The sequence below is a fragment of the Mus caroli genome, unplaced genomic scaffold, assembly GCF_978045245.1.
Source record: "Mus caroli unplaced genomic scaffold, Mus_caroli_1 scaffold_4, whole genome shotgun sequence".
NCBI classification, from domain to species: domain Eukaryota; kingdom Metazoa; phylum Chordata; class Mammalia; order Rodentia; family Muridae; genus Mus; species Mus caroli.
Window position 1 is genome coordinate 69,186,847 of NW_028227259.1, and position 576,716 is coordinate 69,763,562.

At 44.1% G+C, this 576,716-nt stretch overlaps 3 protein-coding genes and 2 pseudogenes across 17 annotated transcripts; 3 read left to right on the top strand and 2 right to left on the bottom strand.

Annotated features, from left to right (window-relative positions):
- Nucleotides 1–19,615: 19,615 nt before the first annotated feature.
- On the top strand, nt 19,616–30,504 carry Uchl1 (ubiquitin C-terminal hydrolase L1). The gene is made up of 9 exons (XM_021162846.3): nt 19,616–19,728; nt 19,842–19,853; nt 20,347–20,475; nt 23,033–23,183; nt 25,837–25,922; nt 26,002–26,049; nt 27,070–27,136; nt 28,073–28,131; nt 30,113–30,504. Exons 1-9 carry the CDS (start codon nt 19,696–19,698, stop codon nt 30,197–30,199), a joined length of 672 nt encoding a protein of 223 aa, XP_021018505.1. The 5' UTR covers nt 19,616–19,695; the 3' UTR covers nt 30,200–30,504.
- Nucleotides 30,505–87,155: 56,651 nt separating this feature from the next.
- Nucleotides 87,156–418,393, top strand: Limch1 (LIM and calponin homology domains 1). 15 transcript variants are annotated; one of them, XM_029477930.2, is made up of 34 exons: nt 87,156–87,359; nt 214,447–214,517; nt 248,429–248,498; nt 321,135–321,241; nt 327,006–327,036; nt 328,571–328,681; nt 336,352–336,547; nt 341,747–341,999; nt 342,884–343,144; nt 351,270–351,572; nt 352,946–353,191; nt 353,724–354,050; nt 355,344–355,459; nt 355,579–355,690; nt 360,793–360,828; nt 364,765–364,891; nt 366,281–366,438; nt 366,614–367,022; nt 370,015–370,236; nt 384,166–384,256; nt 385,845–386,005; nt 390,592–390,697; nt 394,179–394,247; nt 394,935–394,975; nt 396,352–396,432; nt 397,619–397,711; nt 398,520–398,624; nt 399,647–399,771; nt 401,867–401,988; nt 402,861–402,984; nt 404,684–404,770; nt 406,543–406,651; nt 408,900–409,002; nt 416,386–418,393. In XM_029477930.2, exons 1-34 carry the CDS (start codon nt 87,264–87,266, stop codon nt 416,409–416,411), a joined length of 4,695 nt encoding a protein of 1,564 aa, XP_029333790.1. In that variant the 5' UTR covers nt 87,156–87,263; the 3' UTR covers nt 416,412–418,393. The 15 variants fall into 15 exon arrangements, with proteins under 15 accessions (XP_029333790.1, XP_029333791.1, XP_029333794.1 ...); XM_029477931.2 differs by having other exon boundaries at nt 404,684–404,761; XM_029477934.2 differs by lacking the exon at nt 404,684–404,770.
- Nucleotides 256,792–257,586, top strand: LOC110294418 (myosin regulatory light chain 12A pseudogene; annotated as a pseudogene).
- LOC110294085 (elongation factor 1-gamma pseudogene) lies at nt 269,014–271,080 on the bottom strand (annotated as a pseudogene).
- A 37,719-nt stretch (nt 418,394–456,112) lies between the features above and the next one.
- On the bottom strand, nt 456,113–458,847 carry Phox2b (paired like homeobox 2B). Its single transcript, XM_021163890.2, has 3 exons — nt 458,607–458,847; nt 457,582–457,769; nt 456,113–456,628 (listed from the first exon to the last, which is right to left on the bottom strand). The coding sequence occupies exons 1-3, from the start codon at nt 458,845–458,847 to the stop codon at nt 456,113–456,115; spliced, it is 945 nt and encodes a 314-aa protein (XP_021019549.1).
- Nucleotides 458,848–576,716: the final 117,869 nt, after the last annotated feature.

Sequence of the window (576,716 nt, forward strand, 5' to 3'; positions counted from 1 at the left end):
GCAAGCGCCTCACAGACATGTTGTCTGAGTTAGATTTCTATTGCTGGGATAAAGACTATAACCAAAACTTGGGGAGGAAGGGTTTATATCACCTGAAGGCTTTTAGTCCTTCCTCAGGAGAAGCAAGGCAAGAACCTGGAGGCGGGAACAGAAGCGGAGTCATGGAAGAATGATGCTTATTGGCTTGCGCTGTAGGACTTATTCAGCTTGCTTGGAGGTGGCACTGCTCCCAGGGAACTAGTCCCTCCCACATCAATTATTCAAGAAAATCCATGCAGACCCGTCTACAGACAATGTGATAAAGGTATTTCTCAACCGAGGTTCCTCCTGCCAGATAACTCTAGCTTGTGTCAAGCTGACAAAATAGTGACCAGGACACAAGCTACAAGCCAGTCTAATGGAGCCAATTCCTTACCTCAGGTTCCCTCTTCCCCGATGACCACTGTTAAGTTGTGTTAAGTTGATGGTGGATGTTAACCATAACACCTAGTATGTTTGAGACAGCCAAAGACTAAATGCCTGTGAAGCCACTAATTTCACACACTAATTACATAACATACATGGAGTTGCAACTTCTATGATATGAACTAAAACAAATGGCATACATGCAATGCGTTGTTGGTACAGGACTCCAAATTACTCATGTCAGTAGACATGGATATGCAGGAAATTTGGGATTTATAAAATTATTGTGGGCTGGCGGGCTGCCTCAGTCGGTAGGAGCACTGACTGCTCTTCTGAAGGTCCTGAGTTCAAATCCCAGCAACCACATGGTGGCTCACAAGTACCCATAATGAGATCTGACGCCCTCTTCTGGTGTGTCTGAAGACAGCTATAGCATACGAATGTATAATAATAAATAAACCTTAAAAAAAATATTGGAAGTGCCAGAGACTAGACTTGGGACTCAGACCTCAGGACTGACTCTCAGAACACCGACCTTCCAAGGAAGCATATCTACTGATCAGATAGCACGTGACCATCTCTGCTGTCACCACCACAATTGATCCCCAGGTCCACCAAACTTGCAAATGGGCTTTATAGATGCAGTTCAAGTTCCAGCTGTGTTCCAGATGTTTCTCCTCAACATCCAGGGAACTAAGGTCCAGACATGGGATATCAGAAAAATAGCCCAAGGAGCAGGAAGATAGCCCTCTCTTAGGCTCGTCTATTGTTAAAATGCCCTCCCTGGAGAACATTGTCTATCCCTCTTGCAAAGGCGCAACAGCAGACTGAGGTGTGATACCAGCAAAGTTAACTCTGGGAACCAATGCACATTAGGCTTAGTTACAGAATGCTGGGGTTGCAGGTAGGGACATGGGTGGCCTTAAAGCAGCCACCTTAGAATGTCTACACCCAGCATGGATAGCAGCTTCTTCAGGGCTACACAAATGGAAGCCCTCCCTGGTCCTTCCCTCCCTATACACTTCTAGCCCCTCCCTTAGGCCTCCTGCAATTAGAGCAGGATTGGCTACACCTAGTCCTGAGGCATGGCTGGATACTCCAGTGAGGAGCCCTCAGCCTCCCTAGCCCTCCGTGAGGGGTGTCCACAGTCAAGTCCAGTTGTGGTGATTTGTAGGCAGGCCCAGCTGAACTCAGGCAGATGGTGGCAGTTTGACTTAGGGGACAACCCTGCACAAACTTCTCAGGCTTGCTCACAAATGGGGATTAACATGAACCAGGACACGTAGCTGTAAGGAAGTCTAAACCGCATAGCTGTGGGCTCTCCAGCCTCTGCTATTTGAATAGACACACTGGAGACACAGTTAAATGAAAATGCCCGACCCGTCCACTACAAACCACAGTGGGGCTCAGAGGCAAAAGCCTCCAGGATTCACATTCCCTAAGCTGGGTCTGCTTCAGCCGTCATCTCTGCACTGGATGCCTCGTGCGTCAGCTGCAGCTGGCCCTTTGTTTCTTTTTCTCCCTGCCATTTAAAAAAATTAATTAAAAATTTTTTTCATACAGTATATTTGAAATCATTTTCTTTCCCCACCACAATGCATCCCAGATCATTCCCACCCCAGCTCATTCATTCTCTTGCAAAACCAAAGCCAAACCAAACCAACAACAAAAACAAAGATCTAGGGGCTGGAAAGATGGCTCAGCAGTTAAGAGTTCAATTCCCAGCGACCACATGGTGGCTCACAACCATCTGTAATGGGATCAGATGCCTTCTTCTGGTGTGTCTGAAGACAGCTACAGTGTACTTGTCATATACATAAAATAAATAAGTCTTTAAAAAAACAAACAAACCAACAAAGATCTAAACAGACAAATTAAAAACCAAATAAAATCCCCACACAGCCGGGGAGTGGTTACAGAGGCAGGTGGAGCTCTGTGAGGCCAGCCTGGTCTACAGAGTGAATTCCAGGACAGCCAGAGCTACACAGAGAAACCCTGTCTCAGAAACAAAATAGAACAACAACAACAACAAAAAATCAAAACCTACAAACAAGAAAGAAAAAAAGAAAGAAAGAAGGAAGGAAGAAAGGAAGGAAGGAAAGAAGGAGAGAGAAAACCAGTAAGACAGAAAATACCAAAACACAACAAAAAGCACACATCATAAAGCCACCACGGAGCCTGCTTTGTGTTTGTCGTCTACTGGGCATGAGCTCTGCCCCGGAGCGTGGCCACATTGTCACCGTGTTTGAGACCTGGGTGATGCCAGTCCCCCTGGAACTTAATTATGTTTGCTATCATATCTGGTCAGCTCTGATGGACTTCACTGTCCTCATTCAGTTAGTAGGGATTGGAGCAAACCCAGTTAACAAGGTCAATGCTTAGATTCAGAAGGAGACAACGGACACACCAATCAGCGATTCATTTAAAGTCTCACTGAGAAGTACACCAGAAGATGAACCCAACCCCTCAGTTCCTGCATCCCACATGGAGGACAGAGAAACCAGCTCCTGCAAGGTTAGCCTCTGCTGTGCAAGTCTGTACGCACACACACACACACACACAATACACATACATACACATACATACACACACATACACACACATATGCACACATACACACACATACACACACACACATACACACACATACACATACATACATACACATACACACACACATACACACACATACACACACATACACACACATACACACACATATACACACATACACACACACACACACACACACACACACACACTAAAGTTTAACAATTTTTTAAAAGGAAGAATCCAACCTTGAAAGACTTCATGTTGCCCATCTGGAAAGGCTGGACCCTTAGGTTACCTAACACTGCAATCTCCCTTGATTCCTGCTTCTGGCTACTCCCTGGAATCCAGAGGATGCACAAGTCAGGTGAATGAACAGAACTGTCTTTAAAACACAGTGACTACTGGACTTCAAACTCTTTTTAGGTGTTATAAATTGCCACTCGTTTGGGTGACAGTTACAACTGCTACTTCCACTTTCGCAGGAAGTGTGAGCAGCCTGCTAGGGTTGCTGTGGAATCAGCCATGCCTGGACACAGGAAGTGGAGAATAAGTGTGCCAGGCCCTCTGCCACCTGTGGAGGGAGAGAGAGAGACAGCCACGCTTTTCCAGCAAACCACAACCCGGTGATGCAGTCAGAGTCGCCATTTTTAGGGTTTGGGAAACTGAGAGCCATAGAGCTACCTATATAAAACACCAAACAAAGCACACTGGCCCCGGGATGGAACCTGGGTGCTGTGGCATCACTTGTGCTTACTCTGGGGGCACCCTCTACCTTTACCTCAGCCTGGCCTTTCCACTGGGGAGCTGACCTTGAAAACCTGCAGGAGACAAGGCAGTGGGGGTAATTTGGGGCTAGAGTGGAAGGGTTAAAAAAAAAAAATCTCTGTCCCTCCCTGCCCCGCCCCCAAGAAAGTCTCTGTCTAGTGGTAACCCGGAAAGTTTTCTTTCATAGTAAACTTTATAATTAGAATGAAACACATTTGAGAGAGAGAGAGAGAGAGAGAGAGAGAGAGAGAGATCACTTTGGGCTTGGCAGCTTCTCAAAGTGGAAATCCATTTCGCTAACTGAATACAAACCCACAGCTTCAGATGGAAACCTTACAAGCTCAAGGGTTTTGGCGGCGATTGTCGGCACTAAATAATTCCTGTGCTCTGAGACATATAGCGTGACCTTTGGGAAGACAGGCAACAAAGAATAAGAATTATTCCAAACTAAATCCAAAATCACAACACACTGAGCAGCTGCACTCTGAAGAGGAAAATCCTGAAGAGCCCGACATCACCCATAACAAGAAACAAAAAGACAGATTGTTAAGCTATGTCGTAGAAACACATAACTCTCTTATGGCCTCTAGACTAGCTATGAACAACCTGAAAACGAAATTAAGAGAAACAATGTTGTTAAAAATGATGTACAGATAACAAAAGACCTGAAATTGACAAAAGAAGTCCAAACCCGCCGGGCGTGGTGGCGCACGCCTTTAATCCCAGCACTCGGGAGGCGGAGGCAGGCGGATTTCTGAGTTCAAGGCCAGCCTGGTCTACAGAGTGAGTTCAGGACAGCCAGGGCTATACAGAGAAACCCTGTCTCGAAAAACCAAAAAAAAAAAAAAAAAAAAAAAAAAAAAAAAAAGAAGTCCAAACCCTGTACATTGAAAGTGACAAAGTGTGAGTGGAGAGATGGCTCTGCAGGTAAAAGTGCTTGCTGCCCTTTCCGAGAACACAAACCCAGTTCCCAGCACCCACATTGGGCAGTTCACAAGCGATAGTAATTACAGGTCCAGGGACTGTGATGCCCTCTTCTGGGCTTTCCAGGGTGAAACCAGTTCTAGGGCCAGGGCCTCTGAGGCTTCTGCACCTCCCCTGGTCCCAAGTAGAGACCTATGAGAATGGACTGTACTTTAAAGGCACGCCCTCCATACAGCAATGTCAACTACGGATCTGAAAGTGGCACGGGCTGGGTAGGCCCTCTAGTGTGAAGACAACAGCAATGCAGCAACAGCAGACTGGCGTCCAACCTCGAACTAGAGCGCCATCTACCGCTGAGGTCGCAGCAGTGACCACCACCTCAAAGGAAACAAAAACAAAAACAAAAACAAAAAACCCTATCCCTAGAAGGATAGAAATAGCGTCAGGTGACAAAGAAGAGAAATAAATACCAACTCTCCAACACACAGATGTCATTGAATGCCAGGAAACACAGAAAACTTTAAAGAAATTATGACTTTATCTAATGGACGTTTGAAACTGGCCACTCAGGAACAGATACTTGAAATCTCAGACAGAATTTTTTTTTAAGATTTATTTATTTTATGGGTGGTTTGTTTTCATGCACAACCACACGCCAGAAGAGAGCATCAGATACCATAAGGCTACAGTTATAGACGGTTGTGAGCCATCATGTAGGCGCTGGGAATTGAACTTGGGACCTCTGGAAGAACAGTTAGTGTTCTTACACTTTTGAACTATCTCTCCAGCCCCCTCAGATGGAGAATTTAAAGTAGCTATTTTAAAGAGTCTCAATAAACTTCAAGAAAACGCCAAGAAACAATTCTATTTCCTATCACTGCCACACACAGGGAGATAGAAGAAACTTTAAATCAACGAAGATCCTTGTACTAAAAGTGCAGTAAACACCACAGTGGAAACTATCTTTAGCTTCTGTTTCCTCCTGTCAGGACAGAACAGCCTGGCGAAGCAACTTCACGGAGGAAGACTCATTCTGTCTCACAGCTCAAGGTACAACGTGTCACATGAGGACGTCAAGGGGCTTGAAGCAACTGGTCACACTGCACCAACAGTGGGGAAGCAGAGAGAAACGAATGCCCACTGCTGTTCAGCTGCTTGTCTCCATCTTATGCAGTCCAGGATCCCCTGGGTGAGCCAAGCTATATGGTTTCCCACATCAGTTAAGACAACCATGATAGCCCCTCGTAAGCATGACCAGGCGTCATCTTCTCCGAGATTCTAGATTCTGCCAAGTTGACAGCTAACACCAACCATCACGAAGGAGTAGATGTCTGAAAAGAAAGGAAAAGGTTTTTTAAAAGGAAGAACTGAGAGTTCAAAGCTAAGCGTGTCTGGAGTTGGAGAAGAGTGTGTGTGTGTGTGTGAAATGCCCACCCGGATACCACACCCAAAAACCATTCTTTAATTTGAGAGTAGAGAAAGGCCCATGGAAAGCCATAATTCAACAACAAGGGAGTAAATCAGCAATGTATAAGCACCCAGTAACAGAGCACAGGAATACACAGGCGAGCACTGATCAACAGAGGAGAGTTACAGTAGCAGATGATAATGTGGGATAACATAACTCCATTCAGCAATGGACAGGCCCCCCTAGGCAGAAAACCAACAAACAGCAGTGTTTCATTAAACTGTGTCCTAGACCAAATGGGCCCAATAGATCTCCACAGAACATTCCTCCCAGCAGCTGCCACAGACATGTTCTTCTCATCAGCACTCGCTGCATCCCCCAAGCTAGATCATAGAACGGACCGCTGAACAGGTCTCTGCACGGTGTTCAGACGTGGGATTATGCTGAATGTCCTTTGCAACCACAATGCAACAAAGAAAGCGTGAGAAACCATAGGAACGTATGCCAAGCATACAACGAGCACCTAGACCACCAACAGGTTAGTGAAGAAAAATAAGTCACAAGATACCCTCAAAGAGAACCATATCACACCAGTGCCTACAGAAGGCAGCAGGAGCCATGCCGTGACAATAGAGCCACCAACGCCTCTGCCACGTGAGCCGTGCATGGGCTCAAGTAATAACCAGCTGGCATATGAAGGACAGGAAAAAATAAGAAAAAAATCAGATCCAAAATCAGAAATATGTAATTATATAGGAGTAAAAATAAATGAAACAGTAACCAAAAACAAAAGCCCCCAAAAGATAAACAAAAAAATCAAGTCAGCTTTTTAAGATGCAAAGGAAACAAAGACCACAGGTAAAATCAAATGAAAATGGAAGCATTACAACTGACATCACAGAAACATAAAGGATCATTAAGTGATTATTAAATGAAATTTGATAACCTAGAAGAAATTGACAAGTTCTTTGGACACAGTATGTTTGCCATAATCTAGTTTGAACCAATCTAACCAATCTTTCTTTTTTTGGGGGGGGAGAGGGGGTTTCGAGACAGGGTTTCTCTGTATAGCCCTGGCTGTCCTGGAACTCACTTTGTAGACCAGGCTGGCCTCGAACTCAGAAATCCGCCTGCCTCTGCCTCCTGAGTGCTGGGATTAAAAGCATGTGCCCCCACACCTGGCTCCAATCTATCTTTCTTTTCTCCCCCACCCCCTTCCTTTCCTTTCCTTCCTTTTAAGACAGTCTCTCTACATAGCTCTGGCTGTTTTGGAACACACTATGTAAACCAGACTGGCCTTGAACTCACAGAGATCCGCTGCCTCTGCCCCCCACCCCCACCCCAAGTGCTGGGGTTAAAGGCGTGCAACCAGCCACAACAGAATCATGAAGAAACAGAAAACTAGGAGAGGCCGACCAACTAGGATTAAACAAAATTGAACAAACAATGGATAATAAAAATGTCCCCTGCCGGGCGTGGTGGCACACGCCTTTAATCCCAGCACTCAGGAGGCAGAGGCAGGCGGATTTCTGAGTTCGAGGCCAGCCTGGTCTACAAAGTGAGTTCCAGGACAGCCAGGGCTACACAGAGAAACCCTGTCTGGAAAAACAAAAACAAAAACAAACAACAACAAAAAATGTCCCTCTATTAAGTAAACCCAGAACTACATGCTGTCTGCTGTCAGTCATGTCTGTGACATGGCAGTAAAGTGCCTGACATGGGCTACTTACAAAGGAGAAGTTCACTTAGCTCTCGCTTCTGAAAGCTCAATCTCTGAAATGGCAGAGTGCGGCCGTAGGCTGAGGGTTTGCCCTTCTGCTGCACCAGTTCATGACACAGCAACTACAGAAGCAGGTGTGGGCAGAAGCGATTGGCAGCATCCCCAACCTGGAGCAGGGGGGTGAGGGGCAAGAGGGGAAAAGCGTGTCTCTGTTCTGTCCTCTCATGAGTCCTATCCAAGGGGTCCTATAGTTTTCATGCGGGCCCCGAACAACTGGAGTGGGGGCTACCCAAAAGCTGTTGCCTGAAGGTGGGATGTGCTCTTCTAGCTGGGCTGCCTTGTCTGGCCTCAGTGGAAGAGAACGTGCCTAGCCCTGAAGAAACTTGATGTACCAGGGTTGGTCGGGGGGATACCCAGGAGGGCCTCCACTTGCTCAGAGGAGAAGGGGAGGGGGAGGGGGGAAGAATTGTGGGAGGGGTTGACTGGGAGTGGGGAAGTGAGTGGGGTGTAAAGTGGATAAGTTTAAAAAAAAAAGCAGGACCCCATGAAAAATGATATATCCCTAATTACTCAAGGGCCTACCTTGGGGCCACTTCCCAGAGGTTCCATGACCTTTTGATAGAATAACCCAAAAGACCAAGCCTTCATCCCCTAACCAACAGCAGCTTTACTGATGAATTCTACCAAATATTTTCAAAATGTATACACATTCTTCATTTGGTTAAAAAACAATGACAATGGGCACGGGGATGCACACCTTTGATCCCAGCACGTGTGAGACAGGCAGGCAGATCCTGTGTGTCTGAGGCCAGCCTGGCCTATACAGTAAGCTCCAGGACAGCCAAGGCTATGCAGTAAGACCCTGCCTATAATAAAAGGTGGTGATAGGAGAAGGAGGAGGGGATGAGGAAGAAGAAGAAGAAGATGATGATGATGATGAGGAGGAGGAGGAGAAAAAAATGTTCCCAAACTAATTTTATGAGCCCAGCATTACCTTCTTATTAAGATTTATTTTTATTATTTTTAATTTTATTCATATGGTTTAGAGAGTCAGAGGCATTGGATCCCCTTGGAGCTAGAGTTACAGGTGGCTGTGAGCCACCTGATGTTGGCGCTGGGTACTAAATTCAGATTGTCTGTGTAAGAACAGCACAGCTACTTTTAACCACTGAGCCATTTCTCTGGCTCCAGGCTAGCACTTGTCTTGACTAAAAGATAGCTACAGGCCAGAATTCCTAATGAACATAGATGCAAAACTCTCCAACAAATACTAACAAGAAAAAGTCAACAAAATCTTGGAAATATTGTCCACTGCAATCCCATGGGATCCATCCATCCCAGGGAGGGAAGGATGGCTTAACATAGTCAACCAAGAAATGTGATCCATTAGCTGTCCTAGCCAGGGTTACTATTACTGTGATAAAATACCACGACCAAAACAACTTGGGGAGGAAAGGGTTTATTTGGCTTATGTTTTCACATCCTTAGTCCATCACTGAAGGCAGTCAGGATGTGATGCAAACAGGGCAAGAATCTGGAGGCAGAAGCTGATGCAGAGGCCTTGGATGGCTAAGCCTGCTTTCTTATAGAACCCAGGGCCACTGGCTCAGGGATGGCACTACCACCAAAGGCTGGGCCCTCTCCCACCAACTGGTAATTAAGAAATGACCAACAGCTGGGTCTTAGGGAGGCAGTTTTTAAAAGTGAGCTTCTCTCCTTTCAGATGACTTCAGCTCGTATCAAGTTGACATAAAAGCAGGCCAGAACACACCCCCAGTAAAATGAAGCACAGAACCATCTGATTATTCCAACAGAAAGGGTCCTCGATGAAATTCAATTCTCTTCTTGATAAAAGGCCAGATATAACAAGCATTGTTAGCATCATCCTGAATGGGGAGGGAACAGGAGGCTTCATCTCTAGGTTATCGACCACAACAAGGATGCCGACTTACGCCGCTTTTATTCCACATACTTCTGGGAAGCCTGGTCAGTAAGAAGGCCGTCAGATGAGCAGGTCAGTGCTCTTAACCGCTGAGCCATCTCTCCAGTCCGAGGGAAATCATTTAGTACTTGAGAAGACCATGGTGAATTCATCAAAGAGACAGGTCGCAAAATCAACATAAAAAAAATCAGTAGCATAGCAATATGCCAATAGTTAAGTAAATAAAATAAAATAAAAAAGCCATGAAAATAAAAAAGCAATGCTATTTGAGAGAGAACAGATAGGGAGGCAGACAGACGGACACAGAGATAGAGAGATACACACCTGGAAATAAATTTCACCAAAGAGAAAACAGAATGAAAGTACTTGACAGGACCCATACGTCGGACCAGATAAATCAGCATTGTTAAGATATCCACACCACGTGAAGGAGCTACAGATTTACCGTAACCCCTATTAAAATAACAACATTGCTCTCCACAGAACTGAGAAACACAGTCCACGCCAAACAAGGAAGAGTTAAATCAGCCCTGATGGAAGAGAACCAAGTGAGAGAGAGGCATTAGACCATCGATTTCCAAACCCACGGAAGCATCACACTGCATCTCTGCCCAGGAGCGCCACAGTTGTGGCTCATCGCTTTAGTCTATAATATACTTAGAGTTGATTTTACCCACAGTCTGCATGTGGACATCCAGTTTCCCCAGCATCGTTTACTGACGAGACGGACCTTTCCACAAAGCATTCTGGTGTCCATGTTAGCTTTCTGTTCCTGTAAAACATACCTGAGATAAAGCAGGTTGTTTTGTTTTGTTTTGAAGTAGAGGTTTATTTTGGAGGCATCTGTCCATGACCTTTTGGTCCTATTCCTTGAGTCTGTGGCAGCACGATACACTATGGTAGGATGTGTGCTGTTGAAGGTCATTTCAGGTACAAAAGGATGAAATAGGAAAAGGCCAGGATTCAAAAATTTATATCAGTGACGTTCCCTAGCAAATGGAAAATCTCCCAATGGGCTCCATTTCTTAGTTTCTCCTAACTCCCTATATCACGAGGGGCTAGGAACTTAGCCCTTAACACATGGGCCTCTGGGGAAGTTCACCCAAGCCAGAGCTTTGTCAAAGATCAGCTGACTACTCTCTGTCTTTGCATTTATTTGTCTTATCTCTGTTGTCATTGAGTTTGCTAGTGTCACACTGATTTGGTTCCGATGTCTTCCGAGTATGTTTGGAGAAAGCATTCTCACACTGTTCATCTGATGCAGACTATGACCTAGAACACAGAAGGACTTACATGCCTTTGTAGCAAACAGTCTAAATGACAGGCAATAGATCTAAACCAGCATTTCTCAAAAGAATACACAAATTGCCAAAAAATAAAATGTGAAAAAAACTTCACTAATCATTGGGGAAATGAAAACTAAAAATCACAATAGAATATCACCTGCCCCTAATTTCCTACTTACCTAGTGTTTTAGTCAGGGTTTCTATTCCTGCACAAACATCATGACCAAGAAGCAAGTTGGGGAGGAAAGGGTTTATTCGGCTTACACTTCCATACTGCTGCTCATCACCAAAGGAAGTCAGACTGGAACTCAAGCAGGTCAGAAAGCAGGAGCTGATGCAGAGGCCATGGAGGGATGTTCTTTACTGGCTTGCCTCCCCTGGCTTGCTCAGCCTACTCTCTTATAGAACCCAAGACTACCAGCCCAGGGATGGTCCCACCCACAAGGGGCCTTTCCCCCTTGATCACTAATTGAGAAAATGCCTTACAATTGGATCTCATGGAGGCATTTCCTCAACTGAAGCTCCTTTCTCTGTGATAACTCCAGCTGTGTCAAGTTGACACAAAAATAGCCAGTACAATTGACCCCTTGTCAACTTGACACACAAACACATCACTAGTAAGCCTCAACCCTTACATTCTTATTCATCCCCAAGATCTAAATAACTTTAAAAGTCCCACAGTCTTTACATATTCTTAAAATTTCAATCTCTTTAAAATATCCATCTCTTTTAAAATCCAAAGTCTTTTTACAATTAAAAGTCTCTTAACTGTGGGCTCCACTAAAACAGTTTCTTCCTTCAAGAGGGAAAATATCAGGGCACAGTCACAATCAAAGCAAAAATCAATCTTCAACCGTCCAACATCTGGGATCCAACTCACGATCTTCTGGGCTCCTCCAAGGGCTTGGGTCACTTCTCCAGCCATGCCCTTTGTAGCACACACGTCGTCCTCTGGGCTCCAGATGCCTGTACTCCACTGCTGCTGCTGCTCTTGGTGGTCATCTCGTGGTACTGGCATCTCCAAAACACTGCATGACCCCTTCAGTCCTGGGCCTTCAATTACAACTGGGGCTGCACCTTCACCAATGGCCTTCCATGACCTCTCACAGTGCCAAGCCTGAGCTGCTGTGTGACCCCTTCATGCCTTCAAAACCAGTACCACCTGGGTGATCCTTACACATTACCAAGTCCCACTGCAGAAGGAGTACAACCTTGCCTATCTCTGGAACACAGCCTCTTTGTGCTTTCAGAAAACACTTCCCAGAAGATGTCACCTCAACGATGCTGGTCTCTTCTTAATCACTGCTAATTTCTTAGCTCCAGCTAACCAGCATCAATAGTCCCAGTAATGCAAAGTTTTTGCTTTAGTAGTTCTGGTATCTTGTTAATCACAGCTGATTCTTCAGCCCCAGCTAACCAGAACTACAAAATCTTCACAATAAAAACAGCAATGGCCCTGAAAAGAGTCTTTAATTTTTCCCTCTGAAATTTCACAAGCCAGGCCTCCATCTTCTGCACTGTTTTCAACATTATCTTCCAAGCTCCTACACAACATCTGACAGAGCTCTTAACACCGAATGGGTCTTCTGGCCCAAAGTTCCAAAGTCCTTCCACAGTCCTCCCCAAAACATGGTCAGGTTGTCACAGGAATACCCCACTCTGCTGGTACCAATTTGTTTTAGTCAGGGTTTCTATTCCTGCACAAACATCATGACCAAGAAGCAAGTTGGGGAGGAAAGGGTTTATTCGGCTTACACTTCCATACTGCTGCTCATCACCAAAGGAAGTCAGACTGGAACTCAAGCAGGTCAGAAAGCAGGAGCTGATGCAGAGGCCATGGAGGGATGTTCTTTACTGGCTTGCCTCCCCTGGCTTGCTCAGCCTACTCTCTTATAGAACCCAAGTCTACCAGCCCAGGGATGGTCCCACCCACAAGGGGCCTTTCCCCCTTGATCACTAATTGAGAAAATGCCTTACAATTGGATCTCATGGAGGCATTTCCTCAACTGAAGCTCCTTTCTCTGTGATAACTCCAGCTGTGTCAAGTTGACACAAAAATAGCCAGTACACCTAGGAATATCAGGAATTTTGGTCATTTTCACATCCCCTCCCTCTTGCCCTCTCATCCCCCTCATCCCTCTCCTACTCCTCAGAGCCCTCCTTCCTCCCAAGTCCTCCTCCCCTCACACCTGTGTCTTGTTTTGGAGTTTAATTAGAGTTTCCTGCTTGAGGAATTTCCTCCAAATTAATGCTCTGATTCAGTTTAATCCCTACCAATAAAACCCAAAAGGTTTTATGGTGGCAAGTAATAAATGATTTTTAAATCAATATGAAAATGTAAAACAAATCTAGACTGAGTGGCACAGGCCTGTAATCCTAGCTAAGTAAGAAGCTGAGGCAGGAGCATTACAAATTCAAGGCCTGCCCGGACTACAGGAGGAGTTCAAGGCCAGTTCAGACAACTTTGTAACCTGCCTGAAGATAACAAGTAAAAAGAAGCCTGGGAATATTGGCCAACAGAAGAGCATTTGCCTAGCATGTGTGAGGACTTGGTTTAATCCACATTGGGTGGGGGCTGGCAAAGGCATAGCGAAGGACTTAGACCAGCCCAAGCAGGTTAAAAAAGTTCATGTATTTAAAAACACTGGTTTGAAAACTTCCTGTAAGACTCTGAGGTCAAGATAGACTGATAACTCAGTAAGGCAGAATTAACAGTCCAGAGTAAATGGTTGAATTTGTAGTCAAAATATCCCTGCTCCCACCCTGTGTGCTAGGGCTCAAACTTAGGGCTTCACTCAAAAGCTGGGCAGCTACACCCCAGGCCTTATCCTGATTCTGAACTGAGTTGCCAAGGTCACTAACTAGGTAAGGAATCTTTCAATAGTCTGGGACAACTGAAAACACACATGCAAAAAAGAAAACAAACCCTTGCTTGCTTCACTTGGTCAACAAAAATTAACATAAAATGCATCAAAGACCAAAATGTAAAATTGAAAATTTCTTGAGGGAACTCCCAGTCATCTTGGATTAGGCAAAGATTTCTTTGATGATCCTTAAATGAATATGGACTTCATCAAAGGGAAATCTTAAAAATTAGTGCATAGATAGTTGAAATAAATTCACAGGCCAGAAGAAAAATAATTGCAAGTTTTGGGTCTGACATAAACAGTATCCAGAATAAAGAAAGAGCCCTTACAAAGCAATAATAAGATCTTTCAAAAACTCACTTAAAAGCCAGATGGTGGCGATGCACACCTTTGATCCTAGTAGTCAGGAGGCAGAGACAGGAGGATCTCTGTGAGTTTGAGGCCAGCCTGGACTACAGAGCGAGTTCCAGGACAGCCAGGACTACACAGAGAAGCCTTGTCCCAAAAAAGCAAAAATCAAACCAACCCCCCCAAGCCCCCCCTCCAAATCAACAAACAAAAAACCCAAAAACTCATTTAAAAAGTGGACACAGATTTCAGCAAAGATTCGTAAGCAACTAATGAACAGCATTGTCTCTTAGTCCCCAGGGAACTGTAATGGAATGACGGAGGTTTCATTCCATACCTGCTATAAAGACTGTGGGAGACTGACAACAATAGGTGGAGATGTGTATGGCCACGTGGAAAACCATTTTGGGTTTCCCCATGCAGCTCAGGCTAGCTTTGACCACACGATCCTCTTGCTTCAGCATCCTAAGTACTCGTACTACAGGCACGCAATACCAAATCCAGCTTACAGTATCCCGAAAGGTTCCTAATAATACCGCTTTAAAATGCATCAAACATTGAAAAAGTTAAACAGTTACTCTCCAGTCTCACATTTTCCCTTCTAGAAGTGAGTGAGAAATGAAAATAATCTCCCACACAATGATTTCTACAGAAATGTGCAAAGTCACGTGAGACATGGCAGGCCAAACTCGGCAGCAAAGCAAACGTCCACCAGACAGTGAATGGAGAACAAGACAGCATGCATCTGCAGAAGGGAACGCTACTCAGCAATTAAAAAAGAACAAAAAATGACTTCTGGGGCATACCAACCAACAGAACTCAGAAACAGGCCAGGTAAGAGAAGCTGGACACTAAGGTTACTTAGTGCATGACGTCATGGATAGGAACTATCTACAGAGCCAGAAAACATCACTGGCAGGCTAATGGGAAGAGGAGAATAATTGCAGACACTTAAGTGACAGCCTGTGCAATAAACTGTTTTAGTATTAGACCGTGTTGTAGCATGCACAATGGTGAAACCCCACGAGAAATTGCCGCTGTGCTCTCACATGAATGGATATTATATGTCCGCCGTGCCTCAACACACTGCCAGAGATTGGATACAGTTATTGGAGAAGAAAATACACCAATTGAGATCACCATCTCATCTGGCCTCGTAATCAACCTAAAGATTACGCTCTTCTTTAAATACAATGGCATGGAAATCATTTAATTCCTTCCCTTCATAAAACAAGACCAAACTTGTTTGTTTTCCCCATCATAGACTAGGTTGTGAATCATTCTGCACATTATTTTGGCCTTTTGCTTTCTGCAGGATCTCAGGGTCTCTCTTTTTCTAAAGTGTTATTTGTTGGTATGTTTATGGTATGGTGTGTGCCACATGCGTGAGCGTGTGTGCCCGTGGAGGCCGGAAGAGAGCATCAGATCCCCTGGAGCTATAGGTGGTTGTGAGCCCCTGGATGAAGATGCTGGAAACTGAACGCTGGTTCTTGAAAGAGCGGGAAAACATTCCAGTCCCCTTCAAGGTCCCCCGAGAAGGGCAGCTTTTATAGTTTTTAGCTGGAAAGTTTTTATTGAATATTTATTATTTGACAGGTACAAATCCCTATAATGCAGTTATAGTCTAGTCTGTTTGGTCAGTGTACTTTTCTTCTCTTATCAAATAGATCATGAATATTATATTAATTTAAAGATAGCAAACATTTGGAAGTTATGGTTACCGTTACTGTGATAAAACACCACGACCAAAGCAACCTGGGGAGGAAAGGGTGTATTTGGCTTAGGCTTCCATATCTAGGAACCCCAGCAAGGCAGGAACTCAAGAATTCAAGCAAGGCAAGAACTGGAGGCAGGAGCTGCTGCAGAGGTGCTGCTTTCTGGCTTGCTCGTCCTGGCTTATTCAGCCTTCTTTCTTATAGAATCCAGGACCTCCAACCCAGGAATGGTACCATCCACACTGGGCTGGGCCCTCCCCCATCAACCACTAATTAAGAAAAATGCCCTGCAGGCTTGCCTACAATCAGACCTCCCTCCTCTGATTAGCCTAGCTTGAGTCAAACTGACGTGAAACTGGTTAACACAGCAGACATCACCAATCAGTCACAGCATTTATTTATTTATTTTTTCCAGGGAATTTGGAAACCTACTGAAGGCGCTGAGCTGAGAACTCACGATGATTAAAATTAAAATTGAACTTCTCGCTTCTGCTAGAGACAGCGATTCCATTAACTTTACATTCAAATTATGACGCCTAAAATATTTGAAGCTGGGCACGGTGCCACCCTATCTTTAATCCCACACTTGGAAGGCAGAGGCAGTGCATCTCGGCAAGTTCAAGGCCAGATTGGTCTACATAGTGTATTCCAGGCCAAGCAAAGCAACACAGGAAGACCTGTCTCCAAAACATTCTTTAGTTTTCACTCTTTTTCTCACATACTACTCAAAAAGTCGGGTACTACACTCATTAATTCATGTTTAATTGATTTAAAGTTTTTCCTTATGATTTTTATGTGTTAAATTGAATCAACTTGTGCCATGGGTATGCAACAGGACCTTGCTAAGTTTCCCAGGCTGGCCTTGAACTTGCTAGGTAGCCCAGGATAACCCTACATTTATGATTCTTCTGACTCAGCCTCTTAAGTGTTAGCATTACCATGTTCATCTTGTATATTTAATTTTAAATAGTTATCAAAATGTTGTGATTTTTTTTTTCAGTTGTCATTTTTCCAAATTCACAATGTTGTAACTGTAGAATTACCAGGGAGAAAGAATTACTCCACTGACCAATTGCACTGTAATGGACATGCGTGTAATTGACATGTAGAGCTCCGTACACATCCCTGGTATGTATGTTGACATGTCTCACCAAGCTGTGTACCCATCACTACACCCCCTACCCACCTCATCTCTTTATTTTAAGCTTGTACCTTTAAATAATCCCGGCATTTAGATTGCTGGGACTCGGTCGCAGGCGCATTCAGTAACTCAGTGCTAACATCACAGTACAGAACTGCAAAACCAACCATAACCAACCGCCACCTCAGGCAGCAAATCCCGCCTGTCCAGCCAGCTTCACGGCCAAAAGAGAAGCTAAGCCCCAGCTGGCAAAGCCCATTCTATGTGCATCGTCCTATTATCATCATCTTCATCTTCATCTTCTTCTCCTTCTCCTCCTCCTTCTCCTTCTCCTCCTTCTTCCTTCTCCTCCTTCTTCCTCCTCCTCCTCCTCCTCCTCCTCCTCCTTTTTCCCTGCAAGTTATACGCCCCAGAATCTGGCTAAGGTCTGTATGAAGCGTCTTCCCCACAATCTGAGCATTTCCGTTCACTCATCTCCCACGTTTGAAAGATCAGGACAGATCTGTGTCTTCTCTCTTTGTAAGCAGAGAGTTGTTTAATTTACTGGTCCATAGTTCCTGGCATATGGTTATGTATATGTGTGTATATACACACACACATACATATATACACACACATACATATATACACATACATTCACATATATACATATATGCGCATATATATGTATATATATGCGCATATGTGTTTATATATGTGTATATATATCTATACACACACACACTTGTTTGTTGAATGAATAACTAAGTACCTTCCACAAAGACTTCTGGTCATGACTTCATACTGCCCTTCCTAGCTCTTCTGGCAATACCTATCCACTGTTGACTTCTGCCTGTCCATCAGCCTTAGCTTAAACACAACTTCTTTTCATGTCTTTCTAATTCCCTCCGCTGAGTTAGGTGTTCCTTCCACACTATAAGAGCTGCAGGAAAGAAGTTTCGATATTCATTTCTGGATTCACCCAATTCCCAAGCTCAGTGACCAGTGGGAGTAAACGCTTGCTTGTGCAGTATTTGTGATGAATGGATAAATGAAGAAAACTGGAAATGTAGTATGTCTCTGCCAAAAGACAGACATGCACCCAGTCTAACCAGGTGTACTGGGTTATGCGACCGTCTGTCTTGGATCTTTTTTTTATTAACTGCATTGAGATGTAATTTACACAGTATAAAATTCACTCAGGATCTTACTCATGCCTTCTTGCCTCTCACACTTGGTAAGTGAAGGTCATTTTTTTTTTCCTGATGGTGAAACTGGGAAGAAAATTGAAGTAGCACATTGTTGACTCTAAAACAGAAAACGGACCCTTTCAGCATCATTTACCAGGTTTTGTCTTCCTGCCTCATTTTCCAGCTGTAGCACCAAGCAAATGAACGTCTCTGAACCCCGGATCCTGATGTATAAAATTTCACAAATACAATCTTGGACCCTCTCAGGGTGAAATAAGATGGCCCGGTAAAGGATCCAGCCGGAGAGGCAGTGCTGTTAAAACAAGGTTGGTTCCCTCCATCCTATGCCTTGCTAACCTCGGGCTAGCAAACAGCATGTCTGTTTTTCACCATTTGTTCTGAGCATATTTTTTTAAATACCCAACCTGCCTGCATCCTTAGCTACCTCATTCTGTGATTTAGCATCCCTGACAATTGATACAGATCTGGCCCCTCCTTCTACTCCGCCTTCAGCACAAGCGTTTGCTTTCCATCCTTTGAAATGTGCCTGTTAGAAAGAACACCCCCGCCCCCATCCCTGGAGAACCGCGGGCTCTCCTCAGTTGCTATTCCCTTTCTTCTGCGCCCAAAGTATTGTGGACCAAAATCTTATTATCCCAAACCCCTGTTCTTTGAAAAAGGTTTTCCCCAATTTTTTTAAAAAAAATGCTTTTTCCTTTAAGCCTCTAGTCTCAAATCATCTATCTTTTCTTTGGTCTGTTTCTAAAGTCCTCCGGCGCCCGTATTCTATGTGTCTCGTATGTACTGCTTCCCAGCGACCCACCGGTTCTTCCCCTGGAGTCACATTACATCAGCTTCACTAATGCACTCCGTATCAGATGTTTTATTCTAGGCAGTCCATTAAAAACCGAGCCTGGACACAGGTTGAATTTAACATGGAGGACAGATTGTCTGAGGTTAAGTACAAACTGTTCCGAGATGGGGGGGAGGAAGACCGACAAATATTTATATTCATATTAAACACTACATATACCTGTTGATTTTGTGCTTTTTTTTCCTCTCTCAATGTTTCAGAGACCCTTGAGCTTTGGAGTGATTGAGACGACAGAGGAGGGTTTCCAGAAATTTCGCTCCAAATTAAAAGCTCCCTCAAATAGGCTGCTTCATGCGCTCAAGAAACACCCACCAACAAAACCCATCTCCACAACCACCAGATTAGCTCACCGGCGAGTGAGACTGCAAGGTTTGGGGGCTTGGCTTGTACCATTCTGTGCGGTGCATGGGGGAGTTCGAGCCCTCTTGGCCTTCCTCCTCTGCTTGTTTCTGCTCCTGTCTCCCCTGCTCAGGCTTTCCCAGTGAGCGAGGCCGGCGCTTTATAACAGCAGCCTGGGCGGCTCCACCGGCTGTTTTTTCGGCTCCTCGGGTTTGTGTCTGCAGGTGCCATCCGCGAAGATGCAGCTGAAGCCGATGGAGATTAACCCCGAGGTAAGCATAGCTGCTGGGTCGCTTTGGGAGAAATAAGGCTGGCCCTTAGCTACAGCTCGGTAGCTGAATCGTTTAGTTTTATTATCATTTTCCTCTTTGCTTTTGGCTTTCAGATGCTGAACAAAGTGAGTGGCGCGGCGTGCAGTCTCTGTCCCTATCCTCCAAGAGCATCGTTGGAGACGCCCAGCCGGCCGCGCCCTGTGCAATGGAGGTGGCTGGGCTGGGGCGCCCAGCTGGGTGTCGTCTCTGCCCTGAGTTATCTAGGGGTTTGGGAGTGACTGAGAGATCTATCGCGGGAGGTGGCGGAGGATGGTCCCGGTCAGCAACGAGCGCGGGGAGCAGCTCTCGAGGGCGTGGCGACGGCCCGCGGACTCTGGTCCGAGGGCTTCGCGCGAGCCACGTGTGGGCTGAGCTTTGTGCTGTGTCACTGCGCGGCACGCAGGGTGGGACGGCGCGGAGGCTCCTCCCAGACTCGGGTGGGGACCCGTGTGTGTGTTTGGTGGGGGGTTGGGGAGTGGGAGGGCCGCACGAGGGATGCTTGTGCTGGCCCCGCCCCCTAGCAGGTGCCCATTATTTGTCTGGCTTTTTCGGTCTGGCTGCCCTGTCTTTTCCTTGCAGGTGTTGGCCAAGCTGGGGGTCGCCGGCCAGTGGCGCTTCGCCGACGTGCTAGGGCTCGAGGAGGAGACTCTGGGCTCAGTGCCATCCCCTGCCTGCGCCCTGCTGCTCCTGTTTCCCCTCACGGCCCAGGTAGGGAGAGGTCTGTGATGGGCGGGTCTCAGTGGATACGCAGTGTTGTGGAATGAGTTCCTACCTCGCGCTGTCCCCTTTTCCTGTAGGGTCCCTGATAAGGATCCCACTTCTTAGGGTGGGAGGTGCTTGCATTTTCATCGGGGCTCTATTGTGATGTCCATTATTGCCTCAATTTGGAAGAGAAGGAGCCCATTGATTCTAAGTCTTTTTTTCAGTTATCCAAAGAAAGATCTCCAACTTGTTTATTTTGTTTATTTATTTATGAGCCTTGCTCCCACTTGCGGATGGCCGTTTGTTTCCTTTTAAGGGCCTTGAGTGGGTCAGGTCCCTGGTTTGGTTCTGATGCTTTCTCACCTAGCTGTAAACTGATGAGGGCCTGGCTTAAGTCAAAAGAGCTGTCTCTTCATTTGCCACCTCCATCTGCCTCTCTGGTGGAGTATCCATTCCCCTCCCCCACCCCTCCCAGCAGGCATACTGTTGAACCTTTTAGAAAGCTGAATCACTGGTGCACAGAGCCCCGTCTCCACCTCTCTGACCTTGTGGCTGGATGAAGTAGGGCTCCTGTGGCACAGTCATAGGCAGGGATGCAAGTGATTCAGACTGAGCCATAGAGAAAGACAAAACTGGGGGGGGGTATGCGTTGTCTCGCCGTGTGTGGAGCCCCAGTAAATCACTGCATCGTCTCCCTCCTGTGGGCTCTTAGCTTCCTAATGATTTAAGAGGGGATGACATTGGAGGCATTTGCGTCTCTGCCGTGCCTTCAGATAGGATGAGGCTAATTAAAATACCATCCTGAGGGCAGGTGTTCTAGAGGCATCCTTGACTGGAACTAAGCTGTATGGGAAGTTCTAGGCCCTGCTCCTAGCAAGATGGTCTCTGATGAGTTCAAACATGGAGTTTGGATGATGTCAGTGACGCGTTTCCCAGTCGGAGCTTTCATTGCTACCACTCCGTGTCAGATTGGCTTCCTTGACTGAAGCAAAGTCGGCTCTCCTCTTGCCATAGAGGTTTCTGGAGCTGCTTTCCAGAGGAACCATGATGACTTGGAGGTTTTGAGCAGGGCTCAGGCAAGGCCTCTGGGAGGCAGTGGTGAGCCCGCTCGCTTGGAACCCCTCTCACTGGTCTCATTTTGTAGGCTCCAGTGGATTTATTTATCTTTTTAGAGTACATTCCAGTTTGGTTTGGCTACTGTTTTGTCCTTTAGCTGCCGTCTAATCTGCCCCATCTATGGAGTACTTATTCTGCATATGTAATGGGTAAAACACTGAAGAATTCTTTTTGATGAAAAATGAAGCAAGCAAGCTAGTTTAGGATGCATCTCATCCTTACTAAGGTTATGTCCGGAACTCCGAAATGAACATCTTAATTCACTTTGGTGATGAGATCCAAGCATTCTGCTTAGGGAAGAGTTCAGTGGTGGTCTGTTTTACAATGATAGCTGACTGATTAGCAGCAAGAGGTGTGAGAACCCTTAACAGTAAGTGGGAAGCAAGAACAGCTGAGCGTCAGTTCATCTCCTAGGACAGTCGTCTTCCTCTCCTATAGCCACAGAGAAAATGCACACCCAATCCCATTCCCAAGTACACTAAACACCACAGGCTCCTAGAATCGGAACCCAGCTGGCTGATGTGCTGTGTGTTTTGCTGGCCGTGGGCAATGGGCGTTTCTAGGGCAGCAGCACCTGCTTTTGATTGGCAACTCCTGACTTCTCAGATCTTCCAAACTCAGCAGTGAGAGGAATGGACAGTCTCTGGAGTCATTGAACACTTAATTGACTCTAAAAGAAAGATAAAAGACAAAAAAACAAACAAAAAACGGAGCCAGCAATGCTCGGAGGAAATCTCTCGTTCATAGAGCAGCCTCCCCAGATAATTGCTAACCTGCCTTTCAGTTAGAACATCCCCTGTATTGCTGGCAAGGATAAACTAGTACCCTGTCTTTTTTTACAAAATGAAAGTTTAGGTTTTTGTTAGTTTTAAACCATAGTCCAATCCTTGTAGCAGTTGGCTTTACTTTTCTAAAACAAACCGAGGAAGGGAAGTTCTTGGATCTGCTCGCCCCTTCCAAACAGTTAAACCTTGTTTAAAGGCATTGACTTGCACACAAATGGAACCACCGTTACAGAATAGCGGAACAGACACCAGCTGGTGCTAACACTGGGTATTGATCAAAGCTTGATTAGAAGCCTCTGAAATGCAGTCATTCTTCTCACTGAAGGGAGAAAGCCCTGAGTACAGCTCTGTTTGCAGATTTCACGACACCCCGCCTCCAGCTAAAGGTTGCCGTGGTGTCTAGACAGCCTTGGGCAGCATCCAAGGCAGTGCCTGCCTGCACTGCAGCATCGGGGTGGAGCCCCGCGGCCTGCTTGGGTGTGGAGGAAGACTCTTCCCTGAGCATTCAACAGCATCTAGCACCACGGCGCTCACTCATGGTCACACATCCCACGGTTTATCTCTTTAGAACTGGCTGGACCACCATCTGCTTACTTTAAATGTTCATTTCGAGATGGAAAAAAAAAACAAAACCAAAACCAAATAATTTCTCCCATTCACAGCATGAAAACTTCAGGAAAAAGCAAATTGAGGAACTGAAGGGACAAGAAGTTAGCCCTAAAGTTTACTTCATGAAGCAGACCATCGGAAACTCCTGTGGTACCATCGGGTTGATCCACGCAGTGGCCAATAACCAAGACAAGCTGGAATTTGGTACTTGTGGCTTAATCATTTGGTCATCTGTTTGGTTTTTTTTTTTTAATATTGTGGGTACATGCCAATGGGGGGTTAGAGTAGAGCTTTGTGGGGTCCTCTCCTTCTGCTTGATAGAGGTTTGGGGGGGGTCCACTCACCATCTAAGTCACCTGCTATTTAAACTTGAGGCATGGGGTTCAAAGAAACTTGGGTATTTACAGGGACCATTTATTTCAGCAATGTATAAACACATACACTCAGGTGGCTCAGGACGGGCCCTCACTCTGTGGCTCTGTAATTTTGGCTGGCCTTGAACTCAAGGCAATCCTCTTGCCTCATCTTCCTACTGGGACTTAGAGGTGTGTGCCTCCACACCCATCTTTAAAGTAGTTTGAAGCCTGTTAAATTACATCACCACTTAACCCAGATATAGCACCATGAAGGGTGTTTTGCTGTTTGTTTTGAGGGAAACTAATTCTCTTAAGAAGTATTGGCCCTCTTTTTTCTTTTTCTTTTCTCACAGCTTTATGGGGCTTAAGTGAAAGGAATACTAGAGGACCAGCTGATGTAAAGATTCATTCATTAATTCATGTGTGTATATATATACATATATATGTATATTCATGTGTATACACACATATATATATACACATACACACATATATACATATATATGCTCAAAATTCTAAGGAATTAATGGTGATATCTAGAAAGTATGGATCCTGTCTACAGTGCTTCTGTGTCTCATAATTGACAGAAGGACCAGAAGAGCTGCCAGCTGCTGACACACAAAGGCGTAGCAGCAGCAGCCTGAAACCCTACTAAAGGGAGCCACTGAGAGCAAAAGCAGATGGAGGGCCTCATCCTCCCTCCAGTGGAACCTGAACGGGATGTAGGAGAGAGAGAGGTCTGAGCCCTTAACGTCTGTGAAAGGCACAAGAGCCAGCAAGGAAGGTTACACTCACATAGCAGTTATGTGCGATTCAGGCTAAGAATTGGCAAAGTTTCTCCCGATGCCAGACTATAAACCTTTCAGGCTTGGAGAGCTCTGTGGGCTCTGACTCTGTAGCTGAAACCTGGCCATAGCTATGCTGGAAGCCTATGGGGTTCAATGAAAATTTTATTTGTAGAAAGAAATAATAGTAATTTGTCATCTTCTGATTTTGAGTGGCTGCAAATGGCTACAAATTGAATATCCTCAGCCTCGTTACTCCTGCAGGTCAAATACAGTCCCAGCTACTCAGGACACTGAGACAGGATCACTGGAGCCTAGGGAAGGCCACAGAGGGACTTGTGTCCAAGGAACATCTAGCTCACTTGTAGAGTATTTGTCTTAACAGTACGAGGCCCTGGGGTTGATCATACACATACACCCACTTGCTCATGTACACACATACACACACTCTCTCACTCTGTACACACTATACACCACACACATATGTATATTCAAAATTACTTTCACTTAGATGTTCATACTTAGAAAGTACCCTTGTATACTTTTTAAATTACAATGCTTGTCTGTAAGCATACCTAGGTCTCTTAGTTCTTTTTCAAGTGTGGATGTGGCAAAGCTGCATTAGAAAGCTGTATTGGCCCTTTCCCTCTGTGAAACCTCGTGGTCCTGGGATCAGGGTGGTGAAAGGTTAGAACCACGGTGTAGCCATGGTTCAAAAGTTAATTCCATTTTGTCCTTCTCACGGAGTTACGAGGATCCCCATCGGTTCCCGGTTTTGGTTTTCTTTCTTCTCAGTGACAAGGATCAAGTCCAATGGAGCCCACCCTCAGCCTTCCAGATTTTGGAATGATGCCCAGTAACTGAGTTCGTTACATCTAGAGCTGACAGTTCACACAGAGGTCATCTGAAATCAGTTATTTTTATGATAGCTGCTCTCCTGCCTCCCCACACTTAACCACTCCTGAGCAGGGGCAGTGTCTAGCCCAAAGGCAGCTGGCCAGGCAGCCCAGGCTTTCGAAACTATTTCTGTCTTAAGACCGCTATGCTAATGGCATTCAGTGCTCCATTTGCCACTCTGAAGTAAAAACCTGAATTTGGGAACTGTTAACTAGATTAGAATGTTATTGTGGCACCATATGTGTAGTGGATGTTGTGCTGGGTAGGTGGTGGCGCATGCCCTTAATCCCCACACTCAGGAGGCAGAGGCAGTCTTGAGTTCAAGAGGAACTCTTGAGTTCAAAGCCAGCCTGATCTACAAAGCAAGTTCTAGGATAGCCACGGCTATGCGCAGAAATCCTGTCTCTTAAAAAAATAATAATAATAAAGTTGCATTAAGTTAAGAAGTGGTACAGAGTCAGCCACAGACACAGTAGGCTGCACATAGGCTCCTTAGGGACTAGATAAGCTCCCACAAGTACGAGATTTAACTATGTAAATGCTGAAAAGTGCTGAGATTTGAGAAGTGAGTAGGACAAGAATTGGGGTGTCAAGGACCCCCATGTACGCTGAGGAGTAGACCAGCCTGTCTGGCCTGATTTCAGCAGCAGGGAGCAGTTGGGAAGCTAGCCTGCAAAACGGGACAACGCATCCAATGTCCCTGGAGACTGTGCATAGATTGAGGTGGGACCAGCTGTGCAAAGGCCCGAGCAGGCAGTCCATGTGCGCCTGCTCACACTGTTTAATCTCTGCTGATGCGTACGTTTTCTTTTTTCAAAGAGGATGGATCTGTCCTGAAACAGTTTCTGTCTGAAACGGAGAAGCTGTCCCCCGAAGATAGAGCCAAGTGTTTCGAGAAGAACGAGGTAATAGAAAATGCTTCTGGGGCAACACTTTTAAATGACTCTGGATGGCTGTGTGCTAATGGCTTCCTCTCTTCTGCAGGCCATCCAGGCAGCCCATGACTCCGTGGCCCAGGAGGGCCAGTGTCGGGTAAATACAAACGTGCACACAGACCTGAGCCGGGTGCCCCCTGTTTCCTGTGAGGTATTTACAGGAATCTTGACAGCAGTGCCGTGCCAGCTGACAACAGAAACTTCTCCTCCTAAAGCATCCAGACTTGATCTGTTCCCCTCAAATAGTTTCAGGAATCTACTTGGCGATGAGATTTAAGTCAGTGGCCTATCCTATGTTTAGCTTGGAGCCTGTGGTTTCAACTCCAGCACTAAAAAGTATGCAAGCCATAGGGTGAACCTTCCAAAGCAGTGGCGCTCTCCCTGTGGGTCACGACCTCTTGGGGGTTTGAATGACCTATGGGAGGGTCGACTACCCAATATTTGTGAATTATAACAGAATAGAATTACAGTTACAGAGTAGCAACAAAATAATTTTATGATTGGGGATCAGCACCATGTGAGGAAGTTTATTCAAGAGTCACAAGCATCAGAAAGGTTGAGAACCATTTAGACAAGTCTAAAGTCAAATGCAAATTTTAACTTAGAAGCCAGGGGCTGTGTTACCACACTTTACTTCTGCTTTCTGGACTTGATGGGCAAGACCCTTCCCTTAGCCTGATCTCCTTCCCATTAAAAAGCATACAGTACATAGGCCTGCAGAGGCGGCCCAGGCATCCCAGCATTTCTGCCTTAGGAAGTTTAAATGCAAGCTGTTTGGAGCATATTCCTCTTGGAGAGTATGAGAATTTATTTTTTAAAAGATTTATTTTTATTTTCTGTCCTATGGGTATTTTTTTTCCTGTATGTCTGTATTTATATGTGTGTATCTGTACCACATGTGAGCCTGGTGCCTCTTGGGGCCAGAAGAGGGCAGAAAATCCCCTGGCACTGGAGTGAAGGTGACTGTGAGCCACCGCCCAGTGCTGCTGAGTCCAGGTCCTATGCAAGAGTAATGAGTGTTCTTTAACCTGCTGGGCCATCTTTTTAGCTGGAGAATGTATTTGTAATTAGTATATCTGCTACGTCATTAATTCCTTTTCTTCTTGGCTCTCTTCAGGTAGATGACAAAGTGAATTTCCATTTTATTCTGTTCAACAACGTGGATGGCCATCTGTACGAGCTCGGTATGTACGGGCTTTGCGATCCAGTGTGATTTTACGTATTATTCGTTCAGACTTCATCTCTCTTACGGCATTGCTATGTGACTTTCTGACAGTAGGCATGCAGTGATTTATGAAGGCAGAAATCTGAATTCCAGTGAGAACCTTGGGCTGGCTCAAGTTAGCGTCAGTTGTAGGAAGGGGTTCATGGTACCCCTCACCTGACTCCTTATAGTGTCCCCTAAGACACATGTCACGCAAGGATCAGTACCCAAATATTAACTTGTTTCTGTAAAGTGAGTTTAAGATTTTTGTGTTTGTTGGAGATGGGGGTCTCTGCCTAGCCCTGAATGTCCTTTACCTTATTAATTAGACCAGGCTGGCCTTGAATTCACAGTGCTCAGCCTGCCTCTGCCATCCAAATGCTGGAATTACAGGCGTGCATCACCATGCCCACGTTGTAAACTGAGTTTAGATCTGTTGAACATCATTTCTCTTTGGAGCAATAAAGAATATCCATCTTAGGGAATTCATCCATTTTCTTTTCATGGAGAAAGGCTTGCAGTTGCATCACCTCAGACGTAAAGGTTCCCAAGGGCAAAGGAGATGGGAAAAAATCAGCAGTCACTAAAAGGCGACTGGAAAACAGAGCAGTCTTTACTGTTCCCTAGAGACTGCCTGACTTTTGCACAGTTCTCTTCTCCAAAATGGGGGTGGGGGGCGGTTTACAATTAATTCCTCCTGTTAGGGAAGCTGGGTTGGGTCTGTATGATCTCCTCAGCTGTCAGTGACCGTCCAGGATAGCTTGTATCTCATTGCATCCTGTCGCTTTGAGATCAAGCTCCCCTTTTTGGAAATGGTAGCAGTGTTTGGACGAATCTAAAAATCCTTTTGGGGTTGGGTGGCTACCACATTCTGAAAATGCACAGGAAGGCTGACATGCCGGCTTCTTTGTTCTAGATGGGCGAATGCCCTTTCCAGTGAACCATGGCGCCAGCTCAGAGGACTCTCTGCTGCAGGTAATCCCTGGAGTGCCTCTCTCTCCACTGCGGGCACCCTTCTTTCAGTTGCTTTTGTGTACTGTGCTGACATTCAGGAACACTGGCATCAGTTGTGTAGGCTAATAGCATTGTTTAGGGCTTAAAGATCGCTTCAGCCATTCTGTCTGCCTCATTTTTATAACAGGTGGTTTTAAACGGGATCCTAAAAAAAAAAAAAAAAAAAAAAAGCCCCGACTAATCTGTTTCGTGTGCTGTCTTTAGTTAGGATTGGCTCAAAAGCCATTGCGTGGCTTTAGTGTGGGATTAAGGTGGCCATTGTCTCCTTGTCAGGTTATGCCATCAGTAAAGAGTGGAATATCAGCTCTTTCCACCTTCCCTAATCCTTCAAGGCTTCTTGGTATGGGTCAGCCTTGGTGGGTGTGTATTACACATTTTGGCTAGGTAAATCCTGTTTTTGGGGTTTTTTTTTTTTCCATGTAACGTTACTGGTATTAGAGAGTAGAGAATTCAGGATCACTTGGCTAGAGAGATGGCTCAACTATTAAGAGTGTGTACTGCCTATGCGGAGGTCCCAAGTTCAGTTTTCAGGACCCACATTCAGACAGCTCACAGCTACCTGTAATTCCAGCTCCAGGGCACCCACAGACACGCACAAACCCACACACAGACGTACAACTAAAATAAGGGGCCTAGCCGATGCCCGTGCAGAGGCTCTGGGTTTGATTCCCAGCAGGTACCACGAGATGGCTCATAATCCTGTATAACTCCATTTCCAGGGGACCCGATGCCCTTTTCTTGCCTCCACAGACATCAGGATACAAGTGGTGCCTAGACAGGCATGTGGCAAAAGACCTATACACATAAAACATTTGTTAAAAGAATTAAATCTTTTCTTTTTTAAATGTTTTTAAAGATTTATTTATCTTATAAACGTGAGTACACTGTTGTAGTCTTCAGACACCCCAGAAGAGGGCATCAGATCCCATTACAGATGGTTGTGAGCCACCATGTGGTTGCTGGGATTTGAACTCAGGACCTCTGGGAGAGCAGCCAGTGCTCTTAACCACTGAGCCATCTCCCCAGCCCCAGGAGTTAAATGTTTAAGATTCATGAGGACCATGAATTTTGTGGACCATGTGTTTATCCTGCTTAGAAAAATGACGACTGCAAACTCAGTTCTGCTGTTGTAGGCCCTTTTAACCCAAAACTGAATCTTTAGAATGGAATCACCTTGCTGTTACAAAGGATATTTCTTAGACTTGACTTGCAGTAGCAACAACAGCTAGTCATAGTGCTTGGTGTGCACACAGTAGGGGTGCTTGTGGCATGCACACAGTAGGGGTCAGCAAAGGTTTTTTGTGAGAAGCCAGGTAAGTATTCGGGCTTTGTGTGGTGTGTGGCTCTGGCAAGTGTCCAGTGCTGCTTCTGTAGCCCTAAGCTTTGCTAGACAGTCCCTAAATGAACATGTCTACCTGTGTCTGCCAAAAGTTTGTTCACCACACTGGCAAGAAGGCTGGGTTTGGTTCCTAGGCTGCGGTTTACCGACTCCTGGGCTGGGTGATTCTCTAAATGAGTTCTGCCTTCCTTTGAGTCCCCTTAATATGATGCAGGAAGTGAGACTCCTTGCCTTCTTCCCCAAGACAGATTAATGCCCAAGGTTGCTGTGAATTCAATGGTAAAACCATGGTTCTTGGCCAGTGTACCTTGAGACCTTCTTTATAAAGGACACAGCTTTGGAACATGAAAGATCTGGTCACCTCATAGCACTGGTGAACCAAGGTATACCAACCCAGGCACTTGGCAAAGAGACATGGAGTCTTTTAGAGAGGGAGTCCAGGTTAAAATCGAGCCTGAGGTGTAGGGTCTCAGAGGCAGGTTTTTTTCCCTTGCCTCCATCCTCTATTAAAGCCAGTGAGGGTAAAGCGGAAATATTTTCCCTTTGGAGTTTCTCTCTCTGTCCAGGTTCTATTCGGATATTAATACCACCCCTCCTTTTCAGGATGCTGCCAAGGTCTGCAGAGAATTCACTGAGCGTGAGCAGGGAGAGGTCCGCTTCTCTGCCGTGGCTCTCTGCAAAGCAGCCTAAGTCTGGGGACAGAGAACCAGCCGCTCCCCCCTTCCCTGGGCAGGTGCGCGCGGCCCGCCGCCCTTGGTTTGCAGCTTTAGCACTTAGAACCACAGCTGTCTTCTTGCGTTCTACAGCCCCATCCCCTCCACCCCACCCAGGCCACCAGGGGGCTCTGTCACAGCCACACCAGGCTGAGCACTTTCCCTCCTGTGTCTCTCGTACCTTGCTCTCTACGGTCTCTTTGGTTTCTGTCTGTAAGTTACGGCCCTGGATGTGGTTTGTCTAGTCCTTAAGAGGAAGAATAAAACTTTCTGCTGCTGAGAGTATCGGCTGGTTTTTATTTTCCCTTTCCCCACCCCAACCCCTCCCACAGACAAATGTCTTCCATCTAATGCAGGTAAGAAGATTCCCACACAATAGTATTGGTTTAGTGTTTAATCCAGACTCTATTTCTGTACACTGACATTTCTCTACATACCTGTAGAAACTTAATTTTTTGAAAGTTCGGTGTAGGCTGGGTGTTGTGACTCAAGCTTGTAATTCTAACACTAGGGGGCTGAAGCAGGATTGACACAAGTTTCAGGTTGGCCTGGGCTACTTGTGTCCAGAGAGAAAGAGAGAGGGGAGGGAGAGAAGGGAAGGAAAAGGGAGAGAGGGAGAGGGGAGTTATGAATGGGCAATTTATGAACAGTTTCCATAAAGTGCACACCCAGTGTTCTATATCATTGATGTTTTATGTTGGTTTCATATTACAATCAGTCCTGGCAACACCGTTAGCTGAAGATTTCCTTGTTTACTGAATGACATCTTTCAGGTCAGAATCACATGGTACCTTGGGCTCTTTCAGACAGTGGCCATTGCTCCAGCCTTTCTTCTCAGTTTGATGGACTGGATTGTCTAGAGCCAGGACTAAAACGAGTGGGCAGTTTGCAAGTTGTTCCTCAACTAAAGATTTTTTTCCCCCTTAAGATTTAGTGGGGGTAGAGGGGGTGCAGGAACACAGATGGCACAGTGAACACGTGGCAACCAGAGGACAGCTCTTCGGGAGTCTGTTCTCTTCCACCATGGTGGAGGCAGTCTCTGGTGACCGTTGCTGGGCTGCACGTGGGAGCCTCCAGCTGTCCTGTCCCCACTCCATCTCCCTGCAGGAGAGCCAAGTTTACAGATTCTCACCATTGTGCCTGTTTTTTGTTTTTTTGTTTTTGTTTGTGGTTCATCGTACCAGAGAGCTTCACTCCCTGAGTGGTCTCCCCAGTCCCAAGTTGGGTTTGTCTAATGTTTTCCTGACTAGTAACTTGACAGGAACACAGTGCCATTTTCATGGCATCATATAAAGAGGTCAGCCTCAGGTGTTGGCCCGTGTTTTGCACTTGGAGAACAGAGTCTTGTGCTCGTTGCTGCTACGTGAGGGCAGCTGACCCTCAAGCATCTGGGAATCGCTTGTCTTTGCCTCATTTTGCTGTAGACATGCTGGGATTGCAGGCATGTGCTACTGAGGCTGACTTTGTGTGGTATGCTGGCTGGTTTAATGTCAAACTGACAAGCCTGAGTCATCTGTGAAGGAGATTCGCCCCATTTCTATTTGGGAAAATTCCCTAACCAGATAGGCCTGTGGACAAGCCTGCGGTATATTTTCCTGATGATAGATGTGGGAAGGCCCAGCTTACTCTGGGTGTGACCCCTGGGCTGATGGTCCTGGAATGTATAAATAGCGGTGTGAGCCAGCCAGTAAGCAGCACTCTTATGGCTTCTGTATCAGTCCCTGCCTGAGGGTTCCTACCCCGCCTTCTTGAGATAATAGACTACGAGGGTAAGACAAAATCCCTTTTCTTCAAGTTACATTTGGTAACTTGTTCTGTCACAGTGATAGAAACCCTACTTAAGACAGGTTCTGGGGGTTCTGAATTGTACCCTGATGCTTGAGTGGCAAAACACTATCCACTGAGCCATCTCACCCTTGTTATGTCTTGAGACAGGGTCTCCTGGTCCTAAAGGACTGAGGTTGCAGGCCTGCACTACCACACTGAACACTGCATTGAGGGTCACATCCTGGCCTTTGTTCATACTGGGCAAGCATTCTGACAGCTGAGCTGCATCTCTAGCCCTTCTTTGGTGTTTAACTTCTGCGAAGCTAGCACTCTGAAACTTATTTTGAGGCCAGCAAAGTGGCTGAGCTGGTAAAGGTACCTAGCTGCCAAGGACAACCTGAGTTTAAGTCTTAGGACCCACATGGAAGGAGAGAACCGGCTCCTATAGACCACGTGTACAGTGACATGCGTGTGTGCACACACGCGCAAATAAAATATAAAAAGAATTCTTAGTTTGGACCTAAAGTAATTACATTTTCAGGGGATAATGTGATAATTGATATAGGTATGTAATGTGAAATCGTCAAATCAGGGTAGCGAGTTTCCATCTCAAATGTTTAATAGTTTCCTTGTCTTGAAAACCTTCAAATTCCTTTATAAAATATGTCAGGTGTGAACTGTAGTCAGCCCACCTACCAAGAACACTAGAATTTATTCCTCCTGTGTAGCTTTCACTTCTAATCATATAGCCTTCTACAATATCCAGAATTATTTCTTCCTCCTCCTCCTCTTCCTTTTCTTCCTCCTCTTCATCTTCCTTTCCCCCCTCCTCCTCACTAGCGGCTACTCTTCTCAGTTTCAATGAGATCAACTTTTGGGTTTTTGTTTATTTAGCTTCCATCAAGAACATGTAATATCTGTCTCTGGCTTGTAAACAGTAAATCTGTTCCCTCCTTTAGCCCCTGCTCCCAGAATAATGACTTGGAGACTAATACTTTATTAAGAAATGCCTTGACAATAAGCTTCGCCTCATTCCTCAACTAGCTTGTCAGTTATTTAACCCATTCAAACTACCCTATGGGTTCCGCATGGTTCGTTACCTCTCCTCGGCTTTATGTGATCAACTCTGGCTTGATGTGACCAAGTCCCGGGGCAAATGTCTTCATTCTGTCCTGAGTCCATTCTGTGGAGTTGCTGGTGTTTCACTCCTAACGCACGTGAGAATTTAAGGTGCATCCCATCCCTCAGCCTCTCCAGCCCAGATCTCATGCCACTCCCTATTTCCCAGAATCCTCTCTCTTCCTACCAGTGTCCCACCTCCTATTTCCTGCCTCAGCTCATTGGCCATAGGCTTTCTGATTGACAGGTGTTGCTTAGATTCTCTCTACACTGGCAGAGTGGAGTCCGTTCCTCCTCAAGCAAGTTGCTATGAACAATAGGATTCTATTCTTTCTTACGGTCAGATATTTCATTGTGTGCAGGCTCTCTCTGCTCCTCAGAAGGAAGTGACCATACTTACGAGCCTTCTATTAATGTAAAAACTAAACATCTAGTCGTCTTTGTTTCCTTTCCTGTTGCTGTGATAAAATGCTCCGACAGAAATGACTTAAAGGAAAGTGGGGTTGTTCAGGCTTCACAGATGAGGATGCATACCGGCCATCATGCCGCGAAAAGCAAGGCAGCTGGAGCTTGACACAGCGGTTCACATCACGCCCGTAGTCTAGAAACCAAGGGATGACGGTGTGCTGGTCCTCAGCTGGCTTTCTCCACTGACACCATCCAGGATCCCCTGCCCAGGGAATAGTCCTGTTCATGGTCGGCACGGCCTTCCCACATCTCCCAGGTGATTCTGGATTCTGCCAAGCTGACAATGCTAATCCACAAGGATTGCAGTGATTCACAGGTTTCTAGCTGCATACAGCAGAAACTAGAGGGATGGGATGCACCTTAAATTCTCACGTGCGTTAGGAGTGAAACATTTGCTGTTCAAGTTGACTGAATGTGTCCTTGGCTTGTTTCTGTCTCAACAGAAATGATCCTCTACCTCATCCTTGTGTCATGTTAATATAGACTGAGAGAGATCTGGACCAGGGCTAGGAAGAAGCTCAAAACCTTGGGTTTAATCTTTAGCATCAAAATAAAAACTAAATGAAACATACTTAAAAGCCAGTGAAGATGTGTAGGAAGGGTGTGGCCCCTAGAAGTTTGCATCTAGGGACACCAGTTTCCCTCCAGTGAGCTATGCTGTTCTGTCCATGTCCAAGTCCATGGGAGGGCAGATCCCTCTGCAATGAGGTGACTCGGAGGACCAGGATTCTCCAACAGACCCTCTGATTGGCATCTTAGATTTGTCAGATTTATACATGAGCTTAGTCCCTTAATTCATTTCTCTGTAACCTGGCACTACTATTCTTGGGTGGTGGAGGGCACTTCATATGTTTTCAGCCGACAGAGGTATCTGATGCTAAAAATCTCTCCTTTTAAACAAATGCCCCTAATGTCTAATTGGGTCCCTTGAGCTCATAGACTATTCAGATAATACCCGGGCTGCCTAAACACACAGAGACACGGAGAAATGTTCACGAAGGAACCCCATGAGACAGCTGGCTAAAATGTTCGTGTGTACATCCTTAAAGCCAGGTGAAGTGTTGGCTCTACTTCAAGTATGCTCCATAAATGACTACATTGAAAGAAGAAAAAAAGAGTACGTTGTATGATCTTGGTATTATTTAACATGGAAGACTGACACATGGTCAAGCCACCTGCCCAAGGAAGATTCCTTGCTTAGTCAGTGTTGTATCCAATATTCAGACCAAAGCAAATGGAAATACATGATAGGATTTTTCCTGGGCATAAATGGGCCTAGCAAAGACACATTGAAGTTTCATGGCCTCTCACTTCAATCGATCTTTCCAGCATGCTGGCTTGGATATCCCAGTAAAATTCACACTTCTTTTTTGTATCTTTATTCTTTTATTTTTATCTTTATTCTTTTTAAAATTCATTTCTTCCTTCCTCCCTCTTTCTCTCTCCCTCCCTCTCTTTCTAAATAGGATCTCACTATGCAGCCCTGGCTGGCCTAGAACTCTCTATGTAGAGCAGGCTGGCCCCAAACCTACAGAGATCCATTTGCCCCTGACTCCCTGTGTGTTGAGATTAAAGACATGTCACCATAACCAGCCTTGTATCTTTATTGTTTTTCTCTATTATTACTTTTTAGATTATTTAGCCTTGTGTGTGATTTTTTTTTCTCAGCATGCATGTACGTGTGTATTGGATCTCCTGGAATAAATTAGCAATGGCCAAGAGCCACCTTGTGGGTGCTGGGAATTGAATCTAGGATCTAGGATCTCTGCAAGAACGGAGAGTGCTCTTATCCACTGAACCCAGCATACCCTTATTTATTCATCCCCTTGCCCCCCCCTCCCTGAGACAGGGTTTCTCTGTGTAGCCCTGGCTGTCCTGGAACTCACTCTATAGACCAGGCTGGCCTCCAGCTTATAAATCCGCCTGCCTCTGCTTCCCAAGTGCTGGGATTAAAGGCGTGCGCCACCACTGCCCGGCCCTTTATCTTTATTCTTAAAATCACAGTCCTCTGCTTCTAGCCATTGAGCTTATAATTGATTTAACTTTATAATCTCCTTTCCCAAGCTTTCCAAGAATGACTACATTATCTTTATAATACATTTTTTTTTTTAAGTTCTTGCCCTAGGATCGAGACTCTCTGAATTCCTGGCTGTTAATTCTAGCATACTTCAAATTTTCTTCAATTTGCACTTATTTAGTCGCCAGCATCATAAAGGTCATCTGGTGTATGTGTGGGTCGAGTTCGTGCCTATGTGCACGTGCAAGTGTGTAAGTGCGTGCACATGTGTAGGCTAGATGATAACTTCAGATGTTGTCCTTAAGTACTCTCGACCGTGTTCCCTGAGAGCGGTCTCTCAGTGGGAGCTGGGGTTGTCTGGTTACAGGTACACTGGCTGGTCAGTGAGCAGTTGGCTGTGGCTTTCCAGCCAGTGTGTCCCCCCACACTCACCTCTTTACATGATGCTAGTAATCAGGCTTACACGTCATGGAAAACACTACTGACCGATCCCCCTGACTCCTAGTCCCTGTGTTATCCTGTCCTCAACAGGCCCTCTTACAGAATTAGTTAATTATTTTTATTTATTTATTAGATATATTAGATTTATTTATTAATTAAAATTAATTTTTAAAAATTAGGTATTTTCTTCATTTACATTTCCAGTGCTATCCCAAAAGTCCCCCAGACCCTCCCCTCCACTCCCCTACCCACCCACTCCCACTTCTTGACCCTGGTATTCCCTTGTACTGGGGCATATAAAGTTTGCAAGACCAAGGGGCCTCTCTTCCCAATGATGGCAGACTAGGCCATCGTCTGATACATATGCAGCTAGAAACAAGAGCTCTGGGGGTACTGGTTAGTTCATATTGTTGTTCCACCTATAGGGTTGCAGACGGGTCTACTTATTTTTATGTTCTCTAAAACCTCAGCGTATCTGGACCACACTCCGTTTCCTGCCCACTCTGCCGTGTTAGATAATGACCCGGCCGCGAATTCGACAGAGTGTTTTTCTTTTCCTCTTTGAATGGTGTGATCTTTCTAAAGCATTTCTTTGCTTTCCTGATTGGTTTTTCAACTGGGGTTAGCATTCTCAGGGAGACAGGCATGCTTTTGCTGCCGTGAACTCCTTGTGTAATCTGATTGCCTGGTGTCAAGTGTGCACAACCCCCCCAGTTCTGCAGGGTGGGGATGGATGTCAGGGCCTCCTGTCTCCCACAGGATTGTGCAAGAAGAATACATGTAGGATCATGCATGTGGCCATGTCTTGAGTAACCTTTTCGATGTGACTTAAACTGTTCAAGTTGAGAGCTGAGCATAGTGCACACACTGGTAGTCTGAGGAAGAGCATCCCTTGAGCCTAGGAGTTTGGGGACTAGCCTGAGCAACATAGCTACATCCTGCCCCTCCCTCAAAAGGTAAAGTGTGTGTGTGTGTGTGTGTGTGTGCGTGCGTGCGCACGCACGTGCATGCGCGTGTGTGCACACCATGGCATGTGTTTGGAGAACATAGAGCAAACTTCTGAGAGTCAGCTCTCTCCTTCCTTCCACTCTGTGGGTTCAGGTCTTTGGGCTAAACAGCAAACACTTTTACTTGCTGAACATCTTGCGGACCCCAAACCAGGCCAGGTTCCTTACTCACCAGAATACCTTAAAAAAAAAAAAACCAAAAAACCAAAAAACAAGCCGGGTGTGGTGGCGCACGCCTTTAATCCCAGCACTCGGGAGGCAGAGGCAGGCGGATTTCTGAGTTCAAGGCCAGCCTGGTCTACAAAGTGAGTTCCAGGACAGCCAGGGCTATACAGAGAAACCCTGTCTTGAAAAACCAAAACAAACAAACAAACAAAAAAACAAACTCCAAACTCCAACTTCCTAACTCTTAGCTCACAACCCACAACGGTGTCATTTATGGTAAGATGGCACATTCAGTCATTTATGGTAAGATGGCACATTCAGTCATTTATGGTAAGATGGCACATTCAGTCATTTATGGTAAGATGGCACATTCAGTCATTTATGGTAAGATGGCACATTCAGTCATTTATGGTAAGATGGCACATTCAGTCATTTATGGTAAGATGGCATTCAGTCTCCCGGAAGATGAAGAAGGGTCAAGAGCTATTTGCACTCTCGAGGGTAGAGATTTTTAATTTCTTTTTGAAAAATGTTAAATTTTTTTTATTTATGTGTGTCTGTGTACGCATGCGAGCCCATAGAGACTAGAGGAGAAGATCATGGATGCCGGGACCTGAACACGGGTTCTCTGCAAGAGCAGCACCTGCTTTTTAACTGCTGAGCTCTCGCCAGCCCTGTTTGGGTTTTGTTCTTTGGTTTGGTTTGTTTTGTGTTTTAAGTGATAGACAAAAGAAGATTGCCTCAGCCCACAGTTCTGGCTCAAGGTTGAGGGGCTGTGTCCCGTGATGACCTCTGGAGAATTCCGAGGTTACTTGGGGTATTACATGGTGAGCCTGGCCAGTGGCGCTGAGTGTTAATAAGGGAGTTGTTTAACTGGAAATCTGAACAATGGGGACAAAAGCATTTTAAAAACATGGGCTCATAGGTTTATTTGCTTTGACTGAAATGAAAATATCTGTAGTACTTCTCAGCCATGCTCCCGTAAGCTAAGCCAGTTAAACTCTTTAGAGCACAGAAAAGATGAAGAAGGAAGTGATGGGGGCAGGGCGAGAAGAGAGAGGAGAGGGCCATGTGATCAAAATACACTCTATATGCATATGAAAATATAACGAGACTCATATATAACTAATAGAACAAAAATGTCTCTAATAGTTTCAGTAAAACCTTCAAATATCTAGCATTTGGATGTTTAAATACAAATTTAGGCTTTCCCCCCCCCATTGTTTTCTTTTATTGAAAAAAGATGCTGGGTTTGGAGAGATGGCTCAGCAGTTAAGAACACTGGCTGCTCTTCTGGAGGCTGGGGTTCAAAATCCCAGCACCCACAGGACAGCTCACAACTGTCTTTAACTCTAGTTCCAGGGGATCCTGATACTCTCACACAGACATACCTGGAGGCAAAACACCAATGTAAATAACATTTTTAAAATTAGGAAAATGATAGATTCTTTTCTCATACAGTGCATCCCCTCCCCTCGCCCCTCCCCCTCCCCTCCCCTCCCCCTCCCCTCCCCTCCGGACCCACTCCCTTTCTGACTCTCATTAGAAAAGAACAGGCTCCTAAGAGACAACAACCAATATGACAAAATAAAATGTAATAAGATGAAACAAAAGCTATCATATTGAAGTTGAACACGGCAGCCCCACAGGAGGAAAAGAGTCCCAAGAGCAGGCACATGAGTCACAGGCCCATTCATTCTCACGGTCAGGAATCCCATAAAGTTGCTTAGCTGATAGCTAATGCAGACCACTGTGGGCCCGTGACTGCTGCTTCAGTCTCTGAGAGCCCTATGCACTTTGCTTATGATTCAAAGGGCTTTCTTCTCCTGGTGTTCTCCACCCCCTTTGGCTCTTACATTTTCTGCTTCCTCTTCCACCGGCTCCCCTGAGCTCTGAAGGGAGGGATTTGATGGAGACCTGCATGTTTAGGTGGTCCTAATGAGTACTAGTAATGAGGGGTGCAGAGTCTCAGCTGGTCATCTTTTGTACCCAGGTGAGGCTTCCAGTGGCAGGACTAGGTTGTATTCACCTGAATTGCTGGCCAAGGGGGTCCCATGGAAATCCCCAAACACCCCACACTGATGCTGAGACAAAAGGTTGCTCTCTGAAAACTGGCAACAGGGCCACATTGCCGAAGACAACACCCACACAACTCATTGAGCATGGAGAAGCCAAGCTGTGCCCATGTGGAGTTTTAACCCCTGTGTTCTAGTCTCTCTGGTAAAGGAGCGTACTCTGCAGGCTACCTAGAGAGAAACATGAACACCATCCCAGCCACCAAACCTTCCACCTACCATCTATCCTGTCTGCAGAATATGCTAGGGCAATGGTAGCACAGGACTTGTGGGATAGCCAACCAACCAGTGTCTGATTGGACCTAAGGCCCACTCCAGAAGAAACCCTCACACAACACTGTTTGGGTAACAAAGAACCAGAGACTAGGTAGCTCAGAGTCCTAGAATAAAACCAGCTACTGATCACAAACCAACTAACCAACAATTCCTAATGATAATCTTCTACAATTATAAATCAGAGCCTTATCCAAGGCTTATCAGAAAGGGTTCCTCTGGCAGCAGATGGTAACAGATTCAGAGACCAGCAACCAGACATTATGCAGGGGTGGGGGGAGGAGAGAGAGAGAGAGGAGGAGGAGAGGAGAGAGAGAGAGAGAAAGGAGGAGGAGGAGAGGAGAGAGATGGGGGAGGGAGGGAGGGAGGGAGAGAGAGGAGAGGGGAGCGAGATGAGAAAGAGATGAGAGAGAGAGGGAAAGAGAGAGAGAGAAAGGAGGAGGAGAGGAGAGAGATGGGGGAGGGAGGGAGGGAGGGAGAGAGAGGAGAGGGGAGCAAGATGAGAAAGAGATGAGAGAGAGAGGGAAAGAGAGAGAGAAAGGAGGAGGAGAGGAGAGAGAGATGGGGGAGGGAGGGAGGGAGGGAGAGAGAGGAGAGGGGAGCGAGATGAGAAAGAGATGAGAGAGAGAGGGAAAGAGATAGGAGGAGAGGGGAAGAGAAGAAAGGGAGGGAGAGGGAGAAAGAGAGGGAGAGGGAGAGGGAGAGGGAGAGGGAGAGAGAGAATCTTAAGCCTAAATTCTCTGTTTACATCCAAAGCACATTAAATGACTTATTCAAAGCTATGCTCATTATGGCCACAAGGTGGCAGTACAGGAAAACCTATGGCATTTTTGTAGCCAAGCAGAAGCAACCAGAAGGAGCAGTGTGTACACCACCCTCATTTTGCCCAGTGTTTTGGGCTAGATGATCTTGTCTAGATATATTTTATCCAACATGAACCCTGAGGATTGGATATTTTTGCTGGGCCATTCATAGTCCTGCCAAGTTTTATTATTTTATGGTAAGATCAAAATGAACAATAATAAGTTCAAATCAGAGAAGTCCATTATACAGAGGGAATGGGGAAGAGGGCTGGGGGGAGGAGGATCAACAGGAATGAAGAGATATGAAAACGGTGTAACAAGATGCACTATTCTGTATGCTGTTTTAAAAGCTAGCATGATTAATAATTAACTTTTTACTCTGCTGACATTGAGTTAGATTTTTAATCCCCCAAATGATGGGTTTTACATAATCAATTTTATGAAGAAGTAAAGTATTGTGTTCAGATCTGTCTTATTGGGAAATGCTGAAATTACCTGTAGTATTAAAGTGTAAGATCTTTGTAGAGCCGAGTGTGATCACACAAGCCTATAATCTCAAAGCCCGGGAGGTGGAAGTCGGAGCTGTTGTGAGTGTGAAGCCAGACTGAGTTAATGAGACCCCATCTCAGAAAATGTTTTGATAAATTAAATAGGTCTGTAGGGAAGTATTTGCCCCAGCACTACAGTTAACATTCCCCTCTTTCTCCCTTTCTTTGGCTTTGGCTTTGATTTAAGACTCAGAAACTAAAAGCATTCTTAGGTTCTAAATCCCGTGTCTTATGCCTGACTGGTCTCTGCCCCCACTCCACACAGGGATGTGCAGATTTTAGGCTGACTTTGACAGGATTACAGGCGTGTACCATCACAGCCTGTTTCATATGATGCTGGAAGCTGAACCTGAAGCTTCATGCGTGCCAGGCAAGTCCTGTCAATGGAGCTACATCCCTAGCTCTTTCTTCTCTTGTGTGTGTGTGTACATCTATTTCTGTGTAGTGTGTGCATAGTATATGTATATGTGTATGTATGTGGAGTATGTGTAGTGTGTACAGTATGTTTATGTGTGCATGTGTGGGTATATGTGTGTGTGTATACTTCTATTTGTGTGTAGTGTATATAGTGTTTGTTAGTGTGTTTATGCGTGTGTATAACTGTGTGTATATATGTGTGTATGTGTATGTAGTGTGTATATGTGTATGTATACTGTATGTATATAGTATGTTTATGTCTGTATATATGTGTATGTGTGCATATAGTGTATGTGTGCGTATGTGTGTATTGCATGCATGTGTGTAGTGTAAGTATATGTGTGTATAGTGTGTTTATGTGTATGTATATGTGTGTGTATGTGTCCAGTGTGCCTGTGTGTAGTGTGTGTGTGTGTGGTAGATTATGTGTGAGTGTGTGTGTAGTGTATGTATATGTGTGTGCATGTGTGTATCTGTGCAGAGGCTTGTGTCATGTGTCTTCCTCACTTTCCATTCTATTTTTGAGGAAGAATCTTACATTGAACTGAGAGCTCCCTGATTTGACAAAACTCACTGGCCAGGAAGCTCCAGGAATCCTCCTGCCTCCACCTCCCCAGTGCTGGGGTTATAAGCATCTCCCACCATGCCTGTCCTTCAAGACAGATGCTAAGGAACAAACTCGGCACATGCTTATGTGGCAAACACACTGCTGACCGAACCACCTGCCCAGCTACTCTGCTTTTATTGAAAATTTGCATTGATTCACAATCATACACATTTATGGGGATAGTATAATGGTTTGGGATATGTGTATATCTTGTAGTGATCCAATGAGGGTCATGAGATTAAAAAAAAAAACAAGCAAAGAAGAAGTTAGTATCTAGAGATTCAAAAGACTGTGCACAGGGTTTTAATCTACAGAACACCCCAGAGGGACTTTAGAAAGCTACATCTAATGTGGTACTCGGGCTTCATCAGGGGAGGCTGTCTCCTGGCTAGCCTGGCTCTGAGCACCAAATGCTCGTGGGGCCTGGCCCTTGCTACCACAATAAAGAACTTAGTACAAATTTCTATCTCTGTGGACTACCTAATTTGACTAGAGACTCGTTCCTAAGAAATCTGTGGGAAGCAGAGTCCCACAGTGGTCACTGCACTTTCCAGCCTTCCGAGTACAGACCTGTCGCTGTCCCCGGAACTCAACACTTATATACACACCACTTTAAAAGGGATTTTTACATGTATGACAAGGTCCCAATTGAGTTGACCTGATGGTGTTAAGGTTCTGCTCGGCTGGTCTGACATACTCCTTGAAAAGGATTAAGCTTTTCCTGGATGAGGAGTGTCTAGGAGCGAGGGTAGCCCACAGATGATGTGAATTTGGCCAACAGCCTATCTGAGCCTGTTCTACCCCAGAACCACCAGAAAGGAACCCAGCTCAGCCAACTTCTTCATTTCAGCTTGCAAGACCCTGAGCAGACCCCCAGCCACGCCACACTAGACTCCTGACTGATATTGGGTGCTAAAACATGGGTCGTGGTATTCCGCTTTGCTTTGGGGGTCATCCAGGATGTGGCAACCTAAAACTCATGTGGAAGATGGTGCCACATGTCATGGAAGCATGGGGAGCCTCCTCATTGTCCTCCCTAAGCCATCCCCTGCTTCCCTTGTCACTCAGAGCTGGACCAGGAAGGCAACATGTGGCTCGTCCGTCCCCTCCCCTCTAGCCCCCTACGTGTGAGGTGCAAGGGCGTGGCGAAGGGCCATAAGCTGACTGCTGGGACCTCTTGCAGATGTCTGAGGTCACTGAGGTTCCGCTGGCCCAGCCTGGAGCCTTTGTCTGCATATGCTTTTCATCATGAGACACCAGGCTGGCGAGACATAAACAGGAAAGGTGACATGGAAGCTCGGTTATTTACTGAAATCTGACCTGCAGGGCTCACCCACTGCTGTGGAAGCTTACAGAAATCCTATTTGTTTGAACACAGTTATAGAAATATTCTTTGTGTTCATGAGAATGAAATATTTCACATTTTGTATGTGGTGAGGAACTCCAGACCCTCTTATCTGGCCTGCTGCCTGCTTCTCTCAGGATACATTTTTTTCCTCTCTCTCTATTTTTTCCTCCATAGCTGCTGCACTCAAATATACCACCAATAAGCAACTTCAGTTATGGGCTTTCTTGTCTTTTCCTTTTTCTTTTTCTTTTCCTTTTCCTTTTCCTTTTCCTTTTCCTTTTTCTTTTTCTTTGCCTTTGTCTTTGTCTTTTTCTTCCTTCTTTCCCCCTTTTTTTCTGTTTTCTTCTTTATTTTTTTGTTTTTGTTTGTTTGTTTGGATTGGTTTGGTTTGGTTCTTGTTTGAGACAAACACACCTGAGTTCATTCATGTATATATATACGCATATATTATATACATATGTAAATATGTGTTATATAAATATTATATAATGATATTTATATATGTATTTGAAAATATGAAATCCACATTGAGAGATTTATGACAATAATCATTTTAACACTGGAAATTGTCCATTAAAATTGTCTTTGAGGGCTGGAGAGATGGCTCAGTGGTTAAGGGCACTAGCTGCTCTTCCAGAGGTCCTGAGTTCAATTCCCATCAATCGGCTCACAACCATCTGTAATGGGATTTGATGCCCTCTTCTGGTGTGTCTGAAGACAGCTACAGTGTACTCATACAAAATAAATAAATAAATCTTAAAAAAAAACCCAATAAATTGTCAAGCTATTAAACAAGGTTTTTTGTTGTTGTTGTTGTTTAAATTGTCTTTGAAGCCAGGTAGGTGGTGGTGTCACACACCTTTAATCCTACCACTCAGAAGGCAGAGGCAGGCAGATCTTTTGAGTTCAAGGCCAACCTGGTCTACAAGTGAATTCCAGGACAGCCAGGACTACACAGAGAAACCCTGTCTCAGAAAACAAAACAAAACAAAAAAACAACCAACCAAAAACTGTCTTTGAAATGAACAATGGTTCAGAGGCCAGGTCTACTCCCTGCACTTGCTTCTGAGACACCATGGACCCACGTGCTTCCTTACAAAGTGACACAAGGGCTGGAGAGATGGCTAAGCCTCCAGGCTTGGCTCACAACCAGAATACAGACACAGGATGCCCGGGTCCGCTTTCATTTTTACAAATTGACTGGTTGCATGGATTTCCATTGGATTTTCTTCTGTCACCTTTATTTTGTGTCCTGTGTTCTATTCCCAAAGGCCACTTCTGGAAGGCAGCTACATTAGGGACTAGACCTTCAGCACATGGGCTTTGGAGACACTCAAGTTCCCGACTGTAACATTAGAGTAGTGTAACATCTCTTCAGTCAAACGTTTCCCTAAAGCATCTCTGTCCCCAAGCCTTTATTTCAATAGAAAGTGACACTGTGGTGTTTAGCATGCGGTCATTGTTCTGAACAAGACGGTGACTGGGACCTCACAGTCTAAACGACGGATGAGACCGATGATCGGTGTCTTGCAATTCCTCAAGTGCCAGGACTCTTCAGTGTGACAAGCTCATTTAAATTAGGCCAATAGATTAAAATAGTCTGTTTTATGCCAGGTGGTGGTGGCACACACCTTTGATCCCAGCACTTGGGAGGCAGAGGCAGCAGATCTTTGAGTTCAAGGCCAGCCTGGTCTATATAGGGAGTTCTAGGCCAGCCCAGGCTACACAGTGAGACCTTGTCTCAAAATAAATAGGTAAGTAAGTAAATAAATAAATAATTCAAATCAAAACTCGAAACAATAAAAACAAAACATTCCCTGTTTCTAACCATGGAGATAAAGCACCTCTGATCCAGAGATCTGAGAGAACTGTGACCATAGCCTTGAAAAGACCATTTCCTATTAAGTAGGTCTGATGCACCATCCTCCCTTGGCATCTGCAGGGATTGGCTCTAGGGTCCCCATGGAAACCGAGCTCTAGGGATGCACACATCTCTTATTGGAAACAACTTAGCATGATACCATGTTATCTAAATAGTCTTATAGCTAGACAAATTTGTACATACGTGGTACAGAAAATTTTCTTTTCCTTTTTGAGACAGAGTTTAAACACGTGACCTACCAGGCTTTGAACTCAGACATTCCTGAATGCTGGGATTAGAGATTAGCAGTGCGTGCCACTATGCCCTGTTTCTAGTACTTGGGGTCCCAGGTAGGCTGAGTGGGATTCATGGCTGTGAAGCACTGAGCTTACGTTCAGAAAGCATCTGCATTCGTAGTTTTCTCATCTGAAGAAATACCAAGCTGGGGCTCCGTAGGAATAGGGACGCTTCTTGAGTATTCCCCAAACTCTATGGCACTCTGTCCTACTGGTTGTAAGCCCTACTTACTTCCCAGGGCTGACCTATTGGTTTTTGGTTTTGTTACATCCATTTCACAGAGAAAGTCAAAAAGATGTCCAGCACCGATACTAGTTTCCTCTGGCCAAAGGCAGCATCTTGACCTGTATGCCTGATACCTACTGTGAGGCCATTTTCTTCTGTGGCCCGGTTCCAAGCTCAGCTGAGTCTCTTTGTTTTACAGCTATTGCTAAATGGAGAAAGACGGACACTGACAAACAGAAACAAGTAGAGAGAGGGGCCCAGAGGAGAGATCAAGGGAGTGGTGCTTGGTTTTGGACCCTGGTTCTAGTGTTCCTTGAGCATAGCCTGGTTTGGCTAGCCTCAAGCTCTGAGTGTGATTTCTGCAAGCCGGCAATTCTGCTTTCTACCCAAGTCCTTAGAAGTTTTTCTACCACCTGAAACGAGGCAAGCACAACTTCTACAGTAAATTATAGCTGCCTCCAGGCGAGATTCTTTCTCTGGAACAGTCTTGAATGATTCATATCTCTGTATTCTATTTGATTGCTAGAAACCCCAAAACACACTCTTCATTAGAATTGACTGCAGGAGATAAAGGAGAGCTGAGTTCAAGAAAGACTTAGTCTCCCCTCCCCCTTAACTTCTCTCCCCAGTCTGCCATTTATTGGCTCACAATAGGATGGTTTAAAAATAATTCCTCTAAAACCGACAATTAACTTAAACATTTTTTAAGGACATTTAACACCTCCTATGTGCTAGGCCTGGGCCAGGGAGTCCGAGGCACACAGTTCCTTCTGGTAGAGAGCAGTGGAGCTCAAAGTGTCTGTGCATGCCGCTGCAGTAGCTCCTGGGGACCTGCTGAAGATGCAATCTGGAAACTGTACGGGGTGCGGCTCAGCAGTCTTTGTTTAAACAAGCCCTCTGGATAGTCAGGGTGATATACTCGGGGACTGAAGACTTCACACACACACACACACACACACAGCCTCCCTGCTCACTAATGGCACAGCTTGGGAACAAGGCACAATCTTCGCTTCACTCCTGATATAAGTGATTGAAAGTGGAAATCGGTCTGTGTTTCCTGAACAAAAGCAGCAAGTGGGAAATCACTCCCAGGCCTGCCCCTGGGCCAGCAGCAGAGCTATGTGTGCTCCCGGCTTGCCTGCCCTAGTTTATCATACAGATAAGACGACACATGGAAATCACTTGGAAGGGTTAGTTCCTGTGGGTCTGGATTCTGTCTTGGCAAGGCCTCACTCAAACCCAGTCTACCAGCCTGAAGCCTGCGCCAGGGCTGCTGTGGGAGGTGTCTGAGAAACACCCGTGCTATCAGTCCTCTAACCACATCAGAAGAAAATTTCTCTTCATCCTCAGATAACACTTACCGCTTGTCATGAAAAGAGAGAGAGAGAGGGGTAGGCTGAGAACTAACAAATCTAAAAGTGTTTAGTGATATAGGAATTTTTCTATCCCCAGAAGTCCTGACGGCCACCAAGTTAACCCTTTCAGCTGTATATGGAACCTAGTATATGGATATATAATATATAATAATAGATTATATATTACATATGTACCATTAATATAATTATGCATAATATATAATGATATAAATTATACCATATGTAATTTAGTTTATGTGTGTGTCTTGCCTGTATTTTGTATGTGTGTCACATGCATGTCTGGTGTCCAACGAGACCAGAAGATGTCACTAGATCCTCTGGATCTGAAGCTACAGAGAGTTGTAACCTGGGTGGTTGTTGGGAACCAAACTTGGGTCCTGTGTAAGAACAGCCAGTTCTCTTGGCCACTCAGCCATCTCTACAGCCCTCCTATGGAATTTTAAAAGTGTTCTCATCTGCCCTTCGCTGACCTTTCCAATTCCCACTTCCCGTCATTTAACCCGATTCAATGTGGACTTGGTAAGTCCCTGCCACACAAAGTGACCGTGAAGGAGAACTGAGGCTTGGTGCCTGCTCTCAAGGATCCACAGTCAATCAAGTAACCAACCGGGAGCAGGAAGTACACAGAGCTAGGTGCAGGAATTCAACAAGAGACATAACCTAACTCATGGAAGGAACGTCTGCTCTGGGGGTGGGGGTATGTACAAACCAAGCGTGGCATGGACCGTAAGGAAGTAAGGAGTTCATAGAACAAAGGTGACCCCAGGAGCGGAACCCCAGCACCGAGAAAAAGGCAGGAGAGAGGGGGAAAGAATGAATAGGGGAAGAGGGAGGGAGGGAAATGGCCATACATGATACAGAGATTTATCTGAAAATGACGGCATATCTTGAAAAAGTCCCACATACCTGGCAGGGGGATCATTTGATACCAGGAGTTTCCTCCACCATATATGAGATGCTGTCTCAAAATAAATTAGAACCAACAAATGAACCAGGCATGGTGGCAGACATTTGTAATGCAGCTCTCAGGAAACTGAGGTAGGAGGATTGCGTGGTAGAAGCCAGCCTGGGCTATTTAATGGGTTCAAGGCTAGCATGACCCCTAACAGAGTCTTACAATCATGCCCATTTATTTATTGTTGCTCACAGTTTTGTCAAGAGGGTAGTTTTCTGGCTGGGGTTGCTGGGACTCCCTTGCACGGCATCCTTCCGCTGGAAGTGAAGCTGTGGGCTGTTGTGGGCTGCACTCAGCTGTGGCCCTGAGAGAGAGGGCCGGGCCCTGTTATCCGTGGGGTCTCAAGTCCTTACTTTATCTGCAGTTGCTCAGCATTCACAAAGGCACCATGTTTTCTTACACAGTGGCGGGGCATCCCGAGACGGTAAAGGCTGAAGCTCTTCTGCAAGGCCCATCCTTGGAGGTTACACTGTGTCTTCCGTCAAAGGTCACTAGTCCATCCATGTGGACATCAGTTGACTGGAGACCACACAATTAGGGCAGTAGACACTCAGAGGCTTAGTGCCACGTGAGTGGAGAGGAACAGGGATTTGAGATAGATAAGAATTAATTATGTATATATAAAAAGAATTAATTATATAATATATAAGGTATATATTATATAATATATAGATAAGAATATATAGTATATAAGATATAAGATAAGATTATAGATAAGACATATTATATAATGTAGATAAGAATTAATTACATAATATAATAAATGGTATGTGTATTATATTAATATAATTACACACACATATATTTATATGTATGTATGTATATACATATATATGTATATGTATATATACATATATATGTGTGTGTGTATATATATGTGTTTGTATATATATAAATTGTTGTCTGTAGCAAGCTCACTCGAGCAGTCTATGCAAAGTGCTATTAGCTAGCAGGTTGCAAGTATAGCTGATGGATGCTCCTGCCTCCTCCCACCCCCAACCTGCTGTCTGCTCAGCTGTACATCTCCTCCCCTAGCTGCTGTGAGTGCTGATTGATAACAACTCACAGATAACAACTCACAGCTGTCCCTTCCTGCGGATAACTGCCTTCATCTAAACAATACCCCATCCCGTGTCTGGTTGGTACGGGCACAAGGGTGGCTCCTTGCATCTGGGTGGGATTGACTCTGATGGTGTCTGTGCTCCAGGGCCCTCTTGCTTAGCTGCCTCTGCTTGTTTGCTGCATCCTTTGCTTCCTTTCCTCCAAGAGCATCTTCAGCATGGTTGCTAAGGAACTGGCCTAATAAGCCAGAAAGGAATTTTTAAGGTGATAGGGCGTTGCTCCTTCAGCCTCTCTGCCCTGTTGTCTGCCTGTTTTCAGTTTGTCTTTCTCTCTAATTTCTCTCTCTCCTCCATATCCACTAGGATTTTTCCCCCACAACTCGACAGATTTGTCAGATGTGGAAGTACACACCTTCAATATCGCACTCTGGTTGAAGAAGCAGGAACTTTGCTGTTAAGTCTGAAGCCAGCCTAGCAAGGCAGGGCTACATCATAAGACCTTGTTTCAGCAATGGCGCACGCCTTTAATTCCAGCACTGGGTTGGCAGAGACAGGTGGATGTCTGAGTTCAAGGCCAGCTTGGTCTACAGAGCAAGTTCTAGGACAGCCAGGGCTATACAGAGAAACCCTGTCTCAAAAAAAACCAAGACCACAAAACAAAAAACAAAATACAAAGTACTCTGGGCATGGCAACATGCACCTTTGATTCCCAGCTCTCAGGAGGCAGAGGCAGGTGGATCCATGCAAGTTCCAGGCCATCTAGGGCTACATAGTGAGACCTTGTTTCAAAAAAAAAAAAAAAAAAAAAAAAAGAAAAGAACAAACAAACAAAAATAGAAAAGCAGGCCTGGTGAAGTGGCTCCGCAGGGAAGGGGACTTGCCTCCAAGCCTAACTGCATGAGTACAAGCCCCGCAGCCCATCTGGTGAAGAGAGAAAATTGACTCCTGAAGATTGTCTTCTGACTTCCATGGCTTGTGTGTACTCATAAATACTTGTAAGCAACAATAAAGAAGTAAATGAAAGAAAAAAAACACTTAGGGGTGCTTAGACCTTTCAGCAGTTATTAGGGCGCATAACAGGAGACCTCAGTTTGGTTCCTCAGCATTCCCGGCTGGTGGCAAACAGAAGCCTGTCATTCCAATTCTAGAGGACCCAGCTCTTTCTGCTGGCCTCCACTTGTGTCTTCACTCACATACACATACATACCCATACATAGACACACATTTATTTATTTTTTTAAAAAAGTCTTTAAAATTCCTGTGTTTAAAAATGACCAAAAACCTCAAACCAAACCAAATAAGCAAGCAAATAAAAAAAAAAAACTGGGCATGTAACTATGTTGGTAGAATGGCCTGGCACGCGTGAAGTCATGGTTTGGATCCCTAGCACCTTGCCTGTGATGGTACCAGTTAAGAGGTAAATGCAGGAGGATCAGAAGTTCAAAGCCATCCTTGGTTACATAGTGAATTACGGGGCAACCTGGGCTCCCTGAGACCCTCTCTCAAAACAAACAAACCCCAACCAATCAACCAAACAAAAACCTGGGCCAGAGAGATGGCTCAGCTGTTTAAAGGCCCTTGACTGCCAAGCTTGACAATGTGGCTTTAATTCCCAGGATCCCTCTGATGGAAGAAAACCAAGTCCTGCAAGTTGTTCTGTGACTTCTGTATATGCATAGACACAGACACTCTCAGACAGACAGACAGACAGACAGACACACACACACACGCACACACGCGCGCGCACACACACACACACACACACACACACACACACACGGCAAAACCCCCAAACTAGGCAGACTTACTGAAGAATGGTTTAGATGCTCTCTGTCGGAGCCTGAATAGATCTGTTTACGTAAGATGTGGCCTTTACAGACAGGCTCAATCCCCAAGACTCTGCCCTCAGCCTTACAAGTTGACTGCTGTCTTATGGATACAAAGCATGGACCCAGAGCTTAAAGTCCCAGCCCAGCTGGCTTCTGTCATGTCCACCCTTCTGCATTTACTTCCTGTGGCATGTGGCCTCGTTTTCTGTGGAGTCAGCCTTGTCCACTCTCTCTTTCAGGCAGGCCTGCTTGGCTGACTCATTGGAGAGGCTGTGACTACATATATAGAGTCATCAGACATGATGTAACCTGCAGCAGCCAATGCTGGCCTTTGTCAGGCATCTTCGACCAGGCCAATGAGAGACAATCAGACTGACCATTCTCCAAGAAGGTGATTTTAAGGTCTTTTTTTTGGTGTGAATCATGAGAGACTTTGAGCTGAACCAAGTCTGAAATGTAATTCAGTGGTAGATTAAAGGCCTGGTTTCATGCCCAGTATTACCAAGGGTGGTGAGAATCGTGAGTCAAGGCTAGCCTGGGCTGTCCATAGTGAGTTCCAGGCCATCTTGGGCTACTTAGCAAGACCTATCTCAAGAGAACAAAGCACCAATGAAATAGGCAGACTGGATCCTGATGTCATATTGGTGCCCTTGAGATTAGCTTGGATCATTTTCGCTGTATTCTACAGTCACGGGGGTGGGGCGGGGGAACACGACAAGAAACTCCTCTCATCCCCCACTTCAGCTATTTTGAGGTGAGGCCTGCTGTTTTCAACCAAAAGACACCCAACTGAAATACACAGACTTTCATTTTATTTTACAACAAAGCTCTTGCTTTATTACACTTACTACACTTAGACATCTGCTTTCTCTTTGCCAACCACACGCAATGGGAATGAAGTCGACCCTTAATTGGGGGCTGCAGTGTCTTAAATTGAAAGACTGTAGGCTAAAAGGAGATTGTATTGGCCGAAATGAAGGGAGACTAGCTCCATCTACTGCTCTACTGTGTCTTGTCTCTCCTGAGTCTTTGGATATCTTACTCTCCCTTCTTCCCTTTAAGTTTCGTGTTTATCTGTTTCGGACGAGGGGCACATGCATGCCTCAGCACACATGTGGAGGTCAGGGGTCAACTTGGAGGTGCCAACTGTCTCCTTTCACCATGCAAGGCCCCCGGGATTGAACTCAGGTCGTCGGGCTTGGCCGCAAGCACCTTTACCCAGTGAACCATCTTGTCAGCTTCCTTCTTCCCTCTTTATCTCTATTTAAGAAATATTGTTACACTTTTGAGGCTTCTTATTTTAAAAAGTCCTTTGAGAGATGAACCCCCTGACTTCCCTGTCTATGGCCTTCCCAACCCTCCCCATGGTACAGCCATACGCCGCATGATCTACCAAATGCTTCCGAATGCTTACACAAGGGACCCTCACCTTTGGTTTTTGCTAGTTTGTTTGTTTATTGAAAGAGTCTTACAATAAACCCTAGATTGGTGTCGAACTCAATTCAAGCCAATTGCTTGAGCCTCCCAAGTGCCAGGATCAAGGTGTATAGCATTCCACCTGGCTCAACATACATAGACATACGAATAGTCTCAGTTCTCAAAGGAACCCTCCACAAACCCTCCTCTGCCTTATAGGCAAAAATAGTACATCGCAAAATAACTTACTCAGCCTCTAAAAGCTGATAAACAAGAGCCAATATTCAGAGAGTTCTGACTCCAAGTACGATGTGCCCCCAATTTCTCTTCAGGCAAAAACACTTTGTTGTCTACAACTGGCTTAAGGAAGATGAGAACTTTTGCCTGAGGCTCGACCTAAAATTAAAATGCTCTTTGAAGGTTCTCCATGAAATCAAAGCTGCACATTATTTTATTTATATATATATATATAAATATATATATGGGTGTTCACACACACACACACACACACACACACACACACACACACTACTGGATGTGGTGGCTCATAGCTATGATCTCAGTAGTTGGAAGGCAGAAGCAAGAGACCATAAGTTCAAGGCCAGTCTGGGATACAGAGGTCCAGTCTAGCCTGTTACTTAGTGAGACCCTGACATGACATCAAACAAAATTGAAATGAACAATTAAAATACATTGACTGCTTATGGCACGCCGAGCACAGTTGTAAAAGCTGAGGCTATTACAGTGGCAAGAAAGAGATGATTCCCTGTCTCAGAGCACACGCAGCACTGGGAGGACAGAGGGCAAGTGTACCGATGACAGATGAGCCAAGCTCTGCAGGATGGGATGACTTCTGTGCTGGGAAACTGGGAAACAAAGATGTAAAAAGGCTAGACTGAGGGCAGGGCCGGGGGCAGTGTTATTTAGATCAGTGATTCACAACCCCTTTGAGGGCTGCATATCAGATATCCTGGATACCATATATCCTGCTTATCAGACATGGACATTAAGATTCATAATAGTAGCGAAATTATATTTATGAAGTAGCAATGAAAATAATGTTATGATCGGGGGTCACCATGACATGAGGACCTGTATTGGAGGTCACAGCATTAGGAAGGTTGAGGACTGCTGCTCTAGATGGTTGCTGCTCTAGAGGTTGTGGAAAGCCTCATAGAACATTGAAAAGGGACATTTGGACAGAGGTCCAAACAAAGGAGAAACAGAGGCATTCGGTTTCCTGGGGGTGGAGTGCTTGTGCCCCCTGCTGTGGAGGGGATGATCTTTAAAGAGGATTTCTGATTTATTCTACTAGCCTCCACTAGATGGACTTCCTAAACGTAGGGAAACAGACACTCTGCTGGTAGCGTGGAGTGTCCCAGAGAGACGGGAAGATGCTGATCACCAAGGGGAATTTGTTATCTTAAAGATGCAAGTCACCTACCTACAGGGTATCCGCATCCCCAAAGAGAAGGACTGTTAGCAGAGTAACTGGCAGAATCTGAATCCAATCTTCTTTAATAGCGACCGAGGCCAGTTTCCCTAGTTTACATATATTTAAGCTAGGCTAAGAGATGTTCACATTAGGCTGGGCTGAGTGACTAGTAGGTGGAAGCTCTATGTTGTTTGTGGCATTTCCACTACAGTTCTTTCAAAAGCTAGTCACTTGATGCTAGTTATCTGACATATTTGTATTGTAGCTGGTTGTTACTAAGGATATACAGAATTGATGTGATCCTCAAAAGTCTTAGATTTTATGACCCTTGAGAAATTGATCGTTTCAACGTATATGAAAATTCGAAAAAGCGATCTAAGCTGGTCTTTCTTTTTTTTTTTTCTTTTTTCTTTTTTTGGTTTTTCAAGACAGGGTTTCTCTGTATAGCCAGCCCTGGCTGTCCTGGAACTCACTCTGTAGACCAGGCTGGCCTCGAACTCAGAAATCTGCCTGCTTCTGCTTCCCGAGTGCTGGGATTAAAGGCATGTGCCACCACCGCTCGGCTGGCTGAAGTCTTTAAGAACGTATTAGCCATCAAGACCCAAGGTGCTATTGCTGTAAGAGAGCAGTGCTGCAAAGGTGGGCAGAGACCAGAACGCAATAGATAGCCCAGAAATCAAGCACACGTGTAACTAAGTTTCTGACAAAGGGGTAATAAAGCGCAAAGAGGGATGGCTTCACCGGGAAGAGGAACTCTAACGTTTAAGCCCTACAGTCCACACACACACCAGTTCCATGTGTAATTTATAAAAACAGAGCATTTATGAGGAAGCAAGAATATCTTTATGACATTGGTGGAGGTAATAATTTCTCCAGCAGGACAGGAAAGCCCAGACCACAAAGAAAATAATAAATTAGACTACAGAGAGACACAGTTCTTTATTCACTGGAAGAGCCCACGGAGAGAATGAAAAGCCCACAGTACGGGAGGAAAGTGTATTTCGTGGAGCTGACAAAGGTAATCAGAGTGCACAACTAACTCCTAAGATCAAGAAGACAATCCAATAGCTAAACAGGTCTTTTCACGCTTAGGTGAAGTGCTCTATCTACGCTGTGTTCTGAGCTAAATATCCTCACAGGGTACTTGTCACACACAAAGGCTAGATCTTACCCACAAGATGAGGTCAAGAAACCAAATACAAAGGCGTGTCATCCATTCATAGAAAGTCCAGGAGCAAGCAGGGCTATTTTCATGACCATAGTGATTGCCTTTCACAAGGAAGTGCTTTCTTTAGTGGTGGGAAAGGGGCAAGAGGGCGCTTCTGAGCTCCTCTTTTTTTTTTTTTTTTTTCCAGACAGGGTTTCTCTGTGTAGCCCTGGCTGTCCTGGAACTCACTCTGTAGACCAGGCTGGCCTTGAACTCAGAAATCCACCTGCCTCTGCCCTCCAAGTGCTGAGATTAAAGGTGTGCACCACTACTGCCCGGCCCAGCTGAGCTCTTAATATTACATTTCTTGATCTGGGTACAGTATACAGGAATGTTATAATTCATGATCTGCACATGTGCACATATATTGCACACACACACACAGACACACACACACTCCAAGAAAAGTTGATATTGCTGGAAATGTATATGTTTGTAACTCCAGCACTAAGAATTCAGAGGCAGGAGGAATGGAGAAAGGAAGGGAGAGCGAGATGGAGATTTACTAAAACACTCCATGATTTAGATAAACAGAGGCTAGGTTGGGAGTCACCATTTGTGTTATCGCTGCCTGCCTCACAATCAGTCCAAAGCTTAGCAGCCGAGAACAACAAACACTTATTACCTCACAGTGTCTGTGGGCCAGGAATTTGGGAGAAGATCAGGGTGTAGCTCCACTTAGGGTCTCTCTTGAGGTCACAGCTAACCCATTAGCCAGGGCTACAGTCATCTGAAAGCCTGACCGGGGCTGGAAGGTCCACACCCACAGGCCTGTGCTGTCTACAAGCTTTGGCTCCTGAGCCAGCTCATCCTTGTGAGGGGCTCTCCACAGGCTGCTGAGTGTTCTCACCACAGGCCAGCTAGGCCCAAGAAGGGAGCAGAAGGGAACAAGAGAGCCCTGCATGGAAGCCACGGGGTTTCTCACGGCCAGCTGTGGAAGTGAAGGGTGTTAGCCCAATGCTTGTTCTCCGCTGTGGGAGCACAGTGAGGAAACACCGGCAGTCAGCGAGGGGGAGCCACCTTGCTGCCTGGCTCCTAGAGAAGGTTTCATGTCTCATCTCTGTGACTAAATGCCTGACAGAAGCAATCTGAGGAAGATTCCTTTCCTCCCTTCTTCCCTCCTTTCCTTCCTCTCTCCCTCCTTTTGTGGGTGTGTAGAATGTGTGTCACATGTGAGCCAATGATGGTGCCATACCAGAAGAGACCGAAAGGGGGCATCATAACCCCTGGCACTGGAATTACAGGCAGTTGTGATCCCCAGGAGTGGCTGCTGGAAACCGAATCCAGACCCTGTCGTGCTCCAGTCCCAGAAGTGACTTTTTTTTTTTTTTTTTTTTTTTTTTTTAGAATCAGGGGATTCAGTCCGTCATGGTGGTTGGGGGTGGGGAGGGGGGAACAGGGCATCTGGAGTGGCTCAGCTGATGGGGTTCGGGTTCACCATGTTGTTTCTTATGCTAAGTAGATAAGGAAGCAGAGAGCCAGGGCTGGGCTATCATCTGCTGCCTCTCCTCTGCCAACCATGACTTGTATTGCAGACTCCCAAAGGCTACAAGCTGGGAACCCGGCATTCCAACACTCAAGCCTGTGGGAGGACATTTTAAATACAAACCATAATACTTCCACACCTATTTTTTTTCTCTCTTAAATTACTAGGGGTATCTTTAGAAATTCTTAGGTCCTTAAACTTCCTGCCTCTCTGGTCCGCTGATGGGCTCAACTCTCCGACTGTTTTCCTGTCTGGTGAATCTTAGGCAGGTCTTGCTGGAAGAGGAACAAATCCTCCCAAAGGGTATCTGTGCTATGAAGATGTTTTTTCTGACCTGCAATCTCAGAAATTCTAGCTATCCTCTCTGTGCCTGGTACCTTATCTTAACTTGATCACCTGAAATGCCGCCGGGACAAACATACGTGCCATAACCGAAAGACGTTTTTCTGCTCAAACATAGGCACATTATCCCGACACCACCGTGACTCACCCTCTTCTCTGCTTATTAGAATCCCCTGGGAAGCAGTTAAAGCTACAAATCCCCTAAGCCGGGTGTGTCTCTGTGCTCAGGACAGGCAGAGCTCTGAGTATTTGGGCTAGCCTGGTCCATATAGCAAGTTCCAGGCCATCCAGCAGGTAGGACACAGCAAGCCCCTATCTCAAAATAGAAACAAAATAACCAGCCCACCAAAAACAAAAAGACAAAACAAAACCCAGCCAGTTTCTAGGTTTGCCAGATGACCTAGTGGTTCAGAGCTGTTCTGCTCTTGCAGAAAGTGGAATCTGGTTTCTAGCACTCATGACTGGTGGTTCACAGCTACCTGGAACTCTAGTTGGAAGGGAACTGACACCTCCTTGGACACCGCACACATGTGCACAATTGAACCCCCTCCTGGAAACGTATACACACAATTAACTGGAAAAAAAACTGAAACACTAATTCCTGAGTTCCCCTGAAGATCCACTGCTTCAGACCATCCAGAGACAGGCTCCCTAAATCTGCATTTTGAACATACTAAGAGCTGGAGAGATGGCTCAGTGAATGGAAGTCTGTGCTGAGCAGCCATGTAGAGCTGAGTTCTGACTTTTGTATATATGTAATGACGATGATGATGATGGTGGTGGTGGTGGTGATGATGGTGATCAAGCCAGGTGTAGCTCCATGTGTCTGTGACCCCACTGCTGCATGGGTGGCAGACAGGAGGATTGCTAAGGCTTACTGACCAGCTAACTCAGGTGAAAAAGGCCAGAGCCAGGTTCAGTAAGAGACACTATCTCAAGGAAAGTGCAGTGACAGAAGAGGACATTGACAGTTTTCCTTTGGTTTAAAATGACGTACATGCACACAAAGCACACCACACACACACACACACACACACACACACACACACACACACACACACACACACACACACACATACACACCAGAAAAGAGGGACTGAGAGAGTTGCCCCCACATCTAACAGTTAGTCCTGTGGCGGCGGCTGGAAACCATGGGCACACAGTTTTAGTATGTGGCTTTCACCACCTTCTTGGAGGGTCAGTTTCCACTCAGGGGAAGCTTTTTGCTCACAAGAGCCCGTTTCCTTTCCACTGCCATTTGACGGTGTGCTGAGTGAGCCAGGCTCCTCCACTTCTTTACACACCTCCATCTTCTGATGCCCCCGCTCTTTGGTTCCCACTGTGTCAGCCATGAACTCGGAGTAGCCTGTCAGCACCACAGGCTTGTGGTCGGACCTGCAGAATAGACTTTATCTCCTGGGCCTCAGACTCCACTAAGGGGCCCAGTGACTCCTGGATAAGAGGACATATGGCCATCTTTTGACACAGCCAGGAAATCTCCCCACCTCCACAGGCAATGAAAGAACACAATGCCTTGTAGAGTCGCTCCTTGAGCATTCCAAGATTACAATGGATTGCATGAGCCAGGAGACTTCTCTCCTATGGGAAAACATTCAAGGCATGTGAAAACTCTTAAAAGCAAAATTTAAAAATCAAGTCCTTGTTTTTTCATACACTCCTAGGGCAAATATGTACTAGGCATCTCTGATCATAGCTATTTCCACTTTCTCGCCCACTCCAGCCACAGTGACTCCAGTGGTTCTTGTAACAGGCACCCTTGCTGGGCTAAGGAATCTGTACCTAGCTGCTCTTTCTGCCTAGAACATTCTCACCCAGGTATTTGCTTGGCCAGTTTCCTCACCTCCCTCATGTCTCTAGGGGAACAAAACTGATACAATGAATAATGCATATCCTACAATACATTTTATCAGATTGGCTTATGTGTATGGACTGGGCAGTCCCACAGTGGTGGAAGGGTCTAAGGACCCAGTCACTGCTCAGAAGTCTAGAGGATTCCTGGAGAGCTGTTGGTCTTCATTCCACATTGGACACAAAAGTAACTTGGCTGGGATATACTGTAGCCCAGTGGGAGAGATGCAGGCATCAGCCACAAGCTAAAGCAGCCAATCGAGAAACTGCTTTGGGGAAAGAGCTTCCCTCTTTGTTAATTCTTCCCTGAAATGTGCTCCCAGGCCTACCCAGAGGTATGTCTTTTAGTTAACTCCAGATCCAGTCAAGTTGAATCAAGATTAACCCTCACATTCAGCAAGCAGCTTCCCTTTCTGAGCCTGCCCTACCGGTTTTTTCCCAGTACCATTTTTACCTTTTACAACTTCCCAAATGATTTACCTTTAAGTGTGATTTTATTTTAATTTGCTACATAGTAAGGATACATGTTTGCAGGATACAGTGACTGACTCTTTAGTCCACGTATGTATGGGCAATGATGGGGCAGTTGGCGCCTCTCTCACCTCAATCATCATTCTTTATGTTGAGAATATAGGAAATCTCCCTTGAAGCTGGAGAGATGGCTCAGTAGGTAGAGGGCTTCCTGTGCAAACGTAAGGCTTAGAGTTTGAATCCCCAGCATCCAAATAAGGACTGGGTAGACATGGTGGCCTGGCTGTGACCCCAGATTGATTGTGGACCACTTGTTCCCCAATGGGCAGTGCTATTTCGGGAAAGTTCTAGAAACTTTACACTGTAGAGCCTAGTTAGAACAACAGGTCACTGGGAAGAACCTTTGAAGGTTACATCTGGCCCACCACCTTTTCACAGTTGGCTCTGCTTTCTCTCCACTCTGATGTATGTGGCTCCTGCCACTGGGGTATTCTGCCTCTCCTTGGACCTCAATGGAGGCAGGAACTTAACAGTCTGAAACCATGAGCCAAAATAGATCTCAGTCTGTCTTTTTAAATTGTTCTCTTGTATACTTTGGACAGAGCATTGCAAAGAAACTAATACAGACTGGACACAGACTTAGAGGTCAAAGGTATTTTCATGGCAACTGTACTACCTTGAGACAAGAGTGTTGGGTAGGGTGTCTCGACTAAAATAAGCAGAGAATGGGGGGAAGAAAGACTTGGCATGTGCTGTTGTAAGGTAGTTCAATCAGAGAACACAGGGACACACTTAAAGGTGAATAGAAAACCTGTGTTGCCTGCCATTAGCAATCTCCAACTAGGCTATATAGTATAAAGTTTTCAGAACTTCCCCAAATCATGTAGCCTCAAGCCTCGTACTTTTTTGCACAAAAATCACATCCTTGGCAGGGACAGTTAGTGAGAAGAAAAACTAGAGAAGCCAAAAATCAAGGTTAGAGTGGCCCTTCCAGCAGGTCCAGTTATTCAAGGGTCTCGAGGGGACCTTCTCCTAGGAACCAAATGGGGGGGGGTGTAGAGAGAGACGAGGGTCTTGTGCGAATAACGACACAGAGATGTTCTGAATTGCATCAAGACCCCAATGTATTGAGAAAGGTCCAAGGCTTAAATGCACAAGCAAAGGGGGAAGTACAGATACTTATCAGCGGGAGGGGTGGGGCAATACAAGCAAAAGGAGAAGTACTTATCAGTGGGAGGGGGCAATAGAATTGCACATTCTTTAGGCAGTTACACGGGGAAGCAGGAACTTGGTGGTATCAGGGTGTGGTCAGGACATCAGCGATGACTTAGGGCTGGAACATTCTGTGGTTGTTCTCGGAATCGGTGTGTCGGTGGCCCACTTTTGACCCCCTTTTCTTCTCGGGGGGAGAGGCCCAATTCAGAGATCAAGAGTTGTCTTTATAGCTCCCAACATTAGAGCATTTATGGCTTTTCTCAGATCCTGGAACCATAGTCCAGGTCTTTGATGGATTAGGTCTTTGTTCCCATTTTGCAGACGTTGAGGTCTACTTGCTAGGTCCTAAGGTCAGAATGGAATCTCCAACAGTATCTGATCAGTTCCCAGGAGCCTGGTGTGCTGGTGTTGGTTTTTGCCTATTTGACACAAACCTGGATGTACGGAAGAGGAAGCCTCAGATGAGGAACTGTTTCTGTCAGATTGGCCTGTAGGCATTGTCTGTGGGGCCATTTTCTTGACTGGCAATCGGTGGAGGAGACCCCAGTCCACAGTGGGCAGTGCCCACCTAGGAAGGTGGAACCAGACTGTGTAAGCAAGGTAGCTGAGTGAGTCAGGGGGAGCAAGAGAGTGAGGCAGGAAGCAGCTTTCCTCTGTGGTCTGTGCTTTAGCTCCTGCCTTTAGGTTCTTATTTTGAATCACCGCCTTGGCATTCCTTGGATGGACTCTAAGCGGTAAGACAGAGTTAACCCTTTCATCCCCAACTTTCGTTTTGGTCGTGCCATTTACCATAGCAACAGAAACCACTCTAGGACCCCCTAGCTTCTTTCAAGCACAGAGAATATGTATGGCTTCACCCAGAGTCACCTTCCTTTTCTTCTTTCCAAAAGGCGTATCAGCCTCAGAACCTGTGTGTTAGTTATTACAGAGTGTGTAATTGGGTGAACAAGATTCTTTATTTTTCTGAACACCTCCTTCACCAGATGTGAACCATTACCCACCTCAGGGATCAGTCCCCTGATGAAGCTTAAATAGGCATGTCATCGGAAGTTTAAGAAACATGTGACTGTCCCAGAAACAAAGCCACATAAAGGCTGGAGGAAAGGGGCTTGGTACGGAGAGGAAATCTGTAGTTGGTGAGATGAGTGATTCTAGAGCATTTAAGTAAAATACTTTCCACCAGGCAGTGAAAGAAATGTCGGTGGGGCTTAGAAGGTCACAGTCTTAACAGGGAGTCCTTGGCTGGAGATCGCCTGGCTGCAGCAGACAGTTTCTACCTTTTCATCCTCCAGAGGAAAATGGACAGGCATGGGATAATGAGCCAGCAATACTGTCAAAAAGGATTTCAGAGTATAAGGAGTAACATTCACTTGTTAACTCACAGTTGAAATCTCTCACTTTCTCTGTGTCTCCTCCCCTTCTACCCCCACGCCCAGACACACCTCTAGGCTCAGGAGTGGAGGAGGAAAAGGCTAACCTTACTTGAGCTCTGTGTTCCCAGCTTCCCAGCTGTCCACAGAGAGCTGCTCAGTGCTTACGGGAAGAACGCATGGGCGCCCTCACCAGAGGTCACAGTGGCATGTCCATTAACAAGGCTTCTGTGCAGCCTGGGTTCTTCTTGCTTTGTTCCATTTCTGTTTCTGCTGAGTTAGCAAGGTCATGGAGGGGAGTGACATCACTTCTCTCAGTGGGCTGTGATGGTTGTTATAGATGTGTAATATTGCCAAGGAGGCAGTGACTGGCGTGAATACCGAGGGAGGGTGGTAGAGCATCTTCCATGCATGTTCTCAAATTTTCTGTAAGCGATATGCCTCCGTGATAACTTTTGACAGCCTGTATTTTTCTCTCTGACTATTTTAAATTCTAATTTAGACTGATGCAAAGTGCCCTCCCTCCACTCATTCAACCCCTCAGAACATCAGCCAGGTCTTGTGGAGGTACTGGGTCTGGATTGGTAGGGCTGTGAGAACGTCTGGTCAGGAACGAGTTGGGGAGAAAAGCCGGACAGCATAGCGAGTAGCCTTTGAATTCTTGAGGTGTGATTTATTAATCTTGGTTTATTGGTGACGTCGAGATTGCCTGCAGGTATGGTTTTTCCCAGCATCTACCATAAATAACATAGCAAAATCTTACCTTTGTGACACACCCATGCCAAAGTTCTCTTGGACATCTAAGGTGACAGTTGCTGGCTTGTGTCATCAGCTGTGGAAGCTGTAACTTGATGTTGCTGGCGGGGCACCCTGCAGAGTTCTCAGAGACCTGTGCCCGGGAGGAGCTTCCATCTTCACTTCCGTTGCAGAAAAGAATTTTAGGATGAGTTAGTAGGAAATAGAGATGGGGTTGATGAAGAGGGCTTGGGATACTGGGCTTTATGGGCAAAATTTAACGGAGGGATGAGGTTTGGGGATGTTTCTGTCCTTATGTGGGGTTTCCAGGATGTACGATGTACCTAATGCATGATGGGTGCAGGCAATCTTGCAAAACTAATGATGTGAAGCAAAAGACAGTTGGTGGTCAGCCATCTCGGATGGCCACGTGGGTCCTCTTGGTTTGTATGTCCTTCCTGTGATACAGCTCTAGCCGACTGGAAGTTGCCCCTCTCCCTCCATACCCACCTTCTTATCTCTATAGGACACACATCTGTTCAGTTTTACCAAGTGCTGGTAGCCTGTGCTTCCCAATGACCATTCTACCAGCAGTTTAGAATTCCCCTTATGCTGGCCACACATCATGATCTTTTTATCAGGGGAGTTGTACCTTTTGATAGATTCATTGGATATTTGATTTTTTATAGTCTTTAAACATATCTTATGTGGTGGCTACTGTTCTCTATGCACACTTCATCAACATTTTTCCAGAACACAATTATGTTTTGTTATGTTTTTGAAGTGTGTGTAGGACAGAGGTTGATTGGGTATCTTCCTCTCTTGCCCATTACCTTAACTTTTTATTTTAAAAAATTATTTATTTATTTAATTTGTATGTGTATAGGGGATTAACTCAGGGCCTCAGACTTCAGCAGCAAGCACTTTACCCACTGAGTGGTCTCCTCAGCCCCAGAAGACAGTTTTAAATATAAACTTATAATTTGGTAGACTGACAGATAATTGATTCTAATCAGCTTGGAGTTAACACACCAGCTCTTCTCTTTCAAACTAAATCTCAATTACAAAAGGCACTACAGTTCCCAGGTATTAAGTGGCAGATCTCCCAGGTCCTTCTGTCTGTAACTGTCACTGAATTGTCCCAACAGCTGGCCTTCTGTGTCATAGTTTTATTTGATCGATACATCAATATACTAATTACCCAATTTAGGCATTACACCCAATGTACCTAATTCTGTGTCATCTTTGATGGCCAAACCAGTGGCTCCTTTTTGCCATGTGGGGACGAGGATGTATCTACAGAATGGATTCCCAGCTTAGCAGTTCCTGGAAACAGCTGCCTCCCAGCAACACACAGCTGTTTTCCGTGTTCATCTCCCTGCCTCTTATTCTCTTTCCAGCCCTGGAGGGAACTTGGGTTTGTATGGTAGATCACGATGAAGTGGAGGGGGGCAGCTCTCTCTCTAATCCCCTTTGTTATGTGAGTCTTCACTAGTCCCCTAAGGCTTTTGAACTTGAAAGTCCCGATTGCTTCTTTGTTTCTCCTTTCAGCGGGCCACATCCGACCCTTGAGGCAAGTAGAAATAAAGACCTGATGCTTCAGAGAAAGAAGTGAGGAGAGGAGGGGAGGCTGGGCTCGAGGAAAAACTGTATCCAAGTCGGAAGAGCAGGCAGTCCCACCCTCAAAAGGTTAAGTACAAACTTACCTGGAGACCTAGCTATCCTGCCCGTGCATTTATACCCAAGAGAGATGAAAACATACATCTACACAAGAACAAACTTCCCCAGGAGCCACGTTCATAATAGCCAAGACTGAAAAGAACCCAGATGTCCATCAGCTGGTGAGTGACTAAATGAAGCTGCTTTCTATCCCTACGGTGAAATACGACTTGGCAGTAAAATGAATGAAGTGGTGGTATATGAAACAGAGATGGATTAACCTTGAAAGTATTGTGGAAAATGAAAGATGTCAGTGCATTAGACCTCATTTTGTATGACTCTGTCTAGATGAGTGTCCAGAATGGGAAAATCCAGAGAACCCTAAAATAGTTAGTGTTTGCCTGGGCCTTGGGGGAACTGGGAAGTAACAGGAGTGAGTAATAACAGGGATGGGACTCCTTCTAGGGTAATGGGTACTCTGAAATTGGCTCCAGTGGTGGCACAGGACTAAATATATTGAAGCCATGCGGCTGTGCATTTTACATGGGTGGACTGTATGGCACGTGACTTATAATCCAACCAAGCTGCTTTATAAAGGACTCAAACTCTCTTCCAGCTACATGCACATCATATATATTACAGATATTTTCAAAATTGGAAGCAGACCCTAGAGATGGATTAGCCTACTTTTCCTCCTAAATATGTATTAGGTGTCTACTTTGATCAAAGCATAGTGGTAGAATCCCGTGGAAATTCAAATCTGAACAGGCCATGCCTCTCTCTCTGAGAAACTCACAAAATGACTGCTGCCAGTCATTTGGCTTCTAGCTGCTGTGGTCTGCAGATGGTACCGATGATAAACTTCACCTGTCCAAATTACCTTCTCAAACTTGAGTGTGCTGAGGTCAGCAGTTAAAAGAATCAGGAGGATGGAACTACATTGTAAGAAGCCAAACTAAAACAACTTAAATGTCTTTGGCAGGTAGGTGTAGAGGGGCCCTACACCTACCCGCCAAAGACATGGGATGAGATGGCTTGAACTGAGGAGGAGTTGTGGGGGAGAAAAAAGAAGGGGAAAGGATATAATTATATCTTAATTAAAATTAAAAAAAATTATCAAAAAAAAAAAAAGATGCATCTAGAAGGTTGGGTCAAGTGGCCCATGGGACCTGAATGACTGAGGTGTTTTGTGCAAAGAGACTAAGTGTCTCCGAAATACTGCTTGTGACAAAGCATCGTCAGAGATCTGTAGGAGCATCCCCACGATGAAAGGGGGTTAGAAATCAGAAAGGCTGGTCGGTCATCAGTGTGTTTAAATAGAAGGGCCAGCGAGACGGTTCAGCAGGAAAAGGTGCTTGCGGCCAAGCCTGACAGCCTGAGTCTCATATCCAAGAACTAAATGGTAGAAAGAGAGAAATGGCTCCCACAAGCTGACCTCTGACCCCTCCTCCCCCATGAATGCACATGTTAAAAAAACTAAGGGAAATGTGGTTAACGGGAGTCAGTGCTTGTCTGGCTGGACTTAACTCGGAAGTGTCGTGAGACAGTGCTCAACTGGGACTGGAAGTTTTATTGGTGTGCAATTGAGAATCTTTGGGGGTACATCTGCTGCTCTTTGGGGGTACATCTGCTGCCATTCAGGCTTTAAAATATCACGAAGGGCAACCACATAATCCCCTGAAACTTTCTTTAGTCTCTCTGAATCAAACCAGAGGGCAATTGGGTTGCCCTCTCTCTTGGCTCAGCGGTTCGGACTGACTTCTACTATCTTGTACGTATTTTTCTTTTAAAGGAAGGATTTGCTTGTCCAAAATGGGAAGAGAGTCGTGACTGGCAGTCTTTGTCTGCCACACGATACAATCTGGGACAAAGGTTTCTGTGTTTGCTCCGTGCTCAACAGGATGTATTTTAGACATGATTTTTTTCCCCTCCTTCAAAGCCTTATTCCTCCAGTAGCCATGGAACTGCACACAGAACATCGGGCTCCATATGACTGGGGTCTGGCCCTGGGGTTTACAGTCTTGGCAGTAAGGAGTTATTTCCTGGTACAGGAACCTAGAAGAAATACTTTCCTGTTATGTCAACTGTTTAACCCTGCTATCTCCTCCTCCAGGGATCCAGTGAATCAGACTGTTTTGGTGGGGAGAGGGAAAATCCTATCCAGGCTTCAGGACTGGGAAGCAAGATTTCTTATTGTACAAATGCCTATGCAAAGCAGGAATTAAAACGCACGACAAGGCTTCCTGAGTGCGGCAGACTCCGAAATTCATGACATTCATTCGTTAACCCCATGAGCATGCAGACGAAGGTCAGCACAGAATACACTAAGCATCAGAAGAAAGCTGAAGAGTTGAGGCCATCTTAGGAGGAGCCATTTGTGCCTATGTGTGTTTCCCAGAATGGCTTGCTAATAGCCCTCAGCTTTCTGTCCTCTGGCCTCAGCCTTCTGAGTGCTGGGATTACAAGAGAATGCTGCTACTCACTGCAGGTTCTACTATATTTTAAAGTGCATTGTTTTTTAAAAATGCAAATCCCAGCTATTTATAGGATTGAGTTCTGGTACTTCCAAGAAGTTGGGCCACTTGAGATTTTCAAGCCCATGTGCTGAGAAAGACAAGTATCCTAGAGTGCTTTGGTCTCCTGACACTGTCTCGAACCAAGATCAAGGCCTTTGAAAAAGAAAATGGGGTGTTGGTGAGTTCTGTTCTCGTTTTGATGTAACGATTGATTCTTGAGATTGGAGTCAGAGAAACAGCTGAGACTTTGATCCAGAGGATGCTATAGCTGCATTATCTCAGTGTAATCTCTCCTTATTTCACTACTGGTCAAATATTTGATCTGGAAAAACAACATTGCTTAAGGGTTGGAGATGTCCCAACTCTGTTTTTGAGTTTATAGGTTGACACTGTTTGTCTGAAGGCTTGTACACTCTGTTTATTTTCTTAACTTTTGTTATAAAAGGAGCCTGAGCTCTGCGGATTTGTAAATAAATCATATCTCATTGTACTGAACCTGGCTTACATTCTTGGTGGATCATATCAACATCAGCAGAATGTTTAAATAAACATGCGCCAGAAGGTGAGACAGAGGTTACACAGTTTTTTTCTCCCTTTCCTACAAAGCTCCTTTGGCCTTCTGAATTCACTCTTAAAAATTTTCATTTGATTTAACAAAAGTCAAAAATTAAAAACTTTCATGAGGGATCTCAGTTAAAAAAATTCAACTATTAATATTCCTGGCTGTGAGAGTAATAATCTTTTATCAATCACTCAATCTAAACAAATCCTTAAATTAAAAAAAATAATCAGTGATTCTCAACCTTCCTAATGCTGTGACTCTTTAATACCTCATGTTGTGGTGACCCCCCCAACCATAAAATTATTTCATTGTTACTTCATTACTGTAATTTTACTACTGTTATGAATTGTGATGTAGATTTCTGATATGCAGCCCCAAAGGGGTCGCAACCCACAGTTTAAGAACCATTGCTTTGAAGTGTTGCAATATAAAAATACTATCTGCTAGAGATATTTTCTATTTATAATATCAATAAGATGAACGTTTTTCCTATCAGAGATGGATGTACATGAGTTATAACATTGAATATCCTTTATGGAGCTGGTGAGACCCAGCCTTAACTTGGTGCTAAAATAGGGTTTATCTCTTGAACACAGTTGATACATGACCTTCATCAGGCCAATCACTGTCTCTTGAGCTTCAATGACTGGTCCCAAAGAGCTATGTGACCCAATATTAGTCTTTTACTGTAATTTTTAGCTATGGATTGGAAACAATTCCTTTTTTCTTTCTTTGATCAAGGAGCTATTGGAATATAGGTCCATCCCTGTAGGCCACCATATGCTTCTTGGGAGGTTGTATTTTTGGAGGAGAGAATAAAGGTGATGGGCAAAGGAAAACAGAGATGGATACAGACACAGGTTGTGAGAGATGAAGACCCTAGATTCATCCAATGGGTGAATGTGGCCAGAGTCTGATGCTAGAAGGCTATGGAGGATGGCCGCCTGTCACATCATTCAGTGCAGCGTTGTAAAGGGACGCTTTCTCCACTCTTCCAGACTCCTTGAGGAGACCAGTGTCTCCCACCACACTCTTGACCTGTCAGCTACTTTTATCTGTGGTGAACAAAGTACCTGGTTTAATTACCAGATGGAAAACCAAGTGGGTGTGTTCAGGAGGCTCCCTTCCCTTCATAGTTCAGGTATCTACCTGCTTGCCTCTAGAGAGCTTGGAAAGCAGGCTTGCTGGGTAGAAAGGCTTTCTGCTTCAGCAGGAGGACTGGAACCTTGATCCCAGCCCCTTGAAAGAATGCTGAGCTTTGGCCATGACTGTAATTCCCAGTGCAGAGAGGGCAGAGACAGGAGGATCGCTTCAACTTGTCTGCAACAAGCCCAGTGTCAGATTCAATGAAGGAAGCCGTCTCATCGAGAGAATAAGGCAGAGAATGACAGAGGGGGACACGTGATATCCCCCTCTGGCCTCTGCCTGTAGGGACACAGTGCTCATATCTGTGTATACCTGTGTGCCTGTACCACAGCACATGTACACACAGCCTGGGTTCTGTGCTGGTGTAATGATGCACATATTATTATTATTATTTCAGCGAGAAAGCATAAAGTAGACTCATGACTGGTAAGATAGAGGAATCCAGAGTGGCAGAATAAAGCTGTAGCAGAACGGTGATGTAGAATTCAAGGAGTGGGAATTAGGGGATTGTTAAATCCTTTCAATTCTGTAGTCTGTTTGAACAAACCTCCATAAGAAAGTCGGAAGAAGAAGAAGAGAATAAAAGACAGTATGCGTGTGGTAGTCTGACTGGAGAGAACCTGGGAAATAGCAGAAGCTGTGTTTCTTTTGCCTTTTTATTTATTTTTTTTAAAAAACTTTTTGTTTTTAAAGTTTTAAAGAAGGCTGGCTGATTTATTTAATGCACCCCAGATCATAGAAAAAGAGATGGAAGTTTCAAAATTCTGTGTGTGCAGAGAATACCTGCATAAAATTAGCCAAACTTGACAAAGTCCAAGCACATCACTGAGCTTCAGGCTTATGTCTTAGAAGGAGCCTGGCCTCAGGCAAGCACCGAGTTCTGCAGATCACATCAGCATCACAACCAAGGGCAAGCCTAGCTGTGCAGTTTGAAAAAGCAGCCAAACAGGTCATACTGGGGACCGTCTAGAAGCCACAGTTCTTCCTCGCAGTGAAAGCCATCGCCGCTTTGTCCGCTGGCAGGAATTTTGAAATGCTACTCTCTTTTAGCAGAAGACAAAATAATGGAAACTGGATATTGGGGTGGCTGAGGAGGAGAGGAGCGGCACAGAAGGGAAGATTTCGTTTCTGTATTGAGATGGTGCTTAACATGATGGCTGAATCATGAGCTGTGATTAAGATTAGCATCTAGCCTAAAAAGAAACACACACACACACATATATATACATGGTAGTGGGGTCAGTTAGAGCCCCAAGAAAGATATGCAAGCCTTAACCCACAGTAGCCAAAAATTCTGAAGTAATGTTTTGTTCTCTCTCTCTCTCTCTCTCTCTCTCTCTCTCTCTCTCTCTCTCTCTCTCTCTCTCTCTCTCTCTCTCTCTCCCTCTCCCTCTTTTCTATCTTTCTTTCCTTTTTTTTCCTTCTTCCTTGAGACAGTGTAGACTGGCCCCAAACTTGCCATTGTCCTATTCCAGAAATACTATTTTCTTTTAAATGCATGTGTTCATTTTAGATATTCGGTGGTTTCTAATCACCCAGTGATTAGTGTCTACAAAAGATGAGGATGGAGAGGCAGAGATGCACATGGAGGCGGCCATATGAAACAGGAAAGCCTCGCTGGGGTGATGTCCCCTGGGATATTGTCAGCCACAAGAGGCTGAAAGTGTCAGGGAAGGGTTTATCCTTCAGAGCCAAGAGAAAAATAAAGTTTTGTTGTTTTAACCCCCCCCCCCAAATTGTGATTATTTGTTACAGAAATCTTGGGGCACAAATCTATTAAAGTAAGGTCAAAGATGTCATAAGCTATTTGTGTGATTGTGTCATGATTTATTTTATAGTGCAAGTCTATATGAAGATGCTCTGTGGAGACATTAGTGTCGCCTGGAGGTTTCAAGCCTCAGTCCTCTTGAGGAGAACCACACTCTCTCTGCTCTGAAATCGCCAGCTTGCTGTTGGAGCACATTGGTCTTGACTGGCTGCAAACAGAGGCAGGGGAGGCCATGCTGTAGATGACGCGGGATGTTGGGGGAGAAAACAGCTAATGGTCACATCAGTGATGTGTCGCTCTTGATTTTGTTGCTGAGGTGACAGAGGCAAAGGGAAGTAGATTGCATTGTGGCCATTTACATGAGAATAAAAATGTGAAGCCCTAGTGGTAACTGTCAAGGTTTCCTCTTGATGTGTGCTCTGTCATTTTTATGGTTAGATTATTTCCTGGAATGATGGAGGAAATGCTGATGCAGCACGGGCCATGTCTGACAAGGGTTAACCTTGAACTTGTGACTTTGGTCCTCTATTACAAGTGCATGTCACTTGTGATGGGTCATGATTCAGCCAACCTTGTTTAAATTTTTTTAATGCTGGTTTTAATATATATAATATAACATATATTAATATGGTATATAGTAACATAAAACATATTACATATTATCTAATATATAAAAATTATATCTGATTATGTCTACAAATAGGATGTTTCAGAGACCTGGAGTTGGGAGAGGCCTCAGACGGTCTTTGGGGGTGACTCTTGATGAGACTCCCAGCACTGGGGGATATGGATGCTGAAGTGCTCACCTGTTGTAGCCAGGAAGGACTCCCAGTAGAGGGATAAGGACAGCAACTCATTCATAAAACCTTAAACCCAAAATATGTCCTGCTTACAAGATGTCTAGGGACAAAGATAGAGCAGAGGCTGAGGGAATGGCCAACAAATGACTGCCCCAAATTGAGACCCATTTCAAGGGCAAGCACTAATCCCTGACACTATTAATGATACTCTGATATGTTTGCAGTCAGGAGGAACCTAGCATAACTGTTCTGAGAGGCTCTACCCAGCAGCCGATGGAAAGAGATGCAGAGACTCACATCCAAACTTTAGATGAAACTTGGGGAATCTTATGAAAAAATTGGGAGAAGAATTGAGGAATCTGAAGAGAACAGGGACTCCACGGAAAGCAACAGAGTCAACTAACTTGGACCCTTGGGGGCTCCCAGAGACTAGATCACTAGCCAAAGAGTGAGCACGGGCTGGACTTGGGGATAGGTGGGGGTGTGGGGTGTCAGGAGTGTTGTGTTAGTGGGGAGCTGTGACACCCAGAGTGGCGGCTTCCCTTCTAAGAGAAGGAAACGGTGGAATGGGGGGGGACGACTTGCCAACAGATGCTGCTCAGAGTACCCCATCTGAGAGTCAAGCCTAGAGGATATTTAAATTGGAAACTTTTACTAGATTAATCAAATAAAACAAAGACTACTTCATTGTCGTTATTTCTCAGCATGTAATCATCAAGCCAGCCCCTCTTTGTGCTGTAATGTGTCAGAATGTTGGATTTTGCAAACTGCTGTTTGAGTTCACGATGAATTTCATTTTAAAAGAGACCATTAAAAGAATTTGGTCTAGGATTTCAGAAATTTCCAACAGTTTCTGAAATGGTTGTAAAAATACCCCGGCCATCTGTACTGTATATTTATGAGAAGCGACATTCTCAGTTTTAATCACAAAATCAAGATGCAGCAAGGGATTAAAGATGCCGTACAGTTACAGTGTTAAATGGTCAACAGTTTTCTCTTTCTTTGGGCTAGGTCTCATGTATCCCAGTGTGCCTGGGACTTACTAAGAAACTGAGAAGAGCCTTGAGCTCTTCTGAGTTGTGCTGAACCCGACCACCTGCTTACCTCTTGTGCATGTTACTCTGCTGACCACGATGGTCACCGAGACCTCTGCATGTATGGGACATGTACAGACGTCTCCCGTGCATTGTGACTAGTCCCTAAACAATGGAGAAAACTCATTTACATAGCGTTTCCCCAGCATTAGACACAAACAATCGAAAGGTATCAGTAAGTACCCGGGAGGACATAGGAAGGTTATGTGAATGCCTTGCCATTTTCTGGAAGGATTTGAGTGATCTCGGTTTGATTTCTTCCAAAGGGTGACTCTCTTCTGTGAGACTGTACAAGGCCCGTGTTTGGGTTTTAGTTTCTGTATTACCATTTGGGAAGTGGGCATGGCACAAATTTAAGGCACATATTATGGGTGTCAATGGTGCAGACACTAACAGCAAAGTATAGAAGCAAAGAGGAGGCCTGACTGACTCTTCCTCCTCCTCTTCCAAGTTTTCTAGAAGGTGTAGAAACCAGTGGTTGCTACTGTTAGTTTTCCTTCCTGGCATTTCCTGATTTCTAGAAGCTGGGGCCTCTTTTAAGCCTCATTTTAAGATGCTGTGCAGGTTCCAAAGCCATGTCTGTAGCCTAGAGCTGAACTATGGGTCATTCATTAGTTTATGACCTTTGATTGAAGATATCACCAAGAAGCATGTAGAAAGCTGGCCAATTTTAGGGTTTAAAAAATAATATACACCATGTAGGCTTTGCCCAACATAAGCTGTGTCTTGCTTGCATATGTGTGCGTGTGTGGTGGGTATGTGTTCCCTTGTGTGTGGGCACCCATCCATGTGGAGGCCAGAGGTCAATGTTGGGTGTGTTCCCTCTTTGCTTTTCACTTCAGGAAGGCAGTGTCTCTGGATAAAACTGTAGATATTTGAATTAGCTAGTCTAGCTAGTTAGCTTGCTCTGGGGATCCTCTGTCTGCCTGGCCAATGCTGGGGTGGCGGCAGGGTTGCCATGCCCATATGTGTATGAGAGTCTTGCCTGCATGTGTGTCTCTGCGCCCATGTGAATGCCCGGTGTCCAAGAAGTAAGACACATTGCCCAGAACTGTAGACAGGATCCACGTGTTCTGTCCTGTGGGTGCTGGGAACCAAATCTTCTCCTCTTCCAACTCTGTCATCATTTGTAAGAACAAGTGTTCTTAGCCACTGACTCTTTCCGCCTCTGCCCACTCACTTTCTTTCTTTGTTTGTTTGTTTTGTTATTTTGGATTTGTGTATAGGCTAGGATGTTGATGATCTGAACTCTACACAGCAATCACCTTATTCACTAAGCCATCTCCCCAGCCTCTAGTCTGAACTGTTTTAAACGTTTGCGTTGAATATTGCTTCATTTGAAAATTAACCTTTATTGGTAATTTTATTTGATAATGTCATATGTGTATAAAGTGCATTCTGATATTATAAGCCTCCACTCTCTTTAATCCCCCTTTCTATCGCCCCACCCCTTCCCCTTCAAGTTCCCTTCCCACATTCAAAGCTTTGTTGTTGTTTTGGGGACCCCCTGGGTTTACTCAGGACCAACAAGACCTGGGTTTGGAGCTACCAGTCAGAGCCTGGTGGGCCCCTTAGTGGGCACAAAACCACTGAAGACAATGACTGCCCTCTCGCAGAATCCAACCATAGGGACAGTTCAGCATGCAGTGGGTAGGACCCTGTAAGCCCCGCCCCATCCATGATTGACTGTAGACAGGCTCTATCTGGTGCAGGCCCTCATTTTTATTAAAAGCACTCATGTTCTACATTTTAACTCTTTTCATCTTTCCACTAACTCGTTCATCTTGAGGTCCAGATGGATCTGCTGTGCTTCTTGACCTCCTGGAGAAACAGCCCAGGAAGCTTCCAAGCTAACTTCATTCTCCGCATGTTGTTAGCGGAAGAAAGCCTTGTAGGTCTACAGGCAGATGGCGGTAAAGAAATTAACTTGTACTTCAGCAAGGCTGAGGTTTCCATGGGAACGGAGGAAACAGCCATACTGCCTAGCATTTGAAAGGAACAGGAAACAGGCTTGCAGTCGGCATACCAATAGAAATGGCTACACTATCCCACGGTTCTTCCAGCATGCCTTTGGTCTTCCCTGCTTAAAACACTTTAACTTTAGGCAATAAGAGGAAAACCAATGGTGGCTGGTCACATGTAGAGTAGGTTAACAAAAGAATATCAGGGGACAGAACATGTAAGCATTTTTTGTTGCTAAAATCTGCAAATGATTATTAATAAGCTTTAGTTGTCTTCAGCATAAAAGCTACATTATTTACTAAGCTATGATATATATTTAAAGAATCATTGATTTAGTTATGCTTGCTACAGAGAATAAATATTCAAATAAGCTTGAGTCTTCCCCACTCCCAGCCAATGTAGTTTTCTGTCTCTTGGTGTTTGCACGTGTATGTGTTTGTGTGTGAGAGTATAGGAACACTCTTGTGTAAGTCAGAGGAAAATATTTGTAATTTATTTATTTATCCATCCAAAACAGGGTTTCTCTGTGTAACCCTGTCTGTCCTGGAACTCACTCTGTAGACATGCCTGGCTTCAAACTCACAGAAATATACCTGCCTCTGCACTACCACTGCCCAGACCTGAAGAATCTTGGGCGTTAGCCCTCAACTGCTAACTTGAGACAGGCTCTCTCTCTCTCTCTCTCTCTCTCTCTCTCTCTCTCTCTCTCTCTCTCTCTCTCTCTCTCTCTCTCTCTCTCTCTCCCTCCCTCATTTGCTACTATGTATGCTAGCCTGAGCACTTCTGGTGGTGCTCCAGTCTCCATTTCCCATTTCCCTATAGGAGTGCTGGGATCGCAAGTGGTTGTGAGCCTATGTCTGGCTTTTACCTCCATTCTGAGCCTCTGCACTTGGCCCAGCAAGTGCAGATTTTAGCAACGAAAAATGCTTACATATTCTGTCTCCTGATATTCTCTTGTTAACCTACTCTACATGTGACCAGCCACCATTGTTTGTTCTCTTATTGCCTAAAGTTAAAGTGTTTTAAGCAGGGAAGACCAAAGGCTTTGCCCACTGAGCAATCTCTAGCCTCCAACATGGTTTTCTTTTAGGAATAGAATACGTTGTTATTATTGTTTTGTCTAAATGTCCAGGTACTCAGTTGAAGGGTAAGGAAGAAGGCGCTCTGGAGAGCTGTGCTGCCTTCTGAACTAGAGGATGGAGAGGCTTTCGGGCTAGTCTAGTTTAGTGGTGAGATATTGGCTTAGTGTGTGTGATGCCTTGAGTTTGAGCCCTAGAACCACAAGAAATGGACAAAAAAAATATAGAACCGAATCTGAGCTCACCTGTACCAAACTTCTGTTTCCTCTCTGCTATCAGAATTGTCCTCCTCTAAGGCCCTGGGACAGCGAGCTGTCAGAATGTCCCCATAGCTGAATGTCTCTAAGAGCTATTTTACTGCTGTCTTTTGCCTCTTAGATGTTCCTTTAATTGTGATTTCCCTTGTGCCTCATGGTGATGAAAAGGCTGTGGGTATTTTGGGAATCTGGGAGAGGGGAAATTGAATTGGGGTTACATAAAGTATGTATTTATATGGTCACAGTTTAACGGACTGGGTGTGCTATTGCCAACGGGTCCGGCTTAGGAACAACTTGCAGGAATATCTGCACCATTCACTTCGTGTGCCATTGGGCGCTATGACAGAGAAGAATTAGGCTCTTGGTGGAGCTATGCCCAGACCCTTCAGTGCCTGCAGCCAGGACTGGTAGGGCTGGAGTCAGGGAGAGAGGAGAAGCAAGGTTAAAGTGAAATGAGGAACTCGTCCTGGGGAAATCCCTTTCCTCAGTAGACACGAGGCATCAGAAATGGAGGGTTTAGTTCTTAGGACTCTGTCAGTACCGAAGCTATGACCACAGGAACAGCTGTAGACTCGGGTATGGTAGTGCAGGCTTGCAAACACAGCTACTCAAAAGGTCAAAGCAGGTGTGCCTTGAGTTCAAGACCTGTGACCAAGTTCAGTGCCAACCTGGACAACTTATCAAGACCCTGCTTCAAAATAAAAAGTAAAGAAAACAAGGGTTGGGAGTAGAGTTCTGTGGTTGAGTTATTGCCTAGCTCATGCAAGACCATGGGCTCAGTCCCCATAACTGTAGAATGAATGAATGAATGAATGAGTGAGTGAATGAATGATCTAGTGAGTAAAACTCTCTTGGCAATGCATATATTACACTTTTAAAAAATGGTTGTTTATTTTATTTTTATGTGTATGTATACTTGCATGTATGTACGTGTACCTTGTGAGTATAGTGCCCGGGAGGGCAGAAAAGTTCCTTGGATCTCCTGAAGAGTTACAGGTGGTTGTGAGCCATCCTGTGGGGGCTAGACACTGAACATGGCTCCTCTTCAAGAGAAGCCAGTGGTCTCAACTGCTAGGGCATGCTTTAGTTCCTATACAGAACATTTTTAACAGGATCCGGCACAGAATTTCTCACACCCCCATGACTGAATTTACACACAACATCACTTGACAGTGATGAAAGCAACATAAAACTCAGCACAGAGCAACCACAAGGGCATCAGTGACTAAGTGTGCAGTGAGCACTGCTGACCTAGAGAGCATTTAAGATGGGAAACTCAGGCTGGAGAGATGGCTCAGTGATTAAGAGCACTGGATATTCTTCCAGAGGTCCTGAGTTCAATTCCCAGCAACCACATGGTGGCTCACAACTGCCTGTAATGGGATCTGATGCCCTTGGCTGTCATGCAGGCATACACGCAAATAGAACACTCAAATACATAAATAAATAAATCTTTTAAAAAATGATGATAAACCCTCAGTGAGCAAACACAGGAAGCTGGTGAATCCTGGATCTAGTAGCTGGCTTGGTGCTGCACACCAGGAATCACTGAACTCCAGAAGTGGAAACAAGAAGACCAGCCTTTTCAGTTGGCTAAGATGTGAGGGGTTCCTGCCACCCATTTCTACAGCTGTGAAGTATGTCATGCCTTCTCAAATAATGAACTGAAGCCACGAGCCAGAACAAATTCTTCCTCCCCAAGGTTGCTTCAGTCAGGTATTTGTCACATATATGAGAAAACCTAAGTGATCCATACATAAAACGCAGGCACAAGTTACGTGTAAGACGTGCATTTGGCCTTCGGTGTAGAGTGGTCTCTGCCATCCACCTGTCCATCTATCCCTGCACTAAGTTGCTAACTGCCAAGACGTGAGTGCCGATCTCACTACTACACCTTGAACAACAGTGCGGCGTTAACATACACTGTAGTGATAAGAAGAATACATATGTCAGGGGCTGGAGAGATAGCCCAGCATTTAAAAGTATCTATTGTTCTTTGAGAGGATCTGAGAATAATTCTGAGCGGCCTCATCACAGGCTTTGAACTTGCTATCCTCCTGCCTCAGCCTTCCAGTTTCTGGGATTTTAGGCGCCTGATGAAATACCCGGTTGCAGGCTACATTCTAAATGAATTTCTTAGCTTGGTGTGAGGAGGTGCTTGGACCACAATCACGTATAGTCTGTCTATAAAGAGGATTGGGTTTACTTTTACTTATGGTCAAAGGAGGCTCATTGCTACCTCTTGCTTCACAAACCCAGAACTCAGGTCATGACAAGGAAGCCTTCTGCTTACTTCTTGTGTGGTGATGATGGAATATTTTCTGATCCAATCTCTTTTTGAAAGAGAGATAGGTAGCTATAGATAGATAGATAGATAGATAGATAGATGATAGATAGATAGATAGATAGATAGATAGATAGATAGATAGAGTGCTTTATTTTTAATGCCCCACATGGCATAGGCTCAGAGCATCAGATGTTAGTGGCTAAGCCAGGGAGAGGCCTTTGAACCATGACATCTGTTCAGACCTGTCAAATGGCAGTCCAGGGCTCACTACTCTGCCTTCATGTTTTCTCATTTTGTCTCTTGAGCATTTCTGCTCCCTTATTCACAGGCCAGCTGTGAATATTATTTACATTTTGTGGAGAAACAGTATTTACAAGAGTTTTGTAGTAGGAAAATTATTCAGTCTGTCAGTAGTCTATAAAGTAAAATTGCTGTCCTCATATTTTATTAGAAGATCATCATCATCATCATCATCATCATCATCATCATCATCATCATGTTGTTTGAGACAGGGTTTCTTTATGTAGCCCTGGCTGTCCTGGAACTCACTCTGTAGACCAAGCTGGTCTCGACTCAGAGATCTCCATGCCTCTGCCTCCTGAGTGCTAGGATTAAAGACATGTGCTACCACTGCCCGGCTTAAAAAAATTATGTTTGAATATCATGAAAAGCAAAGCAATGACAATTCAAAGTATCTCTTCGACAATTCCTTAAAGGTACTCAGATCTATTTTTTTCAATACATACTATTTCTTTATCTTATTAAAACAAAATTCTTTTCTCATATAATATATCCTGATTACTGATCTCCCTCCCTCTACTCCCCCCAGTTCCTCCCCACCTACCCTCCCATACAGATCCACCCTTTTTCTGTTTCTCATCAGAAAACAAACAGGCTTCTAAGGGATAATAATAAAATAAAATAAAATGTAATATAAGATAAAACTAACACATCTGAATAGGACAGAACAGACAGAGGGAAATAACATGAGAAACAGATGTAGACCTACTCATTCACGAACTGAGGAATCCCATAGAAATGCTAAATTAGAAGCCACAGTGTATACCCAAAGAACCTGTGCAGGCCGTGTGCATGCTGCCCTGGTCTCTGTGAGTTCATGTGTGCGAGGATCCTGTTGATTTAGAGGACCTTGTGACCCTGCTGCCTTCCCATCCCCTCTGCCCTTTACAACCTTTCTGTCTCCTCTTCCACAGTGTTCTCTGAGGGAAGGATTAAATGGAGACAGAGTGTTCTGAGGTCTCTCACTCTCTGCAGGTTGTCTGGCTGAAGGCTCTGCATTTGTTCCCATCTGCTGCAGGAGGAAGCTTCTCAGATGATGGCTGAGCAAGGCATTGACCTATGAGTATAGTAGACTATCGTCTTATTGCTTTATTCTTCCAGTAGCACAGAAGTATTAAGTTTTACCGTAGGTCCCTCAGCTATCTAGTCTCTGGTTTTTAGTCACCCAAGCAGTGTTGGGTCTGGATTCCATCTTGTGGAGTGGACCTTGAGTGAAGTCAGATATTGGTTTGTGCCACCATTGAACTAGCATATTTGCAGGCAGGACACTATTGGAGATCAAAGGGTTGTGGCTGGGTTGGTGTTTACCCTTCTCCTTTGTAGTGTTCCGTACCTTCCTGTACCAAAGATGCTAGCACATAGGTGTGAGGCTCTAGGTAGGCACCAGACATCTCCACGTTTAATGAGTCACATAGGTGCTGTCTTCAGCAATAGGGCATTGTTGACAGTTTGTGGAGAGCAAACTGTGGTCTTGTCAACAGCCTGGGTCATTTGGGGGCCCCCATGGGACCTCTCTGACCTACTTTGTTATAGTGTAAACTACTATAGTATGGTGACAGGGAGAAAGATGACTAATGTCGGCTCAGGGGATCAGCAAGTCTTCACCACAAAGGTAACATTGAACTCAGTCCTTGGTGAGCAAGAAGTTTAGTAAATACTCGTTTACATCCAAGGATAGATCTTCCAAATCTTGAACATGCTGGAATTTAGAGTTGTTTGTGACAATCATTTCATTTGCTTCATTTTATGTCTAGTGGTTGTTCTGGCTTTATTTCAATTACCTTGATAAAGCATCTTGGCCAAAAGCAATTTAGGGAGAAGATGGTTTATCTTCTCCCTAAGAGCTACAATTCCATGTTATAGCTCATCACTGATGGGAACTCAAGGTAGGAACTCAAGGGGCTAGTGGTATACCCACAGTCAAGAGCAGAGAGAAATGGATGCGCCCACACTGCTTGCCCTCTCAGTGCTTTCTTCTAGCTCTCTCTTGTCTTAAATAGTTAAGTACTCCTGCCTATGGAATGGTTCTCCCCACAGTGGGCATGGTCATCCTACATCAATTAACAAGCAATACCACAATTCACAGTCATGCCCCAAAAGCCAACATGATCTAGACAATTCCTCCACTGAAGATCTTTCCTCTGGTGATTCCAAGTTGTGACAAGGTTGTGACAAGTTTGTAATTAAAAACTATTATAGCGGTCATACCTATCTTGATTATAATGCTATTAATTTATCGTTATTACTCACTTATTACTGAGTGGCATCTTAGAACATAGGTACTTTAGGAATAAAATTGAGACTCAGGGCTAGAGATGCAGCCTCTGCATCCAATCCCACGCACTGCATACACTGGCCCAGTGGCACGTGCCTATAGTTCTGGCACTTGGAAGATGGAGGCAGGAGGATCAGGAGTTCAAAGTTCATCTCAACTACGTGATGAATTGGAGTTCAGTCTGGACCACATAAAACCCTGTTTCAAAATCAAAATGAGGCATTGAGGATGTAGTTCAGTTTGTAGAGCACTGGGTTCAATCCTCCTCATGGCATAAACCAGGCACAGTGGCACATGCCTGTAACCCCGGCTCTGGGGACATGGAAGCAGAAAGATGAGAAGTTGAAGGTTAACTTTGGCTACATAGTGATTCTGGGCTAGCCTCAAGTAACTTAAGACCTTTCAAGACAGATTTGGGGTGGGAGGAAGACTCAGAGAGATTAAATAATATAGTAGTTAGTGTATTGCAATGAAAGACAGGGCTGGATTGAGACTCAAATGGGGTTGTTATGGAACGTACCTCTCAACAAATGCCACAGACCAAGGGCTGTAGCTTTTCTGCTTTGAAATTGCTGCCATGGGCTGGAGAGATGGCTCAGCAGTTAAGAGCACTGACTGCTCTTCCAGAGGTCCTGAGTTCAGTTCCCAGCAACCACATGTTGGTTCACATCTATCTGTAATGGGATCTGATGCCCACTTCTGGTGTGTCTGAGGACAGCTACAGTATATATATATATATATATATATATATATATATATATATATATATATATATTTCTTTTTAAAAAAAAGTTAAAAAAAAAAAGAAACTGCTGCCACAGGGCATTGAAACCCCACAATGTTTCCAGCCAGTTTCTGAAAATGTCAGGGACACTAAGGATCGGCCATTGTTGCAATATCAGGGATCCTTTGCCAGTTGGCTCAAGGACCTCTGGACAGGCTTCTCTTCTGATTGGCCCTGCCTCCTTTGTTAAGGCAGTTTCATGTATGCTGGCTTCAAACTTCCTAGGTAACCAAGAGTGGCCTTGAACTCCTAATTCTCCCATTTCTACTTCCTGAGTTCTGGGATAATAGGTGTGTAATACTGTGCTGGCTCCTCTCTGTTCCAAGTCAGTTGGCGTCTACTGACTCCCTCCATGTTTTTGCTTGAGGAAAATTTCCTAATTAAGTCCTCACACCTGAAAATGCTCCTCAAAAGACCCAGACTATCATACCGAGTTTGACCTTCAAATCTGTGCTTTAACAAGAACTAAGGTTGTATCTAAGCTAAGACTCTTGGAAAGATACATCAACTTTTGTGAGCTTGCATTAATCTGTTATATCTCAGTTATGACACCAAAACTCTGAGCAAAATGGACATTTTAGACTATCAAAATGAAAAAAAAAATCTGTTCTTCAAAGGATGCCACAAAGAAAGCAAAAATTAAGGCTACAGATGGGTCTGCAGTTAGGAGCGCTTACTGCTCTATCAGAGGACCAACTTTGATGCCAGCATCCATACTGGACAAATGAGAAATGTAACTCTAGTTCCAAGGGGTCTGACATCCCCTTCTGGCCCCCATTGGCACCCATGTATATACACATACACACATGACAAAAAATATTTTTAAAGAGAAAATTCAACACATAGAATGGGAGAAAATATTTGGAAATCATATATTTGTAATAGGGATTTGTATTCAGAATATGTTAAGAACTCTCATATCTCAACAATAAAAGAAAACATAATTAAATTAATATATGTTTTTGAAAAGCCAGGCATCGTGTTGCAGACCTGTAATTCCAATACTTGAGATGCCAAGGCAGGTGGATCATCATATGTTTCAGGGCTGACTGAGCTATGTGATGATCCATTAAAAAAAGGTGAAGAGAAAGACAGACAGACAGACAGACAGACAGACAGAAAGAAAGAAAGAAAGAAAGAAAGAAAGAAAGAAAGAAAGAAAAGGAATAGATACGTCTCCCAAGGAGATGTGTCACTGGCCAATATTCATAGGAAAAGATACTCATTGTCATTAGCATTAATTTAAATGCAAGTTAAAACCAATCATCAAAGACTGAGGATGTAGCTCAGTTGACTGAAAGTTTGCCTAGCACTTGAGAAACCCTGAGTTTGATCCCCAGCAAGGAAGCATAAACCAGGCATGGGGGTACACAGGCCTGCTCAGGAGGCGGAGCCAGGAGTGCCCTTGGCTTTACAGGGAGGTGGAAGCCAGTGTGAAATACAGGAGAGTCTGTCTCCAAAACAAAGTGTTACATTCCATTTCATATATACTGGCATGGTTACAATAAAAGTCTGGGTTTAACACAGGGAGCATGTTGTTAATCTTAACACTCAGGACGCAGATGCAGGTGGATCTCTCTATGACTTTGAGGTTAGCCTGGTCTACACAGTGAGTTCCAGGCCTGTAAAGGGCTTCTTGGTGATACTGTGTCTCAAAAAAAAAAAATCTCTGAGTGGTAAGGACACAGAGAAACTGGAACCGTCTTGTGATGCTGGTAGGAATATAGACTCGTGTCGATGTAAAGGAGAACTGTCTGGTGGTTTGTTAACAAGCTGAACATTAAGTCATCTTGGCAAATACACAAGAGAAAACATATTTCCATACAAACACGTGCACATGAATATTTATAAAAGCAGTATTATCAGCAAACCCCAAATGAAAACAATACGAATGTCCAAGTCATGATCAGATACACAGAATGAACGCTAACACAGTGTCAACGCTTTTGGTACTAGAAAGGAATGGAGTGTGGCTGTGAGGGTCTACACCACCCCTAGTCCCAGTTACTAAGCAGACTGAGGTAGTAGCATCCCTAGGAATTTGAGCCGGTCTGGAGAACATAGTGAGGTCATATCTCTTGAATAATTAAAAGAAGACAGAAAATTGACAAAATACTGATATTTATACATGCCGTAACACTGCATGGATGGGTCTTAAAAATATTTCAAGAAGCCACATATGAGAGGCTATGTATTGTGTGAATCAAATTATTAAATTAATTAAATTAATTAATTAATGCTAGGACTGACCTGGGTATAGGCATAATGTTTTTGTACACTGTGTTAAAATTTATCCTTGAGTTATTCAAATACTGATTTCTCTGCCCTCATTTTCTTATTTCAATTCAGTCAGGGCATTGTAACTTATACCAAGACTCTCCTGTCTCAAGTTTGTGTAAACAATTCTTACCATTTACTCTTTGTCTTGTCAATAAGTACTGATCACCCAATAGCTGGGCAGAAGAGAGAATAGGGTAGGACGTCCACCAGTGGAGGGGAGAGAGAGAGAGAGAGAGAGAGAGAGAGAGAGAGAGAGAGAGAGAGAGAGAGAGAGAGAGAGAGAGAAAGAAAGAAAGAAAGAAAGAGAAAGCAGCCAGGAGGATGGGGATTTGGAACCATAAGGAAGGGGTCCGCAGAGCAATTGTGGAAACACATCTGAAGCCCAAGGAGTGAGACGGATAATAATAAGCAAGTATCCCGGGCTGGGGCTGGGAGGTAGCTATATTAGCATAGGAGGTTAAGGTAGATCATTTAACTGTTCAGCTATTGAGGTATAGCTTGAAATAAATCTTGGTTTCTCTGTGTGTTTCTGGGGAGCTAGTATAAGGTGAAGAAATACAGCCACTGGATGATGCACTGCTCACATCTATATTGAAGATAATTCTTCTACACCTGGGGCTTTGTGCATGCTAAGCACATGCTCTACCACTGAGCTGGACATGCTAAGCACATGCTCTACCACTGAGCTGGACATGCTAAGCACATGCTCTACCACTGAGCTGGACATGCTAAGCACATGCTCTACCACTGAGCTGGACATGCTAAGTACATACTCTACCACTGAACTGCAGCTCCAACCCTTTGTTATTTTCAGGTCCTGCTATGTAGTCCAGGCTTGCCTCAATATGTATCTCAGGCTGTTCCCAAACGTGCAGTCCCTGTGACTTAGCCTTCCTGATGCTAGGATTATGGATGGGCACTATCATAGTGACTTGGTCAAGAGTCTGAATACTCACTTAGATGTGTCATCTAGGTCACCGGATTCCTTTCCCTCTTCTTCATTTAAAGCCCATGCTGGCAGTTCAATGTCAGTGCACTGGAGTTGTTTTATGAGCTCTTGTGTTTATGTTGGTGTCTTTCTTCCTGCAGACAAGGTCCGTCCTCTTTGGACTGCATTCCCTTAGCTCTTTGCTGCTAGTGGCCCTTTTGAGATCTGTGTTGGCATATCTTCCCCTCCCTCTGTTTTGGATGGCAGGATGCAAGGGTCAGCTGGCCTGTATTTAGCACTAACTAGGGACTAAATGATTCTGTCTTTTTGTATTTAGTCACCATGATGCTGCTGGATGGCTTGAGGCACAAATGTAAGGTGGTCTGAACAGGGGTGGAAAGGAAGTTGGTCATGCTGCTATAGCAGGCCTAGAGAAAGGCTGTCTGAGTGCATGTCCTAGCTTCCTCATGTCCCCGGGTTTCTCACGTCAATGGGAACAGGACTAGAATAAAGTTTGGGTTGGTTACCTATTTGTATTGCAATGAGACCTGTGCTTTGCTCCATTCAAATGCCATATAAGTAGTTTTCAAAGTTTATACACTATAAGTCACCTGGTTCCCAAACAGAGAACTGTGCTTCAAGCCTGTTTTGGGTTCTATCTCTGTGTTGTAGTGGCAGAATTCTACCCAAACTAAATTCAGACTATTAACAGATGACAGATTTAGCTATGGTAAATACTTGCCTACCTCTAGTCACCCTCAATGACCTCTTACCAGCATCCATTCAGAGAGATAGATCCACTGGCTTTGCGTCAATCAAGAGCATTGTATTGCATAAAAGTTTCCTCTGAGATTGCAATATTATATCCTGTAGGGAAGCTCTTTAAGCAGGAAGGTAACCAACTCAAAGTAGCTTCAGGAAGTCCCTGAAACTGACCAGATTCACCAGGCCCTGACCTGGCAGAGTAAGCAATAAACACTGAGTATCCCCCTAAGAAGAGCAGAGCCAAGCAACAAAGAAGATTCTCCAACAAGCAGAGCTGCAAAGAAGAATCCAGACCAGGCCAGCTGCCTAGAAGAAGCAGGGGCCAGCAGAGCTGCCTGGAAGAAGTTTAGATCAACTGAGGCACCTGGAAAGGGTACTCTTCACCCATTGAGCTGCCTGCAGGCTGTGCCATGAGCTCTAGGTTCCCAACTTTGTGAGCTGTCACCCATGCTGGGGTGAGCTTTAGTGATACAGTTGTCTTTGAGTCCTTTCTGCGACTGTAAGTAACGTCTCACCCAAATTCCTCTAAGTAACCCCAATGAAACTCATTGTTCACCAAGTTGGATTTGCGTTGTATCTCATCTGTCACAGGATCCATCTCTGGGGTAAGTAGACCTGTGGGTTGAGTCTTCCCAGGAAAGGTTTGTCACAACACCCTGAGCTTACTGAGCCACAGATGAAGTGACTGAGCAAAACTAAGGGGTGATAGAAGGAAGTGGGCAAAGGTGGGAAACCAGGGGGATTTACCATTCCTGGGCCTGAAGGGAGGAATGGGTCAAGAGGAGACAGGACCCAAGGAAAGAAGACATATGTTGCTTCAGAGTGGTGGTGTCAGTAAATCCTCAGGGAGACAACAGCGTAAATACCCAGTTTCCTTCTCCACTTGTCTCTCCTCTAGGCCTCTCCCAGCATGCTTGCCTCCCAAATGCACTGGTGCAGCCATTTCAGGAGCAACATGAGCAGCTTACTAAAAATCAACTGGCACCTTCTCTCCTCAACACAGGCCATCTCTTACCAGATAGCTCGTTCTACAACATCTTTTGATTCCCTTGTTTATTGTCTGCTCCCCAGTATGAATACTGGTATTGTGAATATCTAGAGAAAAACATACAGAGAACGGTGTCTCATATAGCTCAAGTTGGCTTGTGCAATGGATGACTTTGAGTTTCTGATCTTCTGCTTGCACCTAGTGAGTGCTGGGATTATGAGCTTGTACTTCCAAGGACATGATGCTGGGGACAGAAAGCAGGGTGAGCTGCATGTTGGGTAAGCGTTCTCCCAACTGAGCTATATCCCAGTCTAAGTGTGCGTATCTTGAAGGCAAGATCTTAGAATTGTGTCTTGCTGTGATGAAACACCATTATCAAAGCAACGGGGGAGGAAAGGGTATTGGCTTACATTTCCCTATCTCGCTGTTCCTCATCAAAGGAAATTAGGACAGGAATTCAAGCAGGGCAGGAGCTGATGCAGAGGCCATAGAAGGGTGCTGCTTGCTAGCTTGCTCTTCATGGCTTGCACAGCCTTCTTTCTTATAGAATCCAGGACCACCAGCCTAGGGATGGTGCCACCCAAAACGGGCTAGGCTCTCCCTCGAATTTTCTCAGTTAAGGTTCCCTTGTTTCAGATAACTCTAACATGTGTCAACTTGACATAAAACTAACCAGCACACATTTTAGGAGTTTTTTTTTGTTTTTTGTTTGTTTTTTGTTTTATCCCTCCCTGCCCCCACCCCATCCCCCATCCCCAATCCAGCAGTCCTAGGTTCCTAGCTTGGTGGTTGGAGAATAATAAGAGCTGAATAAATCCTTTGAATGAGTCAACAGGCTAAGGCCCAGGTAGCTTGCGGGGTGTCCCTCCCCTTTTAACAGAAAGATCTGGCAGTTGCCTTCTGAACACCTTAGAGTGCTGGGTCCGGAGCTGCAGCTCTAGGCCTCAGGTCTGTGGCTGGGAGGGACAGCAGGTGCCAGTCAGTCCTCCAGTTCTGCCGCAGTAGTGCTGTTTCCCCGCCCAGCTTCACCCAAGGTGCAGCCCGACCGGCTACCCAAAGTAGCCGGCTGGAGGCAGGACAAGCGGGGTGGCGGGCAGTGTTCCTCCCACGGTCCTTGCGTGAGCCCGGGAGGGACGCCCGGAGCTCCTGGCAGGTTATTTTTAGTTGGGGGAGGGGACGAAGCGGCGGGCCCGGGCGCCACTGGCTGAGGTGGCCACGGTGTCCTCCGGCAGTGCGCGCCGCTGTCCTCGGGGACCTGCGCTCGGTGGGGGCGGGGAAGGCGGCTGGAGAGCGCTGCGGGCGGGAAGGGGCGGAGAGCGCGCTCCTGCGGAGGAGGCTGTGCTCATCCCGGCGGCCGAGCGCTCCAGTACTCGCCGGGCTTCGCAGATGGCTTGCCCCGCTCTCGGTCTGGAAGTCCTTCAACCCCTGCAGCCCGAACCACCTCCGGAGCCTGCCTTCGCCGAGGCACAGAAGTGGATCGAGGTAGGTGCCGCCACCGGCGGGCGGCCTTGCAGGGGCGCCCCAAGCTGCTGCCCCGAGAGCAGCGACCTCAGGTCCAGCCTTCCCCCACTTTCGTGGCCAGCTTCCCCAGGTCACCCTCCGCGGCCTTCGGAAGGCTGAGATCCCCTGGCGTTGGGGCTCTGGGATGGTGGGCGTGAACAGGGGGGGACACTGCGGTCTAGCTGTGCGCCCAGGGGCAAGAGGCTGTCCCCTGAGCCTTCATCCCTGCTGCCTGCGGAGCTCGCAATCTCTGCTTGGTTTGCAAGTGCTGCTCCGGGAAGCGCAGTGCGAGCCGTAGCGCTGCAAAGGCTACAGGGGCTCGAGCTTCCAGAGCCCTTTGCGGGAGCCGTATTTCGCATTTCGGGGTGTCCCGCTCTCTGCTCCACATTCCCTTGGCCTCTCTCTTCGCCCTTCCGGAGCAGAGTTGGCAGTGTCACCACTGAGGTTCATACCCATCCAAGCCTCTTGGCTGTGTTCTGGCACCCGTTCAGGTGCAAGGATGGCGCAGAGCACAGCGTAGAGGGGAACCTGCAAGACCTAGTTGCGAGTGCCCTATCCGCAGACACGCTGCCCAGCTATCGGTTGTCCCAGAGACCGCAGGGTGGGCTGCAGCAGGCCGCGTACCGGGCCAGGTTGGCACATTTCACTTCTTAAATGGCTCGGTGGAAGGCCAAGGAAATCACTGGAGCTCTCGGCTCAGTCCAGGAAGCGCTCGCTGGGTGATCCTGATTCATGATGTCTATCTGCAGGTGCAGCTCAGTAGCCCTGCTATTCTGAAACAACCCGATCTTTGGGTTCAGGACGCGTGGAGGGCGAGAGTGGGAGAGGTGATTTGTGATCCACTCTTGGAATTCCTATGAACCACCTTTTAAAATGCCTTGTAGAAGAGGAATTTGGCCAAATGGCGCGCAACCCCCTTGGCCTGAGAGTTCAAAGGAGGATGTGTGCAGCTAAGTCCGTGACCAAGCAAGAATACGCTTCATAGAACTCAGATGGTCGCTTAGCGACCCCATCCCCACCCTTGGGACAGCCCAGGTCTCCAATGTTGGTAGGGTGATAGAACTATAGGGCTGCAGATTTAAACCTGCTGAGTGGCTGCAGAGGCTATTGCTATAAGGCTCAGCCACAGGCCGCCACCTTTCAGGGTCAACCAGCTTCATGGATGCAAAAAAGCTCCTTAGTGTTTGGAGCCATCTATTTAAAAACGGAACTAAGGAAACAGAATATATACCAGGCACCATTACTAAAAGTCAGAGCTGGCGTGTCTCTTGTAACTACCAGATGTAACTTACTACCAGATGAGAAAACGACGTTAGCCTCTTATTTTTGATGTAAGGCTTATTTTGATGGAAGGCTTGGAGCATGACAGGTGTTCTCTCTGAGTTTGGGGCTCACAGGCTCACTGGAGACGTTTGTAGACAGTAGTGGAGAGTTGTGTGACAGCCTCTTTCAACTTCTTGAATTTTCTTTGGGGAAAAATTAGCCTCTGTTTTCTCATAGGCATGTGATTTATTCCCAGTTTCTTTAATTGATAATAATATTGACACACATGTCCTGCCTTTAAAAGTGCGTTGTGCGTTGTGGTATAAACTCCATGCAGGATAGAATGCAAATCTGAATCTCACATCTCTGTGAATTTTGGAATATGTACATATATTTATTACATCTCCCTATAGATCAAAATATATAAAGATTTTTTCCTGTTGGTATTTCAGGCTAAACATTACACAGCGTAGAACATTAGCTTTCATATCAGCTGAGGAAAGGAAGAGACAGTTTAAGAAGGCAGCGCCGGGTTAAGCGCTAAACACAGTTTAGAATGACTCTTGATACTTTGCCCTTTAAACCAGTCAAAGACAGTGAAAACCCAAATGGTGTGCATGTGGCTTTAGGACCAGGCTGCCCGGCACGCTGCGTGTGCATAATTGAAGTGGCCTATCTCCTTTCCTCAGTGGAGTTGGATTTCATCAAAAGGGGAGTTTCCTCTCCTAAGCCCAGGCTGGGTAAAAAGGTGTGTGTGTGTGTGTGTGTGTGCATTGGGGGAGTGCTCAACACCCCCCCTTTCCCCTTCCCATTCTTGAAATGTAAATGCCACGTTTGCAAACTGGGAGGGGGGGCATAACAGATGGTTTTGCACACAGTTGCCCACTGAACAAAGATTCCTGGGCTAATACAGCAATAATGTGTTTCTTAGTGTGAGCCGCTTCCCGTGGGGATTCTTATCAGGAGACAATCGCATCTCCCCTTAGGGGCCCATTGTCTCTGGCAACATCCTCATTGGGAAGGGCTTTGTTTTTAGGTTTTGTTCCATTGGTGATTAAATTTCCCACAGGCCTTTTTCATTTTTTTCTTTCTGTGCAGTCAGGAATTTTTCAGAAAAAAAAAAAAAAAAAAAAAAAAAGAACACCAAAATGTTCTCCTGGGTGCGCAGGTTAATAAATAAACTTTGCTACTACTCTGTATCTTTAGTTCTGGGCTCCTTTGAGTTGGTCTGTCTAGAGAATTTACATTCTTAATAAGGCTCAGGGAGCAAGCTTCCGGACACAGGTTCTTAGCAAGGAATTTCTCAGCCCCGTAGCCTTGACTGTTTGAAGACCGTCTTACTGGGCAGGAAATATGGCTCAGAAGCCAGGCTCCTACCTCCCCCAACACCAGCTTCTGCTTCAGCTGCCAAAGGTGAACTGGATAATACAGCTGGGCTCAGTCCGGTCACAGACTGAGTAGGGACAGCTGGGTCACATATCCAGAGACTTTTCATGGTTGTAGGAGCAGCCAGAGAGTACCTTAAGTGGTGTTGGGGAGGGTCCTAAGGGGAGACAGTAAAGTTGAGGGAATAATTCACTCTCAGCAGGCAGAGGCAAGGCCAACTTCCTATTGAATTGCCTTTCTAGCTTATTTTCCTAGGGCAGTAAGCTGCACAGTGGGCCAAGAGGCCCAGCTTCCTAGCTGGAAGTCCTTGGGTGGGGACCAGGTCTGTCACTTCTAGCTGAGTGACCTTGGGCAAGCTGCTTTTCCTGTCCTTATGTTTCCAGATATTTTCTTTGAGAGATACCTCGAATTAACAACAAAAACAACAAAGGGGGTATTGTTGAAACATCTGTAAAACAGGACATTAAACAACACCTCACTTTGGAGGAGTGCCGCAGGATTTAATACGTGAATATATTTTAAAATGCTTTAGAATAGGCTTGGTGGTTAAAGCGATTGCCTGGTGAGTGCGTGGATTGGTATTTGGATCTGTAGCGCCCACCAGGTCCCATCTGTAGTTCCAGCACTGGGATCTCATGCTAGCTGGCTTATTAGACTAGCCCATGGCAGGGAGCTCCATGTTCAGTTTCGAGATGCTGCCTCAAAGAACAGTATGGGGAGTGATCCAGGAGGCCTCTTGATGTCAGTGTTGTGGGTCCATATATACAATCACATGCACATGCATGCACACACACACACATACACACAAACAACAAATCCATAAGACATGTGCATGTTAAGAAAGTACTTAGAATAGCACCTGGTACTGCTTGAGTGATGGTATCATAGTTACCATTTATACTACTGTTGCTGTTATTCTTGCTATTACCATCCTTGCTATGACTGTTGGTGCTATTGCTAATAGCAACTGAATTTTATATTGTTCTGTTTTGGTTTCACTCTTTTATTATCTTATTTTATTAATTATTTATTTATGTTTCAGTACCAGGAGTTGGGCAAGTACTCTCTCACTGACATAACATCCCTAGTCTTATATTGATGTTTTGAGACTGAGGCTTGCTAAGTAGCCCAGGCTGACTTTGAACTCTGGGCCCTCCTGGGATTATAGGCATATACCATAACTGCCTGGCACCAAGTCTGAGTTTGAAAGACATTCTTCAGAACTATAAGTTTCGAGTGTACATACTATAATTCAGTTACCTACTGATCTCACTTCATTATATTTTACTTTACTTAATGCTTGATCAAATCTAACTCCAGACAGAAGTTGACGCTATCTCTGTCTATTAATTCTGAATACTTGGGCTATCGATTAAGCTGATATTGCATGCTACTCTTGCTTGCTTTTTTTTTGTTTTGTTTTTTGTTTTTGTTTTTATTTTTTTGAGACAGGGTTTCTCTGTATTGCCCTGGCTGTCCTGGAACTCACTTTGTAGACCAGGCTGTCCTGGAACTCAGAAATCCGCCTGTCTCTGCCTCCCGAGTGCTGGGATTAAAGGCGTGTGCCACCACTGCCCAGCTCTTGCTTGCTTTTAGGGACAGAGGAGAGCCTGTGATAGCTTACCTATGAGATGACCTCACAGTCTACTAGGGCTTAGAAAATTACCCCTTGATATTAGGTTGAACATGTAGTTTTGTACTAAACACCAAGAAAAATCTTCAGTGCCTGTCCCCTGTAGACAGTCCAATACCTTAAACTGGAGATTGGCAAGTTAGAGGCTTATTTTTGACACCCCTTTCTTCTATGCTAGCACTGGTATTTGTTTGCAGGTAGATGATTCTAATATGCCTGGATCTCCTCTCCCATTTAATCTCTCCACCCACAACAATATTAATCTGTTCCAGTCTTTACTTTTCTTTTAAGTGACAGACACTTTCTGGAGGACCAGATGGCCCTTCAGTCGGATTCCACTTGATTTGGATTGGGAACAGGTTGCCAAGCCTTTAAAAGGGAGGGGCGGACGATTTCAGGCCAGCTCAGTGATCTCAATTTGAAAACTTTCTGGATCCCTTTAACTGAGTCATAGCATGCGCCTGGCTTTGTGGTGAGTGCAGCCCTCTTTGTAACCTTGCCAAGTTTCACATGAGTGGGAACCTCACTTTCCTAGGTCCTCAGGGGATGACTTTCTTTCCTTCCACTTTTATTGAGATCTGCTTCTGAAGGTTAAATACTCTGAGGGTATCTTAGCACTCTGATACTGGAAGGCGCCATATGGTTTGGCAGTAGGGGAAATTTATGAGTGGCTTTTGAGTTAATTTAGCATTTGGTGGCCAGTAACTACGACACTGGTGATATCATACTGTAAATTGTATAGTCATAGTTATTCAACTTCTCTGCCACTGTAAGGACTCTTATTATTATTATTTTTTTTTCAAATTGCAGTGAAGTTTAGGTTTGCAAATGTCTCTCCAGCTTTGCTTATGAGAGCTGGGGAGGAAAAAGAAAGCCCTTCTTAGCTGGATAGAGAAAGCTGATGTATAGCCCAGAGCAAGCAGTAGCTTTCTGAACAGTGACATTTAAGTAGTCTGTCTTGTTTGTATACAAGGGCTGCTGTGACACAAAGCTGTCACATGGTCGGAGAACAGTGAAGGCCCAGAGATTTGGGGAAAGGGGAAGTGGACAGGGAGGGGGAGCTGACACTCCTTGCTTCAGCGTCTCCCTGGAAACTGATTGTATCAAACAAACTAAATGGACAGACAGAGCTTTGGCCACGAAGAAGGGGGGAAGGGAGGACATTTGCTTCCAGCAGCTAGAGCTCTGAGCACCCTGCTCCTCACTGACAGATGACAAAGGACCCATGATGTCCACATCTGGCTTTGACTTCATGAGTGGCAGTCAGTGCTAGGTGGGACAAGGCAGCTCTGGAAGTACTGGAAATTGTGGGTTTCTTTTTCTCTCATTCATTAGGTGACTCTCAGGCAGGAGGCAGCATGCTAAGTATGCTAACACTGCTTGGGATACCAAGTTATAGCTATGAAATATTTACTATATATTGGCATTGGGTGCATCTTCTTTTCTTTCTTTCTTCCTTTTTTCTTTTTCTTTCCTTTTTTGAAGCTGAGACTTTCTACGTAGCTCTAGCTGACTTGGACCTTGCTATATGGACAAGACTGGTCTTGAACTCACTGAGATCTGCCTGTTTTTTGACTCCCACCTTACCTGGCAGAACACAAATTCTGTGTTTCCATAGTAGGTACTGTTGTTATCCCCACTTGTAGATGAGGGAGTTGAGGCTATGACAGATTAAGGGTCTTGTCCAAGAAGTAAATGGTAAATGTCAGAGGTAGGACAGGATCCTTTCTTAGACTTTACAAATATATGTCTATATTATATATTAGCATATATTATATACATTAATTATTAATACATGTTACAAATCTATATATTAGTATATGTTATAAAGGATGTGTTTATATATACACTATGTATGTTAGTATACATTATATATATATATATATATATATATTACAAGCATATTTCCACTTATCCAACATTTACAGACAAGGAGATTAGGCTTCTAGGAGTTGGGAAAGGCTCTCCTGATCAGTTTAATTCCATAGCCCTTGCCATTCGATTCCTTATATTTCCCTCACTTAGGACTGTACGCCTCCTGTAAGGACTATGCTTGACACAGTGCTGAGGTCCACCTCTCGTGTGCGAAGAGCAAGCGGATTCAGGAGCTGCGGCTGCCCAGATGAGCCTGTTCCCTTCAGCTTACAGTGTTCTTTGTCAGAACTCAGGGTTGCTCTCATGTGCACAGGCCGCCTCACTGGTCCCTAGTAGGTGGTGCTATCGAGACAGACAGGCTAGAGGGATCAGGCTGCTTCCCTGGCTTGCTTGCCTTCAGACCTTAACCTTTCAAAGGAATGAAGATGGAGTCTGAAGTGTTTTATGTCTGCTCATGGAGGTCATGGATCTCCTTACACTTTTTTTTTTTAATATTTTTATTACATATTTTCCTCAATTACATTTCCAATACTATCCCAAAAGTCCCCCATAGCGCCCCCCACTTCCCTACCCACCCATTCCCATTCTTTTGGCCCTGGCATTCCCCTATATTGGGGCATATAATGTTTGCAAGTCCAATGGGCCTCTCTTTCCATTGATGGCCGACTAGGCCATCTTTCGATACATATGCAGCTAGAGACAAGAGCTCCAGGGTTCTGGCTAGTACATCATGTTGTTCCAACAATAGGGTTGCAGATCCCTTTAGCTCCTTGGGTACTTTCTCTAGCTTCTCCATTGGGAGCCCTGTGATACATCCAATAGCTGACTGTGAACATCCACTCCTGTGTTTGCTAGGCCCCGGCATCGTCTCACAAGAGACAGCTATATTTGGGACCTTTCAGCAAAATCTTGCTAGTGTATGCAATGGTGTCAGCGTTTAGAAGCTGATTATGGGACGGATCCCTGGATACAGCAGTCTCTAAATGGTCCATCCTTTCATCACAGCTACGAACTTTGTCTCTGTAACTCCTTCCCTGGGTGTTTTGTTCCCAATTCTAAGAAGGTGCACAGTGTCCACACTTTGGTCTTCATTCTTCTTGAGTTTCATGCATTTATCAAATTGTATCTTATATCTTGGGTATCCTAAGTTTTGGGCTAATATCCACTTATCAATGAATACATATTGTGTGAGTTCTTTTGTGATTGTGTTACTTCACTCAAGATGATGCCCTCCAGGTCCATCCATTTGGCTAGGAATTTCATAAATTCATTCTTTTTAATAGCTGAGTAGTACTCCATTGTGTAAATGTACCATAATTTCTGTATCCATTCCTCTGTTGAGGGACATCTGGGTTCTTTCCAGCTTCTGGCTATTATAAATAGGGCTGCTATGAACATAGTGGAGCATGTGTCCTTTTTACCGGTTGGGACATCTTCTGGATATATGCCCAGGAGAGGTATTGCTGGATCCTCCGGTAGTACTATGTCCAATTTTCTGAGGAACCGCCAGACTGATTTCCAGAGTGGTTGTACAAGCTTGCAATCCCACCAACAATGGAGGAGTGTTCCTCTTTCTCCACATCCTCGCCAGCATCTGCTGTCACCTGAATTTTTGATCTTAGCCATTCTGACTGGTGTGAGGTGGAATCTCAGGGTTGTTTTGATTTGCATTTCCCTGATGATTAAGGATGTTGAACATTTTTTCAGGTGCTTCTCTGCCATTCGGTATTCCTCAGGTGAGAATTCTTTGTTCAGTTCTGAGCCCCATTTTTTAATGGGGTTATTTGACTTTCTGGAGTCCACCTTCTTGAGTTCTTTATATATATTGGATATTAGTCCCTTATCTGATTTAGGATAGGTGAAGATCCTTTCCCAATCTGTTGGTGTTTTTTTTGTCTTATTGATGGTGTCTTTAGCCTTGCAGAAGCTTTGTAGTTTCATGAGGTCCCACTTGTCAATTCTCGATCTTACAGCACAAGCCATTACTGTTCGATTCAGGAATTTTTCCCCTGTGCCCATATCTTCAAGGCTTTTCCCCACTTTCTCCTCTATAAGTTTCAGTGTCTCTGGTTTTATGTGAAGTTCCTTGATCCACTTAGACTTGACCTTAGTACAAGGAGATAGGAATGGATCGATTCGCATTCTTCTACATGTTAACAACCAGTTGTGCCAGCACCATTTGTTGAAAATGCTGTCTTTCTTCCACTGGATGTTTTTAGCTCCCTTGTCGAAGATCAAGTGACCATAGGTGTGTGGATTCATTTCTGGGTCTTCAATTCTATTCCATTGGTCTATTTGTCTGTCACTATACCAGTACCATGCAGTTTTTATCACAATTGCTCTGTAGTAGAGCTTTAGGTCCGGCATGGTGATTCCACCAGAGGTTCTTTTATCCTTGAGGAGAGTTTTTGCTATCCTAGGTTTTTTGTTATTCCAGATGAATTTGCAGATTGCACTTTCTAATTCGTTGAAGAATTGATTTGGAATTTTGATGGGGATTGCATTGAATCTGTAGATTGCTTTTGGCAAGATAGCCATTTTTACAATGTTGATCCTGCCAATCCATGAGCATGGGAGATCTTTCCATCTTCTGAGATCTTCTATAATTTCTTTCTTCAGAGACTTGAAGTTTTTATTATACAGATCTTTCACTTCCTTAGTTAGAGTCACGCCAAGATATTTTATATTATTTGTGACTATTGAGAAGGGTGTTGTTTCCCTAATTTCTTTCTCAGCCTGTTTATTCTTTGTGTAGAGAAAGGCCATTGATTTGTTTGAGTTAATTTTATATCCAGCTACTTCACCGAAGCTGTTTATCAGGCTTAGGAGTTCTCTGGTGGAATTTTTAGGGTCACTTATATATACTATCATATCATCTGCAAAAAGTGATATTTTGACTTCATCTTTTCCAATTTGTATCCCTTTGATCTCCTTTTGTTGTCGAATTGCTCTGGCTAGGACTTCAAGTACAATGTTGAATAGGTATGGAGAAAGTGGACAGCCTTGTCTAGTCCCTGATTTTAGAGGGATTGCTTCAAGCTTCTCACCATTTACTTTGATGTTGGCTACTGGTTTGCTGTAGATTGCTTTTATCATGTTTAGGTATGGGCCTTGAATTCCTGATCTTTCCAAGACTTTTATCATGAATGGGTGTTGGATCTTGTCAAATGCTTTTTCCGCATCTAACGAGATGACCATGTGGTTTTTGTCTTTGAGTTTGTTTATATACTGGATTACGTTGATGGATTTCCGTATATTGAACCATCCCTGCATCCCTGGGATGAAACCTACTTGGTCAGGATGGATGATTGTTTTGATGTGTTCTTGGATTCGGTTAGCAAGAACTTTATTGAGGATTTTTGCATCAATATTCATAAGGGATATTGGTCTGAAGTTTTCTATCTTTGTTGGGTCTTTTTGTGGTTTAGGTATCAGAGTAATTGTGGCTTCATAGAATGAGTTGGGTAGAGTACCTTCTGTTTCTATTTTGTGGAATAGTTTGTGAAGAACTGGGATTAGATCTTCTTTGAAGGTCTGATAGAACTCTGCACTAAACCCATCTGGTCCTGGGCTTTTTTTAGTTGGGAGACTATTAATGACTGCTTCTATTTCTTTGGGGGATATAGGGCTGTTTAGATCATTAACCTGATCTTGATTCAACTTTGGTACCTGGTATCTGTCTAGGAACTTCTCCATTTCATCCAGGTTCTCCAGTTTTGTTGAGTATAGCCTTTGGTAGAAGGATCTGATGGTGTTTTGGATGTCTTCAGGATCTGTTGTTATGTCTCCTTTTTCATTTCTGATTTTGTTAATTAGGATGCTTTCCCTGTGCCCTCTAGTGAGTCTGGCTAAGGGTTTATCTATCTTGTTGATTTTCTCAAAGAACCAGCTCCTTGATTGGTTGATTCTTTGAATAGTTTTTCTTGTTTCCACTTGGTTGATTTCACCCCTGAGTTTGATTATTTCCTGCCGTCTACTCCTCTTGGGTGAATTTGCTTCCTTTTGTTCTAGTGCTTTTAGGTGTGTTGTCAAGCTGCTAATGTGTGCTCTCTCTAGTTTCCTTTTGGAGGCACTCAGAGCTATGAGTTTTCCTCTTAGAAATGCTTTCATTGCGTCCCATAAGTTTGGGTATGTTGTGGCTTCATTTTCATTGAACTCTAAAAAGTCCTTAATTTCTTTCTTTATTCCTTCCTTGACCAAGGTATCATTGAGAAGAGTGTTGTTCAGTTTCCACGTGAAGGTTGGCTTTCTATTATTTATTTTGTTATTGAAGATCAGCCTTAGTCCATGGTGATCTGATAGGATGCATGGGACAATTTCAATATTTTTATATCTGTTGAGGCCTGTTTTGTGACCAATTATGTGGTCAATTTTGGAGAAGGTACCATGAGGTGCTGAGAAGAAGGTATATCCTTTTGTTTTAGGATAGAATGTTCTGTAGATATCTGCCAGATCCATTTGATTCATAATTTCTGTTAGTTTCACTGTGTCCCTGTTTAGTTTCTGTTTCCATGATCTGTCCATTGGTGAAAGTGGTGTGTTGAAGTCTCCCACTATTATTGTATGAGGTGCAATGTGTGCTTTGAGCTTTACTAAAGTTTCTTTAATGAATGTGGCTGCCTTTGTATTTGGAGCATAGATATTCAGGATTGATAGTTCCTCTTGGAGGATTTTACCTTTGATGAGTATGAAGTGTCCCTCCCTGTCTTTTTTAATGACTTTGGGTTGGAAGTCAATCTTATCAGATATTAGAATGGCTACTCCAGCTTGTTTCTTCATGCCATTTGCTTGGAAAATTGTTTTCCAGCCTTTCATTCTGAGGTAGTGTCTATCCTTTTCTCTGAGATGAGTTTCCTGTAAGCAGCAAAATGTTGGGTCTTGTTTGTGTAGCCAGTTTGTTAGTCTATGTCTTTTTATCGGGGAGTTGAGTCCATTGATATTAAGAGATATTAAGGAAAAGTAATTGTTGTTTCCTGTTATTTTTGATGTTAAAGTTGGCATTTTGTTCTTGTGGCTGTCTTCTTTTAGGTTTGTTGAGGGATTACCTTCTTGTTGTTTCTAGGGCGTGGTTCCTGTCCTTGTATTGGTTTTTTTCTGTTATTATCCTTTGAAGGGCTGGATTCGTGGAGAGATAATGTGTGAATTTGGTTTTGTCGTGGAATACTTTGGTTTCTCCATCTATGTTAATTGAGAGTTTGGCTGGGTATAGTAGCCTGGGCTGGAATTTGTGTTCTTTTAGTGTCTGTATAACATCCGTCCAGGATCTTCTGGCTTTCATAGTCTCTGGTGAAAAGTCTGGTGTAATTCTGATCGGCTTGCCTTTATATGTTACTTGGCCTTTTTCTCTTACTGCTTTTAGTATTCTATCTTTATTTAGAGCATTTGTTGCTCTGATTATTATGTGTCGGGAGGTATTTCTTTTCTGGTCCAGTCTATTTGGAGTTCTGTAGGCTTCTTGTATGTTCATGGGCATCTCTTTCTTTAGATTTGGGAAGTTTTCTTCTATAATTTTGTTGAAGATGTTTGCTGGTCCTTTGAGTTGAAAATCTTCATTCTCATCCACTCCTATTATCCGTAGGTTTGGTCTTCTCATTATGTCCTGTATTTCTTGGATGTTTTGAGTTAGGATCTTTTTGTATTTTACATTTTCCTTGATTGTTGTGCCGATGTTCTCTATGGAATCTTCTGCACCTGAGATTCTCTCTTCCATCTCTTGTATTCTGTTGCTGATGCTCGTATCTATGGTTCCAGATTTCTTTCCTAGGGTTTCTATCTCCAGTGTTGCCTCATTTTGGGTTTTCTTTATTGTGTCTACTTCCCTTTTTAGGTCTAGTATGGTTTTGTTCATTTCCATCATCTGTTTGGATGTGTTTTCCTGTTTTTCTGTAAGGACTTCTACCTGTTTGATTATGTTATCATGTTTTTCTTTAAGGATTTGTAACTCTTTAGCAGTGTTCTCCTGCAATTCTTTAAGGGATTTTTGTGCTTCCTCTTTATTGTCTTCTGCCTTTTTATCAGTGTTCTCCTGCATTTCTTTAAGTGTGTTATTAAAGTCCTTCTTGAAGTCCTCTATCATCATCAGGAGATATGCTTTTAAATCCGTGTCTAGCTTTTCCGGTGTGTTGGGGTGCCCTGGACTGGGCGAAGTGGGGGTGCTGGGTTCTGATGATGGTGAGTGGTCTTGGTTCCTGTTAGTAAGATTATTACGTTTACCTTTCGCCATCTGGTAATCTCTGGGGTTAGTTGTTATCGTTGTCACTATTTAAAGATTGGAGCAGAAGCTGTGTTCCACTCACCAGCAGTCCCAAAATCCTGCGGCGGGGGTCGTGGGTAGCTGGCGGGTGTCAGGCAACCCTGCGCTCCCACTACCCTGGCGCTGATCCGGCCGGGTGAGGCCTGTGGCCCTACTCAGGCCGGTTTCTGCTTCCCTAACTAATGCAGTCTCAGGTCCCGCGCAATTGGATTGGAGCAGAAGCTGTGTTCCACTCACCAGCAGTCTCTAAATCCTGCGGCGGGGGTCGTGGGTAGCTGGCGGGTGTCAGGCAACCCTGCGCTCCCGCTACCCCGGCGCTGATCCAGCCGGATGAGGCCTGTGGTCCTACTCAGGCCGGTTTCTGCTTCCCTAACTAATGCAGTCTCAGGTCCCGCGCAATTGGATTGGAGCAGAAGCTGTGCTCCACTCACCAGAAGTCTTAAGATCCTGTGGCGGGTGTTGTGGGTAGCTGGCGAGTGTCAGCAGACCCTGCGCCCCAGCGGCCCAGGTGCTTTTCTGACCGGAAGAGGGTTGTGGCCCTATGTAGGCCGGATTTCTCTCTCCCCAACCAGAGCAGTCTCAGGTCCCGCGTGATTGGACTGGAGCAGAAGCTGTGTTCCACTCACCAGCAGTCCCAAAATCCTGCGGCGGGGGTCGTGGGTAGCTGGCGGGTGTCAGGCAACCCTGCGCTCCCGCTACCCCGGCGCTGATCCGGCCGGATGAGGCCTGTGGTCCTACTCAGGCCGGTTTCTGCTTCCCTAACTAATGCAGTCTCAGGTCTTGCGCAATTGGATTGGAGCAGAAGCTATGTTCCACTCACCAGCAGTCCCAAAATCCTGCGGCGGGGGTCGTGGGTAGCTGGCGGGTGTCAGGCAACCCTGCGCTCCCGCTACCCTGGCGCTGATCCGGCCGGGTGAGGCCTGTGGCCCTACTCAGGCCGGTTTCTGCTTCCCTAACTCCTCCTTACACTTTTATCTTCGGTGCTGGACTGTCATGGGCATCGAGTGCACAGTCTGCAAGTGCGTGTGGCATTTGGGAATGGAGAGAAGGTATGGACTTCTCTACCCTCACACCCCCTAGTGAATTCAACTGGAAAAACCATGCCTGTGTGGTCTGTATGGTATGTTCTTCAAATTCGATTGAATGGGGTGTGGGGGGAGGGAGACATCTTTGGTCAGTCCTGGCATGTTCCAGTGCTGGTGGCATACTGCCTCTTTCATCTTTGCCACCCCCACATCTTCATCCGAGAGTTTTCTCATCTGGGCAGGACTTTATCTTCCAATAGTGAAAAGGTTGAATTCAACCAAGAGGCAGATCCTTCCAAGAGGGGCATGGAAGCCTCTCTGGCAGCCATCAGTGTTTCATGATACACAGTTGTTGTTGACATCCTTGTCACCTGTTTTGTGGGACCTCATCACTGTGTTGTGATCTTGATCTTCATGGGTTTGTTGTTGTTTGTTTGTTTGTATGTGTATTTATTTTTAGGTAGGCCTTTGTAACCCAAAGCTGGCTTTGAATTCATGTCCTTGGGTCTCACCTTCTGAAGGGTTGCTTAGGACTGTAGGCATCAGCACACTGCCCAGCTGATTTTTGACTAAGATACTCTCATTGGGATGGTTTGTTCTTTTAAAGCATAGTTCACTGCTTTAAGAATTAAAAAAAAAAGGCAATGCAATGTTTGTGATTCACTTCCTCCCTTGCTCTTGAGGCTGTGGGTGCTTATATTACAAGCAAAGGAAGGTATCTGTGTGTACTGCATGTAGAGAAGTGTAGGTTGGGAAAAGGATGACTTCAGGGCAACTAAATGAGAACACGAGGAGTGACTGGAACCTTACTGTAAAGTGACTGATAATTATAGCGGTAGCTGCAACGGAAGGGCTGCCAGATAATAGAGAGGAAATAATGGTTCTTTTAAAGAAGCATGACATAATATTGGCAAGGCTTCCACCAGGACATGAGATGTTTTATCTATCTCTCTGCGCATGGTAGAATGACGTAATGGAATTCAGGTCTACTGTGGAAAAAGTCCACGTTTGCAGTGTTGAGAACAACACATCCAAAGTGATGTTCTTGTGCAGTGGACCCTGACGGGTTACCTTTAGGAGCCCAAGGATCCCCCTTTGACATCAGTGAAAAGGCAGGGTGACCTGGTCTTATGCCATACACCTACGCAATCACTTGGCAGATAACTTTTTCTACTATACTTACCTTGCCAACAAATGCCTATGTTTGTATCTACACTGAGCTGTAAAGAATGAACGGGTAAGCTAGCTGGGAAAGCTAGCCAACACTACGGGCTGCTCAGTAGTTACTGTGGTGAACTACGATGAGATGTAGTTTGTCCTTCTGGTCAACCTGACATGTAGGGGTCAGACCCCACCCCTTACCTCACTGCCTTTATAGAGCTACATCATAGAAGACGAAGTGAGACCCATCTTCTCTTCTCACTTGCTTTGTGAATAGAGGTCCAGGGTTCGAAGGGCTGTGGCCTTTTCATTGCTATGACTCAATACTTTAGAAAAAGAAAGTCCCCAGGCTCATTTGTGATCACGTGAGCGTGCACCAACTGAGGAACTGAAGTTCTATTTATTCTAGTGAGTAGATTGCTCTTTTCCTTCCTTACAAAACATTTCTGGCAAATTATACTCAATTGTGCTTTTCAGTGGGATATTTTATTAATCAACACATTAAGCACTCAAATGGTTTTAAATACGAAATTAGTTAGTTGGGATGCCCGGCAGTACTCATTTGTGAGTGTTCTTTATTATTAAATCATTGTTTAAAAAAAAAAAAAAACAACCGTCTGCATGAGCATGTGAAAGTGTGATTTAAGAATTCCTTTCCTGAGAGAAGTGTATTGAGTTCCAATGGTAATGCCAGGCCCAGTGCTAGGATCCAGCATTATAGGATGCAAAATGTGCATCCTTCCTTCCTTTGGGGGAAATCACACTGAGAGAAATGAGAATAAGTGACTAACGACAAGCTAAGCTATATGTTCTAAGGATGAAGAGTAGGTTGGGTGTGGTGGTGCATTCCTATAAGCCTATATTCAAAATGAATGGGTGCGTGAATGAATAAATAAGTAAGTGTTGTATGGGGATGTTCAAGGTGACAGAATTCTTCCTATAGATGAGGGTTCTTAGTAAAGGTAAAATTTAAGCCAAGAACATTGCAAGGTTCTAAGCAGGGGTGTTAGATTGCTGCTGATTTGTGGTTTTTACTATGATTTCTTTTCATCTGGGACTATAGCTAAGTGAGAGAGCACTTGTCTAGGGTGAGGGAGGTCCTGGTTAAACCTCCAGTACTAACACACACACACACACACACACACACACGCACACGCACGCGCACGCGCACGCATGCACGCACACACACACAAACAATCTTAAAGTTCTACAAGTAGGGTGAAGGTCTGTGGTGTGGAGAGGGGCAGGGAACGAGGAGTTGTTGAATATGTTTGTACGTTTCCTTTCCCTTCCTTCCTTTGGACTGTGTACTGAACACCAGACCTACAGCTTGGTAGTTTAGGCACGGACTCTGCCACTGAGCTGTGGCTGTGGCCTCCACGAGCCCATTCAGGGGCTACTTACTCATCGCCATCAACCAGACCCTTTTATCCAAGTCACAGAAAAGGCTAGAACTCGTTTTCTAGGAGAAATGTCAGAGAAGACCTTGAGATTTACACTTCAGGATTCAGGGATTAAAACTCCCAGCTAAGATAGAGTTTGTAGAGCCTGCCCTGTACTCACACGTGAGAGAAGGAACCGGAAGTAATCTGCCTGCTTTTCCCAAGTGTAAGCAGAGTAATTGTGTACAAGACCTTTAGGTGGCAACTCACAGATACCCTCTGATTTGGGATGCTCTTTGGACGCCCCATCAATTGTCAGCGATCTTCTCAGGGTCCAGTATGGATGCCGGAGTGCACCACCACATCACCTCTCCAGGCAGTGGAATGGAGGATTCGGAACTCAAGATGCAGTTGTCCCTGGAAAGACGCCTTCTGGAAAACTCCTTCTGACACATCTGCATCATAGCTGTTGCTGGAGAAGGGCCTTTTCCCTTCCTCTTTCCATCCTCCCCTCTTTATCCTTCTCTCCCTCTTCCTCCTCCTTTCCCTGGTCATTGTCATCAGTCAGGTACAAAGAATCTATGTCCCAGTCCTCAGAATAAAGGAGAAGATGGCCCCTGGTATGTCCCTTCCTCACTTCCCTGGGGACAAATCTTTTAGGACCTTCAACATGACTGCCTGAGTGGCATTCTCTGCAGTTGGCTAGGCTCACAAACCCCTTCCTTCCCAGTGCTCATTATACCTAGAGCATTCATCTCTCAGAAGAATTGCCCCGTGGTTCCATAATGAATGTGTGCAGTGCGGGAGCTGCCTCGTTTGATGACCATGAGCACCCATGGCCAAGGATCAGTTCTCCATCATAGTCCTAGGACCTCCTCATTCATTCATTTAGGTAGGCTAGCCACAAAGCCCATGCCACAGAGTCTGTGCCCAGACAGCAGGAGACACGTGATTCACACTTGGACTCTGCAGAGACAGAGAAAATAGAAACTGTTACTGCTCTAACAGGAAGCAAAGTGTTTTTTTCAGTTTTTTTTCTTTTCTTTACTTTTTTTTTTTTGAATGATTTAAAAAAGCAGTTCACCTAATTGTGACCTGGAGACAGTAGTCAGTGACTAGACTCTTGGAACGTCGTCCCTTTGGTAGATGATACCTGTTAGATGAGTCGTTTAGAGAGTAGCTTGCCCTGAAGTTTGTCCTCTGGTAGCACTCAGAACTGATTTTTTAGCTAGATCTGATTGAACCACAAGCAGGCATGCCCCGGGATGTTTATCCTTCCCGTTCCTTACCTCCAACAACACTCAGGGCCCTTCCCGCGCCTGCTCCAGATGCCCAGCTAGTTCTTACTTCTTAATTAGGAGAGAAAGATTGGAGTATTCCTGATTGCAAGATATTCAGCACAAAAAGCACAGAAGTGTGTGTGTGTGTGTGTGTGCGCGCGCACGCGTGTGTTTAGTAAGTTCATGGCTGTGAACATTGTCACAGTCTAGTGTGACCTCAGAGAAGCAGCCCCCTCTCATCTTTCCTATGGGAAGTGGAAAAACTAATGGCTGTGGAGCTGAAACTGTCATTGGCAGACAGATGTGGTTATTGCCTGTTTCCTAAGGGACCTTGTAAGTTGTCATAAGTGGGAGGGGTAGGTGACAAGCGAAAGCCTGACTCATCCTGTGGTAAGAGTCACTGGAATGTGACAGGGTTCTATGACCCAGCTAGCCCAGAGCCAGAATAAATAGTAACAGTAATGATAATGAAATCTCACCCACACCTGACCATTTCTCATCGGCTGGTGACAGAGTGGATGCTGGAGCTAACGAGATGATAAATATAAATCTGTAACATCTGGTGCAGTGTTTCTCAACCAAGCAGTTTTATGCATATTTTACAGATGGGGAAACTGGAGCACAGAAGTGCTAACTGATTTGTCTGAAACCACATAGCTAAGCAAGTTGCAGACTCGAGATTTAAACCCCAGGCAATCTAGTTCCAGAGTCTGGCCTGTGACAGCTTTGTTCTATAAGGAGACCCAAGCCACAGTCATCAGTGGCTGACCTGCCCCTCCCCCTCCAGCTCAGCCCCTTCAGGAGATGCTGTTTACTGAGCATCTCTGCAAAGCGGTGTCGGTTGCTAGGAAACAGTTCCATCTATGTGGTACCCAGGCACATTCTTTTCCGACTGAAGCCCTTTCAACATTTTATTTATTTTATTTTTTTTTTGAAAAATAAAATTTGTCAGGAGAGTGGTTAGGACTTGAAGAAAATCCCTTTCAGGGGTGAGTGGACCAAGCCAATGGGTGGAGTCCTTTCTTCCCTCTTCTTCACCTGCTCCTCCCAGTCTCTCTCCTTCACTGGACCCTTACTCTGTCTTTGGATGTGGATAGTCATGGATACAAGGTAGAAATGAAGTGATTATTAACAAGACAAAGAAAAGGTCATGGATTCAGTGCTCTGATAGGCTTTCTGTGAGTGGTACCCTGCTCAGACTTGGATCCCACAAACATCTGTGTATGGTACCCTGTTTAGACCTGGATCCCACACACATCTGTGTGTGGTACCCTGCTTAGACCTGGATCCCACACATATCTGCTACCCTCACTCCCTTACCTCCCCACCCCATCCTGTTTCAAAGCTCTTTATTGCTCCTGTCTCCAAAAGTTTTAGTCCTGTTGAGTTGGGAGGGCAGTTTGGTCAGGATCCTGTGTGGCTCCTGAACTCCTGTCCTGGTGCCTTGCAAGCAGCCCTTTTCCTCATTTGCCCATGGCACCCCCAGACTGTAGCCTTCCCTCTTCCCCTTTCATCCTTGGTATTTGAACAGACACATCAGTGTCCCGTTGGTTTCTGTGTGGAATGTGAACTGTGTGCATGCACGATTTTCTAGGGTCTTACACATGGGAGATAAGTGTTCTACCACTGAGGTCTTCCTGCAGCCTTTGTCCGAGCTCTTCTTCATATTTATCACTTTTCCCATCACTGTGAAAAAAATCCCCAGGGGAAGTAACTTAGAGGAGACAAAGAAGGCTCACCTTCACTCAGGCCCCGCCTCCTAAAGCTCCTACAGCCTATCAAATCAGCTCCACCAGCTGGAGTCCAAACTTTTAAACACATGAGGCTTTGGGAAACAGTTTACATTAAAGCTACAGTACACTCGGAACAGTTCCTCCACCAAATAACAGTAGTGAGAAGCTGAACAGACATCCCAGACAGAGAGGCCATCACTTTGTGTTCTAGACACCACTCGGCTTTGGGGGTGTGTGGGGTGGTTGTCAATGAAAAGTCTGATTCCCCCAGATCTGCAGCTTTTAAATCTTTGTTTCCATAACGGACTATTTTGTCTTTCCTTCTGTCCTCCCTACCTGTGTCTTTGTCTCCCTTAGTCACGTTGTTTTGTAGTAAAATTCTACATTCGTCAATATTAGAAAATAACACTTTTTTTTTCTTCAATTCTGGCCATTTCCAGTGCTCTTGTTTTGGCCTCCGTGTTGGCCATGAAACTGGATGTTCCTGCGCATATGCGGGCCTGATGGACCCTAACCGAGATCTGATGTAATACAGCACTGACCTTTCCCCTGCTGGTTTACAGTTTTGAGTTGTATGATAGAGGATCTGCAACTTAATTTCTTACTTGAGTTTCTATTGCATCCTATGCATATTTAGTAAGATTTCCCTTGAACTTGTGTGTGTATGTGTGAGAGAGAGAGTCTGAGCCTGTTGGCATTTTTATGGTTGCACAAGAAAAGTTCCACAGGCATTGGCTTTAGAGAAATAGCAAGCCTCCTAGCTTGTCAGGAGAGTGGTTGACCCAGGCTAGGCTGACTCAGCTGTATCAGCGACACTGGAGAGGACCTGGATTCTCCCAGCTGTTCCACAGGGCTGTGCTTTAGTGGCTTCGTGTTCTAGCTTTCTATAGTGACATATGCCTACCCTGCTCCAGCCCAAGAGGTCTAGTGAGCTCTGTCTTCACATTCTCCTTACATGCCTCCGGTAGAGAAAGGGGTCATAGCCCTTATTCATCATGTCCAGGGGAGGGGAGTTGATGAGCCCGAGCCAATCAGACTCTAGCCTGGCCTATCCCTCTCAAAGGGCTTGGCTGCTATGCCACAAAGAAGCAGAGAGTCCCTTAGAGGAAAATCTGGGACCTTGTGGTGGAAGAATGCAAGGAGTGGCCGAGGAAGAGGCCAAGAAGACCTATCATGAGCATTTTGAGGCAAATGCAACCGTGGGCTCTGAGACAGCACAGTCAGTAAAGTGCTCACTGTGCAAGATGGGGACCTGAGTTTGACTTCCTGGACCAAAGAAAAAAGCCAGGCTCGGAGGTGTTTGTAATCCCAAGGCCAAAGAGGCCGAGACAGAAGGATCCCTGCAGCTCCCAACCAGCCCCACTTATTTAAGGCAAGCTCCATGGTGTTCAGAGACCTGACCTCAAGAAACAAGTTGGATGACATCAGAGGTTATCATCTGGGTTCCACACATATGCACACTTATGTGTCTATGCATCGTCGTGTGCAGGTACACACACAACACATGCACACACACACACACACACAATAATAATGCTATAATATATAGGAACATATCTCGTGGGTGGTAAGAAAGGAAGAAAATACAATACAAAAACCTGTGACTACTTCCTTAAAGAGAGCATAGGGTTATGATCCTAGGGTGATTTTTAAAAAGCCATCAGTACATTGTCTTATTCCGTTCTGGACAGGGTCCCACTGTGTAGTTCAAGCCAGCCTGGAACCTGCAGTGTTCCTACATCAGCCCAAGTAATCCAAGTACTGGGATTACAGGTGTGTGCCTCAAAGCCTGGCATTATTTCTGTTTTGTTAGACTTAAAAAGTAATGAAAGTTTTGGAGGCAGCATCAATGTTGGGTTTGCAATCCCCCAACCCAAATACAGATTGGTTTCACTAGTTATAAAAAGTACATACAATGTAGCACATTGATTTTAAAGTGTTGATTAAGAAAACAAAAGGTCTATACCTTCTGAGCTTCGACTCTTTTCCTCTTAGTATTTATGAGGATATACTTCATGCTGAATTATAAGATGGCTGGTTTTTTAGAGCCAATTCCAATGGCTGGTTTCTGTTTCTCCTGTCTAACTCACGTTCCCCAGAAACCTAGGAAGAGCAGAAGTGTTCAGTCACTCCTCACTGGACCCTGGGATCCAGAGCATGCCAGCTCTGCCCAAGCACTCCCCAGGCATGCAACCTGCTAAAAGTGGACACAGCGGCTGTCGCCCACTGATCCTCTGCGTTGAGTGACCCAGATTGGCAGAGCGCAGCTGGGGCCCGACGCAGAGAGAGTCCGGGAAAGAGAAGGGTAAAAATAAAACTGGACTTGCAGCTTAGCTGGAGTCGGAATCTGCCAACGCTCCCTGGGTATTTGGCTAGCCCTTGATTAGAATTCTCTTTTGATTTGCGGGAAAATAGCGGTGATGATTAGAAATTATGATTCTCTAGGTTTCTTAGAATTACAGAATAGCTTTATCCATCACATTTGAGTGATCGAGCATGGGCTGGGAGTCGTAGAGTCCTGAAAGGTGAATAGTCCCCCTTCCTGAGTTTCTTATTTATCCTCCTGACATTAAGTCTGTTTTCTCCAAAGTGTTTCTCTTTTGGTTGTTAATAGAATGAAGTGAGCTTTTCATTATGGTCTTTTAAAAGAGTTACTTTAGCGATCTTTAACGAACAAACAAACCCGAGTGACAGTATTTAGGTATGCTGTCAGGTTATCCGCAAACTGTAATATTTTAGACCCCCACATTCTGACATTTTGACATTTATTTTTTTAAAGTGTCTACTTGCTCAGTTTGATGTGCCTGTGATTGAAATGCTGAAAAATCAAAGTTTTGATAACTTTGAAGCATCTGAGATTCCTACCCAGTGGTTGGTGGGTTTGATGGACTTGTGTCTCTGTGATCTGTAGATTGAAAATTGAATCTCCAAATAGCCTTTGCTTTGCAACAGCGATTAAAAGGTGTATGACATATTTATATTTCAAAATTTATGGGAAATGTAGATATTACTTATTTTGAAAGACAAAATAAAATATTCTAGGGATATAATACTTCTGGTAAAAGCTTCTATGTGTTGTTTGTGTGAGTATGCTAATTCGGAATAACTGGTTTTCAAGTAATTCACTCCAATTGTTATTTATAAAAATTTTCAGAGGATGCCTGGCTGTTATGCATTTCCTTTTAGTTGCAGAGATGTCATGGAACTAGATAATGATTATGTGCTGTGTCAGCAGTGATGGCTTTGTCCAAGCACTAGGATGGCCTCATTTGGTTCCAGCTATGGGCTGGCTTCAAGTTGGTTTCATGAGTCTATTCTCTTTGGACAGAGGCAACTTGGGAGCTATGTTCTCATTAGGCAAACAGATGACAGGTGCAGCAGAGCCCAGCCAGACACATGCACTGAATGTGGTTAAAGTCTTCCCTTGTATCCCAGCTACTTATATTCCACTGCCAAAGCAAGTGGTGTGGCCAAGCCCCAGTCGGTGGGGCAGGCAAGGACACTCTGCTCTTAGTGGTAGAGGAGGCAGCAGACATTTCTCCAACTAACATATTCTTTCTATTTTTTTTAAAGTTGCTAACAACATTTTATGTTTTCCCATTTATTTGTTTGTGTGTTCATTCGTTCATTCATTTGTTTTACTTCCTGGCTGCAGCTCCCGCTCCCTCCTCTCCTCCCCGTCCCACCCTTACAAATCCCTCCCCCCACTACCCCCATCCCTTCTCCTCAAAGAAGGGGAATGAATTCACCCAGTCCTGGGACATCCAGTCAAAGCAGGATTAGGCACATCCTCTCCCACTGAAGCCCAACAGGCAGTCCAATTAGTGCAAAGGGATCCAATGACAGGCAACAGAGTCAGAGACAGCTCCTACTTCAGTTGTTGGGGGACCCACATGGAGACCAAGCTGCACATCTGCTACAAATGTGTAGGGGTCTTTGGTCCAGCCCTGCATGCTCTTTGGTTGGTGGTTCAGTCTTTGAGCCCCCATGGGCCCAGGTTAGTTGACTCTAGATCTTTTTGTGATGTCCTTGATCCCTCCAGCTTGGTCAATCCTATCCCCTACTCTTCCACGAGACTCCCCGAGTTCTCTACCTGATGCTTGTCTGCGGGTCTGCATCTGTTTCTGTCAGCTGCTGGATGAAGCCTCTCAGGAGACAGTTTTGCTGGGCTCCCAGGGGCATCAAGTCACTGTAGGAATCCTCTCCTAGTTAGGGGAACAGGATCCACAGGCAGGCAACAGAGTCAGGGACAGCCCCCATTCCCAGCTAACATCCTAACAGACATATCCGTAAACGATCTGTTCAGCAGTCCTTGAGGCTACAGGGAGATGAGAAGATGCTTCTGTGTTGGGAGACTCGTGGAGGACAAGGCGCTGAGTGGAATATTTAACTAAGTAGGGGTTGTCCGTTGGGTGGGGAGGGAAGTGAGGAGGGGTGAGAGTGAGGGCTGAAGCCAGGCTTGTCTGAGCAGTGTGAGAGGCTTCAGAGGAAGCAGGACAATGTGTTGTGGGAGCAGGGGGCATTGGGAAGCTTTGGAGCACAGAATATAGAGAAGGCTGTGGGGGAAAAAGATGCAGATTGCATTAACTAAGGCCATGCTGTCATGTCTGAGGGCTTGATGCTGGGAAAAATGAATTCCATTTGATGATTGTGATGGTGATAATGAGGATGGTGGTGATGATGGTGAAGATGATGGAGATGATGATGGTAATGATGATGATGGTAATGATGATGGTGATAATGATGATGATGAAAAAAGTGAAAATGCTGTGTTTTGAAATCTGATAGTCTGAGTTCAAAACTCAGCTCCGTCATCTCATAACACCATGACCATGTGCAAATTTCAGCCTCTCCTGTGCTTTATTCTCATTGTTAAAGAGGAGGATCTTTCAATGTCTAGTTTGGGAATTTTTGATTATTGCTTCTTTATGGGGCTGTAGATTGAATCCAGGGCCTTGCACATAGGCAAGTGCTGTACCTCTGAGCTGGCAATCTGTGCACCCAAGGTCCTTAAATAAGTGCTTGATATACAGTCACATGCTCAGGGGATGCTGGCTATATTAGAATTACTTAATGGATTTTGGATTTTTATCTGCAGGCAATGGGTTATACTTCAGAAATAAATAGGTCAGGTTCATGCTGTTTGGGGAATGTGGCCTTGGTGGTAGTGAGGGAAAAGATATAGTGACCTGTACTTACAAGCTACTGAAGCTAGGGACCAAAATGTTATTGCAGTGATGGAGTGAGAGATGCTGATGGAACCCCAGTGAGGACAAGCGGGAGGGATGTGGAACACAGAAAGCTGGCGAGATTTAGTGACTGTATGCACAGAAGTGGAGAAATGGAGACATCAGGGGACCCCAGATGTCTGGCTTAGGTCATGTGATTTCCTCAGTTGGGGACCATAGGGAAGAGGATCATGTGAGGAGAAAGAGGGTGTGCTCAGGCTTGAGCGCTTTAGGTTAGGGCCTGAGAGATCCCAAGGAAGGCTGAAGAAGAAGCAGGGTCCATGGATATGAGTCAGGCGAGCAGTGTGAGCTGCTTCCAGTTATCATAACAGCGGCAGTAGCTCCCAAGAGGTGGGAGGCCTGGAGCTGAGTGAGGGAGTATAGATTATTTCATGGTGCTCCACACAGAAGAAAGAAGGCAGTTAACAGCAGGGAGTGGAGAACCTACCTAAGACCATGATAGGATTTGTTTTGTTCTGTATTTTAAGGCTGGGCGAGAGACTCCTGTGTATAGGTTTTGAGGCGGGAGTAGGAAGAACGACCTAGGCTACAGGATGGTGAGGAGGAATGATGGGTCATCCTGGGCACCCTGGGACAAGTGCAGAGCAGATACAATGTTTCAGATTTCATCAAGGAAGCCTGTTGCTGTGTAACAAATTACCACCAACCACAGCATCCGAAAGCAACCAACCAGTTGAGCCACCTATTGTAAGTTGAGTCTCCCTCACCTGAAATGCTTGGGACCAGAAATATTACGGATTTTGAACCATTAAAAAAACAAAAAAACAAAAAACAAAAACTGAGGATATTTGCATATGTGTAATGAGATACCTTGAGATGAACTTAATATTTCCCATATATCTTCTATACGTGAAGGTGATACCATATAGTTTTTAGTATGTCTTGTATGTCTTGTATGTCTTTAGCATGTCTAGTATGTCTAGTATGTCTTGACTTCAGCATGAGGCCCAGGTGTGGGGTTCTGTCTGTGATGTCAGGTTGGTACTCAGAAAGTTTTAGATTTTGGGGCCTTTTGGATTTCAGATTTTCAAACTAAGGATGCCTAACTTGTGAGTCAGAAATTTAGGAGTGAAAATCTTGGTAGTTCTGGCTCAGGGTCTTTCTTCGGGTTGCGAATAAGACATTGGCTGGGGCTCAGGTGGCTGACGTGACTAGGGTTTCAAGTCCCATTTCTAAGATGATATACACCCATGTAGCTGTAAGCAGGAGGCCTCAGCTACTGGGCAGATCCTGGGCCTCTCTGGCTAGGCTTTCCGTAACTCTCATTGTCTGTTGTCCTTTTTTTATAACTGGCCTCCCTTGAGCACTTGATTCAACAGAGCAAGGGGGAAGCCAGTGTCTTCTACAGCCCAGCCTCAGGCTTCTGGTGTCTCCGTATTAACTGCACAGTTTCCCTTAGCTGTGAGACTCTAAGCACAGACCGCCCTCAACAGATGAGGAAGTGGGTCTCAGATATCATGAGGAGGACCAAAGGCTTTGTGGACCTGTTTTGAAACTACCACCAGGAAAACCAGAATCAACATGCAATTGTAAGTGTAACTATTCATATATCATGTTTTATATATGAAGGATACAATAATAACTATAAACTCATTTTTTTTAAACAATGAGGAATGTGAATTGTTTCCTCTAGATATATTTTACAAAACAGGCTAGTGACTTTCACTATAGAGTCATAAAGAGTAATGACAGCAAACATCAACAAAGCTAATACAGGAATACAAGTACCCTTGTCCTCTAATCACACCTGATACAGTAACATGACACACTGGTAATATGCACTGTTCACATTTGAACTCATGTTGCTCAGAATTTCCTTCGGCTTCTGGAACTTTTTGTTTAAGCAGCATCTTGCAGGGCCTTGTGTTTCTTGCATTTTATTTTTTGAAATGCTCTTAGGTAGTCATTCTGGTCTCCTAGCTGTGCAGGCTTCAGCCAGTTCTCTATCCTGGCTACATGTTAGAATGATTTTGGGAGCTCTCAGCTGGAGCGAGCTGGATCAGGGCGTGGGCAAGGCTGTTTCATGAGAGCTGTCGCTGACTGATTCCAGTGTGCAGGCAGGGTGGGGGCCTACAGATGACTAAACAGGCCAGTGGACTACACGGGGGGCTGTTGGCAGATGCAAGATATAAAGTCATTTGAATTATGCTTTCTGTGGGGGTCTGTAAAGAGGTGTGCATCCAGGCAATACAGTCATGCTTTCTGCCAACAACTTCATCCCTAGATCATGCGATGGAACAAAATAATCAGTGTTTTATGGTGGACTCTGATGAGCAATATGAAATTCCAGACACATGACCAAATTTGGTAATGAGGGAGAGGGATTAAGGACTTCTGTTCTTGTCAGTAGAGAAGGGGGTCTACTTCAATTCCCTTGGAGCTGGTTAGGACTTATGATAATAGATTGTAGCAGAATCAATTAACACTCCATTTCCAAGTCAGGCTACAGAATTCTTTTAAAGAGTTATTTATTTATTTATTTATTTATTTATTTATTTATTTATTTATTTATTTATTTTAGGTATAGAAGAGGGTATTGGATCCCATTATAGATGGTTGGTTGTGAGCCACCATGTGGTTGCTGTAAATTGAACTCAGGACCTCTGGAAGTGCTCTCAAGAGCTGAGCCATCTCTCCAGCCCTTCCAGGTTACAGCACGTTGTGTCATCACGCTCAATGGTTCTTCCAGAGGTCCTGAGTTCAATTCCCAGTAACCACATGGTGGCTCACAACCATCTATCATGGGATCCTACACTCTCTTCTGGTGTGTCTGAAGACAGTTACAGTGTAGTCATATACATAAAGTAAATCTTAAAAAAAAAGATGTTAGTGCCATCCTTGTTAGATATGACAACCAAAGCCCAACTATACACATTATCAAATGCCCTACAGGATGGTGGGCAAAGCCGGTCCTGGTTTGTATGCACTGCTCTAGCCTGTGAGTGCGTTTGATGAAAGTCACTATCACTGTCCAGCTGTGGATAGATTGAGCAGTGCATGCTTTGCTGTGATTTTCTGAGTTGCTTTACAGAGGGACGGATAGCTGAATCAGTGAATAAAACTGAGGCAAACCTGAGGGATGGTGAGTTATCTCGAGTTAGTACGGAGTGCGTGCCAGGCCGACACCATAGGCTCGGAGGCTATCTATGAAGATCTTGCATGCCTCGATATGAAGTGTGGGTGTGTTAGAGGGTCAATTTCCGAGGGAAGGGGAGCTGAGGGCAGGAGGATGGGTGTGGAAGTTGTTCTCCTGATTGGTCCAGAGTCCCTGCATCTGGAGACTGAGCATGGGTTTACACGTGTGTGGGTACACATGTGACACTGTGCACACGTGGTGGTCGGAAACCAGCTAGCAGGAGCTGGTTCTTTGCTTCCACTGTGTAGGTTCTGGGGTGAAAATCAGTTGTTGGGCCTGGTGGCAGGCGCCTGTACTCACCGGGCCACTGTATTGGCCTGTAAGGGCGATAGGCACAGGGCTGAAGCAGGGAGAGTAAATGGGCTGTTTGGTCTTGGGTTGGGATGGGTTCAGTTTGACGGCCCCTTTTCTTGATTATCTCATATAGCATTATTGTTAAAGCCAACAAACATCACTGGGAGTCGTTCAAAGTCAGAGTTTCCCTTTAACTTTATAAGCTTGAGAGTGTGATTGAAATTGGAGACGAATAGGGAATTAAAGAGACAGCACGCACACAGGCGTGCAGCACATGATGGTGTCAGAGACAGGGGGATTGTGAGTTTGAGGTCAGCTGGGTCTACATAATGAAAACGAAAAATAAAAAAATCAATATATAAAAGCCATCCAGGGCATCACTCTGGGTTTATGAGATCAGGAACTGCTGAAAGGGAGGTTCTTCTGACAAGGACGTTGGCCTGGCTCTCCAGAGCTCTGTTCCATTTTCTTCAAGTTTTCTCTTTAGTTCTTCCGTGTCTTTTGCTTATTATCCCTTTGAAAACGGGAAGAGTTGGGTTGTCCTCTGAAGCAGTGGATAACTGTGTGAGCTGGCTCCCTTCCAGCCTGGCAGGCTTTTATTTCTTTAATGAATTCATTTCCTTCATCTGTTAATGATAAGCAGGCAAGTGAAGAATTCTTATCTGGATATACAGGTTGAACATCTGTTTCTAGTCCACTGTGGTGGTTTTGTGTTGTTGGTTTTTTTCTTTTTTTCTTTCTTTCTCGAGACAAGTTTTTTTCTATATAGCTGGCTGTACTGGAACTTACTCTGTGGATCAGGCTAACCTTGAACTTACAGAGATCTACCTGCTTCTGCCTTCCAAAGACATGTGCCGCCACACCCAGCTAGATTCTTTGCTAAGAAATCCACGTGAACAAGTTTTCTCTTGTGCAAAGCCAGTTTTGATTAAGAATGTTATTTGAATACAGATTAAATATGAATGACTAGAGATTAAATTGATAACTCAGATTTTTTTAATATCTTGGATAATGCAAAGATGATAGTGGGTTTTCTTTAATCCTAAATGTTAGTGACAATATTCCCCTCCCCTCCCCTCCCCTCCCCTCCCCTCCCCTCCCCTCCCCTCCCCTCCCCTCCCCTCCCCTCCCCTCCCCTCCCCTCCCCTCCCCTCCCCTCCCCTCCCCTCCCCTCCCCTCCCCCCACTTCCCTTCTGTTTTGTTTTCTTCTTTTGACAAAGTTTCATTAGGCAGCCCAGACTGGCCTTCAGTTTGTGATCCTCCTGCCCCAGCCCCTCAGGTGCTGGGTTATAGGTGTGAGCCATTAATTTGGCAACACGGTTCTTAAAAGATGTACAGTTTTGTGCTTAAGGCTCATTAGAGAGCTGTTGAGTTGATTCCACAAACTCAAGTTCTAGAGAGGAAAGCAAAGACACTTTATGGAAACTCATGGAACGCCCTCCTCCTCTCCCCCATCCTCCCCTTCCTCTCCCTCCTCCCCCTCTCCTCCTCTCCCTCCTCCCCCTCCTCCCCCTCTCCTCCCCCTCCTCCTCCTCTCCCCCATCCTCCCCTTCCTCTCCCTCCTCCCCCTCTCCCTCCTCCCCCTCTCCCTCCTCCTCCTCTCCCCCATCCTCCCCTTCCTCTCCCTCCTCCCCCTCCTCCCCCTCCTCCTCCATCTCTTCTGAAGGAAAACTGTAGATTGGGTAATATATACAAAAGAGCAATGCTGTTTGTGTACCCGGCTTCCAGGACAAGAATGGATCTGTTCCCTGTATGACTCAGGGTCAATAGTCTCCCATTTCCCTTTCTCACAGGGAAGAGCTATAAAAAGGAGCCTTATATATTAGTACTTCAAAAAGAGGTCGGCCAAACAGCCTGAAGGAATTTCCTCTGTAACAAGCCTTTTTGGAGCCACCTGCAAATACCAGACCCCAAGATAGATGGAAGGTGGCAGAGGTGAGAGGATGAAGGTCCTTAGGCGCTATCACCCTCCAATTCTTGGCTCTTTTCAGAGTGAAGTTAATGCTGCCTGGAAATTTGACTGGGATGATCCTGAGAGAGTGGAGATAAAGGTCAAAAATGAAGTCCTCACCATCAGTGAGTTAGTGTGTGCTCAGCAAGAACTGAAAAGCAGAGTGAAACCGAGTGGCATTTTTGTAGAGACTGATAGATGCACTGGGTGTCCATAATGGCATCCGCTGTAGCATGAGATTCGCTGTCTAGGACCCAGGGCTGAGAGGGCGAGAAAGGAGCACTTTACCTTTTAGCAGGTAGAACGGTGAGTTGCAGTATGACATCATCACACATGGATATCATTGTACTAGCCTCCCTTGTCCTCCCTCCCTCTGGTTCCCTTACTTTCCCCAAGCTGTCTCCATTTATAGTATTCATATGTACTTATTTACATGTATGTCTGTATGTGTGTGTACATGTGCATATGTGTGTGCATGCGTACATGTGTGTATATGTGTGTACACATGTGTATGTTTGTGTATGTGTATTTGTATGTGTGTGTAGTTATCTATATCCTACATGTGCAAAATGTGATATTTACCTTAATTTCATCCATACCCTTTTGTATTCCTTCCTCTTAGCTTAGATTCCATTCTCTTGTCACAGACTCCCGTTACATTCATATCATATGCGTGTATGTATGAGATGTGTTACACACACATTCCGTATGTGGGAGGGAATATAGTCATTTCTCTTCTTACATCTGCCTTATTTTGTGTAACATGACATTCAGTTCCATCCATTTCTCTGCAAGTGATTTTATTCATTGAGGCTAGATACAATCCCCCCCCCTTTTTTAAATTAAATGACCCTGACAGGCTGGCTGCTTGCCCAGGGACTCTCCCTCAGTTTCAACTCTCCTGCTGCTAATTTGGGGTAGAATTGGATTTGGGGGAGAATAACACAAAGTCGAAGGACCTTTCGGAGTGCATGACATCCAAGTAACACACAATTTAGGACTGGTGAAGTCAACCTCCAACACTTGATAAAGGTGGGGTCTGCCAGGTTTCTCTCATACACACCACATGTGCATTGCTGTGAGTTTGTGCATGTGTGTGTGTGTGTGTGTGTGAGTGTGTGCTTTTATGTGGGAAGAGGTCTAGTATCAGCATGTGGGAAGCCAGAGGTCGAGGTCTAGTATCTCCCTCTGTCACTCCCCACCTTAAATTTTGCTCCAGAACCTCTCACTGAACTGGATGCTGACTGTTTTCACAAGCCTATCAGGCCAGCAGCTAACCAGCGAGCCCTGGAGATCTATCTGTCTCAGTCTCCTAGTACTGGGGTTACAGGCATGCAGTCACAATGGCTTTGTTTTTTTTTTAAATGTGGGATACAATTCTGGTCCTCACATAAGCCACTCCCTCAGCCCTCCCTTGGGCTCAGTATGTCTAACAACATGGATTTGCTTAAGTGTATGTGTGTGTGAGTATTTCTTTGTGAGTGTATATGTGTGTGTATGTGAGTGTCTGTGTGTGTATGTGTGTGAGTATGTATGAGGTTATATGTGTGTAAATGTGTGTTGTGAGTGTGTGTATGTGTGTATGAGTGTATATGTGTGTGTATGTGAGTGTATGTGTATGAATATTTCTTTGTGAGTGTATATGTGTGTGTATGTGAGTGTCTGTGTGTGTATGTGTGTGAGTATGTATGAGGTTATATGTGTGTAAATGTGTGTGTTGTGAGTGTGTGTGTGAGTGTGTGTATGTGTGTATGAGTGTATATGTGTGTATGTGTATGAATATTTCTTTGTGAGTGTATATGTGTGTGTATGTGAGTGTCTGTGTATGTATGTGTGTGAGTATGTATGAGGTTATATGTGTGTAAATGTGGTGTTGTGAGTGTGTGTGTGAGTGTGTGTATGTGTGTATGAGTGTATATGTGTGTATGTGAGTGTATGTGTATGAATATTTCTTTGTGAGTGTATATGTGTGTGTATGTGAGTGTCTGTGTGTGTATGTGTGTGAGTGTTTATGAGGGTATATGTGTGTAAATGTACATGAGTGTGTGTATGTGTGTATGTGTGAGTGTGTGTGTATGTGTGTGGTTTTGCCATCACACTCAATATGGTGCAGGCCTATGCAGTGAGATGTTCATGAAGCTGAGTCTGATGTAGGGGGACATCTTATGTCTTGCTTTCTATGTTCATCCAGTGAAGTGTAGTTGGTAGGAGGCTGCCCTGTCCACACTCTCCAAAATGCCATTTCTCTCTTCTCTGTTTTGGTTGGCCAGAGGTAGGTTATGACACAGTCCATTTGTATTGAAGACGATGGAGGGTTGCTGAGAAGGGCAACCCACTTCTGATAGCCCCCCAACTTTCCTGACTTCCCTCAGTGAGGGCCTGCCTTCCTCCCTGCTTTGGAGGGGTGTGACCAGGAGAGTTCACTGTACCTTTATTACCTTTGGGAGAGAGGACAGCAGGCCTGGATGGGGCCAGTTATACTGAGGGGTACTCTGTCTCTCAGGTACTACTGTTAGTCCTGGGCTGGAGGCACAGGGGTGAAAAGCTTGGTTAGACATAAAAGAAAAACATTTCTCAATAGACTAGGCAGGCGTTTCCATCCGCAGCCTTTATACCTCATAACTGGGCTTTAAAGCCCTGTAACAGAGGAAACACTTTCATTCCGACCGCTCGGGCTTATAAAATGGAATCCCCTCTCAGAACTGTGTATATGGAAGAGCATTGTAAAGCTGTGGAGACCCTAAAGATACTCAGACGAAAGCAAATAAACCTAACTTTTATCAAAGTGCATTTCTGCCATCTGGCTCAGCCTTCTCTCATTCAACGACAATACAAAATGAAACCCTTCCAGCTGAATTATCTCCGAACCAGTTTTACGGTATAATGTGAGAAAATTAAAAAAAAAAAAAAAAAAAAAAACGGTTCTGGGGGAATGTAAGTGTCTGTAGTGTGTACGAGTAAGTAGGAGTTTGTCGGGGGCTAGCTTTCCCTTTTTGCTTTTGGGTCCGAGTTGCTGTCTGTGAGCATAGCTCTCACAGTTTTAAAGAGTCCACCTCTGTTTCCGTCATGGGCGATGTCAGCTCGGTCCTGTCTTATGTATTATGGGCAGTCTGTGACTCAGCCCCACACCCTTGTGAGTGAAGACTGTTCAATCCTGTTGCTGTGACTCGCTAAGGGACGAGCATTCAATTGGGGCTGGTTTGTGGTCTGCGATAGAATCAGAAGGTGGGTTCTTGGGTTACATTTAAACTCTCCCAATGAAAAGGACTTTTTATTATACTGTGAAACGGGAATGAAATATTCATTTGCTTGGAACCTGTTAAATTCTTAGATTTCATATAGGGTGCGCAGAAGAAAGGCCTTCTGTTGACTGACCCTAATCTGAAAATCTCTGTCGTACTTCTCGGTGGACTGAGAGAGCCGTGTGCTTGGGATCTGGGCCTTGGAGTTAAAGCTTGTGGATTTCCTGCGCTTGCCAGGGGAGAGAATGGAGCGGTGAGATGCCAAGGGAACCGATGCTATTCTCGACCTGTGATTGAAGGTGCCTCTGACCTTTAATTTGGGGTTCTTCATGACTCACCTCACTGTCCCGGCAATCACGTGTCCGGGAGCATCTAAATACCTGTCTGGGGTCTGTAATTGGCAAGTATTTTGGGCAGGCCATGTGATGCCCCGCAGCATCTTGTGTGGTTGTAAGAATCCAGGGGTTTGGAAGCTCCTAACAAGTATATTTACAGATGGTACTCAGAGCAACTGGCAAGACCTAAGTCCTGCAAAGGGCTTGTGTCTACCATGGGTTCTCAGAATCTGTACAGATGGAGTTGTGCAACTGAAGCCCCACCATTTGATTTGTGCAGAAGATAAGACAAGCTGAACTGCAAATACATTTTTTTTTGTAGCTACTATACCCTACCTCTTTTCTTTCTGTGGGGATTGACCCTAAGCTCTCATAGATGCTAGACATCTACTCTACCTCTGAGTGATTTCCCCAATCATTTGGTTATATTTTAATTTTGAGGTAGATTCCCAGTGAGCTGCCCAGGCTCTCCTTGAATGAGTTCAGTAGCACAGGTCGACCTTGAACTTGATAATTTTCCCGACTCAGCCTCCCAGTGAATTGAGATTGTAGGTACACCCGCCGGCTAGGTTGCAGTACTTTCTCACACAGCTAGGCTGATGGAGCTCATATTTGGGAATGAATATACTCCGTTCTGTATACAGCTTGCTACCAGGATCACTATGGTTGACTCTCTATGCCCAATCCCTCTTACTGGACCAACCATGGCATGCCTTGCTAGAGACTGGCTAAGAAACAAAACAGTGTTTCCGTCAGGACTCTACGGAGTCTACTTGCTTCTAAGCAAGACAGGAAGAGAAGGTTGTCTTTCTTCCTCTGGCCATCACTGTGTCTCTGGTGACACCCGGCCATCTTGCTGCCAGCCTGAGAAGGAAGAACTGTGAATGCTGTGGACTCCCTGGGCTCCAGAGCTCACCCATTTTTGGCTTTTTACCCCGTTAGATAATATCATTGTTTAAGACAGGTTTGTTTGCTTCATTGGCAACTGGAACCATCCAGACTAATAGAGAATTGTCAATTGTTTTCCTGCGTATCACCATAGAATATTATTCTATGAGTGCCCATTGACCACTTTCTGGTGATTTTTATTTAGCTCCACGGACATCCAAATCGCTGGGATCATTTTAGAGGTTAAAATGAAGTATGGCAGCATTGCTATTCTTACCCAGTCTCTGAAGTTTTTCTCTACTTGAAGGGGCTAAGGTAATTTTGTGTCTTTAAACAGACAAAGGGACTTTTAGTTTACTTTAATTTACTCTGATGATCCTGCCCTTTAAGTTAGATACATCTTACAAGAGAAGAAGAGAAAAAGAGAAAAAGCACATTTTAACACATGCTGGACACATGGGAGTTTTTCTCTCGTGAATCCAGAATCTTTGGGCTGAAGAAGAAATTTCCAGGAACTTTGACCTCATTCCTTTACCCCATTTGTTAGAAGTATGGCTAAGTGCAGGTAGTACTTGTAAACAGAGACAGACACCCATGAGGCTGGTCAGGGTTTCAGACTGTATGCACATCAGCTTCTGTGTTTCTCTATAGTTCACACTAGGCAGGCTAACGGAATTATTGCTTTATTCTCCATACGACGATGCTTTGGCATTTTTGTCCTGACTTATTTATCTCGGTTAGCTCTTACTAAGGAGTGGCATGGAACTTTGTCTCTTGGTGGTGAGTAAAGAGGTAAATTGGAAGGTTTGGCTGAGACCCTAGGGAAGTGGATGTAGCCAGTGTTTGGGATCTGGCATGCAGAAACCAGAGATGTCCCAGGTTCAGCACAAGGTGGCTTTGTGCCTTTTTCAAGTGTGGAGCATGGAGGCAGCCACCTGTCTGTCTCTACAGCTCCTTTCCAAAGCACACCCCGTTCTCCTTCAGAGTTTGTAGGGGAAGGTGGACAAAGTGTATGAGATGAACTTTCTCTCTCTCCAGATCTACCACCCCACCCTTGCCTTATCATGAGATACCAAGGAAGGCTTAAAAATACCCACCCTTCTCCACTTTCCCGCCCCCTGCACGGAATAGGACATGCACAGCCCTGGCGGTCTAGCAGGAAGGTGGTTCCTTTGGCTAATAAGTCTTTCTTTTCTTTTCTTTTCTTTTCTTTTCTTTTCTTTTCTTTTCTTTTCTTTTCTTTTCTTTTCTCTTGTTTTCTTTTCTCTCTCTCTCTCTCTCTCTCTCTCTCTCTCTCTCTCTCTCTCTCTCTCTCCTTCCCTCTCTCCCTCCCTCTCTCTCTCTTTCTCTCTTTCTCTCTCTCTTTCTTTCTTTCTTTCTTTTTTTCTTTCTTTCTTTCTTTCTTTCTTTCTTTCTTTCTTTCTTTCTTTCTTTCTTTCTCTCTTTCTCTCTCCCTCCCTCCCTCCCTCCCTCCCTCCCTCCCTCCCTTTCTCTCTCTCTCTCTCTCCCTGCTTCCCTCCCTCTCCCCTCTTTCTTTCTTTCTTTCTTTCTTTCTTTCTTTCTTTCTTTCTTTCTTTCTTTCTTTCTTTCTTTCCTTTTTTCTTTCTTCCTTGGCAGGAACTAAATGAAGCTTAGAGAAATTAAATTCCCAAGTCTCAGACTTCAAGAAAATAAAACCAGGATTTAGACTAAGATGATGGCCCCAGTGGCTGCTCTTGTCTGCATTTGGATATCTGCAAAAGACAAGGTGTATATAGTGTATATTTGAAATCACTTTACATATCAAACAAACTAACTAATAGCAATAGAATACACACACACACACACACACATTATATGTATGTATATGAATGACTAAGGACTCTAAGGGAGAGTATCCCACAGTTCTTAAACTGTATCCTGTGCTGGCTTGAAAAGCCTCGGCTCTTTATTTTAAATTTTCAGAAAGGGCCAGGTTGTTTCCCAGCTTCTTGCTCATTACAAACGTCAAGGCAGGTATCTAGTTTAGACTGGACTATCTCATGAGCAATGCTTGAAGAATTATGTGTTCTTGGCAGTTGCTACTGTAGTCAAAACTGGGGTATTCTCTCTCTCTCTCTCTCTCTCTCTCTCTCTCTCTCTCTCTCTCCCTCCCTCTCTCCCTCCCTCCCTCTCTTTCCTTTCCTTACTCCCCCTTCCTCCCTTCTCCACCTCTCTTCACTCTCCTCCTACCCCTGAATATACAAACACTAATTAAAATTATTATTGTTATTATTATTGTTTTAATAAAATTAAAATTATTACTGCATATGGACATAGGGAACAAAATGGAAGGTGCAGAGAATTAATCCTGGCATGTTAATCCTGACTATGTTTTGGTGGGAACGTGAGAAAGTTGCCACACAGTACACACTCTACCTTGAAACTTGCTAGGGAGATTTCAAAGCTAAAGATGTTTAAATGTTCTCTGGACCCACTGTCCAGATGTTGAAGATGAAGCCAGTGGGGATTTCACATGGATGGACCAGATCATGCTGGGGGCTTTACAGGGCTGTCACCAGTTAAATGTTTTCCCAGAGATTTAAATCTAGGAACACAGACGAAATGCTGTAAAGAATGTCTCGACTATTCATTAAGTATTTTTATTAGTTAATTTAGTCTTGGGATGGGAGCGCAAGATGGAATTTCCCACTTGGTGTATAACATGAATTTAAACCTTAAGAATTTTCCTTTTCCATTTTAGGTTTGGCCCCCAGAGCCTTTAAAATAGCTATGATGATGTCTACCCACTTCTTGCATTAATCCTCTATAGGTCCTCCTCCTCCTCCTCCTCCTCCTCCTTCTTTCTTCTCCTCCTCCTCCTTCTCTTTCTTCTTTCCAATGCGGTGTGCATGTGTGTGTATGCATGTTTGATGTGCAGGTCACATGGTGTGTGTTGGGTGTCTTCCTCAATTGTTCTTTATTGAGGCAGGGTCTCTAGTTGAACCTGGAGCTCACTAATTTGACTGGCCTAGCTTGCTCCTGCGATTCCCTGTGTTCACCTTCTAATTACTGGGATCTCAGACAGCCGCCATTCCCACCCAGATTTTCATATAGGTTCTGGGTATCCAAAGTCCAGTTCATGCTTGTAGGCCATGTGCTTTATCCATTGAGCCATCTCCCCAGCCCAGATCCTATCCATTTCCAATGTAGTGCATTCTAGTTGACCTGCTTCTCCACAGAGTGTCTATGGCAAGCCTTGCTAATCTCATGAATGCTATGCCCATGCCCTGGCTTGCTGAGAAAATAGGTTGGAATTGCAGGTGGATTCTATCACACGAAACTATGGGGTATTGGTGACTCGCACTACCATGCTGAGTTTGATTTTAGATATTTGAAGGACAGCATCTTTGATCTCTAATTTGTTGGCACAACTAAGGAGTGTTTAATAGGTTGCTATGATCTGCTCAGGTCTAGAGGAATGTAAAGGGAATACATTCATCTGCATAATCATGCATGCCAGCTCCACGGGAGGTTGCATTGTACTTCTTGGACAAACAAGGCCCTCACCTTAGTGGCCTGTGCATTAATGCTGCACATCCAACATTTCATACAGAGCAGATGGCCAAAGAAAGTGATTCTAATGACCTTTCCTTTATCGTTTTTGTTAATAAATATTGTTATGTCATATGCATCAAGCATATAAGCACCCATTTATCTTGTTGATTTTTAACCTTTGGTTTTTTAGCAATTTGTAAAATTTTCAAATTTTATAATAGTCACATGCAAGCACAACCCTTTAAAAATTATGCCTCAAGCGCGACGTTTGCATGTGCATTTATTTTGAGTCTTTCTCTATGAACGTTGCATCTTCTGTTTTCCTTTTTTAAGGGTATTTCTGTCAGGCATGGTGGTGCACGCCTTTAATCCCAGCACTCGGGAGGCAGAGGCAGGCAGATTTCTGAGTTCAAGGCCGGCCTGGTCTATAGAGTGAGTTCCAGGACAGCCAGGGCTATACAGAGAAACCCTGTCTCAAAAAAATAATAATAATAAAGGGTATTTCCTTTTTATTTTATGCGTATGGGTGTTTTGCTTGCGTGTAAGTCTGTGCATTGTTTTTGTGCAGTGACTGTGGAGGCCAGGAGAGGGTGACGGATGGCACTAGAATCATAGATGGTTGTGGGCTGCCATTTAGGTTGCTGGGAATCAAACCCTGGTGTTCTGGAAGAGCATCAAGTGCTCTTAACCTATGACTCTATCCTCCAAACACTTCTCAAAGGTCCACCATTTCTGAGTATGCCTCCATTGTGGGATGGAATTTCAACATGAACTCCAGTGGGGGCAAACTATATTCGAAGCACAGAAGTTCCTCGTGGTATGGTCTGGCGTGTCATGTGACTCTGTCATTTTCTTTACTGAGTGAGCAGAGGAAGCACCCCATTTGTTTGCCCAGCCTATCGCCTCTCCCCTCCCCTCCCCTCAAAGGCCTCACAGAAAGTCCTGTTGACAGCAGCTTGTTGGGTGGCTTAGAGCTTCATTGAGAACAAGGGTTGAAAGCTGTGGTACTAGGATAAAAACTGTAATTATTTAATAGAGAACCTAGCATGTTTAGAAAGTCTTGATGTGTTTCAGGAGGGCAATTTGTTTTACTTTCTTGTATAAGATTAATGTTCTTGTGGGTGTTTTTTTTTTAGCTTTCTGACGTCACACACCTCTATCAATCACTTTTACTTGCTTCTTAATAGCGTCAATGTCTTTCTTTCAGGAGGGCAGAGAAGCAAACTCCCCTGGGACCAAATCCAATGTTTCTGGCTCGGAGAAACATAATTAACTGACATTTCCAATGCTACTTTATAGTTCTGCTCTGACTCTGGGCAAAGCACATTTCTTGATTTATATTTATGAAAAGCCTACTTTCAGAATCTGGGTGTTTTATGGTAGCTCTCTGGGCTGATTACTTCTGTTTTGTTCACTACGTTATCTAGAGTGGCTGTAGTGATGTCCCCAGAACTTGGCATGCACTTCAGGGTCCTTGGAAGGTTGAATGGGGGTCAGCAGAGTGAATGAGAAGGCACACCTCCCGCACAGGAGGAGAAGGTAACATCCTGACCCTCCCCTCACTCTCCAAGGATGGATGATGGCTCTCACTAACTCATTTTCCCGTCACCATCGAAACTAAAAGGTTAGCTATTAATGGGGGCATATTACTGAAATCCTACGGCTTTGGGTTCCTAAGGACTCAATTTAAGAGTCCGGCTATCAATTAGAGTATCACACTGACAATATTTTTGTCACTAAGGTAACAGAATGGCTGGATCTCTAGACCTTTTGTTGTATGTGGTAAAGATTCAAGTGAACTGATGTGGTCATGTATTCAGTACAAGATTCCAGCAAGGGCATGGGTTTAGGTTCCAAAGAAAGGCATCCCCCAAGAGTTACTGTTCTTCAGAAAGAGTGATTACAAGTTGGTGACATTTGTTCACAAGCTAGGGACATTCTTGGCCATTTGAAAGCATGGCTGTGTGTGATCTCTGTGCTCCTGTGCTACCGTGACTACCATTGCTGGGTCTTCTCAGGATCTCAGGTACTGATTGATGCAGCATCAGGTGCCTGGTGGCTTCAGTTTCCATAGGGAGGCCAGCTTCATTTTCATGGGAATGTGTCTGCTTCCAGTGTCCTAATTCTTAGTAAACTGTGACTGGTCCTGGTCTTCCTGGCTCTCATTATGGCATTGCTCACTAAGGAGAACTGGCTGGCTGAGCCAAGGGTCTAGACTGTTGGACTATTTAAAGCTGATTCATCCTACTTTCCCAGGTTCACGACTTTAAACTCGGGTTAACAGTATTTTGACTTTTGAAAGTTGGTCACTCAATGGTTCTACTAACTGATGAATCTAACCAGACTTGATTTTTTTTTGTTTTTGTTTTATTTTGACACAGGCTCTCTGGGTAGTCTGGGGCGTTCTGGAGCTTTCTATGTAGACTAGGATGGCCTTGAACTCAGAGTTCCTCCTGCATCTGCTTCCTGAGTGCTGAGATTAAAGATGTGGTTCATTGTGGCTGGCCAATTTTGTATCATTTTATAAAATGCCCTATAAACTAGTAGGTACTAACAATGTTCTTGGTCTTTTGCTAGTTTAGCTACATATAAATGTCTGGTCTTATATCCTTTTTTTAAAAAAAATGTGTGTCTTTATGTGCATGAATGCGTGTGTATGTAGCTATGTGTGTGTACTGTACACGCGTGTGTGGAGGCCAAGAACCTCAGATATCAGCTTCGGGAATACCATCCACCACCTTTGAGGCTGTGTCTCATTGTTCTGGAACTCACTAATTAGGAGAGCCTGGCTGTCATAGAATCCTAGGATCCAGTGCTAGGATTATGAGCTTGTGCTACCACATCCTGCACTTTTCTGTGGGGTCTAGGGATTAATTCAGGCCTTATGCTTATAAAGGCAAGTGTTTCTCCAACTGAGCCAGCTCCCAGCTGCTTAGTTCATATCTCATTTTGCTCAGCACCTTGCCCATAGTCAGAGGTCCAATGTCAGATTGAATGAATTCGGGCAGAGTATCTGACATAGCTCTTAAGGAAGGCATTGAAGTGCCCAAGAGCATGCTGGGAAAGTAGAGAAGACCAGTGTTGGCGGAGATACAGGTAAGTAAAGGTTTTAGGAGTGAGACAAAGAAGGTTGAACACAGAGATGCCTGGTTATGAGCAGCAATATGCTTAAGGTACATCTCGTAGAGTAGGCAACTCTGTTGTCAGAATCTGGGTAGGTGGATTTCTCTGACTATGAAAGTATGAAAATGTGACTTAAAACAAGTCACCCAGCCTCCATCATGGTCCCATATTAAGGACAAGAAGATGGAGACTACAGGAATCCAGAAACATGTTCAAAGTTCCACTGATGACTATATGAAAACATGCATGTCCCTATGTTTAAAATACCAGGTTTCCAGTACTCCTCCAGGGCAAAAAATAGGGAGATGAGGCTTAAAAGTCAACTGTGTTAGTTAGAGTTTCTATTGTTGTGACAAACACCATGACTGTGGCATCTTATGAAGGAAAGTATTTAACTGGACTTCCAGAGAGTAGAGTCCCTGATGGTGGAGCAAAGGGAAGGTGTCTGGAGCAGCCGAGAGCTCATGTCTTGATGTGCCAGCAGGAGGCAGAGAGAGCTAACTGTGAAAGGGGTAAGCTTTGAAAACCTCAGAGCCTACCCCCAGCGACACATTTATCATTCTTTGCAAAAATTCCATCGTCTGGGAACCTAAGTTTTCAGGTATGGGAGCCATTCTCACTCAAACCGTACCAATGTGGATTGATTGCTGAGTGATTTGATGGAGTCGGAGAGAGTGGTTACTTTCTCCTGAGATAGAAACAGCTTCATCTTGCTTTGGCTCTTTAGAAAATGTCAATGACAGGCTGGACATTTAAGTAGAAGCGGCTTGATCTGAGGGTAAAGTTACAGGCAGATGGTTACTGGCGTCTAGTAACTATTGCCACAAAACCTCCTAAATTAGTCCCGAGGTTTTCTTCCCATAAGTTCTGGGGAAGAACAGCAATTTGCTTTGGGAATTAAGGCATTTTACTTTAGTTGTTGGAGTCAGTGACCCAGAATAATTTGTCTGAGTTTCCATCTTGATTAAAAGTATCTTAGAAAACTTGTTAGTGGTCCTGACTGGGTTATTACATGGCTTATGAGTAGAGCAGTACGGCAGACAGTGTATTTGATTTTTTTTGAGTCCGTATTAATTAAAATATATTTAGAAACTTGACTTGAAATTCTATGATGAGCTCTTTAATAATGAAGTGATGCTACAATTTGGCCTATTTTACATGCCAAATTGTAAAACATGTAGGTAATTATATTTGACCATGTGCAACTTGATTTGTTGACTTAATATGACTCATGAGCAGTGAAGTCTGGGGTTTTCAGTTTTGAGTCAGTTCATTAGTCAGATATTCAGCCAGAAACATTTCTTGGGACTGTTCAGACCCCAGAGTATCAGGGCATTAGGATGTCCAGTAATTAAGTATCTCCATTGTGACATTCAAACATGAACGATATATTATTTCAGTGAGTCACACAGTGACATTCCAGTGACAGTCAGTGTGTACTGGTTAGTTTTGTGTCAACTTGACACAGCTGGAGTTATCACAGAGAAAGCACCTTCAGTTGAGGAAATGCCTCCATGAGATCCAACTGTAAGGCATTTTCTCAATTAGTGATCAAGGGGGAAAAGGCCCCTTGTGGGTGGGACCATCCCTGGGCTGGTAGTCTTGGGTTTTATAAGAGAGCAGGCTGAGCAAGCCAGGGGAGGCAAGCCAGTAAAGAACATCCCTCCATGGCCTCTGCATCAGCTCCTGCTTCCTGACCTGCTTGAGTTCCAGTCCTGACTTCCTTTGGTGATGAACAGCAGCATGGAAGTGTAAGCCAAATAAACCCTTTCCTCCCCAACTTGCTTCTTGGTCATGATGTTTGTGCAGGAATAGAAACCCTGACTAAGACACAGTGTGATGCTTAATCTTCATTATCAACTTGCCAGGCCTTACATGAACCAGGGACACACAGGTTAGACATGTGTATGGGGTTGTTTCTGAGCAAGGGATACTGTCCTGAGTGTAGGCAGCACTATCCCAAGTCAGTTCTGGGGTTGATTAAAAAGATAAACGAGGTGAGCTGAGTACCACAATTCATTTTGGTCTATTTCCTGACTATGGATGCATCGAGTGGCTGCCCCAAGTCCCGTACTCGTACTCCTGCTGGCACGCCTTGCCTGCTTTAGTGGACTGGATCTTCTCAACTGTGAGCCAAAGGTCTCTTCCTTCCTGAAGTTGTTTTAGTCATACCAGGGAGAAAAGGAACCATGCGATCAAGGATAACTTGATACCGGGCAGTTTGACTGATTTGGTTAATCCTTAAAACATTGGACATCCTTGATATAAGTAAAAAATTGTGATGTGGGGCTGGAGAGATGGGTCAGTGTCTAAGAGTGATCACTACTCTTAAAGAGGATCTTAGTTTTAATCCTAGCTCCCACACTGGGCAGCTCACAACTGTCTATAACTCCAGCTCCATGGAATCTGGTATCCCCTTCAGGGTGCCCCAGGAATCAGCACACACATGCATAGATTCCCTCTGCCACATATACACAAAATACAAAAAATTAAAAAAATATTTTAAAGAAGTTGTACTCACACCTAAGTGCATCTACATTGAAGAAAAAACAATTTGATGGCTGTGAGACAGTTAGGTGCCTGAATTTGCATCAAGATGAACACATGGGTGGGTCCCACAAATGATGTCCTGATACAGTAAAACTGTATTCATCTTTTGGGAGTCCACTCCTAGATCTTTTGCTCTAACAGTGGAAGCCAGCCTTACAGCTGCAGGGCAGTTTGGAACAATGTAAAAATTGCCCGATATTCTTATTCCATGGGGAAAAAAACCCCAACCACTAAATTAGTTTTCATCTCACAAGCCAGTTGAGAAATGAGGAACTTCCTTCCTCTTCTCCCTCCCGCCACCCCATTTTATTAAAGTCTTTCTTCCAGATCCAATAGGTTTAATTTAAATTCCTTAAAAGCAAAAGGGAGGGAGCTGGAGAGATGGCTCAGCAGTTAAGATCACTGACTGCTCTTTAAAAGGTTCTGTGTTCAAATCCCAGCAACCACATGGTGACTTACAACCATCTGTAATGAGATCTGACGCCCTCTTCTGGTGTGTCTGAAGACAGCTACAGTGTACTTAGAATAAAAAAAAAATAAATCTTTAAAAAAAAAAAGCAAAAGGGAATTTTTTATTACTTTATTTGTCTTTGCATAGCTAAGCAAGATTGCTGATTTAGAAATTCCATTAAATTAGGTGCTAGGAGGACTTTATAACAAATGATACCCCAAATCCTCTTATGTAAAGGGACCAACCCATGAGATTCAATGAAAGGACAGGTTGAAAGTCAGGCCTGGCTTCATTGAGTAGCTCTAGAGGGCAAATACATTTCCATACTGTTGCCTTCCAGAAACAAGGGAGGCAGTGTCTCCAGACCCAGTTGATACCGGAGCTGGGTCCATGATTCCAAGGCCTATAGATTGCATCTTGCATTACATTGGATTCTTCGCATTCTTCAGGATGGGTTTGTTTGGTGCCATTAAGGTTTCTGCTCATCTCAGGTTACCTCTGCTTTTCCATTAAGGCCTGTGTGGCTGGTCTTGTAGGAAAGAGAGGTTTCTCCCTGCCCCCACTGGTGTTGATTTCATCAATGGTCTTTCTTTGTCTGTTCTTCAAGGATCTGCCCTCCAACCCCTTTATGTCCCGACCTGGATGCGATATCTCTGCTCGGCTGCCCCTCAGTAAGACATGGTGGGAAAGAGAAGTTACTGTGTCACCGACCAAAGTCTCTCCCATGCTTGGAGTTCAGTGGCAAGCATGAGGCCCTGGATATTTAGGGGTTAATTTTGTCCCTGTTTCTGCGATGTATGGGTTCATTATGTTTCTGAACCTGTAAGCTAGGCCCAGAGAGATGTTGTCTTTTGTAAGAGTTGCCTTGATCATGGTGTCTCTTCACAGCAACGAAGCCCTTAGTAAGGCAATCACCCATGAACCACGAGACATAGGCACTTGGAATGTGGTAGAGAAATGCTATGTGATGAGGACCCACTCTCATCCAACTGTAGGAAGCCTTTGAACTAAGGTGTATAAAATCTAGTAAAAGATGTGTAGGAGGGAGGAAATGGGGAGACTGTTCCAAAGATGATGATGATGTCATGAAGTGGCAAGAATGAACATTCATCGAGTCTTTCCTGTGCACCAGCCATTCTTCTATGTACTTTAGGTTCGTTTACTGAATCCTTAGAGCACCTCTTTAAGATAGTGGCTATTATTGAAGAACACGGGAGACAACCATGTGTCTTATAATATAATATTGTCATTTGATAGTCCCTAAACTAAAAGACTTATCCAAGTGAAGTCAGGCTGGGGTTTTAACCCAAGCAGTCTGGCTCCAGAGCTGATGTTATTAAATTACTGGGTTTTATACTTGGGATAATAGAGAAATAATGTGTACAACACCCATTACATCGAACTGCCCCTTTGGTTGTATAGCATTCTAACGTCTCGTGATCAAAATTACCATAAAAATTTATCAGTCAAAGACGAGGTCTCTGAGTTTAAGACCAGCCTGCCTGGTCTACAGAACAAGTTCCAGGACAACCGCCAGGGTTAAACGGAGAAACCCTGTTTTGTGTGTGTGTGTGTGTGTGTGTGTGTGGTGGAACAAAACAAAACAAAACAACAACAAAAAGAGATTGAGAGAGAGAGAGAGAGAGAGAGAGAGAGAGAGAGAGAGAGAGAGAGAGAGAGAGAGACTTATTAGTCAAATACTACTTTGCTTTTATCAGCAAATTCCCTTCCTGTTGAAAGAGAACATCAAACTTGATTGTCTGTCTCCCTGATTGGCTGCGAGTCACCGTGTGATTCTGATTGACAGCTGTACTGCCCACTCCTGTGGTCTGCCTCAGATCACAGCCTCAAGCTTGGAAAAAATACAAACCCTATGGGCTTGTGGACGTTTATTGTTGTCATTGCTAACTATCACTCCCTGCAATCTATTTTTAACAGGGGTTTTGATCTATTCCAGTGCTTCTGCGCTTTCATTCTGTAGGCTGAGTTTAGGACCCCCGCCCCTCCCCGAGCCCTCACTGTTCGGCATTGGCATTGGGGAGTAGAGCAGTGATTTATTGGGCACCACTTACAGATTTCATATGGAGGTTGCTTTTCAACCCAATAATTTTAAACGTGTTCAAGAAAGAGTCCAGTTGAAAATCCAGGGATACTAAGAAACGAAATCTAATTACGTTCTGAAGACAGACGGCAGCTGTGGTCCTAGGTGTTGAATTGTGTATCTCAATCCCCACTCTTAATGTTTGAGGATTTTTAAATAATCCAGTATTTAAGGTTACTTGAGGACATTAAGAGCCATGAGATTTTGTAACTGTAAGAGGAAATAGAGGTAAAATGGCAAACTCTAACATTTTTATTTTTAGGGCAGTATTTAAAAAAAGAATGAGGTAATTGGGTCAGCTTACATATATTAGCCTGTGTGTGTCTGTGTGTGTGTGTGTGTGTGTATGTATGTGATGTTTTCTATGTGCTGTTAGGATAACGAGATAAAAATGGGGAAATGAGCCTGAATCCTTCTAGATTCAGGTATACCCCATCTTTGCCCTTTGGTCAAACTGGTGGCCAGAAGTTAGTCTTTGCCAAAAGGAAAAATGTAAAGCTTTCAAAGTCATGACCTGGTGGAGTAGAGTGACCTTTGGTTTGTTTGCTTTTTAATGTAGCACAAGGCTGGGGGATATTTTGTAATTAATTTAGTGGACTCGAACCTGGGACTTACTAACCCAGCCTGAAAGGAGTTCTGGGAGGTGAGTTTGCCCAAGGCCTTGGGAGCTTGCGATCACGACAATATCCAGGTTCTGATAAATGCCAAATTCTGTTCTTACTCTTCTTTTCTTCCTCTTAGAGCCTGGTTTAAATTATAAAGCCATAAAGATAAGTATTTTACTAAATGCAACATTCAGAATTAATAAGCAGAGAGGGGTGGAGAAAAGTTAGCCAAGTGGTTTGAAGCCTTGTGGACCTTGAAGAATCATCGGCAATATAAATTTTCTGAAAAATATCAATGGTGTAGCAGAAGAAAAGAGAGAGAGAGAGAAATGGAAAGATAGTAACACCACATAGATCATTTATCCTGGCCTAGGGCTGGAGGTATAGCTCAGTGGGCTGACATTTGCCTTGTCTATACAGACTCCTGGGTTCTGTCCCTGGCACCTAAAACAAAAGTCCTGGGGGGCTGTGAATGTCTATTTGTTTTGTTGTGGGGTGGCTGAGACCCAGGTTGCTTACACATGGTGACCTCAAGTGGAGGAAGAATAAATAAGGTTTTTTTTTTAGTCTAGGAGAGATTCCTGTGTTTTATCAGAAGGAAGTGGTTGAGGAAGGAGATTGATGGCTGAGGATTAATAGACCATGGATTGCTGGTGCTGGGTTTCGATGCAGACCCCCTCAGAGCTGGATGGGGCCCTGCCTCCCTCCTTCCTGGTAGAATGGGAAATATCATTAGAGGGTAATAAATACATTTTGTTTAAACTTCAGCTCCTTCTGTTTATATGAGAAAAAAAATAGATTACAGATTTATAGTAACTCATTCCTCCAAGTATCTGGGAGTGACTGAAAAAAAACTAATAACCCTTTATTATTCATTTTAACAGGATGGGGGGAGGCAGGAAGAGGATGTGTGTGGACCACATGGAACTATGAATACTATAAAACCACAAACGGCTGAGAGATGCCCACAGAATCTTCCTTTTGTCTTTTGCCTGATTTTGACTTAGCAACGTTGGTCATAACCGGATCCTTAACCACGAGAACAGGGACGACTCTCATGCCATGAAGAAATGATGATGTTGAATTAAAAGCACTTTATCCATGTCCCCTTCAAAACCCAACTTCCTGTTAACCTCATGCTCAGTGAAACAGACTTATAAGCCCCTAATGCCTGACTGTTTCCAGTGCAGTGATTAGAGTCAGATGTTTAGATATATTAGGCTAATGTGCCTTGACTTGGCCTTGGCCAAGACCATAAATCCTTATGTCAGAGACTGGGCGATTGCCATTTTTGTTATGAATATAAATTATGCTGGATATGAAGTTTGATGTAAAGTTATGCATTATGTTCCCATGTCAACTAGTCATCAGGGCAGATTTTGTTTGATGCCAACCCTGGTTATCTAATTTCAGGACTATGAAACACAATACAGGGTACCAAAGTAAAATTCACATCAGCCTCAAAGATACAAGTGTTAGAAACTTATGCTTTAAAACAACTTAAACGGTACAGTTTGTTCTCATAAATAAAGAATACAATGGCTCAAAGATTTTATAGAAGACAGTATACCTTTTGCAAGTATAACATATATAAAAATAGTTATTGATAAAATGGCAGATGTAATAGGGTGATTAGGAACATGGACTTTGGGGATCATAAGATACATTCTACTTTTATTTCTGTTGTGGTGATAAAATATCTTGGCAGAAAAGTGGCTTAAAAGAGAAAGGGGTTTATTCTAGCTCACAGTTCCAGGTTACAGTTTGTCACTGGGGAGGTTGTCACAGCTGTAAAAGCTTGAAACAGCTGTTACATCATACCCACAGGTAAGAGCTGAGAGAAATGAATGCATACTTACTTCCTTGTGCTTAGCTCAGTTTCTCTGGTGTTATAAAGTTAAGAGCCCCGCTGCCTAGGGGATGCTGCTGCTCACAGAGGGCTGGATCCTCCCATGTCAATTAACTTAAGACATTCCTCCACAGACCAACCCAATGCAGACAGTCAGTCCCTTATTAGCAGACTCATTTCCCAGGTGACTGTAGATTCTGTCAAGTTGATAGCTACGGCTAACCATGTCTTAGTTTGAATTTTGGTCCTTCCACTTATAAGCTGCTTTCTCTCTCTTAGCTTCCTCTCCCCCTTTTATGTAAAATGGGCATACACACAATAATAAAATTTTGTTTTCATCAAGATTTATAATAATAATGGTAGTAATAACAGGAGACATAATAAGAGAACTGCTTAAACATCTTGGATTTATAGTCCTTTCCTGAAAATGCAGAGTCATTATTGTTGGTGGCTGTTGTTAACATTATATGACATATTTGTCTTGACCCTTGATCCTTAAAAGCAGTGTGGAGCACACCAGTTGTGTTAGGAGGTGTATTTCCTGAGGGTGATTGGATGTTAATTAAAAATCTAACTGAAGTAAAATATCCTTTAAGTTTCCCTTCCTCGCTCTTCCGGTCAGAAAGGCACCAGGGCAGCTGGGGCGCAGGGTCTGCTGACACTCGCCAGCTACCCACAACACCCTCCACAGGATCTTAAGACTTCTGGTGAGTGGAGCACAGCTTCTGCTCCAATCCAATTGCACGGGACCTGAGACTGCATTAGTTAGGGAAGCAGAAACCGGCCTGCATAGGACCACAGGCCTCATCCGGCTGGATCAGCGCCGGGGTAGCGGGAGAGCAGGGTTGCCTGACACCCGCCAGCTACCCACGACCCCAGCCGCAGAATTTTGGGACTGCTGGTGAGTGGAACACAGCTTCTGCTCCAATCCAATTGCACGGGACCTGAGACTGCATTAGTTAGGGAAGCAGAAACCGGCCTGAGTAGGGCCACAGGCCTCATCCGGCCGGATCAGCGCCGGGGTAGCGGGAGCGCAGGGTTGCCTGACACCCGCCAGCTACCCACGACCCCGCAGCAGGATTTTGGTACTGCTGGTGAGTGGAACACAGCTTCTGCTCCAGTCCAATCACGCGGGACCTGAGACTGCTCTGGTTGGGGAGAGAGAAATCCAGCCTACATAGGGCCACAACCCTCTTCCGGTCAGAAAAGCACCGGGGCAGCTGGGGCGCAGGGTCGGCTGACACTCACCAGCTACCCACAACACCCACCACAGGATCTTAAGACTTCTGGAGAGTGGAACACAGCTTCTGCTCCAATCCAATTGCACGCGGGACCAGAGACTGCATTAGTTAGGGAAGCAGAAAAACGGCCTGAGTAGGACCACAAGCCTCTTCCGGCTGGACCAGCACCGGGGTACCGTCAGCTACCCACGACCCCCGCCGCAGGATTTAGAGACTGCTGGTGAGTGGAACACAACTTCTGCTCCAATCTTTAAATAGTGACAACGATAACAACTAACCCCAGAGATTACCAGATGGCGAAAGGTAAACGTAATAATCTTACTAACAGAAACCAAGACCACTCACCATCATCAGAACCCAGCACCCCCACTTCGCCCAGTCCAGGGCACCCCAACACACCGGAAAAGCTAGACACGGATTTAAAAGCATATCTCCTGATGATGATAGAGGACTTCAAGAAGGATTTTAATAACACAATTAAAGAAATGCAGGAGAACACTGCTAAAAAGGCAGAAGACAATAAAGAGGAAGCACAAAAATCCCTTAAAGAAGCACAAAAATCCCTTAAAGAATTGCAGGAGAACACTGCTAAAGAGTTACAAATCCTTAAAGAAAAACAGGATAACATAATCAAACAGGTAGAAGTCCTTACAGAAAAACAGGAAAACACATCCAAACAGATGATGGAAATGAACAAAACCATACTAGACCTAAAAAGGGAAGTAGACACAATAAAGAAAACCCAAAATGAGGCAACACTGGAGATAGAAACCCTAGGAAAGAAATCTGGAACCATAGATACGAGCATCAGCAACAGAATACAAGAGATGGAAGAGAGAATCTCAGGTGCAGAAGATTCCATAGAGACCATCGGCACAACAATCAAGGAAAATGTAAAATGCAAAAAGATCCTAACTCAGAACATCCAAGAAATACAGGACACAATGAGAAGACCAAACCTACGGATAATAGGAGTGGATGAGAATGAAGATTTTCAACTCAAAGGACCAGCAAACATCTTCAACAAAATTATAGAAGAAAACTTCCCAAATCTAAAGAAAGAGATGCCCATGAACATACAAGAAGCCTACAGAACTCCAAATAGACTGGACCAGAAAAGAAATACCTCCCGACACATAATAATCAGAGCAACAAATGCTCTAAATAAAGATAGAATACTAAAAGCAGTAAGAGAAAAAGGCCAAGTAACATATAAAGGCAAGCCTATCAGAATTACACCAGACTTTTCACCAGAGACTATGAAAGCCAGAAGATCCTGGACGGATGTTATACAGACACTAAAAGAACACAAATTCCAGCCCAGGCTACTATACCCAGCCAAACTCTCAATTAACATAGATGGAGAAACCAAAGTATTCCACGACAAAACCAAATTCACACATTATCTCTCCACGAATCCAGCCCTTCAAAGGATAATAACAGAAAAAAACCAATACAAGGACAGGAACCACGCCCTAGAAACAACAAGAAGGTAATCCCTCAACAAACCTAAAAGAAGACAGCCACAAGAACAAAATGCCAACTTTAACATCAAAAATAACAGGAAACAACAATTACTTTTCCTTAATATCTCTTAATATCAATGGACTCAACTCCCCGATAAAAAGACATAGACTCACAAACTGGCTACACAAACAAGACCCAACATTTTGCTGCTTACAGGAAACTCATCTCAGAGAAAAGGATAGACACTACCTCAGAATGAAAGGCTGGAAAACAATTTTCCAAGCAAATGGCATGAAGAAACAAGCTGGAGTAGCCATTCTAATATCTGATAAGATTGACTTCCAACCCAAAGTCATTAAAAAAGACAGGGAGGGACACTTCATACTCATCAAAGGTAAAATCCTCCAAGAGGAACTATCAATCCTGAATATCTATGCTCCAAATACAAAGGCAGCCACATTCATTAAAGAAACTTTAGTAAATCTCAAAGCACACTTTGCACCTCATACAATAATAGTGGGAGACTTCAACACACCACTTTCACCAATGGACAGATCATGGAAACAGAAACTAAACAGGGACACAGTGAAACTAAGAGAAATTATGAATCAAATGGATCTGGCAGATATCTACAGAACATTCTATCCTAAAACAAAAGGATATACCTTCTTCTCAGCACCTCATGGTACCTTCTCCAAAATTGACCACATAATTGGTCACAAAACAGGCCTCAACAGATATAAAAATATTGAAATTGTCCCATGCATCCTATCAGATCACCATGGACTAAGGCTGATCTTCAATAACAAAATAAATAATAGAAAGCCAACCTTCACGTGGAAACTGAACAACACTCTTCTCAATGATACCTTGGTCAAGGAAGGAATAAAGAAAGAAATTAAGGACTTTTTAGAGTTCAATGAAAATGAAGCCACAACATACCCAAACTTATGGGACGCAATGAAAGCATTTTTAAGAGGAAAACTCATAGCTCTGAGTGCCTCCAAAAGGAAACTAGAGAGAGCACACATTAGCAGCTTGACAACACACCTAAAAGCACTAGAACAAAAGGAAGCAAATTCACCCAAGAGGAGTAGACGGCAGGAAATAATCAAACTCAGGGGTGAAATCAACCAAGTGGAAACAAGAAAAACTATTCAAAGAATCAACCAATCAAGGAGCTGGTTCTTTGAGAAAATCAACAAGATAGATAAACCCTTAGCCAGACTCACCAGAGGGCACAGGGAAAGCATCCTAATTAACAAAATCAGAAATGAAAAAGGAGACATAACAACAGATCCTGAAGACATCCAAAACACCATCAGATCCTTCTACCAAAGGCTATACTCAACAAAACTGGAGAACCTGGATGAAATGGAGAAGTTCCTAGACAGTTACCAGGTACCAAAGTTGAATCAAGATCAGGTTAATGATCTAAACAGCCCTATATCCCCCAAAGAAATAGAAGCAGTCATTAATAGTCTCCCAACTAAAAAAAGCCCAGGACCAGATGGGTTTAGTGCAGAGTTCTATCAGACCTTCAAAGAAGATCTAATCCCAGTTCTTCACAAACTATTCCACAAAATAGAAACAGAAGGTACTCTACCCAACTCATTCTACGAAGCCACAATTACTCTGATACCTAAACCACAAAAAGACCCAACAAAGATAGAAAACTTCAGACCAATATCCCTTATGAATATTGATGCAAAAATCCTCAATAAAGTTCTTGCTAACCGAATCCAAGAACACATCAAAACAATCATCCATCCTGACCAAGTAGGTTTCATCCCAGGGATGCAGGGATGGTTCAATATACGGAAATCCATCAACGTAATCCAGTATATAAACAAACTCAAAGACAAAAACCACATGGTCATCTCGTTAGATGCGGAAAAAGCATTTGACAAGATCCAAAACCCATTCATGATAAAAGTCTTGGAAAGATCAGGAATTCAAGGCCCATACCTAAACATGATAAAAGCAATCTACAGCAAACCAGTAGCCAACATCAAAGTAAATGGTGAGAAGCTTGAAGCAATCCCTCTAAAATCAGGGACTAGACAAGGCTGTCCACTTTCTCCATACCTATTCAACATTGTACTTGAAGTCCTAGCCAGAGCAATTCGACAACAAAAGGAGATCAAAGGGATACAAATTGGAAAAGATGAAGTCAAAATATCACTCTTTGCAGATGATATGATAGTATATATAAGTGACCCTAAAAATTCCACCAGAGAACTCCTAAGCCTGATAAACAGCTTCGGTGAAGTAGCTGGATATAAAATTAACTCAAACAAATCAATGGCCTTTCTCTACACAAAGAATAAACAGGCTGAGAAAGAAATTAGGGAAACAACTCCCTTCTCAATAGTCACAAATAATATAAAATATCTTGGCGTGACTCTAACTAAGGAAGTGAAAGATCTGTATAATAAAAACTTCAAGTCTCTGAAGAAAGAAATTATAGAAGATCTCAGAAGATGGAAAGATCTCCCATGCTCATGGATTGGCAGGATCAACATTGTAAAAATGACTATCTTGCCAAAAGCAATCTACAGATTCAATGCAATCCCCATCAAAATTCCAAATCAATTCTTCAACGAATTAGAAAGTGCAATCTGCAAATTCATCTGGAATAACAAAAAACCTAGGATAGCAAAAACTCTTCTCAAGGATAAAAGAACCTCTGGTGGAATCACCATGCCGGACCTAAAGCTCTACTACAGAGCAATTGTGATAAAAACTGCATGGTACTGGTATAGTGACAGACAAATAGACCAATGGAATAGAATTGAAGACCCAGAAATGAACCCACACACCTATGGTCACTTGATCTTCGACAAGGGAGCTAAAAACATCCAGTGGAAGAAAGACAGCATTTTCAACAAATGGTGCTGGCACAACTGGTTGTTAACATGTAAAAGAATGCGAATCGATCCATTCCTATCTCCTTGTACTAAGGTCAAGTCTAAGTGGATCAAGGAACTTCACATAAAACCAGAGACACTGAAACTTATAGAGGAGAAAGTGGGGAAAAGCCTTGAAGATATGGGCACAGGGGAAAAATTCCTGAATAGAACAGTAATGGCTTGTGCTGTAAGATCGAGAATTGACAAGTGGGACCTCATGAAACTACAAAGCTTCTGCAAGGCTAAAGACACCATCAATAAGACAAAAAAACCACCAACAGATTGGGAAAGGATCTTCACCTATCCTAAATCAGATAAGGGACTAATATCCAATATATATAAAGAACTCAAGAAGGTGGACTCCAGAAAGTCAAATAACCCCATTAAAAAATGGGGCTCAGAACTGAACAAAGAATTCTCACCTGAGGAATACCGAATGGCAGAGAAGCACCTGAAAAAATGTTCAACATCCTTAATCATCAGGGAAATGCAAATCAAAACAACCCTGAGATTCCACCTCACACCAGTCAGAATGGCTAAGATCAAAAATTCAGGTGACAGCAGATGCTGGCGAGGATGTGGAGAAAGAGGAACACTCCTCCATTGTTGGTGGGATTGCAAGCTTGTACAACCACTCTGGAAATCAGTCTGGCGGTTCCTCAGAAAATTGGACATAGTACTACCGGAGGATCCAGCAATACCTCTCCTGGGCATATATCCAGAAGATGTCCCAACCGGTAAAAAGGACACATGCTCCACTATGTTCATAGCAGCCCTATTTATAATAGCCAGAAGCTGGAAAGAACCCAGATGTCCCTCAACAGAGGAATGGATACAGAAATTATGGTACATTTACACAATGGAGTACTACTCAGCTATTAAAAAGAATGAATTTATGAAATTCCTAGCCAAATGGATGGACCTGGAGGGCATCATCTTGAGTGAAGTAACACAATCACAAAAGAACTCACACAATATGTATTCATTGATAAGTGGATATTAGCCCAAAACTTTGGATACCCAAGATATAAGATACAATTTGATAAACGCATGAAACTCAAGAAGAATGAAGACCAAAGTGTGGACACTGTGCACCTTCTTAGAATTGGGAACAAAACACCCAGGGAAGGAGTTACAGAGACAAAGTTCGTAGCTGTGATGAAAGGATGGACCATTTAGAGACTGCGGTATCCAGGGATCCGTCCCATAATCAGCTTCTAAACGCTGACACCATTGCATACACTAGCAAGATCTTGCTGAAAGGACCCAAATATAGCTGTCTCTTGTGAGACGATGCCGGGGCCTAGCAAACACAGGAGTGGATGTTCACAGTCAGCTATTGGATGTATCACAGGGCTCCCAATGGAGAAGCTAGAGAAAGTACCCAAGGAGCTAAAGGGATCTGCAACCCTATTGTTGGAACAACATGATGTACTAACCAGAACCCCGGAGCTCTTGTCTCTAGCTGCATATGTATCGAAAGATGGCCTAGTCGGCCATCAATGGAAAGAGAGGCCCATTGGACTTGCAAACTTTATATGCCCCAATATAGGGGAATGCCAGGGCCAAAAGAATGGGAATGGGTGGGTAGGGAAGTGGGGGGCGCTATGGGGGACTCTTGGGATAGTATTGGAAATGTAATTGAGGAAAATATGTAATAAAAATATTAAAAAAAAAAAAAAAAGTTTCCCTTCCTCTCTCTTGCCCATTCGCCTACATCAAGAACATGATAGATGTTCATGAATAGGATAAAAAACTTGTTATATACATATATGAAAAATCACCATGAAATCTATTGTTTCGTAGAGTTAATGTACACTAAGGTAAAAGGGGAAATGTGGTGTATGAATTTTTAATTTTTTTCCAACAGCCATATGTTATTTTATAATTAGTTAAAGAAACTAATGCTTGATCTTTTCATTTTGGATTTATGCACTTTGACCAAACGAAGTAGCAGAGAAAAGGCCACATATCAGCACAACTAAGCTATGACTTTAATTCTCCTTGAGGCATTGATAGTAACTTGGCTACTGCTTAAACATGTACATTTGACACAGAAGATAGGAGTATTTCTTCTTTTATGCCCCCCCCCCACCCTTCGTCTTCTTTTGCACATCTCAGTCGTTCACTTAACTTTTGCCAAATATGTGAGGCTACGTGATACTTTAGCTGGTAAGTGATGTAGCATCTGGTCTCATCAAGGGTTAAGACTACAGCTATCTAGTCAGCCAATGTTTTTCCAGTTGAGAATCTCCTTATCATTCAAATGCCTCAGTTGTAGATCATATGGAAGTTAGAAAATTTAATTAAACCTGTCACTTTCTTCGTATACCTGGACTGAGAAGGTAGGGACTTGACCCGGGGAGCAGCCAACATCTGGCCTGGGCCAATGGCAAGCTGCCACCACATGCAGCACTGTGAGCAAGTCTAAGGTTGCTTTAGGATTGCTCACTGAGAGTTGGTATGCAGGTGACGGCACCAGGGTTCATAATAGCAGCCAATTATCCTTCTTAGAGCAAATGGTTGTTGTTTAAGCCATCTGGTTGACCAGGTTCCCCTGGCCTGTTGAGGTACCTCCCCTTGTTACCCATAGGATTCCAATCCCATCCTCATAGAAAGCTTTGCTTTTGTTACCACAGAATGTTCTCACAGTCACTGGTCCAGATGTTTGCTGGTGTGTGTGGCCAACCAGCCAAATTCCAGTTTTAAAATACTGTTTGTAACAATGGGACTCTGTCAACTCAGGCTTTTAAAGCGCTGTGCAGTGGGGGTGGGGTGTAGAGAGAAGCATGCTGTGGAGGGATAATATAAGTGCAGCAAACAAGTGATTTTCAACCCAAGAGAAAACACGAATTTTCATTTCAGAGAGTTCTGAGTACCATCAGGGACAGAACAAGATGGTGTAGCTCCAAATTTCAGGTTATTCCAGGTTCATAAAGGATTGCACCAAGATATTTTCTGAAAGCTTGTAGGGCTTTAGCCTGGGAATTAATTAATTATTAATTTTATGGCTTTCTCAGAGAGGTTTCTCAGAATTTGACTTGGTTTTAAGTCACAAAATTCCAATATTTAATATAAGTGTTTCTTCTGAAAGTAATGGAGGACTGCATTTTCTTCCTCCCTCCCTCCCTCCCTCCCTCCCTCCCTCCCTCCCTCCCTCCCTCCCTCCCTCCCTCCCTCCCTCCCTCCCTCCCTCCCTTCCTCCCTTCCTCCTCCCCTTCCTTCTTCCCTCCATCCTTCCCTGTTCCCTCTCCCTCCTCTCTCTCTGCCTGCCTATCTTCTATCTTCCCCCTCCTTTCCATGTTCCTTGTATAGTCTTTCCTTTCTTACCAGCTGTGACCCCACCCCACTCCCTCTCCTCTCTTCTTTTCTTCTTCCCCTCCCCTCCCCTGCATACTTAAGTGTCATTCTTTGATACTGTTATTATTAACATCAATAATGTAAAACTTTGACCTAGTACTAGAGTTGAAAAGTTCCCTTGGTCTAAAAAAACTCACATTATAGTGGAAGACTCCAATAATTAATTAATGCACTTTAAAAGAACTTCAGAGGCCAGCAAGATGGCTCAGTAGGTAAAAACATTTGCTGCATGAACCTGACAGTTCTTGCAGCCCACATAAAAAAAGCAGATGTGGTGGTGAGAACTAATAAAGCCGGTGCTCACCCAACAAGATGGGGTCAGCGATAGCAGAGTCACCTGGAACCTCAGGGCCAGCCAGCTAGAGTAAGTGACAAGGTCTCAAGAAGGTGGAAGGTGAGAGCCAACTCCTAAAAGTTGTCCTCTAACTTTCATAGTTGCACTGTGGCTGCATTTACGAAGGCACAGAGACAGGAATGCACCCAGACGCACAGGCGCATAGCACGGGAGGTGGCTCCCTGGTGGGAAGCACTTACTGCTTTTGCAGAGGACCTAAGTTCAGTTCCAAGTGCCTACAAACATTTGTAGCTCCAATCCCAGGATATCTGAATCTCTCTTGGCCTCCATGGGCTTCTGCATGTTTGTGATATACACGAATTCACTCAGGCACAGACATGTACAGATTAATCTTAAGAAACAAATCAATAAAAATTTAAAACGATTTCAGATAATGTTAAATGCCATGGATAAAACTAAGCAAGACCATGTGGTAGTAGAGGGAGGGGACAGGCTGAGAAGTGCAGATGGACACGTCACTGCTTTCCCTTGTGTTGTCCCTTGAAGGCTGTCTGGGGGAACTGGACTTTCAGTCCAGACCTGAATGAAGAGAGACTATGTAATTCCTGGCAACTAGATCTGGAGATGTGCACTTTCCAATGTGTGGAGAAGTCTAGCCTCCAGCCGGGAGGATGGTGATTTCTTTCTCAGGGATGCTGGAGGTAATGGAGGTATCAGGAAGGAATGCCTAGAACCCCTTAGGTGCCCAGTAGCCTTAAATTACGATAGGACTTCACAAATGCACTTCTCTTCATAGTTCTTGTTTGTTTCTGTTATTGTTGTTAGACGTTATTATGTTATCTACACATAAACCTACTGGCTATGAAGGATAAAGTAAAATGTCTGTGAGGGCTATGTTTTGGATTTTAGGGCATAGGACTAACAAGATAAGGACGTAATCCCGCCTTGCCTCTGGAGACGATCAGCTCTGCTTTACCAGTTGGCTGGAACTTGTTGTTTGATGGATGAGTTTCAGATAGGGTTCTACTAGGAACCGTGCCTCAAGTTAACTTGGCCCTATTAACCCCTCCCCCTCAAAGCAATATTTAGGCAGCTTTGAGGTAAGGCCAATGTGCATACCGCAGGAGGCCCTTGAGACATGCACACACCTGGCAGGTCTTTTGCCGAATTCCCCAATTCTGCACTGTGGTGTGGAGTAGAAATGGCCTTGGCCTTGCAAAAAGATTTGACAGCAGGTGTTAGCCTATGGCTGCCAAGTACTGCAGGATAGAGATTCCTCATTTCAAGAATGCTGTACAAAGCACGTCTTACTGTATGTGGGCCAGTTGGAATTTATTCTTACTGGTTGATAATTATTACAGACTTCATTTTGAAACCACACTCAAGATCTACCCTAGAATATGACAACAACTGAACTCATGTTTGTGTAGTATTTATGCCTTGATCTAGATCTCCAGGACTTACAATAACTTTAGAGACTGCAAGTGCTAGCCCAGGAATAGTATTGTCAATAACTGTGGCTAGTTCTTAAGAGTTATTGATACTCTGATGTTAGACTTCCAGGGGGCTGCCTTGGGAGTCCAAAGACCAGTTTTCTAGAAGTAATCTTCCTTCCTTCCTTCCTTCCTTCCTCCCTCCCTCCCTCCCTCCCTCCCTCCCTCCCTCCCTCCCTCCCTCCCTCCCTCCCTCCCTCCCTCCCTCCCTCCCTTCCTTCCTTCCTTCCTTCCTTCCTTCCTTCCTTCCTCCCTCCCTCCTTCCTTTCTTATGTTTTGTTTTTCAAGACCAGGTTTCTCTGTGTAGCCCTGGCTGTCCCAGAACTAGCTCTATAGACCAGGTTGGCCTCAAATTCAGAGAAAAACCACTTGGTTCTGCCTCCTGAGTGCTGAGATTAAAGGCATGCATGCACTACCACCGCCTAGCTTAATCTTTCTATTTTTATTTACTATATAGTAGCACATACTTAAAAGTAGTATGAGAAAGATACTTATGCCCTTAGTATGAAAGCCACATGCTACTACTTTTAATGATACTGTTTTCCCTGCTTCACCTAAGGGGAAATGGAGCTACCTAGCAGATATTACTAAATTATGCTACATGCAGTTATTTGGGCATTTTTTTTTGGTTATGTTACTGATCTTCTCAAGTCCAATTTTATAAAGAGCTTTAAAAAACGCACAAGACTGAAAGTGGTATTTCCAATATAATAATGAAGTAATTTTTATGGGGCTACATATAAATGATATATGATCACCCAATAAACTAATGTCACAGACATCAAAATGAACCCTTTCTTGTCCATGACAAGCTTACAAACTGTTCTTAGTGACGCTTCCATTCACTATATGAAACTTCTCTCTGCAAATTGCCTGAACTGTTGGCATTATTTTATTTTTCCAACGAGCTCCCAAGATCAGTGTTATTTTTAAAAATTACTTAAGTTCTTTAACAAATGAAGACATAATGTCAGATTAATATTAACCCCAGGGGGATGGTTTAATAACCTTTAAAGGAACCTTTAAAGATTAAAAAAGGAAATGCTGGCGAATCAGTTTGGGACACGGCCATGATCCCCCTGTGTGGTTCTGGTGAAGATTGGGAAGGGTGCACATAGAGCCTGGTACTACGAGTCAGCTTCACTGGAGCAAGTGGGGACAACTGTGAAGGTCAGCATCTGTGGGGGCACTTGGTAGGTATCAGTGGCTGGCACCTTCTGTAGAGTTGGGACCATGAAGAGTTATGGGGAAACTTAGGAACTGGCTTGAAGCTATAGCTTCCTTCAGAAGTAATCTCTTCAGTGGAAATCTTAATATTGGTGTCAGCCATCAATAGCTGGGAAGACTGGAGTCTCGTGGATGTTTGGGGAGCGGGGGAGTTCTGGTTGGACACACAACCAGCACAATCCATCAAGAGACTGTTAAAACAAGTTTTACAAATAAGCAAAAAAACATTGTTCTAAATTAAATGCAGGTATCCTGGGTATAGGCAATGACTCCACAGGGCTCCCAGAGCAGCACCAGCATCTTGCTTCAGAGTAGAGATGGGCAAACCTGGCTATGCTGTGTTGGGGGATGAAGAAGGATGGTAAATTGCAGGCTTCTGGAGCATTCCCTGAGGGAAGTGGGAAGGAAGGAGTGCTCATCAAGGACAAAGTACTGAAAGTACCCGGAGCAGCTTGGTGCAACCACCCCAGTGCTCTGCAGACTTTTCACGAGCATGCCCATAAAGTGGGTGGTGTCTGCTTGCAGTTAAGAGATGGGAGAATATGAAAGCCAACCACTCACTCCCTTGCTTCTATAAAACCTATACAAAGCTACAGAGTCCCATCAACCATTCAGGGCTGAGCACCAGGGCTATGCCCCAGGCAGCATACTGTCTGTAGATGTCCCAAATGTCTTGGAACGTGATGCTTGGGCTTTCTCCTAAAGTCTTTATATCAGACATATAAAAGCCAGCCATTCCTTGTATAGCTAGTTTAATAAGGTGTTTTCCATTCTGGCGGAGGCAAAGACTGTTGCTTACATTTTAAATTGAGTCCAAGTTTTCTGAAAGTCAAGTGAGTGCGTGTTCAGCGAACAAGCTTTGGGGGTTGATTTTTGACTTGGTTTGAGATGAGTATAAGCTGCTGGTTAGCGGTGGGGATAGCTGTGAAAAAAGCAGTCAGGCAAATGATACACACGCAAAGAATGAAGGGGACCCCCCCCCACACACACTTGTTCTGCTTGTGGGGAGGGGGTGAGGCATATGGTAACCTAGAGTCACCTACAGTCAGCCACCATTCTTTAAATGACAAAGGAAGAGGAAATACTCTCTGACCTTGAATCTGAGCCTGAAGTCTCTAGGACACAGAGTCCTGATATTAATAGTAATGTCGAGGACTGGGAGATAGCCTAGTGGCAGAGGCTTCCATTCCCAGCACCACAAAAATCATCAACAAATAAACTATGATTAGTATTAAAGTCTGTATTGTTGTTTTGTTTTGTTTTGTTTTTTTGTGAAAATGAAAACACGCAGAGTATTTGCCATACAAATGTTCATTATTCTTTTTGAAAATGAAGGGTTGACCCTTGAATGTCTGACACCCAATGGATAGTGTTCTTGCTTCTCTGGGAAGTGATTTGGCTGTCACCCTCTTCTACATTAAGTGAAGAATTATAGAACTTATACTCTATCCCCATTGTGTAACAATGGGGTTGAGATTCAAATCAACTTTCTCTTCCGAGGCCATATTTTATTAAAATTGTTAACCCAAGCAGTGTGACTGAGTAAGAAATCATGATAGTTGATTTTTAAATGTCAATTTACTGCAACAAATTATTTGAGAAGGGATCCTCAGTTGAAGAATTATCTATGCCAGGTTGCCCTGCGTGCAACTGTGTAGGGATTGATTGGATTGTTAACTGATGTAGAAGTGTCCAGTCTGCTATGGGTGGCACCATCCCTAGCAAAGCGATCCTGAACTAAAAAGCTAGCTTAATGTAAGCCATCCTGAAAGCCAGCTGGCAAGCAGCTCCCTCCATGGTTCCTGCGTACTTCTTTGACTGTGAGCTGAGTTCCTTGTTTGGAGGTAAGACTGTGTGGGATAGCAAATAGCCTGACTTCAAGCTCCTGCCTCAAGTTTCTGCTTTGACTTTCCCCAGTGATAGACTGTGATCTGGAGTGGTAAACTAAAATAAACCCATTTCTCCCCAATGTTGCTTCTGGTTAGGTTATTTTAACATAGCAACGGAAGCTGGGACAGCCATTAATTCTTTAATTCATTAGTTCCACTGGCTTTTATAGAATACCATATTCAAGTCCACTATGTCATACTTTGGCTTTCTGTGCCTCAGTTTCCTTATCTGTAGCGTGAGAATGAGACTTGTGTTTTCTGTTTGGGATGCTATGCTCTGTACTGAGTTGAAACAAACCAAGTGCTTGTCATAATGGCTGGCACACAACATGTGCTCTAGAAACACTGGTTGTTAATAAGCGTATAATCAATCTGGTTTATGGATCCTGTGTCGTTATCTCCTGCCATTGTTCCATTTGGTTTTTCTGCTTTGGCTAAGACTGGTTTATCTCTACCCATTATCTTCAGTCTGTCCACTTTCTACCCCTTCATCCCCACCATGCCTCCTTTTTAACTCCTTTATCCCTGCTGTCTTAATTAGGCTCTCTATTGTTGTGATGAAACACCATGACCAAAAAGCAAGTTGGGAGGAAAGAAAGGGTTTATTGAGTTTACACTTCCATATTGCTGTTTATTAACAAAGGAAGTCAAGACAGGAACTCACACAGGGCAGGAACCAGGAGGCAGGAGCGGATGCAAAAGCCATGGAGGAGTGCTAGTTATTGGCTTGCTTCCCCTGGCTTGCTCAGCTTGCTTTCTTATAGAACTCAGGACCACCAGCTCAGGGATGGGACCATCCACCACGAGCTGTCCCTCCTTTCTCCATTAATCACTAACTGAGAAAATGCCTTACAGCTGGATCTCATGGAGGCGTTTTCTCAACTGAGGCTCCTTGCATTCTGATGACTAACTTGGGTCAAGGTGACACAAAACCAGCCAGTAACACATACCTTGTTCCCTTTTCTCAACCCACTCTGCTTCTACATTGGTCATCAGAATTGAAAGTGACTGAGTGTAAAACTCAGGTCAGTATATTTACTTACATAACACAGCTTTTTATATGGACTAGATTTTTATATGAACTAGATTAGCTTTTTAAATCTGGAAAATTATGGTACACGAAGCATGTCTGCACCAAGTTGAAGCCCTCTGGGTCTGCATGTGATAGAAGTAATTTGAACAGCCAAAATAAAATAAAACAAAATAAAAATCTTAAATCAGGTGCAACACATTTTGTATTTGATACATTGTGACATTCTACATCAAGTAAGAACACTGTCTGAACTGTTAGGCAAGCGCATGGAAACATTGTATCTTCTTTTACTCACGTTCTTCACTTTAGCAGTTCCACCACAACTTCTGCACCAGAGCCGTTAGATGTAAGGTTTTTACCTTCTTTACAACCTGGAAGAGTGAGGCAGGGGCATCCGTTGAGAGTCCCATAGATAGACATGTTTCTATTTGGAGCTGTGATTAGCCCAATCTTGGGCAGTTTCCTGTGATGACGGAGAATGGGGAAGCCCATTTAGAAGTAGACGTGCTGTCTAGGTGTGGTCTGGGAAAGCTGTGTTTGTATGAGGGCTACTGGAGAGGAGCTGGGAGAAGTCATGATGTAGCATAGGCATCTAGGTGGCTGATTGGTCATGATACTCAGTGAGTGGTGTTCTGAGCCTCAGAATAATTAGAAGGGGCTACAGCTACTAGGGAGGTCTCTTCCCTCCTGTCCCCTCCTCCTATCACTCTGATAAGATTGTCTGAGATACTTAAAACACTTTCACAAATTTAACCCTGTGCATATAAAATCAGGAATCCTTGTTGCTGTTGTTGTTTGTTTGTTTTTCCTTTTTCTCTCCTGATGTGAGACCATGTTGATGATCTAAGCAATTCTGGTGATCCTTATTCTTCACCTTGTTTTGCACATAAATCAAAGACCAAGTCTCAGCCCTTTGAATGTATGCCAGATACCTAGCCCAATACCAGGCGTATAACACGTGCTTTGAAATGCCAGGTGAGACAGTGTGGCACCCCACACCTGCAATTTCATCATTCAGCAGGTGGAGGGAGGAAGAGCCTGAGGATAAACCCAGCTTGGACTACGTTGTGAGTTTTAGGCCAGCCCACGATGACCATGAGGTCCTTTCTCAGGAAACTGGGTGTTTGGGGGAAAAATCAGTTGAATGAAAGAACCTAGGTATAAGTTCAAAGCTGGTTTCTTAGATTCTCACTGGCTGCTTAAGGGAACCTTCTAACGGCTCCACGAGTCCTTATCTGAAATGTACCACATATTTTAGAGTTTGCTAGACTTACAAGACTTGGTGCAGAACATATATCATATAACCTCTTCAATAGCAGTATCTCGTATTCAAACACACTGGGTATTTTGGGAAATGAAATATAATGAATGCAGACATTGAATTATTAAGACAATACACACAGCCTTGGGTTAGTTCAGGTCAGGTTTTCCGAGGTGTCAGGATATTTTCATTGTTTATTTCAGATGGGGGTGGGGCTCACTATGTAACATTGTCTGGCCTGGAACTTTCTCAGACTTAACAGAAATTCACCTGCCTTTGCCTCCCAAGTGTTGAGATTATAAGTGGGCACCACTACTCCTGGCTTTTGAGTTGTGGGTAAGGAATAACAGGCCACAGTGGAACTTTGTAGCTTCTCCTGGCTTGTGCTGCTGTTAGGTACCCAGTTTGCCAAAAACAAACAAATCCCTGGCTTTGTCTGTGTTAGATGGAGGGGCCGACTGCTGATGGCATCGGTCATCTTCTGTTTCCTGCAGGAAATCTGCACTTCTCATGCCACAGGCTAGGCAGGAAGCAGAGGAAGATCCATCTTAGGTTTGCCTCTGGGTGTCTGTGTTGGATCCTGATTAGGTCTCTCGACTGTAAAAATAATTCTTCTTGGCCACCCAGATGTCTTAGTCCCCTTCCTGGTCCCTTTCCTTAATATCTGCTCAGAGAATGTGACATTGCTCATTGTTTAGCACAAAGGGATCCTTAAATTGAGAAGAATATATCTGTATTTTTTTTCTGAACATAAAAAGATAACAGTAACACAGCATGAAGAGTGAGTTGTTTTAATTTGCAGAGATAATGACTTCAGACGGCTTTGTGTCTCCGAAGGGACCTTGATCTCATGAGCTGTTTGATTGTTGTCTGTTTCTTGTCCTCTTCTCATGGTCTTAGTCCTTACCCCTGTTTTCCAGTGCACAGAGAGTCTCTCTCTTACCACCCCATCTCTGTTTTCTGCCATGTCTCAGAGTGGGGTAAGACAAAGATAGCCTAGAATATCCTCAAACTAGTGGCAATCCTCCTGCCTCCTGAGTGCTGGGATAACAGGCATGTGGCCAGAGCCCTACCTGGTTACTATGTTTACTCAATTATACCTGCTTTCAGGTGCTACTTCCTACAGCTTTGAGCGGCTGTCGGTGTGGACCTGGGTACTTAGTTTCCATTCCTAAAAATTAGACTACTTACACATAGCCCAGGGCTTTGGCCTTCACTGTTTATGCTGCAGGTTTTTCTGTTTGGAGTCTGCTCACATAGGCAGACGCTTAGATTTTTAGTTTCATTGCGGTCTGGAGCCCTTGGGTTGCTGGGCAGCTAAATACTGGATGTGTGGCTGAGAAAGAATATGTTAATGCGTGTGAATGCTTTTGCTCTGAATCGAGACTGCTGTGAAATCTGAGAGAGTGCAAAGATTCCTCTAACTTCATGTTACTCTTAGCTCTCTCTCTCTCTCTCTCTCTCTCTCTCTCTCTCTCTCTCTCTCTCTCTCTCTCTCTCTCTCTCTCTCTCTCTCTCTCTGGTATACATAATCATGTACCATAGGAAACATTAGTGAAATTTATTATGAGTTTGAACCTGGCAGTTTCCCATTATGAATAGTGTGTGTTTAGAGCAATTCACTTGCGCAATCTGTTGAAAGTTCCATCCATGCATTGTGGAGGAACTATCTGGGAACGATTGTTTTCTGACCAGAGCTAAACAGCCCACCCAGCGCACACTGCTGCTGCCTCCAGCCAGCTCTGTCGTTTCCTCCCGGGGACTCTCCCTCTTAGACTTTTGGTTGGCACGGAAACATTAGTGTTCAGATGAGCCACCCCACTCCTGAGTTCACTTTGACAGGTCTGTGTAAACAAACTTCTTCAGCTTTGTTGAAATTAGTGGAAAAATCTAGGCCATTCTGTTTATAGTTCACGGCTATTGAGCAATTGATGTTGGTTTGCCTTTCATCTGAAATATTCATTAGAGGTGAGATGCTAAGTAGGGAACACATCCGTTGGTACACCTGGTACACAGAGGAGCACCTGCTGGAAGTTTCTGGTGAAACTCCAGTTAACTCTTAACTCCCCATGGCTGGAGATGGATGTGGCATTAGAGGTTGAGTGCTCTTATCTGAAGCATTTGGGACTACAGATATTTCAGATTTCAGATTTTGGTATGGCTGCACACACATAGATATCTTGTGTGCGTGTTTGCATGTTTATGTGCACAGGTCTCTCTCATCCTGGCTGGTCAGTGAGCCCCAGGGCCTTGCACCTCCTAAATGGGAAAGTTACAGATGTGCACTACTTTGCCAGGCTTCTTACATGGCTACCAGGGATCCAAGTTCAGGTTCTCATGCTTGCCCCACAAGCAGTCAGTTTACCTGCTCCCTCAGCCCTTTCACATGAGGATAAGACCCAAGCCTACACACACACACACACACACACACACACACACACACACACACACACACCTTTACATATAGGCAAAAAAGATAATTTTATATAAGTTAAATCATTCTGTACAAGAGCCAAGTTTGTTTATCACAGATGACAGAGTCCAGGAGAGCCCCTTTTCATTTGGGGATGATAAGCTGTGGGCTCTCCTTCTGCTGTCTGAACGTGACCTGTTGTAGGTGGCCAGGAGTGAAGTTCTCCCCTAGTGTTGTCTTGGAGGCACTCAGAAAGTGTCAGGTTCTAGAACATTTTGGATATTCTGATGGAGGGCGTTCAACCTTTGTTAGTATTTAATCCCTCTAGCCTGATGCAGTTCAGGGGCAGAGGAAGAAGAAACACAATTAAAGTTGGGAGAATTGATAAATGTGTAAGCATTTAGTGAGCAGAGATGGTGACCAGATGTCAGCCATTTTACATCTGAGTATTTCTTGGAAAGGTAGGAGGGGGAGCTGCTTAATCGTTGTTTATTTGTTTGTTTGTTTTTCAGAGTTTCTTTTGCTATTTCTGCTCCATGTACCCTTCTTTCACAAACCCTCAAGGGTCTGCCTGTCTGCCTGTTTCCTTTCTTCTCACTCACAGAATGGTGGTATCACATGTACATTTGAGCACCACAGAGAGTTTGTCTCCAAGCACATCAAGAATGGCTTTTGCTTTCTTTTTGCCAAAAGGGTCTAGAGAATGGGCCGTTTTATGTTTATCTGTCTGAAAGACTGCTCCTGCCCTCCTTCCCTATTGACCTCTGCCCGGCCCAGGCAAGAACTCAATTGGTCCCATGCAGTGACCACCCCTTTGGTCAGACAGTTCTGGAAGTCTGTGTGTGTTCGTCTCCTTGAAAAAGTGGAAGAAGAGGGCAGCCGGGGTCTGTCCCAGAGCCCCAGCCTCGTATTTATTTTTCTTCATTTGCACAGAAGAGTATTTGCTGGGAGACCTTGCACCTCTGCTCAGGCAGACTCTGAGTTATAAAAATACAGAACAAAAAAATAAAACAGAAGCCAGACTGAAGGTTATCTCACCCAAACAGGGCTCCTTCCTTCTTTCAATTGTACAAACAAACTCAGTCCCCAGTTAGGGTGTAATCAATCATCTGGGGAACCCAGCGTGCTTCTGCTTTTGTCTTTAATTGAGGCCTCATTGTCTGGTCCTCGGGGGCTCTGCTCTACTTCTCATCCTGTTTGTCCACCAAATGGTGACTCTGCATGAAAGAGAGGAATAGTCACCTGGCTTCCTCTTCCTTCCGAGTAGTCAGCTATTGTAGGGGGCAGAGGTCATCTCTAAATGTGTTGTGGGGGATAATAAACAGTTTTCCTTGGGTGGTCTCAGCCGTCGAACAGGTTACTCTGGAGCTGAGATTATCCAAAGTCACTTTTAAAATGAGGGAAATGTGATCTGCCTGATCTTTGAAAGAGAGGGAAAATACAGTAGTAGAGAGAGACACGTTGGGCCCAGTAGTGAAGAATGGACATGGGGGAGGGGCTTTGTGTATGTCCCTTACCTTCCTTGTGTATCCTTTGTATGATGGCATCAATTGCAACCTGTCCTGGGTCACTGTGACGAAATGTGTCACTCTCTCTGAAGGACTTAGAATGGTGCCTGCTATATAGTCGGTACTGTAAAAATTGTTTTCAATGAGAAATGGCAGTAGGAAACCATCAGGAGGGATTAATGCCAAGAAGTTCAACAGAGGCACCGGGCAGGGGGCGTGGCTCTGTGAAAACAGCCTATGCCCACACAAATGTGAGTCTGGGTTTCTGGCTTCTGTGGAAAAGTCAGGCAGGTGCGGTGGCTGCCTGCTATCCCAGCACTTTAGAGGCAGAAGTAGGCGGTGCCCAAGACAAGCTTGCCTAATAGACTAACTGGAATAGGTGGGCTCTCATCCAGGGACCTGGCTTCAACAAATAGTTGATTTCAACTTTGAGCTTCTCTATGTGTTCAGGCACATACACACACGTACAGGAATGCATGTATGTGTATCCCTTACCCACAAACATATAGTTGCACAAAGAAGAGACGAGACCAGTTTGACAAGGGCCCAACCTTAACCAGCAGGCCACCAGGGACCATCAAGGAGAAGACCAGTTTGAAATGGAGGCAGCTAACTGGTGGGGATGGGAGAAGCAGAGAAAGTGGCAGGTTTAAGATCAAAGGCTGGACAATAAGTTTGCCCCTTTGAAGATACTCAGAGTGTGAATTTCAGTCAGCCACTTAATGCTCCATCTGTAAAGGGAGATTGACTCAGTCTCTCTCTCTCTCTCTCTCTAAATGTGTGTATGTATAAGTATTTGTGTATAAATATCTTTGTGTGTGTGTGTGTGTGTACGTATATGGAAATCAGAAACCGATATGGCATCTTCAATTTTTTTCTTCCTCTCTAGCTTTATCTTTTGAGGCAGAATCTCCCACTGACCCCAGTGCTAACCACTGATTAAGGCTGGCCAGCACCGGCCAGGGGTCCCTGTACGTCTGCCTCACCAGTGCTGAGATTACAGTCATGTGCTGCTGCTGTCTTTTCCTCCCGGATGGTGGGAATCTGAACTCAGGTCCTCATGCCTGTGGCTTGTGCCGTGAGCACGTGACTGGCCACGGCTTAGCATCTCTGAAGTGCGTTTCACTCCAAGACATCCACAGGCTGCTGGCTCCTGTTTTTCCTGGAATGCTGGAGACAGAAGCCAGATAGATGATGGATGTAGGTGGTGGTGGTGGGGATTGAGGACAGAGGGAAGAGTCACACCCGCTTCATAGTCATTTCCTGACTCTGCCCGAGCTGAGACTGGGGAGGTACTGAGTGGGGTTGTTCCGTGATGAGAGGAGCTCAGTATTTGTCTGAGTCTCACTCCGTGTCCTTTCCCTTCGCAGGCATTTGGTTCCGTCTCCCACTTTCCCTCCAACCTTCTCCCTTTCCAAGTTGCACCTCAAAGGGCCTCATTGTTTAAAATAAGTCTACTTAGGAAGGAAGTCAGCGGTGCGGTGTGTGGTGTCACACTAGCAGGTGCAAATCCCCCAGATGGGCTCCAGCAGTGGAGGGTGTGCCTGTGGCTGGGTTGAGTCCTGCCTGCCTCTCCCGCTAGCATGGTTTTGATATTAAGGGTCCATCTTTATAGCACTTTCTTGAGTGTATGGTTTTGTTTGTTTTGCTATTACTCTCTCCTCCTGGGCTCCTTCAGTATTTACAAAGCAGGATTGGTTGGTCCCCTTCCATACGTTGTTTCTTGTGCTCTGACCCACAAGTTCCTTGGTTATATATTTACTTGTGAAGACCACTCACTTCAGACTAGATACTTACTATTCTTGTGTAAGGCATGCGAGCAGACTGTTCTGTGGGTTTTAGTATCTTTGAGTGGTGAGGCTCACAGCAGTGGTATTTAGCAGCCTCACACTCTAGTCAAACAAGTATTCACTTTAATTGTATTGGGGTTTGTCTCCAGTAGGCAGTGTTCTCAGATTTGAACCTAGGAAGAATTATGAAGAAGAAAAAAAAGCATGATGAGATCACTGGACATGGGCATTGTGCCTGCATTGCTAGTTGGGTGTGTGTGCCTTCGTGTGTGAGTGTGCGTGTGTGTGCGTGCCTCTCTCTGTGTGAGGGTATGCATGCATGTATGTGCACTTGTGTGTGGGAGCTAGATAAGTCTTGGGTGCTGTTCTTCAGGCATCGTTGACATTGTCTTGAGGCAGGCTCTCCCACTGGGCCCTGGGATGTGCTGACTAGTCTCAGCTGGCTGGCCTGTAAGCCCCAATGATCAACCTGCCTTTGTCTTCCCAGCAAAGAGATTACAAGTACATGACACCTCACCCAATTTGGGGGGGGGGTGTTGGGGTTCTGAACTCAGGTGTTCATGCTCGCATGAATAAACATTTTTTCCAACTAAGCTATCTCTCTATCTCCAGAGGTTTTGTTTTTTTCTTTTTAGACAAGGTCTTGTGTAGCCCACATTGGCCCTGATTTCCTGTCTCTACCACCCAAGTGTTGGGGTTGTAGGGACTCAGCACCATGTCTGTTTTTTGTGATGCTAGGGATCAAACCCAGAGCTTTGTACATGTTAGGCAAACCTTCTACCAAGCGAACCATATCTCCAGCCCATACAGAGTTTCAGAAATATCAGTCAGGATGTGGTATGCCATGCTGCGGTAACAAACAATACCCAAATCTTAGTTGTTTAAAACTACTAAAGGTGTTTCATTACCATTTCTTTCTAACTTGCCTGTGTCTTTTGGTGCTGATGTTGGAAATGGACCAGCACGACAGCTTCATAATCAAAAGTGTAGCAATTCTACATGATGCTCAAAAAAGTCCATCACTTACATCACATGTGTCTGGAGTTGGTCTAATCATCTCAGCTGCAGCTCAGTGTCCGGGATATTGTATGTTGTACATTACAACCCCATGCTTCGTGGTGGGGTTGGGGTTGTTTCCTAGAGTTTAGACATAGGATAGAAATGGTGACACAATCCACTTCCTGTTCTTTTCTGCAGCATTCAGGGGAGACTGTCGCAGAGCTTTATGACATGTGACCTCCTCCTGTCCGATGGAGAGGACAGCAGTCCAGGACCTCTAGATGTAGGTTGGGATCTTAGCATACCCTTCATACCTGTAGGACCCTGGGCAGGTTGCTTATTCTCTTTAAATTCTACTTTCATTCTCAGTGAAATAAAGACCACTAGAATGTTTCCAAATGCTTCCTGTGAAATGTCGGTGTCTAGCTCCCATCAGATGCCATCCGTGACTGATGTACAGTAAGGATGCAGCAAGTGGTCCTTATTGGCACAGCAATGATACTGGAGTTTAAAGAACTTTGTCACATTCTGTCTAATGGGAAAACATCATGCAGGTGAGAGTGTTGAAGTGGCATTTTGTTAGCTTCCCCCCAAAAAGCAGAACCCCCAAACCAAATGGAACGAGTTTGAACCGTAGTCAGTAGTTGACTTATGCCACCCCTGTTTTCTCATGTGTCATCTTGGTGGGAGTAGGTGGATGGTGTCCTCTGCAATTGAGTAATTAGTGAGGGGTGATTAAGGGGGGAGGGAGGGATGGGCGTGAGAACTCTAGGGGGAAGGAAACAAAAATGAATCATTTTAATTGTAGTCAATAGCAGTAATTGAATAACTTACATGTTATTCATCATCCCGCTAGTGTAAAAAGATGCCCGAGTTAGTGGACTCACAGAGACAAAGGTTTCATTTTGCCCACAAGTTTGGAAGTTCTAATCTGTGAATGACTGCTCAGCCCCATTGCTCTGGGCCTATGTTGAGGTGGGGTATCATGGTGGGCATTCATAGCAGAGCATACTCACATCATGAGTGACTGGGAGAAAGGATCCCATAGTCCCCTGCCGAGGGACACTTTCCAGTGACCCAAGACCACCGCTGCCCCCCGAGGCTTGGTCTTTCAAGACTTTCACAGTTGTCCAACCTTGCTATTGTGGAGATCAAGCCTTTTAACACACGGGCCTTAGGCAGAGATTCAAAATGCAGACGGTGGCAACTAAGATGTGTCTAGTTCCTAGCTGACACTTTTTTTTTTTAATTTTTTTATTAGGTATTTTCCTCAATTACATTTCCAATGCTATCCAAAAAGTCCCCAATACACTCCCCCCCCCAGTCCCCTACTCACCCACTCCCACTTTTTGGCCCTGGCATTCCCCTGTACTGGGGCATATAAAGTTGGCAAGTCCAATGGGCCTCTCTTTCCAGTGATGGCCGACTAGGCCATCTTTTGATACAAATGCAGCTAGAGTCAAGAGCTCTAGGGTACTGGTTAGTTCATAATAATGTTACACCTATGGGGTTGCAGTTCCCTTTAGCTCCTTGGGTACTTTCTCAAGCTCCTCCATTGGGGGCCCTGTGATCCATCCAATAGCTGACTGTGAGCATCCACTTCTGTGTTTGCTAGGCCCCGGCATTGTCTCACAAGAGACAGCTATATCTGGGTCCTTTCAGCAAAATCTTGCTAGTGTATGCAATGGTGTCAGCGTTTGGAAGCTGATTATGGGATGGATCCCTGGATATGGCAGTCTTTAGATGGTCCATCCTTTCTTCACAGCTCCAAACTTTATCTGTGTAACTCTTTCCATGGGTGTTTTGTTCCCAATTCCAAGAAGGGGCACAGTGTCCACACTTTGGTCTTCGTTCTTCTTGAGTTTCATGTGTTTAACAAATTGTATCTTATATCTTGGGTATCCTAAGTTTTTGGGCTAATATCCACTTATCAGTGAGTACATATTGTGTGAGTTCCTTTGTGAATATGTTACCTCACTCAGGATGATGCCCTCCAGATCCATCCATTTGCCTAGGAATTTCATAAATTCATTCCTTTTAATAGCTGAGTAGTACTCCATTGTGTAAATGTACCACATTTTCTGTATCCATTCCTCTGTTGAGGCAGATTGCCCTTTCTAATTCGTTGAAGAATTGAGTTGGAATTTTGATGGGGATTGCATTGAATCTGTAGATTGCTTTTGGTAAGATAGCCATTTTTACGATGTTGATCCTGCCAATCCATGAGCATGGGAGGTCTTTCCATCTTCTGAGATCTTCTTTAATTTCTTTCTTCAGGGACTTGAAGTTCTTGTCATACAGATCTTTCACTTTCTTAGTTAGAGTCACGCCAAGGTATTTTATATTGTTTGTGACTATTGAGAAGGGTGTTGTTTCCCTAATTTCCTTCTCTGCCTGTTTATCCTTTGTGTACAGAAAGGCCATTGACTTGCTTGAGTTAATTTTATATCCAGCTACTTCACCGAAGCTATTTATCAGGCTTAGGAGTTCTCTGGTGGAATTTTTAGGGTCACTTATGTATACTATCATATCATCTGCAAAAAGCGATATTTTGACTTCTTCTTTTCCAATTTGTATCCCCTTGATCTCCTTTTGTTGTCTAATTGCTCTGGCTAGGACTTCAAGTACAATGTTGAATAGGTAGGGAGAGAGTGGGCAGCCTTGTCTAGTCCCTGATTTTAGTGGGATTTCTTCCAGCTTCTCACCATTTACTTTGATGTTGGCTACTGGTTTGCTGTAGATTGCTTTTATCATGTTTAGGTATGGGCCTTGAATTCCTGATCTTTCCAAGACTTTTATCATGAATGGGTGTTGGATTTTGTCAAATGCTTTTTCAGCATCTAACGAGATGATCATGTGGTTTTTGTCTTTGAGTTTGTTTATATAATGGATTACATTGATGGATTTTCATATATTGAACCATCCTTGTATCCCTGGGATGAAACCTACTTGGTCAGGATGGATGATTGTTTTGATGTGTTCTTGAATTCGGTTAGCGAGAACTTTATTGAGGATTTTTGCATCAATATTCATAAGGGAAATTGGTCTGAAGTTATCTTTGTTGGGTCTTTATGTGGTTTAGGTATCAGAGTAATTGTGGCTTCATAGAATGAGTTGGGTAGAGTACCTTCTGATTCTATTTTGTGGAATAGTTTGTGAAGAACTGGGATTAGATCTTCTTTGAAGGTTTGATAGAACTCTGCACTAAACCTATCTGGTCCTGGGCTTTTTTTGGTTGGGAGACTATTAATGACTGCTTCTATTTCTTTAGGGGATATGGGACTGTTAAGATCATTAACCTGATTTTGATTTAACTTTGGTACCTGGTATCTGTCTAGAAACTTGTCCATTTCATCCTCCTAGCTGACACTTTTGTTTTCATATGAAACAATAGCTCATCTTCCTTTAAGCTCAGTTATTATTTATTCATTAAAGATGAAGAAATCAATAAATACTGGTTCCCAGGCAACATACTTAGTACTGCTGCTATCGGAATTGAACCCAGCACTCCATGACTTCAAAATAACTTCATTTCCCCTACTCCCCTCCATTGTGCAGACATGATTGAGTTCTGAATCCAGGGTGAGAGATACTCCTGGCCAACAGAAGCTGTCGAGTGCTGTGGTGTGAGTGGGTTATTGTGGCAGTGAAAAGGAACAGGGTGTGTTGTTGTCATTTTGTACCATCTAAGATTGTCCTAGTGACTTTAAAATAGCTATGGTGCTGCTCGTGGCATCTGCCAAGGTGTCTGAGGACTTGGGAGCCTGGTCTATGTTACTCCACTTGTGACTTTTGGTTTTATGCATCTGCAGGCCCTTCCATGGCATCCGCTAGGGAAGTGTTAACAGGGAGAAGGAAGGGTGGTAAAGACAGAAACTAGAAAAACAAGGACTTAGTGTTGGCCTGCCTGAATTACTCCTTCAGTTTCTTCTCCCTTGTAGTGGCTTGAACAGACTGGCTGAGTATAACACCCCAGGCTCTTTTGCTATTGTTTCGGTTGCTATGGTCCAGATGCCCTTTTGTCTTGTTTTCCATTAAAATGTTTCCAAAGATAAACAGCAAGGCCTGGGTGACATACATGAGGCTTGAGAAGACACCATTGTGTGTGTGTGTGTATGTGTGTATGTATGAGAATGTATATATGTATGTGTGTATGTATGCATGTGTGTGTATGTATGTGTATGTATGCATGTGTGTATGTATGTATTGTGTATTTATGTATGCATGTGTGTATGTATGTATGTGTGCATGCATACGTGTGTGTATGTGTATGTATGTATGTATGTATGTATACACATGTGTAAGTGGGCTTATCCATGAAAATGGGTATGGAGGACAAAGGTTGATGTCAGCTGCCTTTGCTCTCTCTCCACTCTATTCTTTGAGACAGGATTCTTGCTCAATCTGGATCTCAGTGGTTCAGGTGGACTGGCTGGCCACTGACACACACCCCTCCCATCTGCCTGCCTCTAATCCAGTGTTGGAGGTTATAGACTTATCTGCTGCTAGGTCTCTGAACTCAAGGCCTGGTGCATGCTCAGCGGGCTCATCACCTGCTAAGCCATCTCCCGGGTCCACAGGTCACTGTTCTTAAATGGTAGCGATGCTCATTTCTTAAAACCTGTCTGCTAAATTGAGGGCATTTGGAAGATATTAAAAGGATCAGGTTCCATATCTTTTTTTTTTTTTTTTTTTTTTTTTAGTCAAGTCTGATACATAGTGTTCCAATCTAGTTTCACGGTCTGTTTGATCAAAGAAAATAAAACTGATGAAGACAGCACCTCTCACAGGGTTAGTGGCCTGGAATTTCACACTTCACAATCTGCATTATGGCCTTAGCATTCTTGAGGTATTTTCTCATTGATGTCAAAAGACTTGAGTTGATATTCAGGACTGTGGCCCAGTGACTTTGAGGATCACATTCTCTTCACCAGGAGGGAAATCTGCGATCTAGCTGGGAAAGAAAAAACACACTAGACTGAGTAGCCCCTCGGCTAGGGGCTAGGGATGAATTAAATGAGCGCATTTAGTTTGAGAACAAAGAAGACAAAACCCTTGCAAATGAGTGGGCATTGTGATATGCCTGCTTACTGCATTCAATCATTTTGTCTGTGCCTTGTTACCTTGTCACCATGGTCCATGGTCCATGGTCCCATTTTAGGGGCGGGGGAGGTGGGAGAGAGAGAGCTAAAGAGAATGGCACAGAGTGAAGATGAGTGAGACTATGTACATATGATTATCTGACTGTGCCCATTGTAACCACAAGAGTATACAGGAAACTGGCAGGGAGATGAAGTGATAGGCCAGGTGTGCTTTGAAGGTGGAAGAGGCCCTGGACCGAGGAATGCTGTGACCAGCATGACCCTCCTCCAATAGCTAGAGGAGGGAGGGAGAACTCTCTCAGTTTCTAGGAGTAGCACTATGAAACCTGACCTTGCACTCCGACCCCCAGAGCTAAGTGCAATAGCTTTGTGTTGGTTTAAGACACTAACCATAAAAGCCATAACTTGTTGTATCAGCAGTGTTCCTCCCACGCCAAGCCAGAATCACACAGAGACACCTTTGCTCAGTCACACAGTAAAACTAGAATTAGCTCTCCTACTGCCCCTCCTCCACATTTATTCTCCTAGTAATGTATTAGCTTGCCTTCCTTCCTTCCTTCCTTCCTTCCTTCCTTCCTTCCTTCCTTCCTTCCTTCCTTCCTTCCTTCCTTCCTTTCTGATGAATGGGACTTGGAAGTCTAGAGAGTGAAGTTTGGTGACTTTGCCTGGGTCGAGTGATTCATGAGTGAGCCTGGATGAGAGCCACCAAACTCTGGGAGAGCATGCAAGAGATGAGCTTCTGTCCAATCAGGCAGGTGGCATGTGGCAGCCAGGCGTCAGTGGGGCTTAAAAGTCATGACTTTGCAGCCCTAGCCTGTAGCCCCTTACTGAGAAGAGGCTACTGGAACTCTGTGAGAAGGGCCTACCCAGCATGATTTTGAACATTTGAATTGACTCCGTAAGAAATCAGTGCTGTAGTACATTTGTTGAATGTTTAATGGCATAGGCAGTTTTTAATGCATTTGTAACTTTTCAACATGCTTTTGTTTTTATTTTGAATTATTTTAGTTTTTATGTTCATATTATTTCTTAAACACTTTTTGAGAATGTCATATGTGAGTACTATATTTATATCACTTCTATCTCCTGTGTCCCTTAACTCCCTCACAGATTCATGACCACCTCCTTCTAAAATTATTTTCACACACACACACACACACACACACACACACACAGAGTTTTCTGAGTCCATTTTGTGTTGCTTGTATGTACAGGTATTTAGGGATGACCACTTGGGATCTGATAACTTGTCAGTAGAAGATGGATCCTCTCCCCACCCCACCCCAGTTCAGATCCCCTGGAACTGGAGTTACAGACAGTGATGAGCTTCCATGTGGCTTCTGGGAACTGAACCGAAGTCCTTTGCAAGAGAAACAAATGCTCTTAACTGCCGAGCCATCTCTCTAGACTCACATTTAAAACTCTTTATGAAGTTCAGTTTTAATAAAGTTTATAGAACCACAAGAAAAGCTTTTCTAAATTTGTGTTTCTAGTTAAAGAATTTATTCTTTTTTTTTTTTCTATTTTACTAGAATGCCAGAAATCCTCACCCCACCATGGGAGGTGGTACTGGTTTGATTTTAGGAAGATTGTAAGGCAGAATTTATTTTCATTTTTGTGGTGTTGAGTAGTAAGCTCAAAGCCTTGGTTACGTTAGGCAATACTCTACCACTGAGCCACATCTGCAGCCCGTTAGTTTGAATCTTTCCCCCTCCTTGTTCATATCTAGGTGTTTGGATACCAGGACTGTTTATTTTTTAAAGGCTGGGTAGAGATGGTACCTGTAACATTTGTCTGCATGTCGGGGGCCCTTCCAGGCCTTTCTGCTGGAGATTTTCTGACTTAGACCTGCAGGGTGGGCCTGTGCTCAAGGATTGGGGTCGCAGGCTTACCCAGGGTCTGGTCACGAGTCTGGGTCACTCAGAAATAATGCCCATATGTTGGAACAGCTTGCATTAAGAATAATCTTTGTGAGCCAGTTAATACTGTGAGGGATTTTTTCCTAGCACTGTCATTGTGCTATTTGCAGCCCAAGTTCTAACAAAACAGCTTTGCCATTTGTCATCGGGACTGTGGAAGCAGCATGTAAAATAATTATAATATTGGCACTGAGCAGTCCACACGAGAACGCCAGAACGACAAGGGGGACTCCTAAACTTCTGAATATTCGTGTGTAAGCTTGGTCATGTTTGTGCAGATGTGATAGTTTTGCTTCGCTCGGGGGATGGGAAACCAGGATTTTGTCACTGTCTAGGTATACAGAACTCGCAGGGAAAGAAATCGGTTAAGTAGATATATTAAGGTGGAAATTAAGGATGAAAATATGATTCTTGTTTGTCCTTTTTCCTTTGTGTCCAGTTGAGGGCCTGCTGTACAAGCAGGAGGCCTTGACTTCTATCCCAAGAACTCACATAAAGAAGGGAGTGGTGGTACACTCTTGGCTTCCCATGGCCAGGAGGCACAGGTGGGTCCCTGGGGTTCTCTATATGGCCAGCCTAGCCTGATCTGCAAGAGAACTCTTCTCAAACTCCCAGATAGACAGTGGATGAAGAATAACACCAGAGGCTGACCTCGGTCTTCCATATGTACATTCACAGCGACATGTGTGCATATCCACACCAACAGACAGCTATATATACCCATATACAAGACAGACATACACACACAGACAGACAGAGACACAGATACACACAGCCACACAGACACACACAAACACAATAGACAAACAGATATCCATAGACACACAGATACATACCGACACACACATGTACATAGAGTCACATAGATACACACAGCCATACAGATACACAGATACACACACAGACACACATAGACACACAGTTACACATGCACACAGACACACACACAGACAAAGACCCACGGACACACAGAGTCTCTAAGGCAGAATGTTGCGTATGCTGCTGAGCTATACTGCATTGGACCTTCTGTTTCTTCTGAACATAAGCTTGACAGAAAGTCTTTTCAGAAGAATGATTTCTGGTAAGATTTTGTGCTCATTTTAAAGTAAAAGTTAATTTTCTTCTCACTCAAAAAAAAGGTATCCCCAAGAAATACCTTTGAACGTTAGGCAGTGGGGGTGATCAGCTGCCTCTTGGGAAAGAGTTAATCTCCTTAGAAACCTTGTAAAGTCCTGAGTGACCCAACCTTCTTTTCCCACCAGTGAGACAGAGGAACAAGAAGAGTGCAGGGACCTGGGCCAGAGCCATGCAGGACTGCCAGTGTCCTGCTTTTAGGCAGCAGCTGTTAGAGGGCCATGGCTGACTGTGGAGCAGTGTCCCTGACATGTCATTAGGATTCCACCCAGCTGGCACTGGGGACAAACAGAAAGGAAGCTGGAATGGAGTTTATTTAAATCAAGGCAGAAAGAATTAAAGCCCCATTTCACAGGCAAAAATAGCCTAGGAAGCACCCGAGGGGCTTGATAGGGGCCATCTGCTTTTGCTGGTTCTGTGCTCGGTGTGGCATGTGGGCTCTACAGCCATGAGAAAGGCTTTTGCTCTTGTTTGTCACTTGTAAGGTGACCAGCTTGGCCAGCCCTTGGCGGGCTAGCTGAAGTGATCCGTGTGTTTCCCTGCTATCTTCCATGAAAATGCATTTCCTGTCATGTCCTATCAGACATTTTCCACATAATGACTGTAATCATTAAACCAGTTCGTTTTTTCTTTTGTGTGTGTGTGTGTGTGTGGGGGGTTGTGTTTGTGTTCTTTGGTTGGTGTTGGATGGAGTTGAGGTTTTGTTTTGTGTGTGTGTGAGTCTGTGTGTGTGTGTTTTCTTCTACAATTGTCACACATGGTGAAGCCTGGGCCCTGCAGTGTGCACAGGATTATTGTGCCAAAAGAGCTTTTACCTGGGCTATGGGAAGAGGCTGGACACTCGGTGTTTCATGGCAGGAAAGCTGTTGCCTAAAGCTGGCACAGCTGCAGAATGGAGCCTGCCTGAAGAATGTTCAGGTGTGTTAGCCACGTGCAAGTGGCACAAAACTGCAATGTGCATTTGCTGCTCACGCCACAAGCATATGACCCCTTTCATCTGTGTCTTTCTCTCCTTTCTCATTATATATATATATATATGTGTGTGTGTGTGTATGTATATATATGTAAATATATAACATATTTATACACACATATAAATATATATTATATGTATGTATATATATGTATATGTGTGTAGTGTTTTCCTGAATGTGTGTCTGTGTACCATGTGCATATCTCAGGCCTGCGGTGGCCAGATAAGGGCATAGGATTCCCTGAAATTGAAGTTTGAGACAGTTCTAAGTCTCCATGTGGATGTTGGGAACTGAACCCAGGTCCTTTGCAAGAGCAGCCAGTGCTCCTAACTGCTGAGCTCCTTATCTGTTTCCTTACAGTGCTAGAGATCTAGACCAGTTCCCTGTACTCAACCACTAAATTACCTCAGATCCCATCATTAGCTTTCTTCAACCGTATCTGCACAGAGCTTCAGAAGTGTTAAATGACTAGCTCCGGTCACAGAGGAACTGTAGGACAAGGATTCGGACCTGAGTCTGCCTGACTCCAGTGCTGGTCTCCTCACTGCAGACTTCTGTGGTTGAAGAGCTAAGCTTTTGTTTGGGAAAGTTCTGAATTCTTATAACTCCAGGCTGACAGGACAGGGTTACCATGCTGCTGCCGCCTCTCAGACCATCTACCCAAACAGGTTGGCCAGTACCTCACAAGATCTTTACCCTGCTCAGCAAGACTAGTACTGTGTCATATAGTTGGAGGAGTGGCAATGAGGAACTGCTGCAAAGATGCTAAAGGCATGGGTGGTGTCAGTCCCTATAACCGGTGCCATCATGGACTGAAATGACTAACTCTCAGATCCCTCTTTGAGCGTTCCGCCTTGGTATGTAAGGATGTGTGGAGGAATCCACAGAACATTGGCAGTGAAGTTGAGCTACTGGGAACTGCACATGCAGAAGGTGGTTTGGATTTCTCATGTTCCCCCGAGTAGTACAAGCTCACACTCAGTATACCGGGTTACCGCTCTCAAGAGAGACCAGAGCGGATCACAGCCTCCAGCTCAGGAGTAGGAGGATTGTCTAATGCCCACAGCCAAGTTTACGTGGGAGAGAAGTTCCAAATGGGGAGGGCACAAGAGCACTTATTCTAAACATTGTTACTCATTCACTTGGCAGTTTGTTCAGTTTATTAATGAGCATCACCCAGATGGGGCCTTTCTCTAGCTGCTTCCTGATGAAGGATATATATATATATATATATATATATATATATATATATATATATATTGGTTGGTGTGCGGAAACAAGTAGAAAGACATTACAATTCTTTTGTTCAACTTAACTTAATCCCAATAGATAATGTTTTAGTCAGGGTTTCTATTCCTGCCCAAAACATCATGACCAAGAAGCAAGTTGGGGAGGAAAGGAAGGTTTACTCAGCTTACACTTCCACACTGCTGTTCATCACCAAAGGAAGTCAGGACAGGAACTCACACAGGGCAGGAACTTGGAGGCAGGAGCTGATGCAGAAGCCATGGCGGGGTGCTGCTTACTGGCATGCTTCTCCTGGCTTGCTCAGCCTGCTCTCTTATAGAATGGGCTGGGCCTTCCCCCCTTGATCAGTAACTGAGAAAATGTCTTACAGCTGGATTTCATGGAGGCATTTCCTCAAGGGAAGTTCCTTTCTCTGTGATAACTCCAGCTTGTGTCAAGTTGACACACAAAACCAGCCAGTACAGATACACAGGCAGTGAAACACCCACTCCTAAGGCTAAAGGGAATTGTGGAGGAGGGGGTAGAGAGTGTGAGAGGCAGAGACCCGGGATGCCCCTGGCTTGATAGTGTTCCCTAGGCAAGGCAGGGAAAACACATCCATGAAATCTCAATAATGCGGTTGCCCGAGCAAGGTTAAATTCCATTGGACATGGCAGCATGGACAAGGGAAATCCCATAGGTCCCACCTCTAGAAGGAGAACTACAGGTGCTCTATAGCTGCTGGGAGGGGGAGACTCATTCTCCCTCAGTGAGCTCCTGCCTAGGCTGTCCAGCCTCAGGTAGCTGGGCACGTGGACAAACGAGCAAAGCTGAGTGGACTAAGCAGGTTGTGTATGCGTGTGTAACAATAAGAATTAAAGAAGAGACCATGAATCTGGGAGGGGGGAGATGGGAGGAGCTTGGGGGGGGAGGGAGGAGAGGGAGTTGTGCAGGTATGGTGTTCATGTATGAGGTTCTCAAAGAAAGAAATGAATAAAAACCAAACTAAGCCCCAAACAACTTTGCCAGGCATGGTGGAGCACCCTTGTGATCCCAGCACTTGGAAGATCAGGGGTTCAAGGTCAGCCTCAGCTGTGCGCCTGGGCTCTAGGAGCTCTAATCTCAAAAATAAAAAATAAATCACTAAGCTTCAATATTATTTTCATGAGTTTCCCATCTATATCCGTCCTAATTCCTTTTCTATTCTAGAACAAGCTGTATTAGGGTGGGTGATTTATAGTGAATAGAAATATGTTTGGCTTGTGGTTCCAGAGGCTGGGAAGTCTCTAAGTATGGTTCAGGCATCTACTCCATGTCGGCTGAGGACCCTTTTGGTATTTAGTAAGGTGGGAGAGGGCATGGCATAGGAGACAGGGTAAAGGTGCTAACTGTGGTCTTTTTCATACAAAGACTTCGCTCCCACCATTGGGGCGCTATTCTGAATATCTCATCTAACCTTAATTACCTCCCAATATCACTGCCATATGGATCTGGAGAGCCATTTTCCAACATCTGAGCTGGGTAAGAATGCATGCACCCCATAGCAGTAATGGGCTGTTTCAAGACAATGCTGTTTAATGCTTAGTTATACACTTGATGAAATAGGGACCCTGTGGTAGATTTTTCAGTATTCTAATCAGAAAACTAGTATCTAATTAACACAGTGTTGCTATGAGAAAAATTACATTTTTCTGAGCTTTTTTTTTTTTTTTTCACTTTCTACCTCCCTCAAGAATGAACCCTGTTGGCAGAGCACCACCCCTGCTCTGTGGAACAGTTCGCCGTCGTCAGACCGGTGAAATGGCATATAGTGTCGGTTTAGTTTCTCTAGAGTAAGGTACCATACACCGTCTGTTGGAATTTTAGCTTCTACAGAATCAGAAAGATGATGTCTCCTGCCTTCCTTGGTAGCATGGCAGGCTGCGTTCTGTTTTAACAAGGCATAGAGGAAGTGGGGTTCTCCCAAAGTTTTACAGCCATGCTGAGTGTGACTTTAGGGATCACACAGCTTGGCCTTAGCTTCTAGTGACTGCCCACCGTCGTCGTCGTCTTCGTCGTCTTCGTCGTCATCGTCATGGACAGATTTCTTCCTTTCATGCTAGGTTCATGCTGGAGTCTCGTTCTGTCACGAGTGGAGGGTGAGTTACTGGACTGTGCATTAGCACTAACTTGCCTTAGAAATTAAAAAACTTGCTGGGTTGCCAGATATTCTTTGTGGAGCTGTCTCCATAGACCAGGCTGGCCTCGAACTTAGAGGTCTGCCTTCCTCTGCCTCCCCAGTGCTGGGACTAAAGGCATGTGCCATGGCTCCTGGCTTGCAATGGATTCTTTTTTTTTCCCCCGAGACAGGGTTTCTCTGTGTAGCCCTGGCTGTTTTGGAACTCACTCTGTAGACCAGGCTGGCCTTGAAATCCGCTTGCTTCTGCCTCCCAAGTGCTGGGATTAGAGGCATGCGCCGCCACTATAATGGATTCTCAATACAACTGATCTCTTGGAAGGAAATTAGTTTGCTAGGAGAAGATGCGCATACAGAGTTAGTATAGAAGTCACTAAAGATGAATTGAGGCTGGTTGTTCTCAGGACTCCGGAGGCTGAGGCAGAAGGATTACTGCTGGTTTGATGTTAGCTTAGGAGAAGAAATCAGTGAAAACTGAAACTTGATAATAATAAGAGAAATGCACAGGCCTCATTAAGGAAATCCAGCAGTACTATGTTAAGTAAAATTCTAATTAATTTGCTCCTCTCTGTGTTAGTTTGCCCAGTTTCTCATTTTCTCTCATGGGTGAGCTTCTATAAAGAAATACTTAAGAATTTGGAGCACACCCAAATTTGTTACACACACACACACACACACACACACACACACACCCTCAGTAAGGACATCATTGTATCATTGTGTCTTGCTTCTAATATGAGGGACAATGAAGGTGGGGGTGGAATTTGTATTAAATATTTGGAATTTTTCCCCCTACCTACCCTCAACATCTAGAATATGCATGAGATTTGGGAAACAGATTGGAAGTAGGATCTTCCCCGGATATTTGAAGCCTGCGCGGGAGAATGGTGGGTGTCTCGATTTCAGACGATGCTCGTTCGTTTAGAAGCCTGGGTTGCAAGGTTGTGCTTAGCTGCCTTCTTCAGTTTTATTTTGACTTCCGCAAGAATGAAAGCCCTTTTAAAAATTAATATCAAGCTTGCTGGTACTCATAACTAATAATAGTGTGAACTGGTGCTGTGTTAATTCTCTAGGTGTTGGAGTGTCTTGGGTGCTATGCGAGATCTCCTAAGGGAATAGAGAATAATTTAAATTAGGTGTAGTTTTGCTTGTCTCTCTCCATTCTAAAACTTTGGAATTAGCCAGGGATTGTAGAGTCGGTGCATGAAGCAAGAGACATAATTCTCTCGGATATTAATGTTCTTTAAAACTGTACAGTAGACAGATAGGCCAGAGTAACCCACCCAAACCAGTTTATGAAAGTTGTAGATTTAGCCATTCAATACAAAGCGTCTGATTTACTCACTTTTGTATGTAAGCTTAGCATATTTTCTGACATACACAAGGATCTAATGTGTATTTCTGAAGCAAATGAATGAAAGGAGAAATCAGGAAAAATATAACCAAATAGTTGATTGATTGATTTCAGAGAAAGCTGGGAACATCACACATATACATGCGTGTGTCCTTATTATGGCTCCAACTCACCTGTAGTTTCCAGACAGATTCCTTCTGTCCCCCTTTTCACTGAGAAGAGTAACACCCAGAAACCCAAGCTCCTCACAAAAGCACACGTGTCCTAGTGATGTGGTATGGAAAAAAAGTACAGACCGGATTTTAATCATGCAAGCAATCTGAGCAATCTGTCCCCCCTCCCTCCATTTTGTCCAATGCAATTACCTCATTACATATCAGTCACTTAAGTGGGGTAAACAGTAATTGCTAGAAAACTAAGATTTTTAACGTGAAGAAAAGCATTGTTATGTAAATGGAAGAGGAAGGCACGAATGTGTTTGATGGCGCCTTTTGTTTGCTTAGCAGTTCAGGAAGTAACTTAAAACTCAGGCTGCCAATGTTTCTAGCTTAGATTTTTATCAGAGGATGGGTCCTGTCGTTTTGGGTTTTTTTCCATGTGTGTTTAGTTAAAAGATTTGTTTAAATAGAAACATAAGCTAGCAAGCAATAGTCTCACTTTTAGAGAAGGAGTTGCCTCCTGAAAAGCTTGGTATTTCATGCCCTAATGTAAAGGAAAAAAATTATGTAAGATCCCCCGCCACCCCCTTAGGAGGAAACCAACGTAGTGGATTCAGACCACCTGTGAGACTCTAAATTACTTTTCCGGAGTCTATGTTAGTTAAATAACAACATTTGATTATAGTGTTTAAGAGCAAATCAAGGAATATGCAGACGAATCAAATCAGCGGATAAACATTTAATAGTAGTATGGACTTCACCCTTCTGCAGATGGATCATTATCCAGTGAAACCATTCTCCTTTCATGCTGTAAAGGCTTCCAGATCTCAGGAAGCCAGGGCAGCTGTATTTTTTTAAACCCTCACTTTTGACCCTCGAAAGCACCATTTCCTAGGAGAAATGGAGACCCGTTAATCCAGAGTGTTTGTAAGCCACGGCGAAACTCCGAAACTCCGGCCTGAGAACATCACAAATGCACACAGGGAAGGACAACTCTTCCTGTCGGGTAGAATGGAATGCTCTCCGTCTGTCGAGGGAGCAGCTTGTGCGGATCTCACGGAGGCGCAGGTGCTTTGGAGCCTTGGCTCCCAGCATTTGGAAGACAGGGGCATTTCATCTGGACTCAGGCAGAGGGACTGTCAGAATCAATGCAGCATCTTTTGATTGCTTGGTCCTGACAGGTGGATCTTGCAGGAAATTCAGACTCCAGGAATGTCTGTGTGGATAGCTAGCTCCTCAGTGGGACGGAAGAATGTCAAGGTGCGTGTAGGAGAACTTCCAGTTTCTGTTAGTCTGAGCAGTTCCCCAAAGTAGGCACCTGTGTGTTTTGAGTTCTGGTGCTTTCTTCACCCAGCTTTCTGTTCGTGAGAGTCCCTACATAGACATTTGGTGACTTTCCGGTATACAGATGGATTGGTTTTTTCCTTCCTACTACAGAGGCGACAGCAGGAGTTTGTTCTTGCAGTCTCATTGAGAAGTGGTAAAAACCACACTCACTTTTAGATACTTGGTGGAAATTGAGGTTAGCATACAGCATGGCCCTAAGGGAGAACCACAGAACCTGGAACTCCTTGGTTGCTGTGGGCTGGCTTGTAGTTCATGGTTGTGGCGACATGATCTTGCTTTGTTCCAACATGCCAGAATCCGCTCCTGGTCATTTCTATCTACCATTAGAATGAGCAGTGTATTCCTTTAGTCTCTGAAAGTAACCCTGAGGAGAGAGGAGGCAACATGCCACCTGCTCTGGCCAAGGACAACAGTTGAAGTCCCAAGAGCATCCTAGAAGGAGTCATCCCAACAGCTCCGGAGTCCTCATGTTGACCACCGCAGGAAATGAACTTTCAGTCTTGCTCAATAGTGGTGATTTGAGTATCATTTACGATCATGGTTCCTCCTTAGTGGCTAGGGTTATACTGCTTATAAAAGAAATCTTGTGGACAGCAGTTTGCCCAGATCCTACCATTCACTGTCTCTGTGGTGACCAGCCCGCCAGACTGTGGTTATGACTTGAGTTATTTAATGGCAACGTTGTCGACTTCTTCCAGCCCAGTGTCCTATTCTGTCACCACATGTACTCAACTAATGAAGAGGGCCTTCAACATTTCCCGATTTTTGGTATATTCCAGCACCCTTTCTGTCTCTACCTTCATAGTCCTAGGGTTATAAGTATGCATCATCAAAATTTTTTTAAGTGGGTTCTGGGACTTGAACTCAGGTCCTCATGCTTGTAAGGTAAACTCTTTTTACTGACTGAACTATCTCCCTAGCCCTGCTAATTCTCTATTAAATTCCTTGAAGGCCTGTTTGAATAAAAAGCCTCTGATTGATACTAGAACAGTTGATTGACTGCCCATGAAAGGTGGGTTCATGTCATTGTATGACCCCAGTGGAAAGCAAGCAATGGCGGCCATCTGAAATGAGAGCCCCTGCCATTTAACTATAAAGCAGGAAGCTTTAAAGATACTGATGGATTTTTTTTGTCCTCCAATTTTTTTGGGGTGTGGGCAATAAAAGGTTTAACTGAAGTTCCATCATCTCTTTTTGAGGAAAAACAGCAAAGGTGGATTGCTATAATTAGTTCCTCGACCATAGAAATAATGAAGGCTTCCTTAGCTCCTCGTCCACTGGATTATATCTTTCCTCCATAATTTCAAACGGAATTTATGTAGCCTCAAGTTGGAAATTAATTTTGCACCGACTTTCCTATCTTCCTTTGCTATCTGTTACTGTTGGCAGTGCCTGCTTCTTCCTGGATGCAGTCTGAGCCTGGCTCGGTGGAACAAATGCTGTCTTTGGAGGACTCTGGCTTTCTGTGGTTGAGATAAATATATATCAACCTATACTGGGTTTTAATTCCCTCTGTGAGTAGATTCTCGAGAATTGCAATTCTGGAAAGAATTAAAAGTTCAAATAAGACAATGCATTTCCCTAAAGGGTTGTTGTTTGAAGCCTCAGCCTGTTGAGTAATTGTTCTAAAAAAGGGCTTGCTTATACCAGGATTTGAGCCTTGGTTGTCTTCAAGAGTGAAGATGAAGAAAACTGTTTTAAACTATGTGTTCAACTGGACCCTGGTCTGGATCATGGTGGGGAACTATCTTCAGGCTGCAGACTGTTGTTTGGTCACAGCACATTTGACACCTGTACAATTGAATAGATGGTGAGGGTGGTGGTTGGGGGACAGCGAGGAGGGGTCTAGACTTCTTGGGAGTCTTGGCTCAAACCCAAGGCTATGTGTGTGCAAGGCAACCCTCTACCCCTGAGCTCCAGCTCTGACTCCAGCCCCTGGCATGAGCTTTGCAAGCCGATTGCTTTATTTTCACACTAGCTAATGAGTTAATGTGCCGTGCATCCATCCCCCAGTCTTTCTGGAATGGTCTACAAATGGGGAGGTGTTGAGTAAGTTTTGGAAGGCAACAACTCAGGCAATTAGCAGGAATCTAAAGAAATAAACCATGTGTGTGTGTGAGATGAAACAAACACAAAAAGTTTGTATAAAAACCCAGTTACTAGCACTTTACATAAGGACAAGAGATGACCTCACTAGTAGGTTTCTTGATCTTGCAAAGTTTCTTTAAAAGTGGCAGGTGATTGCCAGGTGTGATGAAACATGCCTGTAACTCCAGCACTAGGGAGGCAGAGGCAAGAAGATTGCTAGCTTAAGGACAGCCTAGGCTACCTAGAGATCAGATCTTAAAAACAAAACAGAAATTGGAAGTGGCTTTAGGAATTGAATTGTGAGGAGCTGGAGAGATGGCTCAGTGGTTAAGAGCACTGGCTGCTCTTCCTGGGGTCCTAATTTCAATTCCCAGCACCTGTATGGTGGCTCACAACCATCTGTAATGGGATCTGATTCCCTCTTCTGAGGTGTCTGAAGACAGCAACAGCGTACTCATATACGTAAAATAAACAAATCTTAAAAACAGAAATTGGATCATGAGAGGATCAGGCAGAGCAGTTGGCCAAGTGCTTGTCACACAAACAGGAAGAGCTGAGTTCTAGCCCAATGCCCAGGTAAAAGCCAAGACATTGGAGATCCCTGGGACGTGCTGGAGGGACCCAGTCTCAACAAATGAGGTAGAATGTGCTAGAGGGAGGCGTATAATGTTGACCTCTGGTTTCCACATGCACGTGCACACACACACAAATACACATGAAAATTAATTAAAAATAAAGCCAAAATATTGGGGTTTCCCCCCACCCCCCGAGACAGGGTTTCTTTGTGTAGCCCTAGATGTCCTGGAACTAGCTTTGTAGACCATGCTGGCTTCAAACTCACAGAGATCCACTTGCTTCTGCCTCCTGAGTGCTGGGATTAAGGGTGTGTGCCACCACCACCTGACTAGAAATTAAATTATTATAAGAGGAAAGAGAATTGTTCCTCGTGTGTGTGTGTGTGTGTGTGTGTCTGTCTGTCTGTCTGTCTGTCTATACATCCTCTCTCTCTCTCTCTCTCTCTCTCTCTCTCTCTCTCTCTCTCTCTCTCTGTGATTCTGGGTTACTAATTCAATGTGGATCAATATAGTAGAAAAATCAGTAATAAATCTGAAAGTTAGATGTATTCACTGCATTTCAGGGAGGACCAATGCTTGCAAGAACACTGAGAGACCTGGGGTGAGGTGGGTTAAATGCTGCAGTGTCTGCCTCTTTAGCACATTGGCCATCCCTGACTGAGTCTGGAAATGTATAAGATCCCTGGGCTGCAGAAGGCTGTGTTCATTATTAAGGCAATGAAGTCCATCCAAACTAGATGACTGTGATTCATGGAATCTTCAAGGAAAATTCAACCAAATATCCTTTTTTTTTTTTTTTTAAAGTAACAGAGTTGGGAATTGCACATCTGTTCTTAAAAGTCTGGTTTTCATAATAAGGAACATATGTTAATCACCACATCTTTTGTGAAAGCAAGGGGAAATTTTTCTCGAGCCGACGGAGGCTTGATTCTGGAAGGTGGGGCTGTGCAGATGAACATCCGGAGGTGCGTGCAGCACATTTTGCCTTCTTACTCACCGAATGGTGACTCCCCACCTGCTGGTTGTCACCGTGATTAGGGTAATAAAGCCAGACTGGTGGGTTGGGACTAGCATTTGACACAACTAAAATGGAGCAGAGAAAAAAAAGGGCGGAGTACATTTATATAGTAAGAAGTCTGTTTTGCAATCTTCATTATCGTTTTCCCTGGGTATACACACACTGGAGTGTACACACTCATGATATAAGATATAACCTTTCTTGCACTCCTTCCATTTTTAGGGCATCAGCTATAGAGGTAAGTTTAGTCTTCACCTGGACCATAAAATCTCAACCCTCATTGGAGGGATTAGGTTGATGCTCTGAGCTGGGGATACATCTCATTCAAAGAGTGTGAAGACTGACTCATGACACCAATGACCCAATGGTCTCCTGCTCTGAAGTCACAGTGCACTTGTGATACAGCTGCTTCTCAGGTATTTCTAGGATCTCCTGCAACGCAATTAGGGATAGACGAGAGAGTGTCACACTTAGCCAATAGTTGACTATCCGGAAGGATTTGTGGGGTTAAGTATCTGACTGAACAGGTGATCATGAGATAGTAAGGCAGAGCCTTTAACGTTGCAACACTGGAGTTACAGATGTTCTTGAACATCTTGCGGGTCTTTATGTGGTTGAACTCACCATAGGCTGTTCTTTGTTAAAGTGGACTGATCTCTGAGCTTGAACTCTCACTTCAAGCATGTGGCTCACCTCAACAGAAGACTGAGGCTGAGCTAAGAGTAGAGAGGAAGCATTTGTGGAAAATATACTCATTACTACAGAGCTCCTCCTGGTTCATCCTAAAAATATGGATGCTTGAAAAGTCCTTACATTACAAAGCAAAAAAAAAAATAATAATTCTCCGTACATGATGTCTATTTGAAAGCATTTATTTTAAAATTATTATTCTTTTTTTTTTTTTTTTTTTTTTGGTTTTTCAAGACAGGGTTTCTCTGTATAGCTCTGACTGTCCTGGAACTCACTTTGTAGACCAGGCTGGCCTCGAACTCAGAAATCCGCCTGCCTCTGCCTCCCGAGTGCTGGGATTAAAGGCGTGCGCCACCACGCCCGGCAAAATTATTATTCTTTAATCTTTTTTTTTTTTTTACAGTTCAGTCAATATCTCTCTCCTGGTCTGCCCTCCAGCTGTTCCTCATCCCATTCCTCCTCCCCCATCTCCAAGAGGATGCCCCATCCCCACTAGACCTTCCCATTCCCTGGGGTCTCAAGTCTCTGAAGGGTTAGGTGAATCTTCTCTCACTGAGGCCAGACCCTGCAGTCCTCTGCTGTATATGTGTTGGGGGACACGTACAAGCTAGTGTATGCTGCCTGGTTGGTGGCTCAGTGTCTGAGAGAGCTTGGGGGTCCAGGTTAGTTGAGATTGCTCATCCTCCTACAGGGTCACCCTCCTCCTCAGTTTCTTCCAGCTTTTCCCAAATTCAACCACAGGGGTCCCTGGCTTCTGTCCATTGGTTGGGTGTAAGTATCTGCATCTGACTTTTACAGTGAAAGCATTCATTTTGTAATGGCCCAAAGCTAAGTCTTTTTTTTTTCTCCTCTGTGTCTGAGGTTGTGCTTTCAGCTCCTCTGACAGTTTTCTTCGTCCTTCTGGGTCCTCCTCCCTCAATGGAGGGTGGGTGCAGGAACAGGGCTTACCGTGCCAATACCCAACAGCCAACATTTCACCTCAAATCCTACAGGCAACAGCAGAAACATTTTAAGTCATGGAAGAATGGCAAACGTTTGTGGTTTACAGCCCTGTAGTTTCTTGTTCCGAATCGTGCCCTGAAGCTGGCTACGTGAGTGTAGTTAAAACTTCTTTCTTCCATTGAGTGACACCAGACCTCCATCCTTTCCTTCCCTTTCCTCTTCCATAACACCCCATCAGCTAGACTCTCCCTGTCCCACTCCCCCATCCTTATCCAGCATCAGTGTGCGGAGCCTCCCCTGGCTAGGGTGCATTTCTCAGAAAGGCTAGCTGGACAGTTTACTCCTCATAAGCTTCAGGACAAGCTGTCTGATGGACTCTTTGTTCCAGCTGAGGGCCAGGCACTCCAGACTCTGTGCTGCTCTTCCTGTAATCTCAGGCTGTTCTTTCTCCACATATCCTCTGCTCTCTCCTCCTATAGAACAGACAAAAAGGCAAAGGCATGCTTTTTTATCACCATAGCAACTGCTGCCTGCCACTTCTTCTTTGCTCTTTTTTTGAAGTTACTTTGTGGTTGAGAAGTTTATTTGCATAAAGTTCTGGCCTAGCAGGCTGAATGCTTTCTAACCCCTATTGGAAGGTTTGGTTTTATTTCCTTTCACAAGCCTTGAGTGTGGCTGTTTGCTACGTGGTATCCCCACTGTGGACACCTCAGACATTCCTGCTGCCAGTGAACCCTAGAGCGGTTCCCTCTCCCTACACCTCCGGATCCTTCTGTCTGAGGAGGAACATTGCCTAGATACACGCTCCCAACCTGGAAAAAGTTCTTGACAGAATTGTGGGAGATAAAACCCTGCAACACTAACCCACTGAGGTGAACGATAGGTGACAAGTCACTATGAAAGGACCCTTGGGGATGCTGTGAAAGTGACAGTTCTCATCTCCACATGGTAGTCACCATGAAGAGCCCTAAGAACCTGTTTTCATGTCTACCATTACTGTTACAGTAGTTACTACTTTGTATATCGTGTTGTTAAAATACTGGTCCAAGACAATGTAATGGAGGAAAACTTGGTTTTACTGTTGTCCTAGAAGGTTGAAGCCATAGTTTCTTAGCCCTTTGGTTTGAGCACCTGGCAGAGGATAGCTGTTTCCGTTAAGGGCATCCAGGAAGCAGCTAGTGGGATAGGAACCAGGAGTTAGGCTCAACCTTTAAAGGTCTGTCTGTCCCTAGTAACCTCTCTGCTGGTGGGATCTCACCTCCTGAAGGTTCTCCATTCTCCCCATATGGTACCCCTGGCCAGGGAACAATCATTAGGATGAGTCCATAAGGAACATTTCCTCTTCAGACCATAGCAAGCATGGACAGGGGCTGGAGAGATGGCTCAGTGGTTAAGAACACGGGTCTGAGTTCAGTTCCCAACACTTTCATGGTGGCTCACAACCATCGATAATGTGATCTTATGCCCCCTTCTGGCATGCAGGTATACATGCAGATAGAATACTCTCATACATTAAATCAATAAATCAATAAATCTAAGAAAAACCAAGTATGGATAGAAACTTCCAAAAGGTTATGGACAGATACAGCACTCTGTTTAGCGAGGGAACACACAAGGAGGTGGCATTCAATGATTTGGTCAGGGAATCGGAAGTCACTTCTGAAGTCATTGAGATAGGAACCATAAAGTCTCTGATGCCGGATGACTTATGACTTTCTTTTATAGTTTTGGTAGCAAGTACATGGTTCATCCTACTTTAAGTACTTTCAAGGTCTGGGAAGTTGCCTCTTTGTAGGAGTTCTTCCTCTGACCGTGTCCTGGGTAGACAGACACTTTTTTCCTAAGCATCATCTTTAAAATACTGATTAGTGCATGTATAAGGTGTGTGTAATGGGAGCATGCATTTGAAGGTCAGAGGATAACTAGGTGGAGTCTGTTCTCTCCCTCCACCTTTGTGTGGACCCCACGGATTGAACTTAGGTCACTGACCTTGAGTGGCCTTTACCATCAGTGCCTTTACCCATTGAGCCATCCCAAGGACTGCAAGCATCATGTGTCTAAGGTCTGTCATTGTGTTAGCTTATTACTGGATGTCCATCACCGGCAAGCATACAAACATTTGATTTTTGCACAGCCGTTATGAGATGCTGGGAAGGAACGATGTGCTTAAGCTAAGCTGTGGTAGTCAGTATCCAGGTGCTGTTAGCTGGCTGATGCCCTTGTTCTCTGACCTACTCAGGAGACTTCTGATAACTTATGTGTGTGGTGCTGCATGTTGATGTCTCACAGAGTATCCCTTGATTCTAGACCTGGTACCACATCTAAGGAAGTGTATAAATCTGTACTTGAAACCCACTTTGTAGCCTTCCTGTTTCCAATCTCTTTCCTCCTTATATGCGATGGTTAGCCCAGTGGGCTTTTACTCTTCTCTTCATTTATTTTTACTACATGTGTGTATATCCATGTGCTACGTGTAACATTGCTTTATGTGTGTCTTCTTTTACCTTTATGGAAGCAGTGTAACATCTTCTCACCAGGCTGCATGCATTTGCTTTCTAAATGTTTGAGATTTACACGTGTAATCCAACTCCCGCACTTTAATATATGAAAGGGTCATCAGCTATTCCTGCCATTGCTTACTGGTAAACTTAGACTGTCTCAGCTTCTCACTGCTGCAACCTTTACCAGGTTGATCACTTTGCATGGCTTACTATGCATGAGTTTCACCGTGTATGCTTGTATAATTTCTGAATCATATTATCTGTGTTACCTTTAGTTTTTCTCCTCCAGATGTTTATAAATTACACCTCAAAATAATTATGCCAATGCTCATAAATTATTTTATCAGTACTGTCTTTAAGTTACAATTCCAATAGCTTCACTGATGGTAGGTCTTTCATGGTTAGAAAAAAAAATGTAGGTGTCTGTGTCTGTGTGCGCATGCGCACTTGCCCTTCACCTTACTTTTTTGAGAGAGAGTCTCGCATTGTGTGTGTATGTGCGTGTGCACACATGTGTACATGCCGGTGCATGTGCCGTGTGTAGAAACCAGAGGTTCCTGTTGGATGTCTTACTGCTTTCTCAACTTCTTTCCCATCTTACTTTCTTGAGACAAGGCTTCTCACGGAACCTGGAAGCTCTCTGATTTGGCTAGGCTAGCTGGCCAGCAAGCTCCAGGGATGTAGCTGTCTCCACCTCCCCAGCACTGATGGGTTATAGCCCATGCTGCCACGCCCAGCTTTTCACCCCAGTGCTGGAAATCGAAACTCAGGTCTTCATACATGCGTAGGAAGCATTTCACCTACTTGAGTCATTTTGTTGATAAAAAAATATTTCCTTTCAGATATTTTTTATTACTCTCTGAACTCTTGTCTTTTTATCTCCTTTGAAACCTTGACAGACCAAAGACTTCAGTAGTCAGGGACATTGCCTGTTCTTCAGTGGATATTGTCGAAAGTCATGGCAATCCATCTTCACCCTTCAGCTCTGCAAGGCCAACGTTCAGAGGCTAAATCTTACATAGTTTCCTCCAGACCTCAAAACTAGATGGGTCTTCCATCGTGGTTGCAACGGCACTTTGTCTGTCTGTACCTTTTTCATATTTACCACAGGCTGCTGGGTCTCTCTCCATGGATTGATGAGAGCTCATCCTTGAGAGAGGAAAACTCTTAGCCATCTTTGGGGCACCTATAGCATCCATGCCTTATATGTGTGAGGTGACTGAGGACTACTGTGGGCATACTTCAGTACCTGGTGTGTCTTGGGACATTTTGTGGTTTGGAGTTGGAATCACACCGGTGTGTTCTTATTGTAGGCTGTTGGTCAGAGGGCACATGGCACTATGGAAGAATCCTAAAACCTCAGAAAATAAGGGGCCTCAGTGGTGAGACAATCAGCTCTGCTCACCTTTGGGGTGGGGGGTGGGGGATGGGGGATGGAGAGGAAGGAAACCTTACATTGTATGAGTATTCACCTTACACCCAAAGCTTAACATCACTGTTTTGAAGGGTCTGCCCAGTCCCCACCTCATATACTTGCCTGCTCCTTACTGTCACCTTTAGACACAGCACCGCCCTCGCCACCACTACTTGTAATTCTAAGCACACTGAATACGTGTGTCTCCCACTACAGTGAGAAGCCCCTCGGGGCCTGGGGTGGACTATTCAGTCAATAATGGAATGAGTCAACTAGTCGGCCATCACTCTTTTGTTAAATAAAACTAAAATTTATTTTCCGTTTCGTCAGTAGGTAGAGAAATTATCCTGAAGAACGTTTATGTGTTTGCTAATGGAGATTAGTAAAAAAAAAAACAATGGAGCGTCTTCAAAAGGCTGTTGTGGGGAGGAGAGATGGGGGGAGAGGATGAGAATGAACACATGCATGAGGCTGTCTAGGGGCGGTGTGTGCATTCTGGTTGTTTTTGAAAGACAAGGCAGGGATGTAAGATGTGCAGGGCACTGCAGCATCCACAGCAGGCTCTTTTCAGGGAAGAAAGTGTGAGTCTGATCTGATCCGATTATAACTTACTTCCCATACATGGTGGGTGTGTTTTAAGGACAATCCCACGTTTGGCTGTGAGACAGTGGAAAAAACGGCAATCCTGACCTCTCATTCTGCAGCAGAGGCTTTGAGAGCTCAGAGGCGTGTATAGCTGCGGGGTTTAGCCCTCCTCCTTCCAGCGTGTACGCAGCTTTCCTACTTTATGGAAAGATCCCTTGTTGACTGATTGGTTGTGGTTACTGACATGTGTACGCTAGATCCAGCCATAAGACACGCCGTGTTTTTCTGTAGGTTTGACCGCTGTAAATATTTATGTGGAGTTAATTCTCCAGAATGCAGCTCTCTCAAATTAGAAGGAGAACAATAGCTGAGCATTCTATACGATGAAGAAAAAGAAGCTGTTACCCATTACAGCGTTTAAAAGTATGGCTTCAGATAAAAGGATGACTTGTTATTGAATATGTCAGTCAATATTGGGGGCAAACTCTGCCTGGTCACATCTGGGTGTGTTTCCTTAATCCTGAAAGGAAAGAGGTGACCCAGGAACAATGAGCCTGGAAGCAGAGCTGGATGAAAGAGAAAGGGGAAACATTGTTTGAGATGCTTCATATAACTGAGGAGGGGGGCTGGGAGAAGGCATGGCGGTGGTCCTGAAGTGAACAAGGCTGGCCGACGATGGTTGGTTACTGTTGCATGTTCTGCTGAGTTATTTAAGTCCTAAATTGTTCCTACAGTCTTCTATGGTGACAGGTGTTGTGTTTTATAAAAATAAAGGAGGAGAGAAGTAATATGTTTGATGGGTGTGTAGTCAGGTGTGGGGGATGGGGTTGCCTCTGTGGGCCCATGCTGAGGCATCCCTTCCCCACCCCCCCCCCAGGGATTCCATAGTATAGAATAGAGTTTATTCAGGACATGGGGAGGATAGTTAAGGGGATAATAGAGACAGAGAAAGGGAGGGGAGAGAGAGAGAGAGAGAGAGAGAGAGAGAGAGAGAAGGAAGAAGAAGAAGAAGAAGAAGAAGAAGAAGAAGAAGAAGAAGAAGAAGAAGGAGAAGAAGAAGAAGAAGAAGAGGAGGAGGAGGAGGAGGAAGAGGAGGAGGAGGAGGAGGAGGAGGAGAAGTAGAGGCCGACCATGAGCATTGGGGGGGGGTGATGGGAGGGAGAGAGAGAGAGAGAGAGAGTAAAGGGCAAGAGGACAGAGTGAGAACAAGAAAGCAAGAGGTGGGGGACAAGCAGTCCCTTTTATAGTGGGTCAGGCATACCTGGCTATTGCCAGGTAACTGTGGGGTAGAGCCTAGACAAAATGCTAACAACAGGAGTCTTGTAAATCAATCTCTCTCTCTCTCTCTCTCTCTCTTTCTGTGTGTTATATGGACATGTTCACATGGGTGTGTGTACAAGTGTGTGGTGGATGTACACGTTGTGTGTGTAGAGGCCAGAGATCGGAGTTGGGTGTCTTCTTTAATCAGTCCCTACCTCATTTTTTGAGATGGTCTCTTACTGAATCTGGCACTCACCCATGTGGCTTGGCTGGCCAGCTAGCACCACAGATCCCCTGTGTCTACCCACCCAGCGCTGGAGATACTGCTGCTCCGTGCTGTGTATGCAGGTGCTAGGGACCCACTCAGGTCTCTGTCTGTGCAGCAAGTGCTTTATGAACTGGGTCTTCGCTCCAGTCCACTCCTTACTATTTTAACCTGTTGTTAAGGGAGGAGCACTTGACGTCAAATAAAATATCCTTCTGACCAGATGATAGGAAAACAAGAGCCACGCCTTATCCACTTAGTGAGTTTCTATCTCAACATTCTGTCATTTCTGGTGTTATTTAGCTCCTGGATCTGAGACAGACTTCATCATCATCATCATCATCTACTACCCAGGTTCTAATAATACCAGTGAAACAGCTAGATTAATATCCTTTATATGGTCTATCAGAGTTCGTAAAATTTATAACTGAAAAGCAATGTGTGTTTTAATGGCCATTTTGGGGGGAGAAGTGGGGCACAAGGCTGGGTTTATATTTCTCACAGGGCTTGTGCTCTTAGTTTCTGTTAACATTTGTTTTAGGGTTTCAGGACTCATACAGATTTATTAAGAGAGAACAGGGATTCATCCGTTGTTTTCAGAAATCTGTATGTCTAATTGATGCAAGTTTTCTCAGTTTTCTTGTAATGTTTTAATTTTTTTTTTGATGATGTTTTCTTGTCCCAAAACACACTGCAAATTTCCCAGGTACAGCATGTTTTTGTCTTGTCGCAGCAAGTAATTCAATAACACCGCCTTATTATCAGAGTGATCCAGATGTAAAACTGTACAAGATGCCCTTGACAGCTGTCTTAGACCAATGTTGTTACTTTGAAAGAAGGCATAGAGAGGCAGAAACGGGAGGTAAATGCTTCCACCAATTGCTTCTTGCTGTGGATCAAACTTCCTGCCCTGGCTACTGGTCCTACATACCAAATTACCCCAAAATGCTGTGGCTGAAAACTTACAGAACTGATTTCCCTCGCAAACCTGCACCTTGGTCAGAGCTCTACAGGGAAAGCTTGCCTCTGTTTCTTATGCTTGTCACCTGTGCCAGCCTAGATGGACGCTGCATCTGGCACTGGCCAGCTCACAGCTGCTCACGCCTCCTGAGAGACTCATGCCTACCTACATGCCTCTGTATTGTCTGGGCTTCCTCACAAAATGGAGGCTAGCTTTCAAGGGTGTAAGGTGAGAGGCCAGCTAGCAGCCTCTGTTATGGAAGCCCTGGCTGTCGAGCTGGAGTCCTAATGGAGACTTGGTAGATCCATGTTTATAAATTCAGAATTCATGTATTGGATGGATACAGAAAAAAAATCTGTCTACTGTCTATCATAGGCATAAACTATTGGGCTCACTGGACACACATCTCAGGTTGGGGTTTCTGAAACAGTTCGACTTCTGAATTGTCAAATTTATCTTACTTTCATAGTCTCTTCTACATCATTCTACTTATAATAAATTGGAGCATCTCGCTTTATTGGCTCACATTCTGTGTTTTGTGGAGGCAGGAAAGAGACCCTGAGGGGGATTATGGATCTGAGACAGTTACTCCCCTGACCTAGGGAAAACGATCAACCAGGCAGAGTATAGCTTCGGATGAAGAGTGATGTCATGTTAATAAGAACTTATAATGTTTACTGGGAACTTTCATGCTTCCCAGTGGCCATGGAGAACAGGTAGTTTTATTAGTTTGGCTTTATGGTGAAGAAACCTGGCCCAGGGCCCTGGGTCATACGGCGAAGTACAACAGCTAAATCATAGCACTGAGACAGATCGGCTCAAGTGTCCCATCCCTCACCCTGGGGAAGGGAGAGAATTTGGAACAAGCCCAGGGCTTGCCTTCATGACTTCCAAGCAGTCACATGCCCAAGCATCTGTGAAGAGTTAGAGAAATGGATTTAATGAGCATCTACAAATCATCTAAGTGATTGGTAAAAGTCGCTCAGATGCTGATAGGAGGTTTAGAAACAAAATATAGACAATACCTCCTTTGTTCCCAAGGACCTCGAGATCTAGCAAAAGTATTAAAGAACCATAATTAGAATACAATGCAAACAATTCTGAAATGGGGAAGTCCAAGAAAAGGAGTGAAAACTATGCGTTCGAAGCTCTGGGTAACTGATGAGCAATGAGTATGTGGAAACTAAGTCCCACCTTGAAGTGGTACTCGTCAGTAGGTGTGGGACAATAGCTATCACATATGTAAATGAATCATCAGGGAGTTTCTTTGGGATATGGGCAAGGAGAAAGGAGCCAATACTGAAAAGGAAACTAAAGTTGAGTCCAGACACAGTAGTGAGTGATTGACAGCTTGGGATAGTGTCAGGGGTGGAGGGGGTTTACAGGACCTTCCTTGAACTTCTGAGACATGCCAAGTCTTTGAGTTTCTGTTTAACCAGTGTATGTTGCTCTCTGTGTCTCATGAATCCCAGTTACTATAATGTATGACATACTTTATATGAGTCCTTATATACTCTTCAGATAGGAATGTATGTATACAGAAGGTGTATTCTATACCTGGGATATCAATGGTGTATATAATATACGTTCCATAATACATTATTACTGTTAATAGATGAAGTATATGATATAAATTATATTATATAATATTATTAACATTTATTTATTGATCTTTAAATGTAGCTATGTACGTAATGTATATGCTAGTGTGCCTGCCTCATTGTGTGTAGGTCAGAGTACAACTTGTGGGAGTTGGTTCTTGCTTTTCATTGTATGGGTTCTGGTGATCTAACTCAGCATGCTAGGTCTGGCAGCCAGTAGCCTAGAAGCTGAAAAGAGAGTTCCAGTTGAAGAATTGTCAAGCTCAGATTGAAGAATTGTCAAGCATGTCTGTGGGGAGGATTGTCTTGATTCTCCATTGATGTATTGAAAGGGTCCAAGCCCACTTTGGGTGGTGCCATCCCTAGGTAGGCAGTCCTTGGGTTAGTCATGTCCCTCCATCGTTTCTGCTTCAAGTTCGTGCTTGAATTCCTTGCTTTGACTTCTCTCAGTGATGGACTGTGACTTGGAGGTGGAAGCCTAATCAAGCCTTTCCTCCCATACATTGTTTCTGATCAGAGCATTTTATCACAAACATGGGATGGAAACTGGAAAAACCACGGAGAGCTCTTGCTTGCAGGACACATCATTTTGCCAATGCCAATGACGAGTGTGCGGCATGGCAGCAGTTATCAGCAGTGGTGTTGGCAAATCATTCCATCAGCGTTAAGGTGGAAAATGTAGGATGCTGTATTTGGTGTTTAGCCAGGAAAGCACAATCAGGTTCAGGCTGGATGCGATGGCACATGTCTATAACCTCATACCTTGGTAGGTTGAGGCAGGAAGATCAGGAGTGGCGGTCCTCAGTCTGGGACAAATGCTGTGGCTCCCAGTCTCCTGTGTACTCAGGTACCTCTGGCATCCTGCTGGGAGTTAGGAATGGAGGGAGGTCCCTGGTCTGTGCTTCCCCTCCTGGCTTGGTGTCCCCACACTAGGCAGGAAGGGAAAGGTAGAGCCTGAGATGGGGGTGGAACCTGGCTTGGTTCTGAATGAATGCCAATGCCTGCGATCTTGATGAAGAGATGGTCCTTGCTTGTTCAAATGGCTTTATTTGATGGTGGATGTGAATGCATACACCTTAGTCAGCCTAGACTGTAAAGATGCTTCTTAAGGAAGCTGGAGAGGGAGGCTCTTTCTTGGTGGTAAGAATGTCGCCTGGCCACTCTTTGTTTCTGCTCGTTAGCCCTAAAAATATATGAATAATTTTCCTACCAGTATATTTAAGCTAAAACTTAAGCAAGTTAAATATTTCAAATTGTTAAGAAGATAGACTTAAGATGACTTTAATGATGACATCTAAAAATGTCTAAGGGTAAGACCTCAAAATTGTTAGGAAGCCACAGTTGCTGCTAGCAAGCTTCTGCACTCTTCTTTCAGGGGCTAGTTTCATGCTACCCGAGAGTCTGGGTCTGTGAGAGCATCTTGCTTCCATGTCAATCTTCAGCCAATGCAGTCAGTTTTGGTCCCAGGTTCCTCTGCTAACCTCAGGCCTTCTTGGATGTTATAGTCTCTCGTGAGTGGGGGAGTATGTGTGCTTTTTTGCCTTTTTCTTATAGGATTTGCTGTGGACTGGTGTTCAATGCCATAGTGGTGTGCACAGTGGCAAGGAGATACAGCCAGGTGAACTTCCCACTGTCTTCAGTTCTCCCAGGACTTGACCAATCAGAAATGGACTCAACTGGAAGTTGCTGTTGGTTCTTTCCAATCAGCAAACCATCTCTGCGTAACTGGGCTTTTTCCTAGTCTCCTTACACCGATTTGCTTTATGCTTTTATGGAAATAGTACTGATGACCTTGTATGTCGTGGCTACTCTGTGTCACCCCCTCTCTTAAGCACCAGTGTTTTCTGAGCATCTATGAATCTGTTGAGTTGTCAGGAAATCATTCACTAGGCTCTATTGTTATCTCCAGCTTGGAAATGGGGAAACTGAGGCCGAGTGTTTAAATAGACTGGTCCTCAGCTAGGACAGTTGTCAGTTTGGCTTTCTTGCTCCAAATCTGTTGACCACATTATCTCTTCTTCCAGTCCTGGCAGTTTAGGGAGCAGTATACACACACATTTCTTTGATTGTTTGAACTGACTAGAGACATTTTGACTTGTTTGATGTCTAGTTCATTGTAGGCTACACAGCTTTGGCTATCTTTTACTTAAAAACAGAAAAACAACAACAAAAAAACCCATAAACAAATGTTGAAGTTAGTTTTTGAGAAGCTGAGACACACTAGGTCTGTGGCTTTACATCTTCGGATCCAACCAGACACGAAAGGAAAACATTTGGGGGAGAGAGGATGCATTTTAATGGAATATGTGAAGACTTTTGTGTCTTTTCTTTTTCTGTTTTTAAAGATTTATTTATTTCATGTATGTGAGTACATGGTTTCTCTCTTCAGATGCACCAGAAGAGGGCATTGGATCCCATTACAGATGGTTGTGAGTCACCATGTGGTTGCTGGGAATTGAACTCAGGACCTTTGGGAGAGCAGTCAGTGCTCTTTGGCTGCTGAGCCATCTCTCCAGCCCAACTTTTGGGTATTAACATTACCTAAACAATGCAGTATAATGAGTATACTTAGCATGTATCTGTTAGGCATTGTTAGTAACCTAGAGATGATGTAAATACAAGGAAGGATAGATGTAGGCTCGCCACAAACCCATCCCAAAATGCTACACCATTTCCTATAAGGGACAGGAACACCCCCTTATTTTGATATTTAAGGGATCCTGGAACCAATCCTTCATGGCTACTGAGAGACACTTGCCTGTACCTGGCACACAGTTGCTGCCTCAAGTCATATGAGCAGATTGCTGCATCGTAGACTGTCCTGTCTGTGACAGCTTTCTACAGAGAAGACAGAAAATAGGCAGAGCTTCATGGGGCTGCTTTGAGAATTGCATCTGAACCCAAAAGAATCGACTGGGTTCTTGAAATCCTGGCAGGGTTTAAAGCTAGAAAGCCCAAAGTTTAATCTGGATTAAAAAAAAGATATTTTTGAGTACTTAGAATTTTGTTGAGAAAGCCATCAGCTGGACATTAGCCTGAGTGACAGATTTCACTTACATGCTATCTCATCTCAAATACTTGTCTCAATTTTCTGTGTGTGTGTGTGTGTGTGTGTGTGTGAGAGAGAGAGAGAGAGAGAGAGAGAGAGAGAGAGAGAGAGAGAGAGAGAGAGAGAGAGAGAGGCTGTTTATTGAAAGGGTCTCACTATATAGCCCTGGATGCCCTGGAAGTCACAGAGATCCTCTAGCCCCTGTCTCCTGAGTGCTGGGATGAAAGACATGTACCACCACAACCACTACATTCAGTTGATTCCCTCAGTGTAAAAACATAAGAAGAAAAGTGTTCAGCCTTAAATGAGAGCCCAATGAAATGAACACGTACATCGCAGAGCCTTTCACCAGGACCTAGCCAATGATGGATTGTACTGTGAGGTTGACTAAATCAGTAGCATGTTTTTTTGGACAGCTAAAAATACATCAGTCTCTAACATTTCGGCCAGTATAGCGGAGGTGACTGCCGCTTCAGGTCTGTGAAGTTCTCTCTGTGTGATAAATAAATATAAAGCGGACTGTCAGCTGGAACATCTGGGTGATGGAAAGGCTGCTCGGAAAGAATGCTGAACTTTGTGCACAGCCCCGACATCTGGTGTGGGGACTTGGTGGGTTTGGGAAGGGGCTGCGTGTTTGACATCTGCACATTAGATTTTAGAATGTTCTTTCCAAGTTGTTTCTGTAGGTCCCAGTTGACTTGTTTCCTTTAGGAAATAAAAAGGAGCTGCAAAGAAGGATTAATTAGATTCCATCTCTCTGGAAAACCTCCGCCAGTGACTGATAGTCTGAGATGAGAGTTTTCCTGGATGTTCAAGTATGACTTTTCTTCTCAAGTAGCTGGCAGTATAGGAGATATCTCAAGAAGAGGAGGAGGGGGGGAGGAGGGGGAGAAGGAGGAGGAGGGGGAGGAGGAGGAAGAGGAGATGGTTTGCTCCTCCATGAAGGTCAAGTGATAGAAGAGAAAGAAAAAGTCTCTCGGGATCCAGGAGACATTTGTCCTGGCAGAGCAGAAGTAGTTCAAACATAAGTTGAAAAAAAAATGCTTTGAATCGCACAGGAAAACATACGTAAGCCATCAATTGGTGTTGGATGCATCTTGAGATTTTGAACTTTCTTACATAACATAAACCAAGAAGACCACAAGTTTTATACCAATGACCCTAAACCACAAAGTAATTTACTTTTATTAACATTGGAGTAAATACCAATGTTTGCTGGCGTGTGGTTTGGAGATGAAACATGAAAGAAAAAAAAAAGGTCTGTTTGGCTTTTGTTCCCCCCAAAAGCTAAAACAGCTGGCAAAAAAGCAGGGTTTTGCCTCCCTTGTAATTGTCCGGAAATTTAAAATAGACCTTATACTTTTCTGGAGTTTATATTGCAATTCCATCTTTCATGGAATCAGTAAGCATAAGTTTAAGAGCAGGCATCCATCTCTCATGGGTATCTGTGTTATGGGAAAAGGCAGCTCTAGACACCAACATGGCACCAGTCTTAATGACCTTGGGATGAGGATGCTGGGGAAGATCCAGGAGCTTGTATCATCTGAGACTGAACCATGACAACCATGCTTCAGTACCACTTACTTCCCAGAGGTCTCAAAGGGAGTAACATAAGGAGAAGATGTTCAGAGGCGTTTAGTCTGTCTCTTTTCTGTCACTCTCTCTCTGTGTGTGTCTCTCTGTCTCTGTCTCTCTGTGTCTGTGTCAGTCAGTCTGTCTGTCTGTCTCTGTGTGTGTGTGTGAGTGTACATGTGTGTGCATGTGCCTGCATCTATGTGTAGAGGCCAGAAGATGATGTTGGGTGTCCTGAGCTACCGCTCTCCACCTTATTCCTTTGGGATAGACTTTCTCATTGAACTTGGAACTAGGAGGATGAGCAGGAAGCCCTACTGATTAGCTGGCTTGTGAGCCCCAGGGATCACTGCCTCCCTCCCCAGCACTGAGATCGCAACTGTGTTGATCTTTTTTTAAAAAACAAGAATTCAGGAGAAGGACTTCAGGTCCTCGGGCTTTCCCAGCAAGCACATGCTCAATTTAGTTGTTTTCCCCGCCAAAGGTCACTAAAGCATTTTACCAGTGGGCATTCCTTAATTCTTCCCCCTTAGCGCACTCCAAGCCTGTGAGCTGGGCTCCTGGCTGCCTCATGCTTGCTCCCAGATGGGAAGCCTCTTGATGGTCTCTGAACTAATTGTGCCCTTGGCCTCTAATGCTGGCATTCCAGTGAGGTCTAGAATGCTCTTGGCCAGATGACCATCCTCAAAAGCTTGCCTCTCCTTCTTTTGTGAAGACCAACCCCCATCTGGGATGACCTCTACTGCCCCTTCTTCTGAAGCTTGCTCCCTGATCTCCATGTTTGGATGTTCCCTGGCTCTTTATCCATCGTTGCCCTCTTCCTTTGAAAGAGGTTAACATGAGATACAGACGGCAACCCACCTAGCTTGCTCTTTGCATCTGTCGCATGAAGAACTGGATCAGAAGTGTTTTCTCTCTGCATAGCTTTTGGCTTTAATTTTATATCAATTCTAAGCTTCTCTGATTTGAGGTTTTCTATTTGTATTAGTCATGGTCTTTATTCCTGGGATAGTACACCTGAAAGAAGCAACCTGAGGGAGGAGACACTTATTTTAGATCATAGTTTAGAAGTTCAAGTCCCTGGTGGTTGGGGAAGGCATGACAGCTGAGGTGGCTGTGTTGTCATTGGTGAGAGTTGGCAACATGGCTGCTTCGAGTGTTGGTAGATAGGAAAGCAGAGAGTGTAAGTAAAAAGTGGGTGGGTCTAGAGCCCTCAAAGGTCTACCTTCAGTGACCCATCTATGACATTCTTGTCTTTCTCCCAAAGGTTCCACAACATCCCAACAGTGCCACCAATGAGTGTTTAAATGTCTCAGGGTGAGGTGGAAGTTTGTAGCTTTGACATTTCATATGCAAGCCATAGGCTTCCAAAGGGTTCGTTACACCTCTTTATCCACTTAGAAAATCCGCAGCCTTCTTTCTCTATATAGTAGCAAGAGCAAACCACGACCCATTGCCTGTTATTACAAATAAAGTTTTATTAGCTTAGCTGCACACATCCATTTCTGTACTGTCTATAGCTGTTCACACACTTCAGGGGCAGTGTTCAGTAGCTGTGAGAGTAACAGGATAGCTAGCAAATCTTTAGGGGTTCATTGTCTGGCAGCATGTAGCCCAGGATAGCTCCTTGTCTTGCATTAAATCATACATATACCTTTGCAACCTGCACAATGAGGCTTGGATGCCTGTGGGTTTAATATGTGGCTCAAGACAATTCTCCATCCAATATGGCCTACAGAAGAAAAACAATTGTGTACTCCTGTGAGGTCTAGCTGATTTGTGCTCTAGGTCAAGTTCTTTTCTGAGTTGTTGGTGTAACTTTCTGGTCTACCACTATTCGTTGTGCATTGGTAAACTACTTGGTAAGTTTTGAAAGCAAATGTGAGTGACTAGTCCTATCCCAGAACAATTAAATTCAAGCCTCTGGTTGAGGCTGTGTCTCAGGTGATTGTGGAGGTGTGGTTGGATCGAGAAGTACAATTACTAGGTCCTCTTCTTTCTTGACTAATTGATAATCTTTGCTCACTGAACTTTCCAAATTTATGACCTTTTCCAAGGCTTTGCAGCTGGGGGTAGGAGTTCCCTGGACTGTGCGCATGTCAGAACTTATCAGCCTTCTGGAAACTCGCAGTAAATCTCTGAAGCTATCAGTCACTTGTAGGCTAACAGTCCTGTCTTCTATACTTCTTAGTTGTCAGTGTAACTTGCTGGTTCATCACTGTTTGCTTTTCCTTATAATTTTGGGCTCCCTGTGTTGTGTGCTTGTCTGTAAATTCCAGGGTGGGTGCCAGGGTTTAGTATTGAGATGTCTTCATCAGTTGCTCTCTGCCTTGGTTTTTTGAGACAGAACCTGGAGCGTATGATTCCAGCTAGGCTGAAGGCCAGTGAGCCCCATGGACTCACCCCTGTTCACCTCCAGCACCAAGGTTACATTTGCATGGTCTCATAGTGGCTACTGAGGATCTAGGCTCAGTCCTTCTGCCTGCAGAGCCATCTCTGTAATCTTCAGATTTCAGAATCCTTTGCTGTTGTCTGTAGAGTGCCTGGGTCATCCTTTATGTTGCTCAGTAGGTATTTCCAGATGATGACTTCTTAAACTGTAATGTTTCTTTTGAACTATTATTATTTTTTAGTTGGGATAATACACCCATAAAATTTGCTCCCTTATTTGTAAGCGTGTAGTTCAGTGGCATCAAGAGTGCTCACAATGCTGTGCGCCCATCCCCATCAGCCATCCAGAGAACCCCCTCTTTCCCCAGTTGCCACTGTACTCCTAACAATGAGTCTTCATTCCTTTGCCCTCAGTTCTCAGCAACCACCATTCCACCTTCTGTCTCTATGAATTAGGTTAATCTAGATGTCTCATATGCATGGGGTCACTCATTATTAGTCTTCTTACTGGCCTATTCCACTTAGTACAGTAACCTCCTGGCTCAGGCACATTGGATCATACGTCAGAATTCCCTTCCCTTTTAAGGCTAAGTAATACCCATTGTATAAATATGTACATTTAAAAATAACCATCTCCAATCCTTCAGCTATGGGGAGTCATACAACTGTGAACATGAATGCATAAATGTCTCGTTGAGCCCAGGATATTTCGTTTTTCATTTGATAGATCTCTTGTCCTGTATAAGGGAAGTCAGATCCAGTACCTGGTCCTTACTGTTCTCATGTTAGACATGATGTTTGCAGGAGGTCAGTGATGGATAATCATTGTCTACCTTTTGTCTGTGTCAGAAAAACAGAATAGTCAGTATCACAAGTATGGGTACCAATGAACTCAGAAACCAAATAATATTCACCTTTGTCCATCACTGTATATTGGCACCATTGATTTCTAGAGGGCTCCACACTCCAAAATATTGCACTTCTTGATGCTTGTCAGTGGTTTTTCATCTGCTTTTCATAGAGTCAAATGGCAGCTCTGTGGTATGGTAATACAATAGAGGAAGCTTAACTCTCAAACTTACATTTTTTTTAATGGGTCTGGAATTATATTGGGTTCAGTTGTATAATTGGGCTGGGGATACAATTCAGTTGGAATGTGCTCACCTAGCATGTGTGAGGAGCTGGCGTCAATCTCCAGTACCACAAAAGCAAAACGAAACAAAACAAAACAAAACACCCTACTCTCCCAAACAAACAAAACCAGCCAGAAAACAGAACACATTTTTAAAATCCAAGAAGCTCTGAGAAGTGAAAAATGTCTCTTAAGTTTTTTTTTTTTCCTTCTTTCCCTCTTCCCTCTTGTAGCTCATTGAGTAGTACAATATTAAAATATTGACCTGGTTCGAAATTGCTTGAAGTGACTTGAAATTCGCTACCTTCATTTGTTCCATTGAGTATGATTATGCAAGCCAGGATTGAATCATAAAGAGAACGTGTCTGCTTCTGGAGCTCTTCCTTTGGCCATCTGGGTGGGGGTGGGGGGTGGTTTCTAGATAATGGTACTTGGGTCACATGACCATTACATAATCTGAGTCATTATAAATCCCAAATTTAGAGCAAGGTTGGCAGCCTTGAATTATTGAGCATCTAGCTTTCTCTCCTTCAGTTGGAATGAGTGGGTGGTCACACTCCAGACAGCAATGGGAGTCCTCCTAGCTTTATGCCTGCCCTGTTATTTGATCGGTGTGTGCTATGCAACAATATTCCTAGGAAGATGTGAACAAATAATCTACTCACTCAGATAAAGAAATCATAACAGACCAAAGTAAGGATTCCTGAGAAGTCCAGCTTGGCAAACCACTAGGTTTTATTGGGGCTATTAACAGGAGTATGAGTGAAGGTTTCCTTACAGGAGCTACGTGACAATTCCCAAAAGTTTGAAACCTGGAGCAACTGCACAGCCTGCAGGGCAGCTCAACAGGTTGGTGAGCTCGGTTGCTCTGAGCCCCTTCCAGTTAGCTTAGCTTGTCTTTGTTTCTTTCTGAGAGTGTCTCCTTGTATTTGTTTCAGGAGGGAGGAGTTTAGTGAATCTGATCAATTTCAGGGACTTCTTAGAGCTACTTAGTTGTCTACTTCCGGAGCTTAACCTAACTTCCCTGCAGGATGGAGTGTTTCACCCTCCCTTAGATCATCCTGTTGTTTGATTCTCCTCTAAACATCCTGCTTCTTAAAGAGCTTCCCTCCAAGATAGATTTTTTTTTTCTTAATCATAGAGATTGCTACCCAACAGTGTGGCAGTTCAATTTTCACACTCTGGGATTATATCTACTGGGAAGATTTGTGAAACTCAGTTGTAGAGAGCCAGGATCTCATGTTTCCCAGGCTGGCCTTGAGTTTACCAGAAGTGCACATAGATGTGTATCATCAGACTCCATTTATATGGACTGGAGTTAGAGCTTCATGTGTGACAGGTGAATGCTCTCCCACCTGAGCCAGGTCCTCAGCCTGAGACTCTTACCTTTTTAAGATGAATTTATTTTTATTTTATGTATGTGAGTGATTTTGCTGTGTATATAAGAGCACATGTGATGATCCTGGTGCCTGAGGAGGTCAGAAGAGAGTGTAGAATCCTCTGGAACTGGAGTTAAAGATGGTTGTGAGCCCCGATGTGGGTCCTAGGGCCTGAACCTACAAGAGCAGCAGGCACTCTAAACTTCTGAGCTCTCTCTCCAGACCCTAAAAAGTCTTTACTCTTAACAAGTTGAAAAACATTACCTTATTTTAGGAAACCCAGGCTAGGTATTTACATTTTATTAGTGTGTGTGTATGTGTGTGTGTGTGTGTGTGTGTGTGTGTGTACATACATGTGAGCCCATGCCACAGCATGTGTAGAGGTCAGAGAACAGCTTGCAGTCAGTTCTTCATCCACTGTGTGTATCCTGGTGATCTGAACTCCAGCCTTGTGCCTTGATGGCAAGCGCCTTTTCCGGCTGCGCCATCTTGTTGGCCCTATCCTGGTGGTTTTAAAGCTCTTCTGATAACTTGGCAGGGGATTTTTCTTCATGACTCTTTTGACAAACGTGGCATTTAACAGGATGCCACAGATGTTGGTAACATCTAAAGGCCATCCTCTCCATCTTTAGAGGGCGACGATCATTGGTTTTAACGAGGTAGGAAGCCAGGAAGCTCTACTTTGTGGAACCTGGACCCTAACTTTTAATTAATTAACTAATTAATTAAATGTATATGAGTACTCTGTAGCTGTTTTCAGACACAAAAGAAGAGGGCATCAGATCCCATGACAGATGGTTGTGAGCCATCATGTGGTTTCTGGGAATTGAACTCAGGACCTCTGGAAGAGCAGTTAGTGCTCTTAACCTCTGAGCCAGCCCTCCAGCCCTGACACTAATATATTTAAATCACTACCCTGCAATGGCAACAAGACCTCACATTTGAGTGACTGACTCTTGTCTATACTCTGCTCCTTCATAAGAACACAGGATCTTGCATCCCTCCAGAATGCACAATTGCACTACTGACTCCTATCTGTCACTCTATTTCCTGCCTCCCTCTTTAATCCCATAATAGATTTGCAAAGCCTTTGAAGTGTTCTTCCTCTGGAATGTCCCATCCATCAGTGCTCCCATGTCCTTGTCAAAATGAGAGGTGAAGGTGACTCTGAATGTGGGCTGCCAGCCATGCTTGCAGCCATGGGCACTTAACACAGTGGCCAAGGCCTGGCTGGGGACACATTCCCAGAGAGCTTCCCTTTAGTTTAAACAGCCCTCTTCCATGATTGTATTATTGATAGTTTTGCAAAACATGTAACTAGTCTACTCTTTGAGCACAATTCCAGGATTTTGGGTTAGCGGATAACAGCCACCAAGCTGTTGAGGTTCTTAAAAGGGAACTGAGGGGTGGAAGGAAGAATGGACCAACACGTGAGCAGCCCATTTGTGTCCCTATCATGGGAGCAGCCCATTTGTGTCCCCGTTATGAGGGCAGCCCATGTGTGTCTCCATCATGTGAGCAGCCCTTCACAGTACTTATAGTCACATATAAGTACGTGTGGTTTTATTTATGTACTATTTATTATTTTCTCAACGCTAGGATAGAACCCACTACTTCATGCATGCTAGGCAAGCACTCTACTACTGAACCAAACTCCCAGCCTATGCAGCATACCTTGGCTGTGTTGGATGCAAGGCTATGGATGTGAGCGTGCACTTGCGCGTGTATGTGAAAGCCAGAGGTGCATGTCTACTCACTCCCTCAACTGCTGTCCTCTGTATTTACTGAGACAGGGTCTCTCACTGAATCTGGAGCCGTCATTTCAGCCAGACTGGCTGGCCCTCGAGCTCTTGGGCCCTGCTTGTTTCTGCCCCAGCACTTGGTTATGGATGTGCTCCACCAGCCCTAGCTTTCTGTGGGTGCCAAGGGTCATGACTCCGCCCCTTACGCTTACACAGCAAGCACTCTCATCACTGAGTCATCTCCCCAGCCCAATGCTTTCTTCATCAACACTTGGGTAGACTTTGAAAAGTTACCATCATCACTGCACCTACGCCATGGTGGGGAATCAAGGGCATTCTGCATCCACGGTGAAGCTTTCTTTTAGAAGCTGACTCACCCTGCACTGGCTTTTAATAAATGCTCTAAGATAGTGGAAAAGGCTGGGTGGAACAATGCTTGATATTTCAAAGTGAGCCCTTGAAAGTCTATTTCTGCCTCTTAGTAATAGGATCTCTGAAGATCCAGAATTATTTTTGAATTGGATTGCTGGCTCTGGGAGGCCCCAGACCTGTTCACTGGTAAGGACACTGCTGGAATGGCTTTTACACCCGACATTTGAGGCAAATTGTTTAGGGAATCACTGAGTCAAATACCTAAGAAATACTTTGTGCGTCTCCTCCTTGAGGTTGACCAGATAGATTGACTTCACCTACTTGTGTCTAATATCAACGTTCTCATAGCTGGGTTTTAAAATTTATTTTCTAATGAAAAAGTCAAATGTATGTGTGTGTCTGCATTGCTGGCAGCCTGTGATCTGAATTTCATACATTCAGTCATGTGCTTTTACCCTGGGGGAGCATTCCTTGGCTCTGTGTATTTTCCCTTCCTGCCTCTCCTATCACAAATCCCTGTGCTATAGAAGACCTCTCTTTACTGTCCCATGCTCACTTGCCTGTTTGACTCCTTTGAACATCTCACTGTTTCCTTTCTTTATCTTTGCTATAAATGGGTGGCTGGTGAGGTGGTCAGAGAACTTGTGGAAAAACAGTTCTTTCCCTTTCACTGTGTAGGTCTCCAGGGATTGAACTCAGATCATAAGGTTTGATGGCAAGTGCCTTTACTCGCTGAGCTGTCACCCCCACCCACAGTGTCGTTTTCAATCGGCCATTATGTCTTGAGATAGTTTGCTCAGGGCCACGAGAGTCTGTGTTGGTGGCTATCTTAGTCTGTCCTTTGCTTTAATGACAGAATGCCTAGCCTGGGGAAATGATAAAGAACAGAATTTTATTTCTCACGGTTCTGGATGTTGGAAAGTCCAAGTGTATGGTCCAGTGGGGTTCTCTTCCTGTGTCACTCACTACACTACATAAGGGTAATTGAGTATGCAGAGATAGAAGTAGTTGAGAGAGAGAGAGAGAGAGAGAGAGAGAGAGAGAGAGAGAGAGAGAGAAACATTATAAGCCCACTCTTAGATAACTAACAGGCTTGTGGCAGAGGAGACTTCTGCATCTGATTATTTCTTAGAGATCTCATCCCCAAATACTCTCAGAGTAACAATTCAATTTCAACTTCAACATGACCTTTGGAGGGGGCAGTCAAACCTAAGCAATGGCATGTTCACATTTAATACAAATAGCCTATGTGCCCAAGATAACAGAGGTCCCACAGCAATTATGAGGTTGGGGGACTCCAGCCATTGTGCTGTGAGTTGGTCAGCTGTACCGAAAGCCAGAAGTCCCTGAGCTGATCTGCAGAGCACTGGCCCCAGCCATCCAGAAGACTGGTCTTGAAAAGAGGTCTTGGGTCCACAAGCTGGGAAAATGCTGCTTTTCACGCCATTGGAAGATCTCATGAGCATGCTGTCAGCACCGAGTTGAAAAAGTAAACAGAGCATTCCCCAAACTTATTTGGCCATGGATCCCTTTCCACATCAAATCTCTCTCAGTCCCATGGAGCCTGGGATCCTGTGAAACACACATTGAGAAATGATGCTGTAAGCAGTTTTTCTCTTAGGCAGGCAGAGAATCAGTGAGAAAGCCTGCCTTCATGAAACGATACTTTAATCCCTCTACAGATGTGATGGGAAGGACTTTCACCCCTGCCCCCTCCTGCTGCAAGAGGACAGCTCTGTGATTGTGCATCACTAAGGGTCTGCTAGTGCCAGGAGTAGGAGGAGACCAAAAGTTGTGTGTGCTGTGAACCTCATATTCATTCAGGTATCCGGTCTGTTTCTTTATCTTGCTTTAGGCAAGACATTAGGCATTGCATACCATAGCATATCCAGAGACAGGCAGCAGGCAATAGTTTATCAAAGAGAAAACAAGCCCTTCTCTTCCCTCCTTCCCCTCCTGTCATGTGTCACCCAGTAGCACATGGCCAGCCTTACTAGTTCTTCTTCTAGTCTACCTAGCAGTGCAATAAGTTTGGGTAGTATACACCTTATTGTGGAAGTAGGATACCTTTCTCCCTTTTCTTGAAATGTTCATGTACTTACCTGCCTGCAGTTAAACTGTCTGGTTAACTGCCTGCAAATTTCTCAGTTCAAACCCATGTCAGTCTACCCTAGAATAGACTGGGGACAGTTATTACCTTTGCTGTAAGTCTCTCCTATAGTGGAAACAGAAGAATCTAGATGTCCTACACTGTTTTTAGTCATTATCTGGATAAATTTCTCCAGAGTCATGGTTATTTAGAGATTATCAAACAGAACATTACTTACAAGTGATCTCATTGTCCCACAATATAAAGAACACAGAGGTGAGTTCACTGTGAGGTTCTGGGGTCAGCTCACAGGGCTGGAAAAGGACTGTGTCTATTTTTTTCCTGCTTTGTACTCAGTGACATCATGTTGAGGCTAAATTCAGCCATGGTAGAAATGTTTACAACACAGGAGTTGACAACTGCTATACACCAAGGCCCTAAGGATCCTCCATTCACCAGGAAAGCTGGCAGATGTTTGGTGGAACGCTACGGGTCCTGGGCGCCCTCTCAGGCTGACTCAATTAAAGTTGTGCATCTTTGCCTAAAATGCTTGGGACCAGAAGTGCTTCCAGTCTCCTAGAGCTAGCAGGTGGCAGAGGTTTGCTCTCTCTCTCTCTCTCTCTCTCTCTCTCTCTCTCTCTCTCTCTCTCTCTCTCTCTCTCTCTCCTTCCCTCCCTTCCTTCCTACCTTTCTTTCTTTCCCCCCAAATTTGGAATATCTGCATATACCTAGTGGGATATCTTGGGTGTGACATCCCACTAAACCTGAAATTTATTTGTTCCATGCCCACCTACTCATAACTGTAAGACAATTGTATGCAGTCTTTTTAGTGTGCCTACATTTTGGCTATGAGCCATCACATGATATCAAGTGGGAAACTTTCTCATTGTGCCTTTGGGTACACCAAAAAATGGGATTTGGGATCATTTAAGATGATGGATACTTCAGCCAAGTGCCCCTTACGATCCCACAACTGTAACTAAAAGGCCTTTGAGACATTTTACCCTTTATCTCTTTAAGAAAATTTTATCCTCTAGCAAAATGTACAGTGGGGTAAGAGTGCAAGGTCTTAACACAACAATTCCCAACCTTCCCAATGCTGTGACCCTTTATTACAGTTCCTCACATTGTGGTGACCCCCAATCCTAAAATTATTGACATTGTTACTACATAACTTTAACTTTGCTATGGTTATGAATCACAATGTAAATATTTTTGGAGATAGAGGTTTGCCAACGAGGTTATGAACCACATGTTGAGAACCGCTGTTCTAGTATTTGTCAGTTAAACATAGACCTCACCAGTTGGGTTCATTAAGCACGGTCTGCTTGTGTCTTCTTTAATTTCACTGGCATGGCATAATGCTACATCATGGTCAAACACTTCTTTGTGACTTGAGATGAGCCTTCTTTCTCCTTGGCATGCATACACATTATTTAGACATGGAGGTAAGGGGAGCCAAGTTTAGTGATGGAACTAAACGCACTCTGCTTTGTGGAAGTCAAGATGGATGCTGTTTTACTGGGTGGCAGACACTTCACTGGTGGCTCAGTGAGACCCCATGATGGATGGTGGCTCAGCAGATTTGGATTTCCACCTGGCATCTTCATCACAAAGCAGCCATGAGAATAGATTTCCTATACTAATGCATTAAAGAACCAGTGAAATGCTGGGTGGTGTCGTACACTTTTGATCCCAGCACTCGGGAGGCAGAGGCAGGCAGATGTCTGAGTTTGAGAACAGCCTGGTCTACAGATCGAGTTCTAGGACAGCCAGAGCTACACAGAGAAACCCTGTCTTGACCAATAATAACAGAACTATTGAAAGATGAACAGATGACTTGTTTCATAAACGGTACTGGCTGTAAGTGAAGCATCTTGCCTTCCTTGTCTTTGTCTGTATCCTCTATAAATGCTTATTTCTTCCTTTCTCATTACACAGGGGGTCAAGCTGTATATAGAATTATTTAAGATGGATTACTGGATACCTGTTGTGATTTTCAAAAGGCAGAGATAAAAATCTAGCAGCATCACAGAGTCTTTTATTATTTTATCACTATGGTATTGGGGAAATTCATGATACATGCCCATACATTTTAGTAGTTTTCTGAATTTAAGGGTTTATTTTCTTACTCCCCATTTAGAGCAAAAGGCGTTGTGAGTTGGAAAATGTTGACACAGACAGTGGAGAGTCAGGTTTTCATTATAATTTAGCAGCATTGCCTAATAGCTGGGAGCATCGGTCAGGAGTCAGAGCTCTCTGCCTGTTATCCTCTGCCACCTGCTAGCTCTAGGAGATTGGATAAATTGTTTAATGGTCTACGGTTCAGCTTCTTCAGCCTGCAGCGGGGATAATGATAACACTTGCATCGGGGCTCTTGATGACCCACTGAGTACTTAGGGAATATCTGAAGAAAGATCTCTTCATGAACAGACCCCCATGAGCCCACACAACGGTTTAGTAAGCAATAGGGAAGCAGGACTTTCAAAAGAGTTTGTATGGGTAGGCAAAGGTGAGTGAAGCTAATTAGCCTCACTTATCTCCTCCTCTGGCCCTGGAGGCCTTTGTCCCTGGTCTCTTCTGCATAACCAGCCAGCGGAGTTGTGACCACAGCGGGTGGTGCTACGGAGCTGGAGAGTTAGCCTAGTAGAAGATACTGTTGGCTATTGCTGTCATTTCAAGGCAAGAGGCAGAGGTGGCAGTGGGCTCAGACAAGTCTGTGATGTGTACACAGGAACAGTACTGTGGGTAGACCCCCATTTTCTTGACTTTGCCTTTCTTTCCCAATGCTCACTAGGTGTAGGCAATTTTATGATTCAAACAAACAAACAAACAAACAAACAAGTAATAGAATATTAGATTAAGGGGCTCTATGTTTACACTAATTTAAATGCCTACTTGGAGTACAAATGACAGACTCTCCAAACAAAACAAAACAAAACAAAACAAAACAAAACAAAACAAAACAAAACAAAACAGTGTGATTCGTTTATTTCACAAGCTAAATAGAACAATATATCTTTTTCTAGCATTTAGATGTTCATTTTAAAATACACTGTCCGGTAGGCTTGGGTGGATCACAGCCACCGACAGTGGTTGATACTGTGGTTGAATGTGGCTTGTCACCCTGCGTTACCTCAGGGCTCTGCCAACAGGAAGGGCAACAGCAGATTCAGCCCCTCAGAGCCAAAACAAACCAGTTTCCTTCACGTCCTGTTCTGCCTCATGAATTTCATTGTTATCACACAAAACAAACGAATACACAGTGTAGAAAAATCACCAATAAAAACCCCAAAACAAAAGACGAAACCCAGACACACAGCTTGGTTAATGATTTAATGTGCGTAGCCTTGTAATGACTACGTCAAATCAAGAAATAGAATCTTTGTACCCTAGAAAGAATCTTCTGTGATTTCCCCTCTTTTCTCAAAACCAATCTCCTCATTGTGTTTATGAATGTGTGTGTGTGTATGTGTGTGTGTATGTGTATGTGTGTGTATGTGTGTGTGTATGTGTGTGTATGTGTGTGTATGTATGTGTGTATGTGTGTGTATGTGTGTATGTATGTGTGTGTGTATGTGTGTGTATGTATGTGTGTGTATGTGTGTGTATGTGTGTATGTTTGTGTGTATGTGTGTGTGTGTGTATGTGTGTGTGTATGTATGTGTGTATGTGTGTGTGTGTGTGTGTGTGTGTGTATGTGAACAAGTTCCCGTCTGTGGAGACCAGAGGTGAACTTTTGAGTGTTAGTTCCCAGCAGCCTGTCTACTTTGTTTTCTGAGACAGTCTCTCACTGGGACCTGGGGCTCAGTGATTAAGTTAGGCTAGTTAGCTGGTGAGCTCCAGGGAGCCCCCTGTCTTGTCTCTTCAGCACTGAGATTATGGGCATGTGCCCCCATGCCTGGCTGTACACGCAGGAGTGCTGGGGAGCAAAGCCAACCCCTCACGCTTGTTGTACTTCCTCGACTGTGCTGTCTCCCTGGCCTCACTCATTTCCAGCTAGTCACTTCTGGTGCTGTCCCTAATTCTGAACTTAAAAGGGCTGATTACGGTACTCTGTTGTTATTCTGAGTATCCCACCATGCTCTATTTTCATTTGGTAATCTAATAACTTGTTTGGGTGAATTTCTAGTTTGGCTTGGATGCCATTTTCCATGCGGCACATTGGTGATGTCCAGAGGTTTTGTGGTCGCTTTGGGTCCTTAGCTAAAAAATCATTCCATTATTAGAATATCAAATAGTGAAATCGATCACTTCTTCAGACAGCTCTACCGTGGCTACAGGACTGTGTGTACTTGGCAGAGCCTTCAGTCTCGCTCTTTGCCCAGCATCAGGAAGTCAAGGCGCTGACCCCTTCTTCCTCTTCATCATCACTGTTAGCGTCATGTCCATGGCTGGCTGGCCAGGTTCTGGGTTGTGAGTGAAAGAGTGGGTGAGTTGACAGACCTCTGGTGACTGATGATGAGCTGGCAAACGCCTGTCCTCAAATAGGAAAAACACTCCTAGAGAGGAACAGGAAGGCCCCAGATGGGCTGTTGATGAACACTTGCTCTGGGCTGCTAAAGTACATTTCAGTCCTAGAACCCAAACAGCATTTTATTATCAACATTTTAAAACATATGGAAGGGATGGAAGGAGGGGAAAGAAAGGGAGGAGGGAGAGAGAAGAAAGGGGGAGGAGAAAGAAAGGGTTCAGAAGGGAGGGAAGGAAGGAGAAAGAGAAAGGAAGAACAGAGGGAAGTAGGAAAGAATTCCATGAGGCAGGATCCAGGAAACTCATGTGCCCTCGATCAGGTTTCAGTGACTCTTGGCAATTTCTGTATTTAGTTCATACACATACATATACATTCTTAGTATTTTTTCAACAGTTTCCAAAGAAAGTGAGGGAGTCAGCTACCTGTTTCCTCTAAGTACCATTATCACTCCAGGGGTGAACAGGGGTGATATCGTAAGTGACCATTATATGTAGGATATCCCAGTTGTGCCCTGGATGTCACCCAAGGGTTTTTTTTTTTAAATCATTATCTTACAAAGACATATATATTACACATTGTCATGATGCTTTTGGGTCTCTTATTTAGGAATATCAGTCTTTCCTTTTTCCTTCATGACAAAGACTTTTTTTTTCTTTTAGAAGTCTGGTTTTCTTATAAACATATCTTTTTGTGGGGGGCAGGGTTTGCACGGCTGTCTCCTTTAGTCCTGTCAATATGCTTAGAGACTCTCTCATTGGCTTCAATAACAGCCTGATATTGTGCCCAGCATCCATCTTTCCCAGGGTAGAGTTGCATTTCTGAATACAAATGGAAGCCCCATGGCTGTTAGATACTCTGGTTGTAGAATTCCTTTCTTTTAGCTGTGAATTCTGAGAAACAAAACCATGAGAGAAATAGTATTTTCCCTGTTTCAGAAGGCATGAAATGCTCCACCAGAGAGTATCTACTCTACTTCCTGACCTCCCACAACCAAGAAAAACAGGCTCCTACAGGCACCTTCTTAAAGACCATGAAGCAGGTTTGGAGGAGTGAAGCCCCCAGATCACTGCTTGTGAGCTTCAAACCCAGATCTGCCTAATTCAGTGGCTTTCTGCTTCACTGTAACAGTTTTGCCAGATTAAGCCCAGAACTGCAATGTTTATTGAAGAAACAACACAATACCCAGGTAGAAATAACCATGGCGTCATGAACTCACAGGAGACAACACACTTAGCTCACAGCACCCTCCTGGCCCATTTCTTTCTGGACTCTTCTTTCTCGCCAATCTGTCACTAAGGCTTTCAGCTTTGGTGGAACTCCTTGTGTGTGTTGTCTGTCTTTCTCTGCAGCTTCTGTCACCCTGTCTGTATGGGACAGCTTGAAAATGTGCAAACACAGTCAGCTGAACCCACGCACACGTGTCTGCACTGACCCATTTTCTGCATCCAGATCGTACAATGCTTCGATCGGGAGACTGAGTGCTCCCAGGATACTTTTCAGCATCAGCTGTATTCTTAATTAGATTTTTTTTTTTTTTTGGAGGCGCTGTCAATCTGTGGCTATAAACAGCGCCTTCTGGTTTTCCGATGACATGATGAAAATATAAATGGATCTTGCAGATTGCATTTTATTATCTTCAGTATTAAGCACTCAGAGCTGGTGCTAGCGGGACTCGTGGTCTGATATTGCTGATTAAATAACTTCAGTTCTGGGCTTCTGTGCTGTTTCACTGTCAAGCCAAACTGAATCAATACAAGGAGCTATTATCATTGAACAAAGTATAGCAATCTAACTGGCCGCGGGGGCCTCGGGGATTTGAGCACAGTTCGATGGGACCGAGGTGAAAGGGGAGCCGGTCTGTGTCACCTTTGCTGCTGACTTGTCCACGTAGCCTTGCACGAATCCCTTAGTTTGTAGGACCTTGTTTTACTCACCTGTCATGTAAAAAAGCATTTTCTATAATGGGCTTTAATCTAGTGTGAAGTGGGGGATACGGGTGGGAATTTTCGAAAGATCTCAGGATGCTGTGCGGGTGTTGATTTGAGCAGGGCGCCATGGGCGGACATGACAGTTGTTTTGCGTACAAATAAGCTATGGCAGCTTGCCTCATGGTTACTATGTAGAGACAGGAAAGGCAGGTCTGAAATCTGTTTCAGAAAGAGAGCTTTGCTCTTCCTGGAGGCTTGAATTCATCTCTGTGTTATTGGAGGAGGTGATGCTATTCATCGATGTGAAGACCAGAGATGGATCAAGTTGGACTGGGGGGGGGGGCAAACATTAAGATTTTGTCAGCCTTACTCGTGTGTGTGTGTGTGTGTGTGTCTATGTGTGTGTGTGTTACCCAACAGGAGATTTTTAATGAGAAACTGGAGATTTTATTTGGTCCTTGAAGGCCCCAGAGCCATGTATAAAAATGCATGAATTCTCCTCATACATATGACATAAAAGGATAGGACTTACCTGGGGAAGGGAGGGTGAGGATGTAGAAAGAGAAGACAGGGAAAGGCTCCTTTATACTTTCCAGCTAATGAGGTAGAAATCCTTAATGCGGTGGAAAGGCTAGTTTACGTAATGAGGCAGAAAGAAACCCAGGAGCATGAAGTGGTGGGGGAAGCCAATGGATCTCAGAAGGATGGGGTTGTTGCTCAAGCTGCTACAACATTGATTAAGATCATTAGGCAGTGTGGCAATACCTGCACATCAGTGGAGAGCCGGCGAGCCCCGCCTCACATATGATCAGGGAGGGAAAATAACCACAGAGGACTAAAAGGAAAAATAAAAGCAATAACAATGAAGTGAAGGTGGCCACTGCAGTTGCATTACCTTGGGCCCATGCCGTGATGAGATGTGTTGAGTTCTTGCTTTGGTCAGGCATGGTGTTAGGCTTTTGTGTGCTGCTTTGATTCATCCTCATGCGAACCATTGGAATAAGTACTGTTCCCATGTCTTCAGAGGGGAAGGCAAGGGTGGATAGAGATCCATGAACTTGCCTAAAGTGATTGAGTTCAAGTTGCCTCAATTGTAACTGGTCACCTTCTAAAGACTTTCCATCAAATTAAATAAAGAGAGTTTGCAAATCTTCAACCTTAGAGACAGAGTGTCACACAAAATCTGGACCAGGGAAGGAAAATCAAGATGGTGGCTAAAGGATAGCATTGAATTAGGGCTTTTAGGAGAAGAGAGAGTTCATCATGGTAACAGCAGGGAAATGCTGGAAGCTGTGGACAAGGGCTTAAGGTGGAGATGTGGAAGGGAAGGGAGAAGATCCTGGGCCTTGATGGAGCCTTTGGGGATGACAGAAAAGAACCAAAGAATAAAGGCAGCCATGCTCTACTGAAGGGTAGATGGGCTGAAATGGTGCTCTTTGAAGCTGGTTGCTAATTCTTCCTTAAGTGACTATGATTTATTTTTGTTTATAAAGTACACCCTTCAAATTTTGGTTTGACTCCTAACAATTTCATCAGGAGTTTATTTCTGAGGGGAAAAAAGTGAAAAGTAAGAATTTTATTCTGTTTTATTTTACAATTTCAGCATGAAATATGCATAGATGCTCTAGATAATTAAGTCAGACTCAGGAGAGAATTCACAATGAGTTGCAGCTAAGCCTCTTCATGAATGAAGGAGTGAGGTTTTTATTATTAACAGGGTGTGAGAAGAAATCGTACTCCTTTGAAAGGTACCTTCTATTATACAACTTAAGGAAAATTCTCATGTCTATTCAAAGTTAAATGAATATCTACTCAGTATTGTGTGTGTGTGTGTGTTGTCAATAAACCAAATCTCTTCTTTAGAAGGTAGGGAGTAATGCTTACTCTTATAACCCCCAGAATTTGGAAGGCAGAATCTTTGAAGGTTTGAGGCCAACCTAGGCTACATAGTGAGTTCCTGGCTAGCCAGAGATGTGTGATAAAAATCATGTCTTTAAATCAATCAATCAATCAATCAGTCAATTTTTCAGTCAGTCAGTCAGTCAGTCAGTCAGTCAGTCAGTCAGTCAACCAGTCAGTCAATCAGTGGCTAGAGAGATGGCTCAGTGCCTAAGAGCCCTTGCAGAGTTGCTCTTGCAGAGGACCGGGGATGGGTTCCCAACATTTACATGACGGCTCACATGGTGGAGAAACATCTGTAGTTCCAGTTCTAAGGGATCTGATACCTTCTTCTGACCTTTGTAGGCACCAGGCACTCAAATGGCTCATGGACATAAATGCAGGCAACACATTCATACACATAAAGTCAATACATTAACTGAAAAAACTTCAAACCAAAAAAAAAAAAACCATAAAAATTCTCTTTTTATATCCTTGTGCTAAGAATTGTGAATATTCATTTTAAATGCTCTTTAGACCTGTAGTCTGTTTGTGGTTTTCTTTCCAAAAAATCTACAAAAGATTCATGAAAATATTTCTGAAATACTATTTGCATACATGGTAATGATTGGGCTGGAAGACCAGTTCTTGGCAGCCTTTGGCTGTTCATTGCAATTACATAATGACAATAGTAACAAACCAATTAAAGGTCTGTGGGGCTATGATCTAGAGTGTTACATTATAAACACGTCGTAAAAATGTTGCCACGGAGCTGTGTGGTTTTCCCTTTTGAATCTGGCGTCTCCATATTTCAGAATTTGAATGATTCAGAGCAATGCCAGGGAATGTAGACCTATTCAGAATTACCTTTGAGCCCCGTGGAAAGGAAATCGGATACAGATGAGCTTCCTCAATAGTTGCTCCCACTAAACAGTGCGATGACATGCTGTAATGCCCCTGCCTTCTGCTTTGGTTTAATTATGGAGGCAGATGAAGGTTTTTCTTTTCCTGGAAAACCAGGTTTTGATAAATTAGTCATTCGGTGACTTTTACTCTGCATGGTCCTGCAACAAATATTGTGGTTAGTAATGAAAGTGGATTAACCCTGCACACAAAGCAGGGGGCATATGATGCAAACCAATATGGCTTCTTGAAGGATGGCAAAGAAAGCTCTGATGACTTACTGCCATCCGAAGGATTTCAAAGGATTCCCTTGAATGAAGAGATATGTTGGGCTCACCTCTGATATGATAGTGGTGGTTGGTAGTTTTTGTCCATAAATTATAGGATTCCAGGATAATGTCATCTATACTCTCTGCCCCATGCATGTGTGTGTGTGTTTGTGTGTGTGTTGAACACCATTAGAGAGCTGTGGGAACTTTGCTTCTACCATGATGAATGAGATTCAGAGTCATTTTTTGGAAGAAATGTAAGGCATACTGGTTTGATGATCCTTTAGAGGTTAGGAGCTCCGTGCTTGAGAATAGATGGAAAACCAGGTAGAAGTAGTTGTGCCAGCATCTGGGCTTTCCATCAGACATATTTAATCCATGACCTGTGGGCCATGTGTGGCCTAGGATATCTATCATCATGACCCCACACAAGAGCACAACTTAAAATCTGAGATTTTATATTAAGATCTTTCTTTTCTGTATCTTGATTGTGACATTCTTGAGTGTGAACTTTATCGGTGACAGGACCATGTCACCGTGTCGAAGGTTGGATCTGCCCAATGGATGGAAGATGACAGTGGCTTGGAGAAAGGCGGCAGAATGGAGGAAATAAGGAACATGTCCAAAGAGTTGTTTATGGGTGTGCTTGATATGGAAGAAAGGGTTTGGCGTGGATGAGGATGGAGTTTCAATGATCAGATCAAGTGATGAGGGGAAGTAGGGGCAGGAACGGGGTAGAGTGCTCTTGACCATCTGCTACTACTCCCACCAGGCTCTGAATCTTCCTGAGTCTGAGCTTTCTTTACAAACACCCTGTAATCTAAGGGTACACAAACACACACACACACACACACACACACACACACACATGCATGAACACATATATTAATAGACTCACTCACTACATAGCCCTGGTTAACCTGGAGCTCATTTTATAGAACCAGTCTGGCCTTGAGATCCACTTGCCTCTGCCTCCTGAGCCCTAGGATTAAAAGTGTGTGCCACCACGCTGCCTCAGATCCTCTTAATTGCTCTTCTGAGTTTCCCATCATGCCCTTGTGTCTTTGGAATGTGGTCTTGGAATGATGCCAGGGTCAGTGCCTTGTTGGGAAAATTGCTAAGAATCCTAGATTGGCTGGAATCCAGGGAGAGGTTAGAAGGGTCTGAGCCGTGACTCTTAGTTCCCTGCAAAGGGACCGTTGGTAGTGGCAGTTAATCTTAATATCGATGATTGGCATTGTCATGAAGGGAATGTTAATTAGAAGTCTTTAGTCAGAGTGCAAACTACAAGCCATCGTAAGCACATCATAAGAGACACTTTTTAAAATCGCCTGCATGAGTTTGTACTGAATTAGGTTGTTTCTCTGTAACCGGTAGGTGCAACTTAGCAGTGAGCCTTTGAGCCCGTTTATTTTCTTTGTGAGAGGGAGATTTGTTTCCCTGTTGTATGAATTGTGCTTACGTCAAGGAATTTATCAGAGCAATCTAAGTTGCTTAATTTATTGGTACAAATTTGTTTATAATAGTTCCTTGTTGTGCTTTTAATATTTTTATACTCTGCAGTGATGTCATTTGCCATTCCCGAGTCTCTGGTAATTTATGTCCTGTTTCTCTTTTGGCTTTTTGTATCCCTCTCCCCCCATGCCCCCGGCTCAATCCTGCTTCAGTATTTTTGGTTCATGTTACTATTTTGTCTACAAATATATTATGATGTTTAATTTTTTATTGTTTGGAATTGGTTTACTTAGTTTAAAAACATTTGGGTATAGTCCACAGATATTTTGATGTTCATTTAGAATTGAATTCTGTTGTGGTCAGAATACCCACTTTGGATAGATGTTTTTAAGTATATTGAGACTTATTTTATGACCTAGAATTTGGTCTGGCTTGGTAAATGTTGGAGGGTGGAATATTCTAGAAATATCAACTAGGCCAATTGGGTCCATAGTATTAATCATGTGTTCTATATCATTATTCTGTTTATGTGTTTTGTCTGTTATTAAAGAGAAATATTTAAACCTCTGACTCTACTTATGATCTGTCTCCCTCTCTCTTAGTGGTCCTATCTGCTTTGATTTGTGTCGTTTGAAGGGCTTTCTAAAAACATGGTGAATGGTGAAATACATTAATGTTCACAGTATGATGTCTTGCCAGTGAACTAACCCCTTGTTATAAAGAGCTTCTCCATCCATGCTGTTATATTCTGCTCTGAGACTTCTTTCTATGGTGTTAGTATGTCTGGCCCAGGTACTTTGTGACTCACGTTAGTGCGCGTCTTCCAATGTATCTAGCACATCTGTACGCAGCTCAAGGTTAACTCAACTTCTGCTTCAGTCTCACAATCTCTGTGTTTTAGTTGTGGGCTATTCAGCTACTTATACTGAATGTGATTGTTGACATGGTCTGTACTAAATCTTCAACCTGTCTGTGTGTTCTATCTGTTCACTGTCCCCTTCCTTTCTCTCTTCTCCCTCTCCTTCCTTCCTTCCCCTCCCCTTCCTTCCTACACTTTCCCTTCCTTCCTCTCTCTTCCATTCCCTCCCCTTCCTTCCTCCCCCTCCCTTTCCTTCCGCCCGCTCCCCTTCCTTTCTCACACTCTCCTTCCTTCCTACCCTTCCCTTTCTTCCTCATCTCCTTTCTCCCCTCCTTCTCTCCTCTTTTCCACTCCCCTCCTCTTCCTTCCTCCCATCCCCAATCCTTCCCTCCTCCCCTTTCCTTCCCTCCTCCCTGTCCCTCCCTCCTCTTTTTCACCCCCCCCCCCCTTTGCCCTTTTCATTGTTGGAGTATTTTTATGGCTCCCTTTTCTTTTTTTCTTTTGGCTCATTAGACATGACTTCTATTTTTGTGTACTAGAGGTTTCTTTAGGGCATGTTTACAGACGTGCCTATTTGGTATATTTCAGGCCAGGCATTTGTATTTAGAGAATGGACAAATAAAACTCTGAGTACCTTGTTCCCTGCCAATGGTTGCTGACAGCCAGAGACACCATAAATGTCCCTCAGTCCCGTTCTGTCATTTATGCATGTGGGCTACAGTCTGCAGTCATAGTATTAAGTCTCCTGACATTAGACATACAGGGTCTTTGTGCTTGGGCAATTCCTTCTATGTGTTGTTATTGTTTTGTATGTTGAGAGTGTGTGCATCCCCATCGAAGAGATACACTGTGACCTTGACTTACTAAGTTGAGCCTGGAAAGTAACAGTCTTATCAGGAAAAGCTGACACTTCTTGGCCCAAGTTTATTTCACCTGATCCATGCAAAGCCACACCTGGGAAGGGAATTCAAGGTTAATAGATTTTCTCATTCTTGGAGTGTCATGAGTTTTTCAGGGCTCTCGATTTTTGTTTTGCTTTGTTTTTAATACCGAACTTCCTGGTTATAAAAGAAAAACTTATGTCTCTTTTCCTTTTTTTTTTTTTTTTCTTTTCCAGCAAGTCACTGGTCGAAGTTTTGGTGACAAAGACTTCCGGACAGGACTAGAAAATGGAATCCTCCTTTGCGAGTAAGTAATGCCTGCATTCCTTGGTTTTATTCTAGGGATGTACTTAATCTATCACTCAGTTTGTCTGTAAGACTTCCAGTGTAGTCTGACTTTTTTCTCTTTTATTTATTTACTTTTTCTCTTTGAGACAGGGTCTCTCCACGGCTGGTCTCTAACAGTCGTGCTCTAGACCGGCATGCACTTGTATCTACAGAGATCTGCCTGCCACTGCCTTCTAAATCTGGCCTCCAGTATTTTACTTTTGATTGACTCACAGGTTGAATCTTGCAAGAAACCACTGGGATAGGCGGGGAGCATATGTGGAAAGTGAGCGTCTACATGCAAAGGGAATCGTGGGGACCATAGTAATTGCAAATTAGATAAGGAAATAGAACTCGCTGGTGTCCTGCTCCCAGTAATTTCCCCACTTGGGAACTTGTGTCTCAATAACTGTAAGGATGCGGGTCTATCTGTGCTACAAGTAATGGGGTTTCTATCCTTGGAAATCTCAACCCAGAGCGTCTTGTAGCAAGTGAACACAGTGTTTCTGTAAATTCAGGGCATCTTAAAAGCAGGCCAGGATGGGTTCCTCACTAGCTCTGCTTTGTGCAGGGTGGGGTGTGTGTGTGTGTGTGTGTGTGTGTGTAGCGGGGGGACGGTTGGGTATGTTTCACTTGTGCTGTTGACTGAGTCCAGAATGGATAGTGATGGCAGTGTCTCTTGTGTTTTTGAGCAAAGCTCTGTCATCGAGTGTTGTAGTAAGTATTTAACCTCAGTCAGGGGTTTCTATCCTGCCTTTCATCATTCAGTTCCCAGATAAAAGAAAGACACATAACTTTCATATTTATAATAAGCCGTTAAAGTACTAGAGCTGGGCAGATATCTACCCGCTAAGCTATTGTGCCTACTTCCCTTCCAATAACCCCGAGTTATATCTTTCCATGTTCCATCTGGGCTGTTCTTAACTCCAATTAGCCAGCCCTCATGGCCATGTTTTCATGACTCACCTACCCCCTTACTGCTCTACTGCATAGGCACTTGGGGACTTAAACACTCAACTGTGAGCAAGGCTCTCTGCAGGGTTGTGTAGTGCATCACAGACAAAAGTCACTTATTGTGTAGACTTCTTTTCTACATAGCTCATGTCAGTGTGTTCTGCTGCCTCACTGCCTGTCTTTGTTTAAAGAAAACTTGGGAACCCCAGATTGCTGTTTCTATTTCCTCTTTGGAGGGGGTGCTCTTCTTGGGCGTTCCTTCCCTCAGCCCCTCTCCTCTGTGTTTTATAGCTGAACCAGAGCTCATCTGTAGGTAAGCTGTAATTAGATGGTATAGGGCCTCCCTGAACAGACAGGCTCTTAACCGCCCTTCTGTGATAGCACTGGCACTGAATCTGGACTCGCAGCCTTCTTTTGGATCAACAGCCTGCTGAGAGCTGGCAGGGTGCAGCATACTTTATGTTGAAAGAGTGTCAGTGTTGAGTATCATTATTATTATTATTATTGTCAACTTGATACATTCTAGAGTCATTTGAGCAGACAGAACCTCAACTGAGAAAAATGCCCCATCAGATGACCTTCAGCAAGCCTGTGGGGCATTTTCTTGGTCTATGACTGATATGGAAAGGCCCAGGTCACTGGGTGTGGTAACATGTCTAGGCAGGTGGTCCTGAGTGCTATAAGAAAACACATTGAGGGAGCTGGAGAGACGGCTCAGCGGTTAAGAGCACCGACTGTTCTTCCAGAGGTCCTGAGTTCAATTCTCAGCATCCACATGGTGGCTCACAACCATCTGAAATGGAATCTGATGCCCTCTTCTCGTGTGTCTGAAGACAGCGACAGTGTGCTGACCGAGGCATGGGCAGCAAGCCAGTAGGCAGCGTTCTTGTATAGCGTCTGCTTTAGTCCCTGCCTTGAGTTCCTGCCCTGGCTTCTCTCAGTGATGGAGTATGAGCTGAGAATTGTTAGGTATAATGAACACTTTTCTCATCTCTGTTGCTTCTGCTCCTGGTGTTTATCACAGCAACAGAAACCTAACTAAGTCAGGGTCTTTGGTACCAATCTTTTGTTCATTCAAAATTGATTCCAGAGAATCCTAAAGGCCCGAGTGAAGTGAGCTCTTGGTGGAGAGTTTCTTAAAAGGTCTGGGATCAAAGTACGATAAAGCTGCGAGTATCTGACACACGTCACACTACCAGAGGTATGAGCCAGATACTATACTGTTTTCTTCAGGATGTAAGGCTGGGTCAGTCCATGAAGAAGCAGCTGCCCTGGGACAAAATGGTGTCGACAGCTGTCAGACTGCCTGCAGTACCTCCAGAAGGGGATATTTTCTGCCCCACCTTCTACCATGACGTCATCATTTAGACAGACCTCTATGGCATTTCATATAGATACGAGATTGGCAGACGATGGCCTTCTATGTATGTTTGTACTGGCCACTTTGCTCAGATAGTTTTATGTGTTTCAGTGTATTTTCAGAGAAACTGGATGAGTCCCCAAAAGGACTATGGGATTGCTGTAGCCGTGAAATGCTTATTCTCAAAAGGTGACCTCATTAAGCTGTAGAGTTTGACCAATGCAGGCTACTATTTTGGTAAATCAAATACCCTTCCCCCGCCCCCCCCCCCCCTTTAAACCAAAGAGTCACTCAGGAATTTCTTTCAAGTTTCTCTTTTAACTTTTCAATTCAAAGGATTTCTCATGTATGAGAAAGCTGTAATAATATGTAGATACCTATCTGTCATGCCCCAAGGCACACTGATTACTCTCGTTTTGCCACACTTACATCATTTCTTCATGTCGACATGCCTCCGTTTGCACTAAGCATTTGAAAGGGAGATGTTTTCACCGCGAAACTCAGCTCCTAAACTGTCAAGTGTGGACCATCTAAGTGCAAGGACGCTCTCCTGGAAGACGTTTGGCCATGCCCGACACTGTGTGAGAGGACACAGTGAACACTCAGTACAGTTCACTGTCCCTATTACTGTCCGTGGAACTAGGCCAAAAGCCAATTATGACGGTGACATGGTCGACGCCCCTCTGTGTCACCATGCCCCCGGCTGCTCTCTCCCAGGGGCTGCCAGCTAGCAGCAGGGTGAGGGAATTTGCATTTTACTTTCTAGCTTCTCTTATCCAGTTTGTGAGCAAAAGCTGGGCAAGACGTATTGAGTCCCTTACAAACTTGATCATCTGTGAGTAATGAACTTTGGCTGGCAGGGCTTGGGAACAAGAATATTGCTTATTTTGCAAACAATAACCTTGACTACTGTACTGATGTCACTTCCTCGTGCGTCTCCAGTGAGCAGTGGTTCTTTCCTCTGGCAGCCTGTTTAGGACTCTCCAGGCAGAAACAGTGGGTTTCTCTGTGGCTTTCTAAGGACTGTTTTTAACCTGACTCTAATAGTATCACAGAACGCCTTCCCTGCTGTGTAACTACATCTGTTGGTTACACTGGACCCCAGCTTCTTGAAAATGCTTTGATATATAGCCTTGTATTTGCCTCACTGGGTACTGGCTTGGCACACAACGTTTGCGCTAAGCACTTGTTGAAACTGAGACCCAGTAGTAAAATCCATGCCTAGGGTATCAGTAACAACCCTCATCTCTTTCTCTCTCTCTCTCTCTCTCTCTCTCATTCCCCCCTGCCCCCCCACACAAATTTTATACAAAGAACATATTCCTGAATATCAGTACAGTGTAAAATGGAAACATTGCTCTCTTCCTTTAAGATTGGATTCTTTGTGGGACCTCAGTCATTCTAGGAGGCAAAAAACTACATGGATGCATTTTATTTTGTTAACACATTCTCCTGGAATGTCAAGTTTGAGTATGTGATTCTACAAATAAGTGACCGATAAAGAATGTCTCAGTGGATTTTTTGCCTCTGTTCTTCTGTTGCCGAAATAATCTTCTGAAGATAAGAAATCTGCTGGCCCACCCTTGTTTATGCTGTCCCTGATAAATGAGCTGCTTGCTCTAAGAAGGAGGGCTTGTCTTGGATTCCTGTCGTGATTTCAGCATGTGATGTGGTGTGAACAGATGGGACTGGTCCTCTAGGGCAGATGGGGGTTGATGGAGCCGTTCTTCCTGGAGGATTTCTTATCATGTGGGGTTCTTGTGGGACACTGTCCATGCATAGCACAGCTCTGAGTGTAGGCATTGAGGGCCATAAGCAGGGAACGTGAGAAATAACCTTCAAAGACTTTATGATGTGCTTATAGAGTGATCTCACACATGCGCACACACACATGCACACACACATGCACACATGCACACACAAGCGCACACATACACACATGCACACATACATACACATGCACAAATATACATATAAGCACACACACATACACACTCATGCACACACACACACACACACATGTGCACACCACAATGTAGTGAGTTTGGAGGGGAAATCAGTGTCTCAATAAATGTAGACATGAACAAGATTTAATTTCCAGTATTTAATAAAAGGATAAAAAGGGGGATATTGTTGTGGTTTGATACACAGTTATTCAGGAGATGATCTATCAGTTGGATCTTACTTCATCTAGGCCAAAGGAAACGACAGTCATTTAATATCATCTGGTTTTGTTTGTTTTGTTTACTTCTTTATATTTCCACAATACTTTTGGTCACAAAAACAATCAGTTCTCTAACACCAGCCAGACCAGATGTCCCATAACTTAAATTCCTCTTAAAGATAATTTTTCAATTTCTTTTATTTTACATGTATGATTGTTTAGGCTGCATGTGTGTATATGTACACATGTGTGCCACTGGAGGTCAGAAGAAGGCATTAGATTTACTGAAAATGAAGTTACAGATAGTTGTGAGCCGCCATGTGAGTGCTCGGAACTGAATTTATATTTTTCGAAAGAGTGATAAAGACTCTTATCGCTGGGGCATCTCTCCAGCTCCCTCTTACTCTTGGCACTAGCTGGAGTCAGTGCAGTGCCACAAGACCACACCCTAGTGAGTCTCACAGGCTATCGACAGCAGCTGTCTCACTCAGCTACAAATTGAACGTGCTCATGGCCTCCTGTCTTAGGTTTTATCAGTTGCTAAAGGATTCAGGGGAGTGCCTTACTAGTTGGTCATAAGAGCTACTAAGGATGAGCTATGATGAAGCAATGTTTTGGGCAAGGTGTGAAGCAACAGGCATGGAGATGCTGTACCCTCTCTGGTCGGGTCACCCTACCATCTCACAATCAGCAATGCAAACTCACTTATGCTTTAGAGAGTTTTTATGGCGGGTTTATTACAGGATCCTGCATGGTTAACTCCCCTTCCCTGTGGATGGGAGTCAGACCTGAAATTTCAGACTTCTGATCCAGCTTGGTCTTTCTCATGATCGGTTTCTACCTTTCTGCTGAGGATCACCACTCATAACAAGAGATAATGTTGCTCCCCCCCCACCCCCAGGATATTCCATGAAGAGTTCTGCATCAAAGACCAGAATCAAAGACCAGATACCAGAGCAAGCAATGTACCTAGAATCTCTACTGCTAGGGAAGTTATAAAAGTTTAAGGAGATGTATGCCAGGGACCAGGAGTAAAGATGTATGAGAAGGTTTTATTGTAAGCCACAACATCATGGCATTCTTTCGAGGAATAGCAGTGGGAAGAAGGAAAGTTTGGAGTTAGAGGAGGTGTGCTTGGTAAACACAGAAGAGAGCTGCCTACCAGTTGGTAAGGAAGGAGATAGTTCTTTTTGTTCATTCAATGCAGCATTAAAAAAATATTTTTATCCACCAACCAAAGAAAACACATGGTGGGACTCATGGCTCTAGCTGCATATGTAGAAGAGGATGGCCTATTGGTCAGCAATGGGAGGAGAGGCCCTTCGTCCTGTGAAGGTTCTGTGCACCAGTATAGGGGAGTGCCAGGACCAGGAAGTGGGAGTGGGTGGGTTGGTGAGCAGGGGGAAGGGACTGGGAATAAGGGGTTTTCGGAGGGGAAACCAGGAAAGAGGATAGCATTTGAAGTGTAAATAAAGATAATATCTAATAAAAAAAGAAAAAATATATTTTATTTTATCTTAGTTTATTTTATGCATATGGGTGTCTTACCCCTGGTGTAAAATCCCAAAAGAGGCCAGGAGAGGGCTTCAGATCTCCTAGCGCTGGAGTTCTAAGTGGTGGTGAGCCACTCTGTGGCTGCTGAGACTTGAACCCAGGCCCTCTGGAAGAGCATCTAGTGTTTTTTAACCACTGATCCATCTTCCTAGCCCTTGAATGAAGCATTTTAAGAAACCCACTTAGAAAATGTGGATGTCACTCTTAATGATAGCCCACTAAACAGTGAAGTCAGATAATCAATGAGGGAGATAATCAGATTCAGTCTCTGAATCAGAACTGCACGTGGGAGATAAGCCTCAGGTTGCCTGGAGGGTGCAATGTTTAGACAGAGAGTTTGAGGAAGTCTAGAAACTCTTTTACTGCCAGAGGAGATGAGGTAGAAAAGAAACATACTCCATACCTCCAACAGGAAGAAGAGTGTCCATGGGAAGAACTGTGGATGGACATGTTGAGCTCAAACATGGGGGGCAAGGCATGGAATCAGAGTGGGTGCAGCGAGGTAGGGAGACTGAGATCTGAAGGACCCCAGGAGCCACACAAAGATTTGGAAGTTTGATCTCCAGAGCAGAAGTGAGACTATTGATGAAGTCATCAGGATAGAGTGTATTGATGAATACAAAGATTTTTTTTTTAAGCCAATATATCTCTGTTGCGAATGACAGACCACAAGGCTATACTCTCAGGGTCCTCTGTGGAGAAGGGTTATAATTTCAGTTTGGGCAGGTCAAGCCTGAAATATAGATACACCACCTAAGCGGGAGAACTGTGGGCCTTTAGAGATTGAGGACTGGGAGCTTAGAAGGGTGACAGGAGAGCCTTGGTTAGTTGTCATGGGTAAGCTTCGAGACTTGGCAGGGTCTGAGAGAAAGCCACACCCAGAGAGAGGAGCAGAACACATCTCAGTTTGAGGGAGTTTCTCCCTTGTTCCCAGGAGAGGAGAGAGATGCGGACAAAAGGCTATCAGAGAGCTGAGAGGAAACCAGGAATGTGTGATGCCATGGAAACCTAGGTTGCTAAGGAGACTCTTAGGAAGCTAAAGCAGCCTCCTGTGTTCCCAAGAACCTGTGCAAATCAGGCTGAGGTAGCCATGCCCCAGTAGCAGGGGAGATAGATGCCAGAGGCCTTTGCTAATAAGTGACATCAAATAATCACGTTCCCACCTGGCTGAGTTAGGTTTGCCTCTTGTGTTTCATCTTCTCAGGGGGCTACTGTGAAAGAGCTTAAGTAAGATGAACGACACATGCAAGGCTTTCCCATGCCCCTGAGAAGGAAGCGGAGTTACTGTGACCTGATGGTTTGTGAATGGACTGACCCTACAGTTATAAACCAAGATGGCACTCACAGTGGATGGGTAGTAGATGAGACACCGAAACAAGTGGCATTTGGGACTGCCCCCTGAGAACTGGGATGCATGCTCATCCTAGCCGTTGGCCACTGGTTTCATACTGTTGTTTTGGGAATAGCATTGCTTTGTTTGAGATCTAGACCCACCTCTAACTAAGTATACACAACGACCTGAGCAGGTAAACAGCCTGGACTTCCCAAGCCCTCTGTCCAGCTGGCCACATGGACGGATGATGGTGGCACTCACTGTATCTTTAGACTTTGTCTGAAGCTTTTTCCCCAACCCAGATTCTCAGTCAAATCTTAGCACACTTGGTCCTCTCCACTGTTACTCGCGCTGGTCTTAGCAGGCTGGTAAGAACTTGATAGGCCTTCTGTGTAGGTTTCCTTCTTGCTTCACTGCCAAATCACAGTTGGTCCCACTGACTTGGCCTGTCTCTAGCTTTTGGGCATCAAGACTCATTAAGCCTTCGAGTTCAAGTGAGGACAGTTTGAGCTGCTCTCGCCCCTCCCCCCTAAGGTCGCTAGTGAAAAACTGCTTTTTGTTTGAAGATTGGCCTCGCTTAGGTGGGGACTAAAGCAAAGACCGAGGATCCCAGTGGCCTTCTGTGCAGAAAAAAAAAATCCCACACACGGAAACCATGCCAGGCCAGTGCACAGGACTCTCGCAATGAGTAGAATGGACCCCTGGTTCTCCAGAAATCAATAGCCTCTTGGCACAGTGGATCCTTTCAAGCCGTTCTCTCAGCATCGATTACAAAGTCTTCTTGGGGAACTCTTTGGAGCCTGCCAGCATCTTGCCTTTGAAACTAAATTGTCCTCGTCCATCTTTGTAACATTTTTCTCCTTGTAAAGCCATGGGCTCCTTGTCCCATCTGCTCTTGTCCTTGTTGAGGCTTTGGGATAACACAGATCTTGGGTCTTGGAGCTGCTCTTGATGCTGCTCACAACTGTGTTTGACATTTATTTTAGGATAATTATCATTCAATAACTATTTCCAGTATGGCGTGGTTTCTCCCACCTTGTCAATCCCATGTCTTGATAGATGCAAGCCTTCTATTGACTTAAAACAGCTTAATCTCTTGACTTCTGGAGAGATTTTGTATACATGAATTGACTTAGAATCAGGCAGGAAACTGCGGTGTGGCAGGAGGCTGGTCTGCTGCTTTGCCTCCTGGGCGAGCCCCATGTTCACTTAGGCTTTGCTGCCATTCAGAGGGCTTTAGTAGCTCCCTAATTGAAGTTCTGTAATAATTCGATCTTTTGATGGCCTCTCATGGGCTGTCAAGCTGGGTGGGCTGGCTTCCCACGACGAAGTGTGGAAATGTCCTGTCTCCACCATTTTTTCCTCTCAGTGTTTTCTTTGGTTACCCACAGGAGAGGGTCCTTTCTTAAATAGCCTACCCAGGGTCTGCCTTATGAATTATTTCTTTTTAAAGTGAACTGTAAAAGTAGACTTCCTTCTTTTTACTAGAGCAAACAAAGAGCAAAGGAGATGGAAAAGAATTGAGGCTGGTGAGTGTGGTTAGCACTGGTGCCCACTTTTCCTTAAGCTCCTGTAGATTGCTCTGGAAGGCTAACTTTATGGTGGAAAGAGCCTGCTTACCTCATCCCAGGTGGGAAGGGAAACTTGAATTCTTCCGTCCTTATCCCTCCTTCAGGACATGGCTGCGTTTCCACTGACAGGTGTCCCTGACTGACTGATTGGTAGGTTTCCACAGAGTGGGCCAGTGCTGTCCCTGTGCACTGGCCCCAGAATATGAGCTGTGGTCCCTGCTATTGGCTCTATGTCTTCCTGTCCACACTTGCTTCACTTCCTTCCAGCCCCTGGAGTGCTCTCCTTTCTGGCCAGTTTCATCTCTCTAAGTCCTAAACACACAACCACACTGGGCACCTTTCTGTCCACTAACTACCTGATGGCTACATCCTGTATTCAGTGCTTTGTGTGTGCATGGCTGAGTACACCTACAGTATAAATGGAAGTGCTCATTTCAAGTGTTCTCTCCCGTGTTTTGGGTTTGAAAGGTATTTTGGCTGTGCCTAGATTTAGTAATTAGTCTCGCACATGACAGTACTCAGGATAATTATATTTTTAGATTAGATATTCCTCAAAGTAATGACAGCGATCGCTACTCAGCCCTCTATTACTGTAACAAAATATCTAAGACAATACTCTTTAAAAATAATAAAGGTGTCCACTCACAGTTTCAGGGGTTTCTGTCCATGGTTGGTTACCTATTGCTTTTGAGCCTATGTCAAGGTTCAAAAGCCAGTTGAAAAATGAACATTACGGCAAGTGTGCAAAGTGGAAGGAACCTGTTTATCCCAAGGTGGGAGGGAAGTGGGTCAGGGGACATTGGAGAGGCTAGAATGCCAGTACTCTTCAGGGCACACCCACAATATCCACAAGTCTTTCTATAACCTCCACTTCTTAGTCCACCAGCAGCAAATAATGTCAGGCTGGGGACTAAGTGTTTAGCACACAGGCCTTTGAGGGACATTTTAGACCCATCTTTGTTTGCCCAGTGGATCTAGTGCAGGGCAGGCATATAATATGCTTTCCAAGGGGTCATGTAGAGAGAGAAAGTTATTCCAAAGTTAGCGTATTTATAGCTAACATACTAATATAACTAATTAGTAAATGCGTATTAAATCTGATCCATCTTATTCCAAAATAAATTCTAGAGCTAAATTTAAGACCTAAACTCTAAAACTCTCAGAAAGCAGGACTAACTGGGTTAGACCCCCTGGGTGGTTTGTTTGTTTGTTTGTTTTGCTGGGTTTTGTTTTTGTTTGTTTTTGTTTTACATCTAACATCACAATTGCAGCCATGAAAGAAAAAAATGTGAATTGGACTCTACCAAAATTAGTTTTGGTTGTTGTCATTTTGAGCTATGGGCTTGTCATATAGCCTAGGCTGGCCTTGAACACATTTTAACCTAACCAGTTGGAAAGTATATGAAAGGATAAGGGACCTATCTCTAGAATATGTAAAGAACTCTTACTACTCAATAACAAAAAGATGAGCAACCAAATCTAAAAATGGACAAAAGATACAAATAATTGTCAGACCTTGAAAGGCAGGCTGTTTTTTGGTTGAACCGGGTTTAAACCCTGGAGACCCAGCAGGTGTTTCTGCAAGGGGCGGAAGGCATTTGCCACGCTCCCAGACACTAGGCTCCTAACACGAGGTCATAGCTCTCCATAATTCTGTGGCCATCAGTCACATAGGGCAATGCCCCAAGCCTCTCCACAGGTAGAGTTCGTGACTACAGGTCACGTAGCCTCAAGACGGATCTCCATTTTTAATGAGGTACCTAAAGGCTTGAAGGGCTTAGCTAATTAAGCTCCCCTTCCCAGACACTCCTCCCTGCAAAAAGTATTTAACTTCAGGCTCACCCTGAGAAAGTGGGGTGTGGTTTCACTCATCACAACTCTCCACCATGACAATAAACGCCTTAAAACCATGGACTGCCTCTTCTCATCGGGATCCGCAGTGGGGAACAATGGAGCAGGTCTTCCTCTAAAGACCCGTGTGTCTAATCTCACACAGGAGGCCTCTCTGCATTCGCAGCCACAGTCTCCACCAAGCCATGCTGCCCGCCACCAAGCAAGCCAAAGACTCTCCTTCCTGTGGGAACCAGCCGGAGCTCTCTCCTCCTCCTCTTTTTCCTTCGGCCCCAGGCCAGAACCAGTCCTGTGGGCCCACACTCTGTTCTCAGTTCTTCTGCCACAGTAAGCTTGGTCTGCGATGTCCAAGAGCTAGAACCTGCTGTCCCTGGCTTCTGTGTGGCCTGGGGACTCAAGAGCCAGCTCCCAGCAGTTCCCTGGGGACCTCAGACTGTGCTTCCCCACTCCTGGAGTGAGGTTTTGCGGCGTCTCACAACCCAATGCCTGCCTGTTGGCTGGGTGTGTGCAGTCAAACTTCCTGTGTTCTGTCTCGCCCAGTGGCCCGAGCCCTGGGCCTGACAGGGCCTCTTAGACCACAGACATTTCTCCTAAAAAGCTATACACATGGGCAATTAGTTCACGAGAAGATGCTTACTATCCTTAGCAGTTATGCCCCTGCGGACATGCACAAGGGACATGAAAAGCAGATCCAAAAAAAGTCATTCACAAATGCTCTCAACAGCATTATTCAAAATAGCCCAATGGGGAAAATACTCAAATGCCCAACAGAAGTGGACGTCCTATCCACACTGTTCGCGATGGTCTAATTGTGATGTATTGACACATGGCACAGTGTGGATGAGTCACGAAGACCACACCCTATGAGGCCCTTTAGATGAAATACCCAGAAGAGGTAAATCTTTTTTTTTTTTTTTTATTTATTATATGTAAGTACATTGTAGCTGTCTTCAGACACTCCAGAAGAGGGCGCCAGGTCTCCTTACGGATGGTTGTGAGCCACCATGTGGTTGCTGGGATTTGAACTCTGGACCTTTGGAAGAGCAGTCAGGTGCTCTTACCCACTGAGCCATCTCACCAGCCCCAGAAGAGGTAAATCTATAGAGGCAGAGAATAGATTAGTGCTTTCCTAGGGCAAGGGGTTGTGGGTGGGTAACAGAGGGAAGGAAGCTAATGGCCTTGGGGTTTCTTTTTCAGGGAAAAAAAAGATTAAAATTAGTTTTAGGGCTAGCTACATTATCTTAACAGCTGTGCAAGAAGCTTAATTTTAGACTTTTAATGGTTTTATGAATTCTGCTTCATTAATAACACATACATATTTAAGCCTGTTTTGTTTCAAGAAGTCTAAAAAGTCATCTAGATGTACTTCTGATTCCATTCTATTCCTTTCTGGGTGTTGACTATATGATATGCTAATGTTCCATTAGTATTATATAACTTTATTGATGACATTGTACTGTAGGTTGATTATATTATATTGTTATATAAGAAGTTCTTGTTCAGATATAGTGTAGTCTCTCAGACTTGTGTAGTCTTGTGTACATAGCACAAGTAACAAGGACTCAACACATTCGGTGTCCACTGCTTCCCTACCAGAGCTCCTGGCTTCAGGAACATAACCTCTCCACTTTTGGGGCACAGCCCATAAGGCAGAAGGACAAGTGCTCTGTAATGGAAGCTGGCCCTGGTGTCTTTCTACTCACCCTTACCCAGTTGGTTTGCTTCATGACACATCACAGAGGAAGAACCCAGGGATGTTGCTGCCTCCTTTGGGGACAGCCAACCTCCAACTGTCCTTGGGAGAAATCAGGACAGACCCTGCTCTTCCCACCCCTCTCCCACAAATCAACAGCCACGTCATGATATGATAGCTGCTAAGAATGACCTGAGGGTCTAGCAGATGACCCTGTTGAAATGTGGTTGCCTGGATCCAATTCTTATCTTGGTCCTCAGAGCATGATTTAACTATGGTCACCACCGCAAAGTTAATGAATGGAGATTCACTGCAGTCTATTGTAGTTTCCACGTTGATGTTTAAGGCTTCCCTAACACTTGATAATTATTTATCAATACACTGAGCAAACAATCACTAAGGCCCTACCGGAGACTAGTCTTTATAGTCCAGCTAAGATTACAGAGAATATGGGCTCTTTTCCTAATTAATCAGATTTTCTGTGATTTGGGATAAGTACAGAGGTCAAAAGAAAACCCATAAATATTGGAATCTGATAATGGAGGGTGAAAGTCTGTACCTAGAGAATGTGTCAATGAAGAGAAAAAAATTTAAGATGTATTGTAAAGGAGGAGTCAGAGTTTATCAGTCTGCAAAGGACTTGGGGGCGCAGCTCTGATGAAGCCAGGTTAGACAGAAAACTGCAGGTCTATGAAAGCTCTGAGTCACAGGAAGGATCTTTGTGTGCTTTGCAGGCTGGGAACTATTGCATGTACAAGGTGGGGCAGAGTGAAGATGTGAGATTGGTATCAGAGCAGTTTGTGAAGGGGCTTTAGCTGAGTGCAGGGATTTCAGTAGCATCCTGTGAGCATCTGACAGCCTGGGCTGTTTCTATCCAGGAGATCGGTGGTTTGGGACATGGACCCTGCATGGAGGCTTTCATTCCTTTTCTTCAGTGCTCTGACAGGAAGATATGTAATGCCATGTTCTCCTCCCATGGCCAGAGGAGACACACGCGCGCTTCCTACACTTGTCCCCTCTATTCACTCACAGTTCAAGTTCCTGCTCTGTACTTCCCGTTTCCCATAGGCTCGGCGTTATTAGTCATTTAGAATGTAGGTTACATCCCCCAAAGAATTAAGTATTCTCTTGTCCTTTGTGCCCCTCCCACTGTCCATGTCTGTGGCAGCTCTGCAGTTGAACCCAGTCCCATGAATGCGTCAGGGCTTCGTATGGGGTGTGTATGGAAATAATACGTGGGATGAATAGGAAGTAGGTTCACAATTCCAACTGGTCACAATACAGCGGCATCTCTCCTTTCCAAAACAGAAAGGTTCTCTGCAGCCCTGATACCCTCTCCCCACTCCCCTCCTCTTCAGAAATCCAAGGAAGGTGAGGCTATGAAACCTTGAAGAGTTAAATCTCCGTTAGCCTTTGGTAGAAAGCAGGAGTGGTACCTCGGATGGAGCCCCAGTGTAGCTGTATTTGTCCTCGCAGCCCTTTCTGCTTCCCCTTGTGGGCATCCTCCCTTCCTTCCTCCCTCCCCCAGCTTTTCTGTTGCCTTCCGCCCTGTTCAGAGACAACACCCATGTAGAGAACTCATATGAGCTCATTTGCGCTCTCTGTTCTTTATCTCTCCAGCCTATTGCTAACCTGGGCAGGATGCCTAGCAGGAGAATGGAGCCAATGGTTGACACATTAGACTTCCACCTGTGGGAGGCAGGGTGGAAACTGGCTTGGAGGAAATGACAATGCTGTGTACACTATGAGGCATATATATATATATATATATATATATATATATATGCCATGTAATATATATGTACTATATATTATATGTATATTATATGGCGTATAGCCTATGCTAACTATGCTGCTTCATTCCACACCTTTCTTGCATTGTGACTATGAATAGCTGGTGTTTTTGTCCCCATTTTCAGAGGGGGGAATGTAGATTCCTGGTTATTGACTACTTAAATAACCTCAATTGTGAGTTAGAGTTGAGATTTGTTTCTGGTGATTCCTATTATTACTCTTGGGATCTTGAGGGCCTTTGGTTCTGAGGACTCCTTATGAAAGGAGACTACTGGGGGCCTAGTGATGCCCACTTACTGACCTTGGGATGGGCACGGAAGCCTTTTGAGTTGGAGCACAGTGGTTTCACTCTTTGAGCTTTCTCTCCACCCTCCTGACAGTGAGCATGGCAAGAACCAAGCATTTTGCTTTGCGAAAGAAACACTAATTGCAGTCATTAATGCATAATTACTACATAGCACCATGGTGATTACATGTATCATTGCCCGTGTCGGTGGAACGTTAATACTCACTCTGTTTAAGCTACCCTGAAGTCTGTTCCTGTGTTGCCAGTTTTCACAGTTCATTGATCATGTGTGCCATCTCAAATTGGTAGCTTAGAAAAAGCAGAAGAGACCTTGAGAAGAAGTCTTGGTGGCAAAGACTGTTTGGGAGAATGAAGGTTTGATTACAAGGTAAAGGCTTTGGGTGGGGTATTAGTTTGGTTCGCTGTTGCTATGATAAAACACTGACCAACAGTAACTTCAGGAAGAAAGAGTTTATTTGGCTTACAGGTTATAGTCCGTCATTGAGGGATGCCAAGGCAGGAACTCTAGCAAGAACCCAGAGGAAGGAACAAGAGCAGAGACCATGAAGGAACACTGCTTCCTTGCTAAGCTTGCATTTTTATATACCTCACCTGCCCAGGGGAATGATACCACCCACAGTGGGCTGTACTCTTCCACACGAATCATTAATCAAGAAAGTAAATTACCTCCCCCTCCCCACGACATGCCCACAAGCCAACCTGATGGAGGCCATTCTTGAACTGAGGTTTCTTCTTCTCAGGTGACTCCAGTTTTTGTCAGGTTTACAAAAAAATGCAGCTCAGAGGGCATGTATCCTGCAACACAGGAAAACCAAGAAGTCATTTGGAAGAGGGAATGATCCGGGCTAAAACTGGAGTTTTAGAAGCATGGATTTCATGGGCTTACTAGGGTGGGGGCTGCAAATTATTTGTTGGAGTGCAAAAGAAATGGAAATACATGGAGTACTATAAATGGGACATCTGTGTCACCACCCCTTCACCCAAGGCCAGGGAGGGGATGGAAAGACTGTAAGAGCTGGAGGTCAGGGTGGCAAGACCAAGCCAGTCAACATTCTAGCGTGAAGTGGGAGGGGCTCATGAGACTCCACCCCTATCTGAGGAGCTACTGACCGCTGAAGGCTTCTCAGGGGGAAGAGTCACTTTACTTAAGGGCGTGGCCTCCAGTAGGTTAGCATGTCCAGTGGATGGTCCCACTCCTAGGAGTATTTGGAAGCACAAATTGGACCAGGTGGATTACTTTTAAAATAAAAAAATTGTAAGGAAAACATAAAGTTGGGGGGGGGCAAAGGAGGGGGTAGATCTGAGAAGAGTCAGGATGTGGAGCGCTGTTGTGTTAACATGATCTCGACCCATTGTACGAAATGCTCAGAAAATTAATGAGATTTTTTAAAATAAAGGATGATAGGAAAGGACTTAAGAAGTAGAGCTTGTGATTCCCAACTTTGTCAATGTGAGCTCTGACCTCAGATGTGTGCCATGACCTTGGTGAGGGACTTTCCTTATCTAGATCATTTTATGTGGGCGGGCCCTCCACATCCCCAGATGCCATAGCTTCCAGACAGCCAGAATGGCTATGTGAAGGATGCATGGCAAGAGTTGGAAAATGAATCAAATCGGAGCTGCAGAAAGATGCTTTCTGTGATTGCAGATTATATGATCTAAAGATCCAAGGGAAAATATGTGGTGGCTTTATGTTTGAGGACAAGATTTTCTTGGGTATAATTTGCCACATAGGCCTCATTTTCATCAGACGAGTTCCTCCTAGTGAGAGTGAATGTGGGGTCCACTGTTATCAGTAATAAGCACTACACCACAGTTGCTTCAAGTTATAGAAATGTGATTCCATTTGTGCAATTTGAGTTCGGTGTTAGAGAAGGGTAGAGGTGAAGTCAGCTAGAAGTAGTGGATGGAGGAGAGAGAGAGTAGAACTGCCTGTAAGGGTTTGAGGCCTAGAGCTGGGTGGGCTGTATTACTTCTGCCCAAACCCCATTGTCCAAATGTCCATTCCATTCCTGTAGTGAATAAGAAAGGAGGCCGGAGAATGTGGCTTAGTCTGCCTGGAAGAAAAAAGGAAGGCAAGTTTGGAGAGTCCGTGGACAGACTCTAACATAGGAGTTCTGTCAGAACAAGCTCAACTTCAGGGCCCCAGATCCAACTTCCTAGTTTCCAAGCTGACAGAAACCTTCCCAAAGCTCCTGTGATGTTCATGGGTGTGCTCAAGGCAGGTAGCTTAAGTGTGGCCTACCCATCACCCATTCTGGACAAAACACAGCACCCTAAAGACATTGTGTTGGCGTTAATGATGGTGACTTGTATTCTAACCGTGTCCTGCTCACCTCCTCGGTACAGGTATTGTTTTTCTCTCTTTTTTAGACATTTTAATTTTCAAATCTCAAGAGCTTATAAATGTTCCTGGTTCTGCCAAGACAACTCTGCAAAGAAAACTTCGTATGACATCTGTAACGGGTTTATGGTCAAGGTTGCACTGATCACATGCTTAGGCTTGAAACCAGATGCCACGGTGGATTAAATGGAAACGCCTTCATTCAAGGGTTCACAGTCAAACCCAGAAAGCTGTCAGGGAAACCATGTAGAAAAACACTCTTGAGACAAATGAAAGGGGACCCTAAAATGGGCCATTTTTGTCATCAGAGTTCCTTGTCGCAGCTGTACAAACCAAGCTAATGAGTCGATGACATAATCTATTGTTGTAAGGGACAAAGTGGCTTCCCGTGAGATGAAGCTTGGACTTCCCATCCTGGGCTTGTCTAGAGCTGGTCTCTCCCAAGCCCTAGGTTAATTACAAAAACTAGATCTCTGAAATGAATAATTTGTAAAGTCCAATACTCCTGAAATTCTCAGTCGTTTACATCTTACATCTCACACTCCTATTACCATCCAATAGCAATCTGTCCGGTGGCCTAGTTCACCATGTCTGGGCAGAATCTTTATATATAGCACTACACAGTTGTACTGGCTATTTTTGTGTCAACTTGACACAGCTGGAGTTATCACAGAGAAAGGAGCTTCAGTTGAGGAAATGCGTCCATGAGATCCAACTGTAAGGCATTTTCTCAATTAGTGATCAAGGGGGAAAGGCCCCTTGTGGGTGGGACCTTTCCTGGGCTGGTAGTCTTGGGTTCTATAAGAGAGTAGGCTGAGCAAGCCAGAGGAGGCAAGCCAGTAAAGAACATCCCTCCATGGCCTCTGTATCAGCTCCTGCTCCCTGACCTGTCTGAGTTCCAGTCCTGACTTCTCTGGTGATGAACAGCAGCATGAAGTGTAAGCCAAATAAACCCTTTCCTCCCCAACTTGCTTCTTGGTCATGATGTTTGTGCAGGAATAGAAACCCTGACTAAGACAAATTGGTACCAGGAGTGGGGTGTTCCTGTGACAACCTGACCATGTTTTGGGGAGGACTGTGGAAGGACTTTGGAACTTTGGGCTTGAAGATCCATTCGTTGTTAAGAGCTCTGTCAGATGTTGTGTAGGAGCTTGGAAGATAATGATGAGAACAGTGCAGAAGATGGAGGTCTGGTTTGTGAAATTTCAGAGGGAAATTTAAAGACTCTTTTCAGGGCCATTGCTGTTTTGCTTGTGAAGATTTTGTAGTTCTGGTTAGCTGGGGCTGAAGAATCAGCTGTGATAAACAAGATACCAGAACTACTAAAGCAAAAACTTTGCATTACTGGGACTATTGATGCTGGTTAGCTGGAGCTAAGTAATTAGCGGTGATTAAGAAGAGACCAGCATTGTTGAGGTGACATCTTCTGGGAAGTGTTTTCTGAAAGCACAAAGAGGCTGTGTTCCAGAGATAGGCAAGGTTGTACTCCTTCTGCAGTGGGACTTGGTAATGTGTAAGGGTCACCCAGGTGGTACTGGTTTTGAAGGCATGAAGGGGTCATGCAGAGCAGCTCAGGCTCGGCACTGTGAGAGGCCATGGAAGGCCATTGGTGAAGGTGCAGCCTCAGTTGTAATTGAAGGCCCAGGACTGAAGGGGTCATGCAGTGTTTTGGAGATGCCAGTACCACGAGATGACCACCAAGAGCAGCAGCAGCAGTGGAGTACAGGCATCTGGAGCCCAGAGGACGACGTGTGTGCTACAAAGGGCATGGTTGGAGAAGTGATCCAAGCCCTTGGAGGAGCCCAGAAGATCGTGAGTTGGATCCCAGACATTGGACGGTTGGAGATTGATTTTTGCTTTGATTGTGACTGTGCCCTGATATTTTCCCTCTTGAAGGAAGAAACTGTTTTAGTGGAGCCCACAGTTAAGAGACTTTTAATTGTAAAAAGACTTTGGATTTTAAAAGAGATGGATATTTTAAAGAGATTGAAATTTTAAGAATATGTAAAGACTGTGGGACTTTTAAAGTTATTTAGATCTTGGGGATGAATAAGAATGTAAGGGTTGAGGCTTACTAGTGATGTGTTTGTGTGTCAAGTTGACAAGGGGTCAATTGTACTGGCTATTTTTGTGTCAACTTGACACAGCTGGAGTTATCACAGAGAAAGGAGCTTCAGTTGAGGAAATGCGTCCATGAGATCCAACTGTAAGGCATTTTCTCAATTAGTGATCAAGGGGGAAAGGCCCCTTGTGGGTGGGACCTTTCCTGGGCTGGTAGTCTTGGGTTCTATAAGAGAGTAGGCTGAGCAAGCCAGAGGAGGCAAGCCAGTAAAGAACATCCCTCCATGGCCTCTGTATCAGCTCCTGCTCCCTGACCTGTCTGAGTTCCAGTCCTGACTTCTCTGGTGATGAACAGCAGCATGAAGTGTAAGCCAAATAAACCCTTTCCTCCCCAACTTGCTTCTTGGTCATGATGTTTGTGCAGGAATAGAAACCCTGACTAAGACAACAGTTCTGTGCCCTTTCAGGGCTCAGGTACAAAGAAACCTAAGTTCCTTCTCCAAGGCCAAAGACTGGAGATAGGTTTTGGTTTCTTTGTTTTTGTTTTTGTTTTTGACTGGAGATAGGTTTTGGTTTCTTTGTTTTTGTTTTTTTGAGGTAAGTATAAAAAAGGGCCTTCACTTTGTATTTATAAATACAAGGCAAGGCCGAGGCAGTGACTGGGAGGTCACCACATAGTGCACACGAGGAGGCAGAGTGTGATTAAAGGCAGTCTGTGGTTGGGTCCGAACATTGGTATCCTTTCTGGTTCAGTATTTTCAGTCTGTGGTTGGGTCCGAACATTGGTATCATTTCTGGTTCAGTATTTTCAGTCTGTGGTTGGGTCCGAACATTGGTATCATTTCTGGTTCAGTATTTATTTTTAAGAAGCCCAACAGCTTGTTATTCTTGATGAATTGTATTTCCTGGACTATATGCTGCACATGTTAACACGTGGTGGCTGTGCATAGGCACTGTGACAGTGAAGTGTATATGAGCATAGTCCCTGACTTCCCATGGCTCTTAAATCCACCGATGAGCATACACTGAGGTAGAGCCCTGGGTCTTCCCTAATTTCTTTTTTATCCCACACCCAGCTTCAGAGCCAACATCACGGATGCTCAACAGAATCTTGTTGCATACATTAACAGTGGACTGGCCTTCTTGACCTATGGGTCACAATGTGTTTCTTATTTAGGGTTCTTATTGCTGTGATGAAATACCACGACCACAGTCAATTTCGGGAGGAAAGGCTCGTTTCCCTTTCTCCTGTGTATCACTGTTCCTCACCAAAGGAAGTCAAAGCATGAACTCCAACAGGGCAGGAGCCTGGAGGCAGGAGCTGATGCAGAGGCTGTGGGGAGTACTGCTTACTGGCTTGTTCCTCATGCCTCGCTCAGTCTGCTTTCTAATAGCATTCAGGACCACCAGCTCAGGGGTGCCCTCACCCACCATTGGCTGGGTCCTCCCATTTCAGTCACTAGTTAAGTAGATGCAAGCTTGCTCACAGCCTGAACACATGGTGGCACTTTTTTCAAATGAGGCTCCTTTCCTTCAGATCCCTTTAGCTTGCATCACATTGACATAAAACTGTCACTTTAGAACGTGAGTTTGGGTGAGGTGGCTTAAGTTAGGAAGCACGTTTCTTTTTTTTTTTTTATTTTTATTACATATTTTCCTCAATTACATTTCCAATACTATCCCAAAAGTCCCCCATAGCGCCCCCCACTTCCCTACCCACCCATTCCCATTCTTTTGGCCCTGGCATTCCCCTATATTGGGGCATATAAAGTTTGCAAGTCCAATGGGCCTCTCTTTCCATTGATGGCCAACTAGGCCATCTTTCGATACATTTGCAGCTAGAGACAAGAGCTCCAGGGTTCTGGTTAGTACATCATGTTGTTCCAACAATAGGGTTGCAGATCCCTTTAGCTCCTTGGGTACTTTCTCTAGCTTCTCCATTGGGAGCCCTGTGATACATCCAATAGCTGACTGTGAACATCCACTCCTGTGTTTGCTAGGCCCCGGCATCATCTCACAAGAGACAGCTATATTTGGGTCCTTTCAGCAAGATCTTGCTAGTGTATGCAATGGTGTCAGCGTTTAGAAGCTGATTATGGGACGGATCCCTGGATACAGCAGTCTCTAAATGGTCCATCCTTTCATCACAGCTACGAACTTTGTCTCTGTAACTCCTTCCCTGGGTGTTTTGTTCCCAATTCTAAGAAGGTGCACAGTGACGTTTCTTTTTACTTATCTTCTGTGCTTTTTTTTTTTTCAAAATTGAGGATTATCCAAGATGGTAGTTTTTTTACTTATAGTTTTTCTCCAGGCAAACACTACAAGGCAGGCAGTACATATTTGTTGATAGGACTTGTTTCTCTGAGGTTTTTATTCCAAAGGTGGCTGATGAGAGAAAATAAGTAAGACCTGGTTTTGGACTTTGGCAGCTGGGTAATGGGAAATTGAAATGAAACAACTCAGACTTACTTACTACAGAAGGACATGCTCAGGTACTGAATGAAGAAGCAGGCCAGCTGCATTTATCACAGCCTCATGACGAGCATCAGCTGGAAGCTCAGGGTCATCTAGGTGGTGGGGAGGGCTTCTCCACTCCCATTTTATTAAGCATGAAACTATAGCCCTTGTTGAGTGGCTTCCCAGTAACATGTAGTTGATGGGTGTGGGATTTGCCTGTCAAGATCCAGACTGCTGACTGCCAAGGTCACTGTCACCCCATGATCTTCATGGGGTGCTATAACTCATCTGTATGATTTAAAATTATTTTTCTGATTTCTATAATACACATCACTTTATATCTATGGTTGTAGAGTTATTTTTATAGTTATTCACAGGTGGTTTTTAAAAAAAAGTATAAAGTGGGCAACCTCAATCTCAAATTTAAAGTTCTCCCTTTTGAATTAAAAAAATAGAAGAGTCTTGATACGTCACCTGGATTTGGATCGTACCCTTTGGTCCTTGAGTGGTGGGTCAGTCCCCTCCTCATTGTGCTAAGCTTCTGAGATGCCCCTGAATGTACCAACCCAACTCTTCCATCAAGGCCTCTCTGTTAGCTATTCAGTCTGCTTGAAACTGTTGTCTGCAGCTCTCTCAGTGCCTAAGACCTTTGTATCATTCAGCTGTTTTTTTCTTAAATGTTACCTTTTAAGAGGGTAGCCTTCTGGCTGTCAATGAAGCATCAGGCACATGGTGGGTCACATGACTGGTCACTAGGTTCTTCTAGTGTTCATGATTATCTCAAGATTCTTCTTGTTTGTTTACTTATTTTCCCTGCCCCCACTGTCGCCACTATCTCATTTGTACCCTGATTATTAATTCCAAGGGACAAAGCCTTTTCCCACCTCACTTGTTGTGTGCCTGGAATAGCATACACAGCAAATATTTGACAAAGGATTGTTGGATAAGTAACTATAAGAAAGCAGTTTCTTCTAATTGGTCTTTTTATCTTCATTATTTTTTGTGTTCCTGGTTTTATAATATGGATATATTTAGCCTAGATGACATGAGATGATACAATGCTTTCATATTTTCATTGTGTAAAATTATACCAATTTTCAAGAAAGGAAGACAAAAATGAGACAAGGCTTCAGTTACCCTGCCTCAGCCTTGAAGGTCCTGAGGTTGCAGGTAACACCCCCATACCCAGCCTAGAAATAGTTTTTGATAAGTACCAGACCCAGGGAGCAAACTACATGCAAGGCTGTCTAGCTGAAAGCTTTGGAAAGTATAGCACACAGGTGGGACACTGATACAGTGCTCCCCAGGGAGAAGGCATTCTTCCATGTCTGCAATTCCTGCACCTGATATCATAGGCAGAGCAAGAATGTGATACGTCTCCCACTTACTAATTCTTCTACAGAGAGTTTCTTCTAGTTCTGTTCAGTCTTACAGATGTTACTCATACCTGTGTGTATACAAACATACATATGCATATATACATATGTTTGTGTATATATATGGGTATATGTTTGTATATATGGATATTTGTGTGTATATATGGGTATATGTATATATATAATGGTATATGTGTATACATATGGATATTTGTGTGTATATGGGTATATGTGTATATATAAGGGTATATGTACACACACACACACACACAATCCCAATGCTGGGATTAAAGGCATGTGCCACCATGACCAGCCCTTATCACACATCTTGACACTGCTCTTTGTTGTGCTTTGAAGCTTTTCTTTCCAAAACATCGAACTGTAGCATAAGCAACCATCCGAAAGAGTGAAGGCTATCCTGGCCATGTTGTCCACCATGTCTCTTGAGATGTCTCCACATTGGACTGGGGCTTAGTATTTCACCCTACAGATGTGGTAGAATTTATATGTGACCTCTGGCTTGGGATAGGACTTTTGGGTAATAATGCATCTCAGAAGGGACATAGACATAAAATATCACCATGGTCCTCTTTTAACAGCATGTAAAAATGCTGTTAAGTTGACATAGGAGGGCAATCAAAGTTTAAAGTAAAATTATAGATGAATATTCTTCCTCATAGCTGTTGGGTGTCTCTTTTGTTTGATAATACACAGAAATTTTTCCACCGTTAAGGAAAGGCAAAATACAAGCTAAAATCCAGGTGCTGCGCATTTTAACATTCTGGTTTCAATGCCATCTTTTGTTGCTGTGTACTGTAAATTCTGTACAGAACCAGGAGACTGTTTGCATGGAAAATCACAGCTGTGCAATCTTGAAAATATCCTGAATGAAGGGAGAGAGCAATAAGCCATTCTTTGTATGTTTTAGTGAAATCTTTTTAGAGCTGTTGTAGCTTTCTGTCATTCTTGTGATTAAGGTATAACATTATAGTTTGCATTATCTCTTTGCCTTTTTGACATCTTTATGGAATAGGGAAGTATCTAGTGTCAGAATAGTCTATGAAAACTAAACGTAATGATGAGTTTATAAAAGGTGCGTGAATAGAGCCAACATTACTACAAATATTAATGAGTCCCCTAGATACAGAAGACAAAAAGTACCCTTTAAAAAATATTTATGTCTGAGGGCTCTACCTGCATGTACACCTGCGTGCCAGGGCATCAGATCCCATTAGAGATGCTTGTGAGCCATTGTACGGTTGCTGGGAATTGAACTCAGGACCTCTGGAAGAGTAGCTGGTTTTCTTAACCGCTGAGTCATCTCATCAGTCCTAAAAGTTGCCATTTGAAAAGAATTTCTGCCAATCTATTATGGAAGAGAGGTGTTTTGTTTTGCTTTTTAGTCAGCAACATGGCTTAAAACCTAGTAGCAATACTATTTCTTTTCCTTTTTTTTTTTTTTTTTTTTTTGGTTTTTCGAGACAGGGTTTCTCTGTGTAGCCCTGGCTGTCCTGGAACTCACTCTGTAGACCAGGCTGGCCTCGAACTCAGAAATCCGCCTGCCTCTGCCTCCCGAGTTCTGGGATTAAAGGCGTGCGCCACCACTTTTTTTTTTAACAACTGAAGTTATTCAACAAATAAAATGCCAGCAGTCCATTTTTTTTTTATTATTATTTTTATTACATATTTTCCTCAATTACATTTCCAATACTATCCCAAAAGTCCCCCATAGCGCCCCCCACTTCCCTACCCACCCATTCCCATTCTTTTGGCCCTGGCATTCCCCTATATTGGGGCATATAAAGTTTGCAAGTCCAATGGGCCTCTCTTTCCATTGATGGCCGACTAGGCCATCTTTCGATACATATGCAGCTAGAGACAAGAGCTCCAGGGTTCTGGTTAGTACATCATGTTGTTCCAACAATAGGGTTGCAGATCCCTTTAGCTCCTTGGGTACTTTCTCTAGCTTCTCCATTGGGAGCCCTGTGATACATCCAATAGCTGACTGTGAACATCCACTCCTGTGTTTGCTAGGCCCCGGCATCGTCTCACAAGAGACAGCTATATTTGGGTCCTTTCAGCAAGATCTTACTAGTGTATGCAATGGTGTCAGCGTTTAGAAGCTGATTATGGGACGGATCCCTGGATACAGCAGTCTCTAAATGTTCCATCCTTTCATCACAGCTACGAACTTTGTCTCTGTAACTCCTTCCCTGGGTGTTTTGTTCCCAATTCTAAGAAGGTGCACAATGTCCACACTTTGGTCTTCATTCTTCTTGAGTTTCATGCGTTTATCAAATTGTATCTTATATCTTGGGTATCCTAAGTTTTGGGCTAATATCCACTTATCAATGAATACATATTGTGTGAGATCTTTTGTGATTGTGTTACTTCACTCAAGATGATGCCCTCCAGGTCCATCCATTTGGCTAGGAATTTCATAAATTCATTCTTTTTAATAGCTGAGTAGTACTCCATTGTGTAAATGTACCATAATTTCTGTATCCATTCCTCTGTTGAGGGACATCTGGGTTCTTTCCAGCTTCTGGCTATTATAAATAGGGCTGCTATGAACATAGTGGAGCATGTGTCCTTTTTACCGGTTGGGACATCTTCTGGATATATGCCCAGGAGAGGTATTGCTGGATCCTCCGGTAGTACTATGTCCAATTTTCTGAGGAACCGCCAGACTGATTTCCAGAGTGGTTGTACAAGCTTGCAATCCCACCAACAATGTAGGAGTGTTCCACTTTCTCCACATCCTCGCCAGCATCTGCTGTCACCTGAATTTTTGATCTTAGCCATTCTGACTGGTGTGAGGTGGAATCTCAGGGTTGTTTTGATTTGCATTTCCCTGATGATTAAGGATGTTGAACATTTTTTCAGGTGCTTCTCTGCCATTCGGTATTCCTCAGGTGAGAATTCTTTGTTCAGTTCTGAGCCCCATTTTTTAATGGGGTTATTTGACTTTCTGGAGTCCACCTTCTTGAGTTCTTTATATATATTGGATATTAGTCCCTTATCTGATTTAGGATAGGTGAAGATCCTTTCCCAATCTGTTGGTGGTTTTTTTGTCTTATTGATGGTGTCTTTAGCCTTGCAGAAGCTTTGTAGTTTCATGAGGTCCCACTTGTCAATTCTCGATCTTACAGCACAAGCCATTACTGTTCGATTCAGGAATTTTTCCCCTGTGCCCATATCTTCAAGGCTTTTCCCCACTTTCTCCTCTATAAGTTTCAGTGTCTCTGGTTTTATGTGAAGTTCCTTGATCCACTTAGACTTGACCTTAGTACAAGGAGATAGGAATGGATCGATTCGCATTCTTCTACATGTTAACAACCAGTTGTGCCAGCACCATTTGTTGAAAATGCTGTCTTTCTTCCACTGGATGTTTTTAGCTCCCTTGTCGAAGATCAAGTGACCATAGGTGTGTGGATTCATTTCTGGGTCTTCAATTCTATTCCATTGGTCTATTTGTCTGTCACTATACCAGTACCATGCAGTTTTTATCACAATTGCTCTGTAGTAGAGCTTTAGGTCTAGCATGGTGATTCCACCAGAGGTTCTTTTATCCTTGAGGAGAGTTTTTGCTATCCTAGGTTTTTTGTTATTCCAGATGAATTTGCAGATTGCACTTTCTAATTCGTTGAAGAATTGATTTGGAATTTTGATGGGGATTGCATTGAATCTGTAGATTGCTTTTGGCAAGATAGCCATTTTTACAATGTTGATCCTGCCAATCCATGAGCATGGGAGATCTTTCCATCTTCTGAGATCTTCTATAATTTCTTTCTTCAGAGACTTGAAGTTTTTATTATACAGATCTTTCACTTCCTTAGTTAGAGTCACGCCAAGATATTTAATATTATTTGTGACTATTGAGAAGGGTGTTGTTTCCCTAATTTCTTTCTCAGCCTGTTTATTCTTTGTGTAGAGAAAGGCCATTGATTTGTTTGAGTTAATTTTATATCCAGCTACTTCACCGAAGCTGTTTATCAGGCTTAGGAGTTCTCTGGTGGAATTTTTAGGGTCACTTATATATACTATCATATCATCTGCAAAAAGTGATATTTTGACTTCATCTTTTCCAATTTGTATCCCTTTGATCTCCTTTTGTTGTCGAATTGCTCTGGCTAGGACTTCAAGTACAATGTTGAATAGGTATGGAGAAAGTGGACAGCCTTGTCTAGTCCCTGATTTTAGAGGGATTGCTTCAAGCTTCTGACCATTTACTTTGATGTTGGCTACTGGTTTGCTGTAGATTGCTTTTATCATGTTTAGGTATGGGCCTTGAATTCCTGATCTTTCCAAGACTTTTATCATGAATGGGTGTTGGATCTTGTCAAATGCTTTTTCCGCATCTAAGGAGATGACCATGTGGTTTTTGTCTTTGAGTTTGTTTATATACTGGATTACGTTGATGGATTTCCGTATATTGAACCATCCCTGCATCCCTGGGATGAAACCTACTTGGTCAGGATGGATGATTGTTTTGATGTGTTCTTGGATTCGGTTAGCAAGAACTTTATTGAGGATTTTTGCATCAATATTCATAAGGGATATTGGTCTGAAGTTTTCTATCTTTGTTGGGTCTTTTTGTGGTTTAGGTATCAGAGTAATTGTGGCTTCATAGAATGAGTTGGGTAGAGTACCTTCTGTTTCTATTTTGTGGAATAGTTTGTGAAGAACTGGGATTAGATCTTCTTTGAAGGTCTGATAGAACTCTGCACTAAACCCATCTGGTCCTGGGCTTTTTTTAGTTGGGAGACTATTAATGACTGCTTCTATTTCTTTGGGGGATATAGGGCTGTTTAGATCATTAACCTGATCTTGATTCAGCTTTGGTACCTGGTATCTGTCTAGGAACTTGTCCATTTCATCCAGGTTCTCCAGTTTTGTTGAGTATAGCCTTTGGTAGAAGGATCTGATGGTGTTTTGGATGTCTTCAGGATCTGTTGTTATGTCTCCTTTTTCATTTCTGATTTTGTTAATTAGGATGCTTTCCCTGTGGCCTCTAGTGAGTCTGGCTAAGGGTTTATCTATCTTGTTGATTTTCTCAAAGAACCAGCTCCTTGATTGGTTGATTCTTTGAATAGTTTTTCTTGTTTCCACTTGGTTGATTTCACCCCTGAGTTTGATTATTTCCTGCCGTCTACTCCTCTTGGGTGAATTTGCTTCCTTTTGTTCTAGTGCTTTTAGGTGTGTTGTCAAGCTGCTAATGTGTGCTCTCTCTAGTTTCCTTTTGGAGGCACTCAGAGCTATGAGTTTTCCTCTTAAAAATGCTTTCATTGCGTCCCATAAGTTTGGGTACGTTGTGGCTTCATTTTCATTGAACTCTAAAAAGTCCTTAATTTCTTTCTTTATTCCTTCCTTGACCAAGGTATCATTGAGAAGAGTGTTGTTCAGTTTCCACGTGAAGGTTGGCTTTCTATTATTTATTTTGTTATTGAAGATCAGCCTTAGTCCATGGTGATCTGATAGGATGCATGGGACAATTTCAATATTTTTATATCTGTTGAGGCCTGTTTTGTGACCAATTATGTGGTCAATTTTGGAGAAGGTACCATGAGGTGCTGAGAAGAAGGTATATCCTTTTGTTTTAGGATAGAATGTTCTGTAGATATCTGCCAGATCCATTTGATTCATAATTTCTGTTAGTTTCACTGTGTCCCTGTTTAGTTTCTGTTTCCATGATCTGTCCATTGGTGAAAGTGGTGTGTTGAAGTCTCCCACTATTATTGTATGAGGTGCAATGTGTGCTTTGAGCTTTACTAAAGTTTCTTTAATGAATGTGGCTGCCTTTGTATTTGGAGCATAGATATTCAGGATTGATAGTTCCTCTTGGAGGATTTTACCTTTGATGAGTATGAAGTGTCCCTCCCTGTCTTTTTTAATGACTTTGGGTTGGAAGTCAATCTTATCAGATATTAGAATGGCTACTCCAGCTTGTTTCTTCATGCCATTTGCTTGGAAAATTGTTTTCCAGCCTTTCATTCTGAGGTAGTGTCTATCCTTTTCTCTGAGATGAGTTTCCTGTAAGCAGCAAAATGTTGGGTCTTGTTTGTGTAGCCAGTTTGTTAGTCTATGTCTTTTTATCGGGGAGTTGAGTCCATTGATATTAAGAGATATTAAGGAAAAGTAATTGTTGTTTCCTGTTATTTTTGATGTTAAAGTTGGCATTTTGTTCTTGTGGCTGTCTTCTTTTAGGTTTGTTGAGGGATTACCTTCTTGTTGTTTCTAGGGCGTGGTTCCTGTCCTTGTATTGGTTTTTTTCTGTTATTATCCTTTGAAGGGCTGGATTCGTGGAGAGATAATGTGTGAATTTGGTTTTGTCGTGGAATACTTTGGTTTCTCCATCTATGTTAATTGAGAGTTTGGCTGGGTATAGTAGCCTGGGCTGGAATTTGTGTTCTTTTAGTGTCTGTATAACATCCGTCCAGGATCTTCTGGCTTTCATAGTCTCTGGTGAAAAGTCTGGTGTAATTCTGATAGGCTTGCCTTTATATGTTACTTGGCCTTTTTCTCTTACTGCTTTTAGTATTCTATCTTTATTTAGAGCATTTGTTGCTCTGATTATTATGTGTCGGGAGGTATTTCTTTTCTGGTCCAGTCTATTTGGAGTTCTGTAGGCTTCTTGTATGTTCATGGGCATCTCTTTCTTTAGATTTGGGAAGTTTTCTTCTATAATTTTGTTGAAGATGTTTGCTGGTCCTTTGAGTTGAAAATCTTCATTCTCATCCACTCCTATTATCCGTAGGTTTGGTCTTCTCATTATGTCCTGTATTTCTTGGATGTTTTGAGTTAGGATCTTTTTGCATTTTACATTTTCCTTGATTGTTGTGCCGATGTTCTCTATGGAATCTTCTGCACCTGAGATTCTCTCTTCCATCTCTTGTATTCTGTTGCTGATGCTCGTATCTATGGTTCCAGATTTCTTTCCTAGGGTTTCTATCTCCAGTGTTGCCTCATTTTGGGTTTTCTTTATTGTGTCTACTTCCCTTTTTAGGTCTAGTATGGTTTTGTTCATTTCCATCATCTGTTTGGATGTGTTTTCCTGTTTTTCTGTAAGGACTTCTACCTGTTTGATTATGTTATCATGTTTTTCTTTAAGGATTTGTAACTCTTTAGCAGTGTTCTCCTGCAATTCTTTAAGGGATTTTTGTGCTTCCTCTTTATTGTCTTCTGCCTTTTTATCAGTGTTCTCCTGCATTTCTTTAAGTGTGTTATTAAAGTCCTTCTTGAAGTCCTCTATCATCATCAGGAGATATGCTTTTAAATCCGTGTCTAGCTTTTCCGGTGTGTTGGGGTGCCCTGGACTGGGCGAAGTGGGGGTGCTGGGTTCTGATGATGGTGAGTGGTCTTGGTTCCTGTTAGTAAGATTATTACGTTTACCTTTCGCCATCTGGTAATCTCTGGGGTTAGTTGTTATCGTTGTCACTATTTAAAGATTGGAGCAGAAGCTGTGTTCCACTCACCAGCAGTCTCTAAATCCTGCGGCGGGGGTCGTGGGTAGCTGATGGTACCCCGGTGCTGGTCCAGCCGGAAGAGGCCTGTGGTCCTACTCAGGCCGTTTTTCTGCTTCCCTAACTAATGCAGTCTCTGGTCCCGCGTGCAATTGGATTGGAGCAGAAGCTGTGTTCCACTCTCCAGAAGTCTTAAGATCCTGTGGTGGGTGTTGTGGGTAGCTGGTGAGTGTCAGCTGACCCTGCGCCCCAGCTGCCCAGGTGCTTTTCTGACCGGAAGAGGGTTGTGGCCCTATGTAGGCCGGATTTCTCTCTCCCCAACCAGAGCAGTCTCAGGTCCCGTGTGATTGGACTGGAGCAGAAGCTGTGTTCCACTCACCAGCAGTCCCAAAATCCTGCGGCGGGGGTCGTGGGTAGCTGGCGGGTGTCAGGCAACCCTGCGCTCCCGCTACCCTGGCGCTGATCCGGCTGGATGAGGCCTGTGGCCCTACTCAGGCCGGTTTCTGCTTCCCTAACTAATGCAGTCTCAGGTCCCGCGCAATTGGATTGGAGCAGAAGCTGTGCTCCACTCACCAGAAGTCTTAAGATCCTGTGGCGGGTGTTGTGGGTAGCTGGTGAGTGTCAGCTGACCCTGCGCCCCAGCTGCCCAGGTGCTTTTCTGACCGGAAGAGGGTTGTGGCCCTATGTAGGCCGGATTTCTCTCTCCCCAACCAGAGCAGTCTCAGGTCCCGTGTGATTGGACTGGAGCAGAAGCTGTGTTCCACTCACCAGCAGTCCCAAAATCCTGCGGCGGGGGTCGTGGGTAGCTGGCGGGTGTCAGGCAACCCTGCGCTCCCGCTACCCTGGCGCTGATCCGGCTGGATGAGGCCTGTGGCCCTACTCAGGCCGGTTTCTGCTTCCCTAACTAATGCAGTCTCAGGTCCCGCGCAATTGGATTGGAGCAGAAGCTGTGTTCCACTCACCAGCAGTCCCAAAAACCTGCGGCGGGGGTCGTGGGTAGCTGGCGGGTGTCAGGCAACCCTGCGCTCCCGCTACCCTGGCGCTGATCCGGCCGGGTGAGGCCTGTGGCCCTACTCAGGCCGGTTTCTGCTTCCCTAACTAATGCAGTCTCAGGTCCCGCGCAATTGGTTTCGAGCAGAAGCTGTGTTCCACTCACCAGCAGTCCCAAAATCCTGTGGCGGGGGTCGTGGGTAGCTGGCGGGTGTCAGGCAACCCTGCGCTCCCGTTACCCCGGCGCTGATCCAGCCAGATGAGGCCTGTGGTCCTACTCAGGCCGGTTTCTGTTTCCCTAACTAATGCAGTCTCAGGTCCCGCGCAATTGGATTGGAGCAGAAGCTGTGCTCCACTCACCAGAAGTCTTAAGATCCTGTGGCGGGTGTTGTGGGTAGCTGGCGAGTGTCAGCAGACCCTGCGCCCCAGCTGCCCAGGTGCTTTTCTGACCGGAAGAGGGTTGTGGCCCTATGTAGGCCGGATTTCTCTCTCCCCAACCAGAGCAGTCTCAGGTCCCGCGTGATTGGACTGGAGCAGAAGCTGTGTTCCACTCACCAGCAGTCCCAAAATCCTGCGGCGGGGGTCGTGGGTAGCTGGCGGGTGTCAGGCAACCCTGCGCTCCCGCTACCCTGGCGCTGATCCGGCCGGGTGAGGCCTGTGGCCCTACTCAGGCCGGTTTCTGCTTCCCTAACTAATGCCGCCAGCAGTCCATTTAAAATGAATAAAAACTTACACAGAACACAGAGAAGCATTTGCAGGGAACATGTGAGCTGGACTTTGTGCTAGCCTTTCACATTCTCATCTCTTTAAAGCCACACCAACACTACAAGCACAACTGATGATGTCATTATATCTGGGTGTTACAACCTCAACTGGCTTCATCAAGAGTCGGTATTACAGGTGATAAAACAGAGGATACAGACTTTTGTTGGTAACACCACTAGAAAAGGACCCAGCTGTGTGTGGTGTTCAGGTAATCCTCAGAGCAAATGCTCTACCAGCCCCTCATCAGCTCCCCAGTCTCCTCTGTGTTGATTAAGAAGGACATAGCTTGCATATGTGTTGGTAAGACATGCTCTCCAAGGTAGATTGTCCAACCTCCACGACAGACAGTCCTCTCTATTCATAGGCTCTTCATCCATGGATCCAGCCAACCATGGTCAAAAATATTTAGGGAAAAGTCATATCTACATTGACCAGGTACAGACTCTTTTTTCTTGTCATTAGTCCCTCATTGAACTAAATGTCTGTGACCTGCCCACTCTGGCCATTACATGCTGAATCGGTGAGCGGGATTTGTAATGGAATAGACCAAGATCTGCCAGTCAAGCTTTCTTTTGGTACAACACCTGAGTGTTCTGTTGCACGGCTATCGGCTATCTCCTATATGTCTGTGTATAGTGGTGTCAGACTACTTCAAAGAGTCTCTGTCTGTGACCTGGAAAGGTCTCAGGCGTGGGGCCTTGACTATTTGCTATGATCTTGGATTGTAGGAAGTAGAACAGAAGACAGAAAGTCTTTTCCAGAAAGGGCCACAAAGGGACCATCCACACACTTTGTAGGTCATAGGTTCTGCCTTTGACTGTTGCCGCTCTTGCTACAGGACAGGGAGAGCCACAGAGATTCATAAACCAATGGGCTTGGTTGCAGCTGTGTGCCAGGAGAAGTTTGTTTACAAAACAGGTGTTGAACACTCTTGTTCCATGGGTTTGTTGCCTGGTGATCCTTAAATTATAAAAAACTTCTAGTTTCTCTTACTACAGTAAATCATCTCATTCTTGAAGAAAAAGTGCTCCCATTCTACCACCCCTTACTTCTAACTATTCCTTATTAGCTTCCTCCTTTGCAAATACCACACGCTCCCTCTTCCCTGATGCAGGCTAACTTTCCATTTTATAGTTTGCTTGCCATCTTTATCCTCTTCCCTCTCAACTTGTATTTCCTGCAGACCACAGTTTGGCCACACGTGCATTCCCTTATATTTCCATTTTCACATATGTTTAAGCTTGCTCTGAAAAAATTTTTTTTTGCTTGAGTAATTTTTTTGGTACCCAGGGAATCGTGGCCAACCTCATTTCAGATCTTCAGGATGTGATTGGTTAACCTCTTACAAAATACACTCTTCCATTTTTAAATGAAGCTCAACCACATGTGACAAGTCACTCTCCTCCAAGTGCAAAGAGGGTCTGGAGACAGTATTTGTCTTGGCAAGTCATTTACAGAGATCAGTGTTGGTCTCTGAACCTAGTCCATCCCGGGAGAGCTCTTTGCCTTATCTAGGAGAACTGGAAACACGCCTTACCTGCCCTGGGTTGCAACCCATGTGTCTGATTCTAGACCATTCTCTCCTAGCCTCCAGTCTATGAAGGACCTCTCAGTCTCTTCCCCTTTTCTCCTCTCCAAACTCTAAGACTCCACCTGCAGTCAACAAAGTCAACGTTGGCAGAGTTTGTTACTTACACACATAGAGGCTGGTAGATGTTTTGGATTTACAGCAAGAAGGGCAAGCTCTCCACTCCTTTTACTCTCCAGTGATTCAGCCCCAGCCCTGGATGCAGATGATTTGTGTGATCCATCTTCCTTTACGTCTCACTTGACATTCTGCCTTTTTCATGACAGGTTGCTGAATGCTATAAAGCCAGGACTTGTTAAAAAGATCAATAGATTGCCTACCCCCATTGCAGGATTGGTGAGTATCCATAATTGAGATTTATTTTCCAATGTTCCTTTGCTCTAACCTAAGGGTCACAGCACGGCCATTCATCACAGTTCTTTCTGGCAGTATGTATACTCCTGGAATGAGAACACACCGACTCCACTGAGCTAAGAGGTTCCTTGAACATGAAAAATTCCAGCCATGTCCAAATGGCACCTTAATCATTGTTTGTATTGTTCCCAAGAGTGATAAAGTCCTCCAGTCTTAAAGAGGCAAATTTGCTTTGGGGTAAGAGGCTGATAATTCAGTTGACCCCAGGAAGGAATGTGACTTTAATTACATTTCCCTTCTCAGTGCTTCACCGCCTCCCCCTTCAGTGGAGGAGGGGAGAGACAGAGAGCTTTCAAGAGGAAACAGGTTGCTTCTTTCAGTGGTAGAACTCTGTGTTGGTTTAAATATCCCAACACTGTCTAGTTATAAACCAGCTCTTCTCAGGACTTATGGTGCACCAAAGTTATCCAATGTTATCTGGGGGAAACTCTGCAAGTAAGACCCCAGCCCTTCCATGTCCACTTGTAGGATCTGTAGAACTCATGTGTTCACATCAGATCAGGCAAAATACTTTTTTCATGTTTTGATATATTTTATAATTCTTGGCAATTAATAGTAGCCACTTAATTGATGCTGCCTTTTTTTAAAAAGGGGGGGGGGTAGAGAACATAAAAAAAAACAAATCTTTATTCTCAAAGAAGCTACACGTGCGCGCGCGCGCGCGCACACACACACACACACACACACACACACACAGATGTGTGGCCTGGTAATGATTTGCTGACTGCTTCCTTGATTGTGCCTTCTCTGCCTGTGTTTTTGCATGAAAACAATGAGAAAAATGTCAAGAATCTAGGCTGGCTCCTGCACAGGCCTTGCTGATTGTTTTAAAGTTTCTTAGTTGTATCATGAAGACTGGTTAAAATCAGATGTGACAAGAAGCTATTGTGCTTGAAGCCTCTGGGGGTCCTGGTGGGAAGGCATGGTATCAGCAGGTTGGATAAACTGGATTCTTTTATTAGGAATTGCTATTTCTGTGGATGCATTTTCTTTCTTATATCAATTGATAGAGAGTTGGAGATTAGACATTAAATATTCCATCTAATATTGTTAATCAAAAATCATGTAGCCAATTAAGCTTGATAAATAAGGAAGGGGGTATATAGAAGCACTTAGGAAGAGTGGTTTTTAAATAACTCTATGAAACAAATAATATATGGGTATGATTAATGTACCACATATGTTAGTATGTACATACATCTATTATTTTAGAACTTTTTATTAAAGCCATCTCTTCCAGATGTTGAAGCTATGGTTTTTATGACTGTTCTGTTCTCTGTCTGTTTGGCCTTGAGCCTGGGGCAGCCTCTGACCTTGCTGACCTTGAAGCTTTGGGGTTTAGTGTCCCAGGAACAAGTTGAAGCACAAAGTGAAGGAGGCCCCAGGCAAAGCTCACGCGCTGCACACAGTTCTGCATAGAGAGTGTGCACACCCAGTGGCGAAAGGGACAGGGGATTAGATACCTTAATTGCAAATGTGACTCATGAGTCATTTTAGTAAAGTTACAGGTTTGAGTACATGCATTTATTTTGATATTTCCTCTTTCTTGGGGGGGGGGGGTTAATGGTATATATCGAGTGTGCTATATGATACATACTTATGAATATCTGTGTGTGCATGCCCACATGAGGATGCTGGGATAGGACTTTGGGTGTCTCTTTCATTCCTCTTTGTGTTAGTGCTTTGAAGCAGGGTGTCTACTGAACCTGGAGTATGCTGGTGTTTGCAGGCATGTGCAGACCATGCTTGGTTTTTTATGTGAGTGCTACAGATTTGAACTCAGGTGTTCATTCTTGCAGAGCAAACACTGATCCCTTAGCCCATTTTCTACTCTCATTTGGCTATCATTTATCGTAGATCAAATGCCATCCTTGGCATGTCAGTCAATTTGATGGAAGCAAAGGGACTTTAGGGATGGAAGCGCTTGTGACTATGTGTTTGGTTTCTATTTCTCCTCCTCTTCCCAAACCCCTCCCCCCATGTTCTGGATCTTTATAGCTGACATTTCCGTGCTTGTTTTTTATTCTTTCTCACTTACATATTTTTTTTTACTAAATTATTATCTTATAACAATATTTAATATCCTAATGTTAAGTATTAAGCAAATTACCTTGTGGGAGTTTAGCATCTAGAAAATGCTTTCTTAAACACACTCACTGCACCATTGGTTTCCATAGATTTCCTAGTCTGTAAATGTGGCAAATCTTTCCCTCCCTTCAGATTAGCATTTCCAAATGCTCAAGTAAAACTGAAGTCCTGACAGGAAAAGAACTACAGCTTCTTCTTTACCCAATACATTAATATTCATAAAAATAGCTCTCCTAGAACCGGCCCATAGGCTCCCTTCTTCCCATGCTCACATGCTAGACTGACTTTTTGACCTCAGCTCTTCATAGCTTTGACCAAACAAACATTCCTTACCAAGTGCTCTCTTCTTCACCGAACCTGGCTGGACATCTGTCTAGGACTGTTCCACCAAGATATTCATCTGTCTGTTGGACAGCTCCACCGAGTGTCATCTATTCATCTGAGGGATCCCTGTCTGAAAGCACTCTGGTCCCTCAAGTATAACATATCCAAATCAGAGTTCAGTGACCAGTCCCTCCCACTTGGAACTGGGTGGCAGTTGCAGGCACCGTAGTTATGCTGGGAAACAATTTGGGAACTTTGTCCAGTCTATCTGTCTGCTTTTTCACATTTCCTTGGCCACTGTCCTAGAGCAAGCTGTCCCTGTCTCTTGCCTGGATAATTACCATCAACTCCATGTTCCTCAAGCATTGTTCGTTTCCAGACAGGACGCCATTTTTCAAAATTCTTTTGCTGTCCTTCTACTCTTTGACAAAATCCTGTTTTGTTTGTTTGTTTGTATTTATCAAGATTTAACATAAAACAACCTGTGTGAAATCAGGTGGTACAAACCTTTAATCCCAGCACTTATGAGGCAGAGGCAAGTGGATGTCTGTGAGTTCTTATTATTAAATAAATAAAGCCATTCCCACAGAGGATGCACTAAACTCAACCCAACGTTTTGTGCATACCAAGCATTTAAAGCCAAGCACATCTACCATTTAGATCTCCTCCATCCCTCAGAAAGGAATTTTGAAATCAACTCCACAATCTCAAAAACAGAACTACCTGTGTGAGTTGATAGTCTGTCGATATCGTTCTTTATAGAATATGGCTAACATCCCCTGACATAGGAGAAAACAGGTTAAAGCATGAGAAAAACGAACATCTACTTTGCTTAAATATATCCTCAAGAGTAAGATGTTGGAAATGGTTTGAAATGGAAGGCCTGTAAATGGTTTAGTATTCATGATAAGACAGCGTGGCTTTAACTATTATTTAGTTGTGACCAAACATACTGATCATGGCATCAGTTGCCATAGTTTTACATTAGAAATCACCACTCAGAAGAGATGATGAGCAAGTCCAAATGCAGGCACAAAATACACTAAATACACAGACATTATGGTAGCATTGTAACTGTTTGGGTAGATTTGCAAGTTTTCTTATTGACACAAAGATGGAGATTCAAAGAAAATTCAATTTGGTAGAAGATTCCAAATAAGCAATATCTTCTAGGATGTTGCCCTTGGGTTAAGTATATTTTTCAAATAATATGTTCTTCCTCTTCATATTCATTATCTTGGGGACCCCACCCCAGAGATGACCACTCAGACACAGTTTATAGCCAATTGAAAGTCTTTATTCTAGCTGACTCTGACTACATTCAAGTATTTGGGGCCCAAGTGTAGTATCTAGTGTTTAGAGTAAGGGGCTTTTAAAAGCAAAACCCACATCCTGGTGTTTTGCTCAACAGCTGCAGGAGGAGTTTTGTGCAAGCAAGCAGTTTAACAGAAACTACGATAAGCAGATGGCTGGAGAGGGAGATTTATACAAGCAGGCAGTTTAAGAGAAACTAAGTTAGCTGGACATCTTGGCCTTAGTGTCCTAGAATAGAGCTGGGTAATTTTCCATGGAATTAAATTTAATCATGGAGATTAAATTCTAGCCTGAAATGGCCTTGAAGAATACAAGATAGAGGAACCTCGGCACAATCATGACACTACGGAAAATGCAGGGAATGCTTCAAATGTTCCTGAAGACTTTCAGATTGGTGTGCATGTTGCCAGGGAGTTGGCAGACCACCAGCCAACTATTGATCAAGAAGTCTTGGATTTCCTGAGAAGTATGGCTGTAGTGTTTTCTGTGGAGAGAGAGAAAGAGAGAGAGAGAGAGAGAGAGACAGAGACAGAGACAGAGAGAGAGACAGAGAGAAAGACAGAGAGACACGCAGAAAGACACACAGAGAGACAGAGAGGGACACACAGAGACAGAGAGACACACAGAGAGAAACTGAAAGAGACAGAGACAGGAACAGAGACTGTGTGTCTGTGTATTTATATGTGTGTGTCTGTATGTCTGTGTGTCTTTGTGTGTATAAATATATAAAGTGTATGGGTGTTTGCATATTTGTGTGTATTTGTGTGCATGTATGTACTAATGGCTTGGTGTTGAGAAATCAGTCCAGTAAGATGGCCCAGCTGTTTAACCTGAAGATAAATAGCAAAGCGTGTTTTCACATACCAACTCAGAATTACAAACACATGCAGATTCACAGAGGCATGAATAGGTGTATTTTACCTCCTGAGCTGTGGTTTTATAGAATTCAGGGGCGAAGGTGTTAAAACAAAGTAGTTGAAAACCATTTCCTGGCAAGAACTCACACAGACCGTAGATCCAGCTCTGGGTTCCTTCTGTAATGATCCTTGACATCTGAAGCTGCGTGGTGACTGCCTACAGATGCTTGCATTCTTCTGTAGGTGTTAGTGAGACTGTTTGCTGCTGCCAGAGAAAAAGACCTCAGATTTAGGGCTTGGCCTACCAATATTTTTTTTAAGTGTCCCCTCAGTCTGTCAGCTTGACAGTATTGTGCAATCAAGTCATATCCTGAAGTTCAAGTTACTGGTCATTAGAAAGGATGTTGAAGGCCATCTCACCCCCAAAGCCTTGCTCACTGTGGGAATTTACAGCCTAATCTTTGGTCACTGAGATGTATATGTTGACAGCCATTCGCATATGCATACGGGAAGATTAACTTAGAAATAGAGCTACTTGGGTGTTTGTGGGGATGCTGTCCCCGCTCCTGAGCCTTCTTACAACTATCTTAAAGTACTCATTTGGCTTGGTATCTGAGACCACAAGGATGCAACTGATCTGAGTGAAAAAGCTCACAGGTGGAAAGACATTGTAGTTACACAGATAAAGACATAGTATATAATGGAGGGTTTATAAGATTATTTGCTCTAGATTAGACAAGCAGTGAACACTGAGATAGTTGCTGAATCTCAGCCCCTCTTCTGTTGTCTACCCAAGTATTCCCAATTGAAGATACAGCAGATGAGTGGCAAGTTACTTTAATACTTTGAGCAAGTGGAAAGGCAAAGACTAACGTTTAGCCACATTAAACCTACCCAGATATAATTTCTTTTCATAAAGGATCCGGTTTACTCTAGCCAAAGATACTGTTTCAAATATGGTTAAAGCTAAGATTCCTGGAGCAGTTGAACTTGACGTTTCCAGAAACTCTGCAGACTTGTGGAAGCCTTCAGGAGGCGTCTGTGGAGTGGTTGACGTCTTCTTGTTGGGGAGAGGTCAGAGCAGGACAGATGGTGAGAGGGCTGAAGAGATTTCTGGGCTGTGAGAATAAGCACGTTGTTTTAGACAAAAGGTAGGTTTGTGAAGCTGTTGAAAACAGTTATTCAAACTTCATCTTTTTAGGAAGAGGGCAAGAGAGTAAATGTGAACCCCCCAAGTGTAGGGGCGTCCACCCGTCAATGAGAAGATTCCTGTAGAACCTACCTGGAGGTGAGCTCTCATGCACCCAGACCATTCTGAGGGGTGCCTTGTGCTGGAGGTGGATACCCTATCACTTCTATCATAGTTTCTAGAATGTTCACTCTCCTCCAGCAGTTCATCTTGTAGGCGAGTTTGAGCAAGATCTTTGCTTTTGACTCTACTCCAATTGAAGTCATTATTTCAGGCTACCAGGGAGGGAAAGCAGACAGTGAGAAAACCAGGGGTGTGGCTATCAGAACGCTCACACTCATGTTATTAAAGGTCTGTTCTGTGTCAGGGGCAGCACTGGACTGGCTGCTTAAGCTGCATACTCACTCTGAGATGTCATCAGTGTAGGACCCTGGCTGGATCTCAGGAAACCACAATTCACTCAATCTTATGCGCTCTCGCTCTCCAGTCAGTAAGAGGCAGGGTTAAAATTAAAGCTGGGTTAGCCCAGTTTCAGGTACGTGCTTTCCTACCATGTCACATTGACTCCTCCAGGACTCCTCGTGCAGACCTGACTATAAAACTCTGAGCCTTTGCTTGGAAGCCTTGACCTCCAAGGAGACCTCAGTGGTTTTAGAAGAACATCACCACCTTTCTCTTTTCAGATGTGATCACTGGATGAATTCAAGGCAGGGAATTATGGGCTCTAAATGAAATGTTCCTGTCGGCTCTATTAAATCAAGCCCCATGTGGCCACATCTCGGAAATCATAGTCAGTAAAGTATTTGCTGACAACCCATAATAATAAGAAAGCCTTAAAAATCTTTGCTGGGGATGGGGAGGTGGCTAGGGGTTAAGAGCACTTGCTGATTTCTATAGAGAATCTTGTTTACCTTCCAGCATCCACACAGTGGCTTACAACTGCCTGTACCTCCAGCTCCAGGGAATCTGGCCTCTCTTCTGGTCTCCATACATACACACCAGGCTCACACACTGTACATATCCATATAGGCAGGCAAATATTCATACACATAAACTGATTTTTCATATATCAGGAAGTTTTGCTAAAGACTTTATTTTAAAAAAACATAATATTTTCACTCAACAGAAGCAACAGAGCTTTCTAAAATTCAGTCTTTCTTTTCCTTTCTGTTTGCACACATATGTGTATATGCATGCATTTACACACACACACACACAGAGAAAGAGAGAGAGAGACTGTCTCACGCACGCATGTATTTTTTGCACATTAGTTTCCTCTAAGCCTTCCCCTACCAGCAACCAGACTGTACAGACTCATATTCTAGCTCTTGCCTTTTTTTTCTTTCTCACCTTTTTTATGCTATGACTAATGGTTAGGCTTTCTTAGTGCCCATCACATTAGCCAGACACAGCTGTCCTAACCTAGGATTCTGATTTGGTACAAGAAAGATGTAGGGACAAGAAGACTTAGCATCCCCACTCTAGATGGGGAAGGAGAGTTGACTTGGAACTGCATCCTGGTGTCTTGTGCCTGCAGCCCTGCTCTTGATGGTCACGGCACGATGCAATCCGGCCACTCCGACGGCCAGGCTCTTTGTGGGGGAGACAAGCGAGACCCGGTTAGCTGACTGTTCTTTGTGAAGGCAGTATGTTTCACTGAGGGAAATGAATTGATCTTGTGGAGTCGCTCAGCCAGAACGGGATTTCATGACACATCTTCTTTTATCCTCCTCCCTGGCACGGCATGTGAAGCCTTGCTTGTGTTCCCACATGGTACACAGAAGGAATGCTCAATACGCTGCTGGCAAGGTCGGTGCCAAGGCTAAGCTGTAGCTGGGATGGTTGTTAGCATTTTACTGGCTTTATACATAAAAGAGTACAGACGGTAGAGGGAAAAAGCAACAAAAACGTGAGTTTGGTTTTGTGGGTTTTTTTTCTTTCTTTCTTTCTTTGGTCCATTCAGCCTTGTGTTACCTTGAAGGATAGAACATTAATTGGGGAGTGGGGTAATTTATTTGATGTCTCCCAGGTCATTTCTGGCTGTGTGCTGCTCTTGCTCGTAAAAGTGCGGACCATTCTGGGCCCTGTCTTTTCCTCTACTTTTATAAAGCTCTCAGATGCGTATGGAATGGAACACAAGCACGTGATAACAGAGGCTCTTCAGGCTCCTCCTGGCCTATGTTCTAGTCTACATTTTATCTCTCCCATCCAGGTTTCTTCAGGAACCAGATTACGTTTAAGTTATGACCCAAACCAAAAGATATGGCTACATAATGAATGTGGTGTGTCAAATGATGACGGCTTTTTTTCCGCAGTGAGTTAGATAGGTCAAAGGAGCAGTCTAATGACCAGTGACGCAGAGGTAGCTATCAGAATCTGCATGTCAAGTGGCCATGCTCCGGAGGCTGGAAAGTTAGAAAGTCTGGGAGGGTGGCGGAGGCGGAGCTTCTCAGAGATGCTCACTCTCGGTTCTCGCAGCTGAGCAGGGATTTAACCACCACCATGTCTAGCAAAAGGGCAAAGACCAAGACCACCAAGAAGCCCTCAGTGTGCAATGTCAATGTGTTCGCCATGTTTGACCAGTCCCAGATCCAGAAGTTCAAAGAGGCCTTTAACATGATTGACCAGATCCGGGATGGCTTCATTGACAAGGAGGACCTGCACGACATTCTGGCTCCAATGGGAAAAAACCCAACTGACGAATACCTGGATGCCATGATGAACGAGGCCCCGGGCCCCATCAATTTCACCATGTTCCTCACCATGTTTGAGGAGAAGCTGAACGGCACTGACCCCGAGGACGTCATCAGAAACGCCTTCGCTTGCTTTGATGAGGAAGCCACAGGCACCATCCAGGAGGATTACCTGAGGGAGCTGCTGACCACCATGAGCGACCGCTTCACAGACGATGAGGTGGATGAGCTGTACAGAGAGGCCCCCATTGACAAAAGGGGGAATTTCAACTACATTGACTTCACAGGCATCCTGAAGCACGGAGCGAAAGACAAAGATGACTGAAGAGCTGCGGCTTCCAGCTGATTGCTCCCTGTTGCCATTGGGGTATTTCTGAGATTTTTCTCCTGGAGCCCAATGCATGCCCTAGCTTTACTGCTTTTTGCCTTTCTTGTTTTGTATTTATTCTCAGCCATTTTGGGCCACATGTATCTTTATAATACTGGAAATGGGACTTTCTGTCATTATCTGATGAGAAAGTAAGTTAATTTAACTTACAGGCAGTCTTGTCCCTTGTAATAACTGCAGCCCAGAATCAACATTTTTTTTCAGAGAAAGTTATCTACTCATTTTTTCCTGAATGATAATTAAACTTTCTGATTTAAAAAAAAAAAAAAAGAATCTGCACATCACCAGGGATAACAGCTGTACATACACTCAAGGACTGACTTGATTCACATTTTTTTTAACTTTACCATAGTCTGAAAGTAATGCTTGTTCAATAGACTCTATGCTTTGATCTTTTCCTGGGATGGAGCTATGCAGTATGACATTCTATATCTTGACAGTGGCAGGAGCCACAGCTCCCGATTAGCCATACATACATAAGAGCAAGTGTGCAACATTTAGCTGCTGTTCAATAATATGCCTAGATAAGACTGACACACTAGTCTCCTTGTCCAGGTTCTTTTGGCAGAAGACTTGATAAGAGGTTGTGTTCCTGGTACTTATCCGGCACATATGATCTCGATTTGGGTTTTCTTGGTTTGGAAAGTGAATTAATTATCCACTGCTGTGTTACAAATGGCTGGCCCAACTCAGTAGCTGAAAACCACATTGGTTATCACATAATTCCCATGGGTTAGGAACCTGAGCGAGGCTTAGAGCAGTTGCTAGTTCAGAGTCTCTTTCATGAGGGAGGGGATGAAGAGAGGGAAGGAAGGAGAGAGAGGAGGAAGGAAGGAAAGAAGGAGAGAGGGGGAGGGAGAGAGAGGCAGAGAGGTGGAGAGGGGAGAGGAAGGAGTGAGGGAAGGATGAGAGGGAGGACAAATGCTTAAGGTGGAAGCTATTGTCTTTTATACCTTAATCTCTGAAGTGGCACTCTGTCACTTCTGCCATACATGTAATTAAAAGCAAGACACTGAGTCAACCCCACACTCCAGGAAAGTATGTAAGGACTTGAATACCAGGAGCAGTCCTTGGGAGCTGTGGGACTCTACCTGTCACAGAGGCTGACATTATTGTGCATACACTCTCTCTCTACTTGGCTTGGCTCACCCCTTCTTAACTTCACTATGATGTGAAAGTGATGCCCTTTCAGTAGGATCTATTCATTGATGATATTTTCCTGGGCTGCAGATGCACAGTATGGCTTTCTAAATCCTGAATCAGCAGCAGGAGTCACAGCTTTCAGTCAGCCACACATAAGTAAACATCATACTCCCACCCTACTGTGTGCCTTGTCCCCGGGTGTGCTGTTTGGTGAGGTAGATGTGTTCATTGGATTTTCAACTTATGATGTGTTTGTCAGGACTTATTCCCTTTGTAAGCTGAGGAACGTTTCTACTAACCTGTAAATATTCTTATTCTTCTGGAGACATGTACTGAGGTTTGATCTGTGGCTATGTATGCTATGAGTGAATTCTCAAGTATACCAGCTCTTGTGCAAACCTTGCTCCTTAATTTAAAACTATTGGTTAAAAAGAAAAATTATGTCAGCCAATTACTGGAGGGAATGGAGGTAGGTAGATTTTCAGTTACCTGGTTGGAGAGTCACAGGTAGAGGGGAGAGAAAGAGATCACAGGGAAAGAAGAGGAGGACGAAGAAGGCACCATGGAGTAGGTGGATTGTGAGCACCTGGCCACAAGGGCCAGCCAGTTAGAGTAGGATCAGCCCAGGCGTAACATGGCAAGTGATATCTTGGAAATATTGACAGAGAAATAGACAAAATATTATAGAGGGTTGATATCTTCCCAGCACAAATGCTTTAAGGCTTATTGTAAATATAAAGGTTTTGCGTCTTTTATTTGGGAACTAGATGATCTAAGGTGGGGTAGAAAAATCCCCAAATAATATTTACCTCAAGAGACATGACCATAGGGTCATAGCATTTTAAAGATTACAGTTTTCTGGTACAGCCTCTTGTATGGGATCCAACTTAGTTCCTTGTTTTGTTTTTTGGTACTATTTCCTTGGCATGGGGGAGGGGGGAGAGGTGGTTCACATTGCGCCAAGAAGAGATGGTTTGTTCTCTCTTGTCTTCCAAGAACAAATCTGCTTTTGCTATAAGTCATAACCCGTAAGTTTTAGAGGTCGTCCTCCCAGGAGGCAAAGAAACAAGTCTAACAGTGAGGAAGCTACCGAGAAGCTAATGAAGTCTAATATGCAAGGATGACCAAGGAAGGTGACTTGAGATTAAGATCTGCTTTGGAAAGGTGAGGTGTGACCAGCGCTCCCATGAACACAAGTCACATCAGAGTTGTAGAAAGGATCTTCTTGTTGGGAGTGTATAAGGTCAAGCCAGAAGAGCTTAGATGCTATCTGAGAGCAGCCAGTGTTCCCATATGACTTATCTGGAGCTAAGGGTCTCTGAGAGAAGTCATTGTTTTGGAAAGTGAACCAGAAGGAGCACATTGAGACCAGAAATCCCATCTTGGTGGAGTTGGACCTACTGAAAGCAAAGGACTTCTGTGTTGCAGATAACTCTGCAGCTATGTGGGGCTCTCTAGCTTTCCATCACTGTGAATAAATATCAGAGACAAAGAACCTACAGGGAAAAAGATTTTATTGTGGGTCAGTTTCATAGACTTCAGTCCAAGGTTGGATGGCTCTATTACTTGGGGCTTGATGGGGGCAGAGTTACAGAAGTAGGAGTGTGTGGCAGAAGAGACACCTATCTTCATGGCAGCCAAGAAGCAAACAGACAGAGAAAAGACTGGTGAAAACATTTCTGTTAATGGCATGTCTGTAGTAACCTGTCTCCTCCTCTTCTCGGCCTCACCTCTTAATAACCTATTCAGTGATGACTTCATCAATGTATAAGGTAGTATACTCATGATCTAATCACCTCCCAGGTTTCACCTCTTAGTACTACTTCGCTGGGGATCAAGCTTTGAACACATGAACTCTGGGGAGACAGTTCAGATTTAAGTACTTTACAAGTGTAGGAAGCCAGCTATGGGAAGAAACCAAGCATCAGTTGGTTAGGAAACAAGAAATCCCAATGAGAGTTGATGCACACCTAAGCCTAGATGAAGGGCCAAGGGGAACAGACATGGGAAGACAGAATTTGTCTCCAAACACAATAAGCCATCATTTTATGAGACATAGCATTCGTAAGGGTCTAGCTAATAAAAGCCACCTGCCAACTCAACTATGACACAACGGTAAGGCACCAGCAATGGAAAGACGCAACTTTATTTCAGATGTTAAAAATTTGTACATGTTGGACTTGGTAAAACACAATAAATAATGCTAGGAAGATGACATTTATGTTTGGGACCTGAGAAACTTGGAGCATGCTAATGTTCTTAATAGGAATCATGGGAACAGGGGAATGAGAAGTGGCCTCCAAGAACAAATATCAATTCTGTTCTGGACACACCGACTTGGCTGTCTCTAAGAGACGGTCATGTGCAGATGTCTGGCAGGGTAAAGGACATGTTAGATTGAAACCTGGAGGGGGGACATGAGAAAAGTTTGACTCTGTTAGTGAATGAAAAACTCTGACATTAAATCTTCATGCTTAAGTGTGCACAAAAACCAAATTGATTTCCTTTCCTATAACCACAAAATTTGAATCCCTCCCTCTGATTGTAGTTTTTATCTTTGGGTGTGCTTGACAAGTCCTGAAGGGACACAAGAAAAAGGAGAGAGAGAGAGAGAGAGGGAGAGAGAGAGAGAGAGAGAGAGAGAGAGAGAGAGAGAGAGAGAGAGAGAGAGAGAGAGAGAGGACTTGAAGCTACTGGAGAAGTCATGAAGTGTTGGACTTAGCTTTGAAAGCATGCCAGATGGAGACTTTGAAAGTCCTTCACCTAACAGCTTGTTAGGTAGTACCCACCTGGCTGATGCTCTATGGGCTGCTATCCCATGACTTTTACTGTTAGTGGAAGGCGAGTGTGTTGGTTTGTTCTACTATGATGACACGATGGGTAGCTTGAGCAATAGAAATGCATTTTCCCACAATTCTGAAGGGCTATGAGTGTCCAAGATCCAAGCTGGGATGAGGCCTGGTTTCTTCTGAGTGGCCATCCTTTTGTACTTTTTTACATGCTTGTCTGTGTCAGCATTTCCACTTTTTAGGAGGACACCATCGCAGCTTGGCTTAGGGTCCACGCAGAGGATCTCCTATGATGTAATGACCTCTTTAAAGTCAAATACTGTCACATTTTGAGTTACAAGGAGTTGGTTAGGAGGACGTGATGGAGGATACAATTTAACCCATAACAGTGGGTAAGCCAGCCAAGCACCTAGATTCTTACTCATATGTATTAAGTGACTGGAGTCACTAGCTGACATTTGATAGCCTTTCTGTGCACTATTGATTATTTTCCTAACATGTTTCCATGATCGTTTTTGTGTCCCCACAAAGACAGGAGTTATATATAAAAGTCCTGTAAGTTTTTTGGGTTTTTTTTATCTTCCCTTAGGTTTTTTTCTTCTTCCTGTTTCTGGGGTGGGGGTGGACCCAAATCTTTCTTTGAAGAAAGAGCTCAGTTGTTTTCCCTTATCGTTCCCTGGGCAGAGTTCAGCAGCCTGTGACATTACATCACTTCCTTGCTCTTCCCCTTTGGGAATAAAAGCTTCAAGTATGATCTGTGAGGGAAAACATACAAGAACAGGGACACGTGTTTTGGTCTTTGTCTTACCTGTTTTTCATAGGCATGGCTTGCATAAAGAAATTTCTGTGGAACTAATTCTTATAAATGACTTTCCACTCAAGTTCACGGGGTTTCTACAGTTTAACAAGAACAAAAACACGTCCCTACCCACTTGAAGGCACGAGCAGTAGACCATGCTTGGCTGGGATAGCATTGCCCTTCCAGTGCGTCTTCCTCTGAGACTGTTTTCATAGGAAGTTTGTCTTGGCCGGCGTTTCAAAAGAATTGTTAGACACCTATCTGATCATTAAGTGGCTTCCTGCTAGAAGCTTGGTTCTACATTGATCTAAAAATGGAACATTAATTTCTCATTTTCACCCTCTCAACAGTGTATAATATACAATAACCAAGTAAAGGCCTTGATATCTAACTTGCTCTTCCAGAGTTCAATTTTGCCTACCTTAAAGCAGTAGCTCTCAGCCTTCCTCACGCTGTGACTCTAATCCACTTCCTCCTGCTGTGGTGACCCCTAAACCATAAAATTATTTTTGTTGCTTCCTCATAACTATCATTTTGCTACTGTTATGGAGTGTAATGTAAATATCTGACATGCAGGATATCTGATATGTGACCCCTGTAGAAAGGTTGTTTGACCCCCTAGAGGGTTTCAACCCACAGGTTGAGAACCACTGCCTTAAGGCTTTTGTTTGACTTAAATATAAAGTTTTTAAAACTGTGATGACTAACAGGCACAACAGCACAACCCTGTAGTCCTAGTTACCCAAGGAGAGGAGGCAGGAGGATCACTTGAGGCTAGGAGTTCAAGACCAGCCTGGAAAGCATAGTCAGACAGTCTTCCCCACCCCCCATATAAAGTTAAAAGAAGAAGAAGAAGGAGGAGGAGGAGGAGGAGGAGGAGGAGGAGGAGGAGGAGGAGGAGGAGGAGGAGGAGAGGAAGAAGAAGAAGAAGAAGAAGAAGAAGAAGAAGAAGAAGAAGAAGAAGAAGAAGAAGAAGAAGAAGAAGAAGAAGAAGAAGAAGAAGAAGAGAACAAAAGCAGGGTGAGGGATACAACGTTGTAAAAATAGGACTTAACCTTAATGGTCCTCCTCACATAGCTAAGCATGAGGGAAAAAATGGCAAACTCAAGCAGAAAAACAGTCTACAAGATTCCTGACAGTGTTCTGCACAACTGCCAAGGTCTTTTTTTTTTTTTTAAAAGCAAGTTTCAGAAACAAGGTAAGTCCTGACCTGCTGAATGTGTAATGTGCTATCCTAGATGGTATCAAAGAGTTGAAACCCGGATTCTAATTTCCAGCACTCAGCCAGAATCTCTTTGCCAGTTGCCACGGTGATCCTAGGCACTAAGATGTGAGATTTTAGCTCTACTGAACCTCTTTTTCTTTTTGCAATTCTTCTGTATATTTAAAAAAAACTCTCTCTAAAATATTTTATTTAAAAAGTAGGGTAAATGACAATAAACTTGATAATGATAAAGGAGGGTGCAATGCAAGGAAAGAGTGGAAACACAGGAGTTATTAATAAGTGCACCGTAGGATATATTGGTGTCAATAAATGGCAGGATACCAGAGTCCGCCGGCCTATCAATCTAATAAACTTTTTATAAGTGATAGATTGGTTGTAAACACTGTGTTTTATGGCACCTGAAAATTCCAAACAGTAAATCCACACACAGCATTTCAGTTCACATATTTCAGGACCCTGTTTTTAGAATCTGTACAAAGAAATATTTCATGGTCTTTATGGAGTTTTAATAAAAAACAACAGGTGGAAAATGGATTCTGCAGTAGCGAGAGCGACTATAACCATAAATACTGGTATCTCAGAATTACACCAGCAGAGACTGTAAACACATTAGTCACCCAACAGGGCTGGATTCAATTCTCAGATGTCATCTCAATTCCAGGCACAGAGATTAAATGCCACCATTTAAATTCAAAACACTGAATGGATATGATGATCTTTTATGATCACGGGGATTCACGGAGAGCTTGTGATAGTTTCCTCGTCTACAAAATAAAAGCTGATAAATCTCATCTCAGCGTTGTGGGACCAAGCAAGCTGACACACATTACATGCCTAAGATGATGGCGGATGGTGTGTTTCCAGTAAATCATAGCAGTGCTTCTTATTTCTTAAGCTTGTGTTTATTTTCATGGTTGCAGGATTAGGAGCCCTCTACCTGTTTAACAACACTATCGTTTTATAAATGGGGAAACTGAGGCTCAGAAGGTGATAACTGGCCCGGGACACTGCAGCTGGTTTGTCTCAGACTTGGAACCTGAAGCCTAATGACCAGTCACACTGATTTTAGTCCAGTTCCAGAATGGCTGACAATATTGCAAGCCTACTGTGTGCTACAGGCTGTCACCATGTTCTCTTTTTAAGATAGTATTTGGGTCTCTGGATCCCTGGGGGTGTTGCCTCCTCTTCCTTGGAGGGATCGGAATCCCCACCTCCTTTCCCAATAGGTGTGGCAATCAGCTCTCTCACACTTCATTCCCCTCCACATCAGCATTCCAGCTATTGCAGCCTGCCTGCTCTGCTCCAAGCAGGGCTCCATAGTAGTGAGGATCTTGCTGGGCAAGAGAATGTAGGAACATCTGGACTGCTGTGAGGGGCTCACAGGAGGGGAGCTGCACCCCCACACACACACCTCCCTGTGTGGGTCTGCAGGAGCTCAGTACAGAGTATGAGGACATGCTGGGGTGAGTAAATCTGTTATTGGAAAGTATCTATGATCGATGTCCAGGGGAGGAAGGAGGCAATGTGGGGCAATGTGTGGACCCCAATACTGCACCGTTTGGTGCCATGAGGGATGTGTCTACACATACAGGAGGTACCTCTCACCTGAGACCTCTCTCACTCTTCTGTTGTCTCAGCTGCCTTGCTATGCGTTGTAAAAAAAATCTCCTTTTCTGGCAACAAAAGGAATTGAGGAGAAAACTGGCCAGGGAGGAAAAGGCAGTGGCTCTGGATTCAAGGGCTGCATCCCCGACTGGTCCTTGACCATCAGTCACAATCTGTATTTATAGCAGGCATAGAAAGGACTGGAGGGTAACCCTGAGAGGTTTTCTAATAAAACCCCGTCAAAGCTGTCTGAACGCTGAACACTTCATGGCACTGGCTATCGAGGGAAGGAAATTTCTCTTCATCAAATTTATGGGGCTGGATCGAAAACCAAACTGAAACAGCTTCACGAATCCCTGTGACAAAATGATTCATCTTCGAGTAGTTGGAAAAAATCTATTTTTATCACCTTTATTCTGCCAACTCCTCATTTTTATTCTCTCCCTGAACTACTGTTATTTCCTTCGTGGTGCCAAGTTAAACCAAATATCTCCAGAGGCTATAACCGTCCTCACTGGATCCTTCCAGCCTGGCTGATTCAGCAGAGCAGGAAGAAGGGGCTGTTGGTTCTGCACTGCATGAGTGGGGCTACCTGAAGTTGCTGCCTGGAACCTAGAGAGTCTGCCTATGGGTGTGAGCCGCTCTCAGCAACCTGCTTTCTCTGAAGGTTTGTTGAGTGTTAGGGATGGCCATTATTCTTCCAGTTTACCCAGCTAAAGAAGGGATACGGATATCCATAGCGCTCTTTCAGTCCTCCCTTTTAGTCGGGGAAGGAAGACATGCAAAGACATGCATTAGGACAGAAACAGATCCTGTGACTTCATGCTATACACTTCCCTGTGTTCCTTCGGGTCCCCAGTCATCCATCTCTCTAGCCTCTTGCATATCCCCAGGATGGTTCTTTGAGAGTCCTAGGAAAAGCTAAAGGGAAGTTTCCTTGGGAAGAACATTAAAGAGAACCTGCTTTCCAGGTTGCCTTGAGTAGCATATTCATCAGCTTCTCCTTTTGATGATAAGATGCATAGTAACTACAGAAACAGCGGGAACAGAGCCATGTAGGTCCAATGCCAGCCTGAGCACTTTCAGCACCTGGTACATAGATATTCAGTAGATATTTGCTGAACAAATGGAACGCAATTCCTCATAACCCCCAGCCTTTCATAAAATCTATCTTTCAGAAGGTGACAGTGTGTTTTGTTAGTGGCTGACATTCTTCTATACAGCTGTCGGGCCAAATCTGAAACCCTGAATTTTCAGAATACATATCTTAGCCGCATATCCTGGCAGATTCCTTAGATATTTGAGGCCCATGTTTACTTGCCCATAAAATGGGCTCAATAACTGTCTTCTTGACTTTCATAAAGAAGCAGGAGAAGGAAGAATAAGAGAGAGAGTAGGAAGAGGAGGTAGAAGAGGAGGAGGTAGAGGAGAAGAAGGAGGAGGAAGATTGTTTATTGAGAATATTTTGGAATCCTTTGAGAGTTTAGCTCTGAATGTAAAGCACAAATGTTCTGTTAATAAACTTTCTCCAGGAGAAAGGACAGTTTGAGAATGAGCAAGTAAAGGGGATTGTGTGTGTGTGTGTATATGTGTGAGTGTGTATGCACACATGTATGTGAATTCCTCCTAATCTTCCTACATTGTATGTGTACTCCTTGATCTTCCCCGAATACTGACTGCACTCTTGCTGCACCTAGGTACTAAACCAAATGTCAGGTGGTCAGTGTTGGAAGCAGCCACCTCCGGTTTCACCCCGATGTCTGCTGCTGTCTAAACCCTGCAGGGTGTAGCAGACAGTAAGGTGCCAACAACTAATCAGGCCGGGAAACTATCTCGAACTATCTCCATGACCCTTTCCCCGAGGCTTTAGAAAGAAATATCCAGTAGACTGAGAAGGACCCTGTTTCTGTGGGTTCCTAGGCAGCTGGAAGGGTGGGGTCTGTGTATGGAATGGCATACTGAACTGTCCTGGAAAACAATGTAAAGGAGAGAACAGGATGACCCCTAGGTTATTGGTTCCAAGGATCCCAAGGCACAGCTTTGGGCAGGTAGGTTGATGAAGGCCAGCTTTCATGGCTTCTGCTACTACCTTGGCAACTGAGCTTGTATTTGGTTCCTTCCAGAACCCAGACCCTCACATCTCTTGGGTATGCTAGATGTACTAATTTCTATCTGGCTTCTCCAGTTTGTAGAGCTCTACTTGAATACAGTGTGTCCTTTTTGACATTGAATGCCTTCTCCAATAACCTGTACTTGCCCCTGACCCCATTCCCTCTTCTCTGTGAAGGTTTTATTCCTTGACACCATAGGGCTCAGACCGAGCAAGGCATCCCTGTGAGTTTCAGAGAGCAGTGGATAATTTCCCTCTGCTCTCTTTCTGGTGGCTGGATGGGTTCCTGGGCTTTGTTTTCTGTAAGCAGTCATTTCTTCCACAGCAACCACCTGCAAGGAGCTGGAGGTTACGAAATGACTGGGGCATGTTTTACATGGCTATACTCAGTCTCCTCTCTTTGCTTCTCATGTAAGTTTTGGCAGGGGTTTCTATAGTTGTTTCTGAAGGAGGTGCTGGAAGACACTGTTGGTAAACAGCCCCCTGGCTGATGTTGGCTGTGTCCCCCCAAAGACCATAAAGAGTACAACTTGAAAAGTTGCTGTGGTTTCCCTGCCTCTCCAAGGGCTGAACCCAAGACTGACCTCTAAGACCCTGACCTCAGTCATCCTTGTGGGATGAGCAGTGGTCTGGAATTGTTTTGCCTTAACTGGCTGCTTCCTGACTCCTCTGGGCCAGAGCACAGCTCTGGTTGAATCAATTTACCGTCAGTATATGTCTTGGGACTTTCACTCCAGTCCTCATTCTGCTAGAACCGTTTCTGACAGAATCATATTTCATCTTCCTTGTTCAGCTTGAATTTTTGTACTCCCTGAAAAACTGAAGTTTCCAAGATATTGATTTTTATCCACACTGCTGCTTCTAGATTTTCACTTAGAAGTACAGGAAGATTTAGGATGTTCTTGGACATGTGATTGATTACATGTATGTAGATTGAGCCAATGTGAGGAGGTTTCTGTGTTCAAAATATTCCATCAAGGCAAAGTCCTAAACAAGTTTACAGATTTATATCTATTCACCTATTCACCTAACTATCTACTTAGCTGGTAAAGACTTTTAGGGGGACAGTGATTTGAGTAGAACGGTAAGAAAGAAAGTTGAGAAATAGTAAGCAGGGGAGAGAGAAAGAAAGTTAAGGAGGGAAGAAGGAAGGAAGGAAGGAAGGAAGGAAGGAAGGAAGGAAGGAAGGAAGGAAGGAAGGAAGGAAGGAAGGAAGGGAGACGGGGAGGAAGGAAAAAGGAAGAGCTGACTGTTCCTTTCCATCATTTCCCTTTAAATACCCCTGCTCTTTTCTGACATTGACTCAATTATAATCCCTTAAAGTTAATTCCTCTCTTCTCTTAAAATAAATGCACACAGGGACATGCCTCCTCCCCTCCCCACTTCGTCTTGCAGACATCCCTCCATCCTGGTGTTCACATTGGGTCTTGCTATGAAGGAGACCAATCTGTGCGTTTCCATAAGCCCTGGAGTGTCTCCTTTACATCAGTGTGAGTATAAACAGCAAGAAAGGAAAACCTCCTAGATATGAATCCTCATACCTTGAAAACAAGAGCTAAAGAGGTCACGGACTACTTCTTGCAATCATCCTGAAGAATTACCTATTACCAATTCCCATGCATAAGAGCCAAGGGATCCATTGACTCTCAAGAAATAATGAGCATTTGTTATCATCAGTATGTTTTTTTTTTGTTGTTGTTGTTAATATCTTGATTTGATGAAAGCTAATTGCATCAAATGTGTGAAGAAGAAAATCCCACGTAGAACCATGCCTAAGAGATTTGGATGTCAATGCCTACCATGGATCTGTCACTTTCTTCTCTAGTGAGTGTGCCTAAAACAACTGGTCGACCTCAAGGCTCAGAATATCTGATGGTATATAGTTTTGACTGTAAACATCCACATGTTATCTTTTAAAAGATATATGCTGATATATAATTGTACATGTAAATATATAGATACAGAATACATGAATTATGCTCCTCTTTTTCAATGTCCCAGAAAAAGTATTTTTAAATAAGGGTCTGGGTCTCCTGGCTTTCAGGACCCAGTTTCTGCCATGTATATGACCTTATGTCCACTTATCAATATAAACTTAGAGGACACACAAGCTCTTGCTTTCAGTAGATTTCAACACACACATACACACAAAATGGATCTGCTGTTTTTAGTTCCAGAGAGGATTGCACTATCAAGACATTCTTCCCCAGTTTTTCCAATCTCTGCTACATTTCTGTGATGAGCTTACAACTCATAATGTCTGAGTGAGCTCTTTAGGGAAGCAGAATTCAGCAGACCACAGGGACCAGCCATCCCTGTCACAGTGCTCACAAAACTATGTCCAAAGAGAGGGTGACATCATTAGACTACTTATGCCTAAACTCATCCAACACAAAGGTACTCTTGGGCAGGTAGCTGAAGGGGCAAGGGCAGCTATCTCCTGTTGGGAGCTGTTTTATTTGTTCCTTACACACAACCTGGGGGTTCTTCTTCTCTTCTCATGAACCCTTTTCTTTCCTTGGGGTATCCTTTGGAGACCAGCTCCCTGAAAACTTCTTTGTATCAAACTGGACCATTTTTTACACACAGCTTCTCCTCCCCAGTGATAACCATGAATTAATGGTTAATGCAGGTGAGGAACTGGCCTTTGGTATTGAGGAAGGTCTAGCAAAAAGAAGGCTCTAAGGTCTGTTTATAGAGAGAGCCACAGCAGGGTGCAGACATGGTGATATCAGTCTCCACTCATTACCACCAGAAACTTCCTCATCTTCATCTGTGTGTCCATCAGCCCCAGAATTCACCTCACCTCTTCCTTTGCATGTTTAGTGGCATGTTAGTTGTGGTGCTTGATGCCCAAGGTAGGGAGCACCCAGGTGCTGGCTGGAGGAATGATGTTACTATTGGCAAAGCTCGCCCACTTATACCACATGAGCTACTGCCTCTGAACTACTTCTCCACAGCTCCTCATTGCTCCACAACAGGTGACGACATTGCTGTCAAACACACAGAATCTGTTTCTACCTTCAAATGTTGGAAATTTGTGGAGAAACTCAAGGGGTCCAGTTGGTTTGGCTGAAGTGGAAGCAGGGAGCTCTGGAGAGTCTACAAACCTGATTCCCACCACAGCAATGAGGGCCTTTAAGATACCCCCATCCCTACCCCTAGTTTAGGATATGATTACAGGGTCCCAGCCACCTTTGTGGGTCTTCAGAGAAAGGGTGAGTTATGTTTGAATGTGCTAAGGTCTTCTCTGTATTCCTGTAGAGATAGTGTTTTGTATCTGAACTAGAAAGTTGGGGTTTTCATGAACTCGAGAAAGCTCAATACACATGACAGCTAAAGTTCAGTTCTATGGTACTCGCCCTGACGTGAATGAAGATTTTGCTTTTTCCTTGAACACTAGGATAAAGGCTAGTGTGCGGTACAGCACACTGGCATGTGCTTGCATAGTTGTTGCATCTTCTTTATGAACATGATTGAATGAACAACATGTGAAGGGCTGTTGTCACCAATGTTATTCTCTCACTCAGACCTTAGATCCTCTGTTAAGCCCCTCAGCCTCAGAGCTGTGCTGCCATTTGGGATATTGGGATCTTGGTTGTCAGTCTGTGATGATGATGGTGGTGGTGATGATGATGATGGTGATGATGGTGATGATGGTGGTGATGGTGATGATACAAAGATTATCTGCCCCTTTCTAAGAAGTGTGTAGCATGCATTTATTTTGTAATTAATTTTTATCATTTTGACATTCCACAAGGTCTGGTTAAGTTTTCTCCTCCCCTTCCCTCCCCCCCCTTTCTTTTTCGTGCATTCATGACAGATTTGCCGGGCACATCGAGGAACTCACCATCGTGGAAAACATCTTTCTGCAGATAGTCACATTTATATTTCTGCCCGGAATTCAACCTCTTTTCCCGTGGGGACACTTTTGTGCTGCCAGTAACCCAGTGAATTAGTGTGCCTGACTGCCCACCCATGTTCCCCAAGCCTGGTCAGCCACAGACCCGTGATTATCATGGTGGCTTTATGTGGTGTACTGTGGGTTGTAATTGGCCGACTGAATGATCAACTGCTCGGAAATAAATCTATGGCCTGTTAGAGAGCAGAAGCAGCTGGCGACAGAGCTCAAGAACATAGCAACAACCTGATAGACTGTGAACATTCTTGAGCCCTTTGAATAACAGCAATCTTTCTCTGTGTGTATGTATATGTGCCCAGGAAACATGAAAAACAAAACAAAACTTAGTAGTGTGATATTTTAAGCTGTGTGTGTGTGTGTGTGTTTTCTTAACCCTGCAGTTTTTCTTAGCAGAACTTGAAACAGACTTAGCTGTCATCTACTTTGCTCGCGTTGAGGAGAGGAATTGGGCCCAGGAGATTGCTATGGCAAGGAGAGGAAGCCATTAAAGAACGAAGGAGGCCAGGAGGAACCTCTGCTGCCCTGCAATACTCTAGCTTTCTGTTACCAAGGTCACCCTGCTCTCCAAAGCCCTGTTGGCATCATATGCATGCATCTCTAACTATCTGTCTCTTTCCTTTACTGGAGCTGTGAGTCTGAGCCCACCTTAGACACCAAACCCCTCCAGTTGTCCTCCTTCACCGCTGAATGCTAGGTCAGCCTCGTTGTCATCAGCAAGGTTAGGCTTCCCAAGTGAAGGGACTCATTTATCTATGCTAGAGCAGAGGACAGAGGACATTGTGCTATCCTAGGTGTAGCCTCCAGGGACTCCTCAGCTTGTCAAAGTTACCTCCTGGGTCTTTGATGTAAACTCTGGTTGCCAGGTGATGGGGATGCAGTCATTTGCATTATTCTCCTCCCTCTCCCACCTGTTCTGAAAACAACCCTCTGGCCTGACGCATGCCCATAGGGACTCTGGTCCCACAGGACAGCTCAGGAGCTACCTCCTTTGTGATGACTTCAGAGCTTCCTTCCACTACAAAGGAGCAAAACAGATTAATCACGATCAAGTTCAGTGCAGTGGGAAAAACTTGGGCTAAGAAAAACTTGGAGATATTTTTAGCGAAATGGAATATTTTGATGAGTATCTCTCACCTGAAATATTCCCCAAATCTTTTATTTCTAGTTTTTTTTTTTAAAGCAGCTTCACAAGGGGTATTGTATTTGAGTTGGAAAAGAAACATATTTTTATTTCCTGTCCTTGACACTGAGTGGCATTGATAAAAGCATCAAGGCCCCTTGAGTTCTAGTTTTTCCTGGTGGGTTGCAGCGAGGAGGGGCATGGCTTATGTAAGAGAGATGTTAGGTGGTATTGTGTTTTCTTTTCTTTTTCCTGTTTGTCAGCATGAGGAGAGAGTAGCTGAGAGAGTTTTCATCAGGGATGGGAAACAAAGAGAACTGAGAGAGGTTCAAAGCCAGAGTGATGGGCAGCTACCGCCATGTCATCTAAACTCTCAGTCTTTGCTTTTGGCAGGTGGCACTTGCTCATGTACAGTCTTAAGACAAAACTGCTCCATCTTGACTTGTAGGTGTCGATTCTCCACCGTTCTATTTAATGGCCATTCAGTTACTAAGCCAGTGAGTGATCGTCTCTCATGCCTGGGGTCAGGAAAGAATTCACTAGAGTGAGGCACAGGTTTGACTTTCCAAAGTTAGGTAAACAGAGAGATCATACTTTTAAATGATTGTAGGAAAAAAAAACCCAATATGTTCAGAAATGATATTCATTGCACTTTATACTTATTTGATGGTTTCAATGTGTGGGGCCATAATTCACATTTTTAAGTTGGCTCAGTTTGGAAACACGAAATATGAACAATTAACAAAATAATTGTTCCTGCCTGGCTTCCCTGTTTATCCATCAAAATGATCCAGATGTGGCCACAGACTTCCAGCAGACATTCACTAACTATTAACAAATAAAAGACTGCCTTCCATGTAGAAAGACACCCTCACACATATGTTGTATGTGCATGTACCAGTGAGTACATGCACGTGTACGCATGCATTCATGCCGATGCACTTGGGCATGTGTGTAGAGGGCACAGGTTGACAATGACTGTATTTCTCAATCATTCTCTGCCTTAGATTTTTGAATCAGGATCTCTCACTGAGCCTAGAGCTCAATAAATCATTTAGGCTTGCTAATTTGAAAGCCTTAGGGAACCTTCTGTCTCTACTTCTCCAGCACTGGAATTATAGGCATAAGCTTCAGTACACATACACACACACACACATTCATGTATGTTCTGCAGGATGGAACACTGGTCCTCATGCTTGTGCACCATGTGGTAAATGAGCTGAGCTATCTCTCAGCCCCATTTTCTAACAGGGACAATCCCCATGACCTTGCTTATATTGTGTTATACCTGTCTGACCGTGAGAGGGAATTGATGTATTTCTCTTTGCTTATCTCTACTTTCTTCTCCTCTTTAACCCCTTCATTCATTCCCTGCCCCTGAGTCTTCCAGGCACACAACCCTCCCCTGGTTTACTGTCCCACTTAGCATGTTGTTCCAGGCAATACACATATTGCTTCTACTGTGATAAATTACAATCGTATCTCGAAGTGAGCCGTACACAACACAGCAAATGTGACCCTCCAGAGTCAGCTCTAGGCTTCCTCTAGCTTAATCTTGGTTCCCCACGGGTTGCCAAGGCAACTCCTTCCCTAATCCCACCCAGTAGCTTGGGTCTTCACTACTAAAGAGCCAAAGGCTTGCAAATGGGGACTTTCTTTACCCTTGCTGTTTTGTGACACCCCCCAAATTTGTTTAACTGAAAAATCATTGTAGCTACTTGTGGGGTACTATAAGATGTTACAGTCTAGGGTGATTTGCCAGGTCCTGTCCATCACCTCACACACGTCCAATTTTGAGGTGGGAGCATTTGAAACTGACTCTGGGAACTTGAAGCAAGCATCATGGTTCCTCACAGATATCACCATGCCATGCAGGAGCTCACCTGTTCCCTCGGTCTAAATGAGACCTCGTGTCTGCTGAGCAGCACTGTCCCGGCCACGTCCTGTTCTCCTCACCAGTCTGTGGTCACTGCCAGGCTGCTCTGTCCTCTATGAGTTGGACTCTTTTTAGATTCCACAGGTGAGACTGTGCAACCCTTGCCTCCCATTGCTTATGAATGTCAACAGTGTAAATTATGGAGCCCCGTCATTCCGCTGAGCCTACTTTCTGTGAGCCGATCTTGGGACAGCTTGTTCAACTTTATTGAGTAGAGTAAGGAGTAACCTTAGCATGAACCCCAGGGGGCTATGGCTAGGCTTCACCAAGCTGTGTGAGCAGAGTAATTCAATTTCTTTCTGCCCAGGGCGTGACATGTGATCCCAAGCAGTTGATGATGGTCACTGCTGTGGTGCGTGGAGGTTAATGTCACTCATATCCTTCTCTGGACTTCTTCATCTGTGGGGTGGCACAGTAATAGCATCTAACCAATTGATTTGTGAGGAACAAAGGCACATGGGTTGACTCAGCATGCTGTCTAGTCCTAATGAACTCTCAAATGAGTGTTGACTTGGAAGACCATTACGGTTCCCCTGTGTATGGCTTCTCTCTGTTTGAGGTTCAGGCTTGGGACCTGAACTGTTCCACCTCTGTGATGAACCCCTTGCTCTCTTGGTTTCTATTCTGCATTTGAAGTGTGTTCTGAGCTTTAACACTTGGAATAATCTTTCCCTTTAAAACATTTTAGCAATGATCACAATACTCATTTGTTTCTAAAATCCTGTTCATGAGAATCCTGTTTGAGAACTTCCTTGTTCTTACCCCAAAAAACAAAAAAACAAAACAAAACAAAAAACAACAACAACAACAACAACAAAAAACCCTCTAAGGACCCTGGCAAATTTTCTCCATGTTAAAAAGAAAATTTTCATTTGATTAATGACACCATGCCCTGGCCCTATCCCAAAGTATAATTGATCAAGCTTTAATCCTCCCAAAGTCATTCTGATTTTCTATAGTTATATTTTAAATTTATAGACCGTTGGCCAGTTTCATAAAAAATTAACTACCAATGCCTTGCAGACACACACTTGGTGGATGCTGGGCTGCGCCTCTCACCACTAGCAGCAGCCTTTACCTGGCCCATGGCTTACATCTCCACCCAGTTTTCTTCCCTATTGGAGCACAGTCATGGGGATCTGGTTTCCATAATAAAGGCAGAAGGACCAGGAATGCAGTGTGGCTTCCAGCCAAGACCTTAGGAGAGCAGCCCTGTAGCCATCTCTTAGGAGAGCAGCCCTCTCTTAGGAGAGTAGTCCTGTGGTGCAGGCCAGGCTTTGTCTCCAAAGCAGAAGAGCATGAATTTCCCCATTTGTGAAAGGAAAGAATATGGAATGATTTCAGCGCGCATGACACCCGTGAGACTTGGGGCTGGAGTCTTTCTCACTAGGCTCCCTGGGATTCTGACTATTAGTGATGGCAAACTTCAGCTGAATGCTCTCTACCTGTCAATAGTGTTAATGACAGTTAACATCCCTCTGATGTTTAAACATCTGTGTCCTCAGTTGAGGGGACAGTAAAGTGGGTAAGCATTTGCTGTGCAAGCATGAGGACCTGAGTTCGAATCCCCAACACCCATATGAAAAAACTAGACAAGGCCGTGAGCTTTAATAGGCAGATCCTTGGAACGCACTGGCTGGCATGTCTAGCCGAAATGGGAAGTTATTGATTCAGTGAGAGACCCTTGTCTCAAGGCAATAAGTCAAAAGGCAATAGAGGAAGACACCCCCAATGTCTTCCTCTAGTCTCTCCATGCCTGTCCATGGTAGTGGGGGTGGGGAGGCACACACTTGTACATACCATATACACACATGTATACAACACAGATACACACACAGGCACACACACACACACCCCTAAAACAGTATTTAAAAGATCTGTTTCCTGTTTACAAAAAGGTAAGAGTTAAAATGTTATCTGAATTCTGGTTGGTTCATTATATTAATTATATTAAATATATTACATTATACTATACTATACTATGCATGTCATATTATATTATATTATATTATATTATATTATATTATATTATATGCTCTAATAATACCAGCTGGCTAAATGGATAAGAAAAATCACCTGATACTGTTAGCTTATTCCACTCTTCTAGGCATTTAAAAATTTGAGTCTCCCAGCTTCAGAATGCAGACTAAATGGCTTGGGCTTATCTCCCTCACCATCTCTGGTGTACAGAGTTGGACTCACAGGCTCTTGGCCTGAAATTCTAAGTAATCGCTGTCAGGAAGTGGGCAGAAATTCTTCCCTTGCTCCTTGTTTGTGTAAATAATGAGTGCCATGGCAACAAGATGCTAACAGCCAGATGAAGAGCAGAAACATATGGAGAGACATGGGAGACTTGAGAAAGGACATTTGAAAGAAGGCCTTTATTTGACTCATCTTGGTATGACCATGTTGCTGACATAGTTGTCAAGTGTATTTTATGAACTTAGTTACTAAGATTAGTGAGTTAATTGATATCTCAGTCTTGTTCTACCAACCACTTATAAAATATCTTAATATAGTTGAAAATAAAAGCTTTGACCATGGAAAATATCAATATAATCAAAAGATAAATATATAGTTTCTGTGATTGGGATAGTAACTTGACTTTAGTTTCCTAGTGCTGTAGCAACAAGCAAAATATGATTAATTATGTAAGGTTCAATGCCCATGAGAATCACACCAATTTTTCATGAAAAAAGAAAGCTATGTATGCATTATATATATACATCTATATTATATATACATATATACATATGTATGTATGTATGTATATATATATATATATATATATATATATATATATATATATATATAATAGATACATATATAAAAGATGAACTCTGATTCCAATGTGTCGCCTATGTCTCTGCCTCCGGGATAGAGACCAGTGTCATTCAAGATGGAAAGTTTTGGAAGTCATTGTCAAGACAGCTGGCCAATTCGGTAGACCAGATGGTTCTTGAGCAGTGACGTGTGCCTTTCGCTCCTCCAGCTCTATCTATAGACTCCATGAGTCTCACTGACTTCTTATAATCATGGACATTTATTACAGCCTTGGCTTATATTGCCAAACTAATTAGAGAGCATTCAAAATGGCACTCAGCACTCAACGTTTCCATAGAGAATGGCTAAAAGGAAAATCAGGCTTGTGAGATACGCTTTTCTTTATATAGTCTTATGAAATGAATGTTAAGTTTACCAACTCATTATGGACAAATAATGAGAATCTTCCAGGTACTGGGCTATTTTTCCAGCCCTTGGCTGTAGAAATACATAGATAAGAGTTCAAACAGGAGTGTTTACATAGAGCAGAGCAGGGGACTGTGACTCCCTTTTTCACAGCCCGGGTTAGGAATGGTTCTTATGCCTTTAAAGGGCTGAAGAAATGGGAAGAGAAGAATGCTGTGCGGCATGTGGAAATGAAGTGAAATTCTAATTTTTTAATCTGTAAACACTGGACTTGGCCATGCTCCTGCATTTGTGCAACATCTTGGTTACATTCCTTTCATAATGGTGGGGCTTGAGCAGTTACAACAGAAACCATGAGGCCCTCAAGCCTGAAATGATGTGTCAGTTGGTTTCTTAAGAAAATTTGCCAAGTCCCATAGTAATGGGAAGTGGGCTTGCCATGTGTTAGTGGGCAAGGGGCAGCCTCTGTGACTCACTTCAGTTCATGTGGTTTATCCTTTATATCCCTACATATTGATCTCTAAAACTTGGCGCCCAATCAGCCTGCATCAGGATCTACATGAGAGGAAGAAAGGATTCCCTAGAAACCTGGAACCACAGGCCCGGCACCCAGGACTCTATAATCAATACTGCTGTGCTCATGGGGCCCCGGCTCTTGTTCTAGAGTCTGAGTTTTCTTTGCCCCTTGTTGCTTTGCTCTCTGAGGCTGCCCCTCACTAGCCTGTCTAATAGTAGAAGCATAAGCATTTGCAAGTTTTCTATCCCAAAATGCTCAAATCCCACCCCCTTCTTGTCCATCCTAGGCACTGATCCCATTCCTTGTTACTGACATGTTTTCTCAGGAGCCTGGATAAAACGGCTTTTTAACGTGTTTGCTTAGTATGTTCGCTCTCTGTAAGGCTTTGCATCGGATGTCACTATTTAACTGTAATCATTGGAAAGCTTGATGTAAGCTGAGGTGGGACCAGCTTGAAGACTTAAGAGAGGAGACTTCAGGGCTCACGGGAGTGGCGTAAAATCATCCACTTAGGACATTACATTAGCGCTCAGAAGGAGTTATTATTATTACTATTATTATTATTACTATTTTAATGGAACTATTCTAGTTTTCCAAGTCTGAAAGGAGACTTAGGTGATTATTCTGGCAGCTGTCACTGGTGCTGCTTGTCATCTGGGTTCACGCATCTTAGGGATCTCCTCCCCTTTATGGAAGTGTGACCCCTGATGCCTGGACACTCCTCAGTCAAGGGCAGCTGACTTCCCCTGTTATTTCTGACCATGTGAACATCTAAGGTGCCCGCTGCCATGAATTCAGGGTTCTAGCCATGAAAGGCAGGATGGACCACCTTTGGAAAACCGATTACCTGTTGAGGGAGGCAGACATTTCAACTTAGGATAGCCCCTCGGTGCCGTGGGAATACAAAGAGGGACATTAATGGACCCCACTTGGGAATTTGGGGAAAGTTATTTTGGGTAGATAAAAGGAGAGTTTTAAAATTTTGTTTCAGTGTTTTAAATTTGCCTGGCATGCATGGTCCAGGCAGATGGAAGAACATGAGGGAATGTGCAGAAAGACAGAGTAACTGTACAGAGCAGAGTAGGCTCTAGTGGGGAAACAGGAGGTTAGGCAGAAAAGGACCAAGAACTGAGAGCCTGGGTACCAGGTCTCAGGACTTGGGATCCTTTCTGATGAGAATCCAAAGAAATTGTGCTAACTATGCATGACAGGGTTGCAAACAGAGCAGTAGGCTGGCCAAGTATCCCAGGGTGGACCTGAAGTCCTGGTACCTTGATGGTGAGCTCCCACTGAAGGTTCTAGAACCAGTGGCTATAACAGTCTCTCTTGAATCTAGCTACTGGTGGCTATCTCTAGCATCTTTCAGTTTTTAAAAAGTTAAACCAACCATTTATTATATACAGACTATGTGCTACATCTTGTTCCATTGTAATGTATGGTAATGTAAAAGCAAAATGCAGATCGTTCCTGCTTCAAGTGCTCAGATGGAGCAACTTCAGAGCAAGGCAGGGGTAGCTCCACGCCAGTGGCCAGTTTCTAAGCTCAAAATCAGCGAAGCCTAGAACTCCAATCCCTATAAAACCAAGGCTCTTTTCTTCAGAGCCACTAAATTTTAGAACCAACTCTAAGGAAAAAGAACTAGTTTTTGTTTTTTTTTTGGTTTTTTTGTTTTTTAACATGGATAAGATTCCCTACCATCTCTCTTTCCTTTTTTTCTTTTTATGAGTGCCCTTAAACTATGTAATGACTGCTAGGTCTACAAGAACAGTAGACAAGTTGTCAATTGCTCACACATCAGAGATAGATAGGCTTAGGGCATTGCTCCGGCCAAAATGGTGAGGTGACCAAGCATGGCTTCAAGTGTCTGTCCTGCTGATGGATTCCCTGAGATTACTCGGCTCTTCCATTGATAGCCATGCAACATCAGTCCTGGACACTCACCACTATGCCAAGATCTATTTTCTGACATATGCATCTAGGTCTCCTGTTTCTAGATATGGTCTCATGAGTTGATTTTTCTAAATGCAGAAAAACCATTTTTTCTTATGTTCTGGACATATGATTTTTCTTTAATTTTTTCTTTTAGATTTACTTGTCTTATTTTATATGCATGAATTTTTTTCTCATATTCATGTTTGTATACCACATATATACCTGATGCCTGAAGAAATTAGAAAAAGGTACCAAATCACTAGAAACTAGAGATCTGGGTAGTTGCGAGCCACCATGGCGGGGCTGAGAATTTGAACTCTGGTCCTATCTGCAAGAACAAGTGCTTTTAACCACTGAACCATGTCTCCAGATCCTATATTGTTTATTCGTTATTGTCAATTCGGGCTGAGATGGCATTAGCTCATTTAACAGTTGAATTACACATTTGGGCTTCTCTCTCATGTCAAGCTAAAAAAAAATGAAAGCAAAATGTGTGTATGCGTGTGTGTTGTGTTTGATTTTCATCCATTACTGTTGAATCATCTGTCTTCAATGTCTTACCCTTCAAGTGTTGGATTTTGTAAAGGATTTTTGAAATATATATTGAATTAGCTTAATTAATTAATTAATTAATTAATCAATTCATTCATTCATTCAGCGAATGTTTATCATGTACCTACAAGAACCAAATACTATGCCCAGATTGAGGTATGGGTGACACCCTCTCTCTTATGGCATTCACGATAGGCTGCAATAGACCTTAAAGGTTTGGCGATCAGCTTCAAGGCATTGTCAACGTTGCTGCACCTTTCAAACTGGAGGCCTCTCTGTTCTATTTAGGAGCTCCTGCGTTTGATTAAAATTCTAGTCATTGCCCTTTGATTGATAGTTGGGGGTTTGCAGAGATGTTCACACAGCTGCGTGATCAAGGCAAGCATAGTCAGCGGATGTGGAAACTGTTCACAAATTAAAAACGCAGGCTTCTGGTGAGTGTTATGAACTTGATCAACATCGCAGATCTGTTCATTTAGCAGGGGTTTCCTTCCACTTCACCATGGGGTGTTCAAACATTTCCCCCTGAGCTGCCTAATGGGCATAAGCTGTGGGACACTTCAGATGTGGGAGTGTGTGATAAATACTTAACTCCAAGCAACGGATGCTTTCTGTCCCTTACACCGTATGGCATGCCCTGGGTGCCAGCCAGCTGAAACTCTCCTGCTGGTTCTCAACACCCCATCAGTATTGTTTGGGGTGTTGCCCTTTCTCATTTGCTGATACGGGTGGATGTTGAAGCTGCCTCACCCCGGCTGACCCAACATTCAAAATGCAAAGTACGCTCAGTTCTTCATTTATTTTCACCAAACATCAAGAATCCACCAAGCACCAGCAACGCTGCTTCAGTGGATAAAACAGCTGCTCTTGAGGAGCCCACTATCCGACGTGAAGACATGAAGACGTGAAGACATGCGGCCATTACTCATGAGTGGGAAGGTCAGGAGATTTGCTAGGCAATAAATTCAACAAGCAGGGGCACACAACACTGGGATAAAAGGAAGAAGGCCTTACTTTTGTTTAAAAGAAAAATCAGGTTGGTTTAACTTGAGCAAAGATCTAAGAAAAATAAGAAGGTAACCAGAGAGCTATTGAAATCTATCAACCATGTAGATATGACAACTTGGCACCAAGGCCACCAGGCCCATCAGATGGTGCCACCAGCCTCCAGATGACACTAGTGTCTAGTTTCTAAGTGCTGGAGACAAGACATTGGATACTTTGCATATATTCCTTAGAAACTGCTGGCAGATGAGTTTTGTTATCAATACCCACTTATGGCTGAGGAAATGAAAACTCCAGATTAAGTCGCAAGCGGCAGCTGAGACAGGATTTGAATCGGGCTTTGAACTCTGACACCAAAAGCCCGAGTGTTTCTCTCTTTGCCATGTGGCTTATCTTGCGTTTGGAGCCTTTGTGGGAATGAGCCAGAACTAAATCAGGAGTTGGAGGGGTGTGCTGGGTATAGTGGGTAAGTGACTGGGTACAGTGCCCACTGGTAGAGCCCTTGCCTGTCATGCATTAGGCCCTGAGTTTTCTCCCCAAGATCAAAAGAGGATTCCATGTGGGTGGGTGGGTCCTGAAAGACAGAGGATGACATTGCTAATAGTCTACAAAATTCTCCTCCGGATGGATTAACTTTTCCCAGGAAATCTCACTCAACAAGGCAAAAGGCATTTCGAGTGTGACTTCCAAAGAGGCCATCCATATTCTTTGAATATGAATTTATCCTGTCCATTTTTTTTTTTTTTACTAATGACTATTGTTGGGCTAGATCTCTAGTTCCTTTAGGTACCCAGGCAGTTCTTGGCATTGAGTAGTGATTGCTTAAAAGCTCAGGCCACAGAGCTTCCTTCTCTTTCACTGTCTCAAACCCAGCCATGGAGTGGCCGATTGCGGAATATTCACATTTCCCTAGAGTAATGTGTGACTGCAGAGTCCCTCATTCCTGGTGCTTAGGAACTCGGTGTCAGTAAGTCATCGTGAGCCGGCAATGTTGTGAAAGTTAAGATAAGTGTAAAATTGTGTTTTGAGACCTATAAAAGTGGGGTCGTACAAGGGAGCCCTGTATATTAGTCAGTGTAGTTAGTACATTAATAAAAACACAGCCGTACTCAACCACATGCTGAGAATTTACAAGCGTTTGGGTGGGATGATTTGAGAAACTGAGAAAATAAGGCAGTTTTAACTAATGCCCTTTTCTTTCAATAAATAACCCTGAATCAAGCACAGGCACATAAATGGATTTGTTTTGTTAAAATTTATACCTCCTGTGCGTGTGAGGGGAGATCTAGGGGAGAAGCCAGTTAGTTTTAAGGGGGTGGGAACATAGATTAGCATTGGAAAGCCTGCCTAGTGTATGTTAGGTCAAGCGCACCCCCAAACACTGAGAGTTTAAGACACCATTAGAAATATAGAATGACGAGAAACTTTGATTTCCCAGAATTCTTTCCCCATACCATAGAGTTGAAAGGGATCCTTCTGAGAGGGACACAGTGTCCCAAATGTAAACTCCCACAGGTGTCTTCTATTCAGTTAGGCTCTTATGGTCAGGCCTCAGTTGTGAGGCTAATTAAAACAGCTTGAGAGCCAACCTAGTACCAACGCAAACCCTTATCTTCCCTGAAGGGTGGCCTGGCCAGTGTGTGCCCCTGCACTGGCCTTGCCTGGCTGGAGCTTCAGGGTACCTCAGGGATGCCTCCCAGGGTCTGGCTTCAGTTTCCTTAAAGGTTCCAAGTATAGCTGCTACATACACATCAGACCAAATGGAAGTCACCAGGAAACACCCCTTGCCTTTAGGCAACCTTTTCACACATTGGTGACAACCCTTGGGCCATTCTACTCTCTTCTAAAAGAGTCTTTTAAAAAAAAAAAAACAAAACCAACCAGTAATTATTTTGTAGAACTTCAAAGCTTGTCTCTCAGGGCTGTAAAAGCAGGGATAAGAAGCACTGGTGTTAGATCTCACAGGCATTCCTTGAAAGCAGGCATGGTATCCTTTGAACCATTGGCCAGGGAAGTGTCCTGGAAACCAAAGAGACTTCCTCTCAATCAGAAGTTTATTGGTTCCTTCCCTGGCAGGCTACATTCCTTATTCTTCTCAATGGCCTGCCTGGTTTCATTTCCTGTCCCTTTATCCCACTCTCCCCACCTCCCAGTGTCATTCCTTTTCCTCCCTTCCCTCTTCAGCGATGAGACAAGCCTGACTTGACTGACCACCCTTAGGGTGACCTAGTTCATGTCACCCCTCTGAAGCCCCCTTTGGGTGGGCTCCCATCTCCCGGTACAGCTCCCTAAGGTACAGTTAGTCACCTCCCACTGAAAGATGTGTCTGGGATTTTCCTCTTGAGACAGTAAACTCTATGCAAGTCTGCCTGTTCCTTCAGTGTGTGGCGTGATTATAGCTCATGGGTGATTGGATTACTTTAATGCGGCGAGTAGGCTTCCTGTTGTATGGCAGGGCTGCTCTTGTTAAAATGTGTGGATTTTGCATTTAAATACTTATTTCCATAAACAAGCTGTCACCCTCTGATACTGTGTATTTAGCTAGCTTTATGAACCAGATACAGTTTTGTGTTGTGTTACCCAAGAAGACCTCATCTCTGTGAATTTTTATCTGGTTTGGTAGATTGACTTGGACCAGTGGAGAGGGTTGGGAGAGTGGACAGAGGAGGCAGACTTTGTTATTTGTTTTTAAAGAACATTCTTTAGCAATTGCAGACTGTAATAAAGTGCCCATGCTCCCATTACTAACAGAGCAATGCTAAGCATGAATGGGAAGTCTAGCTGCAAGTGACCCTTCTCGGATACCTACAGCCTCCTTCATTTTTCTTCAGACATTCTTGCAACCTGTGCCCTGTCTCTGAAAGGCCTGTAGGAAGAAGGGTAACTATCCTCTGGATCTCGATCTGCCCTTCTTCTAGAATGCCCTCGTGGTAGGACCACACTGAAGCCTGTCACTGTCACAGTTGCTAGCCCTCACCTCACCATCATCTCCTTCTTGTTGGTCTACAAAACTCATTAGCTCCATTCTCCAGCTCTCTCCTTTCCTGAGCCTGTCTACATCTCTCCAATTCTTCCCTCTCCATCCTTCTCTCTAAGGCACACTTGTGCATCACAGCTCATTACCTCCTGTCATGGTAACCCTGTCTACTTACCATCCTCCCCAGAGTTTAAACCTGAGGCAAAAAAGATACCCTGCTGCCTCCTACAGAACCGATCACATTGCTCACTCCCTGTGTGGCATCACCTTCCCTTGTATGGCCCTTCCCTACAACGTATGGTCCCCCTGTGTGGCCCTCAGCCTATCCCTTTATCAGGATTCTTCATTTTCTTAAGGACCCATTTTCCTTTAAAGGCCACTCTACCTTCTCAGCCTTCAAGCTGGTGCCATTCCCAAAACTCAGCCTTCCAGGGGGTCGCTCCACAGGCCTGTAAATTCTCCCTGAGCCCTCCCCATCACAGACACCTTTTCCTACTGACTGTGTACGAGCTCCTACCACACATGAGGATTATGTCACTCCTCTGAAGAGCTTTCAAGGCCACACAAGACTGACTGAAGTAAAAGGCACAAGGAAAATCTGAGCTCCATTCTGGTCCAACAGGCTCTGAGGCAAATGCATGTATGTGAAGAGCCCAGTTCACTCCTATCTCAAATGGAGTTACCTCTCCTAACACTCCATCCTCATGCAGCCCCTTTCTGCTGCCTTTCTTAGATTTGGGCACAAAGCAATTACGACCCCCTTTTTGTCCCAGGAGTTCAGACCCATGATCCGATCCAAGACATGACGTACATCTATAGAAGGTGCCAGACTCTTCCTGGCCCTGTATTGTCTGATCAAACCTCTCTAGAAAAGAACTAGAAACAGAGCTGTCCAAGCATACTGCAAAGCTCTTTGTGGCTAGTTATCTCTTTCTAGTTCTTTCTTCAGGTTGAAAATGTTATATTTTAAATGTAGTCTTGCTTTGTGTGCTGTGCTGTGCTTGGTAGTGTTTTGGTTTTGTTTTTTTCCAGATCTGCATGGAATTCTCTATAGGTAGAAAAATCTAGCTCTGTACGGCTGATTGCTTTGTAAATCTTGGTGAGTCAGGGCTTGTTCATAAACAGCGAGGACATTCAGGTTCTGTTCTTTGAGGCCAGCGGTACATGAGTGGAATGCCAAAGAGCTCATTAGAATGTATAGTCATGGCATTCGTGGGAATGGGTCGGAGGAAAAGGCTGTAAATACATCTGGGGCTTCAAGTCTTGTGTGCGTATTTCAAGGAGAAATATGTGCTTGCCGTTGCTATATGAAAATTAGTTTATACAAGTTCTTTAAATACCTCTTGATCCTAAGTTCCTATTTCTGGGCATTAAAACAAAATGACAAAAAGAAGAGAAAAAAGAGAAAAAGGAAAACGAGAGAGGGGGAGAGACAGAGAGACAGACCAAGAGACAGACAGAGAAACAGAAAGACAGAGACAGATGGGAGGGGGAGAGGGATGCACTATAAATTTCCAACAATGGTAGATTCAGAGTGTCTACCCAGAATTCAATCAACGAGAGACTTAGGGAGAGAAGCTGGGAAAATTACCCAGCACTCCTGTTCTTTATGCCTCCTAATTACACTGTGAAGAAACTGAAGGATGTCACAAGAGCATAAACATTTTCCCGAAATGGCATTTAAGAATCCACAGCCATCTCCCCAGGGGCCTTGAAAATCCCCTCCTGTCTGGAGAGGACTCTGGTGGTGTCCCACTCCCTGCAACCTCTCCTTCCTTATAGACATCAGGGTTGATTTGTGGCTTGAGATTTGGCTTTACTTTCTCTTCTGTTCTGTGACTTCTGAGCCACTTTCCAAAGTAGCCAAAATGACATGAAGTGACAGGCAGAGTCTGGTGGCACCCCTTTTTTGGGGGGTGGCTCTATAAACCTCTCCTAACTTTGCATATAGTGGGCTTCCTTATGTTCCAGTCCAGACTTTCTGTAAACTTCCTGTAACACTGCCTCATCTCGTCACCAGTTAAGGAACTGGATGAGAAATTTTGTTTTCTCCTTTTCAAAGTGATGATAAGTCAGACTTTCTAAGTGGTATGTTTGACTCTCCCTGGTCTCTGGTAGCAGTTAAAGAAGGCTAAAAGTGTCCATTAATCAAGTATCTGGAAGTGAAAGGAAAGAGGAACTATCAGGGAGTCTGGTGTTAGCATAACAATTCTGGTGAAAAGCTAAAATAGAAGGGCGGTAATTTTGCTTTATCATAAATTAGCATGCATCCCATCTGCCTGCCCTAACAGTATAATGTGCACTCTCAGCCAAGTGTGCGGTCAATAGCAAATAGCAAAATTCCACATTGTTACCTCTTATGATCTGGGCTAAGGCACGGTCACTTTGGCTGTAGTTATGGGTGAAGAAATGGTTAGTTTGGAAGGTGTAGACAAAGCCTGGGAGTAAGTGTGAGTTGCTGTATCTGATTCTGTGGGGCAGATGTATCACACACACACATACACAGACCACCACCACCACCACCACCACCACCACCACCACCACCACCGCTACCTTATTTGGGCAGATAGCAGGGAATGAGGCCCAGGGAGAGTTGCCCATTCTGCACTATTGATATCAGAAATGATCGATGTTTTTAGAAGGATCTCTAAAATGGAATGAGTTGTGTCATCATGTTGTGTAGGGGGTTATAAAAAGGACTTAGTTTCTCCATTACAGCATTTCTAAACTTATTGTTTTTTTTCCATGTGTGTTACACACATGAGTATACACTCATGTTCAGGTGTGCAGACCCATGCATGCACCTGCAGCGAGCAGAGAACCCTCCTCCACTTTTCTTCACCTGATTTAGTTCTTCTCTCGTCTTAAACTTGGCCGGAATGTATGTGGGTGTGCACATGGGCATGAGAGTGCACACGAATGAGTGTTCCCGTGCACATGGGAGCTGGAGGTTGACGTGATGTTGCTCCATGGTCATTGTCTACTTTTGTCTTGTTTTGTGATAAAGATTAGTTTTTATTTTTTTTTTAAAGTGTGTGTGTGTGTGTGTGTGTGAAAGAGAGAGAGCGAGAGCGATAGCGATAGCGAGAGAGAGCGAGAGAGAGAGAGAGAGAGAGAGAGAGAGAGAGGGAGAGAGAGAGAGAGAGAGAGAGAGAGAGAGAGAGAGAGGAGGGGGTGCCTTGTGAGCACATTTCCCTCTAATTTTGTGAGACAGGGTCTCTCACTGAACCTGGAGCTCACTGATTGGCCTGTGAACCCCTGGGGTCTGCCTATCTTCACCATAAGCACTGGGGTCACAGATACGCGCTTTTCCTATAGGTTCTGAGAATCTGAACCCAAGTCATTGTGATTGAGCTGTAATCTCCTTACTCACTGAACTGTTTTCCCTCAAAACCTAACGAGATTAAACTGAGCGACACTGATTTTAATGAGGATAGATTGTTACATAAAACTTCCAACTTCTGTGCTGAAGTGGGGAAGGACTAATCCACTGTGAATAGCTGGAGGACTGTGTTAGATTCTTACTGTGTGGTTCTTAGTACTGTCACCTTCCAGCTCGGTGACAATGTTAGGTCACAGAAGCTTTCTGATCTTTACTGTCCTGGATCTGCAAAGCCTAGTGGCAATGCAGTCAAGGAGCTATTGCATATAGAAGATATGGCATGTATCAAATGGCTCGCACTAGATGGGCACATAGTAGGCACTCAGCAAACATCACCTAATATCATTGTTATCCTATGTGCCCTATGTAGGTACAATATTCCTTTCCAAGATAACCTGGAAAAAATGCAATTAATTAAATTCTTGCAGCTCGCTTACAAAGTGAAGGGAGCCTTCCCCAGCTGTGAGTAACCAGCTGATACGTTTTAATACTTTTCTTAGCAACAGGGCAGAATTCAATTAATTACACTGAAAGACACCAGAAAGAAAGATAGCAGATTTCTTTCTTCCACTGATTTTTGTCTGCATTTTTAAAAAATGTTTTCCTGTGTGGGCTGCATATCGGTGTGCATATTTACATATGTGGAGGCACACGCGTGCGCGGGTGCACCTGCACATTGGTGTATGTGCATTGTGGGGACCTGAGGTTGATGTTGGAAGTCATTCTCCTTCCACCCTTCTGCTGATTCCATGAGGCAGGTCTCTTACTCAAACCCAGAGGGCCCTGATATGGTCTTGCGAGGCAGCTTGCTAAGGAGCTCTGCTATCTGTGTGTTTGGAAGCTAGAATGACAGTTAGACCACCACAACCATCTGACATTGACATGGGTATCTGGAGACCTGAACCTCATGCCGTTCCAGCAAGGCTTGAATTGATGAGCTATCTTCCCGGTCCTTAATCTGTTTTGTTTACTGAGGAATTTGGGGAAATTTCTAGGGAGCCCAGCACGCAGATGTCTTGAACTGTGCTTTGGAGAACAACATACCCCTTCCTTGCTGTGTTGGTTCACTTTTCTCTTGCTGTGATAAAACACTGAGTGAAACCAAATTGCAGAGCAAAGGGTTCATTTGGCTTACAGGTTGCAATCCATCACTGAGGGGAGCCTAGGAAGTGACTCAAGACTAGAGTCAGGAACTGATGCAGAGACCTTTGAGGGATGCTGCTTACAGGCTAGCTTCCCCTAGTTTGCTCAGCTACCTTTCCTACACAGCTGGAGCTCACTTCCTAGGCATGATACCACCCACACTGGGAGGAGCCCTCTAACATATTAGCATTTGAGAAAATGCTCACTGACATCCCCCCAAGGGCCAATCTGATGGTGGCAATTCCTTAATATAGGTTCCCTCCTCCCGGGTATGTCTAGATGTGTTGGGTTGACAAGAAGTAAGGTAACTACAATGTCCTCTTGCACAGTGAGCTAACACTGTTCGTAGATTCTATGACGAGCAATGTGCCTGCTTCCCTTCCTGCACAGGAGCTGTGCACAGGAACCATGTGTTACTCTTCGGTTGGTTTGCACACGTTTCCTCATGTGAAGGAACATCCCGGTCCTCAGCCCTAAGAGGCTTCCATCAGAGGGGAAGACAAAGGCTCCATTTCACTTTGATTGCTTCGGTATTATGGCTTCACCAGTCAGAAATTTTACAGTCAGGGGGTCCTGTTGAGTCTGAGAAAAATGCTGTGTGTGTGTTTTTAGCACCTCTGTGTTCCACCCAGAGCGGGAAGGCCTCTGAAATGGCTTCTACTCTTTTTATACCTGAGGAAATGATGAAGCTGAGGTGATTAAGTGACTTGCCCTGAGCCTCTCAGCTAGCAAACAAGGAAACAACAGCTCTTGTTTATTGAATGTTCTTCATGGTCCAAAAGCACTCTCTATCCTTTGCATATTATTTCAGCTGTTTCTAATATAGGGTATAGATAATATTCTTCCCCTAATTTTACACATGAGCAAAGTCCAGAGTTCAGTAGCAACCCACTTAGGGTCATGAAGCCGGAATTAGAAAGCAGGTGACCAGTCTGTCCTGTAATTAATTGCCATGGCTACCAAGCCATGGGGATTATGTAATGTCCAGAGTTTAAAAGACCATACTGCAACACTGAGCGGCCTTTATGACTCTTCCCATCCATTTACCCTGCTGGCTGAACTGGGACTAGAGCCCAGATCTAGGATACTTCCAGCTTTTCCCACTGTGGCCTATGCTGGTTAGCATTTACACCACTAGAACAAATTACCAGAGGCAAACAACTTAAACGATTCAAGATTTAGTCTGGCTCAGGGTTTCAGTTCAGAGTTAGCTGGACCTGTTGCTTCGGGCTTAAGGTAAGGGCGGAAACCATGGTGGTGGGAGAGTGGGGGGTGGGGTGTGGTGCCTGTTCACCTCATGGCACCGAGAAGAAAGGGGACCAAGTCACCCTTCAGTGGCACACGCCCAGCCATCTGCTTCTTCCAACCAGGATCTCCCTCCTGGTGTTCATTATCTGGTGTCATTACATAATGAACACATGAACAAGACAGTCCACTCATTGGGCCAGAGGTTTCCTCCTGATCCAGTTATCTTTAGTGATATGATCCACCACCTAAGGACCAAGTGCTCCCACACATAGAGTTTTTTGGACACAGTCGATATCCAAGCCATAACACCACATAAACACTTTGTGCTCAAGAACATTACCATGAAAGATACAGGTACTGGTAACGTGGGGACACTTTTCAGTAAGTATTTATTGAGTACCTGAAAGGGTTAAGGTCTCACCTTGGTTCTGTGAGAGAATAAAATGGGAAAAACCACATCCCATTTGTCCTCAGTGAAAGTGATACATTTATGCTCCCAAAACTTCACAGTGGCTTCCACAGAGCTGGCCCAGCTGATGTTAAGCTCCCACCACCAGCCACTGAGTATTTAGGAAATTTGACTTACTTAAAAGGATGAATTAAAGAAAAAAAATATTTGTAAGGGATAGGAGTTAAGGCACGTCTGCAACTTCAACCTTGACCCGGCTGTGAGAGACACATGCTCAAGCTTCAATGCTGGTGCCTAAGAGGCCATGTGGTCTTACAGGGACTTTGTCTTTTTTTTTTTTTTTTTTTTTTTTTGGTTTTTCGAGACAGGGTTTCTCTTTATAGCTCTGGCTGTCCAGCTCTGGCTGGAGCTCACTTTGTAGACCAGGCTGGCCTCGAACTCAGAAATCCGCCTGCCTCTGCCTCCCGAGTGCTGGGATTAAAGGCGTGCGCCACCACGCCTGGCTGGGACTTTGTCTTATACCCATCCCCATTCTGTCCTCAGCCAAGACCAGCAGCCAACAGAGTCAGAATTCCCTTGCTTTTGACTTTCCATCATGGGCCAACCTCCTAGGAAAGCAGGTTGGAAGTGTTTCAGCTCACAGGAAGTATATTCCTATCTCTGGCTGTTTCTATGTCAGTTTTCTGTGTTCCAAATAGAATGTCTCCTGTCTCACAGTGAAATTACCGTTCAGCTTTTTCTGTTTCTTGGAGGGGTTTGTGATAAGGTCTTGTTCTACAGCCTTGATTTTCCTGGAACTCACTATGTTGACCAGGCTGGCTTTGAACTTATAGAGATCTACCTGCCCCCATGATGCTAGTGCTGAAAGTGCTATCACACCTAGCTCAATCAGCTTTTTAAAAATAATCTTTCTCTTTAAGGAACCACAAGATGTTTTTTATAAGGTCCATGTACCTGTTATGACTAATATGCTTAGCATGGTGAACACCTACATCTTCAAGTGCTTAGCCTAGTGATCCAATTCCCAGAAGAGATAAAAGGAGAAGCAGGCATGGCTGTCAGTCTCTGGACTGACTTGTCATATATCTGGTAAGTGCTGGGGACGCTGAGAGCCACCTCCTCAGGATGAAGCCTTGCAGGCTGCAGCTGGACAGCACCCGTTGTGCCGTCTCAACTGTCACCTGTATAATTTTTAGGTTCCATCCAGTGTTGCACCTTCCAGCCTCAATGGCTCTTCTAAGTGCCCCGACTCTCCCACCAAAGCAATTTGTAAAAACCCTCTCCTTGCTCAGACTCATTTGCTCTTCACTTAAGTTCAGCACCACTGAGTACTCTAGCATCCAAAAGTGGATGGATATCTGCAAGGAGGCAGTGCAGGGAGCACCCGGGTCAACCAGCGTTCCGGTCTTGTCCTAGCCACTCACTGTGTGTACATTCTAAAGTAACCTCATGTGGGGCTGGAGAGAAACTCAGAGTCTAAGCGCAGTTGCCATTCTCCCAGAGGACTTGGGTTTGATTCCCAGCATCTGCAGACACCTGGACTCCAGTTCCAGGGCATCCAGGGCTCTCTTCTGACCTCCTCTAGCACCAGGCCCCCATGGTGCCTTTTGGTGTATACATGCATGCATGCAGGCTAAACACCCATACACATAATTTTTTTAAGTTAAAGAAAAAATAAAGTAACATAACTTTCCTATGCGTTGATTTCTTTTCATAGTATGATGCTCGCAAGGTAATATTATAACGAACGTATTTTAAGGTTAACAGATCAAAAGAGCAACGGCAGACATATTTTGGATGGTCTCTGTTACTGTTAGTTCTATAAATGGGATGGTTTGCCTACCTTCTTGTATAACACCTGCAGCCCTGCAGCTCTGACGTTCACCGACTGGGCCATCAAATAGTGCTTGGGGAACACATGGTCAAGGATCCAGTGTTGAAGCCAAAAGCAATAGTGGATTAACAAGCTTACCACAAAGGAAATTTCCCAATCACTTATCTGTCACCATAGGCTCTATGACCTGAAAGTAACTTTAATTCCTCACCCTGGAAAGGGTTATTAAATATCCAGTTGTGGGCTCGTGTGTGTGTGTGTGTGTGTGTGGACATACTTGTGTTTCAGTGGGAGTGAAACCCAGAGGTTGGCATTCATTATCTGTCTCAATTACTCTACCTTGTACACTGAGGCAGGGTCTCTCACTGAAACAAAGATCTCACGGATCCAGTTAATCTTACTCTAGTCAGGCCAGCTGCTCTAAGGATTCTCTGTCTCTGCCTCTTTGACACTGAGATGAGCTGCCACAGCCACCTTGCACAGCAAAGTTTTACCCACTGAGCCATCTCCCTGCCTGCCCTGCCCCATACACCAACATCACAACCCAAGGATTGGGACTGTCACTTGTGATGGGGTGTCGTGGATCTGACCCACATAAACAGAGTGAGTGTTCATGACATTATGGTGACATCATGTTTTACTTATTTGGGATCTAAATTTCCTCAAACACCCCTGCTAGAAAAATACTCTAAAATAGATTATTTCTTCTGGCGTTCCTTCAAGGAGCGTGAATAAGAAAAATATGAGGCGGTTAAAAATGGGCCAAGATGTTGATGGAATGTCTGTGAATGTTGTTGGGTATAAGCAAATGTAGATTGTCTTCTTTGTCACAAAATACTGTGGCGACAAGCCGGGTGCTGGCAGTCCCTGTGAACAGTAAGTGAGAAAGGTTGCTTGACTGTGAAATTGAGTGTAAGGATAAACACTGGACACAATTGTGTGCATCTCTTTGTCTTTCCGCTGGTTAGTTAGCTACCACCCAGCTCAGGTGAGAAGCAGTTAGGTCTTCTGCTCCTTGGCGAGCTTGTTACATTTCTAATCTTTTTTTGTCTGTCTGTTTGTTTCCAGTGTTTCACAGCTGACCTCCCAGCTGTGGGGCATCGAAAGTAACCATAAAATGTCAGGGGGAAAGATGCCACAAACTGAGTTCTTGCCTCTGAATGCTGTAGAAGTTACCAAGCAAGGGAAGTTGAGAATGGACTGAATAAATGTCTGAACCTAAGCCAGCATTGATGTTGAAGAACTGGTTCGTTTCTCCTGATGTCTGATCCTTGTATTGGGAGATGCAGGAGTTAGAGTTAGCTAAGCGATCAGAAAGAACATTCTTTTTATGGGAGAGTACTGTGTACCCCTAGATTTACAGTAGTCCTCATGGGTGTGAGACACCCCACTCAGCTTCATTTTCTTAATGGTGAAAGCTGAAGTCAGGACTGGAGAGATAGCTCAGCGGTTAAGAGCACTGACTGCTCTTCTGAAGGTCCTGAGTTCAAATCCCAGCAACCACATGGTGGCTCGTAACCATCCGTAATGTGATCTGACACCCTCTTTTTTTGGTGTGTCTGAAGACAGCTACACTGTACTTAGATTATAATAACAAATAATAATAATATTGTAATATTGTAAATAATATTGTAAATATTGTAAATAATATTGTATTTCTTTTTTTAAAGAAAGAAAGCAAGCTTAAGTCAGAAGGATAGGATAGAATAGGAAGGGGAAATAGACCAAGTAGGGACAGTTCTTAATGGTACAAGAGATGGGGAATCATGGTGGGAGGTAACAATATCAACGTGAGGTGATATTGTGCTTAGGGCAAGAATGCTTTTGTTCAAAGGAAAACCATGGTTGGGAAGAAGGTGAATTTTTATGAGAGGCTGAAGCAGATGAAGTCTTGGATTATAGGAACGGAAAGGAGAGACCTGTTTTCTGAGCAGGGCAGGGTGGTGGAACACATGGAACCTGTACATAAGGACTGGAGAGGTCACAGGGCCAGTCATGACCAATTTTCTCAAATTTCTCCATGCAGCAACAGCCGGGATATCTGAAGATCAGCAGAGAGTGTCCCACAGGAAGCATGGGAGAGAGGACTGCATTGGATTAGTTGTTGAGGGGGATGGGAGAAGTCTGGAGTCTCAGTAAGAGTGTGGCTGGCTTTGGAGGCAGTGAACATAGAAGGGGGCCACTATGAAAGGTTGGACGTTTGTGAGCCTCAAAGACCACTTCATTCCTAGGGTGAGAGAAGGCAGGAGGGATAGCACATTTAACCATAGAGTGTGGAACTGGTTTCCCAAGCTTATTATGTCAGGTAATGGTATGGTTCATAGCGGGATCTCCAGAGTAGAGCCTGGCTTGATAGGAAAGGGGAAGTGGGTGACTCCTTTCTGGCTTCATGTCAAGGATGGGAGGAAACTGTCCCTGCTTAAAAACTCACCTCTACCCTTACACAGCACACATACAAGTCTGAAGTCCCTGGAAGACATGTTATACCTACCTGTAATTTACAGGTAAACAGAAGTGGGCTGACATGGAAGATAGTCTCATCTCTGAGGATGGCTCCAACTGCGTGAATATGAGGTGATGGTGTCTGTGTTCTTAGATGTGGTAGCTGGTTTTCTGGTTCATGCAGAGGAAGGAGGAGCAGGTGGAGAAGAGGGCTGTGGGTGCTGAGTGTGTGAGAGACAACTGGAGTGCCAGGAGCATCTCTGCTGAACTTCTCCTGAGGACCGGAAGGGTCTGACTGCTACATCAGTTCCAGTCACAAAGTACCAAAACCAACACAGATAAGAGATGATCTGCCGAGTGCTGTGCTCAAGTTCATATATAAATACACAGTTTGTCGAAGTTAGAACTACAGGAGGCAAACAAAACAAAACAAAACACCTTCACAAGTCAGTTGGACAGTGGATTTCAATAGATTCCCAGTGGAATTCAGTTTATGCTCTATTTCGCTGTCAAAAATTGGTATATTCCATAACTTTCAACAGTGCTTGCTGTTGCTTTTGGTTGTTTGTTTGTTTGTTTGATTGGTTGGTTGGTCAATTTTGGTTCTGTTTCTTGGTGATCAGGACCAAGGTTTTCACAGTCATGGACTTTGCCATCGAGCTATGGCCTCCAGCCCCCAATCCTAGTCTCTGAACAAGAGCAAAGGAAATATGAGATGCCTTAATTCCCAGAGGTGAATCATGAGTGATCTGGAGTGATATGGAATTTGACAGGGAGGTAAATAAAAAGGACCTCTGAGATAAGGCTTTCTGGCAGCAGAACATGAGTCTCCTGGTGGCACGTTTGGAAAGAAAGACCATGGCGGAGGAATGTGGTTTCAGTCTTACATAATAGTGAGGGATGTATCAGGCTGGAATGAATTGAGTCAAGGTTGACCCAGGAGCGCATGTTTTCACTCTGCTGTCTAGTTAGATAGGACTTTGGATGAGGAGAAGGGAAAGGCTTAGAGAGCCTTAGGATAGTTAAGACAGAGGCTTCCAGGAATTATGGTGTTGAGAGAAGAGGCAGGCAACAGCCTTCAAAGGAGAAGGGAGACACTCCCCATGGCTGGTGCCATTCAGTGAGGTTAGACAGCCTTATTCTGAGTCCAAAATGTGGTTGTGTGCAGTAGCAACTCAACAATGGGTTCAGTTAAGGAGTGTATAGATGAAGAAAATCTCTACTAATTTGACTAGGTAACTAAAACATGGCAACTAAATGGCCCTGAACCTCTCAGTCTTTCTCTCGCAGTGATGAGCTGGCCAGACAGCAGAAGGTGATGGCGAACCAGCCGTGTCTAATCATTCTTGCTGGCTTAGCTGGAACTGCAGACGGCCCCTAGCTGAGACTCCACAGCACCAGTAATCAATTTATTTTTTTCATATTTTCTGGACTGAATTTTAATATTTATATTGTATGAAATTTAAATCTTTTTTTTTAATGAGAAAACAAAAGCGCCGGGGATTGTCCACTCTGTGCTGCATTGTAGCTTGCAACCCGGATTTTCCTCGGTGTGTTCATTTAAACTTAAGATATAAATGGCACCCTCAAGGTTATTAAATATACCAGTTCTACCTTTTATTCTTCCTTGACCTTGATCATGCAGGTTTCCCGAGGCTGTTAAGTAATTCTTTGAAAAATGCTATTTTGATGGCTATGTAACCTTTCCTGCATATGGTTGTACAATAAATGACTTGCATATTTCTTTTTTTTTTTTTTGGCCATTTGGGGATGTTTCTATTTTTTTAAGCTATTATAAATCAACTTAAGATGAACAATACTGAACATAAATCTTTTCTTTTTTCCTCACCACATTTTTTTTAGGACAAATTCCCAGCAGTAAAATTGCTACATCAAAGAATACCCAACTTTTTATAGTTTTTGAGACATTGTCAAGTCTTCCTCAAAAAGGTTGTAATACATACGATGCATGTGAAAAATTGCTACCCAGCCCCCCAGGGGGATATTAGATTATGGGGCCGGTGGCCATTAGGTCATTAGCTCTAAGAGCTATTTTTAAATGGCCCGAGTTCTGGATCTTTGCCACAAGCTCTCATCTGTAATGTGATGAAGAAGAAAAATCTCTTACATATGCCATCCGTGAGAGTGAGTTTGTGCCAAACGATCTAAATGTAGCTCATTTGATGAACACAGACCTTGGAAGGAGGAAATACTCTGGTTTTGTGGCGCTGGTTTTATTATAGGAAATCAGGTGGGACCTGACAGGGATGTTTCAGTAAAACTTTCAGAAGGACACAATGTGTTGAGCGGATTGTGGTACCATTCTGGATCTGACTGCTGTTCACACGGGCCCCCTTCCATAACATAGCATCCAGAGTTCCCCCTGCAAGACAAGGTGAAGCCACAAACCTAGGTCATTAACCGTCACTACTGCCAAAGGTTCGTGCATTGGATTTAAACAGTTCTGATCTTAAGAGAGGCCAGTGTTCTTTTATGCTATAGGAGGTCATCTGCCAGACTGTGTGAAGAAGCATTTAATTTGTTTATTCATTTCTATAATGTTTAACTATTGGCTCTCACTAGGTAGCCCAGGCTGGCCCTGAGCTTGCAATCCTCCTCACGACACCCAGATGTGGGAGTTCAGATGTGTAGCAACACTCCCAGCTAGCGTAGCATGTCTTTAAGATTTTTAACTTTTAAAGGCAGCATGCCCGAGAAAGCACAGTGTGATCCGTTCGCTCCATATGGCATCAGATGTGGCTTTTATACGTGGATGTCTGTCTCGCCCCAGATGCAATATTTTAACAGCTATTTATTATGTGTCAGCTTTTCCCATGCTCATTACAAGACCAAATTTTTAAAATTATATTCATTTTGATAAATGCTCTCCTGGAAATAACTTTAGAACACTATTTTAGGAATCCTGTCTCAGAAACTTGAGAGCACTCTGTCCTTGGTCACCTGACTCTTGGGGAAAACCATTATGTGGTGACTATGAAGCTCATATCAGGAATGTCTTTGCAGTATCATGAAGAGGCTTAAGGTTAGGATGCTGGTGTAGGACATTATAAACATATTTTGGCAAGTGTTCATTTCATTTTTTTTAAATAAAAAGATCTTTGACTTCCCCCCACCCCCGAATATAAACACAGGATGCAGGAATGAATCTGTCTTGGTGGAAGAAAACCTTGCTTCTTGTGACATGGAGATGATGCAGTTTATAGCACATATGACCCATCTGGATGACTCACAGAAATTTCTCCTCTCCTCAGATCCAGCAGCTACAAAGATAGTCTCTTTGTTCTCTGACAAGAAAAAGGACCACCTCTTTGGTTAGCCATTTGTTGTCATTTACTGACTTCAAATGAAAAGTAACTTGCGTAGGTGGATCGACAAGGATATAAGGTAGAAAGTTAAAAGAAGGCCGCAGACACATGCACACTAGTAAGCAATATGCTCACTGTGGTCCTGTTTGCATGTTTTCTGACTACATAATTTATTCATCTGAAAATACTTCTCTTGTTTATTTTGAAGTTTTGTGTTTGGGTGTGTGCACGTGTTGTGTGTATATGTGGTACATATGTGTATGTTCATGTAGGGGTGGTATGGATGCCCATGTGCATACAAGTGAAGGACAGAGAAGGAGTATCTTCTATCGTTCTTTATTATATTGAGACAAGGTCCCCACTGAACCGGAAGCTCCCCATTTGGGCTGGGGTGGCGAGTCAGTCTGCTCCCGGCTCTACCTGACTCTGTCTCTCAGTGCTGTGGTTACAGGTGCACACAGCCATACCCAGCCTTTACATGAATGCTGGGGATTTGAACTCAGGTCCTCATGCTTGCCCACTGAACCCTTCCCCAGACCCCGCACACATTTCTTTTGGAGCTTATGTTTTGGTTTTGAGACATCTGTGTAATTTAAGGATCCACAACTTAAGCCATTTATGTTTTTGTTTCTCTCTAGATACAAATGAGTAAGAATACTTTGAAACCCAAACTACGTTTCTCACAATTTTTAACTTTGAAGGCGGTTTTTTTTTTTTCCTTGTAACAGTCTGCAACATAAAAGTATTTGACTTGGATATTCTTTTTTTTTTTCTTTTCATTTTTGTTGGTTTTCAGACAGTCTTACTCTGTAGTCCATGCTGCCCTTGAACTCACTCTATATCCGAGGCTGCCCTTGCACATATCGGATATGTTCATCTTCAGCCTCCCCAGTGCTGGGGTTACCTGTGTAAGCTACTACACTGTCAGCTTTGGCCAAAGTCATTTCACTTTAATTATCATATCAAATACTTGTCCTCCCACTTGTGTGAAATGTTTATTAAGGTTTTTGTTGTAGTATCATCATTATCACCACTGCCATCATCATCACCACTACCACCATCATCACCACCACCACCACCACCACCATGCCAAGTATTGTGGCCTGGATGAAACACACCCCTCATGGGCTCATATATTTGAATCTGTGACCTTAGTGTTGGAAGTTTATGAAACCTTAGAATGTGGAGTCATGCTTGAAGAAGCATGTCATCAGGGACTTGTTCTAAGGGCTTCAAGCAGGGCCCCACTTCCTGTTTCATCTCTCTGTTTCCAGTCTATGGATAAAATGTGATTACCCAGCTTCCTGCTCTGGCCACCATACTTTCCCCAACTGTCACCCTGCCTGTCCTGTCATGCAGGACTCTGTCTCCCCAAAACTCTCAGGCAAAATACCCACACCCCCAAATTTTAAAAATGGGGAAAATACTGTAAATATTCACAGAAATTAACTTTGATCTGTCTTAATATAAACAACACTTATTCTGAGTTTAGTTGTGGATGTTTTTCATCATTGCCTTTGAACACCTGTGTAATTTGAACTTCAACATCAAACCTTTTCAAGCAATTTTAATGTCTAATCCAAGAATTTATCAACAGCACTCTAGTTTCTGACCTAAGTCCATGCCACGTGATTACTAAAGCAACCTGTCGTTGGTCATTTGTCTGCACCTCTTTACTTTAAACCACGTTGCAGGGTGTATTGTTTCACAAAAGATCCTTGTGAATGATGGGTGTGCACATCTTTAGGCCAAATTACTAAAAGGTGAATCACTAAGTCCACGAAATGCACAAGATGACGGCTTTTACCCTTACTTTATAATTGCTCCTCTGAAAGATAGCATAGAATTATTCCCTTCTCCTCCTAGCGGGATTGAAGCTGTCAGATTTTCCACGCTGTCCCCAGCAACATGGAATCTTAAAGATAAAGATAACAAAAAGGAAAACAAGCGATGTTTCATGGAGACCAAAATTTTAGGAGAATGTTCTAGAAGGAGGAGAGTGTACTATGGTTTGACTTGCTTTCTTTTGCTTGTTAAATATCTGGATTAAAGGTCAATTTTAGAAATACCAAGCCAGAAATGATTTTATCAGGCTTCAGGCCAGCTGTTGAGCTAAACCCAACTCTGTCTGAGCATCAGGACCAATCACCCGCCCCCTCGCTGTCCTATAAGCATCTCACCAGCCACTGCGTTTAGTTGGGTCGATCACTACTTCCAGTTCTTACATGATGTTGACTCAGCCATGAAAGCTCCTAAAATTATTTACAACTTCCTGAATTATTAAACCATAACAGGGAGATGTATTTTTAAGCATGAGGTGGTGTGTTAAGATGGTTTTACCCTGCCCCGACTTTCAGTGGCACCGAGCTAGCTGTCTGTTGAGACACTCCCCCAGTCCATCTGGCTTACAGGCGGCCACCGTTAATACAGCAGTGATCTGCATCATATATGGACGTCTAAACATCACACAAGTCACACTCCTTTGATGTCCTTTTCCGTCAGTCTTCAGTTTCCAAATTATTCTCTACAGTGGTGAGTAGAAGAGCAAAATTGCTTTCTGTCTGTCCCCTCCCCGCACCACACACTTCAGTATGCTTTAAAGGATTTTAAACACTTAAGGGCTTCAAAAGACACTTGATCTGGGATGACTGCCTTTCCTTAGGATTCTCTCGAGTGTGTCAGATGCCTGCCTTACAGTGTCCTTTCCTCCATACTGTGTGGTCCAAGGACGCCTGACCTTAGCCAGTCTCCATTCAAAGACTTTTCCTGTTGCCTGCAGGGACTGCAGATAGGAGGTGCTTTCTATCTTAGTAGCTACCTGGGTCTTTGGGGCAGGGCATGTCATAGGACCAGAGAGAGTAAATGGATCAGCTAATCTTCCATAGGTTGCAGTGGAGTAGGAAGCACATTTTATGTTCTTGTGACTTTGGAAGCAGGCTCTCATCAGATAGTCTAGCTATGATCTACCCTTTATACTCCAGATTATGCTGAGACCCAAACCTCTGAAAGAAGGTAATGGGATGTTTATATCACACATATCTTGTTTTTTCTTGTCACATCTTACTAGGTGGCTAATGGAAAACCATAAAGAGAATGAGTTTCCTAGCAGTGTCCAACTATGTAAATAAAAACATAAAAATAGACTGTTAAATGTCCGTACCAGCAACTTCTTCCCACTGATCTTGTGCTTGATGGCAAAGAAATTCAATAAAGGACAGAGAAAAAGGGAGTGGCCCAAAAGGTAATGCTCTGGTTAGGACGAAGTGGGGATCAAAATTAAGAGAAGCAATGGAAAAAGCTTCAGCTACTAGCAAATTGGGAAGCACACTTACTGATCGCCTGAGATTCAAAAGAGATTCTAAGAGGAATTCCAAGAGGAAGTGGAACTTATCAGGAACGAAATTAAAATGAGCATATTTGTCATCAAAACTCCTAAGCAGGGTGGGTGAGACTGCTCAGCAGACAAAAGTACTTGTCACCAAGCTTGGTGACCTGGATTCAAACCCTGAGACCAACACAGCAGAGGGGAAAGTGGACATTCCAAGTTGACCTCTGACCTCCCAAATGCGTTTTCACTAGAGTGCACACACACACACACACACACACACACAAACACACACACACACACACACACACACACACACACACACACCCTGTGCACGCTTAACATACACAAATAAAGGCAATAATAAAAACCTTTCTAAACATGGTGAGCAATGCTCTCAGAGGACTTTTTTTCTTTGTTAGAGTGAAGGTCTTATAGAGCACGGTCCTCCAAGCCAAACAGCTGCCATCTTCCTGAGTTCAGCTGTGCCTGCCTAAAAGCTCACTGCAGCTGGGCTTGTTGACTGTTGACATTCCTTCATAGAAGGAGGTGGAGGGGAGGATCATGGGACCCTCCCCTGGGTGCCCAACCAGGACTCCCAACCAGTTGTTTGCAATTCTGCCCTAATTGCTCATGGCCCCATGTTCTCAGGGAAGGACTAGATTGTATTAGGTGGGGAAAACTAGGGGAAGGTGGCTCCATACATGCAGCCAAAGGGAATCTGTTGTCCTCGCTGTGCAGACCTCTTTTTGTGGTTGCCTTAGCCTTGAACATGCTCCTATCAGCAGCAACCCTCACTCATGATCTGAAAGTAAGCCCAATATATTCACTCCTGAGTTTGGTGGAATTGAACTTGACTTTTTCTTTGGATCTTTAAAATGAGGGTGTAGACATTTGTTGGGATAATATTGTGTACTGTGTAAAGATTGTCAAATGCTAGTTTCTGTGCTGGCAGAGAGTTGAGTGCAGAACTGACTTTGGTATTGTTATTCATATGGCTGCATCATACCTCGTAAACACTCCCTCATCTTCTGATTGGTTTATTTAAAAGCCGATGGCCTATTGCAAAGGCAGGAAGTAGAACGTGGGACTTCCGGGAAGAGATAGGAACTCCGGGAAAGAGTTAGGCATGGGAGACTCACCACCAAAATGTAGGGAAGTCGGATTATGAAACTGAGGAGAGATAAGCAGCCACGTGGCAGACATAGAATAGTATAAATGGGTTAATTGAGTTACGAGCTATTTGAGAAACAAGCCTAGTTTAAGGCCTACAGATTAATTCATGAACAAATAAGCCTTCTTGGCATTTTTTTTCGGGGGGTACTGAGGTGGACATTGAAAAGCCCAAACAATTACAGTCATTGCCTATGTAGATGTTCCCTAGTTGCAACCAAGGAGAAAATTTCTCAAAAAAGAAAGCGAATAGAGCAACCTCCACTTTGAAAGTAAAGAAGAGCAAAAGAAACCTTAAAGATCGGTAAGAGTGAATTAATAGAGCTAAAAGCTGAGACTTAAAAGAAATAGAACAGTGAACAAAATATCCGAAAGTGAGTTCTTTGGATATTTAAATAATCCCCATGAAAGCCCAATTAAAAAAACATAGGAGACAGTACAAAACTGTTCTTCCCCATTATATTCTAAATTTATTTGCATTTGATGAGTTAAGATTCCATAAATAAGTGAGATCAGATCCTATCTGTCTTCATATTTCTGCCTTTCTTCCTATGGCAGAATGTTCTGGGCTTCATCCACATTTTCACAAAGGACAGAATTTCCCTCCCTTTATAGGGATGAACATTTTCTTTGTGTCTCTTCATCCACTGAAGGGCACAGCTGCTTCTGCATCTTGGCCATTGGGAATAGGGTAGACACAAGCATGTCATTTTAACTATTCCAACTGAATTTTTAAAATGTCCCCAACACCTGTGGCCTGTCAGTCATAGAGCTAGTCCTTAAATAGCCCGAGTATGACTCTACACGTGATAACTCATAGGCCTACCGTAACTTAGAATGTGCACACATGCTGCTATTATGACCATGGGATATGTGGTGCCAATGGAGTGTGATCATAGATAGGCATGTGGACATCACCATGCCAGGAGACATTTGAGCAGGACTTTTATAATATCTTCCTTAGAGATTACATGTACATGGCGTTTGGGGGTACCTATCTAAACATTATTGATGACCTCCTGGCATGCTTGGTTGGAGCTTCATATTGAAGGTTGTGATATCTATGTCTTTATACACTGCAATCAAAACATACCCATTAAGAGACAATGCCGTACGTGATAAAGAGCAGAGCTTTGGAATGACATGGTCTGCATGATCTTTTTTTTTTAATCTGAAAAGTACTTAGGGCTAACTTGCTAGAATTCAGTGTGGAAGAGATTGCAAAGCTCCAAATACTTTATGGGGCCTTGATGCTTCTTGTCCTTAGGTACCCATGGATGGTCATTCAGGAGCCTACATGCTTAGAAGAGGTAATTTTGTACCCACAGTAGTAGCTCTACATTCCTTTGTTTATCTTGTTTTCTTCATCCTTGTCTCTGGTGACCTTTGTCTCATGTATGTTTTGTGAACGTGAACAACAGCATATGCAATATGTTAACTTCAGTTAGATGCCAAGAATATGCTAGGTGCTATCAAAAAGAGATAACTTGCCCAGTCTATTTATTGTACAAATTAGACCAAACATTCTAGTATCCATGGGTGCGTGCGTGCACGCATGTGCACACACACACACACACATATATATATGTGTGTGTGTGTGTATATATATATGTGTGTGTATGTATGTATATATATATGTATGTATATATATATATATATATACATATATATGTGTATATATATATATTTAAAGATGTGTTGTTGTGTTGTGTCTCCGACTCCTGCATGATTATAGAGTTGGGACCTTATGTGTTATTTGAAGAAAGTCTTCTTCACACCCCCTTTTGAATTATTTTTTATAAGTTAGTGTAGTAAAAGTGCCCCGATTTCAGTTGAGCCACAGACGGATAGATATGAATGAACAGATGGAGTGGCATGGTGGCCGTATTTCCACCTCTTTCCTTTCTCCCCCTGAGTTCTTTCTCCTTTCTCTTTTTTACAGACATTTAGGAATTAGCTGAGCGTTTGGAGTGAGCCATTTTCTCCAGCTGACTGTCTTCAGTGCTAAGTCACTCCAGGCCCCGCTCTCTGTCGGTCAGTGTAAAGGTTGTCTGTGGCTTTCACCCAGTGGCATCTCCTTTCTTACTGACCTTTGGCCTTCTCAGTGGAGAGATTGTGACCCCCAAGTGCAAAAGGATTGACCACATTTGAGTCTGTCAGTGTGCCTCCTTCTTGTTTCTTTTTCTAATGTCATCCACATGCCTGACCCTGACTGTGAAGGATTCTGTTCCTGGGGTCAGCGTTAACCTTGTCTGGAGAGCGGGTGTGAAATGCCTCCTTCCTCTTGAGGCAGAAATGAATCAGACCCCGATGGGCTTGGCATTCCCGGTGGAGGGGTTGAGAGGAGTGTATGGTCACGGCAGAGGCATAGCGCCATCACTCTGTGTTGAGGTCATGTGACAGTCTCAGCACCGTTTCAGCTTCTGAAGCCACATTTCATGAATAGGGGGGGTAGATGGTGGGAATAACGGACTCTGGGGTTCTCTAGGTGCAGGAAGTGTTGAGCTGCAAGGGTTTCTTTAAAACTGTGTCTTGGGGTCAGAAGAGATGGCTCAGTGATGAAAGGCACTGGGTTCTCTTGCAGAGGACCCAGGTTCAGTTTTCAGTACCCACGTGGTTGCTCACAATCATTTCTAATTCAAATCTCAGGGGATCTGGCACCCTTTGACCTTCTCAGGCACCTTCATGAATGCAATACACATAAGCTCAGAAGGCATACACAGTACATACATACATCATACACACATACATATGTCATACATACAAAGGATGGCTCACAATGGTGATTCAAAGCACCGTGACCTTCAGCTGGGGAATACTGAATACCATCTTTTCCTGCTTGACTTGATCCACACTTTCCCAGATTATGTACTCCATGTGACAAATCAAATTTGGTACTGGTGGTGGCCTCTTTTCCCTTCCCTTCCCTTCCCTTCCCTTCCCTTCCCTTCCCTTCCCTTCCCTTCCCTTCCCTTCCCTTCCCTTCCCTTCCCTTCCCTTCCCTTCCCTTCCCTTCCCTTCCCTTCCCTTCCCTTCCCTTCCCTTCCCTTCCCTCCCCTTCCCTTCCCTTCCCTCCCCTCCCCTCCCCTCCCCTCCCCTCCCCTCCCCTCCCCTCCCCTCCCCTCCCCTCCCCTCCCCTCCCCTCCCCTCCCCTCCCCTCCCCTCCTCTTTCTTCTCTTCCCTTCCCTTCCCTCCTCTTCTCTTCCCTTTATTTCCTTCTGTATTAAAATACATAATACAAACCAACATTTTAGATATACAGTTGAGTGACACTTGAGGCCACTATCATTTATCTAGCTCACCAAGCTGCTATTAAAAAAAACAAACAACACTATAAACTGGCTAGCTTATGAACAAGAGAAGATGATTTTGGAGGCTGAGAAGTCTCACATTAAGGCACCAGTAGATTTTGTGTATGGTAAGAACCTGCCCCCATGTTCATTGATGGATTGCTTCTGCCTGTGACCTCACATGATAGAGGGTGTAGGGATAGGAAAACCTCCTCATGTAGGGTCTGCCCTCATCACCTCCAAAGGTTCCTCCTCCAAATACTCACTGAGGATACGGTTAGATACGCATGTTATGGGCAATGCAGACATTTAATGGTTAGCAATATTTTCAGCATTAGCACAGATGGAAACTCTGTTCCCATTAAGCAATCACTTTCCAATACTCCAGTCCCTCTCCAACCCTGATACTGTCTGTTCTGCCCTCCATCCTTCTGAAGGTGACCACTCTATGTACTTCATAGAAGCAAAACCATATAACTTCTGTCCTTTTGTGTCTGGCTTACTCCATTTGGCTTAATGCCCATTCGTGTAGTGTGCACAGTGTCACTCCTTTTCAAGAGTGAATAGAATCCCTTGTGTGCGCACACACATTCTTTACAGCCTTTTGTCTGCTAGTAGGCATTTGGATTGCACCTACTTTTTGGCTACTGGAAATATAAACATTGCCATTCGTGTGGCCCTTTGATTCCATCTTTTCCATTCCTTCGTGTATACGCTCAGATGTGAAGCTATTAGCTCGTGTCGCAATCCTGCATTCAATTTTTGAAGGAACCGCTGGGTTGTTTTCCATAACATCTACACCATTTTACAGTCCCGCCCTCAATGTACAGAGCATTCTTACCCAGCACTTTATTAAAAATGTTTGAATAACTCCGTTCTAATGAGTATTTTATTGTGTTCAATTTGCTTTTTACTTTAGTTGCTTATTCAGCGGATGCTTGTTTCTACTCACATTGGCTACTTGGTACCGCTGATATAGGACTTGCGTATTTGGAAGATACCCATACTGATGTGTTTCTTCTCTGCTCAGTGTGATAAGTCTGTTGACCCCACAGTTAAGATTCCATTACAGTGCCAAATTGTTTTCAAACGTTTCTTGGGACTTTTTCCCCATTCTCAGTTCATTTCTTCACGAAGCACTGGCCAACCCATAGTAGTCTGTGCACCACATTCTATCAGTGTTCCCGGTCACACGTGACAAGTCAGATCCATGCCGGTCATTTGATAGAGTGTAATGGATGACTTAAGCATTTGATCCAAATGTACATGAAAATATTTTTTATTCAAATCCCAAAGCACAGCTAATGGAATATATTGGGAAACAATTTGCTAATGGAAGATCTTAATGCTTATGTTGAGTTTTGGGTTAATTTAAGTAGTATTTTAAAATTAACTAAAGCCAGGGCTGGAGAGATGGCTCAGCTGTCAAAGGCTAGGCACACAACCAAAAGTATAAGAAATGGTCAGTGCTTTTTCAGAGGGCTGATTCCGTGCCATCTAGACAGTTTTCTTGATTGTCTGAACTCCCACTTCCGAGAGCACTGTGGTGCTGATCGACGGGCTGTCAGGTAGACTTGAATGCATGGCCCGGCCAGGAATCTTAAAAGGCAAAGCAAATCAAAGTGCCAAAGGCCACGGAGTCTTTAGGACTGGGCACTCTAGATAAATACCCTCTGAAGAACTGGGCTTCGATGGCCGAGTGAGGAGGAATCGTGCTTGAGAAGACAAGAGACTTAGTCAATCACCCATGTTTTTATTGTTTCATTCTATGTCTTTTATAATGTTAACTTCGAGAAACCAAGGCAGCGGTATGGCTTAGTAGGAAGACTTTCATATGTTTTTAGAAACCCTAAGTTTGATTAGCTTTGCTGGATATGTTTGCAGTGCTAGTAATAACCAGACATTCTGTTCCCTAAGGACAGAACTTGGAGAGAAGAAAATCCAGTTCTGACCCACGCTGCGAGTGCAGCTTAGTTTCCCTGGGCCAGGTTCTCTGCTGAAGGGTCATTCTTCTGTTGCAAACAGTGCCTTGCCTACTTCTCTTCATCTACTGAAAGGACCTAGGATCTTGTTTGCCCAATCTCTTTAGCCATCGTGGGAGAGAATTTTACTCTGTGCAAACCTATAGGGATCTTTTCCCATCTTCGAATTCAAGTGAGAAACAAAATACAACACAACACAACACAACACAGCAAAGCAAAGCAAAGCAAAGCAAAGCAAAACAAAACAAAACAAAACAAAACAAAACAAAACAAAACAAAACAAAACAAAACAAAACAAAACAGTGGGCCTCCTTGTAGAGTAACCAACAACTTCAGTTGGGAACTGCAGTGAGTGTCAACAAGCCAGCAGGCAGAATAGGCAGATGAGAGATGAAGTACAGGTCCCCAGATCACAAAGCCCTAGTTTCCTGCTGCTTCAAAGGGTCCCCATATGCCTGATTCATGCCTATGTCACAGCCATGTGACCAAGGGACTCTTGTTGCTTGTGTTCTGCAGCTGGATTAGTGGCCCCGTGCTCAGGTGTGCTCGACTCTGTAAGCCACAGGTACCTATTTTCTTCTGGGCTTCTCTCATTGGCAAATAAGAATCCAGCCCTTATGATGAACCGTAATGCTCAGGGCACCTCAGATGTTACGTTTCACACAGAAATTGGGCAATGAGTTGATTTGAATGTACACATGTAAAACTAAACAAAAGTTATTATGGCTTAACCGCTGGCTCTTTAACCCTCACCCCAGCCAAGGTGTGCATCTTGCTCCTATTGTTGAAAGGAGTATTAAGAGATTGCTTCAAAATGCCTTAGGATATCCCATTACTTTTAAAAAATAAAAAATAAAAATGTTTTTTAGATGCAGAACCTAAGGTGAGTGGGGGTGAGGAAAATGTCGTCTGTGTGAGAGAAGATGCCAGAGAGATGAAGAACAGAGAGGCAGGGAGCTGGCCAGATGCCTAGGATTACCAACTGTGTCTAATGGGTCCACCCTAGTGGGCGCTCATGTATTCGTAGCTTCTCTGGATCCAGAACAGCACGGTTATGTCCAGTAGCATTGAGAACTGTATGCTAGGGCCTGGCAGTCAATAACCAATACCCCTCTCACCCCAAAGCTGAGATCTAAGCACGGGAGTCAGACAGAAAGCAGACTATCAGAACCACTGCCCGTGAAGCACACCGGAGCGCATAGATTTGGAGCTGCTGCCAAGCGGGTTTGCTGATCCTCTTGAGTTAAACAAATCCAGCCATCCATTCCTGCCACAGCTGGACATCCACAGGCATCCCCCACAGAGAGGCCCCTACCACATGGTAGAGACAAACAGAACCCACATGTCCTAACAGACAGGCTGTCTGCCATAGAAAGGATATCCCAAACTAGCTGAGTTGGGTGTGTGCCCCATTTCTTCTCTTGAAGCGACTCAGGGGAGGAGGATGAGGGGCCAGGTGTATTGTATTAGCCAACAGCCCTTTATGTAGACACGTGACTGGTTCCTCTTCTAGTACAGACAAGAGAGGGCTGGTTTAGCCAACAAGCCTGTTTGTTTCAGCGTGTACTGTTTCTTTTCTCTGATCTTTGTTCTGTGTTAGAATATTGGAGCCAGGCAATGGAGTTGAACTGGATACCTAAGGAAGTCAACATGGGGGGAGGGAAATGGGCAGAGGGGGAGAAAAAAGGAAGCCTTGTGAAAGAGAAAGAACGAGATGCCCGGGAGTAGGGAGAGCTGGTGTGAAGGAAGAGGATATGAGTCAGAATCCCTGCGGCAGGGTTGAATAATGACAACTTGGAAACTTGGTGCAGATGGAACTGGCCTCGCTGGTCCTTGCTGGGCCTTGGACATGACAGGTAGAATCTTGCCATGGCCTGAGCACTATTCTCTCCCCCATCTGAGCCTAAATGCTTCCTAGAACAATACCTGATACATGGGAAGCACTCAATAAGAATGTGTGCTTTGTATGGTCATAAGAGTCGGGAGAGTCTGGGCAGTGGTGGCACATGCCTTTAATCCCAGCACTTGGGAGGCAGAGGCAGGCGAATTTCTGAGTTCGAGGCCAGCCTGGTATACAGAGTGAGTTCCAGAACAGTCAGGGCTACAGAGAAACCCTGTCTCAAACAAACAAACAAACAAACAAACAAAACAAGACAAAACAAAACAAAACGTACAAACAAAAAAGAGTCGGGAGAGAAACACCATGCCATGGCTATTGTGTGCTGTTACATAAGAAAAAAAAATAATGCATTTGGAATGGAAATGTTCGGCACACATCAATAACCCAATAAATGACATCCATATGATGTTTATTTCGATGAATTGGATAAGAACTGTTGAATCATGTCAATGAATAGATTTTTCTGATTAGAAGGGCGTCACTAATTTTTTTTTTTTAGAGTTTCAAGGAACAATGGGGTAAAAATCAAATGACTGATGTCAGGAAGTTAGTCCGGAATAAAAGCAATAAAGCCAACCTACAGAGGGCATTTAACTGATCGCCTGCTCCTTCAGATGATTTCAGTGGCTACAAGGTTGGCATTATCTAAGATCTCTCCCATTGCATCACTGGTTCTTGGGTGAGTCATCTTTTCTCTTCTCTTTGCTTCTGAGTTATTTCTCCCCAAGGTCTTTGAAGAGGCTCTTTGGTGGACCTTCTTCCTGACCAATGAGTATCTCCCACTGAACCCTACATATTTGCCTAAGATAAACAGCAGGCTGGGCTCCAAGATACCACATGAGCTAGCTTAGACCCCCCACCACCTAGGGATTGTCAGGGGTGCCTTCTCTTCTCCATCAGTCTTCAAACTCATACTTTCCTCCCTCCCCACCTCCGTTCTTTCTTCTGAACCCTACCATGCTTTTGCTCACCTCCCATCCAAGGTTTTTCTTTTCTTCCTTTTACTTCATCAAGCCATCCAGATGCCACCTTTCTGGTTCAATTCCCTAAAATCTCCCAGGTGTGACGGGTTGTGCTTTCCTCTCGGTGGAAGGACTGGTATCCTCATTAAGTGTTCCTGGCAAATAAAAATGCATCGACAGTCTAGCGAGTGTTGGTTGTTGTTGGACCCCAGCCAATCCCAGGAGTTAGACTGGATCCCGCGCCGACTGGGCAGTAACTGAGAACACAGCAGATGCAGGAAAACCCCCGTGTTCTATTAATTATGGGATAAGTTCATGGAGATGTTTTGGTAATGTATTCCTTACGTTTTGAACTTCTTAATTGTGTTTCTGTTGAGTGGAGTTTGCTTCAGAGGTAGGAAATCTAACAACAACAACAACAACAAAAAACCTGGACATTTTAAAAAGGCTTTTATAAGTAGAGTAGAAAAGTCACATTAATCTTGGTTGTTGATTTTCCAACAAGATCTGGTCTTCTCTGATATACTTCCAAATCTTTTCGATCTATCCTATTGCTTATTAAGGTTCTACAGCAAGCATGTTTTATAGACAGTATATTCAAATGATAAATCCACCGCAGGCAATCGCAGTTTACATTCTGTAGTTTCCATCTTACAGAAACTGAAAGTCACAGAGATGTGCTTTTATGCATTGCATTTTAAATACCTGGCCATAATGAGTTTGTCAGAAGCCTCAGTGTGTGCCACTTGCATTTTCCCTGAACTGCAAACCATGTTGATTTTTCTCTATTTGAGTACAAGATGAAACTAAGGAAAGTGGGTCTGCCCCACTGAAAGGGGTCCACTAATGGCTGGGTGCCTGAGTCATGACCAGGAAACCATTTTCCCCTTATGGTGGCTCGAGGAGACAGGGGAAGCTTCCTACAGCTCAGGGAAGTGAAGAGCAGCAAAAGTTTCTTGTTTGCCTTCGGAGGAAGAGAGCAGCAAGGGATGTGGATGAGGCTGTGGACTGTGCCCCAGGGACTACGTTGAGTACCCTGCTAGCCCCTCCATCCTGAAGCACTGCCAAGGGCAAAGCAAGCCTCTTCCTTAGATGGAGACTGATGGGATCTGTAATCCAACTGTTGTCAGCAGCAACAATGAACACTGGACATTTGTGTGTGCGTCTTCCCACTGCATGGTTTTGCTCCATCGTGTAATTAATAGCCCAACACATACACTTTGGCTTGAGTAGGTTTTTCTAGACTGAATCAGAAAAGATGGCTCAAGAAATTAATTTCTGTATAATAATTATAAGTGACGACTTACATACACACAACCGCCACCTTGCATATAACCTTTGCATACATTAGCCTGCTCCTAAGTTCGAGGCTGCCTACAGAAGGCAAGTTGATGACTAACCATGAGCACATAACAGCAGCAGGACTTTAATTTTTTTAATTTCTCATCTCTCGTGTGTAGGCTATACACCGTGTCTCTTTTCTTAGACCCATAAACTGTTTCTCATTCCATCTTCAGTCTTTCCTTGACTCGAGTGGACGAAAATGTCCTAATAATGCCTCCTCTTTAGAGAGACCTCGCTTCTCTGCATGGAATACAGTCTAAGACCCTCAGAGGATGCTTGAAACCTCAGGTGATACCAAACCCTGTCCATGCTAGCTAGCGCTTGACCCAACACATGGAATCCTGGTTGAATCTGAACTGTCTTCCACAAGCTTATGCTTTGAGCTTAAATGGTGGTGCTGTTTCATGAGGCTGTGGACCCTTTGAAGGGTACCTCTCTGATGTGTAGGTCAATACTAAGAGGCAGGACTTTGAAAGGTATGGGCCTGCCATTGATTGTCTGCTTCCTGGATCACTCTAATGCCAAGAGCTTCCAACTCATACTCCTGCCATCACGAACCCCATGGCTTCTCTACCCTCATGTGTTGAGATCTCTGAAACCAGGAGTAAATCTTTCTTCCTTTACTTTGTCTATTAGGCATCCTCTCATAGTGATGCAAATGTAACTAGGCACATGTATACCAATGGTAAGTTTAGTATATAAGATAGTAAGATGTTAATAACAACTAATAGCAAGCAATTATGGTAATAAACTATAATGAAATTGTCAGTGCTGTTATGCTTGTGCTTTAAGGGCAATCGTTAATTAAGATGAGGATTATTTAAACTTGTGGTGGCTCTCCAACTGATCTGACAACCAAGATGGCTGCAGAGAGGCTAACATGGAGATGGTGTATACAGCAAGAGTACACAGGACAAAGGGATGACTCGCATGTTGGGCAGGACGGATTGGCATGGCATAACACTTTATCACATTATCTAGAACAGCATGCAAAGCAAGACGTATGAATGATTTACTTCTGGATTTTTTTTATACTTCTAGACCATAGCTGCCTATGGGAATAATTGAAACCTTGAAGGGCAAGCCTGAAGATAAAGGGGAGGGGGGCACTACTGTAAGGACTGACTGGAAGATGCCAGAGAGTTGGGCTCTGCTGCTTAATGTATGTTTCCTGTAATTATGATGTCCACATCTGCAAGGCTGATAGCATCGCCCACCTTACAGATTAGAGATGGGAAGATCAGAAAGGTTGAGAAGTCTAACCAAGAACACAGCCAGAATGCAAATGAGGCTGTGGTTTTAACTGAAGACACCAAAGCCATCATGCCATGTGCTTTAGTCTATGTTCCCTCACCATTGGCTAATTTGATACAAGACCCCCCCCCTCTACATACACACACACACACACACACACACACACACACACATATATATATATGGTTTTCAAATTTCTGTTTGGTTGATTGATTGATTGTGTGTATAGATAAGAGAACTTGTAGGAGTCTGTTCTCCCCTTCCACTACACAGGTCTCTGGAATCAAGTCAGGCCAAGGTCATCACGCCTGGCAGCAAGAGCCTTTACCCTCTCAGCAAGCTTTCCCCTCTTTATATGGATTTTGAAAAAAAAATCTAAATATGTAAGGGATCATGAAGATTAAGGAATATTTTGTTTTATTCACCATTAAAAATATCTAGAAAGCTACTTGGCACATTACATTTAAATATTTAAATGAATATATATTACCTGCAACAGACAACTACACTTTCGGATTAGGGGTTATCCTGAGCTGGGCCATCTTAGAGAGGGAAGAGAAGGGATAGAGCTCTCAAATCTTCAGAGCAAGAGTTACCAGGAAGGTGTAAGGCCAGGTCTCCAGTAGCGCCCTGGAAAACATTTCCAGCCACTAGACAGGCTCACACATCAGTGGGATGGGAGCACTCCGAGGCCTAACCAAGAAGTGACCGCATGGTAGTTATACAAACAGTGGCTCAAAGCCATGTGTTAATACTAGCCTGGTGAAAGTGGGCTCTTTAGGGAAGTCTCCCTTAACTGAGACTCTTATGTCCTTTCCAGTCTGTCAGAGTTATTCTGTCAGTAGCACCTGGTTGTGACCCCAGTGGTTTTCAGTCATCCACTCAGAGCTAACAACCTTTCTCCCTCAAATTTTGCAGAGTTGATTCTATCAACAGAGTCCCGACCTTTCTTGGCTGAATCTACTTTTATAAACCTGAAAGCTTTCCCCACATATCTCCTAGTTTTAAAAAACTCCAAGAAAACATGTTAGAATATTAAGTGGATAACTGATTATTCTTCAACTGGGACATGGTGAGCTAAATATCACTTGTAGGCCAAATCCAGCCCAGAGTCTGCCTGTGTAAGTGTCATGTATTGGAAGACAGACATGTACTTTCACATGTGGACTTCCCAGTTACAACAACAGTACTGAATTAGCTTTTAAGAGTCTACCATATGATCCACAAGACCAAGGAAATTTACCATCTGACCCTTTACAAAAAGCGTTTCTGACCCCATCTGTACTCACCAATTCCTAATAATTTGCTATTTGAATTATTCCTCTCTCTAAACACAGAAAAACATTCATGGTCTCCCCACCCATCCCTCCTCTCCATTCCTGTTTTATGCCCTTGTGACCTCCCTCTTTCTACATGTGAAGATAAGTGGGTGCACACAGACATACGCATGCAATTTTATTTGAGCCACTTAGAAGTGGTGTTATAGGAAACCTTAATAATACACCCTTAAACAACCCCAATGTATACTTAAAAATAAGGCATCCACTCACTAATTAAATTTCACTGCATAGCCTTATTTGATTTTCCTTCTAGAGTCTGAAATTCAATTAAAGCTCATATACTATTTGGGGGCAGCATATATCTTTGCTTACCAGAGTTTTTTCATAACAATGATTTTTTTCAAGACCCTAAAAAAAAACCCCAAAGATTACCAAGTCTTGGTAGAATCATTAGCTCTGTATAAGTGAGACTTACATATAAAAGTCATTGTAGTAAACTGTGTCTCTCATTTCTCTTATGGGATCGAGACAGTTATGTGGTTTCGTTCTGAACTTGAGCTTCTAAGATGTGGCCTTTACTTGAAATTGTAACGTGAAGATGTCTCAGTGTGTAGGAGAGGCGGATGAGAAAGGATGGGATGCCTCCTGTGTAATTAAGAACACAGTCCTTCCTGCCTGCTCCTGTGGCTGGCCTCTGTTAGTTCTTGGCTGGGTGGCTCTTCCTTCTGGCTTTGTGTCTGACTGGGGCTTGGCTCTTCTCCAGCATCATTAGGTTACAGCAAGGAGTTGGAAACAGACCTGCAGTTATTTAAATCTTCCAGCCCAAGTTGTTCCTGCTGGCTGCCATACAGAGCTTGTATGTTTGTAGGCTGTGTGCTGAATAGTGCGCTGTGTTCCAGGGAGCATGTGTGCATCTGGGAACTTGCATAGAGAGAGCACCTTCTTGTTTGTGCTTGAGATCCAGGATGCCACAGTCCTAAGGGGACTGCATGCAGGTCAGAGGCCTGTCCTTTATTGTGGTCACTGATGATCTGTAGAGACTGCCGACTCACTTTCTTACTTTCCTGAGAGGCACTCGCTTCAAGCCAAAAGTCACTCGGATGCTCACTGGAGCCCAGCTGGCATCTGTACTAGTCACTGCCTTGTTTGCAGCTGCCTTCTCCAGTAAAGAGTATGTTTACTCCTCTGAGCTATGGACTCAAAGAGCAGGGGTGTGCCTTATTTTGGACATGGCTGCCTCAGAGCCAGTGGTGTCTTCAAGAGTTTCAGAACCAAAAAAGAATGGGAGAGAGACAGAAGGAGACAGGACAGAGAGAGGGGGAAGAAAGGGAAGGATAGATGAAGGGAGAAGGAAGGGAAGAAGGGAGGGAGGGGGGAGGAAGGGAGGGAGGGAGGGAGGGAGGGAGGAAGGGAGGGAGGAAGGAAGGAAGGAAGGAAGGAAGGAAGGAAGGAAGGAAGGAAGGGAGGGAGGAAGGAAGAGAGGGAGGGAGGGAGGAAGGAAGAGAGGGAGGGAGGGAGGAAGGAAGAGAGGGAGGGAGGGAGGGAGGGAGGGAGGGAGGGAGGGAGGATGGGAAAACATACTTCTGTTCTGGTGAGAGGCAAAACAGGAAAGAGAAAAATGGAGAGAGGGAGGGAGGTACAGAGGGAAAGAGGGAGAGATGGAAAGGAAAGGGGATTTCAGGATGGATGAATAGGCATAAACAACTGGAAACCAGAGAGGTGGAAAAAGAATTGCTACTTGGGGGCTTAGAGTTTGTTCCTCTGGAGAGACCCTATTTCCATGTTTGTGCTGAGTTAGCTGGGCCATGGGCCTAGCTGGTTGACTCTGTGTGATGCATAAGTGCTCTGTGCCTCCACTGCTCATCTGGGAAATGGAGACAGTAGTGCCCAATTCATAGGGTTATTTGGATGATAAACGATTTGTCCCGCTGCTTAGAGCAGGGGCAGCTGGGGTAAATGCTCAGCCTACAGAGGCTACAAATGTTCCATCCGCGTTATGCATGCCTCAGGAAACCCACCAAACCAGTCTTCTCCTTGCTAAAGCAGTCACTGATCTGGAACCTGCTCTCTTGACTTGAGTAATTAAAATTTGAAAGTCGAAGCTTGTGTGAGAAGAATTCACTGGTGCGTTTTGAGTGTCAAGTTGACAAAGTACTTTCCCAGTTTTCAGGCAGACTCCAGCAACTTTTATGTAATGAATGCTAGGGCTAGTGATCCCTTTAATTATCTCTCCGTGCTTTTCTAACAATCATTTATGTAAATGCACCAATTAAGAATTCTCATTCACCATGCCTCTCTGACTAGCTCTCCCACTACAGTGGCAACCCCCAGGTCCTAGTACATCTGTTCTCAACCTTCCTGACAGTTTTTCATGTTGTGGTGACCCCCCAACCGTAAAGTTATTTTCACTGTTTTGCTACTGTTATGAATTGTAATGTAAAAGTTTTGGGAGACGGAGTTTTGCCAAAGGGGTCATAACCAACAGATCGAGAACCTCTCTTCTAGGTAGAAGGAGTCTGAGTTTTGCTTTCTGAGAAGCCCCATGGTCCAATTTGAGGAAAGGTACATGTTCCAAGACTGGGAGAGATCTGGAAGAAAGCAAATGGGCTGGTGTGTTTATGAACTCAAGTACATTGAGAAATAGAAATGCTGGTGTGGACGGACAGACAGACAGACAGACAGACACACACACACACACACAAACACACTCACTCACACTAGCTGAATTGAATTGGAATTGAAAAGGAATCCAAAATAATTTACTTTGCAAATGAAAACTGAAATCTTAAGGCAATGTAACTTTATTAAAAGAAAAGATGTAATTAAAGTCATTCCCTGGCCACTCATGGTAGTTCATGCTTGTAATATCATCACTTGGGAGGCCAAGGCAGGAGGATTACCAAGACTGGGGTGGCCTACATATGGAGTTCAAGACTAGATTGGGTCATAGAATAAGACCCTATCCCAACATACAAAAGGAAAGCAATTGGTCAATTAATTTAATAGCAGAATGGTCCAAGTATACATTGAAAAATCTGGGTCCTTTAAAAGGGACTTGATGTATTTCTTACCACTTTATCCTTCCCTTGATTTATTTATTCCAGGACAAAATTTTGTAGTGAAAAATATATCTTTGAGAAAATAAAAACTCAGGAGTTAGGTATGAGCTACTAAATTTAATTATTTAAACAACGTGGAAAGTTGCACCAATTAAACTAAAGAAGAGAATGCCCAGGAACATCAGATACCGGACAGCATCAGATACCCTGTGGCAAGTGCACAGTTGGCCAAAAGAGGCCATGTGCAGAGTGGTGCAGGGCCTGTGAATGGTGGCACTTCCTGCCTCCACAAGAAGCCCAGAGCCTCATCTAAGATGGAAATGAAGGTGTTTCCACTTTAGAAGGGGCTGCCCTGTCTCCCCACTGGTCTCCCATCTTTTCTGCATACTGTTGACTTCCTTCTAGCCCTGCTCCCAACTGTCTTCTTCCAGTTGCCAGCTGGGTACTCAGTTCTCAGACATCTAGCCGTTGACTCCTGCAGCCTGTTATCTCCATCTGTAAGACCCTCTGAGATCAGTTCACTCCCCACAGCCCCACTGTCCTGTGGTACTGACCTCCAATTCCATGCTTGGACTCATCAGACATACCCCACTGTTTTGCAACCTCTGTCTCTTGCTGATTGCAATTTTGAATCATTGCATTATTGTTCTAGGCTGCAGATCACTCATCTGTCACTCGAGTATAAGGAGCACAGGGATTAAATAAATTAATGTAATAAATGCAGCCTTGGAATGATGTTGGTCCCATAGTATGGGCTATAGAAAGGTCAACGACTATCTATAATTGCTCTTTAGGGCCCAAGCATGTTAAATTTTTAGTGTCACATCAAAAATTACCATTAACTAACATCTCACAGCAATACCCAATTTATTACCTCACATTGTCTATGGATTAGATGTCCAGATAGGGTGATACTGGGATTTTTGCTCAAAATATCACAGTGCTGAAATCAAGATGGTGGTAGGGCTGAGACCCTGTGCGTTTTTCAAGCCTATCCTAAGCTCATGGCAGTTAACAGAATTCGAGCTTTGGTAGCTGTTGTATTCGGGGCCAAGCAGGAACTCTTGTGTCTCCTTCTGTTTAAAAGATCCCTATGTATATCATTGCCAATCAGATAATCTTCCTCTCAGCTAACTTAGAGGCAATTGTTTAATGCCATAACCTTATCAGGAATGTGGGTTTTCACTTGTTCTCCAGGGGAGATTACCTAGGGTGTGTACATCTGGAGATGAGATTCCCAGGGACCTGAGAGTCCTGCCTACACCTTGGGTAATTAAAAATCTCATTTTTGCCATTCTCTTTGAATGCCTGGAGTGAACCTGGTAATCAGCACACTGAGGTCAGGTGTTTACAGTAGTTTCTTTCAGCATCCAGAGGTTTTTGTATTGGTGTGATTCCTGAAACTAACACTCCTTCTTGTCCTATTGGTTTTTTGTTGTTTTTGGTTTTCTTGGTTTGGTTTGGTTTGATTTTTTTCCAAACTGATGGAGACAATCAGTGCCTTTGGAAGTCGCTCAAGAGGAGGACCATTTGGGATTTGCAGCAATAAATCTGTTGACCAGTTGTCCTGGAGGCTTCAAAGGATGACCCACAATTTGCATTCACTTTCAGAACCATTCATTTATTCCTAAGACCCCCTAACAGATGGGCAGCCCAGATAGAACTCTGTAATTATGAGTGTGCTTGTCAGCCAATCCTGCTCCTCTCCCAGTTCAAAGTCAATCTATGCCTTCCAGGGAATGTTCTCTTGAGGAGGGTCTTTGCAAGTTTTCAGAAGTATTTCTTGCCTCTCATTTTCCTATCTAAACAGCTTCTCCTTCTCCTTCTCCTTCTCCTTCTCCTTCTCCTTCTCCTTCTCCTTCTCCTTCTCCTTCTCCTTCTCCTTCTCCTTCTCCTTCTCCTTCTCCTTCTCCTCCTCCTCCTCCTCCTCCTCCTCCTCCTCCTCCTCCTCCTTCTCCTCCTTCTCCTTCTCCTTCTCCTCCTTCTCCTACTCCCCTCTTCCCTCTTCCCTCTTCCCTCTTCCCTCTTCCCTCTTCCCTCTTCCCTCTTCCCTCTACCCTCTTCTTCCCTCTTCCCTCTTCTTCCCTCTTCCTCATCATCTTCCTCTTTCTCTTCTGCTTCTGCTTCTTCTGCTTCTTCTACATTTAGCAGGCAAAGTAGTGAGTTTCACTATATCTTCATGCATACCATTATACCTTGTGCCTCGGCCAACCCCACTCTTCTTCCTCACCCTTTGAGCTGCTGTTCCCTTCCTCTCCCCAGACAGTGGAGAGCAAGTAGTGGAATGAATGTGTCAAGAAAGAGATGGATGGACTAGATTTCTTTTTATCTTTTAATTTATCTAACATTCCATCAAAAAGTTATTTTCAGTGAAAGCCCATAGTGAATGTATGAAGGATGTAGAATTCGCAAAGGATACATTTAAATCAATTCATAAGAAAAATGTGAGGATGAGAACCCCTTAGGCTACAAAACCTAATTATTTTCAAGTTTCCTAGTTTAACAGTGTCCTATTTTGAGTGTGTGCTGTGTGTCTGTGTACTTTTCTATTGCTGATATAAAATAGCATGACCAACAGAACTTAGAAAAGAACATGTTTAATTGGGCTTATGGTTTCCGAGGGTGAGAGTTCATGACGGCAGTGAAAAGGCATGGAAGCAGAAACAGCTGAGACCACACATCTTGACCCACAAACAGGAGGCAGAGAAAACACACTGGGAATGGTGGGAGTCTTTTGAAGATTCAAAGTCCACCCCCAGTGACACACTTCCTCCAACAAAGCCACACCTCCTACTCATTCCTAAACAGCTCCACCGCTAGGGACTAACCATGCAAAGATAGAAGCCTATGGAGACCATTCTCACTCAAATGGACATACCGTCCATCTTATTGTTTGAGACAAGGTCTCTTACTGAACCTGGAGCTTACCAGTTACACAAGCGAGCCAGCAAGCATTAGGACTTTTTTTGCCTCCAGCTTCCTAGAGCTGGGATTTCAAGCATATGCTGTCATGCCTGACTTGAGTTCCAGGGATCAGAACTCAGGTCTTCACGCTTGCTTAGCAAGTACTGTACCAATGAAACCATTCCCTATCCAGCTCTAATTATATATATAGTATCTACTGATACCAAGTTCTAAGCAATAAGGCATGGATGAAGGACTTAGAAGCAATGGAAAATACCCAACTTTTTAAAAGTACAGTTCAGATTAAAAGTACAGTACAGTACTTTTAAAACTACAGATGCTAAACTCCCTTTGTAGCAACCTTTGACTTGCAGTTGTTTACAAACGTATCAAGCTAAAGGGAAAGTTGAGTTTGGCAATGGCTAGCTAGGGCTTGGGAAATCTGAAGTGTCTATTTATTCTGGCATTTCCTAACTGCAATTGTGTTGGGTGACACACCATGATTTAGATGTGCCTTTAGCAGCCATGATAGCTGGCACCTTGACAGCAATGTGGACTATTAACAAAGTGGGATTGCTTTATAAAGATAATCTAAACTAATACTTGGGCTCCTTTTCTTCCTTCTAGGACAATACCATCTTATTCTTGAGAGGCTGTAAGGAGCTTGGCCTTAAAGAATCTCAACTCTTTGACCCGAGTGACCTCCAGGATACCTCCAACAGGGTCACTGTCAAGTGAGTAATCCCTGATTTATGGTTAAAGGAAACCCTTGGTATTTTGATTTGCACTTTAGGGAGGATGTAGTAAGCTCTGAGAGGTGGAAGATTAGGTATACCTAATAAAATAAAAATGTGCAAGCAAAAATCAAGTGTTTACAACCCAGTGTCCTGCCCCTCTGTGCAGACCCCCTCCCCCATTCTGAGCTGATATAACTTTTCCAATACACATAGAACCAAAATTTTAGAAAATTAGCATCGAGGCTACAGAGAAATATGTACACAATCTGTGTGCCTTAGACAGCATCCCTTTTATTGGCTCCAACGGGGCAGTTGAATAGGCTCTTGGCAGACTGCACAGGAGGTGAACAGATTGTGAGCACTTTGATGATGTAGAGAAAGCATCTGATGATGGCGAGCTGGCCCCTTCATTTACATTTGCAGCCATTTTCTCGTGTGTGACAGTGATTAAGCTTTTCAGAGATGGATCATTGGCCTTTTGGGCATTTCTGCCTGTATCTATTTAGTGAACCATACTTGGGGCCAAAGAATTCTTGCGCTAGGATGAGTTTCTGTATAAAGAGATAGCTCATGACCGAAGTAAGAAGATTGATCCTTATAGGATGGCAAAAATAGATTGTCCGCAGCCCAGGCATTCTGCAGAGCCTGGGATGCCATATAACACATTTGTCATTTTATTCAAACAGTATGCAGCATGAGAATGGTTGTACAAAAAGCTGGAGTCTCTCCTGTAGCTGGAGAGATGGCACATGGTTAAGAGGAGGTAACATTCTGGTGCAGGAGCCCAGCTCAGTTCCCAGCACCCACATTAGGCAGCTTAGGACCTCCTATAATTCCAGTTCCAGAGGAACTGTCTCTCTCTTTTAGCCTCCATGGGCTACTTACGTACATGACTCATGCTCATATATGGACATACACATATACACATAGTTAAAAAATACACCTTTTGAAAAGTATCTAAAAGTCAGGTGTGGTGGCATATCCTGTGATCCCAGTGAGTAGGTGGTAGAGGCAAGAGGAGCTCTACAAGATCAAGGCCAGCCTGGTCTACATAATGCGAACACCAAGCAGACCAGGCTCCACAATGCAGCCCTGTCACAAATAACAGCAATAACAATAAAAACCCACAAAGCTGAATTGAGTAGTAGGGGGGAATCTGCAGTTTGATAATTTGGGGCAGTGCCCTTTTATCAGAGAAGAACAGAAAGGAGAGAAGCCACAGTTTAGAGTTCTCCTTTTTGCTCTCTTTCCGGATCTTTATTTCCTAATTATAACGAAGGGAAATTTGAAACTACGGAAGGAAGGAAGGAAGGAAGGAAGGAAGGAAGGAAGGAAGGAAGGAAGGAAGGGAGTTTACAGTGGGTTCTGTGATTTGTGACTGGGGACGAGGAGAGTCAGCTATGACTAATGAGGTGAAGTTATGTCTGTGTTTTTAATGGGCCATTCTTTAGTATTTCTCATGGAAAGTGAATGTAAGTGAGAAAAATAACAGAAGTTACAACATGGCCCTAGAGAAGCCTCCATTGGCCTCAGGACAGCTATCACATGTTCTGTTTGTTACCGAGCTAAATCTTAACTCTGTGAAGTTCTTACTCATTTTGGAAAATGACTTTAGGTTCTGGCTAAACTCACATTTCTAGCTCACCTGCATGGCAAGTGACCAGGAACAATAGCAACTGTGCAGTGCATTGGTAATAATTAGTCACACACTCACTGGGGAGGAAGAAGGAAAGTTTACTCTGGTGGTTTGCTCTAGCGCTCTTCTTCTTCTTCTTCTTCTTCTTCTTCTTCTTCTTCTTCTTCTTCTTCTTCTTCTTCTTCTTCTTCTTCTTCTTCTTTCCTTCCTTCCTTCCTTCTCCTTCTCCTCCTCCTCCTCCTCCTCCTCCTCCTCCTCCTCCTCCTCCTCCTCCTCCTCCTCCTCCTTCTTCTTCTTCTTCTTCTTCTTCTTCTTCTTCTTCTTCTTCTTCTTCTTCTTCTTCTTCTGCCTCTGCCCCTGTTCCTGCTCCTGCTTCTCCTTCCTCTTCCTCTTCCTCTTCTTCCTCCTCCTCTTCCTTCTCCTCCTTCTCTTCCTTCTCCTCCTCTTCCTCCTCCTCCTCTTCCTCTCCTTCATCTTCTTCCTCCTCTTCTTCCTTCTCTTCATCCTCCTCTTCTTCCTCTTTTTCTTCCTCCTCCTCCTCTTCATCATCATTAATTTATGCCTACCTTTAAACAATAAATTACCAGAGCAGGAACATTCCGAGGCCAGTTGGTTTTAGAATCTAAAACAGAAACCCAGATTTTCTTCATTGCTCATCTTTGACAATCAAGGCATCCAAAATCTGGGTAGAGCCCCAGGTCTGGAGATTGCTCAGTCTGGAGCTTGCTGAGCACCTTAGCACCATGTTCTCATCTACAGAGCGCAACTGGATCAAATAGTCTTCCAGATGGAACTCTAAGTAAAGCTCGCTCATTGCAGATCTGGGAAAGCAAGGCAATCAACTTCTAAAGAAATACATTAATATAACTGTCTCCTGAGAGGCTCTGCCAGTACCTGGCAAATACAGAGGTGGATGCTCACAGCCATCCATTGGACAGAGCACAGGGTCCCCAGTGAAGGAACTAGAGAAAGTACCCAAAGAGCCGAAGGGGTTTGCAGCCCCCTAGGAGGAACAACAATATGAACTAACCAGTACCCCCAGAGCTCCCTGGGACTAAACCACCAATCAAAGCAAACACATGGTGGGACTCAAGGCTCTAGCTGCATATGTAGCAGAGGATGGCCTAGTCGGTCATCAATGGGAGAAGAGGCCCTTGGTCCTGTGAAGGTTCTAAGCCCCAGTATAGGGGAATGCCAGGGTCAGGAAGCAGGAGTAGGTGGGTTGGTGAGCAGGGGGAGGGGGGAGGGGATAGGGGATTTTTGGAGGGGAAACTAGGAAAGAGGATAACATTTGAAATGTAAATGAAGAAAATATCTAATAAAAAAGAAGTACATTAATTCAGAGGCACCAGAAGCAACCCAGCAGGAGAAAGTCACATCGTCCAGTCTCAAATGGTCACAGTCCCTTTGTAGGGCAGCATCCTCATCTTTTCTTGTCCTCTGGTCTTTCCATTTTTCTGTCCTCCCCTCCTTCCTCTCCCTCCCTCCCTCCCACTTCCCTTCACTTCTTTATCCTCTCCTCCTGTCTACCTCACTTTCTGCATTTCTTCTCTCTTCTTTCCTTTTTAGATCACACCTCACTTGTACACTGCAAGCCTCAGGCACTCCTTTCCCCTCACCTCCCCTTATGTCTCTATAGCATCATTCATCCACTGAACAAATAGTTACTGAGCAGCTACTATGTATGAGATATTTTCTCCTTCCTGGAGAAAACTGCACAAGCAAGATAACCAGGGTCCTCTGTTCATATTGATTTCCTGCTGCAGTGTTGAGAACTTAGAGGTAAATCTTAAGAAAGAAAATAACCGTGGGGAGGGAGAGTACAGAGAGGACCATAAAAGATTAAGATGGGAAAGATAGTGATCCATTTGGAAAGGGTCAAGGATAGCCCATCTGAAGGGGTCAAGGATAGCCCATCTGAATGGAGTGCTATTTCAGCTGGGGATTCAGGTGGAGATAAGAATGAAACTGGAGCATCAGCTGTGTGGAGATTTGCTGGATGTTCAAGGTGGAAGAAAAGCAGGAAAAGGCCTTGAAATGAAGAGGAAACCCTTGGTGTTTGAAAAAAAAGGCCAAGAACCTAGTGAGGTTGGAGGTCATGCCGAAGGGCATGTGAGGCGGGAACAGCCATCCACAAGCAGTGGGGATGTTGAACTTGGAATTGTGATGCAGAGAGACTGTCTCCTTGGGTTAGGATTTAGAAAATCATAAAGAACTTACACTAAAATTACATCACAAATTAATCTGCGGAGCTTAGGAGGGCATTGCTTCTGGCTTTGGCACTTTGCAGTGGAACATAAAACAAGCCGTCAGGTTCACCGTGTTTTCACAGGTGATGCTCCTTACATTTGGCACGGAGTCCAGGACTAGTTTTTCAAGTGTTGACTTTGTTGCTCAGAGAGATCCAAGCATCACCCTTGTAACTCTGTGGCTTCCCTTCTGAGATAAGCCTCTCAGCGGAGAGGGAGAGTGTCACTTTAATGTGAGTTAGTAGCATCGGCCAGGAGATATAGAATAAGGGATAGATCCCATGGGGCAAATTTGTATTTCCTAAAATTGTCTTTGGGGGAAAAAAACCCACTCTAGTTTGCAGTGAAGGTCATTTTTCTTACCTTTTTTTTTTTATCCCAAATGTGACTTGAATACACAAAAGAGAAAACATTTTTAAGGAGAAAAAGCCTGCAAGTCATTACATTATTGGCTATGTAATTGCGTGAACTCTACCTGTAATGAATACCAGACAGGTTTGAAGGCCATGAAAGCACAGTGCAGAGGGGCGCGGAGCAAAGGCCTCCCAGGGAACCCACACAGTCACACAGAAGCGAGGAGAGGCTGTGGAGGCTTCTAGGGCAGGAAAAACGGGAAGTGTTGCCAAGTGATTAGTGGTTATGTGGAAACCACTCTACAAACCTTCTGTGAGGCCCTACGGTGTGCCACATGCAATTTTTAGCATCCAGTCACAGTTTCAACTAGTGAACTTCTGCTGTCAATGCAGGAAGAGGGTTGGTTTTCCCTATTCGTTTTGTTCTAAGATATTTTAGATCTTCCTTTCGATTTTTTTCATCTCTCTGTTGCTAAATGAAAAAAGAAAAATTACCAGATATCTAAGACTAGAATAGCGTGCCATTTTTTTTTTTTTTGGTATTGTTAAGCTCAAAAATCTAAAACCATTTTCTCAATCAAATGTAAATTGTATGGATGCTCATCCTAACAGAGTTCCTTTTTACCGAACAGGACTAGCATTTCCTAGTCCTTCCAATATCAGTAAACTTAAAACTGCCTGCCTACCCATCACTCACTATGTGTTAGACTAGGCCAGAACTGAGTGACCATGGTATGAATGCTATGAGGCTCTTGGCTCGTTTAAACCAGGGACTTTTCACTCTCCTCCCTCTCCCCAAAATGACCAGAGAAAAGAAATCCAACATTCATTTTCCTAATATTTATGTGTCAATATATTCATGGAGTTTTCAAAAACCTTTGGAAACATTTTGATATTTCATGGTGTGCATAGTCAGAGTGTTGGTGGTTTTTAGTGAGGGAACAAACATTTCTGTGGATTTGGGAACACATGTGCGTACATTTGGAAATAGCATGCATACTTTTCCGTATGTGGCCAATTTTTCACTGTAGTTTGTAGCCAGAGGGAAAAAAAGGAAAAATGTTTGGATAGTACTCCTTCTTATGCATGCATTTCCAACTCCAAACAGTCCCGATTTTAAGCAGAATTCTCATCTTTTGTAAGTTAAAAGCATCCACCTTTCTGGGTATTCAACTTCAATCCTACCTGGTCCTGTGTTTGTTCGTTTTTCATTTCTTTGTTGTGTTTTGTTTTTCTTGATAATTTTTAAAAAGATTTATTTATTTTATGTATGTGAGTACACTGTCACTGTCTTCAGACACACCAGAAGAGGGCGTCAGATTTCATTACGGATGGTTGGGAGCCACCATGTGGTTGCTGAGAATTGAACTCAGGCTGAAACCATCAGCCGTAGGCCTTTGAAAGTCCAGCAATATCCTTCTGGCTTTTGTTTTATGTGCAACTGTGTCTCAGAGGTGTTTAAGGAAAGCCACACCAAAGAAATTGCTATTCTAATAATGTTTTGTTTTTGTTTCCTGACCTAGGAACCTCGATTATAGCAGGAAGCTGAAAAACGTAAGTGCTGTAACCTCTCTCTCCTAGTTTGTATACTTTTGACTTTAGTGGTCCAAGGTTGACATTTAGCTAAATTCGGTGGATCTGATAAGCCTTATTAGAAAGATTATTTCTTAGGAAAAATTATATGCACCTTTTATAGAATAGTTGATAACCATGCTGATACTAAAAATTGTAGATTTGGGAGTTTGTCTCTAATCAGAGTTCATTCTAGAAGTAAATGAAGGCTTGTGTTCTGTGTGCAGTTCATGTTCTTAAAACACACAGCGATTGGTTTCAACACTAACATTAGCTGTTTCCATTTGTGGTCCGGATGGGATTGCAGTCAGTGAACGTTGGTTGTGTTATGATTCTAGTTAATGTCCTGACATTCAGGAGTGTATGTTCTCTGGGAATTGATTTGTAAGAACCCAGTTACTAAAAGACCTTCTGGAAGTTTTGAAGGATTCATGATGTAAGAGGTTCCCACAGAGGTAGAAAACGGAATCGCATCATAGTACTCACGCACACAGCTCTGCTTTGGGCCCACGGCCAGCTGGCCCCATATGCCTAGACTCCATTATCCAAAGCATCTGGCCCACCATGGGGAAGGTAGTGCAGTACGTTCTCCCCAGCAGAGATGCAGCAAAAATACCGAATGTGAACATGAAGTCTAAGCTCTTGCACGGGCTTCCAATCCTATATCTTCCTATAATTCAGCTAAGGAACACATCATTAGCCAATCCAATATTTTTCCCCTAGTCAACGTAAAGACCATGTATGCTTTGGTCGACAATTCTTTGGAAAGAAAGCACAAAACTAGTGTAGGCTAGTAACCTCAGACCATCGGATATTCATAAGCATTCTTCAGTATCCAGGTGTGTTTGTAATTGATAGCAACTGTGTCGAAGCTAAAATTTCTCCATCTCAGGTTAATGGGGATGCAGCAGCGCTCTGCTGTGAGAGACCAGCATTGTCTCACTCCCTGTGCCTTGCTGTCTTCTGACTCCACTTAGACGCACTGTGTGGATCCTGTGCCCAGAAGCACCCATTATCCTTTAGCACTCCTTTAGGATAATTGCCATCCACTGCGGCAGGTTCTCTATGCACACGCAAGTGGAAATTAAGGGGCTTCGAAAGCACCCATCTTAAAAGGAGCTGACAGTCTCCTGCATTGCTTGTCTGGGTAAAGACTCCAAAGAGTTTGTGGGGAAAACCGCTGCCTGACAAGAATGTCATCTTGGAGAATTTATTTTCCCTTCTAGCTTACTCAGAGATCACTTTCTCACAACCTCCTTTTTTTTTCTCTCTCTCTCTCTTCCCTAGAGCTGGAGACTTATTTGACCGAATCGTGTGTCTGGGTCAACTGAGACAGCATTGGGTTCTCATTACAATGCTCTCAAATGAATGGATTCAGCATGCACTGGTTTTCACAAATCAGGGGTTGCTGAGTTGTTCCTTCCTGCGCTGCTGTTCCTGGGGCGATACCGGTCCTCATGTTGAAAAGCCATTCTTCAGGACAAATCTCACTCTGGTGCATTCTCTTGTCCTACAGGTGCTAGTGACCATTTACTGGCTGGGGAAAGCTGCAAACAGCTGCACATCCTATGGTGGAACCACACTGAACCTGAAGGAGTTTGAAGGGCTGTTGGCTCAGATGCGAAAGGTAACTTGGTTTTCCTTCCTTATCCTCTGAGTGCTGGACAAAGTGGGAAGGGAACACGGTTTTTGTTGTTGTTGTTGTTTTGTTTTGTTTTATTTTGTTTTGTTTTTTGAGACAGAGTTTCTCTGTGTAGCCCTGGCTGTCCTGGAACTCACTCTGGAGACCAGGCTGGCCTAGAACTCAGAAATCTGCCTGCCTCTGCCTCCCAAGTGCTGGGATTAAAGGCGTACGCCACCACTGCCTGGCCAACACGTTTTTAAGATTATTGCTGTTCTGTAGTTGGAGACATGGCTCAGTGGGGAAAAACATTTGATATTCTTCCAGAGGACCTGGGTTCAATTCCCAGTACTCACCTGGCAGTTCACAAACATCAGTAACTCCAGTTCCAAGGGATATGATGCCCTCTTCTGACCACTTTTGGCAGATATAGATACAGAAAATACCCATACAGGACGAATTTTTTAGAAGTTTTTAATAAAATGATGACAATTATAGTTTTGCATGGGGGAACTGTACTGAACCAAGGTATGTGCTCAAGAAAAGAGCCATTTGTCTTACCCCAGAGCTTCTTTGTCTCCTGACTCTCACAGCACTTCAAGGTCTGCATCTTATACTCTGGTGAATGAAAGATCTGAGCTGGCTCTGGCTGTAATTTCAAAAGAGAGAATTTGGTATGTTGGTGCATGGCTTGGCACAGCACAGAGTTCAGGGCCTGTGCATTTCAGGTAGTGATGCTTTGACTTAAACAATGTGGTGTCATACAAAAGCAAATAATTTCTCTGCACTTTCAGCCAAAGGTCTCCGTGCTTGCCTGTTAGGACCTTGGTGTGGGTAAGGTGATGCCAGCCATGTCCTTTCCTTGGCTGCCACCCTAGACAGGGTCTGAGATGTCAGAAGTCCTCCTTCTATTGTGTGTGTCTCATGACCATTGTATCCGAGTCATCTGGAAACTCAGAAAAACAGTTTTAAAGCTTGATGTGTTTGTTCGACAAAGTATTTGATTGCATGTCATTAAAAACTTGGTTTGTTTGCTTGTGGGACAGATTGATGGAAGGTAAGAATTCGTTGAAGAAACAGTGGGATAGTTTGTATGTACTTGTCTTTTAAAGGCTCAGCAATATAGTTAACTCATACAAAATATTAATCCATTGTATTGCACAGTAGAATTCCCACCATGCCACCCTGGTAAGCAGGAAGGCTCACTTGCAGTTAACATCCATATATTTTGGCCAAGGCCATCTTAGAGCACAAATAATTGAGGCCAGCTATTCCTTGCTTTTCTACTACACAGAATAAATCCACTAACAAGACTCATTGAAAGATATTTCGAGGGCCAGTAAAATGGCTCAATGGGTAAAGGTGCTGCCACCAAGCCTTATGATCTGAGTTCCACCCCTGATACCCACGGTCTGGAAGGAGGTAACTAACTCCCACAAGTTATCCCCAAACCTCCACAAGTATATGCTCAAATAACACACACACACAGAGAGAGACAGAGACAGAGACAGACAGAGAGTCAGAGACAGAGACAGGGATAAACAGGGAGAGACAGGAAGACAGAGAGGGATACCATAAGTTTTTTTCAGGATATTCAGAACTTCATGACTTTTAATTTTGAAAGCAAGAATTTGTTTCAACTTTCTAATAAAACACTCGCTTTTCTTTCTCAAGCTGTGAGTGTAATCCCCTCACAGAGGTTGCATATCAGATATTTACTCTATGATTCATAACGATAACAGAATTATAGCTATGAAGTAGCCACGGAAATAATTTTACGGTTGGAGGTCACCACAACATGAGGAACTCTATTGAAGGGTTGTAACATTAGACAGGTTGAGAACCACTGCCTTAAAGCTAATAGTCTCGGTTTGCCCAAAGCCAGTTCTGGCTCAAGTATCTATAAATGAACAAAGCAAGGCTGGATGTGGAACACTCGCATGGGATGGATGCATCAGGCCCTGGGTTTGATCCCTCACACTGGAAAAAAAAACCTGTATTTATGATGACATATAAAACACACACATCCATACAGTAAGCACAACACACTGTGTCTTTTCCTGAGTTCTCTATTGCCATGGAAGCTTTCTTTTGTCTAACTGAATAGAGTGTCATTGCTGGCTTGGAGTCGGGAATATAAGGGTTGCTTCTATACTGACGTGTACTAGGGTAATACTAGGTGGGCCATCGGTTGGAACCGTATGTACCTCTCACTGCTCTGCTGATAGACTGGGGAAGAACGGCGTCTGCTCGGTTAGCTTCCCATCCGGAGACAATGCCTTCAGCTGCCTTGAACTAGCTGGGTGTTAACTCTTCTGCGTGAATGTAGACAGCGTCACAGGGTATGAGTCAGTGGGCAGCACTGCTGGGCAAAGCTTGGTTCTTTACAGCTGGGGACACCTGGGGTCCTCCTATGTCATAGCTGTGTTTGAGGAAAGATGACCTAGCAGACGCTGGGCTATCCAAATACTGGCAATATTTTGTGTGTGGAAGGTATCCTGTCATGGTCTCACTTATGAGTTGAGTTTGACTGGAAACTGCAAAAAGTCAAAAGCTGAGAGGAGTATTTTCTTCTTATCTAAGTGGGATTTAGGTGTGAGCAGGCAGTCCAGAGCTGGTGCAGAGCTCTACACCTGAGCTATAGCAGAAAGCCCAGACCTCTGTATCTTATCCCACGCATCACTATCCTCAACCTATGGCTTCTCCCTGTGACCTCAAGCTAACAGCTCAGACTTTTCTAGGTGTCATGTGCCATTCAAGACAAGAGGAAGGAGGAACCGGAAAAGGACCTATCCTTTGAGCACACCTTTTGAAAATTTCACACCACTGCATCCTGCTGTGCTTTGATTGTCCCCTATAAAACTCACAGGAGACTTTAACTGCTAGAGTGGTAGCAACAGGTGTGCTCTCAAAGGTCTTTGGCAATGGGGAAGTCCATGCTCACAAATGGACTGATGCTCTGGTTGCCAGAGCGGGTTTGCTATCCTCAAAGCGGGGTTTTCTATCCCCAACTATGTTACTAAGGCAACCTCTCCAGTGCGCATGCGTTCTCTGGGTAGCGAATGGCTTCTGTCATGTTATAAAGACCTTTCTCTATGCCAGCACCCAGTTATTGGACTTACCAGATTTCAGAACTTTGATAAGCAAATCCTCTTAAATGTACCTAGTCTGTGGCATTCTGTTATAGCAGCAGAGAATGGGCAATAGCGGCTTCCAGCCCACATCTCATTAACTTGAAGTAGGTCACATATTCATACCCATTTGCGACTAAAGATTAGTAAAAGTTTATTCCCTAATTTCAGATTAAAAAAAAAACCTTACTAGATGAGAAGTAGACAGATTTCATGGGTTTCTCTGTACATAGGGTGAAATAAATTTGAAATTAAATGTGTGTCTTTCTCAAAGGGGACTAATTAGAGAATTTTAATATTCACTTTTCTAGTGGAAAATGTGCACAAAGTCACTAACCATAGGGTACTTAATCTATACTTAAGAGAGCCCTTTACATAGAGTCTTGCACACTTAGCAGTAGGCCACTGAGCATAAATGTATCAGGGAAGCCCTATGGAAGGAAGGGGTGTGCAAGATAAACAAATGGATTTGCTACAAGCACCCTGCAGTGAGAGAGGGCACGAAGTCTTCAGGGTGGTGAGCAATGCAGGTTCTTTCTCTGTAGCCTTCGCTCAGCATTCCCCATCACTCCTGGCATTCCTTCTCCTTCCTGTAAGCCAGACAACCCGCAATAAGGGATGCCAATAAATGCACAGGCATGGCTGGCCTGTTCCTACACTAGTCATTGTGACCAGGGATGGCATGGAGCACTAGGACAGGCCCACCCCATTCCTGTTCCTAGAGGTGAGGGCATCAATAGAAAAAAAGGGGTGGGGGAGGGGGAGAGACTGGCAAACAAATGCAAGAGAAATAAATGCACAAAATAGCCACCAGCATACTCATCCCTCAGTATCTAAATAAACTTTTTAGCAAATAACTTATTGTAAGCAACCTTTTTCTCTTTCTCTCGGGTCTTCCCTATCAGAACACAGGTTCCTACGAATAGGGTGCCTGTTGATTTATTTTTATGACACTGTGTCCCCGGAGCTAGAACACTACCTAGAAGGAACTTGGGCATTATCAGGAGAATGAATTGTTTCCACAACCAGTGTGATGAGTGAGGATAGGGCCGTCACGCTGGGGGAGCCAAACCTCAGACATGTTGGAGCAGTGCTCAGCCACCCTGTAAATCACACAGCAAGGGGGAAAAGGCTGAGCTGTCCAGAGAAGGCATCTGGAGTGTCTTAGATACCATCAGTCATCCACAGGCCCTTGCTGGCTCCCATTAACGCTCACAGAGGGACGAAGAAGAAGAGGGATTACTTCAAGAAGCCTAGAGCTTTTGGAGGCTAGCAGCTGCTCATTCACCTTAGGGGACACCCTTTCACAGAGCCGTGAGCACTTACTCCACTGGGTTCATGTCAGTCTGTCCTGCCAACCCTTGAGAGCTCCGTGGAAGCCAGGAGCTATGGGGCTCCAAGATAAAAGGTGCAAAGAAAGCAGTTAGAGCCCATGAAGGATGTTTGTTTGTTTATATTTTCCACCTTTCCCCAAAGCCTCACTTTATAGCACACACACACACACACACACACACACACACAAACACACACACACACAGAGGCATGGTGACTTAATTGAAATCAGTAGAATTGCAAGTCCAGGGGATAGGCACATTTTTATCTCAGGCTAACAAGTCAGCCTCTTGTTTTACCCGTAGGGCTCCTGGGAAGCCAGCATGGCAAGGGATGGCCACAGTGGTCTGCTTCCCTCTTCTCCAACTGTCCACACCATTTACTTCCCCACTGGGAATTCAACTTGGCTCACTCCAGAGTCATGAAAATGGTGAACTTTCTGTGTTTCTTTCCCATGAGCCTTGGGGAGAGAGCTGCTGACATGCCAGGACGCTCCTCCATCACTTGAGATGTGGGGAAGACCTGGGCCTCAAGGGAAGCCTTTCTGATGTTATTTTCTTGACAATTTAGTTTCGCCATGTTGCACCAAGCAGCCCAAAAGCATACCAATTCCAGCTGCAAGCAGTAGCCCTGCCCCGGCGTGCCTGTCTTTGTGAGGCACCTAGACAGAGCAAGAGAAGGCCAGTGTATAGAAAGTGATGCCTTTAACACCAATGTATAAATATTGTCTCCTTTCTATGTTAAAATGTGCATGTCTCGTTGATGAAAAATAGTAGTTAAAAGCATTTCTGATACCATTTAGAGTCATTATTGCCCATTATGCCCTGTTCTGAATACTTTCCATGTATTTCATGTTTAATTGTCCCAGAAGCTGTCATTGTTGAGTCCCACTTTATAGATGGAAACCCATGAGCTGCCTAAGGTCACTCAGCTGGCAAGATTTAAACCCAGTCATCACGGGCTGAGCTTTTAACCACGACCCTAACCTGCATCACCTTCATGATATTTCTACTTCAGTGATTCAGTCATAAACAGCATCAACTCAGGACATAACCCAGACTGACATCATGAACCATTTGAGGATGCATGCAGCATCCAATCTTGAGCCATCTTGTCAACCAAAGAGATGAATAATTTCAGGTTTTTACTTATATGTAGTTACCATTTACTGTGTGGCTATAGTTAAGATAATTCTCTGGTTCTTTTTTTTTCTTCTTCTTCTATAAAATAGGGATATTGTTAACATGATATGCAAAAGCAGTACCCAGATATATACTAAGTGTTCAACAAAAGTTAACTTTGTATTTTAGCCATTTGGTGGATGAGTAATTTGACAACAATAACTTCTATTGCCTAAGAAGTTAAATTGGAGCTTCTGTCTAATTCAGGTCTATATTTTTCAGTGAGTCATGTGTTCTTTTTTAACTTCTCAGTTCTGGATTTTGTTCCAGAATCTGGCTAACTTTTGACCTGCGAGTAAACCACCTTAATTTCTGTAACTGACATTTCTGTCTTCCCCTAGCACAGCGATTCTCCACGTAGAGGTCGTGACCCCTTTGGAGGCTAAATGAGCCTTTCACAGGGGTCACATCTCAGATATCCTGCATATCAGATATTTACATTTTGGCTCATTACAGTAGCAAAATCACTGTTATAAAGTACCAATGAAATAATATTGTGGTTGGGGAGGGGTCTCCTCAGCATGAGGAACTGTATTAAAGGGTCGAAGCAGGAAAGGTTGGGAATCACTGCTGGAGCATCATGTTGGTGGACTCACCCAAGCATTTGACAACCTATTCTTCGGGGGCATTAATCGACTGGGGGTGGGGAGGCTGCAGGGTTTTCCTCCCAGCCCTGCCCCTGTCCTCTTGCCTACTCCTTCCTCCTGGTGAGAAACCTGAGTGTGCCTTGTGAATTGCAACCATTCCAGCCCCCATGCCCAGTTCCCTGAGGTGGGAGATGGATCAAAAGATGCTACACTCCCCACCCCCCACCCCTGCCACTTCTGTAATTGCCAGAAGCAGCCAGCCAAAAATACTTCCTGCAAGGACGTGGGTTCCCAGGGGCACCTCAGACGGAATAGACCAGTTTCACAAACTGTAAACATGGAGAACGTCACTTTTTTGTTTGTTTGTTTGTTTGTTTGTTTGTTTGTTTTTCTTCTTTCCATTGGGAATGCAGAGGGGACCTCCATGTGCATCCCGGGGGAAATCCACGGGGCAACATTCCAGTCTTTGTCCCTGCGTATACTCCCCTGCCAGTGTGATCCACAGTCTTGATTTCTAGCGACCGTCTCGGGGAATATTAAGCAGAGGTTTATCTTCGAGTGACTGGAGTTATTTTTGTTTTCGTCAGCCTGGGACTATTGTAATGAACGCGAAGGCACTGGCAGGAACAAGGCTTTTATTATAATACGAGGGTGAGGATGGCTTCGACTGACCTTTCTTCTGCTGGAGTCTCAGTGTTTTAGTCTGTGCCGCTTGTGCTGGAAAGAATTTATAATCACAGCCTGTCAAAGACAGGCATTGTTCTCCCTGCTCTGAACATGTGGGTCAGCCACAAGTGCCTGCTGCTCCCCCAACGCCAGGAGCTGGCGGAGAGAGAACATGCCTGGATTCCTCTGTGGCATCAGGAAAACGCATTTTGCATATTTTTCGTTGCCTTTTTTTTTTTTTTAACTTTTGCCTCAGAAAGACAGCTCGCTTTCAGAGCAGGAATTTCCCTCCAAGGTAGCAGGAGGTGGAAGCATGCGGCTCCAGGATTTTACAGCTCTGATTCCGCCTGTGTTTGCCAGATACCATAACCCGGGGGCAGTGGCACTGAACTAGGGACTAGTCTGTCCCACAGACATGCGGTTATGGATCCTGAAAGACAGGTCAAAGGTTTTGTCTTTGTTGCCAATGATCATTGCATTCTTGTGAATCCAAACTTTGTGACTCTCTGTATTTAACTACTTAAAAAAAAAAAATCTTTATGGGATGTGAGTTACTTGGGGATTTTTTTTTTCCAAGTTGTGCATGCTATACTAATTGAAAGGATGGAGCAGACAAGGCTTGAGGAATTGAATAGTCACTGCTGGTGCTCATTAGTCTCTTGAGCTATGACTTTTCCACACAGATCGTCCATGCAAGTGTCTTTGCAGACTACTAGAAGCCGGATAGGATATATATGTTGCAGTCATATCTGAAATTCTTTCGTTTTATTTTGGGACAGGAGACTGACGACATTGATAGCCCGAAGCGCAGCATACGAGACAGTGGCTACATCGACTGCTGGGACTCTGAACGCAGCGACTCCCTCTCTCCTCCTCGCCACGGACGGGATGACTCCTTTGACAGCCTGGATTCTTTTGGCTCCCGCTCCAGGCAGACACCTTCACCAGATGTCGTTCTCAGGGGAAGCAGTGATGGTAAGGTTTGATCTTCCTACGACGTACAGCTTGGAATTAATCAGTATCAGGGTCAAGGTTAGAGAGCTGGGTCCTTGGAAAGGCAAACTCCATAGCCACCTGGCTGGAGCCTGGTCATTCTATAAACTGGTGTGTGGTGGGGGTAGGAGGGGGGAGTCTCTGACTGTTGTTTTTCATGGCTTTCAGAATTTTGATTGGCTTTGCCAGCAGCTCATGTGGACACTGCCTCAGTGAGCATGTCTTCTGTTGGAAAATCTGTTACATCATTCTTCCTTGGGTCTCCCTGAATCAAGAGGCTATGCAGACCATTAGTTCATAAAGTGTGCTGAAGTTTATATACCGTGGGTACAAGGAAGGGAAATGTTTAGTGGGTAACACGCTACGTAAGCGAAAATGGTCCGGCTCCCCAGCAAACTAGATGTGTGCTTTATGCCCTTAAGAAAGCTCTGGTGCCTGGCCGGGGCTGTGCCCTTCTTGATTGGCATCTGTTTTATCAATCAATTCGATGACTGGTGGACTAGGTTGATGCAAATGGCCATGAATACATAGTGTATACCCAGACTACCTATTGGTCCCCGGGCTGGATTTTTTAAAATTTAAATCTTGTGAATTTGATATTGCTTGTATGGAATGATCAATGCTTTCTCTATAGAAAGGCGTGGCCCTGTAGCCTGCTGTGAGTTCAGTGGCTAATGATTAAGAGTGGCTCTCTTGCACCTTTGACTTTTCAGGAGGCAGGTGGCTTGTTCCTGCAGGTAGAGACTTGTAGACAGACAGCAAGGCTGGTGGGGAATTGTTTGTGGTTGTTGTTATTATTTCTATTTTTGCATATGTTGCGGTGATAGTAATCTTTTTGGACATTCTTCTACTGTCTGAGGTCAAGGTTATCTTTTGTGGCCACAGTGTTGCTTTCTGACATAAAATTCTTGTAGGTGGTTTTGTTTCTTTGTTTGTTTGTCTTTCGAAGTACTAGAGATTGACCCTAGGGCCTTATAAATTCGAGGAGAGTGCTGTAGCACTGAGCTATATCCCTAACTACTCAGCTATGCAAGTCACTGCACTCCTTGAGTATTTCACAGGTCCAGGTTCTAAGTTAGATATGTAGCACACAGTATCTTATTTAATGCTCAGCATAAGCATCTAATTGCATCTTAATTCACCCTTGCTCAGAGCTGGGAGACATTCCTTGTCCTTGTTTTATAGATGTGCCTTCGGGAGTTTAAGTCTTTGTTTCAACATTTCTAAATGACAAAAATCACTGAAGGTCCAGTAGTTTAGCTCTGTCAGCCTCAAGAAGTGTGGGTTCAAACTGGTGCTCTTAATTCACCCAAGGCTACTTTCTTTCTCTTTGCCTCATAGAAGGTGAATTCTAGAGTCATTGGACAAATGTATTTGCTCAGATACATACACTTTTCAGCAGACAGATTAGCCTCAGGGCCACATAGCGGGTGACTCCTAAAGAATTCCATGGTACATTGTGAGCTGCTTGAAAAATATTTCTGAAATTTTACTTGACGTCTTAAGTACCACCCACAGCACTAGAAGTTAAAATACCAAGTTTAGGATCTCACTATGCTTTAACAGTGTAATAGCTCCACTTTTACAAAACCCATCTCCACCAAACCCTTCCACCCATATTGCTTGTTTTAATTTTTAAAAATAGAACTTTTCCACTTTTTTTCATAACTGGTACTATAGTGCATTAGTCTGTCACTAGCTTTGAGGGGTTTAGAGTTTACATCACATCTTGAAAGGATTTGAGATGGTGGTTAGTAATACTAAACTAGAATATCCCAAAGCACAGTTTAGTTGCAGCAATGAAGGCTGATAAACCAGAGCCTACTTATAAATGCTTCCTCTGTCAGACAACATGGAAGAGAGCCTTACTGGTCCCCCTCCCAAACTGCATCTTCCATACCAATCTGATAGCTTAAGGCTTATCTTCCTGTAAACTAATCAAGACCTACTAAAGCTTTAAAAGCACCACCACCACCACATTTCTTTATCTCTCTTTAAAAATTCAGTATAAATATTGCCAAATACATATTAAGTATATAAGACTTTTCTGGTATGTTCCTTTAAAATGATGCTAATCAGCAAGAATGTTATTTCTAATGAATAGTTCTACATTTAGAAGACTTTTTTTTTTCCTTTAAGTATGTCTTGAAAATTTTTGTCCCAAGATTCATAACCAACTTGGGGCAGCCTTAACATAACATTCTTTGCCTTTATATTGGGTCCATATGGAAATCTTCAACTTTGTTATTATGAGTGGGTACCCATTGACCAATTCAAAAAAGAGAAGCCACATTCAGAAGTGTCATGATTCTGTGAGGTGGATACAGTTTCCTGGTAGGAAATCTGTCAACCCCCAGGCTTGCCAGCCAGGTACTGAGTGCCTCCTTCAGCCTCTATCAGCAGCCTCCACAGCCTCCAAAAAACTCCACTGAACGGGAGGCACAACCTTACACTCATGTACATCGAAAGTTAGTTAGCATAACATAAATATGATTCTCTGCATTTAATTCAGTTAATCCCTATGTTCTAACAAAAAGATGTGTTACAAAATGGAAATGAAGAATATGCAAAAGTAAAGTGCGAGAAGAAAATTAAAAAGTGTTTGTGACTTGGGAGTATTTGGCAAACAGGTGGAAAGAAGAGGCAGCAGGGGAGGAGGGTAGGGGAGCAGAATGGTTCTACCTGCTTGTAGCCCCATGGAAAAGAGGAGTGAGGGCTCTGATAAAATAATAATGTGCCCTGTGCTCTGTTCTGTTTTCCTAACTTTGAACATTCAGAGAGAAGCCAACCTTAGTAAATTTCCATGTCCACCAGATAAAGTGAAATAAAAATCTTTCTCAAGTCTAGCCTGACAGTACGCAGGCACACACTACACTGTGCCAGCCTTTCTGAGGCCCTCATAACACTCGAGGGACATGCTAGTGCCATGGTAGGCCATGGGAACCTAGAGTATAAGGACTTTAAACTCCCAGGGTCATGGAGCTAGCAAGTGGTGGAACTGAAAAGCAGTCTTGACTGCAAGTCTATAAAGCGGCCCACCCCACAGCTAGGCCGTTCTTCCTGGGGACACTGGCAGGTTAACATTCCTTAAAACGTCTATTGAGCCAATCTTGAAGAGTAATTCAGTAAGAAAAGAGCAGTGTTTACGTGTTAATGTATTTTGATACACATTTGATAATACTTGAGATATACAGCTTGTATTCTCTAGGTTTGTAAAACTGAGGAATCCATGTTAACTCTAAGCATCACTAAGGTGTCTGGTAGATGGAGAACTTACCTGCTTTCGTTCTTTTATCAGCACAGGGTAGTATTTCCTCTAGTCAGGACATTTCACAAAGACATTTTTCTCAGTGTTGAGTGCTGACAGGACAGAATTTTGGGTGTCTAGAGAGCAGAATCCAGTTTCCCTGAGCCAACGCTAATCAGCCACGGGGAGGGGAGGCCCCCTCTGGCCCCTCTGAGCCCATTTCTATCTTTATAAAGAGAGGCTCCTATCAAGTGGAGAAACAGATCCATGTGTTGGCAAGACAAGCTGGTGTGAGTATTTGTTTAGAGGCAACATTTTATTTTGACACTGACAGATACACTTGTTAAGTCTTGTTGTGGGAAGGGAGCTAAGTAATGAATCAGACACTAACAAGTCAGAAAATGGCCAGAATATCAGGAGAGAGGCTGTAAGCAAATTCCATGAATAATTCATAACCTGAATATTTCACATACAGTGAGCAACTTGTTCACAGCCAATATTTTAAAGTTTTAGTCTTTTAAATGTTGTTATAGGAGGAGATCTCCAGGGTAAGTCCTTTCATTCCAATCTCACAGAAGGGGACGGTCATGTGTGTTAGAGACAAACTTAGGGAGCCACAGCTCATGTCTGATGGACCTGGGATCGTTCCAACATAAAGATCAGGCAGCATGTATTAAACACTAGGTGCCAGATACTGGACCAATAGTCTTAGGTGGATTTAGCCCTTCCAGTAGTCCCGTAAAGCAGATGGCATTATTGCCCTCATTTTACAGATTGGAAAATGGAGGCTTTAGTAGTCAGGTTAAAGACAAATAAACAGTAGGGCTGGAAATGAAGTGGATCTGATCTGAAACCTGGCACACTACCCCCTCTGCCTTGTTCCAGGTCTTGGCTTTCTTCTTAAGCATAAATGTCTTTGTTATCAGCAGAGTCAAAACGAGGATGTGTTTGCATTCACTGATTAAGAGTTCAACCAGCATTAAAATAGCAGTTACTTATATGATCATGTTTGCCTTAACGATAGCTTCATTCTAACAGACCTTAGAAATCTAAAAACATGAGACTTGGGCAAAAAGGATATGTTGAAATTATTGGGACTGTGATCTAGGAGCAAAGCTGACGTCAACAGAGCTGAATTCCTTTGCAGAAAACAAACAAACAACAACACTTTCAGCCAAACCGTTTCCTGTACCCGAATTTCAGATGCTCATTGACCGCTCTGGCATGCTTTAGAAGTGGATGCTGGATGGCTCTTGCTTTCTAAACAAAGGGAGGAGAGAGCTATGAGCAGGGGCTGGAGGGAGATACGATCATGAGTTGGTATGGACAGCAGCACAAAGACTGGCCCAGATCTAGAACTGGGAAAACCCCATGGAGAAGATATAACCTCTTGGGAGACCAACACTTAGTGAAGTCCAACCGGTCACTTCTCTAAGTTCTGTCATTCTCATCTGTCTCTGCTAAATAGATTATAATTCACATCTTCACCATGTTCTGGGGCAGGGGTAAAGAGATACGAGGACAAATAATTGTTGATGCATGCTTGTCGGAATGTCAAGTGCAGTGGACTCTGGCTACAGCTCATTGGGAAACCTCATTGGGAAACTGGTGAGCTTTTCTTTTGAGCCGCCAAAGCTCAAAGTTTGTCCGTCAAACAATTCTACACAAATGTGTCACTTACAGTAATCCCTGGCACACTTAAACTTTATCTCTTTTTTTTTTTTTAAAGTCATGCTTGTAGTTTTTTGGTTTTCCTCACTGAAATTTGAAGCCTTTTTCCAGAGGAGGCTAGTTTAGACTGATATTTTCCAAGTTACTAACTCAAGGTATGAATTCCAGAACACATGAGAGTTACCCTTGATTCTATAGAGATGCCATTGGGTGTTTTCTTCCAGCATCACACACTTTATCAGTATCCATCCTCTGCTTTCCAGGAAGAGGAAGCGATTCTGAATCAGACTTGCCGCACCGGAAGTTGCCAGATGTGAAGAAAGATGATATGTCCGCACGAAGGACTTCTCATGGTGAGCCGAAATCAGCAGTGCCTTTTAACCAGTACCTCCCGAACAAAAGCAACCAGACGGCCTACGTCCCGGCGCCTCTGAGAAAGAAGAAGGCGGAGCGGGAGGAATTCAGGAAGAGTTGGAGCACCGCCACCTCCCCCCTGGGTGGGGAAAGGCCCTTCAGGTAGGAGCAGGGTTTCAGTTCTTTGATAGATATACCATTACGAAGGGATGTAAGTGGCCAATGCATCCCAGAGAGCTTGTCATAAAATGCTGATTCATGAAGGTCCCTAGAATCATGCCTAGTGTACAGTAGGTGTACAACATATACTTTGCTGAGGACATATGCTGTGCTCCGAGGCCAGTTCTGTTGACAATGTAAAAATCACGTCATGTGGCCTACAGTGGAGGCTGCCTGATTTCTGATCCTGTTACCGTGGTTGTACAAAGATTATACAAAAAAGACTCTTGATGTACTTATACAGAGCCAGCTCAGATAAGAAGAGACAGACGCATGGAAAAAGCTTGAAGACCAGTGTCAGAATAAACACAAGATGCGTTTCTTTTTTTTAAAGAGAAGGAAACTATTCCCTTAATGTCCATATTAATGTACATATTTATTCTGCAAATATTTATTGAGTTTCTGTTACATGCTGGGTGCTGTATTTGGGGTCTGGGGGCCCAATAGTAAGACACTAAGAAACAGGCCCTATCTTTAGTAGTATCTTTATAGGGACTTAATATTTCATTATTACTATCTATAATTTTCCCACTAAGGAAATGTTTCTTAAAATTTTTATGTATTGATCAAAACTAATGAATTTTACCTTTACAGTAGAAAAGGGTTTTTTGCTTTCAATATCAAGTTTGCAAGAGCCCAGTATGGAGGAGAAATGTGTTGTATATAATTAGCTCCACTAAATTGACCTCATCTTAGCAGAATCCTGTCCTGTGCTGTGATATCTTTTTCTTAAGCTAAAAGTGATATCAAAATGTCTTGGAAGGGATGTCCAGTCTGTTCGATGACCTGTCTGTTAGCTTGGTAAACCGTGTTGTCCAACTCACTAGTTACCCTGAAACCATAGAGGAGGAGGGAATTGACACAGGGTCTCCCACTGAAGATGACCCGAGCAGCCAGATGGGCGCTGATGGGAAACCTGACAGTAAGTTAGAAGCTCCTCCCAGCAATGGTGAGGACCAGTCTCCTGGGGATGCTGCTGTGGTGCCAGCTGCTCTTCCTGAAGACAGAGATGCTGTGGAGAGCCAAAAGCGCAGAAAGCTGGAGCAAGCTGGGATCAAGGTCATGCCTGCCGCACAGCGCTTTGCCAGGTTAGCTCTGCCAGCTGAGGGCTAGCCTGGCTGGCCTTCCGCATGCCTGCAGGTTTGGATTCTGATTCGCTAATTGGACTTCTCATCCTGTTTCCCCAGTTCCTACGTGTCAGTCACGTCAGTGGCCTCTGCTCTGGACAAGTAGAAATAGACACTCTGCCTTGGGGCATGTCTCTGCTGCGTCATTGGCTAGTTTAGATGGAGATAAATCGAGAGCTCCTCTCTGCTTCATTAGACCCCACCCCTGCGGTCAGTTGTGTGGGCTGCAAGATTTACCTAGCAATAATATTTTATTTTCCTATTGCTTGTGTCTTGCTAACTTTGATCCTAGTCCTAAATGGCTCATTACCTTATGGCCCATCATTAGAATAAGTTCAATATCTTGAAATAGAGGAAGGACAATCTATTCAGAGAGATTAACGGACAAAAATCCATGCGTCTGCCTTCTCTTAAGGAGTAGTACGGACCGAGTTTGTCAGTGTGTTTTCGAAAGCATAGTGATTCAAAGGCTAAGACTGGAACACTGACTGACCTCTCTTCATTGGAGCTAAAAGGCTTTAGCATACAGTGCCCCTGACTTCATGAGGTGGGTGAGAGGAAGGAAGTGTTTAGGCAGTCAAAGCTACAGAATTCTACAGGTCTGCAGTTTTGTAGAGAGTTCTGAAAAGCGTATTTTTTACATAAGAACCACAATGGGTCTCAAAAATCTAACTAATGCTCAGGGCGGTTTGATACCTAGAATCCCTTTCAGACGCATTTCTTCTTCCTTTTCGGTTGAAAAGGTCAGGAGCACACTCCTTCTTGTTAGAAGAAGAAACAAAGGATGGGTGATTGTATTAATTACTTTGCTTGGTGCCGTGAGAAAATATCTGACTTAAGCCACTCAAGGCAGGAGTGATTTCTTTTTCCGCTCATGGCCCCGGGGGGATTTTAGTTCATGATGTCAGGGAAAGTGTGGCGGTGGGAGGGGTATTGACAGGTGCATGAAGCAGCTGGCTTTACTGTGGCAGGCAGATGAGAATGGGACCCATAAGGCCAAGCTCCGTCTGGACCTCAAGGCTGGTTCCCAGTGACTCACCTTGGCCAATCATATCCCTTGTCCCAAAGGTTCTAGAATCTCCCAAGCAGGGTCACCATCTAGAGATCAAATCAACAAACACATAAGCCAGTAGAGATTCTGGGGACAGTTTACATTCACACCATAGCAACGAGAGTAAGTAATCTATAGAGCTGGTCAGAGCTGACGTGGCAGCCAGATTCAGGTACTTTGTCTATAGTGACACATCTGATTTCACACATGTATTTCTTTCTATGTTTCTTATGTGGCTATTTCCATAGTCTAGTATTTAATAGAAATATCCAGGGCTGGCTTTTATATATTTAATTGTAGGATAGCTTTTGTTGTTTTAAAAGAATACACAAAAAGAATCTATTTCTTGCCGGGTGTGGTGGCGCACGCCTTTAATCCCAGCACTCAGGAGGCAGAGACAGGCAGATTTCTGAGTTCGAGGCCAGCCTGATCTACAGAGTGAGTTCCAGGACAGCCAGGGCTATACAGAGAAACCCTGTCTCGAAAAAAACAAAACAACAACAACAAAAAAAAAAACCAGAATCTATTTCTTCTCTATTTGTGGTAGTCCTACCCAAATATTTATTCTACCGACACTAAATACTAGAAATTTGATGTAAAATCCTGCTTGCATTATAAGCAATTCTCTGAAATAATGAAGAATAATATCATACTATATCCTGAATATTCAAATATTCTTTGACTGTGTTGGAAATATACTTTTCCTGTATCCTTCAAGCATCTACCTACCCCAGAGACCAAGCCAAAGAAGCTGAAACAGAAATGAATAACATCTCATCACCATGTACTGTTTTCTCAACTTCTCTGTCTCCCCTCTTCAAGGCTAGAACACAGTGAAAATATTACTAAGTTATACAGATAAGAGCATGAACACAAAAAATCAACTCTCCACATGTTTGACGCACATACTTTTATTTCATCATATCTGCGAATCTTTTAGCCAGAGGGTGAACAAGGAGATACCAGGGACAAGGTCGAGTACAAGGTGGGAGTTCTGTAAGTGACCAGTGCCACATGGTAACTGGAAAACATCTTTTATAATAAAATATTGAATTCTTTGATAAAGATTCTCATTCAATATATAAACATAGAGTCATGGTTTACAATGTGGTTCTGGTGGAAGATATTATATTTAGGTAGTCATTTTTGCTTACATACATGTTTGCTGTTATCTGATTTAACTTTAAAAAAAATTAACTACGAAGCAGAAGTGTGCAGGCTTGTTAATGTCATCACACCTCAGACTTTCTCACACAGTATTGTATTTAAAATCATGTTGATAAACAGCTATAAATATTCCTAGAGACTGTCCCCAATAGCAGCACCATGTATCTCTTCTAGTCACCATGACAAGCTCATTTGGCAGACAGGTTCTCAGTTTCTAGTTCACTCCTAAAAGCACATCCACCATGCCACATACACATAAAACACACACATGGCACATGCACATGCCACATGTACATGCCACATGCACATGCCACATGCACATGCCACATGTACATGCCACCAGCCCAGCATACCTACATTTTGTCACTTAACTTTTTACAAGGCGCAGTAGTCTTGACAGTCATTCTACGTTTATCCACACTTAGGGTCCTGTTTTTAATGTGGCAGAAAGTTGCTTAACTGGAATGAAATGTGAATCATGAAGAAAAAACAAAAACAAACAAGCAAACAAACACCAAAAAACAAAACAAAACAAACAAAAAACCCAAAAACCCAAGGACTCCCCTTGTGTGGAAAGTAAGACTATAAATCACTGAACTACACCAATGCCTCTCAAAGCTTTTGACCCCAAGTCTCTTGTTTGACATCCAGATGGATTCTGGCTGTCACAGTTTTGGGCCCAGCTAGAAGCTAAAGGGGCAGCGTCTCAGTTGGGAAAGACTGTTTGTCCAGGAAGTGCTGTACAAGAAAGGGGCATACACAATAACGGGAGGGGCCAACCTTTACAGCCAGGCCATGTTTCTGTCTCCTTCCCTGGGATCCCCACATGCTTACTTGCATTACTTTTAAGCCAATGTGCACACAGAGCAAAGGTACAGTCATACACACATGATGTTAGAAGCCTATAGGACCCACACTACTTGTGGAAAAATAAATCAGGAGGTATCTAAGCATCAAGGAACAGAACATAAATGTGTGGCAGTTAATATTTATTAGAGTTTCCATAGAAAAATTTTAAAAAGTATATAAACTGCTTTTTGTTCTATTTTATTTTATGACCACGTTAACTTAATTAAGCCTCCCCCATCAGATTCTGCAAACGAAGCCAGATTTCTTTTTCTTTTTCTTTTTTTTTTTAAGAGGGTAAAATAAGAACCAAGATTCACTTCCCCTTAAATTAAAATACCATGGAGATTTGAGTGCTCTTATTTGGTGTTTCCCATTGGAGAAGTGAATTTTGTAACTGAATTCTAGGTTTCACGTGACTGTACTTCTTTCCTAATTATTTGCATGTGTTTCATCACTCACTGGTCCTGCTAGTCTGTGGATGTTCCCGGCCATGTAGTAATTAATGACAGAGGAGAGACAACTCTCCAGGGGACGATCGACATTTTAGAAAGCTTCAGAGGGAGAGCAGATGTAGCCCAGTGCCAGCCACATACTCTTCTGTCCCTCTCTAACAGATGCTGGCTCCCTGCTTCTTTCTGCACAGATCCCCCAGTCTAGAGACCAGACAGGCATGACCTGTGTGACTCTGGATGTGTCTGCCGTGCCTGGAGACAGGGTAACGGGGAGGTTTCTGATGTTGCCCGTGACATTCCCAAGAGAACGAACAGGCCTTTCTGGAGAGCCCAGTTTCTTTGAATAGAACCAACTCACTGCCAAGCCAAGCTGGCTGGCTGCTCATTGCCAAGTAAAAGGGGCTGAAAGGGAATGCCAGCTCTCCCTTAGTATATTTATAGTGTGTGTGTGTGTGTGTGTGTGTGTGTGTGTGTGTGTGTGTGTGTGTTATGCCTGTTTGTGCTCTTAAGCATGCTGAGGCCAGAGGGGAGCATCGTGTGTATTGCTCTGTCATTCTCCAGCTTATTCACTTGGAGCAGGGTTTCTGACTGAATCTGGAGCTAGGCTGGTGGCCAGAAAATCCCCGTGGTGCCCCCTGTCTCTGCCCCTCACCCCAGCACTGAGTTAGGGTAGCTCCCACTTAAAGGCAAGTGTATAGTCACTCCCCCTTAAGGGGGTGCCGCACATTTAAAGCCAGGTCCTCTTGCTTGTGCAGCAAGGGCTCACCTACAGAGCTAACTCCCCAGCTCTCCTCCTCCATCTGTTAGTTTTAACCATGATCTCATATGCTTTGAAAAATATAAAGAAACCTTAGACAGGCTAAGACAAACATTTTCTCTGCCCTATCCCATACACTGGGTCCTTAATCTCTCCTGTCCTTTTTCTTTTCCTTCTTTCCTTTTTTTTTTTTTTTAACACGAGGCTGGCAGGATTGCCAGGTTATAAACTGGCTCTGCATTGCTCTGTAGTCTCAGCAGATCTTGAACTTGTGATCTTCCTGACTCAGCCTCCCAAGTAGCTGAGGTTGCAGGCCTGTACCCTCAGGTCCCAGCAGGGTTCTGCATTTTAAATTACACATGGGTTATATTCCTTCTCATAAACCATGTCCACCCGTCAATTGCAAACCTACCAGTAGATGCAAGTCTAAACAGCCTGACTCTGCTGCTTATGTAGACTTAAAGCCATTTAGCTAAGTTCCTAAAACTTGAACTAAGGACCTTAATATTCTATGCAAAAATGGACACCGTGACTCCTGGTTCGTAGAGCTCTCATGGTCACCAGTCTACATATTAGCTGCTCAGATTTGCGGCTATTGAAAAAAATAAAAATATACCAGAGCTTAGCAATAGGCTGCTTTTAAGGAATAAGTAACTCAGAATAGAAGCCATTGAACTCTTTTTGGTAAGTGTATACTTGTGACTATTCTTCTACATATCTGCCTTCAATGCATTTTTACTTCATGGTCAGTAGTGCCAGCCAATAACCTACATCATTTTTCATCTCTCAGAGATGGCCACAAAGCTCTCAATTTAAAGAATTCATACAATGAACAAGAATTACTCATAGTAACAGTTTTCCCTTTGGAGTAAAGATATTCCAGAGACTGGAATATCTTGAAGTGGCCATTGATAGAGAAACTTTATTCAGCATACATATCTAAATTGAGATCACTTGAAACGAGTCCTGCCACACTGGGCAGCTAGCCTAAAAAGAAACACTTGGGGAATTTGCAGCCCAGCTGGGCTTGCAAGATGCATGGAAGGTACCAGATTCACGCTGCTCAAATTGGCATTGTAAATTGGCAGGGCCATTTGCATACATACTTACTTTTGATTTTAACAAATTCTTTCAGAGATGAAAGCCCAGGCCTCCTGGTCAAAAAGTAGAAAGAGTTTTAGTCTTAGACTTGGTTCATAATGATGACTGACTCCAAACCGGGGTGCAAGAATATGTGAGGTGTGTAGGTGTGTGCTTCCTACTGAAAGAGTTTTGTAAGATATTAAATGCTGACCTAAATTGTAAGGTATGATGAATTAGCATTCTGCTACCATCAGTTTTCCAAATATTGTTGTGCAATGCAATTTACAACTCTATTCTAAGTACAACTCACAAAAATCCCTTTATTTAGTTACCAAATTACTTCCCTTTCTCCTGATCTCATAGTAATGATAATGCCTTTTTTTTTGTAAGATGCTCTGCTTTCAAAGCTGTTCCTGGCATTGTTGTTTGTCCAGTCAATAGCACAATGGTCTATTCATTGTCATAGAGCAGAGTCCCTGGAACCAGCCTGCCTTGATTTGTATTCCAATCTATGCAGTAGCTGTTTGACCTTGTACAAATTTATTGGCCTAGACTTTCTACTTGATAAAATGAGGATAAGTGGATACATACCATAGTCTACGCAATTTTAATGCTAGAATTATTACTTATCAGGAATTATACATAGTATATGTTCATTATCCACTGGCCAGCATCGTTATAATCGATTTTGTTTTTGCTTAATGACTCTGAAGCAATTCAGTGATCTGTTGTTTTCTACTAACCATTCTTCATAACGATAGTTGACCAATCCAAGTTGATTTTTGCCAGACATGCTGACTAAGAATTCAGGGAGGAAAGTGAACACAGTCTAGGGAGGGACTAGGCAGAAGACTAAGAGTTGAGTATGCAGCTCTTTTAAGGGCAGGATTTAATACTTTTAATGATACATTTATTGAGAAGCAAAACATCAGACACATTTGATTTAAAATCTTGAGATTTTTTTAGATCAACAAGAGCAATGGCTAATAGTGGGAAGGTGTTATGACTATGATCAAGCATATTTCGATTTTCCAAAAATGAGACCGAAGGAGATCTGCTGTCACTAAAGTAATGATCTTCATTAGAACAATATGATACAAAGTAACAGCCAGGGGACCAACTGGTCAACCAGAATAGACTGTCTAATTGGTGACTCTGTCTTCAGCCAGGTCAATTCTTCCTGTCTTCATTCCTGACATGAGTTTGGCCTTTGATGAAGACAAATTTATTCTTTACATTTTTAAGACATGTATTTAGCTTGTGTTTCCATATCTGTGTGTGTTTGCGTGTGTGTGTGTGTGTGTGTGTGTGTGTGTGTGTGTGTGCATGTGCAAGTGTGCTATAGTGTGCATATGAAGGTCAGAGAACAATTTGTGGGAGTCAGTTTTCTCCTTCTACCACATGGTTCCAGGAATTGAAAGGCTGTCATTGTGGGCAGCAAGTTCCTTCACCCACTGAGCCATCTTGCCTACCTTAAGCACATTTTGGTGCGTACAGGGGGCTGCAGTACTACTGATTGAACTTGTGTTCATGTGCATTCTAGGCAAGTGCTCTGCCCCTATGTTATAGCCTCAGTTCAGGAACTTTAAATCAACTTTTCAGAAAGCTCTTACAAAATAGGTACACTTTTTCTAGAAATCAAATTATTTCGATATGCTTGTCTACTGCATCCTTAGCTCAAGAACTTTTAATCATCTTTCAAAAAAAGCTTATACAAAATAGGTATGCTTTTGTAGAAATCAAATTATTTTTATTTATTTGTCATCTTTATGAACTGAGAATACAATCAGTGATGGGGGATTAAATGTTCCAACCCATATTGGGACTTCAGAATGAAATTGGTCTTTTAAATGGAAGAATGCAAAATTCTTTGAAGAACACATAAGCACAATTGCTATCTTGCCCTCTACCCCAGGATGGAAAGAAAAGAATTAGAAAAGCCCTAAGGCTTACTCCTTGACACATTACCATCAAATTGCCTTTAGCAATTGAAAGCTTCTGTTATAAGGGGCCTTCAAGAATCCTTTGAAAATGAAAATCATCTGTAGCAATAATTTGCCAGAGCTCTTTTACCACGCTGACCTGCACTTCTACCAAGAGAAAGGAAGCAGACCTGGAGAGATGGAGAGCCTAGGGAGTGGGGAGAGGAAGCAGGTGCTGATGGGAGAAGGCAGGGCTTGATCAGCTTTTATGTCATCCTCTGTATGCCTTTAAACTATTCCATATGTCTCCGTTCAGCTCAGTGTGTTGCAGAAAGACCCTCCTTAGGCTTTGTAGTGGGTGCATGACCTATATTCCAGCACATGGCTTCTTCATTCATGCGTTTTCCTCCAGAGTTGTTTCTTGGCAAACTGTGGACCTACTATGTGTATCACCAATGTGGTGATGAAAGTGGTGGTAAGCAGTCTCCTACTTTTTCCCTGGCTGTTTCACAAGATTTTTGGATTGTTACTTTCTGAGCCATTTAGGATCTCGCTGTTATGGATGCTCCTGGAGCCCTGCACATTACATGACTTTTCTGTGTTGTTTGTATCTGGCTGAGGTCAAGGTTAAGCCTATCCTAATTGCACTGCAAATCTGTGCTGCAACTAAATTAAAAGGTGCTGCCCTCTGAACTAACAGCATTGAGAGGACTTTGCAATAACGGTACATTCACCTGGAGATGGGGATTTAAACTTTTTTAAAGCCTGATCACATGTGGGGTTCCATTTGATTTTGCTCTATCAGTCTAAAGCAATCAAGTGAAGAGAAAGAAGCTATTCGTGATATAGTCCTCCGGAAAGAAAACCCTTTCCTGACCCACCAACATGGCAAAGATTCAGAGTCGGAGGATGAAGTTGCATGCCAACTGCCTGACCTTGAGAAAGATGACTTTGCTGCCAGGAGAGCAAAGATGAACCAAAGCAAGCCAATGGTGCCACTTAATCAACTGCTCTATGGGCCTTACCGAAATAAAGACGCAGAGAAGGCGGGTGGCAGCAAACAGCTCTCAAAGGGACTGTCAGACAAGAAAAATCTAGGATTTAAAAGGTGTGCACTCTGTGTGTGTCTATATGAAAAGGAGCATCATTAAGCAAAATTGATCTGTACATGGCCCCCATCCCTTTCTTCCCAGCCCCAGGTCTTGTAAATTTCATCACTAGCCAACTAGACATAGCCAACTGCCTTTAAAAGAACAATCAATACTTAAGGGTGCTCCACCTCCATTCAAAGGGAACAGAAAACAGCCATTGCCTTTCTATTAGTCTCTTGAATTAGGAAGTTTTAGCTGGAAGAAAAAAAAAACAAATCTTATTCTTCCCTCTCTCATACAAACAAGAGAAATAATGGTGTTTTTTTGTTTGGTTGGTTTGGTTTTTGGTTTTTGGTTTTTGGTTTTTGGTTTTTGGTTTTTGGTTTTTGGTTTTTGGTTTTTGGTTTTTGGTTTTTGGTTTTTTGTTTTGCCAAAAGCAAAGCAGGAGCTGAGTAGATAGATAGCTCAGTGATTACCATGTAGGTTTAATGGCTGGAGTTCAGATTCCCAGAACCATAAAAGCCCAGATGCAGCAGTATAAGTGTCTAATCCCAGTGCATTCCTGCCTACCAGGCAATGGGAGATAGAGACAAGAAAATTGTCAAAAGCTTGCAAGGCAGCTAGCTAGCCAAGCATATATCAGCAAATAAGAGAGAGCCTGTCTCAAACAAGGGAGAAGGTGAGGCTCAAAGCATGAGGCTGTGCTTTGACCTCTACATGTACGTCAAGGCTCTACTCTGTGCTTACAGTGACCAACCCAGATCAATGCTATGAAACAGAGTGAAGCTGGATGTTGAAGCGTTCTTTCAGAATCAACTTAAATGTACTCTCCACGTAGGCAAGGTTTACAGTTGAGATGTTTCACATCTGAGCCATGTTCCTGCTATCTCCAAACTCATCCTAGAGTTTGGATCATGCCGAGCGCATTATTGACATTTATTTTAAGGGGGACTGTGTGATTCAATCAGAAAACTCAAATTCCGTATAGGGACTTGAATAGTGTGGAAATTGGGCATCATTACTGTCCAAAAAAAAAAAAAATCTCATTACTGTTCTCAGCAGTCTTTCAGCCAGCCCTGGCTTCCCTTCCTAGATAGTTAGAGACTATCATCCGCTAAGAAAAAAAGAGTTGCCTTATTACAGTTTAAAAGTGTAGTTTGAGAGACTAGAGATGTAGCTCAGCTGTAGAACAGTCATCAAGGCCTCAGGTTCCATCCTAGGAAGGCACCTACAGCTCCTATTAATCTCATGCTTTTGAGAAGGACAGGGACTTCCTGTCATTTCACTCTGTCCCCTCCCTGAGTTTCCATACTTGACATTCTGTTTGTCTGCTCCCCTCTCCTTGAACTTGACTTCTCCAATGATGTGGGGGCCCTAATCAAATCAACAGAAACCAGGGTCAGCGAGAAGATGTCAACACAACAGTGGCCTGTATCATGCAAACCCAGAAGAAGGATGAACCACTGGAAACAAATTTCAGGAAGACACCAGATCGTCATAAGGATGACCTGGCCCAGAGAAGAATCCAGGGCAGACTTACCCCTCACCGTGAGGCTCCGAGCTTCATCAAACTCTCTGGGATTACGGAAGCTGACCTGGAGACTTGGGAGAGATTGAAAGTGTCAGGAGAGACGAGGTGTGTTATGGTTTAACCCCTGGCAGTGGTAGGATTTAACATTTGAGAATTGAGCGGTTATCTTTGTTTCGTTTTCTGTTTTGATGGCGGGGAAGAGTATCTCTCAAAACACAGAGCGACTGGAAGTGAGCACATTCTGTGTGAGGGGAAGCATTAATGCTAAAAGCCAAGCTAGCAGAAAACGGCTTCTTTACCCAGCTGATTTTCTGCGAGTGGTTATTTATTCTCCTAGACTTGCTTACTATAAAGAATTTCCTCTTGAATTTTGAATAACTAACCATTTCACCGCGTCTGCAGTTTTCTTATGTTATCAATCGTGGTGTTGCAATTGATGCTTTGAAAGCAATAGAAACTTAAAGTACTATTTACCATGGCAAGAACAGTGATCATTTCTTCACTGGAATGGTTGATGGGAAAGCCATTGGGTTCTAGCCATGGCAGTATTGTTCATATATCTAGTTTTGTCTTTTCGACCTCATCTTGATTTGTACTTGCCTCGGAATCCCTGGAACTGATTTCTGATTCTGACCAGGGACGGAGATGCTCAGGACACCTGTGCCCCTGAGCCCTCACCAGAAATCGACACAGAAACCGCCATCCGGGATGATTTTGCCAGCCGTAAAGCAAGGGCTTATAAGAAAGCGTCTGGCCCCAGGCAAAAGTTTGTCCACTTTGGGCCTGTGACAGAGATAGACCAACAAACTTGGAAGCGGCTCAGCATTGGCAAGGCGGGGCCTAGGGACAATGTGGAGGTTGTCAGTCACAGCAGCCAGAACCAAATTTCCTCTGGGTCACCTCCCTCTACTGCAACTTTTGGCTTAAAGGAAGAACAAATGCTTAGTCCACAGAGTGACCGCAGGTATTTTTTTTTCTGCTCTGGTGCAAATAGGTCTGCATGGGAATCAAATGCTGCTTTTAAAGTTGGCTAGGGCTAGAGACATAGCTCTATGGTAGAACATACCTGTGCTTAGCATGTGCTAGATCCCCAGCACCAAAACCAAATCAAAATCAAAATAAAACACAAACCAACCCATCAACAAACAAAAATCCAAGAGTTTGATGAGGTGCATTCCACAAGCCTCTAGAGATGACATACATTTGATAGATGCTACCACAGGACAGCTGAAAACTGTGTTAAGGGCCCATCATTGGGGAAGCATGGATATGAGACTGGCAGGTGTCTATCTTCAGTCTGTTTTCATGGGAATCAGTGCCTGAGAAGGCCAGGAATATCTACAGCCATCCCTTTTGGCCTAACCCTTGAGCGTCATCTTACTAGTTGAACCACGGGAATCTGTTTGTGTCTTCTACGTTGCGTACGTAAACGTACATAGTAGCAGCATTTCCCTCTCCTGTTCCTCAGGTACCCTGGAACTCAGTTTTGGACATCCAAGTAGACCCATAAAAGGGGGCTTTCCCTTCTCCTCAGCTTTCAAAGTCTCCAGTAGATCAAGACTAGAGAATGAGTCTTTCTAGTTAAGATTTCTTGAAGACAGCACTGCCCAGACTAGGGACCCAGCTCATCAGCCTCAGAAATCCCTTCTTCTCTGGAGACCCTCCAACCAAAGCCCTATTCTGGGGTTTAGGTCCATCATCTGGTCTCCATTCTCTTAGGCAGAAGTAGAATGTTTCTATGTATCTTGCTTGTCCTAGACCCTCCATCCCTCCTGCCTGGTAGGAGCCATGTGAAGTACTTCGTGAGGAAAGAAAACATGGGATTCATCCCAGTCCTTTGTCCTTGAAACCCAAAGGAAGCAGGAGGAGGCCCATGACCTGTAGAGCAGTCTCTTGAGCTCGAGACTGGTTGACACCATAAAAGAAGAAAAGCTGTGCATGTCAATGTGGCAGGGACACCTGGTGAGGCTTCTAGGCTCCAGTGTCTGAGAGAAAGAAACTCATGAGAAATGCAGCCTGGGGTCCTCCAGTGCACACTGGGCTATCACTTAGTCCTGCAGTGACTAGGTCACACCATGCCCCCTTGGTGTGTTTCAGGCCTTTGGAGAACTCACAGTCTACCATCTAAGTCTGATTCTGGCACCTTTACTAACTGGCCTGTGGAATGACAGCTAAGCATCTCTCTTCATCTTTCAGTCTCCTTTCGTAACTCTCTTCCTCTTGCCTCCTGTCACCAACACTACCCAATTAACACTAGGACAGTGCCTTCTGGCACAGATGGCCGTCTCAAAAAGGCCCCGTGGCTGGCGCCAGTGCTGGAGTCTCAGGAAGAACAGGTCTGCATTCAGAGCAACAACCCAAAGACAGAGGAAGGTGAGGCATAGCATGTCCTGCCTCCCAGGAAGAGATGGGTAACAAACAGGCAAGGAGGCTTTTGGTAAAGTTTTTTTTTTCTTTCTCTCCTGTAACAAAACTGTCCTCTCTGGCTCTAGTTACACCCACACAGCTGCCACAGGATGGCAGAGAACAAAATGAAGAAGTTATTCAAAAAGAGCATGAGATGCTGCCAAGGGTACAAAGACCGGAGGAATGCAGCGGACCCCTGTGAGCCTCCTGCCTGCATCGTGTGTTGTGCTGCCTCTGCTGTGTGGGGCTGGTGTGTGCCTAGATAAGAATTGAGCATCCCAGTGTGCGCCTGATGACTGAATCAGTGGGAAGTAAACTTGCTTAAAGGGGTGTGCTCCTATGGGGTAGGAGCTGTGCTCCTGAGGTCCACTCTGGATGGAGGTGTTGGCCTTTGCATGTGACAGGGGACTGATTTCCTCCTCACTAATCGTGAAAAGCAAAATTGGAAACATTTTCAAGTACCAGCTGCGTGACAGGGGCCTCGCTAAATTAAAAGGGGGATTTCCTACACAGCTGCTCCATCTCTAGGCACTTCTGTCTGAATGAATGTCAATGAGTGACAGTACTGAATCCCTTTAGCAGTAAATGGTCTTTAACTGGTTGGATCAAGCCTTGTCCTAGAGCACGTCCTCTGGCCTCTGAGAGCAGAAGTAAAGTTGGAAAAGAAAACGGCTCCTTCCTGGAGTAGCTGTGAACCTGAAAGGCCAGAACAAGATGGCTGACTCATGAAAAGATGGTAGGATGACCAGGAGAACCGAGATGCTCTCTACACATCCCAGATCCAAACCACGCCCATTTCCTTTTGCACAGCAGTAGGAACTAGGAATCCACCAAGGGTAGACCCAAGAATGATCGGAGGTCAGGTTATCCTGTACCCCTGTGACTGTCAGGGTCTTGGCCCTGTCAGTACCAGCCAAGGTCTTGGCCCGCGCTTTGAGTGTCTTGCTAATGCATCATGGTGTATGAGAGCCACTTACCTGATTCTGCTAGAAGCAATAGAATGATTGACATGGCCCCATCAATCCAGAGTTTCTCTTTTGTGAGTAAGCAGGTATGAAAGGAGTAGTCATTATAATAACGAGTTCACCCATCAACCATTCTTTCTGATCTTCACTCTGTGGGAAGAACAAATGAAAAACGCTTCTTCCTGGACCGCAGAGGAGCCTTCGGGAAAGGAGTCAGACTTCTTTCCAAGCTACTTGAGTTTATGGATTTCAGGCCTGAGAGAACGAATGACATTAATAAACTTGTGATGTTTCCAACATGACCCAACCTCACTGCCATCTGGTGGCAGAATTTCCGCTCCACTTTCTGACTGATTTAAGAACTCTGGAATTTCAAGGTCCTGTGTGTGGAAGCTGCTGTTACCAGTTAATGATATATATGTTTGTCAGTGTAGTCCACCTACCTAATGTTGGGTGACAAGAGGGTGACAAGAGGAATTCTCTTAAGCTCATTGTGAAACAGAAAGTACTGGTGCTCTGCTTCTCAGAAGTCTTTGATGATACTGGGTCCAGAGCACAATGGAGGCCAGGAAGAACATTAATTAATCCTACATTTTAAAGATCAGTACCCTAGCCATCGTTATCAGCTGAATTGGACAGTTTCTATCTTTTTGGATTACAGTGATGCCCAGGGAGCAGAGACAATAGCCATGCTTCACACCATAGATGTAGAGTAGAGTAACTTGTGTCCTCTTCAGTGTGTGTCTGGTCCCTCTCTGGCTCACCTCTGGAAAAATCACAGCTAGGCTGAGTGGATATTTGCTCATTTCACACATGAGAAGTGCCATAGGAAGAAAAGTTATGTGTTGAATCTCAGGCGGTTCCCAGATTGAGGCTAGTTAATTGGGTGGTCAACCTCGCCCTCTATTGTCAACTTGCCTTCCAGATGCTGAGCCTGATGCCTTACTCTAGATCTGTAGGCTGCTGTGGAGCAAGCCAGAGTGGCAGGAAGGAAGAAGGCAGGGCCTGGAGCCTGGGCACGGCATGCTTCCTGGGTGCATTCCTATTTTTCATGACCTTTGGGAGTACGGATTTCCATCGCAGTTGGGAAACCAAACTTCAGTACACAGCCCAGAATTAAAGCACCAAGATTTTAGACTTAGCTCTGAGAGGAAAACCACTTTACCCCTTCAAGGCATTGCCAGTACAAGTCACAAATCCTGTGATTCCAGGAGAGAGACCTGCTTGAATTCATACTGCATTCCATCTGCCAGTCATTTGTAGTTCATATTAGGATAGTCAATGTAAGTGAAGAGAGCCAGTAACTTTATGACATACTTCTTTTTCAAAAATTTTTGGTCTGTGTGTGTGTGTGTGCATGTGTGTGTTTCTGTGCTTGTGTGCATCTGTGCATATGAGAAAGGGAGAGGGAAAGGGAGAGGGAGAGAATGCCCACGTGCCAGTAGAGGTCAAAGAGCAGCCTGTGGTAGTTGGATGGGTCCTTCTCCTATGTGAGTTATAGAAAACGCAGGTCATGCTTGGTTGCAAGCCTCTTTACCTGCTGAGCCATCTCCGAGCCCTGGACATACTTCCTTGATTGAGCCAACACGCCCTGAGAATTTGTGTTTCCTTTTAACAAGTGTTTATTGAGTAATTGCTATGTGCAAAACACAAGACTTGAGTGTTCATCCTAGAGGAGTGGGTAAAGCTATTTTCTACTCTCACTTCAAATTAGTTCAGAGGGATCCATCACTGAGTTGTTGTGATTCCAAGATGCTCTCTTAGTGCCGGAAGCTGTATGAACATAATCAGTTGGTATATGCCTTGTTTCCATCACCCTTCTGAATGCTACTACCTCAGATTGGAACTTCATTAATTGACTTTTCTGGTAGGTTGCTCATTCCAAGACTGTCACAGTCGTCAATTCTGTACCCTATAGCATTAAGACATTCTTTACCCAGAGTATCTCCTACTTTGCATTTAAGGATCTCTATGGGAGAGGGAGAGGGGTGGGGGAGGGAGAGAGGGAAGGAGGGAGGGAGGGAGGGAGAGAAGGAGAGAGAGAGAGAGAGAGAGAGAGAGAGAGAGAGAGAGAGAGAGAGAGAGAGAGAGAGCAGACCTGCTTGACAACCAAAAGGCCCCTTGAAGCCAAGTGCTAACTATCTTCCTCTTAAACAGCAAAGGCAGTCTTACTTACATCTGTGGCCCTTAAAACTAACACATCCACCTACGAGGAAACACCTTAGATCCATGAGCGCACAGAAAACGGAGCACAGAAGGCAATCCTCAGAGTCTGGTGCTCTTGCCAGTATCCCAAAACTACCTCTCAGGGGCCTCCTCCAGCCACTGCCGAGGGAGAACAGGCAGAAAGCTTCTTGCATGGTGAGACTCACAATTTAGGAAGAATCTGTTACCAGCAGAGACCTCCTTGAATGCTGTTCATTGTTCTGTGAAGAAAACAATTGAAGTTCAGATCTATCCCGAAGCTAACAGTTAGCTAGGACAAGACTGTGTGTGCGCACCATAAGCTCGAGTTCTGCGTTGTGTTATACTTAGATAAAATACTAACTGGATATCCATAGAGACACAAGGCCATACAATTGTTAGTTAACCATTTCTCCATTATTTATCCATCAAGAATAACTTCTCTTTCAAAGATGGTTTAGCAAGCCCCGCATTTGAATATGAGTGCTCTAGTGGGCCTTTTTACTGACTAAAATCCATGTATCCAGGCTTCAGAAGTGACCCTGACCATGCTCCCTCCCTAGTGGGGAAGAGTCCTCTCGTCACTTGCCTCACAGTTGTGGCATTTGGGGCACACTGAGGATCCTGCTTAAACTAGTACCTTTTGGGAGTGGCCCCTGGAGAACAGAATGAGTCTTCTGCCAGCACAGTCTTCTCACAGTCCTTTGGTTGTCTTGCTTTTGTCCATCCCAACAGAAAGCTGGGGTCTTACCCACAGATTTGATAACTAAAAAGGCCCCTTGAAGCCAAGTGCTAACTACCTTCTTCTTATCAGCAAAGGCAGCCTTCATTTTCAGGTTTTCCCTATGAATGAAATAATGATTGTCAATAAATGTGGAATGTTCTAGAGTGATGAAAGTTGAAAGAAAGAAAGGAGTGTGTGTGTGTGTGTGTGTGTGTGTGTGTGTGTGTGTGTATGTGTTCATGCATTGTTGGGGCAATTTCTCTAAAATTATAGGAAGAAACATTCAGAAATTACCTGATAGGCTATGGATCATGGGACAAGGTAATGTTTTGCTAACCAGGTGTGGTTTCTGGAAGCTAGAAGCAGGATAGTCTCCTTACAGCATTCAGAATACAGAAGTGACAGCGGGTGGTGGTGACGGTGGTGGCACACACCTTTAATCCCAGCCCTTGGGAGGCAGAGGCAGGCTGATCTCTGAGTTTGAGGCCAGCCTGGTCTACAGAGTGAGTTCCAGGATAGCCAGAGCTACACAGAGAAACCCTGTCTCGAAAAACCAAAAAAGAAAAAAAAAAAGAATACAGAAGTGAGCGGCCTTTTGGGAGCAGAAGAGGACAGTGCCTTGCTGCAGGGATGCGCGATCATGGGAGCTGTTCATTCAGATGCGTGCTCCCATACAGTGATGTTCTCACCTTCAGATCTTTTCTACATTTGGCCCTCACATAATCATACCGCCGAGAATGTAGCTTTGTAAACCCAGATTAGCAGGAGAATAGAAAAGATCAGGACAAACCTTGGTTTTTTCCAGCTGTGGGATAGCCTCTGAGTCTGGTTTTGATTAAGACGACCCGTTTTCTAGGAATTGTGGTTTCTGTCAAATGCAGGCGGAAAGTACTGATTGGAGTTCTGGCTGAAGTTCGGGTTTGCTCTTAGAAAACCCGTAGGAATAGCCTTTGATACTGTCTGTGCAGATGCATTAACACATCAGAGCAGCTCAGTGAGGGTTCATGTATGTTGCATGTCCATGACAGCCCATTACACCAACACAGGGGCATGAGCCGTGTGTGTGCAAATAACTGTAGTGTATTTGCATTTTAGGCTGTCTTTTCTGAATACTGTGAGTTAACCCCAAGCTTTTGTGTTTCCATTAAACAGAGTTTTCTTTGTGGGCAGCATGGGATTTTTTTTATTTCTCTTCTGGGTCTTAATGGCAACTTTATACCCTTTGGAAATATGAAGGCTTTGATTTTGGCTTTTTTTTTAAGTAGCTAATGAATATTGCTAATTGTGTAATGACATTTCTCTTACAGCATGACCAGCAAAAAAGGTTTAGTAGACACGAACTGATTTCTCCCACAGTTTGTTTTTCCAGGTCAGTCACAGCATCCACTCTCTGCCAGCCCTCTCTAATTTTGTATTTGATCTTGTAGATACGGTCCCAGAACTCCTGTGTCAGATGACGCAGAGTAAGTGGCATCTATCGTGTTCATAGGATCACATTAATCACTAGCCTAAACTGCATGCTTCCTGTACTTACCACTAATTGGCATGCAACGGAGGCCGCAGCGAGCTGCACAGTAAGCCCGGTGCACAGACGAGCACCGGGGTGCCACCAGGATCGTGTGTTCTGTGCAGGGGAAGTGATGGAGACAGCAACTTAAGCATGATGCTAATGTGTGGCTAATGCTGCAGCTTTGCCGCTCATTTCCCACCGCCTGGCATGCTCAAGCCGCTCTTATGACTTGGACATTGGTACCCTTCCTGAACCATTGAATTAGGGAAGGGGGTGTCATGAGGTTTGCAGTTTAACTCCCAATGCACAGGGACCTTAGCCTAAACAAAGAAGTAGTCATTTCTACAGTCACTTTTTCCCCCAAACTAAAAAAAAAAAACAAAAACAAAAACCAACCAACCAAATCCTAAACCACTAATTATAGATTCAGAAGCCCAAGTCTCTACCAGGTTGGAGTTGTATAAACTGTGGGATGTTTAAGACCCAAACATTGGGGTTTTGTTCAAGTTCCGAAGCATAGCAAGGGGTCAAGGGTATAAAACAGGAACCCGGGTTCCTCTGCCTACCGCTTGCTTTTCTTCTGGAACAGAGGTCTTTTCCCTACCCTGCCCCTCACATCCCAGGTTGAGAAAAATCGTAATCACCCCATCTGTGACCTTACAAACTCTGTCCCAAAGTTGGCTTTCCTGTAAGCAGAACCTTGTGCCCTTGATGTACAAGGCCGAAGGTTTTTCAGAATGATCTTCTTGGGTCTGGTGATTTGTCTTCTGAGGAAAAGGATTTAATATTTCATTCCAACAAGAGTTGCACAAAAGTGTCCACGTGGCCTGACAGAGACATGGCCATCAGCAGAACGATGAATGTTGCTTGCTGTCCTGACCCAAGTTCCACAGCAAATCAGGGCGTAGAACCTACAGATGTCATTTCTACTGATGACAACCATAATGGTATTTAGGCAGAGATGGGGGCTTTAGACAACTCTTTTCCCATCATGCTTTTCCTTGTGTTTGTTTTGAGGACATCAGCCTGGTTTAGAGTCTTAACTCCGAGTGCTCACATTCCATTGCCGAGTCCCGATGGGCAGTCTAGAATTATGTAGTTCTCTAGGAGACAGAACCTCCGTGTCCCCAAAATGCAATTCAGTCTGTGCCTGACTGACTGCAATGAGTTAAGCCAACAGTAGAACTGAGACCTGGGTATGACTCTTAAATCCTTCAGCGGCAATATTTCACACCGCTGACAGGAGGAGGCATGTGATTGAGAGGCCAAGCCCTACTCTGATCTGATGAGCAACAATATTGTGAAGGATGGATTTACTCCGCCCAGACGTGCGGCTGCAGGACAGTTTGCTCAGAGTGGATCTTGGGGAAGGAAACTACATTCAGAAGATTGTAGACCTTGCCTAAGCTTGCCTTAGAAACCCCAGCCACAGAAAAAGTTAGGGACGGTTTAAAGGGGTGGGGCTTGGCACTCCCTTCTCTGGTGTTTATCCCTGTGGACCAGTAAGAACTCAAGGAACTTGTTGTCTAGAGGTTTTATTTGAGAATATACAAAAGCGCCAAATAATCACTTACAGCAGGCGCTCATGACACGAGTCATGGGGAGAACAAAATCACAAGGTGATACTAAGAGTTAATTTTTAAAATAGAACTGGATACTACTGTCTTTTAGTTTCTTTCCCTTCTTCCTTTCCCAACAATCTTTAAAGGCAATTACTAGCATAAACTACACAATTAATTGACATACAAGATATAGCCCAATCAAAAGACAAAGTGTCCTGATTAAATATGTCAGGGTAAACTTACCATAAACATAGTGAAGTCTCCACCTCCTGGCCAGTCAGGATCTCTCTGTCATTCCATGGTCATACATTCTCCTCAATGGCACATTGCTCCTCTCCCAACAGGACTCTGCCAGAGGGCCTGCATCTTGGGAATGTCAGGGAACATTTTATTCAGAGTTTTTCTTACTTCAAATTGGACTTTTTCAGATTCTTTTATGCAAACAATTGATATTTCTTTTTAAAAAATACAAAAAGCCTGGGTTAGGGAGATAGTTCTTCCTGATATAAGAGAGTCCCACTTAATTATCTGTCCTTTGGCCACATTTGGGCTAGGGTAAGTTGGAGCTTCACAGTGGGAATGGAGATGGTAAATCAAGGCAGAGGAGGCAACTGTGAGGGCCTCACCGGTTCCCTCAGCGACTGGCTGGGGAAGGAGCTGAATCCCATACTCGGAGGAAGCCAGTTATTTCCTTCCCACCCCTGCAGAAGCCAATGCTCTATAGCCACCTATTTTGGCCAATCTGGAATTCTGCCCTTTAGAGCGCAGGCAGCAAAGTCAGGGGCCTCCTCTCTCCCCACAATTTGTTTACTGGTCTGTAAGATGTGCAGCTCAGAGACATTTATTCATCTGAAAGCCTTAGTAGAAATTGTAATTTGCCTCAAAATAACTGGCTATATTATTATTTTAAAGGTAGACCCGTTCCCTCACCTCCAAGCATAGGGGAAAAAAGTATAAGAGTTTCCATCTATCTCTAGAAGACCTACTTATGTGAGAGAAAAAACCCACCATGGGCTAGACTTTTCTACTTACACACACACACACACACACACACACACATCCCCGCAGTTGAATTCTTAGAACACTCTAGCCTTGAGTTGTAATCTCAGGTTAGATTTTCAATGTCCAGCACCTGGAGAAAGTGGTCAGGAACCCAGCCGCTTGCTCGCTCGCGCTCATGCAGATTCACCCCACAGTGCTCCTGCTGTGTGCACCTCTGATAATGCCTGGAGTCAGTTGGTTTCCAAGTGCATGTCTTATCCCTGCCCCCCTCAGCATCCCACCCCCTAACCCCCCAAGCCATCTTCAAAAAAAAAATGGATTATCACCCTCTTCTATACCTAGGGGACTTAGAAGGTTTCTCCTTAACTTTCTTAACTCCTGAACCCCTAAACTTACGTAAGCTCCCACTTAACTTCCTGAGTAAGTGATCCGGGTGACCTTTTGGTCTCAGAGCTAGTTCCCCCCCATGGGAGAGGGGAAGGGGCTTTGCTTTGGTCTCTACTCCTGTGTTACCCTGCTGCTTCAATGCTTGCTCTTAACAGGGCTGTGTGAGCATCACAGAGGCTCTGCGGTCTTAGCAAGCTCCTGCAGGGTTTATCAACTGCAGGCACAGCCAAAAGGGTTGCTTTTCCTCCTTACCCGCCCCGCCCTTCCCCTTCAAAAAGTAAAATCGGAGGAATCCCGTCAAAAATACATCAAAACAGTTGGATGCAAAACACATTAGGGTGCAAACTATACCCTCATTTATGTGAGTGTTTCTTCTTAGTACAAAATGCCTTATTTTCTTGATTCCAAGATGAACTATCAATTATGTTATTATATAAAGAAAAAGGAAAAAGAAATAGCCACAAAACACCCAGCCTTAATTTAAATATGCAAAGGTGGTGTCTTATTCTTGAGGCCTTATGCCTTTTTTTTTTTAAGTGAAGAAATCATCTCTGCGCACGTAAATCAGGCACGCTCTCTCTTTTCACCACCAAGTGCAGTGTGAAATTCCACTGCAATGGAATGTTCCCGCCCGCCACCTCCTCCAACACGTATATCCTCCCTAAATTATATACCTTTGAATGAGAGGAGTGCGGGCCTTTTAGATACTTTCACCTGGCCCTTTCTCGGGCACCTTTCTAGAAAGCTCCCCCATTCAGGGCCATCAATGAAGACAAAGGCATCTCTTGGCTGTGTTGCTGGAGGCTGCTTCCTGCTGCAGAGCGAAGAGGCGGCTCTCAGCCCGGTAGCGCCCCCAGGCGGCGGTGTGCAGTGGCGAAAGGAGGCCGCCGCCGACTCTCATGCTGCTTGCTTTTTGTTTTTTGCTCTCTCCGCATCAGGAGCACGAGTATGTTTGACATGCGGTGTGAGGAGGAGGCAGCGGTGCTGCCGCACAGCAGGGCCCGCCAGGAGCAGCTGCAGCTGATAAATAACCAGCTGAGGGAAGAGGACGACAAATGGCAAGATGTGAGTTCTGGCCAAGGCCGCGGGCAGTGGGGAGGGACTTAGCCGACCACCCGACTGGGAGGGTAACTTGGACTTCAAAGTCATGCTGGGAAGGGCCGCCCCAGCATTACAGAGAGAGACCGGCCTGGGTGAAGATTAAAGGATAGGTCCGCGGGAACGAGAAGAGAGGAAAAACCGACACTGGTGTGTAGCAGCAGGTACTCTGGACCAAAGCTTGGTCACAAAGAGAAAGGATGGGAGGCAGGCGATTAGGATAGACGCAGAGCTGTGGTGTGCTGTCTTTTAATATTCTATATTTAAGACTGATGGATGACGACGATGACTGCAGCTGTCAGCGTTAATTGTACCAGTAGCAGGCACTGTTCGAAACGCTTTGCTCTGGGTAATTCATCGTTTAGTAACTCTGTACTAACAACGGTTATTCATCCAGCATCCACAGATGAGCCCCAGCCCAGCTAAGTCACTGCCCAAAGTTCCATAGCTAGTGAGTTGAGAGGCAAGATTCAAACCAGGAAAGGAAGGTGGGAGAGGCTGGTGAGAATCCAGAACGTTGTATTGAGCAGCAAAGAGCAAAGGCAGGACGGGCTTGGGATTAGCAGAGAGGGGGGTCACTGTTGTAAACCTGACTTCCACCATCAGTCAAAAAGTTGACTTCTCCCAAATTAGCACAATGTCCTGATATTACATCAGTGTCTAGCACCTAAGTGTCATCACATTTACTCCCAAGATTGCAAGCAGGGTTGGATCAGCCGCCCCCAATTAAAGAAGATAAAAATGAGTTCAAAGAGGCCAAGAAACACTGAACAATGCAAGTGCTAAATAGACTGGGCTATTCCCCATTTCCAGCTCATCCTTCTAACCGAGAGGCCGCTCCCTCACTGTGCTGTAACTACCAGTAGGACAGGTCTCCATGCTCTCCTGAGGCCCAGAGGAATTCACACATATCCTCTCGGTGGATAAGAGTTGGAGTTGGTCCATAAGACTCAACTCCAAAGCCACTTGTTCTGTCTTCACTCCCATCCAAGAGAAAGCTGTACATGAATCTCTACCATTCTGGTGCCAGGATATCTATTTCCAATGCAGAGGTGGAAATAGGGGGAGGGGAAATTTTTCTATATTACCTTTAAGACAGTTCTATCAAATTTGCTGTCCTGTTAATGATAGTGTTCCCTGCCTTCCAGGCATCCTTATTCCAACCAGACTTTCACAGGATTATGTGGAAGTGTCCCAGCATAGTGCCTTAGGGCTTATAGGTCCGTGAGTCACAGGCAGGGAATTCTGTGCAGGCTGAGAATGAACATTCTCTCTCTCTCTCTCTCTCTCTCTCTCTCTCTCTCTCTCTCTCTCTCTCTCTCTCTCTCTCTCTCTCTCCCCCCCCCCCCCCGCCAGGACCTGGCTCGCTGGAAGAGCCGGAGAAGAAGCGCTTCTCAGGACTTGATCAAGAAAGAGGAAGAAAGGAAAAAAATGGAGAAGCTGATGTCTGGGGAAGATGGGACAAGTGAACGGAGGAAAAGCATCAAAACTTACAGAGAAATCGTCCAAGAAAAGTGGGTCTTTGTGTCGCCAGTGCACAGTAGTGTCTAGTCATGCTTTCTCTAATCCATGCTGTGGTCCAGGCTCCAAAATTACTATTTATAGTTTGGTTTTTACTCTACCTTGGTGGGAATCTCTGCAAATTTCCTAGATATTTATTGCTCTTCTTCCCCTCGTCCCATCCTACAGAGAGCGGAGAGAGAGGGAACTTCATGAGGCATACAAGAACGCAAGGTCGCAGGAGGAGGCCGAGGGGATCCTCCAGCAGTACATCGAGAGGTTCACCATCAGTGAGGCTGTCCTCGAACGCTTGGAGATGCCAAAGATCCTGGAAAGAAGCCATTCAACAGAGCCAAACGTGTCCTCCTTCCCGAACGACCCCAGCCCCATGAAGTACCTGCGGCAGCAGTCACTGCCCCCACCCAAGTTCACTGCCACGGTCGAGACCACCATCGCTCGCACCAGTGTCCCAGAGAGCATTGCGGCAATAGGCACTGGGTCTCCAAGCAAAACCATCACTCCAAACACAGTGCCTATGCTGACCCCCAGGCCTTACTCCCAGCCCAAAAACTCTCAAGAGGTTCTGAAGACTTTTAAGGTAGGGTGAATTCTGAGAGAGAGAGAGAGAGAGAGAGAGAGAGAGAGAGAGAGAGAGAGAGAGAGAGAGAGAGAGAGAGAGAGAGAGGAAACCGAACTGTGGGTAGCTTGTGGACAGAAGCCTTTTGTCAAACATTTATCGTGGACCATAATACACATATTTCAGGAGCTTTTCTTGCAGATACTTAAGGGATGGGTGTTCCTCTCACTTCTCTTGTTCCTCTTAGTGGGCTCCCAGTGATTGACAAGTCACCTGACAAGCGAGGTCTGTTTCTGGTTTGATGAGATGGTTTCTCATAGAGCAGCGTAAACCAATCCTTATTTAGCGATCCTCCAAACCTGTAGTTATCAAGGTGCACGGCAAAGTCAGACTGTGTTTGCCTTTTGTTTAAAAAGAAAAATATACAGCTATATCTTATAGGAAGGAATTACACTCTATCCAAAGAATTGCTACACTCGAGGAAAATAGCACATGAGACACATGGTGGCATGGGGTGTGCTTGTCATCAGGTAAGACAGGGTTTTCCTTGAGCGGAAAACTGGGCTGCGTTACTAGAGATTCTATAAAATCATTTTTGAGAACCAAAAACCCTTTGGCAAGCAAGCATATTTGCGTTTGCTCATATTCCAGTGTCCTCCGATATACAGAGGAACATTTGGCCTGCGTCTTAAGCTCCTTCTGCTCCAAAGAAAAGTCAGTTCATATTGTCCTTGCAGGAAAGTGGAGTGTATCAATAGGAGCTACTGCACTGCCATTAGGGCTAGGAGAAGTCTGTACAGCCCAAGCAGTGAGCTCAGTAGACCTTCACTACTCAACTTCAGAGAGAGCTTAAAACCTACTGTCTGACTTGTGTTTAAATAAATCTAAGTATCTAAATATATCTATCTGTACCTTTGCTGGAAAAAAAAACAAAGATGAATGACTGGCCATCTCATCCAGATTGATTGAAAATGTTTGTCCCTAACAGGGTAAAGACTCTACATTTATTCTTCATGGTTCCATCTTTGCTAAGAGCCTAGGCTAGATACCCAGGACATTCAGCAAAAGTGAATAAATAAATTCTTCCTGAGATTCAAGAGAAGTTGAAGACCTGTGTGTGTAAATGTGTGTGTGTGTGTGTGTGTGTGTGCCTAGCAGTGTCCTCAAGTGACCAAAATATTTTTGTACTTCTTTTCACCTGGGGCCAGGATAATGGATGGTGTAACCTTCCGTAAAAGCGTTATGATGAGGAAGCCCAGAACATAGGTGGGAGTACATTTCTGTAACTGGCTATCTAGGTATCTGATCACATCATTTAGAGATCCACTTCCTCTTACTTATGTAAATGATACAATGTGACCTTGTGATGATTAGGATAGAAGAATTTATGACAGAACTTAGACTCTGAGAAAACCTTATCAATTTTGTTTGGTAGCCTATGTCTCCTTCACTGTGTGTGTATGTGTGTGTGTGTGTGTGTGTGTGTGTGTGTGTGTGTGTGTGTGCTTGCTCTCACATAGTCACAACAACAAACTACGTTCTCAAAAATAAATGAACAGTTGTTGCCATAGTAACATGTACATAGGACAATTATTACTAGATTAGAGAGACAAAGCAGCTTAGAAAAGTGTGTGTGTGTGTGTGTCTGTGTGTCTGTGTCTGTGTGCACCCACAACAGCAAGATCCTGTCTCAAAACCAAATGAATAATCCATACCATATTTTTAGAAAGAAAATAAAAGAGTAAAGAAAGATCAAGTGATACAGCTTAAACATCGTTTTCCAAAGACTACCTTGTTTCAAACCTGCTGGTGGGTTGTTGTCAGCTTAGTGGTTCAGAACCATCATTTTAAAGAACGAAGTGGACAATAAGAATACAATAGAAATCACACAGATCACACTCAATAAGATAAGCATACTGTTTATCTGTTTCTACCATATTCATGTGTGTGCGCTGAATTGTGTTGCAAATTTCTTGCAAGTAGCAGGTGACAAAAGCATGCTGGCCTGTAGCACAAAGTAAACTAACCACAGCTAATACGCAGCCTTCCACTGTTCCTTCTCAGAGACTCTAGAAGATCTAATATGAACAGCCAGCAGTGTGTGAGATGCTGCTCTGAGTCCTAAGCATTCTTTAGTCCTATGACACCACCCCCCAACAACACTGAAGAAGGTCGTTATGTTAAAATCTGCATTTTTGCACAGAGAGTCAGAAACTTGTGAGATTGCATAGCTGTTGAGTGGCAGAGTCAGAATTGGATCATAGGTCATCTCACCACAGATAATTGGCTCAACCGTTAGGAAGGTGGCCATGTCCATAGGCCAGGTGAGCCCCTCCCCTTCTCCTCACTCTTGCTGCCTCCTCTAAATATGGAATGTGAATCAAAAACATTTCAATGAGCATGGGCTTTTTTTCCCTTAAGAAAAAAATAGAATTATAAAATTAAATAGAAAAATGAGATTTATTGTTATATAACATAATATCAGAATCCTTGCCCTCCATGTGTGTGTGTGTGTGTGTGTGTGTGTGTGTGTGTGATAAAAAAAAAAAAGTCTTCCACAACAAGATAACCTATAAAGCTGGTCATGGTGGCACATGCCTTTAATCCCAGCACTTGGGAGGCAGAGGCAGGTGGACTTCTGAGTTCGAGGCCAGCCTGGTCTACAGAGTGAGTTCCAGGACAGCCAGGGCTATACAGAGAAACCCTATCTCGAAAAACCAAACCAAACCAAACCAAACCAAACCAAAACAAAACAAAACAAAACAAAACAAAACAAAACAAAACAAAACAAACAAAAAAAGATTCAGATGAACATGAAATTTCATCCAGTCATAACATGGGCAAACCGAAGCCCTACAGAGAGCATTGACAGACAGCTGACTTCTAGAACCCATGGAAGCTCTGGGGAGGTTCCTTTAAGACTAAGACTTCTCTAAGGCGATTCAGAGATGGGTCTGGTTTTCATCTTCGGTTGTGTAATAGCATGTTTTCTCATTCACCCTGGCTCTTATAGGTAGATGGGAAGGTCAACATGAATGGGGAAATGGCCCCTGGAGATGAGGAAGGAAAGGAAAAAGAAGGCCCCGCAGCAGCAGCCCCTGGCCCTTCCTTAACCAAGTCCCAGATGTTTGAAGGTGTGGCCACGGTGCACGGCTCTCCCGTGCAGGTGAAACAAGGCAGCAACAGCATCGAGATCAACATCAAGAAGCCAAATTCTGCTCCCCAGGAACTGACAGTAAGAAGCGCCATTGCTCCTCGGGATAATTCTATCATGCAATTGGTCTCTAGAATAAGTAGGTCATCACATTGTTTATTTCCTTCTCCTTGGGTATATACATTGGCTCTGGCTCCATAGCATCCTGAAGTACTATGAACTATCAGGCTTCAGCAACAGAAACTGTCTTTATCCTAGTGGATGAAACTCAAATTCCAAGGTGTCGGCAGAGTCTACACCCTGTGTTGACAGTGAGGGGGAGTCTACCCTAGGCTTCCTCTCAAACTCTTGATGCCTACGGGCAGTCAAGACTGCCTGTGGCACTTAAATACATTACCTGTGCCTTCTTCCCCACCCAGGTGCCCTTCCTGTGTGTGTGTGTGTGTGTGTGTGTGTGTGTGTGTGTGTGTGTGTGTGAATAAGGAGATCAGTATGGCTGGATGCCTCCTCCACTAATCTTAACCAAGTTCATCTGAAATCACCCTAGTTCCAAATAAGATCATACTTGAAGGTCCCAAGGAGACACAACTCAGTCCATAACAACAGACTATAATTAAAGATAACATAATTAAAGAACAATAAATCAACTTTCCTTCATATTATTGGTCTCTGGTGTCATAGAAAAACAAAGATATCTTTAAATTATCCTTTTTCTCTTATTTGTTAAAGACATCATTAGCCTTGTTAATATAATCTGAAAATAACCAGTGCCAAGCTGGGTGTGGTGGTACAGGCCTGTAATTCCAGCATGTAAGAAGGTGAGATAGGGGCTGGCGAGGTGTCTCAATGGTTAAGAGCATTGACTGCTCTTCCAGAGGTCCTGAGTTCAATTCCCAGCAACTCCATGGTGGCATACAACCATCTATAGGGAGATCTTGGGCCCCCTTCTGGCATGCAGGTGTACATGGAGACACTCATATATTAAACTAAAAAAAAAAAGTCTTTAAAAAGAAGAAGTGGAGATAATAGTACAGTGCTAAGTTTATAGAGTCCAGCCTGAGCTCTATAGTGTGACCCTGTCTCAAGATGAGTGGTTCTTTCAAACCTGACTTTTAATCTTTGATCTCTCTCTCTCTCTCTCTCTCTCTCTCTCTCTCTCTCTCTCTCTCTCTCTCTCTCTCTCTCTCATATACACACACACATTTGTCTACTTTTCTATCTACTATTTACCTACCTACATGCATTTATGTATGTTTTTATTAGTTAAAAAAAAACAAAAACGTATTAAAAGTACAATTAATTTTTATTAGCTTAAACTTCTAAATCCAAACTCACCTAAGACACTGGATCGGCCTTCAGGGAACAAGGCAAAAAGGATAGAGTAATTTAAGAACAGTGGACATGAGATTCAACATGGTGTGAGGCTTGCGCTTTGGAGTATGCCGTGGTTTTGCTTGCCCAACCCAAGCTGGCAGCACCCACACAGGCACAGCCTAGGTCTCTGCGTACAGGCTGCTCTCACCAGCACCCCACATCCTACTGTGCTCCTTTCTAGCATTTGGGTTTGCGTTACAGTTCAAGGATGAAGAGATGGTTGAGGTTTCCTCAAAGATTTGGTCTGGAGGTAAACTGGCTTCCCAACCCCTCCACTCAGGAAGAGCTGCCTTCTCGCCACACCCACACGCTGGACCACTGGACCGGATAGTGCTGTCATTACTCAGCAATTTGTCTTTTGGGGAATAAGTTCTTCACACACACACACACACACACACACGATGCTCCATGACAAGAGGCTTAGATGGGACAAGACCAGAGTCATTTCTTTCCCCAGTGTCGTGTCCCAGGCAAATGCTCAGTCCTACCTGTGGACTGTAATCACAGGTAAGTTACTTCCACCTCTGGGGAAGCCTTACAAAGCTGCAGGATTGGAGCTTCGATCTCCCGATCTCCCGGGAGGGAGGGAAGATCTTAACTAGTGAGATAACATACACTTCTGCTCCTACGCTGAAACTAGAAACCCCCGAAACCTTAGCTGCTGTAGGGCTGGGCTCGCCTTCCTAGGAATGTTAGCAATTCTATGTCCCCACCCTGTGCTGCTCCGGAGTGTTCTAGATTCCCTTCATTCTGAAGGGATTACATACCCTTCTAAGTGACTTAATTTAAGAGAAGCAGCCCCCGTGATATGAAATAAATCATGTGACTTCAGAAGCTTGTGTGTTCCCATAAGGGGAACTCCAAAGGAAAGGCAGCCTCATGGCCTTTCTTCTCCGTGGTCAATGATGCTAGGCAGCCTTGGAGTATAGGCCCAAACTCATGGGCAAGCCTGGGGGGGGGGGGTTTGTCTTTCTTTTGTGTATTTTTTTCCTAGTTAGGAGTAATTTCCTTTTTTTAAAATTAGATATTTTCTTCACTTACATTTCAAATGCTATCCCCAAAGCCCCCTATACCCTCCCTGCACCCTGCTCCCCAACCCACCCACTCCCGCTTCCTGGCCCTGGCGTTCCCCTATACTGGGGCATATGATCTTCACAATACCAAGGGCCTCTCCTACCATTGATGGCTGACTAGGCCATCCTCTGCTACATATGCAACTAGAGACACAGCTCTAGGGAGTATTGGTTAGTTGATATCATTGTTTTTCCTATAGGATTGCAGACCCCTTTAGCTCCTTGGGTACTTTCTCTAGCTCCTTCATTAGGGGCCCTGTGTTCTATCCAATAGATGACTGTTAACATCCACTTCTGTATTTGCCAGGCATTGGCATAGCTTCACAAGAGACAACTATGTCAGGGTCCTGTCAGCAAAATCTTTCTGGCATATGTGTCTGGGTTTGGTGGTTGTATATGGGATGGATCCCCATGTGGGGCAGTCTCTGGATGGTCTTTCCTCTGTCTTAGCTGTAACTCCTTCCATGGGTATTTTGTTCCCCATTCTAAGAAGGAGCGAAGTATCCACACTTTGGTCTTCCTTCTTCTTGGGTTTCATGTGTTTTGCAAATTATATCTTGGATATTCTAAGTTTCTGGGCTAATATCCGCTTATCAGTGAGTGCATATCATGTGTGTTCTTTTGTGATTGGGTTACCTCACTCAGGATGATATCCTCCAGATGCATCCATTTGCCTAAGAATTTCATGAATTCATTGTTTTTAATAGCTGAGTAGTACTCCATTGTGTAAATGTACCACATATTCTGTATTCATTCCTCTGTTGAGGGGCATCTGGGTTCTTTCCAGCTTCTGGCTATTATAAATAAGGCTGCAATAAACATAGTGGAGCATGTGTCCTTATTACAAGTTGGAACATCTTCTGGGTATATGCCCAGGAGAGGAATTGCTGGATCTTCTGGTAGTCCAATTTTCTGAGGAACCACCAGCCTGATTTCCACAGTGGTTGTACCAACTTACAATCCCACCAACAAAGGAGGAGTGTCCCTCTTTCTCCACATCCTCACCAGTATCTGCTGTCACCTGAATTTTTGAACTTAGCCATTCTGACTGGTGTGAGGTGGAATTTCAGGGTTGTTTTGATTTGCATTTCCCTGATGATTAAGGATGATGAACATTTTTTCAGGTGCTTCTCAGCCATTTGGTATTCCTCAAGTGAGAATTCTTTGTTTAGCTCTGTACCCCATTTTTAATAGGGTTATTTGATTTTCTGGAGTCCATCTTCTTGAGTTCTTTATATATATTAGATATTAATCCCCTATCTGATTTAGGATTGGTAAAGATCCTTTTCCAATCTGTTGGTGGCCTTTTTGTCTTATTGACAGTGTCTTTTGCCTTACAGAAGCTTTGCAATTTTATGAGGTTCCATTTGTCAATTCTCAATCTTACAGCACAAGCCATTGCTGTTCTGTTCAGGAATTTTTTTCCCTGTGCCCATATCTTTGAGGCTTTTCCCCACTTTCTCCTCTATAAGTTTCAGTGTCTCTGGTTTTATGTGGAGTTCCTTGATCCACTTAGACTTGACTTTAGTACAAGGAAATAAGAAAGGATCAATTCCCATTCTTCTACATGATAACCGCCAGTTGTGCCAGCACCATTTGTTGAAAATGCTGTCTTTGGGCTGGTGAGATGGCTCAGTGGGTAAGAGCACTCGACTGCTCTTCCAAAGGTCAGGAGTTCGGGTCCCAGCAACCACATGGTGGCTCACAACCATCCGTAATAGGATCTGACTCTCTCTTCTGGAGTGTCTGAGGACAGCTACAGTGTACTTGCATATAGTGAACAAATAAATCTTTTAAAAAAAAATGCTGTCTTTGTTTCCACTGGATGGTTTTAGCTCCCTTGTCAAAGATCAAGTGACCATAGGTGTGTGGGCTCATTTCTGGGTCTTCAATTCTATTCCATAGATCTACCTGTCTGTCGTTGTACCAGTACCATGCAGTTTTTATCACACTTGCTCTGTAGTACAGCTTTCAGACATAGTGATTCCACCAGAGGTTCTTTTATCCTTGAGAAGAGTTTTTGCTATCCTAGGTTTTTTGTTATTCCAGATAGATTTGCAAATTGCCCTTTCTAATTTGTTGAAGAATTGAGTTGGCATTTTGATGGGGATTGCGTTGAATCTGTAGATTGCTTTTGGCAAGAAGGAGTAATTTCTAGTTGAGTAAATTTGAGTGCTGCAAACAGAGGGTGGCATTTCCTGTCTGATCTCTAGGACTGTGCACTCTTAAACTTTGGCAGGAGTCATTCCATTAGTCTCTGAGTGGATCTATCATCTATTTATCTCTCTATATATGCACTTGTCTGTCTATCTATCATCTATCTATCTATCTATCTATCTATCATCTATTTATCATGTCTGTCTATTGATCTATTATCAATCACCTGTCTATCTGTCTACCATCTATCATTATCTATTTATGTGTTTATCTATCAATCATCTATCTATCATCAGTCATCTGTCTACCATCTATCTATCTTCCTCCCTCTCCTACTATACATGTATGTATGTATGCATGTACATGTGAGTTTGAGTTGTGTGTGTATGTGTGTGTAAAGTTGTTAGCCATGTTTTGTGGAACTTGGGCTCTCTACTAGAAAGTCCTTCATATACACGGGTTACTTAAGATTCTAAACCTTTCCACTCAAGCATGTTATCCCAGAGTCATCTTAAAGGACTTAACCCTCCCGAGGGTTAGGCATGTGGGCTGTGCCTGTGCCACGGTGTTCTGAAGGCTTGCTTGTTCAGGAGCATTGGTGTACATTTGAGGCCAGCCTAGATCACATGGGGAGTTTCTGGCCAGCTAGGGAAACAGAGTGAAACTCCATCTAAAACTAACTAACTAACTAACTGACTGACTACCTCTTGAAAAGAAGAAGAGTCAGCTTTTAGAAATCTGAATCCTTGTTTTACTTCCTTCTCTGTTCATCTAAAGAAGCTAGCGGCTTTATTCATACTGAAAAAGTGGAGTGAGCTGATCCTACAGAAGGATGGTGGCTGCCTTGAGACAGGATGCTGTACTTCCAAGCCTCCCAAGGATGGGTGCCGGGTTGGATTTGCCTTTTCTATTTCTGACTCGTTTTCCCAGTTCCACGAGGCCCTCAGAAGAATAGTGTTCTTCTTTTTAAATAGTGTCTTTCTTCCAAAAACTGCATTCTCAGACGAGACACTGTCTACGGAGAGTGGTGGGGGAGAGCCTCACCCACCACTAAAATGTCACAGTTGCTTTGGGACAAGTTGGAACTGTACAGAGGGCACAGTGGGCAGGAGTGTGAGTTCGGAATGCGAGGTGAGCCCCAGGGAAGGGAGGCAGGGACGCTCTAGCCAGTGCTCTGAAGTGGGAGTGGTGGCCTCCCGAGCTGATGTGGGCACATGATGACATGCCACCTTCTTTCAGTTTTCTTCTACTTCATCTTTCTCATGGAATGCTGCTGAAACCATGGTTCTCTTCCTTGGAAGTGAACTCAGATCTGTTGCTATACTTAGGCTGTATCCACGTAGACCATCCCATTCTAAACCCTCCTGATAGGCTCAGCTCTATAAAAATAGGATTATAATAGTGACCACCATGCAACTGCGTGCCTGCTCACTGAGGAATGAGTGAAGACACACACTCTGGGTACAAATGCTTAAAATATAAAAAGAAGCAAACTTCCTGAGATTTCATTTATATATTAAACCAGAGAAGTATATCAAACAATATGTAGCGAAATGCTAGGTTATAGACTAAGGACATCAGAGAAATATAAGATGACAAAGATTAGGTAAAATCAATGTAGCTAGAATGCAGTCTGGGAAAGTTTTGTGTGGGATGTGGACTTTGAAGCCTGACCTTCAGTGTGGATATTTGATTGAACTCGGGGACCGATGCAGCTGTTGCACACAGTGGGGATATGAAAGTGAAAGGACTCTAAGAGAGACGCCAGGTGGCATTGCAGACTAGACGCTGTCCTTTCCAGACAGAGACACTGGTTCCCTTCCCTCCCTGACACTTGTGAGATCTCTCCAAGTTTAGTCTCTCTCTCTCTCTCTCTCTCTCTCTCTCTCTCTCTCTCTCTCTCTCTCTCTCTCTCTGTTAGGAGCCCACTAAAAACCTAGCACCTTGCATTTTAGAATGCCGGCTTATGTTAGAAGGTCCTGTTGTAATACACATACAGAATCCTAGACTAGAGGGTTGGGAAGAGATTTAGATGTTTTCCTGAGCTGGAGATTAACCGATTCTATGTTTGTAGCCTATTGAAAGTCGCCCTTCCGTCTTCATGATATTCAGTGTTGACTGTCAGTTTGATAGACTCTGGAGTTGCCTAGGGAGACAAGCCTCCGAGCGTGTCTTGGCTGGGTTAACAGAGGTGGGAAGACCCACTCTAAACATGGATGGCATCATCAAATTGTCTGCGGACTGAGGAACAGGGAGAAATGGGAGCTGAGTGCCAGCATCCATCTCTGCTTTCTGACAGCAGAGGCAGTGTGGCCGGTGCCCTCATGCTCCTGCTGCCATGACGGACTGTATCCCCTTGAACCAAGAGCCCGAGGCAGCCTCCCTCCCTTACGTTGCTTTCCTCCTGTATTTTTATCACAACAAGAGACATGGCTAGCACAGTCTCTCCCTCAAAGTTATCTCCACGGTGGTGCTGGCGGTTTCTGTCCGCCGTTGTCAGTCTCGCTTGCATTTGGATCGCCTCCCTGCTTGGTGGTCTGAAAATGATCCTCTCCTAAATTACCTCAAGAACTCCATGCAGTAGGCCAAACACGGCCTGAACATGTTTAAGTGTCTGACTTCAGTTTGTGTATAGAAGTAAGTAATGGAGTAGTTACCTAGACTAATACATGCCGGATAGTTACTGCGAGATTGCACATCTGCCAAGCACTCAGCTTGGTGTCAAGGTGACTTGTAGCCCACAGGAGCCCTTATTTTTTGTATTACCATAATCAAGTGCAAGGTAAAGTAGTACATTTTCCCCCTAGAAATACAAAAAATAGGGAGAAATATAAAGGCTTGGGGAATTTACATAAGATTATCGAAATTACCATTTTGAGCAGATGTGAATTTTATATGCATGAGATGGATTCCTTGTCTTCTTCCGGCTGCTGGGGTCCGTCAGTCCAGTTCATTCCCTAAAAGACATGCAGCTGTCAACAGCTCTTTTTAGGAGACTCTATGGCTTAGACTCTTCCCCTGGCTCTTTCTGTATCTGTTGTGTTCCCCAGTCTTGGCTCGCTTCTACCACCTGGGCTCCCAAGATTCCGCTCTCCAGGCACAGAGACCCTCGGCCACTCCATTTCATGAAGGCTGACCAAATCTCTCTCACACAGTCACTCATCCCCCAATGACGGAGCCCCCTATGGTCAATGGCAGTTCTTGTGTGATGAGCCAAGCCCAGCTCTTGGGTATCTCAAGCACTCTGTGAGCTTTTCTCAGACTGAGTGATGAGGTGGGTCTGTTTGTCCCTTGTCTTCAAAAAGCTTGTGGCCCTCCTCAAAAAAAAAAAAAAAAAAAAAATCAGCAGTTTCCTTCTGTTTTCTGACCCAGGGGAACAATCAAATCTTTCTTGCTTCTTCTGCATCTCAGTGAGGGCAGGACAAAGGCATCCGGGTAGGCGCTGTTTGCCTCGCAGTTGACACCAACTGCAGATTCCTGTCAAATGTCGACAGACATCTCTTTAGAAAGTGTTTTTCCCCAACCAGAAATCATCTTAAGGTTGGTAGATTAATGTTCTTGAAAAATCTATTAAATACTAACGTATATCTGTATATAGAAATTGTTTAGCAATTTCAAGATGATATGTGCCAGAGGAGATAAATTGAACCCAGCCCGTCTTTAGTGGTTTGAAAAGCATCCTGTAGCTAGCATGGTCCAAATGTGTGTGTGGCGGGGGAAGGTATTTAAAGCAGAGAGAAATGGATCTACTGGATTGCTGCTTCTCCTTCTAGTGGTGACAGATTCTTAAGGTAAAAGGAGACTCACATGCATAGCAATGTGGCACTGGGTCATAGTGCCAGGACACAAATACACTGGTTTTCCAGGCTTGCATCCAGTTAGTCAAGGCCCGGAGCCAGAAAATCTCTCACCATCCCAGAATAGTCCAGGAAGGTCCTTGGACATCGCCATTTAAACGATGGAGGTCAAATGATGAGCTGTAGCTTAGGTCTTGGGCCGGCTCTCACCCTTCTGCCTTACAGCTGCCGTCCATCCCTGTGATTGCTTCAGCTGCCATCCATCCTGTGATTGCTCTCTGCCAATCTGACAAGGCTGGGGAGCAGCCAGTAGCTAGGTAGATTTTTGTGGCTAAACGGTGTGATTCTGAAGCCAGGAATCTGCCTCCTCCTGCCTCTGGTCTTGGGGCTGAGTCAGGCAGTAAGGCTAGTTTGGATGGAGTTCTTGGTGAAGGGGAAGCCAACTCCTGGCTTAGACTCACGCACACTCTTCGTGTGCTCATTCATTCCCGTCCAGGACTCTGTTTTTGTTTGTTTTCACCCTTGAAAAACTGTTTCCAGTGGAAGGATGGAAGACCCATCTTCCGAGCTGTAACCAAAGGGACAGAACGCACGAGTCAGGAGGCACATTTGCCAGCAAGGGTGTGTTTTAGGAGCAAACCTCTGATTCTATCTGGGCCAGCTAAGACTGCCAACTTTGAACTCATTTCCTTGGATGTAATGCCATTAATACAGAAATAACAAGCATTCAGGATGGAGAAGCCAGACTTGGGTTCATTAAACCAGCTTTGGGAATTTCCCTTGATTACAGATAGCCTTTGTGTGCTACAGAGCTCAGAAAACTTTATAGAAAACTAGAAGGTGCCTGGTACATTACCACTTTTAAATTCATTTTTTTTTAAAAATAGCCCCTTCTTTCTCTTGGTACATATAAAGAGTTTTAAGTTGAGTTACAGCCTTCTTCTTCTTCTTCTTCTTCTTCTTCTTCTTCTTCTTCTTCTTCTTCTTCTTCTTCTTCTTCTTTCTCTCTCTCTCTCTCTCTCTCTCTCTCTCTCTCTCTCTCTCTCCTCTCTTACATTTAGCTAGTGGTGGCTTGATTTGGGTGAATAGTATGCATTTAAAGCGTTTGAGCATGGATTGCATAGATGATGCATCTATTTTAGAACGACATTTGTTTTCCACTCTGAATGGCTGGCTGCCTGGCTGGGGACAGCACGGTCTTGGCTGCTCTGGGGCTGACTGAACTGCCTCCTGCCCTGAAGGATTCCAGGAAGTTCTAACCTTCTGCAGAATAATGAACAGTTGGTCCAGGGCAGAAAGGGAAGAGAAATGGCAGCTTGTTTCTTCAGTGAACTTGAAAGTCTCAGTACTTAGTTTCTTCTTATGGGTCAGAAACTCTTAAATCCTGAGAGATCACCAGTGGTAAATATGGCTCTCAGGCCACTGATGGCCTGGGTTGAGGATTGAACCAGCTTAGGGTTTCCACCTCTCTGGCCTCCTGGCACTGGGACCCTTGCGAGCCACTTACCTTCAGCCTTTGTGAAGGAACCAGGCTGATACTGTCTAAGATCACCCTGATGGTTAAATGCTACCATCCATGTCAAGGGCCTCAGCAGCAATAATACCTACTAAATGACTAAATATTAATCCTGGTAACTGTAGTACAGCCATTACTGAACCATACTGAATACCAGGATGTAAGTTCTTAACCATCATTTCAGGGTGAACTAACTGTATAGAAAATAACTTAGCAATCTGAGAAGTCTTAAAGGTAGATACCTGTTAGCCATGCATAACTAAAATATTACTGAGATGTGATATGCCCGTTTCATAATCATGGGTGAGGTAGTTAATGCTGGTGGATCGTGTCCCGTTAGTGTTATGCATTGTGTTGAAAGGGCTACAGCAGTGCTCTTGGTTTTTTGTTGTTGTTGTTTGGGGGGTTGGTTTTGGTTTTTTTGGGGGGGGGGTTGTTTTGTTTTGTTTTGCTTTGTTTTGTTTTGTTATTTTTGGTTTTTCGAGACAGGGTTTCTCTGTGTAGCCATGGCTGTCCTGGAACTCACTCTGTAGACCAGGCTGGCCTTGAACTCAAAAATCCGCCTGCCTCTGCCTCCCAAGTGCTGGGATTAAAGGCGCACGCCACCACCAGCGATGCTCTTGTATCATGGAGTCCATTGGCACACTTTCTGTGTTTCAATGTCTACAAGTCAAGACTGCTCTTAGAATCCACGGTGTGTCATGTTTAACGGTGTGTTTTCTTTCTTAGTAGTGCCTGAAATAATACAGCTTGAAAGGATCGCATCTTAGATCTAGTACATTGTGTTCATTTTTGTCCAGTCTGGGATCCGGGCCGCGTCTGTAGTTACTCTGTTCTAGTGATTGGAAACATGAGAGTCCTCCAGAGGCTCCTTCGTCAGTACTTAGCTGCAAACTTGTTTTCCAGCTTTAGGTAGTTTTCTATCATTTAATATGTTTGCAGAAGGAAGCTAAGATTCAGTAGTCCTGCCAGTATTTTATATACTAATATCATAAAGCAAAAGTACCATGGCGTATTAATGTGTCTAGTTCTGTTAGAGTGAACTTCAAATGAAAATGTCCAACTTATTCCTTGATAACGTTAGACTGCTTGATTTTCAGAGACTCCTATAAATATGTGAGTGCACACACACATACACACATACCATATGCACACAATACTATATATATAATATATGCACATATATATGCACAAACACACGTATATGCACATATATGTAGAGCCTCTGTATAATAAAGAGACTTTGGTTGGTTATTTTCATTCAAGTTTCTTAAATTCAATTCGGGCTCCATGGTATGATTAAAAGATGTTTAAAAATCCATTAAGTAATATTAATGTGGTGGTTATTTTCTGTCTGTGTGTTTTTCTTATTGACAGTGTTTTTGGGCATTGCTTGTCTCTTTGTGTTTTGTGATCCTGAGGGTCAAACCCTGAGCTTTGTGTGGACCATGCAAACATCCTACTGTGTGGGCCATGCAAACATCCTACTGTGTGGGCCATGCAAACATCCTACTGTGTGGGCCATGCAAACATCCTACTGTGTGGGCCATGCAAACATCCTACTGCGTGGGCCATGCAAACATCCTACTGTTTGTCTAACTAGGGCTTTTCAGTTTCTCTTGTCTCACTAAATTTGGCCTAGGCAGGGCTTGAACTTGTAACCCTTGTTGCACCACCACGACTGACCTGCCTAGGGGTTTTTAAGCCAGCCTCAAGGCATAAGTCTAAAGTCTCAACTGTTTGAGAGGCTAAGGCAGGAGGATTGCAGGGTCTTTCTGGCTACAGAGTGAGTTCAAAGATGGACTAAGCAAGACCCGGACTTGACATAGAGAAAGAGCTAAGAGCGGGCTGTGGCTCAGTGTGGACTGTTTCACTTGCATATAAGAAGCTCTGTTGAATCCTCAGTACTGAAAAAGAAAAAGATACATTTTTACCTTGAGATAGTATGCTCTTTCCAACTTGGTATATGATTGTCCATTGTTAGACAACTCCGGTCTAATTATGAGTATTTCAAAATACCCCATCCTCCAAAAGAAAAAGTCCATTTTCCTCACTAGATACTATTGCAAAATCTTTTAGAAGTTTGAAAGGTTTTGACTTAAAATTCTATTTTTTAATTAAAATATTTATATTTATTTATTTAGTATGTATGTATGTATGTATATACAGATGTATGTGTTTATATATGTATGTACATATGTATATGTATGTATGTGTCTGTATGCATGATCTATGTGTCTATGTATGTATATAGGTGTGTGTCTGTATGCATGTATGAGCACATGTGTGTATATATGTATGTGTGTCTGTCTGTTTGCATGTATGTGTACATGTATGTGTGCATGTATGGATATACGTATGTGTGTCTGTATACATGAGGGCACAGTGTGCCATCCTGTGCTAGTGGGTGCCAGAGAACAACTGCAGGCAGGTGGTTTTCTCCTTGGTTTTATGACGTATTTAATAATTCCCGTCTGAAAACCAGTATTAGCTTTTATCTAGACACCTTTCAAAGTTTATGAAATGTTTCCTGCACACTAAAAATTCAACTCTAGTCTTTTACATAAAACTTCTACTAAAATAAACAAATAAATAAATAAATTTATCACAGAGTCACTGAGTTGCTGTTTTTGGCACAGGTCTTCCAGATACATTCAGTTTAACCTTTCACTTACCTTACTTTTATTGAGCAACCCAGATAAGAGGAGGAAAATTTTGGACCTAACTCTAGAGTCAGTTCCCTGTGAAGACAGTGTGAAGCCACACTGACTGTTTTCTGATTGTAGAGCATTCATAACATATAGTGTGTGTAAGGAAATGGGAAAAATCATTCCAAAATGGAAATACATTTTAAAAACAAACACTATCAACATTTTCTATTTTCTTGGGTTTGCACGTCTCTATTTTTATTGTTTTAGTTAGCATCAAATAATGGGCTTTATAATGACATTTTATACAGACACTGTGTGTGGGCTCCTATGCTTCCTCCCCCATCGCTATCTCTGCCATCCTCCCCTCTTACCCCCATTGGTCTACTGTTTAGTCCGCTTTTGCCTTTATGCCACATATACATATGCATAGATATGTATGTGTGCATGTGCACTTGTATATTGTATATTTTAATTTGTACTAAGATATACATTTATATATACATAGGCATATATACAATCTTGCATATGTAGACATAATGCTACATAGATGTAAACCTTAAATATTTTAACTCTACACTGACTAGCAGTAATTTTCACACCTCACTGCCGCACAGCAGGGCTCACGTGTGTGTTTGTTGTCTTCTTTGTCAGTGCTTGGGATCAGACAAGCCCAGGGCCTCCTGAACACTAGGCACCCACTCCCACTGAGCCATGTCCGCAGCCTGCTTAGCATCCTATTTTCAGTGACTTTGTAGTATAGTACTTCCCTTTGTGGTCCTAAGTAAGTCATTCAACAACTCCCCATCTGTTGAACATAAATAAATAGTTAACAATTTATTTTTAACTATTAGAAAAATAAAAGCGTGCAGCCGACAGCCGAGAGGCACTACTGTGAGAGAGTACTTACTGTGGTGTGGTGAGTGACTGAACCCCATGTCAAGGAGAGCCCTTAGTGGGAGACTAAGGGAGGGGAAGCCCAGTCCCAGCTGTCAGAACAAAAGAGAAGAGATGGCTATAAAAACTACAGAGAGCTTCAAGGAAGAACTCTACAGTGTTCAGAGCCATAGGCCCCTATGTCCAGGACGGCCAACTGACAAGTGCATTATCCTTTAAAAATCAAAACAAAATCCGCTCAGCTGGTGATAGGACCCGCAGCCAACTTGAAAGGATTCAGGAGTGACTGTGCTTTATAATATTTGATGGTAGGAGCAGGGAAGAAACAAGGGTGTGTGGGAAGAGGAGGGCTGGAGAGAGTGAGAATGCCAGAACCCGCTTGTTTGGGGTCACAAACGTCTCTTTCCAACAAAGTAGGTTCTCAGAAACAGGCACGGGCAGCCCGCCTTGTTGGCCCGGAAATTATTTTTAAGGAAATAGCCTTTGCTTCTTAGAACTTTCGAGGGCTTGGCTTATCCAAGAGAGGAAAAAAATAAAATCTTTTTCAGGCAGCCTCTGAGGAAACTGAATCGAACGGCCAAGAGGATGAAGACGGTGAAGAAAGGCCAGGGATAGGGGATTTGGAGCCTGACTCGGCAGGTTTGTTTCATAGCATGCTAGTTTTCAGGTGGTGACTTGTGACAGTTTTTCCTACTAAACTCATGGAGAGTATCGGGCTCTGTGTGGTTGTGCTGCCACCTAGCGGCGCTGCGGAGAAATTCTGACTGTGACATTCATGGCCCTGTGATAATAGGAAGCCAGGCTTTGTGTCCCTGTGCTACTCTTGATATTTTATTTCCTAAAAGAAAACAATCTCCATTAAAAAAAAATACTTAATTCCTTTATAGAAATAATTCAAACACTGGGTTGTCCTGGTTGCTTTGTGTTAACTGTGATAAACATCAACTTGGGGGAGAAAAGGAAAGGAAAGGCAAGACTTTGTTTTGTCTTAGAACTCCCAGATCACAATCTGACAATCAAAATGCCCCCTTATCCCACCCCACCCCACCCCCATCACCACACACAAGGCTGGGCCCTCTCTCATCAATTGGCAATCAGGTCCCAAGGACATGCCTACAAGCCAATCAGACTGTGGCAATTCCTCAACCAACTTTCCCTCTTCCCATGTGTGTCAAGTTGACAACCAGGATTAACCATCCTCAAGGTCACATCTTATACCACGCATTCACCGAGGTAGAGAAGGCGTACACCAAAGTATACATAATAATTGTTCCCGTGCGTGGTGTGGCTTGGTAATAGAATATGTAAGGCCCTAGATATTTTTATAAGATTTTCTACACATTTCTTTGGGTAAATATGCAAATTCTTTTCCCAACACCAAATTATTCTTAAATGGCATTTTAAAATGCCATTACTAAAAACAATAGTATAAGATATTCTGGCCACACTAGGCCTCCACACATGAATATACCCCTCGAAGGGTGACCTTTCCACCCCCTCTAAAGTGTATCTGATTCTCTAGATATTGGAGGACAGCTTGTTTCTCGTGCACTATATCTGTCTGCCCCTCAATTCCTAACACAATCCAGTTTAGGAAGTGTAGTTTTAAAAAGGAAAGGTCTTGGGGAGGGAGCTCAATGGACAATGTGTTCACTGCATAAACCTGGGGACCTGAGCTGGGACCCCCAGCAACTTTGGGGAAGCTGAGCACCCTGCCTGTAACCCAGCACTTAATGGGGCAGAGACAGGTGGGTCTCAGGGGCTGGCTGACTAACCAGGCTACCTGGAGAGGGGGATCTGCAGTTTCAGTGAGAAATTCTGCCTCGGAAAATAAGGTGGGACTGTAGAGGAAGACATAAGTGAGGGTGTCAGCCTCTGGCCTGCAGGTGAGCACAACTGCATACAGAACAAGGAAAGGTCAGTTTGTCACTCGGTCACAAGCACAGATGGGTCTGTGGGCATTCTGTTGTCCGCTCCACCATCATTTAACATTTTGTGTCACATGCTACTCAGGTGTACATGACGGTTAGGAGCAGTCTTTTCGTAGCAGGGCAGTTTAATGAGAATCCTGCCATCCTGGGCCCTTTGCTGAGTGTCCTCCTGTAGTGGACCCTCTTGTCATCAGGAGAGGGGGGACTCTGATGAAAGGGTCATTGTGACTTTGAAAGAAAATGGTCCTTTGTGTGATTTCCTTTTTCTTCCATTTCCACCTGTGACCGCCCTCCAGAACCCCAGCACTTTACGACAACTGTGACTCGGTGCAGCCCAACAGTGGCCTTGGTGGAGTTTTCATCCAACCCACAGCTGAAGAATGAGGTGCCAGAACAAGGCCAGAAGAAGCCAGAAAAGGAGATGAGTGGGAAGGTGGAGTTAGTGTTGTCACAGAAGGTGAGGTCTCGGTGGGGTAGGAGTTAAACCAAGAGGTTAAAGGGCTTCAGGCAGTCATGAGACATTGCCCCCAGGGCAGACAGCAGGCATGAGGGCTGGTTTTCTTACTTGTCTTCAATCTATGGTTCTCTCTAAAAACTATATTGTATGTTCATTACACACACACACCATGCTTGCACAATGTAAAGAGACACCATGACCAAGGCAACTTATAAAAGAACGCATTGAATTGGAGGCTGGCTTACAGGTTCAGAGGAAGAGCCCATGACCATCTTGGTGGGAAGTGTGGGATCAGATAGGCAGGTATCATTCTGGAGCAGTAGCCAAGATCTTACATCTGACCTACAAACAGGAAGCAAGAGAGAGACAGAGACAGAGAGACAGAGAGACAGACAGAGAGAAAGACAGAGAGACAGAGAAAGACAGAGAGACAGAGAAAGAGACAGAGAGACAGATGGGGACACTAGGCCTGGCTGTGGTCTTTTGAGACCTCAAAGCCAACACCCCAAATGACACACCTCCTCTAACAAGACCACACCTCCTAATCCTTCCCCAAAAACTATTCCATCAACTAGGGAAGAAGCATTCAAGTATCTGAGCCTATAGAAGCTGTTCTTATTCAAACTACCGGTGTATAAGGGGAGTAGGGGGATACAAACATTTGCATTACAAATATATCAAATACCATAGAATACAAAAACAGATTTGTTAAATATTCAAGCAAATGGGATGAGAGATAGGTAGAGAACTGAAGCAAGCCATTCTGTATTAGCAACACTTCCAGCGTTTACAACTTTCATCTCATCTTAAAGATGCTTGGTTTTGCTTAAGCGTGAAGGTGCTGTAGAATCCTGTTAAAGTTAGGTTTCGGCTTGCTGTGGGTGGACTTGCTGGTTTGCGTCTTAACTTGACACCTTATAAATACTCTCTTTCCATTGTGTACCTACTTCTTAGCAATAGTACTATCTGGTGCCCCTGGATAAAATAACGAGCAACGTTTGACACAATGGCCTCCTGTATTAAATGTGGTTCATATGTAGAGGCTTATTTATAGTCGTTGGGTTTGTTTTTAAACACCAAGTCTAAAAACGCTACCATTTATCTCAGTGGTTGATTTCTAAAGAATTTTAAAACTATGGAGTACATTCCAGATCAGACGGGCACACTCTAAACACATGGTCCCGATGTCTGTAAAAGCTCTGGGGGATTCTAATGACCCCCAAAGTGGAGCCATGCCTTGTATAGTAGTCAGATTATTTATGGCAGTGTTCCACCCTTAAAAAAATCAACCTAAGCCGGGCGTGGTGGCGCACACCTTTAATCCCAGCACTTGGGAGGCAGAGGCAGGCGGATTTCTGAGTTTGAGGCCAGCCTGGTCTACAAAGTGAGTGCCAGGACAGCCAGGGCTACACAGAGAAACCCTGTCTCGAAAAACCAAAAAAAAAAAAAAAAAAAAAAAAAAAAAAAAAAATCAACCTAAATACAGATTTGACCTTCAAGTGGAAAATGTACCACTTAGCTCTGTTTCATACAGAATTTACTCAGCCACATTAACTGTGCACCTATGATGTGCCAAGTGCCGTACTAGACACTGGACATTTGATAGGGAACAGGACACGGCACCTAGCCTTACAGAGCTGAGTGGCGTGTCCTTGGGAGAGCCTCTAAGACGCCTGTTGTCTGAGTATTTTGAGTATTTCAGATCTCAGCTATTCTGTGTTTTTAATACAGAGAGGATTACCGCGTAACCCGGAGGTTCCCCGAGGTTAATGGAATCACAGTTCTCACAGTGGGGGTGGGCAGGCAGGGTTCCCATCTTTGCCAATTGTACCTTAGCTACAATGTGCTTATAATCATTACTTAGGGATTATTCTAAACTCAATGCGTTCACATAATCCGAACTTGAAAGAAAACTCAGTAACATTTCTAGACTTTAGATCAAGCCAAACAAAATGTCTGCCGTAACTTAGTGTCTTCCCTTCCATTCCCACCTCTGTCCCGGCATCAGTGTGAGCTAACTTTAGACTGCCAGTTTCATGCCCAACCACTATGGGGAAAAGCCTCTCAGGGCTTCCCAAGTTGTTTGTCTGTATTATTTGGTTTCCTGTCATGGCTGGTTAGTAAGCACGAGTCTCAGAATGGTGGGGTTTTTTTATATATGCATAAAATATCCAGGATTCCCAGGTTATCCTTGGTATCAAATGCTACCATGTCTACACCTCTAAAATTCTATGGTTCCAAGTTTAGAAGCTCTAATAGTTGGTTACCAAATGGGGCGATGACCTGTAGGGCAACACTTTCCACACTTGCCCGCCCTCCCTCACTCCTTGCCTCCCTTCTCCCCACCTCTTGGTCTTAGCTAAGTGATCACTGTGCTTACAACAGCTTTGATTTTCTGATTTCACTTGCTTATGATGCTTTTTACCTTTGTAAAAGCAAAGCACCTGGCTGACATTTCTGCTATGTTTATCTCTTTCATTTGCAGCTGGTTCTTATCTGAGCTCCCTTCTTGTCAGTCTACACCTCTCAGGAGGTAGCCTCTGTGAGCTTAAGACTGGAAGGTTGTGAGCGCTGGAGAAGGGGCTCAGTGGTTAAGAGTACCGAGCTTAGCTCCCAGCATCCATAGCAGGTGGATCAAAGCTACCCCTAACTCTGTCCCTAGAGAGAACCAATGATTGTGCATTCTTATGTACACACCCTCCCATAGGCACAGGCAGGCACACACACACACACACACACACACATACATACAGAGAGAGAGAGAAAGAGGGAGGGAGGGAGGGGGAGGGAGAGGGGAGGGGTAGGGAGGGGGAGGGGGAGAGGGGGAGGGAGGGAGGGAGAGGGGAGGGGGAGAGGGGGAGGGGAGGGGGAGAGGGGGAGGGAAAAAGTATTTGCTGTGTGCTGCATGCTGAATTCTATATGGCCATCTGGTTGAGCAATGCTGATCAAAGTGACTGTATTTTCTTCAAGATTCTCTTGGAGTTGAATATATTCTTAATAAGGAAAAATAAAGTACAACAGAGGATAAATAAATGTTGTATAACCTGAGGCTATCGGCTGTCACATTAACCATGGATAACACAGCTACCAGCTAGAGATGGAATCAGAGTGAAGTCCTTTGAGAAGCAGAAAGAACCCAAACATGCACAGCAACACTGTACATCCAGGTTCCGAGAGTAGATTTAGGCTCTTGTCGTAGGCACTGTTGACATGTTCAGCAATCCGTCCATCTCTAGCAGTAAACTGATTGGCAGTAATAAGACAGCAAGAAGGTCCTTCTATTCAGAGTCTTTAGATTAGGGAGAAACAAATAAAAATAAATAGCAATGATACAAAAAAATCTTAAACCTTAGAATTTTTAATGTCTATAATCTTAGAACTATTTACCATAAGGGCAAGTCATCTAGTGTGCCTCACAAACTCCCCAAGGACACCCTGTGGTGACACTGTTTGATTGTAGCTATTTTGGGCAATAGTTCTTTGTCAACAGGCAAAGTACATTGTGTGCTGCATACCTTTATGGGAGGGTGGAGTACTGTCTTTAGAATAATGTCATTGTCTGTGAGTTACTCCATTTCCTGACAAGTTCACCCAGGTATAACAACTAAAACTGAAGCCTAGAGTGGTGATGTGTGACTTTAACCTCAGCATGCAGGAGGCATAACTGGGTAGATAGTTCAAGGGTAGCCTGAATTACATAGTAAGTTATAGCCAGGGATGCATAGTACAGTCTTGTCAAAAAAAAAAAAAAAACAGGAAAGGAGAGGAGAGGAGAGAGAGAGAGAGAGAGAGAGAGAGAGAGAGAGAGAGAGAGAGAGAGAGAGGAAGAAGAAGAAGAAGAAGAAGAAGAAGAAGAAGAAGAAGAAGAAGAAGAAGAAGAAGAAGAAGAAGAAGAAGAGGAAGAAGAAGAAGAAGAAGAAGAAGAAGAAGAAGAAGAAGAAGAAGAAGAAGAAGAAGAAGAAGAAGAAGAAGAAGAAGAAGAAGAAAGAAGAAGAAGAAGAAAGAAGAAGAAGAAGAAGAAGAAGAAAGAAGAAGAAAGAAGGAAGGAAGGAGGAGGAGGAGAAGGAGAGAAGGAGGAGAGAAGGAGGAGAAGGAGAGAAGGAGGAGAAGGAGAGAGGGAGAAGGAGAGGGAGGAGAGGGAGAAAAGGAGAGGGAGAAAAGGAGAGGGAGAAAAGGAGAAGGAGAAAAGGAGAAGGAGAAAAGGAGGAGAAGGAGGAGGAGAAGAAGAAGGAGGAAGAGGAGGAGGAGGGGAGGGGGAGGAGGAGGAGAAGGAAGGACAGAGAGAGACAGGAAGAGAAAGGGAGGGAGAGAGGACAGAAGGAAGGGAGGGAGGGAGGAAAGGCTCCAACTGTCTTCTGAGGTTGAAGAAGAGTGTTAACTACATTTTCATCCCCTTATTTAATATCTAAGCAAAACTAACTACTCTATTGATTCATAAAAGTGTGAAAAGTCATTAGGAAAGAAAAAATTTTATTGTAAAATTAAATGTTTAAGTTTACTGACTTATTTAAATAGTCATGCTATAATCTCTGTGGTTTAATTGCTGGACACACTTCCTAATGTTTATGTCTGTTGCTGTGGTCCAGGTGGCAAAGCCAAAATCCCCAGAGCCAGAAGCAACCCTGACGTTTCCATTTCTCGACAAAATGCCTGAAACCAACCAACTACATTTGCCAAATCCCAGTTCTCAAGGTAAGGGGAGGTGGGTTCTCTTAGATCTTCATAGCCTGCTGGGCCCACCCGTGTTAAATACACTTCATGTGAAAAGCTGGCTGCATCCTTCATGTGATGTTCCCTTAGCTGTGTTGTTTACCAGAGTCTGTGAATTACAAATTTCAGACTGGAAAGCTGAGATGCATTTTCTGAATGGCATTGGGAATCCCAGCCACTGTGTCTACCCTGTAGCCAGGTATTGTGGGTAGAACAGAGTTTCAATATGTGTTGATAATTTCTTCACATTGGCTCCATCTTTCTTCATCCTCATGCTCCAAAACATGACAAGATAATTACAAATGAATTTTGTTTTTCAAAAAGCATATCTCATAATATTATATAAACACTTTATTTTTGTTCAACAGTATGTCTGGGTATACATAATGATGACTGAACTTATTCAAGCCAAAAGTTGACTCTTTGAAAAAAATCTTCATAATGAGAATATTTAATAGTTTTAAAAATGAGAAATAAAATACATGAACCATCAAAGATACATCTTCAGTATATGTGTAATCACATGCACACACTAAGGTTATGTTTTAATATGTTTAACATGTAACACACTTGGGTTGTATTTTAATGTGTTCAGTGTATTTGCCATATTTCAATGTTTGATATAATGTAGGCGAGTAGCTTCTAGAAATACGGGTGTTGAGGGCCTGTGAAGGTCTTCACGCTGTGCTTTTTCCCACTCTGTGGACCATAGGCAGGTGATGAACTCACCTTTTATTCTTTGAGAACCCAACTTCATGCCTTTATCCTCAGGGAAACCCAGATGCCCACGCCACTGCAAAAGACCCTTGGGAATGTGAACCAGGGAAGATGGCAGTGCAGGAATTCTTGCATCCTTGGCATTATTTCTCGAGGTGGGCAGACAGAGGCTTCACCAATTCAAGTCCTTTAGAAACAGCTAACGTAGGAGGCAGGACCATGAGGTTCCATGTGCTGCTATGTTAACATTTTCCCCCAGTGTCTTTTGTTAACATCTGTCAGAGGGCATGGCATGGAGCTCATTGTTTATGGTTTAGTATTCGTTCTTTTTTAAGGAGTGGGCAGCTACTTAGGGTCACCATGAATACCATCTGAGCTGATCTCTGTTAACTTTTGTTGATCATTTTTGGGCACCCATGTGCAAAACAAGGAACGTTTAGTAAGAAACTAAATGGTAGACACACTAATTGTCATTAGTCCCTTACTGTTGAAGCAAATTCTGTATGGCCTCCAAAGCATTGGCCCGGAGTTTTCAGGCTGACAGTCCTGAAAACGATGAGTGCAAATAAGATCTCACCACTGTGTCAACCACGTAGCCATGTTTAGACATTGTCATTACATTCTGTTTCTAGCACTTTATGACTATGTAAATAAGAGATATTGTTAGGATAGATATGTAAGCCACATCAACTAGTCTTGATACTTGATATATTTATATATCCCACAAGACATTCTGGTTTTGAGACATTGCTATCAAATTGAAGAAATTTACCTCATGTTTTTATCTGGGTTGAATAATTTAAAAATAAAATATCATAATACTGGAGTATCGTAAAGGCAGTTCCTCAAGGGAACGCTGGATTTGGCAGGCACTTGAGCTGTTATGATGTGTGGTCCATGAACACTGTGGTTTTAAGTGTGAGCACTGGAGAGAGAACACCTTCATGTTCTTGGCTCATCAAGTTCTTAGCTACATAGGCTTCCCTCCCAGGTTTCCCCAAGATCTATCTGCCTGTCACATACAAATAACTGCACTATGGTTTTTTAAGAGAATCGGATTTAGTTATTGAAGAATATTGGCAATAAGGGAGGGAGTATAGAGCCGAGTGCTAGGCATGAATAATAAACTCTTAAGTGTTTTCCTTTAAATAAAGAGAAGAGAGAAGAGAAGAGAAGAAGAGAATAGGAGGGGAGGGGAGGGGAGGGGAGGGGAAAGAAAGAAAGAAAGAAAGAAAGAAAGAAAGAAAGAAAGAAAGAAAGAAAGAAAGGAAGGAAGAAGGAAGGAAAGAAGGAAGGAAAGAGAGAGAGAAAGAGAGAAAAAGAAAGAAAGAAAGAAAGAAAGAAAGAAAGAAAGAAAGAAAGAAAGAAAGAAAGAAAGAAAGGAAGAAAGGAAGAAAGGAAAGAAAGAAGGAAGGAAGGAAGGAAGGAAGGAAGGAAGGAAGGAAGGAAGGGAGGGAAAGAAAGAAAAGAAAGAGAGAGGGGGAGGGAGGGAGGGAGGGAGGAAGGAAGCAAGCAAGCATTGACAAGACAGTGACAGGGTTTGAAGTAGACTGTGCCTAAACCCTCAGGACTGGCACCCGGCCCTGAGGGTCTGGTCCTTTAGACCTGACCAGAGGCTCAATCTGTACTTCCTGCGAGCTCACATGTCTAAGTGATGCTGTTATAGCAGCCCAGGAATCCCGACCTGCAAGCCACTGGCTTGAACTATTTATTTGAATGGTGTCTCAAGACATTGCACATGGACATGAAACGGACTGTCGTGCTTATTTAGACTCCACGAAGTGCCTGTCTTTCTGGAAGCCAGAGACCTCCAATAAACGTAGCCTCTGAAGGCATGCTTGTCTTCAGTTGGAGTGTGGTGAAAGAAGTCATGGGTTATGGCCCAGATACAAGAAGTCATTTAAGTGACTAGCATGAATTCCAGCCTTCCAGTCCAAAGGAACCAGAAGCCCTGGAACCGCACCTCGTAAATTCTCTCTCTTCCCCCAGAAGTTGGTGTCTCCCCAATTTCTTTAAAGCCATCTATTTATAGATGCTCACACAGGTCATTGCTGATCTGCCTGTCAACCTGAAAAAGGGTTCCACGGGTCCCCCGAAGCACACACGTGTGCATCAATACAGTCATTTAGCACTCCGGAACTACTTATAAACTACAGCTAGAGCTGACAGAGTTCCTTTGTCCAAGTTGTTTCTGTAAAACACGGGCTTTAGTCTGCTGTGTTCATTGCTCCGGGGATGGAAGTAGCAGAGCCTCACTGAGTAGGGAGCAAATGCTTGCCAGAAATTCTGTGCGCTTGGCACCTCCAGCAGACATGTGCTGTCTGGATGTTTGAAAGGAGGCAAGCCACAGACTTCCTCCTTTCATCAGTGTGGTGTGAAGCATGCCACAAGCCCACTACACATCTCTACAGCCTTATAGATTTTCCTAGAGTTGCTTCTACATAGCCTATTACTATGACATCTTGACCTTTAACTCTTAAAACAAAAATCTCCACTGAGAACAGGTGTAAAAGCTTTCACTCAGCACCCACAGAACAGGAACGCAGACTGGCCAGTTCCACTGCCCACAGTCCACGTCGTCAGGTTTTGTGTGTATTGTGGTAAGATGTTTTACATGTTAGGTTCTGAGACGGTCAGTCCCTGGGTCAACCCCAACTGACCCTTCCTCAACATGTGGGATGTGTTCTGCTCAGTTCTCACCCAGTTTCATGGATTTCTGTTTGTTCTATTTTGCCATCTGATCTAGAGCTGCCTGGCAGTGCCCCGCTGAGAGTTCAGAACTCTTGGCGACGGTCCCAGTTTTTCTCCCAGTCAGGTAAACAACATACCAGGTCACTGGCCTTTTCTTTATGTAAAAAATCCATGTTGGGGCAACCAATGTTGTTTGGCACTTGTCTTCCTTTCTGATTTTAGATCTTTTTTTTTTTTTTTTTTTAAAGAGAGATGCTTGTTTGTGACACACAGTTAGCAATGAGCTTGTTCCTTGACACCAGCACGTGTTGTACTAAAACCGGGAGGAATTCCACAGAACTTTATATTGATTTTAAGATGTCAGAGGAATACCACCATCGGTATCCACCTGGCTCTTTCTCCCCTTTAAAACTATGATTAGAAGCCACAAGTTTCTCTTGTTAACTGTGTTACAAGAGCTCTGTTCTTCCTGGATGACATCTGGCCTCTCTGTGTGGGACTTCTTCTCCATGTGAGACAGTGGAGGAACTCTGCTCCCTTTGCCAGAATGTGAGGTGTACTAAGAGCCGGCACTAATAGCTGTAGTCAAAGCTTCCTAGAGTCTAGTACCTAGCGCTTCCTGATGTGTTCCGTTCTTCATTCCTTTTGGTGATGGGCACAACCTTCTGCAGGCCTCTGCTTCATGGTGGTTTTCTAATACTGCCGAAGTTAACTTAACGTAGGAACTGCACTCAACCGAGAGGATCACGAGACCGCTACAGCCGGAAGCTACTCACACTGACGCCTCTTTTCTTTCTTTTATTCTGCATAGCGGATTCTCCAAGCAGTGAAAAGTCCCCTGGGAGCACACCTGTGAGTATTCCCTCTTAAAGAACAAAGCCGTGCCTTCGGAGTGACTTTAACTTGTATTTGATTTTCTTAGGGAGTACTCAACCAAAACTGAGATCCAATTTTTTTTTTATTTTGAAACAACAGTTTCATTAGATTGTAAGGATTATCATTCTGTATGAGGGAGTTCTCCTGCCTGGAAACAAAATGCTGGTCCCTTTGTATCTCCCTGAGTCCAGGTTTACTAGGACTGGGCTAATATTTATGATACTGGAGGTAGACCCTCTCTATTTAATCCTTTAATGTTCAGTGAGGTGCAAATAGCGCTCTTTCAGGGGAGTTGTGAGTATTAATTAAAATCATTATATAGCTGCCGCTATACAGTACCCGATATCGGCACGATCCTTCCCTCTCCAGTGAGCAGTCCAAGACGCTTACCATAGCCAGGAGCACTTAGTATCTACAGGCAAATTTTTCCCTTTGTGGCCATGTAGAATGGACCACATCTTGTCACATAGCCTTGGTATCTCCGGCCACACTTCAGAACTAGGAACCATACGTGAGGGGTTCAGTCATAAACCAGAACTGGTAATCCTGAGTTTCCTAGAAGCTTAGAATCCCAGAGTTTCTCCAAAGCTGGCGTCAGCACACAGTGCCTAAGAGGATGATTTAACACATTGACTTCTATCTTAAACTACATCTGCAGCAAGGATGTTGCAAAGTATTCATCCCTGGGTTGGGATGGAGAAGAAAAGGGGACTGCAAAGGGATACACTGTCACTTCCTGTTGGTGGAAAGTAGAATGTGTGAGAGAATCCATGGATTTAGAGAGAGAGAAAATTCACCTGTGCTTGTGTTTGTTCTCAGCCATGCTAATAACCTTCTCTACGAATTCTGCTTGTTCTCAGTCTTGGGTTTGAGTATTTACTGTGCTGGCCTCCAGGCTGGGGCTCCACTCATCTTGCTATGAGGTGATATTAGCCCACTTTAGGGAAAGCTGCCACAGGAAGCGATAGTGGATGCAGCGGATACTGGCTCTGAGATGCTGCATTTGTCCTGGCATTCGCCGGAATGAGCATGCACCCTGGGTATCTTGCTCAGGAGCACGGATGCTTCTAAGACATCCTTCTGGGAGACACGGAGCCAAGCCTTCTCATTCCCGTGGCTAACCACCACGTTTCCATGGCCCATAGGAGGCACAGAGGCGTAGAACTGAGTCTAAGTAAAAGCGTTAGGTTTGGGAAATGGTTTCTGCCACCAAAGAGGACATTTAAATGATGAGGCTTTGTTTCTCTGTCCCTTGGGTGCCATATTGAGGCTGTCTTCTTTCACCCTGGCCAGCCCTTGAGGACCTGCCTCAGTTAGTTCTGATCATGGGGTTGCTTTGTTTTCCTGAACAGTTTAAGTTCTGGGCATGGGACCCAGAAGAGGAGCGCCGGCGACAGGAGAAATGGCAGCAGGAGCAGGAACGTCTGCTGCAGGTAGGACTGACCTGCTGAGCTAGCTCCCTGTGCTCTGGAACTGAACCCTCATAATGTCTGCCGCCTTGAATAGATTTTAGCCCAGGTAACATGGAATCCAGTTCTTCTCAGAAACTCATGCATCTGTCAAGGCTTTGTGTGCAGGCAGCAGAGTCTTGTGCCTGATTCTTCCTGCCGTGGGGGAAGGAATCATGTCCATTAGTGCTTTAAGAACTTGTCTCTGAGCAGTGGTTAAGGGTCAGCCCATCTGCATGCATTACCTCCTCAGCCACCAAGTCCCAGTTCAAGAGGCAATGAGGATGAATTACCCCAAAGCTATTTGATAGCATTTGGGTAGAATAGAATTTGACATCAGCCTAATTCCTCCAATAGAATTATTGTCCCATTTTTTTCCCAGTGAAAGCTGATAATGATCAATTCTAGAAATAGAATTCTGAGAAGAAATGCAACATGCTCCCATTTGCCCCATATCCAAAGTGACCCAGTGATCTTCGAAACTGGCCCAACCTGTACACTCGGGATGTGCCAGGAACATGCGAATAGCCCATTTTTAGTTGAAGAAGTGAAGGTTCAGAGAGATCCGAGTAACTGTCTGATAACACACAGCAGAGAGGTGCAGAGCCTGGACCTGAGTCTGTACAGCTCTAAAACATATGCTGGTTCCGCCACACACCCAAACACTCACATAGAGAAATATTGTAAACCTCGTTAAATCCGGTGCTACCTGCCACTCTAGAACTGAACTGCAATGTGGATTATTCTACTTCTCCCTCTTATTTTGTTCTAACCTTTTTGCCCTGATTCCCACGGTAAGAGAGAACAGGATGTGAAGCTGGGCCATAAAACCTCAGAGCCCCACCCGAGTGATTTACTTCCTCTATGGGAGCTCTCCATCCTCCAGACTTCCAAGCCTTCCTAAACAGCTCCTCTAACCAGAGCCAAATGTCCAAATGCAGGAGCCAACGGGGGACATCTCTCATTCAAACCACCACATGTACCTAACATGAATACCTAAGACCCAAGAGTAGGTTTCTTTTGGGCGGTACAGATGCTTTAGACTCCAAATGGTCTCTCGTGGAGAATGTCTTGCAACACACTGTGCATGGTACCTTAGAAGAGGGGGAAAAACTTCCCAATGATGGATGCAGTGCTCACTCCCAAATGTCCTTTGCCCATCCCCCAACAGGAGAGGTATCAGAAGGAGCAAGACAAGCTGAAGGAGGAGTGGGAAAAGGCCCAGAAGGAGGTCGAAGAAGAAGAACGCAGATACTACGAGGAGGTACGAAGCTCCCAGGGGGAATGGGAATTTGTCAGCGTGGTTCTTCAATGTCTAGCACCACCCTTGGTTGTAACACGTGCGAGCACATGGCTGTGTCTGACTCTGTACCCACAGCAGGGTCTCATCACTCTCTTTAAGAGGATCACGTTGTCTGCATTCTAACAGACCATGGTAACCCACCCCCACTACGGGATTGAACCGCGTTCAAGAAACCACTGTCATCACAGCTGCTCCCCAGTCCAGATCTGACTCCTGATCTGTCTTAGAAAACATTGAGGACAGCAACGTGTTTATTTGTGTGTGCGCACTTACTTGCAGCAAGTGTGTTTGGTAGTAATGAATTCGTTTTTATAGGGTAATTTTGGCACTGAAACGAAATCCATGCTTACTGCTGGCTACATTTACTACACCGTGGTAGAGGAATTTGTGGAGAAAATTTGCATCCTGTTTAATGTTTTTAGCAATAGCAACAAACAGGCCATGGTACAGAATTTGGAGGCGGAGATCTGAAGCGTCTGTTGTCTAAAATTCTTTTGTGACTGATGTTGTTGGGAACTTTACCATCAACGATAACTTGTTAACTGATCTGCTCCACGGTAGTTTTTCTTGACTGTGCTCTTTTCTAACACTAATTAAGCCTTTTCAATTCAATACGGAGTTCTAAACAACTACCCGCTTGGTGTTATTTAATTTGTATGCTCTGGAAAAATAACATTTCCCCTGGAGTTCCTTAATGTATTTTTTTCTCCTGACAGATTTTTGTTTTTAATTGTTTTCCCCATCTCATTTATTCCTGTCTTTGCTGTAGGAGCGTAAGATAATTGAAGACACGGTGGTTCCATTCACTATTTCCTCAAGCTCTGCAGACCAACTGTCTACGTCCTTGTCTGTAACTGAAGGCAGCGGGACAAGGGTAAGGTCACTGATGAAAACCAATTTGTGACATAAATAACAGAATCTAGGTTTTCCCATCACATTTAGTAGCTTCAAACCAGCATGGGCGGTTCCTCCAGAGCCATCAGCTCCTACGAGGCCATTTCAGCCAGCATGCTGGTACCACCACCAAACCCTGCTCCTCCCCAGCAGAGCAGAAATAGCCATTTCCCTGGACAGATCTTCCCAGACAGGCTAACAAGATCTCCAGTAGTAAAGCCATGTGTGGAACTCTCTCTCTCTGCCTGGCTTATGGATCACACTTCCCTTCCACAGCCACTGCCCCTCCCCCAAGTGCTCCTCCCCTCCCCACGTGCCAGTCCCCATCATGCCGGGCCAGAATTCCTCTGCATTTTTTTTAGCAGCAGCAGACACGCCCACTGTACATTTCCACCAGCTGCCACAAAACTAGGTGCTTACCCCCCAAATTCCACATGAACTTGACATGTCTTTGAGGGTGGCAAGACCCTGTAAAGGCTGATTGGTCCCCTCATCCCCCAGGTAAGGTGGTGGAGGGACATACTAAATAGAAACATGCCAAGACTTGCAGAGGGAAATAAAGAATTGATACCAGAGTCCCTTTGTCCAGAAGTAAGCAGTCCCATGATCTCATTTTGTTGGGAAAGGGGGTTCCTAACCAGTCCCTTTTGTGATAATTTTCAGAAAGCTCTCAATTGCACATTTATTCTGAGTATTTGGAAATCATTGAACTCTGTTGGGTTAGAAGACTGTTCTTTGAAGTGTAGGCAGGAGGATTGATAAAACAGGGTTGGGGCCGCTATGAGGAGAGCCTGCTACATGCATGTACACAAGCTCACAGTGGCTCCCACCCACTTGTGCAGAAAGCACATGTTAATAACGTCTTTAAAATGTAGAGCAAAACACAAAACTTGTATTATCAAGGAAAGGAAAGGGAATGGGCTTTAGGTATCCCATGGTCAAACTTGAAAGTCATCTAGTGCGTTTAAATTATATTCAAAATGATCCCACTTTTTCCATCAGAATAAGATGGTCTTGGAAAACTGCCCAGACAAAGAAAATGAGAGAAGACAGAAGACGCCTTTCCAGGAGAATGACAGTGATTCATTGCTCAAAACTAGAGAAGGTGGTCTGCCAGAGGAGCAGAGGTAAGTGCCCTCCCAGGCTGTCCATGAGCTCAAAGCTGGGCTCTGTCGTTCACTCCCAGGAGGGCGGTCTTACTGCTTTAAAAGGATGGCTCTAACAATGCATCCCACGTTGTTTAAACATACTGTGTCAAGCCGGGCATGGTGGTGCATGCCTTTAATCCCAGCACTCGGGAGGCAGAGGCAGGCAGATTTCTGAGTTAGAGGCAAGCCTGGTCTACAAAGTGAGTTCCAGGGCAGCCAGGGCTATACAGAGAAACCCTGTCTTGAAAAACCAAAATAAATAAGTAAATAAAATAAACAGACTGTGTCGGCTCTGAAGCCAGCATCCTTGGGTTCTTGAGTATGTACAGCCTTATTTTTAAATAGGTGAGGCCAGGTGTGGTGACAGAAGTGGCCAAAGGCGTCATAAATCTGAGGCTATCCTCTGGTATATACTAAAAGTATATCTCCAAAAAAAGTAATTAATTTTAAGAGACAGAGAGATGGGTGAGAGGGTCCAGGCACTTGCTGGTGAAGCCTACAACCTGAGTCCAGTCCCTCAGAAACCACATAAACGTAGAAGGCCAGACCCCACTCCATAGAGTCAGACTCTGCCCTCTGCATGCACGTTATGACATGTGCGCACACACACTGTACACATACATAAGCACATAAACAAATTTAAATGTTTTAATAATAAAGTTTCAAAAAATTAAAAGAGGAGACCCGTTTTAAATAAAGAAAGTAGTATAAATCATTTTGGAAGCTCATTGTTGACCCAAAGCCCAAAGCTTCCAGAAGTACAGAATGTGTCAAATGGAAAAGAAATTGAAACAAGGTCTGAGGTCCCACCTACCTTGGTTTCACTGTGGATCTAAACTTGGCTGCGGGCGTCCTTGCTGGGGTGAGTACAAAGGGTTAGCCACTTGTCAGAACTGTTGTGGGTAGTCACTTCACATGTGGACTCTAGATAGCCCATGGGAGATCTGAAAATGAATCCAGAAACCCCAGAGTATCTCAGACTGGAGCAGACTCTGGGCTATAGGTTATCACCATTACCCATGCCTAATCTGGAAGGAACCTATAGGAAGCCCAGGAAGCTGGCAGCTGTCTGCTATCAGCATCCTCCTTAAGAAACAGATGCTTGCCTCGGGTGAGAGATCCCAGACAGGTATCAGCAGGGATACATGCACCTGTAACATGCTGACAGCATCCCAGAGGGACCCTGAGATGAGAAAGGCTATCGCGGTGTCCTAGGCTGGTCAAGGAGAAGGGTTGGCTGGGAGCAGGGTTCTGGTGAGGGTTTGCATGGAGGGAGCCTCTAGAATCAGACACTGAGCACCAAGTCTGTCAGGGCACAGTCTCCAGGCAACACTGCCTCAGAGTCTGGGAAGTGGGAACTATTAGTCGGGAAGATTCGAAGGAGCCCTAAAAGCACTTCGTGTGCATTTTTGCTAGCTCTTCAGACAGGCTTTGCCTGTGGGTTTGCTGTTTGGTTTCTTCAGACTGGTCTCATTGTCACCAGAAACTTTCTTTTCATCTCCTTAAATCTCCTTAAATCACTCCTTTCTTTGCACACAGAAACCACCCAAAGGCTTGGAGATCCCATGTGGCCCCAGTTATTTGCTTATTTATCTATTTATTTGGAGACAGTGCATCGCTGTGCAGCCAAGGCTGGCCTTGAACTCACTGGGTAGCCCCACCTGGCCCTGTGGTCCTTCTACCTCTGCAGAAGTGCTGAGATTATAGGTGTGCTTCACTGTGCCTGACTTCCACATGATAGCTACCTAGTGTAATTGTTCTCTTGTGGAACTCTGGGAGCTTTAGATGAGCCCCCTAGAGGTGATTAGCTCAGAGAGCCTGGTGGGCAGAGAGGACCTCAGACATGATTATTTCCTGAATGTATTCAGTTGATGGGAACTAAAAATGCGTAGTATTCCGTAATGGTTTTAGATAGAGTTTAAAATAAACAGAGTAACAGTCTATTTCTTTTCCTTAGATTATAATTGCTAGCCCCATGTCCTCAGGTAGAGAAACAGTAATTTTAATCCAGTTGTTTTTATCTCTGCTCTGAAGTTTTTGAGGTTTTTTGTTTGTTTTGTTTTGTTTTTAACAGCCTAACTCCAAGTCCCTCGGCTAACCCTGAAAACTCTGTGTCAAAAGGAATCCATCAGGACCCACAGCCAGAGGCAGAGGCTGGGGCCCCACACTGTGGTACGAACCCACAGCCAGCTCAGGGTAAGAATGAAGAGATAAATCCTAATATTTAAGTTACTGTCAACACTTCACACTGTCCCGAACTGACCTCTGGTGGTCGCAAATGTCTCCCTTAGGGCCCCTTACCTCTAGCTTCTGTTAACTATATAACACATAAACTCCTGCCATGAGATCAGACTCAGCACACTGTCATTGGGGTCTGGGTGAGACCAGAGCAGGTATTAGCATTTTAAAAAATAAAAACTATGGCTGGTGAGGTGACTCAGTGAGCAGAGAGCCTGAGGGCCTGAGTTCAAAGACTCGTGTAATGGAAAGTAAGAAGCAGGTCCCAAAAGTTGACCTACACACACACACACATGTACACACCTGCATGTGCTCCTTCCTCACAATAAATCAATGTAATTTTTCAAAATTTAAAGGAAGGGGCTGGAGAGATGGTTCATTGGTCAAGAGCAGTGGCTACCCTCTCAGAAGACCCAGGTTCGATTCCCAGGACTTCTATGTCAGCTCACAATTGTCAATAACTTCAGGTCCAGGGAGCTATGACGCCCTCTTACGGCCTTCATGGACACTGCATGCATGAGGGTCACAAACATACATGAAGGCAAAACACCGACATACAAAATAACAATTTCCTTAAATCAAAGGGAGACTTTGAAAAAATTTAAGATTAAAAAAAAATCATCAACAGTTCATTCTTCCAATTTCCCAGTTCCACCATAACATAATCCTCCCTCCACCCCAACAACTCCTCTTGTGGAGTAGACTCTGCCAAGCCGGACGGAGATGCACGTGCAACGCAGCCCACGCAGAATTACTGTTAAGGACCAGGGGCATCGGCTCTTTAAAAGGAAAGTTAAAATGAACACGTTTTGTTCCTTCCTTGGTCTCAGATCCACCTTGGAATCAACAGATGCTAAACCCACCAACATCCACGTCGGAAGATGTGAAGCCCAAAACCTTGGCCCTGGAGAAAACCGTCAATCATCAGATGGAGTCTCCGGGGGAAAGGCGGAAGTGAGTAAACTGATAAAATGGACGTGGGGTTGGTTTATTTATTTATTCATTAATGTATTGACTTAAGTGGGAAGAGGTGTGGGACGGTAAGACGGCAGCTGCATCTTTGTGCTTTGTCTCCATTATGCTTAAACCTGTTCCTCTCAGGGAGCCTTCCCAACAATCCTATGAGGTTGATAATCTCGGTTTACAATGAACAGTTCAGGGAAGTTAACATATCTCACCCTCAGAATTGGACTGGTTAAATATTAGAGGACTCCACAAACAGCTTCACAGCAAGGCCACAGCGGAGGCACGCAATCGCACTTCCAAAATCCTGGCATGCGTCTTTATCTGAATCTCATCCCGCCTGAATCTGGACTGTGGGCTCAGATTTTGTCGCTGCCACTCACACAGGACCTTAAGCAACTGTCTTAGGTTTTGTTTTCCTGCCTTAGTTTCCCCATTATCCAGTGGGGATGAGCCTGGTACCTTCTTCACAGACTGCCCGGCCTGGCAGATCACCAACACTGCAGTGTGAGCCCCATGGTGGCCTGTAGCTTTTCTCCCTTCTCAGCACCATGCAGAACTGATGCTCCCTCCCTCCTTTGTCTCAGACGGCTTCCATGTTCATGGCTGTGTACCTGTGGCTCCAGAATCGACAGGAGCTTCAGATCAACTAGATGGGATTGCTTGTATTAGATATTGCAGGGATTTTCAGTCTTTTTTTTTCCTCTTAAGCCATGGAGCTAACATTTTGGAAATGGGACTTTTGAAGAAGACAAGCGCCACCTGAGAGGGAGGCTGGGTGGTATGGGCTCGAGGGATCTCACGGCTCATCAAGCAGCCAGGAGACAAGAGCGACTCTGTCTGTCTCTGTGTTCTAGTTTTCCTTTCCTTGCACTTTTCTCTGTCCTAACTATTTCTTCACCCATGAAATAAGCTTTTCAAAGCTGACGACCTGATCCCACATAGGTCTCCTAAGCAGCCTACGCCTGCATGTCATACTGGCAACACCAAATTAGGGCCCTTCTGATTTCTTATGGCCTAATGAGAGTTAAACAGTCTCAAAGGTATTCCTTGCAGGCCTCTACGGCAGGGACTGTGACTTCCTCTAAGATTGGCCCTGTTAGCTCGAGTAGCCATGCGAATCTATCTGTGTGATATTTTTTATGAGATCTTTACCATAAACTGACTTAAAAAAAAATCTCCCCTGAACTTCTGAGCTGCCCTTAAGAGTTTGCCCTGGATCTTTAGTCATCTTTCTGTCCCACTAGACCTGTGGTTTTCACATAAAACTCAGTGTGCAAAAGCAGCTCTGCCAATGGTGTAAATAACACGCAGTGAAGAAGAAACCACCGGAGTTCTCCTGCCTAAGCAGCAGGGCCTGTGTGGTTTTCATTTATGCACGTGTGCATTCCTTCTAGACACAATTACTAGTTTTGCTCCAAAGCGAAAATAAATAACAACCAACCATGGTAGCACGTGTTCATAACCCCACCCTTGAGGGGCTGAGCCAGGAGGAACACTAAGTTTGAGACCAACCTGGGCCCCATAGTAAGACCTTGTCTCAAATGAGCAAAGATGTCAGCAGGGGAATCCTTTGTGGTCTTTTTGTTGTTTCTGTTTCTGTTTCTGTTTTTGTTTTAAGCTAAAATGTCTTTTTTACCGTGGCTTCTGTTGACTTTCCTTAACTGTGGGTTCCTTTACCGTGTTACAGGAAAAACCCTCGAGAGAACTTCCAGGCTGGGCCCCTGTCCCCGTGCCCTCCCACCCCTCCCGGCCAGTCTCCAAACAGGTACACGAGGTCAGCAGGCCTCTCTGAGGCTGTTTTGTGGTCCTGCACTCAATGGGCGTAATTTTGGCCATATCAGTGCTTGTCGATTGACGCTGGCCCACACCCCTTCCCCACACACACAGAGGGAGGAGCTAAAAGAGCATCTCTCTGCCTGCAGATTCATCAGCCCGGGGTAGAAAAAGTCAGATGTGTGGTGCTGGCTATGGCCATTAGGTCTTAATGACATTGTGTGGAACCTCTAATCTAATAATAAAGTGCTCCAGACAGCTGCTGGGCTCCTGCTGCAGTGCCTCTGCCTCCAAGACTCCCAACCCTTAGAGGGCTGCTGGCTCCTCCAGAGAACCAGGGTGAGGCTGGGAAACAAAACCCCCGTTCTCTGCTTCAAGCTCTCCCTGGATCGCTCACCATAGCCCTGGACATTAGTCGGTCCCCACTATATCTTTAAAAGCTGCCCAAGTGTCCGTCTGTCACAGGCACAGATGACTGGGGACTTGGTGGTTTTCATTGATAGATTTCTTTTCATGGCTAGAGTGTGACATCATCTCTAAGGTTTGATGAGGACAGCTCTTCCTCCTCTGGATGTCTGCCCTTCTGTTTCCTCTGTTGGCTTTGTTCTCCTGTAGCTTGCAGATGGACGCATGCTTGTAAACTTCTCCTAGAGCTTTGCAGCCGTGGGCACCGTGGGGAGCTGATCTTACAGAAGCTGCAAAGCTTCTAAGAGAGGACAGCCCTGCAGTGGTACCTGTAGTGGCAGGTAGACAGTGTCCAGGGCTGTAGGTGGCGGAAGGAGGTGGGTTCAGTTCCAGGAGTTGGCAATACAGATAGAAAAGAAGTACCTATCTTTGCAGGCTCTGTGTCTGTTCTGGAGCACATGGTAGGGGGCTGGCCAGCCCTCTCCTTTTGTAGGTAGAAGGGAGACCTAAACAGAGCATTCTGCAGTGTTCCATGAACTCAGGGCAGAGCAGGAACCGTATCCCTGAAGCCTCCACAAGGCAGCCTCCTCTCCTATATCACAGTGGACTCTTTGTAAAAAGGAAAGGCCTTAGCAGGCCAATGCACCTTTAATGGGAACTGCTTGTACTAGCTTGTTTTGTGTGTCAACTTGACACGAGCTAGAGAGAAAGGAGCCTCGGGTGAGGAAATGCCTCCATGAGATCCAGCTAGAAGGCCTTTTCTCAATTAATGAGGAAGGACCCAGCACATTGTGGGTGGTGCCATCCTGGGCTGGCAGTCCTGTAAGAAAGCAGCCTGAGTAAGCCATGAGGAGCCAGCCAGTGAGCAGCATCCTCCCATGGCCTCTGCATCAGCTCCTGCCTCCAGGTTCCTGCCCTGCTTAGGTACCTGTCCTGACTCTCTCCAATGATGGACTATGATCTGGAAGTGTCAGCCAAATAAACCCTTCCCTCCCCAGTTTGCTTTTGGGACATGGTGTGTCATCATGCCATGCAGCAATAGAAACCCTCACTAAGACATTGCTGAAGCCACCTCAGAACCTTGGTAAAGCTAAATCTTCATGTCATTAGGACTTCCTTAAACATGAGACATGTATGTTGAGTCATCTCAGCATGCCCCAGACACAGCAGATTAGCACCATGTGATGACCTGTCACCTTCAGCTTGCTGGCTCTGCTTAAATGTGTATCCACTGTCAGTTTGATGGTTCTCATTTTATTAATGGTTTATTAAAAATCCATGTTGCCATTTTTGCATGCGGCTGCCTGTGGTGCGAGCCAAGGCTCTCATTTCTCATTGTACTCACTGTGCCTCCCTCCCACACCCCAGGTCTATAAGCGGGAAGAAGCTGTGCTCCTCCTGCGGGCTCACTTTGGGTAAAGGCGCCGCGATGATCATCGAGACCCTGAATCTCTACTTTCACATTCAGTGTTTCAGGGTATGTATGTACTCAGTGCTCTCTGCTCTAAGCTGATGTCAGGATTCGGGTCTTGTCCTGTGCAGAGAAACCCCTCCTGTAACCTTACATCCTCTCCCTGCGCATAGTAGACAGATGTGTGGGTCAAGTCCAGCTTTAAGGATGCAGCTCTCTGACCCTGGGTCCCTCTGGGAGGAAAAGATCCTCCTAGAAGAAGAAAACCAGATCTGTGCAGTTTGTCTTTCCAGATACTTTCTGTTGCTAAAAGCAGACATTGTAACAAGAAGTTGCAACTGGATGCTGGAAGACAATGGGGCTTCTGAGCCTTGTAGGCCTTAAGGATTTATCTAAAGCATCTTTGTTGCTCTTGCAGTCTTATGACTTTTATGTGATGGGGTTTCAGACATTTGCCCTAATAGAATATTTTCCACCCCATAAGTGACCATGGCTAGCTGTCAGATTTCAGTTCTCACACTGAGCCTGTCTGAGACTTTGGGATGATGGCTCCCTCTGAGAAGCCCAGGGCTCATCTGCCCTGTATTAAGTCTGTTGGCTCGCCCCTATTGTTCCTTGGTGTGTTTTGTTTTGTTTGAAACAAGGTCTCACCATGTAGCCCAGACTGCCCTCAATCCTCTTGAAGTTGTTCTGCCTTAGTCTCCTGGTGCTGAGGTCACTACCGTGTGCCACCACGCCAGCTCTCCTGCTACAGGCGGGCTGTTACACTTGGTTTACTGTCAGGTGAATGAATCATAAATCGGTATATCCCAGCCTCTCTTCCTACTCATGAGCACCTTTCAAGTGAATATCATTGATTTTTGAAGCCAAACTGTCTATTTCTGGATCTGAGTCATCATTTTCTCTGCATGATGCAGATACATTTTTTTTTATTAGAATTTCTATTCTCTTTCTCATTGGTAGCTTCCTTGGCTATGACATCAACTTGTATGAGATTAAAATAACTCACTTTGCCCCTAATCTAAGCAACAGTCAATGAAATTCACAAATCAGACAAAACAGAGTGAAATACAGTTTCTACCATTTGCCTAATGTATTCCTGTGGCCCAGCTAGTCTTTTTTAAAATTTATTTATTTACATTCCAGATGTTGTCTCCCCTCTTCCCAGACCCCTCCAAGAGTTCTTCACCCCATCCCCACTCCCTTTTGCCTCCAAGAGGGTGCTTCCTCACTCACCTCCATCACCCACCGACCCTCCCCATCTCACCCCCCAACATCCCCCTTCCCTGGAGCATCAAGTCTCTACAGAATCCGACACATCCTCTCTCACTGAGACCAGACAAGGCAGTCCTCTGCTACCTATGTGCCAGGGGCCATGGACCAGCCCATGTATGCTCTTTGACTGGTGGCTCAGTCTCTGGGAGCTAGTCTCAGAGCATGACTTAGAGGCTGGTCTGGTCCCTCTGGAAGGGGCTGGCACCGAGCTGAATGCCACCTCTCCCCCAGTACCACCTTCTCTGTGGCAAATGCCTCCCTCCTACATTTCCCTTCTGCTCTCAAACCACTCGGCTAATAAGGGTTCCATCCCCAGGGAATTTGTTACCCTTGACAGTGGCAGTGCACCTCTATAAAGTGGGACAGCACTGTGGCATGCGTTCCGTAGCAATTCTCAGGTGGAGTGGCCTGAAGAGCCTTAAGAGACCATTGGCAGTCAAGTTAGTGTCTCTCAGCCTGTGTCCTCTGTAAAATACAAGGAGTTAAGATAAAATGCTCAAAACATATTTTCCTTTTACCATGAATTTGGCTTATGGCACCATAGCTAACCCACAGTAGATGCTCAGTGAACATGGAGATTGTCGGTGTATCCCTGTTTGGCTCACATGAGCAGTCCTTAGTTACTGCTCTGTTGCTATGAAGAGACACTATGACCAAGGCAACTCTTAAACAAGGAAAGGCATTTGATTTGGAGCTCACAGTCCCAGGAGGGTGTGGAGCCCATGATCATCATGGCAGGAAGCAGACAGGCATGGGAATGGAGCATTAGCTGAGTCCTCTATATCCTGAACCACGGGCAGAGCAAAGCTCTGGGCCTGCTGTGGGCTTCTAAAACCTCAACGCCCACACCCATCGACACACCTCCTCCAACAAGGCCACACCTCCTAATCGTTCCCAGACAGTTCCACAACCGGGGACTGAACATGCAAACCAACGAGCCTAAAGGGCCACTCTCACTGAAACCACCACAAGCAGTCACCAGCACGCTGTACACATACTACACCATTCATCTTCTAACTCCTGTGCCTTCTCTCCCTAGTGTGGCATCTGTAAAGGACAGCTCGGAGACGCAGTAAGCGGGACAGACGTCAGGATTCGCAATGGTCTCCTAAACTGTACTGACTGCTACATGCGATCCAGAAGTGAGTATGGACAGATCCCCCTCCCGCCCCTGTAATCAGGTATTTTCTCCCTCCAGTTGACATTCCTACCCCTGGAAAAAGGATTCGTAGGATGGCTGTCAAAGAAAACACAAAGCCAACAACCAGCTGCTTCTTGCAGGAAGTTCCTGCTCCCTGTGGGCAAATGATTCTTATGAAGGAGTGCATGAGCACATAAAACCATAGGCCAGGTTTGAGATGGACTCTGCCTGAGATCACTCACCTTGTGGAGGCAGAGGAAGGGTTAGGGTCTGCAGAACTGTCCCTCAGCCAAGCCTGTCTGCAAAGGGCCAGCACCTGCTGGAGGTGGAGGAATGTGGAGAGTGGCTGCCCAGGGTGTGAGAAGTGTGTGCCCACTCTACCATGGCAGTGCCCTTCAGGAGTTTTTGTAGCAGAATGTGGTTTTGTTCTGAAAACTTGGAAATTCATTGAGACACAAAGTAATGGCTCCTGCCAGCAACTTCCATACCTTAGCACACAATAAAATCTGTTGGTTTGTTTTTATTTATATCCCTCCCAGTCCCCCCGCCCCCCACAGAGTTCCCCTTTCACCTCTGAGATGCTGGGCCCTCCTAGGGATCCCCACACCCTGGCACATCAAGTCTCTGGCAGATTAGGTGCATCCTCTTCCACTGAGGCCAGACAAGGCAGCCCTGTTGGGGGACAGAGACCACAGTCAGGCTACAGCTTTAGGGAAAGCCTCCATTCCAGCTGTTGGGGGACTCACATGGAAACTGAGCTGCACGTCTGATACATATGTGCCAGGGACCTCAGTGTATGATCTTTGGTTGGTGGCTCAGTCTCTGAGAGCTTCCAGGGTTTCAGGTGAGTTGACTCTGCTGGTCTTCCTGTGGGGTTCCATTGCCCTTCAAGGATTTCAGTCCTTCCCCCAACTCTTCCATAAGAGATCCCAACCTCCATCCACGGTTTGGCTGTGGTATCTGCATTTGTTTCAGTCTGCTGCTGCTGCTGCTGAATAGAGCCTCTCAGAGGGCAGCCATGCTAGACTCCTGTCTGCAAGCATAACAGAGTAGCATTGATAATGTCAGAGACTGGTGCTTGCCCATGGGATGGGTCTCAAGTTAGTCTGGTTATTGGTTGGCTGTTCCTTCAGACTCTGCTCCTGCTTTGTCCCTGACTTTATTTTAGACAGGACAAATTTTGGGTCAAAAATTTTGTGGATAGATTGGCTTCCTTATCCCTCCACTGGGGGGGGGGGGGTCCGCCTGGCTACAGGAGGTGACCTCTTCAGGTTCCGCGTCCCCACTGTTAGGCATCTCAGCTAAGGTCACCGGCATTGAGCCTCCCCCAGTCATAATAAGATCTTAAAAGCTGACTGGCTGTGGAGACTTTCTGCCCCCACCCTCCTCAAGACGGTGCATGTTTTATTTAGAGCCACCAGAGGGCGCTGCTGTCCAACTGTTCAGACAGTTTGAAACTGGCTGGTGGCAAGCTGGGTGGTAATTAAGTAGAATATTTTTGCAGTGAAGAGAGACCCCAACAGCTTGAGACCTTTTAATGAACGTGCACGAGTTATATTGATGAAATGGAGTCTGAAATTCAAAAATATTATTTGTCAAAGTAAGTGAAGAATTGTATTGCTGACTTCTAGATCGGAGATTAAGAATAAAAAAACAAAATTAATTTGTTTTCAGTACATTAGAGAACATTGAGAAATACATGCCTGTCAATAAAATGAGGCAAAACAAAAGTCAAATGCAGGTTGTTTGGGTCTATGACAAACCTTTGAGGTCATAGAGTTCCAGTTGAAGCTATTGTCCAGTGATGGATGGGTCAAGAATGTCATAGATGGCACATGGCATTAATTGTTAAACCTTGTATCCTATATGAAGTGTATAAATAGTATTTATACACCTCAAAAATATGCATGTCTAAATACACAGATACATACATACACGTGTAATGTGTAATAATTGTATTTTTTGAACTGGGCTTTTGTGTGTTTAGTTTTTGTGTTTTAGGAAGAGAAAATAAGAGCCTTTCTCCCAGGTTTCAGAGTGATCTTCCCTCTATCGTTCTTTTTTTTTAAAAAAAAAGATTTATTTATTTATTTATTATATGTAAGTACACAGTAGCTATCTTCAGACACTTTTTCTTCTCTCTCTCGGGCCCGCTCGCTCCAACCCCAAAATTAATTAATTAATTAACTAAATGTAAGTACACTGTAGCTGTCTTCAGACACCCCAGAAGAGGGCATCAGATCTCATCGCGGATGGTGGTGAGCCACCATTGGTTGCTGGGATTTGAACTCAGGACCTTCAGAAGAGCTCTTAACCACTGAACCATCTCTCTAGCCCTCCCTCTATCATTCTTATAAGTCACACTTTCTTCTCAACCCCATCCAGCAGCTACATGGGAATCACGGTCCCAGGAGGGCACTGTTAGAACAAGGGAAGGGACTGTCAGGCAGCTGTAGGAACCACTGTAGATGTATGTATGGCTCTACCAGGGTCTACAGAGCATGCTCAGAAGATGCGGGCAAGCCTGAACACCCCACGGGGCACAGTGGCCTGTTTCCATCCAGACTTTGGTTTCTGGCTAGGATCTTCTGTTATACATGCAAATAAATGTAAAGGGGCTGAAACTGTCTTTAATTCCAACTAAAAACAAGAGCCAGAGAGTTCCTGGAATAGTTCCTATAATAAGAAAGCTATTTGAAGGCAGACTATACACATATTTTTTTTTTGCTTATGATAGATTTTTTTCTTTTATTAGCACATATTCTTTGTGCCATTTTCATACATGTATATCCCATACCTTCATCATTTCTAAACACACATGCACATGCATGTACACATACACACAGGGAGCCATTACCTTTTCTCAAAATATAATATTTTACTTGTGCTTTTCAGAAGGTTAAGAAATACCAAGAAGAAAGCAAAGGGTCCCAATTGTTTTCTGCTCACTGTCTCTGCCACCGTGCCCTCTGTTACATTCAATAGAGTAGCCAAGTAAATAGACATTAGAGTTCTGTAAGGCTGGAGATTTTGAATTGTTCAGAAGCATCCTAAGCTGAGATCAACATCTCCCTGAGGTCATGCTTTTCCTGTGGTTTCTTTAGGCAGGGGTGGAATGGATGTTTATATATTGTGCACACACTTGCCCATGAGATGCACCAACTGCAGATGTGTTGGGATTCATTTCACAGGGTGATTGGGCTCCGTACAGAGTTTTTAGTCTAGCTGTGTCCACCTTAACACCTTGTCAGTGCTGGCTTGTTCTTTCTCCTGAGTGGACACTCCACTCATTTCCAGTCTTTGTTTGAATGGTGGTATTTGTCAGCTACTCCTGTGAACATCCTTGCATGTTCTGGATGAACACGTGAAGTCATCTCCGGTGGGGAGATGCCGAGCAAGAGCAGTGCTGTATTAATAGGTCTGAGCCTTGCCAGCCTCTTCCTTCTTTCTGCTGATACCAACGGTGCAGATCATCATCTCTTAACATTTTACCCCTGGGCTGTGGGCGCAGCTCAGGGCAAAGCATTTCATTAGTGTGCACGAGAACCGGGGGGGGGGGGGGGGCTCCACTCTGAGTACTAACAAACAAACAAACAAACACCCATTCTGCTAGTTAGGGAGAAACTCTATTGCCTAGGTATGTAGCAGAGTGGGTGCGGTGTGGAGTAAATATGTGTGCACCTGTATACATACAGATGTGTGCGTGGGGACTATCAGTCAACAGCAGATGTCTTTCCACAGTCACTCTTCACTCTGTGTGTGTGTGTGTGTGTGTGTGTGTGTGTGTGCACACGTGCGCATGCGCGCATTTCCTTTCCTGGTTTCTCCTCCAAAAAAACCCCATTCCCTCCCCCTCCCCCTGCTCTCCAGCCCACCCACTCCCACTTCCTGGTCCTGGCATTCCCCTACACTGGGGCATAGAGCAATTACAGGACCAAGGGCCTCTCCTCCCACTGATGCCCAACAAAGCTATTCTCTACTACATATGCAGCTGGAGCCATGGGTCCCACCATGTGTACTCTTTGGTTGGTGGTTTAGTCCCTGGGAACTCTGGGGGTACTGGTTAGTTCATATTGTTGTTCTTCCTATGGGACTGCAAGCCCCTTCAGCTCCTTGGGTCCTTTCTCTTAACTCCTCCATTGTGGACCCTGTGCTCAGTCCAGTGGTTGACTGAGAGCCTCCATCTCTGTATTTGTCAGACTCTGGCAGAGCCTCTCAGGAGACAGCTGTATTAGGCTACTGTCAGCAAGTACTTGTTGGCATCCACAATAGTGTAGGAGTTTGGTGACTGTATATGGGATGGATCCCCAGGTGGGGCAGTCTCTGGATGGCCTTTCCTTCAGTCTCTGCTCCGCACTTTGTCTCTGTGTCTCCTCCCATGGGTATTTGCCGGTTGTGGTGGCACAAGCCGGTAGGATTTGCTGAAGGAGGCAGAGCCAGGAGGATCACGAGACCAGCCTGGGATTCACTATATTTTTTGAGACAGGGTCTGTCACTGAACCTGGAGTCCACTGCCTCATGTGGCTGGCTGGCCAGCACACTCCACAGATCTCCCCACCCTCACCCCCTGTCTCCACCTACTCTCCAGTGTTGGAGTTACACACATGCACCACCTACCATGTGTGGCTTCTATGTGGCCACTGGAGATCCAAATCCAGGTCTTCACACTTCCATACTGAACCAATTGAGGCTTCCCCTTAGCCTCAAGATGTGCATTTTAAATTCTGAGTGTGAACCTCTTTCCATATGGGTTTTTTTCTCCATTTTTGTTTATTTTTCTGTACTATAGAGCTCTGCCCTTAGTCCCTTCTGTTGGGACCTGATCCATTGAAGTGCTTTACAAGTTAAAGGCATTTTTCCAATGTCCTGTGTGCCATGTGCTCCGGTTATAATTGTTTTTTGTTTGTTTGTTTTTGTTTTTTTACTTTGTGATTTATCTTCATGGAAAAGGCTTTCACTTAAAATAAATATATAATTCTTCACCTTTTAAAGTTCTAGGCCTTATGTCCCACTCAGGGAAAGCAACACTCTCCATCCCAAAGGTATAGACACAGCTAAAGTGGCTTTCAGTTTGTAAATGTGTGATCCTCCGGAGTGCATTTGGAGATAGAAATTAGGCAGCTATCAGGTGAGTTAGCCATTGGCATGAATATTATTAATGATCGTTTTTTCTAACTAATATGAAATGCCAGCTTTCTCATGAGTTCCCATATACCTGAGTCTGCTTCTGGATATCTGATTATGTTTTTTTAATGTACTCATTTTCCATTCCTGAGTGGTTTTAATTGTTGTAGTATCATGATAGTTTTTAAGGTTGGCTGGTAATAGCCACACATGCTCTGGTTTCTTTCTTTCTTCTTTTTTCCAAATTTAAAAAACAAAAAAACAAAACTCTTCCCCTGTTTGTTTTTCCAGGAAATGTTAGTATTACTTTAGGCTGATTATGATTAAGTGAATATGTGAGATCGACCAGGGTCTATGAGAATACTTCACTTTTTTCCTTGATGTCTTAAGAAATAAATGTGTTCATGGGTGGTGTTGTGAGTAGGAGTGATTTAGCGAACGGAATAAAAACATGCTTGCCAGAGTGACTGTCCCCAGATGCAGATGGCACAGGGGAAGATGGCTGAACGCGACTCTTTTTTTATCCATTTTTAAAATTTTGCTTTGAATGGAGAGGAGAGGAGGTGGGTTCGTGGGAAGTGTGGTGTACATCAGAGGAGTTCCAGAGAAGCAAAAATCACTTAGTTCTGTGGAATAATAAAACCTGAATATTTAATCCCTCTTTTTTCAAGTAACTAGTCACATTCAAATGAACTTCTTTTTTCCCCTGCTGGAGGAAAAATGGCAGAAAGCATATTCAAATGCACGTCCTAAAAGCCACGGAAGGCGTTTTTAAGTTCATATGTAAATGGGAATGGAAGTGCAAAACAGATTATCCGTCAGGAGTCAAGCCATCACCCAGCCATCACGGCTAACTTGTGCATTTGTGCCTGGGCTCCATGGCGCCTTCGCACTTGACACTGTTCCATCATGCTCTCTGGTGAGCTGCACTTAGTGGTAACTCCCCTGGGTCTGCTCCAGTGTGTGCGTCTCAGCACATCACGACTGAAGTGCCTAAAAGGAGGACGGATGAGGCCTTCTGAAATCTTCAGCAAGAACTCAAAACATGACCCTTGTTAGATTGGGTGACCAGACAGAGTACAAGATGCTCAGTGGACTGTTTGAAACTCGGATTTCACAGAGCTGTGAACTGTTGTTGTTGTTGTTGTTTTGGTTTGGTTTGGTTTGGGTTTTTTATTTGGTGTGTGTGTGTGTGTGTGTGTGTGTGTGTGTGTGATGCATATGGAGGCCAGGGGTGGTGACTTTGGTTGCCATTCTTTAGGTGCTATCTTTAGGTGTGTATATGCATGTGCCTTCCTGTCTGCCTGTTTGTCTGAGCCTGAAATGCGGAGTTGGCTAGGCTGCCTGTCCAGCAGGCCCCAGGAACCCCCCACTCTCTGCTTTCCCACTGCTGAAATTGCAAGTGTATGCCATTAGCATAAACCTGCTCACCTGTCGTCTAAGGATCTCCTTTGCCCCATTTGGAATCGTGTTGGTCATGGTGGCAGCGCCTTGGTTTGAGATAGACCCAAACTCATACTGTAGTGCAGGTTGGCCTCAAAATCACTATGTAGCCAAGGCTGGACTCGGACCCCCGATTCTATTGCTCCCATGTGCTGAGATTGCAGGCATGCCCCAGCACACCCCAGCTAAACAATACAACGTCACTTTGGGTTTCAGATATGTAATTGTTTTCTTAGTATGTATACGCTCCAAACACTGCATGCTACAGATTTAGCATAAGTGTGTCCCGAATATCACATGAGATATACTTAACACATTTAAAATGTGTATTTATCTGGAAGTCAAATTTATTAGGTACTCTGTATTTTTATTTGCTCAATCTGGCAATCAGGTTTTCAGATCACTTAGATTTCTCCAGTTTCAGTGAACTGATTCTTTGACCTAAGACCTCAAGAGAGAATAAATAAATAAATCCTCTTCTTGCTTAGGTGTTTCAAAGGACAGATCAGAAGCTTTGAGGTGGGGGTCTTTTAATTTAGGGGGAAACCCAGAGTTCTTACATCAGGCATAAAGCGTAGGTACCACATGCACACTGTGGCTGTGTGGGTCTGAGGAGCTCACACTGTGTCCCAAACTAACAAAGTCCCTCGTGATGCCACGTACCATGCCCTGACATGATATTGAGAGCATCAGGGTGGGGCAGGACATCCCTCCCTGTGAGGGAAGGGACTTCTGCAAGGGTACTGCTTGGTATCCTTGGGAAGTACATGGGGTGAGACACATTGACTAACCCAAATTCCTGTCTTTCTCACCACAGGTGCCGGCCAGCCTACAACACTGTGATGAGGTTGGGAGCTTCCGGGTCACTGAGGATTTTTCTACTAAGAGTGTCCCTTGGCAATTGCTTTATTAAACCCCAAGTCCAGGGGATTCTTGGCATTCACCTAGTTTCTGGGAGACTCTCCTACAAGGTGGTATCTGCTCTTTTGTATTGCAGCACAATGTTTGTGCTTCTGGTTGGGTGGGGAGGGGCTGGGCTTTTTTCTTCTTCTTCTTCTTCTGCATTTGCACAGTGTATACACAAGCATAATGCATTTGGGATGACCCTGAAGAGTCAACAAATGGTTTTAGCACCGGCTGAGCTGCTTCTGGTTGCAAAGGTGTTACTCTCTTGCCTGGGGAAGAGCAGAAGGGTGCAATAAACCTGTTGTGTTTTAGTGTTCCTAGAAATTAAACACGTTATGTTTACAGAAATGAGCTGCAGGAAGTGCAAGACATGCCAACTTCAGAGCATAAAGTGAATGCATTTCTAGATACCCCAGCAAGTTCTGACTCTGAACTATAACTTTTTTTTTTAATGCAAAGACACTCGTCTGATAATATATACTGTATTCCCGGAGACATTTGTGTTACTTACCCTTGGGGGCAGAAGTCCTACCAATAAATTATCACACTGTTAGTAGTAGATTTTGTGTACCCTGGAAGTCATGTCATTAATATAGATTGGTCCCATCAAAGGAAGAGAGCCCTTGCAATGTTCCTAGACTTCCTCCCTGCAACACGGCGCAAAGGTAGGAAGAAACAGGAAGGAAGCAGATCAGCCATTATCTTCAAACGTATTATGAAGTCTATGAGGAAGTACAATGTACAAGGCCACTATGGCAGCAGTAGCCTTGAGCGTTGGATTGCTAGCTCTCTCCAAGCCCTGGGGTAGGGGTTGTCAATAAGGGGCTTGATGTGAGGTTGTGGGTATTAGGCATCGAGGACAGTCCGGTTTTTAGGAACGAGTACATCTCCTGTCTGCCTGCAAATTCTCCTTGAGGGCCTGAAGCCCAGGTATCCAAAGAAAAGCATTCAGTCCATCCTAACAGAACCCAGAAGGTATGTCATGACAAGCCCGCAACCTGATCTGCAAGTGGCAGCAACGTGGCAGCCCCTGCCCGCTCCTGTGGACCTGTGTGCACCTTGCTGCCCCTGCCCCTGCCCGCTCCCGCGGACCTGTGTGCGCCTTCATCCTCCCGCATCATCATCTTTATTCTCAAGAATTCTGGACCTGACTCGCCGTTCAGAAAGCGATTCCTGCGGAAGCCTGGTTTATTCAGTGCCCCCCGTGATAAGTTTCAGCCGGACACGAAAGGAATGCAGTGGTTAAAGCATAGTGACTTAGCTTCCAGGCCGATTTCCTTACGACGAAGAACTATTTATTCTGCCTTAAAGGGATGGCAACTGGGTGGAGATGACGTCGGGTGAATATAGACTATGGGTACACTCCTAGTAGGCTAATGTAGCATAGAAAGAGAGCAGGTAGGTGTTTTTCTGTTATGTAAGCAATAACTTTTTCTGTGTCTTATGGAGTATGACTAGCAATCATTTATTTCCATGCTAGACAGTTCTTTGCATGTGGGTTTTTTATAGGTGCAGACATCTCGGCCAATGGAGGTCCACTGGCCACTTTGTCATTTGGACGAGCTGTTACTGGATTGAAATTCACACACCATTTCACTAAAAATTGTGCCTTAGAAAACGCAAAGCTGTTGCACACAGTGACGAACGGCAGATTCGGAACACCAAAGGGAGACGAAGTCACTCCCTAGTTCCCACGGCTTCTCTCGGAGGTGTTTGCTGCTTTACGAGGGGGAAAAAAATGAATAAAAGATTTTAAAAGACAAATTTAAAAAAAAAAGGAAAAATTTAAAAAGAAAAAGAGAAGTTTTGAAAATGTACAGATCAAGTCCAATATTTTGATGAAGCACCTGCATGTTTTATTAACTATTTTAATAAATGTGGATGTTTACACTTCGCATGATACTAACAGAGTACTTTATGAGAAACGATGCACAAAACATGTACAATACGGCCCTTCATAAGCGACTTTTATAGAATCCTTTTTACATGCGCAAGGCCATCCATTATGTCAGGAGCACATGAGTATTGCACAGTCTTCTGGTTTCACAAAGCCATTTATACATATTTCTTAGAGAGACTCATTGTACGTGTATTGAAGCTAGACTGGAGTCAAGAGAAATAAAACCCCACTCCCCAAGTGCGGAACGTGCTTTCCCGTAATGAACACCAGTCACCAGCCTGGAATAATCTCCAACATCTTCTAAATTCTAATTGCCAACCGTTTCTATTTCTATTTGATTTATATTTCATTTAGAGGCAGTTACATGGCAACTTCGGCAGACTAGATCTTGTCGTTTCCCAATGCAGCATAAAAGACCATGATCTATTTCTCTTCAAATAATCTTTGAGATCCCAGGGAGGAAAAAAAATGCTCTGTTGTGTGGAGCTGTAATGTAAATGTGTTTGTTTAAAAACCAGACAAGGCAAGGGAGTGATTTATTGGTCCTACGGGACCGTAGCTGATTCTCTCCTCTCAGACTCCAAACACTTCTTTCCCAAGGACAGAAATGGGTGACTCTGCTTCTCACTAGCAAACTGTCATGGCATTTGTCCCACTTTCTGTGTAGTGTCATTTACATGATTCATATTCTAGCTACCAGTACCTGGCGTAAGATTCGGTGAGCTGAAATGATCCACCTTTCAATGTGAGCCCATCCAAAGAGATGATCCTGTTCTGGGTGGGTGACTTTCTGTATCAGTTACACTAACTTTCATTTACAATATTTATTCTAAAAATGCCTCTGAGAAATAGTTTAAAAAAATTTAAAAATGAAAAGTTGTCTAAGATGCAACGGCTTTTATAGTGAATGTACATTTATAAATAAAAGACTCAGATCGTCTTGGTGTTGCTTGTTTACGTCTGGAGGGGTGGGGTAGCTCTTCTTGGGAAGCAGAAAGTCTCAGGGCTCCATTGTCAAATGATGGCAGAAATGTGCGCTCAAGGTCTTCTGTTGAGGAGAAATCGGACCTACCAGCCAGTTTGTAGGGGTTGCTGTGGAAGTTGCCTTGCAAGGGAACGTTTTAACTCCTTCAAATTGGACACACAGTGACCAAGAGAGATCGTTCAGGTGCCTATGGAAGCTTCTAGAAACAACCAAATAATGATCAGTACTGAGCATTGGCTGGGATCAAACACCACTAGCTTGTTGAGGTCAGCACGTGCCCCTCTGCTTCCTCCGTGGTCCCTGCTCACCGCCTACGCAGTTGGCCCCACAAAGGGCCTTTTCCTCAGTTGCCCCTGCGGACTGGACCAGAGAAGATGCTGTGCGGTAGTGATGCCCGTTGGCACATCACACACACACACACACACCAAGCACGCACACACCTTCTCTAAAGCTTTTGTGTACTTTGCCTTGTACTCAGCCCTATGTTTTTATGGGATGGCAACCACAAGCAAATCCCTTGAAACTTGCTTCGGGTACAATATTCTACTTGCTACTAATGTTTGTGTAGGGGTCTGCTTTTTTTTTTTTTTAATACAAAGTTTGGTGGGCAGTTGTTGCTACCACGGGAAACAAGTGTTTTTCCCTTCAGAGTTACCAGAGTAACAATACTAATTGTTGGGGCTGCCGGGCAGCTCATATCTGGTTGACCCACTCTGCTGATCTCTACGGCTCACATCTGGCTGTAACTCCAGTTCTAGGTGGCCTGACGCCCTCTGCTGGCCTCTGCAAGCACCTGCACCCTTATGCATGTACCTACACAGAGGCATACACATAGTTAAAAAGAAAAATAAATCTTTAAAACATAATTGCCGTAATGAAAGCCCTGTCACTAAAATTCATTTCAGAACCAACAAGTGTTACTCTGTGAAATCGAAGAAGAATATTTTTATTGAAATGAAAAGCATTTATCTCTGCCATATTGAATTAGTTTTCTTTCAATTTACTTTCTTTAGGGTTCTAAGGAATAAATAATTTTAGCCCTAATCTAGACTACAAAGCTTTCCTCCCCCACTCTTTGGTATTATCCGAGGTATTAGTTAAAAACTAGAATTGCTCAGTGAGCTCAAAGTTTAGTGAAAATGCCAAGTACTGTACAGGAGAACTGGAGCAAACTGAACACCATTCTGTCGGAAGAAATCAGTAGCTCCCAACGGCACCCTCTTGCTTGCCTGTGGAATGTCTAGTTTGTAAAAGTGAGCAATTCTAAACTCCCTCTAGCATAATGCCCTCCCAAATTACAGAACCAAAGAGCCAAAGAGATGGTTCAGTGGGCCAGAGCACTTACTGATGAGACAGATGACCTGAGTTCAATTCCAGGGACACACATTTTGTGTCTATAAAAATGCACTGAGGCATGCATACATGCACATGTGCACACATGCTTCTATGTGCACAAAATAAGTCAATGTTTAGAAAAAATCTTTTCAGTCCAAAAGAATGGAGCTCAAAAGTATATAGCCATGTGTATGTATGTATGTACATATATGTGTGTGTGTATAATTTTATACATTACATAGGTGTGTGTATATACATGTATATAATTTTGTTCTCAGGAAATTAGTTTTCAACCCATAACTTTTCTCTTTGCTGTATTGGATGATGCTAACTTGCTGTAACATGAATAATTTATTTTGATAAATATCACACAAAATTATCTACATGTGTGGATGTTTGAGCTAAGAGGCCCATGCAACACCAACAGTGCTGAGAGCTCTAACAGGGTTGAAGAGCTGACCACTGTGTTGTTTCTGGGGTTGCTACTTTCTGAGCACTGTGTTTGGGGTCCAGACCAACTGTGCCTCTCCCCTAAATAGTTTCACACTTGCTTATGAGAGGCTTCAAGGGACTCAGGAAACAAGATTTCTTTTTCCTTCCCTAAATCTGTTTGGCACTATTTTAGCAGCTGGACTGTTTCAAATGTTGTTTTATTTCTATGATTTTTATTTTTATTTCTAGCATGTTCCAAGACTGCTCTATGCCTCCCTGTGTTTTCTAGGTGACAGTCTGGGCTCTAAGGTGAGTTAGGTGATGTGTCTCAGGTATTTTACAGACATGTCTCAATATTTTACAGAAGTGTGTATTTTACCAGCTCTTCCCCAGTCAAGGGTGGTTAGGATCAATCCCTGTTAACTGTTCCAGATTCCCAGGAAACAGTCAGATGGGCCCAGGCATACACATGTTCAATAATGACCTCATAGCACTACAGCATATATATGAGGGGAAAAAAAAAACATAAAAAACGAGTGAAGAAAAGATCACGCACACATTCAGATGTCTCAGAAAAATAGGGACTACAATAGCAAGACGCCTAACGATGTACATACATTTTATGTGGTACAAGACCCCATCCATGTGACACTTAGAGGCACAGAGCAAAGTGCTGTAGTCCCTAGAGACATACAACACAGGCTGAAGTAAGTCTAAAGAAGGGCACAGAGCTCAGAACTCGCGCCGGGAGGAGGGGTGCTACTGAGAGTACAGTGAAGGACTGCCAACTTCGTTGCTTTTTTATTTTTTTTCACATTCACTTTATTACGAGTGCCTTCAGAAACCAGCTAACATGGGGCATGAAACCCTGTCCCAAAATAAATTAGATAAAATAATATAGCATGCCACATAGTGTTCTTAAAAGGATAATGCATTTTAAATAGGGTACGTTCCAGTTTATGGGAAAATGTTGGCCATTTATATTAGGATTGCTGTCTAGTACTATATATGTATGTTAAAAAGATGTAATAATAGAATTACTTCCCCAGTGTTTACATTTTTTTTACATTTTAATTGTATGTATATGGGTAATTGCCTGGATGTATGTCTGGTAACACATGGTGGTGGGTGGTGGAAATCAAACCTCAGCTCCTCTGGAAGAGCAGCCAAGACTAATAACCACTGAGCCGTCTCTCCAGCTCCTCGTACTTACAGTTTGTCATTGTGTTTAAAACACACACACACACACACACACACACACACACACACATACCAAAACCAACAACAACTCAACTTCTGTCGAAGTTGTTGGGTGGGATCACCAGAACAGGTCCTCTGAGGTAATGTGCCCCAAAATAAATCCTAGTACACAGCAGCATTGGAAATACTGAGAGTTCAGAAATACGCTCAGATCCCTGCCAAATAAATACGTACCAACTTAAGAAGGAAGAAGACAGAGACAAATAAGCCCCAATACTCCCGGCAGTGGTTGCTGATTGGTGGGGTTGTCCTTGGCTTACTGCTAACTATACACTTTAATGTTTACTCATTCTGGCTCTCTGCCACTCTCTTTGTATGCAAAAGGGGAACAATTATAAGAATGGAGAAGAACCGCTTCTGCATCCATGCCGACAGGAGAGTCTGTTGGGGCTTGTGAAATGAACAAATTCTACCATGAAATGTAGTAGGGGCTTGGAATAAGCAGCACTTTATCTGACTGAGCATTGAGTTCTGGCAGAGCCTTGCCAGCCTTTGGCCATGTGGCTGCTCTCAGAGACCTGTGAGCTCTCCAGCTGCCATTCCTTAATGTATGCAGAGTTCCATCCCACTGCGAGGGAGTTGGGGGGAGGAGGGGGAGGAGAACTGCATCTTAACATGAACTTGGAGCTGAGACCAGATTCTCATCTCATTTACATGTTACATGGGCAGCCTCCACCAGACCTTAAGAGCGGGTCATGGAAATGCTTCATTAAAACATTGACATCAAGTATCTGAAGCCTCTTGGTTACACAGAGACATGGTGACCTCTGTGTATTTATATAACAAGATGGTACCATAGAGATGGGAAAGTGGATCCAGTTCAAGGTGAGTGGAATGTGCCCTCCCCACTCCCAGACAAGATGAATTAGTGAGGTCTTTAGACTCAGATCTGCTATCCTGGAAAGAGTAGCCCTCCAGCCTTTTTTTTTTCTACCACTTTTTAAAAGGGGTTTTAAGCTTTCCTTAATGGATTTCATCATGGGATAGAATCCTAGAGGAATCTAACAACACCGGCTGGTAAAAGGCAAGTTGATAATGGACTTACAGAAAGCACGGTGATTCAAAAGGGAGGAGATGAGCTTTGCCCACTGTATGTTATGATGTGTTCTGTAGAATGCTCTTCAGGAAGAGGAGTTCACAGCCAACATGTATCCAAACATGGTAGACTGTTTTTCTCGCAGCTACATAAAGCATATTGGAAGACAGTCTGTGTAAGTTTGCCCAATCCATGTTTTCCAAAGCAGTCTCATCAAGCAACTCTATTCCTGATTTTTCTCAACATCTTCTAGTGCTTGGATTCCATGGGCTGTACTTTGGAAGTGACTAGACATTCAACATATTTGAAAAGTCACTTTGGTTCTATGTGCACTCATGTTTCGAAATTCTTAGGCCATTTTTAATTCTGGGTCCCCAGCCATAAGATTCTCAACAAGAAAACCATCTTGGACACTTCTCTCAGAAACTAGGAAAGTAGGAAGGGGGAGGCAGCTGAGGGACAGAAGTGTGGCTGGAATGTATTAGACCTCTTGATTCAAGCTCCTAAGAAATGTCCAGTGGTAGTGGAGTGTGGTGCTTATTGTAACAAACAAGGTAAACCCTTCTTGTCTAACTCCATGATTGCTTTGGTAAAAATAAAAGTAAGAAACTATCTTTCCTTTAGTGAACCATTTGTTAAAGCATTTAGTCATTTGAACAAAACCATGATGGTTCCTAACTTTGGTGTCCTTGTTCTTCATCCTTGGATGGAGAATTTAAGGGTTCCTTGACTCTGCCTTGGACCACTTTGTGATTCTTAGCCCTTTGTGTCATCAGGGTGTATTCATAATATGGAAGACGAGGCTCTGTTTAGCAGTCTTGAAATCGAATTTGTTCTGATGCTTGTCAGAAGGAGGCCCCAGTAAAAGCACTGCGATTTCTAAAAGCTTTAAAGTTACTATTGTACCACTCATTGCCTATTGAAAAAAAGTACAAAAGTATGGAAATACGAATTTACTGTCTCTGTGATTTCTATGGTAGGCACTTGATGGTCTTCCAGTCATGCATCCCATGCAGACCATATTGTTAGGTGGGATTAGCACCCCTACCCCCTGACTAGGGCTGGGCACTGACTGCAACAACCCATCAATATAGTCTTGCCCCTTTGCTATTCATGTTGATTTGAGTGGCCAGGATTTAAATCAGTGGACTCTCTCTAACCCTTTTGTTAGAGTTGAAGAAAGTTTTCTTATTCTCTAGATGAGGAAGAAGCATGCAAATCTGATTGTACCGAGCTTCGGGTGCTGATAAAGATGGTATGGATGGGAAGAGGATGGGATGAAGGTGGACTGAATGGGCTGAATAGGATGGATGGAATGAAGACAGGATGAATGGGATAAAGATGGGATAGAAGAGATGAAGATGGGATGAATGGGATAAGGATGGGATGGAAAGGATCAAGATAAGCTGAAGATGAGATGCATGGGATAAATATGGGATGAAGATGGGATGAATGGGGTGGATGAGATGGAGATGGGATGATGGGATGAAGATGGAATGAATGGGATGGAAGGGATGAGGATGGGATGGATGGGATTAAGATGGGATGATGGAGAAAACAAGAGTCCTCTAAGGCACTCCCGTGCCCCAGCTCTAAATCTACAGGCTGCATTTCCTAAAGCCTAGAAATCCTTTAATTGTTTACCTCAGTGTTGGCTGATTTTTCTGTTACTTGCAAGGAAAAGCTTCGGAGGCAGATCTGATTATGATTTTAAGGGCATCCAATCAACAAGACAGACACAACTGCAAAGATGGATGCCCATACACTGAGGATGGAGATACAGTGGTGAATTCCAGGAGCAGACAGGAGGTATGGCCTGAAGTATGAACTGCTGCTCCCTGCCTCCAGAATGGTATATAGACCAAGAACACATTCTTAGTAAGAAATCGCTATCTGGTTCCCTGCTGACTACAATACAATTTTCTCTAGTCCTTCCTCGTCGTTGTCCTCCCACCCCCACCCCAGTTTCTTTTTTGGACATAAAGTAACTGGTGTGGGTGCAGAAACATTGTGCGTGCTTTTTCTTTCTTTCTTTCCTTTAAATAAATGGCTGGTGTTTTGTTTTTATTAGCATCAAATGAAGACGGTGCACAGAAAACACCGGTTCTGAAAAATGTCTCCTCTCTGCACTGACGGCATGTTCATTCAGACCTTATCTTTACATTCCAGCAAGTTATTTTGTTTTTAACAGCAACAACAGCGAAACCGTCCAACAACATAAAATTCCTTGTACATCTTGTTCAGTTGGAGAATTTTAATGTTTTTCATTTGTCACTGTAAAACCAAAGACAGACGATTTTATATAACTTTATATACATAGCTTTTTACACACAAGGCAATCTGTCTTTAAGTAGAGGTTAAAGCCCCGGGAGCGGCGGGAAGCCGTGAATCCTAGATAGTTTCCCCTTCAAGTCAACTGTCTGTTGCTTAAATAAACCTCAGATTTAAGATTTTAAAAGGAAGAGATGCAGTCTGTCCTGGAAGCGAAGGCAGGGTAGCTGGATCATTAGAGAGCTGATCACATTATGTTAGCGCCACAGAGGAGGATAGGCACCGGAAGTAGGACCATGGTATCAAACAACAGGTCGGGCAAGCACTGACTCACTTCCTCCAGCCAGGCTCCGCCTCCTAAACCAGCAGCTCTCAACCTGTGGGTTGTGACAGAGGGGTTACCTCAGACCACGGGGAAGACACAAATGTTTGTGTGATGATTCATGGCAGTAGCAAAATTACAATTATAAAGTAGCAGTAGCAATAATTTTATGGTTGAAAGGTCACTTCAACATGAAGAATTGTATTAAAGGGTCTCAGTCTGAGGAAGGTTGAGAACCAGTTTCCTAAAGGTTTCAAAACCTCCCAAGACACCATCACTAGCTGAGGACTACACGCTCGAACACGAGTCTCTGGGGGGGGGGGGCATTTCACATTCAAATCGCAAGGCCCTTGCAGATGGAACACAGTGCCCCTTTGATCATCTAAAACCAGTATCGATTCTTCAGCTGACCTTTCCTAAGATGGGAATCAGACTTCCATGGGGAAAAACAATTCTAATATTCAGTAGTAGTAAAAGTCAAGATGGCTCTCTCGGCTGGCTTCCACAGCGCCCTTTGGAAAGCATGCCACGGTCCTCCCTCTTCAAGACACAGGGCAAAATTGGTTGAGCCACATCCCCAGAATGATGAAATGCCGTGCAGAAGAGGACACGTGCGTACTTAACACAAGGAGAGTGACACTATTTATTTCCAAGCCAAGGTGATTCCCATCAGCAGCCTGCGCTGGAGTAGCCAAACTAATGGGCAGAGTTAGCAACCGAGAAAAAGAGTTCTTTCTACTTGGTGGCTAACCCCACTCGATTGTCTTAAGTATGTCTGCCTTCTCCAGTGTGCTTTTATCTCCGACGATTATGAATGTTCCAAGTGGGCTCACTGCAGTCACCAGGCGAAAGGACTGTCAGGCACTTTGGAAATCCAATTTCAAGAGAGAAGATTGGTTTGAGAAACAGTGAACAAGGAGGAATCTTCCCTGGGAGGAGACACTGTGTGTCAAAGTTTACCCTCATTATCTTATGGTAGAGGTAGAAAAGAACAAATTAAGACATTTAACTGCCTAAAATTTGAGATCCAATTGCATTTAACACTGCAAATCTTGTTACTAGACCCACACGGGCCTACCCTACTCTTGGGTGAGGTCTGCTATGTCTCAGTAAATAGCATTTCTTAAAGCCAGAGTCTGAATCTGGGGTAAGTGGATAATCACTGGTCCACGTTGTGTTCTAGATAAGAGAAGAAGGTCCTGTAAGACCCAAAGTTTATAGTTTTTTTTTTTTTTAAGACTCTGTGAGAAGAAGACCTTAAAATCACCTTCTTGCCTGGCTGCCATTGCTACTGCCAGCACCCTTTAAATTAATAGCAATTATACCACTGTACAAGTTCTACGGTCTAATATGGGAGACCGTTTAGACACTGGAATTATCCTTTCGAATTGGCTCCCATAATGAAAGAACCATTAAGAACTGAGTGGTGTTCCAAGAACTCTTCAAAAAATAAAATAAAATAAAATAAAAATCAAAGAGAAGGGGGAAATGGCTCCTTTCCCTTTGGCCTGTCACCCACATTTTAATCAAATCTTGACAAGATGATGAATGTTGTACTGTCCTTCCAGCCTATACGCTAAATTAACAAGACTGTCTCATTTCCTCCTTTGAAGGGACACCGAGATGGGTTTCTGATGCTTCCACATAAAGCAAGCTCTCAAAGCAGCATCTCAAAAGTCTTGCTTGGGGCCTGCAGTCACCGTTTTCCCTGTGCAGGCATGAGGCTGGAATGCAGCGCAGCGTGTCAGATTTGCAGAAAGACTCCTGGCTGAGCAATGTTCAGTCAGCCAGCAAATATGAATCTCAATATTCCTAACGCATCCACTAAAGCATTTTAGACTTTCCAACAATGTTTTTTTAAAGACTTATTTCTGCATCTTTATAGGGAGAACATGTCTGTAATGCTGAGCGCAGGTAGTTCATATTTGTCTACAAAGCCAGAGTGATGAATGGAGATGAATCAGGGGAAATGGGTGCTCTCAGCACAGCCTACCATACAGTTACTCACTCGCTTCCTAAGCATCGGGTGTCTAAAAGCCTTGGAAATAAGACTATAGCTAAAACGTTCTGTTATTCTGAATAGGTTCAAATTCATCAGCTTGGATTTGTGACGCACTTGCTAGAAACAGAGGAGTCGGGAAGAAAGGGAAGGGATTCCTGGTTTTCTATCCAGAGTTTGAATATCTGGACATTAGTGGTTGTTTTGCTTTTTAAAAGTCCAGGTTCAGTAAACCAGCAGTTACGAAAAATATAATGTTTCCTTAGTCTAGCACACAGAAAAGCAGCGTGCCACTTAGCAACTATCTACCTACTCTCCAGGCCAGAGGAGTCAGATACACCGCCCTCAGGAAGCCAATGACTGCCTCAAGGCTCCTCAGCTTCATGGGAAGATACAGGACCAGAGTTTGGGTCGTCTCTATGATCAGGTGTCTCCAGACATCCTGAGGACCAGACCTAGACTTTGAATGAGTCTATGGCTATGCCACTTGGAATGTGTCCGATCTCATCTAACTTCAAGCTCTTGGTACCTACCTTGAAGTGATATCTCATCCTTGAAACATGCCCTGTTGTGGAATATTAATGACTATGAGAGCAGTTGAACCTGTATGGCAATCCCCAGAGCCCAAGAAGGTAGCATTCTTTGGAAATGAGGTTGTTCTAGGTTTAAATAAGAGGATGGATGGAGGAGGTAAATGGTTCATGGGAGTCATCTGTGAAGAGCAGATGCAAAGCATGGTGATGTATTGATTAAGGAAGGAACCCTAGAAAGGGGCGGGTTTGAAGGAAGGAGAGCTTTTAAGATAGACTTTGGATGGATTGAACTATATATATATATATATGTATGTATGTATAGATGTAGATGTAGATGTAGATAGTCCTCATCAAGTAGAAAAAAAAAAAACAAGGTGACTGTGTGAGTGAGAGAAGAGCCCAGCACAAGCAACTCAGGATCTATATAAAAATAACTTATTCTCCTGAACTGTCATCTCTGAGGTTTACTGCCTCTGTCTGCTAACTTAGGCCTAGTCCTGGAAGCTTCTAGCCTCTCTGTACAATCTAATCTAGGCCTAGAATGTTTTCAGATTCTCAAACTTACTGCTAAATAAGCTCACTCTTTCTAGTTCTTTCTGCTTTCTGGCTGGCTGACTCAACTTAGTTGTTCTGGCTCAAACTACTCTCCAAGCTGACTGATTCAACATGACTTCTCTTTTCTGCCTCTCTTGAAATGCTCTGCTTGACCTCATACTAACTTTGGCTCCTTCTCATCCTCTGGCTCATTATGTCTTCACCTATATTTAGCTTGTTCTCTCTTTGCAACTTGTCTATCACTTAGAACTGCCTCCTCTCTCTTTTTTCTCTCTCTGCACTGCTCTCTTAAGTAGCTTCCCTTTCCTCTCTCTTCTTGTGAGAGTTGGGCATATCCTATTCTGCCAAATCTTTCTCTGACTCATCACTTTGTCAGCCACTCAACTGAACACCACTTTCAGACAAGGGTGCTTCCTTCTACAAACTTACTTTACCTTCGTTGTTTAGGACTAAAGGTGCATACTAAGGGTGTATCTGTATTCCAGACAGAGGAATTAAAGGTGTGTGCTACAACTACTGCAACTAGAAACTGTTTTTTTTTTCCAGTAAATAATACAATCTCAGGGTTGACAGTGTAATCAAGTATCCTACAACAGACCTTCAGTATTTAGAGACGGGGGAAGAAAGGGGTTATTTTCAAAGAGACTGAGAAAGTGGAGCCAAAGCTGTATCAGAAGAGCAGAACTCTGAATCACAGGATCCAGGGAAGATTGGCAATCAGTCCTCCAAGAAAGCTGGGAACCAGGACAAGCTGGGTGAAACTACAGTAGCAAAATTCCCGGTCCTAGTGGCTTTTTCTGAAAGCCTGTTTCTCCCTTGCACTAAGGCTATTCTAGGACTCAGCAGCCTGGCCTCTGAGCTGTGGTCCAAGAGGCCAGTCTTGCTCCATCCAGGTCTCTGCCTCATTAAGCCTGGATGCCAGCAACCACGAAAACAATGTGGAGAGAGCATCAGGGCTTATGTGCTCTGCGTTAGCAGGGAGGCCACACTCACTACTTACCCCTCAATGTTTTAGGCTGAACTGGGTTTTAAACTGGGTATGGGGTTACCAACTATCAAAGCCCTTTTATGCATCCAGGAAGAAGAAAATAATAAACAAACATACAAATAAATAGTAAAACTGAATATAATGATCAAATAAGGTAAGACAAAAGGTGCTTTTTGTCTGGAGTTAACAAAATTCTCTCAATCATAGGCAGATTACACTGGTGGGTCCTTTAAAAAAAAACATAGCTCAGTAGTGTCTATTATTCTGAAATAAACCCTAAGTTCTTTTCTAGCCTTAAGGACCTCTGGCTTTTAATAACCAGATCTTCTAGTCTCCATTACACCTGCCAAGAGCCGGAGAGCCTCCATAAGGTGTCTTCTATCGCATACAAGCCAACTTGGATGAGCATGTGGTCAGTCTGGCTGGCTTTGCCTTTTCAGACAGTCTAAAGTATGAATCAATGGGGGCAGCGGCTATGTGGAGGCTCCAGTCTAAGCCAGAATCTTTAATTGTGTTTTCTTCTCTCATGACAAGTAATTAGAGATGACTGTTTCCTACCAGTCTAAATTACAAGATGTTTACTTCCTTTAACATTCTTTAGCTGCTTGGCACTGCATGACTGTGGCATTTTTTTTTTTAAGTATACTGATTATTGGGAAAAGTGACCAATAAGGAGCACTTTTCCAGCTTCTAGTGCAATTGTTGGTCAAAAGGAATGGGCAGTGTGGGAGGGTCGTCCTTCCGTGGAGATCCCATGTACAGGTGTTTCAAAGGGTTATCCGGGAAGTATGGGGAAGTCGCTGCCACAGACCTACTTTTTAAATTAGCTCCCCTCCCTCAGGAACTCGTTTGAAAATATATAAAAGCAAGTAAAGGCAAAAGAATGATGAGTGAGACTACTGGCCACCTAACAGGACAAGAAGACCATCCAGTATCAGTTAGGGAGTACAATCATGCTCTTCATGAGAGAGGCAGCATTCTAATCTTCAGTAAATGCAAAGAGAAGCCGCCTGGGGGAAGGGGTTGGTGTGTAAATATCATGGCATCTTGCAAATATCACTTCCCCCAGTGACTGAAAAAAAAATCGGTATTGTAAAAGAAAATTTACAGCCCTAAGTATACATGTGATCTGTCTGTCTGTCTGTCTACTGTCTGTCTGTCTGCCTTAAAATAGACAACACACATTTCAGGGCCACTTCTCAGAAGGACAATGCTCCGTCGTTGCAATGAAGGATTCCTATTGCTAATAAGACAATGTTTCCTGCGGTGTCCCCTTTATCTCAAACTAAGAAAGCTGGGCTAAAACCCTGAAACGCCAATAATTTTGATAACTACTCTATACCACGTTTCCAAAGATGGTGTGGGTCCGTGATGGTGGCAGATGCTGGTGCAGGAATCTGAGTGTGGAATGGCGAAGAGAGAGGGTCCCAAGTGGTCAAAGTGGCTGAACTCTGAGCCCACAGGAGGACAGGTTAAGGGTCAGGGGCAGCAACCAGAGAAGGAGGTGCTTACAAGTGGCCATTGCTAGGGCTCGGGATGGTCTGCTCCAGGGGTTATATATGGAAGACTCCACCCACGGTGTGGTGGCACTGACAGGTCGTAAAACTTTCAAGCCATGAAACTTAATGGTAGTTAGATAGGTCATGGGGCATCAACCTGAAAACATTAATGCTAACTCCCAGGGGGTCCAGCTCCTCTGAGACTAGACCTGAGCTCAGTCTTTAAGAGCATTTACTGATCTTGCTGGATCCTAGCTCCTGCAGAGGCAGCTCACACAACCTGTAACTCCAGTTCTGGAGAATCCAATTTCTCCTCTGACCTCCTCAGGCACCTGGATACAGGCAGTGCGTATAAACTCATGCAGACACTCACAGACAGGTAAGCAAACAAGTAACTGTTATTTAATGACTCCTTACAGGATAGGCTTGCTCCTTCCCCCAACCATCTCCCATATCTGTCCCACCACCATCTCGAACTCCCACCAGCATCCCACATGACACTTCCTTCCAAGAGGGATCGAGAGGATGCCCACACCCTGTCCCCCAACTCTCAGAACTGTGAGCTCAGTACACCTCTTTTCTTTATAAAGTTACTCAGCCTCAGATAACGTTTGGTATAGCAGCATAAAGTGGACCAAGACGTGGCAGCCACAAACCATCACTACAAGCATATAATAAGCTGCGACTACCAAAACCAAAGAAAAAATGAAATTATTTTAAACGGGAAGCAATACTTGAAAAGGTATTTCTGAGGGAAAATAAGTCAACCACCTCTGGGGAGCAACTGTTGCTGGTGGCGTAACAGAGATCTATAAATGAAATGACTGGGGAAGAAACACATTGAAGTGGGAGGTTTGCATTCTTTCCCATGATTCTCAAGGTCCGTGAGTCTCTGTGTTGAGGTAACAGGAAAAGGGTAAGCTTTTAGCTGGTGACTGTCAACCCCACGGGAATAAACCCAGGCCAGGCTGAGCAGATTTTCTTTACAGTTCTGTTTGCGTGCCTTCCACTGTGGTCTAAAGCAAGAGGAATGCAAGGCTGCTGCTCGTCTTCTGTAATTGTTTCTAGGCTCCATGAATGAGGTAATATTTACTGGAAAAAAAGGTAAAAACTATGTCAGTTTGCAAAAACATAAAAGATATTGAGAAGGATGAGCCGCAGCACATACAAAAAAAAATGTGCATTGATTTCCAATTTCATGGTCATAGGATCTAAAAACAAGAAACTGCTTTCACGGGGCTAGGAATGCTGCTCTGTTGGTAAAGTGCTGGCCTAGAATGTAAGCAGCCCAGGACTCCCAGGCTAGCACTGCATAAAGCAGGCATGGATGTTCATGTCTATAACTCATCCCAGAACTCAGAAGTTTCAAGGGTATCCTCAGCTATACAGGGAGTTGGACACCAGCCTGGGCTACATGTGGCTTTGTTTCAAGTAGGCCATGATGAAGAGAGGATTTTTAGCTTATCTTTTGTACTCTGGGAAAGGTCTTGACTGCAGAATTGAGTAAACCTTCCTTGCGATGACTCTCTCACTTTCTCATCGCATTGACCAAACTAATGTGTACCCCCTTTTTATTGACAAAAACAATAAAGTATCTAATGGGAACGACGTTTTTCCTTGCCTGGGACAAGGAAGGAGATTCTTTGGGTCTTGCTGTCTTGCAGTATTGTCAAAAGCTAGCAAGCTCCAGGTTTAGTGAAAGACCCACAGAGAGACACACAGCATCATCTGACATACTCATCTGGCCTCCACACAGGCACACGCATGCACACCACATACACACATATATAACACATATATACACCACATACACATACACACACACATGTACACCATCCACACATACACATACACATACACACACACACACGTACACCATCCACACATACAGACATGAACGCTACACACCCACATGTACAGCACACACACATACACCAGAAATAAAAATTGTTAAGATGGTATTTTTATTTTTACTTCATCTACTTAACAATTGCCTTGTTTTGTTTTCATGAATAACTACTACTTTGGTAAAACAAAACAAAAAACCTTCATTTTTAAAGTAAAGAACTAACTCAATAAAGCCATTCACTCATGGTAGGGGCGATATTTCTAAAAGATAAGCTGTGCTTGTAATGTCTTTAGCTCCTGAATGTGTCTTGAAAGTCAGTTCTTGGTAACTTACAGCAACCTAGAAAGATTGCTAACCAAGAAAATGCTGAGGGACTGCCAGATACTGGGGAGAAAAATCTTCATTTTTTAAATGAATTGTTCAATAGGGAAAAAAAAACCCATAGAATGTAAGTTTCACCTTGACTGGTTTCACTATAAGCAAATCTTTCTGGAGAGATGTTCTGAGTCAGTGGGTGTCTTGGCTGCCCTAATTATTATGTCTTATGCAATTATGAGGTATGATTTTTATTTTCCTTATTACAAGCACCACTCCTATGTACATTAAATAAGATAATGGTGGTGGTGGTGGTGGTGGTGGTGGTGGTTGTGTAGAGGTGATGGGGATGCTGGTGGTTGCTGGTGATGATGGTGGATTGGTATTGGGGCCTGGGAGTTGTGATGGTGTGGTGATGATAGTGGGGTGGGGTGGTGGTGTTGGTAGTTAGTGGTGATGGTGATGGTGGTCTGGTGGTAATGGTGATGGTGATTGTGGTGGTGGTGGTATGGTATGGATGGTGTGGTGTGGTGGTGATGGTGGTCTGGTGCTGATGGTGATGGTAGTGTACCAATGGTAGTGTGGTGGTGATGTGGGTGTGTTGAGGAGGTGGTTTTGTTTTGTGTAGGGGAGCAGAACTAATCAGGAAAGAAAAAAGGCACCACTGAGGTATCTACCAATAGTTTGGGACAGACAAGACCTGAGAATCCTCTCTTGGGAAAGAGGATTGTGGGGAGCAGAGCAGATCCCAGATACCCAACCTTCAGGAGGGAGGAAGAGGTGAGAAGGCTGGATGGATGTTTAGGTGTGAACAATTCCACAACTTTGCCAGGTGAGGGGTGTCTTACTGTGGCCTGATTGTCACACACACACACACACACATTTAAATGACCGGGGAGTTTTGGTTTTTTGTTTTTTTTTTTTAAATCAGGAATAATCTGTTTTTATCATGGGACTCAGTAAGTAACTTGAGAAGTTGCTGCCAAGGATTCTTTAATAGCTTCCATTTCTGAAAGGACTTTCAAGTAGAGAAGAAACGGACACGTCCTCCAGTTAGTGAGAGAGAAGTGGGGCGTCTAACCTCCTCAAACATAACAATGGAGGAAGGGGCAAAAATTAAAGTCCCTTTGAACAATGCTGTTTTGTATCAAGGATCTTCTAGCCAGGCGTGGTAGCGCACACCCCTAATCCCAGCACTTGAGAGGCAGAGACTGGTAGATGTCTTAGCTCAAGGCCAGTCTGGTCTACATAGGGAATTCCAGAACAGTCAGGGCTATAGAGAAACCCTGTCTTGAAACACTCCCCGTCACCCCCACCCCCCAAAAAAGGATCTTTAAAGTCCTATCTGAGGTTGGTTCTTCACTTGGTCTTCTGAACCAAATAGACACAGCTTTCAATGTGGCTTAAAAGCCTATGGTCCGTAGGCCATAAGCCTTACCCGAATTGACTGATACTTCCCAATATTGACGCTGGTGTAGCAGATTGAGTGGCTTACTTTAAACTGCCCTGCAGAGTGCAGAGCTTTGCTGAGAACAATAGAATAATAACAACCATCATTTTTCCTCTCCCCCCCCCCGCCCCTTTCCAGGCTTTGACCAGGAGAAAATAACTACAAGAAACTACTAATTTACAAAATGCGCAGATGACCTAGTTTATTCATAACCATAGGAGTTTTAATTTATTAAGCAACAATTTAATATGAGCAGTGCCTAGTAATTCTAGTTTGCCGTGTGTGTTTTTTTTTTTTTTGTGGGAGAATAATGTATTACTTAATGGAGAGGATAAATTTATTATTGGGAAATTTTAATAATGAACAAAATTATGTTTGGGTATTTTCTTGGGAAGTAATTAGTTGCCTAACTGTCCTTCCCTGAAGTGTGGCGGTATTGGTGGCAATTGCTATTTAGTGCTGAATTCCCTACGAAACAACCTACCCATGTATTGCTGCAGTGGTGTAGGAGGGGGACTGAAGACTATAAGGCCCCCTGGGCTTGGAAAGGAGCCCACTAGGCTTCCAGGGACTCTGCTGACTATTTCCACCTGCCCAACAGAGACCTAGAGACAGAACAGAAGTAACTGGTAGAAGCGTTTGCTCTGTAGCTCCAGATGAGAGGCTGCGGAATCCAGGTGCCCCAGAAAAGCTTCCTCCTTTGACTTGCTGAACTGTCTGTGACTGACTGGTTCATCCACATTGGAAAGGCTCCTTTACATCAAAGCAGGAGCCGGAGAAGGTCACTGATAAAAGATAAACATTAAAAAAACTACAATCTGTGAAGAGTTGGCACGACTTCATAGTTACGCTTGGGAAGTAACGTGTGTTATTAAAGGCTGCAGCTAAGAACCCACCTCATGACAACTTATGCAAATAAGGAGTCCACTGTCACACAGAGCTAAGAAGAAACCTGGATAGGTCATGGAATTATAAGGGGAAAGTTCCAGAATACGGTAGAGAACAGTGGTTGGGAACCAGCAATCCAATACTGCCAGAGTTCTCTCAACACAACACTGGACGTTGGTATAAAACCCAATGCTAAGTCAGGCTTCCTCCATATAGCCAAGGAAGAGTGTGAGAGGCCAGTTGGTACTTACATTAGCTTAGAAGCACCAGTGAGAAGAGACTTCTTTCACCTAGCACCTGTATCTCTATACTAAACAGCACTCCTAAAATGCCTGCCACAGTCAACTTAAAAGAGAAAAATAGCTTTGGAGATTCTAGTCCATGATCAGTTGGCCCCAGAGCTTTGGACTCATGGAAAGGGCCCATGGCAAGATCCCAAGGCAGAATAGAAACCATTAAACCTTGTGGCCAAGAAGCAAAGGAGAGAGAAAAGGTGACACTCCTGTAGAAGTTACGTGGTCTTCTTCCACCTAGCCTCATGCTCCCAGGAATAAGACTCAGACTCAAAATATATTTACAGATACCTTGGCCATATGTCTAGGCTCTGCTCTGTTTGGATATAACTTAAAACATCCCATTTATTCTAGCCTATGTTCTGCCAACATGGCTGGTTGCCTGTGCTCAGGTAGCACACGTCTGTCTGGTCACATCTTTCCGGCAAGTCTTCCTGCACCTGGCTCTATCCCAGAATCCTTTCTGTCTCTGAAATGTCCCACATCTATTTCCTACCTAAGAGGCTTTGTAACTGACATGTGATACATCTATACAATACACAAGATGTTCTCTCTACACACTCCTGTCATGACCTAAGGACCTCTCACAAGATCTTACTGTTCAAATTTTCTACCAACTCAGGATGGTGCCACTCTCCAGGTCAAGCCTTTAACACAGGGGCCTTTGGGGGCCATTCAAAATTCAAACTATAGTTATGTCAATTCCAGGAAGTGGCCTGGACCAGGAGGTTATCCTTAAGGGATAGATTCCTAAATGGAAGTGGCCAGAAAAATGAGACTATCAAGAAGACAGAAAGGCTGGGGTCAGGGGGTCTTGTACAAACTATGTCTTAGGCCAAGCAAGTTTATTAAGTACAGCTTCTTATATACTATCTGAAAAAGGAAATGGCCCAAGGTCAGCAGAAAGCTAAATGAGATAATGTTGAAAAGAGAACACAGGATACCTTAGACACACTTACCTTAGGACTGATAATGAGAGCCCAGGGGGGAGAGTTGGGCCCCCCAAAACCACAACTTTAACTCCTTTGAGGCACAGGTTCCAGCCTCAGAGCAGACCTTGGCTATACCAACTCCTGGACAAGGACACAGACTAGCGTTCCCTTTGTCCTTTTATCAGGGCCTTTGAGAAAGTCTTGGCTTGGTATGGCTCCCAAGCAAGGAAGATCACTATAACCCAGTAAACGACATCTGTGCTCAATCTATGAACCAATAACTGTTGGAGAACACTTTTGTGAGCCTAGGACCAGGAAGATGCCTTGTATGGAAGCTGCCATAGGATCCCACAGAGCAGAGTAACAGTTCTCACAAAGGAGCAAGAGACCATCGAAGACCCAAGCACACAAAGTCTGCAGTCCACAGAAAGCCAGAGATCCAGGGGTGAGACCCTAGGTAATGAGTACCCTTCCCCAGTGCTCAGACTTAAACCACTTCACAGAGTCTCTCGTGTATCTAACATCTGGTGGCAGAGATCATCTGAAATATCATCCTCTCTCATTTTTACCTGACTGATAAGACATGCTGTCATAGTATTATGAATCAAAATATCTGATTGGATGTCAATATGCTCCAAGAGATTTCTGAACTGAAAACTTTTCCTTTTCTCTCTCCCTCTTCCTCCTCCTTGTCTTCATCCCCATCCTCGTTGTCCTTGTCCTCCTTTCTCTCTCACTTTCTCTCTCTCTCTCTCTCTCTCTCTCTCTCTCTCTCTCTCTCTCTCTCTCTCTCTCTCTCTCTCTCCCCAAGTTTTCCTCATGCTGATCCATTCTCCAGACTTTTGAGTAGATCTTTCTAAAATGGAAATTGACCCATTATTGTCTCACTCAAGTGTTTAACCACACTCAAAAAAAAAAGGCACTGAACATGACCTGTGACACTAATCTCTCTACCTAGTCTATTATCAGTTGCCAGCCCTTTATAGAATAGTCTATAACCAATTAACAGTCCTTTACAGTCAAGGGTTCCAATTCTTTGAATTTAACTGGCTGTAGTTGGAAAATCCTTTTTTAAATTGTAGCTGTAGTGAGTTTGAACAGGTGTTTTTCCTTGATATTCCTAAAACAATCCAGTAAAATGCCTATTTGCATACCATGTACATACTGTGATATGATTTATAAGGGATCTAGGAGTGGTTGGATATGCATAAAAAGATGAGTGCAGGGCTGGAGAGATGGCTCAGCAGTTAAGAACACTGACTGATTTTCCAGAAGTTCTAAGTTCAATTCCCAGCAACCACATAGTGGCTCACAAACATCTGTAGTGAGATCCAATGCCCTCTTGTGGTGTGTCTGAAGTGTGCTCATATACATAAAATAAATAAATAAATCTTTTTTAAAAAAGATGATTGTAGGTCACACGAAAACACTACCCTATTTCGTGTAAGGCACTTGAGCATCCTACGATTTTTTAGAATCAATTTTCTACAGAGGGGAAGGGATGACTATAGTTCATTCATAACCATCAGAGTTAGAGACTATTGAGCAAAAACAACAACAACAAAACAAAATAAAAAATCCTCTCCTCTCAATAGATCCCTCATATAATCTATTATTTGTCCATACAGACTCTATTTGTCTGTCTGTCTGTCTGATCTATCGCTATTTCTCAGCTCTTTTAAAGCCCATTGAATTGTATTAGTTTTATTTTTACCTTTATAGATTTTGCATACACTGTTCCTTTTGAAAAACCCACTGTCTCCTCTCTATTTTCCCTTCCTCCCCTCCCCTCCCCTCCTCTCCCCTCCCCTTTCCTCCCCTCCTCTCCCCTCCCCTTCCCTCCCCTCCTCTCCTCTCCTCTCCCCTCCCCTCCCCTCCCTTCCCCTCCCCTCCTCTCTCCTTTCCTTTTCCTCACTCCTCCCTCTCTTCTTCTTTCCGTCCCTCCTTTATTTCTTATTTCTTCTTGAAACTGGCTAGCACTGGCCTCAAATTTGCTATGTAGCTATTGAACTCTCAATAATCCTCCTGCCTCGGCCTCATGAGTATTGGGATTATAGGGCCCTCCTCTTTGTCTATTTTCAAAGGTACTGAGCTACGGGAAACTCACTGATCAGTGATACAGTCAACCAATGACATACTCGAGATACAGATAACTAATAGTAGATGGTATCTAAGGGTCAAGGAAAATGGGAACTATCGATTCTGACTAGGCAGTCACATGTCAAACTAGACTTCTAGATTTGGAAAGAAAAGAGTGGGTCTCTGAGAATGATTAGCGGGTCCTACAGAGTGTTAATCACTTTCTTACTTTCAATACATTTCTCCAGTAGGACTTGTCTGCCCATGTACACTAAAGATTTCTGTTCTAAAGCAAGGGCACGGGAACATTCGCTATACCAACCATTACACCCCAAGACCCTGCTTCTCACTGTGTGCCTGTGCAGAGCCAGTACTCAGATGGTGTTTCATCAAAGGAATTGTTGACTCTATACATTTTAAAAGCAAAGGCAGTAGAACAACACAATGCATTTGAGGTGGGTAGGTGCGGGCTTATTTCACACCAAAGACTAATGTTTGAACAAAGGAACATGAGCCAACTCATGTGTTATGCTGAGATTTATCCTTCCCCAGCAGGTAATTGCTTTAAAGGGAGCCTTCTGTCTTAGTCACTGCCAGCTAATAGACGAAAATGTATGTATTCTCTCCGTGTATATTTGAATTTTCAAGGGCTCGCATTTCACACCAAGAACCATATTCCAGTCAACATTCCTACTTACTAGGAAGAAGTCATTAACGAATCAGATTTAAAGAAAAGAAAAGAATTACCTTGGGGAGAGAGAAGTAGAAAGCAAATCATAATTCATGCGTTGGCAAGTGACTTTTCCAGAGTTTTTTAAGCGTTGCTCAAATGAACACCTGGCCCAGAAGTGCAACCCACCTCCTCTCCACAGATCTGTCGGAAGGGTTTGGGTATGTCCTGGATTGTGTGATGGGAGAGTCCCCAGAAGCAGTAAAGATGCTTCAGGAAAATGTGAAGGGGTGAGACAAGGTTCCTCAAACGAAGCTTGCTGTGGGGACAGCAAATTGTGGACAGTATGTGGCCATTATCCCATATGGCCCTGGGAAGGAATTTAGACTTTTCCCCACATGTATGGAATATTTTAAATCTTTTTCAAAGTGTATTAATTGCAAAGATTAATGGGGTCCAGTGTGATGCATGCAGACATGCATCTGCAGGGCTCTAATCAAAAAAGTTGTCCCTTTCCACCCCCAACCCTGGCCCTTCCCAATATCTACTGACCATGACTCTACTCTCTGGTCCACTTTTTTAGTTCCTGGTGAGTTATCTCCATGGACAAAATAAGCCAATTCAAACTAAAGTATAAAGGCAAGTTTGCTGGGGGCAGCCCTCGGGTGGGTTCATGGGTCCTAAGGAACTAGACTAGGAAAGTTGCCATGCATACAGGAAAACAGAAGGGAGGAGAGACAGACAGTCAGACAGACAGACAAACAGACAGACAGAGAGAGAGAACCAAAATATCTATATTATATAGTGAAGAGGTGAAGAGCCTCTGGGTGAGAGGAATCTTTACCCCTGAGCTAGAATACTCATCATAGAGAGCGGGATATTCCAGCCATGCCCTGTACCAGGTAGGGACTGAGGGATGCTGGGAGAACCTGGAGGCCAGGTCTGATTTGGTATGGTAATATGTACCTCAGCCGCTTGTCCCAGGTCTGAAATCCAGCATTTCCCATACATGTAAGAGAATGAGTGATATTTCTCTCTCTAGGCTATGTACCACCTTCTTTGTCTATACATCTTTGACTGACACTTAAGGATGATCTCTTAGGGGTTGGGAACCACACTACAATAAATGACCACACAGGTGTCTTTTCGGCAGGAACTTAGACTCTATCCTAGGTCAGCAGGAGCCACTAAAGTCAGTTGGTGGCCCACCTTAGGTGATAGAGAAGTTGAACAGATCTGTACTTTGGGAAGATGGTGCTGGTAGTGTGTGCGGATGAACTGGAGCGGGAAGCAAGGAGCTAATTTACGACAAGAGCCCAAGTAATGAATGCAGCTGATTTCAGGGAGGATGCTGACTGGGGGCGGGGAGTGGGAGGGGAGCTGTGAAAAGAGCAAAGAAACAAGGATCTGAGGACAATTCAGTCGGGGAAAGCACTATGAGTCAGCCTTGACAATAAGACACGAATGAGCCTTAAGTGACTCTAAATGATAGATTTCCCTCAGAAATGAAGTGAGACAGTTTTCCATTTAATCCTGGCGTTGAGTGGAGTTTCCACGGCAGAATTAGTTGATGTCTTATTTCCTTGTGCATGGAAACTCTTGTTTAACCGATAGTATTATTTGGAATTTCTCATCTCTTCTGTTCCTTGGGTTTCGGGAAGCCTGTCTAAACTGGTCCCTGTTTCTGGACCCCTGTACTCAACATGGGACATCCTTTCAAATGCCCTAATTGTCCAGAGAGAAGATGGTGGGTGGAAGGATGAATTTACTTTAATAGAGTTTATATTTTAGGACCTCCAGATTTAAATTTATGGTTCTTATATTTTTATGAGTTTGGGGGTGTTTTGTTTTGTTTTTTGCTTTGTTTCAGTCTCATGTAATCCAGAAGGGCCTCAAACTTTGCAAGGATGGCCTTGAACTTCTGGCCTTCTGCCTCTGCTTCCCCAGTGGTGGGATTACAGGCCTGTAGCACCACAACTCAATCTATGTGCCCCTGGGATGGGACACAAGGCCAGGGCACACTAGGCAAGCACGGTACCACCTGAGCTGCACCCCTGTCCCTACTTCACTTTTTAAAGGATCCCCCTACAAAGACTACAACAGAACACTGTATTCTCAAAGTATGCCTACATACCATTGGTTTGGGGGTGGGGGTGGGGTGCATAGGGAAACATGCTGGCTTTATTTGTGAAGTGTTCGAAGCTCCTTACAGCATCTTCTATTTATAGTCATTGCTTCCAACTGTATTAGTGAGAGGAGGCCTCCTATTAAGTCATGTGATCTATAGACTGCAAACTAATTAAGGGAAAACAAGCGCAATAATGCATAGGAGGTCCTCTGCCCTGTCAGAAACAGTGAAGGTGTCCCAAGGTCTAATGAAGTTTGGGGGACGGTTGGTGATTGGGCATTCATTACAAGAGGTTCAAACTCAGAAGATCTCAGTCCTGTCTGGCCTGGATGGGTGGTCCAGCAGAGGAGGTGCTTTGGTTTTCCTGAAGCTCACCTATGGAATGGAATGGTAGCATCCACCTCGGGATGCTAATCTAGAAAAAATAGGTATGTGAGGACACCTTCAAAGCCGCCAACTGTGTTAAGATCCTAGCTCTGACTGTCCTGATGGGTGCCTGGGGTTTTAAGGTGCTGGTTTGCAACAGCTTTCCCAGAGACTGAGCATACAGAGAGTCACCACCCCTCTACTGTGAACCAGCCCTAAAATGCATCTGTTGCTTCCTGCTGATGTTATCAATCTTTAGGGGAAGGAACATATTGATTTGTTTCCCTTAGAAGTGCTTCTGCGAATTGATCTGGCGGTTTTAGATGCTGCAGGCTTGCTAATGCCTCTGGCATCCCTGGCTGTGGTTGGAAAAGATCCTACTGCAGGGGAAAAAAAGGCCTGATCATTCTGACATCCTCCGGTCTGGTCTGGCTCCTCCAGGTCTGAACAGCCAGGGGCGGATGCTTAACTCCTGAAGGGATTTTTGTTATTCAAAAACAGCATCAGTAATCTCTGAACTTGATTCTGTTCCCAGCAGGGGGTGGTTGCAGCTGCAGGTGGTTATTTTCATGTTCCCCCCACCCACCCGCTTTACAATATTAAAGGCAGAGAAGTAAAAAATAAAATAAAATAAAATAAAATAAAAGCATCATACACTCTTGAAATAATTAAGCCATTTCTACCATCTTCCAGTTCCAAACAAATATTCTAAGGATGCAGAAAAGCCTCTAAATAAAATACATGGAGCTTTGGGAACCCATCTGTCTGTCGCTGATTCTGATCTTGGACAAGTCACCAATCTCCCTCCAAGCCTGTGTTACAACATTAACGATTAAGCCACCATGGCCATAACAACTTGTTCTCTGAGGGCAGGGCAACGTATGAGGACTCATAAGTTACTTGGAACACTGCTCGGCCTTGCTGAATCTATTTGTCACTAGCAGCAGACATCCCAGGCCCTCAGATCAAAAGTGCTGTCTCTGAACCATCCTAAGAGCAGTAGTCATCAAAATGGGCTGACCACCCAAGCCTGGTGCTGCAGGAGAGGAATCTCCGCTCCTTGGAGAATCTCTTGGCCCACAAAGAGGGAGGACCTAATGACATCACCTCTGTCATTTGGGGCCAACTTCTTCCTAAACCTCAAATCTGCTGTCGGCTCTCCTGCCATGAATTAGGCTCTCCTGTGGTAGGCAGGGATAGGAGGCAGTCTTGTGGGGATGGAAGCATCCAGAGTTACCTCTTCCTCAAGAGGGACTTCATCATTCCCAGAGTACTGGGGAGTTCTGACTGCCCAGCTCCTCTGATCCAGGGTACACTTCACACAGGTAAGTAGTTGGTAAGCATTATCCGTATAAAGAAGGAGTTTAGGAACTCCTGCACAAAACAACAAAGCACTCTTCAATTTAAAAAATAAAAATCAACCTGATGGTGGTAGTATACATCTTTAATCCCAGCACTAGGGAGGCAGAGACAAGTGGATCTCTGCCTTCAAAGCCAGCCTAGTCTGCAAAGTGAGTTTCAGGAAGCCAGAGCTACACAGAGAAACCCTATCTTGAAAATTCACTCATTTAAAAAAATCAGACAAGGGACTGTGCACAAACACGCAGTTATGCACAAGAGCTTCATGGGATCAGAATGGATTTTTACTAAGGCACAAGTGAGCACACCTGTTATGTATAACCAGATGTTGGGGAACATTGTGGTCTCCAGTCAGGTTGAGATGATCAAATTCCAGCCTTGTTCCTTTCCAGATGAAGTAAGCTACTTCATCTCCAATACCAGTTTTCTCATCTCCATGTGGGGTGATTATACTACCCCACCTCATATAGGTACTGCTCAGTTCAGTGAAATAATGTCTGAGAAGTGCCCTACACAGTCTCTAAGCCACGAGAGACAGCCACCTGGAGTACAACTGCTGTCAACTGACTGGGTTTCCTTTCTCATGAAGGTAAGACATTTTTCTCTGCTCCTGTGAAGGGAGAGTAAAAACTGCAGTGTACAAAATACATACAGTGTTACAACATTTGTATCTGAAGTAAAAATCTGTAGTTTCTTTGGAGACTCGCTTGGGTCATGAGTGGAACTTTGAGAGCACACGTGATGTTTGAAAAGGATATAAGTACAATCCAACAGACAGTGGACGACACTGTGGCATTGGTTCGCCTTGCTGGTCTTTGTTGGGTTTTCTTGGGCTTTGCTGGTGATGCTGTGGCATTGGTTCACCTTGCCTTCTTCTCTGATCATCCTTTGTTATAACCTTGTAAAGAGAAAACACACCAAAGAACTCATGATGTTCTGGCTACTTTGTGTCGCTCCCTCCCAGTGACTAAGGCCTATTAGCAGAACCTGGTGGTCTCTTCTGGATTGAACTGCTGTTTCCTGCATGGTGTTTGCAAGTGGATGGAGCTGCTGCTGCTAATTCTTGTGAACTGAACTGTTATCCTGACAAAGAAGATTGGAATAGCCCCCAAAGAACTATTTCTAAACAGGTCTACATCCCTTCCCCACCCTTGCCCTATTAACCTTTCCTTTCCACTATCCTTAGTGGGCTGGGCTAGAAGGGAGGTTAAAGCACTTAAGAACGCTTATTAAAATAGGTTTTGAAAATCAAAGCCCACATGTATCAATTACTTTTCTCATTGCTGTAACAAAAATCACTGACAAACACAACCGGAGAAAGGAAGGGTTTGCTCTGGTGCATGGGTAGTGGTGGGTGGTACAGTATGTTCTGGAAGGTAGCACAGTGAAGTCACAGTTTGTGTGAGATCAGGAAGGAAGGAGATGCTTGTAGCACTCTCCTGGTCTTCTTGCTTACTTCCCTACTTCTATTCAGTGGGACATCCAGACTACATGCAGGAGTGGTTTAGGGTGAGTCTTTTCCTTGACTAAACTTTCCCAGAGACACCCTCACAGGCACATCCAGAGTTACGGTTTCTAGGTGACTCTAAATTTAGTCACGGTGGCACAAAGTCTAGCCATGAGAGCCTTTGTGTTTACCCATTTGTATGTTTCTCTTCTTAACTATACTGTTACTGTTATTGAATGCCAGAGACTGGAGATATATATATATACACATGTCTCCTTGACTCATACTTCTGAAGGCTGGGTAGCAGCAGCTGGTGAGGTCCTTCTTGCTGGAGTAGGCTCTGGAGAATCCTGAGGAACACAGGGTAACCACAATAAGGCAGAGCAAACTGTGTATCTCAGCTGTTTCTTCCCCTTATGAAGCCATAGTCCTATTGAATGAGGGGACCCCACCCTTTGGCCTCCATAAGTATTAATAACCTCCCAAAGTCCCTGTCGCCAAATGTAGCAGATTGAGTGTCCCACACTCTTAAAACCACACAGTGAAGATTAAATTTCAAGATGAGTTTTGATGGAGATATCAAAACTTTGCCTCCAGGGGAATAAAAATATTAAACGGGTATCGTTCTACTGGTGGTACAAAGTGATTATGGACTTCAGTGGCAACACTTCTGAGTCAGCTATTAAGTAATTTATAGTTCTCTGTATTTACACACACACATACACAAGAGGGGATGGGCAGGGACATGTAGATAAATGAAGAGAGACAGAAGACCAACGGTTTTTTTTATCCTGGGACACAGAAACTAGGTAACTCAGTAACTATTGTAACCCAGGCTGACCTCAAACTTATAATCTTCCTGATCTTTGCCTCTCAGTTACTGAAATCAAGGCATGCACCCCCACTGACTGAAGGAGACAAAGGCTGCAAATACTAGAAACTTGGGGGGGGCACCTCACTTAACTTTTCAGTCATTTAAAATTTTTACCCCAGGTACATCTTACCTATGTCAATGTTTAAAATTTGAAATCACTCAATTATTCAGATTAAAAAAAAATGACTCATTCCAAACTACTTCTACAGGTGTGACCTGCACAGAAGCTAATCTTGACCAAACCTAATACTAACTGTGCTGAACGGTGTTCCCTCCTAAGACCAAGTAGTGAGGGCAGCGTTATTACCTAAGTGTGCTCCTATCTGGACTGCCTGGCCCAGTGATACCAGCCACAAGCTCAGCCAGCAATGGCTGGCACATGAATGGGATTTAGGGTCTTGTGAACTGCATGTGAAAGCAAAGGTCCCCTGAATATGTAATCACTGGGAGGACCATGCACCAGCACTGCCTCTCTGCACAGCCCAGAGCAGTGATTCCCAACCTTCCTAATGCTGCCACACTTGAATACAGTTCCCCATGTTGTGGTACCCTCCAACCATAAAATTATTTTTGTTGCTACTTCATGACTGTAACTGGGCTACTGTTCTGAACTGCAGTGTAAATGTCTGATGTGCTGTGCTACTGTCGTGAATTGAAAGTATCAATATACAGGATATCTATCTGATATGTGACCCCTGTGGCAACCCTGTGATCAACCCTCCCCAAAATGAATCGTGACCCACAGGTTGAGAATCCCTAGCCCAGAGCTTAATAAAGTGGTGAGGAAGCTTTGTACATGAATGAGCACTGGAGCATCACAGACTACAAACCAAAGAATCCCAAGTCAACAGAATGAAACTTTTCAGCTTAAGAAGAATTCCTGGGGCTGGTGAGATAGCTCAGTGGTTGAGAGCGCTGACTGCTCTTCCAAAGGTCCCGAGTTCAAATCCCAGCAACCACATGGTGGCTCACAAAATCTGATGCCCTCTTCTGGAGTGTCTGAGGACAGCTACAGTGTACTTACATAATAAATAAATAAATCTCTTTTTTTTTTTTAAAAAAAAGAAGAATTCCTGTAAACATTTTGAAAAAGCTTTTAAGTCTTGGTGTGATTTTTTTTTCTTCAACCAAAGACAATAACCACCCCCCTGAGGAGTTTCTGTGCAAGAATGTCCTAATATGTGATCCAGGATATAAACTGCTAAAATATCTAGATATTTTAATAAGTCTCTGGAATTTCAACCATAAGACTAGAGGGAAATCCTATGATATTCAGCAAAAGCTACATGCCTTCTGAATGTCCCCCAATATTTCAAAATAATATTGAAGAACAATACATTCTTTCTATTATCAAAAGAGAGGGGCTGGCGAGATAGCTCAGTGGGTAAGAGCACTGACTGCTCTTCCGAAGGTCCCGAGTTCAAATCCCAGCAACCACATGGTGGATCACAACCATCTGTACAGCTTCAGTGTACTCATATACATAAAATAAATCTTTAAAAAAAAAGAGAGAGATAATTGTTTTAGAAGACAGTAAAAGAAAAATGAGGTTTTGTTTTGTTTTGTTTGTTTTTTTTTTTTTTTTTTTGGTTTTTTTGCTACCTTCTCTGTTCAGCTTTATGGTGGCCTGACTAATGACTGAGGCAGAAAGTGTATGTGAATTATGGCCACATGATATCAGTGATGTGGACAAAAACCAAGAGGTAGTCCCTTGCTTGAGTCTATATTTTGAACTGAGTCTGATTCACACATTATGAAACCTCCCTGCCAGGGATGCCAGGACATTTCTGTCCCTCTTTCTGCTCTTGCCAACGCTTTCCTGAGGCATAGCTAAAGGCAGTGCTGTGTCCTAGCCAAAGACTCCTCTTGATCTGGGAGGCTCCTCCTGTTGGGACTTCAGTATCAAAGTGGGCGTGGAACTCAGCCCTGGTCCTTATCCACTTTGAAGTGTGAAGCAAGTAGTTCTTTTCTGTCCTTGGAATGCCCTTCACATCTGTAAAATGAGAGCAAAGACATCTGCATTCAGGATACTTGCCTCAAGACAGTACATGCAAAATGGCTAAGAGTATGTGACACACTGTGAATAGTTTTAAAACGCTCTGCATCTGGGCTGGAGAGATGGCACTGTATCCCCCCAACACACACACACACACACACACACACACACACACACACACACACACACACACCAAAGCTAAATTTAAAGTTGTGGGGGTGGAGGAGGTGGCTCAATATCCTATGTCTCAAGCAAACCAGGTTTGTCTTCCTCGTTTGCCCACAGTGACCCATCACGACAGCCTTAAAGAAATGAAGTTTTACACCAAGCTCTTCCTGTTCTGGAAGCTGACACTTAAATCATCCAAGAAGCCACCCAGCAAGCAGTAGTCTGCTCAGTTCCATGATGAAATTACACCCAGGTAGCAAGTATTCATTCCCTATGATGTCTGGCTTTTCCCATAAGGGGGTCTTTGACATGAACAGATAGCTAAAGTTACAGTGCTAAAGCATTGGGTCTTGGGATGTTTCAACAGACCAAATAGCTTCAGATTCAAAATGTGTATGTGTGTGTGTGTGTGTGTGTGTGTGTGTGTGTGTGTGTGTGAGTGTGTGTGTGTGTGTGTGACTAAGCAGCTAGGTTGATGCAAACTTTTTTTCCTGTGTTCTTTTTAAAGCTGTTCAGCTAATGTGTTTGCAGGCTAAGCTTTGAGTGAGATCCTTGCTTCCGTGTTGTTAATCGTGCAACCTTGGGCAAGACTCCATAGTGTTAGATCTCAGGGGTGTGGAAGAGGAAGGGGAACACTGTCCTCTTCCTGTAGGGCTTTGCTGAGCTTCCGCACAGTGTCGGGATCCTGTGACCATGAGGCATAGAGAGTCGAAGCCCAGGATTTGCAGACACCTTCAGGTCTCCTCACCCTGAGCTAGCACTTCTGCCTAGCCAGGAGCGTGTGAAGTCCAGGAACAGCAGCCTCTGGGTCTCAACCCCTCTGGAGATTCAACAAACCTTTCTTAGGGATCCTATATCAGATTTCTGGCATATCAGATATTTACATTACCATTCATAACAGTAGCAAGATTACAGTTAGGAAGTAGCAACAAAATAATTTTATGGTTGGGGGTCATCACAAAACAAGGAACTGTATTAAAGGGTCAAAGTTTGAGGATCACTGTCTTAGAGTCTTCTTTGGATGGCTTTGAGGGCTTGCTTTATTCTGTTTTATCTTTTGAAGAAGCATATGATACAATTGAATTTTCTTTGATGTTGCTTGTACCTATAAAGTAAAATGATTACATATTCTGGTACCAGAGACATAATTCCATGTTCTCATCTGTTGGCCTGTAGCTTCGTGTATGTGTGTGTCTATGTGTGTGTGTGTGTGTGTGTGTGTGTGTGTGTGTGTGTTCCATGGACCCCCAGCAAAATGAGTCTAGTCAAAACAGCATGCTTCAATGCAAAACACCAAATGAAGTGGGAGAGATTAGAGGAGATATGGATCAAATATGTCTATTGGTCAACTTGGTGACTATACTTAATAACAATGGAATGTTATTCCAAGGATAAACCTTAGGTACTCTCACCTCAAAGAAATGCATATAGATAAAACTGTGAGTATGTAAGTAAGGTTGAGATACCAATCTTCTTATAATGTATGCATAGTTTAGGATATCAAATTGTATACAATAAATACGTACAAACTTTGCCATTTTGAAAAACTGTAAATAAAACAAAATCAATTGAAACAAAAGATATCTGAGAAAGAGAGCATAGTTCTAGGAGAAAAGCCAGTTAAAGTTATCAGAAGATGTTTGTAATGAACTGGGGTGCATCTCTGTAGTAGAGAGCAGTTACCTAGAATGTGCTAGGTTCCAGATTTGATCTCCAACACCACAAAAAAATGCAAACGATTTTTGATATAATAAGGTATATGCCTCTTTATTGATGTATTCAGTAATGAGTTACAGAGACTAGGCTACTAAGTATCATAATATTAAATAATAATGAATGTAAATCGTATGTCAAGACAGCTAGAAGGTCCACCATGAAACGCAAGTTTCTGTAACTTCTACTGATGACCAAGACGCGGTACTGACAATCACTGTGGTATCTGTGTTGTCTAAATTCATCATTTAGGCTCATATAGAGGTTACTGCTCTGTTCCTATGCTCTAGGTAGAGTACACATGAATTCCAAAGTGAGGAGACCCCCAGTTAAGCTAAAATAACAGGAACCCAGAATGTCTACCATAGTGATAGAGACCAGGTTCTGACCAACCTGCCTGCCTGTATACTGAGCTATAGGTCTTTGCATGATGCCTTGCTTTCTCACAGGGAAACACTATTGCATGAGGATGGTTCATCATTATACAGCCACCCGGATTGAGGACAGCCATCCTGAAATCAAGGCCAAAGATGAAGGGCTCCAACGGAGCCATGTGTCTGTCATGATGATGATAAATGAGCCACAGGGGTTGTGTCTGTTCTTGTTGACAGACCAGTGATCTGCCCTTTATAATATGAATACTCTTTTTCCTTTCTTGCCTCGGGCTACTCCTTGTCTTGTCTATTTACGTGGAGATGTAACTGGGACTAGGCTGTCTTGCAGGAAACCGTCTCCCTCCTTCAGAATCCTCCAGCTTGCTCCCATTCAGGTCTTGGGCTTCACTGGAAGTTCCATCCACAGCCCTACTCTTCTTGTTATCCTTTCTAACACTCACCTGCTGCCTTTCAAGGTCTCTTGGGTCTGACAGCATGCAATCTCATGGGCTAAAATGAAGCCTTTCTTGTCCATGTGAAAGAACGTGAACTCTAGAGACAAGGCAGTTAGGACCGGATCCCTCGTGCACACTAACCCTGGGCATGCTGCTTAACAATTCAGTGACTCACTTCCTTTTTAAGAAAAAATGAAAGAAAAACAGACCTTTTTCCCCATAGAGTAATTGTGGAAGCTAAACTCCTTAAAGCCTGGAAGCTTTAAACAGTACCTAACATATAGTGAGGAAAGCCCTTGCATGATTCCGGTTTATTGCTATACCTCCTTCACCCAAGTTCTCCTGTCCCAACCTTTGCACATTCACTTATACTTTACATCTATATTTATGTCCATATCTCTATCTATCTTATCATATATCTATATCTAATCTATCTAATCATATCTCTATATCTCTCTATATTATTTGTCCATGCTGCTGACTTATTTGAAGATACCTCCTTTCCTCACTGGGAAGAGAAAGCAACCTGCAGGGCCCCTTTTGACTTTCCTGTGTGAGTGTTAACTGTTCACTGTAGTCATGGTTACCATCCCATGCTTCAATGCTGAATGTCCCTGAACATTTTTGGTAACTGAGACCCGAGCTAGAAAAATCAAGAAAAAGACCTGGGGAGAGAGATATCTAGCCATCATCATTATCATCTACTGGAAATTGACTGCCATTCCTGTAATGGAATTATTTTACTTAGTCACCCTACCAACCCTCGATCTGTATTATTATTCAAATTTATAGTTGGGGGGTCAGGCTCAAAAGTATTAGGGTATTTTGCCTTCCAAAAATATCTGTCTTGAAGGTAGGATCATTTCCCAGTTAGCCATACAGCACCTTCCTCAAGGTTTGAGGTAAGTGCAGAGAAGCACCTGGATTGTGCTGTGGGTTATCAGTTGCTCTCTGCAGCCACTTGGGCACTCTGGACTGGACTGTTTTAGAGGAGACTTGGCTTCAGGATAGCCATCTGGCAGCAATTCACGATGCTTTTGTGAAGTCACATGTGGTCTCCGGGGTTGCCAGGAAAAGGGATGGCTTGATGAGCCAAAATGCAAATTCCACAGGAGAGGGAAAGTGAGAGTGAGCTTGTTCACACCGTGTGGGACTCCAAGGAGATGACACAATGTGAGAGTCACGGAGTCCTGCCTGTCAGTCGGCACCATCACCTTACAGGGACAATACTTTGCATTTGATAGAAAACTTACCTTCCAACAATGTCTTCCTTAGGTCATTAAGAGAAGCAGAGGTGACTCGAGTTGCATGTAACCCTTTGGGGAACTATCCTTCTGAGGAGTGGGAGTTTTCTCACCAGCCCCCCCACCCCCTAGGGTTTTTCTTGTCTTAGCAACAAGACACTCAAAGTAGATCTAAACTAGGAGAAGTGAAATCTTTTACCCATCCCTGATGGCTCCCATCTGCAAAGATCTCCAGGGTCTTCACTGGTCTTTCCAAAAGCTCTTTACCTGTATGATGTTTCCTCATGTATTTATTTAACTCATGGTTTTTGAGACACAGTCTCATGTAACCCAAGCTGGATCCAACCCATGTGCCAAAGGCTGTCTGATCCTCCTGCCTCTGTTTCTCCAGCATTGAGATTTACAGACATGACCACCACACCAGGCTTCACTGTTTTGTTTGTTTGTTGATGCTATTGTTATTTTGTGGGGTGTGTGTGTGTGTGTGTGTGTGTTTCATGTCTCTCATCTTCTCCTTCTCTCTGCTGGTTTTGCCTTCTTTAAGGCACTTGTCCCACTGGCCCTGCCCAGGCCCAAAGAATTTTTACCAAATGGGCCTCACTGACAATCTTCCTCTAGTCAAACTATTACCTACTTTAAATACACTTTCATCAATAACTTCCTTTTCTTTGCTTCTGAGTTACATTTACAACCAAAGAATGAGCCCAAAGACATCTAGTAATCACTGGTATTTGGACCAGAACAATTAAAGGCTCTGTTTATAAGCAATGTAGACTTAGCATTTACTAAGGGACATTTAGAGATGCATTTTGTTTGTTTGTTTGTTTCAAAGACTATTTAAAAGCCCTTTTCAAAGATGCCCAGAAGCTCAGTTTGACCCAAAGTTTTGACTGTCTTGGGAAGCTATATGCACATATAATTTTGAAATGCTTCCCTTTCAAATAAAAGAATCACTATGAGATGGATAAATACACTTGAAAATCAGAAGTATAGTTTATGATGATTTATGTTCACAATCATGGTCCAGCAAGCTCTGAATGAACTATCTAGCCTAGCCCTGATAGGCTCAAACAAAGCAGCAGCTTATATTCAGACTAGAGGATGCAGGCTATGGCTATGCCTCAGGTAAGAGGACTGAGTTGTTAATTGTTAAGGCAAAGTCAAAAACAAAGTGAAGGGTCAGAAACTCATATAAGACTCCTGTTTGGAAAGTGACTCAAACAGTTCAAGAGAAAAAGAGGCAAGAGTGGTGTCCTGGGACTGTCTTGATGACCCATTTATTTTAAAAGGGAACCACTATAGCTATCAGAAAACACACATACACCTGCTTCCAATATACTCAGGATTTTTAACTTTCCCTTTGAGTTTCTTACAAAGTAGAGTGTTGTATAGTATAGTTCATCAACTCTCATACTCTTAGTAAACCTGGTTGAAACCTGTCACTCAACCTTTTCAGAGTTAAGACTCCTGAGATCCAAGAATGTGTGCACACAAATCCCTAAGTGGTGCTGATACTCGGGGTTCTGAGAGCTACACTTCTAGAACTACTCAAATAAGTTAACTCTTCAAGAGCATAGAGCTCTCTTCAAAGGTTGGCATTCCGAACACATCAAATAGGAGGTCTCCTGAGCTGGTTACCCTTTCCGTGTCCCCTCACCTCCATTCAAAAGGCAATGGGAATAATAGGAGCTGCACCTGCTGTGTACAAAAGCACTATTGTTATGTGCGGTGCCTCCCAAAGTTCAAGTGACAGTGCTGCTTCCCCAGCACACCAGTACTGCAAGCAATACCTTGCCTACAGAGAGGTACCAGGATGACTCTCAGTGGCCTGGGGACTCTGGATCACCCAGAACTGATGCTATAAGTCCTGCAGGACCCCTGGACACAGAGCCCTAGTTTTCACTTCAAGTACCCTTCAGACACCAGTTCCCAAATCCTGCCTCAGATAACCCTCTATCCATGGTGACCAGGAACATCCTGTGTACATTTTTATTGGTGCTGGATGCTCCTACTGAGAAACAATTTGGTACAGAGCAGGAAGTACTCCTCTTCCCCAAGCACTAAAATTCAGGTTTGGCTCAATTTGGACTCTACAAGTTGGGAGTTGCCCTCCCAGTACTTACTACCAGTTCTTCTGCCCTTAACACTTTAAAATTAGATTGATTTAAATAAGAAAGCTCAAGAGAAAGTCCAGAGAGTTTACTTGCTTAGACTTGCTTTTTCTTTTTATTATCAACAATCAAGTTAATGGTACACTCTTGGAAAACTATATGCACATGTAGAAATATTTCCCCTTTAAATAGAAGCATTCATTATAACACGTATAAATAAATTTGAAAATCTGAAACATAACTTATGACGCTCATGTTCACAAACATAGTCCCAACGAGAAGGAAAGGAAATCGGACAGACATGCACCTGATAACAAAAATATATACCATTGTCTGAACCTGGTCTCTCTAAACACAAAGGAATCGAACCCGTGAGAACCTTATTACGTCATAAAGACACACCATAGAGACTACAAGAAGAGAAAAAACATTATACGGTCACGTAGAGGAGACGGTCTGTACTGATAGTAACACGATACAATTGAGTCACAGAACACAGCTGTAGAAAGACACCGAAAAAGTTAAAGCCTCAACATTCAACTAATATCTATAGTTTTGTGCCTTTTAAAATAAAAATTAAAAAAAAAAAGCCCAACAGAGATGTCTAAACTGCGCATAGAAGGAATTATCAATATACAGTCCGTCCACCCTACAGGAGGAGTCCAGCTCGGATCACTCAATCAGAAACGCGATCTGAGACACTTTCTGCAAACTTGTGTGTGCCTTCCCCTTGCTGGGTAAGACTGATTTCTCTGCAGCCAGCTATGTGGACTACAACTGACTCCAATGCAAAGCAGTGCCAAAAGAAGTTCCATTAAAGCTGGTGGAAGAAGAAAATGCCGGTGGGGGTGGCGGGAGAGAAAAAACAGGAGCGCTGTGAAATATGAGACACGGTTTGCAGAGTTGGAGGATGAGACGGAATCTCCTGTACAGAGGGCATCATCTCTCAGGGCCAAGCGGCTGCAAAGATTAGGGTTCGGGCCATAGCAGAGTGTGGGAAATCAGTTGCGCTAATGGCGAGATGGTTTCTGGCGAGGTGGGGACAGGCAAGCAGAGCTCCAGAAAGTCACTTTGGCTGCCAGGACAGTCTGAGTGAGCCATCACTGCAGTGACCAGAGCACAGGGACCTGAGGGGAACCAGGGCCGGACAGGCATCAGTACTCTTTCCTATAGAGGAGCCTCGAGACAATCTGTGCAGTCGTGAGCGAGAGAATTTAGGGGTTCGCAAGACCAAAACCTCAGCGCCAGCCACAGTCCTCCCTGTCTCCTTTGTATTTTCAAATTATTCCCTCCATTTGGATCTTTAAAAAAAACTTTTTTGTAATTTATTTCATTTTCCTTTTGTATCATTGCTGCTTTCCAACTTTTTTTTCCTAAGAAGTCACTGAGTTGGTTGTGGTGCCCCCATCTCTCCCTATCACCTACTTGGGGCCACAGACACACATTCTCTGAGACAGACATACACCCGTCACTCAGACACAGCCCCCTGAGAGAGTGCCCCGAAGTCCAAGCTCACATCCCTTGGGCAGCAGGTGGAGCCCTGTCCTATGCGCAGCCCAAGGCAGGTGAAGATTTTTGTTTGTTTTGTTTTGCTTTGCTTGGGGGTGAGGAAAGGGGTAGGAGTGGGGTTGAAATGGGAGCGACGTCATTTTCTCGGTTTTTTTTTTTTGTTTTCGAATCGCGATCATTTTAGGCCTTCGATGAAAAAAAAAAAAAAGCCACTGACAGCAGCGACACTAGCCTTGGGTTTACCCACTCGCCCACTCGCCAGCCCGGATTCCGGGCTCGCCCGCCGCCGCCGCAGATCGCAGATCAGAACATACTGCTCTTCACTAAGGCGGCTTTGGCACCGTTGGGTCTTTGGAGCGAAGATAAGACGCTGGCGAAGGGCCCCCCAAGAGAATCTGGGATGGAGGTGATGGGGCCCGGGCCAGGAGCCCAGCCTTGTCCGGGGCCTCCGGCCGCAGCCAGGCCTCCCGCCGCCGCAGCCGCAGCCGCCGCTGCAGCCGCTGCAGCCGCAGCAGCAGCCGCAGCCGCACCGCCCTTGCCGGGTTCGCCTCCCGGGCCCCCCGGGCCCGCCGCCCCCGGAGCTCCGGCTGGGCTAGGCCCTCCGCCACCTCCTCCATTTGCCCCACAGCTGGGGGTCGGGTTGGGGTTGGGTCCCGGGCCCCCAGTGCTGTCAGGATCGGTGCTCTTGGCCTCTTTGCTCTCATCGTCCCGGGAGGAGTCAGATTTCTTCCCGGAGGAGCCGTTTTTGGCGGCGGCGGCAGCGGCGGCGGCTGCGCGCTCCTGCTTGCGAAACTTAGCCCGGCGGTTCTGGAACCACACCTGTCAAAGAGAGGGCAGGCGATGGAACCGGTGAACAAAACCAGAAACCAAAGACGACCCAGTCTGTTACACACACACACACACACACACACACACACACACTTCGCTGTATGAATGGACCATTGAGACACTACAGAGCAGAGTCCGACAAGTCTGCCCTTCTCGCTGCTGCTGCCTTTGCTGAGAAACTTTCCTAGGGCCCAAACGAAAGTGCCAAAGAAATGACACCGTAAGGGACAAGTACAAAAATAGCAGGAAAGCCCTAAAAGTGAAGCCTTTCTCTCTCTCCCTCTCTCTCTCTCTCTTCCCCTCCCCCCCACCCCGTACTCTTAAACGGGCGCCTCACCTACTTCTAGGCTTCTCAGGTCTAATGGTGGAAGGAGGGTGCCTTTCGCTTTGGTGACACAACGGATCCACTGGCCATCCACAGAGGAACCTTCTTGGTGCTCACCGACCTTACACCCGGCTAGGGGGACCATCTCCAGAAAGCACCTTTGCTCCCAATTGGTTAGCTATAGTAAGGTGCGGGTTTCTGACTCTAATGGAGTAACAACCCCTTCTTGAATCTGTTTCAAGTCCTGGTTGCTAGGAAATTAATCCTTGAGCCACGGGCACTAGATTTTTTTTAAGGGCGCTTGAGTTAAGAGGCACTGTGGGCAAACGAATCACGGCAATTAAGCTGACATAGATACAGGTAGAGGATGCAATCTTCCTCTCACCGGACACTTCTCTCCAAAAAGCCTTGTTCATTCAAACTCCCAAACCCCTGCTTTGGTGGGAAACACTGCAGTTGTGAATAAATTGCCTAGAGTCTGTGTCCTACCCCCCACCCCCTACCCCGCTCGTGCGCATAACACTCCAAATCCCATTTCTGTGCCGGGCCTAGGTCCCTTTGGAACCATAAGCGTCAGCACCCACCCCTCACTGCTGCTGCGGCACTCGATCTCCTGTACCTGGACTCTCGCCTCGGTGAGGTCGATCTTCAGTGCTAGCTCCTCCCGGGTGTAGATGTCAGGGTAGTGAGTCTCAGCGAAGACCCTCTCCAACTCTTTGAGCTGCGCGCTTGTGAAGGTGGTGCGGATGCGCCGCTGCTTGCGTTTCTCGTTGAGGCCGCCGTGGTCGGTGAAGAGTTTATATGGAACTAGAGGATGACAGAGGAGACTAGAGTGAGCAAAACAGTCAGGATTTGAAGGGCCACCGAACCAGAACGTGGGGACCAAGGTCAGATAGCCTGAGAGCCGCTACAGACACCAGGCACGTCTAGAAGGAGGTTTTAGTTACAGCGACCTGCCAAGAAAAACCCAGCAAATTAGTATCATACAGAAACAGGGGCGCGAGTGTAACTTTGTGCCTGTTTCTGTGGCCCAAGTGCCTTTGGGTGACGTGAAATAGCAAGTTGGAGAGTGTTTGAGGCCCCAAACGGAGGATAGTTCATTCAGCAGGAAAACAGTCCAAAACCATCATTAGTTGGTTATCAGAAAGCCAGGAACGAAGTTACCACTCACGCCCACTGTTGCAACTTTTCAATTCTCAGAACTCGATACCGCAAAGTTGGGGATAGTGCTGTAAAGAAAACCAATAAATTCAAGAAATGATCATAAAAATGACCGGCCCAAGAGGTGTGAGCCGCTGTCGGTTCTTTTAAAAAAAGAGAGACACCGCCAGTAATGAGCTTTACTCTTTGTTATTTAATTATTTTCTAAGCTTTACGTCTCATCGCAAAGTAAATAAATTATGCCTATCATTTTGGCAGCTTAAGATAATTTTGTTGGCGGTTCGGGTGTGACTAGGATAGTGTAACCCTGTAAGTGAATTACCCCTCCCTGCAATCGCTTCTAACGTGATAAATTCTTTCATTTGTGTAAGCAAATTTCGTTTGGTAAATACTAAACACATTTCCATTTTCAAATGCAATCAAGGCTTCCTATATACGAGCGGAAAGGCAGCTTCTTCCGCTGAGAGAGCTAGCGGTCCTTACCTGCGGCGTACGGACTGCTCTGGTGGTCCCTGAGGGTGCCCAGGCTGCAGGATCCCGGCGTGAGGGACGGGCAACCGGACGTGGCCCCAAAAGTGGTCCTTATCGGGTTATACTGGAAGCCACTGGCCTGGCTGCAGGAACTGAAGTCTGCATATGCTGAAGCCAAGCTGGAGGTATCCATCCCAGCCATACAGGACTCGTAGGCAGAGGAATTGAGGTAAGAATATTCCATTTTATACATTGAAAAGGTTCTGGATGGCTCAGCCAAGTGGAAAAATGAAATAAAAGATGGATGTGGAGACGGTGGCTGGAGTGGGGAGATGTGCACTGCTCAACGCCTGCCTCCACACTGGCCTCCTTACTACCAGCCGAGCCTAGTTTTATGAAAAAGCCTCCTGTGAGATGCCTTGTCTGAGGTCTCTAGAGTATATAGTCCTCATAATAAACTTGGCTCTTTCCACTTGGACAATAGCAAAGCGGTTGGTCTTATTGCTGGCGCTTTTTACATGACAATAACTCATCCGTCTATTGGGCTGGCACTGGGGAACTGAGCTGTCCAACCTCCCTATCATTGATTCCTGCATCTCTAATTAGAATTTAATACCACACCATTACGCACCGAGCCCCTGATCCTCCCTTCTAACCAGCTCCTGCCCTTTAATTCAATCACGCTACTTGGAAATAATGAAAGTTGGGTGACGATTTTCCCTGATCCAATTTCCAAGAGCTTTTAAGCCTTTTTAACTGATCATATACCTTAGGCATAAATTGAGATAGTGTGTTTCCCCCCTTCTTCGTCTTTTTTTTTTTTTCTTGGTTAGGGAGAAGAAACCTTGATGTCATAGAAAACCTGTTTTGTAAGAGTGTTACACGCTCAATTTAACAACAAGCCTACCCCCCGAAGTGCATGGAATGCTATAAAGGACTGGGACATTGGCAAGACTCAGGCGCCCTGTAACATAGCGTAAGTGGGCCAAAGGGTTTTATGTGAACGATAAGGATAAGCGGATTTCTTTAAAATACACCTAGTCCAAGGGGTTGGAAAAAATAGCATCTTATCAATTGTGTTTCTCCTCGAAGCTTAATGTGCTTTCCAGAGACGTGGGCAGACAACCTCTTTACAAGAGTAAAATAAACAACCTAGTAAAGCTCTCAAAGGTGAAACATCTGGATTTCCTACTGAACGTTTCTCTGCGCTTAGCAGTGCTGTGTCTGCCTGAGTTAGTGCAGATTTGCAACGCCGGCGTGTAGGAAACTTCCCGCGGTGGCGGTTCGTTTTAATCACTCGCTGGCTACCAAGCCCAGCAGGAAATGTGCCCAAATGGGGGTCTCCTTTTCCAGCCCTTTGCTCTCGCACTCTCTTTCGCCTCCCAATCCCCTCCAGATCTGGAGTTTCCCCAAAGAGGATCGCTGCCTGTTTGCCCTTTACGTTTTCGGACTTCACGGAGCAATTTAAGCAAACAAGGCAACGGCTCGAAGAAGCGCACTTTCCTAGTTCGATTCCTCGGGCTCTTGGGTTCTGGCAACAAGGCGCAGACAAAGAAGCCAGCCGTGATTTGTAGACCTCGGTGGCCCTATGATTTAAGCAGAGGGTAATTTTCATTTGGTTAGTTAGACTCTAGCAGAATAAAGGGAAATATTTCATTAAATCCTTCCTCTCGGTGGACAAGAGGGGGGAAATGCTTAGTTGAATCGCCGTGCGGTGTAAACAAACCCTGGATATTTTATATGAATTAAATGTGTAGATAATTAGTTTTATTGCATTCATTACCCCCTTTATGTGCTCTGTAACAAGTCAGTAATTAAAGTAACAAACTCATAAAGTCTTTATAGGGGCATTTAGGCGTTCAGTGTTTGCCAAACTAAGTGGTTTAATTCGATGCTAGTGCCGGGGAGTGGATGGGCGCCCGCTCTCCACTGCCACCCTACTTTATTGCACACTAAACCGCTGCAGACGCTGTAATGGATTAAACCCGGACAGCGACACCGGCCCCCAGCCTTTTCAGCCTTGGCCCAGGTGTTTGCGCATCCTCTGTACGGAAGAGCGCTGAACTGGCGAGTTCAGGCAAGGAGACCCAGCGAGGAAGCTGGTGATAGTTTTATGGGAAGAGCTGATAGTTTTATTGCAGTTGTACGCTGTACAATGCGTATTTGATAAAGAAGGGCCCTTGGTGAGCAACGTGCACTTTTTTTTTTTTTTTTTTTTTGTGCACGAGGGTAAGATGAAAATAAATGCGTCCAAGGTTTGACTGCGGCGGGAAACAAATTGCAACACTCTAAATGGTTTTTCTTTATGGTCACCAGACAAGAGGAGAAAAGGGGATACAAACATCTGTCTTCAGTCCCTGAACCTAAAGGCCAGCAAAGACGGATGCGAATCCAAGGGTTATTACTGCGCGAATTTGTCTTTATTTATCGCTCCCTCATGAATATGAATCTGCATCTGGACCAGGAGGTGCCTGTGTACCCCACGGATCCACATGGAAATTCCCTCGCTGGTTTTCTCCCACTGCCTTCCACTTCAGAGAGGTGGGGGGTAAGCGATCAAGCACAAGGCTCTGATTGTCCAAGTTTCTCCTTTCCCTGGGAGTTAGGGCTGAGGGCAGAAAGGAGGGCAGAGTCGTTGGTTTTTCTCAAAGGGATGTTGTAGCTCAGGCCAGCGCTCTGACGATGCCAAAGTCGGGGTTTGGACCAGGTTAGGCCAGATTAACACCGACCAGCCTGCGCCTGGTTGAGACCGGCTTTAAGTGTAATTTTTTTTTTTTCTGCAGGAGAGACATTTAGGGGGTCTAGGATGCGTTTAGTCTCTAAGGCCTAGGTTTGGCAAAGGCCAGGTTCAAAGCATGTCTGAGGTGTGTGTCCGGTGTGAGCCATTCGAAGCTTCACCCAGGCTCCTGGCAGCTGCTCTTCAACAGAGTCAGGAACCCTCCACACCACGAATTACTACACTGTGTTCCAACAGCCTCCATCGGCACCTTTTCAGCCTACTCTGGGTTGAAAGTTAGGGTGCGCTGGCAGTTCTTTGAAAAGGAGTTTGAGGAGAGGTTCTGGCTATCCTGTTCAATGCCCTCAGGCTGGACAAGCGAGGGGGGGTGGGGGGGAGAGCAGGAAATGCCCTCGGAGGAGGGACAAGCCCAGCCGAAGCCACCCTTAGGGCGCCAGCCCAAGGCTTGTCCCTCCCGTAGTCTGGCTCCAAGCTGCCTCCACTTGGTCGCGCCAGCCATCTTCAGGGTGCCAGCCCTGTTCAGCCGACTGGACGGTCTTCTGCCTCTCTCCAGACGCCCCCTGGTGCCCATCCTCACCCGACCCATGTGCTGTGCCCCTCCTTGAAGACCTCTCCTAGCTAGAACCGCACGGATGGATGAGCAAACGCTCTTGACTTCATTTTCCCCTTTGTAGGCCTTGTACGTTTATTTTGTTCAGTGTCACTGTCCCTCCCACTCGCCCTGTCCCCAGCCCTGGCCCCTCTTTTGTGGCTCAGGATCCTGATTCTGCTCGGCGGCGATGAAAGGCTTGTGGGGAATGGGCCAGCCCAGAGCCCCAGCCCCAGCTTCCCTGCTTTGTCCCAGTTGTGCTTTCTACACGCGAGCGCTCCCCTAAAAGTTGTACCAAATGGTTAATTTAATTATTCCAACTATAGACCAACTGCTTCAGCAGCCGCCACCACGCGTCTGGGAGGAAAAAAGAAGCCATCTATAAGAAATAATCTAATAAAAGTGAAGTGTAGAAAAACCCCTCCTGATTTTCAACCGGCACAAATAGAATTAGAGGTTCAGCATCCTTTTCCCAAACAGACCTTTTGTCCAGATCACAACTTCAGCCAACCAGCAGTGTGTACAGTGCCTGCTATTTATTTTAATAGAGGCGGGTGGGAAGCGAGATGGATTGATAGATAAATGGCCACATGGAGAGATGGATGGTTTGATCCATCTTCCTCTGTCTTCCCTTTCTTAGTATGTGTACACGGTTGACTTTTTATCCCCCTGCCAATTTCCTAAATCAATAATGGAAAGGCGATCTTATGTGGCCAAAGGGGTGGGAGAGGGCTATTTAAATGACAAGAGGAAAAAAAAAAACCACCAGATTACCAGCACATATACTACGAGGGGAGAAAATATTTACATGCTATCAGATGAAAAAGGTTGACCCGTTAAAAGAAACTTTTCTTCCCTTTACTTTGCCATTCATAGGAGAATCTCTTTTTTTCTTCTTCCTCTTCTTCTCTTTTTTTTTCCTTGAAAGTCAGAAAGAATGTTAGGAGACAAGGAGACAAACCAAGCAAACAAAATGCCATTGTATTGTAGCAACGATTCATGGGAAAATGCTTGTCAGCTCCTTCATGCCTCACTCCTAGGAGGGTGTTTTACCATAGGCAAGGCACAATGACACAGGGGTGAAGAAAATGTTAAACACCGGGCTGCGGCAAGAGAGTTTCAGAGGAATTTTCTGTTTGATTGCTTTATTTATTTAATGTTGCATCTGAATCATCCACACACAGCCAGCCCCACGTTTGGCGGTGATGGATCTCAGAGCCAGCATTCTCTCAACCAGAGAATTAGAGGGTGCAATTTGTCCTTGGCTCTCTCTGCACAAAGAACACTGCAGACTGCAATTTCCCTGCTTACCTGCACTAAGAAAATAATCCTCACAGATTTTATCACGATGCCAACTCCAAAACCTAAAACAAGCGAGCCACAAAACTCTCAAACCAAGTATTCACTCAGCATCTGACTCTTTTTAAACTATGTACAACATTTGCAAAGCAACCCAAATTTACACACTTCCCAATAGAAACCTTTTTTAGTTTTTGTCACTAACCTCCTGACACCATGATTCTAATAATTGTTAACTGTTTGACAACATGCACAAAGCAAGCAACACAGAAGTCACTCGGCACTGGGAAAGAAGCCAGAGATGGTTTAGTCGCCTGTATTAGGGGGAAATGATATCGATGATGATGATGATGGTGATGATGATGGTGATGATGATGATGACCATGACAGCGGCATTGGCAGGGTTTCTCCAGGTCACTGAGGACTGTGGGTTGGATACTGACTTTTGCATGTAGATGGGAGCATATAGACTCATGTCTCGCCCATTACCTGTTTATAATGTGTGTATAGGATGGTAACCAAGCACCCAGAAGGTTCTAGGTTATCAAGGGGAGAAAAAGTGAGCAATCAACTGTGGAGATTCCATTTTTAAGGGATTTACAAGAAGGTATCTCTATATAGATATAGATGATAAGTTAATTTTATGTTTCCTCTTCCATTCTGCACAGCATTTACTCTTGATTATTACGATGCTTTATTTTTCTATGCAAACACTGAATGTTAGAGAGGCTGTCACTGTAAAAATCTTTCGTCTTTGGTTAGCAGGGTGGGCTTGGGTGGGAGTTTTACAGGTGACTTCTAGGTGGTGTTTGTGTATCTGGATTTACTCTGGAGGTACTTCAAATATAAATGCTCTATATTGGCGGTGGGCTGCCGACCCCTGTAGAAGTTCTTTAAGGACCTCTTCAGGGGACACACCTGGTTCCAGCCATCTTCCCTCTATTTTTCTCTCCCCCATATAAAGCCACAATTAGCAGAAGGGGCTGTCTGTTATCTTCAGCTGGAGTTTGGTTAATGGTAGTAACATCTGCTGGGCTGTTGGTTAGAGAGACACAGGGCATTTGATCAGAGCCACAGATGTAAAAGTGACATCTGTTTGTAACAAAGAAAGGAGAAACAAAATTAGATTAGGCAGGGAACCCTCTCTGCCTGAACAACAACAGCAAAACTATTTGAAAAGGGGAGGTGGGGGGGAGACCTTGAGCTGCCCCAGCTTGCAAAAGGCAAGCGGAGAGGCTTGTGATTTTCTGAGATGACAGATGAAGTCGCCAAGTAGCTGCATCCCACACAGAGGAGCAATGCTCCGAGCCAGTGGAGTTCATATGCGACCAAGAAGATAGTCAGACAGGTTTATCCTCAATCAAACACAAACCCAACATTCAACATAGACTGTTGAATGAGGTATAAACTGAGAAACTATCTTCAGACTGAAGGCAGGGCTTAAGTCAGGTCAAAACCTCTGGGGCCATTGATATCTCAGGTTTATCTTGAATAAGGTTGGGCAGAACTGGAGTTTCATTCAGCAGCCATATTAAAACTTCTGCTGTCAACTATGAAAGCGTTTATGGGTTCTGGCTTATTTGTGAGGCTAGTGCATTTGCGGGGGCTGAAGAGTTGGCTCGGTGGTTAAGAGCACTTGCGGCTCCTGCAGAGGACCTGGGTTCAGTTCTCAGCATCTGCTTATAATAGCCTGCAATCCCAGTTCCAAGGAACCTGACAGCCTCTTCTGCATACTGTGAACATCAGGCACATTCGTGGTATACATACTGCACGCAGGCATTCACACATTCACATAAAATAAAAATAAATGAGTCCTTAAAAGAAAAAGAAAATCGTGTTTGGCATTAAAACTGCCTACCTGGTACCCAAAGAAGAACTCACAGAGAGGGGACATTCAGATGTAATGGCTTAACATCTTTCCCACCTTGGTAAGACCTCTCTCTCTCTCTCTCTCTCTCTCTCTCTCTCTCTCTCTCTCTCTCTGTGTGTGTGTGTGTGTGTGTGTGTGTGTGAATAGTAATAGTAAATAGTGTTTTCATCTCTCTCCTCTCTCATTCATTTCCCGAATTTCTCCAAGTGAAGCACATTGTGGTTAAATTAAGTTCCTAATGATAACAAATTCTTTTTTTTTTATTGGATATTTTCTTTATGTACATTTCAAATGTTATCCCCTTTCCCACTTCCCCGCCCTGAAACTCCTTATCCCTTCCTTCTTCTGAAACTCCCCCTGCTTCTATGAGGGTGCTCCCCCACCTATCTACCCACTCCCACCTCCCCACCCTTGAATTCCCTACACTGGGGTATGGAGCCTTCACAGGACCAAGGGCCTCTCCTCCTGTTGATGCCCTACAAGGTCACCCTCTGCTACATATGCTGCTGGAGACATGAGGCCCTCCATGTGTACTCCTTGGTTGGTGGTTTAGTCTCTGAGAGCTCTGGGGAATCTGGTTGGTTGATATTGTTGTTCTTCCTATGGGGTTGCAAAACCCTTCAGCTCCTTCAGTCCTTTCTCTAACTCCTCCACTGGTGACCCCATGCTCAGTCCAATGGTTGGCTTTGAGCATCCACCTCTGTATTTGTCAGGCTCTGGCAGAGCCTCTCAGGAGACAGCTGTATCAGGCTCCTGTCAGGATGCACTTCTTGATTTGTTTTTTGTTTTGTTTTGTTTTGTTTTGTTTTGTTTTGTTTTGTTTCGTTTTTGAGACAGGGGTTCTCTCTGTAGCCCTGGCTGCCCTGGAACTCACTCTGTAGACCAGGCTGGCCTTGAACTCAGAAATCCGACTGCCTCTGTCTCCCAAGTGCTGGGATTAAAGGCATGCGCCACCACAGCCTGGCCAGCATGTACTTCTTGGTACCCAGAATAGTGTCTGGGTTTGGTGACTGTCTATGGGATGGATCCCATGATAACAAATCCTACTGCCCAAGAAGCCCCTACTTCTCAGTGCAGACACCCAACTTGTTTCTGTCTCTGCTCACGTTTTCATTGCTCTGATGCTCAAAGGATGAAGCCTAGCTGAGTTCTGGACTCATCTTCTCACTGTGCTTTGGCATTCACTGGCTGAGGGAATCAACCCAACCCTTTGGGTCTTCAAACTCTAGTGCTTCTGGAACCCAGCAGACAACCTGCCGTCACACCCACACTAACAATCAGTCAGACAGCTTTCCTTAGCCACACCCCACTGCTGTCATTCTTTTCCCCCACCCACACTCCTGCCCCCGGACCTCCCACACCTCCGACCCCATGGCAGCCATCTTGAATGTCTTGTCTTCCTCATTGTGATTGTTTGGTAATTCCTCTTTGTTCCTCCATAAGTGGCTTCCACACCCTCACCTAAATTCTCATCATGGTCGTCAACTCCACGGAAGACTTTCTAAGCCTGGATTTACTTGAGGCTATTTTGTTACACAGGGTGTTTAACAGATCTTTCTGGTTTTGCCTATTTCTAGTAGGATCCCACCTTCTTACCTTCTAGAAGGTGGACACCACCATGTGCCATGTCTTGGCAATATATGATAAGGGTGTGAGTGTGTCTTGCAGAAACTGAGAGAAGGCTTGCAAGACTCTCTCTTCTCTCTTGCTCTTATCTTTACTCCAGTAGTGGCCACATTGTTAGCCTGAGCCCAGAGTAGGGACACCATGGAGCAGAGAGCACTGAAGACCCGGAAGGAACTGATGGCTCCTTCGAGTGTCGAGGAATACTCAGGAAGAGATGACGTATGTGCTTGGTGGGGACTACTGAGTAAACAAAATGGTGACCCAAGTTCCAGGCAGAAGGCTCTGAGATCATCAGTGTTCTGGCTGGTTTTATGTTAACTTGACTCAAATTATTGTCATCATAGAAGGAGAACATGCTTTCCTAAGATCTGGCTGTAGGCAAACCTGTAGGGCGTTTTCTTAATTAGTGACTGTACTGGCTAGTTTTGTGTCAACTTGACACAGCTGGAGTTGTCACAGAGAAAGGAGCTTCAGTTGAGGAAATGCCTCCATGAGATCCAGCTGTAAGGCATTTTCTCAATTAGTGATCAAGGGGGAAAGGCCCCTTGTGGGTGGGACCATCTCTGGGCTGGTAGTCTTGGGTTCTATAAGAGAGCAGGCTGAGCAAGTCAGGGGAAGCAAGCCAGTAAGGAACATCCCTCCATGGCCTCTGCATCAGCTCCTGCTTCCTGACCTGCTTGAGTTCCAGTCCTGACTTCCTTTGGTGATGAACAGCAGTGTGGAAGTGTAGGCTGAATAAACCCTTTCCTCCCCAACCTGCTTCTTGGTCATGATGTTTGTGCAGGAATAGAAACCCTGACTAAGACAGTGACTGATGAGGGAGAGCCCAGCCTATTGTGGTAGAGCAACCTCTGGGTTGGTAGTCCTGGGTTCTATAAGAAAACAGGCTGAGCAAGCCAGTAAGCAACACCCCTCCATGGCCTCTTCATCATCAGCTCCTGCCTCCAGCTTCCTGCTCTGCTTGAGCTCCTGTCCTCAGTGCTTTTGCTGATGAACTGTTCTAAGGAGCTGTGAGTGAAATTAACCCTCCTAAGGCTGCATTTGGTCGTGGTGTTTCACCACAGCAATAGTAACCCTTACAGGGACAGTCAAAGACTCCAAAGGCAAAGAGAACTCAGAGTGATTGGGAAGCTACAGAGTTCAGCTTAGGTTTCTATTAAACAGAAAAGACAAGAGTGGTTGGGTACCCAAAAAGTATAATGACATACATGGTCAATTCAGGGGTGTAAGGATGAAGCCAAAACAGATGAAAGCAATGTAAAACAAAAAGACACAGTCCTGCCCAGGACATGAGTTCAAGAGGACCACACTGACTGTCTAAACAAAACCACTCCAGATGTGTGAACTGGCAAGATTTCCTCACTGTCATTCCAGTCCAGGGATCCCATTAGCCCACTCGGTCTTGCTATCACTTGAAGATTCACTCCATCACTCTGACCATATTTTTGAAGTCTCTACTATGTACTAGAAACCTACTCCTTGATGTAAACACAGTTCAGATAATTTTGCATGATTTGAATGTGGAACAAACCAAAGATCTGCACATAAAGGGGACCACCCAGCTGAAGAACTCATGTCCTGGGCAGGACTGTGTCTTTTTTTTTACATTGCTTTCATCTGTTTTGGCTTCACCCTTACAGCACAGTGCCGGACAGTTTGACACCAAATTTGACTGTTTAGGACTCGTGTTGGGCTGGCCATTGGATGAACTCCTCGATGATCATTCTGGGCAGAGACCTCTGTTGCCTCAGGGGCTGGGATAAGACTCTGAGAAGTCTAGTTCATTCCTAATGTCCTGGGAACTGACTTGGTGGAAAAGAATCTGGGGGCCTCTCTTACATAACTTTCTCTATGGGAGACAGAATGTCAAGGGCTGTGTGGGCAGTGGGAAGCTACTTTAGAGATGAGAGGAATGGGAGGTACAGAGAACATGAGAGAAGGGTAAGTGTTGTCATGTCCTTCCTTCTTCTCTTGAGATTCTGTGTGTTGTCCCTCCAGGCAGATCTTCAAACGAGGCCACCAACAGGCAGTGCCCTAGGAAATAAGGCCTATTGTGACAGGTGCTGTTATATCACATAGCTATCATTAAACCCTTGTACTTCACTCCACACACCCCAAAGCTTGCCTTGCTCCTACTTCTCCAGGGACCCCTGCTGCCACCGCCACTGCCACAGCAGATGAGTTCCAGGACCAGGGTTTGCATCTTGAGACAGCCCAGGGAGCCCACTGAGGGGTGTTGGAGCTGCCCACTCTCTTCATCTGCTTCGCCTGAAAGATGCAGAACAGTGAATAAAAAAATTGAGAGTGTCTAAAAATATTTTCCCTTCTGGGTTTTCGGAAGGCCTTCATCTCGCTGTGTGGTCCCATTTAGGAAGTTTGTGGGGTTTGTCGGTAATACTCTGCAGCAGCATCATGCATTTTAATGTGGATTTCAGCTGATTCAGAATTTAGAGACAAATGCAATCCGGTATTCAGGGACTGGCACCACGTGTCCTAGACCTCAGGAGCCGGAGACAATAAAACGGTTACAGTATGCATGTTTGCAGTATTTCCCCTGTTGGATAGATTGGGAATATTCATTTTCTTTTAAAGAATGCATATTTCTTTCCTCCAGTTGTTTGTTTACTGTGGAGAGTTAACAGCATCCTGGAGAATCACCAGGCTGAGGGTTCCCGTCATAAGCTCCCTGTGAAGACCCTTGCTTATTCATAAAGATTTTGCCATTTGAGATCGGACTTGAAGACAAGAAGCAGGAAGAGAGTTGCTGGAGGAAGTCAGGCATGAAGGTAGGTAGATAATACAGTACCCCCCCCCCACCTCAAGTTTTCTCAACAGACCTCAGAGCAGAAGCCACCAGCTCCAACCCAAACAGTGCACAGAGCCGTGGAACAAGCCACAAAATTCTCAAATGGCTCAGGATGGGGTCAGAACTATATTTCAGAGACACGGTTGAGGCCATAGTGAGTCTCCTAAATGGTCTTAGCCAGGCCCACATCTGTGATCAAGCTTTTTCATTAGCCACTACTGGGCATCAATTTCTCTCCCATCTCTTAAGGTGCTCTTGTATCTAAGTGAATATCTGCCCCTCTGTGTAAATAAAATAAAATAAAACAACAACAAAACACTCTAAGAAGAGGCTGAGAACTGTTCTTGAGGGCTGTTCAAGTCACAGAAGCCAACACTCGATAAGAGACTTGTAATAGAGCCACAGCCGATTCCTGCCTTCTTCATCCCGCTCTTACTGCTTCCCCTTCTTATTTTGAAGTAGTAACTAGCTACAGTAAAAAGAAAAAAAAATAACAAAAATAAAAATGTCATGGGCCGGGTAAGACACATGACTAGAAAAGAAAGCAAATATTCTAATTCTCTCCTGTGTCTTGGCTGCCTTTCCTCCTTCTGCTCAGATACGTCTTTACAAAATGAAATGCAGTTCTTAAACACTGGGAGCACCCTGCATGGACTAAAGCAGAGCCTCCTTTCTTGCACGTTTGCCCTCCGGAAAGTCGACCCCTTCCGATACTCACAAACACTGCGTGATGCCACCATATGTGGGCCATCCATTCTCTACTGTCCTATCGTAAATGAGCAAACACTCTTAAGAAAGAAAAAGGTTGCCCAAAGAAACCAACAACCTCATGCAAAGGAATGAAGGCAGGAATAAGTCATTCTAAATATTAACCGTACCCTATAAAATAGAGCTTAAATGTCAAGGGCTAAAAATCCAGTGATGACCGAAGGGTCCTCTTTAGGGTTGAAGCCAGATGACAAAAAGGGTAAATTCTACCTGGAATTGATTTTTTTTCAACATTGAAAAATGATGAAGAAAACCAAATACAGCTCCTATTTTGATTCTGCCTTTCCTGTCAAAGAGAAGAACCTTCTGTGGTGAAGGATTAGTGTAAATGGCAGTGGCAGGAACCAGAGCCAATAGGCTGTGACTGAACTGGAAGGTCCTGACCGCTTCTGTGAGTTCCTGTAGATCTCTGAGGCCCAGGGAAACAGGCCAGTGGGACCTGGAATGACTGTAATTTTTGTAGGGCCACAGAGAATGAAGCAAGAGGAACTGGAGATGACTATAAAATGCTCACCACACAAGCATAGGGACCCAAGTTCAATCCCCAGCACCCACTTTACAAATTCAAAAGTTGGGTACAGTCACACATCTGTAGTCCTGACATCAGGAGATGGAGACAGGAGGGTCTCTAGGGCTTTCTGGCCAGCCTGGCTTACACAGCAAGCCCCAGACCACTGAGAAACCCCACCTTAAAAAGCAAGATAGAGGGCTCCTAAGGAGCAACAACTCCGGCTTATGCAAACACACACATACACACACATACACACTCACACATGCTCACTCTCACATTCACTCACATATACATGTGCTCAATCTCTTATACACTCATATGCACTCACACATTCACACATGCACTCACACTCTCTCACACACTCACACATGCCCTCACACTCTCTCACACACTCACACAGGCACTCACGCACTCACACATGCATTCACACAGGACTGGAGCAGAGGTGGAAAGGCAATTTGGTTTCAGAAAGGTCATCTGAAATGCAGATGACCACAGAATTCCAAAGAGAACAAAAAGGATTATGGGAACTGACTATACAAAGAACCAAGAACCATATAAAGCAGGCGTCAGGAACCTCTAATCCAGAAATGGCAGCTGTCTGTTCCCATCACTGGCCTACTGTCTCACGTGCCCACTCTGCTCCCTCTAGGTTCCTAAGAGGGGAACTTAAGGCACCATAGAATCTCCTCCTTAGATACTTTCATATTTTCTCTAAAAGATGGGGTTTTCTTTAAAAAAGAAAAAAAAGACACAATCTCGGTGCCATTCTCACACCAATGAATAAATAAATAAATAAATAAATAAATAATAAAGCAATAAATAGCAATATCTTCACCTCCTCAATTACTCAGTGTTTATTTCCCCAGGTTGGCTCACAAAGAATTTTTGGTTTTTCTCTCTCTTGCTCTAAGCTGTGCCATTGACTCTGAATCCAGCCACTGCTGGTGCATGCACTGCACGTGGGGTCTTCTGCAGCTCATAAGCTCTTGATCTATAGAATCCCTTCCTGTTCTTCCTTTTCTCTTTACAAGCTATATGGTGATAACAATTATTGGTGATTATTAAAATAATAATCTCTGTGTTACAATTATTTTGCGGTGCCATGCTATGGGTCAATCCTAGGCTCTTATACCTGCCAACCAAGTGGTCTACCAGTGAGGTACCTCCTTGGCCCTTATGATTCACATATGCTATGAACTTTCCCATGAGTCATTTTACTCTCATCGTACCTGTTTTCTGTAACATGGTAGCAGCTGACCCCGGAGGCTTGATCAGCTACACGTTAAAGTTGAGTAGAGTTTTAGGTTTTGTTTTGGAGAAAGGGTTTCACTGTGAATCCCTAGATGGCCTAGAACTCAACTGTGTCGACCAAGCTGACTTTGAACTCACAGACATCCACTTCCAAAGTGCTGGGATTAAAGGTGTGTACCCCAGCTTCCCACCCCTGCACGTTCAGGTCGTTAGCTAGGACACTCTGTACAAATGCTGTGCCATTCCTACTACACCACCTTCGAAAGCTGGCTGTCTTCGATGGTATGGGTTTGCTCTATGCCAGCTGGGACCACTCCTTTTAATGTTGCACACCCACTTTTAACCTAAAGACTTTAGAGGTCATTGGTTAGCATGGCCTATGTTACTCTACATCATTTATTTAGATGGCACAAGATGGCAGAGTTCTAATTATTGCACTGCTTGTCAACTCACTAGCTAGGTTGCTGTTCAGGAGGGTGGTGCTGTACTGGGTGTGGCGTTCCCATTCCTACAGCATCTGCACCAGGAAGCTGAGGAGGAGCTCCTGCACACGAGCCAGGCTGGGCTACTCCGTGAGACTCAGTTTCAAAGGAAAGGAAGAAGGGAAGAAGAGAAGGGAGGGACGGAGGCAGAGGGATGAAGGGAAGATGGAAGTTTACCAACCCTTCGGTCACTAAGATGCAGCAACATGGGAAGGCAGGATACATGCTGGATTCTCTGCCTTTATTTATGAGTTTACAGAAAATGGAGATTTTTTTGTTGTTGGCACCCCACAAGCTCATCAGCGGGGCTTTTCTTTTCTTATATCATTATTCACTCACAGATCTAGACATTTTGCATGTTATTTCATTACAGTGACATTCTCTCTCTCTCTCTCTCTCTCTCTCTCTCTCTCTCTCTCTCTCTCTCTCTCTGTGTGTGTGTGTGTGTGTGTGTGTGTACCTGTGTGTGTGTTCATGTGAGTGCCCATGGAGGAGGAGAGGTTGTTCTTAGGTATCTCTCTCTATGGCTCTCCACCTAATTTTTAAGACACAGTCTCTCACTGAACGTCACACTGACAAGTTGGCTAGACTGGTCATCCAGTCTGTCTCTTTGTGACCCTAGCACTCAGGTAAAAGGCATGGGCTCACTAAGATTTTCTCTTTTATATATATTTTTTATTAGATATTTTCTTTATTTACATTTCAAATGTCATCCTCTTTCTTAGTTTCCCCTCTGAAAATCTCTTATCCCCTCCCCCTTTCCCCTGCTCCCCACCCCACCCACTCCCATTCCTAGCCCTGGCATTCCCCTATACTGGGGCATAGAATATTCACAGGACCTAGGGCCTCTCCTCCTATTGATGACAGACTAGGCCAACCTCTGCTACTTATGCAGCTAGAGCCACAAGTCCCACCATGTGTTTTCTTTGATTGGTGGTTTAGTTCCAAGGAGCTCTGGGGGTACTGGTTAGTTCATATTGTTGTTCCTTCTATGGGGCTTCAGTCCACTTCAGCTCCCTGGGTACTTTCTCTGGCTCCTTCATTGGGGACCTGTGCTCTGTCCAATGGATGACTGTGAGCATCCACTTCTGTATTTGCCAGGTACTGGCAGAGTCCCTTAGGAGACAGCTATATCAGGCTCCTGTCAGCAGACTCTTGTTGGCATCTGCCATGGTGTTTGGGTTTGGTGGTTGTTTATGGGATGGATCTCCAAGTGGGGCAGTCTCTGGATGGTCATTCCTTCAGTCTCTGCTCCGAACTTTGTCTCTGTAACTCCTTCCATGGGTATTTTATTCCCCCTTCTAAGAAGGATTCTGAGATTCTGGGCTAATATCCACTTAGCAGTGAGTATATATCATGTGTGTTCTTTTGTGATTGGATTACCTCACTCAAGATGATATTCTCCAGATCCATCCCTTTGTCTAAGAATTTCATAAATTTATTGTTTTTAATAGCTGAGTAGCACTCCATTGTGTAAATGTACCACATTTTCTGTATCCATTCCTCTGTTGAGGGACATCTGGGTTCTTTCCAGCTTCTGGCTATTATAAATAAGGCTGCTATGAACATAGTGGAGCATGTGTCCTTATTACATGTTGGAGCATCTTCTGGGTATATATGCCCAGGAGAGGTTTTGCTGGATCTTCTGGTAGTACTAGTCCAATTTTCTGAGGAACCACCAAACTGATTTCCAGAGTGGTTGTACCAGCTTGCAGCCCCACCACCAATGGAGGAGTGTTCCTCTTTCTCCACATCCTCGCCAGCATCTGCTGTCACCTGAGTTTTTGATCTTAGCCATTCTGACTGGTATGAGGTGGAATCTCAGGGTTGTTTTGATTTGCATTTCCCTGATGATTAAGGATGTTGAATAATTTTTTTTTTTTGGTGCTTCCCATCCATTTTGTATTCCTCAGTTGAGAATTCTTTTTTTACGCTGGGGCTCTAAACTCAGGGTCTCATGCTTATACATCAAGCTCTTTGCTGATGGAGCTGTCTCCTATCCCCTGAAGCGGCAGTTTTAGCATTCAAGTTAGCCTAGCTCTGACTAGTGGAACTCTCTTCTCAGCTTCTAATTCAATTGACAGGCCCTGATGACCTCCTGTAGCTAGGAAGTTCTGAATGGAGCAACAGAATGGTCTAGCCTCATCTTTCCCACCTTTGCCTACATCTGGTACCAGCTACTTCACCAAGAAGCCCTGATCTTTTCAATTAGGAATCAGCATTTGGAAGACACCTTGGGTGCCACACTGGATTTTGATGTGAGCGATATGTTAGAAGAGAAGTGACTGTCAGTAGGTCCAAGCTCTAGTTGAACCAGCCATCAAATAATAGATGTCTAATGCTAAGTCATCCTGAGGACAATGTGTATAAACAGTCTGGGAGACAACAGTATATTCAAGGTTTGGGGGCGGAGAAGTCAGGCACAAGGAAATATTCCTGGAGTCAAGGAACAAGGCTTCATTGAAGAGTAATAAGCAATAGAAACGGGCAGGCAAGGTGTTACATAAGGGGATCCTGGGCAGAACAAAGAACCAAAGCAAAGCCGAGCATCAAAGTGCGTGGCGCTGGACGAGTCGTCTGATTTGCTTCATTTCCTTTGACAGGGTTAGTGGATTTAGAGAGCGGCCAAGTGCCACCGACATAATGTATCTGGACTTCAACAGAGCGAGCGTTCGTCCAGGCCTCTCACAATATCACAGTGGACAACATGGAGAAATGTGGCCTAAACGATAGTACCATTAGATGAATTAACAACATTTAGGTGAATGATGCTGATTAGTAGATGGATGTTAGCATAGGGGATGGGCTCAAGTGAAGTGACAGAGGCCTCTGTCTGGCTGAACCTTTTTCAACAACCTAGTAAAAGTATAGGGCCAATATTGAATGAATGTGCTGGTGATATGGGGTCTTGGGATTTGAGTGGTTTTAGTGACACTGTCAGCATCCAGGTAGATAGCATCAGGTTCAATTTATGAATTGACCTCAGGTATCTAATTCTCTCAGTTGGTCTCCACCTTGTTTTTTTGAGACAGAGTCTCTCACTGACCCTAGAGCTTACTGGTTGGCCAGACAAGTTGACCACCAAGCAAGCTCCACAGATAAAATTTCTGGAGATGAAACTGAATTTTCAGAATTGAGTTAAAGACCAAGTATGCAACACTTAGAGACATTGTCTTAGTTAGAATTTTACTGCTATGAACAGACACCATGACCGAGGCAACTCATAGACAACATTTAATTGGGGCTGACTTACAGGTTCAGAGGTTCAGTCCATAATCATCAAGGAAGGAACATGCCAGCATCTAGGCAGGCTTGTCATAGGCAGGGCTGAGAGTTCTACATCTTCATCTGAAGGCTGCTAGCAGAATACTGACTTCCAGGCAGCTAGAATGAGAGACTTATAACCCATCCCCACAGTGACACACCTACTCCAACAAGGCCACAACTCCATCCATTCCTTGGGCTAGGCATACTCAAACCACCACATTCCACTCCCTGGCCCCCATAGGCTTGTTCAAACATATGAGTCTTTGGGGCCATACCTAAACATGTTTACATTTAGTCCAACTTCCAAAGTCCCCATAGTCTATAGCAGTCTCAACAATGTTAAAAGTCCAAAGTTCAAGGTCTCGTCTGAGATCCATCCAATCACTTAACTGTAATCCCCAAAGCCAGACAGGAAACCAGCTGGGCAAACTCCAAACTCTGCATCTCCATGGCTGATGTCAAAACAGTCTTCAGACCTCCAACTCCTTTTTCATATTTGTTGACTGCAACAAACATCTTTCCCCTGGACTGGTTCCACTCCCTGTTAGCAGCTTTCCTTAGCAGATCCCATGTCTCTGACATCTCTAACATATTGAGGTCTCCAAGGCAATTTCAACTTTACAGCTTCTTGTTTTAATGTCTGGGATCCACACACAATCCTCTGGGCTTTTCAAAAGGACTTGGGTCACTTCAGCTCTGTCCTCTTTAGCACTCTGGGCTCTGGTTGACTCCACTGCATTGTAGTTGCTATTCCTGGTGGTCATTCCATGGTAGTGGTATCTCTAACATGCTGGGATTTCTCACTGCAACCAGGATTCACCAATAGCCTCTCATAGGCTCTCTTCATGGTGCCCAAGCCTCAACTCCTTTGCATGGCCCCTTCAGACCTAGGCTTTCAACTGCAACTGAGGCTGCACCTTCACCAATGACCTTCCCTGACCTCTCACAGTGCCAAGCCTCAGCTGCTATTCATAACTCCTTCATGCCTTCAAACCCAGTACCACCTGGGTGACTCTTACACATTACCAAGGACAGCTGCAGCACAAGGGACAACCTTTGCTATCTCTGGAACACAGCTTCTTTGTGCTCTCAGAAAATGCTTCACAGAAGATTTCACCTCAGTGATGCTTGTCTCTTCTTAATCACTGCAAATTTCTTAGCTCCAGCTAACCAGAATCAATTGTCCCAGTAGTCTCCTTCTCCTCTTAACTATAAAGCCAGAGCCACATGGCCAAAGCTGCCAAAGTTCTGCTGCTTGCTGGAGCTGGAACATGGCTCCTTTGCCCTATAACATCATCATCATCTTTCTGTTTCCCAACTCCTTCGCCACCTAAGCTGGGCAGCCCTGGAACTTGCTCTTCATATTGGCCTTGAATTCAGAGATCTGCTTGTCTTGGTCTCCTGTAATTAAAAGTGTGAAGTGCTTTGCCTGGGCCTAAGATTTCCATGGCCACTATGCCTCAAGATCTCCATGTCAAGATCCAGGTCAGAAACCTGTCTTCCAGCTTCAAGTTCTAGATCATAGGTGTGCCCTCCGTTTCTGGACTGTAGTTCACTCCAGATGTAATCAAGTTGACAATCAGAAATAGCCATGACAGACATCCAGATGACCTGAGGAAGTGTAGCCAGCAGAGTCCTTGAGGAAGATCTAGGAGTTTCAGTCTGCATATTGTGGTTTTAGGTACACCTTTATGTAGTGTCTGATGCTGGTGAGTCACTCTTACCAGCCAGGGGCTCTACCACTGAGCTAAACCTCTATGCTTTTCAGAGCACACTGTTAATGACATGGGTAATAGTCAAGTGCAAGAATGCTGGCATGCATGCGTGCATGTGTGTGTGTGTTTGTGTGTGAGTGTGTGTCTATGTGTGTGAGTATGTGTGTGTGTGTGTATGTGTGTGTATGTGTGTGTGTGTGTGGTATGTGGGGTATGTATGTGTCTGGTGTATGTGTGTGTAAGTATGTGAGTGTGTGTGTATGGTGTGTGATATGTGTACATGGTACATATATGTGGTGTGTATGTGTGGTATATGTGTTTGTGAGTATGTGTATGTGAGTGTGAGTGTGTGTGTGTGTGGTATATATGCATGTGTATGTGTATATTGTGGGGTGTGTGTGGTATGTGGGGTGTGTATGTGTCTGGTGTATGTGTGTGTGTGTTACATATGTGTGGTGGATGTGTGTGTGTAAGTGTGTGTGTGGTATGTATGTGTGGGTGTATACGTGTGGTGTGTGTGTGGTATGTGTGGTGTGTATGTGTGGTATATGTGTTTGTGAGTATGTGTATGTGAGTGTGTGTGTGTTATGTGTGGTATATGTGTTTGTATGTGTATGTGAGTGCATGGTGTGTGTGATATCTGTGTGTATGGTGTTTATGTGTATGGTATGTGTGTTTGTGTATGTGTGTGTGTGTGTAGAATATACATGAGAACAATTGTCAAAAGTGGGCCATGCAGCCCAATTGCAGAGAACTGGTTGACAAGCTGCCATACACAGGGCCTTATAAATAGAGGAAACTTTCAAGAGTCACAAACCTAGAATCAAAGAAGCCCCAAGAGTGAAACAGGGGTCAGAGCCTCATGCAGAGGGCAAGAGCAAACCTTTCCCAGAACCACCCTAAAGCAACAAAAGAGTGTAGCCACCCCACAGGGTCCCGTGGGAAACAGATTTCTGCTCCGCGGCAGAACTTTCTAGAGCAGTCGTTCTCAACTTCCTACTGCTGTGACCCTTTAATACATTTCCTTATGGTATGGTGACCCCAAACATAAAATATTTCCTTGCTACGTCATAACTAGACTTTTGCTACTGTTATAACTCATAATGCAGGTATCTGATAGGTGACCCCTGTGAAAGGGTCATTCAACTCCCAGGGGGTCTCGACCCACAGGTTGAGAATCAGTGTTCTAGAGTAAGCCATCTCCACAGGTATCTAGCCCGTAAGACTGCTGAGGACAGCTGAGTATCCGAAGCAAAACCAAGAAAAGGACTAAGGTGTCTCCTGTATTGAGAGTCTATTTCTCAGCATCTCCCTCAGTGGCCTCCTTTTCAGACTCTGAACTATGCACCTCCCTTTGGGGAGTTTATGGTCACTGAGATGTTCTTCATTCTCATAAGGACAGAACTTCCTCCTTGTCATCCTCCTCTGGCTGACAGGAGACCAGCTTTCCTCCCGTTGAAACTGGGCTGATCTCAGGAGCAACAGGACTTCTAAATGGAGGCCATTACGAACCCCTTGGTGTTTTCACAGAGGCTCGCTCTGTGAGGAAGCCCTGGGAGCTATGAAGGGGGCCTGGTGGGAGGAGGAGGAGGAGGAGAGAGAGGATGGTTCCTGCCAAGCTCGGCTGACCCAGCTCTCAGACATTGCAGCCACCCTCGCTGAAGACCCCAGACAACACCCAGGACCCAAGCTCAGCTCAAAGTCCACATCTGACATCAAAATGAATCATTGCTTTAGATTCAGCCATGGTACTTTTAATGAAGAAGATCTCAGGTAAACTATCTCACTTCGTTGGACATCAATTTTCAACCTGTAAATGAAGTGAGGGAACCCAATATTTTCCAAGCTTTCCTCTGCTGTGCTAACATATCCTAGTGAGATATCAGCAAATATCTCTTTACTCCATAACCACAGCAACAGACCAAAATAATGATTCCACTCAAGTCTAACCTGGTGGACCAATGATTTGATCATGTATTACAAGAGCTCGAGAGAGGAGGGTTAGATCCAGAACATGAGTAAGTCCGTCTTCCCCCCTCCATTATATCTTCTAGCACCTCCCAAGACTACATGTGACTGGAGCAGGATTACAAACAGCAGGGAGAGAGCTGCAGGCGGTGCTGGAATCTCAGGTAAGGGTCTAATTGTCTAATCCCTATCCCCACTCTCTTTTTTCCTGAGGATCTTCAGCAGGGCGGATCTTGACGGCAGGACACACACAGCATCTCTGCCTAAGATGGTCATGGCTGTTTGTGGTGGAAGAGAGCATCTTCACCCATCCACACTGCTGGCCTCTGCAAAAAACATTTGTGGTCCCCAGATTCTTTTCCATCCTTGAGGCCCCCAAAGAGCTCTTGATTCTAAGTTTATCTTCTAATACTTTCTATATTAGAAATACAAACTGAGGGGGCAAAAAGGCTATTCACCTAGCACTTTATTTAAAAATAATGATAAAACCCACCGAGTGTTAACACAATTAACATACTTAGATGAAATAATATTTTAAATGTATTAAAATAATGGCATTGCTTTGCATTTTTCCAGTTTCTTAGTATTTGGCCTAGTAAGGAAACTGCTATACACACATATTGGTCTCTACAATCAAGGAATTGCAGTATCGGATGTCAAGTAAATTTTAGAAAATTCCACTCTGTATTCAAGAGAGAGGCATTGGGGTGAAACTTAATTATTATTTTTATAATTATGAAAATAGTTACAGCTTCACTGATAACCCTCCCCCCACCTAGTACTAATGACTTCCAGAGATCTTAATAGCCTGTGTTAAGACACAGTACTCTAGGCCAGGCGCGGTAGTGCATGCCTTTAACCCCAGTGTTTGGGAGACAGAGATGGGTGGATCTTTGAGAGTTCATGGCCAGCCCTGGTCTATACAGTGAGTTCCAAGACATCAGGGCAGCCAGGAATCTGTAGAGAAACCCCATCTCCCTCATCTCCCCCTCAGAAAAGAACCAGTAAACAAACGCTGTGGGATTAGGGCCTTGGTCTCTCAAGGAGCATTTCAGAAATGTGGTAGCTTCTATACTTGACTGCTGTCCCTGGGTTGCCCCTCTCACAGCTAGGCTTGTCCTCTGGCTTCCTCCTAAAGTTGCTGGGAGTCTATGGCCACGGGATGAGTCTGTGAGGCACAGCAAAGGGCAAAAGCAAAGAGACTCGGGCCAACCATGCAGCATAAGAGAGCCTTGAACTCTGACCCTCCCTCCTACTTCCAACCTCACCAGTGCTTGGATTGCAGGTGTCCCCAACCAACTCCGTTTTATAGGATGCTGGAAATCTAACCCAGGGCTTTAGTGTGTGCTGGGCAGGCATGCTTCCAACTAGGTTGCATCTCCATTCTCTTTCTTCTTTGTACTTATTCATATTTGTCTTGGTGGTCCTAGGGGTTACTAAGGACATTTTCTACCACCGAATGATGTCCCCATTGCAGCTCCTTCACCTTAACAAAATGTGTCTCTTTTGTTTGGTGAACAGAGACAGGCCCAAGGAGTCATTAGCCAAGAACTTGAGATTACCAACTCTCATTGCCCCTACTTTCAGCAATTAGATGTAGTTCCTCATCATATTATAAAATATACCGAGACCATTGTATGCTTGTTTATTTTAATTAAATCATTGAAAATCAGAAATGATATCATATCTAGACTTTCCTAGCAATGTAAAGACTTCCCAGAACTTGTAGCTGCATATTTTTTTTGTGTAATTGCATTGTGCTAATCAACTAAAATGGCCCAGTAGAAATGTTAATAAATAAACATAGTCATAATTATAATCCTAGACATAGCTCATTGCCAAGGACCTCAAGAAGTCATTGAATCCATCCCTCTACCTCCAGGCCTGCTTGCTCCTCCAACCAATTCTTGATAAAGGTAAGGTCACAAGTGTTCTAGAGTGGGTCTTTTTACATTTTGCTCTATATGTTTTAGCACACACACACAAAAATAGCAATGGATTTGAGCTGTTTACAAAAGAGTAAAGACGACTGAGATGAAAATGTGTTTGCAAAAAGATTTAACTTATCAAATAATCCTTTATTTTTATCTGAAAATAAAGTACAGCATACATTTTAATTAAACACACACAAACCTACTAAATTTATATGAATTAGATATGCTTCTAGATCCTGATGGTTGAATTATAGAATTTTATTTACCTCCTTTTTTTTTGGAGATGGGTTCTTGCTATGCATGCTGGCTAGTTTTATGTCAACATGACAAGTTAGAGGGAATCTCAATGAAGAAAATGGCTCCATAAGATCAGGCTGTAAGGCATTTTTCTTAATTAGAGATTGACAGGAGATGGTCCAGTTCATTGAGGGTGGTGTCCAGAACCCTGGGCTGGTGGTCTTGGGTTCTACAGTAAAGCAGGCTAAGCAAGCCTTGGGGAGAGAGCCAGTAGACAAACCTGCTGTATCCAAGGTCCTGCCCTTTCTCAGTCCCTGCCCTGACCTCCTTCAGTGAGGAGCAGTATAAGCCAAATTAATCCCTTTATCCCCAGCTTGCTTTTGGTCATGGAGTTTCATCACAGCAATACTACCCTAAGTAGGACACTACATAACCCAGGCCAGCCGAGAATTCACTATGGAGTCCAGGCTCATCTTAAACCCACAGTTCTGCTGCACTACACCCCACAGTGCTAAGATTGCAAGCATGGACGACCACACCCAACTGAGGATTTTACTGGGGGCTTTAATCTAGTTCTACTGAAAGCAAAATGTGTTTAATGTGTATTTTTAGAGTTTTGGAATTTCAAAGTTGTGCACACTGTGACATCTATACCTACAGGAGGATGTTAAGAATTATCCGGTTTGTACCAGATTGAAGAATCCTTTTTTTATTACCTTAAAAATGAGGCAATTTGCTGGGCAGTGGTGGCACACACCTTTAATCCCAGCACTTGGGAGGCAGAGGCAAGCGGATTTCTGAGTTTGAGGCCAGCCTGGGCTACAGAGTGAGTTCCAGGACAGCCAGGGCTACACAGAAAAACCCTGTCTCGAAAAACAAAAAACAAAAACACACACACACACAAAAAAAGAGGCAATTTATGAGAAAAAGTCAAGAGACAGCATGTTAAATGATATAGCCTTTTCTTGGGCTCTGTGTCAGTTGCTGCAAAGGTAAGTCCAGTGTCTGGTATGTTCCTCCAAGACAGTCTTCTGAGGAACTGTGGTTATAAGTCATTGAAACACTTGGCCAAAATGCTTGTAGCTTTGGGGTCAGAGCTTAACCGTACAGCCAATCAGAGAGGTACTCTTCTCCAGGTGACAGGGCATGTGGAGATGTATACTATACTTCCTTTCTCCCAGTGACATTCTCTGGACCAGAGCAGCACTTGTAGGCCTTGATTGTGTCCAGTGAGTAAGCACTTGCAGGCCCAGTCAGGCTGACCTTAAAGCCGATTGAATCAATTCTCACATCACATCACTGAAATGTCCCATTTGAAATTTTTGTTCTGGGGGAAATACCCTTGAACTTGAGTCTAAAGAAGAAGGTGTCAAATGGTGGTGCCTTGCTAAAACAGAGACCATCCCAGAAATCTCTTAAGAAACGGATTCCAGATTGGAGACTGAGAATATGGTGTCAGAGTCAGGGAAAGGATGTGAAACCAAAACCACAGTTCTTAAAAATGTCGATAAAGTGGGGCTTTGGGAGATGGTTCAGTGGGCAAACTGTTTCCTACACAAGCATGGGGTCCTGAAGTTTGGATCCCTAGCACCCACACAAAAGGTTGGACATTGCCCTAGTTAGGGTTTCTATGGCTACGATGAAACATCATGACCAAAAAAGCAAGTTGGGGAGGAAAGGGTCTGCTCGGCTTACACTTGCACAAAACTGTTCACCATTAAAGGAAGTTATGACATGAACTCAAACAGGGCAGGAACTTGGAGGCAGGAGCTCATGCGGAGGCCTCGGAGTGTCTCTGCATGGCACACTGTGCTGCTTTCTGGCCTGTTCACATGGTTTGCTCACTCTTTCTTTTTTTTTTTTAAATTATTTATTTTTTATTAGATATTTTCTTTATATACATTTCAAATGCTATCCTTAAAGTTCCCTATACCCTCCCTCTGCCCTGCTCCCCTACCCACCCACTCCTGCTTCTTGGCCCTGGCATTCCCCTGTATTGGCGCATATAAAGTTTGCAATACAAGGGGCCTCTCTTCCCAATGATGGCCGGCTAGGCCATCTTCTGCTACATATGCAGCTAGAGATACGAGCTCTGGGGGTACTGATTAGTTCATATTGTTGTTCCACCTATAGGGTTGCAGACCCCTTCAGCTCCTTGGGTAATTTCTCTAGCTTCTCCATTGGGGGCCCTGTGTTCCATCTTATAGATGACTGTGAGCATCCACTTCTGTATTTGCCAGGCACTGGCATAGCCCCATATAAGACAGCTATATCAGGGTCCTGTCAGCAAAATCTTTCTGGCATTGTGCAATAGTGTCTGGGTTTGGTGGCTGATTATGGGATGGATCCCTGGGTCTCTGGATAGTCCATCCTTTTGTCTTAGCTCCAAACTTTGTCTCTGTAACTCCTTACATGGGTATTTTGTTCCCTATTCTAAGGAGGAATGATGTATCCACCCATTGGTCTTCCCTCTTCTTGATTTTCTTGTGTTTTGCAAATTGTATCTTGGGTGTTCTATGTTTCTGGGCTAAGATCCACTTATCAGTGAGTGCATATCTAATGACTTCTTTTGTGATTGGGTTACCTCACTCAGGATGATATCCTCCAGGTACCTCCACTTGTCCAAGAATTTCATAAATCCATTGTTTTTAATTGCTGAGTAGTACTCCATTGTGTAAATGTATCACATTTTCTGTATTCATCCTTCTGTTGAGGGACATCTGGGTTTTTTCCAGATTCTGGTTATTATAAATAAGGCTGCTATGAACATAGTGGTTGCTCACGCTTTCTTATAAAACCTAATACCACCAGCCTAGGAATGGCACCACCCAAAAAGGCCTGTGCCCTCCCCCATCAGTAACTAATTAAGAAGATGCCTTACATCCTGATCCTATGGAGACATTTTCTCTATTGAGGTTCCCTCCTTTCAGATAACTCTAGTTTGTGTATCAAGTTGACATAAGAGTAGCCGGCACTAGAATGATGGCGCATGTGTCTATAACCCTAGTGCTAGGGGGATGGGACAGATAGGTTAATACTGAAGGCTTGCTGGCCAGCTAATCCAGATTAAATAGTAAGCTCTAAATTCAGTGAGAGACCTTGTCATAAAAAAATAAGCAAAACATGAGAAATACATTCAACACTGACCTTTGGCCTGGACAGGTAGAGAGGGAGAGGGAGAGGGAGAGGGAGAGGGAGAGGGAGAGGGAGAGGGAGAGGGAGAGGGAGAGGGAGAGGGAGAGGGAGAGGGAGAGGGAGAGGGAGAGGGAGAGGGAGAGGGAGAGGGAGAGGGAGAGGGAGAGGGAGAGGGAGAGGGAGAGGGAGAGGGAGAGGGAGAGGGAGAGGGAGGAAGGAAGGAGGCGGAGGAGGAGGAGGAGGAGGAGGAAGAGGAAGAAGAAGAAGAAGAAGAAGAAGAAGAGGAAGAGGAAGAGGAAGAAGAAGAAGAAGAAGAAGAAGAAGAAGAAGAAGAAGAAGAAGAAGAAGAAGAAGAAGAAGAAGAAGAAGAAAGAAGAAGAAGAAAGAAGAAGAAGAAATAGAGAGAGCGCGCTAACTTTTGCAAAAGATCTTGTTAAAAAGATGAAAACACAAAGAGCGAATGGACAGGAAACCCTTGCAAGCAGTATATCTGGCCAACATCCTGTATCTGCAATAGATAGAGAACTCTCAAAACCCAATATGAAAACAAGAGCCAATTAGTAAGTGGGAAAGGACATTTCATTAGAGAGGAGACACAGCAGGCACATAAACACATTAACAAGTTTTCAACATCGTTAGTCATTAGGGAAATTAATTAGAAACATAATAAGATATCACTGTGTACCTCTTAAACAACTAAAATTTTTTGGTTACGTACGTTGTGTGCATGGGAGCTCACATGCCTATGAGCCCATGTGTGCTTGCAGGTACACGTGTGAACATGCATGCATGTGTGTGTGAAGGCCAGAGGTGGACAGTTGTGTCTTCCTTGATCAAGCTCTTCCTTGTGTACTGAAGCAAGCTCTCTTGCCCAACCAGGAACTGATTGACCTGTTAGTCAGCAGCTCACTCTGGGGTCCACTATGGCCACCGCCTGGGCACTAGAATTACAAGAAAGTTGCATGCACGCCCACTTGGCATTTTCATAGGTACTGGGGAATCTAAACACAATTACCGCACAACAGACACCTTTGTCCACTAAGCCACCTCCCAGGCCTCTAAAATATTTTGAAATGTAATAATAACACTAAATTCTTGGAAAGACCCAAAGAAACTAGATCTCTTTGGGAATGTAATATTACATCCTCTGGAAAGATTTGGTTGTTGCTTATAAAACTAAACCTGTACTCACCACACAACCTGACATCTGCCCTCTTGACACACAGAAGACACATAAACCTGTCCTCACCAACATTTTACTTGTGATAGCCCAAACCCGAAGACAACCCTCATGCCTTTGACATGAGCCTGGGTAAAACACTCGAGCATCCACACCTTAGACTGCGGTAGAAATGAAGAGGAGTAAAGAAAGCATGGTGCAGACACTGCCACTCTTAAGACAATAAACATTGCACAATTCTACTAAAACATAGTGTACTGGCTAGTTTTGTGTCAACTTGACACAGCTGGAATTATCACAGAGAAAGGAGCTTCAGTTGAGGAAATGCCTCCATGAGATCCAACTGTAAGGCATTTTCTCAATTAGTGACCAAGGGGGAAAGGCTCCTTGTGGCCATCTCTGGGCTGGTAATCTTGGTTCTATAAGAGAGCAGGCTGAGCAAGCCAGGGGAAGCAAGCCAGTAAAGAACATCCCTCCATGGCCTCTGCATCAGCTCCTGCTTTCTGACCTGCTTGAGTTCCAGTCCTGACTTCCTTAGTGATGAACAGCAGTATGGAAGGGTAAGCTGAATAAACCCTTTCCTCTCCAATTTGCTTCTTGGTCATGATGTTTGTGCAGGAATAGAAACCCTGACTAAGACACATAGTTACTATCACAAAACTACTGAGACAGGTGCCAGGTTAATGGACACCAAAGGGCAACAGCAGAACAAACAGGAAGAGGCTCGAAGCTGTCCTGTGGGGAGGGAAAAGTTAATCAGATCGATAGTTACAAGAATCTGTGGAGAGATTAAAATTTCATAGAGTTAAGACCATAAAGGAATCGATGCACTGACCGACAGTAGCGGATAGACTGGGAAGAGAGCTGGTGAGTTAGGAGTGCTCACTGAGCAGTCAGCAGGATGGTAGTTTAGATCTCAGTATCCATGGGGCAAACTGAGCCTCCTACAAATGCCTGTAGCCTCAACTCCAGGGAATCCAACAATCCTCTTCTGGCCTCTATAAAACTAAACCCATGTGAGTGAATATATCCATGAAGGCACACATTACATACATACATACACACATACATTTGCATGCAAACACACATGAGGAAGTATCCATAAAGTTGTGGAAACTGAGTGAGGTCTGTAGTCTGTTTCCACCCTTGCACCAATGTTTATTTCCTGGTTTCACGCTGCACTGCAGTTACACAAGATGCCCTCACTGGAGGAAGTTGAGGGGCAGCCATATTGGACTTTATGTATTATATTTTTAACCTCGGATGTCTAATTCTTTCAAAATGAAAGTTAAGAAAAGGGGTTGAGATCTGGTTCAAGGAGAAAAGTGCTTGCCTTGCAAAGCGGAGGCAGGTGTGATGCCACAACCACTAACCCAGCCCTGCAGAGGTGGAGACAGCAGGATCTGTAGCGCTTTCTGGCCAGCTGGTCTCTCCTAGTTAGAGGCCTGAGGGTTCTGTGAGAGAACCTGCCTCAAAAAGTAAGGCAGGCATCAATTGAGGAGACACCTGCTATCAAACTCTGGCCTCTACACACACGCACACACACAAACATGAACACATGTATACACACCCAAACGAGAAAAAATGTTAAAGGGACAGACCCCAAAGACAAACTTTCTCACACTGACTCCCCCTTCTTCCTCCTTGTCCTCGTCCTCCTCCTCCTTGTCCTTCCTTCCTTCTTGAAACTCCCTCCCGCTTTCTGGGACTTCAGAATGTTCACAATTCTGACTTTTCTCCTGAGCACCTGGCAGACGGTGTCCTCTGACCCATAAGACGTTAGGACCATAAAATTTGCTATGGCCAAGGAAATGAGAACACATATGACACTAATCACTTCTATAAGAAAGTTTGAAGCCAGAGTATGTTCTAAGTGACTTGAACAGCACAGGCTGTGACAACCAGCATCGAGATGAGGTGCAAGTGGAGAATAAACCGTGGTTATGTTGCCCTGGAGATCTGGGAGCTCTCCTGGCAGATCCAGTCCACATGACCTGAAAATAAAGAGAAAATGATCTGACCTTTTTGAAAGTCAATTTGATGCAAGGCTGGTTCTTTCCTTTGACACAGGAATTCAACTTGTTGAAGTGGCTATCCCTGTTAACTCAGGAAATGCCGTCCAAAACCTCAAGCACCAAGATGCTGAAGAAGAGATTGTTACAATAAGGGGGTCCAGCAAGCAAGAACAATGACCCAGCCTTGGAAATGGCATGGTGTAGATGTTCAAAGAAAGGTGTACCTACAAAATGACGCCATGCAAACATTCAATGTCATTAGTCATTGTATTGGCTGGTTTTGTGTCAACTTGACATAATCTGGAATTATCACAGAAAAAGGAGCTTCAGTTAAGGAAATGCCTCTGTGAGATCCAACTGTAAGGCATTTTCTCAATTAGTGATCAAGCCGGGGAGGGCTCAGGCCACTGTGGGTGGTGCCATCCCTGGGCTGGTAGTCTTGGGTTCTATAAGAAAGCAAGCTGAGCAAGGCAGGGGAAGCAAGCCAGTAAGAAACATCCTTCCATGGCCTCTGTATCAGCTCCTGCTTCCTGACCTGCTTGAGTTCCAGTCCTGACTTCCTTTGGTGATGAACAGCAATGTGGAAGTGTAAGCTGAATAAACCCTTTCCTTCCCAACTTGCTTCTTGGTCATGATGTTTGTGCAGAACTAGAAACCCTGACTAAGACAACCATTATACCGGAACATGCTTATGTTTTGATGTTAAATGAAAACAAAAATCACTTGTGTGTATAGAGGAAGCATCCAAGCATATGCAGAAAATGCTGTGTGCACAGCAGTTACAGTCCCAAAGAAATGAAACAAACAAGAGACTGGATATGATGTTTGCATTACATGTAACCCCCAGAATTTAATGTTCCAGATATGTAAAGAATTCCTATGCCCCAAATAAGTGTGGGCAAAGAGGTAGAGAAAAAGAACGTCCACAGCAATGTGAACAAATACAACCATGACCAAAAAAAAAAAAGTATGGAAGTTCCTCAGACGCTAGAAACAAAATAGCCACAAGATCGCATTCCCCACTGCTGGCTTTATAGTCACGTGACCAGAAGTTGGCATGAGAAAGTGACGTCTGCACTGCAGTGCTGACTGCAGAACTAGCTGCAATTGTCAAGGTATGTGTACAAGCTTCAGCCAAGCTAGGTGTCCATCTAGGTGGATACAGAGCTACAGTTTGATGGGAACATCTTCCAATGCTCTATAGCACAGCAGAAAGTTATGGATGACGACAATTAACTGAATATTGAGAAGTAGCTGGAAGAAAAGGTCTCTGATGGTCGTAACACAAAGAAATGATCTCTGTCTGAGATGGCAATCTGCCATTTAGCCTGATCCATCAAGTTCGTATGTCATGCAAATATGTAATTGTTATGTGTGAAAAAAACTAAAAGTGTTTTAATGGCCAAAAGCAATCAGTAGTGAATTGCAGAAAATGGAAACTGTAAACGAACTGTGAAGTTGGTACAGTGATGGTTGATGGTTTTCCCCCCCCGTGCTTGGGAGGCTGAAGCAGGAGGATCTCGTAGAGTTAGTTCTAGGTCAGCCTGAACTACACAGCAAGGTCTTGGCTCAAAAAACAAAACAAAACAAAACAAAGTCACAAGATAGGAGTAGCTTGAAGATGCCACAGCCAATGACAGTAATATTTTGATGTATAGTAAGCCACGTGATTATGATGTAACTACAGTTTCTAAAAGCAGAGATGGGATATCCCCAGAGCAAGATGGCTAAGGAGACTTACCTTATACCAGGTCTGGGTCTGACTGAGAGGCCTCTGTATCAGCGACTGAGGGAGAAGAGAGACAGATGACAATTCCTGACATCAACCTTTGCCCTTCATACATGTACATCCATGTATCTCTCTCTCTCTCTCTCTCTCTCTCTCTCTCACACACACACACACACACACACACACACACACGATAATGGAAAAGATTATAGGCATAATATTTTTGTCCACTGTGTAAAGATTGTCATTCTGTTATTCATGCTGATTTCTCTGTCCCCGTATCTTGTTTCAATCCCGAAGCATTGTAATGCTTACATCAAGAATCTCCTGCCTCAAGTTTGTGTAAACAATTCTTACCATTTATTCTCTGCTTGTCAATAAATGCTGATCACCCAATGGCTGGGCAGAACAGAGAATAAGGCGGGACTTCCACCAGCCAGAGGAAGGAGAAAGATTGAAGTTTGAGCCACAGAGGAAGGTGTCTGGAAAGGGATCATGGAAACCCACCTGAAGCCCAAGGAGCTAGACGAATAATAAAATTCAAATTCAAGTATCATGAGGGAAGTTGGCCGAGAGGTAGCCAATTAGCTTAGGGAAATTAATATAAGTAGTTTGACTGTCCAGATACTGAGGTGAAGCCTTAAAACAAAACTTTTGTCTTTCTTTGTTGTTATTTGGAACTAGCTAGGATAAAGACATACAGCCACTGTATTAATTCACTACTTAAATGTATATTAAAAGTTACATTTACAAAAAGTAATAAATTAAGAATATAATAAAGCAAGGCAGATCTCAGATGAGTACAACAGAATGCTACTACTGTATTCCATTGCGGTAAAGGGAATCATGGGAGTGTGAGCATTGCCACGGGAGGCCAGCAATGGTGGTCTCTTGTTAGAACTGTGGGCGACATTTCCTTCCTTATACTTTTCTGAGACTTCCAAGGATTCTCTGTAAACATGTTATGTTTTATAACTGGGGAAAAAAAAAACATGCATTAATCTTCCCCTCTCTTATTCAGTTTCAATAAAAAGATACTACTTTGGTTTGTTCATATTCTGCGTAGCAAACGTGGTACAGAATTGCAGGGAGTGGGAGGAGCTTTCTCCCTCCCAGATTTAAATAGAGAAAAGAATTTAGCAAGATGGCCATTCACATTGTCCTACCTTTCAGCATGGCAAGGGCTGGAGATCTAACGACGGACCGTGGTTCATTCTTACCATTACAACTGTAATCTCCTCCTAGTTGCCTGGAAATTAAGTCCTCAAACCCTGGCCCGCACCCGCACTTCTGAGAGGAATCTTGTCACCATACCCAGATAGAATAGAGTACTGGCTGAAGGCAGAAACATTCCCATGTGACTCTAAGCTTGCTCAACCACTCGCTGCTTAGTATAACTCTAAGCAGATCAGTCTACCTTGGTAAGTTTAAGCTTTCATGTGTGAAGAGAGGTTGTGGTAGGTTTTTGTTTGTAAAACAAAGAAACCAAAATCAAACATACTTATTCACACACGCACACTTTCTCTCATATACATACATTCACACACACAGACACACTCATATACACACTCACACACATGTACACTGTCACACACTGTCTCACACATTCTCTCTCTCTCTCTCTCTCTCTCACACACACACACACACACACACACACACACACACACACACACACACACACACACCTCTCAAGCTATAGTAGCTCTCAGAACTCGAGGGTCAGAAGTAGAATACCAATAAGCTCATTTCAGACCCTGCTTAGATGGTCTCAGCCCTGAGCCTGGGAACCGTATCTCCTTGCCTAGGTTGTATGTTTCCACAGTTTCTGTCAGGGTCTCTGCAGAAAGTGTTATAACATTGTAAGCCCAGAAACAAAACAAAACAAAACGAATCCAGAATTATCTCCTGCAGGGCACAGAACTGTCAGCTTTTACCCCACAAGGGCTTCTTTTAAAAATAAGATATCACAAAATTTTTATGATTATGTTATGTGTATGGGTATTTTCCTTATATGTATGCCTGTGCACCACATGTGTGCATAGTGCCTGCTAAGTCAGAAGAGGATGTCAGATCACCTGGAACTGGTTACAGATGGTTGTAAGCCACCATGAGGTTGCTGAGAATCAAACCTGGGTCCTCCGAAGAAGCAGCAAGTGCTTTTTAACCATGGAACCATCTCTCTGGCACCTTAAAAATTTATTCATGTGTCTGTGTCTGTGTCTATGTGAATGTATGATGTATGTGCGTGTGGTACCCATGGAGCCCAGAAATAACTGGATCCCCTAGAGGTGGAGTTGCAAGCAGTTGTGAGCTGTTTGCCGTGGGTGCTGGGAGCTGAACCCGAGTCCTCTGTAAGAGCACAAAGTGCTCTTAACTACAAAGCCATCTCTCCAGCCACATCCCACAGAGCTTGTTTGCTTGTTTTTGTTCTTAATGATTTATTTTCATTATTTAAAAGTGTGTGTGTGTGTGTGTGTGTGTGTGTGTGTGTGTGTGTGTACACCCATGAGTACATGAGGGCAGGTAGGCACTGGATCTCGCAATGCTGGAGTTACAGGTACTCGTGAGCTACCTGATATGGATACTCGGAATCAAACTCAGGTCCTCTGGAAGAACAGCACACTGCTCCTAACCACTGAGCCATCTTCCCAGTGTTCCCAGATAGTATTTATGAGATGAAATTGCAGTGTGAAGAAGGCAGTTGGCTTAGTCAGTGGCAGGCCCAGTACCAGCCCTCTACACTAGCTAGCAGGTTGCCCAGGCAACATCAGGAGAGTCAGTGCCAACTCTCAAAGCCTCAATAACATCCATCCTAAGCATGTGACATGTCACACATTCAGTAAATTCCTTAGAGAGGGATAACATCATACACACCACCCTCAAAGACTGTGATGGCTGGCTTGAGAAGGATTCTGAGACTGTGTGCCCATCAGAAAGTAGTGCCATGCCCAGTACAGAATACCTGCAGGCCCTCAGGCTTCACACTTACAGTATCTGTTCTACACTAATATCCAAACACTAAGATACTCGGTGGTCCAGCGGTCCAGCTCAGTGGATTAGGGTGCTAACTGCGGGAGCCTGATTATCTCTGGGACCCACATAAAGATGGAGGGAAAGAACTGATTCTCCAAAGTTATCCTCTGACCTCTACATTCCTGCGACGGCACCCAGTGAGCATCCTCCATACGATGTTTTAAAAATGTCCTTGATCCCTTTGCTTAACTTTGAGTTGGTTAATAATTAAAATACAGGGTGACACACAGATTTCCCATACACATTAAGAAGGGCGATGTCACAGGGGGGTTGAGAAAGGATGGGGGCAGCCATGTGTCCTGTGGGCTCTCATAGTCTCAATGCCTACTCTAAGGGGGAAGCTCAATCAACATTTTTTTTCCCACACCAAACTGGAAACAGTCACAAAGAAAAATTTCCCACGGAAGGCAGAGCACATTGGTGAAATTAAGCCGTGTGGGACTTGAGTTCTGTTAATGTTCTGCTCATGGGTTTTGTGTGTTTTTGTATATAATTCGTGGCATTTATATTAAATCCGTAAATAAAATATTACTCCTTTCGTGGGAACTCAATAAAGCATTTGGAAATAACAATAAAAATGTCCTGCTGCCCTCTTACATATTTGCCGGTAATTTTACTGATTTAAGCTTGCTTAAGTCTTAATGAAAGAAGTCTGCAGGGTGGCGGCTTAGTGACAGTAAATGTGACCTGGCCAGTCAGAAATAGAAAGGAGGCCAGTGTTGTGCAAGCAAGGACCAACCTGGCCACACACAGAGCTGCTCTCTGAATGTGTCACGTCAGCTCCTTGTGTCTGAAATGATGCCACATCACAGGTCACCCAGAGAGCCCTGGTATTTCACAATGGTATACTAAAAACTGCTGCAATACTAAATACAGAATGGCTTGGAACAGACTAACAGAGGGAGGTTAGAGAAAGAGATGTCAGAGCCACAAGATAGTAGCACCCAGAGAAATGTCAAAAGTGGGGGTTCAAAGCCACAGAGGCTTCGGTTTAAAGCCCAGCTCTGCCAGGTCCTTTGGTATCTTGGCTCTCATGGTCTTCATTTCTTCACTATGAAATATAATGCAAAAAAATACTGTCAACTTCTTAAGTGACTGTGAGGGTCCAAAGGATGCTAGATGTAAAGTTCATAGCCTATGGGAAATGCTTAATAAACAATAAGCATTGTTGTTTAGCTAATAGGTCATTTGTTGGCAAAGCCATGAGTTCGAGCTTAAAGATTAATGTCTGTACATGCAGGTGTGCTCACACACAGGTCTTCCAGCATGTACTTCCAGATCATAGTGTGATGGTTTACATATGCTCGACCCAGGGAGTGGTGTTATTAGGAGGTATGGCCTTGTTGGAGTAGGTGTGTCACTGTGGGTGTGGGCTTCAAGACCCTCATCCTAGCTGCCTGGAAGTGAGTATTCTGCAAGCAGCCTTCAGATGAAGATGTAGAACTCTCTGCTCTGCCTGCACCATGCCTGCCTAGATGCTACCGTGCTCCTGCCTTGATGATACTGGACTGAACCTCTGAACCTGTAAGCCAACCCCAGCTAAACGTTGTCCTAATCAGAGTTGTCTTGGTCATGGCGTCTGTTAACAGCAGTAAACCCTGAGACACATAGTGTACTTCATGACTGTAACATTTTCTATAATCTCACACTCGCAATTGCTAGGATTGACCTCTTCGCACAGCACAGAAAACATTCTGCCTCATCCTCTCTGGAAAATTTATTCTTATTTGGATCCTTAGGTGATCCTCTCCCCCGACCCCTTACATAGCACTGGGTCAGGACTGAGTGAAAATTCAATCACAAATCGAAGTACCTTGTAAAAAGATACTCACACATCATTTAATCCTCTGCAAAATAATAAGATAACCAAACAGGCAAGCTCTGATTTGTTCCCTCTTTTTCCAAAAAAAAAAAAAAAAAAAACAAAAAAAACAAAAAAAAACCACCCCACCTTTTATTAGATTTGTATTTACTTATTGTGTGTGCATATGTGTTATAGCTATGTGGTATGTGGCACTCATGTGTGGCTGCTCACACATGTGTACGGGAGTCAGAGGACAGAGTGTCGGAATCACCACTCTCCTTCCACTGTCTGCATCATGGGAATCGAACTCAGGTCTTCAGGCTTGGCGCCAAGCTCCTTTATTCACTGAGCCAGCTTACCCAAGGCCCGGGTTTTCTCTTTTGTATATTAGTACAGCTTTATATCCTGACAGCCTAGGAAAAACCTGTGCTCCCTTCGCTTGCCTGCTGGGCTCCTGACAGCATCTAGGTGGGGGTAAGGAACCGACAGAGGTGAAGAAACAGAGAGAACACAGAAGGGTGGAAACGTGAGAGGTGACATGAAAAAGCAGAAATGCCTCCCCTAGGGATCATTCTCCTGCATCCCAGTGTGCTATTTGTAAGGCACATGGTAGTCCAGGGAATCTACATAACGGGAAACTTACAACACACACACTCAAGAGCCTGCACACGTGCATTAATCACCAGCACTTCTTATTACAATGAATAGTATTTACCTTCTAAACTGGCCAATCCTTTCATCATTGGGTATATGAAGAAGTCATTTAAAAAGCCCATCATTTATCCACTGGTTATTTTTTTCCACTTGAATGGGAAATGTACACAGGTACCCTGAAGGGTTTTAGGCACAAACATTCAAATAAAGAGGAAGCTGCCCTTCTACTCTCGAAAGCTTGGCAGTCTGCCAGCATGTAAGCCATGCTCTGCAGGCTGGGGAGAGGTCGCCCAGTTGATAAAGTGCTTGCTTCGCAAACCCGAGGACCTGAATTTGATCCCCAGAACTCACATCTCAAGAAACTGTGGCATGGACTTGTAACATCAGTGCTGAGAACACAGAAACCAGTGGGTCCCTGCAGCTCACTGGCCAGCCAGCTTAGACTATTCTGTGAGTTCTAAGCCAATGAGAAACCTTGTCTCACACAAACAAACAAACAAACAAACACAAACCCCCTTCCTCCTCCCGCTAAACAGCTTCTGAGGAACCACACCAGATACTGTCTACTGGCTTCCAAACATACATGTATTCCTGCTACACACACATACATGCACTCCTGCTACACACACACACACACACACACACACACACACACACAGATGTGCACAATACACACACACACACACACACACACACACACAAAGACCTAAAATTTAGACTCTGGAAGAAACCCAATCAAACTGAGATATTTAAAACTACGGACAATAAAGATGAAACCCAGGGTCCGGACTGATGGCTCCATGGATAAAAGATTGTACAGAATATGAAGACCTGAGTTTATATCCCAGCATCAAGTAAAATGCCAATGGATCCTGGCCCTACACGAGCTTTAAGACCCCTATACCATGACACAAACAGGAGGGTCACTGGTGGTTGCTGGCTGGCAACCTAACTCCATGTTCAATAAGAGATCTCCTCTCATAGAAATAAGAAGCTTGGTATGGCAGGACACAGGGCATCATCCTGCCTATGTGTGTACACAGATGACAGTGGAGCTTAGAGAGGTCACAGAAGTTCACGGACACACCCCCAGCAATTATGTAGCAAAACTAAGGCTTGCAATCTCTCTCCTTCTTAATTCTACCAGAGCACTTCTTCAGTCTTTCAGTAACTATAAGTGAATTGAGACAGGTAACCAGAAATAACTAGGGAAAGATTGTTGGAGTTTTAATTATAAAAAAGGAATTCAAGGCCAGGCATAGTGGCACACACCTTGAGTAACAGCACTCTGGAGGCAGAGGCAGGCAGATTTCTATGAGTTCAAGGCCAGCCTGGTCTACACAGCAAGCTCTAGGACAGTCAGGATGACATACAGAGACCCTGTCTTCAAACAAACAAATGAACAAAGAATTCAAAATACATGGCCATGTGTTCTTGAGGTGGGAGGGTTGGAGGAGGTTCAGTTCTACCACTGACTGTACCTAGCAGTTCTTTTGAAGGTAGAGTCTGACTGTGTAGCCTAGGCTGGCCCAGTGCTGGCATCCCTCTTGCCCTGGTCTCTAAATCACTAGGATTCCAGCCAGGGGCCTCCATGCCCAGCAAGAGCTCTCAACAAATGAGGTTGGCTTCTGTTTGTGTCTGCCTCGCTGAGGAATTTGACCCCAGGGCTGTGCACTTGCTGCGAAAGCGCTGGCCGCTGAGACACACATGGAGCCCACCGACATACAATCTTGAAGATTGCAAATCATCTGCAAAGTTGACTGAGATGACTCTTGGTAAAGCAAGCCACAACTTCTTTCTATACTAAAGGCCATGCTAGGAGTGCTCCGTGACAACCGGCCCACATAAAATGTCCTACAACCTCCTAAAAGAAGGGAATATGGAGGCTCGGATCAACTCTATCACTAAAGCATTTTGAACACAGGAGGAAATGTAAACACTGTGCTTTTCTTCTTGGACCACTCTGGAATCTGATTGCAACCGTCCCACTCATACCTCTAACTTCTCCCAGCTCCACCCTTCTCCCAAATCACTGCCCCTAAAAAAATAGCTCACTGAGTTCCTTTTGTACTTTCCATATATTCCCGGGACAGTGTGGGTAGCACCTCCCGTATAGCCCCAGGGCTTGGGGGAAGTTCCACCAACCATTGGAGCATAGTTGGACCCAACAGGAGCTACACCCTTAAAGAAAACTGACTCTCCCTCCCCAGGAGCCACCAACTATCAATAACTTCTCAGCTATGGATGGCGGGGGGTTGGAGGGAGTGAGCTTCCACCAGTTTTGAGTTAACTGTGCTAACTGCTGTCATCTGCACAAAGAAACCTTCTTCTTGATGTCTGAGAGCTGCACTAAAAGCTCAATTGGCATGGCCTAAATTCCAGGCAGTCCCAGCTGAGGCTAGAAAAATATGGTTGTCTTGGAGAAGCATTGGTTGCAGTTACCATTAGAAGCTGGCAGGCAAATCATCTTTTGTCGAGTTGCTTGGTCAAGCCCATGTCAGCCTAAATGCTCCTTTCCATTAGTAAAGAAGAAAAACAAGAACCAAAGTCCACCACCACCACCACCTCCTCCTCCTCCACCATCACCATCACCATCAGCAACTCAATGAGAAATTGCCAGACAAAGAGTTTGTGTTTGCATCATAGCCATTTCACCCCTGGTGCTTATAAAAATGTCTCAGCCAAAAGCTGATACCCCTGCTCACCACACTGAGTGATCAGCAGAATGAAGGCTTGAGCTGGGGACTGGAGAGCTCCAAGTCCCAAGAGTTAACTGCCAGACAGGAAGACTTTCCATGTCAGAAAACCGTGGGACACTGGAGTTGCTAGTTTGCACTTCAATTAGTGAGCCATGGAGTAGGGCAGGAAGCAGGTTGCAATAAACAGAGCACTCAAAAATAAATAAATGCTGGGCTGCAGTGGCACACGACTTTGATACCAGCACGCCCAGAGGCAGAGACAGATGTATCTCTGGAAGTTCTAGGTCAACCTGATCTACAAAGTGAGTCCAGACAGCCAGGGCTACAACAGAGAAACCCTACCTCAAAACAAACAAACAAACGATAGATAGATAGATAGATAGATAGATAGATAGATAGATAGATAGATAGATAGAAAGATAGATAGATAGATAGATAATAGGTGATAGATAGATAGATAGATAGATAGATAGATAGATAGATAGATAGATGATAGATAGATACATAATAGGCAGACAGATAGATGATAGGTGACAGATAGATAGATAGATAGATAGATAGATAGATAGATAGATAGATAGATAGATGATAGATAGATAGATAGATAGATAGATGATAGATAGATAGATAGATAGATAGATAGATAGATAGATAGATAATAGGCAGACAGACAGATAGATGATAGGTGACAGATAGATAGACAGATAGATAGATAGATAGATAGATAGACAGACAGATAGATAGATAGATAGATAGATAGATAGATAGATAGATAGATGATAGATAGATAGATAGATAGATAGATAGATAGATAGATAGATAGATAGATAATAGGCAGACAGACAGATAGATGATAGGTGACAGATAGATAGATAGATAGATAGATAGATAGATAGATAGATAGATGATAGATAGATAGATAGATAGATAGATGATAGATAGATAGATAGATAGATAGATAGATAGATAGATGATAGATAGATAGATAGATAGATGATAGATAGATAGATAGATAGATAGATAGATAGATAGATAGATAATAGGCAGACAGACAGATAGATGATAGGTGACAGATAGATAGATAGATAGATAGATAGATAGATAGATAGAAATATAGATAGATGATAGAAAGATAGATAGAAAGATAGATAGATGATTGATAACTAGGTAGATTGTAAATAGATGATTGAGAGAGATAAGAAAGATAGAGAGAGGTAGAGAGACCCTCAGTGGTGATACAATAATAAGTAATAAGTCAATCTTAAGAGTAATATAAAATCATCTCACTGTAGACCTCCCAGTTCCTTTATACTATTTTTAGAAATAAGCTTTTACTGAGACCAGGAACAGGATTATGGACAGTGAACAAGGCAGGAAAAAGTCCTGACTTGGGAGGGCTAAGGTGAAGTTCGAGGACACTACCAGGCAAAAAAAAGACTGCTACTCTGTTATACTATGACAGAGTAACATCTGACACCATCACACAATGGATTTAAAGTGGAAGACACTTGAAATCACGGGACAAACGAGAAGGAACTGGACGAGAAGGAACTGGAAATTGCTCTGGCGTGGATTTCTGTGATGTGTCTTGGGAATGAGGCTTTGTGTTTTGAGATTAAAATGCTCATGATACCGATCTCTCTGCCCTTCTCTCAACAAGCAAAACAACCGGGCTTACTGATAGATAGGCTTAGCACCAAGATTTTCCTGTATGATCAGCCAATGGGCATCATAAATGTGTTCTCTAGGGGTATGGCTCTCATCATTAAACATTCACCCAGCTACAACATACACCCATATATTATTATTTTTCTTTCTTTAAACACCTTCTTTACCTGAATGATTCAAACAGGTTTTTGTTTTGTTTTGTTTTTTCAAAACTTCTGTGAGACCTTTCAGCATGGGTCCATTTCCTCTCACCGACTGGGGGAAGGACTTTGGGCCCATTGTACTATACAATACCCTACTGTGCCCGCACAACCCCAAACCATGCTATTTTTATCGCACCCAGCTCACGCTGCTTCGAGCATTGTAATTAAATTAAACAAATAACCAATGGCTAACAGGCAGCAGGGAGCCATTCATTCGGTGCAGTAGAGCAGATTGTCTGTAGACTGAGCCTCAATCTTTTTGTTAGCACAGCCCTTTTGGGTTTCTACCACTTAATGCTATTAAGGAACCTCCCTCGCTCCACCTGCCTTGGACTGGCCGGGCTTCCCTGGCCCAGGAAATATTTAGGTTTTCAATTACGTGTCCCCAGATACATCTGCTCTGCCCTAACTGTTTGTTCTTGCCCATCAGGATACGTAATGTTTTGATCCATTGTGCTTTTCCTTTGTAGTAATTTCTTATTCAGGCTTCCAGTTCAGGGTTTCCTGATTTCAGTGTCAGGCACGCATGCCATCTGTGTGTGTTAGGGCATGCTAATGTCCTTATCTTGGCTTCCTATCATCTTTTCCTGATCCCGGGAATGGACGGAGCCCTTGTGTCTAATAAGTCATTTGCCTCAGCAGGTCCCAAATGACCAAGAGATGTGAGGCTGGGAGAGATTAGCATGGTAATCTCATTCTGATGGATAAAATTAGCAAAGCTATCCCCCACAAATGGAGAGCTGCCATTGGCGAACGGCTGCGCTTAGAATCAATTACTAAATTACTTTGAGCTCTAAGTTGACATTAACAGAAAAAAATTGCCATCGACCAAAGGGAAATAAGATAAAGAATATTCGATCATTAAATCTCTCGCTACCATTCACGACTGTGACTCACAGGAATGATACACAAAACAGGGCGGAATTTAATTTTTAACAGTGCCCCCTGTCAACATTTCATCCCAAGCTTCTCTGTGGCCTGGGAGTCTGCCCCGGCCTTTCCCATTTATTTGCAATGGAAGGAGAAAGAGAGTCAGGGAAGGGAGCGAAAAGGCTGTGTCAGCCTGCATTTCCAGCTAGCTCACCAGTCAAACAGAACTGGCAGGGTGCTTTCCGGGGCCCCAGAGACATCGGAATGACACCAGTGAAAGCCTGGTGTCATTCCGGATGCCCTCTCCTGACCCTCCTCAACAATAACAGGCCAAGCTGTCTCTCTTTCCTCAGTGTGCGCTCAGTCGGTCTGCCAGTGATGCGGTGCCTGTAATAGTTTCTTCAGACCACCGATGAAACTCTCAAGCTTTTCCCGGAAGATGCTTACAATGCACGGCATTGCTAATTAACATGAACATTCCATATTTTTTTTAAAAGTCTTCTTTTATTCAGAAACGAATCCTTGTCTTCATAGAGAAATAGTTATAATGATGGCACAAGGGGGGAAATGATGTAAAGGGAGAAGCTTTAAAATAGTTGGGTTTTTGTTGTTTGTTGTTTGTTTTTTTTTCTAAGCTAGGGCTCAGGGAATCCCAGTGGCATAGTAATTGTTAATATTATTAGCACAGTATACATATCAGCTGTCTAGATATTATGAGGACTTGAATTCAATCTCTGTTGGGGGAGTCAGGGTCAACATCATTAGCTATAGATCTTGTCTGGGTTTCCATATACATGCCTTAGGGCGCATGTCTGCCAGCTACATCTCTATAGATGCTATAACCATAGGGACGGACATGGGGTCCATCACACTCATCAGGAACAGACAACAAGCTTTTGTTTATCTGAAGGTTTACTGGAATTAACTGATTAGTGTCAACTTGACACAATAACTTTTGTCTACAACACAGTAGATCATTTTGATAGCTTTATTGATGGAGTGTGTTGTCTAATGTAAATTGTAGGGGAAGTTGAATTTAGATAAAGTCTGGAATGTTTTTTTTTTTTTCCTTAAGCACGAACTGCAAAAGCTGTTTGTAAATGCACCCTTGACAAGACACCCTCTGCAGTCTTATGGATGTTACGACAGCAATTGTGATATTAATATTAATAATTATGAGGCAGAGTGGTAATTGAAACGCATGCAGTTCGGTGGCTGGCAAATGCATCTTTAAGAGGACACAGTTTGTGCTCTTACAGATATTGCAACCAAATTGTGATATTAATAACAACGATTAGAAGGGAGATTTGTAAGCGAAATGTGAGCAATCCATTCTGAAATTAAACTCGGAACACAGACCATTAAAAGAGAATTAGAAAACGAGGTTGGGTTGTTTCGGGTGACAGGGCTTTTCTGGTAAAAACTGCTCGAGAAAGTGGCAGAGACACGAAATGAGAGCAAGTGGGAGTTTATACATGTACACAGAATTTTTAAATAACTGCAAATAAAGCACATGCAGGAGCCAAGTTCTAATTTGGGAGAAATTAAAAAATGATCCTGAGTTTTGAGGGCTTGCTGATGAGACACGAGCAACCCATCCATCCAGAGAGGCTGTGTGCACAGTCGATCTGGGGGTTACTGAATCACTGAGTAATTAGCCAAAGTATTACTGGGGAGCTAAAAACCTCTACATCAAACAGGTTCTAGAAACGATTCACCATTTACAATTTTTTCTGACTGCTCAATGAACTGAAATGAACAGTTGCAACTTTCTGAATCTAAATTCTAGAAAAAGAAATGATCTCCTGCTTCCGTCACAGGGGAATTCAAAAGACATGTTTTAAAGAAACAAGATCACTTTGAAACTCAGTGACATTATTTGTCCTGGTATTTTTTTATCTCAGAATATTTCCCATATCACCCTGGTTTTAGAAAAGTATTTTCTATTGTACCAATGAGAATATACTACACATGTGTATGTTTATTATATGTGGGGATTTTTTTTTTGAGATGGAGACTTGATATGTAGTATGAACTGGCTTTGAACTTCTGATGCTCTTGTCTTAGGATTCTGAGTGCTTTTGTCTGCATGCATGAGTGTGTGCGTGCATGTGTGCATGTGTGTGTGTGTTCCTAGCTCCCCTACAACTACACTCCATTGTAAATATCAACCACACAGATAATACAGAACTGCAGATTCTTATGTTCTTATAGGAGGCCTCCCAGGATCCCTCTCTTCTGTTCTGGATTCCTGAGAGAGAGAGAGAAAGAGAGAGAGAGAGAGAGAGAGAGAGAGAGAGAGAGAGAGAGAGAGATGTAGATATACATAGGTATATCTTTTGGAAACATAAGATACACAGATATATCATATATTGAAAAAATATATATAATACATATATATCATATATATATACATATACATGTATATATGTGTGTATATATATATATATGAACATACACACACACACACACATATATATATATATATATATATATATATGAGAAAAAGAATGACAAGAGAATAAACTGGCTCCTACCTATGACTTTAAGCACACACAGAGAACCACCATAAAGGACTCCTGCCCTGTCTGCTTTTCTCCAGCTAGATTCTCTGTCTGGAACAAAAGATCACCTGAGGGTTGCTACTGCCCCATTATCCTTCAAACAAAAGGGTCTAGGTTGGTGAATCTAGAAAAACAAAAACATCTGGAGAAAGGAAGAAGGGGGAGCTAGCAAGCCAACCTGGCCAGCATAAATGAGCGGGTTTAAATACCAGGAAATCTCTCAAAAAGAGTCAGAAATGTGTCCACCACAAGAGACTACATGGCTGTGTTTTCTGAGGAAGGTGCATCTTTATGGCACATGTGTTGACAGATGGTCAAGGCACTCAACGTTGTTTCATTCTTTCTGCTATTCTTTAAGCCAGAGGTGATCATCACCACTTTCTAGATAGGAGAACTAAGTCCTGCCAATTAAATAGCACAGACTAGGTTACATAGGTGGACATGGGCTTTATCTTTAGCCCAGAGTGCAGAGAAACACCGACTTTGACTCTTCCACTCATACTCCCTTCCTGTGCCCTCCTAGGCTGGGTTCACTTGGACCCCAACCCCCTCTCCACCAGTGGTGACTTGAGACAGCAGGAAGAGGGAACTGAAGGACTCTGAGTCAGAGCTCGGGTTGGGGGTCCAGCAGTCTGCCCTTGTGCCTTGTCTGGAGCCTTAGCATCTCTCTAGCAGTCACTGTCAGGGACAGAGGCCAAGGGTTTGTGAAGGCAGAAAGATCCATGCCTCAGCTATTATGGGGCAGGGGAGAGTCTTGGAGGAGAGGGGCTGCTTTCATCCTTTGTTGTCCTCTAGGTTCCTGAGATGACAGAAAAAGGGTGAGAGATGAAGAGAGAGAAAGAATGAGAGACAGGGAGAGAGGGAGGTTAGTGCTAACCAGGATTCACCCAGGACCCACCCGTGTTCCCTCCCTGAGCCAAAGGTGTTGGCGTTCAGTGACATATTTCAGTGGGTGATGGGAAAGCACAAACCACAGTCCCTCCCTTCTCCTCTCTCCCAGGCCCCTTATTAAGTTCTCCTTAATTTCCACGGTGCTGGCTTGGAGCCCCAGCAAGGTCCATAACTAGGATCCAGCTTGTACCTGGTCTTTTTGTGCAAAGGGGCTTTGATTTTACCCTCTGCTGGGATCTTCCTGACCCTGCCTGAGTTTTAACTATTGGCTGTCGTAGCTCTCTTGTTCTCGACAGCACAGGTATGAACAAGGACAAGAGAATGGAGTGCATTATAACATCATTTTTGACATTTCAGGTGTTACAAAAGCCATTTAGTAATTAGAGCAAATGTTTATAATACAAGGCCAAATATACAGAACAGTCAAAATTAAGTATAAATTCTGATTATACCACATCCAAGTGATTGAAGTAAGGAATTTGGAGTGAGAAGGGCGTGGCCTGGACTCTGCCCCACACAGGCTGTGTGGCTATGAGCAGTCATTGTATCATCTATGTATTTACTTTCTTCCCTTTAAGAAAAATGGTAGCATATACAAAGGGCTGTTGGGAGAGTTAAATAGGGTGGTATCTTTGAAGCTCTTCAAAGCATCAGGCCTATGAAAAGCAACTAAAAGGTGGAAAGGGTTGATTTAGTTTCTAATTCCAGCTCACAATCCATCACTCAGGGAGACCAGGGAAGGAACTCAGAGGAGAACTTGAAGCAGAAACCATGAAGGGAAACCGCTTGCTGTCTTGCCTAAACTTCATTATATAGCCCAGGTCCACCTGTCTACTCACAGAGGACCAGGTCCTTCTCCATCGATCTGCAATCAAGACAATCCCTCACAGACGTACACACCCACTGAACAAACTTATAAAGACAATTACTCAATGCACGCTGCTCCCCATCCCCAGGGGATTCTAGGCTGTGTCAAGTTGACAGATAATGCTAACTATGACACCCACCGAAACCTCAAGAGGAGGAATCCAGTAGCTCAGGAATTCCTGAAACCAGGCTAGGCTCCACTTCTCCGATCAACCTGATGAGCCTTCAGGGTTCACTCAGGTGAGACAGGAGCACTGAGGGAAGTCCCACCACATGGGTGGAACAGGATATGGGAGTCACTCATCTCGGATCTGACCTACTTCACTCATCACTGACTTTAGGTTCTGTGTTTGGAAAGGGTCCAGTTAAGTGAAACAATGATTAAAAAAAAAACCAAATGACCACCCCACTGCCTGACAATTATAGTCCCAGTGGGCAAATGTATCCTTATTGATGTGATTACATGTTCATCATTGACCAGTTGCTAAGGTCTTGGAATTGACTAAACATAGCCTTGACTAGTACTCTTTACTTCCCCTTCAGTGCTGTGGAAAATCTCCCAAGAAGCAACTCTAGGGCAGTAGACCTAAGCATGGCTTGTCTTTTCTATATGCAGTTGCTCTATGCTTTCCTATGCGTCTACAATACAAATGTGTTGGTTTTGTTCAAAGGAAAACTGTTATTGAAAGTCTTCCTAGTCACAGGCATGGTAGTACATATCTACATTCTCAGCATTGGGGAGGCAGAAGCAAGAAGATGGTTAAAAGTTCAAGAGCAGCCAGGCGTGGTGGTGCATGCCTTTAATCCCAGCACTTGAGAGGCAGAGGCAGGCGAATTTCTGAGTTTGAGGCCAGCCTGCCTGGTCTACAGAGTAAGTTCCAGGACAGCCAGGGCTACACAGAGAAACCCTGTCTTGAAAAAACCAAAACCAAAACCAAAACCAAAACCAAAAAAAAAAAAAAAAATACTTGCCACCAAGTAAAATTTAGTTTCAGTAGATGAATATCAATGAAGCCAACCTGTTGTCATATGTCTCTAAAGACTGGGGCCAGCTATGCCTGGTTGTAACAGACCATTTCCTTCCTTGGCTACCAGAAGCCTGTGTTTTCCAGAGAGCTCTGATCAGGGAGTCTTGCTTTCATTCCTTTTCTCTTAGTTAAAAGATCTCACAAAGTTTGCCTGGGCTGGTGCAGGGGCTGCATAATGAGACCATGTCTCTCATACACCCAAATGACCTTCCTCTAAAAAGCCAAGCCAAAGAGAAGCCTAAGTTAGAAAACACTAGGGGAAATTTAGAACTATTTCTTTTTCATGTTGGCATCAAGCCTTCAAAGCCTAGCTCCTGCCGGGAAGGTGCTTTACCACCAAGCTTCACCCCACTGCAGAAATAACAATGGGCATGGCGGTACCCACATCCAATTCCAGTACCCAGAGCTCAAGAGGTTCAGGCAAAGAGAATCAGAAGTTCAAGGTCACCCTTGGCTACTTAGCAAGCACCTGGCAAAGATGTGCTCCCCCAGAAAAGTAGTTCTAAAATTAAATGTATGGGATTATTTAAGTGGAATGATGACTTCATCTGTACAAGTGTCAGAGCAACAGAATAGAGGGCCATTTCTATTCTGTCCCGTGGGTCTATGCACTGGGTTACCCACTGGTGACAGAGTCTAATCTGGGGACAAAGGAGAAGCGTTTGAAGGTGCTGGGGTGTCTGAGGGATCCGAATTCATGAAAAGAGAACAAAAAAGGATGTGTCTGACTGACCAGCCATTCACACCAAAAATAAGAGAGACCCCTGAACAGAGGTGAGCTCTAAGAGAATGGAAAATATTGAAACAGGTTTATCCCCAGCTATGCACCCCTCCTTTGTAGAAACACAAAGGAACGTAGAGTTTGGGGCTGCACTCACTTTGATGACCTATAGGCAAAAAATGGCATTGTGGGTTTCTGTTTGGTTGTTTGGTTGTTTGTTTGTTTGTTTGTTTATGGGGTTGGGGTGGGGAGGAGTTGAATGAAATCCTGTAAAAGAAGAAAATAAACATCATATTAGTTGGGATCCTGGTCATGTTTTTCTCATGGGACAAAGCACACCTTGGAAGTTTCTCTTTCATTTTGTGTTGTGTTTGTTTTGTGGATTGATAATTTAACCAGCCTGTACTCAGCAACATCTGATGCCTCTCTTTGGGGGAAAAACATAAACTCTCCCAAGGTCATGACTGATGTAATTTGGGACACAATCCCATCCCATCCGTTTCTGTGGCAGATACATTTTGTTCTTAAATAATTAAAATGTTTAATCCCAGAATTCCTTTTCTGCCCCTTAATGTGTCATCTCATTAACCAGGGTCATGGGAGTGATTGAAAGTGCTTGAATCGGAACAGCAAGGTTTATTGTAGACAGTATCAAAGTGGTGTGTGTGTGTGTGTGTGTGTGATGGAGCACCATCTATTTTCTGTCAGGCATTTGACTTAATGACATTTCCCCTTCTACTTACGCATTTCATTATCTGCTTTCGTGTCTTGGGCAGTACAATAAACCATAACCAACAGGAAAGACTGGGGCACTCCCTGGAGTAAGCTCCATTTTCTATCCATACTGGATCTCTTTGTAGGGTTCTCAAAACCAGTTGGAGGGTAAGGAGACTTCCTTGCTTTCTACCACCACTCATAAAGGAACTCCTGGCTTCTAAGGCTAAAGAAACAGTGTGTGTGTGTGTGTGTGTGTGTGTGTGTGTGTGTGTGTGTGTGGAGGTGGGAGGGGGATCCGTACATGCTACTTTGAAGAAAAGTGAGTCCCTCCAGCCACAGACCTTGTAATTGCCACATGTTGGCCTCATTCCCTCCTACTTCCTCTCTTTGACTTCCTTTCCTAGGTACACTGATGTTTTGGGTCAATTCTAATTGCATTTGTGCTGAGCATTAAAGCACACAATGTTCTCTGTTTCAACAGGCATTATTTTCAAGAATATAAGGATGGTCCTCCCCCACCTTTCTTCCCTCTTCTACAGGAATTCCCTGAAGGTAAAGAAAGTTCAGATATAATCAGTGGGAACCTTGGGCCCGAGGTCCCAGAGCCACACAGGCTCCTGTTAGGGGTGCAGACCCCTGGGACGTCCAGCACCGATTCTGCAATGTAATAGTCACCCCCTCTGTGAGCTTTAAAAACATTTCAGTTAAAGAAAGCACTGCCTTAGGTCAGACCGTGGAGTGTAAATGACGCTGTGTGCAAAAGTTTAGTTACAGACTCATAGAGGCTTACACATGTTAAGTTATTGCTATTTTATTCTTTTCCATGCTTCCCAAGTGCAGGACTTACAAACGTCCCAAGAAAATGTTGACAAAGACACGTCTGGCAGAGCCTTAGGAAAGAGAACAGATACAATGGCTATAAAATGCTCAGGGGTGTGACTAAGTAGCAGCCTGTGGCACTGGGCTCCCCCATCCACCCAATGCCATGCTGGGACCTTCTACTCTAAGATAATCTCAAAGCCAATTGACCAACCAGGAAAGCCGGTGACCACTTTTCTCCCTTGGGTGTGAACTCCTCCAAGATTAAGGTAACCTCATACCACCACAGTCATCAGCTCACAGTCACCAACCCAGCCATGTTGACAGGCAGAGGGGCTGGTCAGAGACGGATGCTGGAGATATGGTTCAACTTTTTGATGGTTGTTTTTGCAAAGGACCCAGGTTCAGTTGCCAGCACCCACCTAGTGGCTCACAACCATCTGAAACTCCAGTTCTAGGGGATCCAACACTGTCACCTGACCTCTGAGGGTACCAGGTATCCATGTGGCACACATACATGCATGCAGGGGAAGCACTCGTACATATATAATAAACCTGAAAAGCAGAAAGAAGTACTGGCTGTGCTCTATGGGGATTCATGGGTCTTTTGTCCATGTTGCGGACTGCGGGCGGTCCACACTATCTTTACGATTAATATAGTTAATAGGCAATGCCAGTTAGTTTGCCTGAAGGAATTGCTACACAAGAGTAAGATTAGCATAATTTCCTGACTCTGGTTTCCTGTCCTAACATGGACTTTGTCCCTTTAGCATACATTTCCCCAAACTATTATCTTCTGTGGGGGTTGGAAAGGGATGGGATGGGGTGGAGTGGGTTGGGATGAGATGGAATAGGGTAAGGTACAAGACGATTCTCATCAGAATTCAGCCAATGGATGGACAGTGATGGTGCACACCTTTAATCCCAGCACTTAGGAGGCAGAGGCAGGCAGATTTCTGAGTTCGAGGCCAGCCTGGTCTACAAAGGGAATTCCAGGGCAGCCAGGGCTACACAGAGAAACCCTGTCTTAAAAAATAAAAAATAATTTAGCCAATGGATCTTGGACTTTCAGCCTCAAGAACTGTGAGCTAAATAAACTTCTCTCTATACATTATCCAGCCTTGAGTAATTGGTTATAGCATCAGAAACTGGACTAACAAAATGCAAACAGCTCAGTGTATTGATAAACTGTCTCTCTTCTCCTGTATTAAGAGACTTAACAGAACACAGCATTTTCTATTTTAAAACCATGACATCACCAGGGTAACCAGGATGCTTGCTATTTTAACTACATTTATGAAACCCAACTAGACTAATGAAATTGGCCCATGTAGTGGCTATTCCTGGTTGTCAACTTGACTATATTTGGAATGAACTACAATCCAGAATTGGGAGGGTCATCAGTGACCCTAATCTGGAGGCTGGGAGATTTCTGGGAGTTTCTGACCTGGATCTTGATATGGAGATCTTGAAGACAGGGAGATCTCCAAGTTCAAGGTCATCTGGGATTAAAGGTGTGGTGGCACACACCTTTAACCTGGGCTACACCTTCTGCTGGAGACAATATAAGGACATTGGAAGAAGGGAGTCCCGCTCTCGCTCCTTCGCCTGCTTGCCATGTGGGACTGAGTAACTGCTAGATCCTTGGACTTCCATTCACAGCTACTACTGAACCATTGTTGGGAATTGGACTGCAGACTGTAAGTCATCAATAAATTCCTTTACTATATAGAGACTATCTATAAGTTCTGTGACTCTAGAGAACCCTGACTAATACAGCCCACAAAGAGAAATGTGTTAGAGGCAAACTCCTTCATGGAGATAGTTTACTGAAACTACAAGCTAATCCTAGCCCTTTCTCTTGAAAGAGTTGACAGGTCATCCAAGCAGATGACTCTAAATTGGGAGGAAGCACCTACACTTGGTTCAGCATCAATAAATATGCTCACTTTTAACTAAGCACTGCACGAACTCGTTTTTAAGGCAAGGCTCAAGGTATTAAGAAAATAACCCCAGAGGGCACAGAGACTGCTGAGTCTGGGGGCTGATGATTGACAGGGTGGAAGGGTGACTCATTCTTGGGAACACCTCTGCTGATGCCACCCATCGCCCTTTCTATCCCAATGCTGTTGGTAGTGTTAACCCTTGGCCACTTGGTTGAGCTGTTCTCATCACCCCCTGTACCCAAGGGCTCTCACAAGATGCCAGGGGTACAAGTTGTTACTTGGGGTTCAACAGCTGCCAGAGCAGATGGCTGGGGACTTGTACACTGTGGCCCGAGCACCATCCTTTAGCTCTAAGGCACCAGAAACGATTTGACAAATTAGATTAACTGAGGACAATCTGCTGCTTGCCTGGAACACTCACGCTACACTTTCCACACACTTCTGTGCGTTCTTTTCATGGCCTCAGGATAGAAGATATTAGCCACTACTCTGGTCAGATGAAACCCTCAGAAAAGAACACAGTCACCCTTGGCTGCCTCTTTTGTCATAGCCCTAAATTGTTTGTGAGTCACACACGAAACCAGCTTGCTTATAGGCATGGTGCTTAGACCATTCCTAGTCCCACCTCCGAGAAGTGTGGTCTCTGATTCCAAGCACTTGATGGCTTATGTGTGCATTTCCAAGTCTGTCTACTTCATGGAAAAAAATATATATAAAAATAACAGATCTTATGGGAAAAATCTTATTCTTCCCTCCCAACTTGCCTCTGCTTGTCTTCCCAACTTCTAGTAGTTTCCCTGGTGGACACCACATGGATGGTTTTGCGTGTGTGTGTGTGTGTGTGTGTGTGTGTGTGTGTGTGTGTGTGTGTCTGTATATGTGTCCCTGGGTTTGTGAAAGGTGGCCGCCACTGGGTTGAGAAGATAATGGTGAACCCTGAGAAGTCTGTGGGAATTCCTGAGGGAGCTGCAAGTTGCTATGAATAGCCAGGCTTTCCCTGAGGAGATTCACAGAGGAGCCCCCTGCTGTGCCCTCCAGCTCTCCACTTGATGAAGGAGACAAGCCCAGGGCTCCAGAGGTTGGGAAGGGCTCAAGGAGGAGGTCCATCAGAGGACAGGCTTTCTTGTGTCCAGATTCCACTTGGGTGACCCTGAGGAGAGAGACTGCTGGCTCTTATCCTGGACCACAATGCCCCATTTACAAGCTGCAATTAGTCTCAAACAAAATTTGTGCAATACACCACTAACTGTCAGCTCAAGAGGTTGAAAGTTCAATCCTGGGGAGGTCAGGGTGCCTTCCAAGGGGCTGATGATTTTGCTCACAGTTTCCCCACCCCCACCACCGAGAAGGCCCAGTGGTGGGGAGAGAACACATTCCAGATTAAGAGTGTCTATGAAGCTGAGTGACCCATGAGGGGACTCATGGCTCTGAGGCAATTGGTACGGCAGGAAAATGTTCCCCTTATCCGTGACCTTTCTCACAGAATGGTTTATACTAACATATCTGACGATGCAGCCATCAGAACAGAGCAAGACGAGCAAAGTCTATTGATTATTAGGCTGTACCTGCTATCTGGAAATGTAACCAGTTTTCCTTGCATATTCCATATAGATTTTTTAAAAAGGCCAGAAGGATCTAAAAAAAAAAAGTGAACTGTTCTTTGCCAAATCAAAATGTGCAAATAGTTCTTCTGCAAGCATAACAAAGAGCCTATTTGTCCTTTAAACACCAGAGCCAGAAATGGCAAAAGGCTTCACTGATGAACAGTGGCGAGTTAATCAATAGCGCATGGTCATTAGGAAGGTGGCGTACATTAACTCTACCTAAGGCGCGGGTGTGGAACGAGATCTTTTCATTGGGATGCTGCACTTTAACTTCCCACTTTATCTTCTGCTCTGTGGTCCTCTGCATCCCCACCTAAGCTGTGAGTGATTCCCCACCCCACCCACCCCCACTTCCTTCCCCTGCACTCTGAGAATCCTGCAATTACATTGCATTTCAGAGAAATGGAGAGTACGTCCATTTAGAGGTAGGGTTTGCCTTGTGTGTTTATTTATTGATTGATATGGGCATGTAATCGTTGCCAACTACATGATATAGAATCCCTTAGAAGAAAGTAAAATTAACGATTTCATTTTCCCGGAGAAGGTATCCACATCACGTATTTTCATCCAGGGCATCCAATCACCAACACTGAGAAAGCCAGAGAAAGAATGATGAGGTTTGCAAACTTTCAGTCCGTACTAAGGCTGACACTAAGGCCACCCAGAAAGGCACTCAGTGGAAGATGGAAAGGCAGGAGGGAGGGAGTGGAACCAGACACTCCATCCCTGGCCTGCCCTGAGGACCCTCGAAACACAGAGGCCCCAGAATTTTTGCACATCTCTTCCAGGCTCCCAAATAGACAAAATCAGATTTCCAAATGTAAGATTACTAGTGACAGTGGACAGTGTGTGATGCTGTCTCCCACAGAGCATCTTTCCTTCCTCTCTCCTCTTACAAGCACCCAAAGCCACATGGTAGTGAGCATGACTCTCACTCAGAGGGACTTAACCAGGCCTCTCCTTCTAATATGTGTTCTTACAAACAGCCTTTCCCCTAGTCTTCTTACCACCTTCCTCCCTTCCTATATGCACCTCAACACTGTACCCCAACTCCTCCTTGGCAAACACAGCAGAAACTGTGCACAGTGGGCAGAGATCACGGGCCAGACTGCACCTCTCGATGATGAATTAACGTGATACCTCCCATCACCTGGTGGGTAATTTTTTTCTAATTAAGTTAATTGGATTTTTTTATTATAAAAGGAGTGTGTGCTCATTATTAAAACATGTGTGAAAAACAGAAAAGTGGGAAGTTGGAAGGAAAAAATATAAAGCCCACAGGTGGGTAATTACAGTCCCAGAATTATTAGTCATTTTGACTGGGCTCTGGGTGATGCATGAATTAGCTTTCTACAGTCAACTACCGCTCTAATTTCTAGTTTACCTCCCTGTGTCTCCCCTAAGTCAGTGCCCACTTTATGTGCCACCATTCCCTTGAAGAAGGCACGATCCTTTCTACCTGAACCTCAAGACCACTTAAAACTTAAAGAGGTGTGTACTCCTCAGAGCTGACTGGCACATGCATTCAGCCCATCTTCTCCAGGCTAGGCAAGTCCCTGTTGTCCACTTCCATGAGATATCAGGAACTTGTTCCTACTCCACCCAGTCAAACTTTGATTTCTCTGAAATAGGATGTTCTCTTACTTCATCCCTTAATGTGAACCCCAGTCAAGAAAACAAGGGTTCTGGCTTCACTTAGCAGAGAGAAATGAGTTTAAAAAAAAAAAATCACTGAATTTTGATGAGAGGTGGTAACAGGCCAGCAGACAAGAAAGAAACAAGAAGTAGTTGAGAAGTAGCTATCAGAATCCCAGATAAGTCTGAATTTGTATAGAGAGAGGATAGGGCATAGAACATCAGATTCTGCATTTCATTGGCTCTTGATAGATTACTATGTCTCATTGAAATACTTAAACCTATTACGGTATTGATGACTAACTCAGTAAGAAGAACAAGGTTCAGTTGTGTTCCATACACCAAGAAGTCACAGGTTTTTGACCTCTTTAGAAATAACTTGTTAGAATCTTTCTGCGGAGTATTTAAACTCCCTGGTTAACATGGTTACTGGAATGAATCCGAGGCTGCACTGATAATTACTGTGACTGTCCAAGCACCCCCAGGGTCCACAGGCTCTCACAGAGGGCATGGTTTAGTTAACTTTATCCAGTAACACTGAGCAATGTTTTAACACAGCTAGAATCGGCAAGAGGCCTCAAATGGTGTTTTTGTCAAGTACATGTTCAAATGTTTGTGACACGTCCAGGGCAAAGAGCAGGGTGGGACCCAGGAGACTTCCTTTGCACACTTAGGGTAGCTGATAAGCTAACACTTGGTTTCAGGAGAGGCAAAGGAAATGGCAGGCGCCATCACTTTTCTTCCTCCTCCCCACCCTAACCCCACCTTTCCTTTTAGACAACATCTCACTACATAGTACTGGCTGACTAGAGCTCTGTGTAGACCAGACTGGCCTTGAGCTCAGACAGCAGCCTGCCTCTGCCTCTTGTGTGTTGACATCAAAGTCCTAAATTTCAAATTGTTTCCATTATTTGATTTCCTCTGAGTTTTTTTTTTTTTTTTTTGGTCTTTTTTTTTCCCCTCCAATGACTGCATTTTTCAAATAGCTTAATTTCAAGGTCACTAATACTTACCTCATTTTGATTTCTATTTCTGTGGCTATGGATGACAGCATTGCGCTAACTCTGCTTAAAGTGTCTCTCTGGTCAGGACTTTCTGCTTAATCTTAAATAGTAAATCTCTGTCTCGTTTCTCTGTCTCTGTCTCTGTCTCTCTCTCTGTGTCTCTCTCTCGTGTGTGTGTGTGTGTGTGTGTGTGTGTTTTACTGGAGATCAAAGTAAGTAAACGTTAGATAAACATTTAATCCCAGAACTACATCTCATACCCTATTTGACATTTTTGTTTGAGTTAAGGGCTCCTGTATGGCTCTCTGTTAAGTTTTTCCATTGAGAATATGGAAGTATATCTCTGTGTCTTCTTGAAACCCACTGATCTATGAAAGTAGCTGATTTCCATCTAAGGGTTTGGTCACAGTTACTACTCTCTAGTTGGTCCTGGGTACTGCATTTTGACCGTTAGGAGAGGTCACATCTTCTGAAACCATGTTTGGCTAGTGTACAATATCATGTGGGCATTGAAGGATTAGAAACTTCAAAGCTTCCTGTAACAAAATTCTTCCTCCAAGAAGGTCACAATCCCGAAACTTCCTCAAATAGCAGCACCAATTGGGGATCGAGTATTCAGACATCTGAGTGTATATTCTCATGCAAACCAGCACACTATCAAAGAAAAGGTAAACAAAGCCAGGTGATGAGGTAGAGTTTCTGTATATGATTGCCTGAAAAGGCCCATGCTGGCCAATATTGATGTCTAAAGCTAAAGGTTCCTGTATAGCCCCAGCACGGAAGCTGTTCCAAGTCTCTGTCTTAGATAGGCCTGGGATGGGTACCGTCAGGATCTCTCCAGTGTTAGATTCTTAAAAGCCCTCCCGTGATTTCCAAGGCAAAGCCTTATGCTGAGTTAATCCCTTGTCTTGTGGCTACAACAAAGTACCCCCAACAAAAGAGATCTCCAAAGCAAGGGTTGACGTTGGTTCACAGATTGATGGTATGGCCTGCCACAGACATACCCAGAGCTTGAGCTGGTCACGTTGTGTCCACAGCTGGGAAACAGACAGCAATGAGTGCTGCTGCTTGACCCTCTTTCTATGCAGTCCTGGTCCCCAGTTCAAGGGCTCACATTTAGGGTATCTCTCCTCTAGTAACCGTCTAGTTAATCATTCACTGACATGCTCAGAAGCTGGCTTCTTTGGTGTTTCTCGATCCTGTCACATTGACAATCAATATTAACCACCACATATAGTAACTATCCTGGCTTCTCTCTTTCTATGGTAATGATGACACAGGCAATTTTGGTTTTGTTTCAGCAGTGTTAACATTTCTTTCATACAAGAAAATACATGTCCATATCCAGAACTTAGACCTTGGGTAATACTGAATTAATTTTATTTTTAAAATACAGTCTAATCTCTTGTACCTGTTACATGAAACTATAACATCACAGTGCCTTGGAACAGGAAGCAAACTAGAAACCATAGAACTGTACCCATTCATTTTGTAGCTAAAAGAAGTTCAAAAACCCTGATTAGCTTATAGCAGAACTTGAAGACACAAACTAATGATCATGGAAGTGGGGAAAAGCAGCCCAACTTCCTGAAAACATTTCATTATGCAGACAGTATGTCTGGTGCAACCCCCCCCCCTTGATATTACTCTACTTTTAGAAATATTGTCACCGACAACAATTAAAGACGAAGTGATTGCCCTTCTAAGTTATTATAAATGATTGATTAGATGGTCTACTCCTGTCATTGGGAGACAGCTATGAAAGGAAAGTAAGATATTGTCCAGGGAAACAAGGGGGAGTCATGGAAATGGGGAGAGAAGAGGAAAAGAGCCATGAAGAGAGTATTTCCAATACACAACACATGCTGTACAAGAATAAAAGCAGAGAGACTATGGACCTTCCCCCTTGGTTCTTTGTGGCCTTGGGACACAAAATGCAACTCAAGTGTCATGTAGAACTTGCAAGATTGGGTCCCTCACAACCTGCAGCTTCTGAATTCAGAGACTGGGGCATTCCTTCTTAGAACCACTCTCCCTTTCTCGAGGTTGGTGGGAAAGAGTCAAGGTACTGTGAGCAAGGGAGCTGCCCCAGCTTCCACCCACAGCTCTACTCCCAGCCCCACCCACTGCTCTACTCACAGCCCAGCCCCACCCACAGCCCAGCCCCACCCATTGCCCTACTCACAGCCCCACCCACTGCTCTACTCACAGCTCAGCCCCACCCACAGCCCAGCCCCACCCACAGCCCTACTCACAGCCCCACCCACAGCCCAGCCCCACCCACTGCCCTACTCACAACCCAACCCCACCCACTGCTCTACTCACAGCTCAGCCCCACCCACAGCCCAGCCCCACCCACTGCCCTACTCCCAGCTCCACCCACAGCCCCACCCACTGCTGACATGAGTGAGAACTCACAGATGATGAGTGTCATCAATGTGCAGTAAGTTCAGTGGAAAGAAATAAATGTATAAATCGTTGGCCAAATGATACCAATGAAGTCTCTACAGAAAAATAATACTTCCTGAGAAACTACACACCCAAAGCACAAGGAGCCCCAAATCACACCCTGATTGCCCAAACTGTGGGTAGAGGAGAGAAAGTAGCAGCAAAGGAGACTAAAATGATCAGTCAGTGATACAGAAGGAAAATCAGGTTCAGAGAATAGTACCGCAGGAGAAAAGAAGTCTTCCAAGGACAAAACGGTTGAATTGCTTGAGTTATTTTGAAAGTTGAGATAGAAGTCAGTACTTCTGTTATTCAGGCCAAAAGCCTGACTTGTTTCTCTCAATCGTCTTGCCACATGAGTTCTCCAGTCTGCTTGAGCGTCCTCCTGATGTGACAGCTGGCTTCCCCATGAACAAAGAAGGGAAAGAGTGAGGCAGTTGCCTGCAGACTCCATTTAACCTCCAAAGCCATACACCATGACTGCTCCCATCTTGCTTGTAAGAAGTAAGCCACAACTCAGTCATGGTGGTGCCGCCTTTAATCCTAGCACTTGCGAGGCAGAGGTAGGTGGATTGCTGCAAATTAGAGGCTAGCCTGGTTTACAGAGTGAATTTTAGGACAGCCAAGGCTACACACCAAAACCCTGTCTCAAAACAACAACAACAAAAAGCTAGCCTCCGTATTCACCTCATACACAAAAGGAGGGGATGAGATTCCACCTGCTAGAAGTGGAGACATTCAAGCTTTTGGACTTTAAAAGCATTTTGCTCATATGATGTTTTTTTCTCACACAGAAGTCAAACTTCATGGTAATAAGGGCATCCTGATGGCCTTGTGGAGCAAGGTAGAGGCCATCTCCATTGGTTGTGTCGGGCAAGTTGAATATGTCTTATTCTTGCCATAGTAAGTGCAAACAAGGGAGTCATCCTTGGACCTCTAGCTGGCCTTCTGGTCTGAAGTCCTGTCCTCGCTGCACAGCCTTATGGGTCAGTGAAGGAAAGGGTTGGCAACACAAGCTACAGGATACTGGCATCAGCTCATCCTTGAATGGGGTGGCAAGGCAGGCTGCCCAATCCAGCATGGAGAGGAGTCAGCATGGCTGGCACAAGCCACCTTATAGTCTGCCCAGAGAGTCTAAGCAGGATGTGCAATGACCCTAAGTCAATATACATCTTTGTAGGCAGCTCATTATTATTGGATCCAAAGCAGAATGGCTTGTGTTTCATAAGTTCTCAAATTGCCTTTAGACCACAGGGTTCCAGAAGTAAACTCCAAAAGGAGCTGTAATGTTATCTGCATAAGACAGGGGTTTTAAGAGGAACTCTGTCCGTGTGTGTGTGTGTGTGTGTGTGTGTGTGTGTGTGTGTGTGTACATGTATGTGTTAAAGACGTGGTGGTACAAACCTTTAACTGGCATCCAGGAGGCAAAGGCAGAAGCAGGAGGATCACTTTGAATTTGAGGCCAGCTTGATATACATACTGGGTTCCAAGCCAGTTAGGACTGTATAGAGATTCTATCTAAAAACAAACAAACAAACAATAATAAAATAAAATAAGATGACAAAGGATTCATTGGCTAGGCTTACCCTATGAGGCTGGATACCTCAGCAGTCTCAATCCTGTGCTGAAGGTCTGGAGAATCCCTGGAGAGCTCTAGTCTCTAGTCCATGCTGGAATCCTGAAAAAGCTAGAGTCTGGTGTCAGTGGAGGGTGGTGGCAGCAGTAGCTCCTACTATGCTTTCTCAGAAAGAAACAAAGGCAGACAAGCAAGCAGCCTTCCTTTGCCCTCAGATATCTTTCTATGTGGGCAAGCCAGAAGGTTCCACTCACACTGAGGGAGGGTCTTCTTCAGTTAATCCTTTCTGGGCCCACAGAGCCCACCCAGAGATGTATCCCCTAGTTAATTCCAAATCTTATCAAGTTAAGAATGAAGATTAAGTATCACAGTATCCTAAAGAGGGACCAAGAGTCGAAATCCTGAGCCTGTCTCTTAGGAATCGTGTGACCTTAGGTCGAAATACAACTTGACGTCTTTCTCTGGGACACCTAATTAACTATGCTGATACTTTTATTATTTCTGTTGCCTCCTCAGCTAAAGGAGAGTCTAGTGAGTGTAAGGGTAAATGAAGCCCACGTTGCTCCAGAACAATCCGGAGCGGACAGTGTTAACCAATGTCCCTTCACTTCCAACTACAGCTATGGCGTTGTTTCCAGGTGCCTTCCCTGTGTGAGGTCCTGCTTTGCCTAGAACTGAGGCAAACATAGAACTCTTGGCTCTAACACCAGGATAGTTTGGGCAAACACATGACTCCTTGTAAAAACCGCTTGGGACAGATTCTGCTCTTGACCATGTCTTATCAGCCAGAAAAGCAAGCCACAGAGCAAGGGACTGACATGCAGAGTAGGAGTGGGAGTCAGGGTTCTGGCTCCTCTCAGTTCTGGAGATAACCCTCTAATCCAGTTTCTCAACCTGTGGGTGGCCACCCCTTTGGGGTGTCAAACCTTATACCAGGGGTCATCGAAGACTACCAGGAAACACAGATATTTACATTATGATTTACAACATAGCAAAATTATAGTTATAAAGTAGCAATGAAATAATTTTATGGTTGGGGATCACCACAACATAAGGAACTGCATGAAAGGGTCCCAGCATTAGGAAGGTTGAGAACCCCTGCTGTCATTCCAGTTTCCTTGCCTCTCATTACACCATCTCTCCATCAACAAACACGCCCCCCCCCCCCCAGGGACAGAAGTACAATGTAGCTTCCAGTTTCAGGGGGCTGAGAGACCCTGCCATGAGCACTAGATTCCATGGTCCATTTTATGACCATTTCTTTCTGTAAACATAATACAATACAAAACTATTGCTGGCTTTGCCTTTCCCACAAGACTCAGTCAAGTTCTAAATATACGGAAGCGAGTGACCATATTCTCTGAAGGTCCGTTTTACTGTTACAATGGTCAGTGAGATATTGAATTCCTGAGAAATTGGTCGAGCTGGACTAAAATATTGAGGAAGATGGTTTTTGTCAAAGAAGGGCGGCACAGCATAAAGAGTAGCTGCCTTTCACAGGCGTTTCTACTTCTTGAAGGCAAGTAACTACTGGGGAGGATTGACAGCATCTTTTATTTTAAACAATCAATCTCTGGGAGCTTTTGCATATTGTGTTCAAGTATTTGTACATGCCTGTTTTGAACAGACCAAGTACAAGTGCTTTGTATTTCTGGGCATCAGTTTTCCACGTGGGCTAATCGAATGACTTCTGAGGCCCCATCACTTCTTGCTCTAAAGTGACTCTCCATGAGGAGCCATGACTCGGAGATACTGCAAGTTTGCTGAATCATGCCAAACGTTTCATATCACGTTCATCAAAATACCTCCTCTGGCCCAAAATGTTTGGGACAAGGACCCATCAAAAATGTTAATTCTTAGCCGGGCATGGTGGTGCACGCCTTTAATCCCAGCACTTGGGAGGCAGAGGCAGGCAGATTTCTGAGTTCGAGGCCAGTCTGGTCTATAGAGTGAGTTCCAGGACAGCCAGGGCTACACAGAGAAATCCTGTCTCAAAAAAAAAAAAAAGTTAATTCTTTAACTTGGTGTCTTAGTCAGGGTTTCTATTCCTGCACAAACAAAGAAGCAAGTTGGGAAGGAAAGGGTTTATTCAGCTTACACTTCCATGCTGCTGTTCATCACCAAGGAAGTCAGGACTGGAACTCAAGCAGGTCAGGAAGCAGGAGCTGATGCAGAGGCCATGGAGGGATGTTCTTTACTGGCTTGCTTCCCCTGGTTTGCTCAGCCTGCTCTCTTATAGAACCCAAGACCACCAGCCCAGAGATGGTCCCACCCACAAGGGGCCTTTCCCCCTTGATCACTAGTTGAGAAAATGCCTTACAGTTGGATCTCATGGAGGCATTTCCTCAACTGAAGCTCCTTTCTCTGTGATAACTCCAGCTATGTCAAGTTGACACAAAACCAGCCAGTACACTGGGGGAGACTAAGTCAAGAGGATTATCCTGAGCAACAATAGTGAGTTCAAGGCTACGTATGGCTCAGGAAAAACAAAAAGAAAGAAAGAAGAAAAGAGTAATACCACACTTGTTAAATACACTTGCAAATGGATTGGACGGTGTCCTCTTTTCAAAAAGGGAGGTGTGGTGAGAGCTTGCAGCCTTGGGGCTGTACACTGTTGCCTTCTAATGAGAAATGGCTGAAGTAAATAGTAAGCTGAGAGCTTCGAAGACAAGGCCAACACTTGTTACCACGTGTGACTCAGAGACTGGCAGCTAGAGATCCACTGGGAATGTGGAAAGGAGAGTGGAAAAGAAGAATAGGTGGGATGGATGAGGATGGCATTTAACTGGCAGCAGGAATGGAGGGGTCCAGTCATTGGGAGGGAGGGACCAGAGCACCTCCATCCAAACATCCTCCAACTCTGGCATCCTTGCCTCAGTCACCCACTACGACTTCCTGCTCTGTCTCCATCTTTCCTCTGCTTCAGAGATACATCTGGCACCCAGAGCTGCTGAGTAGCTGATAAGGGAGCAGTGGCTGTGGTCTGGTGTACCCTTCTTCCCTGGCACCGCATCCTCCAGCAGATGAGGCCAGCAGCGTTGGCTGCACGCGCCTCCCAAGCACTGAACCTCCTGGTTCAGTGGTCTTGATAAGCTCTCTGTTCGGAGAGGAAGCTGATGTAGAGAAGAGAGAATGAGTCACAGAGAGGGCATGTGCAGAGATGCAGAAATCTGCTCAGTACTGGACAGAGGACTATCCTGTCCCACACTCTTCTCTTCTGCATACGTAAATATCCCTCCCCTTTTCCCTCATGTGTCTTTAATAGATTTAATAAAGCAAATGACTTGAACACTCTCCTGTGAGCTGTCCTACTGTATGACCTAAGAATAGTTCGTCCAGCAGGACATCTGGAGGTCACCACTGCCCAAAGCAACAATCCCCTGCATGGTCATCTCCCACCTGAGTGCCACACTGACTTCATCTTGGTGCTGGTACTAGAGCAGTTCCTATGAAGTCTATGCTCTTTTCTACGTGGCTGATTTTTTTTAAGTACTGTCCTCTTGAAAAAGATTGAAATGTAGCTAAGTGGATGAAAAGGAATTACAAAATGCTCTCTGAGGCCAGTATGAAGTAATACAATAAGACCTGGGAAGCCAGTCTGTCACTCACTGCGCTTCGTCTCCATCATTTGTACTCTCATTGTGCCAGGATGGGTAGCATTTAGGAGGCTCTAATCGTCTCTGCCGTAGCATGTGATACTGAGCACATATCTTACAGTCTGTGGGGCTCAGGCCTGTATTTTTTTTTTTTAAGTAATAAGGAAAGGAAGTGATTCTGACATCAATTTTCTGCTCGGACTCAATAAGACCAGGTGTTTCTTTCCTTCCTTTTCCATGCTCACAAGATCAAGAAATGCTTGCTGCCGTAGCCTGCCCACATAGATCTAAAAATAGACTCCTTCCCGGTGACTTGCAGCAGGCCTGTCTCTTGCCATTAAGGACCGTTTCTGCAAACAAAAGCAAAATTCCTAACACTGGGATCATTCCTGCTTCTTGCAGGAATTTCTGTACAGAAGCAGGTCATCATGGGCAGACTGTGTAAGCCTTCCAGGAGGGAACGGATGCAAAGAATTGCAATTAGGATGAAGGCCATCCACTTGCTTGCTTGTCTCACACCTCCACCTCCTTCTGAGCCAACCAGTTCACAGCAGTCCTGTCTGGAAGAACCTCTTGGGAGGTTGAAAATGTGCTACACATGCGAGCCCAAGACACTGGTCACTAGTCACATGTCAGAGCTGCGTGGTTGAAAGGTAGCAAGTACAAGTGAATTTTAAATTCTAATTCATCTAAGTTTTAATCTCAACGGCTCTATATGGTTACATCTACAATATTGGACAGTGTGGGGGGACCAGAACAAATGCTGATCTTTGGTGTCAGACAAATCTGGGTCTGAATCCTGGCTGTGTTGTTCACTAGCTGTGTGATGTTAGACAAGTCACTAAGTTCCAGAAGCTGTGACTCCCGAGCCTCATTCCCTCCGCGATTCCTCCTCCCTCCTTAATTCCTGTGAAGTTGATCTCTGCAGTCACCATTTCCTACAGAGCCTTCTGTGGCCACCCATCCAACATCACCAAAGTCAGTCATTCCCAGCTCCTCATCCTGCCCCTAGTGCACCCAACACCCATTCCATGCATACTCACTCAGAATAATGGGCTTCCCCAGGGCTTTAATCATCTTTGAGGCCCAGAACTGTGCCTGGCATATAGTTGCCATTCCGAAGATAGTTATTGAATAAATATAAAGAACTATTTCTATACCAGATCCAGTAACTCTTGTATTTCAAATAATACAAGAGTTATAATATATGATAATTTTCTTGAGTGTAAGAAATGACTATAAATCTCTTGTTGGTCTCTGCATTGGGATCTGACCTTTGTTAATAGCATACACATGGACTTGAACTTAGGGAAAATTAACAAAGAATAAAAAAACCATTTTTACTGTAGCAAAATAGCCCTCTTTTGTTCTGAAATAGCAAATGTTCTCTAACGATTTTCTCCTAACGTCTCAGTTTTACAGAACTATGCATGGAAGTATGGACAATTTTCTTAAAATTGATTTTGAAACGGTGTACTTTTTAAACGAATCATTTTTACAGACGACTTCCTTGGCGAAGGAAATGCTGCCAAATAGACAGGATCTCCTCCCAGTAAGGAATGGCTCAGGCAGGGAGGGAATGAGGGAAGGAAAAGGCGTCTTATTCCCTTTGGACTTCTAACACAGCCCAGGACTGTGGGGCCTGGCAACACCACAGCCTTTGCCTCCTCTGCTGCCCTTTCTCCCATCTGTGAAACAAGAGGCCGGATCTCTTTCAGGGCATATGGTGCATGTGATAAGCACGAAGCTTGCCCCTGCTTCTTCTCCGTCCTTCTGTCTACTCAGAGACTCGGGCAACTGAGTGCCTGAACCCTAGGTCCTCAGCTGGTAAACCATGGCTCAGCCTGAGCCACCCCTCGCCTGCCCTGGAGAAGCGGTCCATGGTCCACGGCCCTGATTTAAGTTCTTCTCTGGGTCTTATTTGACTGTTTCTTCTGCCCTATCCATTTTACCTCTGTCTCCCAACCGCATCGGCTGTAGAGAAGTGAACTGAAATCAGTCTCCTTTTTGTTACCAAGGTATCAGTCCGTCAAAATGCAAAATTCCCTCTGCAGACAGTCCATCTTTGGTTCTATTCCAGTTTGAACTTACCTTGCTAGAAATTACAGTTTGTGTAGTCCTTAAAAGCTGTCCTATTTATCTCCTAGAACAACCCTGATGCCTGCTGAGGGTTAATTAACTGCTCACAACTATTGGACTGATTACACGGTTTTCTTCGTACACAAGGAAGATGCTCTTGATTGCTCTAATTTCACAGATCAGAGAGTATGTCTTCTTTTGACATAAAAATTAGACTCGCATTATTTTTGAGTTGCTAAAAGGGCTTGGTGCTTTTCAGAGCTAAGACGGAAGATTGTAAGCTTTATATGGGCAGGGGCTATCATTATCTTCCCCATCTCGGGTGAGATCTTTGGCTGTGTTTAAGTGGCTGGTTCCTCCTGGACTCAGAGACAGGTGGCCTGATTTCTAATGCTGGTTTATTTACACTTTAGGCAACCGCTATCCCAAAGAAATAAATTGTTTCCATAGACCACGTAAACATTTCTGAGTAATCACACCTTGTTTTAAAGGCAAGGTCTCATGTGGTCTAGGTTGACCCTCGAAGCTGATATGTAACCAAGGATGACCTTGGGTTCCTGATCCTCCTGCCTCTACCTCCTAAGTGCTGAAATCACAGGTATGCACTACCATATCTAGTTTATGTGCTGTAGAAATCAAACCTAGATCTTGGTGCAGGCTCTCCAGGCATTCTACCAACTGAGCTATATCCGGGCTGTAACTACACATCTTAAAGTAAAAACTAAAAAGTCAAAATGTTTAATGATACACAGTTTTACTTAGTATATGTCAAATCCACTCTTCCTGCAAGCTTCTCACCATGCAATTGATACAAGAAAGCATCGATAATGTTTTCATACCCTTTTCTTCACACAAGTCTTTGAAATTCAAGGTCTATCTTTTAATTAATTATTTTATTTATTTACATCCCAATTGTTGCTCCTGCCCAGTCTCCCCTCCTAGAATTCTTCATGCCATCCCTCCTCCCGTTGGACTCTGACAGGTTACCCCCCCACACACACATTCCCCTTCCCTGGGGCATCAAGTCTCTATAGGATTAGGTACATCCTCTCCCACTGAGGCCAGACAAGGTAGTCCTCTGCTACATGTGTGCTGGGGCCTCAGATCAGCCTGTGTATGCTATTTGGTTGGTAGTTTAGTCTCTGGGAGCTCCCCATTAGTTGATACTGTTGGTCTTCCTGTGAGTTCTTTCAATCCTTCCCCTAACTCTTCCATAGTGGCCCCAACCTCAATCCTAGGGTCTATTTTATAGTTACAACATATCTAAGTTTGACCTAGCAACATTTGAAAAAATGGGATTTATTTATTAGAGTGACTTTTGATTTTCAGTGAAATTAATCAGAAAGTACATATACTTCTCATGTATCCCTCAGACCCCCACATGCGTACCGTTTCCCTCTGTCAGCACCAATGTAGTACGTCTGCTACAGTACCAAGGCACACTGGTTTAAATTTTCATTAGTCAGTTTACGCCAAGTGTCCCTCTTGGTAGTGTATATTCCATGGATTTTGATAAATATATAGTAATATGTTCCTATCGTTCTAACTACCAGCAGGGTAGTTTTACTATGCTAAAAATACTCCGAGCTCTATGTGTGCATCCATCTCTCTTTATCACCCCAGATAGCCATTGATCTTTTCATCTTCGGACTTCTGGAATCAAATCTGCAACCTCTACAAGTTGTCTTTTTTTTTTCCACTTAGAAATATACATTTAAAATTCTTCCAATTTTTTTCATGCAATTGTGTGATAAAATGTTTCCTGGGGAGACACAACACATATGCCTAGTCACCCCAAATAAGCAGCCCAAGACAGGTCAAAGTAAGAAGACCCATCAAAGTCTAACTTGGTGAACAATGAGTTTTATTGGAGTTGCTTACAGGAATAACTATGAGGGATTACTTACAGGAGCTGAAATGACTCAAAGACAGGTGAATCACCAAAGGCCACCCCAGCATAGGTGACAGTTCACGGAACCTGGAGAACACTGCACAGCCTGCAGGCAGCTCAACAGGTTGGAAAATGTCATTTCCTGGTGCCTCAGTAGGTCTAAACCTCTTCCAGGAAGAGGGGCAGGTTTCTGCTTCTACCAGGCAGCTGGTCTGGTCTCAAAAGACTTCTTTGTAGCTCAGCTTGTCTGAGAGTTTTCTCTTCAACACAGCTTCAGTTCCTCTGACAGGGACTCTAGGCTTTTTAGTACTTACTCTGGCAGGGAGAGGCCTAGTGAATTTGGTCAATTTCAGGGACTTCCTGAAGCTATTTTGAGTTGTTTAACTTCCTGCTTGAGGAGTTTCCCTGAAAGATGGAATGTTTCAGTCTTGGAGGAAACTGTTAACGCAACACATGGCTCAATAGTTCATTTGCTTCTAACACTGAGTAATAACCAAGCATTCAGATACACCATAGTTGAAACCCTTTTACCTACCAAAAGGCATCATGGTTGCTTTTAAGTTTTGAAAACTAGGAGTAAAACCACTGCGCACACTCATGTGCAGGCTTTTGCAAGGACATTGTTTTCATTTGGGTAAATAGCAAGGAAAGCCGTTTCTAGGTGGCGTGGTGAGAGAATTAATTTAGGGGGAGACTCTCCAGCTCTTTTCCCCACCTGGTCCCTTTGCATTCCCACCAGCAGTGACCAGGAGCTCCCATTGCTCCACATCTTCATCGGCATTCTGCCTTGCAGTGATATCTTTTTAGGATTTGTATTTTCCTAATAACATGTAATCTGCAGTATCGTTTCTTGCCTTTATCGACTTTAGTGGGTTGTCTTTTAAGATCTTTGACCCATTTGGGGGTCGTTATTTGCTTTCTTATTGTTGAGTCTTAAGGCCCCTTTGTGAATTTTTGATTCTTTACCAGGTATGTCTTCTGCAGATCTTTCGCTCCTAGTCTGTGTCTTGTCTCATTATCCCATTTGCTTGATGGACCAGGTACATTTCTAACATTCAGTAGCATCAAAGTCCTAGAAAGATTAACGATCAACGTCCTGGTAACAGGAAGCAGTCATTTGTCCCTGAAATGAGACCTCCAAAAGTGAATCCAGGAAACTGGAGCTCAGAAAAGAGAGTCAAAGATAATTTCAAAGCTTAGGGATTCTCGAAATCAAGTGGTGTGGCTGATGTGTGGGTGAATAACACTGCAAAGAGGAAGGCTTTGACTGGCAAAGACAGTCATGAATGGACTTCCAGATAACCTGGCTACTGGGTATCTCCACTTAAGTGATAGGGAGTAAATTTAAGATTGTAATTTCCCTCCTGCCACCCCATCCTTCTTTCTCATTCATAAACCGGAAATCTAGACTCCATCTTCCTTCAGCTTTCAGTGCCTGTCTGAGGCCAGCTCCTGCTGATTCTATATCCTAAATTGCTCTTGCATCTGTCCCCTATTGTCATCCCCATTTCATCATCTCCCACCTGGACCACTGCCACCGTGCTCTAACTGGCCTCTCTGTCTCAAGTCAGGCCTCGCTCCAACGCATTCTGCACGCTGATGTCACAGTGATCATTTAAAAGGTAAATCTGATCATGTCACTCCTCTGACTCGAAATCCTTCAATGACTCACCGTTACATTCATAATACAGTCCAACCTCAATGTGGCATGCAAGGCTTCCTTCCTCGCCTCCCTAGATGCAAGAGCACATCCCCCAACTACCCACCAGGTCTCCCGTTGTTCACTCCTGCTTGCTCACATTTCCCCATTCTTATTATCAAATTTCTATGTTTCCCTTGGCCTTACCCTTCCTCTCTCTCTCTCTCTCTCTCTCTCTCTCTCTCTCTCTCTCTCTCTCTCCTCTTTCTCTCTCCTGGCTAACTCCAGTCTTTTCTTTTCTTACCATGACCCTATAGGCGTACTTCTAGGACTCTGTTTTAAGTGTTTTGCCATCATTCATCTATCTTGCCCCAGGGACTGTGAACTCCCCAGGGTCAGCCATCTTGTCTACCACTGGTGCCTGCCCAGAACTTACTTTGTGTTTGGTAGAAGGTACTAGGTAAATTTTAGACGACGAATGGGCAACCAAAGAGCCCTCTATAGCCTGAAAAGCCTAGACAGGGATATGATATGTCTTAGCTAGGGTTTTATTGTTGTGAAGAGACACCATGAAAAAAAAAAAAAACAGCTGGGCGTGGTGGCGCACGCCTTCAATCCCAGCACTTGGGAGGCAGAGGCAGGCAGATTTCTGAGTGCGAGGCCAGCCTGGTCTACAGAGTGAGTTCCAGGACAGCCAGGGCTATACAGAGAAACCCTGTCTCGGACCAAGACAACTCTTATAAAGGAAAACATTTAATTGGGGCTGGCTTATTGTTTCAGAGGTTTAGTCCATTATTGTCACTGTGGAAACATGGCAGTGTGCAGGCAGACATGGTGCTGAAGAAGTTCTACATCTTGATCAGGAGGAGCAAGAGGGAACTGTATTTCAAACAGAGCAAAGCTTGAGTGTAGGAGACTTCAAAGCCACCGTGACACAGTTCCTCCAACAAGGACACACCTACTCTCACAAGAAAACACTTCCTATTAAAAAATGGGGTACAAAGCTAAACAAAGAATTCTCAACTGAGGAATATGGAATGGCCAAGAAGCACCTAAAGAAATGTTCCTTAACATGCTTAGTCATTAGGGAAATACAAATCAAAACAAGCCTGAGATTCCACCCCACACCAGTCAGAATGGCTAAAATAAAAAACTTGGGTGACAGCAGATGCTGGTGAAGATGTGGAGAAAGAGGAACACTCTTCTATTGCATGTGGGACTGCAAACTGGTACAACCACTCTGAAAATCAAATTTTCCTCAGAAAATTGGACATAATAATACCTGATGACCCAGCTATACCACTCCTGGACATATACCCAGAAGATGCTCCAACATGTAATAAGGGCACATGCTCCACTATGTTCATAGCAGCCTTATTTATAATAGCGAGAAGCTGGAAAGAATCCAGGTGTCCTTCAACAGAAGAATAGAAACAAAAAATGTGGTACATTTATACAATGGAGTACTGCTCAGCTATTAAAAACAATGAATTCATGAAATTCTTAGGCAAATAGAACTAGGAAATATCATCCTGAGTGAGGTAATCCAATCACAAAAGAACTGGTATGCACTCACTGATAAGTGGATATTAGCCCCAAAGCTCCAAATACTCAAGGTACAATTCACAGATCGAATGAAGCTCAAGAAGAAGGAAGACCAAAGTGTGGGTGCTTCAGTCCTTCTTAGAAGGAAAACATAATACTCACAGGAGCAAATATGGAGATAAAGTGTAGAGCAGAGACTGTCCCACCTGGGGATTCATCCCATATACAGTTACCAAACCCAGACACTATTGTGGATGCCAAGAAGAGCTTGCTGACCGGAACCTGATATGGCTGTCTCCTGAGAGGCTCTGCCAAAGCCTTACAAATACAGAGTTGGATGCTTGCAGTCAACCATTGAACTGAGTGTGGGGTCCCCAATAGAAGAGTTAGAGAAAGGACTGAAGGAGTTGTAGGGGTTTTCAACAACATAGGAAGAACAACAATATCAACCAGCCAGACCCCCCACCCCCACCCCCACCCCAAGAGCTCCCAGGGACTAAGCCATCAAAAAAGGAGTACACATGGCTCCAACTGCATATGTAGCAGAGGATGGCCTTGTCATGCATCAGTGGAAGGAGAGGTCCTTGGTCCTATGAAGGCTCAATAGATGCCCCAGTGTAGGGGAATTGAAGGGGGGAGAGGTGGGAGTGGGTGGGTGGATGGAGGAACACCCTCATAGAAGCAGGGGGAGGGAGGATGGGGTAGGGGGTTCCCCTAGAGGAAGAAACTGGGAAAGGGGACAACATTTGAAATGTAAATAAAGAAAATATCCAAGAAAAAAAAAAGAAAACACTTCCTAATAGTGCCACTTCCCATGGACTAAACATTGAAACACACAAGTCAGTGGGTGCCACCTATTCAAACCACCACAGGTAGTATCACCCAAGGAATGATCCATGCTGAAAATTGATCATTATTTTACTTTTACTACTATTATCCTCTATCCTTATATTACATATTTAGCCTGGTGACTAACCTGTGACAAGCTCCTACCTGTGCTGCCTGGTAGGCTGAACAGATGAGAAGAGGAAGACCCAGTGGTTAGGCATATAGGTGAGGAGATAGATAGATAGATAGATAGATAGATAGATAGATAGATAGATAGATAGATAGATAGATAGATAGACAAATGAATGCATAGTCAGGAAAAAAACAAACAAATACACCAGTCCTTTCTCTAAAACACTGTTTTCCCCAGGAAAAATAAACCCATAAGCTTCTTCCTGATTAATAAATCAAGCAGTCAGATCTAGGTAGACCCAAGTCACCAGATGAATGGAGTAAAATACAGGACTAGCACCCAAAATTCTTTTCTTTTCATTATTTGTGTATTCACTTTACATCCTGGTTCCAGCCCCTTAGTCTTGTCATAGAAAAAGAAGCACCCCCCCCCTTGGTACCAGCCTGCCCTGGGACATCAAGTTGTAATAGGACTACACACATCCTCTCTCACTGAGGCCTGACCAGGCAGTCCAGCTAGGGGAAGGGGGCCCAGTGGCAGGCAACAGAGCCAGAAACAGCCCCCAACTCTAATTGTTGGGGGACCCACATGAAGGTCAAGCTGCACAACTACTACAAATGTGTAAGGTGCCTAGGTCCAGCCCATGTATGCTCTTTGGTTGGTTGTTCAGCCTCTGGGAGCCGCCCATAGGCCCAGGTTAGCTGACTCTGTAGGTCTTCTTGTAGTGATCTTGACCCCTCAGGCTTGCTCAATTCTATCCTCCCACTCTTCCACAAGACTCCCCAAGACCTGATGCTTGGCTGTGGGTCTCTGCATCTGCCTCCATCAGCTGCTGGGTGAAGTCTCTCAGGAGACAGTTATGCTAGGCTCCAGCCTGCAAGCATAACAGAGTATCATTAATACCAGGGGCTGGCTCTGTCCTCTGGATGAGTCTTAAGTTGGTCCAGTCATTGGTTCGCCATTCCCTCAGTCTCTGATCCATCTGTATCCCCGAACATCTTGTAGATAGGACACATTTTTGGATCAAGGGCTTTGTGGGTGGGTTGATGCCCCCTCCCTCTGCTGGAAGTCCCTCCTGGCTATAAGAGGTGGCCACTTCAGGCTCCATATCCCCAACTGCTAGGACTCTCTAAGGTCATCCTCATAAACTCCTGGGAGCCTTCCTCATCCCAGTTCTCCAACCAGTCCAAGAGAAGTCCCCCCACCACCACCACCCATTTCTGTTCTCTCTCCCAGCCCTCCCCAGTACCCCCTCTCCCCACACCTGATCCCCATCCACGTTCCCTCCTTACCACCCTCTCCCATACTCTTCCCTTCATCCATCCACCTTGGATGTCTATTTGGTTTCCCCTTCTGAGTGAAATTCGCAGTTTCCCTTGGGACCCCCTTATTACTTCGTTTCTTTGGGTTTATGTATTGTAGTGTGGTTATCCTATACTTTATGGCTGATGTCCACTTATAAGTGAATACATACCATGGGTGTCTTTCTGTGTCTGGGTTGCCTCAATCAGGATGATATTTTCTAGTTCCATCTATTTGCCTGCACACTTCATGATGCCTTTGTTTTTCATATCCGAGTAGCACTCCATTGTGTAGATGTACTGCATTTTCTGTATCCATTATTCAGTTGAACATCTAGGTTGTATCCAGTTTCTGGCTATTATGAGTAAAGCTGCTAAGAACGTAGTTGAGCAACCTTCCTTGGGGTATAGTGGGACATCTTCTGTTTTAACTTTACTGGATGGGTTTCCTTCTATTAAAACTAAAGATGAAAGAGGTGATCTCAACTCACATAGAGCTTCCATTGTCCTGGGAAACTTGAGGATCCAGATCTCAGCTGTTGTTGTTGTTGTTGTTGTTGTTGTTGTTTAGCTATAAGAAAATTAGGACTTTGTGGTGGACTGTGCTGGCAGCCACTTTCAACTTTTAATCTCAGAGTGAAATGTCTTAAGTTGTTATTCACTCGGCTCCTGTCCTCATCCTGGGGTATAAGATCACAGGTCACCAAGGCAGGAGAGGACCCATGCTCCCATCCTGCCATCACCGTAGTAAACAAACATCCACTGTCCTCAGTCACATCCCTGTGTTGAACCTGAAGAGGAGAAGGTTACTACTCTGGTCCTTAACCAAGTTAAACTCTTTTCAAAGACTTTCTTAATGGTTTCATAAAATTAAATAATGTTGCTAGACAATTGAATGTACCCCTAACAGAACTCCTGAAGTCCAGGGAATCAAAGGGGAGAAGTTTCTACCAGTTGGGATGGCTCATCTCTCTGCTTACCCTTGTAAGCTGTATACCCAGTTACTTTGAACATGTCCAGGAGGGAGATGATTCCAAACAAGAGAACTCATGGAGAGGCCATAGGACTGTCAAGGAAGCTCAGGCCAGGGGCTTTTAAATGAATGAGCCTGCAACAGGAAGTAAACATATTACTACCTTCCCATTCATCATAAGTCAAGGAAAAAAATGTTCCTACCCAAAGCAGAGCCAGTTCAACTATTGGGATCTGGTGGCAATCGTGCCAAGAACAACTCGATTTGGGACTAAGGCGAGTGAGCTCATGCTTGGCTAGCCTTATCCAGGGGAGGATGCTTTCTGAGAGAGTGCTGAGAAATGAAGCTCCTTCTCTTGATGTTTTAACTCATGTGCTCCATCTCCTCTGCCTCTGCCTGGTCCACAGGAGAAAGGAAAGTGTATCTATGCCCCTGAGTTTCCTCGTGTATTCAGCACCCCACCACCACTCATCTGGTCACCTTTCATTCTAGACTCTGTGCTCGGAGAATTGATGGTGAGCAGCTCTGTTGAGTACAGTCTTGAGGTGAGCATGATGTGGAGCTTGCTAGTCAGAGTGGTCAGGAGAGACAGAATAAACAAGCTCCAAGCCGAGATCTAAAAACCAACAGGATGAGTCAGGATCAACATGGGGAAATATAGGTAAGGGACCATCTCGTGAGAGGAGAGAGCCATTCATTTGGGAGAGCCAAGAGACGTCCCAGGAGACACAGACAGAGAGACATGAGGACTAGGGGATTAGGTTGGATGGAAGACAAGGCCTGCCCGAGCAAAATTTGTAATCCTTGTCAAGGGTTTTGACTGTTAAATTAAGAATGATACGAAGCCTCTTGCAGAAGATGGAGCTTAACACGGAGACCCACACTGGTCAATAAGAGACTGCAGAGCTCTCATTCCTCCCCATATAATACTCCCTCCTCTCTGGGGACAGGGATCATCTCAGAAGAGGGGACAGAAAGATAGTAAGAGCCAGAGGTAATGAGTAGCCAAAGTGAAACTGTTTTCTGAATACAACAAGGGCAGGAATTACGCCTGTGAGCACAAGACCAAAGCAAGACCTAAGCAGACAAAAGTCCCAGCATGGGTAGGAGAGGTGATCACAAAGTTCCGTCCCTAACTGAGGAGCTGCTAGCGATTGAGGGCTTATGGAAGTGGGAGAGTCAGTTTTCATCAGGGGTGCAGATGCTGAGGGCTGCCCACACTCCAGTAAATGCTCCTACATCTGTGCGCAGACAGACAGAATCGAGTGGACTTGGTGGATTTAAACAATAAAATTGGGAGGAAATAATTATGGGGACCGGAGTAATGAAGGGGGGCAAATCGGGAGTATACGTGGTCAAAACACATTACATGCATTACAACACATTACATGTACAAAACTCTCAAACAATTAATGGGATTTTGTGAGCTTTTTGCCTTATATTGTTTTGTTTGGACATTTTTTTTTTCTTTCTGGTCTTTCCTTTGTATATTATGGCTCCAAAATGTGTGTTTTTAATGAGTTTGGGGAAGGTTCTTGTGGTTTTCTTCTTCTTTTTTTAAATTCTGGCTTGTTTGGGTTTGTTGCTTGCTGCTTGTGAGAGAGAGAGAGAAAGAGAGAAAGGTGGATGGATAGAAAGGGAGAGGAACTAGGATGAGATGGGGGAGGGGAAACAGTGATCAAAATACATCGTATGAAAAAATGATTTTCAATAAAAAAGAGTTGAAATAAACACATGAATAAACATTCTAAAAATAAGATTAAAAAAAAATTGGAAGCCACATATAAGTCACCCCACAGAGCTGGCTAGGACATAAGCTAAGACAGGTTTTGCTAGTTTGGAGAGTTCAGCTATCAAGTTTTGTGATAGAAATTTTTAAAATTTAAATATTTTTCCAAATTGATTAGACACTACAATTCTTAGATGCCACAGTATTTGTCTGGAGTATTACTGACTACTGCATGCCATGACTCTCTTAAAGGTGAGCTTGGTAACTCCACACTGAGGGGGGATCAGTTCCGTTTATCACGTAGTTCTCATTCTACAGTCCAAGGCAGTCTGCAGAGACAACTTGAAGTACCAGAAGGAGAAGGGGGACACAGAGGTACACGGCCACTCTCAAAGAGTGTGATGTTGGAAGTGAACTCACTATTTCTGATCATATGCAGTTGACCAGGATTGTTCTATTGGCCCCTCATACTTTCCAGGAAAGCAGTTTTTCCTCTCATTAGCCCTGCATGTACAGTCATAAGGTCTCCTTCTCCTCTGGAAGAGAAAGCTGTACTGGTCCAGCTGGTACAAAGTCAAGCAGTCCTCTGAGGTGGGAGTGGGGATGATTTTAGGAAAGACAGTAAAGAAGACTTAGAGACAAAGATTAGAAATCAGGAGGGCTCTCCAGTCAGTACTGCGGCAGCCCGGAGCTTAATTCTCTTAGGCTTTATAGAGTTTAAAGTATCGTGGGGAACAAAGCCACAGCTAGCAGGGACAGCAGCTGACATACATTCAAGATCTGGACCCAGCTGGAGGCCTCCCTATTGCTCCTCATTTCTTCCTCCAAAATGAACAGGACATCCAGCCCCTTTCCTTGAGCATCAAGTGTATCCCCTCTTCTTGTCCCGTGGATGAGCAGGCCAAGAAATCTGTCAGCAGGCCCTGGCCTGCCTTGACTCTGCCTGACAAGCAGGCTCTCACAGAAGCAGACAAAATGGTTCCCAATGGAAAACTAATATTGGGAGTAAAGCTTGCATGTTCTCTTGTCCAGCCCTTTCTCATCGGCGAGGAATAGACCGACGAGTTTGCTCACTAAACACCTCCCGTGTGCCCTGTGCTGTGCTGAGTGCACAGGCTACAAAAAAAAAAAAAAAAAAGTGAGAAAACCAGTACAGTCAAATACATACAGCATGGTGCTGCATCACAGGGGAGGGATTAACCTCTCACCTCTTCTGATTTAAATGTCAATCACTCAGAGTGAGAGGCTCCTGGTATCTCTCTAAGACTCCTGAATGATGCCAGTGTACATACAACAGCTCCCCACGTTGAGTTTTATAGAGGAAAATGATGGGTTCTTGAACAGCTCCAGCAGGTGACGGTGGTAGAGGAAGGCATCACCCTCCACGGGAACAGGGAAACATGGGATTCCTTCAGCAGACTAAGGATACATGAGAAGAGATAAGATGAATGCCAGTGTGGTTTTGTGTCTGCCATAGTCCAGGTGCCCCATAGAGACCCAGAATACCAGCTCTAGTTCCGTGCACCACGATAGTGATGCTCATGTGAGGTTTGAATAAGGCAAAGGAGACAGGAAAGAAGATGAAGTACTAAGGCACGGGGGTGGGGCGGGACACAGGGCAAGAGCGGCAGGAACTAAGGCATCAGGAAGTCAAAAGGCAGAGTGCAGGCCCAAGAAGCGGCGGGTCTGGAGCTCTGGGCATCGGATCGGGAAATGGTCCATTTCTTGGCATCCTCTCCAGGTTTATCTCGCCTTTGACCCTGGCTGAAGTTGTGCGAAGCGATGGAGCCAGGCTTCTGGTATGGCCAGAACTTTCTAGTTCAAATCTTGATTTCTCCAGGCTGAGCAGGAATGTGCTAAACATGGCTGTCACCAATGAATGCTCACAGCTGGCCCAGGAGAGGAAGGGCCAGGCGGGAGCTACTTACGGCAGACTTGTCTGTGGCCCCTTCTCCAAAATGAGAAGGAGACAATGGGATGCCATTGTGTATCCAATCAACTCTCAATTATCCAGGGGCAGATTCTCCACTCTGTGGGTCCCCGCTATTCCCTTTGACTTCCCTCCAGCTGTCTGCCCTTTGACCGGTCTCCTGCCCATCAGAGCCCAGTCAGAGGGTGGGCAGGTGGAGGCAGGGGGAGGAAGTGAAACTCAGATCAGTCATTTTATGGCTGTTCCTTAGACATTCTTGCAAAAGAAGAATCGCTGGTTAAACCAACATTCGGTTTATTTGGGGTTTTAATTATCAAGACTCTGCCTTGTCCTGCCTCAGCATGGATAATTGGTAATTGGTTAAGTGATATTTATTCTATCTGTGGCGCCTCTGCTATTGTATCTGCCTCGTTTCGTTTTTAAAATACTCTGCATTAGTAAAAGCCACACTGAGATGATTTTCTTAATGTACTTGGAGTCCTGGTGCTTGGGCATAAAACGGACATCTGTATCCCCCATTTGTGAGGGGGCTCGGAAGGCGTTCCAGTGACTACACATATGTGGGATTTATGTCCACAGGAAGATTCTGGTAAGTGCTTTAAAGTTATGTTTCACAAGCAATCTAAACCTGAGACAGACACAGGGGTGTTTTTAAAGCTCACCCCTAAAATTCTTTGCAGTAAAAATAGGGGGTGGCTAGAGTTCTCGTCTTGCTCCTTCCAAGTGGCCTCTTGAATTTAAACATTATAGTTCATTCACAAGAATGAAACAAGTTCTTTGCTATATTGAAATGAGAAAGTTGAGCTAATGCACATCTATATGGAAAAAATCTTTCTGTTTGAAGGTCACAACAGCATTTAAAAAGAAGAGGTAAAACTATATAAGGTGGGTGGCAGTGGCACAGCCTTCAATCCCAGCACTCAGGTGGCAGAGCCTTGTGGAACTTTGTGAGTTCAAGGCCAGCCTAGACTACATAGTGAGTCCTAGGACAGCCTGGGCTACATGGTGAGACACTATCTCAAAAAATCCATGCAGACACAGGGCAAGACAGATGGCTTCATTTTATTATCAGTTTATAGTATGCAATGGGAAGAGTTTACATTTATATTCAGTTATAAATATATTTATACTTATACTTATTTCCATGGTTGCTTTGTTTCCTAGAGCTTTTCACTGTGGATACCCCTGGTGTTTTGAGTTATTTCCAGTCAACATATTTTCTAGAAGAGTGAGACCTACCACAACTACACAGCACAGAGCAAGGCAGAGAGGTGACCTGGCTGAGACTCGGGCTTTAGGGTCAGAATAAAGGACTCTGGGTTTGAATAGGGCAGAAGCCAAAGACGTATATAGCCAGCAAGTGTGAATCTGCCCTCCAGAGAACCCGTGGCTCTCCAACAGGGGCCTGGATGTGCTCCAAGACTGGTTTCATCTCCTGACTTGGTCACATAGGTGTAAACTGTGGATAACTATCCCTGAGCCTCAGTTATATCATGCAACGAATGGGAACAGCAATGGGCTATCATCTCAGCAGGGATAAAATGCATAAGCATGCTTAGCTCATACATAACAATAAGCCAGCAAGGCTGCTCAGTATATCCAAGATTTGAATTGAGAGTAGACTAAAAATGATCGATTCCTGCCAGAAGTCCATAAGAAATAGAGAAAAGTTATAAGAAGAAAGGATTCCAAGCACTTGGAGCGATCTCTGCATGAGCGTGCTGGAGTATTCATTCCCAGATGAAGAAATCTACCTGGGTGTATTGAAGGGAGACTCTAAGCCTTCCTGGGGCAGAAGCTATTTCTTACCGAGATGTGTCTTGGCTCCAGTTGGCTTGACAGTGCATATGCCTTGCAAAGACAAATTTTGGCAAAGGGTCCTAACATGGTTTATGAAATCTCGTTCTCCCGGTTCTGAGCTAGGTTCTGAGCTAGGGCAGTTTGAGGTATCTACAGAAACACAGCTGTCTGGTCGCCGGTCTGTTCTGCATTTGCCTGCTTCATGAGGTAAAGAAGTGCCACCTCCTGTTTGGGCTTTGCAGAAAATCTTTGGATTGCTCTGGATGTCTTGCCATGCTAATTAAATAAACTATGACTAATTAAATGTCATAAGGCATGATGTAAACCTGTTAATGTCAGGGGAGATCTATAAAAACAACAATGGGGAAGGGCAAATTTGTCACATGTCAACATTTTTAGCTAATTTCCAGTAGTAAATAAGCAAATTTTATTTCAAATCTAAAAACCGTCTGCTGATGTGATTAGGGGAATCCTATATTTTGTGCCTGATTAAGCTGTGGCTTAGACCAGGCAGGGGGTTGGGGGTTCCTGGAAAATCTAGCCTCTGAATAGTTAACTACCCATTTTTTTCAATTAAGCATAATGTTATGTTAACATCCTAAAGAGGTAAATGATGGCACAGTAAATCCAATTAGAATACGTACTTACAACTGGATTCTCTTGCAATTTTCAAAAAGCCGACTGCGTTTTCTGTCTTGCCTGCTATTGTCGAAGCAGCCTGTACCACAAGTTGCTGCAACCCCCCCCCGCCCCCCCCCCCCCCACCGCCTGGTGTCTGTGTCTCTGCCTGGTGACCTCTGCTGTAAGAGCTGCCGCAGAAATCACAAACTCTCACATCAATTTGCCACAATTGGATGTGGCATCTTGCAGCTAATTCGATTTGGGAAGAAACGCACCTGGCTCTGTTTTTTCCCTATAGAACGTGGAGGGAGTTCGGAGTCTACACAGACGCCATCTAAGCGAGGAACCCATGTGCTTTTCAAGGTCTAAGCAGTTTGTCTTCCTCTCCCCGAATACAGCCCCATGACAAAGGGAAAGGAGCTGAATTATTTAATGCAAATAAATAAATAAATAAATAAATAAATAAATTAGATTGGGGTCTGGGAGGGAGAGAGAGAAGCCAAAGAAGGGAAAGATACAACTGTTGCTCTAACTTCCAGGTCCCTCCCCTTATAAGAGAAGGCTACCCTTCTGGTTTGTTTTGTTTCAACTCTTTGTTTCCATTCTGATCAGTTCAATGCAACATCTCTTGTATCCTAGCCAGGAAGAAATGCCACCAAATCAGTAGTATTTGAGAAGAAGCACACACACACACAAGTAAAGCTACATAGGGTGTTTTCAATGTTTCAAATTGGTTTGAGATTGTAGAAAACAGCCAAAATGGTCATGTGTTTAATATATTATTGATACATTTCAGGGTCTGAGGGCTGCTGTTGAATGAGAACTGCAAGTCTCTGGCCTTTTATTCAGTGACCCACATTTTATCTCGAGCATGCTTCAGATGTTGAACAACTAAATCATCAACAACAAATCCTACCTCATAAATAAGATGTCGGTTGAATATGTGAGGATGCTCTGGAGGAAGGGGGAGGGATAATTAGGGACTTGGCCCAGTGGGTTTTCCCTCTTCAGTGCACTAGGCTACATTTATACAGAGAAGGACATTTCTGTAGAGAAGTAAATGAATGGTATGGCAGGAATCTTCTCTGCCCCACATGGCTAAGAAATACATAAACCATGTCTCGTGTAAAGGTAAATAGTCTCTGGAAAAGCAATCCGTTGTTTTAATTTATTTTATCATTCATTTTAATTGTATGTGGTGAAGGCACATCGGTATCATGGTATAAGTGTGGGGGCCAAGGACAACTTACAGGAATCAGTTCTCTTCTTACATCATGTGGAGTCTAGGATTCAAACTCAGGTCCCCAGACTTGGCAGCAAGCCACCTTACCCTTGGAGCCAACTCACTGACCCTTAATTATTCTTCTTCTTCTTCTTTTTATTAATCTGTTACTTTTAAGAAGGAGGCTATCCTGAGTCAAAGGTCACACATAACTCCCACCATCATGGTCAGACTTCATACCATAGCTGCACAATTTTAAAGTAAGGGAAGGATGAGAATTTTATTTTTTTCAAGGGCAAAAAGGGGGCGGCTATTTCTAAGTCAGCATCATGAGGGTAGGGCTCACTCTGGCTTTCTGTCCCCCTTCTCCTGTACTCTGTACCAAGTCAGTAACTGGGACTAAATTGTTTGGCTGAGTGACTGAGCCTTATAACTTCACGTCCAGGTCTCCTTTGCGTAGATAGACCTGGCTTCCCTCTGTCTGTGCAGCAGCCTGACGAGTCATGTGATAACCCAAGCATTTATGTGCCTGGCAAATTCGTGTTTAAAGGTAGAGGACCTGGGATTGTTGTTGCCATGGTTCCTTGCTATCTTTTTGCTTCAGCTTCCCCAGTATCTCAAGGATAGCCAGCTTGCCAGGAATATCCAGTCACAGAGATGAAGGAAAACTCATTTGAGGCTGCCACTCATGAGTGGTACCATTTCCAACAAAAGGTGAAAGGAAGGAAAATTTTTGGAGCTAAGGAGCAGGAAGCAAAATTCAAAGTAAGTTCCCAGAACTCTCCCGATCCTACAACCACCATGGCTGAAAGTAGCTCAGAGCCGCTTCCTTGTTTTCTCTGAGCACGTGTGAACTCGTTTGTTTGTTTGATTGTTTTGGTTTTTCGAGACAGGGTTTCTCTGTGTAGCCCTGGCTGTCCTGGAACTCACTCTGTAGACCAGGCTGGCCTCGAACTCAGAAATCCGTAGGTCACTAGACAGACCCATCCTCAGAAGCGGGAAGAGATTCCAGACGCTCACTTTGCTTGGTTTTTCCATTTGAGTTTGCTGTATCCTCAGCTCATCTTCATGAGCCCCAGTGGCCTGGAGACACTATTATTCTCAAGGATTGCCTTAATCGTTCAGCACCTACACAGAGCGGGGGACTTGGTGAACAGCGAAGTTAACAATTAGTTAATTAGTGAGCACCGATATATACGTATATATATGTGTATGTACAGTATATGTGTATGTATATGTGTATGTATATGTGTGGGTGTATGTGTGGGTGTATGGATGGAGAGGTTGTCTTCACACAGCAGAAGTTAAAATAGCAGGAGCTTAACCAAGAGAATTTGGTTTTACTCCTACGTAATGATGTGTTGGCGGTTGTGGCCAATCCCAGTGTTCCCAGAGACCCAAGTCTTTCTGCAGCTATTCTCAGAATGAGATGTGTGTGCCTTCATGATTTAGGGTGGCTGCTGTGGCTGCAGCTATCACTTCATAGACTAGAAGGGAAGAAGGCAAGGAAGCAAAGAGGAGCCCTTTATGTAGGAGCAGCCACTATTCCACAGCCTGGAATCCTCACAATGACTCCTCGTGCTTCACTACCGAAGATGTAGCTAGCTGCAATCTAGACTGGGAAAGCAATCTCATCTGAACTTAGAATGCTAAGCAGAGGAAAGAAGTATATTAGGATAGGCAACAGCAAAAGCCACCCCATTTACACACACACACACACACACACACACACACACACACAATGCCTTCATCCACTTTACATTATGTAACTAAACACCACAGACTGGTAACTTACAGAGATAGATCAGGGCTGTATTTTGCTAATGGTTTTGGGAGCTGAGAAGTTCAATATGGAGGTGCCGAAATGGGGCTACAAAGATTGCTCAAAGGTTAAGAACACTCGCTAACTTTACAGAGGGCCCCGTTTTGGTTCCCAGAACCCACATGGCAGCACCCATCACCTCTACCTCCAGTCCTAGAGGATTTGATGCTCTATTCTGACCTCCATGGGCACCAGGCATGCATCTGATGTGTAGACATGCAGGCAAAACACCATCACATTTTTTAAAAAGTACCAATGTATGATGAGGAACTTTTTAGTACAACCTAACACGGCGTAGGATGTCACAGGGAAAGACCCAGAAAGTGTGCTAACTCGGATCCTCTACCTCCTTTTTAAAAAACTTATTCACCTAGGAAGGGAAAGATGACCCAGTAAGAACACTATAAGAGATGACTCTGAATACTGTAAGAGGATGAACACTGGCTGCTCTTTCAGAGGACCTGGCTTCAATTCCCAGCACCTACACGGCAGCTCATGACCATCTGTAACTTAAGTTCTAGGGCAGCAGTTCTCAACCTGTAGGTCAAACAGTTTGACAGTCTTATATAAGATGTCCTACACATCAGCTATTTACAGCTATGAAGTAGCAACAGAATAATTTTATGATTGGGGTCACCATAACATGAGAAACTGTATTTAAAGGTCACAACATTAGGAAGGTTGAGAACCACTGTTCTGGGGAATCTGGTGTCCTCTTCTGCCTTCCACGGGCACCCTCTCATTCATTTGCACACACATGTACATGCACATAGCAGGAACCCACAAGCACACACACAAATAAATAAAACATTTAAAAGCAAATACTTTGCCTATATTAAATAATCTAAAATCTAATATTCACAAAAGCCCCATGAGAAGGTATTCTTGTAATCACATTTCAGATAAAAACTTTTATATACAAACTGCTGAAGTGACTTATTCAGGGTCACACAGCTAATAAATGACAGAGTCAGGAATCAAATACAGGCAGTCTTACACTGGATGGAGTGATCAAAAATCGCCAAATAAAGGTCTACTGTGGTGGCACATGCCTGTAACCCTAGCACTAGGGATACTGAGGCAAGAGGATTTCGAAGCCAAAGCAAGCCTTGGCTACACAGTGAGACCCTCTGTCTCTCAGGGCTGGGGAGATGCCTCGGCCCGGAAAGCACCCACTCTCAAGCAGCAGGACCTGAGATGAAGCTGTGTAGGAAGCTGGCATGGTGGAGCCTGCTTGGAGTGCTAGCAATATGGGCACAGAAGAGACAGGAATTAGACCTCCAGATCTTTTCTAGCCAGCTGGCCTAGCCTATTCCAAAAACTTCCAAGACAACAAGAGACCCTGTTTCAAAAGGAAAAAAAAAAAAAAAGGTCTGGAAAATGGCACATGGTTATTCTCTGATCTATACAAACCTATACATACACATGCAGACACACATACAACATTTGCCAAACAAGTCTGAGCAGTTTAACATAAAGACAAATAAATCATCAGGCTTCCACAAAAGCAATACTTTGGGTTGCTTCGTTTTGCTTTTTTTTAAAAAGAAGCCCACCTCAAGATGTAGACTCTGTCCCCTCCTCTCACCTTCTGCTGTGGTTAGCTATTATATTTATCTATTTCTATTATCCTTCTTCATGTAAAACCCCTAACTAAACACTACTTTTTTCTAGTGGTTTCATTAGTGTTGGATCATTCAAAAAGCTCAACATTAAAAAGACTTTTTGAAAAGTGCATATTTAGGACAACGAGATGGCTTAGCAATGAAGAACATTTGAGGCTCTTGCTGAAAACCCAGGTTTGGTTCCCAGCACCCACATGAGTGCTTACAACCAGCTGTAATTCCAGTTCCAGGGGGGAATCTGATGCCCTCTTCTGGCCTCCTCGAGTACTGCACTCTCACACACACATACACACACACACACACACACACACAAACTAAATAAATAGATACTATTTTAAAAAGAAAGTACACATTTTTTTGAGTAACTTAAAATATAATTTTGTTCTCTAGATTGTAGTCAGACAGGCTCAATCTCAGAGCAAAATACTAAATAGCCAATTTAGAAGTCCTACAGATCTACCATGTTAATGGCTCTACAACCTGATGGGCTAGTGTCTGGTGGCTACATGCTGGCTTCTTCCTCATTCCCCTGTTCATATCATCTCTCCAGGTAAGCAGAAGGCATTGTCTTCTAAGCACGACTGCAGAACGTTTGAAGCCTTTTCTCCTTCTTCAAAGGCAATCCCTCTTTCCCTTTACCTGTGTGATTTGGCACTAGCTTTCCAGCAGAACAGAGCCCACCGGCCTGCACACTTCAGGGCCAGAATGCTTACGCACAACAACAAGGAAAATCTTGAACATCTGAGATCTGAACATGGTCTATAAAAAAAAAATTAACAAATACTAGCATAGCTCAGGAAATCAATGAAATCATATTGCTGTCATTTATCCAGGGAGCAGCCTGGCTGCCTCTTTAGAAGTGCTGGCTCTCTTCAGCCTTCACAGCAAACCTCCATTCCAGAGTTTGTTTCCTTGTGACTCAGCTAGCTAACTGTGTGAAGAGAGGACCTAGGGATCAGCCTCGGAAATTACATTTTCCCGTTAGACCACCTATCAGCTGGCTGACACTGGCGATCGCAGTTGTCTGTGGTAGGTAAGTGATTGCTAGCTCCCACTATGCTGTAGCAGTACTATTGGTGGGCTGTGATAAGAGTTCCTGGTAAGAGACAGAAGCCTGGTGGAAGGGAAGGGAATGCCTGTGTGGGCTCCTTATCTTGAGAACTTCGGTTATTCAGGGGAAATGGTAAGAACTCGCACCGAAGAGTCAATGCTGGCTGTTGAATGACTAACAGGTTTGGAAAACAACAGCAAGAGCCTGAGGGTGATTAGCCACCAACTTCCCCAAATCCTGAACTGTTAAAGGGTCAGACTGGCAGCATATTAAATAACTGTCATTCCCTGCTAATTCCAGGGCCCACACCCAATGTGTCCTGATTAAAGGAGGCTAGATACTTGGTCTTCCAGCAGACATCTTTGGAAATTTATTCTGAACATCCAAGTAGACTCGTGGGAACTTTGTTAGATGACCCTATGAAAAACATTCAGTGGTCCTACTTCTTGTTTTGTTTTGTTTTGTTTTGTTTTGTTTTGTTTTGTTTTGTTTTGTTTTTGAGACTGGATTTCTCTGTGTAGCCCTGGCTGTCCTGGAACTCACTCTGTAGACCAGACTGGCCTCAAACTCACAAATCCGCCGGCCTCTGCCTCCCAAGTGCTGCCCAGCTTCCTATTTCCTTTTTAACCAACAATTAGGTGCTGACTTTCACTGACTTCTTTTACGAAGCTTCCCCGGTGCTGATCCCTTAAGCAGGAGTTTGGTGTAAACAAACCCTAGTTACAGTTATCATATCCTTCTACTGAACTCTGGTATCCAACCAGTTCTACAATCGTATTTAACCTTTGCTAACTTTATATTTAATCTTATATTAACTTATCTTAATCTAGATGTAAATTTTTCCTCATTAACTTTGCCTCTTACTGTTCCCCATAAGACTCTGCAATTATTACCTTTTGACTGAGGTTCTGGACCTTGGGCTGCTGTTAAGTTTTATCACGGCCCCTTGGATGGACCCTCTTCTGAGGCTCTTCTGAGGATCTGACTGCTAACCACCTCACCAACCATGTGTCAGCTTGAAACAGCTACTGAGAGTACTGCACCCCCAAACCTCTAAAAGCCATTCAGGTGATTTCTAAAAGCAGAATCAGTGACCTGTGGGCCATCCAGCTTGGGCCTCTTTTTGCCACTCTTTGTTTTAGACTCAGAACGAAAACAGCTGGACCGGAGCATCAGCTGCCCTCTCTGACTAGCTCTCAAGAAGCCTTAGAGAAAGCCAAGGTCAGCTTAGCATCCTTCCTGACCAGCTCAATTCCTTGACTGCAGCAATACTCCAAAATCAAAAGGGCCTCAGCCTCACTCCGGCGGAGGATAGGGTGTATGCTTTCCTCTGCAAACGATGACTCTTCCACACCAACAAATCCTAGCTTGCTTGAGATAGGGCCCTAGGCACAGGACCAGATAAACATTCAACCACAAGCCTCCTCCTATATGGGTTTCCGATTCTCTTTCACTCTGGCTCCTACCGTTCATCATTTCTTTCCTCTTTATTAATTGTCAAACTTATCTTCTTACTCTGTGTTCTACTTACAGAGCTTCCCTCCATACCCAAACAGATCATTCCACCTGGACACTCCCAATGGCTCTCTCTACAAAGTGACCAAAGGGCCCCCTCCTCAATGGCTCAAGAACTACCCACCTCCAACAAAAACCCTCCTCTGACGAAAACAAATATGAAAAAAAAAATCTACGTTCCTGCCCCACATTTTTCTATATCCCTTTAGAGTTTAGAATGATAAAACTGTTAAACAAACAAACAAACAAACAACACTTCCCATCTCCCCTTGCAGCCAGGCAACACTTGCAAGGAAGGAACTATGGGAAGAAGTATAACTGTGGCTATTATGGCTACTATGGCTACAGTCATTTCCAGCTCTCTCAGGGAATTATCCTATCTCCCAGCCTGGCTCTCAGATCAAAATCATATCACAGTATAGACACTACCTAGCCCAGTGTAGAGAAATGTTAAGCCTGTTGAGGAAAGCGAAGGAACTGTTCACTGAAGAAGCCACAGAACTGGACAATGGGTCAAGCCTCAAACTCACAGAGACCTGCTGTACTCTGAAGATACTGAATCAAAGGGGTGCAGACAGCAGGGCTAGGAGGCAGGGGGTTAATTGATATAAACTGTCTGTGCAAGGAAAAAAAAAGGCAGGTAAAAAGATGTCTAGCATAGCTAGTACTGGGGAAGTCTCAGGCGCAGCTGCAGAATGAGCAGATGAAAAAAATAACTTTATCGACAGTAAAGGGGTACACAGCAGGGAACACAGACAACATAGGCAAGGCAGGGGTGGGGCTTGGGAAGGCAAAGTCTGACCCCATAGGAGGAGTGGGGGCATTTACTTGGTTTTAGTGGCTTTGGATGAGGCCCCTCCCCTAGCTTTGGACTGGTTAGCTTAGCAAAGAAAGGAAAAATAACGGTCCCACAACTTTGGGTGAACATGTTCAGCTCAGATCTTAATCTTATCTGGATGGCCTGGGTTGGTCAGTTGAAGGAGTTGAGGGCTACTGGCAGGAGGCAGCTCTGCCAGACCTCTGTTTCAGATCAGGAGGGTGAGGATGTAGCCAGAAATTTGCCATTATTATTATTATTAATTATTTGCTTTGGTTGAGACTAGGTCTCTCTTCATAGCCTAGTTCTGGGCTGCCCTAGAACTTACTATGTAGACTAGGCTAGCCTCAGACTCACAGAGATCTTCCTGCCTCTGCCTCTCAAGTGTGCCATCATGTCTGGTGCAGCCTTTATGATTTATCTGTGTCCCCCATCCCTATCTGTCTGTCAGGAATCCAACTCCTAGTCTCTCGCTTTGACTCAAAATTCACTGGTCTCATGGATAACCCTAGCAAATTTGCTGAGAATAATAGCGCATATCAGGGTACCAGATGTTAGAGGAACCAAATCAAAAGCTCAGAGAGGTAGACATACTTGACAGATGGACATGCCACCTAAGACTGCATAACCTACCAGCTGACCGTGTTCCATGGCCAAAAAGTAATGCAGGAGTAATAACAGATCCTACATTATGGCTGTTCTCTATAACAGAGATCAGTAAGCCTTTCTTGGAAAGGGTTTGAAAACCAGTGTCTTGGGCTACGCACATCCTGTGGTCCTCTCGCCCCTGCTCCGTCCCACTATCATATCTCCAAAGCATCCTTAGACGATGTGTAAGGGAAGGAGCATGTGAGTGGAACAGATGGGTGGAGTTTAGGAAAACATAACAGAAGAGTCATCACATTGATCCCAGAGAGCAACGGGAAGACGGTAGCATAGGCATGGCGGATGAGGAGAGATGGAGACCAGACGGTGCTAAGGAATCGGTTCATGTAACTGTGAGGCCTGGAAAACTCTGAAATCTATAGGCTAGGAGCCAGGCTAACAACTCTGGGAATGGCTGATACCACAGTCTTGACGAGTCTTGAGTCTGAATCCCATAGGGCAACAGGATTATGTTGTAATCCCAAGAATTCTATCTTTGGAAATCCTTGCTGTGTTCCTAAATCTTTCTGCTAATGTTATAAGGGCCACGTACACCAAGTAGAAGAGCCTTCATTGCTGAGTGTCTACTGGTCCATGTGTTAATCACATCTTTGAAACAGCAACGCAGATCCCAGGGTGTAACCAAGCAACAGGCACCAGATCCTGTCTACACCGATACCCAGAATTAATCACTACGCTGACGTCCAAGCTTCCTGCAAGTGTGATAGAGGCCTCGGTTGTCACTGTCTCTGTCCAACCCTCTCTCTGTGTGTCTCTCTGCCTCTTTCTCTTTGTGTCTTTCTGTGTCTCCATCTCTCTGAGTGTCTTCATCTCTTTCTGTGTTTATCTCTTTCTCCTTCTCTCCTTCTCCCCCTCCTTCCCTCTCTCCCTCCCTCCCTTGTCTTGTTCCTGAGAATATATCCAAACAATCCTCTCAAACATGCATCTCCTTCTGAGAGTCCATTTCTGGTCTTTGTGATATGAGGTAAAATATAATGCACAAAATACGATAGCCTGAGTCATAGACCAGCCCCTCCCCACTGGGGTTTGGTTGTTAGCTTTGGTTTCTATTCGTATTTGAAATCGCTCTGGTGCCTTTGAAGTGATGCACCTATTCCATTGTTGTGTGTTAGAGAACGTTATTCCCCTCCAAAAAGAAATCAACTGATCCATTAAACAGAAAGAAAAAAGATGATCCCAAAGAGAACCCTCTTGCTTGTTCTTTTCCGTGCCTGCTTCATGTCTGAACAGGAACTGCTTGGAGCCGGCCAGCTCCGCCCTGTCAGTCTGCTGCCCACAGTGTTGTGCATGTTCTGGAGTGTGTGCCCACAGACAAGCAGCAGATGGTCTCAGCCTGGACATCTGGAAGGCTCATCAGATTATAGGGCACACATTTGTGATAATAGATTTAATTCAGTTTTTACTTAACATTTTTGGCTGGTTTAAAGACCCTGAGGTCAGTATGTAACTTGGCAAGAGTATTTTTTTTTTTCAAAAATGGCCCCAAATTTACCCTCCGTGGGCTGATCTTATACAATCTTTTGTTTGTGCAACTCAGAGCAGCTGGGTGAAAACTCATGAATGGGGCCCCATTATGGGGAAGGGTCCTCGGAAGCCCTGGGAATGCATGAGTCACTCTGTAGACCCTGGTCCACCCCACAAGGCCTGCTGCAGGCAGAGCAGAGGGTGCAGCGGGAGGAGCACCAGTTCCTTGGGTTCTCTATTCTCCACCTCAGAACACGCACTGTGTTTGGCTAATTAAGGGACAATATCACAGTAATTATAGCCAAGTCATTTTGTATTTTCATTAGAACCTGATATAAACCTTGAGAACAAAATATAAATGAAGTAGAACTCCCCTACTACCATGCTGGTGCACGGTTACAGAATTTCCTCCCTTTACGATCAAAAAATAAATTTTCAACAAAAGCCCGCATTGAGTATTGGCATGGAAGTGTGTACCTTTTTTTTTTCCATTTTCTTTTTGTAGCACTCAATTTTCACTCAAGAAAAATATGTAGAATGGATGGGCTTTCCTTTTTTCTTTTTCCTCTCCTCTCCTCTCCTCTCCTCTCCTCTCCTCTCCTCTCCTCTCCTCTCCTCTCCTCTCCTCTCCTCTCCTCTCCTCTCCTCTCCTCTCCTCTCCTTTTCTTTTCTTTTTTTGGCTCAGAATAAACCACCAACGAAATAATTAACAACCCGTTAAGAAAGTGATGAAAGGGTCAAATGTCACTAACAAGAAAAGAAATGGAAACGGCTTCTTCCCGATGTTAATGAAGAAAATATGCATAGGAGACACCACCTGGCGTACCCTTCAAGTCGGCAAAGGGCAAATGAAGTGCAGTTCAGAGTCTTGCGCTTGCCAAGGTGGGTCTGTGACGTCGCACAGCCTCTCGGCCATCCTCAGTCACGCTGAAGATGTACCTGCTTAACCAGAGGGGTTACCCACAATCCCCCCTGCCAGCTCTACCCCTTGGAGAAGGACACCCGCTCAACAATGTCCACCGCAGCATAGTTAGAAGTCGTGAAACAGAGACAAAGTCAGACGCTATCCACACATCCACCAATGGAAGAATCGACAAATACACTGCAGCATACTTACATAATGAAACACAGTACCGCCGACAAAATGTATACAGTATGGTAACAATAACAATTAATAAAAATCCAGGGGGAAAGTACCCAAGATAAGAAAGTGATATTTTTTATGTTTGTTATTGCAAACATTGTAGACGTTTCTAAAATAAACAGGGGAATAAGAGGCAGCGCAATGACCCCAGTGCAGACCTCTGAAGAGGAAGATGGGGAGACTGGCCAGTCCAGGGTTGGCTTCTAAGGTTCCCACATACGTAAACATGAGGGATGAAGAGAAAAAAATCTGAAGATTATAAGATAGGAAAACCAATGTTCACTATACAACTTTCTGCTTTCATTATATTTTTAAATGTTTTAAAATCTATAATGTTTAGATTATAAGGAACAACTCCTATCAGGAAACGGGAAGTTTTCATCCCTCCTCAGTTCTGTTGCTTCAACAACCCAGTGATATGAAGGCACCCATCTTCTTCTAACAGCTGCCCCGCTCTGGTGGTTCCTAGCATGCCATTCCCCCCATCTGCCTGTGTTCTTGAGTTCCAATATCAAATCATCAAAGAGAACACAATTTTCTAAGAAGAGCTAACATCACCTTCTCCCCCTCGGTTATGCTGCACCCCAGTATGCACAAATAAAACTTGGAAGGTCAAGCTACCTCTTCGATTGGCCTAGTTCATCAGTAAAGTCTGCATTGCTAGAAGCCAACTGCATTGGTTTCTCTTCTCATGGTTGTGAATTCTGAAAGAAGTAACTTAAGATAAGGAAGGTGACATGTGCCCCATGCCCAGTTCTTTCAAGTGTTAAAACATAAACTGAGCAGCACATGGTGGCTCACACCTTTAATCCCAGCACTCAGGAGGCAGAGGCAGCAGGATCTCTGAGTTCAAAGCCAGCCTGGTCTACAGAGCAAGTTCCAGGACAGCCAGGGCTACACAGAGAAACCCTGCCTCAGAATAGAGAGAAGGCTCAGTCAGCGAAGCATTTGCTTCACACGTGTCAGGACCTGAACTCAGATCTTCAGAACACAAGTAAAGAGCCAGGTAGATGGCATGTGCTTGCGATCTCTAGTTGTAGGGAAATGGTGCACATATGTATATTCCTACACATGAACACGCACGTATGCACAGATACATGGACGTGAACATGCACGAATGCACAGATACATGGACGTAAACATACAGGTACAAACAAAAGCAAAACAAAGAAGCAAACTCTCCAAGCCCTCCTCCACTGCCTCCTGGTTTATAGCGGAGATAGCAGATCCCTGCAGAAATATTAATCCTGAAAAACATCCTCCAATTCTGGTTCTGAAGTTATCAGTGTTAGTGTTCTCTTCCCACAAACACATATACACATATTTGGGATATTCTTCTCATATAATAACATATTTAACTCTATTTTCCTTCTGGAGCATCCTTCTGGTACACAAGGAGTGTCCCCTTGTATGGACATTCCATAATTTATTTTAAAAAATTCACCTATCAGATGGCATTGCCATATTACCAGATTGCCATTCCTAAAAGCCTGGATAAATTTAGGTGCCTATCCACAGTGTAAGGGTGTGACCATGTCTCTGTTCCCTTAATTATACTATTGTCCAAGTATTTTTTATTTCCTTCCTGGAAAGATAACAAAGGACCCGTTTTTGGATCTAGGGACTTAAAGACAGAGATATACCAAGTGAACAAGACATTGTTTTCTTGTTTGTTTTTCAAGACAGGGTTTCTCTGTGTAGTCCTGGCTGTCCTGGAATTCACTCTGTAGACCAGGCTGGTCTTGAACTCAGAGATTCTATAGCCTCTGTCTCCCAAGTGCTGGGATTAAAGACGTGTGCCACTACCGCCAGGGTCTTTTAAAATGTATATCTAAGCTAAGAATGGTGGAGACAGGAGGATTGGATTCAATGGGCTATAAAAAATAAGAATCTGTGTCAAAAAGATGTGTATTGAATGATTATTTCATTTCCAGACTACGTTTCTGCAGTGACTGGAAGACTGAAGAACACTGGTCATCCTTATGAATGTCAGAATGTTCCTTTAATGAAAAACTTCTCTCCCACTGTCTGAGCTCCCTGACGCTGGACACTAGGCTTGCTTTATCATCATCTCTGGGCTCTCACATAGGAAAGACTTCCCAGAGATGTCAATCTAATCAATGAATCCATGCAGAGTAAACAAATGAGCATGCCATGAAAATCTCTTACATTAAAGCTGTTTCCGAGGTAGGCAACTTGGCCTGACTTCTCTGAGTTAAATCTTCTAGCTTTCTCCCGTCAGTCTCCTACTGGTGTATTTGTCACCCGACAATAAGTTTTGATCATACTTAACGCTGGAGAGGAAACTCACAGTCAAATAGGAAGAAGATACCTCTGTATACAGCAGAGAAACATTTTTTGCTTAGTGGCTTAACTAAGCGGTAGATGGAGAATGCTTCCCAATGGCTTGAGTTGCTCTCCTAGGTTTCCCTGGGGGAGTGATAGAAAATTATCTCCACAGCCAGGACAGGTCCCAGTGATACCCAGAAGGGCCTGAGCAACGGTAGCAGCCCCAGTGTCTGACCCTGCAAGTTCACCTCCATCACAAACCAGATGGGGAACAATCCTGTCTCCCCAGAAACTCTCAGACCAATGCAATGCCAGGAATTTCTTTTTGGATGGATTTGTAATAAGCTCCAGAATGACTGTAGAAACAGCCACAATTGGTGTTCTATAGCAAGACGTATTTTTAGACGCAACCCAGCTCTGGTCACACAGAGCTGGGCTCTGGACACTGTCCTCCAGGATTTCTCAAATTGCAGAGGGGGAGCAGGTCATGACCTCACTAGGGTCACAGAGAGGAAAACAGCAAAGCTACTTGAAGCTGCTCTGAAGGGCAATTCTGTTCAGCTGGTGACTTCATAGCCATCAAGGCGGCCTCCCCAGCTACCTCCTCATCCACTCTGAGCAGTGGCAGATGCCTCTGGAGCTAAAACAGATTAAGCAATAAAATAAAAGAAAATAATCTGGGAGTTTCCAATGCTTTTAATTCATTCATAGAAAAGGTGATAATATTACTGACATAGTCTCACATGCTGTAATCTCAGTAGCTGGGAGGTAAAGGCGAGAAGATCACAGGTTTAAGGCCAGCGTGAGCTACATTTGAGACTCAAACTACCTTTGCCTACACAGTGACATTAAAGTTAAGAGGGACAACAAGGATGGCAGAAGGGAAATTAAATTGTATTCCTAGCACTGTGAACACACAGGCAAGACCACCTGCCCATCAAGGAAGCTACTGGCTTCACCTCTCTGAGTAACTAAAAACTTCACACACACACACACACATACACACACACTCCTCAACCCAACTAACTGATTGGTGGGTTTCACTAGTAGAAGAAACCTAGTGTTAGACACCAGCAAACACTACATTTCCCATGCAGATGTCCACGTAGCTAAGGTTTAACCAATAGAATGTGAACAATTTCCAAGTTGTGCCCTTCAAGAAAAACTAGCATTCCTTCCCCCTTCCCCTTTTCTCCTTCTCACTGACTGGAGTCGGACACAATGGCAATAACTGAAAGAGCCAGGTTACTATAAGGTATGAGGCCAGTATAAAGGATGGAAGCACAGCGAGGTGCATAGATGGTTGGATCCTGACACACTTGAACTGCCATGCTAGTCAGAACCGCTTAGCCCTCAGCCAGAGGTGTGCACCCAATCAATCTTTGCTGATTATAGGCATCTATAGTCTTCCCTCTCATGCCCACTTGTGGGTGCACATTGAGACTGCAGCATTGCATGTGATCAGTCCTGTGTATTAAGTATTATATATCTCTATCATTTTAAAATTTATTCTTACTTTTTGTGCCTTGATGTTTTGCTTACATATATGTCTGTGTGAGGAGGGTATTGGATCCTGTGGAACTGGAATTACAGAGCTGACATGTGGGTGCTGGGGATTGAACTAGGGTACTCTGGAAGAGCAGCCCTTATTCTTAGCCACTGAGCCATCTCTCCAGCCCCAATATTTTAGTAAACTAAAAAAGTAGGAATGAAGCTTACAAGAGAAGCTCACAGACTGGGTCTCATACAATGAAATCCATCTCACACTCACACACACACACACAGTGTGACACTTAAAAAGAAAAGATGAGAACCAGGTGTGGTGGCTATAATCCCAGCACTCAAGAAAATAAGGTTGGAACCACTGGGCTGAGGCAGGAGGACTACAAGTTTGAGCTAGCCTAGGCTATATACAGAAGCCTGTCCTAGAAAAAAAATTAAAAGGAAGAAAGGAAGGAAGAAAAAATATCTAACATGTCAATCAAACCACTTTGAAATTATGAAGAAGTTACCCTAATTGAAATATTAATTAATATCCTATTCTCACTAACAATGAACTTTACCCTAAGACTGAACCCTGAGGTATTGGCTAACAGTATAAAGCCATGACAGTTAAAAACACATCTCATATGATGAGTTATTTGCCTTGTTTATTCTTGTCAAGACAGCAGGGCATGATTCATAACTAATACCACATAAGAACACTAGTGTATATGTATACTTACATATGAATACTGAGTGTATATACATATTTGTCTTGAGAATGCCTGTTCAAATTGTTTTCCTAATTAAAAGATACAATAAAAACATAAAATATTGCATAAAGGGGCAAGCATGTTCAGCCTTAGTTCCTGCCGCACAGACCTTGGGTTCAGCCAGCTACGGGGAGAAGAGATATCATACATGAGTCCTCAACTCTAAGTCTCCGAGAAGACAGATTTCTTTCTATGTGTCATATCTTTTCCTCGGTGCAATACCTGTTAGATCATGAAATCAAATTATTTCACATTGGACCAACACAGACTGGATAAACTAAAACAGGCTAAAATGAAATTTCTGGATGATAACGTATTGTACTTGTGGAAAGTGTCAAGCAAAGAGTCTGATTTTTGTGTGCAAAAGAGTATTGCCAAGCATCTTTGAATCGCGCATTATTACCATTTAATGAGTGTCTACAATGTAGGGGAACATTTACTGACATCCTATACTTAAGCATTGCAATGACAAAAATATGCACATGTTTATGGCCAGCTCTGTCCTACATACTTTGCATGTATGGTCCGCTGTTCCTCGTTATCTGAGGGTGATAAGTTCGAGGACCTCCAGAGGTACGAATTCCAGGGATGTTCAAGTCTCTTATTTGATAAGCTACATAAAAGGATGCATTATTTGCATATTCTCATGTATTTTTAAGCAATCTCTACAATGCCTGATATAACGTAGTTGTCACGGTCCATTGTTTAGGGAATAGTGGGAATTTTTCAGGAAGAAAAATGTCTGAATATGTTCTCTATAAGTGAAAGGTTTTTTTCCTAATATTTTCAAGATATGTTTTGTCAGATTCACAAGTGTGAAGCCCAGGAGCACGAAGATGGCTGTATGAATGATAAATTCTCACAGTAACTCTCTGAGGGAGGGATTAGTACTTCCCTCTTATAGATGAGGAAATTTGTGGGAAGCCACATATGCCATTATGTGCAGTAGAGTTTTTTGCCAAGTCACTGCCTGGCCCAAGGCATGCAAATGAGGTACTGAAAGCATAACCAATCAGGTGTAGACACGCCTCTCCTAGGCCTATATAAGCAGCGCCAGTTCTGGGGCTCGGGGTCTTTTCGCCTCTGCAATCAAGCTCTCCCAATAAACGTGTGCAGAAGGATCCTGTTGTGGCGTCTTTCTTGCTGGCGAGTCGGGCGCTCACAGAAATTAAAGTATAAAGAATTTAAGTACCTTTCTCCATATGCCTACACTCAAAATACCAAAGCCAGGATCCAACGCTGGCCAATCCTAAACCCAAATTATGCACTTAGCCATTATCTTTGACTGCTGATGGCTTAGCAGGAGGATACTAGCTCCATCTTACAGATAAGAACTAGTAAGCACCTATAACAGCAAAAATAACAGGAAGAAACAACCACTTTTCCTTAGTATCTCTTAACATCAATAGACTCAATTCCCCAATAAAATGACATAAACCAACAGACTGGATACGTAAACAGGACACAGTGTTTTGCTGCATACAGGAAATGCGCCTCAGTGACAAAAACAGACACCATCTCAGAGTAAAAGATTGGAAAAGAATTTTCCAAGCAAATGGTCCCAAGAAACAAGCTGTAGCAGCCGTTCTAATATGGAATAAAATCAACTTTCAACCAAAAGTCATCAAAAAAGATAAGGAAGGACACTTCATACTGGTCAAAGGAAAACTCTACCAAGATGAACTCTCAATTCTGATCACCTATGCTCCAAATGCAAGGGTACCCACATTCATAAAAGAAACTTTACTAAAGCTCAAAGCACACATCACACCCCACATAATAATAGTGAGAGAACACCCCGTTCTCAGCAATGGACAGATCATGGAAACAAAAACTAAACAAAGACACAGTGAAACTAACACAAGTTATGAACCAAATGGATCTAACAGATATTTATAAAACATTTCATCCTAAAGCAAAAGAATATACCTTCTCAGTACCTCACAGTACCTTCTCCAAAATTGACCATATAATCGGTCACAAAACAGGCCTCAACAGATACAAGAAGATTGAAATAATCCCATACACCCTATCAGATCATCACGGACTAAGGTTGGTCTTAAATACCAACAAAAACAACGGAAAGCACACATACACATGGAAGCTGAACAACGCTTTACTCAATGATAACTTGGTCAAGGAAGATTAAAGGCTTTTTAGAATTTAATGAAAATGAAGAAACATCATACCAAAACTCAAGGGACACAATGAAAGCAGTCCTAAGAGGAAAACTCATAGCTCTAAGGGCCTCCAAAAAGAAACTGAAGAGAGCTTACACTAGCAGCTTGACAGCACACCTGAAAGCTCTAGAACAAAAAGAAGCAAATACACCCAAGAGGAGTAGACGGCAGGAAATAATCAAACCAAATAGAAACAAAAAGAACTATACAAAGAATCAACAAACCCAGGAGCTGATTCTTTGAGAAAATCAACAAGATAGATAAACCCTTAGCCAGACTAACCAGAGGGCACTGAGACAGTATCCAAATTAATAAAATCAGTAACCAAAAGGGAGACATAACAATGAAATATATCTTAAAATAATTATTCTGTTTGCTGAATATTAACAGTTGAAAATATTAAAATCATATTCTACAAACAAACAAAAGAAAGAAGAACTTGGAAGCACTGGGTAGAAGAATGAAGACTTAACCTTGACCTAAAGCCATCCAAAGTCTCTACCGTCTGTGCCGTACCCTGATGTTTTCCTAATATCAGAGTCATGACAGTTGGTCCAGTTTCTGAAGAGAGTGTGTGTGTGTGTGTGTGTGTGTGTGTGTGTGTGTGTGTGTGTGTGTGTGTTGTGGACAGCCTTGAGGCTAATTATATTTGACGTTAATTCCGTTCTCCTGGTGAGGGGTTTCGAACAAGTCACCACTAAGGTGATTTCCTGTAAACCTGCTTCCCACCTTAATTTGTAAAATAAATGAAAGCTGATGATTGGGCAGATAAAGGGAAGGTGGGGAGAGAGAAGAAGGAGAAAATGGAAGAGGGAGAGGACACAGAGGAGGAGGAAGAAGAAGAAAAGCAGAGCAGAAGCACATGGCCTGGAGAAACGGCAAGTTCTAAGGGGTCTCATAGATGTGGCAGATGGCACTGTAGCGGTAGATCTGCCCAATCTAGGCGCACAGCATGTATTCATATTAATTGTGTTGTGTTTTTATTGCCTGGGCATATGTGGGCTGGGGATTTGTGTGTGTGTCTGTGTGTCTGTGTGTTTGTGTGTGTGTGTTCATGTAGCTCATGATAGCCGATAGCTCATCCTGCTAGCAACCCTGCTCTTCACCAAGAAATTACAAGGAAAAGAAATGTCCACCTTGCCATTTTCTTACTCATTTCGTCAGTATTTTTCTTCTTTATCTTTTTTGCAGTTCTGGGAATTGAGCATGCATGCCAGACAAATGTTCTTTACTTAAGCTATACTCCCTGCTCCCTTCTTACTTTTTTATTTTGAGACAAGACCTTATTAAGTTACTAGGCTAGCCTTGAACTCACTCTGTAGCACATGCTGTCCTTAAACTTGTAACTCTCCTGCCTCAGCCACTCGTAGTTGGGATGATAGGCTTGAGCCACCAGACCAAGGCAGCATTGGCATTTTCTGCCTCTATTTTAATGTTTTTAAGTCACATTTCAATTTTCTAAGGGTTTGTCTGGTTAAAGAAACAAGCTATAAGCTAAACTTAAATGATACGGTAGATCAAATATGATGCTTTCTTCTTGCTTATGGGAAGACAAAAAAAAGTGTTCTGATTGGTCAGCAGTTGACCAATAGAAGTAACTCAGGGTAGAAATATCTCCATCAGTGGGCCTGATGTTAGAATGAGGCTTCAGAGACTCCATGCTGTGGAAGGAGGGAAATAGCCCACACAGGAGTGTACCTCAGCATGAAGATGTCAGGAAGGAATGAGATTAAACAGTAAGAAACAGAGTCAGGCCACGTCCTCATGAAGAGGCACAGCAGACAGGCTCAATGGACAGCTAGCTATCCATCCTCTGCCACAGTGAATTACCAAAATGCAGAGTTATGGGTGAGGAGCGAACACCAAAACTCTGAATCATCTTTAGCCCTTTCCAAGGCTTTTACTGAGCAACATGAAAGTTATCCTTGTGTTCTAAGCCTGTAACTGGTAAACCACTGGGCTGGTTAGTTGTATCTGGGCTGGTTAATTGTATCTGGGCTGGTTTGTTGTACATGCCAATTTGCTGCTACCTAGAGTCAGCTTGGGGGAGACTCTTATTAAAGAACTATCTCCATTAGGATCGTCTGTGAGCTTGTCCTGGGGGGACTGTCTTGAGTGTTAATTGAGGTTGACAGACCCATCCTAAATGGTGGGAGGCACCATTTCATAAATAAGCTTTGACTAAATAAGAGTGAAGAACGCTAGCTGAGCATACCCAACCTAGCAACCGAGAAAGGATGCATTTATTTTCCTCTCTTGACTATGGCTATGACCTGGCTAACTGCTTGAGTTCCTGTCCGGGCTTCCCTTCAGCAATGGGCTGTAACCTGGAATTGGAAGCTGAACAAGTCACTTCCTCCTCTATGTTACCTTTTGTTGGGACATTCTATCACAGCGACAGAAATTAAATTAGGACACCACCTTTCCTCCTTAATGACACAGATTTCATATTTTAAAGTAATTCGGAAGCCAATACTCCCAACAATTACATAATGTTACACAATGATGGGGATTTAAATTGGAAGGAAACCTGTTTCCCATTTTGCAAATGAAAAACAAAGCGGAACATGAGAGGTTGGGTGAGGCACCACAGCTCGGTGCTGGCACGTCTCTGTAGGGCCACCGCAGCTTCTGCTCTGAGCGTCAGCCTTCTCAAGCAAAATGCCCTTCATGTTCAGACATAAGCCAAACTTTTCTAAGGCTTTTTTTTAAGCCATCCTTCCCATTACAGAAATTATTTTTTATTATTGTTTAGGGAACTCACATCTTAAAGGCCAACACATGCAAAACACAAATAATATATACTTACAAGTTGCTTTCATCATACCTGGCTTCTAAAGCCATTCTGTTTCCTTCCACACTGAAAGCAGTTTGAGCCTCTTTCGCTCATCCTGTGGCTTTCTGAGAGTGAATGAAGTAGTGCAATCTGTTTTGCTCACATTTTTTAGGAAAGCAATTGAATTTCTATAGGTATATACTAATTATTCCCTGGTATTCTTTAATGAAAAAAAACCTGGTCAACTGATAATTGTGTGTGCACGTGCGCACACACACACACACATATTCACTCATATGTGGCCTAAATAAAGGAAGCCGAGCAGAGGCAAGAAGTATAATATTGAAATAAACACAATTTCCTTTCATTATTTGCTCCTTGGTAAATTGCTTATTCTGACCACTTTTTCCTCTAGAAAGACTCCTAAAAAGATGTAAAGTATTTTTCCTTTTTAGAAAGTATAATAGAGTCTGAAAAGTACAGATCATCTTAAGCATTGTACTTGATCTTGATGAATTCTCACTATCTAAACAGATCTATGTAACCAGCTCCCAAAATTAATATAATAATGATAAATATATATGATATATAAAATATAAATATATAATAAATAATGTATAGATAATATAAAAATAATAAAATGTCTCCCTTGAGTTTCCTCCCAGTAACAAGGATTAGAGACCACAGTGATTTGCAGATTTTGGATAGCATAGAAATAAACTGTAGTGTGCTTCCTTTTGTGCCTTGGTGTTTTAGTTATGCTTCTATAATACACTCATCTTATTGGATGCAACTTTACCTTGTTTGTTCCCAGTCTCTGTGTGATAGTATAAATATTACACACAGCACAATTATGCCATCGTCTATGTAGACACACTCTTGTTGACAGTGTTTGGTAGTTTCTAGTTAAAACCAATGTCTTAGTTTCTTTCCTGTGGCTGTGAAGAGACACCAATCAATTTATAAAAGAGAAGACGTTTAATTGGAGATTTGCTTCCAGTTTCAAAGGGTAAACGCATAACCATCATGACAGGAAGTATGGCAGCGGTGAAGCAGGCATGGTGCTGGAGAGCTTACATCTGATCCACAAGCAGGAGAGAGGGAGAGAGAGAGAGAGAGAGAGAGAGAGAGAGAGAGAGAGAGAGAGAGAGAGAGAGAGAGAGAACAAGCCTGAGTCCAAAATGAGCTTTTGAAACCTTAAAGCCCACCCAGAGTGACACACCTTCTCCAATAAGGCCACACCTCCTTATCCTTCCTAAACAGGTCCACCAACTGGGAAACAAGTTTTCAAATTTAGTCTATAGTGGTAGTGGTGGGGTATCCCTTCTCATTGAAACCACCACAACTAGTATGAATAAAGCTGCTGTCTTTTGGGGAATTTTCAACTAGTTATAAAAGTTACTGTGTAAGATATTTCTTCAACTTAAAAAAAAATTCCATTAGTAAATAATCAAATGCATCAAGCAAAGAACATCAAGAGACCCAAAAGCAACCAAATAGACCAAGAATTCAGAAGACCACACTGGGAAGCACTCGCTGAGCCCTCATGATGTGGGGCTTGAGATTTCATAGCCTTGTAAGACACTGAGGATGAGAGAGAATTATGGGGTGAGCTGGAGATAAGCCTGCCCCCAGCCCCCAAAAAAGGATGAAGAAAACTGTCTTTCTTAAACCCTGGCACTGAGTGGAGGATAGGAGAGATGGCTACACCAGGAGAGTTTATAATCACAAGTCCATCCTCATAAGAGTCAAGACTAGAATTCCACAAACAAGGAATGGCTTCAACCAACGAGCTAAACCTCCTTGCTAGAAACTTAATTTTCTAATCTATGTCTCTCAGAGAACAAGAAACCCTCCACTGGACCCGATCCACCTCGAAGACAAACTGGTCCATTTGGGTCCCATCTACAACACAGCATCGCCATTCTCAGGAATACAGAGAGAGCTGTCTGGGTTAGCAACTAGGTTCTCTGACTATATGAAAGAGGTGAAAACCGAAGAACCAGGCTTTCTTTTGTTCATCGACTTCCTTGGTTGGGAGGTTCCAGCCTTTTCAGGCTATCACCTCACAGTGGCTTAGAAAAGTCTGCACAGAGTGGATGAGACAGTGCAAGGTGCCTCAGTTGATGGAGAAAAGTGGGGCCAATGGGTTTTTTCCTATTTCTTTCTTATTATCGTCTCCTTTACATAAAGAAACCTAACAGATGGTCCATCCACCGCTTACATGGGAGCCCCTAAATTCCAGGACACCTGCTCCCACGGCATTTTAAGAAATGGTTTCCAAGAACACAACTCCACAGCAGACTAGATGACAGGGTCCCTAGAGTTATGCAATATGACAGCCTCAGAATTATACAAGGTATAGAGTTTTCCTATGGGGGGGGGGGGGAAATGGGTCTGTCTTGGGAAAATGGCTCACCATAGCAAAGCCCTAATTTTTCTTCTTTACAGCAACCAAAGTCTTGCTCGGTCACAAGGACCAGTCTGCCCTTCCTTCCAGAGAGCAAGTGTGTAGTTAATTGCATTTTTTTCTTTCAGAAGCTCGGTTTACAAGGCTTGAAGTGGCCAGGCTACTTCTCAGCATCTCACGCCAAAGTTCAACTGCCAAGGGCACCCAGCCATGTAAGGCATCCTGGTTTAAAGCTACCTTTCCTATGGTCCACAGGAGCCTCTTGCTTCAATCATAAATTATACATTTCTAGGAATGCAGCTTTTCTCATCGACTGCCGTTTCCAGGAAAGACCGGGAATCTTTTTTTTTTCTTCTTTTTTACTGCACTCACTGGAAGTCTTTCTGCTGACATGGTCCATAATTAAAAATCAAAGTAATAAAGTGACATTCTCAAATTTGAATACCCGGCACAAAAAAAAAAAAAGCTTAATTGCCAGATCTCCTTGCCAAACAGCACAGTGGCTCCAACATTAAATCACAGAGATTTTCAAGAGCGTGATTTGATAGTACTTTCAAAGTGCACACATTTAATTTTATTAGAACAAGTCTGAGACCCTTAAGACAAGTTGCAAATACCAAATCACATTTTTTTCTTTTCATATTTCATTTATTGGGAAGTTATCTTAAAATGGTGACCACATCAAGGGAAAATACTGTTCAAAAGTCTAAGTTAATAAAGGATGTCTGTTAATGTTCCACAGGGACTTGTGCTCCTACCTTCCATGAGGACGTACAAAACTGAAGATACCGTGGGTGCTGTGAGCACTGCAGGTGACTGGCGGCTAGTGTCTAATTTCCTGGAGCGAGCAAAGGTTTCTAGGTAAACTAGGCATCTTCTGAATGGAGCTACCCAAGTCAGTTGGCTTCCTGTGTCCTTCTCTGTCCCACAATATTGATTCAATTACACAAGTGAGAAAGAAAACATAGCGTCTAACGTGGTTCTTTTTTTCTCTTCACCTCCAGTATCCCCCCAAATGAAGAGGAATAAACACTATCCATTGCATCAAGGGGTATATACATGATAAATTAGAACTTGGTAAGCCCATGCAATGTTGTTCCTGGTATTACTAATGGGACATAATGGAGTTTTGGATATCAATACTTTAGTCAGATGTTAGTAAGTTGGCTTTAAGAAAAAAAACAATTGAGACTGTTAGGTACACTCTATTAGAATGTGAACAAAAAAATTCCAATTTTCATAATCTTGAAATCATGGTTATTTATCAATGGTGATGTCTCTTCAGTGATTTATCTTAATTCGGGAAAAGGAGTTAGGGGCACACCTACTGTATTTTCTAACTGCAATGTCAGGTTGGGCCACATGATTGAGTAGTTGGAATTGGTTTTATTTCAAGCACGGAATCTGTATTAAAAACAACACCATTTCCTGCCTTTCCTTCTGCATCTTCTTCTAGCAGCAGGGAAAAGCACACTCCCTAATATATTTTCTGGGCTCGCTCTCTTTGCAATATTTCCTTTGCAAAGGTCCTGTTCATATTTGTATCTTATTACTTTTCTTATACTGGATTTATTGATAGTTTCTAACAAAAATATGATTTCAGTATATTTACTGAACAAAATTCAATAAAACAGACCCCAATTCAATTTTTTTTCATCAAAATGGAGAACAATAAAGAAGGTGAAGTCCGCAGTTCAGACACATGGCATCAAAGAAACTTATATTGTTTAAAGCGATAACTCAATAAAGAGGAAGTGATAGATATCACTTAAAAACAACATTAGCTTTGTTTATTTATCTGTGTTCCTAATAATCCTGCCTCTAACTTAGTCAGCGACAAACATTTTTGGTGTTCTTCAGTTATTGGCTCTCACATAAATGTAGTCATTTTCTAAAAACCAAAGGGGAAAAATGTGTTTAGACATTGTGAGATAGCCACAGTCTGTATTTACTGTTAATCGTCATTTCGTGTTTTCAAATTTAATTTCCCTATGTCTGTTTCCCAGATTATTTTGCTATTGTGCCCGTATTTCTCCTCAGTTAATAGTGTTTATGCTTTTGCATGTTTACCAAGAGTTTGTATTCTGAATTTCTAATAGCCTGCTTTGGAAGAGCGATTACAGAGGGCTCTCCTCGTTGACCATTAGGTAAAGGGTTGAAAAATAACTTCAGTTTACAATGGATTTTTTTTTTAGTTTAATGGATGGGCATATTCATTATTCACCTGTTTTCGGTCTCCTCATGTGTCGCCAAGTGATGATTATAGTTGTTTTAAAGATGATCCTTATTTATAGTCTATTGCATCATGCCAAGATTTAGTAATGATTTTAGATTTTCCACCTAAATTACAGGGCACTTTCCACTGAAAATGGTAAACAATATTACAAACTAAAAAAAAGAAAGTAATCCGATTTCTGGGAAGAGGCAGCCCAGTGAAGGATGTGTGCTTTTATAAGGATGGACAATGGAAGGCAAAATAATAACTCCTAACTTTGATTGTTCAAATATATTCTGCAATACAGAGAGCTGCATGCAGGCTGGAGCAGGCATGGGGCAGGAAGGTTAAGTAGAGAGGAAGGCACAATACTTCAGATTGGCAGTAGACTGCAGCAGGAGTAATCTAATCAAAACCAAATTCAATTATCTCGTCCCAGGGCAGGCTCCTGGGACGGCTGCATTGAATGCTAGCCGAGCTGCTCCTAGACATTTCTTCCCCAGTCAAACTCACATGATGAATGCAGATGAAATTTGAAATATGAAAATCTGAAGTAATTTATGGAAGTTGTCAGAAATTTGGCCCGCTTGTGGTGTAATTTCCTCGGAGACGAGGCAGGCCGGCTCAGTGCTATGAGGCTTGGAACGGCTGCTGGCCCTTCCCGTGGATGGATCAACCCCTTTAAAATGCTCTTCCAGACAAATTACAGCTCATTACGCACAGCCTTGCACCAGGCCATTATGTCAGAGGAAATCTTTTTTCATTTGCACAAATTTGCTTGGAATTCTCATATTTATTTGAGCATCCATTATCGAATCTGAACATTGAATTATCCACAATTATTTTCTGGGTACGCGGATGTTTGTGTATACGGAATAGATGGTGACTGCGAGGCTATAAAAATATTACAGTGTGGCTGAAAACCCCACGTACTTTGCAGCTCTGTTACAAAGAGCGCTGTTTGATTGCTGAAAGAGGATTGACTTTTGCGAAGATATTAACAAGACTCATTTTCTTTCGGAACATACTGGGAAGGAGACGGACTCGGCTTCGAGCGAGCGGCTTGCTCCACTCCGTGGTGTATAACAATTACCAAGAGTCTGTTACACCTCGGTTCCCGTGTCCTCCTCTCTCTCTCTCTCTCTCTCTCTCTCTCTCTCTCTCTCTCTCTCTCTCTCTCTCTCTCTCTCTCTTCAGTCTGTATTTTGATCCTCCCTGCTGTTCTGATTCCACCCGGGCACCCACTCTTTAACCACGGCTGCGTTCTGATTGCCTCAAACCATCTCTTCCTCGCCTTTCTTCCTCCTTTTTATTTTATTTTACTTTATTTTATTTTTAATTTTTATCAAGTTGTCATGGCCAACGGAGGTTCTCTATTGCTCAGAAACACTGCAAAGTCATCAGGAAATGAGAGAGTTCTCTAAAAACATTAACAGTGTTGTTTGCCGACTAGCTTCATACAAATCACAATGACGAAAGTATTTGTGCTGTGGGGCTTCCAAATGTTTGTCGTTGTTTCTTATAATAAATCTATGCGTTGTGTGACTGTGCTAAATTGAGCGCAGTCCTTCTCAATATCATTTCATCCTGTCATCTGGGCGTGGACCTAAATGCCTAGGCAACCTACCCAGTGACTAAAGAATTAAATGTTCTCTTCTGACTTGTTGACATTTCACGACTTACTGCAGGTATAGCTTTGGCGGGTGGGGGGAATGTCTCATCCCCCAAAGTCAACCCCCCACCGGAAGCTTTTATACAAAGATTGAAAAACACCTGGGAAACAATTCTAAGACGAACACATCTTCTTTAACATCGTATTATTTTGTGAATCGTACTCCATTACAATAAAACAAGATACACTTTGGCAAATTGGATTTGTTTGGGTGGAAGAATTCATTCATAGCCCTTTCTTGAAAAAAAAAATCAAGGTGAGTTAAATGCTATTTATTTTTCTAGGATGCATAAACATCAGCATAATTTACTTTCCTGGGTGAATCAGAAAATAGAGTCTACATAACATATGCCGGGTTTATTAGAATTTAGGAAAACAAATTTGGTTATTTAAAATGCTGGAAACCTCACATCCTCAGCTAAAGCCAAGGCAAGTGCTGTCTTTACTTCAGCCGTCAGTAGCGTGGACTCCTCTGAGACCCAGTGCAGGCTGAACACATCACAGCCTCCCCAGATTCTCCCTACTGCAGGAAACTTTGTAATAGCACTCAAATAAATAAAGAAACTGGGTTGGAGATTATTGGTTTCATTGTGCCTTTGTATATGTGTATTATAGAGTTACTCCATAGTTTGACACAATCAGTTGAATGCGGGACAAGACGAATGTTGTATATGACAGTGGGGTAGTATTGAAAGATGACCCCATATCTGGAGGGCTAAAAGTTATGGATGCATGGATAGCTGCTTCTAACATTTTGAAGCGTGGCTTTTAAATCTTGCCTGCTGGCTTCTGGCTGGAGGCCGGCCTGCCTGGGCAACAGAGCAATTGAAAGGAACGGCAGGCAGCTATTTTTCAGTAGACATCAGGGAACTTTGTTCTGCCTTTATTATAACTGACCACTGACAGGAATGGCTTGTGAAGAAGGCAAAGCGAATGAACACTCCCCAGCTAATCTTTTTTTGTGTGTGTTATTCATTTCCATGGGTGTTTTTCTTTTCCCTAATTTTTTAAAGACACATTCTTAAGCCAGAATAGACACTGAAAGTCACAGCAGAGTCACAGACTCTATAATGAGACATTTTTCATGATAGTGGAGGATCTATGAAAAACAGTGTCATTTATAGACAAAGTGAAGTTAAATTCTGAATTTTATAAAAACCCTGTAGGGACAATTATATACTAGAGAATCTCATGAAAGTATATCTAGAATGCATGCAAGTCAAAGAGGCATTTCTACATAAGCAAAGGGGGTGGGGGGACAGAATCATGTGATTCATGAAGTTCCCAACTTCAAGTCAAAGGTATATTTTAGACCATTGTATAGCTAAGATCTTTGAAAACCACAATTAATGACCAACCCTTTTGTAAATTAAACATTTTAAAAGCATACATTTTAATAGCTGGGAAGAAATTTTGTTGTTCACAAACTGGGAAATACATTTGACTCTAGGAGTCTAACTCACATGTCTCACTGGCATCTTTCATTTAAGAATCTCAAAATGTTATCAGGGCGTCTAAGGAGTGTGTGCTTGAGTGGAGGCTAAAGGGTGAGGTCTTTTAGTTTTAACTTGTTTTCCCCTTAAAAGATGTGTTAGATGTGCAAACAAAAACCAGAACGAATGTGGCCAGCTACAGCCTCACTTAAATACACAAAACCAACTGCATCCCTATCAAAGAAATGCACCAAAACTATCGCCGTGTAAATATCAAACATCAATACTGGCTGCTTATGAAACTCGAGAGTCATATAAATAGTTATGTAAATCCCAATGTTTATGAAATTCCATCCCGCCCTTGAACAAATGCGATTTTTCAGGCTATGGACGGTTATTTTTGTCGTTTCTTTCCAGATTTCCCTAGAGGCCCCATGAGAACGAAGCCCATAAAAAGTTTCATCAATTTTTCTTCCACAGCCAGCTACTTCCCAGAGAATGAGAAAATAATTTCACCATGTACTTTTAAGTAAATAGAATATTTCTGGAATAAATATGCGCAACGAAACAGTTATGCAAATAGGTACATAAGGCTTAGTAATAACGCTTGAAGAAGCAAATAAAATAATATTCTTTATTATGGGGGGGAGAGGAAGAAGTAAGTAAAAATGCAACTCCTGAAATTTTTAAATGTAATTTTAGGTGCATCCTCTTGACCTTCCTTAAAACAAAGTAAATGAGGAGGCATTAATCAACTATTTTCCCTTTAATGAAAAAAGTGAAACTTGCATTAAGGGGAAGAGAAGGCGTAGAGAGATATCTTTATAATATCTAATAGGGGTTTTTACAAGAAAAAAAAAACTCATTCCCAGAAATTTTTTCTCACACTTAACATCTTTATTATGAGTACAATAAACACTGCCTGCTTTCACGGGAGCAGTTGTTTCCGGGGCATCTTCCTACCTCTTTCCCCTACTTTGGAATCATCCCAATCTTTCATGTTTAAAACTGCAAGAGTTCCAGTTTCACCCATCCACATCTAACCCCCTTGGTAATTTTCCTTAAGATCCAGTTCAATCGAGATTTAGAAATGGGATTTAGCAGTAAGAACTTTTCCTGTATAGCATCTAATTACAGACCACCTAGCATCCATTTCCAACCGCTCTTAGGAAATAATTGCATACAAAATTAACTGTGTTTTGTCCCCCTCCCACAAGTAATTTCTACAAGCATATTGCCTACAGAGGGTCCCATGAAGAGGCGCCCATGCCCTTCAAGGTTCTTCAACCAGAAGGGACCCTCAACCAGAAACTTAAGCCAAATTTGGGGAAACTCAGTATGCTCTATTCTTAAGATAACAATACTAGATTCTCTACTTGATAGAAGAGACACGAGGACTCACTAGCACTTTTTTCCAAAAACCTTGCATTCCTCTTTTGTTTGCAAGCAAGAAGAGAGCTAAGCAGTTATTTAATTATCAAAATCAATGTCATGGAATAAATTAGACAGCTGGCGCCTGAACCCTTTTTCTTCTTAAAAACATTCACACTCAGAGATACATTGGTTACATCATCTCACCTTTTATTAAAATAATTTAGGGGGGGAAAGTGTTCAATTTGTCTAAATGATATGATACTGACTTCAGTTCTACAGCCAGGCTTGACAAATGATGTGGCCACAAAGATTTTTACATAAGTGATTCTAAGGTTAAAATTTTTGTAGACTACAGCTTTTCTGAATTTCAAACAAGCTTCTATGCATGGTCAAGATTAAAATTATCAACCTATTTATTTTCTTCCTTAGAAGATTTTCACAACCACAGGTTATTAGAAGCCAAGCAAGCAAGCAAGAAAAAAGAACTCACTATAATACAATATACTAAGGATGTTTTTCAAGTGAAGTCACAGATATGAATGTATTATTTTCAAATGTGATTCTAAAGTATTCTTTTGAAAGAATCATAAAAATAATATATCCAAGAACTCTTTAAAACATTGCTTTTTAATCAAAGAAAATATTAATTTTAATCTTTTCCTCTGACAGCTTCATACATATATACTATGTGTTGTGATTATATTCGGCCCCATTATTCCCCATCATCCCCCTTCCTTTCCCTCTGAACCAGTTCTTTCTCATAACTGATCGCCCGGTGTGCCCTTCCTCCAGCAGCCACTAACCATGGCTGGCGCCCCAGGAAAGGACGAGACTTCCTGGGTTCCTTCTCTAGCCGTGATGGAATGTTACTATAGACCCCACATATGCACAGGTATCCACAGCAGCTGTGTGCTTGTGGTTGTAAGGGCTGAATGGCAGTGTTACATGGCACACACACCGATACACAGACATACACATACATATTCACACACACACACACACACAATCTCCTCAGCAGTAATTCGTTCCCTCATTCCCCCTTTTTCCTCTCTTTTAATTAAATAAACTATATGGATATGTGTGTGCTTGTGTGTGTGTGTGTGTGTGTGTGTGTGACAGAGAGAGAGAGAGAGACCTTATCAAGTAAATACATGGGACTGAGAACTAGGCAGTACCAAGAGTCTGCCTGACACCTCATGTTTTTCTCTTAAGTAATGAACTCTCACCGTGTGTTTAATTCCTGCTTGCTTATAATGCAATGTGTGTTACTAAACAGCCATGACAGTAGCTTAGCTTACAAAAGAAATAGAAGTGAGCCAGGCCTAGTGACATATGCTTGTAATCTCATCACCCGGGAGACAGAGAGAGGGATTGGAGAGTTCGGGACCAGCCTGGGAGATAATGTGAACTTGTCTTCAAGCAAATTTAAAAAAAAAAAAAAAAAAAACTATGAAAGGTGGCCTGGCAAGATGACAAAGCAGGTAAAAATGCTTGCTGCCAAGCTTGAACCTGAGTTCAAACCCCGGAACCCACAGGCAAGTTGTCATTGGACTTTGTGCTGTTTAGTTTAATGCCAGCTAGACACAAACTGTAGTGACCTGAGGAGAGGGGGGCTTCAGGTGAGAAAATGTCTCTTTAAGATCAGGCTGTGGGCAAGCTTTTCTTAATGATTGATGGGGGAGGGACCAACTCATTGTGGGTGGTGTCATCTGTGGGTTGTGGTCTTGGGTTGTGTAAGACAACAGGCCGAGCAAGTCATGGAGATCATGCCAGCAAGCAGCACCCTCCATGGCTCTGTCTGAATCAGCTCCTGTTTCCAGGTTCCTGCTCTGTTTAATTCCTGTTCTGACTTCATTCAGTGACAAACAGCTCTATGGAAGCACAAGCCAAATAAATCCTTTCTTCCCCAAGTAGCTTTGGTCACTATGTTTCATCACAGCAACAATAAACCTAAGACAGACCGACCTCTGAACTAGTACCTTGGCACATACATGCCCAAACACACACATACATACGTACATACATACATATATACATATATGTGCATACACTCATACCCACAATATGAACAAATAAATGTAATAAAATTTCTTTAAAGTTGGAAGTGACCAGTAGTTGATAGGCATAAATCTTGAAAACAGAGTAAGCATCCTCTGCTATCTGATATGGGAAAAGGGATTTAGTGTCAACTCCTTAATCCAAATTTCAGAAGTAGTGATCTTTCCTGCCCATTTCCTTTATGGGATACTCACATTTTCACAGCTACCAATATCAGTATTAGCCATTTTTGAAGGACAGAACATAAAATACAGACACAGCCGTGAAGGAGAAATCAAAAGCAAGTTCTAGGCAGTGACTATAACAAGTGGAAACTGTGAATAACGGTGTCAAAATCATGCCACTTCCCAAACCCAAAATTTGCAGGCAATGATATCACATACCTGCCCTCTCAGCCCTGAGGAGATGAAGCAGGAGGGTAAGGAACTATAGGTCATCCTGGGCTATACAATCGACCCTGCCTAAAAAATTCAGACAAAGGCTGGAAATAGGGCTCAGAGCTAGAGCGCTTGCTGAGCATGCAAGAGGCTGTGGATTTAATCCCGGGCACAGGATGAGTCAGGCTTGGTGGCACACACCTCTAATCTCAGCACTGAGGAGATAGAGGGAAGAGGATCAAAAAGTTCAAGGTTGACCTTCCATACATACACAGTGAGTTCTAGGTCAGTGTGGGGTACCTGAAACCCTACTTTTTGAAAGAGTACATAAGAGTATATTAGTGTACCACCTTGATAAAAATGTTTCCTGTCCCTCCCATATCTGCAAGTGCTTCTCAGTTGATGGTGGTTTGCAAAAGAGCAGTGAGAGCTCTTCTTGCTATACCTGCCCAGCGGCCTCCAATAGCCAGGAGGAGGCTAAGACAGCCAGCTTGCCTCTCTCTCTCTCAGGGGGCCTAATTGGCTTAGCTTCCAAGTGGCACCTGCAGAAAGATAGTTCGGATGTTGGGGATCGAACCTAGAACCTCACACAAGCTAAGTGCACTAAGCTCCATCTCCACCTGCCATACTGATAATTGTTTTCTCCTCTAACATAGCTTCTCCAGCCACAGTGCACTCTAATTGCATAATTAACTTCCAGCCTAATGGAGGTTGTGCTTCTTATTTGTTGTGAGAACCATAGTACACTGCCCCCTTAGAAAATAATATAATATACTGCATAGATAAAAATATTGCTTGAGTTAATGAATCTTGTTTTATTTTAGTCACTTATAACAGAAAACTTAAGGGAATTGTTGGGCTGTTGTTGGTTGGTTGGTTGGTTGGTTGGATTTTTCCATCACTGAAGTTGTGGACTGGCTCTGGGGGGTTTCTCTCCTCTTTCTCATTGGTATTGCAACAAATGGCTTCTAACCCACTGGAAAGAATAAACTATGTGCTATAATACCAAGGAAGCTTCCTCAAAGCAAGGTCACTTATGACCCTTCTCTCTGTGTCACGGAAGGGAGTGCCCTCATCCCATTTTGTTCCCTGTTATCTGTGATGGCTAAGGCTGATCTAGGCCTTGTCAACCAGAAAGTCTCCCTCTCCCTCTCCCTCTCCCTCTCCCTCTCCCTCTCCCTCTCCCTCTCCCTCTCCCTCTCCCTCTCCCTCTCCCTCTCCCTCTCCCTCTCCCTCTCCCTCTCCCTCTCCCTCTCCCTCTCCCTCTCCCTCTCCTTATATATGTGTGTGTGTGTGTGTGTGTGTGTGTGTGTATGCAAGAGAGCATAGAGATTTGTCTTCACCCTTCCCATTTCCGAACCAGCCCTCCCTGCTCTCTGTGGCTGGTGGCGTGGTGCAGCCCTGATTAGGTAACAACAGAGCACCTTCCCTGCCTGTTTCCTCTCAATGCCTCTGGGCCACAGCTTTTGAAGGAGCCCAGCCCTGCTACTATCCCGCCTTTATCGCCGTCTGTATGGGGCTTTATCTGCAAAGGCCTGGGCTTTGCCCCTGGCTTCATCAATCATTTGAACCAGTTCACATCTCCTTCACAGTGTTCCGCCTCATTAAACCCATCAAGGGCACTGCAGAACAGAGAAGTGGTGGGGTGAGCTCTGCCTAAGCACTAGTTCCCACTGTCTCAGGCCTGGAAGGGACCCCAGAACCTGCAACAGAAGGTGCATGGGAAGTCTGGGTCCACCAGGTACCAGGTACTCACTCTGATGTGCAGGCCAGCAATCTGCGCTGGGGTCTTTCTTAGAGCATCACTTGGGAAATTGATTACCCAGGCTGACAAGCATGCTTGCTTCTCAGAGAACATCCTGATGAAACTGGAGACCAGTGAGAGCTGAGATCACTGCTTCCCAGAAAAAGAACAGGGTCAAAAACTAACAGATGCGAATGTTGGTTGCTGGAAGGAAGGAAGGAAGGAAGGAAGGAAGGAAGGAAGGAAGGAAGGAAGGAAGGAAGGAAGGAAGGAAGGGGGTAGTTGAGGTCATTAGCCTGACACTAAATTAAAGAGCTCCTCAAACAAAATGAATCATTCAGGTACCATCGAGGTAACGTGCATAAAATCCAACTGTCTATGTGACAAAAAGGTTTCTGTAATTTTCCAAACTCTTCTAGTTTTGCATTTTTCAGGATTTTTTTTTTCTAAGTGTGTCTCAGCAACACACTTGGCTTTCACACACATTGTTACACCATGGTTTTGGGGGTGAGGAGGTCACCAGTAAGAAATACTGCCTTCAACCAAGGTCACATGGCTAGGCATCCCTAACATTTTTGGTTTGTTTTGTTTAACCTAACTTTGTTTGCATAGCTGTTCAGGGTGGCACCACTGTACATATAGAATTCTGTATCATAATGTTTGAGATATGACATCTACATACAAAAAAACCCAAAACAATAGCAACAACAACAACAAAACGCTTCCCCTCAGCAGACTAGAGGAAACAAAGTAAACAGAAAACTCTGAGCTGTTACTGCTGTGGTGAAATCAGCCTCTTACCACCCAAAAGGATGCTGAGGAGAGCATGCGCTGTGCTTAAAAGAGAGAAATGGGCAGTGGGGGGACTAGGGAGAGGGGTTCAGATGAAGGAAACTAAGCCTTGCCTTTGGCTACCAACATCTAGCACCTACTGTGTACTTCTGGGACAACCAAGTTAATCTCCTCCAGCACCTGAGCTCAGTACTAGTTTATGGACCGGGCATGTGCACGCACAGTAAGCCCTGTGCTTTTAATATTCCTGGGTAGTTTCAGCATAAGGAAGACAGCTCCTCAGTGTAGATCCAGCCCACCATCATACCACCACCTGGCACCAGGCTGCCCAGGCTTGCAGAGACTCTGTTCCCAAGCAGCCATTACCAGGGTTAAGGATAGGATTAGCAAACCCCTAAACTGTGTGTATGAATCCTGGTGCTGGCCATCGGGTCCAGCCAGCATCCCAGACACCTAGAAACCTCACATCACCTCTCCTGTTTGCCTCCCCAAGAGATGCACACTACACAGATCACCACAAAGTGCGGTTATTAATAATCATAAGACACCAGGCCATTACAAGAAGAAAAAGCGTTAAATGTCAGGACCTGGGGCAAGATTTTTAAAATGGCAACGCACCAAACCCAAGTCTGTAACTTTAACTTTTTTAATAACGATTTTTTTTTTCCTGAGCTGGAAGCTCACACCGAATCCTGGAGGAATTGCTAAATCAGATTAAGGTTATATTTTGCAACAGGCTGGACGGAGCAATAAAGAGGAGCACGCGGAAATGGGACTTCACCCATCAATTAGATCTCTATTAGCAACCAATGCAGGCTTCACCACAGGAAACGTCAAGTTCCTACCAGAGCGGACCCTTGCCCTCCCCAACCACTCTCACCTCCCCTCTCCCCTGGAGATAAACAACCCCTCTGGGCACACCAGAGAAACTAACCAATCCCTTTGGAACAGGTTTTTGTTTGCTATTTTTGTTTTCCCTCCAAGTCTTGCTTTGAAACTCGGCTTCACCTGCCTTACCCATTCCCTAGGACACTGTTTATAGCCTAACTGAACAGGTTCCTGAGCGACACCTGCGCTGTCCATCAGGTCGCTCGGGACTTCAGTGAAGGAGCTGATGCACTGGGCCTTATTAATATTAAAAGCTTTAGGACTGGTCCGAGCCTTCGGTAATGAAAGGTGATTAACAAGACAATGGACAGGACTCAATGGTGGAGCCACTCAGCTGCTGTAATAGATCAGACCTGCCTCGGGGCCTCGGCGTGCCAATGCCGCCTCAGGATCCCTTGGAGTCAGAGTGCGTGTAGCGATTTGGCCTTATGGGGCTCAGACTATTGAAGTGGCCTTCCCTGTCTGCTGCGGAGGTGACTTGTGGGCGGGATCCACTCTGAGCTGGACATCATCTTCTCTTCCCGCCCTAGAGCTTCAGAGGATGGAATCTGAGCGCTGATGGGAAAACTCTCCTAATGGTGACATCTTTAACGGCACGTAGTCAAGAAAATGGGGCCAGCCCCATACCCATTCCACTCTTGCAGCCTCAGAGAGATGCACTCAGTTCTTGACTCTCAGCTCCTCCACCCACAGAAGAAACATTTTCTTGGGTTCTAAAAAGCCTGATTTATCCTCCTCGTATGGATCCAAGGGCTTCTTGTCCCAGATGACTGTGAATCACCCCCACAAAACGCACGCGCGCGCGTACACACACACACACACTTGCCTGCCCATGCCCCTCCTGCTCCACACTCTGCCTGTAAGGCGACAAGGTGCAACAGCCCAGGAATGAGAAGCAGAAGTGGCCAAACGCATAAAGGAGGCACTGTTGACGTTGCCTCCCACCCCCCATTCAGAGACCGAATTCAAATGGATATTTCTCTCCTCGGCCCAGCTGAACCGGGCTCAATGCCTCAAAGGTGCAGAGCTGCCTCGGTGGACATGCTCTGTGGCTGATATTATAATTTTCATAATGCGCTTTTATGTTGCTGCAGACTCCTCTGGTGAGGAGCCTGCAGAGCTGCTGAAAGGGGCTTTGAGAGGCCGGGGCTCCCGGCTGCTGCGAGCTGCGCGCCCCCCGCGGGCCTGAGTGGCACCGTGTGCCCCCGTCGGGGCGCATCCCCTGCGCGCTGCTCATTAGCATGCTCCCCGAGCGCCCCCGGCCAGCTCCCGCCCTCCTGCAGCCTTGCAGCGCCCCTCGGGGTCTCAGCCACCCGGCCTGGGTTGCGAGCTCCAAGGGCCTCGCCCTTGCTCTGGCTCGGTTCAACCCGCGCACACCCGACCTGTGGCCAGCCAGAGCCCCAGGGAAGGTCAAGGTGTTAGGATGTGAGCGGAATCCCTCGCAACAGCCAGAAGGGGCACAGGCTGATGGCCGGGCTAGAAGGATGCTACTTCCCGAAGGGTCCAGAAGGGAAGGACCCGCTGTTAAGGCAGGGACTGTAGATCAAAGATCGAAGGGAAGGCCTCTCCTCAGTAATGTATCTCGGGGTGGGCGTTTTGTTCTAAGCACTAACCATAAGTCCTTGAATCACTTGACCCAATAGGGAAACTGATCCTCAGAATAGGTGAGTGAGTAGGTCAGGAGGACTCGGGTTTTTAGATCTGTGTTCTCAGGGTCCTCTGAACTGAGCTAACAGCCCGAATACCTTCTTGGTGTTTGCTGACTTTTGAGGCAGCATGCAATTCACTGGCCATTGGCCAGATCTGTAAGGGCAATGCAGATCAATTAATCCAAACTCCTTGTTTACACTTGTGTTGCCAAGTCATAATGGCTTAAAACTCAAGGCCTTAAAGCTCAAGTTGTCTTTAATTAAAGCCCAGGCCTTTAATCTCAGCACTCACAAGGCAGGTGGGTCTCTGTGAGTTCTGGGGCCAGCCTGGTCTACAAAGTGAGTTCCAGGATTATTACAGAGAAACCCTGGAGGGGGGGGCGGGAAGGGGGAGGGGAACAGGGAGAGGAGAGGGAGAGAGACAGACAGAGAGACAGAGAGAGACAGACAGACAGAGAGAGAGCAAGAATGAGGAAGAGGAGGAAGAGGGGGAGGAGGAGGGGGAAGAAGAAGAAGAAGAAGAAGAAGAAGAAGAAGGAGGAGGAGGAGGAGGAGGAGGAGGAGGAGGAGGAGAGGAGGAAGAGGAGGAGGAGGAGGAGAAACCTACAAAAAGCTCATTGTCTCCTTTCCCCCCTTAGTCATCAAATTAATACACTAAAAATATAAGTATGTGTTACAGTGAGACTTAAGAAATAACTTCCCAAATAAATTCATCGTTTTTTACTGGCCCTTCCTAGTCAAATATG

Bases quoted from the DNA above. Each gene is read 5' to 3' on its own strand.
- Uchl1 (XM_021162846.3), top strand. From the start codon at position 19,696: ATGCAGCTGAAGCCGATGGAGATTAACCCCGAG. The intron at 26,050-27,069 runs GTAAATACAAAC...GGCTCTCTTCAG, and splicing joins CCCAGGAGGGCCAGTGTCGG to GTAGATGACAAAGTGAATTT. The intron at 27,137-28,072 runs GTATGTACGGGC...TCTTTGTTCTAG, and splicing joins TGGCCATCTGTACGAGCTCG to ATGGGCGAATGCCCTTTCCA.
- Limch1 (XM_029477930.2), top strand. From the start codon at position 87,264: ATGGCTTGCCCCGCTCTCGGTCTGGAAGTCCTTCAACCCCTGCAGCCC. The intron at 321,242-327,005 runs GTGAGTAATCCC...TTCCTGACCTAG, and splicing joins TCCAACAGGGTCACTGTCAA to GAACCTCGATTATAGCAGGA. The intron at 355,460-355,578 runs GTGAGGCATAGC...CTCTGGCTCTAG, and splicing joins CAACCCAAAGACAGAGGAAG to TTACACCCACACAGCTGCCA.
- Phox2b (XM_021163890.2), bottom strand. From the start codon at position 458,847: ATGTATAAAATGGAATATTCTTACCTCAATTCCTCTGCCTACGAGTCC. The intron at 457,770-458,606 runs GTAAGGACCGCT...GTCATCCTCTAG, and splicing joins GAGCAGTCCGTACGCCGCAG to TTCCATATAAACTCTTCACC. The intron at 456,629-457,581 runs GTACAGGAGATC...TCTCTTTGACAG, and splicing joins TCACCGAGGCGAGAGTCCAG to GTGTGGTTCCAGAACCGCCG.